Raw genomic sequence first — 501183 nt, 5'->3', positions numbered from 1 at the left:
AAAATTTGTTGAAGAGAACTAAAAACCAATATCAAATACCAAATGATGCTGAAATATTAGAAACATTTCCATTAAGGTAGAAACAAGATAAAGTTACCTACTGTTAATTCCATTATTCAGTACTAGAGATCTGAGACTATGTAATGTAATAAGAAAAATAATAAGAAATTTAGGAATTGGAAAGAAAAACTAACACTGTTCATTTGCAGATGATGCCATTGCTTACAAAGGAATAATATTAAACAGTCATTGTTCATTTACTGCATGCCAAGCACTAAATATGCTTCAAGATCAACATAAAAAATTGATACCTTTTCTACAAACCAACAATAAGCCATTACAAAACATAACAGAAAAGAAGATACTATTCACAGTAGCACCAAAAAACATAACACAGAAGAAATTTAACAAAATAAGTACAAGTTTATTAGGAATAAAATTACAAAATTGTTTTGCTTAAAGAAACACAATCTTAACCAGGGCCCAAGAATCTTATTGTACAAAAAACTATCTTGGAAAATTGAAAATTTGGGGCCACACTTCCCTTTTGTTGAGGAGAACTTGTGTTGAATCATCACTGATAGAGTGTTTTTCAATGAATTCCCAGAAAGCTGTATCTGCACAGGATTTGTTACTGCCCAGAAAGTTTTTGGGATTGGGTTATAAACTGGTACAATACATGCACGTATAATGTATAGATTCATTTTCTTAGTCATTACCTCCCTCCATTTCTTTTCCTTTAATTCCCCTATTTAGGTAGTCTGCTAATTTATGTAAAGACAGTACTGCATTATAGCATGTTCTGGCCTATTTTTCAGTCCCATAAGTCTCTTCTACTCATGAAAATTGTTCTGATACTGAACTTGACTTTCAGAAACATATGAAGAATGAATGTGTGTAGGCCTTCTGACATCCTCTCAGGAGTACATTCCCAGATTCTTCAGTCTGTCCTGATGGATGTATAGATTGTATGGCCACATTTACATTTTCTATACCATTCTGATTATTTTTGTTTTGTTTTGTTTCTGAATGGTCTGTATCATCATCCCCCACTTCCCTGAATTCTGTCCCAGCTACCCTTAAGATATCTGTCAGATGTCAGACTCAATCTTGTCCAGGACTTGAAGTAATGAAAACAAAGCCTTGGGCACCCGGGTGGCTCAGTCTGTTATGTGTCTGTCTTTGGCTCAGGTCATGATCTCAGGCTCCGTGCTCACCAGGGAGTCTGCTTCTCCCTCTCCCTCTCCCTCTGCCTCCCCCCCCCCAACAGATGCTCTCTTTCTTTCTCAAGTAAATAAATGAAATCTTTTTAAAAAATGAGAACAGGGGTGCCTCAGTGGCTCAGTGGTTGAGTGTCTGCCTTTGGCTTGGGTCATGATCCCAGGGTCCTGGGATCAAGTCCCACATTGGGATCCCCACAATGAGCCTGCTTCTTCCTCTGCCTGTGTCTCTGCCTCTCTCTCTGTGCCTCTCATGAACAAATACATAAAATCTTAAAAAAAAAAAAACCTGAGAACAAACCTTAGAGATATATTTGGAGTTTTCCCTCTGCCTGATTGTGGAGGCTAAAGTAATCTGTCTGTACCTTGTCTCTGAATGTCTAGAAGTTGGCATTGAAATATAACCTCCTAATTGCTTTCATTGTGTATGGGTAAAAATCCTATCTAACTTGTCCTCCTCTGTGTCGGGAGCTCAACATTTCACTTTTGCTTGAATCTGTAGTGTTTGACCATCCTCTCAGCATTTGTTCCCTGAGAAAACCAGAGACCAATTCTAATCCTTAGATAGATGACAATATGCAGTTTTAGCTCAGGACACTATAAAAAAATACCACAGATTGAGTGGCTTAAATAATAAATTTATTTTCTCATAGTTCTGGAGCCTAGGAAGTCTGAGATCAGGGTGTCAGCACAGTTGGGTTTTGGTGACACCTCCTCACTTGCAGACAACCACCTTATTATGTACCAGCATGACCATCTCTCTCTCTCTCTCTCTTTTAAAAAGATTTGTTTATTTATTTTAGAGAGAGAGAAAGAAAGTACATGTGCATGCACATGTGGGGGAGGGGCAGAGGGAAAGGGAGAAAGCGTGGGAGAGAATCTCAAGCAGATGCCCCCATTGACCGTGGAGCCCAACTCAGGGCTTAATCCCATAACCTGAGCTGAAATCAAGAGTCAGATGCTTAGCCAACTGAGCCACCCAGGTGCCCCCTTTTCTTCTCTTTTTATGAGGACACTAATCCCATTATGGGGGTCCTAGGACCTCATCTAAATCTAATTATTTCCCAAAGGTCCTACCTCCAAATACTATTGGTTGTGATCCCAATGAACAAATTATTCTTTGCAAAAATGCCTCTAGCTAAAGGTGAATCTAGAGGTTAAAATCCAGTCTGGGTTCTGTTAGTTAAGATCTGTATCCTGATGCAGGGAAGGAAAGGGCCTCCCCGCCCTTTGCCCCCCCCTTTTTTTGTAATTTGCATAAACATACTCTATGGGTTAACAAAAACTTGATTGTCCTGGTATCTTCTTATCAGATTACTCTTGTTTAATTAAGCCAGTGTCCTCTAAATGTTCTTGAGAACACAAAATAAATATTTTCTATTTTCTAAGATTTTCTTTTGTTTTTGGCAGAAAAATTAGTCGTGTGAAATTTTATCCTCTTCTTAGTCATAAGAACATTGCTCTCATCTCTTGCTGTACATTTGTATATAAGTTCCTTGGTGTTGTGTGTATATATATTTTTTTTACTGTTTACTGAGGTGTGGCATAGATCCTTTCTCTCATCTCTGAATGTGGAGGGTGAGGTGATTTGTAGAGAGTTTAGGAAATATCCTGGTATGTTTGAGCTTCTATTTCTGTTCTCAAGGCAGTGAAGAAACTGCTTGAGCAGTTAAGGCTGAGTGTCAGCAAAAGGGTGTGTGTGTGTGTGTGTGTGTGTGTGTGTGTCTTGGGGGTGTGGGGAATATAGTGGAGAAGATTTATAATGACTTTGAGATTCTGAAAGCAAGAGAGTTAGAGAAACTTTTTTTATTCATATTGACAAGATTGCTCAAATATTGTCTTCCAGGGATTAAAGGATTCCTTATCTGTCTCTGCCACCACCTCCTAAATTGGAGCAGCAAGGATGGTTTGACATAGGATCTCATTTTTGTCCTACATTGGATGAGGCTTTCTAGTTAAAGGTGAGAAACTCTAGGGGCTGCCCTAGGAGAGAGGTAGAGTAGCAGGTCTTAGAGCAAAGTCTGTTGGATTATACATGCAAAGCCAGATGGGAAACTAGATATAGAGAGAATAGACCATAAGCAGGTAATCAATTCAGTGCCCTAAGGTATAGAGAATCCATCTACCAGGCTTGGGATTCAAAAAGGAGACTCAGGAAAGATTAAGGACTGGGATATCAATAGAAATGAAAAAATCTTTAAAAATTTTTTTTATTTGGGAGAAAGAGGCGGGGAGAGAGAGAGTGGGGGGGAGGGCAAAGGGAGAGGGAGAGAATCTCAAGCAGACTCTCCACTGAGCATGGAGCCAGATGAATGTTGGGCTTGATCTATTGACCCTGAGATCATGACTGACCTGAGCTGAAATCAAGAGTCAGATGCTTCAATGGACTAGACACCCTGCTGCCCCAATAGAAATGAAATTTAAGGAATCATCACCTGATTAACAGTATTTTCCCTGCCAGTGTGGGAGCCCTCAAGAGAAAACAGAAAACAAATTGGATTGGACATTTAACAGTTGGTTAGGGGTCGGACTCTTGGTTTTGGCTCAGATCATAATCTCAGGTGTGCTGGGATCAAGTCCTGCACTGAGCTCTGTGCTCAGTGTGAAGTCTGCTTGGGATTCTCTCTCTCTCTTCCTGCCTGTTCCACTTGTGCTGTGTGTGTCTCTTTCTCTAAAATAAATTTATAAATCTTTTTAAAAAAGATTATGCTTAAGACCTTATATTTCTATATTGGTCTTTTTCTTTGTAGAAAGTTAAATGTTCTTTCATCTATAGAAAGATAAATAAGAAAGTTTGGAAAAAGTCAATCCAAAAGCTCCTAGGAGGGGTGCCTTGGTGGCTCAGCTAGTTGTGTCTGCCATTCGCTCTGGTTATGATCCCAGGGTCCTGGGATTGAGCCACACACACATCAGGCTCTCTGCTCAGTGGGGAGTCTGCTTCTCCCTCTCCTTTTGACCCTCCCCCTGCTTCTGCTCTGTGTCAAATAAATATATAAAATATTTTTTAAGAAAAGGCTTCTAGGATTCAGAATTCTTGCTGTGTAAGTCTCCCCATAGAATATGACTAAAGACAGTTAATAGCTTTCTTTCTTTTTTTATTAGCCCCAGTGCCACTTCCCCAATATAGCTTACTATCTCTTACCTGGACTACGAAAATAACTTACCTAAAAAGTTTTTTTTAATAATTTCTATTAGTTAATTCTGTTGTTGCCTCAATGGGACTACAATATGTTTGGCAGAAAAATGACAAAAGACAGAGGATTCAAAGTTTCACCAATGCCCAAGTATATAAAGCCATTATCCAAAGGAAGAGACAATCATGATGCTTCCAAGCTTTTGGAGGGACTTCTGTCTGGAAGCATGCTTGTTTATCTTCTGCTTTTTGGAAATATCTCCATATACCCTCATATTCCATCTTTTGGTGATGACCATTGAGTCTGTCAGTTACATCACGTTTTCTTTGTGATAATCATACAATAATACATTCACATGGTAAAAAAAACAACAAAAAACTTCAAACAATACAAGAGAAAAAGTAATTCTTCCATTTATTTAAGCACTTGCTTCCATTCCCCCGAAGCAGCCACAGTAACCACCAGTTTCTTGTGTATCCTTTCAGATATTCAACACATATCTGTTTCTAAGTATCCTGATCTGAGAAAATGGAGTTTGGAGTTAGTATTTTTTTGGGAAGGTGCACAAATGAAGGCACCCAGACACAAAGGGTTGTGTCTGATGGTGTCTCTTGGAATGTGTGGCTTGCACCCATTGGTTATATAATTGTGTATATGATATTGGTTTTTGAGAGTGTCTGACAATTTAGAATATAATATAGGATATAAAATTCCTCTGAAAATTTGAACAGTTTTTACTTTAAGGTAACATTAGCTTATCTTTCCAGAGCTTGCCTTATATAGACAAAGAATTTCTGTTTAAAAGGGAGAACCTTATATAATTCCTTAAGTATTTAACCTGTATTTCTGTTTTTTTTTTTACACGGCATTGAATATATTCCTTATGTGAGGAACATAGATCCCATGAACATTTTTATTGCCACAGCTGCAGGATTCATCTTTTGGCAGGAGAAAATACAGACCAATGAGAAAATTTCAGATTATTTCTAAAATATATTTAAAGTTTTAGTTTAGGCACTTGAATGCGATCTATGTGTAAATGTTTAGATGGTCCTTGAGGTTTATCCTACCTTAATAGTTGTTTCTTGAGTTAGAATTGCAATTTAAACAAGGTTTTGTCACTAGTTGAGCCTATCAGGTACTATATTCAACTATCAGGTAGTATATTCAAATGTTTTTGTAATGTTTTGTCCAATTGGTCCTACTATTGTGGGTGCTTTCATTTAACAGGAAAACAAAAGTTCTGAGGGTGGACCTATGCACCCCCAAGGTGCCTTCTGTGGAATGCCAAGTCCATCTGCCATGCATGAGATAGTATTGAGATAACCAATGTCCTTTTCTCTTCTATGGTGAAAGAATCATAGTTTTATTTGCATAAATCATTACAAGTTCATTAAATCAGATTGGGCAGCTATCTTTTATATGCTAGTAGTGTACAAATCACATCAGTGTCAGCTGTTGGTTTCACAGAGTAGTAGCTTAGGTCATAACCTTTAGCTTAAAAATTTTCTCGTGTGTGAACTTCAAACATAACAAGCTGAGATTCCCTTCAGATGTTGGATCGACTCTAATAACATTAATTTAATTTTTATTTTTGAATGGGATTTCTGAGTTTATTTCAATGACCTGCCAAAATCATAAACAACTTGAAGGCATATTTATTAGTATAGATACTAACTATTAAAACTTTATTAAACATAGACCTTTATAAATTCTAAGTTATGAGCTATCACCAAAAGTACCATATCTTTGGGGAAACATCAGTAGAGTCAGGACATCACATGCTTGGATTTTTTAAAAACTGCTAGTCATGAGATTTACCTTTTTCACAACAGGAAAACGAAGTAGCTGTATTTAGATTTGGACAGCATTTGTCAGTTATGAGGGAAGCAGACAAAAAAAAATTTAAGTAGTAATTTGGCTGGCTAACAAGAGTTGAATATGGTTTAGAGTGAAAAGGCTTCTCCCACAAGAGACCCCTAAGGGGGGAGAGGTTAATCTAGAACATCTGTAGAGGCTTCAATTAAATTAAATGCCTCTGCAACAACATGTAAATAAGGTGGATAATTCTTAGCTATACAGTCCAGGGAAATGCTCGGGTATGTAATGTGCCTATAATGAATTCCTAATTTCTGAAAAAGTTTCCCTAAAGCACAACCACGTTTTTAGGTACAGAGTTTAGCATAGTGAGGAGTGCTTAAATGCTCAGGGGCTATATATTTAAGAATGGTAAATGTCTTGTTGGCACCTGTCTCCCAAGAAAGGGTGTCTGAGTCATTTGTTATAGTTATTATATCATAGTGACTGAGCTAATTAAAATATGGCAAATGTAATGAATTATTTTAACACAATTTCTTTTATATGGTGAAAGAACAAATTTTAGTGTTATCAATGACTGTCTGGGAGACATCAAAGATATGTGAGGTATAAAAGACATCTTGACAGTTTTATTCTTTCCAGTTTGTGGTTTGAATTTGGCAACAAAAAGCTGCATGTAAAAGGGTTGTCAAAGAAATTTTGATTATACTAAGAGGTGTGTGTAGGGCATATATCCCTAAAGACAAGAAATAGTCTTGACTTAAAGCAGGAATTCTCTTGAGTCTTAGATCTTTTGTGGAAACTCAATGAAGTCTCCAGACCTTTTCTAACAAGGATATGTTTAAATGCATACATGAAATGCATGGAATTTCAAAGAAAACCAATTATATTGAACTTTCCTTCTGGAATTTGACAATTGTCTCATGTGTTGTCTTGTGGTATTCTGTGCTTTCCTGAAATAATGGTTCTCATTTCTGATAGCATTCACTTACTTATATAATTATTTAAAAAAATTGTAACATTCTCACAACTAAAAATGCATAAGCACTATTTGCATAATATACAACATGTGTGTCCCTTATGAAATTACATAATATAGACATAATATAAAAGAAGAGTAAAAAAACCCCACGAAAAACAAAAGAAAGAACCTCTGCTATAGGATTTAATTGATAAAAAAGACTTACAAAAGCCACAGATGTTACTTAGTATCGAGCTTTACTAAATAATTTCAAGGATACAGGCAATCTAGAGGTTCAAAAGGAGCAGAGAGATTTGGGGACCCTAAGACTCCCCAACCATGTCTTTCCCTCCTACTCGAAACAGGCACCTCTTCCTCTGAATAGAGGGGGACCCAAAATGAGGTTCTGGGGTTTCTCATGGTTAGTGTTTCAACTTTGAAGCATCTCTATTTTATATATTAGAGAGTTTTATAGTTTATGTGACATTCTCCAGGAAGACAGACATCATAGATCTTAATGCTATTTACTTTGGGCCTTATCAGGACCAGTCTGCTAAGGACAGGTTCTCTTCCTTTTAGCAAATATCATTTATCTATTGACCTGGAGGGCCAGTTGACAGATTAGATTGTATCACCAGCCTTCTTTTATATTTCCCAGGGGTCTCCATTCCCTATCCTCTTCCTGAAGAAAGTGAATGGAATGGAAGGCTGACTAGCTGCTTTAACACCTTCCTCCACTTATTCATAGAAATTCAAAACCTTGTATGACTTATGGCACTGGACAGTCTCTTACCAATAATAAAATTATAATAATATAATAAATAATAAATATAATAAATATAAAATAATAAATATAAAAATAACAACACTTAAAAAAATTACCTCACCTGTCAAATGTGTGTTCACACTTGTCTAGTCTTCCATATTGGCTTCACACTTATTATTTCTAGATAAAAACCATGGTGTTTTAGGGATTAGGGATAGCTTAAGGATCACTCATTTGAACTTCCCATCTTTGCAAAGTAGTATCATTTTATGTCATTTGTCAATAAGCAGTTATAGAGATATCAGGGTCACCATTGTAAAACATATGATCTCACCATTTTGCTGCTGAGCAAGTACTAGCCACAGAGTTGCCCAATAGATTTCAGTAATATCACAGGAACATTTTGACAGAAGGACTACAATCAACTTCAGGTCTACGCCTGATCTTAGCCAAAAAGCCAAGAAGTAATATAACTTCAGGTCTAATAACCATTGTACTTTCAAAGTAGCATGAAACTAAAAGATATTTCAAGCTCTCTCCAACAACTTAATATGTTATAAAATATCTATAATTACTATGTAAGACAACATGACAGGCACTGCAAATCTTATAGTGTTATTGATTGATTGATTCATTTGCCTATGTCCAAAGGTTAAAGATACATTGAGTTTCAGATTTCTTAAAACCCTCAGATTGGAGTAAAGGTATTCAAAGTAAGTAACAGAAATTGTTAGAAACATTAGCTTCCTCAGAGGTGAATTTTTGTTTAAGAGTCATTCAGGTAGGCGATAAAAGCACAGGAAATCAAGGGACAGCCTTTAAAGAAGGCAACAGAGGAGGTTTGGAATTCTCCTCATCTCACATACATGCTGAATGAACAGCTACCTGTGGGGCAATTACCTCAGAGAAATCCAGAAACTAGCAAAGTGATTCCCACACTTCAGGCTAATAAAAAAACACCCACATCAAAACAGGTAGGAAAGACTGAGCCACACTCTCCAGAAAGCCTACCGCTGGCACAGTGCTGTACATTAGGAGGGAAGTCCTAGTTTCTCCCTGAAGAGTAAAGGGTTGGAACCCCACATCTAGCACCCCAACTTTTAAGACTCCCTCAAGCATAGAGGTTGCAAAAAAGATGAATCCAAAGAAAACCACACTGAGACACATTTAAAAAAAAAGATTTTATTTATTCATGAGAGATACAGAAAGAGAGAGATGCAGAGACATAGGCAGAGGGAGAAGCAGGCTCTGTGCAGGGAGCCTGATGCGGGACTAGATCCCAGGACTCTAGGATCATACCCTGGGCAGAAGGCAGGCACCAAACCGCTGAGCCACCCTGGGATCCAACACATTATAATTGTCAAAAACAAAAAATAGAGAGTGTTAGAAATAGTGAGAGGAAAACAACTTGTTACATACAAGGGAATTCTCAAGACTATCAGTAAATTTTTTGGCTGTAACTTTGCAGGCCTTAAAGAAGTGGCATAACATATTCAAAGTGTTAAGAAAAGAAACGAAACTGCCAACCAAAAATACTCTATCTGGCAAAGTTGTCCTTCAAAACTGAAGGAGAAGAAAATAAGTTTCTAGATACACAAAAACTGAAGGAATTCATCACCACTTACCAGCCTCATTAAATGTTAAAGTGAGTTTTCAAGCTGAGATGAAAGGATGCTAATTAGTAACAGGAAAACATTTGAAAGTATAAAACTAGAGGTAAATATATACTTAAATTTAGAGGCAAATATATACTTAAATTTAGAATACTTCAATGTACTCATGGTGGGTAAATGACTTATAACTTTAGAATGAAGGTTAAAACACAAAAGCATTAAAAATAACTATAACTACAATAATCTGTTAATAGATTCACAAGGGAAAAAGATTAAATTGTGACAGTAAAGGCATAAAATGTGGAAGGATATAGACTGTAAAAATGTAGAGCTTTTGTATGTGTTCAAAGTTAAGTAGTTATAAGTTAAAATAGATTATTATAAATATTAGATGTTTTATATAAGCCTTATGGTAACCACAAACCTATAGTACACACACAAAAGATAAAGAGTAAAGAATCCAAACACACCACTCAGAAAATCATCAAATCATAAACGAAGAGAGAAAGAAAGGAACAAAGGAATTATAAAACAGCCAGAAATCCATGAACAAAATGACAATAGGAAGTCTATGTTTATTGGGGTGTCTGGCTGGTTCAGTTGGTAGAGTGTGGGACTCTTGATCTAGGGGTTTGTAAGTTTGAGCCTCAAGTTGGGTATGGAGATTACATAAAAACAAAATCTTTTAAAAAATCTATATTTATCAATAATTACTTTAAATGTAAATGGATTAAATTCTCCAATTCAATGGCTGATGGCTTAGACAAATAAGACACATTTCACCTTTAAGAACACATATAGACTGAAATTGAAAGGATGGAAAAAGATATTCCATGTGAATGGAAACCAAAAGAAAGCGGGGGTTGGTATATTTACATCGGACAAGAGACAAAAGAGGTCATTATATAATGATAAATGAGTCAATTCATCGAGAGGATATAATGTTTGTAAATATTTATTTATTTGCTCACACAACATAGGAGCACCTAAAAACAGAAAGCAAATAAAACAGATCTGAAAGGAGAAATAGTAATATAACAACAGTAGGAGAATTCAGTACCCTACTTTCAACAACGGATAGATCATCCAGACAGCAAATCAATGAAGAAGCATAAGTCTTAAATTACGTGTTAGACCAGGTGGACTTAACAGACTTTTACAGAACATTCCATCCAATAGCAACAGAATACACATTCTTCTTAGGTGCACATGGAACATTCTCCAGGGAGGATTATATATTCAGCCACAAAATAAGTCTCAATAAATTTAAGAAGATTGAAAGCAAATCAAGCATTTTTTCCAAATACAATGGTATGAAACTAGAAATCAATTATAAGGAAAAAAACCTGAAAAATTCATGAGTATGTAGAGATCAAACTACATACTACTGAACAACCAGTGGATCAAAGGATAAATCAATATATTGAGGCAGATGACATGCAAACAGAACACACTAAAATTAGAGCATGTAGCAAAAGCAGTTGTTAAGAGAGAAGTTAATAGCAATAAATGCCTACGTTAAGACAAAAGAAAGATTTCTAATAAACAATGTAGCTTTATACCTCAAGGAATAAAAAAGAACAAACTAAGCCCAAGGAAGTAGAAGGAAGGAAATAGCGAAGACCAGAGTAGAAATAAATGGAATTGAGACAAAAAAAGATAATAGAAAAGTTCAATGAAACTTAGAGCTGTTCTTTTTTGAAAAGATAATCAAAATCAACAAAACTTTAACTAGATTCACTAAATAAACACAATATACATACACATGTGTGTATATATATATAACATCTATCTATATATTTATATATAGCGAGAAATAGGTGAAATAAATAAAATTATAAGTGAAAGTGGAGACATTATATTTTGTGATTAGAGGTATGTTTCATGTGAAAGTAAACGGAACCAAGTTTTCCCATTACAATTATATATAGAAAATCTTAACAACTCTACCAGAATTCAGTAAAGATTCAGGATACAAAATCAATACATGGAAATCACTTGTGTTTTTATATACTAACAGCCATCTATTGGAAGGAGAAATTAAGAAAATAATCCCATTTGCAAAGCATCAAAAAGAATAAAATGCTTAGGAATAAATTTAACCAAAGAGGCAAAAGGTTTATACAATGAAGACATTGATGAAACAAACTGAAGAAGACACATATAAATGGAAAGATATTGTGCTCCTATATTGGAAAATTAATATATCATTAAAATGTCCATACAATGCAAAGTGATCTATAGATTCAATGCAATCCCTATAAAATTCCAAAGGAATTTTTTTCACAGAAATAGCACAAATACTCAAATTTCTATGGCACCACAAAATACTCTGAATAGTCAAAGCAATCTTAAGAAAGAAGAACAAAGCTGGAGGTATGATGCTTCCTGATTTCAAATATATTACAAAACTATGATAATCAAAACAATATGGCAGGCCTTTGGGTGGCTCAGTTGGTTAAGCGTCTGCCTTCCACTGAGGTTGTGATCCCAGAGTCCCAGGATCACGCCCCGCATCTGGCTCCCTGCTCAGCAGGGAGTCTACTTCTCCCTCTCTCTTTGCCCTTCTCCCTGTTCATGCTCTCTCTCACTCTTGTTCACTCTCTCCCTCTCAAATAAATAAAATCTTAAAACAGCAACAACAATATGGCATTGGCATAAAAACAAGCACATTCATCAATGGAACAGAATGGAGAGCCTGGAGATAAACCCACACATATACGGTCAATTAATTTACAACAAAGGAGAATATACAATGGAAGAAAGATAGTCTCTTCAATAAATAGTGTTTGAGAAACTGGATAGTCACATGTAAAAGGATGAAACTAGAGCCCTGTTTTCCACCATATACAAAAATCAACAAAATGGTTTAAATATTTGAAAATAAGACCTGAAACCATAAAATCCTAGGAGAAAACAGGCTGTAAGCTTCTTAACAATGGTCTTTGGATTTGATGCCAAAAGCTAAGGCAACAAAAGCAAAGATAGTGTTACTACATTAAGATAAAAAAAGCTTCTAAACAAAGGAAACCATAAACAAAAGAAAGGAAGGAAAGCTTCTAAATCAAGATTAAAAAGCTTCCAAATAATGAAGGAAACCATAATGAAAAAGAAAATGCAACTTATGGAATGGGAGAAAATATCTAGAAACCATAAATCTGATAAGGGGCTAATATCCAAAATACATAAAGAACTTAGGGGCAGCCCGGGTTTGCTCAGCGGTTTAGCGCCGCCTTCAGCCCAGGACCTGATCCTGGAGACCCAGGATCGAGTCTCATGTCAGGTTCCCTGCATGGAGCCTTCTTCTCCCTCTGCCTGTCTCTCTGCCTTTCTGTGTGTCTCATGAATAAATAAATAAAATCTTAAAAAAAAAAAAAGAACTTAGACAACTCAATAAAAGTTGTTTTGATTAAAAAATGGGCAGAGGAACTGAATAAACATTTTCCCCAAAAAGGTACATGATAAACAAATGCCCAGCAGGTACATGAAAAGGTGCCAAACATCACTAAAACATCACTAATCATCAGGGAAATGCAAATCAACCACAGTGAAGTGTCACCTCACACCTGTTAGAATGGCTATCATTGCAAAGATAAGAGTTAAATGTTGGTGAGAATGTGAAGAAAAGGGAAATCTTGTGCACTATTGGTAAGATGGTAAATTGGTGCAGCCACTATGGGAAACAGTATGGAAATTTTTCAAAAAATTAAGAAGACTACCATAGGATCCAGAAACCCCACTTCTGGGTATATGTCCAATTTAACAAAATAGGATCTCAAACAGATGTCTGTACTCCCAGGTTCATTGCAGCAGTGTTCACAATAGACAAGATTGTGTCTTAAGTACCTGTCAACAGGTAAATGGATATAAAAGATGTATTCATATGTATATAATGAATACTTTTTAGCCATGGAAAAGAAGGAAATCCTACCATTTGTAACAGAGATGGAACTTGAAGGTATTATCCTAAGTGAAGTGAGAAAAAGATACATACTGTATGATAGCACTTATACATGTGATCTAAAAAAAGGTGAAGTCACAGAAACAGAGACTACAATGTTTTTTTCCAGGGCCTGGGGGTTGGAGGAAATGGGGAGAGTTTGGTTAAAGAATACAAACTTCCAGTTATAAGATGAAGACGTTCTGAAGAGCTAATGTTTCACATGGTGATTATAATTAGTAATACTTTAGAATATACTTGAAAGTTGCTAACAGAGTAGATCTTAAATGTTCTTACCACAAAAAAAAAAGAAACTTGTATTATTTGACATGATGGAGGTGCTTGCTAACAATATGGTGGTAATTTTGCAATGTATGTTTACCAAATCAACATGTTGTATACCTTATACAATAATGTATATCAATTATATCTCAGTAAAGATGGGGGGAAGCACAGAAAATATAGCCAGAGACCAAGTATCTGAATTATTACCACTTTAAAAAATATTTTTAGGGACACCTGGGTGGCTTAGTGGTTGGGCGTCTGCCTTCGGCTCAGGCTGGGATCCAGTCCCACATCGGGCTCCCTGCAGGGAGCCTGCTTTTCTCTCTGTGCCTCTGCCTCTCTGTCTGTGTCTCTCATGAATAAATAGATAAAATCCTTAAAAAATTTTTTTAATTTACTAATGTATTACCTTTATATGTACATTTTTGAAACATACTTAAAAACACATAGTTAAATGACAAAACTTCTAACTTTAGCTTTAAAACATACTTGGTTTATTAATATGTAAGATATTGTATATAATCCATTTAACTCATCATCTTAATGAAATTTTAACAGTTCCCTCAATAAACAAATGGATAAAACACATTCATCCTCTTTATATTCATATTTCTTTGTAATGAGTGTATCACTCATTTTAGCTACGTCTTTAACCAAAGCAACTAACTTCTGAATTCTGAGTCACAGCAGAACTAGGAGATAGGTGACTGAGAAGGATCTATCACAGACCAGTGCTTTTGCCCTGGCAGGACTCCAGTGAAAGTTGCTTATGTTCTATCAATACCCTCCGACAACTCTTTTATATTTGTAAAGTTTAAGTGCAAACGTGACCATGTACACTAGTGTGATCTAAAGTTACTTGCATATGTCTTTTAAACTATTAACTAATGTCCATTGTAGAATGTATACAAATAAAAGACGCACATATATAATAAAACTATGTTTGCTTGTTTTTGTATTCTATTTTTTTAATGAATTTAGATCTACCTAATTAGGAATTGTCCACGTAGTCTCAGGTTATTTTAACTCGATGATATTAATTTAACAATAGTCTACATTCCCTGCTAGGGATTTTGGAAATCTTGTTTGAGGTTGATTTAAAGATAAACGTAATCTAATTCTTCAGAGAACAAATATTTAAATTTTTTTCTAGGTAATATGAGCACAGATACTAGGAATGTTTGATTTGTAATAGTATTGTCTGAAGTTAACAAGAGTAAATATTTCAAAAGATAGTTGAACCATAATTTTTATGTTTATAACTTTAAACATTTAATGGAAGTAAAAAATCAGTATAGGAAATCTAGAAAGTTAGAATTAATTAGGCTTTCCATGAGAAAATAATATTATGCTAACATGCTTCACACTATATTAAAATCGAGAACATATTAACTATTTTTAAACCCAAATTATCAAACCCATTAATTTGTTCAAAGATTCACCTTGATAGAAATATAACCTAAACTCATCCTTATATAATTTCCCCTGTATTCATATACCAACTGTTTAAACTTTTTAAGCAACTCCTCCTAATTTTTCTACTCCTCTTCCCACTCTATTTTATTTTTTTTCTCTTTCATTGCATTACAGTATCAGTAAGCCTCTGAAGCTTTTATAAATTGTCAGCACACTTAAAGCTTAATTTGCTTCCTGAAGATTATTGAATGTCTTATTAGCCTTTATAAGTCAACCAGAGTTCTTTAAATTTAATACTTTACAATTACATTTTAAAATTTTCTTGAGAAATAGACAAAAATATGCTTTTGTTTATTTAGACAATATTTCATATTTAGCAGATGAATCTTATAAACCCCTGTGCAAGGAAGGGAACTCTGGAAGAATGTAAAGTTGCTTTTCCTCATATTTTATTATGTGCTTTTTTGGAGAGTACTTTCCAGACATGGTCAACTTAACAGTTCTACTGCAGGATTTTGTAACACCTCACTGTAGTTTACACAAAGCTCTCCCTCACATTTTTACTTGGCTCATTTGTGTATATTTCCATGCGACTTTCTTATTTCTTTTCCAGGAGGAAAAAAAACAAAACAAAATAAAACAAATACCACGCATTTGAATCCACGCACTTTGAATCCTTGAGTTTCCTTAGAATGTCACAATGCCCCAAAGAGGCTGGAGGCAGTCATTCTCATCCCAAAGACATTCAAGCTTATTCACAAAATTGAAATGCACACCAAGCAAAGCTATTTTAGAAGTCCGGCTCTATTTTACAAGGTGTACAAAACCATTTTCAATTTTTCCATGTTTTTTTTTTCCTTTGAAGATAGATCTTTTTGTATTGAATATATCCCTACAGTGTGCCCCAGAATTAGACCTTTATCATCAATTAATCTTGGAAAGGTTCCCAAAAGAGAAAGAGAGATAATGAGAGGGAATCAGTCCAGGTACAGAAAGAGCTGCCATTATAAGCAGAGTATTATGAAAGATTGATTTCCTTGTCTCATCCTTCTGTATCACGCTTCTCTGTATGTTTTATGTTTCTCTTCCACCTTGATCCTGGACTTGGCTGTGTGACCTGTTCCTGTTAGAGATCAGCAAGTACACACACGCAGGGCTTGGCAAGCATCTGTGCAGTGGGTATTACCCTCTCTGAACACTATCACCACCGTGTGAAAAAGTCAGCATGAAACACATGGAGAGAGGCCCCGCTGGCCGAGGCATCTAGTTAACCCAGCTGAGACCCCAGACACGATTGAGAAGTTGTCTTAGACCATCAGCCTGGTTGAGCTCACGGATGATTGCAATTGCGTGAGTGAGCCTTGGTGCGGTTAGCAGAAGAACGTCAACAAACATTTGGAGAAATAACAAATTGTTTTAATCCACTAAGTTTTGTGTGGTTTGTTACACAGTAGTAGATAACTTACATATCTTTTTTCTTTTCTAAAGAAGGAAAAGGGCTTTTCTCTTTCAGTACAAAGACCTACAAAAAACTAACAAAAGAAAATATAGAGCATAAGGATAAACAACATGAAGTTCTGGCAGCAGTTGGAAAAGTCAACAAATCAGGGAGGTAGGATTTGACAGGGACTGGTTTTCAACTCCAAGATTCAGACCAGCCACCCACGTTTGACCATATTACCTCATGATCTAGTAGCAAACAGATATCAGGAGATACTGGAATTTCTGAGACAGACAAGCAAACAATTAAGACGGCAAACCAACAACCAACTTCTTCAGTCTCCTGCCACCTGTGAGACCACCACGAAAATAGCTGCCCCCGCATGATTTTAACAGCAGCTGAGGACAAAAATCAGATGTGGCCAAAACCCAGGATCAGCATGCAGGAGAGGACAAGTTTGGTACCTGAACAATAACACCCACAGAAGTGAGAAAAGGTAAGGCAGGAGGTGGGTGAGGTGTTTTCTTAGGCTGCAGGCTTCTGATAGCTCTGATTCATTTAGTTGCCTTAAAAACAGAGCTGGGGGGAGGTTAAAAAAAAAGCTGAGTTTACTTAGGTAGGAGGGAGATAATCAACCATAGACTGGTTGTTATTGAAAAAAAAAATAAGGTGGAATTTATTCAAACAAGAACCATAGACTAGCAATAGAACAGTAAAACTTCTTTGTTGTCCTTGGATGAGTTGATTGGCTAAAAACTAGCTAAAGAGGAACAACTGGCCCTGCAGCAGGACAGCAAGATTAATATTAGGGAAAGCAAATTCAGTTACTTATGGGTTGTCTGAGAAAACTTATCATTTCAGCTGTGGGGAACATTTGATTGCTGTCTCTGTGTAAAAAGAGGTCAGATCTTTCTTCAGCTTTTCCACTTTGGTTAACCCTCCATTTCTTGCAACATAAATCCTTGGGGGAGGGGAGGGGCAAGACGGCGGAAGAGCAGGGTCCCCAAATCACCTGTCCCCACCAAGTTACCTAGATAACCTTCAAACCATCCTGAAAATCTACGAATTCGGCCTGAGATGTAAAGAGAGACCAGCTGGAACGCTACAGTGAGAAGAGTCCGCGCTTCTATCAAGGTAGGAAGACGGGGAAAAAGAAATAAAGACACAAAAGGCCTCCGAGGGGGAGGGGCCCCGCGAGGAGCCGGGCTGAGGCCGGGGCGAGTGTCCCCAGGACAGGAGAGCCCCGTCCCGGAGGAGCAGGAGCTGCACCAACCTTCCCGGGCGGGCGGAAAGGGGCTCGCAGGGAGTTGGAGCAGGACCCAGGAGGGCGGGGATGCCCTCGGGCTCCCGGGGACACTAACAGACACCTGCGCCCCGGGAGAGTGCGCCGAGCTCCCTAAGGGCTGCAGCGCGCACGGCGGGACCGACCGGAGCAGCTCGGAGGGGCTCGGGCGGCGGCTCCGCGGAGGGGGCTGCGGGGCGGGAGCGCGAATCCACCAGCGCAGGCCCCGGAGCACAGGGCGCCGGGACACAGCCCAGGATCCGGCCTCCCCCGGGACAGGCAGAGGCCGGGAGGGCCCAGGACAGCGAGGACGCTCCTGCCCCGAGCTGAGCAGATCAGCGGCCCCGCCCCGGAGCCTCCAGGCCCTGCGGACGGAGAACCGAGAGACCCGAGCCCCGTAGTTCCTGCGGAGGCTGAATCCAGGCTTCCAGAGTTGCCATAGCAACTGCGGCTGTTCCTCCTGGGGCCCCACGGGGTAAACAACCCCCGCTGAGCCCTGCAGCAGGCAGGGGCAGAGCAGCTCCCCCAAGTGCTAACACCTGAAAATCAGCACAGCAGGCCCCTCCCCCAGAAGACCAGCTGGACGGACCAGTTCCAGGGGAAGTCAAGGGACTTAAAGTCTACAGAAATACTCCCCCGTGTTTTTTTTTTCTTTTTTTCTTTTTTCTTTTCTTTTTGATTTCTGATTGCTTCCCCCACCCCCCTTTTTTTTCACCTTTCTTTCTTTTTCTTTCCCTTTTTCTTCTCTTTTTTCCTTTTTCTTTTCTTTTTCTTTTTTCTTTTTCTCTTTTCTTTCCTTCTCTCTCTTTCTCTCCTTTTCCCAATACAACTTGTTTTTGGCCACTCCGCACTGAGCAAAATGACTAGAAGGAAAACCTCACCTCAAAAGAAAGAATCAGAAACAGCCCTCTCTCCCACAGAGTTACAAAATCTGGATTACACTTCAATGTCAGAAAGCCAATTCAGAAGCACCATTATACAGCTACTGGTGGCTCTAGAAAAAAGCATTAAGGACTCACGAGACTTCCTGACTGCAGAATTTAGATCCAATCAGGCAGAAATTAAAAATCAATTGAATGAGATGCAATCCAAACTAGAAGTCCTAACGACGAGGTTAGTTAACGAGGTGGAAGAACGAGTGAGTGACATAGAAGACAAGTTAATGGCAAAGAGGGAAACTGAGGAAAAAAGAGACAATCAATTAAGGGACCATGAAGACAGATTAAGGGAAATAAATGACAGTCTAAGGAAGAAAAACCTACGTTTAATTGGGGTTCCCGAGGGCGCCGAAAGGGACAGAGGGCCAGAATATGTATTTGAACAAATCCTAGCTGAAAACTTTCCCAATCTGGGAAGGGAAACAGGCATTCAGATCCAGGAAATAGAGAGATCCCCCCCTAAAATCAATAAAAACCGTTCAACACCTCGACATCTAATAGTGAAGCTTGCCAATTCCAAAGATAAAGAGAAGATCCTTAAAGCAGCAAGAGACAAGAAGTCCCTGACTTTCATGGGGAGGAATATTAGGGTAACAGCAGACCTCTCCACAGAGACCTGGCAGGCCAGAAAGGGCTGGCAGGACATATTCAGGGTCCTAAATGAGAAGAACATGCAACCAAGAATACTTTATCCAGCAAGGCTCTCATTCAAAATGGAAGGAGAGATAAAGAGCTTCCAAGATGGGCAGGAACTGAAAGAATATGTGACCTCCAAACCAGCTCTGCAAGAAATTTTAAGGGGGACTCTTAAAACTCCCCTTTAAGAAGAAGTTCAGTGGAACAATCCACAAAAACAAGGACTAAATAGATACCATGATGACACTAAACTCATATCTGTCAATAGTAACTCTGAACGTGAATGGGCTTAATGACCCCATCAAAAGGCGCAGAGTTTCAGACTGGATAAAAAAACAGGACCCATCTATTTGCTGTCTACAAGAGACTCATTTTAGACAGAAGGACACCTACAACCTGAAAATAAAAGGTTGGAGAACCATTTACCATTCAAATGGTGCTCAAAATATACCCTAAAAACTATAGAACACTTCTGAAAGAAATTGAGGAAGACACAAAGAGATGGAAAAATATTCCATGCTCATGGATTGGCAGAATTAATATTGTGAAAATGTCAATGTTACCCAGGGCAATTTACACGTATAATGCAATCCCTCTCAAAATACCATGGACTTTCTTCAGAGACTTAGAACAAATTATTTTAAGATTTGTGTGGAATCAGAAAAGACCCCAAACAGCCAGGGGAATTTTAAAAAAAGAAAACCATATCTGGGGGCATCACAATGCCAGATTTCAGGTTGTACTACAAAGCTGTGTTCATCAAGACAGTGTGGTACTGGCACAAAAACAGACACATAGATCAATGGAACAGAATAGAGAACCCAGAAGTGGACCCTGAACTTTATGGTCAACTAATATACGATAAAGGAGGAAAGACGATCCACTGGAAGAAAGACAGTCTCTTCAATAAATGGTGCTGGGAAAATTGGACATCCACATGCAGAAGAATGAAACTGGACCACTCTCTTGCACCATACACAAAGATAAACTCAAAATGGATGAAAGATCTAAATGTGAGACAAGATTCCATCAAAATCCCAGAGGAGAACTCAGGCAACACCCTTTTTGAACTTGGCCACAGTAACCGGAGAAGGACAAACAGTGTATGTTCTCATTCATTTGGGGAATATGAATAATAGTGAAAGGGAATATAAGGGAAGGGAGAAGAAATGTGTGGGAGATATCAGAAAGGGACACAGAACATAAAGACTTCTAACTCTGGGAAATGAACTAGGGGTGGTAGAGGGGGAGGAGGGCGGGGGGTGGGGGTGAATGGGTGACGGGCACTGAGGGGTACACTTGACGGGATGAGCACTGGGTGTTATTCTGTATGTTGGTAAATTGAACACCAATAAAAATTAATTTATAAAAAAAATCCTTGGGGGAGAACCCTGCAGTGTTCCTGCTGCCCACTGGGTTTATTTCATTTCATTTTCTTTTTTTAAAAAAGATTTTATTTATTTATTCTTGAGGGAGAGGGAGAGAGAGAGAGAGAGAGAGAGAGAGAGGCAGAGACACAGGCAGAGGGAGAAGCAGGCCCCATGCAGGGAGCCCGATGTGGGACTTGATCCCCGGGACTCCAGGATCATGCCCCAGGCCGAAGGCACGTGCTAAACCGCTGAGCCACCCAAGGATCCCCTCATTTCATTTTCATATGAAGACTCTATGTATGTGTTGTAGCTTACGTCACAGTGCATTTTAATGGGTTGCTTGTAATTATAAGGACAAAGATTAGAAATACCATGAACATAAATGTGAGGTGGGTGGGTTCTGAAGTCACACTGACTTGATGTACCATATTCATCTTTATCATCCTGTCCAGTGAGTATCTTTATATAATCAATATATATTCTATGTATGTTTGATAAGTTGTTGATACAGTGAATTTTGGATAAAAGTTTATAGTCCTCAGGAACCCACTTCAGTCCATTCTTCCTCATCAAATACTCTTCCAGTTTATAAAATAATGATTAGAACTAGAGTCCACTTACTATGTTTTAATCACAGAAGTACTTCTGTGCTTCACTTGTGTGGTTTTGAAACGATGGTGGATATCATAGTCATTATACCTGTCACATAAAAATTGCTTTAATGATAACTGCCAACCTCTAATATTATGATGAAGATGATAAATATGGTGTCGTAGTCTTTAAGAATCCTTTAATTTTTTACCATATTTACATCATAGAGATGTTGTGACAATTGAGTTAATAATTGCTATGTGTTAGCTATTATTATATAATTGTAATAAATATTATAAAAGGAAGGTCAAGAGTGTGTACAATAATTTGGCAAGACTACATCAAGTACTGAATCTGAATTATAAGTATACCACTGATAATGGAAGACAGGTAATTCACTATGCCTTGAATAAAAGGGCCAACACTTCTAATGTCTTTTTGGGAAAAACTAATTCAAGAGGATCTAATGGCTAGTCCATTTAAAGGCATGCCTGTGTACCTTGTCATGTTTTAATTCTTATAAGTTTTCCCATCAAATTCTTTTATCAGTCTCACCTGCTTCTTCAATTTTAGACGCTATTGATAAACCTTAAATACATAATGCTCTTCTGATCTCTGTTCTTGTACTTCAAATACCTGCCTAGATATACCATAAGTACCTCAAACAAAACACCTGTAAGTATTAAAGAACCTTCTCCCCTAAGCATGTTTTTCTTTCTATACTCCTATGAATAGTAATATTATCTAGGATGTCACCCAAACCTAGAGACCTTGTCATTTTTGTCAATTCACACTTCTCCCTTGCAGCCTCATGAAACAGTCATTAGGTACTGCTGGTTGTGCTCTCCAGCACATTTCTTCTCCATCCCTATTTCCTTTGTGTTTAGGTCTGTAAACCTCTCTTGCCTGGTGTATGACAATAATCACAAAATTCATGTCTTTTAACGTATTCTTTAAATTTCTTCTAGAGTTACTGCTCTCGAACATAGGTTTAGAAATTCTGCTTCCTTGCTTGAAACATTTCAAGTTTCCTAGTCCCTTATAAGTCAAGTTTAAATGCATTATCTTGGAGCACCTGGTTGGCTCAGTTGGTGGAGCATGTGGCTCTTGATTCCAGGGTTATGGGTTGGAGCCCCACATTGGGGGTAGAGATTATTTAAAAAAAAACTTATTGTGCCCTAAATTCCCTTTTTGTTTGTATCTCAAAGCAAGTTTTCCTTATCTATATTAGCACTTAGTACTCTGCATTATTATATGATTATTTACATATCTATTTTCCATCTAGATATTCATTTCCTTGAAAGCAAGCACTATGATTTATTTAATTTTTTCCTGACAGAGCCTAACAGAGTACCTGGCATTCATAGTTGAAGTTCATGAGCTTTGTGAATAATAATTCTAATAAATTTTCATTGAGCTCTTACTATGTACCAGGCACTTTTCAGAATTTCTTTTACATGTAAGGTATTCTTCACAACAACCCTGCAAAATAGGTACTCTCTCTTTTTTTTTTTTTTTAGATTTTATTTATTCATGAGAGACACACAGAGGCAGAGACACAGGCAGAGGGAGAAGCAGGCTCCTCTCAGGGAGCCCATTGCAGGACTCAATCCCAGGATTCCAGGATCACGCCCTGAGCCTAAGGCAGACGCTTAAGCACTGAGGCACCCAGGCATCCCACAAAATTGGAAAAATTAGTTTTCCAATTTTATAGGTGAAGAACCTGAGATTCAGAGCAATTATATAATATGTCCCTAGCTATATGATTAGTAAGTGTGACAGTACTGGGTTTCAGATCCAGACATTTTGATTTTAGAATCATTTTTCAAAATCATCATACATGTCAAATGAATCAATGAATAAAAGAAAATCAAGAGAAGTGTTTTCCATATATTATCCTAATCCATCTGTTTACATTTTTCTCAGCTTTAAAACATCAACTGATGCTGTCAAGCGGAAAATGCTCTAAGATGAACACACTGCTAGGAAAGACAATTAAAAATATAGCTAATACATATAGTGCTTATTCTATGCCAGACACTAAGATCCAATTCATTTGCCTTACACTTTCTTAATAAAATTCTTTTTCCTGAATTCTTAAGTCAGTTCTTCATTGTATTTATGATCAATTTTTAATCTCTCCTTTGTAATAGACAGCTATAGGAGTAGGCTTATGTATTTTTTTTAACTTTATAGGAGAAAAAATGATCAAGACTTATCTATAAAAGCCAATTATCAACCTAAAAACAGAAAGGGGGATACCTAGGTGGCTCAGTCAGTTGAGCGTCTATTGATTGGGCTTAGGTCGTGATCTCAGGTTTGCTCAGGTTGTGAGATCAAGCCCTGCATTGGGGCTCACTGGGCTCTGTGCTCAGTGAGCAATTTTCTTCTGCTTCTCCCTCTACCTCTTCCCTCTGTTCATGCTGTTTTTCTCATAAATAAGTAAATGAATGAATGAATAAATAAATAAAAAATAAATAAATAAAATATTTAAAAATCAAAAGGCAATTGAGAAGGTAAAAATTTAGCCTGATTGATGAGTCCTTATTTTCAGTAGCATTCAACACTGGAGACCATTCCTTCCTTTTAAATTGATTTTTCCATTGGCTTTGGCATTATTATTCTTTTCTTGTTCTCCATTCTCTCTTGCACTGACATTCTTAAGTTTCCTTTCCTGGTTGGTTTCTCTTTGTTGCTTTTAACTGTTGATGTAATGTACACCACATCTTGGATCATGCTCTTTGGAAATGGGCAATTGAATTCAGACTGTTTCCTGGGGAGCATGCTTTAGGAGATAGACTTCTCAGGAAGAAAGAACAATAGTGTTGGGTGGAAGAAGCTGACTCAATGTGGTGGGAACTGAAGCCTCAGCCAGTCCTACAGAAAGCTCTGGAGCTGGGATGGGCCTTCAGAGTTATCCCAAACTGAGGCAAGAGATTTGAGTGTATATCCCTGCATTAGGCTGTCATTGGATGAGGCAGTTCATCCCGGCTAAGGAAATTTAAAAAGAGTGGCAGCTGAGACCTATCAGGACCTGGTATCCATAACAGTGTGGGAATGGGTGCATGGGCCTTGAAGAGGAAATCGCAGACTCCCCAGTGTCTACCTCAATTACACATCCCAAACCTTTTCCCTTTTATATACCGCCTTGCTTATCTTTCTAAAATGAACATTCGATCATATCTCGAATTTTAATACCACCTTGGCTTGTTATTTATAGAATAAATTTAAAACTTCATCCTAACCCCATGAGACTTCTCTGCCTCCTCTCCCTCATATTTCTCTTCTATGCCATTCTCTTTCATACCATCATGCCTCTCCATAAACTGATCCCTCTACATATAATACCCTGCCTCTTGGATCCCCCTCAAATTATTACTCACCCTTGAGAGGCAGCTCAGATGTCACCTTTGGTGAAATTCCCAAAACTGCTTGTCAAATCAAATATTTTCTCCTGTGTTCTCTTTGTCCAAATCTCTTTTATAACATAAACTCAGTAAAAGGTTAGGGCCCTGTATGGTCCAATCTCTACACAGTTATATAATAGAAATCATCATATACTAATAAAATTATTCAGTAGGAGGAATTGTAGTATTTTACTTTCATCTCTCCAAGAAAACTTTAGATTCACTTTATAATTCGTGGTGATGGTCTGTTTAATCTCTTTTTTTTTCTATTGATATATTGCCTTTCACTCTGAAACTATGTTCAACCCTCTCTCTATCCCACCCTTTTTTTTTTAAAGAAGGTTTTATTTATTTATTCATGAGAGACACAGAGAGAAAGAGAGAAGCAGAGACACAGGCAGAGGGAGAAGCAAGCTCCCTGCAGGGAGCTCGATGTGGGGCTATCCCACCCTTTATTCTTTATTCCTTATTGAGGGGAAAGCCCACAAGTGTAACTCTTGTTCTTCTCATTTTCTCATCTTCTTTCCTCTCTTCTCTACACTAACTTCTTCTCTTCCATCCCATTTCTTTTCCTTCCTCCCTCCCTCTCTCTCTTTCTTTTCCTTTATGGCTTTATTGAGATACAATTCAAGTAGCTTCAAATTCACACTTTTAAAACACACGATGTAATGGTTTTTAGTATATTCACAGAACTGTGTAACGATCACAAATCGTCTAATGTTTGAGCATTTCATCATCCCTCAAAGAAACCCCATACCCATTAGCAGTCACTCCATATTCCCACCTCCTCCCAGGCCCTGGCAAACTTTAATTTCTGTTTCTATAGATTTGCCTAATCTGTTCATTTCATATATTTGGAATAATAGAACATGTGGTCTTTTGTGACTGGCTTCTTTCAGTTAACATCATGTTTTCAAGGTTTATCCGTGTTGTTGCATATATCAGTATGTCATTTCTTTTTATGGTTGAATATTCTAGTATATAGATATGTACCACATTTTATTTATGTACTCATCAGTTGATAGGCATTTAGGTTCTTTCTTTTTGGCTATTAGGACTAATTCTGTTATAAACATCAATGTACAGATTTTTATATAGATATATTTATTAATTTCTCTTGGGGATATACCTAGAACTGGAATTGTGGGGTCATATGGTAACTATGTTTAACAACTGAGGAGTTCTCAAACTGTTTCCCAAAGAAGCTGCATCATATTACATTCCCACCAGCAATATATGAAGGGTTTAATTTCTCTACATTCTTTCCACTCTCCACAAGAGTGTACTGGGGTCCTTTTAATGATTACTATTCTAGGGGATGTGAAATGATATTTCATTGTGGTTTTGATTTGCATTTTCCCGGTGACTAATGATGTCAAGCATCTTTTCATTTGCATATTGATCATTTGTACATGTTCTGGGAGAAATAGCCACTCAGAGCCTTTACCCATTTTAAAATTTGGCCATTTATTTTATTATTGTACTGTAAGAGTTCTGTATATATTATAGGTCCCTCATTAGATACATTATTTGCAAATACTTTCTCCCCTTCGGTGAGTTATTTTTTTCCTCTTTTTTGATGGTGACTTTTGAAGCAAAGAAGTTTTTAATTTTGAAGTCTGATTTATCTGTTTTTCTCTTGTTGCTTGTTTGTTTGTTATCATATCTAAGAAGGCTTTTCCTAACCCAAAATTATAAGTATTTACTCTTGTTTTTCTTCTGTTTTATAGTTTTATGTCTTGCATTTAAGTCTATGATTCAGCATGAGTTACTTTTGTGTATGGTGTGAGATAGGGGTCCAGCTTCATTCTTTTGCATGGATATACATTTGTGAAAGTGTCTCATTTTGTATGACTAATCTAAGGCAAAAATAAGTTCATAAGTTTTTGATATTTGGATTTCCTGGTCTTTGATATTGTTTGAAAGGTCTTGTATTCTAGAGCCAATTGTTTTGTGACTTAATTGAAAATCTTTCACTTTTTGTAAAATATAATTTTCATTTTTAGTCTTTTCCTTAAAAGCTTCCAATCTAACTTCCATGACTGAAATAATAATTCTTTCACTATCTTTTTTTTTTTTTTTTTTTTTTTTGGTGCCGAAACCTGGGATCACTATCTTTCTATGTTAATTTTGTGTTTGCAAAAATCCAATTCAGTTTATCACTGGTTAAAGTTAAAAGCTCAGATCCTTTTATAAGTCATTAAAACAATATTTGTTGGACAGTTGATTTATATCAGATATGGTTTGACTTCATTGATTTTTTTTTCCCCACTGTTGAGAGTGTTACCAGAACCTGGGTTTGCCTTCTGGTTGGTATCAAGTTAAAACACACAACAAAACAAAGAATAGGAAAAGGAAGAGTTTTACTCTTAACACATAAAGGAAAACAGCAGTGAACTTTCCTAAAGCAGTGTCTCCCCAACAACAAAATTAGGGAAGCTTTAACATAAGGATGAATACATATTCATGAAGGGGCTGGACAATGGGGATACAGCAGGGAATTGGGACAAAAGTCATCTGTAGGTGACTAAATCCAGGTCAAAGTCACAGGCCAGTAAGGGTGACCATCATCAATTCTCTGGCTCTAGTTGGTCCAGTATTGAGTGCTTGAGTACTTGAAGGGGTTTAGATCCTGCAAAGATAACACAAGAGTGTATGTCAGGCAAATCTTAACTTTGAATCAGTGCTAGTTTTACAGTGGAGTTTTACCACTAATTTACTGTCTATGATATGATTAGACTATCTCCTGGCCTGATAGTTACTGTTTGTTCTTACATTTTTTTTTTTTGTTCCCTTAACATCATTATCTACTGGGGTCTATTCTGCAGTTTCAACATATCTCAGGAAATTCTGGAAGAAATATGCTTTGGGCAAGTACAGGTCAGGCATAGATCACAAGGTAGCTAGAGGCCTAAAAACACTTTTCTTAAGTCACGAAAGCTATGCTTTGTCTTACAATAACATATTATACAATGTGACAGTTAAAGTGAAGTGTAGAACTACCAAAACAATAGAGATATTTAACAGAAAAATATTTTACACTGTTTAAAGTTTACTATAATACAATATATAACATAAAATTTGCTATTTTAATGATTTTAAGGGTGTAATTAAATGGCATTCATTTCATTTACAATGTTGTACAATCATATCCCTCTCTATATCCAAACTTTTTCTTCACCTAAACAGAAACTCTGTACCTAATAAGCAGTAATTCATCATTCACCACTTGCTTAACCTCTGGCAGCCCTATACTTTCTGTCTCTATGGATTTGCCCTTTTTTGGGTATATTTCATATAGGTGGAATCCTCAAATATTTGTCCTTTCTGCCTGGCTTATTTCACTTAGCATAATGTTTTCAAGGTTCACTCATGTTGTATCAGAACCATTTCTTTAAAAAAAAAAAAAGAACCATTTCTTTTTACAGCTGATTTTTATTCCATTGCATGTATATACCACATTCTGTTTATTCATTTGTTGATACTAAAGGGGTTCAAAATAGACTCCATCCCCACAATGTGCCACTTTGGCATATGGATTAATTTGAGCAGAAGATATTTGAGAACTTGGGGCTCCAAAGAGACTTTTGTCTCTCCTTTAACCACACAAAAGAATCTAAATTGGGGGTCTTTCCCAGTATAAGGGTTATTAACAGAAATTTTATCTGAGTGACCCATCTGTATGGTACAGAAAACATCTAATTACCAAACATCTCTTCTTCTTATCATCCTGTGAAATGTAATCCTGTTCTCTGAAATCCAAGATCCTAACTCCTTTTTCTTTACTGCAGAATGACATATATACCTTATTTTGCCTGGTTTTAGAATTTCCATGTCTGTGTGGAGTCCCCATATGTACTTTTATTAATTTGATTTTCTCCTTTTTATTTGTCTCATGTTGAATTGATTCTTAGTCCAGCCAGAGGGACCTTGAAGGGGACAAGAGTTCTTGCTCCCTGTGAAGAGGGTAAGGCATTCTTGCTCCCCAACAATATCTATTTATTTGTTGATAAAATATTGAAATAAGCACATTCCAAGGACATTTGGGTTGCTCTTACCTTTTAGTTATTGAGAATAATGCTGTAACAAATATTTGCATACAAGTATCTGAGTTCTAGTTTTCAGTCTTCTGTGGTGTATATCTAGGACTGGAAGAGCTGACTATATGGAATGCTTCAGTTTTTAATTTTTAAAAGAAATTTTATATTTAAGTAATCTCTATACCCAATGTGGTGCTTGAATTCACAACCCCAAGATCAAGAGTCACATGCTCTATAGACTGGGCCAGCCAGAAGCCCCTTCACCTTTTAAATTTAAATTCATTAAAATTAAAGTAAATTAAAAATTGTGCTTCTTAGTCACACTAAACACATTTCAAGAACTTAACAGCCACGTATGGCTAGTGACCACCCTGTTATACTGTGCTGTTCTAGATTAGAGCATTACAAACACTCAATAGTTTGGTGACTAACCTCATAATAAATCTACCAGTTGTGCCTCTCTCTTTACTGCCCAAATAAGCTTTGTACTTCCTGCTTTTGTGCTTTTGTTCACCTTTCTTCATGTCTTACTCCTTTTTGCCTGAAATGTCTACCTATTACCTATTTTCCTTTTGGAAATGTTATCCTTTTTTAGGAAATATAATTGCAACCTACATGGATCTCTTCTACTCATAAATTATCAAAACATTTGTTAACTTTTAATTTCTGTGACTGTTACTTTGCATTATAGTTTTTTATATATTTCTTAATTTCTCATCTAGAGTTTAAATTCCTTGGTGGTAAAGTATTAGTCATATAAACAAGAATCACATCAACAAAACAAAGCTGGCCATTTGTTAAATGATTACTGCACTTGAGGCATAGTGTTAATCATTATATGTACTCCATTTAATCCTTACAATAGATTTAGGAAAGGAGGTAATATTACCTGAATTCTAGATCATGGTTTAGGGCTTAGAGGTTACAGAACATGTTCAAGATCATATCTCTAATGAATGGTAGTTAATGATAGCAGGCTGTCTGGGTCCAAGGACTCAGAAAGGGTTCTGCAGGACGCTGCGCGAGAGTCCTTGGCTTTGTGTAGGATAGATATCAAATAAGAGTTGGGTGAGAGTGAAAGCAGAGTTTATTGAAGATACAGAGAGGATGCAGATATAAACAAAATGTCTGGAAGACTCAGAAAGGAAAGAAAAGTGAGCCTTGCTTGGGGTTTGGAGTTTTTATTGAGGATTGTGGTCTGGTATACATGTCTTCTCAGACATCCAGGAACTGGTTAACACAAAGATAAGTATTTAGATATCTTCTATAGGTCTCCATAGGTCACCTATGCTCTGGAGTTAGGGGTCTTGCTGAATCAGTGGTCTGAAAAACATACATGATAATCTCGCTTGGTCACGTCTTCGATGTTATTCTTTTGTACTGGAAGACTCTGAAGAAATAATTCCTTGACCTTTACAAAGAGGACATACTATAAGGCAAGTGTAAGCCTGGGTGTAGGTCCTCACAGCAATAGAGGCAGGAAAAGAGCAAAAAGAAGCAGTCCTTCATAAAGTTCCCCATATTTCCCTGTTTCATCTCCTTGCTATGGGATTTTTGTCTTCCTTATTCTTAAGCACTGTTAAGGTCAAAGGTCTCATCTGTGGCTTCTTTAAGCTGAAAGAAAGGAATGTAGACTTTGCCTCTTGGGAATTATAAAAATCCCCAGGTACCTGATTAAATGAAGGGTTCCTAGTTCTATCTGACTCAGAGGTGTGCATGAGGACCCTTCATAATTTGTTCGACATATTAATGCAGAACATGCAACAACACAATAGCCCTTGCAGCAAAAAGGAAGGCCTAGCATAATTACTATTTTTCCTAGTAAGAAGCATTTTCCACTAAGATCATCCATTTCCACTGATCAGGAAAAATCCAATTATGGATAGGACTAATTTGGGTGTGCATGTCTGCTACAACATTGGATACATTAGCTGAATTATCATATATATATATATATATATACACACACACACACACACACACAACATTCAGCTTTAATAAAGCATGGGTTCTATCTATTCATGATAAAAACTCTCATAAAAGTAGGGATAGATGGAACATACCTCAACATAACAAAGATCATATATGAAAAACCCACAGCTAATATCATCCTCAATGGGCAAAAACTGGTAACTTCCTCAAAAGTCAAGAACAAAGCAGAGATGTTTCCTCTCACCATTACTATTTAACATCATCCTAGAAGTCCTAGCTCCAGCAATCAGAATACAAAAATAAATAAAAGGCATCCAAATCAGCAAGGAAGAAGTCAAAACTTTACCATTTGTAAATGACATGAGACTCTATATAGAAAACCCAAAGATTCCACCGAAAAAATTGCTAGAACTGATACACAAATTCAGTAAAGTCACAGGATAGAAAATCAACATACAGAAGTCTGTTGCATTTCTATACAACAATAATGAAGCAGCAAAAAGAGAAATCAAGGAATCAATCCCATTTACAATTGCACCAAAACCCACAAGATAGGAATAAATCTAACAAAAGAGGTGAAAGATCTGTACTCACAAAACTATGAAACGCTGATGAAAGAAACTGAAGAGGACACAAAGAAATGGAAAAATATTCCATGCTCATGGATTGGAAGAACAATTATTGTTAAAATGTCTATACTGCCCAAAGCAATCTACACATTTAATGCAATCCCTACATATTTAATACAATCTCTGGTACAATACCATCAGCATATTTCACAGAATTAGAACAATCCTAAAATTTGTATGGAACCACAAATGACTCCAAATAGCCAAAGCAAGCTTGAAAAAGAAAAGCAAAGCTGGATGCATCACAATTCTGGACTTCAAGTTATATTACAAAGTTGTAGTGATCAACACAGTATGGTACTGGCACAAAAACAGAAACATAGATCAATGGAATAGAATGGAAAACTCAGAAATAAACCTACAACTATAGGGTCAACTAATCTTTGACAAAGCAGGAAAGAATATCCAATGGAAAAAAAGTCTCTTCAACAGGTGGTGTTGGGAAAACTGGACAGCAACGTGAAAAGAATGAAACTGGACCACTTTCTTAGACCATACATGAAGATAAATTCAAAATGAAATACCTAAATGTGAGCTAGGAAAGCATCAAAATCCTAGAGAACACAGGCAGCAACCTCTTTGACATCAGCTGTTGCATCTTCTTACTAGATACACCTCCTGGGGCAAGAGAAACAATAGCAAAAATAAACCACTGGCTCTTCATCAATATAAAAAGCTTCTGCACAGCAAAGAAAACAATTAACAAAACTAAAAGGCAACCTTTGTAATGGGAGAAGATATTTACAAGTGACATATCTGATAAAGAATTAGTATCCAAGATCCATAAAGAACTTCTCAAACTCCATACCCAAAAAAACAAATAATCCAGTTAAGAAATGGACAGAAGACATAAATAGATATTTTTCCAAAAAAGACACATGAATGGCTAACAGGTGCATGAAAAGATGCTCAATATCACTAATTATCAGGGAAATGCAAATCAAAACCACAATGAGATCCCACCTCATACCAGTCAGAATGGCTAAAATTGACAACACAGGAAACAACAGGTATTGGCGAGGATGCAGAGAAAAGGGAACCCTCTTGCACTGTTCGTGGGAATGCAAATGGGTGCAGCAACTCTGGAGAACAGTATAGAGGCTCCTCAAAAAGTTAAAAATAGAACTGCCTACAATCCAGCAATTGCACTATTACATATTTACCCAAAAGATACAAAAATACTGATTTGAAGCAACACAAGCACCCTTATAATGTTTATATCAGCATTATCAACAATAGCCAGATTATAGAAAGAGCCAAAAAATCCATCACCTGATGATAAAAAAGAGTTGGTATGTGTATACACACACACACACACACGAATATTACTCAGCCACCAAAAAGAATGAAATCTTGCTGTTTGGAAGGATGTGGATAGAGAGTATTACACTAAGCAAAATAAGGAAGTCTGAGAACAAGTACCATATGATTTCAATTATATGTGGAATTTAAGAAATAAAACCGATGAACATGGGGTGGGAGAAGAGGCAAATCGGGAAGCAGACTCGTAATTATACAGAAGAAACTGAGGATTATCAAAGGAGAGGTGGGTGGAGGGATGTATGTAGGTGGTGGGGATTAAGGAGACCACTTGTGACAAGCACTGGGTATTGTAGTGAGTGATGGATCATTAAATTCTATACTTGAAACTAGTATTGTTAACAAATTGGGATTTAAATAAAAATCTGTAAATAAAGGTGTGAAGAACCACATTGGGAGAAAAAAAGGGTGAGTTCTCTGCACTGCAGTTATTATATCCAAGACCGTCCTATTATTGTTATTCAAATAATCATGTGCCCATGGGGTCCTGTTAATATCCCCACAATGTAGCAAGCACAAAGACTGTCTATACATGAGCTATTGTGGTAATTTCTCTGAAGTTTTACCTCAAGTTGTCTAGCTTAGAGAAATAATAAACATTTAAAGACAATAAGAAGTAGAATTTTACATTTGTGAAGTTATGTTATTGAAACATAATTTTTCTCTCAAAAATTGCCCTCTTTTCCAAAGATAGCCAAATCAAGACTAATTTGTTTGTAAAACAAGTTCAGTTTTAACAAATTTGGCCTAATTATTTATATAAGCTCAACAAGAATAGCAATTGACCAAATAAGCTATTTAAAACTTGCTTTGTTGGAACTTTACATAAGGGATCTCTAGATTGAACTTTTGATAGCTTCACAACACCAGAAGCCAAGCCAGGTATTTGCTATCAGATTTGCCTGCAATGTCTCTAGATTTGGGTGAATTCCTCTTCTCGAGGTCCCCAAAATATTCTGAGGTTTCCTGCACCTGCCAGGCAGTGACATTCTTTATTCACCTGGTAAGGCTGCAGGGCGCTCCGTAAGCAAGATATTAGGCCAATATTTCCAAGGAACTCTTTTGGCTTCATAAAGTCAACCTTAACTCCTTAAAGGTGTCTGGTCGTATCTGAGTCTGTGCATGTTTCTTTTAAATATGACATTCCAGCCATATTTAAGATAATTAAAATTAAAATAATATAATTACAGTCATATTTAAATAATTAAGTTTGCCTTGAAAGAAAAAATCCTCACTGAGAGTTTCCAAGATGTCACCCTTGTTCTGGGAACAATCTTAAAAAGGAGCAATTTCTCAAATTGCATGGGACTCAACATCAGGGCCCATATCCCTTTGAAGATTGGTAACTGGACTTTACTCAAATGCCTAAAGCTGCTAGAAATATAGAGTATTTATTAGTATTTATGGATACTTTTTCAAATTGGGTTGAAACATATCCTGCCCCATGGGGGTGTTGTGCTTGGGGGCATCCTTATCTCCCAGGATGAACTGCCTGCCACTTGCCAGCAGTTCTCATGGTTGAGGTACTGTTAAGACTAGGAGGGCTTCTTGGTGGTTTTATCCCTTAGCCAGCTATGTCCCAGAAGCAGCATCTATTGATGTAGAATTAAGAATGGAGGCTTTGGCCAAACATAGCGGCTGCCTTTAATCAAACTCAGCATATGATCACCCTAAATGGTAAGACTACACAAACTTGAAAGGTGGTCCTTCAAAACTGAATGGCCTTTAATATCCTGACTGCAGCCCAAGGAGGGACTTGTGCTCTCATTAAAAAACAGAATGTAAAAAAAAAAAAAAAAAAAAAAAAAAAACAGAAAAAACCCACAAACAAACAAACAAACAAACAAAAAAACCCAGAATGTCACAGGGTGCCTGGCGGGCTCAGTCAGTGGAGCATGCAACTGCTGATCTTAGGGTTGTAAGCACCAGATGTTATTGTAAATGTTTTTCAGGTATGAAATAATTTAATTCTTTCAACAATCTTACGAAGTCGCCGTTGTAATCACCATCATTTAAAGTAGATGATAATGGTACCGGAAAGTGAAGGCTAAATTGAATTAGCCAGTCAGTGGCAGAGCCAGATTTGAACTGAAGTAGTCTGCATCCAGAGCTTGTATTCTTAATGCTCGTATTATTTATAAATTGCACTTAGCAAATATTTGCAGAGTGATTATTATGTGCCAGGCACTCTGTATGCACTCTGTATGCTACGGATTTAAAGATAAATAGAGCAGTCTTTTTAGGAGCTTAGTCTACTAGAAGGAACCAAATGAAAAATCTTGTCATTGGTATGAAAGTTATGAAGCGCAACTACCACCACCACCACCAAACTACGGACAATGAGGACTTGCTATTTCCTAGGTTCTAGTCTAAGTATTTCGTAGGCATTAATTCATTTAGGCTCACAACAACCTTATAAGGTCATTATTCTTATTATTCTCATTTTTCAGATTAGGGAGCTGTGTGGCAGAGATGTCCAAGCTACGAAGTGGGAGAAATGGCCCTGGGGCACAGGTGTTCTGGCTCCAGAGCCCAAGTACCTAAAAGACTATTATCTATGGGTAATGGAATTTCAGTCTTCGTGGAGTGTGAACAGGTCGTATTATACACAGCACACCTAAAAACTGGCTTTAGCCAATTTTAGAAACTTGGAGAAATGGTGTTCATGCTGAAATGAGATTCAAGAGGGTGCAGTTACTAGAATGGTCGGCAGAGGGTGAAGGGAAGCAGCATTTGCAACGCTACATTAACATGAAGTAAACTGTGCAGAATTGATGATCTCTAAAGACCTCTTCCTCTAACACGCTATGATGATGCTCGTCAAAATCTCATTAGTTCAGTGCGATAGTAAAACATAAGCAAAAGCAAATGGAGTTATTCCTTCTCAAATATGTGTAGGAGAGGTGATTTGTATCTGATTTAACACAGTGTTCTTATCAATAGTTATCGAACGCTAAGAACTTCTCTAAAGAAGTACGTACAAGATGGCCCATAGTCTTTTTTTTTTCTTAAATTTGGAATCTCAATTAAATTTTTATTAAGTTTTTATTTTAATTCCAGCATAATTAACATACAGTGTTATATTAGTTTCTGGTACACAACACAGATTCAACACTTCCTTTTTTTTTTTTTTTTTTAGGTTTCCATACAGCACCTGGTGCTCATAACAAGTGGATGGCCCATAGTCTTAAAGAGCTCGAGGTCTAACTGAAGTGGCAGGATAAAGGTAAATTTAAATAGTGGTATAACACAGCATATTAACAAAGCTGGGGCAGCCCGGGTGGCTCAGTGGTTTAGCACCTGCCTTCAGCCCAGGGCGTGATCCTGGAGACCTGGGATCGAGTCCCACATGGGGCTCCCTGCATGGAGCCTGCTTCTCCCCCTGCCTTGTCTGTGCCTCTCTCTCTCTCTGTGTGTCTCTCATGAATAAATACATAAAATGTTTTAAAAAAAAACAAAGCTGTGGAGGAGTTCACAGACAAGGAGAAATGAATGGGGCTGAAATGGAGTGGGACTATTTCATGGGAAGGTAGCCTTGTTCTAGTACTAAAGGCGGGTGAGAAGGGATAGTATGTGTATAGGCAGAAAGAGAAGGGAAAGTTAGCTTTTCTTACAATTAAATTCGATTTCCCAAGCATTGATGAACTGTCCTGAGCGAGCGGGTGCCATCTCAGGCACTGAGGAAAAAATAAAGATGGGTGGTGCAGTTTTTGCCTGAAGGAAGTCACAAGTGCCCTGGAAATCATGATATAAGTCAGCATATGGTAGGCAATTAGCCGGATTCTCTATTGGAGTCCCCAAACACTCACAACAAAATGCTATGTGCCTCTCATTCTAGAGAGAAGTACCAAACTAATCATGTAGAACTTCCTAAGTCCGTGGTCCTAAAGTGGTTGTGCCCACGTTGGCTGTTCACTCATCTCCAACCTACATATGAAGCTGAAGTTGGAGAGAAAGAGATTTCTTTAGAGAGGAGGTGACAGGGTACTGGCATTTCATCACCTCTCTGATGTGGAAGGAGGAGATGTGTTGCTCTATGGTAGTGAGCCCATAACTAGACACAGATGGAAACTTCTAGGTACTGCACACAGCTTGCTCAGGGTCGAGGAGATTGCCCCAGTGTGGGCACAAAGAATTTCAGAGCCTGGGGAATATGGCTCCTTGCCTAGCAGAGTTACAGCCCTCTGTTGCTGTTCTAAGTTAATTCTGAGTATTGACGTAGCTGGTGTGAAAGACCGTTGAGTCCAAATCCTTCTCTGACCTGGAAAATTGGCAGCTGCCAGTTCCCCTGAACTTCACCTGGGCTTCTGCGGAACGTACATGAAACACGAGGAGCTGAATCCACTGACCTCTTCTTATTTTATTTCCACCAATGGCAGTTTATTTGCTGCTTTGGGAACAAATAGAAGTAAAAGCACGTTGTCTAGAGGTCAAGTCATCTTTTCAACTGTCCTTGAACTTGAACCTGACAAATAGCCCAATGATGGTCATTATTATTGTTGTTGTTGTTATAAAAGGCAGACGATGGTAGATGCCCCCTCCTCTCAAGTCAAGGGGAGGCTTTTCTAGGGAGCCATTTGGAAAGCTTTATGCTTGTCCCTCGGGACTCGAAGGTCTTACTAGTGAATATTCTAGAGATGAGATGCTGTGGCTGGAATTACCCTGTCTTGTGGCAAAACACGCAGGTGCTTTGGGACTGGGCTGTACTTCCTCCTGGTAGGATAAAGGTCCATGTTTTTGAGACTTGCTAAGGACCCTGTGGAAGTGATTCTAACCAGGCGTGCTGACCGAGGGACATGGACAGAGGGTAGGCCCCAGAAATCCAGGAGCCAGGCAGAAAAGAGGCAGACCAGGCAACCACAGGATATTCATGAAGGAGCCGCAAAGACGCCTTATAAAGTTCACACCTGTACACGGTCACCTAGAGGTCCCCGGGGGGTGGATGACAACTAAAACTGCTGGAAAAACTGCCGCATTTGCTCAAAACCTACCTCCTGTACCCTGGATATCAGAAACAGTGACTGGCAAATAGGAGAGATGTGATGCGAAAGAGAAAAGAAGTTAATTTTGACCCACTATCCCACGCAGGTTAGGGGATAGAAGGCTTTAAATTTGAATGGGTTGGGTGTCTGAAATTATATTTGATAGTGCTGTTTCTGTGCTAATTTTTTTTAGTTCTTTAATAGTTCTGTATGGTTCTTTGTTTTCTTAGCTTTGCATTTTCCCCCTCTTTCTCTTTAATAGTGCTTTTCATCTCATTTTTTTTTAAAAACTGCTTTTATCTTTTCTTTAACATCCATATCATGAAACCCTTGCAGGATTTTGTGTCTGTGGGAGGAGCTCTGCTAACGTTTACAATGGTTTCTTTATCTGTATTCTCCTTCTTCACATTTATTTTTGCTGATACGTGTTGCAAAGTTGTGCGCTTTTTATCTTTCTTTTTTAATATTGCATATAAGTAACATTATTTATGCCTTCCATTTACTCTGCTTTAGTGTGGGTGAATCCCACTTGCTTTTCTATTGCCTTAAGCTCAGGGAGAAGCAAGAACTCAACTGTGGCTTTATACAGCTTTGGTTGGATGACCTGTGGCTCTGCTTGCCTGGATTTTATTAAATGTGTTGCGCTAAACTCAGTCCATCTGTTGAGGTTTGCCTTCATCACACTAAGAAATATCATTGAGCCTTGGATTATATACTCTAATGATCATAAAGTCCTGCATTCTTTGCTTTCTTTAGAGCAAGTAATATAAACTTTTGTGTACTGGGTTCTCTATTTCAATGTCACCATTTTCCTTTCCACATTCACCTGTTTCTCCCCAACAGCAATTTCTCTTCCTCCCGACCCCAGCTCTTTCCTCCTGGGGAAAAGATAAATAATAAATGGAGAGTTTTGCCCCTATATCAATAGCACGTGTGTAGGTTATTTCCCCCATGCATGCTTCTTCTCCACTTTCTTTTCCTCAGAGACTCTTGTCCTAATTATTCTCTCTTTTTTTCTTCCTTTCTGCTAAATCATTATTTATTGTTGGAGATAATTAACTCTGGATGTTTATGATTGTTCTGCTATCCTGTCCATTTTTCTCACAGCTGGAAGATCCTAAAATAGAAGGTCCCAATAGTTCCCTTTTCTGAGGACACAAAGGTAGCTGGGATGGGACTTTTTTCCCCATGTAGAATTCTTTCTCTTTAAAGAGCTACCCATATCTCACTGAATCTCTCTTTCCCATGTTGTGATACCAGGTTTTTGGAGGATACTTTAGATTTTTCAAGATTGTGTTTGCACATCTTCCCTACATAGTGCTCCTTTGGAGGATAAGAGCCTTGCCATACTGCTGTGAACATCGGTGAATTCTTGGAAGCTCCTGTGTCTTTCCTTGCTTGATAGCCACCAATTTTTTAAGGTCATGACACAAGCTTTCTCCTTGTTTGATTGCTATTGATATGCTTTTGCTACTTTAATTTTTTTCCCCAATTGCTCTTCATATGATTAAGTTACGTGGAAGGGTGATTTTCAGATTTTGTTGAAATCTAATATCTAGACCTTGAACTCTCTTTTTAAAACTTTAAAAATTTTTGGAGTAATATTTGTATCCAACGTGGAGCTTGAACTCATGACCCTGAGATCAAGAGTCACATGCTCCTCCAACTGAACCAGCGAGGAACCCTAAAGCCTTAGCTTTCTTATTCCCATTTATCAGTAGTAGAAATTAAAGGTCATAATGTTTGATTTGCTTGACACAGATTATCAAAGAAAGTGGCAGGGAAGAGTCATGATTTGAATCTAGACCTGTCTTTCATCTTGTAATCAGTATTCTATTCTATAATCAATGGAGACCCATCAGGATTTTTTAAAAGATGACTAATGAAATGAAACATTCATTTTAGGTTTGGGAGCTGGCCTGAGGTCTGAGAGAGATATGAATTTGCAGAGAGGGAACTATGAAAGCAATGAAACAAGTTAGGTTTTATAAAATTAGATGTAAAGTAATGAGGATCTGAGATAAAGAGGAACCTCTTTCATATTTTACGATTTTGAATTTGGTAATCAGGGCCTTTTTCCTCATATGTTTCTAAGGTGCCATTGGTTCATCTATCACATACTTAAATGTGTAAAAATTTTGTGTTAAAATTGGGAAGCTTTGGGTTAGGAAGTTCCCAATCCAAAAGATTAGCTTCTAGATTTGTTTTGTTTGTTTTGTTTTGTTTTGCCATATTCTGTTGTAAAACCTACACCAAACCATTTCAATTTGCTGGGCCTCAGATGCCTTATGTTTAAGCTGAGGAAATTTAGTTAGATGGACTATAAGTTCCCTTCCAGTTCATAGTGAACACTCAGAAGCAGGGGAATTATGTCAGCATCATAAGATATCTCTCCTTTCTGCCCTCTCCCTCCCCCATTTAAATAACCAATTTAGCATTCATCCATGAATGAGAGTACCTCTGTGAGAGTTGTGGGGTCTAGCACCACCATGTACCAAGGTACCCAGGAGGAGTACCTGCGCATCAGGTAATAAGGAGACAGAACTTGGTATGGTCTGTGGAATCAGCAGGACCTTGTGAACTGGTCATAGCCAGTGTGCCCCCCCCCCCACACACACACATGGGGTAGAGGAAAACCAGGAGAATGCTGACTTGGGAGATACCCATGGACAAGAGACACTGATAGAAGTTCAACCTTCCCAAGGAAAGATTCTAACATTCCATTCAAACAAAAAAGAATACATAATTGGATGGATTGGAAGAGGTAAGAAGAACTTTGCCAGTGTCAGTCCTCCCCCAAGGCAGCACAGTATGGGGCTGAACTAGCCAGCAAGGGTGATCTACCCTGTGAGGGGAAAAGGAGAGCAATGAATGTATGTTCAGCTACTTCAGCTGTGCAAGACGCTGCTGGAGAAGCCCATTTCTCTCCTGCAGCACCAGAGTGTTGGGACAGGGCCTCCATGACTGGGGGAGGGAGATCAGGAAAGAGACAGATAAGAGTATCAAGAGGGCATTAAAGGAATGCAGTTTCTGCTGATGGCATTCAGGGCTCCAGCAGGAAGCCTATGCATGAGCCACTGGGAGAACCTTACCTGAGGATACCTCTACTGTCTCACAGGCATCCCCAGTGCCCTGAGTGCTAAACCCATAGCCAGAAACTTGTGCCTCCTCTTGAGTGGAGCATGGGAGCAAATTCCTGTAAACAGAAAATAGTTCCCCTCAGAAAATAATAAGGAAGGTCCATCGGCCAGGGAAAAACCACAAATTTGAGCTATAGCTCCACCTTCTGGAAAACAGAGGTTTCCAGTAGTTAGCCTGGTGTCTTAAGAACCAGGTAAAACATAATCTTAAGAATTATGCCACAACAGGACGCCTGGGTGGCTCAGTGGTTGAGTGTGTCTGCCTTTGGCCCAGAGTGTAATCCTGGAGTCCCCAGATCAGGTCCCACATCGGGCTCCCTGCATGGAGCCTGCTTCTCCTTCTGCCTATGTCTCTGCTCTCTCTCTCTCTCTCTCTCTCTCTCTCTCTCGCTCGTCGTGTCCGTCATGAATAAATAAATAAAATCTTAAAAAAAAAAGAATTATGCCACAAGAGGGAGCAAGAACTGTGGAACAGATGTATCCATACAGGGCTGGAGATATTACCAGATATAAGGTGGACCAACAAAAAAATCTGCCACTAGAAAATAATTGGTAAAGATTTGAAGAGGTGTCTGCTGTTCAAATGCTAAAATAACAACGCAAAAGTCCAAGGAACATGGGGAATCAGGGAAACACATCATCACCAAAAGATAACAATAATCCTACAGTATCTAAATCTAAAGCATGATATGTTTCAATTTAGCTGATAACAAGACTTCAAAATAGCTGTTTTGAGGAAATTCAATGCGATACAAGAAAACACAGAAAGTCAATTCAGTGAAATCAGGAAAATAATTTATGAACAAAATGAGAAATTTAACAGACAAAAATCATACAAAAGAGCCAAACAGAAATTCTGGAACTGAAAAATTCAGTGAATGAATTGAAAAATGCAATGGAAAGCATCTACAGAAGAATAGATGAAACAGATGATAGAAACAGTAATCTATAGGAAAAGAACTTTGAAATAATATAGTCAGAGCAGAACGAAGAGAAAAAAGGAAAAAGAGTGAAGATAGCCTACATGGTCTATTGGACACCTTTAAATGTACATGTAGTAGAATAACAAGAGTTGCAGAAGGGGAAAAGGGGGTAATAGGGCAGAAAGTCTATTTAAAGAAATAATAGCTGAGAATTGTCTAAACCTGGGGAGAAATTTGGACATCTAAGTTCACTGAGCTAATAGATCACTCCATTACCTCTGTGTAAAATGACCTCCAAGATACATTATAGTGAAACTGTCAGAAGTCAAAGACAAAGAGAGAATCTAAAAGCAATAAGAGAAAAGAGATTGTAACCTACCCCCATTAGGGTATCAGTGAATTTCTCAGCAGAAACCCTATAGGACAGGAAAGAGTGGTATGATATGTTCAAAATTTTAAAAGAAAAAGAATTCCAGCCAAGAATACTCTATTTTGCAAAGTTATCCTTCAGATATGAAGGAAAAATAAAAACATCTTCAGGAAAAAAAACAAAAAACAAATAAAACACTGAGAGAGTTCATCACCACTAGATCTGCTTTGTAAGAAATACTGTAAGGAGTTCTTCAAACATAAGTGAAAAGATGCTGATTAGTAACATGAAAACATATAAAAATATACAACACACTGCTAAAAGTAAATATAGTCAGACTTAGAAACTCTAATTCTGTAATATGAGATGTGTTAACCATTTAACTATAGTATAACGGTAAAACAAATGATTATTAAAATAACTATAGCCACTACAACTTAACAAATGCACAATAGAAAAAGAGGTAAATTGTGACATAAAAAACATAACAGAGAGGAGTTACGGGGCTAAGGGGTGGAGCCTTTGTATACAATCAAGGTTAAGTTGCTATTGGCTTAGAATGAACTCTTTTATCTATAAGATGTTTTATGATGTAAGCTTCACGGTAACCACAATGCAAAAACCTATAGAAGATTAACAAAACATAAAGAGAGGGGAGTTTTCCATCACAGAAAATGATCAATTCTCAAAGGTGTGAAGAGAAGAAAGAGAAATAAAATACAAAATAACTAGAAGGCAATTGATAAGATGGTATTAGGAAGTCTTTTATTATTATATTATTAATTATTCGTAATTATTAATTATCAATCACCCATAATAAATAAATAAATGTAGATGGATTGAATTCACCAACCAAAAGGTACAGAGTGGTGGGATAGATAAAAGAATAAAACCAACCGAATACATTGAACAAGAGAGTCACTTCAGATTTGAGGACTTAGGCTCAAAGTGAGGGGTTGGAAACACATATTTCAGGCAAGTGGAAATCAAAATAAAGTGAAAGTAACTATATTTATATCAGATAAAATAGACTTTGGGTCAAAAAGAGTAACGAGAGATAAAGATCATTATATAATGTTAAGGGGTCAATTCATCAAAAAGATACAACAGTGGTAAATATATATAATCTGTCTTCAGAGCACCTGGATATATTAGGTTAATACTAAAAGATCTGAAGGGAGAAATGAACAATACAATAATGAGAAGGGAATTCAGTATCCTACTTTCAGCAATGGATAGATCATCCAGACAGAAAATCAGCAAGGGAACATTGACTTCAACCACTTATTAGACCAAATGAACCTAATAGACATATAGAGAACATTTCATCCAACAGCAGCAGAAACTTGAGTTTTCTTATGTACACAGAGGACATTTGCAGGATAGACCATATGATAGGCCACAAAATAAGTCTTTGCAGATTTAAGAAGATTGAAATCATACCAAGTATCTTTTTTTCAACTACAAACCACAATAAGTATGAAAGTAGAAATCAACAAAGGAGAGTTGGAAAATCTACAAGCATGTAAAAACTAAACAACACACTCCTGAACATCAATGGGTCCAAGAATAAATTAAAAGGGAAATTTTAAAAAACCACAACAACTTGAAACAAATGAAAATGGAAACACAACACACTAAAACCTGACAATGCAAAGTCAGTTCTGGAAGGAAAGTTTGCAGTGATAACTGCATATATTAGCAAAATAGAAAGATTTCCAATAAACAATATAAGTTTCTACCTCAAGGAAGTATAAAAGGAAGAACAAACTAAGCTTAAAGTTAGCAGAAGGAAGAAAATAACAGAGATCAGAGTAGAAGTAAATGAAATAGAGACCAGTAAAATAATAAAAAAGATCAATGAAATTAAAAGTTGTGTTTCAATATATATAATATATATTATAACATATATATTTAATATATATTTTTAAATTTAAACTCAATTTACCAACATATAGTATGACACCGAGCGCTTATCCCATCAAGTGCCCTCCTCAGCGCCCATCACCCAGTTCCCCCATCCCCCCCAACCTCCCCTTCCACAACCCTTTGTTTGTTTCCCAGAGTTAGGAGTCCCTCATGGTTTGTCCCTCTCTAATTTTTCCCACTCAGTTCCCCTCCTTTCCCTTATAATCCCTTTCACTATTTCTTATATTCCCCGTAGGAGCGAAACCATATGATTGTCCTTCTCTGACTGACTTATTTCACTTAGCATTATACCCTCCAGTTACATTCACATCGAAGCAAAATGGTGGATATTTGTCTTTTCTGATGGCTGAGTAATATCCTAGTGTATATATAGACCATATCTTCTTTACCCATTCATCTGTTGAAGGACATCGTGGCTCCTTCCACAGTTTGGCTATTGTGGACATTGCTGCTATGAACATTGGGGTGCAGGTGTCCTGGCGTTTTACTACATCAGTCTTTGGGGTAAATACCCAGTAGTGAAATTGCTGGGTCATAGAGTAGTTCTATTTTTAACTTCTTGAGGAACCTCCACACTACTTTCCAGAGTGGCTGCACCAGTGTGCATTCCCACCAACAGTGCAAGAGGGTTCCCCTTTCTCTACATCCTCTCCAACATCTGTTGTTTCCTGCCTTGTTAATTTTAAAAAGCTGGTTTTCTAAAAAAAGATACATAAAAGGCACCTGGCTGGCTCAGATAGAGCATGCAACTCTTGATGTTGGGGTTGTGAGTTTAAGCCCCATGTTGAGTGTAGAGATAACTTAAAAATAAAATCTTCTAAAAAAGATATATAATATTGATATGTCTTTAGACTAAGAAGACTCAAAATCAAAAATGAAAGAAGAGATATTGTAACTGATACCACAGAACTATATAGCATCATAAGAGACTACTATGAATAATTATATGCCAAATTGGATAACCTAGAAGAAATGGATACATTACTAGAAACATACAATCTACTAAGACTGAATCATGAAGAAATAGAAAATCTGAATAGACAAATAGCAAGAGAGGGGATAGAATCAGTAATCAAAAACCTCCCAATGCAGAAAAGCCCAGGAGTAGAAGGCTTTACTGGTGAATTCTACCAAATATTTAAAGAACTGATGCCAACCTCAAACTCTTCCAAAGATTGAAGAGGAGAAAAACACTCTCAAACTGTTTCTATGAGGCAAGAATTACTGTTGCTACCAAAACCATTTAAAGCTACTGTAAGAAAAGAAAACTAGAGACCAATATCTCTATGAAATTCTCAACAAGATATGATCAAACCAAATTCAACAACATGTTAAAAAGTTCATACACCATGATCAAGTGGGATTTATTCCTGGGATGCAAGGATGGTTCAACATACGCAAGTCAATAAATCTAATACACCATATTAATAGAAGGGAAGATAAAAATAATATATGATCTTCTCAATAGGTGCTGAAAAAGACTGACAAACATACAACATCATTTCATGATAAAAACCCTCAACAAATTTGGTGTAGAAGAAATGTACCTTAACATAATAAATTCCACGTATGACAAACCCATAGTTAACATCATACCCAGCGATAAAAGGCTGCAAGTTTTTTCTTAAGATCAGAAGTAAGACAAGAATGCCTACTCTCACCATTCTTATTTAGCATTCACTTAGGAAAATAGAATGAATAAAGATATTTGGATTATTAATGACTCTTAATTAAAAAGTATTCATTAAATATATTATATACTAATGTCCTTTCTTCTTCATAACTGGACATTCAGAGGCTCCTGGAGCTAATCCCAAAATACCCTATCTTTCAGTACCATTCGTCACTGCTCTAGCCAAGGAGTACTTATCAGTAAATTAGGAGCTATTGTCCCATTATAATGGCTAAGAAAAAAATGTCAACCATCTAGTCAATAGAGAGACAGACATCCACACAAATTACTAAGATATAAGATAAATAAAATAAATATTAATGATAAAGGCACAAACAACATGCTATGTAATGTACAAAAGAAGCAACTGCTTCTTAGCAGATGGATAGATATATTTTCAGAGAAGATGTCCAGATGGCTAACAGGCACATGAAAAAATGTTCAACATCACTCATTAGGGAAATACAAATCAAAACTACAGAGAGATATCACCTCACAGCAGTCAGAATGGCTAAAATTAACAACACAGGAAACAACAGGTGTTGGCAAGGATGCCAAGGATACTGTTGGTGAGAACGCACACTGGTGCAGCCACTCTGGAGAACAGTATGGAGGTTCCTCAAGAAGTTAAAAATAGAGCTCCCCTACAATCCAGCAATTGTGCTATTATGCATTTACCCAAAGGATACAAAAATATAGATTTGAAGGGGCACATGCATCCCAATGTTTAGAGCAGCATTATCAACAATAGCCAAACTATGGAAAGAGCCCAAGTGTCCATCAACTGATGAATGGATAAAGAGGAGATGATATTAATATATACAATAGAATATTCCTCACCCATCAAAAAGAATGAAATCTTGCCATTTGCAATGTTGTGGATAGAACTAGAGGGCATTATGCTAAGTGAAATAAGTCAGTTGGAGAAAGACCAATACCAAATGATTTCACTCATAGGTGGAATTTAGGAAACAAAACAGATAAATGTGTGAGAAGAGAAAAAAAGGAGAGAGGGGGAGGCAAACCATAAGAGACTCTTAAGGATAGGGAACAAACTGAGAGTTGATGAAGGAAGTGGGTAGAGGATGGGCTAAATGAGTGATCGGTATTAAGGGAGACACTTGCTTAGATGAGCCCTGGGTATTATGTGTAAGTGATGAACCATTAAATTCTACTTCTGAAACCAATATTACAGTATATGTTAACTGACTATAATTTAAATACAAGTTTGGAAGGAAAAAACCCAAAAAAAGTCATCTTGTCCTCAAGAATGCTCAAGATTATTTCAATGTTTCCTTAGATATCCCTATCTCCTATTCTCCACAATAGGTATGTCATTTCATTCTATTCTTCTCAGATGTTCTTCCCTATACTTTACTTCCTCAAACTCAGCAGGTGACTTTATCTCCTACTTCAAAGAGAAAGTAGGAGTCATTAGAAACTTTTCCAACTTTCTGCCACCATATCTACAAACTGTATTTATACTCACTGTATCAGTTAGGAAAGTGACTGTATATGTCAGAAAGCACATCAGCAGTTTAAACTATAAGAGTTCATGTTTTCTCACATAAAAAGGTTGGGACCAGAGACTAGAGGGGAATGGTGAAGATTTAGAATAGTAACTGGAAGACTGGGACAGGAGTACTAAAAATAAAAGAAATCAAAGACCCAGCATCATTGGCCATCATAACAGAAGATCAGCAATTGCTACTACTATTTTTTTAATCATGTTAGTTATCCAAAGTCACAAGTCATATCAGTAGACAAGTTATGACTAGAACCCAGATTTCCCAATTCGATGTACTTTTTTTTTTTTAAGTAATGTCTACCTGAGTTCGGGCAAAGGATTGATCTTGATCTTACAACCAAGAGTAGCATACTACTCCAGCCAGGTTCCCAAATCCTAATTTAATGTCCTTTGGTGACCCTGATGACAATAATGTTTTTGACCTAGGAAACCAAAGAAGATTTAATTCTTTGTAAACCATTTGTTCTGTGGTTCCTTACACACTGAATTGGTAACATTCCTTCCTTCCAAGGAGGGATAATCCACCTAGAGAAAAGGGATCTTTGCTTAATTTTGAATCTCAAGGCCAACTTTCTCAAGTTCCTTGTGAAGCAGTTATCTTAAAATCCAGGCCTTTTGAAATATGAAAGAGGCATATGAATTCCAAAAGTGTCCCTTTATAAACCAAGAGGAAAGTTTAGTTATTTGAACATAGAGTGTTACAATAAGCCATTATGGAGAAAAAATGGAGGATACTATCCAAGTATCCAAGTGAAGTCCCATCATATGAAAAATAGAAAGTGCTAGAGAAAGTTAAGGGGTTTGTGTGAGAGGCAAGGGAGCAAGAGATGAGACAGTGTCCCTTACTCACAGTGGATCTCAGGTTGATAATTTTGGGGGACACTGGAGAACATCACTGGTGGAGAAGTTACAAGCCTCTGAGAGAAAGAAGCCCTTTGCCAACATGGGGTAGCCACAGAAGCAAAATTAAAAAAAGCATGCTATGTGATATAGGAAAGATGCTAGGGTTCGAAGCCAATGGCCAAGAATTCTTGAGCTGTATTTGGTGTAAAAAGGTGATTTTATCAAAGTACAGGGACAAGATCTATGGGCAGAAAGAGCTGAGTTGGGGTCATGAGGAGTGACCCATTATAAACTTTCAATTTGGGGGGGGGGTTAGGGATAGTGTGAGTCTCTAAGGAACTTTAGAAGCAAGGTTTCCAGGACTGTGAGGGGGCTAGCAGTTGTTGGGGAAAGGTCACTTATTACCACCTAATAAAACCTGAGTCAGGAGACCCTTCAGATGTATATCGGTGGACCATATGCTTGGGGGATGATTGCCAACACGTATGCCAGGGGGTTTAGAGATAAAGGAAATTTATAAAGGAATTTTTATATGTTAAAGTAGACTTATAGGATCCTGGAGGTCGGGCTAAAGTTGCCTTTTGGGCTTAGCAAAGTATGAACATCGAGGCAACTCAGTCTGTAGAGGAAGGTCACTGTGCCTGTTTCAAGGACTTGTCAATGGGATGTGAGTAGTGAGGAAATTTAATAATCTGTCTTCTTCCTTTGTTTCCCACATCATTATATTAACACAGTACCTGGTTTCTTATGGCCGGTGCATATTGCAGAAAAAGATCTAGAGGTTGCTGAGCAATTCTGAGGAGATATAAAGAGTAATTTAGAAATAGGCATTAACATACTTGCCAGAAAGTCACAGCAGAGGAGCTCTCAGCAGAGGTCTCTGTTCAAAGGAATCACAGTGGTAACTATGAGTAAGCAATAGGCAACTCCAAGTTGAGGTCCAGATGGAGGATATTGCGAAGTCTCAGAACATGAGCAGCATCAGTGAAAATCAATGTAGACGGCCTGGTCTGTAGGAGGAGATGGTTGAGTTTCTTGAGGGCAATCACCATGCATTGCCCATGCCAAGAGATCAGACTCTTGATCTCTTTAGCAGTGGTCAGTGAACATATAATCCAATGCCCAGAGCCCAGGTGAGGCAAGGTGTGCATCAGCCAGACATATGCATGCCTGGAGAGGACAACATGAGACCAGACAACACATGCAGTGTGCTATATTACAATATTATAAACTTCTGTGCCCACATCTCAAAAGGTGAGAATGTTAAGAGAAAGGAGGGGGGGGGACCTTGAAATTTTGAGGGTTAGTTTTCTATAAGGGACTGGATTTATCCTAAATAAACCATTTTTAAAAAAAGATTTTAAGTAATCTCTATATCCAACATGCAGCTTGATGAACTCACAACCCTGAGGTCAAGAGTCACATACTCTACTAACTGAGCCAGCCAGGTGCCCCTAAATAAACTCTTACCTTTAATTGGGAAAGCCTGAGTTTTTCACTTTTTCCCCCATTTTTCAACTTTGTGTTTTGAAAATTTTCAAACGAATAAAAGGGTTGAAAGATTTTTACGATGAATATTTTTGTTCTTTCACCAATATTCATTGATTTTTAACATTTTGTGCTGATTGTCTTATTCAGCTCACTAGCTACTACCTATTTACATATCATCTATTAATCCCCCCCCCCCCACCGCCTGACCATTGAAAGCAAGTTGCAGACATCAGGGCATTCATCTTAATGTTATGTTTAACTTTGTGAAATTGCTGATATTTTGTCATTTTGTATGTTCAACTCAATATTTTAGTATACATCTCCTAGGAATAAGGACATTCTCAACAATAATACCACCAATGCATTTAAGAAAATACTATTAATTCTGTAACATCTAGCATACAGTTCATATTTAACTTTTTCTTGTTTCCAAAATGTCTTTTATAAGTGATTTATCTTCCCTACCCTGGTCCAGGATCCAGCTAAGTTTCATGCATTGCATTTGGTGTTTATACATCTTTAGTGTATAGAACAGTTCTTTATTTTCATGATATTGATTTTAAAAAAAATAAAAGTCCAGCTTCTTATAGAATTGCACATTTTGGATTTATTTGAGTTGCTTCCTCATGATTAGTTTTAGGTTAAATATATTTTTTAAAGTTTATTTATTATCGTTTTTATTAATTTCCCAACATGGGGCTCCAATTCATGACACCAAGATCAAGAGGCACATGCTCTTCTGACTGACCCAGCCAGGCACCCCATAGTTTTATGTTAAATATTTTTGATAAGAAAACTACATAGATGACAATTGCATACTTACTGAGTTTCATTACAAGGCACATGACACATTGTTCAACTATTGGTGATGATAAATTTGATTATTTAGTTGATTAAGGTGGTGGCTACACAAATTTTCCATTATACAGATTAATTTCCCTTTTCAATTAGTAACTAATACATGGAATAATATTTTGAGACCATTTGAATATTGTATTCCCAACAACCAATTATCCAAAGGCTTTAGCATCTATTGATGATCCTTGGCTATTATATTGGACCTTGCCAAATGATGATTTTCTAATTCTATCATTTCTTCTATACTTATTAATTCAATGCTTAAAAAAGGAAATAGCTCAAATTCTCTCTTTTGAATATCACTGTGAATTCATAAATTTTGTTTTATTCAATGTATCGTAACCTATTGCCATCATTATTCTTTTTGAGGTTCACATTTTCATACATTTGATCAGTAGACAACCACTCCCAGTTGTCTCCTTTGTCCTCTTGGTATGGTCTCATTAGTCTTTGAATATTTCCTTGCTTTCTGACATATCAATGTATTCCAGGTTGACCTAGTGCTTTGGGTGCTACAGACCTGGAGTCATTTCTCCAAGGATCATTGTCTTTTTTAGTGGACAATGGTATTTAGAAACCAAGATCTGGATGCCAGTTGTGTTCATTGCTATGGAATGCATTGTTTCTAAGCTTAGATGGGCTCCAGAGCACATCTGAGTCAGTATAAACATGTAACTCCCACCCAACCCCAAAACTATATAATTAATTAATTAGTTAATTAATTAGACTTATTCCAATTACTCTTGTCCCTGCTTAAAATCATCACATACTAACCTTCACCCACATTGCTCTTCTTTAAGTTCCTCTAAAGCAATAGTCTCTGCAGGTGTTTAAAGTTGTCCATTTAAAACTTTCAAACTTTTGTGCATTTGATAATGTACATGTTAATACACTAGTAGACACAATGTGAATAAAACCAAATAAATGTAGTTGGAGTTGTGTGAGCAAAAAAGAAAGTTTTAATTGATGACACACACAGTCACTTTGGAATTTGGAAACCACTGCTCCAATCCTGAATTTTCTAGTGGGGACCTTGGACGTGCTGTTTCCGTAAGAACTTTACAGGTTAATTTGTCTCTCCTATAAAATTGCGAGTACCATGAATGTGTGGACCATTTTGTTTTACTACATTATAACCAATCACCCAGAATAGCAACTAGCACGTAGAATTACTCAACACATATTTGTTGACTAGACTAAACAGAAAAGAGAAAAGGATGGGAAATACAGCTTGGCTTGTTGACAAAAATATCTCAGAAATATTTAATTATTTTTGTATGCCATTTATTTCATGTGTGAATCGCTCACTTATATAAGAGGGAATCGGTTGACTGAATAAAAGAACAAGGTAATAAACAGGAATTACAATGGAAGGAGTTACTGCAGTTTTTGAACATTTTAGGGGTAAACAGATTAATTAGAAGCTAGAAGAGGTCAGACTGAAGATTTTGTCCTTGAGTAGGCCAACTGGAGTATCAAAACTATTTAAGTTGTTTATATATATATATATTCCATGAAATCTTGATGGTTTAGCTGTGTATCATACATATCCAACTATCTCTATGAGATATCGGCTATCCTTCCATCCATGCTCTGCTTTATTTAGGCCAGGTCTGGAGCACTTCCCGCAAAGGAATTTCTAGGTTAATTTGAGCAAAGACCTAGCTTTGGGTTTCTTGGCCCTCCCAAAGGCTTGCTTTTGTTTCTTTTGTTTCTGTGGGATTGAACTATAATAAGCGTACATGTCATTGTGGGCGCAAAAATACTTCCTGTTAACTTCTTTCTGGAGGGGCATGGCTCTAGAGGTTAGTAACTGAATTTAGCAAAATTAAATAAAATTTTCTTCTGCACAAATTGAGCATGATATTTTCGATATCATTGAAATTGCTAGTAGTGATCGTGTCATTCGTAAGGCAGCTGTCTCTACAGGAGAGGTTTGCTCTGAAATTAGTGATGTTAAGGGATCTTTTTGTGCAGGTTTTCCTAAGAAACCTAGAATTTACACTTAAGCCCCCTAAATGATGTCCCTGAATTTCATGTCTCTCTGTGCAATTCAAATATGCATAAGTGAAACTAGGTTTCTTGAGGTCAGGGTTATCAATGGGAGAATTAGAATGAAGAGACAAAGATTCTATAAGCTCTCACTCCAGGGAGAACTCCATTTAAACTCAGGTGAAATTTTATTATATGAATCTATGTCAATCTGGTTACCAGAGATAAAGGAGAGAAATATTGTTTAAGGCTTCGTGCGTGCATCCACAGTGGTATGCAGGAAGGGGTAGGAAGACAGACTCAGTTTCCCTACTTCTTCACATACTGGATTTTGAGTATGTAAGTGCTCAAGATTTTTTTTTAATGCACTTGTTGACTATCCGACTCTCTTCCTATTATCCTCTCTTTTTTCTACCTTTTTTTTTTTTTTTTAGTTTTAGTCACAGAATTGTAGGTTCCTTTAAAACCTCAGCTGAGGTGAATATTATGATTTTTTTTACATGTCAAATCTTAAAATACAAGATGTTTTTTCAAAAGTGGAGTGAATTCAGGTTCTTTTGACATAATTTGGTATTAACATGATTAAAATCATTGGGGCTTTTGTTTTCTCTTTTTATTTCCCCTAAACTACGTAGTTAATTTATAGTTAGGCATTCGATATAAAATATTCCAGCAAAAAACCCCACTCTGAGGGTTATATTTTTCAACCTTTTTACTGAAATTGCAGTAACATATAAATTAATGACAATTATGCTTTGTGTAGTATGAATTCTATTTTCATTTTGGCCTTTAGTATAATATACATGACAAGTTCATTTTCCCTGTTGAGCTCACTTGCTACTTTCACATGAGGAACATGTGTTCCTTTCTTCCATTCCTCTTTAGAGAGTCTTGACGTGGCTAGAATGATCTATGAAGAATGATTATACTACATCTCACTAAAGTTACCATTTTAGCATCATGGCTATTTTTTGAAAGGATTCATTCAGAGCATTTCTCTAAGGGAAATAGAAATTAGGCCAACTTTGTCCTTGTTTTCATCATCATCATCATCATCATCAAATAAAATGTATAAGTTTCTTCGCATCCAGCAGAATCACATGTGACTTAAAAATTATTTTATTTACTGTAGTTATTCTCATTGGTGGCTCCAAGAACAGCCAGCCATTAAGAAACACTGATCTCTGGAAATTTCTCTTTAGAAATCATGATTAATTGGATTAAAAATCGTGATAACCTCTAGTTTTGAGGGCACGTGGATACCATCAGAATCAGAACTATATCCAAGGTTTCAGTTCAAGCCCAGCTTTCTGATGATAAAACTCAATTTATGAGATGTGAAAACAGACATAGAGACACAACCCATAGGCTGGAGTTTTACTGGCAGATGTGTTTTGTTAGGCCTGCAGTGTTTTGCTTTGTTTTATGTGTTAAGCAACATCAACAGAGATATTTTAACTGGAAATATGGATTCTTAACTCCTTTGAAAAATCAAAATCCTTACATCTCTAGGTTTCCATTCCTACGAGGTAACCTGGGGCTGTTGCACAGTCCCTACCTTTCACTCAAGGACAGTATACATATTTATACTGTTTGTGTCATGTATCTTACCTTACTGATCCCTATAGGCATTGTCTTTGCAACTGTTAGTTAACAGTTAAATATATGCAGCATGGGCTAGTCAGAAGACACTTGGCCTGGAAGTTGTGACTCTATAAAGTAATTGGGACTTTAGATGTCCGTGTAAAGTCCATGAGTCTGTTTCCTTACCTGTTCAGTGGGCTGAACAAACCTCTTTTGTGATCTCCTGTGATAATTGTGATCTTCAACTGGGAAAATGCATGTAAAAACACTTTGAAGTGCTACAAGTGTAAAACATAGACATAATTTGTCACTAATAGACATATTGTCAACTAAAATTTTGAGTTCCCGCTGTTGAGAATAGTATTGACACCATGGAAGGAGTACATAGAAAAAAGGAACCTCTTCCTGGTCTGAAGTAGAAGTGTTTTATTTCATAGGCTGGTATCCTGGGAAGAGCCTGGCATTGAGTTAGAAGAGCTGCATAGAAGCCCTGAAAGTTGTATACAGGTCATGAACCTTCATGAATCTCATTTTCTTACCTATAAAACATGGAAGACAGAACTGGACCTCTAAACTCACAAGTATGTGGTCAGAATTAAATGAAATAAAGTATGTAAAAGTAATAAGTTATAAGATATTATTCTAATGTGTTAAAATATGAACACATAAAATGGACTAAGAACATTTACAAGCCTATACAATGCACATCTTAAGAGTTCGAAGAGATGACAAAGCAGGTTTTTTGTTTTGTTTGTTTGTTAGTTTGTTTTTTAAGTAAATTCTATCCCCAGGGTGGGACTCAAACTCATCACCCTTGATATCAACTATGGCATGCTCTACTGACTGACCCAGCCAGGCACCCGGACAGAGCAGTTTTGAATTAAATCAGAGACTGGGCCTGTTTGTTAATTAAAGCAAACTTGCTATTTGTGTTTTGTATCCAATGCGTGCGTTTGTTGTGAGAGGGGTTGGGTATTTCACATGTTCTTTGGATTACTTACTTCAGCATGATATACACGATATTATCAGCATGATACGATATGATATTATCAGCATGATAATACACGATATAAAGTCACATTCAGAAAGAGTAGAAAAAAATGTGTCATGATTTTGCGATACAAAAAAAAAAAATCTCAGGACATCCTTTAGAGCTGGAAGGAATCTTGGAGATGATATTGTACAAACCAGAAGAGGGGATAATAGAGGACTTCTGCAAGTTTTCGGAGCCATGAAGTTCCAGGGCCAGAACTCAAAACTCAAGGGGTTTGGACTCCAGTGTTCTTTCTGCTACAGCACCCTGGTGCTGGGGAAACCTCTGGCTAGTGGTCACTCCATGGAATCACTGGACATTTAGATAACCAGAGTAGGCTGGAAATGTAGGGAGGGAACGGAAAGGAGAAGTGTTAATACCACTGTGCCTTAGTAAGTAGGTTTAAGGGAAAAACTCTTCTGGCTCCTGTAAAGGGAAAAAAGGGAAAACTCGGCTCCTAAGGATTTTGTATTTTCCCTCCACACGGGTCACCCCTCCCGCCCTTCTGTTAAGGGCTGTCACTACCTTTACATTCTCAGCCGCGTCTTCAACTTTGGCCCGCGCGGGAGCCCCGCGGTCAGCACCCCCGGGGAGGACAGCTCCTCCCGGGACCCCGGGGCCGCGAGAGACCCGGGCGCAGCCCCTGGGACGCGCTGGTCCCCAAGGCCGGGAGGCCCAGCCCCCCTGCCCCGCCCGGTCGCCCCAACACCCGAGAGCTGGAACTTTCTATTCCCGCAGCCCCAAGGGCCGTGTCCGGAGTCCCGGTTACAGAGATGCTCAGGGCGCGAGCGCGGGGGTCCAGCCCCCAGGCCCCCTCCGCCCTCCGCGGCTCTGCGTGGGGCCCGCGGCGTCCGCTGGGGTTTGGGGCTTGGAGCCCCGGAGGATGCTTTTGGGGTGCTCGGCGGCTGGGCGGGGTGGGGCGGCGCCGGTGCAGTTTCTCCTGCAGTTGGCGGGAGTTCTGGTCGGCCTGGGGAGGCCCGCGTCTCTTGCAGGCGCCCCCTCCACCTCCCCGCCCCCCCCCCACGTCGCGCCCTGCAGCCCGGGAGGGGGCTCGGAGACCCCGAGGACAGCGGGCTGCAGAACGCGGGCTCCACCGCCCGCAGCCGCCCGGCGTCCCACCTCGCGGCCCCGGAGAGCCCAGGGCTCCCCCCGCCCCCACCCCGCGGGGCCGCGGCTGCTCCGTGACGGCGCCGCCCCTGGTTGGATTGGAGCTGGCGGCTCCGACGGGACCCCGGGGGGGGGCGCAGGGGAGGGGGCGCGGGCAGGGGGGGGTCAGTCTGGGCGGGCGCTCCGGGGCCCCGGCGCGGCCCCCTCCGCAGCCCGAGCGGCGCAGCCGCCTGCACAGTCGCCGCCGCAGCCGCCGCGGCCGCAGCAGCGCCAGCGCGAGGGGCACCCGCGCCCGCACCCGCGCCCGCACCTGCATCCGCACCCGCACCCGCGCCCGCACCCGCACCCGCGCCCGCACCTGCATCCGCACCCGCGCCCGCATCCGCACCCGCACCCGGCCAGCGAGCGCGCAGATGCCGTCACCGCCACAAAGAGCCTGCTGAGCCGGGCGGCCGCCGGAGCACAGCGCGGGGGGCCGGGGAGGGGCGGGGGAAGATGGCCGAGAAGACGGGGCCCCCCGGCCTCAAGGGTGAGTGCCCCCCCCCGCCCCGGGCCGCCGCGCAGGTGCCGCGGGCGACAGCTCGCCTTCCCCGGGGGGCCCCTGGTGACCCGGCGACACCCGGACCGCCGCGCGCAGCTTGGGGAGCTGTTGCGCCTTCCGGTTCCCAGGCTCGGGGCGGCTCGTCCTTTTTGGAAACAGGCCGTGCGTGCGCGTGTGTGCACGTGTGTGTGTGCATGTGTGTGTGCGTGTGCGTGTGCATGTGCGTGTGCATGTGCGTGTGTGTGTGCATGTGCATGTGTGTGCATGTGCGTGTGCGTGTGTGTGCATGTGCGTGTGCATGTGTGTGTGCATGTGTGTGTGCGTGTGCATGTGTGTGTGCATGTGCATGTGCGTGTGCATGCATGTGTGCGGTGCCAGAGTTTCTCCCTCGGTTTCTCCCGCTTCCTCCTCCCAGCACCCCCCCCCGCCCCGCCCCGCCCCTTCATCCCCGGGGTGACAACTTCTGCGTCCACCCTCCCGGCCTCCCCCTGCCCCGGGCCCCCCCACCCCCGCCTCCCAGCACCTGCTCCGGGCCGGGTCCCCGCGCGCCCCTGCGCCCTCGCGCCCCGGGGGGGCCCGGCGCCCTCCTCCCCCGTGGCTCCTTTGGGAGCGCGGGCTCCGAAGTTGGAAAGTTCGGGGGACGAGACGCGCTGGCCGAGAGGGCGAGGACGGCCGCGCGCCGGGCCGCTCCAGGGCCGCCCTGGGGACCCAGGCACCTGCAGCGGGGACCCGGGGGGCGCAGGTGGCCCGCTCCGTCCCGCCGCCGCGCTGGGGCTGGGGGGCCGCGGGGGGCGGGGTCTGCACCGCGGGGGGCCTGGGTCTGCACCGCGGGGGGCGGGGGCGACGCTCAGGGTGGGATTCCGACCGCCCGGCCTCTGGGTCCCGGTCCCGGAGGCGGACGCTTACGGTGCCTCGGGGTTTTGCAAAGCAGGAGCCGCGCCGCGAGCCGGACCCGCTGCGGTCGTGACCCCGACGCCCGGGGGGCGCGAGGGCGAGCTCCCGGCTGCTCCGCCAAGTGCTGCGGCGGGAGCTCAGCGCCGCTCTGGAGGCCGCCGGGGGGGGGCGCGACTTCATCTCGCTGCTTCGCTCGCTTTTTAATTGCCCGGGGACTCAGACCGCTGATTGCATTTGCACCTTGACCCTTAATCTTTAGGAAGATGTTACTACAAAACACCTGGGATTCTGTCTGAAACCGTGATATATGCATGCAAAATTTTAATTATATGTTTAACTTATATATTTAGGTATGTCATAATTATAAATTATTACTATACAATGATACACTAATATATACCATAATAATATACTTCTATATATAATGTGTGTAATGCATTATATATAATACATTATATATAATTGAACTGTAATATATATGTAATACATTATATATATAATTGAACTGTTATATATATATACACATGTATATACATATATAATTTTGTTGCCCTGTATTTTATTTTAGTTCATGTAAAATAGAAAGGACATTTATCTGATTTTTTTGTTCTCCCAATGAATTAGTGTATGTTTGCAGTGGTGGATGACTAAAGAGTAAGAGAATATACTCATCTGCAGTTTCTTTGCCATTTTATCAGATAATTACTCCAAACTCATACTGACAAGGTGCATTAGTTGCACTTTTGTTTAGCTCCCTTTTTATGCAGCCATATGGCCTGATGAGCCAAACAGAAGGATTGGTTTTCAGCACTGCTGATGAGGCTATCCGCTGGCAGGAATATGTTTCATACCCACACCAAACCTTGCAGATTGTAAACGATCCATGAACAGTGGAAAAGATTTTTACGGTTTTACAGTACATGCCAGTTAGAGATGACTTTACCCTTGAAACTGATCTGGGAAGAAACACACACACACACACACACACACACAAATTACAAAGGGGACCAAATTAATGAAAAGTGAGGCAGTTTAAGAGGTTTGATGAAAAAGATACCTCCTCTTTAGTCTCCCCAAGCCTTCCTGAAAAACACCAAGAAATTTTTGTTTTGGATGCCAAGATAGGGTCTGTGCGTATTTCCTTAAATTTAATTTGATAGTGACATAATTGCAGAATAGAGGTTAATAGAGTTTTGTCATTTAAGTGTTAACAGTTCCTCTGGAAGAATTAACAATCAAGCTTTCCTAGGAGGTGTGGTCTCAAGAAATTTCACTGCAGTTTTTAGAAAACAAGATTTTCTTTTGCTACATGTTTTCCTTAAAGGGAAAGTTATGTTATTCAGCTCTTAGTGACTGGTGGGTATTTTTTTCCCTTTCTACTTACGTTAAGTTTCCTTTTTTAAAACCAGTTTATTTAATTCTTGGAAGGAAAAATGCTTGTTTTTCTTTTTTTTAAGCTTGGAGTTTCACTTTAGCAAAGCAGGTTTAGTGGCGATACCTCACCTTATAGATAACAAAAGCAAGCCCAGGAAGTTGTAACCCACTGACCTGCCTCAATTTTTCCTTTTAAGAAAAAACTCTACAAAAGCATCTGACTGCTGCTTGCCTAACTGCTTGCTCTCAGACATCTGCTTTTAAGCTACGACTAGCTAAATGGGGCCTGCCTGGTAGAGAACCAAATTGCTAAATTGCTCCGCTTTTTTTTTTCTTTTGGCAGCCTGCTGGGGTAAACTTTGCAGGATAATAAACCATAGGTATAATAATATTCTGTGCTGTGTTGGTTATCATCTTAGGAGAGCTGCTTTTCTGCTTAGCTACACTGCGTAGAGGAAGAGATCATTTGTTGGAGCGTGTGACAAGCAAGTTGCTCATTGGCTTCTAAAGTCCCAGCAATAGATACTACATACTTGAACAGCTAGAAATTGGCCAAAGGAAAATGTAGTTTCTTAACACTGACAGAATAATAAGATGAGTTGGCAATATTTCTTAAGGAGTGTTGGCATTCATTTGTGACATCTTATCAAAAGGACACCTTTTCAAAAAAGCAAGTGGAAATTTTTGTCAATCCAATATTTATAATGTTTTATTGGAAAAATGCTGTAGTCCATAACCAATAAAAGTCTTATAAACATAAATTAGTTACATTAGTTATAGTGATATTAACCACGACCCCCTTCCAATATTAGTACGAGATTTCTCGATTATTTAAATTTAAAGGTTAAGTTATGCTTGGATTCATCTTCTTGCATTCATTCGGCACATTTTTATTGAGCATTGAATACATACCAATTTCTGTGCAAAACAAGAGAGACACAGTGATGAACATAATACGCAACAAAGAGTGTACATTAGTAGGGGGCCTAGGAGGAGCAGGGAAACAAATATATGAACAGAAACATTTCGCAGTTATAATACCATGAAAAAAATAAGACAAACAAACCAAGGAAAAGAAAAAGAAAGAGAGACAAACCAAGAAACAGACTCTTCACTATAGAGAACAAACTGATGGTTACCAGAGGGGAGGTGGCTGGGGCATGGTGAAATCAGTGACAGGGATTAAAGAAAATAAAATAGGTGAGGTATTAGAAAGTGATTATAGGATTACTTGAGATTGTTGAAAGAGGTGACATTTGAGGTGGGAACCAAAATGAAGACTAATTTGCATGTCAAGAACTAGAACATAGCAATGCAGGTTTTAAGGCAGGAAAATGGTGCAACTTGGCATGTTCAAGCAGGATAGGAAGGCCAGTTTGGCTGGAGTGTAGTGTATGCAGTAGAGACAGGTAGGGAGAGGCCAGATCTTTTTTATTTTAAACAGGAGTATAGATTTTATTTTAGGCACAGTGGGAAGCCAACTGGATGGAGACTCCTTAGATGTTTGGAGTTACATTCTCTCTCTTTTTTTTTAAAGATTTTATTTATTTATTCATGAGAGACACAGAGAGAGGCAGAGACACAGGCAGAGGGAGAAGCAGGCTGCATGTAGGGAGCCCGACATGGGACTCGATCCCGGGTCTCCAGGGTCACGCCCTGGGCTGAAGACGGCGCTAAACCGCTGAGCCACCCAGGCTGCGCTGGAGTTACATTCTCATCCTTGAGGATGGTTTCAGAGAAAACAGCTTTCATATGTTGGGGAGCGAGAATTCCTGTCCCCTCAAAAGTCCTTCTGACAGTACTAACAACTGACATGGGGTGCCTGACTGACACAGTTCATAGAGCATGTGACTCTTGATCTCAAGATTGTGGGTTCAAGCCCCACGTTGGGTGTACACTTTACTTAAAAATAAAATCTTAATTAAAAAAAAAGAAACGGATTGACATGAAGCAGAGTAACAGGAGAAAACCAAATTTAATACATATGGGGACTCCACAAAGATATGGAAATACCAAAGACAGGAAAAATGAGGTGTGTATGTGTATATACATACATACATACATACATACATACATACATACATATATGTCTTTCTGAACTAAGGAGAAGGGGTTAGGGGTCTAGAATTTCAGAGGAAAGAAATGCATTTCACAGGGCAATAAGGAGAGCAGATGTTTGGTAATTACATGTTTGCCAGACCATACAGATGGGTCACTCAGATAAAATTTCTCTCTATTAATAACTATTTTTCTCAGAAGGACCTCCAATTTAGATTCTTCTGTGTGGTTAAGGGAAGGACAGAGTTTCTTTTGAGCCCACAGGGGTTCAAGTGTCTTTAGCTCAAATTAATCCATATACCAAAGTGGCACGTTGTGTGTGTGTGTGTGTGTGTGTGTGTGTTGGGGGGGGGTGTCTGTGCAGAACCCCTACACATACATCAACTCCTTAGGCCAAGTAAAGCAATCCTTGTCTAAAAGGTCTAGTTATATTCAAGTGTCCTCTCCTACTGCTTATCAAAATACCTACAACATTTTGCGCCGGGATGTTGATAGAATTTCTAGAAATTTCTGCTTGAAAAACAATTCTGAAGAGAATGAGTACTAATCCAACAGTGTGGTAAAGATTATTGGGTTAGCTAGCCACCTAGCAGGCCTGTCAAAGAAATTGAGTCTGGAAAAACACATGGTAGTGTTAGGAAGGAGAATTACAAAGAGTCTGGAACATGAGTGTGCGGTAGGCGGAATGTGGAAGGCAGCAGGAGGGACTCCTAGGTAACCGAGAGGAGTCCGTGAAAGAAGAGTGATGGGAAAGGGGGCATAGGAAAGCCTCTGGGACAACATCAGCCAATTCATGGTTTTGCCGAGAGAAGCGGAAGCCTGATGGGAGAGCCTTCCAAAAGAAACACTAACTCAATCACAAAGGCCGTTCGAATCAGGGTACCTTTAGGCTTTTGACTGATCTTTCACTTGTGAAGCATTTATAACAATAAAAGCATACAGGCTTTTAAAAGATCACTTTGATTTTACTTAATCATTATCAGGCTGTTCTTATGGATTACAGACCTCACAGATGAAAGGCGGCGTGAAAGAATCAGTGATAAAAACTGCCATTTGTTGGAGGTAGTTGCTTGACAGCCAGTTAGCAGGGAAAGTACGGTCTTGGGTGTCTGATCCTACTGTGGAGATATTGGCAGGGGGTGGGGTGGGGGAATGAGGTCTTTGGGTGATTTTCTGCTTCCTAAGCATCTGTGACTAGAAAGTGCCATGGTATTTAGGGAAATATAAATAAATAATTATTATTTTAAAGCTCCCCACTGCCTTCTTCCACCTCCAAACTGTCTGCTTCTTTGCCAAGGATTAATAATGAGAATACACTAAGAATTTTGGTAGCGTCAGGGCTTTGTTTAGTCCCCTCCCTCCCTTTTTTTTGTACCCCAAGCCTCTCTTTCGAGGCCAGCAAGGCTGGTAGTGTCTCAGGGATTATGTAACTAAGAATGGATCTGGCCCTTAGTGATACTGTAACACAGTGTGTTTGTGACATCAGCTCTTTTTCAAACTACTGAGAGTCACAGTATGTTAGAGTTAGAAGACATGCTCAGTGTTCACAGAGCTGTTAGAGGAATGATAAAGAGGTGAGTGAAGGGGCCACGAGTCTATGTAAGGAATTTGGTCAAGATTATTATTTGTAAACGGATTTTCTATATGAGTGAATATCCGTATCTTGATTGTATATATGTGTGTGTACATGCATATATGTGTACGTGCATATTACATATTATTATATATACATATATACAAAAATACATACAATCTAAAGTCAACATTTATGCATCTTGTATTTCATCAGGTTTACTCTTTTTTAAAAAGATTTTTCATTTATTTATTTGAGAGAGAAAGAGCATGAGCGAGGGGAGGGACAGAGGGAGCAGCCGAAGCAGACTCCTTGCTGAGTGTGGAGTTGGAGGCCTTGATGCAGGGCTGGATCCCAGGACCCTGAGATCATGCCCTGAGCCGGAAGTCTCTAGATGCTTAACTGACTGAACCCCCTGGGGTGCCCCAAGTTTACTCTCTGTAAGGAGATGTTCTGTGTAAGGGCAGATCTGTATCTATACATCAATCAGTCGATTGATCTATCTATAATAGAGCTCAGTTCCCAATTTAGATTTATTAATTTTTTGGGGGGAGCAGGAGGAACAGCAGGAGAGGGAGGGAGAATCTTAAGCAGGCTCCATGCCCAGCGAGGAGCCCAGTGCCACGGGGCTGGATTCCAGGACCCCAAGGTCACGACCTGAGCGGCCACCAAGGATCAGCCACCCAACCCACTACACCACCCAGGTGTCCCATGACTTAGGTTTGAACAGACTTGGTGTGGCCGCTGTGTTGAGAATATCCTCGAGGTGCAGAGAGGGAAACTGAAAGACCCGTGAGGAGATGTTTGCGGTATTCGAGTTGAGAGGCTGGTGGCATCCCTTAGGGTGGAAGCAGGGAAGGACATGAGCGATGGAAGGATACCAAAGTGTCTCAGAGGTGGAGCTGATAGGGTCTTCTGAACTACCCGGGTGTGGAGGCTGAGAGCGATGGGTGCCACGATGACTGCCCGAGTGACTAAGAGGACGCAGCTGTCATCGAATGGTGTCAGAGGACTATGGATGGGGCCCCTTTAGGTGGGGAGGATCCGGAGTTCACTTTTAGACACATTTGGGTTGGGAACGTTTATTTGCTATGCAAGCTGAGGCAACCAGTCAGAAGTTGGATACATGAGCCTGGGGTCTGGGAGAGTGGATCTGGGGCGCCAGCTGCACGGAGGTGGTATTTAGGGCCACAGATGGGGGACTCACTAGGGAGTGAGTGTGGACTGAGATCTGTGACCCAAGCCCAGGTTTGTTGTGTCATGAAGGCGGAGGGGAGAAGAGGAGGAAACCGGGAAGGGAGCTGGAATGGAGCAGCCAGCAGGGAAGGGGGAAATCAAGAGGGTGGGGGATCCCGGCGCCAAGGAGAAAGAGCAAGAAGGAAGAAGAGTCCTCAGCTGCTGCACCAAATGTTTTCCCCCGGGAAGTAAGAGGAGGGCTTAGAAAGGGCCTCTGCATTTATTCATGCAAAGGTCACTGCAAACCCTGACAAGGCGGTTTCACCATCCTGGCAGCGGCAATGGTCAGAGTGGATGGCAGTGGCCTGCACAGATCGTGATGGCCCGCACTGACGGTGATGGCCCACATAGATGGTGATGGCCTGCACGGACCACAGTGGCCTGCATGGACTGCGATGGCCCACATGGATGGCGATGGCCCACATGGACCGCGGTGGCCTGCATGGACGGCGATGGCCCACATAGATGGTGATGGCCCACATAGGTGGTGATGGCCCACATAGATGGCGATGGCCCACATGGATGGTGATGGCCCACATGGATGGTGATGGCCCACATGGACGGCGATGGCCTGCATGGACTGTGATGGACCACATAGATGGCAATGGCCCACATAGATGGCGATGGCTCACATGGATGGCGATGGCCTGCACAGATGGCGATGGCCCGCACAGATGGCGATGGCCCACACGGATGGCGATGGCCCACATAGATGGCGATGGCCCACATGGATGGCGATGGCCCGCATGGATGGCGATGGCCCACATGGACGGCGATGGCCCACATGGACGGCGATGGCCTGCATGGACTGCGATGGCTCGCATGGACCGTGGTGGCCTGCACAGAACGCAATGGCCTACATGGATGGTGGTGGCCTGCATGGATGTTGATGGCCTGCATGGACCGCGATGGCCCACATGGACTGTGATGGATGGCTTGCATGGACCGCAATGGCCTGCACGGACCACAATTGCCTGCATGTACTGCGGTGGCCCGCATGGACTGCGGTGACCTGCACAGACTGCGGTGGCCTGCATGGACGGCGATGGACGAGGTTAAGAGAGATGGGAGGAGGACTGGAGACAGCTGCCTGAGCTCTGTTGACGGGCGTTGTTGAGAAGGGAACAGAAGAAAGGTGCTGTGGCCCGGAGTGGGAGCAGCAGTGGAAAATCAGACTTTTTCTTTAGATGGGAGAAATAATGTTTCGTTCCTTGCTGTGTGCTACTCTTTGCCTCTGGAGGTGGTCTTTATTCTCGCTTTTGCTATTCTACATTTTGGCTGCTTCTCATGACGGTTCCCTGGGGAGGTAAGGAAGGATTCATGTAGAATGATTTTCTGTCGCGAGAATTGTGCATCTTTTTATCTCTGTTTCTTTAAATACAGTATCTTTAAAAATATGAAATACAGCACTCAAATAGGGGTATAAATGAACCCCTGGGCAAAATATTTATTTATTTTTAAATTATTTTACATATATATATATATGTTTGTTTTTAATATTTTATTTATTTACTCATGAGACACAGAGAGGCAGAGGGAGAAGCAGGCTCCCTGCAGGGAGCCCAATGTGGGACTCGATCCCAAGACCCTGGGATCACGCCCTGAGCCAAAGGCAGGGGCTCAACCCCTGAGCCACTCAAGTGCCCCAAGATTTTACTTATTTGCTTGAGAGAGAAAAAGAGAGAGAGATTGAGCACGAGTACAAGCAGGGGAGGAAGGGAAGAGGGAGGGAGAGTGAGAAACAGATTCCCACTGTACGGGGAGCCCGACTCTGGGCCTGATCCCAGGACCCTGAGATTACTACCCGAGCCAAAGGACCTACACTAAAGGCAGATGCTTAAGCCACTGAGCCACTCAGACGACCCTGGGCAAAATACTGAATAAAATATGCCACGATAGGAGAAAGTTGCTAGGAGGGGGAGGTTTACCAGACATCATGTTTCTGGCTGTAGTAGTCTTTTCTCTCAGTTGGAAAGCTCAAAAGAACTAAAGAAAAATTTAAAAATACTGTAGTTCTTGACCGGAGGCACTTTTTTGGTGTCTGGAGACAATCTTGCAGTGTCAAGACCAGGCTCGTGCCATTGGGATCCAGTCGGTAGGGACCAGGGAGGCTGCTAGACATTCCATAATGCCCAGGACAGTCCCTACAGCAAAGAATGATCTGGTTTGAATTGTCAATAGCGCTGAGGCTGGGAAATTCTGGGCTTGCCCCATCGTTTTTCCATTCTTCCAGAGAGAAGCGAGAAAGCTACTTCTGTAAGAGGAATCCAGAAGAGTTGGCTTTACCTATCCCATTGTTCTGTTTAGATGAAGCACATCTTTTTAACAAATAATTAGGGTTCAAAATAAAAACATTTCTTTTTATGCTTTGCTTTCTCTTCGCCCCCTCCTTCCTCCTTCTGTCTGTTGGTTGCCATTGCGTATTACAGTTTTTAAAAAATATACCTATAGTTTCTCATTAGGGCTCATGATATTGGAGGAACATTAAAGTCACAATAAAAAAAATCCCTAGTTCAACTGAGGAACTACAATTTCATAAATTTGATTCCTGTTCTGCATCTAAATATTTTGTGAAATGATCAAGAACACAATATATTGTTAACCCTGAATCTGTCCTTTATTGTGAAAGGATGAGTAGCCTCCCAGACTACTTTCCTGTGGCTTCTTTTAGCCATTAGGATGTTAGTGGAGAGCTGCACTCTTACTAACCCTATCATGTAAGGAAGACTGTGACCAAAGTCAGGACTGGTCCTAAGTGCTTGAGCAATTTTTCTGCAGGAACAAAATTACTAGAACACTATATGTTAATTATACTGGAATTAAAAAAATAATAAAATAAAAAGAATTTTTAAAATGCCACATTCGGTTGTTGCAAATTTTTTTTTCAAAATCCAGTTTTATAAGAAGCAATTTAAAATTTGTGCATTTTAAGAACTTAAAGGACAGATTTTTGTGTGTGTTTGTGGATGGGGGGTACAATTTGTAGATCATTGGCTTGTGGTTCAGTGTTCAAATCCAGAGACCCCCCCAAAAATAGAAGATTTTGAAATTGATAGTAAAATTTTATTAAAAATTTATTATTACTCCAAGTGTGCCTTATGAAAAACCTAAAAGTCATTTTAAAGTTAGCCTATGATCATGTATATTTTGTAAGTATTAGTTAAAAACATATAAAAAGTGGGCAGCCCTGATGGCCCAGCGGTTTGGCGCCTCCTTCAGCCCAGGGTATCATCCTGGAGACCTGGGATCGAGTCCCAAGTCTGGCTCCTTGCATGGAGCCTGCTTCTCCCTCTGCCTGTGTCTCTGCCTCTCTCTCTCTCTCTCTCTCTGTGTCTGTCATGAATAAATAAATAAAATCTTAAAAATATATATATATACATATATAAAGTCATAAAATTGAAAAATACTATAAAAGGTACTTAATGGACATTCATACTTCACAAGTTCAAGTATTAACCATATTTTTCAGTTTGCCTTAAACTCTTTTTTTTCTTCTTATTCACTGTTCTCAGCCTCTTATTCACAATTCTTTTGTTTGGCTGCACAAGAATGTCATCACATTCTTTTCCCATGGCAATGACATTGATTCTGCTGATTTAACACCTTTGCTATAGTGCAAGAAGGACCATTATGTTGTTAAAAAAAAAAAAAAGCTTTGGTCATAAATAAACATGTCCAGAGGTATCTTAGCTGTATGGGGGTAGGATAGATGTGAAGTTACAAAGAATAGCATTGGAATCTCTCTCTTCCCTCATTCTTCTTAAACCACTAAGAAAGTCTTATATGGGAATATATACTTCATAAACCTTTATGAAAACTCTGCATCGAGTAAGTATCACACTTCCCACACATAAATTTTTAATTAGTAATCTATAGAAACAACTACAAGGACAAAAGAAGGACATATGCCTCACATGCCACATTCTAAGATCAAGACTCCTTATGTTTTAGCCTCTGTACATTTTCACTGCCTGATTCTGAATTAATGTCCTAGATATGATGAAGAGTAAGCAAATTAATAGATCGTGCACAAGTTTATATGGGTCAAGAGAGGCATGTAAACCATTTAACCTACTTGGGAAACAAGCCATTTTCAAGTTTTTGGCAGCATTGAGGGGTAGGGAATCATATAAATTAGAAACAACTTACTAAAGCAAGTCTTTGAGGATGTCTAATGAGCATTTTTTAAAAGCAAATTGCTTATATTAAAGGGGTTGAAATATCTTTTGAGTATTTAGAATTTTTGTGAGTCTAGACTTCCTTTCTTTAGTTGGCCTATTTAATGGGGTTTTATGCTGCATCCTATATTTCTGAAAAGTGGGGTTTTTTTTAAATAGATCAAGGCAGAAAAAACTTGAGAATTGCCATTAGTAGACCAGCTGTTCAATAATCAAGTGGCTGGGGAAGGGAAGGGAAGGTTAGATTGTGTTCTTGAGTGACTTTATGGGAGGGCTCTTTATGAAGGATTTCCTGAATAAACATGCAGTCTTTTGATTCCTTTAGATATGCTAAAACTTTTTCTTGGAATCAGCCAGAGCCTGAAATAGCTCTTTACCCAGCTTGTGCTATTTTGGCCTCCATAGAAGTGCTTTTGCTGATTTGTGCTTTAGCTGCCATAACACTGACTGATACTGAGATACTTGACATCATATTAAGCTCGCAGATGTTATTTCTTGTGCTGATCACTATTTCACAAAGTATCTGGGTTATGAGTACCTGATGGTGAAGTTTCTCAGAAATGCCCCTTAGCTAACAATGGATGAAGTGAGTCATAGGACTCATGGTGTCTCCCACCATGGGTGGGCAGCTGGGAAGCTCAGAACTGAGTCTGAGATTTGGCTCAAGATTTATACATCATGCGCTTGTGGATTTATTTCGTTTCTCATGGTCTCTCTTTATATACCTTGTTTTGTTGAATGGTGTGTATTCCTAGAAACTATTTTAAATCTTCTTTGAAACAAGATGAATTATAAATAAATTAATATTGGCTGAGACTAAACCCATAGAGGTTAAATAACCTACTCAGTTACAAACTAGTAATTTGCAGAGCGTGCATTTAAACCTAGATGTAGCCCCTAACAATTTTATACATTCAGTAGAACAATGAAAAAATTTTGGGAAACAAACTATCCTACAGTCCTAACCTCAACAATTTTTTTTTCATGTAGTCTTTGTTCATAAATAGTTCTCCATAGATGTGATTTTATTTTATGGTGTCTTTATCCACCTGGTTTCACAAGTTGAGAATCTGAAGTTTTCCCTGATTCTTTTCCCATACTTCTGCTCAGCCCTGATCCAGTCAGTCATTACTATTGATCCTTAGTGTCTACTTTTCTCTAATTCAGAGATATAATTGAGCACTTATCATTTCTAGTATGGATTGAACCACCTATACACGAATGGGTCTTCTTGCATTAGGGCTTATATTACCTCCAATTAATTTTTTCGTACTGTCACAAACATGATGCTCCTCCAAGGCAAATCTGATCACATCCCTAAAATCCCATAGTGGCTCTCCATTACCAACCCAGTATAAAAATCAAAATTCCATAACAAGGCATACAAAGCTCTCTAGGATCTGACCCATGGTGACCTTTTCTGCTTCATCTCCCACCACTTCCCACATCTACCCTAAGTTTAATGATCCTACCATTCTAACACTGGGGACCACCCATATTCTTTTATGCTTCTCTGTCTTTGTGTGATACTGGATGTTTCAGTAACACTGAGACATTCCTTTTTACCTTTCAAGGCTCAACGCAAATGTCACTACTTTCTCTGAAACTTTCCCCATCTTCCCCTCTGGCCCTCCCACCCTGCCCCTACCCTACTAACAGGCACAGTTAAGCACTTCCTCTTTGGGGGCTCTCCTGGACTTAGTGCACATGCTTCTATTAGTGCTCCTAGATGGTTTAAAATGTTGAGTCCATCTCCTTTCTCAGTGCCCCTGTGGGTCTTCAGTTTTCTGCCCTGAAGCAAAAGGAACCAAAACTCTGACAAAATCAGGCAGCAGCTTGACATCCTGGGTCAAAACAACACTGTAGCTGACCCCTGCCTCCCGTTGTTCTGGTGATACTATCAGGCAGTTTCAGGCCGGACTGTCTGTGCTCGGTGCCTGAGAGAACAGCACCCTATTCCCAAGACAGTTGTCTAGAAACTTTCTGCTCTTCCCTGGGCTGCTTTCAGTCTTGTATCTTGACTTCGTTTTCTTGGATCAAACCTGACTTTGTGTAGGTTGTTGCGTGCCTGGATTTAGACCTGCATTTTATTGGATTGCAGCAAAGGACTGCTGCACTGCCTGGGATTTGCTGAGTGCCTATTTACTACCTACTTCTCTAGGTCCCTCCAAAGATACCCAGTACCAGGCTGTGTGCTCCTTGAGGGTTCTGATTGTGTGATATTTATCTTATAATCCGAAATGTCTGGTATATCTCTGGGCATGTCACAGATAACTTATCATTGAATAAGTCAAACACACATGTATCTCTATATATTTTTATATATTCTTCATAATTTTAACAATTTAATGATAATCAATTGCATTCTTTTCACATAGCTAACACAGTTAGCTGAATTTTCCAGGTTTTCTCTGCAAATACAATGGTTTCATAAACATTTGGCCCTGTGTGTGTTATGTGTGTATGTGTTTACTGTGTTGAATTATCTCTTCAGGTTAAAGAGACCCACTAGCCTCTGAGTCTAAAAGTTAAGTGTGGCCCATTAAAGGAAAGTGAATTTGTTATCAATGTATCTAGGGAATTATATGGGATTGGATAGTAGAAAATCTGATGTTAGCTCCAAATTGTAACAATATTATCTTGTAATAATGTTATAAATTATCAGAAAGTTAGCTAGAAAGTTATCCCAGGGTCTGATATGTAATAATAGCTTGAGTTCTAAGAAAAAGGATATAGAAGAAAATGATACTAAATCATGTTCCTTTAGCTAGAACTCCTGAGGTTTATATATTCATTTTTCTTTTTGTACTATTCTTCCTTTATTGATAGTACTTTTTCACATGAACATGAAATTAAACTGTAAACATCTTAGAGACTTTTAAATCTTTATCTTGGTGCCTAAAACTTAGTAAGTGTCCAATAATAATTAGTTGAATGAATATATGAGTGAATTTTAGGATATAGGTTGTTTTTTTTTTTTTTTTTTTTTTTGCAATGAATGGACTAGAGTACTCCTGCCACTAAACTGAGATCCATAGATAGAGCTCAGAGCAGGTGTTCCTTCTTCCCATAATAGGAAGAGTTCCCCAGACCATGTGTGAAAAATCCGTAATGTGAATCTATTTCTGGATAATCAGGAGATATTACTGTTTTTATTTCTTTAAGACTTCAAATTGGGAACTGTTCAACTCATCAGAAGATGTTTATTGTAGGAAAACTTGGTTTCATGATCTACAGGGAATAAATAACTTCTGGGTTAGGGCCTTTGAGATCTACAGGGAATAAATAACTTCTGGATCAGGCCCTTCAGTCACACTGAAGTCTTGTATGTGTAGACAGGAAAAATATAAGTCTGATTTAAAAATATAGACAATGGGATGAGGGTGGTGAGCAAGGCATGAAAGGCTGCCCTTAGGCAGTGTCTTTTCCAGAGAATTTATCATTGTCACCTAGAGATACTCTTTAGTTAGTTTCTAATAAATGACTTTTCCACATTTGGAATCTTTAAATCTCATTACTCTAGTATTATTTCTGAAATACCTGGAGAGATATTTTCTCTCCCTACGCCCCGCCCTTTCATCTTCCCTCCCTTCCTTCCTTTGATATAATTATTTTCTTATTTTGGGTTAGTCTTGGTTAACAAAAAGTAATTTACTGAAAATGGTTTCATTAAAAACTGCAGTTATGTAATAGCAACTATGATTTTAAGGATTATCAAATTAATTTATGTATTTGTGTTTAACCTTATATGTTTCACCAAAATCTGGAACTAAATATTGTATCTTGAAAAACTAAATTGATATGCAGGTTGTTATTATTTAACATTGTGATTTTAATCTTCCTTTTTTATTAAAATGATTTAAAAGAAAAAGGTACCATATTCGCAGCCTACCTCTGTTGAATTAATAGCGTTCTTCCAAGGTATAAAACCTTTATAATTGTACTCATTAGTCCTCAGGAGGGAGAGAAGGTTTGTAGATGTTATTATTTTTCCCATTTCTAAAGATGAGAAAGGACCTTTACCGAATAATATTTGTTGCTTACTATCCATTTACGTATCACTTGGTGATTTCATTATAATTTTGAATGTCAGTTTATATTTAACATGTGGACATTTTTTAAAAAGGTTGACCTACAAATGGAATATTATTAATACTGAGATTCAGCTTTCCTAACTTTTAGTCTTATTCTTTTTCTTCTCTGTAGGTAGTCAGATATTATGATACACGATGAGGAAAATTCTATCTTTTAACTTTTCTTTTCACTTAAAGACACTAATGGCATTTGGATCTGACTTAGAGACTCTTGTGCTATATTTAAACATGGTCTTTTTTTTCCCTTTTAGAATTTCATTCTTCATTTCAATTTTTCAAAAGCTGATGTATTTCCATTTGTGATGTCAGTTTTTCTTACCGTCTTTATTATTGATTGTGACATTCATGTGACTGGGGTTCAGAACATTTTAAAAATAACGTACCTGGAAATAGTCATCAACGTTAAAGTCTAACGTTTTAGGAGAGTTGTCAACCAATTTCTGATAAGCAAGCTCTGATATGTAGTTAGAAGTCCGTAGAAATAAAACCCTAGGGTGTGTTAAAAACGGAAGATTTTACAAATGGGTTAGCTTAACCTCTTTTTGAATAAGTAAACTTAGGCTCAGAGAGGTTAGAATTGCTTTTCCTAGTTACATAGCCAGAACTTGGGCAAGTCTAGATTAAAATTCAGATCTTTTAGTTCAATATGGCTTTCACCACATGCTCTGGAATTGGCTCTATTGTCAATAGATGACAGGGCAGATAGAGCAACAGGTCTTTCATTTATAGCCTAGAATTAGAGTGGGGTGTGTGTGTGTGTGTGTGTGTGTGTGTGTGTGGTGTGTACAAGAAAGTAGGAGAAAGGTGCTTTAACTCTACTCACTCATGCCTTAAGGCTTCCCATACCTCGGGCTTTCATGTGTCACAGCATTTATCAAACCATTTTAATTGTAGATATGCTTCTTTGCTACTAACCTATAAATGTCACGACTGGTTTACAAGTGTATCTTTGGTGACTATGAGCAAAGTGCCTTAGACTTAGTGCTTCACAATGATTTGTTGAGGAAATAAATTTGTTGAGGAAATAAATGAACGCATTTTTTTTAAATAAGAAAGACATGGGGGTAGACAAAGGGATTCAATATCTTATTGTAGAAAGAACAATCCCACATCTCAATTCAGTTTCCTGTTATGCCTGGCCACATGTTCCCAAAATGATTTTTTTAAAATATTTATTTATTTATTTGAGAAGGAGATAGAGCAAGTGTGGGGGATCCCAAGCAGACTCCCCGCTGAACTTAGAGCCTGATGGGGGGGGTGAGTTTGATCCCACAACCTTGAACTGAAACCAGGAGTTGGACATTCAACCAACTGTGTCACCCAGGTGCCCCTCGAAATAATTTTTCTTAATATTTTTAAACAACATTTTTCAGAGCCTACCTGCTTTTTTTCTTTCTGGACTTTGGGGTCAGACAGATACATGTTCAAATTCCAGCAACAGGATTTTGAGCAAGTTACTTAACCTTGTTGAACTTCGCTTTCCTTATATGAAAAATGGAGACAATAATACCTACGTCACAGGACTATTGGGAGGATTAAAGAACGTAACAAATGGCGAAGCACACAGCCTCATGTTGTGTGTAATAGGTAGTCAGTAGATGCTCATTTCAGTCCCCTTTTAACTTTTCTTCACTCTTGCTTTCTCTCTGCTGCTTCCCTCCCCTTCCTTCTTTCTTTTTTCCCTTCCTTCCTCCCTCCCTCCTCCTCTCTCTCTCACTCTCTCTCTTTCCTTCCTTCTTTTCTCCCTGCCTTTCCCTACTTCCCTTTTTCTGGAAATGGGACAACTACAGAAAATTAGAATCATGGTCAAAGCTAGCTTTTTCTTAGAGCAAAAGTGCTGTACCCAGCTTGCTTCCATGTCAGCCCCTTTTTCATTCTCCCCTTTCTCTGCCCTATTGTACCCTCATCTATGTCTACATTCAGTTTCCCACCCTGGCTTGTCTGAAATCCAGTTACGCTGCCATATGCCTGATGGTCAACATGTATTCTGTAGCAAGGTAGCAAAAAAGGGAAGGGAGCGAGAACAGGAAAACCTGGGAGTGCCTGAGGCAGTGAAAACGCCCAGAGGTTGTGCTAATTGCAGGTAGTTGTTCCAGGAGCAGAGTCCCTGGAATGACATTCAGCTCTCTTTTAAAAAGGAAAAGGGGAAGGTCACAGCTGTTTGTTTTTCTTGCTCTTGACTGGTAAGGATGCTCTTTCATTGTCTTTCAGCCAGGCTACCTTGCAAAATGTGTCTAACCAGCATTTGAATTAATATTTAAAACAAGCCTAGCCTGAAAAGAAGAGCTGAGCCCCATCACTGAATGCAGAAAAAAAATCATAAAAATAAGTTAATGATCAAAACACCATGTGAAGGAAAGGGCCTCTTGACACAGGCGACCTCTCCTCAGGACAGAAAGTGAGCTAACAGTGGTGGAGCAACTACTGATGAGGTTCCGGTTAGATGGCAGATCAGCTGGTCCAGAGTGAAGAAGGATGTTTTCAAGAGTGTTTGGCTCAGAGGGAGACTATTTTATCTCTAACCTACCACTAACTTTATGACTTTGAGCCTTACAAAATCTATTGGTAAAACAAACTATTATATGCTTGCAAATTGTTGCTATTGATATTATTTGGTTTGAGGATGAACTTTAGTTGAGGAGGGTGGTAGGAGAGTTGACTTCCTTGGAGAACCTCTGCTCTCATGAAAGAGGTATGACAGGGAGATGAGATGACTGTCTATAGAACTCTAGACTTTCCTGTGGAATTACCATGAAACTACAATAAAAAAATCATAAAATTGGGGTTCCCGAGTGACTCAGTCAGTTAAGCATTTGCCTTCAGCTCAGGTCAGGATCCCGGGGTCCTGAGATTGAGCCCAGCATTGGGCTCCCTACTCAGTGGGGAATCTTTCTCTCCATCTGCCTCTGCCTCTCCCCCAGCTCATGCTCTCTTGCTCTCTCTCTTTCAAATAAATAAAATCTAAAAAAAACCCACAAAAATCAGTCTATTCCAAATTGAGTTTCCATTTATTCGTTAAGCATTTTATTGAATGTCTGCAGGCACCGTGCTGGGCTCTGAGGGTACATAGATATAAGTGTGACCTGATCTCTACCTTCAAGGATCTTGCTTTCTCCTAAAGGGAAAAAGTAATGCTTTGCCAGTTCATTTCCAGACAAAGCTAAGTGCGATGACACTTGGCCAGTTGATACAAATTGCAATGGGACTGCAAAGATATGACCTTCCCCGTTCACCCTAGGGAGTCAGTTGAGGCTTCACTGAGAAGAGTGTCATCATATAAGACTATATTTCAAATTATCAAAGAAAATTAACCTTATTGATGTCTAGACTACAACATTTTGACACTTTTTTCCTGTCTATGGTTTTTACTTCATATGTACATAATTTTTGGATGTGATTAATGTTTCTCTAATACGGTGTTTTGCAAAGTGTCATTACTTGGAACAGCAGCATCAGCAGCATCTGGGAACTAGCTAGAAATGCAAATTCTTGAGCCCCGTATCAAACCTACTGAATTGGAAACTCAGGGGAGAAGGACCAGCAATCTGTTCTTACAAGCTCCCTGATTTGCCACTAGAATCATGTCGAAGTTTGAGAACCACTGCTTTAATAATTCACTGATTGTGTCTTATATATAATATTGTTTTATAAATATACCTAAAATAACGTTTTTTAAAAGCAGGATATAATCGATATACGTATGTGAATTAAGCATGTGCTCAGTATCTTGGACATCATCTCATTTAATCCTCACAATAGCTCTGAGAAGGAACTCAGTGGCTCTCACTTTTGGGTTGGCTTCCAAGTACCCATGAGGCATACCAGTACTATTTGTCTAGACCTTGCCTCGACCTACTGAGTCAGAGACTATAGAGTTTCTTATTTGTACTGTGATTGAGAATCACTGAAGTAGTTATTCTTATTTGCATATTTTACGTACATGAAAATTGATGTTTGGAATCGATATACAGTTTGACCAGGGTTCTGACATAGGATGAAGCCGAATAAGTATTGCATTATTTGCTTAGCAAATACTTACTGATGTTGGACGATTGCTGAGACTGTCTGACTTGCTCCTAATCATTAAATTCTTCTTATGTGATCTACCAGAAAAAAAAAATTTTTTTTTGTAAAGAGAGAGAAAGCTAATATTTGCAAAGTGATTTACAGTTCCATGACAAAGCATCCCAATGTTGTTATCATTGCTGTGTTACAAATTGGAAACCAAGGCTGAGTGAGATTAAGTGATTTGCCTAAAATTATACAGCCAGTAAGAGTATGCACCAAGAGTATGAATCCAGATTTTCTAACTCTGGATTTCAGCTTTCTCCCACTTCTACTTAATTGCATTTTTATGTATGAAATTAGAATAAGGAAGCTAGTTACATGACATGTACAGGATTTTTTTTACCTTCCTGATCATTAAATTTTCTTAGAAATTGTAAGCAAGGGACGCTTGGGTGGCTCAGCGGGGGAGTGTCTGCCTTCAGCACAGGATGTGATCCTGGAGTCCTGGGATCCAGTCCCACATTGAGCTCCCACAGGGAGCCTGCTTCTCCCTCTGCCTGTGTCTCTGCCTCTCTCTGTGTCTCATGAATAAATAAATAAAATCTTTTTTTTAAAAAAAGAAGGAATCGTAAGCAAAATAAAACTAACATAGTATCTATAGTTAGATTTTATTTTCCCAAATCTTAAAGAAAACATTTGCAAATTATCCATCTTCCGAATATGGGGACTCTAGCTTCCTTAATTTGCTAATAGATATACAGATAGTGTCCTAATTCATTGCTAATGCAGAGTACATTTATCAATTTTACTATGATACAGATTTTCTATTCTAGTTGATATGGTACCTGGACTAGTTTGCTAGTGTAGCAACTGAAGCAGATGGGTTTATTTACACCAGGAAGGATGCAGTTAGGATAGTATGCTGCTCTTTCTATCAACTCTTTAATTACCTTTGCCTTATGCCCTTTCCACCTGGGCTGAATCACAAAAACAGTTCAATAAAAGGACAGTTTCTAAAGGAAGGGAGCCATTTAGACTGAGGGCCTTCACCCCTCTTATTTTGGGTTTCTCCCTTCCAGGTAGTTGGGTGGCAATTCAGAAAGACAAAGTCTCATTATAAGAGCTTTATTCAAAAATCACTTTACATCTGTAACAACATAAGGAATGGGAGATGTTCTGTTGTTTGAAAATTTGAGAACTCAAAGCTTAAGACACTTTGTGACAGTTACCTCCATACTTCAAAAAAGAGGTGCTAGACACAGCCCTGCAGCAATTACTGAAAGTTGGTCAGATCACCAATCCTGTCAACTTCTTCTGGTCTATTTAGAAGAAAGATTCATTTGATCCTTTGAAGGGAATTCACAGGAATTAATAGGAATTGCAAGCAATGTAGCATTTCTTTTCTTCTTTTATAAGGAGGGAAGGGAGGTGCTTCCCTCATGCCCAAGTCAAGTGTTGGGGAGCCCAAGAGTACTACCTAGAAAAGTTAGGATTATCCATGAAATGGTGGGTGGATTGGCATCTCAGGCCCTGGCCAGACATTTGCAAAATGGCAGAGACTAGTGGACTTTTCTCATGCCTCTACCTTAGCAGAGCGTGAGCATTTCCTTGGAAGAATCTGACAGGTGGCCCCCGTAATTGGGAGCAAAGTGTGATCATAACAGGTCTCTGCTTCTCTGGGGAAGACTAAAGATAGGAAACTAAGTGGAGCTGCCCTTGACTCCTGCTAAGGGCCAGGAGGAAGGGGTCAGCAGTTCCTCAAACTGCACTAATATTGTAATTCCTATGAACCAAGCGAACCCCCATCTAAGAGGGCTGCTTACTGCGGCAAAGCTGAGAGGGGCTGCATACAACGGTTCAGTTGAAGAGTTCACCATTGCAGGTAACCACGTTACCTCGTTGAGGGCCTCCCAAACTCCACAGAGGTGTCTTGTGAGATCCAATATTTGGGAGATAGTCATGCAGAGTCCATCTGATAGTCAAATGAGAGTTGTAAAGAAGACTTGTTTTTGATCCTTGTATCTCCCAGGATCCAGAAATGAATGGGGCAAAGATGGGGGTGGAGTGAGGAAGGAAGAGAGGAGAATGAAACAGAACAGAGCCTCCTCCTTATCTTCCTTTTGCTCTTTCCACACACGGGAGTCATTTCCTGGTTGGCGGGAAGAGAGAAGCTCCAGATCTTCTATGAGATTAATGCTTTGATTTAGACAAGACTGAACTTTTAAAAAATACCTGATAGTGAAACTGTTAGGAGAAGAGATCTGAAAGAGGTGCTGTCAAGAGTAGCATATGGATGAAGTGATGAGATAAAAATGATACCTTCAAACTTCAAAAATCTATGCCTTTTTGGAGTATGTGTATGTGTATGTGTGTGACTTTTTAATGGGTTATGGCCAAGAATAATTTGTCAGCTCCAAATATGCTTTTGTATAGAAGTGGAGGTCAAATATTGTTTTTGGAATACTGTCTACCTTTCCTGTATAATCACATCCCATGTACCTCATTTTTATGAGTTATTGTAGGAGAGTTTTCATTATAATTCTGAAATTACATTCTCCATTGCTGACAATGCAGCTTTTTAAATTGCTGATCCTAATAGTGGTATTAACTAGTTGGCATTTTTATTATTTTATGCCAGTGGACCAAAATGACTCAAGCCTTTTGAATATAGTTCAGTTCATTTAGCTAGCTCCATCATTTCTTTAAAGCCGAGATATACCATGGAACAATTTAAACAGATGGACCTCATGACCAATTTTTAGACAATGAGCTTTGATTTTTGAAAAACTTAACCATATATTGTAATATAAAATGCTAGGCTCCCCTCTGATTTCTGTTTTAAGCCTCGGTTTTAAGCTAATGGTGTCTTTGGGTAATGAGAGAATTAAATCATTGGAGTCATTATATGTTGAATGTGCCTGTTTTTATCAGCCTTCAGGGTCTGGCCCGTCTGAGTTTTAAACGGGCAAAATTGAATAATACCATTTGTTTTTAAAACTTTCATTGCCTTGGGTTATTTCTAACTTTTTGATATGTACTTATAGCTAGGCATCATGGGTAGTAGGTATCTGAGAAAAACATTTTTCTCCCCATAGGCACTAATCCTATCTTTTAGGTTTTGATTTAAAAAAATTATTCTCTGAAATTTCTAAGTTACTGATCCTTAAGCATTATTCTCTCTAGATCTACGAATCCTTAAGGTGTCATGGTCCTTTCTGCTTATAAGCCTGGTTATCCAGTGCTTAGCCTGTTTCTTCTCCATGATCAGAGGATTATAGACTAGATAGTTGAGACAACATAAGAAAACACAAATACTTGCATCTGACTCTCAAATTGCAAGTTTCAGAGCTAGTCATGTGAAGAGCTCACCATCTCTGTTTTACAGGGTGGCAATTTATTATTCAGGATGTTGCAAATTTTGCTTCTTATTGCCTAGACTCATAAATCCTACTACTGTCCACAAATGTTTTTTAAGGCTTAACTTCAGATTTTGCCATTTTATGTTTTGCTTCTTTTTATAAGAGTAGTATATCTGGGACTTAGATTTGCATCTCTTGACCCTAAAATATGATCTTTTTACTCTATGCTGTAAGTAGTTGGGTTTTGTTGCTGTTTTGTTTTGGGATGTACCTGAATCAGACTCTCTGATTTTAAGGTTTTATCAATAGGTGCTCATGCAATGTGAGTACGATCATAGAGACTTGCTCACCAGATTGTTTTCAATTTTCAAACAGTTAAAAATAAACATGCAAAATGCAATACTCATTCTTTTCAAGTTGAAATATTAATACACAAAGGCTTGACTTGAGATTTTAAAAGCTGGCCTTTTGTGTTATCTTCCTGAATTCCTTTTTTTTTTTCCTTCCGTTTGGCAGATTGAGATAGGCTGACTACTTTTTTAGTGTAGATAATTAAATTTTGGCCTCTCAAAATTTTCTTTTTGTTAAAGCAAAGTCTAGAGACATTTTAAATTTGTTCTTTTATATATTTGTTCTGGCTTCTCCAAACCCTATCTATTGAGAAAACTATTTTCATCTACTGTCATTTCAAAAACGTTCCAAGGTCTTAACCCACTATATATGACTCTTGACAAGAGGTTTAATTAGTAGGAAAGTCATTTCTTAAATTCATTGGGTCCATGAAAAAAATGGCACCCATTTAGAATTCATGATGAAGAGGAATGTATTAGTGTAGGGAAGGGAGTGAAAGGGATCTTTATAAAATATTTTGCTTGGGGCATAGAATTTATTCTTAGTCTCAAGCTTCTGACTTAAATTTATGTATTTTGGCCAAATCCAGCTGATTTGTCAAGACATTTCCCTCCTTTCTGAATTACCTTCAGTAGTTTTCCAAGTGTTACACTTTCCTGATTACAACCAACTCTTTCCTGGTAAATTAATGGTCATAATTCAGAGTCCATTTAATTTACTGACTGAAATCCCTACCTTCAGAATTTAAACTGTGGATTTTAATTCTTTGGTTTATAATGTGCAATGAAAGCCCAAAGATCCCAGTTTTTAATCAAGAATTCTGTTATTGATTAGAATATATATGATAATATGTACCATTTTCGCTCACATGGTGGATTTTGTATGTTAATGTTTTTATATTTAAATGTCAAAATTGGGCAACAGATTTTTTTTTGAAACTTAAAGTACTGTGTAGAAATGTAGATGGTACAATAAACCTATATTATTGATTAGGTAGGGGAATGAGGCATTTGATACATAAAATTTGGATTAATTAAAGATTATTACATATATTGTAAGTCAGGGGTTTTCTGTTTTCTTTGTTTTCCTTCTTTCTCTGTCTTTCTTCCTTTCTTTCTTTACTTCTTTATTTGTGAGTAGGCTCCATGCTCACATGGAGCTTGAACTGATGACCCTGAGATCAAAAGTCACATGCTCTACCAATGGAGCCAGCTAGGCACTTATATATCCCATAAATTAATAACTGATTTGGCAAAAATTGTATTACAATAAAATGCCTATACCACCAAAGTTATGCAAAACAATCAAGGCTTTCTGACAGTCAGAATAAATACTATGAACATGGAATTTGAAAAGAAGCGAAGAGAATCATAGAGGAAGATAATGGTAGGCTAGATTGCTTTCTTTGCTCTTTCTGTAATTTATTTCAAAGCTTGTATAAAATTATTTTAACTAATTGCTGAACTCATTTAGCTCATAACCTTTAAGAAATCATAGAAAATGAACAGAGAAATATATACAAATTGTGTCTCACTAGGAATTTTTGTAATTCTCTTTACTTGAAATATACTTAGGGAAAATGTATTTAGAGACTTCTAGTTTAGAGAGCATAAAATATGTATTTAATGGCTATTAAAACATAGTTTTTAACTGATCATCCTTGTAGGGAATCTCTTTGGACTTTTATGATCACAAGTTTTTAATGTTAGATTAATTGCATATTGAAGACCAAAAAAAAGTACAAAACATTAAGGAACAATAAATTGCTTTGAAGCTAAAATAATCTATGAACCAAGTATATACTGAGGAGACTTAAAAAACTAGAAGTCATTACATAAATGAATACACTGGGTAAACAATAGCTAATACTTATTATATAGTTAGTATGTGTCAGATACACTTTAAAATGTTTTGTATTTATTAACTTATTAAATTCCATTATTTAATAAATATTTATTGTGAATTGTCTCTGCAATGGGTATTAGTTTAGGCCCTGGGGGATATATACTGGATAATAAACAGAAAAAAACCCCTCTGTTCTCTGGGAATTTATACAGCAGTGGGAGAAGACACATAATAATTAAAATTAATAAGTAAAACAGTGTGTATTTTATGGTGATAAGTTTTGTGGTTAAAAAAAAAGAGGAATAAAGGAAGAAAAAGTGTGTAAGTGAATGTGGGAGTTCTTTGATTTTAAAAATGTCAGTCAGGGAAGCCGTCATTAAGACCATGGTATTTGAGTGAAGACCTGAAATAGGTGCTAAAGACATCTGGATAGCTGGAAGAAGAAAGGCCAAGAAAGAAGGACAAGTGGAAAGGCCCGAAAGTGGGAGTAGTTTTGCATATTCATTCCAGGTATATCAGAGAAGCCCATGTAGCAGCAACAGAGCAAGTGAGGAGGAGACTAATAGGAGATGAAGTTAAGGAGAAATGAGGGACCTGATCTTGTAGACTTGGGCTTTTATCATATTTTATTCTTAATATTTATTAATTTTAGAGAAGGGGGAGGGGCAGAGGAAGAGGAGAGAGAAACTTACTCAGACTCTGTGCTGAGCATGGAGCTCTATCCCAGGACCCTGAGATCAGGACTTGAGCCGAAACCAAGAGTCTGATGCCCAACCGGCTACACCACTGAGGTGCCCTGACTTCGGCTTTTATTTTGGGGGATGTATGAAGCAGCAGTGAAGTGACGCAACCTGACTTACATTCTAACAAGATTCCTCTAATTGCTGTGCTGAGAATAGACTGTGGGGAGCAGAAATTGGAAGAGGAAGACAATTAGGAAGCTGTTGGAGTAGTCTAAGCAGAGACGGCGGTTGCTGGAACCGAGTTCTGTAGTGGTGGAATGTTGTGAGAAGTGACTGGAGTCTGGATGTGTTTGGAAGTTAGAGCCCATAGGATGTGGTGTCTCAGAGGAAAAGAAGAATCAATTATGACTCAAGGCTTTCGCCCTAAACAGTGGAAAAAAGAAACTTATGGTGGAGATGCGAAGACAATGGAAAGAGCAGGGTTGGATGGGGAAGATCAAGAATTCATGCTGGACATACTGGGTTTGAGATGCCTTTTAGATATCCGAGTAGAGATGAATCCTCACTGCTACAATCTATGAGGTCATTAGTATCAGTCTAGAAAGGTTAACTTCTTTTTATTCCCTCAGGAAGTAACAGGGGTAGAATTCAAACCCAGGCAGTCTGACACCACAGCTCTTGATTTTAAACACTGAGTTGTTTACACTAAGGAATCTAGAAATGAGTATCAGTGAGGTTGAGTTATATAAAATCATAACAGGGCAAAATTGGATCCATGAGCTAAGGACATGAGATCCAGGGCATCTGGCCGAATGGATGGCTCTTTTTAAAGGACCATTTATAAAAACTTAGGTGGTTTGCTCTAAGTCTGTGTCTGGGCCTCTGTCTATGTCTATTTCCATCTCTCTTCACCTTCATCCTGGAGAGCTAGTTCTCTGTTTAGCTGTAGTGGGAAAGAGATTTCCATACTACCTAACTCTAGATAACTGTAGCAACAGTTCCTATTTTGATCACTATTTCTGGTACTGTGTGCATCATCCCTCTTAATCTTAAGCTTTCCAGTATTTTAGCTTCAGAAGACCTCCCAGGGTTCCTGACTACTTCTTGAATGTGGGTTTACCCAACATTCTGATTTCCCCATAACGAATGGTATTGTCCAAGGCTAGTAGATCCTTAGGTTTCCATTTGGCCTGATGTGCTCATCATTGTTCAAATTACTCCATGGCAGCTGTTCAGGTATCCTTTGGTCAGTTAATCTCTCTGTAGAAGCTCAGCCCAGATAACTTGTGTTGCATTGTGCTGCATATAATTCAACATAACAAATTATTACAGTTTTAGTATATACTCTCTGTATTAAGTAGGATAGCATTAATGTGGACTCTACTCCATATAATCTGCATAAAAATTGTGGAGTTGAAAAATTTTAGTTTTTAAAGAATTACTTATGATCTAGACTGAGTTTCCTACTAGCTCATGGGAAATGTTTTATATTTTGGCCTGATATCCCTGGAAATATGTATTTGTAAATGAATGGCTGACATGCCATTAACTATTCAGCAATATATTCACCAAATCAATACCAATGTAGTGCACAGTCAATAATATGAATCATTTGTCACTTGGCAGTTGGTCCCATCAGAATAAGTACAATATTATACAAAACTAAGGTTTTTCTTTCCCACATTGTGTATGTATTACTGCATGATTAAACCAAAGCATTAAAGTCTGAGCTCATTATATTTCATACCTACAAATAAAGATACACGTGGCTGGAAGCACTTAGTGAAACGATGTAATTTACTGAAGGAGTTTAATCTTATGCTGTTGGACACCTGGGGGGCTCAACGGTTGAGCGTCTGTCTTTGGCTCAGGTCATGATCCTGGGGTCCTGGGATCAAGTCCCACATTGGGCTCCCTGCATGGGGTCTGCTTCTCCCTCTGCCTGTGTCTCTGCCTCTCTCTCTCTCAATCTGTGTCTCTCATGAGTAAATAAATAAAATCTTTCTAAAAAATCTTATGCTGTTATTGAAGCAATAGATAGCTTGGAGTTAAGCTTCATTAATTATTAAAAATGTGTTAGGTGAAGAAATTTAGTTTTAGGAAAAGAATATGATTTTTGGATTTTCTACTTGTATAAGCTTTTTTTTTTATTTTAAGATTTTACTTATTTGTTCATGAGACACACACAGAGAGAGGCAGAGACACAGGCAGATGGAGAAGCAGGCTCCCTGCAAGGAGTCTGATATGGGACTCGAACACAAGACCACAGGATCTCGCCCTGAGCCAAAGGCAGATGCTCAACTGCTGAGCCCCCCAGGTGCCCCTAGTAAGCTTTAATAAGCATTTTAATGTGTCTCAGATTTTCTCTAGAAACTGAGAGCAATAGCGTCTTTCTTCCCTGGACTACACTTTTCAGAGTCCCCTTCCCTAAGACTTCCCTCATTCTTCATTGTCCTTGTGCATTACCCCAGAGGCATGCGTAGTGCTGCATTTTGTTTTTGATTACTGTTCTCAGGCATGGTGCATATAAATATTCATAAAAGCGTAATCCGTCTTCCTCCTTCTGTATTTTTTTTTTTGAAAAAGTTTTATTTATTTTAGGGAGAGTGGAGAGAGGCAGAGGGAGAGAGAAATTCAAGCAGACTCTGCACTGAGCATGGAGTGGATGTGGGGCTGGATCTCATGACCCTTAGATCACCACCTGAACCGAAACCAAGAGTCTGATGCTTAACTGACTGTGCCAACCAGGCGCCCCTCCTTCTGTATCTTTTATTGTTTAAATACTTTGCTTGTATTGCTTAGATTCCCACAATAGGCTTAATGCTTCTGCTATAGACTGGGTTTGGGAGAGGACATAGCCGCATCTAGGAGAGTTGTGTTTTTTAAGGTAGAAACAGCATTGGGCTGATTTTGAAGGGTGCAGGTGTCGGATTATGGGGTGTTTGTAGGAGTGAGGGGCTCCAGTAGACACGGGTCACTGAAGATTACTTATTCCATAGTTTTCCGTAAGAGCCAGGTCTGTTTCTGCGCTTATGTTATTAAGCAGTTTGCTTTATCAGCACTGCTGGGTTATAGTTCAGCATCAGGAATATTTATTATTTTCAACATTTCACTAAGATTTGTCTGTTTATTTGTTATTTAAAACTGCACAAATTTCAGGTTGTATAGAAGAAGAAGAGTTCTCAAGCTTAGTGACACATAATAACTTGCTGTAGGATAGTCTTGCTTAAGTCAGGTACGCCAAAGCCCAGTGGCGATGTTTAGATCACTTACTAAACAATATCAACGTGTATTTTCTGTTCAGGCTTCCTTGAAATTTGCTGCCATGCAGTCCACCTGGAACAAATTTTGAAAATGCAACTCAGAAAATGAGTGAAGACTGATTTCTTGTTAGGATAAGCCACAGGGAAAACTTGCCCTTGTCTTGTAGTTCCGCAGTTCACTCCTAGGTGCAGTTCAGGGTGCTGGTCCTGATGGATTCCGCTTTCTTGGCTTGTTACCTTTGTCCAAATGCTGCCTCCTGAAGCTTATTTAGCTGAGACTGAAATGAGTTGTGAGTTTTGCTGACTTTGTCTAGATTTGCCATGTTTGCTGCTGGTTGGGGTGCACCACTGCATGCGGTGCATAATTATCTTTACCATAAATCTTGGACCCAGGTAGAGGAAGCAAGTGCTCTATTTGAACCTTAGTATGATGAAAACATAGATGGACATTTTTCTCAAACCAGCAAATATTCTCATAGGAAGCAGCAGGAAAAAAGTTTCCTGTCGCTTCCTGCAAAACAGACTTAGAGTTAATTCCTTTTTTCAGCCCTATGTTTCATTTTCAATTTCTGAGTCTCGGTCCTGAGATTGGGATTCCATAAAGTGGGTTGAGCCTTCCTCCCCACTTCTCCTGAGCTTCCACCTTTCTCACTGTGCATTCTGGGTTGTGTTTCTTTCTCAGTCACTAGCCTTCCATCTGCTTTCTGTCTTCCAAGAATCTGTTGAAAATTCATGCCCACTCAGGGCTCCCTCCCTATTCTTTTTGTTATTGTGTGTAGTAGATGCTGTTGGTGCCTATATCCTTGCTTTACTTCTAATTTCCCAGCACCTATACCATTTTTCAACTGTCAACCAGTTCAAGTCTTGGGGCTCTGTCTGGCTGTAGGAGTTTGCTCAACCCACTTATGGGTGGAGGAGCCAGAGTGTGTTTTCTCCTACCTGCCCCGAACTGATGTGTAACAAGAATTGATGAGTAAATACCACAGCAACCTCACCCTACTGTTGGGATAACTCTTAGGTGCATATTCTATACCCGCTCCAGAGGAGCCTAGCAGGATTGAGACACCGGTTCTAATACCTTGTTTGATAATGAAAACTTTGTTGGCTCTTCTCTATTCCATGATTCCCTTTTCCTCTCCCTGAATTTCCTGGGATTACCTGTCGCATAAATTCTTGTATTCAAATCCTTATCCAGAGGAATCCAGTTGGAGAGATACTATAGGTTAGTTTTTTAAATGATTATTATAATTTTAATGAGGTCTCAGAACAGATAGCTTTGAGTTCTTAGTTTATCATATTGAATCTGAATCCAATTAGCTAATATTATATTGAACATTTGCTATGGATCAGACATTATTCATGGAGAGTAAAATAATAAGCTAGACATGAATTCTACCTACAGGGAGCTTGTGTTCTACTGAGTAGATAATCCATAGAAGATGTTTCAAGTGTTTTTAAGAAGGTTCAGATGTACATATCATGGGGTTTAGCAGGCATAAGAAGTAATTTGTGGATGTGTGATCAGAGATGACTTTAGGGGATGTGATATTTGAATTCATAAAGAGGAAATTGATTTGAAAACAGAATGATGGGGGGCCACCTGGCTGGCTCAGTTGATAGAGCAGGTGACTCTTGATCTCAGGGTCATGAGTTGGAGCCCCATGTTTGAAGGGAGAGATTTTACTTAAAAAAAAAGAAAAGAAAAGAAAGAGAATGATGGGGCTGGGCATTCCTAGCAGAGAAATCAGAATGAACACAAATCCTCTTCAAGATGTGTGTGAAGAGAAATGGTTGACTCAAGAGAAATCTTTTATCTCTGAGAAGAGGACACAATCATGTTAAAATGAACATGAGGGTATCTAAACACACACATAATATGTGTATGTATACATATACACAATTAATTAAAATTGTAGGGAGATGTTCATATGCATATTGGAGATTGGTTGGTGATAAATGATTTAAGAGTTTGGATTTGATGTAGGAAACAAATGGGAGCCATCAGATTTGTCTGTGAAGGGAAATCAAAGACATCTTTTAAGGGAAAGTGTTGTGGTACAGCATATTTTATTTTTGTGAGGAATAGATTGAAGGGAGGTAAGAAAGAGGCCATTGCAGGTGGGTGCTGATTTTTCAGTCTGCACCATTACGGGGGACTGGAAGACTAGGAACTGAGGGCTAATTTGAGAAATATGGAGCAGAAAGCTTAATTGCCACAGGGAGAAAAAGAGAAGTACGGAGAATGGGAAAGCAAGGAAAAGGTCCAACGAAGAGGACAAGCTTTTAGGAATCAAAGTGGTAAGGATAGTAGAGGGAGCAAAAGAGAGAAAGGCCTGTACCTGGACAGTTAGATTGTGGAAGGTGAGCTGGATAGCTGATTGGTAGGAACTCTTTCTGCTTCACCTCCTGTTTATCCTGTCTCTATTTCTAACCATTTATAACCTCCAGAAGAGTTGGTAAGGAATTGTAACAAGAGAAGGTTAAGCTTTGAGTTTATTTTGATTTTTTGGGGGGGTCCTCTAAAGGGGTTTCAATGAGAACAATTTTTATTTTTTTATTTTTTAAATTTATTTTTATTTTTATTTTTTTCAGGGCTAGTTGATTCGGCAGGTGAGTCGTTACACACTCCTTAGCGGATTCCGACTTCCAAGGCCACCGTCCTGCTGAGAACAATTTTTAAAGAGAGAAAGGAATATATTCTTCCCTGATAATAAAATCTTGAGCTTGAGTGAAAGACTCTTAGAGCCTTCAAATTGAACATTAGAGTTTCTGTTTAAACTTATTTACTGCCGTTGTCACAACAGTTTTGCTGATTTCCTTGTGAAGCCATCCTGTATAAAGAAAATACACAAAACAGAATCTACTGCTTTTCCACAATGTCAGTTTCTTAGGCATCAATCCATAAATTAGTGTTATTAGTGGGGAAGGACACCCTCTGTCTAGCTACATGTATTTAATTATATGCTGAAGAGATATGCTCATTATTGCAGCTATAGGGTAGCTCTAGCTACACATTAATAAGTTATGAGCTACTATTTCAGAGAAATTGCTTCACCAATAATAAGTAGCCTGTATTCCATTTTTCTTCTCCCTTGAATATCTGTATGGAATAAAATTAATTCAGAAAACAATCTCAGAGAAGTGGGAAAGCTTAAATCATCCCCAAACCGGCTTTTGCTTCTCTTCCCCAACCTTATTAAGCTGCATTTGGAATTATTCTAGCCTATTAGTTGCTCTTTCAGATCCTGAACCGTGAGCATCTGTTTTAGTTCACATTCCCCTTCAAGGTTACCTCCCATTACTGTCTCCTTTAGCAACTGGTAGAAGTGTTATCACATTTGTCAAGTTTTCTTTTTTACCTATCAGTAATTTACTCTGAGATTCTTTTCCTTTCTTCTTACATCCCACAACATGGAAGCAGACTACCCAATAGGAATTTTGCTCTTTTCTTAGGATTTTGGAATGAGCAGTTCCTCAAAAGCCCCTGGGTACTCTAAGAACACCTGTCTTTCCATTTCATCTATTTTTCTTAAAAGGATTTTTATTCCTTTATTTATTTTAGATGGAGAGAGAGTGAGTAAGCAGGGGAAGAGCAGAGGAGAAGGAGTAGAAGGGGAGGGAGAGGGACAAGCGGACTCCTCACTTAGTGCAGAGCCCCTAGTAGGGGTCCATTCAGTGACTCTGAGATCCTGAGCAGAAATCAGGAGTCTGATGCTCAAGTGACTGAGCCATGCAGGTGCCCCTGATTTCACCTATTATTTTAACAAATATATAATTGCTAATAATCTACTCTAATAGAATATTAGCTGCTTAGTTTACTGTTAGATGTTTCTGCTTAACAGATTATGAGAAACACTCTTCTTTTTTATTTTTTTAAAGTAAGCTGTTAAGCACAACATGAGACTTGAATTCACAACCCTACGATTAAGAGTCTCATGCTATGAAAAAGGCTCTACTGTTAAGGCAGGAAGTACATCTTCTGGGAAACTTCTAATGTTGTCATATACATGGTGTAGAGCTGTGCTTAAGAAGGTAGCATCCTTTCTGTTCCACGTTTAGCTTTGGGAGAAAGTACAACATCCTGAAGGAATCAGAGATACCTGAATACTTGCAGACTTTGTGCAACTCTGCCTGAAATTACCCACTTCCAAGATCATATAATCATTAGGCTAAGGAACCTGGAAGAGACCATGTAGGTTTGAGTTCCCGCCTTTGCTTCCACTCAACATTCCACCCAGTACTTGGCCAGTGAAAATAGGAGGTAGAGACAGAACGACATAACATGGTAGTTAAAAGTGTGGGTTCTGGCGTCAGACAATGATATCTAGATCCTCCACTTACAATTATATGATTTTGCAAAGGTTAATCAACCTCTTTTGTCTTTAATCCCCTCAGTAATAAACTAGGGATATTAATAATACCGACACTACAGAATTGTTGAGATTAAATGAGGAACATATAATATCTTAAACCTTAAATAAATGTTAGCTGTTATTTGTTACTTTCAGAACGTATAAGGGCCATTTCTTTGAGTTTGTGCTAAAATCTTTTATTACTCTTATTAAAGAAATGCATTGTCAGTTCAGCTTTTTGCAGGAAACCTTTTATGCTGTGTTCTGCATTGTATCAAACTAACAACATAATTTACACATGACTCACATGTATATATATTTTTGAGTCATTTTAAAAAATCTAGCTATGTTTTCACAAAAGTTTTAATAGAAAGGTTGTTAGAGATGATAAAATATTTACCTTCTAGCAGCATTATTTATTTTCATGCTGCTATTAGGGCTTTGCGCCAGTGCTGTTTTGTATAACTGCTTAATATTACAATGAGAAAAGCTGCTTTAACTATACCTGGCATTGACCTTTTTTTCATAGACTTAGCCTCAGACCTTTGGAAAATAAAGACACTTTTATTATTATATGATTTTATCAAATGATTTCCGAACCTCATAGAACTTTAGTTGTTACAAGTAGACTTGAGGTGACTATCACATGTATTTTTTACCTTAATATAACTAGTATTGGAATAACTCCTGCCCTTTTAATTTGTATGAGTTGGTGTTCTAATCATCAGGCACTGATGATCTCAATCATCAATAAAAGTGATCTCGATCACTTTTTAAAAAATTTTTTGAAAATTTTATTTTTTTATTCATGAGAAACACACAGAGAGAAGCAGAAACATAGGCAGAGAGAGAAGTAGGCTCCATGCATGGAGCCCGATGTGGGACTCAATCCGGTTCCTGGGACTCCAGGATCACACCCTGGGCCAACCGCTAAGCCACCCAGGCGTCCCTGAGTCTCAATCACTTTTGATGATGAAACAGTCCACACAGGCCCAAACACTGATTTCAAAAGTGCCTCATTATTGCAGTGATGTTCTTGGATCATTGTCATGAACAGACAGCCTGAAGTGGAATGCATGCTATTTAAAGATAGCAATGTTTTTCTTTTCTTTTCTTTTCTTCTTTTCTTTTTCTTTTCTTTTCTTTTCTTTTCTTTTCTTTTCTTTTCTTTTCTTTTCTTTTCTTTCTTTTCTTTTCTTTTTTTTCTTTTCTTTTCTTTTCCTTTCTTTCTTTTCTTTCTTTTTTTACATTTGAATAATGCATCAGTGTGAAAAATAGCACCTTCAATATTAAGTTTTGGAAGAAAAACTAAATTGCACAAAATTTCAAAGGTTCATGTCTCAACTGCTACTTTACTGCTTATAAAGCTCTATCCATATCAAGTAAGGAAAGCATCTCATAGTTATTTAGTAGCTTTCCAGTGCCAAGCACTGTGGATAAATTGTATTATTTAATTCTCATAATAGCTCCTTAGGGGCAGGTTACCCTCATTTTGTGGAGGAGGAAACTGAGTCAAGGAGGTAAAATGATTTGCAAAAGTAGTAAATGCAAAGCTAGGACTTGAACCTGGATCTGACTCCTTTCCACTCTACTGCCTTGAGTGAAGGAGAAAGAAATGCGTGTAGTAAAAATGCAAATGGCTTTGACCATCTGGAAGGGTCATCCTGCCAAGTTCTAATATGAAAAGTGCTGGACCTTGTTACAGCAAACATTAACATAAAATTGCGCCCATTTAAAGAACGATCCCATTCTTATGAAACACTCTGATATAAATTTTAGTTCTGAGTTTTGTTCCCATACATGAAGGTACAGCATTGGCTGTAATTATTGCTGTTGTAACTTTGTACATTAATGGCAATTTTGTAAGACTAGGTGATTTTTCCAATTTAGTATGAGCTTGATTGTTCTCTCTAGACTTCCCTTAATCTCCTGCTGAGATCTTGTTAAACGTTTTGAGGATGAACTAATCAGTGTTTTGCATCCTTTCAATAATGTGAATGCTTGTTTTTTTGGCATAATTTAATGTGAGACTATTCAGATGGAAATGGATGGAAAGCCGTGCTCACCAGTTATGATCTGGGAAAATGGGCTGGTGTAGTGATGCTGATGGGTAGGTGACCTCATTAAGATTTAACCTAGAGTAGAGATTTCAGATAAATGTTTGGGGTGGGCAGGATTTGTAAGTAATTTCTAATATTTATTCTCTCATTCTCAAAATTAATGGCTCCAGGTCAATTGTAGATACAGAAATTCCTGTGGAATTATTATGAGAAGAAGGTGAGGATTCACAAAATCCTCAGAGCCAAACTGATAAGCTTCTGATAGTGCTTATTGATGCTTGAAAATCAAATTTGCTCTTCCCCCACCCTAGCGGATCACTTCAGCGTACAATTAGAATGCCTAATTTGAAACTAATTCTCTCCCGAGGAGAAACAGCTCTAATTTTCCTATAGAGGCCCATCAGTACTTTGGGTTTAGGGCTAGTAGATCACAGTACTTTCCATGTTGCTCCTGGATCGAGACCGTCGATTGGCATATTACAATTGGTAACAAAGAGCTACCATGTATTTCGATAGTATTCTGATGTATGAGATGAAAATATGTTTTGGTATCTTTGATGGCAAGAATCTTTTAATATAACTTTATACCACTAAATATGTAGAGACAGGAGTATTAACTAGTCTCTTTTTTTCTATATACTGTAGGGTACAGATTTTAAATTTGAGCAGTACAATTCAGATTTTTGCCTTATGTTCTCTATTATTAATCTAAGTATTTTCCTTTTTTCAATTTAAATTTTTTAAAATGTAATTTGCCAACATATAGGATAACCCCCACTGCTCATCCCATCAAGTGCCCTCCTTAGTGCCCGTCACCTATTATCCTATCCCCACCCTCCTCTTCTGCAACCCTTTGTTTCCCAGAGTTAGAAGTCTCTCATGGTTTGTCTTCCTCTCTAATCTTTCCCCACTCAGTTTCCTCCCTTTCTTTATAGTCTCTTTCACTTGAATATTTTCCAATCAAACCTTTCAAAGAAAATTCTTATGATTTGGTTTGAAACTGAGTTGGAAATCATAAGCTGTTTGTATAATTTTCAGACACTGGTGTGAAAACTGAAATAGATGCCTTGATAAATAATATAATAATGGAAGAGTTATGTTATTTCAGTTATTATATATTGTAGGATTATGGCTCAGACATATGAAACCAAGACCATGACTCTGGCTTGTCTTGTAGGGGAGACTTTAAAATTTCTTCAGACCCATATATACAACCATGCTCTAAATTTTTTTTTAAAGATTTTATTCATTTATTCATGAGACACAGAGAGAGAGAGAGGCAGAGAGAGAAGCAGGTTCCATGCAGAGAGCCTGATGTGGGACTCGATCCCAGGTCTCCAGGATCAGGCCCTGGACTGAAAGTGGTGCTAAACCACTGAGCCACCCAGGCTGCCCTAAATTATCTTATATATATAAGATACTGTTATCCTCTAAATTAAACATATACACATAATTTATCTTACAGCATTTGTTGTTCTTTTTTTTTTTAATTTTATTTATTTATTCATGAGAGACCCTGGGACCCTGGAATCAAACCCTGAGCCAAAGGTAGATCTCAACCACTGAGCCACCCAGGAGTCCCTGTTCAATTATTCTTAACTAATTCCTTTGGCTATCATTTAAAATATTATATAAACATATTTTTTTCTAAATAGTATTAAAGATAGTATCTTCACTGTAATGACTTTGAACATTTCATTCAAGATTTTGGAGTTTAGACTGTATAGAATAGATGAAATACTTCTTTTATAGAATGGATAAGGACCTTTCATGTTCAGGTGTGCCACATTTACTCGTTTAAAAAATACTCATCTGCACTTATCAGCATCACATACTTTTTCTTCATTGTTAATGAGTTGGTAAGGCAGCTGGTCCTATATTGTTAACCTCAGCAAGGGCTTAACCTAGTTTTACATCTCCAACAATCTTATCCCTGAGATTTTACTATGAAACTTTATTTACATCCAAAATCTTTTTACTTTCCTACCAAAATATTCTTTTATTTGCATGCTTTTATAAAATGTACTTTTTTAAAATTTATTTTTATTTTTTAAAATATTTTATTTATTGAGAGAGAGAGAGTACATGAGTTGGGGGAGGAACAGAGGGAGATGGAGAGAGAGAATCTCAGGCAGACTCCATGCTGAGTGCAGAGCCCTACCTGCGGCCTGATTCTCACAACCCTGAGATCATGACCTGAGATGAAGTCAAGAGTCAGATGCTTAACTGACTGAGCCAGGTGCCCCTTAATCATTCTTATATATAACTATACTGTGCCAAAATAACTACCCTATCTTAATGATATTAAGATACATGTAATTTATATTTTAAATTCCATGGAATCCAATTATTATCTATCAAAGAAAAAAAATAACAAATAGAAGTTTCAATAGTTGAAAGGAATCCAAACTAAATAATCTCAAAACAGAAAAAAATCATAAAATGTTAGATACAAGTATATTTGGAAAAACTTCATGGTGTTTAACTGAACTATTTCTTGAGTTGTTTCACATTAAAGACTACTTTGATGTCATGATAGCTAGAACGAAGTATAGGGGCAAAAAACAGACAACTAAGTAAAGTGATTGAGAAAGATAGTGTGGGGGAAGGATACAGATCCTGAGGTGGCAAAAGGTAGAGATTAAGGGAAACTTTCATAAAGATTAGAAGGACAAAAATGACAATATTAACGATTACTTTAAATATCTGTTTTATAAAAATAATTTAAAAAACAAAATTATGCAAAAAATTGTGATATAATTTTTGGATTTATTTTTATGTATTTATTTATTTTTAAAGATTTTATTTATTTATCCATGAGAGACACAGAGAGAGAGAGAGACAGAGAGAGAGGCAGAGACATAGGCAGAGACACAGGCAGAGGGAGAAACAGGCTCCACACAGGGAGCCCAACATGGGAGTCAATCCCGGGTCTCCAGGATCAGGCCCTGGGCCGAAGCTGGCGCTAAACTGCTGAGCCACCTGTCCTGCCCTTTGGATTTATTTTTATGTTTAAGAACCAAAAACATTTTCTGTAGGGGGATAATAAGGAGAGTGGGGCAAAGGAGAAACAAAATATGAATAATAAAAATGGGAAATATTAGACTCTAAAGTAAGTACTACAAGGCTGATATTAATCAACATTTTCTTTAAAGATTCTAAGGTTGTATTTGTTGTCATGAAAAATATTACATTAATGTGGTTACTTCTTGTTAAGAAGTAACCTGTATCTGCAAATAAAATTTTCTTGTTTCCCTTATTTCAGTGAGAATCAGATTATAGCCATCACTTCATGGTAAATTACAACAATAATAAGCAATAAATTTAAGATAACCATAGTATGACCATTATCACGTAAATGATAATCTCATTTTTGTTCACTGTGTTTAAAATGCCAAATCTTATTCTGCACACAGTAGAGAAGAGGTCCTCAGGAAACTGGACAGATTTTGTGATATAAAGTAGTTAAAATTTGAAAGCATTTGATTTTCTGTTTTTAATTTTATTCAGCCAAGGATCATAGGACTCTTTCAGTGCTTTGCTTTCTAAGTGATAAATTATTTAAATATTTACTAATCACCTACAATATTGGAATATTGAACTCTAAGGTATGGGATGTTAAAGATGCTGAAGATATGGTAATGAAAAATACCAAAGTCACTGTTCTTATACTATTTATAAATTTTCCTGGGAGAAGAAAGGCAATAAAATAAAATGACAAATGTGTAAAGTATGCCAATCTTCATTAAATACTATCGAGAAAAAATTAGGCAGGGTAAGAGTGATTTTTTTTTTTTTGGTTAAGAGTGATTTGAATAAATTACTCTAGCATAGCTTCGTCGTAATAAAATATTTCTATTTTTGCCTTTTCTATTGTCAAGAAATTTACTAATAATAAACTCTAATAGTATACTGTGAGACTCCATGTCTAATTACACATAATTGATTTCTTCACTTTTTCACATGTTACAAAGAATGGATTATGATTCTAGGAAATTTGCATCATGCAGAGAAGAGATTTCAGATAAAAGTGATCCATGAAAATATAGACTGACATCTTTTGCTTGCTGCCAAAAGCCACAACCAAATAGCTAGCAGAGTGTTGAATTAGCCTATGGACAGATGTACAGGAGTCTTGAAATAGTTTTAATCAGAGGTGATTTTTAACCCTATTAGAATTTTTTTTCATTAGGTGTAGCTAAATAGATTGAATACATTACTAATTATCAATCTGGTTTAGGTTTTGGTCACTGAAAATATACTACAATGTAGGTAGGAGTGGCATTGTTGGGTCATAGGCTAACTCTATATTTGCCTGTTTTGAGGGCTTTCATAATGTTTTCCAAAATGGCTGCACCATTTTACAATCTTTAAATGTGGGGCTTGAACTCATGATCCTGAGATCAAGAGTTGCATGCTCCACAGACTGAGCCAGCCAGGCACTGCCCCCCCCTTTACATTCTTATCAGCGATGTATATAGATTCCAATTTCTCTATATCCCTACTAGCTCTTGTTACTGTCTTTTTTATTAGAGCCACCCAAGATGTGAAGTGGTATCTTACTGTGTTTGTGGTTTACATTTCCCTAACAACTAATGATGTTGAACATCTTTTCATGTGCTCATTGGCCATATGTATATCTTCCTCTGATAAATTTCTATCTACTCAAGTATTTGTCCATTTTTTAATTGGCTGTCTTTTTGTTGTAGAGTTGTAAACTTCTTTATATATTCTGGATACAAATCTTTTATCAGATGTATAATTCGCAAATTACATGATTTCATGTAATAGACATTTGAATGTGTAGTCGATAAGCACTTACTTTATGCTAGGCCCTAGGCAAAGTGCTAAGCATGGGTGAATCCAGGAAATGTTGACTCCCGTTCTGTGGGTCATCTTTTAACTTTCTTTTTTCTAAACTGAAGTATAGTTGACCTACAATGTCTTTTCACCTTCTTGATTGTGTCATTTGTAGCACAAAAAAATGAGATTTAGTTGAAGGGCACCTGGATGGCTCAGTTGGTTAAGTAATGACTATTTTTTATTTTTTTAATTTTTTTTTTTAAGTAATGACTCTTGATTTCGGTTTAGGTCATGATCTCAGGGTCGTGAGATAAAGCCCTGCATTGGACTCCTTGCTAGGTGTGGAGTCTGCTTGCAATTCTCTTTCTGTCTCTCCATCTGCCCCTCCCTCTCTAAAAAAAAAAAAAGAATTTAGATGAAATCCAATTTATCCAGTTTTTCTTTCTTCTTTCTTTCTTTCTTCTTCTCTTCCTTCTTCTTTCTTTCTTTCTTTCTTTCTTTCTTCTTCTCTCTTCTCTCTCTCTCTCTCTCTCTCTTTTTGCTTGTGCTTTTGATTTCATGTAATAAACATTTGAATGTGTAGTCGATAAGCACTTACTTTATGCTAGGCCCTATGCAAAGTGCTAAACGTGGGTGAATCCAGGAATTGTTGACTTCTCTGAAGTTACATCATAAATCAGCATGGATATTTCATTATATTTCAGAGGATGTTTTGTGATAAGGAGCTAAATGTTTATGAACGTACTGTGATTTGAAGTGGACTGACCAAGCCACTCAGTAGAAGTATGGATGGGAGTGTAATGAGGTGGTATTTTTAAGAGTACTAAGATGATTCCCTTCCCTGTAAGATTGTGGAGTGAGGTCTGGCACTGGCCCTGGATGCGGCGTGAAATCATTTATGTGTCATGTACCTCATCTAAATTATTCATTTAATTTTCTTCAGGTCCCATGATCAGCTTCTTGAATTCCTCACTCTGTAGAATGTCTCCTCTACCATTTCCCTGCTGTTTCAGGAAATTGATTCTTCTACAAGAATTGTTTCCTGTGGAGCTTCCCGGAGTGGGGGCTGCTCTTTCTCTCATGCTCCAAGCATCATAGATCCTAGAAATCTCCTTTGAGTTGCATGCTATCTGGAAATCACTCCCTGTCTCTTCTGTTTAGTATAATTTGCTCACATATTGGTTATTCTCTGATGCTTGCCAAAGCTTTAGCATTTCGCTTACAGCTTTCCCTTCAAACTTGAGACTTACCATTATTCTGGTAGGTGTCTTCATCTGTATATTGACCACTCATTTCTTCTTTGTAACATCTAGTCAATTCCTACTGTTCATTAGATCAGATTCATACTCCTCCAGATGATACTCAGTGCTCCTCACTTAACTGTCCAACAGTATCGTATTCCAGCTTGTGCTTTGTTTGGTTTATGTGGTTCCTAGCATTTAGATGGTTCTCCCCCTTTCTGATTCATATTTTGTCCATCGTTTAAAAAACCTATTCCAGTTATGTTTTATTTTCCTTGACTGCTCATCACTCTTTCTTAATACTCTTGTTTGAGCCCAAAAGTTAATACTTATTAGGGGCTATTTATTTATTCTAGTTTCTAATTCCCTATACAGTTCAATTTAGCACTTTAAAAATAATACAGTCTTACTTCCCCATGGTGTTGTGTTTGTAAGACTTCTTTTGAGCAGATAGCTGGCTTCTTGTGAACAATCAGTGTCTGCACATCTCTCCTGCGGTAGGTACTGTTGCCTGAACTGGCAGACGGTCAGTAAGCACTTAATGTTTATACGCTGACTCCCCGATCCCTTTGGGAATCTTGAATCTCTCTTAGTGAGATTATGAGTTTTATTTATTAATCACAATTATGATAAATAATAATATAATAATAAGAACAAGAAGGGGAAAGAGGAGGAGGAAAAGAGGCTGGAGGAAGATGAGGTGGTTGAAGGGAAGTGGAGAAGGAGAATCTATTTTATTTTTTGATTTTTTTAGGGGAAAAATGTGTGACTGAGATCAGTCTGCACTATCCTTCCATTTGAATGAATTTGATTCCACGTGAATATTTGTTTCTCACATCAGTGTTGGTTTTACGATAGTCACGCAATATTGAGGTCTCAAGACCAACATCAACATATCACAAAATTGTTGATCGTATTAGAACAAAATTCTATACAGCTTGGGTACTATAATTCTATGTGAAAGTTTGGAGATTTTTTGAATGCAATCTTTGTTTTTCTTTCTTTTTAGAAAGTGGCTGACCAACAGTATTAGGGCAGCATTTCTTTATGAGTGTTTACTTGAGTGGAATGGCAAATCAACAACATGTAACTGCCATGCTCATAGATCAGAAAGGGCAGTAGACTGTGCCTGTTCTGAATACCTGCTTCTATTGGTTTTAGTACAATGTCATGTTTGTGCCAGTTTCTCGGCAGCAGTCTGAAATCTCCAACAGAAAATAAATGACATGTCTCCATAACCAACACACTTGGTCTTTGGCAAAGTAATTTGAAAATTTGTGGTACATTTTATCAAGTGCTAGAAGTTTTAGATAGCACGTTTTTGAGACCTCTCAGGTGTAAACTTGATGGTGCTCTTATTACTCGAGGTTCTTGCTCAACTATCTTTCTGTTGTTACTTCTAAAGAAATACCGAAAATGAAAAATGTGAAGCCAACAGTTATCAGAATTAGAAGTACTTTTGCTGTATCCATTGCATACCATAGCATATATTGAACTGTCATTGTTAGACTGTGTGTGTATTTTTTTTTTGAGGGCAGGGACTATGCTTTATTTTATTTCTGAACCTAGCACAATGCATGGCTCATAGTAAGTGCTTAGTAATAGATATTTGCTGATTTATCCATATGTTTTTGGAATGAGCTAATATATAACGTATACGCTTTAATAATTTAGACTGAAAAAGTGAATTCTTGGTGTTTGGCTCACTGACCAGATATTATATATTATAGATTCATCAAAAGCAACATTCACTCATATTTTATATGTTAAAAAATGCTTTTCATGTCTACTGAATTCTTGAGCAAATGGGTGACATCTATTCCAATTGAACAGAACACTGGGTACACACAGTGTACACAATGAATGTGTCCAAGCCTGATATCATAGCTAGAAATGAATAGAGTGTTGCTTGGATTTCAGCCATTGTGGAAACATGACTCCTAAACCTTCTAAACTTTCTAAACATGAACCATATTCTTTCCCTTTCCTTATTAAAATTCATTTTCTTAGATATGATAGTCTGCTTATCTTGCCTCTTCACAACCAGATTGCACTTGTAGAACTTTCACACTTGTAAAAATTACCCAGACAGATCATCAGAAAACTCTCTAGGTATGAAATGTTCAGGAACTGGTACTGTGTCACAGGGCAACCCAAGAGGCAAAGGTATTGGATAGAAAATGTGTGAAGTTAAGCTATAGATCACCATTTCCTCCCAATCCCTTTGGTCATGTTCACTCTTTCCCTTTTCTTCTGCTTTTTCCTTAATAGTGCTTGCTCTCCCCAAAGACAAGAAACTAGCCTGGCACTTAACAAATACCTCTGTGTTCCTGTAGCACTCAAACTGTATCAAGTCCATGTTTCTCAGGATTGAATTTCTTCCCCTTGCTTGGCATATTAAGATCTCTTTTGGAAGAATTTATGGAAAACTTTATTTATATAGCATCATGGTTAATAGCTCAGGTTTGGGAAATAAATCTAGATCAAATCCTGCCTCCACTTGTTAGTAATTGTGGCAGAAATTACTGGTTCGCTCCTCTGACCTCTGTCTACAATTCTCTTCTGCTTAGCCACCTTCCAGTTAGGGGTGGCCCTGTGACATAGTTCTGGCCAATTGTATATAAGCACAAGCTTGCTGGTGGGGCCACTGGGAAAGCAAGGAGACTGAGCTAGTATTACTCTTTCTCCATTATTCCTGCCTGGAATCCTGTGATGCCTGAAGGTGCCGCAGCTACTATGTAATTAGGAGGCAATTAGTATGGCATGCATGCAGGAGCAGAACGAGAACCTTCTTGTCTTTGGGCACATTACTTAGCAGCAAAAACAAACCTGCATTGCCTACCTACAGCCCTCTTGGTTTTTTCGTTTGTTTGCTTGTTTTTAAATATTTTATTTATTTATTCCTGAGAGACACAGAGAGAGGCAGAGACACAGGCCTGCAGGGAGCCGGATGTGGGACTCGATCCCAGGACCCCGAGGTCAACCACTGAGCCCCCCCCAGGTACCTATGTTTGTTTGTTCGTATGTTTTTAGCAACAGCAGCAACCATCTCTAAGCCATTGACAGTTTTTCTGCTACTCACAGTTGAACCCATTTCTAATTCTGTGTCTTCAGTTTCCTCATTTATGACTTGGGGATATTAATACAATCTACTTCATGGGATTGATGTGAAGATGAAGTGAGAGACATAACAAAGTGCCTGGCTCAGAGTAAATACTCCATAAGTATTAGCCAATATCACTATTCCAACTTGAATATATTTTTTCATTATATTTAGTGTTAGAAATTTATGCTGCGAATACAGAGCATATGCTGCTCCGTGTAGCTACAACATTTTATCTATCTCCTCTCCCAAGATTGCTTTCAGTATTTTTATCATAGTTTTGTTGAGATATAATTGACAATAGTAAACTGTGCATATATGAAGTAGTCAGTTGGATAAGTTTAGACACATGTATTGCCTATAAAACCAATATGAGTAGAATAGGCTAGAGCATGATTCATTCTGCCTGGAAGGAGAGGGGTCCGAAAAGGTTTCAGACCTTCTCTACCATTAAGATAATGAACATATGCCATGACTTCTTCATTTTCCTTGCTAATCTCTCCATTCCATCACTTCCCATCCCCCTCTCCCTAAGACCACCCCTCATCTGCATCCTGTCACTAGAGACTAGTTTTCATTTTCCAGAGTTTTATATGAATGGAATTATGCATATGTCATCTTTATTTGAGGGAAATGGGTCTGGCTTCTTTTCATTCAACATACTTATTTTGAAATTCATCCATGTCCTTACATGTTCAACAGTTTTTTAAAGAAAATTGTTGAATAGTATTCCATTGTGTGGATACCCAAACATCGTTTCCCACCTGTGGAATACTAAAACATTTTAGTATTTTTTAACAATTTTGATATGTTAAGTCTCTTTCTCCCAGTATTGTGTTCATAACTCTCATGGAACATATCTCAGAGTATATTAAACTAAATTGTCCATGTATCCTCCACTAGACTTCTGCTTTCCCTTCAGGATTGGGGAACTGTGTCTTATCCTTGCTCTTCCAGCCTCTTGTCTAGTGGTGTAGCTGCAGATTGGTACTGCATATAAACAGCCCTCTTGGGTGAAGCCCACACTTTTTCTTTCTCCTGTACTATCTCCATTATCACCATGTATTGCTTTGTTCAAGTCGGAAACTTGAGAGATGTTTATTTACTATTTTAAAAAAATCTACTTTAAGTATAATTTATATACAACAAAACTCATACATTCTAAGTATACAGATCGATGGCTTTGAAAAATGCACAGACCTATCTAACCACCAAACCGATATAGAACATTTCATCGCCTCAAAAATTTACTTTTGTACCTTTGTATAAGCCTGACTCGAGCTGTCAGTTTCTTGCACTAACTCTTTGTCCCAGGCGACCACTGATCTGATATCTATCAATATGAAATATTTTGGTCTGATTTAAACTTTCATAGAATTTAAATTATTCAGTATGTAATCTTTTGGTTCATTTCTTTTATCCTTTATCCAGCATAGTGTTTGTGAGGTTCACCCATATTGCATTGACTTTTCCTTTTAACTGGGGATGTTTAGTCCATTTACACTTATTATAATTATTGAAATATTTGGGTTCAAATATACTATATTGCTATTTTTTTCATTCTGTTTCTTCTGTGTTTTCTCCTTTTCTTGACTTCTTCTGGAGTAATTGAATATTTTTTGTGTTCCATTTTATTTCCTCTATTGGCTTCTTAGCTGTACATCATTATTATTATTGTTGTTGTTATTATTATTTACTATTAGAGGGGAAAGGGGCCGAGGGAGACAGAGAATCTTAAGCAGACTCCATGCCCAGTGCAGAGTCTGATGCAGGACTCAATTTCATGACCTGAGCTGAAATCAAGAGTTGGACACTTTAACTGACTGAACCACCCAGGCACCCTTAACATTATTTTTTAAATGCTTGTTTTAGGGCTTATAGTATGTATCCTTAACATTGCATAGTCTATCTAAAGTCAATATTCTACCTTCTTATATTTCCTACTTATTTCTCATACGTCCCACTTCTCATTTCACAAATATAAAATGTTAGTTATTATTATTCCATTTATGCCCTCTCCCAAATTCACTGTTTAATTTAAAAACCACTCAAATGACTGTCCTTTTTTTTTCTGTTACAAAACTGTAATTCTGATACTTTTAACATGGCTTATCAAATCCATTATGTTTTGGGCCTTGTCCATATGTCTAACCACTTTTACTGCCACTTTACCTCCAGGAATACTGATTTTTTTTCTTACGATTCTTCAAATACATCTTGCTGTTTCAAACTTCTGTGTCTTATATATATATTGTTCCTTCTGTTTGAAATACCTATCCCCTTTTGCCATTTGAAGAATTTTTCTGAGGAAACGTATGTCTGTGAAACTTTTCCTGGCCTCTCTCTTTCCAGGCAAAATTAACCATTCTCTGCTCTGCGTCTGTGCCTTGAATATACCTGTTGAGATGCTCCTTGTGCACCACTTCAAATTATCTTGGCCTTTTTATTCCAGCCCCTGACTGCAGTGACAATTTCTGTGAAGATGCTGTCCATCTTCAGGCAGGTATAGTCCAACAGTGCCCTGCCTCAGGCCTGTGCAGTTTGACCTGTCACTGTTTTCCCCTCCCCTGGCATCCCTATGGATTCTTCACTTAATGGTGAAGTAGCATGAGACACCTCCGAGATTTTGCTCAGTAGTCATGCATGCAACCCAGGAGTGATGGTGAGTTAATGCCCTAGGGGAACACCCTTGACCAGTGAAGAGCAGAGTAATGTGTATAAATGCTTTCTGTTTTTTCTCCCCCTGGGAGGTTATCAGGTGTTCTACAAGACTGAGTATCCAGCCATCTGTATGAGTCGCTAGTCAACTCAATAATGAATCTTTTTTGACTCTCCTTCCTTCTCTGGTTTGTTCCCTCTTTCCTAACTCATATTCCCTGAATCGCACTCCTTTCACTTAGGCTCTGTATTCTGGGGAACCCAGGCTGAGAAAATACAATTATTACTTGTAGAACTCCGTATTGTATTTATTTAAATGTCTGTCCCTTCCACTAATCAGTGACTAATTTTAAAAATCTCAAAACAGTAATATCTTATACCAATCCCCAAAACATAGAACTGGTAAAAGGAGAGCAATTCTGATTGAAATTAGAGGGGATCCCTGGGTGGCTAAGTGGTTTGGCGCCTACCTTCAGCCCAGGGCCTGATCCTGGAGACCTGGGATCAAGTCCCACATCGGGCTCCCTGCATGGAGCCTGCTTCTCCCTCTGTCTCTGTCTCTGTCTCTGTCTCTGTCTCTGTCTCTGTCTCTCTCTCTCTCTCTGTGTGTGTGTGTGTCTCATGAATAAATAAATAAAATCTTTAAAAAAAAGAAAATAGAATGGAACAGCTCTGGAAAATAAAAAAAATGTACTAATTACACTGTGAACTTCATGAGTTAGAAAATATGTCTTATTAATCTTTGACTCCGAAGAATCTGGTATAGTGGCTGGTCCCCAGCAAGTAGTCAATAATATTTGTTAAACTGAACCAAGTTGAACTAAGGAGAACTGAAGCCTGGAAAATATAATTTTATTTAGGCTACATTGATTATGGATAAAAGAAAAAATAAAACAGAAATATAGTTCTAATACTTTTTCTGGAAATGTGAGGTTTATTAGAAAAGACAATAAAACTTCTTCTGCAAGTGTATTTTCTCATTCATGACTTGGTTTGCTAATTTTCAAACTATTGTTCTGTTTTTCTTTTGTTTGTTTCATTTTGCTATATACCAGCAGTAATAGATTTAAATTAAGTTTTAAAAAATCCTATATATTCTTTAAATTATTTATTATCAAAGATGAAAGGGATGGGAAAATTATTTACAATTACTTCACAGTCACAAATATGGAGTAGGTGAGAAAGAGAGCTGAAGATAATTTCTAGAAAGTAAATATGCCACTATAAAATAAAAGAGTTGGAAGCTCCTCTTACATTTTGTTATTATAATCAATACCGAATGGTGTCTTCATTTCTTTAAAGTGACAGAAACTCTAGAGGAGTAGCTATTATGAGCAAGGTTTTTTGAGTATCCCAAGACGGAGAAAAAACCCAAATGAAAAAAGCTAGCCAGGAAATGTATGCATTTAAAAAAGTATATTTTTAGAGCATACTTCTGTATGTATTTTGTATGAAGTATTTTGTTTATTGGCTGATCCATCTAGCCACTCACTCGCTTGCTCACCCATCATAATGGTGTTGAGGTTGGCACATAGAAAGCTTACGTGAGAGTTTGTTCTTTACCATCAGTCAATGGATTATTTGTCAACAGTTTTTCTTTAAACAAGAACTTTAAACTTTTATGGATAACTAGTGACTGATTTCCATCTTCTTTATTGTAAAAAATGGACTTATTTATCAGATTTCTGAACAAAATATAGTCTTAACATCCGTCCTTCCAATCATCGACATAAATGTCGGTAACACCTACTTTATGCTAAGTGCTGAGGATTCAGTTGTGAATGTAGTGTATGAATATTAGGCATGGAAGGGACAGTAAAGAGACATTATAGGAGGCATGCTTACTGAATAATGAGACACAGTCATGTATATAGGCTAAGTGACTTGCCCAAGATAACAGAGCTTGTGAGTAAAGTATTCCTCAGAAAATATAAGATTATTTTCAGATACTGCTTTTTATTGGCATTAAACCTCCAAGCATTGTTGAGTGATAAACTCTGAAGACAGCCAGTTGCAAAAGTAGTTACAGAAATGAGAAAACACTAAAAAAGGAAACTAGAAGGGAGGAAATTTAGGAATAGATTGGGATGAAATGGGAGAAAAATATTTGGCTTCATTTCAGTTCATCCGGAAATTTTTCAAACTTGGCACCCCCCTTCCCCCCTGCTGGATTGCATATGGTTTGGATATAAAACATATATGTGGTATATTGCATATAAAAATGTAAACATAAGCTAATGTTTATTGAGAGCCCAACATGTGCCAGGCAGTTTTATGTATATTAAGTCACTTAATATTTACCAGCACTTGGTGAAATACTGTATTCTTAAAGTCCAGATGTCTATTTCAGCCTGGTGTTTCAGGGGCTCTCATTGCCCAGAGTGTGACACGCAGCCTTCAGGTTCAGAAAGCGGATTATTATGTGGTCACCCAGAGGTTAATAGGCCCAGGCAAATTGATTCCTTCTAGCTAAACTTACAAGAGTCTGATTATAAACCAGAACCTCAATCTACAAGTCTCTATGAAGAAATTAACTGCCAAGTCGTCTAGGATATTCATGTCAGTTTGTCAGCACATTTTATTCCCTGTGGGAGAGGAACCTTGGAAAAGAAAATTAAGGACAGGAAGATGCCAAGGAAGTATAAAATTAGAAGAAAATGAGTTGGCTGCTTTTAATAAGGAAATTGTTGTGCCATTATTTGATCCCTATGTGCCTTCTACACGATAGGAATGTACTTGTCTGGCTAAGGGAACTGCATGTGATTTTTTTCACTCAGCCAGGTCCCTCTCTCAATATTTCTCTGATAATGGCCAGTGGTAGATTCAGTGGCAGCACGGCAGAGAGATGGGGAGAGTCTCAGGCTGTTCAAAACCGGGGAGGGCCTAACTTCTGCAGGTGCCGCAGGAGAACAGAGAGGCACTATATGCAGTAAGTAAGCAGGACAAAAATTATAACCAGGAAAGTATTTCTTTTTTTAATGCAAAAATTCAGGTTTTATTTTTACTTATTCTTACATAGGTGGGAGCTGATTATCAGGAACTTACAGGCAAACAATCACTTTTCTACCTCTTAGCTGAACAAAAATACACACAATGTGGCATTATCAGTAGGCAAGACTTGCTTTCAGGAAAGTATTTCTAACAGCGATTGAAGATTTATTATGTGTTAGAAATTGTACTAAGAACTATGTATCAATTACCTAATTTAATTCTCAGAACAACCATCTGAGGTAAATACCGTTAATATTTCTGTTCTATAGGATCTTTATGGACCTCTCTGAAGTCGTGAAAAGTTATAATACTATAGTAGAAGGTAAAGATTTCTTAACATAGGGTAGTCCAGACAGGGCTGAGGGCCTCTCAAGGTTAACAGGTTCAAAGTTGAGTTCTTCATTTTTTCTTAAAACACACTTACCCTTTAGGTCTGAAGCTTGTGAGTACTTCTAGTACTTCTACTCTCTCCCTTCTTTCCAACTTCCCTGCCTCCCTCTCCCCCCCTGGGTCCTGACATCAGCAAATCTTGTAAATTTTATTTCCAAATTATGCAGTGGATCTTTCCCCTTTACACCCTCTCTACTGTCACTGCTCTAGTGCAGCTATGGGAACCACTGGTCTACTTTCTGTTTCTATGAATTTGCCTAGTCTAGACATTGCATATAAATGGAATTGTACATTTGTGACCTCCTGTGTCTGGCTCCTTTCACTTGGCATAACGTTTTCAAGGTTCATCCATGATGTAACATGGTTTTGGTGCTTCATTTCTTTTATGGCTGAATAATATTCCCTTGTATGGATATATCATATATTGTATATTCATTCATCTGTTGATGGACATTTGGGTTGTTTCCACTTTCGACTATTATGAAAAATGGTGCTATGAATGTTTTTGTTTTGTTCGATGCTTTTGTTAGAAATCCTGTGTTCAACTTGCCAGGGTAATCTTTTAAAAATGAAAATCATGTGGTTTCCCTACTTAAAAGCCTTCAATAGCTTCTCATTACAATTATAATCTAAATTCCTTTCCATGGCTCACAAGGGTTTGCATGACCTGCCTCTCTTTTCTCATGTAAGCATTTTCTCCCTTCCCTCAATATATTCCATCCAGCTCCATTGGTTTCCACTGGTTCCTCCAAGTCCCTAAGCTTTTTAGGGTATTCATACTTGCTATATTTTGGCTTGAAATGCTCTTTCCAGTGCTTTTCATGGCTAGTTCTTTTCATCCTTCAAATCTCCATTCTCTATGTTAATTTTTCAGAGATGCTTTCCCTCGCTAAACTCTGTTATTTCCTATTTCTTTCCTAATACTTTTCAGACCTCGTAATTACATGGTTGTTTCTTTGTGAACCCACTTACTGTTTGTTGCCCTTGGAGGAATATGATTCCTTAAACTCAGGATTTAAAGCATACCCTTTTTATTTGTCACTACCATCTGCACATGTGCTTAGCAAAATATTTGACATAAAAGAGGTGCTTACTTCATGTTTGTTGAATAAAGGAGAAAGATTATGGGTGCTGGAGGTGTGATGGAGTAAATCAACATGTAGTGGCAGAGCTATACTAACAAGAAAGAAGAGCAAGATGGTGGAAGATTTTTCAGTTATACTGAAATTTGAAGATCTGAGACGAGGTATGGATAACAGATAGGGAAGGACAAGTTTCGGTTCAAGATAGGGAAAGGTCAAAGAGTCAAGAGCAGAACCTCTGAATATGAGCATTTTAATTTGATGTCAGTTCTAGAGAGGCTGACTATATTTCCTTATAGTTCACCTGTCTAAAATCAGGATTGCTTCTAGAAAGCAGGCTGGGACTTGGATTATAGCCATTGCTTGTGGGAGAGGAAGGATGCAAAAGATGGGGAATTTGGTAGGGCCTGACAAACTCAAAATTGTGTTATAGAAACACAATTGAACTTTTAATTATTTGGTTAATAGTAATAGTTAATAATAAACATATTGTAAAAGATTATTAAATTTGAGACAGGTAGCATCCTAAGCATTTTTTTTCCACTGAGGTTATTGAATCAATCCATTTTCTGAGGATTACATTTTGATTCTTGTCTGAATACAAAATTGAACTTGTACAATAGAAGGTTACTGGTCCTTAAATTACAGGATTGGGCTAAATCTTCCTTATTCTCCACCATGTGATGAATGAAACGTGATAAAAATGAGAAATAATTTTGACAAACCAGAGATATATTAATGGGATTCTTGGATAGGAGTTAGACATTTTCCAGGACTAATTAGATAGCACTGTCTGTCACAGGGCAGAGCTAGTCTTGGATTATAATTAGAAGTTTGAAGCAAGACTTAGAAATTTCAAACAAAGTTTTATGAAGTAGGAAAAGGGTTAAATTGAGCAATATGAAATGAAATGTCAGTTCTGGGCTTCTTAACAGCTACCCTTGAAAATGCAAAATTTAAAAAAAAGTGATAACATTTAAAAAGTAGATTTAAAAATAACTTGAAAAGTCTTGAATTTGAACATTCTTGCAGGAATAAAAATACAAATCACGGAGAACTTTAAGAGAAAGGAATGATTATATCAACTAATAGAGGTAGAAGGAATAATGGAATAGAAAAAAGTCACTATTTTGGAATTATATATATCTATATATCTATATATCCATATCTATCTATATCTATATCTATCTATATCTAATACCTCTATAAAGATTACTTATTAATTGCAAAGTGAGAAATGGTAGTTTATAGAGGAGAAACCTGACTGGCACCACCCTATTGGGTCATCAAAGTTAATATCACCAGTGATAGAAAAACTGAGTTTTGATTCCTGATGTGATGCTGAGAAAGTCAAAACATGGATTATGTAGTATTCTTGCCCAAAATGCATACCCCACATCTTATCATGCAGAAACATTAGACAGGCCCAAAAGGACATTCTTCAAAATAACTACTTTGGCACTTCTGGAAAATTTCAATGTCATGGAAAAAAAAGTGTGAAGAATTGTTCCAGATAAAGGGGACTAACAAGACATGCCCACACCTGTCATGTGTGATCTTGGATCTGGATGAGAGAAAAACTCTGTAAATGACATTATTGAGGCAATTGGAGAAAACTGACTGTATTATTAGATAAAAATGGTATATAGATCTCAGCACAAAAAATTTTGATAATTATACTGTAGCATAATGGAAGATGTTAATAGTAGCAGAAGCTGGGTGAAGAGTGTAAAGGAACTTTCTGTACTATTTTTGCACCTTTTCTATAAAATTATTTCAAAATAAAGAGTTAAGAGTCATACATAGAAAAAAGACTGACAGGCAACATGACAAAATTTTAGTAGTGATTTCTAGTAAAATTAGCTTTTCCCTTTCTTTAAAAAATGCGGGGTGTTTTTTTGGTAATAAATTTCCACAATGGGTTGTATGTTGTATGATCTTTAAAAATACATAGCCTAGAATTGGGGAAACAAAGAACTAAACTCAAAAGAAAAATCAACCAATTTGTTGATCAGTGTGGCAGCTAAACATGAAAACATAAATGGGAGTTTTGAAAAAAAGGGTGCATAAAAGTAGAAGGCAGGATAGAGAAATCAACTGGTTAGGGATGAATCTTATAGGTGGACGAGAAGTGTGAGAGTAGGTAATAAAAATAAGGACTGAGATTTAGGAGGCTGTGGCAGTGAGAATTTTATTTCGGTAGTAAAGAGGAGAATGCAGTTTCCTTCAAAAGGGAGTAGTAGATCCCTGCAGTCTTTTATGTGTTAGAGAGAATCAGGCTAATTCTCCAGGTTTTGGGGAGAATGTAAATCATGGTTGTGAGACTATTCCCAAAATGTTGCTTTTTAATAAAAAATGTTTTAGATAACCATCTTCATACTTGTTTTTATTATAGACTCCTTAAGCAACTCAACTTTGCAGTGTTTCAGGCCTCCTCCTGAAGAGACAGCCCATTAATGAGTGACAAAGGTAATCACCTTCTCCAGTCACGTCCCTCTTCATCTGGACTTTTGTGTAAGATATTATTTATTCAATATTAAGTAGGGACAATAGAAAAAATGAATATACACTCTGGTGTCTTTAGGAGCTGTGCTTGAAAAACAGCAGCATGTGAGACATTAGAGTTCTCAGTCTTTTCCCATCTCATGACCTCTGAGATGCCCGAAATTCTCTTTTCTGTGCCTGGGACCTCCCCGTAGCAGTGAATCTGGAGGAGGTGTGCTGTGCAGGGGCCTTGTGGTGTGTAAAAGCACATGCCCGTGCATACTCAAGTCACTTCTGAAACTGCTCCCTTTTTCCTGTGTCGTTCCCTCTACCTTAAGAGTCATTGCTAGAACCTGAATCTTTAACATTTATTTTAGCGGACTATTATTTTCAGTTCCCTTTTTCATATTGGGACATAGCCAGAGCTTGCTCCTTAGAGAAGCAACACACCGTCACTTGTTCATTGGAGAGGGACCATGAAGCTCCCCTTCAGATTTTAACCCCAATTCCTACTATTTCTATCCCCATTAATTAGATTTTTAGCCCCTGGTAGGCATAGCCCAGGTCTCATCCATCTTTCACCTTCTTCAGGCCTAGCCTTTTACTTCCAAGAAGGTAGTTACTTAGTAAATGTTTATTGAAAATGAATACTGTTTTCCTTAAGGGCAAATTTTATTCCTTCATGAAGGAAAATCTATTCCTAGCTATGAAAAAAAAGCAAAATGTAGCATGAGTACAAATTAAAATGGAAGACCTAGAATGTGTAGCTTAAAGCTAAGCAGCCTCTTTGATCTTTGGTTGTGTATTTTGAGAAGACTTAAAGGGTTATTAAAAATGAGATCTAAAGATCTAACAAGCTGTTTAAAAAGGGCCTGAGAATGTGTCAAAATCTACATGGGTTCCTGAAGGCTGTAAATGCGTTGTCGGGTGTGGCTGGCCCTGCTCCCATGAACGTGCTGCCAGGGATTGTGCATTCAGATTCTCCTCTGGGGGTGGGGATTACAGTTGTGCCTCAAGTAGGAAACCTGGGTTATAGCCAACCTCCAGGACATTTTCTTTTATGCGAATACACATGTGTTACTAACATATCTGGGCAGGTGACTTTAGTCTTTTAGGCCTATTTGCTCATCTGTAAAAGGAATAACAGTAATTACCTTGGTCTGTGAGATTAAATTGGCACAGGGCCTGAGAAGTAGCATATATATACTGAAGAAATGGTGGTTTTTGTGATTGTTCACAAATTGTAATTCAGAAGTGTTACAAAGGGTTGAGTGTGATTCTATTTGAAACAGAATCACTAGGGCTGTAATACTTCACCTACATTGTAGTTTAGGCTGGTTTATTGTAAGCCAAGGGCAAATGATTGCTACCATGACTAACAATGATTTAAGGGAAAATAATTTCTCAAAGTATATGATTAGCATGCTCTGGACTTTTGGAGCTATGAAGCACTCTTGCCTTGGGTGTTACCTCACCCTATTCCATGTTGCTCATTTAACATTTATCTCTTTTCTCTGAATATTGGCTACCGATAATCTGGAAAGACATCACAGATTCCACCATCAAAAGGAAGCTATTTTGTTCACCGTAACACCTACTTTTTGTCAACTCCCACTAATCGATGCTTCCGTTGGCCTCCATTTGATGTCGAGTAGTCTATAGGCCTTAGACTGTGAATTAGTAAGTGACTTTCTGTATAGCATTCATAAGTCACATCCCTTGGGCTTGAGTCATTACTCAACTCACTCTGTAAGGGCATTTTTATTTTTTAATTCCATCTTTGTGAAGGTTTTAACATGTAATAAATGAAAAAAACTATGATGATTAGAAATCTGTAACAAAAGTCATAGGAAGTAGCACAGATACTGGCACAAACTTGTGCCTTCAGAGGACAACACTTGTCAGAGTAGAGCGGAGAAGCTGCAGCATCACCAATACCACCACCATGAGTACAAAATATTCAGTAAACAAAATTACCTGTGAAGCTGTGCTGGATGTCAGAATAAGAGAAACACATCGAGAACAGTGACCAAGAATTGCTTATATAGGATTGATAAATGGACAGAGTGAAAACATTAAACAAACATCTCTATATGGGCACTGTTTTCATGATATACAAGTCAGGTGCAAATGAATTTTTGACATGTCAAATAGGCTAATTAGGTGACTGAAGTCAAGCTTAGAGATAAAATGTAAGACTTATGTGTTTGTCAGATTAATGTATATCAGTAACAATGTGACTTTGTCAGGGGGTAGGGTGTTTCAAGTTTGGTGGCCACCAGGGCAGGCTATCAGGACAGAGGCATGGAGAGGGATGGCTGTTATTCTTTGGAGTAGGCTCTTCAAGGAGCACCCGGACTCTAGGTAAGCCTGGTGCTAGTACCTGGTGCTAATGCCTCGTGCTACATTTCCAGAAGGTGCCATTGGCGCCTGAGATGGGGGGAGGGGACCTGGAGGGGGACACCAATATTTTTGTGCATGTAGCTCTAGGCAGTGCTGACTTCAGGGACAACGAAGAGAAATACTGATACCAGAGATAACCAAAAGGCCAATTACCAAAAATTGCCTCAGAGAGGAATAATACATTTCATCTGATGTGAAACTGATGTGAGTTTTATGTTTTCAAGTGCACAGGTTAGCCACAAAGCCAGCAAATGTTTAAATCGGATTTGCAAACTGACAGTTTACTCAGACATTCTACTTTAGCTTAAATGGGAGTGCCTCAATTCACTCCTTACTCAATTCTGCAATTGAAAGGAAGCCTTTATAGTGGGTCTTAAAGCACACTGAGGAACTGAGGATTTATTTGTATTAACATCTTAATTTTGGCTAAATGCCGATAAATGCTATGCCTTATAGTCACTATTCTGTTAAAATTTTCCTTAATGAAAATGTTTTATCATAAAATTTAAGAATTATATCATAACTCATATTTCCAGAAGCCAAGATGCTATTTCTGCATTTATCTCTGCATCAATAAATGTATCTATCTAGATCTACATCTACATACATCTATATCCATATCTGTATCTATCTATTGTCCAATGGTTGCACTCTCAAACATATCTACAGAAAATAGAAATGGACATGTTTAGATAGCGTTGATAATATTAAATCAGATAAAAATTAAGCACACACATACTTAAGGAAAAAAAGACTGCAATGAGTGAAGGCAAAGGCAATAACACTTTTTCTTCCACCCTAAGGCAAACATAGTTGATCAAGACCCATCTGTTCATTCTTAGATTTTTCTATTCTCCTTCTGTGGCTGACCTCACTTTTATAGCACATATAACAACACTGACATATTACAGAGTTTAGCCCCTGTGCAAAGATGACTCACAAATTTGTAAAGTCGGCATAGTTTTGCATAGTCAATGACTTCTTTCTTTGTTCCCACTGCATATATACATTGGCTGTCATCTCTCTGTATTATAATTTTTTGTTTACTCCTCTGTCTCTCTCATGAAACAAAATTCCCAAAAGAAGGGAATTATTCCTTTTTAAACTTAAAAAAAAAAGTGTTAAAAAATGTTACACACAACATGGGGCTCAAATTCATGACCCCAAGATCGAGGGTCACATGCTCTACCATACAAGCCAGGCTGGCACCCCAGGAAATTATTGTTTGGATCCATAGTGGCTAGCATAGTGTCTGGCTTCTAGAAAGGACCCAGAATGAATAAAAGATTGAATAAAATTTTCATAGTCTGTGAATAAGAAACATACAACAATTCTTTGTATTCATCATTCTCACCTCTAAATTGATTCTGAAATAGTTAATCCTTTTCTTCCTTCCTCACCTCGTCTTCCTGATGATAGAATTTCTATTTTAGTTTTATGCCCACATGGCCACCTCCTGTTGAAAACTAGTAGGCACGACTCAGTTTCATGATGGACAGATGGACAAGCCTGCTGTTGCCTTTGGCCATGCTACTGTTACTGCTTATTCTCTGAGATCTGTCAAACATGCCTTTCTTTTCCTCTTTTTTTAAAAATTTTTTTATTTAAAAATTTTTTTTGGACTATACATATTTGTTCTTAACACTGCCTTGCTATATTTGTAATATTAGAGGACCACAGGCAGGCTCTGGAAGACAGATTGGCAGAAATATTTTGAGGGGTACATGGTAATCTAATGCAAAAGAAAAGGACTCCATGGAAAAGAGGCCATAAAATATTGCTATAATTCAGCTGAATAGGGGTAGATCTTCCCTCTTTCTCTTTTAACATAGTGGGATCGATTGGAAGAAAAATAAAATTGCAATATATTGCTGGAAAAAGAGAGCCAGGTTATGCTACCAATTTGAATTGTTCAGCTAGAGGACTGCAGAGTTATTTGTTGGAATTTTACATGTAATTATATATATGAGTAGTAGTTGCTTCAAATCAGTTATGTAAACTATAATTCATAGACTTAACATTCACGTGTTACCTTTTTATTTTCTAAAATTTTTAAAAAGATATTTATTTATTAGAGAGAGAGAGTGCACAAGCAGGGGGAGGGGCCAGAGGGAGAGGGAGACGGAGAGACTCTCAAGCAGACTCCTCACTGAGTGCAGAGCCTGATGCGGGGCATAATCCCATCACCCTGAGATCATGACCTGAGCTGAAATCAGGAGTCAGACACTTAACTGACTGAGCCACCCAGGTGCCTGTCCTCTCTTGTTACTTAAATTTTTAAACCATACATAGCATTCAATAGCACTTTAATGTGGATATTTTCCTAATTAGAAAAAAGAAGTGAGGGAAGGAAATTATTTACTTAGTTTCTCTCACCGGTCAGGCATTTTTATGCTTCTTCCAGTATTTTTCATGTAATCTTCAGAACTAAGCTGTAAGACACATTTTATTATGATTATTTTATAAAAAAGAAAACAAGGGCTCAATGATAGTAGTTTGCTCATGGTCACACAGAGCTAGGAATGACAAAACTAATTCCAAGCAAGTGTTTCCAACTCAAATTTATTCTCTGCTTACTGTGTTGGATTAGCCAGCATATGCTAAGTTTTCAAGGAATTTGGGTGTTAATTATGTAAATAGCAGTGTTTTAAAGGATTTTCCATAATGTGAATGATGCCTTAGAAACTAATTTCTTCTAAGTTAGGTAGGGTACTTGTCCCCTTTTGTAAATGAGTATGTGGGTTGATTGAAAAAAATGATTCAATAATGTGCTGCGGGGGAAGTGATTTCTGAATTTTTGGAATTTCTAAGCCAGAAAGCAGAGTGCTCCAGTATTTCACAAACATGCCTCTGGAACCACTGTTCTACTTTCCAGAAGCCTCAATTTGTCTTGACTGTCCTCTTTGCTTTTAAGATCCATGCCTGGGCAAGCATGATGTCTTCTGACCAGAGCTCTTGGTTTCATTCTTGTTTTGACCAAATTCGTGGACCACCAGTGATCTCAGTTGACAGTGGGGTTTGAGGTGAAAATCCCTCCAGCTTTCCCAGGCACTCTTAGCAACCATCAGTTTGTAGGTAGATTTCTCTGAGGCCTATTGGGATGGTTCCTGTGTATATCTAGACTCTAGGAGAACCCTTGAACTGACTGCCCTTTTTCAGGGAGCAGGGGCAGTGCAGACTTCGAACTTCCTCTGTGTGTTTCAGCATTCACTCCTCCTCCCGTGTGGTGGCAGGGTCCACGCTGAAGAGAAGAGAATCTAGATATTTGTTCCTTTCCGCATCCTACCCCCAAATATGAGTCGGACTCACTTTCTCAGTGTGGAAGGATAGAGTAAGGGACCAACTGCTGGTACCTTCCCACTAAGTAACACAGTTGCTAAAATGGATTAACTGTGAAGTAACAGAACTGCCAGTTGTCATCCTGGTTTCCTCTGGTAAAGCAGACAGTGCCAGAGGCAATTTCTAACTGTGTTAGATGATGATTTCTCCCCCAAAAAGCAGCTTCAGTTATACTATACCTAAAAATGAGGGTTAATCAAGACAGAGTTATCAGTTGGCGAGGCAAAATTTGACAAGTCAGTTTCATTCCAAGTGAGTTGCAAAGGTGATTGCAATATTTGGAAACTGTGCGTTAGGGAGAGGATCTGGAAAATTATAATTGTCAAATGTGAGCATAATTTCTGTGATGAGGAAATAGTCATTATTTATATTAAAATAGATGTTTATTTCTCTCCATTATCTCTTTTTTTCATACTCTTTCAAATATGTTTTTCTTGTAATTTAAATTTGGTGATTAAACTGCATTTATAATAATGCATTGCCATTAATGAGAGAAATGTCACCTTTATAAAGATGATTCAGTAGTGTAAGTTATTTTGGGACCGGATTTGAGCCCAGTTCCCATTAATGAAAACCATTCCCCTTTTTTTTCCTAGGAGAGTAGAATTAAAATAATCTGTTTTGTCTATTTCCAGTCACGACACACTCTAGGCTTAGGTAAATAAACACACTTGAGAAATAACAGACTAACCAACTCTATCACTTGACTCAAAACTGTCATTTTTCATTTCAACGTTATATTCATGAGCATTAATATGAAAGCTCTATGTCAAAGGTTTGCTTTCCGTGTTTTGAGTGCTTTAGAATGGAAATTTAAATGCTGAGTTTCAGAAATGTTGAGGAGGGGCAGTGGGGAGAATCCAGGAGAGGTGTCAAGAGGCTGGTTTTGGCCTTGGTCGGCTACCATGTATGTGCCTGGACAAGTCACTTTAAATTTCTTAGCATGTTTTCTTTGCTTTTAGAAGTGAGATGGTTAGACTAAGTTAGGCTGGAAATGGGTGTTCTCCTATCAGCTAGGTCTGATCAATTGATAATGGCTGCCTAAAGGGCCACATTGGGGATGATGGAGGGCCTCTTCCAGACCTAGCTGACAGGAGGATGAGGGGGCAAGAAAGCCACTAATTTGCATCCCCTAAACTCAACACCTTTTTGGGACATCATCTGCTTCAGTTTTGACTTTCATGATCTATTCTTAATTTTTCACTTCAAGAAAATGGTCTCTCCATATCTGAAAATATTTTGAAAATTTGAGATCAAGGAGATACAGTCTTTGAGATCATCTAGTCAAAATGAGGCAGATGTATTTAAAGGTACTTTGTAAACCACAGAGCAATGTTTTTGTTATTTGAGGACTACATGGCTAATTAATGGTAGGTTTTCCCATGATTCCTTGGAGGACTCCTTCCTCTCTAATTTGTCATGAATGCTTATTGCATGACAGATGCAGCCTCTTTCAGTAACTTTAAATTTTAGGAAAGTTACTGATTCCATTGATAATTAATTCAGTTAAATTGTAGAGTATAGACAGTAACACTGTGGACATTCAGAGAGTTAGTCAGCAGAGCTGTTGGGGAATATTAAAGAAGTAGAACTTGAGCCAGGACCTAAAATGGGCAGAAATTAAGTAAAAGGGCCTTGTAGGGCATGGGACAGAATTTGAAGAAAGCATGTAATAAGACATAAGCACAATCTGGAAATGTAAACAAGAAGTACAAGCTATTGGGTTTCAATAAGAAAAAAATTTGGATTGCTATAATATTAATATTGATAATAGTTAACACTTATCACTCCTTTATCCCACCAAAGGAGTACTTCCAATGTGCCAGACCCCATACTAGATCCTGGGGTTACAGCTCTGAGCAAAATGGACCCCAAATCCTTGGTTTTGTAGAACTTACATCCTTGTGGGAGAAGATAGATAATAAACAAAGCAATAAGTGAAATATGTTATATGTTAGAGAGTAATGATTGCAAAGGAGAAAAGTAAACCAGGGGTGGGGAAAAGGAAATGGCAGGGGTGGGTTGCAATTTTGAGCAGTGGCTGTGAAGTCCTCACCCAAGAGTAATGATTGATAAATGACCTGAACTACATCTCAGGCATCCTGCTAAGTGAGTTCCATACACGAAATCACTTTCATAGCAACTCTGAGAGCATACGTACTATTATTATCCTCATTTTATAGATGAGAACCTGAAACACAGACAGCCAAAACAATTCCTGAAGGGTGCACAGAAATTAAGTGAAAGAGCTGGGATTCGAATCTGGGAAGAGTCATACTGTTAGTCTGTAAGACTGAATAACAAAAGTCTTTGACAAGGCTGTTCAAGGTCCAAGAATGATACCATTTTAGAGCTGGAGGGAAATTTACTGATTGTCTAATCTGCTGGTTTTCAAAGTGGATCAGAATCACCTGGAAAGCTGGTTAAAACCCCAGTTTCTGGGGCACCTGGGTGGCTCCGTTGCTTAGGAGACTGACTCTTGGTTTCAGCTCAGGTCATGATCTCATGGGTCGTGAGATCGAGCTCTGCCTTGGGCTCTTCTTAAAGATCCTCTCCCTCTCCCCTTCCCCCTACTCACTGTGTCTCTCTCTGAAAATAAATAAAGAAATATGTTACACACACACACCAGGTTTTTTTTTTTTACCTTGTCCTTAGAGTTTCTGACTCAGTAGGTCTGGGATGAGAACAGAGAAGTCTCATTCTAACAAGTTTCCAAGTGATGCTGCTGGCTGGGCAGCGCTTCGGGAATCATTTAGTCCAGTTGTTTTCAAACTTGGCTGCACCTATTCTAAGGGGAGCATTTTAAGAACAACCCATTCCCTATGAAAAGTGGTACTGACAGCCTGTATTTCATCGGTCTGGGCTGAGACTCTGTAATAGGATGATGGTTGTGACTGCAGTGTACATGGGGGATTAAATACCACTGGTCTGGTTTAACCCTCATCTTACAGATGAGGAAACTGAGGTCTCAAGAAAGTAATGACTCCCTTCTTGTTTTGGCTCCTAGCATTCTGCACATGGTTTCTTACCTACTAGACACTCAACTGTATAAAGTCAGGGGCTGTGTATCTATTTACCACACAGTAAAGGTTCAATAAATACCTATTTTTTAAGAAGATTTTATTTATTTGAGAGAGAGAGGGAAGAGAGAGAACACACATGAGAGAGGGGGCAGGGGCAGAGCGAGAGGGAGATGCAGACTCCCTGCTCAGCAGGACCTCAGGGCCATGACCTGACCTGAAGGCAGACACCTACCTGATTGAGCCACCCAGGCACCCCAGATGTTTACTGCTGAGTCTCTAACGTTAAAGGGAATGGGAACCACTAAAAGTCTTTGATAGCAAAGTGATATATATTGAAAGTAATATTTTATTTCTTTCTTATTAAGATTTTAGTTTTTCCAGATTTATTTATATCGAGAGGAAGAGAGAGAGAGAGAGAGAGAGCACATGCAAATGGGTGAGTGGGGGGAGGGGCTGAGGGCAAGGGAGAGAGAGGATCTTGACAGACTCCTCGCTGAGTGTCTGGCCCTGAGTGGGGCTTGATCTCACAATCCATGGGATCATGTCCTGAGCTGAATTCACAAATGGGATTAAGTGTTCCATGGATGCTTAACCAACTGAGCACCCAGGTGCCCCATTAGGACTTTATTTTTAAATGATGTCTGCACCCAATGTGGGGCTCAGTCTTGCTGCCCAGAGATCAACAGTCCCCTGCTCCACTGACTGAGCCAGCCAGGCACCCTGAAAGTAATATTTCAGGAGAATTTATTAAAAGGAAAGATAAGATTAAGAGATTGGCGACGTGATGATCTTCCCACTGCAGTGGTTCTGTAGAGCTACTCAACGTGTGAGAGAGACCAGCAGCATTAGGGTCACCTGAGCCCTTATCAGACTCTCCAGTCCCACCTCAAACCTACTGAGTCAGAATCTACATCTTTACAAGATCCCCAGTGAGCTGCACATCTGATTTTAAGAAGCACTGCTCTGGGACTTCCTATGACCAATGCCTGGACTTATGGGGTAGCCCTAGTCGGTCAAGAAAAAAACAGCAAATATGAATGGTTGGTCAGGCCAGCCTTTCCTTACGCCTATTCCTTGAGATACTGGTTCTCTGGAATCTTAACGAGTATTCAATGGTCAAAAAGATTTAGCAAATACCAGGTTAAACAAAGCTAAAATGTTTCTTTATGGCTAGGGACTTCTTTTATCTTTTACTCCGCTAATGCACTTTCTGAGTCTCCAAGAGAAAACTGTGTTATGTAGCTGCTTCTACACTTATTGATCATGGGAGCCAGTTTGGGAGAGCGTCTTTCCATGTTACTATTTTGTGCAGCACATCTTGGTAAAGTTGTCATATGCCCTTTGTGATATTTTGGGGTCTCAGACGTAAGATATTCTAGCCCTTGGGTAGGAAACTATCTTCCATTTCCTGAATTTAATATTTGTTACTTACCCGTTCAAATGCCCAGCCTTTCTATAACTGGCCCAGGTGTGTGCTTTCACTTATGACTCACTTTCATTGGCTAAAGCCTATTTGTTGAACACCAATAAAAAATAAATTTATAAAAAAAATAAATGAATTAAAAAAAATAAAGCCTATTTGGACAGAGTCATAGGATAGATTTGTGGGTTATGTCCGTGCTGATCTGGGGAATATTTTGAGTTAGTCACTGGTTCCAGTGTCTGACGGAACTGAGGAGACAGTGGAAAATGTTGGGTTCACTGGTGAGATACTAAGTTTAGTTTGTGGTGGGAGTGAAGTCAGGGGGTAGGACTGTGAGTGATCACTGGGTGAACAAAGAAGATAGAAAGAAAGTTGATTGAAAATTGTAAGCAACAACATGTCAGCAAATTTATAGTCAGAAATAAAAAGAAGCAGATGAACAGATATATTTGAGAACTAAGGTTTTTTTTTTAGATTTAGGACAGTCCAAAATTGGTTTTTCACAGTTTATTTTCATTGATGCCTTTTTTGAAAATTTATGACCCATTTTAACACTGACATGTTGATTATCCCACACTCTTTAACTCAAAAGGCATTTGATTTTAAATCACACTCACCAATAAAGTACCTATATTTTGGATAGTGCTTTTTTTTTTTTTACTTTTATGTGTCCTCGACATGAAGTTATTAGTTTCTTCCTTCCTTTCCCTTCCTTCCTTCCTTCCTTCCTTCCTTCCTTCCTTCCTTCCTTCCTTCCTTCCTTCCTTCCTTCCTTCCTTCCTCAAGGTTTTATTTATTAATTCATGAGAGACACAGAGAGAGAGGCAGAGACATAGGCAGAGGGAGAAGCAGACTTCCTGCAGGGAGCCCAATGCGGGACTTGATCCAAGGACCCGGGGGTCACAACCAGAGTCAAAGGCAGATGCTTAACCACTGAGCCACACAGGTATCTATCTATCTACCTTCCTTCCTTCCTTCCTTCCTTCCTTCCTTCCTTCCTTCCTTCCTCAATTTTTTAAAATTTCTTTCTCATATATAGCAGTATACTCTCTGCTCCTCATGGTAAGAGGAATGAAAATACTTTCTCAACAATATCCTTACTGTGGGCAGTAGCAACATCACTTATACCTTTTTTTCTTTTCTGTTAATAAACACATGGAAAGTATTTTTGATTTGGATTTGTCCTTTCAAATGCTCAAAAGCTTTACTTTTTATTCCCTTTTCCTGATATTAGAAATATTATTTCTTGCAAAATCAAGGAAGTACTGTTATTTCTACTTATGGCATCAGTATACTTTTTCTTAGGAATTTTTTTCTTAAAAATTTGATATTACTTTAATAAGTAAATTTGGATATATAACCTTTTTCTTGTTGTTTTTTAGAGAGGGACAGGGGCAGTGGGAGAAGGAGAAAGAATCTTAAGCAGACTCCACGCTGGGCATGGAGATGACACATGGCTCCATTACAACCCTGAGATCATGACCTGAGTTGAAATCAAGAGTGGGTTGCTTGACTGACTGAGCCACCCAGGTGCCTGTGGATATGTAAACATTTTAAATCTGATTCAGCTGGGTTTCTTCTTATTGTATCCTTCATTGACAGAGTTTCCTGCACTTTCAGGAGAAATTTTAAAGAGAAAGGAAGAAAATTTTTAAAAAATGAAGCAGAGTATAGTGAACTAAGTAGTCTTTGATTTCAGAAACTTCTAGAGGATTTTAATGTATTTTCTTTTTTAAAATGTATTTTCAATCCACTTTTCTCCGTGTCTAAAATCTATAGTTCACAGAACATTATGACTAGAATGGTGCTTCATAAGCTACTAAGTCATCCCTAAGAAATTCAGTTCTTATTTTACTAGATTTACTAAGGCAGAAAAGTAGACGGAGGTATTACATGATGGCAATGTTTGGAAGGAGATGCTTGATCTTTTCTACTGGAAGGCTAACAATGGTGGGAGATGCCATTTACTATGGAATTATGTCTCTTCAGTGGAGTGGAACAAGGGATATTGAGTGAGTACTTCTGAACAGGTGGAAAGGGATATGTGAGTGTCATGAGAATACAAGCTGCTGACTTTTGGACACCATGGGTAGCTTGTACCAACTATAACCCCTTATGGTTGGCAGGAAAGAGATGATGAGGCAGCAGTTGTCCCACATCCCAAAGGTAACTTCCTAATGATCCTTATTTCATATATACACTAAGGGTTGCCAGTACTTACTCTAGAATGATTTTCAACAAGCATTGGAAATAGGGGGTCAAATTAAGCCTTTGGTTACTAGGAAACCCCATCACTACATATTTGTATTAACAGCTATCCAATAAAATATTTATCAAATATCATTAGGGGTCATGTTCTGTGCTAAGTGCTAGAATGCCAGGGTAAGAAAAACATAAATGGTACCATTGCCATCTCATTGGTTGCTGACTAGTGTGTGATGCAGACAAGTAAACAAGATGATATAACACAGTAATAACACCCTGACAGGAGAAATACAGGGAACCATGGCAGTAGACAGAAGGGGGTACTTAGCTTTTAGTTAAGGAGCCAGAGAGGCAGAGGCATCTACATGAAGGATGAACAGGCATTGGATGGACCAAAATGAGTTGGGCAAAAAGGAGCATTCTAGGCAAGAAGAAAAAGCATATACAGAAGCTCAGAGAAAGATCATTTTGTCTGGAGCATATGAATCTTGAGAAGAAGGAGAAATGGTAGAAATGAATTTAGAAAAGTAAACAGAGTCCTGACATATAGGGTTTTATACACATTTGGGCTTTATGCTAGATAGGACAGAGAGCCACTGGAAGGTTTTCCAATAGAGAAATGACTTGATAAGCATTTTAAGACAATGATTCTGGTGGCATTCTAGAGAACAGGCCAGAGGGAGAGAATACTGGGAAGAATGAGACAAAAGGGGAGATTTGCAGAAGTTTAGATATGGAAAGATGGTAGCTTTTATTTCCCAAATGATGGCCTTCTTTTTTTATTTTTTTATGGCATTCTTAAAAGTGTTTTTGTATCTGGCACACTAGACATTAAAGTTATTTATTCTTACTTTTATAAGATTAAAATGTTTGTTATTTTTAACTTTGTAGTCCCCACTTTATAATAAGAAACCATTCTTATTTCCTCTTTCTGGTATCTTTGTTAATTATTATGTCTGTTCCTTCCTGAATATTCTCCTGTAAATGTCTTTTCTGCTCTTGACATGTATTCTCCATTTTTTTGTTCTGTCTGTCTGTCTTTACGGTTCTTTTTCAAACTTGAGTACAGAATTAATGATGAGAGAGAAGTAATTATGATTCTAGTGAATAGATTTCAATTGCCATAACTAGGGATGGCCTGAAATTTCTTGAAAAGGACAAGAAGAGGAAAATTCAGTGGTTTTCAGCACTGGAAAGAAAGAATATAGTTTAAAAACAATGTTCTTGGAGGGGAGGAGGCTTGCTTTACAGCAATCAATATAGTAGAATTAGAAAAGACCAACATAGATCAACCCCAAAGTGCAAAAAGTAATTAAGGGCACAAAAAGCACATAATAAATGTCAAGTACAAAACAGAAGCTGAGAAATTACAGAGTGAAGTTCAGAGTTTAAAAATGACAGAAAGACCAAAGGTGGCAAATAATAAAAACATTTCATATAAGACTAACTAAAAGTGCTACAATATTACAGCAATATTATATAGGACACAAAAGGTCAGGGAACAGCCTAGAAAGGTGTCTAATGGATAGCAAGGCTGATTCATTGACTGAGAGGGTCTTGTAGACATTGATTTAAAAAGGTAAAATTAAACGAGTTCTTTGTCTCAGAGGTCTCAAAAAGCTCAGTCTTGCTAAACAGAGAAATCAATTTAAAATGAAAAAAAGTAAAATTGTTCTTTGGAAGTGTTACCAACCAATAGGTGGCAAAGAAATTGAGAATTTTGAATCTCATATAGGACCAGATATGATTTCTTTTAGGATTAGTGATGTCCAAGGCCTTTAGAAATCTTTTTTTAAAAAAGTATGTCGCTTTTGTGTATCTTGTTCCCAAGTCACCCAGCATAGGCCATTCTTATTTTTTTTATTTTTAAAACTTTAAAAAGATTTTATTTATTTGAGAGAAAGAGTAAGAGAGAGAGAGAGAGAGAGAGAGAGAGCATGAACTAGGGGAGAGGGAGAAGCAGACTCCCTGCTGAGTAGGGAGCCTGCTGTGGGGCTTGATCCCAGGACCGGGGGATCACAACCCAAGCGGAAGACAGATGCCCCCAGTGCAGGCCATTTTTAATGCTTCCTTGGCTTTCTATGTGTCTGAGTATGACACATCTGTCCCTTACCAGGTGAAACAAAAGAAAACATCAAGAGGATGTACAGAAATCCTAGCAAAAGAACTTCTAACCTATTAACCTTTTTGGGGGGCGGTGGCGGGGGAAGGGAGAATGTGCTCATTGTCATGTGAGTTAGAGTTGGTGGAATGGGAATTGCTCACTCTGGAAATCCTTTGTCTTAATCCCTTTGTGTTTTTATAACAAAAATATCATAGACTTGGCTTAAACAACAAAATTTATTTCTCACAGCTTTGGAGGCTAGAAAGTTCAAGATTAGCCAGAAGCCTATTTCTTGGCTTCTACGAGAAGTTTTGTAGACAGCTGCCTTATAGTTTGTGTGTGCGTGTGTGTGTGTGTGTGTGTGTGTGTGAGTGTGAGTGAGAGAGAGAGAGAGAGAGAGAGAGAAGAGAGAGAGAGAGAGAGAGAGGGGGCAGGCAGACAGGCAGGCCGACAAACAGATAGGCACACTGACTAATCCCATCCTGAGGGCTCCACTCCCAGGACCTAATTACCTCTCACAGGCTTCATCTCCAAATACCATCATTTTGGGGATTAGGGTTTCAACATATGGATTTGGAGAGAACACAAACATTCATTGCATAGCATTCTCAGGGAAAGAAATTTTCCAGAGAGAGAGGGCGATTATTCTTTTTTAATTGTACCGTTAAAGGCAAGGAATGGATGAGCCTGATTGATTTATGCTCTGTTCTCGTCCTGCTTGTTGAAGTAAGGACCACAAAAGATGGAGTAAGTTCCTAGAGTAAGTAGAGAAGGTGGTAGCACCTGAGGGTGAACAGCAACTGAAATAACTCGCAGAAAGTGAGGGAACCAAGGGAAGTGGAACATGAAGAGCTGGTCTGAAGCAATGCAGAGGATTCTGAACCCTCAGGAGACGGTTGTTGGGTTCTCCGATTCCGTGTAACTATTATGTGTCTGGTCTTGGAAAGACAGTGGTCAACTCTGGGATTACTAATTATGTTACATTAAGTGTAAATTATGTGACTTCAAGTGTAACTTTTAAATTTTTCCTTAATTTCATATTTAAACATTTCCCCAAATATCCAGAAAGGTTGGAAGAATAACACAATATGAACACTTGTATACTGATTACCTTGATTCAACAATTGTTCATATTTTGCCATATTTGCTTTATATAACTATTTGTAAGTATGTATATTTTTTTCTGAATGCCTTGAAAATAAGCTACAGACATTGTGATATTCACCATAGATGTTTTATATAACCACGATATTATCAACATACTTATGAGAATTAAATATCTAATGATTATATTGAAAATAACCAAGTTAATTTCAAATTTTTCCAATTTTCCACAAATGATTTTTTTTTGGATAATATTCCATTGTCTATATATATGATATCTTATTTAAAAAATATTTTATTGGAGTTCAATTTGCCAACATATAGCATAACACCCAGTGCTCATCCTGCCAAGTGCCCCCTTCAGTGCCCATCACCCAGTCATCCCAGCCCCCCTGCCCACCTCCCCTTCCACTACCCCTTGTTCATCTCCCAGAGTTAGGTGTCTCTCATGTTCCACAAATGATTTTTAAACCTCTTTTTTAAAAGCGAGAATTCAAATAATGTTCAGAGATTGTGTCTGACTTCTATGTCTCTCTAGTGTCTTTTAATCCGGAAGTCTCTATTTCTTTCCCTATAAATTTTACTTTCTTAAGACATGATAGTTGTCTTTTGAGTTCCTACATTCTGCATTTATCCGGTGTTGTGTTCCTAGTTCTTACAGTATCTGGATTTCCTGCAGAATAAAAGTAGATCTAATAGCTTGATTGGATTCAAGCTAAACATGTTTTGGCAGGAATATTATGCAGATGATGTCCTTATTTCATATTATGTTACCACAAAAGGTATGTAATGCTAGAGTTTGCACTAACCTTATGTGAAGTTTGATAATTTGGTTAATATGATAATCACCAGATCTCTTCATTGTGAAAGGCATACTTTGTTCTCTTTACAATTCGCAAATACTCTGTGGAATAATACCCTGAAACTTGGTGAATAACCAACAATCTTTCATCTAAAGATTTTATTTTATTTATTTTTTTAAAATATGGAATGCTTCACAGATTTGCGTGCCATCCTTATGCAGAGGCCATGCTAATCTTCTCTGTCATGTTCCGATTTTAGTATATGTGCTCCCGAAGTGAGCACTCACCTAAAGATTTTAGCGTCCAACTATGCTCCTTGCCTGAAACCATTATATCATTAGGAATTGCAAAAGTTGTGATTTTCTAATTTATATATAATTTCCTCCATATTTATTAGCTGCCATTCTTTTTGAAGAATAGCTTTCCCTCATCAACTGGTACTTAATTATATTTCTTTCTAAAGAGGCAAAACACCGTCATAATTCTAAAAATGATTATAGCAATTTTGAATATAGAGAAAAAAACAAACCCAGCTGTAATCTCAACAGCTAGTAAACTAGTGTCAACAATTTGGTATGTGTCTTCCCATTCTTCTCTCAAAGCCTACAGGTATATATATTACAAAATTTGATACAGAAGTTTTATATCCAGCCTTTTATAGTTAGTATTATATCATTATCAATTTACTATGTTGTTAAATATTCTTTCAAGTATTTTTGCTGGCTGTCTGCCATTTCATAATTAGCATGTGGCATACTCTATTCTGGGGGACCATATATCCTGGTTTGTCTGCAGCAATTCTTATTTATGACTGTTGTCTTTGCAAAATTATTAAAGCATTCCCTTTTACTCCCAGAGTCATCTCGATTTGGAAGACAAATCATATAGTCACCCTATCACCACTGTACCTACAATTGACCATTTGCTGTTTTTAATTTTCTAATCTACTTACTCTTGCGTAAATCTCTGGGTGCATTTCTTATTATTTCATGAGGATACATTTCTAAAAGTGAAGTGACTGGATCAAAGTGTATGAGTATTTTTTAAGGTTCTGTCTAAATATTGCCTTGTTTGTATTTCTGTTAAATAGTGTACTATTCAACTGGACTCAACAAATTTATCTGCTTTACCTTCCCTCTGTGAAGGGTTTATCAGCATTGGCAGTATTAACATTTTAGCCCAGTAAGATCTTTTTGTAGAGGGCTGTTTGTGCATGGTAGTAGCACCTTTGGCCTTTGCCCACTACCTGTCAATAGCGACCCCATCCCAGTTGTGACAATCAACAAAATCTCTAGATCTTGCCAGATGTCCCCTGGGAGGCGAAATAGCTCTCAGTTGAGAATCACTGGCTTAGATATAATAAATGGACAGAGTAGTAACAGCAACAGTCTCCCTTTAATAGCTTATTTGTCTTGAGCCTTGAGGTTTTTTTTTTTTAATAAAGAATTGCTTATTTAGTTCCCTGGGAATAGTAAATGGTAAAAGTTTCTTTTAGTTACCAAGAAACTTTTTTTTTTTTCATTTACAAGAAACTTTTTTACATGACCCCAAACTGTTGAATAGGAATTTGAACCTCGGTCTGTCCGTCTTCAGTTTTATCCATGTGTCCTGCAGCCTCATGTAAGTTCATGCCTTCATGGCCACTATCACGAGACAGGCAAACAATGGGAAAAGAAGTATTTTCTCTCTGGTGAGCTTTTGGGAATCCTTTAGATCTGTCTGATTTTTACCAAGGTATTTCTCGTTTATTTTTGCCATCTGCAAATGGGATTGGCTGTGTGAAATCAACATTTAGAAACATGTGGTTTAGATCCTGGCGCCCAGTGGGCGCCCAACATGTACTTCCATTGGGTTGTCATAACCATCTGCTAATGGGTCTGGGCAGGGCTGAGAAGACGATCACATGAAGGGGGCTGATTACTTTCCCTCTTTCTACTTTCAAGATCTGCTCTTTCTTGCTTTCCCTCAGTGTTGATGACTTGCCCGTTGAAGTTTGGAGTCAAACAGACTCCAGGGCATTGACACGAGTGAAGGAGACACAATTTAAGTCCCCGAAAATGATGTTGATCCTTCTTTTTTTATCTTCTGTTTCAAAAAAGCTGTCGGTTCAGAATAAGGAAAGAAAGCCATGTTCAAGCTCTGGAAATAGAACACTGCATCTCTGGCTTACTTTCAGCTTGTTTGGGGACAGGTCCTAACCCGTGAGCACAGGAATAGTGAGTTAGGAGAGGATGGACTGGGGAGTGTCATCCATACATAACTTGCCAGAGCCAGTCCACCACTACCGCCAGTGAAGTCTGGGTGATGATGGGATGGATGGTCCAAGGACTCTGGCAGACTGCTCTCTTAACACAGGAGAAGGAGGGGTGGCTGGAGTTGAGCAGCTCAACTCAACTTAGAACCTTAACTGTGATAATTTCGGGAAGCTTGGCTGAACTAAAACTAGTGTTATTTAGGTTTCTCTTATTCTAAATGGTGGACGTTGCTGACTGTGGAGGTCCTTGAAAGGAAAAGCAGAGAGACAAGACGACAGTCACTTCTCCCCTAGTAGATGGTAGACCAGGAAAGAAAAAAAAGAGACTCGGTGTGAAATACAGGGAGTTCTCGTCTATTTTTAACCTATTCTTAGCTTCAAAACATGAGACTTTATGCTTTATAGTAGTCTATGGTTTTTAACACATTTCCACAAATATTAGCTCTTTGACCATTGTAACGTGGCCTCAGGAGGCAAGTCGGGCTGACATCCACATTTCAGAAACATAAAGAAGTTGTGATTTTCCTCAGTTTTACAGAATTAGAAGTGACAGGGGATCCTTGATGCCTACATCAGTGAGGTCTGTATTCCACCTTCAATGCTTATATAGCTTCAGAGCTTACACCATTTCTCTGCCCTTAGACTTTAGTTTTGTTTTGCTGGCTTTTTAAAACTAGTTCATTTGTGAATATTTTTTTAAAAGAATGATTGCGTAGTTGCCTTCCCCCAACATCAGTGCGACATTTCAGAGCGTGCCTACCATGTTGTCTGAAATTCGGGTGCTACCCCTACTCTCTGTTTGTGTTATCCTCCTTTGTGTCCTTGTGTAAGGCTTGAGCAGAGTTTATTGCTGTACATGTATCATATTTTGAATTTATGATGGCTTTTCTCTTAATGGTTTGGATATTATTGTGTTTCAGCCTCTGTGACCCGATGTCAGGACAATGCAGCTTGGGGATATATTGCTGAGTTGTAACTTATAAACCTTTGGCCCTTCTCTCTGACAGATAAACTTAACATATAACAGCATTGTCTTAAATAGCACAGAGTTAGGATTTCTTTTTTCAGTAAATGATGGATATTTGAAAAATAGCAGCGTATGCTTAAAATAGTGCATGAGCTGTCTCTCTCTCTCCCCCTTCCCCCCCTTTTAGATTGGTCATGATGTATAAAAGCATAATACAAAATGGGAAATGATCCCTTTTAATTATCATGATGCTCTTTTTAAAAAAATAATTATATTTTGTTTAGTGGAAATAAAATAATAACATGAAGCATTTATGTCTTAGTTACCTTAAAAAAAATCTTAACTCCAGTATAGTTAACATACAGTGTTATATTGTGTTCAGTTGTATGAGATAGTGATTCAACAATTCTATTCATTACTTAGTGTTTATTGTGATAAGTGTGCTTTTAATCCCCTTCACCTATTTCACCCACCCTCTCCACCCACCTTCCCTCTGGTAATCATCAGTTTGTTCTCTATAGTTAAGAGTCAGTTTTTTGGTTTGTCTCTTTCCTTTTCTTTGTTTTGTTTCTTAAATTCCACATATGAATGTAATCATATGGTATTTATCTTTCTATGCGGACTTATTTCACTTAACATTATACTCTCTAAATCCATCAATATTGTTACAAATGGCAAGATTTCATTCTTTTTTATGGCTGAGTAATATTTCATTTCATACACACACACACACTGTATCATCCTTATCCATTCATCTATCTATGGGTGCTCAGGCTGCTTCCATAATTTGGCTATTGGAAATAATGCTGTGTAAACATAAGGAGGTGCACATATCTTTTCAGATCATGGTGCTATTTTAACTTTTATCTCTTAACTATTTTATTTTATGTCTTTCAAACCCAAATTACCTTCTGTCCTAAATAGTCTTCAATTTCAGCCAGTTGAAATTTCCAGTGTTTTATTTCTCTCTCCCTTTTTCTCATTTCCTTTTTCGTTCATCCCCTATCCATCCATCCATCCATCTATCCATCCATCCATCCATCGGTCTGTCCATCCATTCATCCATCTGTCCATCCATTCATCTCTTAGTAGAGGAAGCCCATGGTTAGCATGCATAGGAACCAAAGCAGCACAATTTCAGAATTTAAAAAGTTGAAAAGTATACTTAAATTAAGTGAGTTTAAGTGAATTTAAAATTTATCTGCTCACTCCTATTTTGAAAGTGTTTCATCATAACAATGTTACTATCCCTTAAGTGTCATCATATAACCAAGCACTCATAATTTATGGAGTTAATGTGGCATCAAAAACTAAGAAGTGTTTGCTTAAGAGGTTGAAATTTGAAGTCAAAATTAGAGTATAGAATTTAAAGAATTGAAATTTATAGATTTTAAGTGTATAGAATTTAAAGTTGAAATTTAGACCGTAAATAAAAATGGCTTTTAGGGATCCCTGGGTGGCGCAGCGGTTTGGCGCCTGCCTTTGGCCCAGGGCGCAATCCTGGAGACCCGGGATCGAGTCCCACGTCGGGCTCCCGGTGCATGGAGCCTGCTTCTCCCTCTGCCTGTGTCTCTGCCTCTCTCTCTCTGTGTGTGTGACTATCATAAATAAATTAAAAAAAAAACATTAAAAAAATGGCTTTTAGTGTCCATCCTGGTATGTTGCAGTAATTGATCTTTGTGATTTCAGTAGCTGGGCCATTTCAATGTCTCCTCTCACCTCCCTCCATTCCCAACCCGCCGCCCCCCACCGACTCCCCACAGGATGGAGCCAGTCCTGCTAGCATCATGCATCATGACTGCCCAATCTTTGGCATTTTCATCAATTGCCTCAAGGTTACCTCACACTCCAGTGTCTGAAGGAAATTGACATGTGGCCAGGGAGTTTCAGCAGTTCAAAGAAATGTCTTACTTCCTAAGAGAAAACTCTACCTAATAATTTCCATCTTACAAAAGGCACTATGATGAATTTAGGTAACTTGGAGCTAAGTGATTGGAGAGTTATTACATAGTAAGAGCATATCATTTTTAGGAGATGAGAGTCAGAGTCATGTAAACTAAAGGAAGTAAGAAAAAAAAGTACTTCAGTATCCACGTTTGTGCAATATTGCATATTTTCCAATATAAAATAGATTTTCTTATGTTTTGTTATGGGAAAATTTGAGTGTATACTGGAAAAGAGGGTACAAATAGTAATGTAGTAAATTTAGAAGGATTTCTACCTAATTTATGAGCTAAGAAACATATCTTATTCTCACACTTTGTTCTAAAGTTGTCTCTATTGTCTTTTGTTGAAATATAATGAGAAAAGAAAAAAGAAAATTTAAGGATATATCAGAGCTAAAACCTCAAGGCCTGTTTGTGGGTTCAAATTCAAAAAACCCTTCTAATGAAATAATCTTTACTAATATTTAAAATCTGTAAATATCTTACTTTCATTTTATATAATTCTATTTAAAGTACACAGCTCAATGGTTTTAGCTTATTTAATGAATTGTGTAACCATCACTATAATCTAATCTTAAAATATTTTCATCTCACCGGTAAGAAATCTCTTTAGCATTCACTTCCTGTCCACCAGCCCTACACAACCACTAATCTGTCTTTTTTATTGATTTGTCTATTCTGGACATCTTACATAAATAGAATCATACGATATGTGCTTTTGGGAGATTGACTTCTTTTACCAATAACCTCTTATGGTTATGGAAGATAATTGTTTTATAACTTTTTAACATGATTTTTTAAAGAAAAAAAAATATTTCTATCAAATAACTCCTAAGAAAACAACTTTAATCATTTTTGTCTGTTTCTTTCCAGTCTTTTTCTGTTTGTTTTTTGTTATTTTATTCCTTAATTGGTTTAGGAAACATTTATTGAGTACTTAATATGGATCAATCACAGCGCTGGGTGCTGGACATATTGAGGTATACAAGACAAGCAGCTTAAGGATTGTTGATAGAATAGGTAATAATAGGGGTACCTGGGTGGCTCAGTCGGGTAAGCATCAGACTCTTGGTTTCAGCTCAGGTCATGATTTCAGGGTGTTGGGATCAAGCCCTGGGTCGGGCTTTGCAATCAGTGTGGTGTCTGCTTGAGATTCTCTTACTCTCCCTCTGCCCCTTCTCCCACTCTCTTTCTCTCTCTCTCAAATAAATAAATCTTAAAAACAAAAGAATAGGTAATAATAACCATTGCACTGAGTGCTACAAATAAGTATAAACTGCTATACTGTACAATGTGGACCTAATTGAGTTTTTCTAAAGAAATTATTTCATATATGCCTATATATATGTATTTTAAATAATTGGGATCATATGATATATAAAGTTTAGTATATTTTTTCTTAAAACTATATTATGAATATTTTCCCATTTCTTTAAATATTCTTTGAGAATGCTATCTTTTAAAAGATTTATTTATTTATTTTGGGAGGGTGTGGCAAAGGGAGAGGGAGAGAGAGAATCCCAAGCAGGCTCTTCAATAAGCACAGATCCCATCCACCCCACCCTCAGCACAGGGCTCAATCTCATGACTTGAGCCAAAATCAAGAGCCTGGTGCTTAACCAACTGAGCCACCTAGGCACCCCATAGAATGCTATTTTTAATGACTCCATACTTTTCTGCTGGATGTATATACCAAATTTATTAGAAACTAGAACATTTCCTAGAATTTAGACTGCTGACAAGTGGCATTCATCCTGAGATTTGTAATTACAAAAAGCTCACATGAGAAAGCATATGAATTTATAACCAAGAACTACTAATTATTTTCTTTTAAGTATGTCTGCCCTGTACCTTTTGCCTCAAAATGTCTCTAGAATCAGGACTTAGGATTTATGACTCCTGGAGATAAAAAGGTAGTTATAGCACTCCTTGCTTTAATAACTTTGCTGTCACTGCTTTTATAGTATTTGGGAGAACTCAGAGAATTAAAATAGGATGGCAAAATGACTGCTAAGCTCTCACAGCCCCTCTGGACTCCAAATTGAGAGGTCTTCCTAGATTTAGTGTAGCTATTTGGCTTGATTGTGGGGAATATAGGGGCAGGAACAGATATTGCTGAAAATAAACTTTTTAAAGAGATTGTGACTCCACAATTGTTGACATTTGGAAAGTATTTTATTTGATATTTATTTATGGATTTACTTGCTTTTTTTTTTCTTTTCCAATTTTTGGTTCTCCTTGTTTTAGTGTATTTCTGTGTGCTCCCACCTTGTTTTGTATGACATGCCTTCTATTTATCTGAGATCATTTCTTTTGTGTGCATGTCAGACCTATTGTCAGATGCTTTACCGGGGTAAAAGTCACTGAAACATAAATCTTGTTTTTTGCTCTCTTGCTTTTCTCCTTTTCTTTGTGTGTTGTCATTTCTTCCCCACTTTTGTATTTCTTCTTTTGTTTTCTTGAGCTGCTTGCACCACCTCCACTCCTCCTTGACTTTCTTGGGTCATAAGGTCTCTTTTACACTTAGTGGTACAGCTGTTGCTTTTCATTCTGCTATATGCTTTGGTATTCTATGCTGCCTCTCTCTCTCTCTTTCTCTCTCCCTCTTTCTTTCTCAGAGTATTTAATATGTGTTTCACCTTGGCTCTGCTCATTTGTGCTTCTTAATTGCTGCAGTAGCTTCTCACATATCCTATGGAGTCTCTGGGAAAGCAAAGGGGAAGAAAAGATGTACTCGCTAATGGAACAGCAGATACAAATGCAGATTCATTTAGGAAATGGACTAACTGAAGACAAAAATTTCCCTAATATGTTTCTCCTATTAGGAAGTTCCCTGGTTGGGACTATGTCACACTAAAAAGCTTTTGCACAGTGAAGGAAACCATCAACAAAACAAAAGGACAACCTACGGAATGGGAGGAGATATTTGCAAATGATAAATCTAGTATGTGGTCAAAATCCCAAATATATAAAGAACTCAAAGAACCCATTGCAAAACAACAACAACAACAACAACAACAACAACAACAACAAAAACAACCTACAAACGATCAAATTAAAAGATGAGCAGAAGACCTGAATAGACATTTTTATTTTTTCAGAGAAGACATACAGATGGCCAGCAGGGACATGAAAAGGTGCTCAACATTACTAACCATCAGGAAAATGCAACTCAAAATCACAATGAGGGGGATTCCTGGGTGTCTCAGTGGTTTGGTGCCTGCCTTGGGCCCAGGGCATGATCCTGAAGTCCCAGGATCGAGTCCCACATCAGGCTCCCTACATGGAGCCTGCTTCTCCCTCTGCCTGTGTCTCTGCCTCTCTCTCTCTCTCTCTCTCTCTCTCTCTCTCTGTCTCTCAGGAATAAGTAAATAAAATCTTAAAAAGAAACCCACAATGCAATAGCATCTCATGCCTATCTGATGGCTGTTATATAAAAACACAAGAAATAACAAGTATTGGTGAGGATGTGGAGAATAGGGAACCCTGTATAGTATTGGTGGGAATGAAAATTGGTAAAGCCACTATGGAAAATAATATGGAATTCCCCCCCAAGTTAGAAGCAGAACTATCAAATGACCCAGCAATTCCACTTCTATGTAATTAGCCAAAGAAGAAAGAAGCACTAATTTGAAAAGGCATATGCATCTTATATTCATTTCAGCATTATTTACAGTAGCCAAGATGGAAACAACCTAGGTGTCCATCGATAGATAAATGGATTATGTATATGTGTGTGTATACACAATGGAATATTACTGTACATATATATATACAATAAAATATTATTCAGCCATAAAAAGAATGAAATCTTGCCATGTGCAACAACATAGGTACACCTAGGGGGTACTGTGCTAAGTGAAATAAGTCCCCTAGAGAAAGACATATACTGTATAATTTCATTTACAGTGGAATCTAAAAAACATAATAAGTGAACAAACAAAAAAGAGACTTAAAGATACAGAGAACAAAACTAATGGTTGCTAGAGGGTAGGGATTGGATGAAATAGGTGAAGGAGATTAAGAAGTACAGTTGTCCAGTTATAAAATAACTAAGTCACAGGAATGTAATGCACAGCATGGAGAATATTGTTTACAACTTTGCACAGTGACAGACAATAACTAAACCTACGGTAGTGACCATTTCATAATGTATTTAAATATTGAATCACTATGTTGTACACTCAAAAATAATACAGTGTTGTATGTTCTTCTTTTTTAAAATTTAAAATTTTATTTTAAATTCCAGTATAGTTAACGTATAGTGTTGTTAGTCTGTGACATAGTGTTATATTAGTTTGTATATTAATTATTATTTAATAAAAAATGTTCACTGGCTGAGTCCCAGAGATTCTTCATCGTCTTCAAAGAAGATCTCTAAAAATAGACTGGTTCTTCAAATATGATTGTTCGTGGAGCCACATCTGATTCTTCCATGAACAGAACTGACTATTTTAGAGACTCGTAATGGGAGAGATGTTCTAAGAAGCAACTTCTTAGAACTACTTTGAAACAGGTTTTAAAAATCTGAAAAAAAATCAGTTTCACACACATGATATGCTTTAATACTCCATGAGACAAAAGGTTATTCAAGAAGTCTTACCCTAGCTTGCAAGAAGAAGGGTCAAAGATTCAATCTGACAAAACTTATTGTGTGGTTACTAGGAGCCATATCCTGTGCTGGATGCTGCAAACTTATAGGTAAGTAGGCATACATAGTACCTGCCCTGGTCACAGTCTTACAGAGAGCTCACGTTCATCTATCAGTTCATTCATGTATTTATGCCACATCAATGAACAGTCTTAGACTTTGATTTAACTAGTTCACAGCCTAACTGTTGCTTACTGTCCACAGAAACTCATACTTTAGATAAGCAACTCACATTTTACATATGAAGAGAATAGCATGAAAAATCATTGTATAGCATGCTATGTAATATTTAATATTGATACAAAATCTCAGGTTTTGGATTGATAGAAAAATTTTGAAATAATCAAGAGCTTTGCATAGTGACCCTACTGTAAGATTGGACTGGATAATTTCTTTTTAAAAATTTTTTTAATTCATTAATTTTTTAAGGACTGGATAATTTCTTTTTTTTAAAATTTTTTTAAAAAATTTATTTATTTATGATAGTCACACACAGAGAGAGAGAGAGAGAGAGAGGCAGAGACACAGGCAGAGGGAGAAGCAGGCTCCATGCACCGGGAGCCTGACGTGGGACTCGATCCCGGGTCTCCAGGATCGCGCCCTGGGCCAAAGGCAGGCGCCAAACCGCTGCGCCACCCAGGGATCCCCAGGACTGGATAATTTCTAAGGCCCCTGTCAGTTATTAAAAAACATGTTTTCTGATTTTACTCATGTCTGTTTTATAATAAATTGCTCTCCATCTGTAAGAATCATATACCTGAAAGACCTTTGCATAACTCAGACAAGATAAAATAGTTTCTGTATCCAAACATCACATTTTCTTTTTAGTTTTAATGGGTGCCCCCAAGTAGTATTGGACGTAGGGTCTGGGTTTGTCCTTATAAATCAGTATACTTCTCTGGCATTGAATAATTATGTCAAAATAATTCACCTTCATTCATAATTGGATATTTAAATAAAAAGTCTGTCATTACATTTGCAGAGTCTGAAACAAACTGCTTGGTTGGTGCAATCAGTATGTAGTTTTTCTGACAATGTGTGTTTGAAAATACTAATTACCTAATTAAGTACTAAAAAATAATCCAGTTCCAAATTTTTGTTGGTAAAGGAGAAAGATTAAAACAATTATCTCAGGTTAGAGGGGAAGAAGTCCAAATAGCAAAGAAGCTCACTTGTTCGGTGTCTACTTCTCATTTTTCACTTGGACACTATGTCAGCATTTCCTTTAGCACGCGTAGAGTATCTGATCCTTCACAGGACAGCTGCATTGACTCACTTGGAAATGTAACACATTTTTATAGTTGTTGTCACCCTCAGGATCTTGGTGTGACAGAAAAATGTTGGCTGAAAAACTAGTGTAGAAGAATGTGGATTAACTTGGAAGGGCTCAGAGGTTTGACTCAAAGTATAGAGCTATTATCAAGTTTTAGCTAGTGATACTGAGTTCTAGTAAATGTAACAGAAGAGACTGTAAACAAGGACTAAGCAGGTTAAAGAGATTTCTTTTTAAAGATTTTTTTAATTTATTCATGAGAGAGAGAGAGAGAGAGAGAGAGAGAGAGAGAGAGAGAGAGAGGCAGAGACACAGGCAGAGGGAGAAGCAGGCTCCATGCAGGGAGCCCGACATGGGACTCGATCCCAGGCCTCCAGGATCATGCCCTGGGCTTAAGGCTGTGCTAAACCACTGAGCCACCTGGGCTGCCTGAGACTTTTTTTCATATTAATAGTGGCAAGGTGTAATTTGAATGGAAAATGATAGCTTAGTGGTCCTTTACATATTATTGATTTAAAAATTAGGGTAAGATTCAATATACTCATCATGCAGTAAAGAGAAGAAGCAATAAGAAAAGTTTAATTTCCCTTTTGTATGTTGGGTTGGAACTCCTCCTGCACTTACAGTTATGTACTGATCAGTATTGTTGAATGGCATTATTTTTCAAGAGGTTGGTTGGCAATCCCTAGGAATTTAGCTGGCATTGTTTTAGACATATGCAAGAAGACATATATTTTCGTTTGTATAAGCCCATTTAAGGTAAGCTTTAAATTTACTAATAGCACTCTCTTATATTTCTTCTATAAACTCAGCATGTTTTATTTTTAAGCTTTTATGTTATAAAGTGGTTTATGTCATCCATTATCTAGTAAAAATGGATAAAGTTATGGACAAAGATGCACTTTACAGCATCCTTAGATTATGAGTTCTATGGATAATTATCTAGCAATAGTCTGAATCTGAGAAGTAAAATTATTGCATTTTGATATAGACAGTTCCTCCATTTTTAAATTTTTAAATTTTTTATTAATTTATGTGTGTGTGAGAGAGAGAGAGAATGAGTCGGGGGGAGGGTCAGAGGGAGAGGGAAAAGTAGACTCCCTGCTGAGCAGAGAGCTTGACGTGAGGGTTGATGTGGGGCTCAGTCCTAGGACCCCAGGATCGTGACCTGAGCAGAAGGCAGATGCTTAACCGACTGAGCCACCCAGGCATCCTAACATGATTCCTCCATTAAAGTCATATATACTGGCAAGCACATTTGTGAAATGTGTTATCCTAGTTCATCTAATTTAAGCTCTAAGATGATATTTTTGCATCAAAATTACAAATGATGGCCTCCTACACAAATCACTATAGAACTTCTTCCTTCTGTTTAATGTTATTTGTGTGGTTCAGATCCAAGTACCCCCCTTCAATAGCACTGGACTTGGAATCAGAAGATCTAGATTCCAGTTCTGGCTTCACTGATGACTAACTGTGTGACATGGAGTAAATCCTTTTCCCTTCGGCTCAAGGTTCTCAGAAATGAACCTAACAGTATTATCCTACCTACTTGATAAAGTTGATATGAGGATCAAATAGAATTAAGTAAGAGAGTGGACAAAAGAGCTCTTAATACTGTAATCACTCCAAGTAAATCAATAAGAAAAATAAGGTTGGCAGATTTACTAAAAACTTTTTAATAGAAATTTTTTTTTATTTTTTAATAACACGAAGTGAAAATTTTCTGACATAACATATAAGGGAAGCATAAATATGGAATATGATCCTGTGGAGTGCATTTTCTCCCCCACTCCTCTTCGCCTAATTAACTTCATTGAGATTTTCTCAGAAGACTCTTACCCAACTGCTTTATCCTTCACTCATACCCCATTACAATGGATAATTATGCACTATCCCCATTAGACAACCCAGTGCTCACTAGATGACTTCTACAAAGGATATAACATCTATTGTAATGTCTACTTCTGTGCATATTTGATTTCTAGATCATAAGCTTCACAAGGGTATGACTTTGTTCTGCTCACATACCTGAATGCCAGCATATGGCACCAAATCGTCATTGCATGATTGTTGGATAAAAGTTTCAGCCGCTTGTATGTTTATCTAAATCAATTTAGGTCACTAACCAAAAGTTGGGTTCATAATTGCTTAAAAAGTCAATGTACTTGTATTAATTATGCTTGCTTTAAACCCAGATGCAGATTGCCATCTTTGAGGTTCTACATTCAAAGTAAATGCAATTCTTTTAATGTCATATGAAAAGGTTTTCTGGTTTTAGTACTATTTATTGAACTTCAGTCATCTTAGATGTTGAAATCTTCTGGCTGTAAATAAATTTTGAGTTAATTTTTCATTATTCATATATAAAATAATTCCTTTAAGTAGGATTACATTTTCAGAGAGAAATCCGTATGATAAGGTTTTTATTTTTTACTTGAGCTGTGCTTATTTACATGAGCACACTTTCAGATTTATTGAGGCCAAGCCATAGCACATCAACAAGACTGCTCCGTGGACTTAGCACTGGACCCAGAGGCTTGTGAGTTCCTGTCACAGCTCTGCACATAACTTCTCCGTGGCCTTGTGCCAGTCAGGAAACACTTCTGGACTTTAATGTCCCAGTCATGTAATTGGGATTATAATATGTGTCTCTTCTCTGCCTCACTTGAGTGGTGAGAGGATGAATGAATAGACCGGCTTGACCCTACCGGTGAGAAGGAAGTAAATCACTTGCTTTTTATGGGGTTCATTAACTCTTTGAAGCTAGTAGCTATTTAGTGCTTGGAAAAGATAATTTACTAAATGACCCCAAGTTAGCCTCAGAGATGTAATGCACTTCTCCAAAGTGAGAAATTGTTCAATTCCTGCTGGCAGGAGCAGGCATTCAACCTTGTATATCATTCTACAGGACTGGATTTCATAAATGTGCATATTAGTCACATCACTTTTTTAATACCTGATAAAAATAACGTTGGTGAGATTGTACTGAGAATATATTAAAGTGGATTTTATAGGTAGGTAACATTTGTTCAAATGAGAAATACTCTGCTATACTTGATATTTATGTCATTTTGTATTTCTAATTACTTTCTTGGGGAAAAAAATGTCCAAGGAAGTTCTAAGAAACATATTTCCTTTCATCATAGGCAGTGTTTGTTCAGTCACCACCCCCTACACATAACATCTTTATTTTTTAAATTAAAAAGTATTTTTTAAATTAACTGATGTGACTACCTTGTAAAGGTCTATAAAACATGTTTTATGTTATGGAAGAAGTCCCAATACTTGAAAAGTTTGGAAAGTACTGTCCAGTAACAAGTCTGACTATTTAGAATGCAAGTCTGGCTACATTTAGCATTCCTGTCCCTAACTGTAACAGAAAGCATTTTGGATTTATCCCAATGTTTTTACCACTTTTGCTTCATTAACTAATTTTCTGATCTTTGTTGATCAAAATTGGGTTCAGAGAGCAGGTATCATTATTTTTCCTTTTAACTCCTCAAACAAGTATAGTTATCAAGACATATCAAGAATTTATCAGATGCACTGATTTTAGTGAATAGACTTTTTTGAGATGCATAGCTCTTTGAAGCCTTCCATAATTACTATATCTTGAGATGGTTTATGTGAGTGTGTTTGACACAATGTCTAGTAGCAACATGGTAGATGTTCACAAATCTGTTTTCATTCCCTTTTTGCCTTTAAAACATCTGTATCAGAAGTGTGACATGCACATCCTCCAAATGGTCAAATGGCCTGTGGTTTGAGCCCTGAGTAGTCACCGGTCTTTCTTCTTTAATCCTCTTACAAGTTTTCTACTCATAGCACTGCTTTTTCTCCAGTGCAGATTTCTTTTCACTTAAAATATGTATTGTCATCTCTGAAACCCAGCTGCAAGTTATCCTATCAAGTTTGGGAAATACATTATTTGCTTTGTCTTGAACACCTTTGCTCTTTCTGTTCTTCGAGCCTCTTTATTAATACTTTAATAAGCTTTCCATAACCCTCTGGTTTGATTTAGATGTCCCTCATCAATTATGTAATAAAAACTCCTATGTATCTCTGGTGGTATTTATAATATTATAATTGTTTGCTCCCTAACATGTTTCATCCACTAGATTGTAGATCTCAGCCACTGAGGTTCTCAAGCACTGTATTTCATACCTGTAACCCAGTGCTTAGTACGTGACCAGCATTGAATAAATATTTACTGATTCCATAAGTAAAGTTGCATTTATTTCCTTGTGTTAGTATCTTAAATTTATTACCCATTGTGCTTTGGAGTATAGACATCTCAGATCATAACTTTTATTCCTGCCTCTCCTTTATAAATGGATTTCTTATGTAAATTATTGAGTATTTCCTCCATTGCGAGTCTTCTTCCAATATCATTCATGTCCTCCAAAGTTACTATTCTATTTTCGTAGTTTTAACTGAGCAATTTTACCTCACCACTTTCATTTCCCACTTAAAGCCTTGGTCAAAGCTGTAAATTTCTGGGCAAACATATTGATTCTTAAATCACCACCAACATCAAGAAATATGCATTTTGCCCCCTTAGAGTCCCTCCCATGGTCCCTCCTAATCACTACCATTTCCCCTAAAGGTAACTATTATTTTAACTTATAATACTAGTTATTACTTGTCTATTTTTATAGCCTAAGATTAAAATGATAAAAATGAGAATTACCATTTTGTAGAATAAGATAAGCCTTGGGGGAAATGGAGATTTTGTATATTAATTTACCTTAAAAGAACTTTATTACACACATACACACACATATATGGAGTCACTTTGTCAGCTCAGGATCATAAAAATGTTCACTATGGCCCTGTTGGCTCATGGAAGTATTAAAAATGAATCATTGGGAAAATAAGAAATGAAAAGGGTTAGAACAAAAATTCCCCCCCTCAGTGTATAGGGAAAAAATCTGTAACAGTCTGGAAACAAAATTTAGGATTAAAAAAAAAACCTTCTCTTTTTAAAGCATTGTACATTCTCTCAGATTTCGCATCTCTAGCCTACTGATGTGGACACGTTAGAGACCTTTTCCAGTCCCTTACTTTGGGACTCAGAGTACTGCATGAGCATGGCCCATGGTGGATTAGACTTACTAGACATTATTACAGGAGTAGTTCTATGGATGTTTATGTAGACACAGTGTCTCTTTCATGCAACCAAATATGACAGGCCAATAACTCTGTCAGTGTGTGAGAATTTGTTATTGCAAATGGACAATTTGAACAGAACATGTATTATTTCAGAGGTTTATAAGGTCAATTTATTTTTGGCAGAGTATGTGATTCAGATACTGAGATTTTGAATCCATAAATACAAATTATTAATATGTATTAACAGTACTAAGGAGAGGAATTAATTGACATTACTTAAGAGGAGATGCTGAGAACGGGTCGAGATAATGTAAAACTACTCAGGAATGCTGATATGTTTTAATAACTATTCCTGTGGCTGTGAGTGTCACTTTGTTTTTTATTTTTAGATATATAGATTTATTGAAGTATATTTGACTCACAATATCCCATTAGTTTCATGTGTACATCATAGTGATTCAATATTTTTATATATTATGAAATGATCCCCATGATAAATTTTGCTTTTCATAATATCCTTTAGTCCATTCATGTTCTCAAAAATGACAAGATTTAATTCCTTTTTATGGCTTCATTATCCATTCAACTATCGATGGATACTTAGGCTACTTCCATATCTTATTTACTGTAAATAAGCTGCAACGAGCGTAGGGGTGCATATATCTCTTTGGGTTGGCGTTTTCATTTTCTTTGCATAAACACTTGGAAGTAGAATTGCTGAGTCATATGATAGCTCCATTTCTAATTTTTTTGAGGAAACTTCAGACTGTTTTCCATAGTGGCTATACCAATTTACATTCCTAGTTTCATACTGCTGTGGTCAGAAAAAAAAATGCATGTGATAGATTTCAATCTTCATTGAATTTATTGAGGCTTGTTTTGTGGTCTAAAATGTGATCTATCTTGGAGAATGTTCTATGTACAGTTGAAAAGAATATGTATCCTGTAGTTTTTGGATGAAATGATTAGTATCTATTCTATCTGGTCTAATGTATTGTTTAAAGCCAATGTTTCCTTATTAATTTAATGTTTGGGTGATCTATCCATTGATGCAAATGGGGTATTAAAGTCTCCTATGACTGTATTACTGTCAATTTCTCCTTTTATGTCTGTTAATGTTTGTTATATACACACATACTTCCATGTTGAGTCCATAAATATTTAGAATGTTATATCTTTTTTTTTTTTTGGATTGACCCCTTTATCCTCATGCAGTGTCCTTCTTTGTCTTTTGTTACTGGCTATGTTTTAAAGTTTGCTTTGATATAATTATTGTTACATCAGGTTTCTTCATTTTCTTTTTGTTTCCATTTTTATGGAATATCTTTTTCTGTCTTTACTTTCGGTCTCTGTATGTTTTTAGATATGAACTGTGCCTATTATAGGAAGCATATAACGGTCCTTATTTTTTCAATCTATTAGAGCATTTAGTCCATTTACAGTTAGAGTAATTATTGATAGGTATGTTCTTATTGCCATTTTGTTCATTCATTTCTGACTGTTTCATAGTTCTCTTCCTTTTTTCTTCTTTTGGTTTCTTCCATGTGGTTTGATGGTTTTCTTTAGTGTTGTATTTGGGTTCCTTTCTTTTTATCTTTTGTGTATCTATTCTAAGTTTTTGGTTTGTGGTTACTATTAGGCTCATATATATTGACATATATATACATATATATATAATCAGTCTCTTTTAAGCTGATAATTGGCTAAGTTTAAGTGCATTCTAAAAGCAATATATTTTTTACCACTCCCCATCCATGTTTTATGTTTCCGAGGTCTTATTTTTTTTTATAAATTTTTATTTATTTATGATAGTCACAGAGAGAGAGAGACAGAGGCAGAGACATAGGCAGAGGGAGAAGCAGGCTCCATGCACCGGGAGCCCGACGTGGGATTCGATCCCGGGTCTCCAGGATCGCGCCCTGGGCCAAAGGCAGGCTCCAAATCGCTGCGCCACCCAGATATCCCCCGAGGTCTTATTTTTCATCTTTTTCTGTGTGCATCCTTTATTACAGTTAATTTTACTATTTTTGTCTTTTATATTGGCTTTTTAAGTGGCTGATTTACTGCCTTTACTATATACATCTGCTTTTACCAATGAGATTTTTTCTTTCATGTACTTTTCCTATTTTTAGTTACGACTTTTTTTTTTTTCAATTTAAAAGAGACCCTTCGGGATCCCTGGGTGGCGCAGCGGTTTGGCGCCTGCCTTTGGCCCAGGGCGCGATCCTGGAGACCCGGGATCGAATCCCACATCAGGCTCCCGATGCATGGAGCCTGCTTCTCCCTCTGCCTGTGTCTTTGCCTCTTTCTCTCTGTGACTATCATAAATAAATAAATAAAAATTAAAAAAAAAGAAATTTTAAAAAAAATAAAAATAAAAGAGACCCTTCAACGTTTATTTTCTTAAAAGATTTATTTATTTTAGAGAGAGAAAGAGAGAAAGAGAGAGAGAGGGAATGTGTGTGTGAGCAGAGGAGTGGGCAGAAGGAAAGGGAGAGAAAGAATCCTCAAGCAGACTCCCCACTATGTGTGGAGCCTAATGCAGGGCTTCCTCCCAGGACGCTGAGATCATGACTTGAGCTGAAATCAAGTTGACTGCTTACCTGACTGAGCCACCCAGTCACCCCTGGCCCTTTAGCATTTCTTATAAGGCCAGTTTAGTGGTGATGAACTTTAGTTTTAGCTTGTCCTGGTTTTTCCCTTTTAGCACTTTAAATATGTCTTGCCATTTTCTTCAGGCTTGCAGAGTTTCTGCTGAAAAATTATCTGATAGCCTTATGGGGTTTCTTTTATATATGACTATTTTTCCTCTTCCTTTAAGATTTTCTCTTTAACTCTTGCCATTTAATTTATAATATATCTTTGAGTGGCTCTCTTTGAATTTAGCTTGTTTAAGATTCTCTGTGCTTCCTGGACCTGGATGTCTGTCCCCTTCCCCAGGTTAGGAAGTGTTTCAGTCATTATTTCTGCAAGTAAGTTTTCTGCCCATTTCTCTCCTCTGTTTTTGGGACCTCTATAAGGCAATATCAGTATGTTTATGTTGCCCCAGAGGTTCCTTAAACTATTCTTATTTTTAAAAACTATTTTTTTCTTTTTTTGCTGTTTTATTTGGATAATTTCCACTGTTTTGTCTTCCAGTTATTTGGATAATTTCCACTGTTTTGTATTCCAGATCACTGATCCATTTTTTTTGTATCATTTAATCTGCTGTTGATTCTTTGTAGTGTATCTTTCAGCTTGATTACTGTATTCTGTAGCTCTGTGGCTTCTCTTTGCTTATTATATTTTCTGTATCTTTCTTGAAGTTCTCACTGTGTTTCTTTATTCTTCTTCCAAGTTTAGTGAACATCTTTATTATCACTATTTTGAACTATTTATCAGTTAAACTACTTACCTCTGATTCATTAGAGTTTTTTTTTTTGGAGTTTTATCATATTCTTTCATTTGGGGCATATTCTTCTGTTTCCTCATTTTGTTTAAGTTTAGGTATATGAATAGTTAGAACAGCTATACCTTCCAGTCTTGAAGAAGTAGCTTTTTGTAGGAATATGCCCAATGTAGATTGCGTGTACCTGGTGGCCTTGGCTGGCCAGCTGGAAATGAGCATGGGGTGGGGGGTCCTGGGGTGTTCCTTGCTGGGGCTGCGCTGGTGGGACAGGTAAAGATAGAGCATAGAGAAAGTTCCAGCAGTTCCCCCACCATTTGGCAGACTCCAAGGTGATTAAATGAATTTCTTTCACTTAGAGTTTAGTTGCCCTTTAAACTGCTGTTTCATTTGTTGTTGTTGTTTTTGTGTTGCTGTGCCCCAGGGCAGGCAAGTCTGTGTGCAGGTCCCTCAGTAATATCCCTCCCTACTTCAGGTAGTTACATCAGGAGTGAGGTTCCCATCATTACCATATCTCTGTTCCTGCTCCCTTCTCTGTGGGGTCCCTGTATCCTTTGTTGTGCAGGACTTGTTCAGTAAAACTTCAGTTCTTCTGGAAGAAGTGCACATTGTAGGTGAAGATTTGCTGTGTCCATGGGAGGTGATGAGTTCAGGGTCTTCCTATGGCACCATCTTGGACCACCTCTTGTGAGTGTCACTTTGAATAAAACATAGAGTCATTGATACCTTTTGTTCAAGTAACACTTCTAACTTTAATCTCATTTAATTCTCAGAATAACCCTGAGAGATAGGCAAGAAGATTATGGGCCAAATAAGGAAACTAGGGCCAGGAGATGTTGAATGGATCAAGGATGAACACAGCAAGTTGCTGGCCAAGTGAAGACTAAAGCTCTCCTCTGAGCTTATAGTGCCAGGCTTGTTCTATCATTGTACTTGGATTTGTTAAAAAAAAATGCTAAAGCCCAATTTGAGCCACTTCTAAAGAATAATAATTCTTTGCATGTCAGTTTACAGGCCAAAAAAAAATTTCCATTTTAGAAGGTATGGGTCTTGAATTTTATCCTTATCATCTTTAAGCATGAATATTAATTGAGGGTGCACAGTGTGGTTGGCATTGTAATTGACTAATTTCATGTGAATTCAGACTTCCCATGAGGCAATGATAAAATAAAATACTGCTGGCTAAAAACATGCTGTCAGATATATAGGCAAAAAATATTTTTCTGTTCTTTGATCAGTGCTGCTCAGGATTATTGAACTAAATTTTTGCCTCCCTCTGCAGGCAAGCAAGACATAGTAGGCACAGGGATGCCACTTAATTAAAAGAAACTCTGTACTCTGAGGAGCTCCATGGGTGTGTTTGTACATGTACGTGTGTATGTGTGTGCATGTGTACTGTGGAATTTGGCCATTAATTTGGTGCATAAAATTGCTGCTTGTCCTCCATTGCTTCTGTTAATAAAAACTATTTTTGGCACTTAACTGAGTACCATAGATTGATTTTTACACTTGCTTTTATGACTTGAATCTATCTTATGCATTGTTTCATCACAAAGACCTTTAGTAATTTTACTCATCTTGTATCTGAATGATCACCTCTGTATGTGTGTCTTGGTGTTGTTATATTCATTTTTAGCACATGTGTGCCTAGAGAGAAAGCATGGTTTTAAAAAGAACAACAGAAGTTAATTATTTTGCTATATAATGCTGTTTTATTAGGCCTTTGGCTTTGGCATTATTCATTGACATCTGTCATTTCCCTATGCCTGAAGCTTTTAATTCAGATAAGAATTCATTAGAGAAGCACAACTATTCATTCAAAAAGAATACTTTGTGTAAGAACCTGGAGTATAAACTATTTCATCTGTCTTTCAGAACGCCTTGGCAGCTTACTGATGACTAACAAAACTGCTATAATCTCTCCTTGGCTCATGAAATTCATGACTGAAAGGTTTTACTTCTCCCAGGTATTATTTGATCATGTTTCTTTCATTATAATGAGAAAATGGCTGGGAAAGTTCTTTGGACTTTATAGAATGCTTCATGAATGTTAGAGTATTGTTATAAGTTATGCCTATCAGAACGCTCATCCTAATAATGCTAGATTAACTTGAAAAAGGAGGAAGAGCTGATATCTTTAGTTTTGTCCTGGTTAGGGGAATGTGGTAACAAAAATCTAAGCTTGCAAAGAAATATCTGATTTATTATATATTTTGTTACTGCTTTTCAGGCTTTCAGTGCTTGACAACAGAGAATGCAACTGAGGAGGGTCAGAGAAATCAAGAGATAAGAGGGAAATAATTTCCCGAGAGACTTTCACTGAGATGTGATAGAAAGGCTGGCTCTTTGTCCTGCTTTCACCCTATTATTCTGCACTTGTATTGTGTTTTTCTAATGTCCACTGGAGTCAGTGATTGGAAATTTTTACTCAACTAAATTAAACATACCAATACAAACTACTAATTTTCTAAGGTTCACTTGATACCTGAACTTAGTATAGGATGAAGAAAGAGAATAATTGGGCACTTTCCTCAATGCCTAACTATGTCCTAAGCATGTTGGCTATGTTATAATATTGTCGAAACAACTCTAAAGTTGCTTCTGTTAATAAAAACTATTTTTGGCACTTCAAGGGGGGGTTCTCTCCTTTTATATATGTGAACAGGAAGGCTCCAAGATGATAAATATATTTATTTATTTATTTATCTATTTATTTAATGCTCTACAACTAGTAAATGGTGGTGCTGGCACTCAAGACTATTTTCAGAACCCCTTAACCATGCTTTTAACCTTGTACTAAGCATACTGACTTTGAAATTAAATGCATATTGATTTGATGTTTTCAAGATTCTTTCACCAAGGTAATTTTCTCTGACTTTACCAATAACTGTGTTGATGGGCAGAAATGATTTGGTTCATTTTTACAAGTGAATTTCAGATTGTTCTACCAGTTAAGGTATCTGTTGTAGCAAGTCTTAAAGTGTGCTATGGTTCTAATAGATAGAAGTTTATTTTTCTTTTATATAAAATTTTAAAAAGCCATACTTATAATTAGCAGAGTTGGCTTTTTTCCAAGCAGTGACTCAAGCACTTAGGTGACTTCCGTTTGGTGGAGCCTCCATTTTAAAAATTTGGTTTCCCATATTTGCTGATAGAAAGGATGTAAAGAGAGAAATAGTGATGACAAAAATCAACTCTGTTCCAGTTGTGGTGAGAGCTAGCCACATGACCCCATTTAATTACAAGGGGGACTGGAAAGTGTAATCTCTGGCTGGGAAGAGCTATAGGGTCAGTGGGCACATGGTCTATCTTGCAGGTTTTTGTAGGCAAAACCAAATATTTTGCTACTTTATACCATGGACCTCCGTCTTTCCAGCCTCTTATTAGTGACATTAATTCCTTATTATCCACTGCTTGGCCACAAAGCCAGTGGCATACATTTTAGGTTTTTCTTATGACAATACCCTATTTGAACTTATTTTCTGTATTGATTACAACAGACTAATTTCTGTACCAAATAAACCTTAGAATTGTCATGTTTTTTTTTAAAAAGATTTTATTTATCTATTTATTTGAGACAGGGAGAGAGAGGGTAAGAGTAGAGGCAGGGGCAGAGGGAAAAGGAGAAGCAGACTCCCTACTAAGCAGGGAGCCTGACCTAGGGCCTGATCCCAGGACCCTGGGATCATTACCTGAGCTGAAGGCAGACACTTAACTGTCTGAACCACCCAGGTGCCCCAGAATCATCATGGTTTAACACAGTAGAAGTTTATTTCTTGCTCACATAATAGCAGTGTGGGTCTACGATGGTATATTTTTGTGTCGGTGTGGGGAAATCAGGGTTAGGGGGACTGTGCTCTAAGTCGTTTGAGCATTTTGGCATTCGTTGGTTTTCCAATGAATTTTACAGATGGCTTCCAAGATCACTTAGGCATTGACAATGAGATAGGGGATGGGAGGGTTTTGTGGGAGGGGCTAGTAGGGGAGCCTATCACTTTTGCTCACATTGTATTAGACAGAACCAAGTCACATGGTCACATCTAACTACCAAGGAGGTTGGAAAGTGTAGTATAGCTGTGTGCTCAAGAAGAAGGTTGCAATGGTTTGGTGAATAGCTATTGTCTTCCATGGTGGATTAATAATTGTCAAGCATATTTACATTAGGTAAATCTATACCTTTGAAAAAGGACTGAGTACACATGAACTAAAGAAGTATTGAAAAATATTCCCATAATCATATAAGGAGAAAGAGATAGAATAGCAAAAAGCTACCTACTTATAGCTGAAATCTCTCGTGTCTTGATTAAGATGTATTGACGAATATGCAAAATACTAGGCAGTGTGTGATTATATTTGCTGATAGTAAAAACTTGACTAACAAAGTATTGCATATAATTTGTCATTTGAGAGAGGAAGTATATTTGCAGAACTATAAATGAGTTCTCTCATCTTGAAATTAATCCATATGTGTAACTAGCTCAAATTCATTTCATAGAAAATTTACATGCCTACTGATTTAAAGAATATGATTTTAATAATAGTAGGTATTTTCTACCACTGACCATGTCTGACTTTAATCCTTTTGCATGGGAAAACAGACTCATTTTATATCTCTTACTGTGTTATTAAAACAGAAAAATATTTTTAAGACAAAAGTCAAAATAATTGTGCAGCATGCAAATGTTAGCATCAAACTTGAAAACTGTTATTTTTAAGGATAACAGAGACTCAAGACAGTAGAATGAGCGCTATATTTTCCTATGCATATCTTAAAAATGTAGTATGAGGTTCAAACTTATAAATAGGAAATCATAATTAAGTTGACTGAAATAACATAACATTTTAGTAGTATGGTGCTATTTCAGTAGTTTTATTATGGGCGTTTACTGCTGGCTCCATATATATATATATGACTAGATGTATGGAAAAGAGAAAGCTGACATTGATCATGTGCAGCGTAGTGTTCTATTACATGTGATCTCTTGAGAACCATGGGCTAGAAACTAGGTTTTAAGAAACATTTGCTGAGGGATGCCTGGGTGGCTCAGTGGTTGAGCATCTGCCTTCAGCTCAGGTCATGATCCCAGGGTCCTGGGATCGAGTTCTGCACTGGGCTCTCTGCAGGGAGCCTGCTTCTCCCTCTGCCTGTGTCTCTGCCTCTCTCTCTCTGTATCTCATGAGTAAATAACTAAAATCTTTAAAAAAAAAAAAGAGAAACATCTGTTCAATAAATGGTATGTTTTCAGGTTATTCAGTATGACATATTGTCAGAAATAAGAAGTCTTAATTTATACATAATCATGATTTTTTTCTTTCTTTTTTTTAGATTTATTTATTTATTTGAGAGAGAGAGAGAGAGGGAGGGAGAGAGAGAGATCATGCATGTGTGAGTTGAGGCAGCTGCAGAGGGAGAGAATCTTCAAGCAGATTCCCTGCTGAATGCAGAGCCCAATGCTTGATCTCACGACCCTGAGATCACGACCTGAGCTGAAACCACGAGTCAGACACCCAACCAACTGAGCCAGCCAGGCACCCCTAGTTTTTCATTTTTTAAACATATAACATAAGTTACTTTTTTGTGAGTCATTAATAATTTAGTAACACTCAAAAATAAATATCTATGGTTATCATTATTTCTTGTGAACCACACATTTCCTCTGAGTTTACTTTTCTCCCAGATACAGTATATCCTCAAGCAGTTATTTTATTGATGAATGGTTTGCTTTATATTCTATTAATCATTATATATCTGAAAATGTCAGTATTTTATCTTTATTTATACATATATTCCCCCAGGACTTTGAAGATGCTGTTATATTGTTTTTTGGTCTTTCTTGTGACCAATGATTCTGTTATAGATCTAGTCTCCTCTTGTGGTTAATATGTATTTTTTTCTCTGATAATTTTCCTCTTTGTTATTGATTTATCATTTATTCATACAGTTATATCATTTGTTGCATAATGTATTTTGAATCTGTATTGTTAAGTGCATATATGTTGATAGTGCATATGTACTAACTGGTATATAAATATACCTTTATCCTCTTTGATAGCTGGCCATCCAGGGTCAATTATGAGGGAAAAACTGTCAGACATAGTCAAAGGCCTGAAATTCTCATGGCAGTTTCTATGTATCATTGTTATTTCAGTTTTGAAAATCAGAAATCTAACACTAAATAGCGTAAACAAAAAGCAATTTATTAGCTCAAGTGATTGCGAAGGGTAAGGATGAAGCTGGATATGTATGAAATCAGGAACCTAAATGCTTCTGTAATAATTCTTCCATTTCTCTGCATTTGGTATTTATTTTCTTCTACTGTAGACAGATCCCTTCATATGATAGAGTCATGCTCTTTGGCACCTCAGGGCTTATATACGAAGGGCTTTGCAATCATTTGACAAAGGGTGCTACTTTGTGGGATCCATGTAGAGAAGCCCTTGAGAAGATTCTGATCCTCCCAACCTTGGACATTTGCCCATCCCTTGTCTACTGTGCCCAAGAGGATGTGTAGCCTGGTGGACCCAGTCCATTCAATAGGCTGACACTGTGGTCAGGCAGGGTGGAGGGGGTTTTTGTTACTAAATGAAGGGGGGAGAGGTGCTGAGAAGATAAACACAATAGTTACTACATCTGTTTTTCTACTTTTCCATATTAGGAACATGACCCATTCTTAATTTTAATACTATTCTATCAATATATCTCCATTGTTGCCTTTATGACTAAGCTTTCCTTTGTCTTAACTACATATATTTAATTACTTCTTTATTTGTCTTCTTAGCATGCTGTGTTTCCTTTATGGAATTTATCACTTTGCCTAAGAGTTTTATCTGTGTACGTCTCCCTTATTAGACTGTAATATCTTTTTTGGTAAGAATTTGTTTCCTTTCCATTTTTGCAATCTTCATTTATTCATTCATTCAAATAATATTTATGAGGTGCCTCCTTTGTGCCAGATACTATGAGAGCCACTGGGCAAATAGTGGACACTCAATAAATACCTTTTTGAATAAAGCTTTCTGTACAGTCTGAAAAAAATGTTTGTTATGGTACTATGGTTTTGACAGGCTAGATGCTTTCATTTCATTTTCCTGTTGTTGTAATTTAAAAGCACAAAGTCTAGAGAATGACCTTTGAAATGTTACACATGATGTGCATTTCAAGGGAAAAAATTTGGCTTGGCACACCGACCTCCTCACTGTGTTTTAAGATCTAATACTTCAGGGATGAGGCAAAAGAGCAAAGAAGGCTAAAAATCTCCTCCATGGAGAGTTGAACCACAGGCCTGATACATCCTCGTTTTCATTAAAATAGGGAACATACTCATAGTTGCAGTCAGCTACAGGCTATTTGAAGATACTTTTTAATACTATAAAGTCACTAAAACAAATTCCAGTGCTTCTCCGGGTAGCAATAATAAAGGGTAGAATAAAAAAATGGAAGAAATGAAAACCCCATATTCTAATCTTCTGACCACGCTTGTCATAATCATAAAAAACATATTAGAGCTGTTTCTCTTTCTAAGACAAAATCACTTTTCTTCAGAAATAAGCAACTAGGGATGCCTGAAGTGGCTCAGTTAGGTTGAGCTGGTTTGGCTCAGGTCATGATCTTGAGGTGGTAGGATCGAGCCCTGAGTCAGGCTCCACACTCAGCATGGAGTCTACTAGTCCCTCTCCCTCTGCTCCTCTCCTGGCTCACACTCTTTCTACCAAATAAACAAATAAATAAATAAATACTTTAAAAAAGGAGAAATAAACAACCATTATTTCCATTTTCCTGACCAAAAACCTAATTAACACCGTGTGTGTAAGCGTGTGTGCATGTATACCTAGGTGTATGCACATGCATATGAATTAGTTAAGCTCTGTGGCACCCCAAATTCGAGAGATTTTTCTAAGAACAACTGTGTGTTATTTTTATCTTTTAATGGGGGTGGAATAAAGCACCATAAAGCCAAGAAGTGCCTTAAAAAGTTGAAAATATACTCATTCATCCAGTTTTATCCCATAGAGGTATTTTTTCTCACTTTTCTTTTAACTTATGCATCTTGATTCTTAAATCTTTATGGCTCCTCTGCTTTCATGTATCAAATTCATACTCATCCTTCAACTGCAAGTAACAGGAAATCCCTAACTCACATGGATTAATAAGAAAATGTACAATGGGAACTAATATTTTCAGGGTTGGTTAACTCAAATCTTATTGACAGCATTGGGAAGCTAGTTTTTTTGCCATTTTAAAAGTCTAGGGTAATGTATTTTGTGGTTGCAAGAGGGCACCATCACCAGTCACAATGTCCTACTGAAAAAGATACATCTTTTCCCATGTGTCTGTTTTTCAGAGTGGGGAAATCTTCCCTAGAAGCCCTAGCTGACCTCCTCTCACAGCGCATTTTTCAGGATTGGGCCACATGCCCTAACTAAACATGCCCACATCCCTAGAAAAGGGAATGGGATTAATATAATCGCCTTGCATTAACAGAATTCACTTCTGAGGAATGAGAGGGAAAGGGGGGTACTGGACAAAATCAGGGCTCTCCAGCGGGAAAAAAAGGAGACTTGTATACCAGGCAGGTGACCTTTGGTATTGGCTAAGCTCACCTAGAACATGGCTCTCCTGACCACTTAAGGTAAAATTAATCTTTCTTTTCTGTGCTCCCCGTGCAGGATTGAATGAACATTCTGTTTGTTATTTGCACTTAAAAGAAATTACTATTAACATTTCATTTGAGGTTTACTCATAATATCATACCCCATGTATATCCCATGCTGCCTTTGTTTGACAAAATGAGGGGTCCATCCATCTCTCCAAAATAGATGCCAGCAGTTAAAACAATTGCACTATGATTCCTTGTAGATACATTCCTATGTCAGTAACAAAACTTTCTTCGTTGCTTTTGAAAATATACCTCTAAAATCTCCATATTAGATACTGTTCTGACCTCTCTGACCTCCGCCTTCTGCCTGTTGTGAACACGTACGGGAATCGTGGCGCGGACATGGTTGGGGGTGTTGAAAGGTAGAAAACAATGGAATCTGAGAGGCAGAAAAGTTGGTGTCCATCCAGTGGGGACATGTAGCTTACTTTTGGGAGAGAACAAAACTCTAACATTATTTTAAAGCTTCTCTTACAAGTTGTTTTCTCTTTGATGAGTAACAGTGGCAAAATCAAATGGATGAGGACAGTTAATAAAGCAGGAGTTGAGTAAATAGTCTCAATCATCACTGTTCAGGTGGTGGCCTGCAATGTAACAAGGAATAGTTTGGAGAAAAATGTTCTTTTCATAAATGGCAAATATTCCTGTTATAGAGAGACCAGTCCTATTAACTTAAAAAAAATGCCTTTATCCCAATGTGTTTTAAATGGAAAGCCCAGGAAAAAGAAGCTGTGGGTAAGTAGGTGATACGTACAAGAACTCATGTAATTCACAAAGATACCTCAAATGCCTTCGTGAAGGACATAAAATGAACAAACACATTAATATCAGTGTTTAAATGTAACATTCTGTTTACTAAAATCAGTAATGACCATAAATGATGATGATTCTTCATATTCTAAGATATCCAGTGCATTAGTCATTCCTCCTTTGGCTGAAATACAGAAAGTCAGAGCGATATAGGTTTATATAGTGATTTATAAAAATAGATTAAGATAGATAAATATTAAATGGAGGTATTGTTGCCTCACTGTTTATTTTTTGTGATGTTTTATTAAACTTCTTTATCGTTCTTTTGTTTTTTTTTAATATTTTACAATTTAATGTTTTCATGTGGAGTTGAGGTTCTAATGGGTGTGAATTTTAGCATCCTTATTAGAAGTCATATACCCTAAGGGGGATTCAGCATGTAGTAATTTATGTGGCATCTTGTTCTTTCCTTAATTTTTCATATGGGTTAGCGCAAAATGAAACTGAGTAAAGAATTAATATTCTTTATTTAGTAGTTATGAATAATTTGTTTTTCTTATTAAAAGTGAGTAAAGGTGCTGTCCAAAATGTTGGTGACTTAAGTTATTGGTTCTTAAATAACCTTTCTTAAATATGAAAATCTATTTATTTTATGTCAGCTTCTTTGACAAATTGTTTTGTTATCCTTTGTTTCCTTGACTTGCCAGGGTAGGCCATTCATTCATTCAGTCCATCACAAAAGGCAATGTGACCCAGACTCTACTGACACAAATAGAACACTCAGTCTGACGCTTCTACTTGCCTCTCTCATGCTGCTTCGGATTTTTCAAGGGCTTAAGCTTGAAGAAGCCCTGAATAAAAACAAGCAAACGACCTAGCTATAGACCTTGTATCCTATAGCCATGGTCATTCGCTGTGCACCAGTGATGATAGGGCAATCTGGGAGCTGGCAGGATGTTGCTGTTTTCCATCCAATTGTTTTGGTTGTCAACACACTTTAGTCAGTGAGGCAAGAGTTATGGAGCAGAAATTTGGAGAATCTCTATTTTTAGTTCACTAAAGCTCTCTGACCCTTCTCTTCCTTAAACACGTGAATTTTTATTGTTTGTTGCATCTACTCTCTAAATTCACAGACCAAATTCTTGGGCTTATTTTCACTAATGAAGGCTCCTTTCATTCTGGATTGGAGAATAGCTATCATAGCTTTAAAATTGGTCTCAGCTACCATTGACATTCGATTTAATTATACACATTTTTTTTTACAAGTTGTATATATGTCATCAGAGCGTTTCACCATAGAACATATAAATTAGTCCTATAATTGCAGGGAAATGTCACATGCATCTCATTATCACATGACAGGATTTGTCTCACAGAAATAAGTAATTTCATCCTAAGAAAAGGATAAAGTTCAAGTATTTCTGGGTACTGCCAACACCTGAATGCATAATTGAATAAGAATGAATCTGGAGGATTAAGTATGAGAGATGAGAATGATTTTTTAAAAAAATCCAGATTATTTGAACAGTCCTTTCCAAATCCAGATAGAAACTGCTCCATACTTTGTTACTTTTATTTAGACTTGGCCAAAAATCAATGGAGTGTCTTCCCCAAGGACCTCGTAGACATGATCACAGTCCAGTGAGATCTGAATCAATTCTGCAGGTAGCTTATGTGGATGATTTCTTGAGGTTCTGGGTAATTTACTAGGTCTACGACATCCTTTCCTATTAAGATGTGTGATTCACACTTTTCTTCTTTTCAGATTCCTTTAAGGTGCCCAACTTTATTTTGCTTCATGCCCACTGCAGATGCATAGTCCTCTGCCCAGAGTTCTTTCCTTTGACTGATTTGTATGGTTTTTAATTTTCAGGCTTCAAGTTGCAGCCAAGTATCATCACTTCTGAAGGCCATTTTTTAATTGTTTCATCAAAGTCCCTTTTTCTGTTTTTCATTCTCATTATACTTACCTCTTCCTTCGTTTTACTTGGCACAGTTTATGTGGATTTATTTTATCTCTGTCTTTCCTCTGTTCTGATCTCTCAGGTACTGTAGACTCCAAAGGGACAGACACACATAGTAGATGTTTAATAAATACTTGATGACTGAATGAATGATATTGGTATCAGGGCTGGAACAGAACCCTAGATCTCTAGAATTCTACTTGTTGTACTTTAGCCGTGGAGCACTTTTACCACAAAATATATTGAATTTGTTCATCTTTTCTCCATTAATGAAATACGTCTCCAAATGGCCTAAATTCAAACATCTCATTTCCGTGTTATATTTGGGAAGCATAAAATACACAAGTAATTAACGATTCCTTCTGTATATTATTGATGGGTAATACAACATCAAAAATAGTAAGATGCTAAACAAAAAATGACAGTTTCTTTTGACAGCTGAAAAGCTCCTGCTTTTCAAAAAGCCTGATTGACTTTGAGGTCAAAAGCTACTTTCTTCAAAGATAAATCATTTATTTGTGTTCTTTTTCCTCTAAATTTTGTCAAATAAATAGGAAAAGCATAAAAATAGGCTTTATTTCAATGGAATTCAGCCTCATTAAGCTGTGTTTATTTTCATAAAAAAAAAACCCAAGCTGATTATTCAAGATCATACCTTATGCATACTCACACATGCTCACAGACAGGTACAAACGCAGAAGCTCATCCTGCATTTTTTCCAAGCACAAATTATCCTGAACTTGCTTGATTGACCTAAGTGTGAAAAATTTTCTTGTCTGTATCAGGGACAGATATGTCAAATTTTCTTCAGATTTTCTTAGTAGTTAGTTACTTCATTTGCCATCTGAAGTAGAGCATCCTAAAGTCTGTTTTGTGTAGGAAATAGCATATTTGAAAATGTACCAGCGACTTATTTTACTTTTTTAAAAGATTATTTATTTATTTATTTATTTATTTATTTATTTATTTATTTATTTATTTTAGAGAGAGAGTTTGGATATGAGCAGGGGAGGAGCTGAGGGAGAGGAACAAGCAAACTTCTGGCCAAGCACTGAGCCCCATGTGGGGTTGATCCCAAGACCCTGAGATCACAACCTGAGCTGAAATCAAGAGCGGGATGCTTAGCCAACTGAGCCACCCAGGTGCCCCTAAAAATGTACCAGCATTTTCATATTACTATGTTATTACTAGATAGAGCATTTTATATAAGTTTAGAATTTGAAGCCTCCCTAGGAAAAAAAAAAAAGAAGCCTCCCTAGAGATAATCTGGTCCAATACCCTCATTTATTATTTATTATCTTCATAGCAAAAAAAAAAACTTGTATTTATATAATGCTTTTTCAAAATGTATTTGAAATAAAAAACTTGTGCATAAGAGTCTTTAAATAAAGAGTATTCTAAAATTTTCTTTCCTCTTTAAAGAGAGAGGGAATTTAATCCCCTGAACATTTTAGCAACTTCTGATTCCAAGATCTTACTTATGTCTGCATTTGGATGTTTCCTATCATATTTTCTAAACTGTAGCAGGGGAATATCTGTTTCATCTTTTTTCAATTCATGAGGTCTTTTGGAAAAAAAAATCCCATATGCTAGTAGGTAATTTGTGAGTTTGGGGAACAAGAGGTCTTCTTTTGAGGTGAAGGATGTTGGTAATAATAATAGTAGCAGTAGTTATAAAGGACAAATTGATATTGGGATCAAAGCTTGCTAACTTTTTAATCACATTTAAGGACTCTCTTCACCTCGCAATTTCATACTAAGTAATCTCCCTCTGAGACAGGACACTGCTCTTTGTCTCAGGCATTGCGGCCAGTGCAGTTTTCCCTCTGTCTTGGGGTGCCAAGCCATTCATCTCATCTCTCCTTTTACTCTTTTCTAAATATTTACATTAGAAGCTTTCCTAATTTATTATTATGCCCAGCAAATACTAAACACTCAGTAAATATTAGTTGAATGTGAATGAAAATGTGGTTGATTATATTTTCCCCATAAATGTTGTTTGTTCGATTTTCAAGTTTATCTAGCTGGTCAACTTAACACATTTATGTGACTTTGTATTATTTTGTAACATACAATTTATTCTATCAATGAATTTTTTTAGTGTGTCAGATGTCCCTGAAAATCTGATGAAGTAACAGAGGAAGAAAAGTAAATAGATCTGAAGGGGAGTTTCATATAAATGAAACTTTACTCTTCAAAATGAAAGGTTTTATGGTTCTTAAAGGCTGGGCCCACGCCATAAGTTTATTTTATGATTTTCCATTTCTGTACACTATTCAAGTTAAAGAGAAGATTGCTATTAATGTTTTGGAGTTCTAAAAAAAAGGAATTGTATTAGATGTAAATTCTCGATATTTTAGGACCAAGAGGAATTTAAGAAATAATCCAATCTAGTCTTTTCATTTTTCAGACAAGGAAATGGAAACATGAGAGATTGTTACCATTAGCGTAGTGTATGTGTATAGGGCCTGGTAATAATAACCAACACGTATTCAACACTTAGGCTACTGAGTATGATTCTAAATGTTTTCATGTATTGCCTTGTTAATCCTGATGACTCCCTTTTGAGGTATGTTTTGTTTGTATCCTCATTTTGTTAATGAGAAAAAGAAGCCCTGGCAGGTTAAATGAGCTCCTCAGCCTCACGCGGGTAGTGAGTGGTAAAGCTGGGATTTGGATCCATGTATTTAACCTCTCTGAGCCTCACTGTTAATGCATCTGCTATATTGCCTCTCTGATTAGAGCTGGTATGTTCTGAGCCCTGATTCCTAAGCCTCTAATTTAAGTTTCCCCTTTCTCTGAAAAGTTTAGAGATGGCTGAGTGTCCTTAGTGAGGAAGAGATATTAGAGCAACAGTGGAAGTAGTGGGGGACGGTGATGAAAGGAAGCTGGTGAAATGAGAATAGAATACCAGAGATCTCTTAGGGGGAAGAATGGTGGTGTGGAATTCTGGATGGACAAGTAATCATAAAATATTATTGGAAGAAAACAGATCTTTCTGAATAGGCAGTGAAATGATATTTGTTCAGAGGAATTTGAACTGATTTCTTTGCTGTTGGAGGGGTGGTCCTTCCCGAGAGGAGTAGCAAAGCTTATCCATGGGAATCTCTATCAAATATCTTCCTCATTGTGCCTTTCTCTCTCCTGAAATAAATTTGCTATTGTGATTGTTATTTGTCTTTTGAAAGGAGCCCTCAAGTGATACTGGAAGGACACCTAGACAGAGGACATAAAGGCCACTCTTTTCATTTGGCTTCTTGCTGAGGTGTGAATATTTAAGAGATGAGGCGTAAAATCATCACTGTTGATGTTATTTTGCCTTATGAGGGGTTCTTTCAGAAATGACACAGAGGGCAAGTAGGAAAGGACAAAGAACTTAGATTCCTCATTTAGTTTTCTGCTGCTGAGTGAATAAACCAGGGGGTGGGGCACAGCATTTTTCTTTAATGACATTTGTTATTTCATGCAGGCAATTGAATTGCTGGAGATCTCTTACTAGAGGTCTTAGTAGGACCATCTTAGTAGAGTAGCACTAGGGAAGAATTTAGAATTATTTGAAAATTCCAGTTACTAAGGGGTGCCTTATAAACCAAATTATATGAAATACTTATGTTGTTTAACATAAGCTTAGTACAAGGCAGAAGTTTCTGGATTTTTTTTTTTTAAAGAAACACAGTAAGGGATCCCTGGGTGGCTCAGCAGTTGAGCATCTGCCTTTGGCCCAGGGCGTGATCCTGGAGTCCCAGGATCGAGTCCCACCTCGGGTTCCCTGTGAGGAGCCTGCTTCTGCCTCTGCCTGTGTCTCTGCCTCTCTCTCTGTGTCTCATAAATAAATAAATAAATAAAATCTCTTTATTTTTTTAAAGAAACACAATAAGATCATGATGATATGTATTTAAGTGAGAAATTCAGGGTATAATATTCTATTGATTGTGGTTCTCTCTTGTATTGCCATTTGGAAAATGTGCTTCAGCCACATAATCCTAAACCCCAGAAAGCCAACAAAATTAATTAACTTGGCCTACCAATTGGCAATAACAAAACAAAACATTGTAGTCAAAAGTTACACATAAGTGTCTTACTATCAAGGTTAGTCAGAGGCCTATATCTTAATTTTTATGGATGACAATAACTCCAGCTTGCTGATTATCAGTCCAGGAAATATTAAAATCAGAGGGGAATGTTAGTATTAAGGTGTCTATTTGAAAGGATTAGTATTATAAGATTGAAATAATGTTCTCTAATAGGTGACTGTAAATATATACAAAGAGAATTATCCTGGGGCATGTTTAATTTAGCCTTATTATCTAATATTAAATGACAATTTAATAATAAAAAACCAAATGAATCTAGTAGGTCTAGACTGAACAAATTTACTATAGGAAATGAATGCCTTGGAAACGATAGGTGCAGAATGTATGATAAGGAAATAAAAATATCCATATTGTTAGAGGCCTTTGCCTTTCTCTTATCAGATTGTTGCCATTTTTCTCCTCCCGGATCCTAGAATAAAATCTATTGACTGAACTGATTTAATGAAGGAGTGTTAAATATTCAACAAGGCAGCAAAACTGCTCACATTTTTCTTAGCATATTGTTTTGAAGAAACAAAATAAGTCTAAAGAAAAGACCGAAAGTCTGAGATATAGGCGTAAAATAAGGTCATGTTTTACTAACTAAATTACTTGGCCTCTCTGATTTTCTATGACACAGCCACACTGCAGAGTCATAGAGCTTGTGCTTAGAAGACTGGTTATGTTACCTCATACTAAATATTCCACTGACAGCTGGTTTGGACATATTGCCATTGGAAAAAGGCTAATGGGGCTACTACAAAGAAAAAAAAGATCACCTTATTAAAAAAGGAAGGAAATTTACAAAATTGTCGGGAACATGTGAGAAAAAAATAAGACTAAGACCAAGAGAAGAGGCTTGGAAAATAAGTTGTTGATGATGTGTTAGAATCAGAGAAGCTGAATATCATCATCTGCAAAATTGTCGTCTCTTGAAAGTCAACGTAGAGATGTTCACAAACCAAGGAAGAGAGATTAATGAAACATGGATGTGCAGATGGATTTTGATTGAGGCGTACAGGTTAGTGTTGTTAGCAAAGAACAGCACAGAAACACGTCTCTATCCCCAATAAACAAACCAACGAGACTCCATTCTCCCGTCTACCTTACCAGAAACCATCTGGCATAGTTAGTTTAAACCCATGCCATCAATTTAGGAATTTTGTGGGAACCAGCGAGCGAAGTTGAATTATATCATCCTCAGACATCATCTTCTCTTTTTGGAAAACTACCAATACATTTTCATTTTACAAGCTGTTTGTTTTAACTCTTAACCAGCGTTAATTTTAACAGCTTTATGCCATTCTTGGCTCTCTGAATGTCGCAGAAGTTTTTGAAGGATTATGCTAAGCCCTGCTTGCTTTGGAACTTCGGTGCAGGCCCTGGAGATGTTGGGAAATGCTCATGAGTAATTTTTACGCAGAAAAAGGACACCCCGCTGAATGCTAGACTGTAATTCAATTGGGAAGTTCTGATGGCATTCTAGAACTGGAAAGTACAGTTTGAAGTCTTTATGAATAATACCACATTGCTGACATTGAATTACAGCTAGTATTTTTTACTCGAGGACTAGGAATACTAGGAACATAAAACAATTTTATAGCCATTTACCTTTGAGGTTGAGGGAGATGACAATTCATCACACCGGAGGTCTTTAGTGCATGCCACAAAGAAAGATTGTAATATGTGTAGGATTGAAGGCTTGCCACTTGTTAATCTATAAGGAGAAGGATTATAATACAGAGGACACTGTGGTCTGTGAAGCATTATAGGGTATGCGATACGAGGACAGGATTGCAATGCTTTTGAGGACACCCAGGTTGCCAGGGACATGAATCCTAGTCCTCATTCATATCACATTTATACTTTAATCAGAAAAACTCTATGGAGAGCAACCTTTCAGTGAGGGAATATTATCTAAACAGAACACAGTCATTTCAGCTGTTAGATGAAAAACTTATATTTTAAGAGCCTAGAAAGAAGTGAATTGAATGTTATCGTAAGATAACACATGGTCCTGAGGCACCCAAGGGTGCTGATATCTCACATCCCAGTGCAAGCTCAAAAACCCTTACCCTGCCTGATAATTTGTCAAAGTTATTTTAATGTGAGCCGTAACCAATTATTTATGTAAAAATATACTGCCAAGATGATAGTTTGAAAAAAGAGATGAGAGTCAGAGAGCAAGAACATGAAAATGTATTTTTTTCAGCCTTGTTGAGATTAATGAACCCTCAAAAATGTTATTAACTTTGCAGAATGAGTACCAAGTCTAAACAGCTCTGCGTTTGAAAATGTCTTGGCTTTCTTCTCGGAAGAATGAATTAAGTTGATACTCATGACTGAGCCAGAAATGTACTATAGGCAGGTGCTCAGCACATTTTCTTCTGCATGGCTCACCCTAAAGACTCACCTTAATTTTGCCACAAAGCCTTTTTTAATCTAGTTTTGCTCTTTGGTCTTGTTTTGAGAGCTCTATTCCCAGTGGCATGGGAGTAGAAAGAACAAATGCCCAGTGAGGCTCATGATTCAGTTCCCTTTGGCATCTTGTTGGGTTTCACTATTTTTTAAACAAGGGGATATGTGCTCTGCCTATGTCCTGGATAGTGAGAGACTTTCTAGAACATGGTGTCTAATCTTTCCCAAACTGCTTCGTGGGGATGTGAGGAATCTGAGAGGACCTTCCAGGACGTGCCACAAAACAGAATGAGGGCTGGAAAATGAGAATGATTAGGAGGTGACATTACAAGTACAGAACAGAGGGGGGAAAAAGCCTTCATGGTTCCTTCATTATGGTTCTTAAGACTGTGCAGAAATTTTAGACAGAGGCTGTTAAGTAGCTTTTTCGGGATCTTCCCTGAGAATAGAATAAGAATAAAAGACCTTAAGTAATGACTCTAAGGGTTTAAAGACTGAGCTAAGAAAAAGCTGCCTTTCCAAGATAGTCAGCAGAAGAAAATTAATAAGAAATAGAGGGTAGTGGGATGCCAGAGAGAGAGGAGACATCTTGAACAAATTAGAAAAGCAAAATAAAAAAAATGATATCTGAAAAAGAGGCATTAGCTGTGTCTGTATCCTCTCAAGAGGATGATTGCTTGATTGAGGGATTGTGTTCTCTGGGCCGTCACCGGGAGACAAAGGATTCAGTCATGTAGAGGCAGTGATTCTGAAAGCTACCTATGCCAGTCCTCCCTCCCTGTCTTTTGTCCTTGTTCTGATGTATTTTAATGTGTGTGTGGGGGGGGTAGGGTGGGTGGGAGGGGGTAGGGGTCCTGCATGTATTAGGTCGAGGGAGGGAGGGACTTGAAACAACTTTCCCTTGTGGAAAGGAAGCCTCAAATAGAACGACAGTCCCTGTCTCAGAAAAGTTTCCATCCTGGGGGATCCCCTTTTAAGGCAGAGATTCAAGCAATGATGAGGAAGGTGCCTTTAGACTTGCCCTGCAATGAAATGTTACAAGCCATTAATTTTATGAAATACCAAAGAAACCACACAAGGCCATTAAAAAAAGGGGGGGGGGAGTGGAATAGATCTTAGAGGAATGAGTGAGAAAATACCAACTTTCCAAGTTCAGTGAATGAATTTGACTGCATTTTCTCTATTTTTTTTTTCCCTTTCTCTGTTGCGGTTGAAACTATGGTGCTTCATTGGTTTCTGCCTTTTCTCCTGAAACTCTTGTAAAATGCTTTAGTTGTAGGGTTTTCAAGGAATTTAGGGAACTAGAAACCCCAAAAAGGGAGGAGGTCAAAGCATAAGCAGCCACTCAAAAGCCTTTAGGAGCTCTCCACTGTTCTGAAGCTTAAGTTCATGCTCTGCGGTTAAACAAGGGGCCACAGGCTTACACCTCTTACCTCATTCTCTAGTTTTATTTCTCTACCTGTGCACCCCCCCTCCCCATACTTTTGCCAGTGTTTTGACATGCCATGCATCTCCCACCCCTGGCCTTGGGACATCCTGTTTCCTCTTCTTTGAACTCCTTCTGATGAAGTTTTGGAATATAGGTGAGGTTTGGTGGGGTGAGGTCTGGAGCTGATGACCAAGAAAGAATTCTTGAGACATCTTTGGTGCAAACTGGTGGTTTTATTAAAGCACAGAGACAGGACCCGTGGCAGGAAGAGCTGCTGCCTCGGGCCTGTGACGGGTGGCTGATTATACTTGGGAGTTGGGAGGGGTTCGAGGATAGCGTACTATCTAAGGATTTTTGGAAGCAATGTTACCAGGACCAGGAGGGGGCTAGCTGTTGTTGGGAAGAGGTCATTTATTAGCGTCTAATAAAACCTGAGTCAGGAAACCCTTCAGATGTATATTGGTGGGCCGTGTGCTTGGGGGATGATTGTCAACATGTATCTTGGGGGGGTTTAGAGATCAAGGAAATGTCTAAAGGAATTTTTATATTCAAGTAGACTTACAGGATCCTGGGGGTTGGGCTAAGATTGCCTTCTGCCCTTAGCAAAGTATTAACCTCGAGGCAGTTGAGGCCATAGAGGGAGGTCACTCTGCCTGTTTCAAGGACTTATCCATGTGCTGTCCCGGGCTTGTGCTTTATCCTCAGCTAGTCCTCTGTTCCCCCATCACTTCCACTAGGCTAACACCTACCCGTTGTATAAGTTTAGCTTAGGCTTCACTTTTTTCAGGAAGCTGAACCCTAGTCTAAGAGTCTACCAGCTAGACCCAAAGTCTAACAGCTTTGTTAGAAACCCAAACTTCAGGGTATTGCTCAGTAGCTATAGCAGTTGTATAACCCAAAAACCACAAATACACCTGTCTTCTCAAGTTATGTCTCCTTGGATGGGCTCACCACACTTTCCATATTTTGCCAGTCATTACACTGTGATAATTTAGATGCCTACTTATTTCACCGTGATTGTTCTCACTAGACTATAAATTCTACTGTTATGTTCCAGAAGAGTTCTTATAACTAGCTTTTGTGGAAGGATTGTTTCAATCCTTAGGCTTAATTTTTTTGAAGCGCATCACTAGATTTATTTATTTATTTTAATTGAAAATATGGCTCTAAAATAAATAACCAGTAAGTGTTCTGAATTCACATTAATCTTTTGCTCTTATAAAATAATAGATTAAAGAAGTTAGAGAAAGCATGTTTCTTTTTTTAACATTAAAAATTATTTTTATTGAAGTTCGATTTGCCAACATATGTGTAACACCCAGTGCTTATCCCATGAAGTGCCCTCCTCAGTGCCCAGTTACCCCATCACCCCCACCTGCCTCCCCTTCCACTATCCTTTGTTTGTATCCCAGGGTTAGGAGTGTCTCATGCTTTGTCACCCTCTCTAATTTTTCCCACTCGTTTCCCCACCTTTCCCTTAAAATCTCTTTGCTTAGGCTTAATTTTAGTTGTGGGAGGAGGTAAGGAACATTTCTAAGGGGATACAACTATACATTCATTGTTTTCTCCAAGTGCCCATCCTATCTTTGAGTTTTTTTTTTTCTTTTAATGGAGGTTGTAAAGTATAAGCCTGGGGTTTAAAAGAAATGGAGGTTTTAATTTCACTTTGGACCTCATTCAGGAGTTTGTTGTGGTTTTTAAGTCCTTCTTGTCTTGAGGATTGATCTGAAAGCTTGTTTTTTATCAAAAGCTTTTTATCTTTCCAGGGTCATTCCTTGGTTGCTCTTGCAAAAACACCTAAACTGTGGGAAAACTTTTAGTGTGATTAAGTGAAGTGGTGATGATAAGTACTTGCTTCTAAAGAAAGTTTTTGGTGCTTAGGAAATATGCAGGTCATCCTTGAAGGTCTCCTCCCTTTGAACTGCAGTTTTTCATTGTGAGAGGCAAGATACGTTGACTATTTTTCATTTGTCTCATACCAGAGCATCTTAATCCAGTGACACCATATTTTCATTCTATTATACTCCATAACATTTGCTAATGTTTTTTCACTAAGTTGAACACATATTGGTTTCAGAATGATATGCCAAAGGGAAAAAGGGAAAAAAAAATTATGCTTTCAGCTAAGGATGGTAGTAAAATCTACTCCTGCATTACATAATTTTATTATCTTAAATGGTAGGCACATAGTGTTAAAAAACAATGCTTATTATGTCCAGTTTATCTTACACAAGTATTTTCAACATTCTCTCAGCAATCACTCACTCTCCCATTTGCACTATCCAAGACAATAGCTCCCAGCCACATGTAGCTACTGAGCACCTGAAATGTGGCTAATCTGAATTGAGATGAGTTATGAATGTTAAACACAAGCTAGACTTCAAAAACTTAGTAAAAATATATTTAAAATATTTCATGAATAATTTTTATGTTGATTATAAGTTGAAATTGACAATATTTTGGATATATCGGGCTTAATAAAAGATACTATTAAAATTAATTTCATTTGTTTCTTCTTACTTTTTAAATGCAGTCATAGAAAACTTAAAATGACACACATGGCTTACATATATGCCTTGAATTATATTTCTATATAGCCAGCACCGACAGTGCTGGTTTAGCCAGTATCTAAATAATGAGGACTTTTGTTTTTCTTTTGCTAGAAAAGGAGATATTTAGTCACTCTAGCAATTAAAACTTGGTAACTAGTTGACTTGTATGAATGGGATCCTCCAAAGGCAATTAAGCATCCCTAAGGTCTTGGGATAAACAACTCATAATATTATTAATAATAAACTACTAATATGATTTACCTCTTTAGGTTTTTTGAAGATTCAATAAGATAATATGTGGAATGTGGTGACCTAAATAATACTGTCTTATGGAGAGAAGGGTGCAGGTGAAAACTATGAGAAAATAATGTTAAAATTTATTTTCAAACATGATATATAGTAGTAATGTGCTCTGTTATCTGTGGATTCAATGAATGTATCAGAGAATAGACTTCTTTCAGTTTATGTGAAGACTTGTCATGCCAGGAGCATGGGTATGTAGCTATATAATCTGCGTAACCATCTTTCTAAATGGTGTGTGGCATTTTATCGATATATTAGCCCTTATGTAATGATTCTCTTATTCTTGGGCACTGCCTTGCTTTAGGTCTGCCCCCCCATTATTAATGTTGTGGTGATAAATATCTGTAAAACTCTTTCAGAGTTTCAAATATTTTGGGTAATTTCCCAAGGGTATCCAACTGATTTTGAAGTAGACGATGAGTTATGTAGGGATGGAAAAACCATTCAAATTCTTGGCTAAAACTGAACAAATCATTCAACTAGGAGGTAGTTGGATATAAGCTGTTTCTCATCTGTCTTGCATTTCGAGGGTAGAAAACATAAATGAGGCAAAGGTTTACTAAATGTTCACTTGAGGTTGTTCCTATTGTGAGAATGTTGGCAATAAAATAGTAATAAAACCAACAGATTTTTGGATATTTCAATTTCAATACCTAGATCTTGTTAGAACTGAAGTCTTGAATGTAGAGTCTTAGCCCCATTGAATATTTGTATCTAAAGCAGTGCATAGGCCTCTGAGAGTGCCCTGCAGCTATATAAAGGCTCATATAATTGACCAACATTGCATATGAATTAGCTAAATTTGCACATTGCGTTTGAGAGTAGACCATTATGTGTGTGTTAGACCTTTCAGTTCCATAAAAAAAAAAAAAGTCTAGGAAGAAAGGTTTCATTTTGCCTGTGACTGTATGTTTGTAAAAGTTTTATTTTCAGAGCAGATGTTTAAAGCCCCAAAAGCTGCGTTTATGTTTTGTGAATATATTTATTGTCTTAATCACACAGAGCTTCTGTTACTGTGTGACTTCATCAGGTTAGAAATTGCAACGCATTCCAAATAAAGTTGGGCGGAAATAGGAAGGCAACGCAAATTAAGGCAGAGCACTTTAATAATGATCTCTTTTAAAATACAGCTTCTCATTAGCATAATGTTACAAACCCTGTTTGTAGCCAGAGTTCCAGAGTTCAAGAGCAAGTGTTGAGAGCTGCCGCAGTAGTGCTCATTCATATGGAGAGAACAGTGCAGAGAATGTATATTCAGTGAGGCTGATTTGTGTAGTTTATGTTCTATGCATATAGAGCTGTTAATTTTAATATAGTTGCCCTTATTCTCAAGAACACCTGCTACCGGAATAATACAGTCATAAAATCAACTCTCCCAAGAATTATTTCCTATTTACATTCCTTGGTTTTAAGAGCAATGCTTGAGCATTGGTTCTGTGTAGGAATGTTTTTTAGGTTTCAATTACTATGATATCGGTTGAACATTTAAAAGAATCTAGGCACCTTGCAGACCATGATTGTTGCCTCTGCATTGTACATCATGAATTCTAATGATGGTGTGCTGGTAATCTGACATTGCAGGTATGAAAGGAAAGGTATTCTGTTTAAAATCGAAGCATTTGGGCTTGGATGCCGGCTACATTGGGCAAATCAAGTAACTTCGGAAAGCAACTGAATTTCCTTGGTGGAAATTGAGCGCAGAGTGGATGGTTCTGATAGTTTTTTGGATCTTGGTCTGCATAATTTTGTTCATCTTTCCCAATCCTTGGGTCAAATAAAATGAAACTTTTGTTTAAGTGACACTCCCAGGACACTGTTCTTTGCCAATATGTATGTCAATCTGAATATCTGTCATTCTCCGAGCTCATCCATTCCCCTTGCTTCAGTTATTCTGATGGCATCTAATTCTCTTTTACTTGGTTTTCTTTATTTTATTTTTATTTTTATTTTTTTACTTGGTTTTCTTTCCTGAACACTATACCTATATTATTTTCAACTGCAAATTTCTACTCGGAAATTACATAGCTATCTTCAAACTCTTTTGTTCAATACTAAACTTGTCACTTCCACCAATCTCTTGCTTGCTTTTCTCATTAATTTCACATATACTTATGGACTGCACACTTTACAAAGGTGTTGGGCTAGGCACTGGAAAAAGGAATGATAAACAACACAGTTCCTTAATTAAGATCATGTGCTAATATAAATAAATATAATTTAAACAAATAATTTCAACACATTATAGGTAGGTTTTCCCTTAATTTTTGGAAAACTAGATACTATCCTTGATTCTCTTCCCCTATTTTTAACATTCCCAATAAATAAATTTCTTATTTTTGCCTTCCTGTCTCTCAAGTATATTTCCATCTCTTTATCCATCTGTAATATAACTACCTTAGTTTAGGCCTTCAGCATCTCTTTACTGTCTTATTGCAATAGCCTTCTAATTGTCCTCCAGACCTCTAGATCTATCTCCTTCAAATACATTATTTATACTATTATCAGAGTGTATTGTTTTTTTCCAGATAAAAACTCTTCAGTAGTTCTGCATCACTTAAAGTTCTTAAGGGACATTAGTTCCAGAGGGACATTAGTTCCTTTTCCTTTTATTTCTGTCCCATGACCAAACATTCATTTTATGCTTTGTATCCCAGAAATACTGAACTACTTACGTTTGATTGATATCCTACAAAATGTGCCATATTTCACCTCCAAACCTGCACTTTGCTTTTCTTCTGCTGGTAATATTTTTTCTTACTCCTGTGGCACCATGTTTTGGTTATCTCTTTTTTTGTTTTTTTGGTTTTTTTTGAGATTTATTTATTTATTTATTTATTTATTTATTTGAGAAAGGAGAGAGAGAGGACACGAGAACACAAGCAGGAGAGGGAGGGAGGGAGAGAGAATCTCAAGCAGACTCCATGCTATGCATGGAGCCCCATGTGGGGATCAATCTCACCATTCTGAGATCATGACCTGAGCTGGAACCAAGAGTTGCACACTTAACTGACTGCACTTCCCAGGCATCACTAATTCTTAATTCCTTAACATGAATCTTTTTAAAACCCTTCAAAAAGGTAAGATAAGTTCCTTTCTCTGTGGTTTCACCTATTACATAATGGAGAAATTCTCAACATTATGTGCTGGGATACATTCCCGGATTATAAGCTTATTGATAACAGAGACTGTGTCTTAGTCATTGTATTCTCAGTGCCTGGTACATGGTAGGTGCCCAATAAGTGCTGAACTGAATCAAAGGATGGGGCTGTAGCCCCTGCCTTTCTACCACTTGATTTCCTTCCATTTTTCCCCTACTCTGTAGTCCCATCTCACTGAACTTAGAGTTCTTTGGAAATGTCATGGACTAGCTTCTTGCCTATTTACAGGAATGATACTGTTCTGCTGCCTGTAATAACTTTCTTCCTGCTTCTCTGTGCAGTTTGTTGCTATTTATTCCTTAAGTCTGACCACTTGACTTAGGTATCTTCTCCTCTAGGAAGCCCATGCTTCTTCCCTAGCATTCCCATTTTATGACAGATTAGAAGTCTGCTTTTGTGTTCTTAAAGCGTTTTTTGCTATCACAGCACTGTTTGTCTTAATTGTCCTTTTGGTTACTTATCTTTCTCCCTCGCTAGACTAGGATCTCTGTGTCTGTCACCATGTCTACCGTGTAGTACGCACTTAATAAAGCTTCCTTAAAAAAAAACCAAACAGGAGCATTTTTCTTTCTTATATTAAAAGGAGAAGAAAGAATGAGGTGCCTGACTGGCTCTGTCAGTTCAATGTCCCACTTTTGATTTCCGCTCAGGTCATGATCTCAGGGTTGTGAGGTAGAGTCCCACATCGGGCTCCACACCAGGTGGAGCCTGCTTAAGATTCTCTTTCTACTTCTTCTATCCCTTGTTCCTCCTAGCCCCCTTACCTCTCTTAAAAAAAAAAAAGGAGAAGAAAGAATTAATGTTTCGAGAACCTAGTATGTGCCTGCACCATGCCAGATACTCATCTATATAGTTTTTGGAGAAGAGCAATTAGAAGCAAGAGGCTTGGTAAACAAAGCATTTGCAATTCCAAAATCTTCAATCTGTGCTTACTCATAGGCTCAGGAATCTACATTGTTTCCTCACAAGTGTTATAAAAGTCTGTGGACCTATTGGGAAAGTCCACAGATAGTTTATTTTCTAATATTCTCTGCTTTATTGGTGGAAATCTTATTTAAATAGATTATAAGATGCTTCTTAAACTGGGGCAAGCATTCTCTTGGGGGTATGAAGCCACAGAATAAATAGACACATCTTCCCAGCATGTTAACATTTACTCACAGCTACAGATACTTCTAGTTAAAGAGGGTGACCTAAAGCCATTTAATTGATACTTTCTTCCCTGAAACTCATAAAAACAAAACAAACAAAAACTACACCCTCCCCACCAAATCTCCCAAGAATATAAATCAGAGAAGAAAACTGTCTTTAAAGAATTGTGAAGAATTATCAGCCAAATATAGTGAAATTTGGATCAAATATGAGAGACTCCTGAGAGCCAAAGTAAACCTTCTCAGACCTTGAGTGAAATAGATTCTGGAAACATAAACATCAGAGACCAGAAGGCCTATTCAGTGATCTTTTGACTAACATGAATCGACATAGGGCAGGGGAGGGCTATAGAAATGAGGAAATGAGGAATGTTCCTGTGGAGTCCAAGTTCCGTGCCCAGGCTCAGTTCCTGTTGCACTCCTAGTACTCCCCAGGAGCGGTGGAGAAAGGAAAGCCGTATAGACTAGTTCTCCTGGTTCCCTGCCACCTAGATTCTTAGGTGAGGAAGATTGTGAAAGGCAAGGTTGGGTAAAGGAATGAAAGGGGAAGCTAATATTATCAGAAGCCCTAATTTAAGGTCTTTCTCTGTAAGCCAGACCAGCCTTGTGAATGTCTGAGCCCAGGGAAGAGAATACAAGAGACACGGAAAAACAGCATTGAAAGCAGATTTCCGTAGCTCAGATACTCACAAAAATAAATGCATAATTACAAACAGTGACAAAATTACAGAGTGCTATGACAGTGTGTAATAAGGGATCAGCATCATCTGTGACTGTGGGAAGCTTTCCCTGAGAAAGCAGTTTGGCTTGAGTGCTGATATATGAGTCAGGGAGGCAAATGGAGGGAAACATTCTTGTCAGAGGGACCAGAAGTTCAAAATCTTTGTGACAGGTGAGAGCATTCTGTGGGTGAGAGACGGAGGAGGCATAAATGTGCCTGGAGTATAGAGAAAGGGAGCAACATGGAGAGAGGAGGAGAATAATGAGAGGTGAGACCAGAGGAGTAGAGGGTAAAATATTTAGGACTTTAGTGTTCCCATTAGCGAATCCTAAGAGCGATGAGAAGCAATTGAAAGATTTTAATCAGAGTTATGACATGACTATTTTTGCATTTTTTTTCTTTTTTTAAATTTTTATTTATTTATGACAGTCACAGAGGAGAGTGAGAGAGGCAGAGACACAGGCAGAGGGAGAAGCAGGCTCCATGCACCGGGAGCCCGACGTGGGATTCGATCCCGGGTCTCCAGGATCGCGCCCCAGGCCAAAGACAGGCGCCAAACCGCTGCGCCACCCAGGGATCCCTATTTTTGCATTTTTAAAATGACTGCAGCAAAACAGCTGATTTGGGAGCAAAGGATAGTGCAAATGTGAGAACCCAGTTAGGAGGTTGTTATAATAAAACAGGTCAGATGTGATGATACTTCGGACAAAGTCTGTGACAGCGAAGATGGCGTTAAATGGGCAAGTGGGAGTTTTTGTGAAATATATAGGAGGTCCACACACCTAACTTGGTGGTGAATTGGATTTGGGGACATGTATAGCAGAAACCACGAGTTGTCCCCAGTATTTATTTTTCTTTCCACCTCCCCCACCTTGACTTTGAACCATATTCATGACCACCTAGCTAGATCTGCATTGGTCAAGCTCTGTTTGAGTTAAATGTGATTATAGACTAAATTTGGGCCAACATCCAGGTCCTTCCCTAGAATTCAAGGCTGCTTGCCCTGGACTTGAACATGGATGTGATACTGATGATCCAATATCCATCTCTGCAAACTTAAACATCAACTTAAGGGCGGGCAGAAGATAGAAAAAACAGGTTCTTCGGTGACCTTATGGAACAGAGTCTCCTACCTGACTCAGTTATATTCATTTAGCATTTTTATGCACGATGGAGATCATTTCCTTTCTTGGTTGAGTCATTGTATTTTCGGATTGTTTTGTTTCAGCAACTTAGCCTAATTATTCCAGGTGGTGGGAGAGGACTGAACTAGATGAATGGAAATGTCATTCACTGAGATGAGAAGTATTCATTATCCCTTTCAGCTTTGAGTCATTTACATTTTTGATTAAATACTATTTTGTGTCTTAATTTGAGTAATTGATAAAAAATACTTCGAAACTACATTCCTCTTCCTGGGTTGTCACAGATTCATTCTTTTTGTACCGTTAAGCTTTGCCAATTATAATTTTATCTAATTGTGCTATCACCCAGCTCTATTCCTCAAACTATTCAAGGATGATGTAAAGCAAAACTGACTTAAGGAACCCGAGATATATTTATTTTGATATACTTGAACTGGCTTATCAATCCAGTTAAACAAACAACAAAGGCAGACAAGGCAAGAAGATTTCCAATAAAGAGGAGGAAAGAGAAAATGAAGTAAGCCTAGCTTGACTTTACTTTTTAGTTTACCTCTGGAAATCTGGAAATCACCACCTTCATTTTTCTTTTTTTTTAATTTAAATTCAATTAGCCAACATATAGTACATCATTAGTTTCAGATGTAGTGTCAGTTATTCATCAGTTGCATATAACACCCACTGATCAATCAGAGAAAGGCAGTTATATGGTTTCCCTCATATGTGGAATATAAGAAATAGCAAAGAGGATCACAGTGGAAGGGTGGGAAAAAGGAATGGGAAGAAATCAGAAAGGAAGATAAACCATGTTTCCTCTTAACTATAGGAAACAAATGGAGGGTTTATGGAGGGTGGGGGGATGGGGTAACTGGGTGATGTGATGACCACCTTCATTTTTAAGAAAGGTTTATAGGCTCTGTACTTAATAGTCAATTTAATAATTTTGTTTGGGATATAAAGCACATAATCCATCTTCTTTCCTTTTGAAAGTCAGGACAGACACCCATATACAGATTTTCAGCATGTCTTGTTTTCTATGGTGCTTTAGAGATTACTAAAAAACATTTCTACCAAAACACTTCCTGTATCATTTATCCTGAAACAATTATAACATTATCAAAGTATCAATGGTATTCAAATCACTGTATTGTATACCTGAAAGTAATATAATATTGCATGTGGTTACCCTTAGATAAAATACTTACATAAAAAAAAGTATTAGGTTGTGATGCCTGGGTGGCTCAGTGGTTGACCTTCTGCCTTTGGCTCAGGACCTGATTCTGGGATCCAGGATCGAGTCCCACATCAGGCTTCCTGTATGGAGCCTGCTTCTCCCTCTGCCTGTACCTCTGCCTCTCTCTGTATGTCTCTCATGGATAAATAAATAAAATATTTTAAAAAAAAGTATTAGGAAATAAAACAAATGGTTTATCATTATGCAAATTATCCCTACCCTACAAAATCTATATTAAATTCACTTGGAATTTTATGAAATTTTCCTCCAGGTTCAAAGAGAAATCAATGAAAGATTTCAATAATTCCCATAATAGTCTTGATAAAAAGAATATTTTATAGCTCCTGTTTCAGCAATTCTAGTTATCCATAGAGAACTTATCCATAGAGAATTCATTGGAAATACCTTATGAGAGCTATTTATATTTAACAGAATTATTAAGTAACAGGCCTATATATTAATTGGAGACCAAATAAGGAATCTGCTTTGAACTTTCTAATGTCCAAAACAGGGTGCCTGTCATACGACTATGCTTTCTAATGGAAGTGGAAGTTCATTATCAAATTAGGAGATACTATAATTTATTTGGAATGATGCTGATGCTAATTGCATCTAAGTAGGCTTTCTGTAGGCACTTCCAAATCTTTCAGAGTCGTTTTAAATATTGGGAAGTTAATATAAGACATGATCATTCTTCTTGGAGGTGAGCTTACTTTAGAGTGTGCAGTGATACATAAATCCGTAAACCTGATGCAAATAAAATTATTTAAAAGATAGATTTGCCAATTAGAAAGAGGCAGTTCAGTTGTGACTTCCAGAGTTATCTGAAATGGGCTCAAACTCCTTCAACCAACAACTATTTTTTGCCAGTCGCTATCCATAGTTCACAGTGGTGAACAGGACAAAGTCTCTGCCTTCATAGAATTTTCCTCCTACTGGGGAGGTACACAAAAAGTGTATAAAACAGAATGCTATCGGGACACCTGGGTGACTCGAGTGCTTGAGAATCTGTCTTTGGCTCAGGGGTCCTGGAATCGAGTCCCGTATCAGGCTCCCCATGGGGAGCCTGCTTCTCCCTCTGCCTGTGTCTCTCCCTCTCTCTGTGTCCCTCATGGATGAATAAAATCTTTAAACAAATAAACAAACAAACAAACAGGATACCATATGTGGAGTCAAAAAACATAAAGCAGAATAAAGAGATGAAGAGGACTCTTTTGGATAAAAATATCAGCTTTAATAGGTAATACTTCACTGAAAATCTAATGAAAAGAGTGAATAACCTTGCTAGGGCACCACTAGAAACCAGTGCAAAGACCCTGAAATACAGATGAGCCCGACACCTGCTAGAAACCCTGAAAATGCTGACATGGCTGAAGCAGAATAAGTGAAGTGGGGGAGGTAGGGAGAATGTGATTTAAAACCTAGCTGGAGGATCCCTGGGTGGCGCAGCGGTTTGGCGCCTGCCTTTGGCCCAGGGCACGATCCTGGAGACCCGGGATCGAATCCCACGTCGGGCTCCCGGTGCATGGAGCCTGCTTCTCCCTCTGCCTGTGTCTCTGCCTCTCTCTCTCTCTCTCTGTGACTATCATAAATAAATAAAAGTTAAAAAAAATTTAAAAAAAAAAAAATAAAAAAAATAAAACCTAGCTGGAACCAGATCATCTAGGGCCAAACAGGCCAGAGGGAGGACTCTGGGTTTTATACTAGTGCAATAGAAAGCATGGAAAGGTCGGAGCATGATAGTCTGTGATCTGATATATGTTTATAAAAGATCACTGTGGCCGCATGTGGAGAATGGATTGGGGATGGGAGCAGAGCCAGGATGGAGGCAGGGAAGCTAGGACAGTGATAGAGAAAAGATATAATGGTGTCTTAGAGAGAGTGGTGGGGTGGTGAGGATTAGATTTGGGGTATATTTGGAAGGCAAAGCTCATATAAGTTGTTGATGGATTGGATGTGAAGTATGAGATAAAGGAAAAAAAAACTGGGTTTCTGCTCTGGGCAACTGGAGGAATGGTGGTTCTTCTACTGAACTGTAGAAGACTGGGCAGAGAGAAGAATGGGCAGAACAATTTTAAAAATTAGTTTTGGATATGTTAAATGAGATGCCTTTTTGACAGCCAAGTGTAGACACCACACGGACAGCTGGATATACAAGTCTGGCACCCCCGACAGATGTAGAAGCCGCAGACACCAATTTGTGAGTCTTCAGCAGGTGGACGGCATTAAAGCCATGGGACTCGATGGGTTCACATAAGAACATGACAGAACATATCTGAGGACTGAGCTCAGGCGTTCCAATGTTCAGAGATCAGGAGAAGGAGAGAAATCCAGCAAAGGAGAATTGATCAAGAGTGGTCGGTGAGGAGGGTGGGCGGGGGGGGGGGTGGGAGGTGTTAAAAGAATATGTACCAAGGAGGATGTCTCGTTACATTTTCTCATTCAAATGGCTCCTCTACCCTCAAAGGTAATCATTCCCTGCCTTCTCCTGTCTCCTCAAATCTCCAGTATTCCCTCCTTCACCTACAGTGAATGACCCTTCTTCACATTTCACAGAGAAAATAGAGCTACTTGGAGGAGAATGTCGTGATCTCCTCATCAGCAAATCCATTTAGCTGTATCTACTCTGCCTTCCCATCCATTAAAACAAGGGAACCTTCTCTGCCCCAGAGTAAGATGGACCCCTCCACTTAAGCACTCGCATTTCCTCTTTCCTAACCCTTAGGACTTCCTTCTTGTGATTATCTTCTCTCCTTGCATCATCAATCATTCCTCTGTTACTTGTCTCATCCCTATTAGCATAAAAGCAGGCTGCGTTATCTCCCATATTTAAAAAGAAACAAATAAATAAATGAATAAAAGCAAAATAATAGGTTCCTTTCTTACTCCCCTGTCCTCTTCCACCTTTAGCCCTACTTTTCTCTCATCTTTGTGGTTAAGATGTCTACAAATGCTATTTCTATGTTCTTACCTCCTATTCTCTTTCTCTTAAAAATGTTTTTATATTGCAATATTTGATATATATAAACAATAAGTTTTAACCTATATATAAGATATGAAGCATCACCTGCACCCCGATGTTTCTAGCAGCCATGTCCACAATAGCCAAACTGTGGAAGGAGCCTTGGTGTCCATCGAAAGATGAATGGATAAAGAAGATGTGGGTTATGTATACAATGGAATATTCCTCAGCCATTAAAAATGACAAATAACCACCATTTGCTTCGGCGTGGATGGAACTGGAGGGTATTATGCCGAGTGAAATAAGTCAATCGGAGAAGGCCAAACATTATATGGTCTCATTCATTTGGGGTATATAAAAAATAGTGAAAGGGAATAGAAGGGAAGGGAGAAGAAATGGGTAGGAAATATCAGAAAGGGAGAGAGAACATGAAGACTCCTAACTCTGGGAAATGAACTAGGGGTGGTGGAAGGGGAGGAGGGTGGGGGGTGGGGGTGACTGGGTGACAGGCACTGAGGTGGGCACTTGACGGCCTGAGCACTGGGTGTTATTCTATATGTTGGCAAATTGAACACCAATAAAAAATAAATTTATTATTAAAAAAAAGATATGAAGCATCATAAAGAACACCCAGGTAACTAGCATCCAATTTAAGAACTAAAATGATTAATATTGTTGCATCTACAAATTTGCATCTTCTCTATTTTGCCCCTTTCCTCCTCCTCAGGGTAACCTCCATCCTGTAGTTTGGTTTTTAATTTGTGTCTCCATTTTTCCATTTTATCTCATGTATAAATGACCATATACACACACGCACATATATTTATATAAATACACATATATATTTTGTTTTGCTTATGTTTGAGCTTTATAAGCTTTATATAAGGTTATATATATAAATATATATGCTTATTTTTGAGCGTTATGAAAATGGTACAAACTGCATGGAATCCAATGCATTCTGCTTTTTTCATTGTATGGTTATATTTCTAAGATTCATCCAGGTATCACTGTCTATTCCTTTTTACTAATGTATATTATTCCATTGTGTGTCTATTTCAACAGTGTATTTATCAATTTCCCTGTTGATGTATATTTGGGTTGTTTCCAGTTCTTTTGCAAATATTTTACAAATAGTGCTGCTGTGAATATATTGTACATATCTCCCAGCAAACTAATGGAAGAGTTTCTCTAGGCTAGGATTTATAAACCCAGGCATAGAATTGCCAGCTTATAGATGAAGGGAAACTTTACTTTTATTTGATAATAACAAATTACTTTTCAAGATAGTTGTATAAATTTACCTTCTTGCACCAGAACAGATGAAAATTTCTACCATTCTACATTGTCAAGTATCTTATTTTTTGCCAGTGTTAATTGGTATCTCATTGAGGTCTAAATTTGCATTTTCCTGATTATTGAGATTGATCAACTTTTTATGTGTGCATTAGCAAATTTATATTCCTCTTTGAGGGGAGAATGCTTGTTTATGTGTTAATTTTTTTTTATTTGAGATAGTCAACACACAGTGTTACATTAGTTTCAGGTGTATAACAGTGATTTGACATCTCTATACATTGTTATGTCTAAGAAATTCTTTTCTGTCCAAATGCACAAAACATGCTTTTGTCTTGCCTTCTAGAGTTTTAAGATTTTGTCCTTTACATTTGAGTTTTAATTGATCTATAATTGATATTAATGTATGGTGGAGATTATTTTTCTTCCAAATGAATAACTGTCTCAGTATTATTTGTTAAAAAGCTTTCCTTCTTCCAATGTTCTGTATAACTAACTCCTTTTTTTTAAAGATTTATGTCTTTATTAGAGAGAGAGAGAGAGACAGAGACAGAGAGAAAGCGAATGAATGCCAGGGGAATAGGCAGAGGGAAAGGGAGAGAGAGAGAATCTCAAGCAGACTCCCCACTCAGTGTGGAGCTTGATGCAGGGCTCAATCTCATGACCCTGAGATCATAAACTGAGCTGAGATCAAGAGTTGGACTCTTAATTGACTGAGCCACCCAGGCGTCCCTGACTAACTCTTTAATATTAGAATTTCATGTATGAATCAGTCTGTTTGGGGAGATTCTATTCTATCAGTCAATTTATCTATCTGTTTGCAATAGCAAACATATTCTTTAAAAAAATTTTTTCATGTTAGAGATTTTATTTATTTGAGAGAGAGAGAGCATGAGTCAAGGGGGACGGGCACAGGGAGAGGGATAGACACACTCCCCACTGAGCAGGGAGCCCAATGCAGAGCTCAATCCCAGGACCTTGGGATCATGACGTGAGCCCAAGGCAGCTGCTGAACCAGCTGAACACACTTAACTTCTATAGCATTATAATGTCTTGATATATGACAGTGCAAATTTCCACTTATTCTTTCTCAGGTATGTAAGATATTTTTGGGCTTCATGTTCTTTCACATAAATTTTAGAATCCTTCCAAAGTCTTGTTGAAATTCTTACTGAAATTGTATTGGATTTATTGATAATTTTTTTGTATTTATTGATAAAATTTTATGACATTTGCCATCTTTATGATATTGAGTCTCTTTACCTATGAACATTATATGTTTTTATTAGGGCTTCTCGATGTCTTATCATTGCTTATATAAATCTTATCTTTTTAAAGTAACATTTTCTAACTGTGGCTTGTGTGTAGAAATGCAGTTGATATTTATGGAATAATCAGAGGTTCAGTTACTATGCTAAACTCTCTTATTGATTGTAATCACTTATCTATAGATTCTTTCTGTTTTCTAAACAATTTTATTATCTGCAGATACATAATTTTGTTTTCTCTTTTCCAATAATCATAACCTTTATTTCCTTTTTGTATTTGCTCTGCTAGTTAGAATGTCAGTTAACTGTTCAATATGAGTAATGATAATGGATATAATTTTCTCTATTTAAAGGGAATGCTTCTAAGGTTTTATTATTAAGAGTGAGTTTGCTGTAGATTTTTTAGTAAATAGCTATTATTGAATTAATAAAATTGACTTTTAATCCTTGTTTGTTAAAATCTTTAAAAATTATGAATGCATGTTTATTTTGTTCTTTTTACAGAATCTATTCAGATGATCATATGATTTTCTTCTTTAATGCTATTGTAGAAACAGCATTTATAAATTTTTCTATTTTTTTAATTTCTATTTTATTTTTCTCTACAAAGAAGTAGAGAATGAGAGCATGAGCAGCGTAGAGGCAGAGAGAGAGATGCAGACTCCATGGTTAGTAGGGAGCCTGATGTGAGGCTTGATCTCAGGATTCTGGGATCATGACCTGAGCCAAAGGCAGATGCTTAACCAACTAAGCCACTCAGGTGCCCCTAAATTTTTCTATTTTTAAACCATTCTTTTATTCCTGGTCACAGTCTTTTTTCTGTATTTCTAGATTTATTTTGTAAATATTTAATTTGAAATTTTTGTATCTATGTGTATGATAGAGAAAGAATAAAGTTTTCCTTTTATAAATTGACCTTGTTTGCCTTTGGAATCCAGATTATACTAGGTGATGCTAGGTCATACATGGAGGTTGGGGAGTATTTCCTCATATCTTGCTGTTTGGAAACTTTTGGATATTGAATGTGTTCCTAAAAATTTTGGTAGATCTTTTTTTTTTAAATTTTTTTAATTTATTTATGACAGTCACAGAGAGAGAGAGAGGCAGAGACACAGGCAGAGGGAGAAGCAGGCTCCATGCACCGGGCACCTGATGTGGGATTCGATCCCGGGTCTCCAGGATCGCGCCCTGGGCCAAAGACCGGCGCTAAACCACTGCGCCACCCAGGGTTCCCTTTTTTTTTTTTAAATTTTTTTTATTTATTTAAAATTTTGGTAGATCTTTCCTGTAAAATAATGTGAGCCTTGGGGCACCTGGGTGGCTCACTTGGTTAAGCAGAAGACTCTTGGTTTCAGCTCAGGTCATGATCTCAGGGCTGTGAGATGGCGCTCCTGGTCGGGCTCTGTGCTCAGTGGAGTCTGCTTGATTCTGTCCCTCTGCCTCTCCTCCTCCCTGCCCCATTCATGCTCTCTCTTTCAAATAAACAAAATCTTAAAAAAAATAATAATGTGAGTCTTTTTAAAGATAGAGAACTTTGACTAATCATTTAAATGCTTTAAAATTAATCCGCAGCTTCCTGTTCAATCACTTTGGGTGAGTTACAGGTTTCTTAGAATTTACATATTTTGTATAGGTTTTCAATTATTGTCATAAACTTGTTCATAGTATTTTATTATCTTTTAAACCTCCTATATATGCAATTATATGTTCCTTTCAAACTGAATATTATTTATTTGTGTTTCCTTTTTCTTTATCATATCAACTAGAGTTCTCTTAAATGCTTTAGTATTTTCAGAGGCAGGTTTTTTTTTCCTGTTTATTCAAAATTTTATCTTTATTTACTCTCTTTTATTTTCTTAGAGTTTATTCTGTTGTTTTCGGATTTTTTCAGTTGGAGGCTTTTCCCATTAATATTTAGCCTTTCTTCTTTTTCTAATTTAAGCAGTTGAGGCTACAGATTTAGGTTAAACCATAGGAAATTGTTAATGTTGGACTGCTATTGATTTACAGACCATGGCAAACTATGTCTTTCCATCAAAATATTGTTTTCATAGTGCCCACAAATTTTAATATGCAACATTTTATTAATCAGAGCCAAGTTTTAAAGTTTTCTATTATGATTTCTTTTTTGATCCATGAGTTATTTAAAATGTGTGGGATTATACATGTCTGCTTTAAATATCCAAACTTATATAGAGATTAAAGCTCTCTTTTTCTGTTACGTAATGCTAACTTCTGAGTTGCATTATGTAAAGAGAATGTGAACTGTATTAAAGAAAATATTTACTCAAAACTTATTAAAGACAGAAAGGAAGACTTTATTCAACAGGGGAACAAACTGCAATGGGCTTTTGAAATAAGGGAGAGAGAGTGGACTCAACCCTGAATACAGGGACAAGTGGAGATTTATAGCCAGGGAGCAGGACAGGGATCAGTGGATGTATTCCTAAGAAGTAAGGAGGATCCTGGAAGGCAGGCTAAGGTGATCAGATATGAGGTCTGGGGATTCTTGCTAACTTGACCCAGTAGCATTCTTGCTAGAACTAGATGCTAAAAGTGGGCCAAGGGCAGAGCCCAAGGTTGGGGACTGTTGGAGAAGAGGGCTCAGAGGAGAGCTTGGTCAAAGAGGGGGTCTTTGTTAGGGAGATGAGTCCAATCTCTCTTCCCTACTGCACAACTCCACTGCAGTAGCCTTGGATAAAATCTTTCTTAGCCTCTTTGACAATTGCTGTCACTCTTTTCTTTAGTCATTGTATGATCAATTTGTTAAATTTGTAGAAACTTACGCTATGACCTTATAAGTGATTATGTTTTGAAAATGTTTCATTGGAGAATGTTTTGTAATGATTAAAAACAAACACTAGAGTGGGATTACACAGGATCAGATCTCAGCTTTCCATTTATAGACCTACCTCATGTCGTTTTATGAAGATTAAATGAATTAGTTAATATCTGTCAAGTACCTATAATAATCCTTGGCATACAATAATCACTCGGTAAAGAAATTAGCTGGATTGTGATGATGATTGCAAAAAGAATACATATATAGGTTATATTGTGTTTTTTGTGTGCTTGACCACGCAATAATTGAAGCACATTGAAATCTTCTAATATATATTATCTAATTATATATGTATCTTATAATATATGTAACTAAGTATCTAACCTAATTTTCTTTTGGGTGATATTAAGATTCCAAATTTTCAATCTTTCTATGTCCTTAAGTGTTAGGTATGTCTCTTATAAACAGTGTCATTGTGTAATGGATAATTTAAAAAAATCCAGTCAACACTCTAACTGGCAAATTTAGTTCAATTACATTTATCATGATTAATTATATATTTGGACTTGTTCTTTCCTTCTTTGTGCTGTTTATTTGTTCCTTTCTCCTTCACCTTTTTTGTCTTGCCTTTTACTTTGGTGTGTGGCTAAACTTTTAAATTAATTGGCCTGTTTTCCCTGTGTACTTCAGTGGTTTTCACGTAAGGGTGATAAAGCACACTCCTTGGAAGTATTTGGAAATATATGGAGGTGCTTTGTTGTTGTTATTGTTGTTGTCACAGTGACTGGACTGGGTGCTTCTGGTATTGGAAAGCAGAGTTTGAGGGTGCTGAATATCTTGCAATGGGCAGGATAGTTCTGCACAGCGACCAATTGTCCTGTACAAAATACCATTTGCACTCTCTTTGAGAAAACTTGCTATACTGGTTTGAAACTTAAAACCTATTTCTGTCTTCTACTTACCCTTGATATAACTACAGATACTTAATCTAAAATAATTTAAGATCTTAATTCCCTCTTCAACAATTCAAGGCTCCTACAACATTTGTACTCTAGTTAACCTTCTTATGTCATATATGCTATTGTCCAGAATTTTAGCTTTGCCATTTTAAGTTTTGAGCCCTAGAAATTATGTTTTATTATCATTATCATTATTTTATATTGATGATGTTTGTTGATAGTAAAATTTCCCAGTATCACTGCCTACTGTTCCTTCTTCTTCTTCTTCTTCTTTTTTTTTTCCTACTGTTCCTTCTTAAATCTCAGAGTTTTCTTCAGGGATTATTTCCTTGTTTCCCGAAATTCCTTTAATCAAGGACTATTGCTAGTAAACTCAGTTGCCATGTATCTGAAAATGTCCTTTTTTGGTCCTGTTTGTTTACTGCTGACTCCCAAATGTATGTCTCCAGTCCAAACCTTACAAATGAATTCCATACTCCTGTATCCTCTGACATCTCCATGTGAGTAATACACATTTCAAACTTAACATGTTCCAAACTGAGCTCCTGGTCTTCCGTCCAAGCCTGCTCTGTTCACAGTTTTCCTCTTTAGAGTAAATGTCGACTGCATCCTTCCTGTTGTCCATCTGCAACTCCTCTAGATTATAAACCACTTCAAAACCACAACAAATCTTTTTGACACTTCTTCAGATCTGACCTTTTTTTTTTGTTGTTGTTGTTGTTTTGTTTTTTTTTAGATCTGACCGCTTTTCACCATTTGCATTGCTACTGCTATTGTACATGGCACTGCACTCTTTCCTTTTGGTTATTGCAATAGTTTCCCAGCTGGTTTTTCCTGATTTTCCCCTTGCCTTCCTATAATCTATTTTTACTGAAGCCATCCTTCCAAAATTTAAATCAGAGCATGAGACGGCTCTGTTCAAACTCTAAGAGCTTTCCATTTCACGTGGAGTAAAATTTCAAATCCTAACAGTTATCTGGAAGGTTCCATGTGATATCCTTCCTCTAGCTCTGCTATCTCTCCAACCTTGTTTCCTATCATTCTCGCTCACTTCCACTGCTGTAGCAGCATTGATATTCTTGCTGTTCCCTATACAGGCCTTTCAACTTGCTGTCTCTCCCTTTAATGCTTTTCTTCATAGCCGTCCACTTAGCTTCCACCACTCTCATGTCCTCAGATCTTTATCTAAGTATCACTTTTTCAGTGATACCTTCCCAGACCACCATATTAAAAATTATAAACTCTCCCTTCCCTTGGTACTACCATCCTCTTTTCTGCTTTACTTTTCTCCATATCATCTGACATATTTAATTAAATTATTATCTGTCCCCACTACTACAATGTAAATTCCATGAAGGCAGTGATTTTGTCTGTTCCTGAGAGAATAGCTGCTCAATAAATAGAAATGAATGAATAGATGGATAATCTATGTTGAATGTTTTTTTCAGTGCTCTTTTGAATATGTTTTCTTTCCTCTCTTCTTGGCTTCTACTTTTCTGTTAAGAAGCTTGCTGTCAAGTTTTAGGTAGCATCTGTGTTTTTTCTGACTGGCCTTATTTTCACTTCTTCAGTTTTCACTACAGTGTAGTTTGGAATGGATGTGTTACACTTGCCCTGTGTGGTAGACATCATGCCTCCTGTACCTGTGGGTTGGCGTCTTTTGTCAAATTTGAAATATTCTATGTCATTACTTCTTCCAGTGTTGCCTTTCTTCCATTCTCTCATTCTTTCCTTCTGGACTTTGAATAGAGGATTGTTTGATCTTTGCATTCTATCATTTCTCTTAAAAATCTTTAATGTTATACATCTTACCTTTTCTGTGCTGCATTCTAGATCATCTACTCATGTCTGTCTTCTAGTTACTGGCCCTCTCTTCAGCTTTGTTAAAATGTTGCTTTCCCATCCATTTGAGTTTTTAATGTTGACAATAGTGGTTTTAATTTCCAAAAGTTTTATTAATTATTTTATCAATCTACTTGGTCCTTTTTATTAGCTCTTACTGTATGCTTATTTTATGGTTTCATCTATTGTGTCTTTTTTTTTTCACATACAATTTTCCCTCCTGTGTTTTTAACTATTAATTTCAGTATCTGAAATCTTTGAAGAGTCTAAAAGTATTGTTTATTGTTTTGGTTGGTTCTTGCTCATGTGTTTGGTGATTTTTAAATTTAATCTTATTTGATTGTAAGCTCATATTTGTTAGATCTTAATTTGTGAGAGTATGGTAGGCCTAAACTGGGATGCTTTTCTTCAGAAAAGATTGATATTTGCTTCTACTCAGAGCCCAGGGTACTCTCAACCTGGGATCACTTTAGTCCCTTTGAGGCATTTGGATGATATAAGGGTCTGAAGCTAGGGTGCCATGTCTTGCAGCTGACCCATAGCTTAGTCTTAGTTAGTAATGATGGTATCTGCATTTGTTTGCACTTGACTTATCCCATTTCCTCTTCTTATTTGCTATTGCATGATGCTGTCTACTTAGGTTTCAGCTCTGTGTTTTTGTTTTAATTTTCAGTCATGGTGGTAAAGATGCTTGGATATTTTTCTTAGTTCCTGCAAACCCAGCAGTTCTTAAAAACAGTATGTATTATTCATGATTTACTTGGTTTGTAGCAAAATGACTTTTATAAAATCTGGTTTACCATTCTGTGGAAGCCATCATTGTGTCTTGAAGCCACTCCAATCAAGCATTCTTTCCCATCATTTCAGGAAAACCAAACTCATTAAGATTATCACTGAGCTCCAGATTTCTGAATCCAGTGATCAGTTCTCATTTCTCTCCATCTCTTAGTAGCACTTGAATGACAACTTTAACATCCCTTAATATAACCTGTTGAATAGCTGGGATTTGAATTGCTTGATTTCCTGAGATGCATCTTCTGTATTAAAGCAATTAAAAAGATAGATAAGTGAATCTTCAGTCCCCCCTCTGGAGGCTAATCCTACTCAGGATCACTGTGGTACACAGTTCAGTAATTCAAAGGAACAAATATAGTGCTAACAATAAATTAAAAGAAACATGCATTAAAGCACCTGGGTGGCACATTCAGTTAAGCATTGGACTCCTCGTTCAGGTTCAGGTTGTGATCTCAGGGTCATGAGATAGAGCCCCTGAAAGGGCTCAATGCTCAATGTGGAGTCTGCTTGGGATACTCTCTCCTTCTCCTCTGCCCCTCCCCTGCACATGCCCACTCACGTACCTCCTCTCAAATAAATAAATCTTACAAAAAAGAAATGTGCATTAATAAAAAGCCACTACACTCATACACAATTTATCTTTCCTATTAGCTAAGACAATATGTTACCAAGAAAGGTGGTATTCTTTTGATAGTCTCCCCTCAGAAGTAGAGGAGAGTGTCCTGCTCTTGATTTCAGTGTAGGTCATGATCTCAGGGGCCAAATGAATGAGCCCTACATTGGGCTCCACACTCAGCGGGGAGTCTGTTTCAAGGATTCCCTTCCCCTGCCCCTCCCCTTACTCATTCTCATGCTCTGTTTCTCTAAAATAAGTAAATAAATCTAAAGAAAGAAAATAGATATCCCAAGCAATAGATATAGGTAATAAAGACTGGATTCTAGGAGTAAGTAGAGAGTATATAGTGCGTGTGGCTGGAGTGGCAAGTAAATAGGAGACATATGGTAGGAGGTCAGATAAAGCAGTAGATTTAGAGCAGGCTACAGAAGGCTCTGAGTGTCATGCTGACGTTTTGTTTTCTCTGTAGCAAGAGTCATTGAAGATTTGGGAACAGGAATTCACAGGATCAAATTTGTGTTTTAGATTAGGGAGATAATTGTTGGCAGTGAGAGTTCAGGCCCACAGATATCTATTGAGTGCTTGTGCTGGGAAATATAAAGGTGACAGACGTTCCTACTCTCAGAGAACTTACTCTATTGCTATGAAAAAAAAATGAGTTGGAGAAGGATGAGACTGGTGGCAGAGAGATCACTTAATAGGCTTCTGTAATGGTCTAGTTGAAAGATTATAAAAATTTGAAGTGGGACAGTTGCAAGGGGAATGGGAAGTTTAGAGCAGAATCAAGAGACATTTCAGAGACAGCATCAATAGGACTTGAAGCTGAGTGAAATTGCAGGTAAGGGAGATGGCAGCCTCAAAAAAAAAAAAAAAAGAAAAAGAAAAAAGAAAACCACTAAGTTTCCACCACCAGGAGGATGGTGCTTCTATTCATTAAGATGGGAACACAGAAGAAAAGCGGGCTTAAGAATAGGAGGGAGGGCAGATTGGGTTCTGTTTTGGATCTATCAAGTTTGAGGTGCCAACATGACACCTGTGAAGAGAGGTACAAAAGGAATTTGGAAAAGCAAGACTCAGAGGTAGAAGAAAAATAAAAACCAGGATTTTAAGTCTGAAAGATACTGACAGAGAAGATAGTTGAAACTGGGTCAGTGGTTGAGAAATCCTGTTGGAGGAGCATAGAGTAAGCAGAGGGAAGGGTTAGAAATATGGGTCACCAATGAGTTTGGGAGGATTGGTGATGTAAGTATGAGAAATCTTACGATATTGCAAGGAAACTTGAGAAAGGAAATATTAATAATAGAGGTTGGTTAGCAATGTAAGTAGAGGTCAAGTAGAATGAAGGGCAAGGAGAGCTTGTGGATTTTTTAAATTAGAAAATTATCGGCTACCTCTGGAGACTGGTTTTAGTAGAGGAGTGGGCTCAGTAGTTTCATTAGATCGCAGTGGAATGAGGAATAAATGTGAGATGAAGCCATAGGGAAATAGATTTCTTTTCACTCATTTAATCCATAAATATTTATTGAGCATTTTGCTGCTCATTTGTGAAGTGAGGGTAAGGGGAGGGAGATGGGTTAGTCATTTAAAGGGAAAATCAGGGTCAAAGAAGATTATTTTTTGATGGGAAAGTCTCTAGCAGAGGGAAAGGAGGCAGTGCAGAGGGAGAGATGGAGGCTAAAAGATGAAGAAGAAATAATAGAGCCAGGATGCTAACAGGTGGGAGGGAGGAGTTCCTACGCATAGACATTTACTGTGGGCTTGGGAATGTTCAAGTGGGTGGAAAAAAGGGTGAGACAGTCAGAGCTCTCAGTTGTAATCCACACTAACAATTGATTTCTTTGCCACATGTTATCGTTTGTGCTAATGTTTGCAAAATGGCATGATAATAGTATTTTTCTTTGGGCTGGATCTTCACTTTTATCAGGTGAACAGCTCTTTGAACACCATTTGAAATATTATTGGGGACACAGTGTTGTTAGGACTCCACCTCGTCATTTAAGACAATATTACAAGATGGAGCTGGGTATAATTTCCAGTAGTGCAGCCACACAGAAACAGTGTCTTCCAAGCAGTAATTTGCTGCTATGTAGATAATAATGGCCAGTTTCTGGAAATAACTCCCTTTGGACTCAACCGGTGGTCATGTGAAATAATAGCAGTGTCAGCGTCTGAATGTGTGATGATATACATAATATTTAAATATTTTTGAGAGCTTAAGGAACTATGTTTTTGTTCATAAACACAGGAGAGTATTTGGAAGCGTATAATAGTCTTAGAGAGGAGGAGCCTAAGCAAAGAGAGCTTTTCTTTGTTTACATTTTGAGGCAGGGTGACTATTTCTCCCTGTGTGAGCTGCAGAAAGTGTCTGCAGGGGATTAGCGGAGACAGTCTCATTGTGGGAGAAAAGAAGCTGGGTTGTTGCAAAAAAGCTTCTCACTTCAATTCACTTTGCATCAAACCTGCTTTTGCTGCTAAGGTATTGTTTAATAAAGAAGCACCTTAGGAAGGTTCACCAAGCAGCATGGGAAATGGATTCAGAGAGTGTAGAGCAACTGAAGAGCCATCAGAATCGACAAGAAAACTTAGCCTTGGTTTAATGCATCATAAAAACTGTTCACTTAAATGAATGGGGAAGGGTTAGAGGGAATTTTACTTTCATTATTGACAAGAACTGGCTTGACATTCGCATATCCTAAGTGGCAACCGTCTACACGTGGGCAAGAATAAAGTGAAGGCTGAGATGCTTTAAAAATTCTACATTTTGAAATAATTCCTCCCCCCAAAAGGAAGGAAATTTAAAACAGGCATTTCTTTTTGAGTATTAGAAAATAAACAAGCTATACTTTTGACCATTTACTTGAACTATGTTTTCACCTAAAGGACTGATATGTTCCTCCCTTCCCTTCAGATGGCTGTTTTTATTGTTTAGTTTTTCCTACATCATCAAAAGTCTTCTATATTTCTCATTGGGCATTAATTAATAATGCTTTACCTGCAACACAAAGAGTTACTAACGTGATAAAAAGACAATGAGTGTACTTCAGCTCTCCAATAAAAACAAAAATCCACTCTTCCTCTTCCCCACTGGACTATTAAAATGCTAAAAAATCCACAGTCTTTCTGCAAAGAAGGTCACGTTAAGGATCTATTAAATAAATATGTTAATTAAACCTTGACATTCTGAAACAGTTCTGAAAAGTTCTAATTAATTTTTAAACAATATTGAAATAATGACTTGTTCCCTCACATCCTTTAAAAACATTGTAACCCAATCAATTTCACACAAAGTACACCACCATAGGCTGCTGATTTTCTAATGGTTAGAAACACGTTTTTTTTTTTTTTTTTTTTTTTTGGTTTGGGTAGTAATCATGGTAGCTTGAAGGGGGAAAAAAACACAGAGCACCATTGAGGTTTTATAGAAGTGACTAGAATTTTTAATGGCTTCATTGGCTTTCTAGTCATTTGCTTTGTTTCTTCCCTGATTGGAACTAATTTATTCAACTGCAATATTTTTTATGTGAGCCAGTATTTAGCTAAGGTAGTTGGGTCTACTCTTTTCACTGGATTTTCCTATCCAGTGAAATAGGTTTGGATTTTTTCCCTATGGAATTATCCAGCTATGCCCTAATTCTTCTATTATCTAAATATCTAAATATCTATGCCATCCTACTATGACTTGACTTCATAGTATAGATGAACCACTTTGTAATCACTGGTAAGAATTCATCTAATTTTTGTTATTGTTGCTGCTACTACAGCTGGCATGAGTTCAGGGTGTTTGAATGGAATTCCGTGCTTGGACAGGAGTTACAAGAGAAGTGGTGGGGAATAGGAGAGAGGAGCTGAATCCGGCAGGGGCCTAGAGGCCTGAACTCAGGACCAATGATCTTTTCTAAAATGTGTAGCTGCTCTTGGGACAGCTTGCATCATCCGCAGCAGAGTTTTTCACCACCTGTTTGAGATTTCCTAATGTTCTGGTTAAAAAAAAAGGCAGATTCAAGGGCTCCGTTTCAACCTATTGAATCAGATTCTCTGGGGATGGTGTCTGCAAATTTGCATTTTTGATAGGATTCAGGATTTCGTACTTTAAAGTCTGAGAACTTGACCTTAAAATTTAAGTTTCTTGGCACACACAACAAAGACAGTGCTGTCTATCATCTCTCACCGTTTCCAGAAAATAAGAGTTATCAATAGGGAAATGCATGCATTTCTCTTCACATCATACAATTTAGGATCCTCTTTGTATAAGACTTTGCCGAGAATTGCTCACTTGACAATTCTTACAGATCCCTTTATGTCTGAGAGTTCCACAAAACAGTAGGTTCCCTGAAGGCCATGACCTTGTCTATTTCCACAGTTGTATCCTTAGTGCCTAGCGCAGTACCAGCATGTATAGTAGGTACTCAATAAGTACTTAGAATGCATCGGTGCTTGGATACCATATCCCCCCTTGCCCAAGAAAGATGTGATCATCTTCTTCCCTATATTTTCTTTTGGACATAGTTTTAACATGAAACTAGTTTGTGACAATTAGGATCTAGGTCTACTGACCCTGGAGTTTCTTTGGTTTATTAGAAAATATTCCTCCAATGAGAATCACTCCCTAACAACAATGTAGGATATTCTATTAGAAATTTTGAAATATTAGAAATGGTTACTGCTGAAATTGACAGTGAGTTCAACCGTCCTCTAACCCCTAGCTTCGCTATCAGAATCTCTAAGGATGTGGCCCAGTCATGCATCTCTTTAAAGGCCACAGAGAGAAGTCTGTCGTTCAACCAGAGTTAAACTCTGCTTATATTACATGCAAAATAATGTCTTTAGTGAACACCTCTTACGTATTCCATAAAGTATTTGGTATTGTGAGAAGAAAGGAAAACTGAGTCTTAATCACTGACACTAACTAGCTTTGTTCCTGAGGTCAATTACTTATTGCTCTGGACCTTAGTTCTGTTATCTTTAAACCAAGGTGTTGGGTAGATAAGAAAGCCAAGGAAGGGTAGAATTGCACAGGTGGTATACGTAGCGTGTGGCAGCTGTCATTTATTTTTTCCTAAATAAATATATCATTATAAATCAGTTCTTGCACTGGGGATGCCTGTCAGGTTTAGTTTATTATGCTAAATAGTACCCTCTTGGATAAACTAATTTAGCTTCCAAAGTCACATGGACTAACAACTTCTGCAATGAGAGTATCTGATCGAATCACATTTTACATTCTTAAAGCTTAATTTAGGTAAACAAACATTTCCTGAGTTCCAACTGGTATATCATGCACTGGGCTGAATTCTGAGATAGAGATTAATATGATATAGTGACTGTCCTTGAGTTGCTAACAAGGATAATGTGTAAATAGGGACGGCATAAACAGGGTGATTGCCCATAAGAGAAAACTGATGACTTTTAATTTTCTTGCTCTCACCTGAGGTCTTCTGGGATTTTCCTCCAGCTGTAGCCAAATATTATAATCCGGGGCTAAGATTCTGAAGGATAGAGATTGCACAGGTCAGCTTGTTTGTTTGCTTGTTTATTTTATTTATTTATTATTTATTTATTTATTTATTTTTAAGGAAGATTAGACATTGAGAAAGTGGCTTTGATGGGAAGTGAGTTTTAGAATGAAAAAAGAAAAGACATGGAAAACTGCATTTCACTGCAACTTGCAGTTGGAAATCTTAGAGATGTAGGTACTAGGACATCTGAAAGGATGTGTGGGATACAAGTAGTTTACTAACTATGCATTGACATGGTTCATGCAGAGAGGAAAAGAATCCAGGGTTTCTAACTCATTGGAAACCTCGTAAGGTACTCCTCTGCATTGGGTCCAGCTTAAGTCCAATCTTCATTTTTCAGAGAAGAGTATGAAGTTAACAGGATGGAAAATCTAAAAATCTATCAGCTGCTTAGGTGAGTAACTAATATGTACCTTGGCATTACAACAGAACCATAAAAAGCACAGAGACTTGTTCTCCTTGACTTGGAAAATCTATGACCAATTTTCATGCACTTTTAGAGATGGCGCAGTCAGTACTTGTGGGGTGCTCTGGCAAAAAGACCCCATTATATTTGAAAATGAGATGATGAACATAATGATAGGAGCTGGTATTTATTGCATGCTTGCTGTATGCCAGGCACAGGGCTAAGGGCTTGGCATTTATTGTCTCATTTAACCCTAACAGTAACTGCAATTATCATTTTACAGAGAAGAAACCTAACACACAAAGATATTGGGTAAAATTGCCTAGATTCTAGTAGCTGATAAGTGGTGGATCTAGTGATGAAGCACATAAGTGAGTTAGGACCTTCCAGGTGGTACGTAAAAGAAATCAACCTAAGCCTGCCGATACTAAAGGAAGGATCCAGGGATTTCTGATGTAACCCATTGAGAGGAATGGGCCTCAAGGTCAGGAAGGGATTTACTCTTCACCTCTCACATCCTCATTTCTTTTCCCTCCTATATGTCTGCTTTGTTGCCTCTTTCTCTTCAACCATCTTGGCCCCTTGCCTTAGAAGTGGCAAAGTAACAGCAGGATATATTGGTTAAAGTCTTGATGTGGGGAGTCAGACGTGAACTTTGCAGTAACTTACCAAGTGGCCTTAAGTAGGTCACTGAGGCTGTACTTACAGTAGTCCTTGTAGTTGGCTGGGTCTGTCTTAATATAAAGGGAGCATGGATCTCAGATAATTATTTCCATAATTAAATAGTTTCCATTCTTTTCTCTCATATACATAATTCTTTTCTGAATTACATATCAGAAAGACCTCCCAAGTTTATCTCCAAAAGAACTCTTATGCTGCCCTGGTTCTTCCTGGAAATGGATTGGATAAACACTTTCACTTGAGTGTGTAAAGATTTGGTGGTTTATGCATTTCTTACCCGAGGGTTTATGCTTATTTTAAGGGACAGCTTGAGAGTGAGTCCCAAAATATCTTCAGGATGAAATTTCAGGCCCCAAAGAAAAGGCTGAGACAAGGCAGATATTTGGGGACATCATCGAGTTAGCATCCCTAGCTGGTTTTATCCCACTCAAGGTGTATTCCTAAGGATATGTATTCCTAAGGATATCACTCATTGGAAGAGAGAATATTTAATTGAAATATCCAGATAATTGCCTTTCTTTCTGCATTAATTGGGGGAGTCAAGGTTATGCTATATAATAAACACACCCCAAAAGTCCAGTGTCTTGAAACAACAAAAGCTTATCCTGTGCTCATGTAACATATCCATCTCAGGGCAACAGGGTGGCTGTGCTCATTCTAATTACTCCAGTTCCCTAGTCTCCACCATATCATACATGCCTAGTTGCCCTGCCAGAGGGAAAAAAGCACTCTGGACAATCTCATGCTGCCATTTAAATACTCTAATTTATTCTAATTGTTCATTGGCCAGAGATAGAAACATGGCTCCAGCCAAGCATCGGGAGGTAGGGAATGCCATGTGCTAAGGAAAGAGAATATTACTGGCGAATAGGTGTCATGCATTCTAATAGTTTGCCTGTAGAAGCACAATCAGAATATAATAAAACATACATTTCAGTGATGTTTGCAGGTGTTCTTTTAGTCATTTTGTGAGCATCCTATCTCATTTAATCCTCACAACAACCCTTCTTTTAAAGAAGAGAAAGCTGAAGCATAAGAGATTTAATAGTAATTTGTCCAAGATCCCACTGCAGCCTGGGATTTGACTCCAGGCAAGAGATTTCATGCTCTTAACCACAAAGCCATGTCCTATATCTGGATTATTCATAAATTATATGGTTCCCCTGAGACATGATTAATTAATGGCACATTTGTTGGGGGAAATTCTGAGTTTATAGGCATATCAGGGGTGTAAAATCTAACTATCGCCAGTATTTTGTAAGTCTACAAGAATAGAAGTGGACCAATCCTGAGAGCTTTTATTATAGGAGGCATTTTGCTATTCTGGTATACTTTGAAATCTCAATGCATGAGTGGTATCCTGATGGCAAGTTCTAATTTAGACTGATCTGTTTAAGAGAAATAAATGACAGGTTATTTATAGAGATGAACATGCAATCTGACTTTAAAACATGTTTGCCTAAAAATTAATGTAGATAGCATGTAGGGATGTTAACTTTTAGTGATGAGAAATAATGAGGATGCAAATGTAGCTGAGAGAATCTGGCTGCGTAGAAGGTCCCCCAGCAACTTGGCAAGCCTGGTGCATCAGTCAAGGGCAAGGGGTTGACAAGCAGCAGGACTTGACCCTGGTTGACTTAAACGGGAAATAGATTTACTGAAAGGAATCTGTGTAGCTGACGGAGCTGCTGGGAATGCTGGAGAACCAACCCCAGAAAAGAGACAGAATGAAGTGAAGCTGGGCTCCCAGAAACACAGCCAGCATCATGAGCACCAGTCCTCTGAGGGCATGAGCACTGGATGCTGCAGCTTGTCTTGTTGGCAGAGATGGCATGGCTACACCTGGAAACCATGCATTGCTGCTGCCATCAGCACCACCAGGATGGATCCCATCCCTCACCCCCACCCCCCGCCCGCTGTTCTGTGCCATCAGCCCCACAATCATAGTCCCCAGTGGCTTTAACTGTTTGGCCAGGCCTACGTCAGGTGCCAGACTCCAGCTGCTAGAGAGACTGGGAGAGTGAGTCTCCTTTCCAGTTTTATAGTGGGCAGTAAACTCTTCCTCATATGTGGGGAATTCTTCAAATAAATCTGTGCTGAGAGTTCAGGTGCTGGGTAGCTGGTAAGAAAAAAAATAACAATTGTTCATTATCACTGGTTGGATCTGACTTTCTGCAATATTATTTTATATGATTAGTCAGGAAAACGTATCCTTGTTCTCTATCTATTTTGTTATTTTCGTTCATACAGACTTGCCTCCCAAAGACTTTTAATTTGTTCATTTATTTATGTAGTTAAAAATATTTATCAATCTCCTACAACATGTGAAGTTTTATTCTAGGTGCCGAGAGAATTACAAAAACAAAAACAAAAAAGACATAGACCCTGTCCCTTCATTGCTCGGATTGAGTCAGGAAGGGGTGAGGAGGTGGTATGTCAATTCAAAGGCTGGAGAGACAGCTCATAGAAACAAACAAGGAAAGGCTTTGAGGAATAAGGGCATCTGAACTGGAAGGTCCACAAAGAGAAAGGAAAGGGCAGACGTTTCACATGGGGGAAAGATGAGAAAAGAGATAGTGTGGTTGTCTTAAGGGAATAAGTTGTTTGATGACCAAAGAGATAAAGCCAGAAAGATAAATCAGGCCTAGATTATGGACATGTTTGAGTTATTCCCTGGGGAGCTTGAGTTTTTGTTCACAGGTACTAGCGAACTGTTATGTTTTTTTTTTTTAGATTATATTTATTTATTCATGAGAGACACAGAGAGAGAGAGAGAGGTAGAGACACAGGCAGAGGGAGAAGCAGGCTCCCTCCGGGGAGCCCAATGTAGACTCAATCCCAGGACCCCAGGGTCACGCCCTGAGCCAAAGGCAGATGCTCAACCACTGAGCCACCCAGGTGTCCCACTATTATGGGTTTTTGAGCACAGTGGGTGACAGAAATCTGACTGTGATTTACAAAAATCAATCTTGCCATAGTATATAGACTGGGTAGACAGAAAAAGAAACCAGAGGCAGAAAAATTATTTAAGAAATCATATAATCCAGGACAAAGAAATTAAGGCCCCAAAAGAAGTTGGTAGATTTGAAGAAAGAGAAGGGACTATATGTGAGAAATAATTCATATATTGTAGGTAAGACAGGGATTGTTTTTGGTATGTGGTCACCATAATGAGAAAGGGGTTCCTAAGAAGGACCAACCATTGCCAGTCCGAGAGAGAGAGAGAGAGAGAGAGAGAGAGAGAGAGAGAAATTGAGAGGTTGGTAAACTAGACCAGCCCTTTCCTCAACCCCACATTTTTGGGCCTTGCTTATCCCAGCCTGGCTCTTCTAAAACTAACCTTTTTCATTAGCTCTTCTGAAGTAAGATTGGGATTTTTTTTTTTTTAATGAACTAAAAAGTAACCAATGCCACCATTTTTGACCGCCTATTATATTCCAAGCATTTTTCATGCCTCATTTCCAGTCTTCACCTCAACCTTGCCAGGCAAGCGTTGGATCCTTTTCAGTATGAAGAAATTGGGGATTAGAGAAGTAATGGGCAGAACCAGCACTCAAACTCATCTTTTCAGCAGTAGACTCTGTTTCTTTCTGCTCCTTCTCCTGCCTTCCAGTGAACTTTAACACAATGACAAAAAGTAAGTAAAAGTTAAATAAATATATGAGAGAAAAAAATTTAAGAAAAAAAGAAAGCAAAATAACCAATCTGCACATAGGTGACATTTGGAGCCAGATTTTTCCATCCTAAATTATCAAGTTTAGCTTGACTGCTAAAGCTTATCATGAAGAACCCACCTAGTTCCTGTCTTCCTCGGGGTAGCCCTGTTTCGAGCATCCGAATCTCACAATCCTTTATTGTTGATCCTCGTGCATTCCTTCTTTCTGTGGAGGTGTACTCAGGAGGAAGTTAAATGTCTTGACATCCCTGGCTAGTAAAACCCATCGGATCTCTCAGGCACCTACCTTTCTTGAGCAGAGTCAAGGGCCATTTCTTAGAGGCCAATAAAATGAAATAGAGGTGAAAGCGTGCAGAAACTTACCCGAAACGCAACATTGAAGGAAGGGCTGGCTGGTTCTGAGAGTGCTGGCAACAAGATCTGTCGTGGGGTAGCCTTGTCCTGGTATTTTCTATCCAAAGTACTGCTAATGTTCTGCAGTGTTGGTAGGACCATGAGGTCCAAGGCCAACAAGGGCCAAGAGCATGGCATGTTCAAACAATTCAGAATATAGAGCTGTTGTCATTGGTGGAATCCATGCAGGGCTGCTACTACCTGTGGTCTTCACTCTCCAGGAGGAAGATGAGGACAAACTTTGGAGATCTAAAACAAATTTCTTGGGGCACCCAGGTGGCTCAGCAGTTGAGCATCTGCCTTAGGCCCAGGTCGTGTTCCAGGGTCTTGGGATCTAGTCTGGCACCAGGCTCCCTGCATGGACCCTGCTCCTCCCTCTGCCTGTGTCTCTGCTTCTCTCTCTCTCTCTCTCTCATGAATAAATAAATAAAATCTTAAAAAAAAACAAACAAACAACAAGTTTCTTAATCAAGTTGGCCTGTCTCTGTGACAGCCCCTGGGGTCCTGAGAAGATAATCATCTGTGCAGCCTGTGTCTTTTCCACTAGGCCTCTGCCCCTTGATGGCTGACAGCGTTCCTTCAAAACGTAATGCTTCTGCAAGTTTACGGATTCCAGATCTCTACAGCTTTATCGACCATCTGCCACCCTCACGCAATTAGTTTTGCCCTTTCTCTCTGATTGACAAAGTTCTTTACTATCCACAAGTCTTTTATTATTCAATCAATCAACCACCAAATGCCTAATGACGCCTGGAACCTGTGCCCAGTGTCCTGTGGGCACCCACAGGGAGACGCTTGCCCAGGGTGGGCTGCACTTGTGCAACGCTTTGCCTCCTCTTGGCTCTCACCTTCCACGTGGAGAATACACTTGGTTAGTTTACAATCCTGTTCCAATTTTTGGACAAGTTGTGTTGAAAGCGCTACAAGATAATAAAGATAAAAGTTTTAACAGCCTAGAAAGGAAGCTGAGAGGGACATAAACGAAGTCAGTGGAACACAATACTATTGTTTTTAATGCTTCCTACCATGAAATGGTTCCTATCATCCTAGAAATGTATTTACCATTTCTTTTGTTGCTTATACTTTTTAAATGAATCGCATATAAATGTTTTTGTTATCTGCTGAGTTGAGGCTATGACCGGCTTGCTAAATTCTTCATTTTGCATCTTCTTTATAGGAAAAGAACTATATTGAGATACCGTAACTTCAAATCACTTTCCCTTGCAATTGATGTAGAGAATGTACTATTTGAAATGTTTTATTTCAAACAAAAAGCGATTTTCTTGACATCTTAATATTTCATCTTTTATCTTCTTAGATGTTCAAACCGAAAGCAAACCTCACAAAATCAGAACCTTTTTTTTCCTACTGACTTATTACTTTCACTATTGATAAAACTCAACTCTTGTTATTACTAGGGGCTTTGCTATTAAAAAAATATGATAATGAGGATGCCTGGGTGGCTCAGTTGGTGTAGTGTCAGGCCCTTGATTTCATCTCCAGTCATGATCTCAGGGTTGTGGGATCGAGCCCTGTGTGGGGCTCCATGCTGAGCATAGCGTGGAGCCTGCTTAAGATTCTCTCTCTCCCTCTCCCTCTTCCCCCCCACCTAGAGTGTGCATGCTCTCTCTCTCTCAAACAACAAAGAAGCATGATAATGTATCAGATATTTGAAACTACCTTAAGGAAAACCTTCATAAACACTGAGGGGGGCGTCTTTGTTAATCTATTAATGTAGAAGTATGAACTGAGAGTTGTATGTAGTCAGTATTATATAATAGCCTTTAGAAATAAAGCATAGCAGACAGCAAAATAAATTATCCAGAACCTTTAAGCGATGAGACCTTTAAAAAAAAAATCTGTATTCTGGGAAGTGGTCCTACATATTTGGAATGCCTGATTATTTCCAGAAGTGGAAAGAAAGTGACACACAGCAAAGCCAGGTTCGAATTCTCCAGAGACATATGGGCTTCCAGCAAAGCAACACCTTTTCTAACCGCTGGATGGTGTCTTTGCGGCTTAGACCCTGAGCAACAAACCATAGGAAACTAATGGTGTTTTAAATGGAAAACAGCAGTTCATTAGGATTGGTTAATAGGTTCTTGGCAAAATGTCAACTTGCTGGGTATGCAAGTGTATCCGTGCGTGCTCAGCTGGGCCCGTCCCAAGCTTTCTAATGGTGTCACTCAGTACTATAAATTTACTTTGACGGCTAGTAAACAGATGAGTCTGTCTTGGGAGCAGGGAGTATGGAGCCAGTCGCAATTTCCTAAAGGTGGCAGGACAAATAGAGCCAGACACATATTAACACAGCAAACATGGAACTGCTATGCTTCTTCTTCCTTTAATTGAATGTGAGTAACACAGCAAAGTATGATGCAAAGACTTTAGCTCTTAAAATTCCTAACTCACAGGCTCGAATTAGGAATTTAAGCTCAGAAGAAAATTATTAAAAGTACACATTTTAAAGGAAACCACCAAGGGTCAAGCAATCATTCAAAGATATTAGCCTCCTTGCTCTTACTAAGCAGATTGCTAAGCATGGTTTTATGGTGTGTGTATGTGAAATTGCTACGTGCAGGAGAAATGGCTATCGGTGTTCATCCCATAGAGAGTACTGTAGCTTTCTGCTCTCCTTCAGACGGCCGGTATAGTCCAGCCCACCCCAGAGAAGGTTTTTTTTTCCAATCCTTACAAAGGATGCATTTGAGAATCAGGTTTTAGTGTTGATGAATGGAAATAGCTTGAGCTTTGAGAACTATTGGAGGAGAGAAAACACAAGGAAGGTTTTACTTTTTTGTTGTTGTTTTTTTAATTAGCACATAAAGGCAGCAGGAAGGGAAGAGGGCCGGTTTCTGTGTAGTCTGGGTCTAGAGTAGAAAGCAGCTCTGTGGTAGAGAGAGCACTAGACCTAGAGTCCAAATGTAGGTCCAGGTTTCAGTTTGGCCATTTAATCATCTTGCTTCATGGAGAGATTCACATAGCCCTTGCCAGCAAATGGAACAAATAAGGCCTCTCTCAGGTTCAAGGCATCCTACAACTGCCACGGATATTCTAATGGCATCTTCACATATAAAACTTGTTCTATGTTTGAAATTTCTATTCCCAGCTTTACTAGTTCTGTTAGTGACACTGACATTTCTCCCAGCCAAAGCATCTCTAATCACCAGTGTTGTGTGTAGTATCAGTTGGGCGTACTGATTATTTGCCTAAACTATAGTTTATTTTCTAAGTTTTTATCGTTACAAATATTTTGAGGTGAAGCAAAGCTAGTTTGTCATAAGACAGCTATTTTCCATTTGTCTTTGGCACAGTAGTCACTAAAGGCCTGCTGAGTGCCAGTCAGTGCTGTGCACTCTGGGCAGCTGGAAAAGGACAAGAGTAAGACTCTCTCCTGGCCCTCCATGAGCTGGCACCTTGGTGTGGGGTTCAGCTGTGTCCCTAGCTAACCCTGATACACGAGGCATAGCTCTTGGGAGAGCTGTTGGGTTCCTCTAACTTGGAAGCTTGGCTCCTAGCAGTATTTACTCCCAAAAGGGCACTTACTTTTCCACACATGCTGTCCAAATTTTACATCCCATCACTCTGTTATTCCTCTCTCTCTGTCTCTCTCTCTATCACACACACACACACACACACACACACACACACACACACCCCTCTTTCACCAAATATTTCTTGAGTTTAATAATATTACTGAATAGTACTGAAGAGTAGGAGTCCCCATAGTCTCCCACGTTGTAAGATCACATCTTTCTCCTCTAATCCCTCTCCTGTCACAGAGAGCAGCTCCCTGATAGTCCTTGATCTATGGCCCACAACTCAAAGGGCTCAACAGAATACTTTTCCTCGATGAGATAGCAGTGTTCTTCTAAAAGGGGTTTCTGGCAAATAAAATTTTCATAAAAAAATTTCTGGCAAATGGAATTTCTTATCCCACAAGATTCAGACCACTTGACATGGTGATATTCTTGATAGTTTTCCTACAAATTTTAGGCATGTCTGCCTTTTCAAACTCTGATCTCTTGTGAAGTCCCTGAACTCTGGGTAGGTTTCCTTCTTTGTGCTGCGGCCTGGCCATGCTTCCAGGTAATAATCTAGGGCAACCAGAAGGTCACCTGGCTTGTTTCCCTTCTTTCAGAGATCATAGGCTCATGCTCTGGAAACTATTGTTTTATTTTTTTATCTTTCTGTTGTTCTAGTTATTTATGATGGGAAGGCAGTATCCATAGCATGCAATCCTTCAAAATTGGAAGCAAAGTACCCCCTGCTTCATTTTTAATCAATTCATAAGTTTTAAAAAAAAATTTCAAAATATGAATCTCCTGGACAAATTTATTGCATTTAGGATAAAATCCTGAATCCTTTCCCTGGCTTAGAGGCCCTGTGTAATCTGGATCCTTCTCTACTACACTTTCCTCCACTCAAACCCTCCAGTGATACTAGTTAAATCTGTTTTTTTTTTTTTTTTTTTTTTTTTTTTTTTTTTTTACTAGTTAAATCTTTTTATTCCTCCGGTCTACCGTGCATGCTGTTGCCTCTGCCTGGCATGATTCCTTCAATCATTTCTTGGGTACCTTTCAGTCATCTTTTATTCATAGGCTTCAAAGTCACTTATTCAGAATGATTCTTTCCCTGATCCTTCATCAGCCATGTGTGCAAAAAAAAAATTAGGATTCCTTGTTAAATTGTGTCATAGCACCCTGATGTTTTCCTCCATAGCACTGAACATAATTTGTAGTTATATTTTTATTTGTGTGCTTATATTTAATTGCCATCTGCCTGATGTACTGTAAGCTCCAAGAGGACAAGGTCTGTGGCTATTTTGTATGTCCTTGTATTTTAGGGTCTGGCACATAGTAGACACTCAACAAGTAGTTGTGGATGGATGGTTGTGCAAGCTGAGTGATGGTGAGTTCTACACTTTGAGGGGCATGGGATAAGGAATAGGTATCATTGTTAGGAACACATTCAATTCTAAGAAGGTACCCTAATACCACAGCTCCTCTACCTTACTGTATTTTTAGTGCTATAAGAAGATGGGTATGAGGAGTAAAAGCAAAGGGAAATGCCCCCGTGTGGATTTCTTTTTTTGGGGTGGCTGCTTTTTGTTCTTATGACTGTTAGTTGCAATAACCTTGTGGTTTTAAAAGTATAGATTTTGTTCTCTGGGGTTTTTTCGTTTTGTTTTTGGCATGGGGCAACAGGGTATTCTCATAATCAACCTGCCTGCCACCTTGTTAGTGGGAAAGGGATTCCTAAAAAATGTACCACTGGACTTGGGTCACATTAACCCAGAGATCTAGCTAGAGTGAAATTTGTAATTTGTGGGTAGCACATTTTATTGAGGGTCACAATAGCCAGAAACTGTCCCAGATACCCATGTTCAACATGGTAAACGTTTAAATAGGGAGAAAGGGAGTCATAGGACCTGAAAATTTTATAGTCCAGTTGATCAATAAATATCAATTAAGCACCTCATATTCCCAGGTACTAGTGATTCCATGGTGATCTAGATAGACATTAAAGAGATATGTAAGATTTCAGATAATAGAAAAATTGATGTCAAATTTTATAAATATCATAATAGTCTAAGCGCACACATTTATATTTCTTACAACAAGGATATCAACAAAAGCTGCCTTGTGGGGCATCTGGGTAGCTCAGTTGGTTAAGTGGCTGCCTTTGGCTCAGGTCATGATCCCAAGGTCCTAGAATCGAGCCCTGCATCGGGCTGGGCTCCCTGCTCAGCAGGGAGTCTGGTTCCCCCTCTCCCCTCTCTCCCTCTGCCCCTGCCTCATGCTTTCTCTCTCTCTCAAAGAAATAAATAAAAAGAAAAAAAAAGCTGCCTTATGCTGGATCTGTGGTCTGCTCAAGACTGATGGATGTGCATAGTAACTTTTTTTTAAAGATTTTATTTATTTATTCATGAGACACACACACACACACACAGAGAGAGAGAGAGAGAGAGAGAGAGAGAGAGAGGCAGAGACACAGGTAGAGGGAGAAGCAGGCTCCATGAAGGGAGCCAGACATGGGACTCAATCCCGGGACTCCAGGATCAGGCCCTGGACCAAAGGCAGGCGCTAAACCGCTGAGCCACCCGGGCTGCCCAGTAACTTGTAAGAGAGAGAGGAAGACCGAATAACAGATTCTAAAGTATATATATATTCATGGATATGACAATTATTGGAATTGTTAATATGTATGTTGATACCAGAGGAGAAATTTTGGAAAAATCCTTCCTTCTTATGGCTTGCCTGCTGGAGACCTTTATTATGCTGATAGGAATAGATTCCACTCTGATTGCCAACTTTGATTTAGTGGAGTGTAACTGTGGAGGAGGATTCTGAGGCATGTCTAGGCCTAAGGTATAGAGCACTGGGATTGGAATATTTGAAACGGGCCCAGGGTGTAGTTATGGAAGCAGTTGTTTTACAAACGGATTCTCCTTATTCTATGAGGTAATAGAACTCTTCCCTCCCACTAATTGAAATTGATTCTTTTATTTATTCATTCAGAATTTGCTGACTATTAGATGTGCCTGGCACTGTGCTATGCATGGGAGACAAAGATAAAAGGACATAATCTTTGCACTTAAAGAACTTACCGTTAAGTAAAATAAAACTGCAATGTGATTGCATAAAAAATGGCATGTCTCTATGTTTGAATAGTATTGTGAAATACTACATTTTCTATTTTTTCCCCCGCATCAAGTCCTAGTGAATAAAATCTGCTCAATTTGATGAAATACTGCAGGTAGGCTGAAACTGTCATTCTGAACTCATTTAGAGATCAAGATGAAAAATCTTGCAAAATTCACAAATCATAGTGAATTGTCATCCAACAGAGACTATCTTCATCTAAGGATATGGGCTACACTGAACTAACAATTGTATTTCGGCACACATTCTAAACCCCATGGCAGCAACAACAATAAAATATAGCATTGTGGTGTGAACAGCTGTTTAGAATAAAGATGGAAAAATATTCCCCCCAAAATCCCATTAAGAGCGTATCTGTGCCTATATAGTGATCTCTGTGTTTCTTTATCATTTTCCTCCTTCCTCCTCCCTCCCTCTCCCCACACTGACCATACCAGAATTTTCCTGTTTCTCATTGAGGATCGTGGTTCTGTTCCCTCTGTGTGTGGTGATTGGATTCTGTTATGGGTCAATGGCTGTCAAAGAAAGAATTCCTCACATTCTCTTTTTGTGACTGTTTCATCTTTTCCTATATTCAGTACATCACATCCTTGGTAGCTCATGCTTATTTAGCTTGTGCTCTTTTTCTTCTCTGTCCACTATCTGGACTGAAGTATGGTTCTTTTTACTTCTGACCTTCACAAGGGGAAACATCATTGGATATTCTCCAAAGCTAGAGAAGTCTATGTGAAGTGATCTTTAGACAAACCTTCAGATGTCTCTTGAAGGTTGGGGGAATCAACTAGTATTTTGGTACCAGACAAATTTGCCTAACTTCCTTCTTGGGATAAACTTAACTCTGACTGCCTCATTGCTCTTGAGAACCCTCCTTCCTCTTGGAAGATGCTTAAGGTAATGGAATGGAATGAGTTGGTTTGTTGAGTGCCATTTCTTTATCTAATCAGCTTTCTAGTCTTAGGGACCTAGGTACAATTCTGGCATTGACTCTGCTGGCATTCACGAGTTACACCATTATGCCAGTGGTCCAATTTGAATCCCCAAAGTTGCTAACTTCCAGATTCTATTTTTTAAAAAGATTTTATTTATTTATTTGACAGAGAATGAGAGAGAGAGAGACAGAGAGGAGAGAGAGAGCGCCCAAGCAGGGGGTGTGGCAGGGAGGGACAGAAGCAGGCTCCCCTCTGAGCAGGGAGCCCAATGTGGGGCTTGATTCCAGGTCCCCAGGATCATGACTTGAGCTGAATGCAGACTCTTAACCGGCTAAGCCACCCAGGCACCCAGGAGTCTAACTTCCCCATATCTTATGATGGTGAGCCCCTTATATATTGTCACTGCCTCAAGTGGATATAGTAAAATTCCCTCCTCACTGGAGCATAAAGTATTCAAAGGCAGAGGCAGGGTCTTGCTATTTCTTTGTGGCCCTAATGCTACACTGTTAGCACAGAGCAGGCTCAAGAAATTTTGGTTGAATGATAAAAACAATACAAAATTATTTTATTTTAAAATAGTACCTGATTATCGCTCCATTTCTACAACCTCCATCTCTGAAAACACAGGGCAAAAATTTTTAAAAATCAGTGATAGGAATTTTCCACAAACTTGAAATTTTTAAGCTTGTGTTTCTTTTTTAAGATTTTTTTATTTATTTATTTATTTATTTATGAGAGAGAGAGAGAGAGAGAGAGAGAGAGAGAGAGAGAGAGAAGAAAGAGCAAGCAGGGGAAGGGCAGAGGGAGAGGAGAGAGGGAGCCCCAAGCAGACTCTGCCCTGACCATGGAGCCTGATGCAGGGGCTCAATTCTATGACCTGAGATCATGGCCTGAGTAGAAATCAAGAGTCAAATACTTAATCGACTGAGTCACCCAGGCACATCCCAAGTTTGTGTTTCTATATGCAGCTGTTAGGGTCTGCCTTCTACTGAAATTTTGACTTTCCTTTTCCCACCTGCCCCACCACCGTGACATATTACAGAGGCTGATATGCAAAGAGATGGCACCTTTCCTCATTCAAAGGGTAGTGTTAATCTGGACAAAGGAGATGAATCCTGGAGGCATGAGTATATTTAGGATGACATTGCTTGAGATGATACCATATGGATATTCTTTATTCAATGAACTATTGGTCATTTTTGGGCACAGAGGGATTGGCTTTTTAAAAAAAAATCACAAATGAGGGATCCCTGGGTGGCGCAGCGGTTTGCGCCTGCCTTTGGCCCAGGGCACGATCCTGGAGACCCGGGATCGAATCCCACGTCGGGCTCCCGGTGCATGGAGCCTGCTTCTCCCTCTGCCTATGTCTCTGCCTCTCTCTCTCTCTCTCTCTGTGACTATCATAAATAAATAGATGAATAAATAAATAAATAATAAATAAATAAATAAATAATAAGTATTTAAAAAATCACAAATGAAAAGAGGCAAACGTATATGTTGGGAAATGTGACACGGCTTACAAATAGGTATAGCAGGTGTTGCGTGATGAATTCGGAAATGGCACAAGTATTGTCAAGCCTATTCTTTGCTTCCTTTTGTCTGCCATACATCACTTGGATGCCACAACTTCTGCAAGAACTTTGTGCTTTAAGTTTTTTTTCTTTGGGTCTTTTAAAATGCAGTTAACCCAAATATGGATAAATCATTCAGTTTTATTCTAAAATATGTAGCATATTGCACTAATTTCAACTACAGCATTCAAGACATTTGTTGAGAGAATTTAAAAGTAGGACAGATTATATCTGAATATCTGGAACAAGCATGAGTTAATTGAGAAGATTGAAAGGGAGGAACAGGTGAAAAGAAGTGAGTTCACGAGTCCTGGAAAATATATGTATGCACGCGGAGGAGGATGTCCATCTAGTGGCAAAGGCTCCTAGACAATCAAGTGAAACAGCCTTGCCTTGTCTGGGTCGTGACTCTTAAGAGTGTTGAGAGACTCCTGCCCTACATAAATGTCAACGATCATCAGCTGGAAGGGATATCACTGGGTATCAGGTTATTTCACAAAATATCAATGATTTAGAAAATAACTTCTTCTTTATTAATCACAGCTTACCACCTATTTTATTTCCACGTGCCAGCGTCTTTTGGAGCTCCCATTTCTATAAGGAACGGTATTGACATTGGCCGACTGTTCTGTGACAGACACTGTGGTCAGTGTTTCAGTATCATGGCGTTTATTTCTCACAACAGCTCCGTGATGGCACTCTGGCCCATTTTACAGAGGAGGGGACAGACACAGCAAACTTTTCGCCATCCATAGAGGGACTGGGGGGCAGTGCTGGGCCAGGTCCCTCTGACCGCACTGTAGCCAAGCAGAAAGCAGAACTTGATCTCATCTGTCTGAAATCTATTTTTCTCAGGCTGTGAGTTTTCAATCCTTCTACATTCCATAAAAACATAGACCATTTCTAATTACTAAAAATGTTCAACTTCCTCTTCCCTGTAATCTTTTGTTGCTTTTGATTTCATAGGCCTTGGTCATCTTTACCCCCCAGCCTGTACCTCTTCAGGGCTACCTGTCTTGTCAAGGCTGCCCCTGTCAGGGGCACCTGGGGACCCCCCAGGCCTGCACTGTCGTCAGCACCATCATCTTCTGTCTCTTTGGGTGAAGTGCTGGACCACATTTTTTGGCCTTTCTCTCTTGACTTGCCCTGGGCCTTTCCTAACGTCACTACCATTTTCTTTAAATTGTGGCTACTAGAACTGCAAAAAAGGTTGCTCATGAAGAGGATACTGATTTTTATTTTATTTTCAGGACTTGAGCATGATACCCAGAATATTGTTAACCTTTTTAGACCCAACTGCAGTTCTTTTGAAGAACATAAAGGGTTACAGGTGATATGCAGCAGCCTCAGGTCCATCTCAGACGTCAGGTGCTTGAGCATTATTTCTACAAGGGCACCTTAGTGGGACACAATCTGGGCCTTTTAATTGACAATCAGTGTATCCATTTGCCTCCCTTCCTGCTTCTCTAGCCCCACCTCACATCACTCAGCCTCTCACCCAGTGTCTTCCACCCATGCTGGCTTTGTTTCTGTTCCTCATAGTAGGAGGCCCTTCCTATCATAGAGTCTTTGCCTATCCTGTGTCCCTTGCCAAGGCTTCCAACCATCATGCCAACTGTTACTCATCCTTTACATTTTTGTTTTATTGTCTTCTTACATTGTACTTCTCCTTCATAGGACCTATCATATCACATTTGCAAGTAAATAATTATTGGTGCGCTTAAAGTCTCTTATCCTGACACATTGCAAACAACTCCATGAGGGCAGGGATTCCTTTGGTCATTATGGAGTCTCAGTGCCTAGCATAGTATTTGGTGGCCAGTAAAAGGTCAATAAATCCTTGCTAAATCAATGACTAGATTAAGGAAGTGAGAAAATAAGGATCCTATGGACATAGTTGTGCCTACACCCTGGTTCCAGTTCTCCCCTTCACAAGACTGGCTATAAGAGCCTTTTTCTCAGATGATACAGGCTTAGTCCCACATCTCTCTTGGGCTTGCAGACTGCCAGGTCTCTGAAGCAGGGATTAGTGAAACCAGGACAAAGTGAGAAATCTTGTCAGCTATAGTGGCTGACTCTAGAGGTCTAGCCACCTGGTTCCTTGCAGTATACTGAGTCTGACAAGTTCAGGTGCGGTTTGGATAGGCAACAGCTCCAGAGGTTGGCAGGCGAGACACAACAGTGGAGGTTCCAGGCACCAGAAGGTGTTGGGAATTCAGATGAATGGCAGCATTGTGACTGAGCATTTTTTATATTCAGACCTATCTAAGCCAAAGAGTTGGAGTACTGAGAACAGGATCTGGTCTTTGGGGCTGATAGGAGTAAGGCAGGACCTCAGGGCCTAAGCCCACCAGGTGAGCTCAGGAAAAGAAATACAGCCTTGGGTTAAGAATCTAAGGCAGGGGATCCCTGGGTGGCGCAGCGGTTTAGCGCCTGCCTTTGGCCCAGGGCGCGATCCTGGAGACCCGGGATCGAATCCCACGTCGGGCTCCCGGTGCATGGAGCCTGCTTCTCCCTCTGCCTGTGTCTCTGCCTCTCTCTCTCTCTCTCTGTGTGTGACTATCATAAATAAATAAAAATTAAAAAATATATAAAAAAAAAAAAAAAAAAAAAAAAAAAAAAAAAAAAAAGAATCTAAGGCAGAAGCCCAGGTTTTCCCATAGATGGCCCCACACAATTATGAGCACAGGGAGCTAGCAGAAATGCTAAGGCTGCATGAGCGCTGGTACTCATTCCTACCACCTGAAACCCAAGTAGCCAAGCAGAAAGCAGAACTTGATCTCATCTGTCTGAAATGTATTTTTTTCAGACTGTGAGTTTTCAGACCTTTTACATTTCATAAAAACATATGCCATTTCAAAAATGGTATATGAATGTTCAACTTCTTCTTCCCTCTAACCTTCTGTTGCTTTTGATCTCATAGACCTCAGTCATCTTTACTCCCCAGCCTGCAAAGAGTAGATAGAGGTTAAGGTCATACTGAAAAATGTCAGCCTTTAGGTTTCCTGAATATCTACTGATGTGTATTTTGGATATTAAAAACTCGGCTCTATGGGAGGGACCATGTGCTTCCATTTTTAATACCCAATTCTTTTTAAAATTAAAATATTTTTATTATTATTGAAGCAGCTTTATGCACATTGTAGAAAGTGAGAATATATATCAAAATAAAATTTAAATAAAGTACCACAGATACAATCACAACCTTTCTCATATTTCCTTCCAAATCTGTAATAATATATTTTATAAGAATGAGATTTTGCTTTATGTGCTATTTGCTACCTGCCTTCTTTTGGCAAACAATTTCCACTTTTCCAATTCAGCAAATTGGAAAATAAAAACAAATATTAGATAAAAGTTAATTTTATCTAATATTCATTCTATATTCAGATTTCTCCAGTTGTGCCCCATAAATATCTTTATAGCATTTTGTCCAAAACAGGATCTAATCCAGGGCTGAACCTTGTATCTGGTGGTTATGTCCCTCAAGTCTTTAAGCTTCTAATTAGTAAGATCCCTTTGTCTCCTACCCCTGACATGTCTTGCTAGTTCTGTAGAATATCTCACTTTCTGGATTTGTTTGGTTCCTTCCCAGAGGTATCATTTATGTTGTTTCTTTAATACCTGTATTTCCTATAAAGTATAGGTTACATTTTAAATCTAAATGATTGGTGGATTTCCTGTTCAACATTTTTGAACCAGAATGCATTCTAGGTATGCTGTTTGATCTCCATTGCATCACATCAGAAGAAATATAATATCTGGTTAACTCACTGTTCCTGACGCTGAGCTTGAATGCAGAATTAGGGTTCTGGTTTTATTATTTATTTATTTTATTGATTTATTTATTGTTTATTTATTTTGTTTGTTTGTTTGTTTGTTTGACAGAGTGCAAATGGCGGGAGGGGCAGGAGAGGGAGAGAAAGAATCCCCAGCAAAATCCACCCTGAGCACGGAGCCCAGCTCAGGGCTCTCCCACTACCTGAGATCATGACCTGAGCCAAAATCAAGAGATGGACACTTAACCAACTGAGCCATCCAGGTGCCCCTGGTTCTTTTTAATGATTCCAGACCAACACAGTAAGAACATTACTCTCTCCGATTCCCAACCTGGCTCCACTCATTGCTACTCCCTCCTCCGTCCCTATCTCCAGCCAATCTTCATTCCCTTAAGGATCTTTCAAACAAGAAGGACAAAAGAGGGAATAAAGATGGTAAAAGGCACAGCAATCAGATTGGGAAGTGTAGTACAATAGTTCCCTCTCCAGGTACACACTGATGCTATAGCACTAGACATAAGTAGGCAGCATGCATATCCAGGAGCTCATTTCACCTGAGATTCCAGTCTTCCTAGCTATTACCAGGGTCAAAATAATTTGGCTTTTGTGTTTGTGTACACCACAAGGCAGTCTGCATGAGATATGTTCTCACAGCTTTGTCACAGCTTTTGAAAAAGACATAAGGCTACACAGAAAGCTGGCTCAACTATCTTATGAATTGATCACAGGGAGAGAGAGAGGAGAGAGAGAGAGAGAGGAACAGAGAACTTTGATTTTTTTACTCACTGTGAAAACTCTAGGAAGAAGGAGTCAAAATTATATTGTATGATATTCAGTCTGGGCAATGGGAGGGCAGCACCTAGGTCCTGCTTTGTTTGCTTTGTTGCTGTTTTTTAAACAATAAGACTGTGCAATCTTAGTATTTTCAACACTCTGAGTTTCCATATTCTTTTTTAATTTTTCTTAAAGATTTTATTTATTTATTCAGGAAAGACACACAGAGAGAGGCAGAGACATAGGCAGAGGGAGAAGCAGGCTTCCTGCGGGGAGCCCGATGTGAGACTCAATCCCAGGACCCCGGGGTCATGAGCAGAACCAAAGGCAGATACTGAACCACTGAGCCACCCAGATGCCCCTGAGTTTCCATATTCCTTATCTGTAAAATAAGGGCATAATTATAGTGTATAGTTGCTGATGATTTAGCTGGTCCAACTGATCTTGTATTATTCTGTGTGGTAAAGTCCAAGGACTAGAATTTTTATGTCAGAGACAGATGGGTATAGAGCTTCAGAATCACCAATCCCTACAAATAAAGATTCGTTTGCCCTTTGTGTTTTTTCCTAGAAGAAACACCAGACACTTACTTAGATGATGAGACCTATGGTAAGTCATTGTCTGAGGGTTAAGTGATAAGTTAGTCTAAGAATTCTTCATGGCATTCTGTCAATTAAGATATACGTGATTCTTTCAAAATCTAGGAACACCTAAATATTTGGTTGATGAAGACCAATTGCTGATGACTTTTTGGTGCTTCATTCAAGTGGCTGATTTCTTCCTCCTGAAGGGATTTCTTCTCTTTACAGTTGTAAAAAAAAAAATCCTTCAGGAAGAATATCATATAGCTGCTGATGCTTCATTAACCCAGGTCACTCCATACATCTTGCTTTCTTCCCATCCTTGAATCTCAGCTTATGACCTTGACACATGTGTCTTATTTAAGTCTCTCTTTCTAATAAAGATCTCTGCTGTCAGGCTTCTAGGCTGTTTCATGACACTGCATGTTGCCCAGACCTCTTTTTTGTGACACCTGGCTCACTCCTCAGCTAGCCCCTTGTAGCTGAGGCTTGCTACTCACAGTAGGGTCTGTGGACCAACAATAGGGTCTATGGACCAACAGTAGGGTGTATCACCTGGGAGCTCTTTATTATTTTTTAATTATTTTTAAAGATTTTAGTTATTTATTCACGAGACACACAGAGAGAGGCAGAGACACAGGCAGAGGGTGGTAGCAGGCTCCCTGCAGGTAGCCTGATGCGGGATTCCATCCCAGGATCCCAGGATCACGACTAGAGCCAAAGGCAGATGCTCAACCACTGAGCTACCCACGTGCCCCTGGGTTTCCATATTCCTTATCTGTAAAATGGGAATAATTATAGTGTATAGTTGCTGAGGATTTAACTGTCTGTAGAGCACTTATATTACAGTGAGTAGCCAGTTCCCTTCTCCCTTATCTGTTGGGGCTGAGATTACTGATCCGCTTCCTGCTCTACCCAGCATTGATTCCAACAGACCTGAGCCTACAGATGGAGTTCATTAGTACATGTAACTGGAGGAATTGTGAAGATGAGAGTAGGAGCTTGAAGCAGAGGCTAATCACTGTTACCATATAAGCTAGCATTGGATTGAAACAGCGTACTCTTGGGCCTTTTACAAAGACCTTTGTGACATGATTTTTAAAATGTGATTATAAACCTCAAATTTTGTTGTTTTTAAAATTATATTTGGTGTATGAAAGGCAAGTCTAGTTACTTAGGGCCCAGGAACAGGAATGAAACATTAATATTGGATTTTGACATTTTATTCTCTCTCAAGTACACCTTGAACATAAATGCTTTTACATCTAGTAAAACCAGTGAGAGATGGCCATTCTTACCATATTTTGGAGCCTTTATTTGGCTTTTCAAATGTTAACTCTGAAACCTCCATGCCCCTGAGGAAAAATACTAGGAAATGAGATAATGCTTATCATTCTAATGAATGCGGTCCAGAATTACTATTTTAAAGGGGGATATAGTGGAGGATGAAGGGAGTGTCCTAAAAGCTTTATGAATAATCGTTGTTTTCGTGATACATTTGCTAGTACTAGGGGCTGGACCTTATGCTGGTTATGAATGGACATGGGAGCTGCATAAACCTAAGTTTGCATTTCAGATCCCCTACTCAGTATACTAGCAGGGCGGTGGCTCTAAGCAAAGATTAGAGCCTGTTTCACATTGCTTCTGGGAACCTCAGCATTTCATTTTTAGAGGAGAATTGATGATCATGACTACAGCAAGGGATGTCATGAATATTAAAAGAAACAATGTAAACGAAGCATGGCACCTAGTGCATAGTAAGTATTCAAACACTGGTTTGCTATTTTAATTATCATTATCTCTCCCAAGTGAACACAGTTTACAAATGCTCACTTTCCCTAGAGTGTTCATCCCAACTCTGACTCTCAATGACTTACTATTGTTAGACTGATGAGAAGCATCAATGCTTAGACCAAGTGTAATTTCTGCCCGTTGGTTCTATAGTGGGATTCTTTTTTAATGGCTTGACAAGCCTGATAAAGGACCAGAGAATGGAGTGTTCATATTACTGTTTTTGTTTCACGTATGTATGGGGTTATTTGAGGAATAAAACCTTAGTGTGCTATCATTGTTCATGATGGAACTGGCCACATCCACCTCCCCCCACAAAAACAAATCATCAGTTGTATCTTCCAAATTGAGTAGGCCACGTTAATAGTTCTTATATGCAAGCTACTCTTAAAGCAACGGTCACATGTAATGTGGTTCCAGTGTGGCTGCAGATTCCAGGTTATATCTTTTTTTCTCTAGTCCGATTGGCTAGTCTGCGTGTAATTGGAAGTGTGTAATGCATGTTAAGTTTTTCATGATTTAATGCATCTTCAGGTCTAAGGAGAAACATAAAGTGAAAGTAAACAAAGTGCCTTATTTCTTGGTACTGAATTTTCTGAGACTATGTGTATCACCTTGTATAGGGCATGGATGAAAATGGAAGCGTTAACAGCTTTGCTCCTCAACCCCCAAACCACCTACCTTCAGTACCTTTGTGCAACTTTTTTTTTTTATTTCCTAAGATGAAATGCTCATGATTAGTGACTTTGTGTAATAAGTATCTGGTCAGCTGGTCTGACTGATCTTATATTATTCTGTGTGGTAAAGTCCAAGAACTAGAATTTTTATGTCAGAGACAGATGGGTATAGAGCTTCAGAATCACCAATCCCTACAAATAAAGATTTGTTTGCCCTTTGTGTTTTTTCCTAGAAGAAACACCAGACACTTACTTAGATGATGAGACCTACGGTAAGTCATTGTCTGAGGGTTAAGTGATAAGTTAGTCTAAGAATTCTTCATGGCATTCTGTCAATTAAGATATACGTGATTCTTTCAAAATCTAGGAACACCTAAATATTTGGTTGATGAAGACCAATTGCTGATGAGTTTTTGGTGCTTCATTCAAGTGGCTGATTTCTTCCTCCTGGAGGGATTTCTTCTCTTTACAGTTGTAAAAAAAATCCTTCAGGAAGAACATCATATAGCTGCTGATGCTTCATTAACCCAGGTCACTCCAAACATCTTGCTTTCTTCCCATCCTTGAATCTCAGCTTATGACCTTGACACATGTGTCTTATTTAGGTCTCTCTTTCTAATAAAGATCTCTGCTGTCAGGCTTCTAGGCTGTTTCATGACACTGTATCTTACCCAGACCTCTTTTTTGTGACACCTGGCTCACTCCTCAGCTAGCCCATTGTAGCTGAGGCTTGCTACTCACAGTAGGGTCTGTGGACCAACAATAGGGTCTATGGACCAACAGTAGGGTGTATCACCTGGGAGATCTTTATTATTTTATTATTTTTTTATTTTTTAAAGATTTTAGTTATTTATTCACGAGACACACAGAGAGAGGCAGAGACACAGGCAGAGGGAGAAGCAGGCTCCCCGAAGGCAGCCTGAGTCAGGACTCCATCCCAGGACCTTGATACCTTGCCCTGAGCAGAAGGTAGATGCTCAACTGCGGAGCCACCCAGGGGTCCAGCACTCCTGAATCAGAATCTGCATTTTCAGATGATCCTCAAGTAATTCATGTGTAAATGAAAGTTTAAGCAGCGCTGGATCCAGGAGTTGTTCTTTCTTTCCATGGTCTCATTGCCTCTGAGATTTACAAATAAGGATTTTTCTGTTATGATTTCCAAAATTACTTGGATCCTAAATCCTCAACTGAAAGGGTTCTCGCCTAAGCACTTTCCTATCTCTGTTCTCAAAGCCTCTCTGTTGACACTTGTTAGGTTTCATTGTAGGTATCCTAAGGTTTGCTGACACGTATCATAGCATTTTATAGTCTTCAAAGGATTTTATTTTATCACTTATGATCCTGTAAGGTGGAATGGTAGGTAACGTAATCATTTGTAGAAGCTAGTTCGGTTTGTGATTTTTCTAACCTTAGGGGTGAAAAATTGTATCAGCAGATTTTCGTCCCCCTATTTTGGAAAAAAATAGAAGCCAAGTCTTTCAGGCTATCAGACATCTGTTAGTGAGTTATTCTAACTCAAAAATGTCTCATAATTCAAAGTGATCTTTTACTGTTCAATATGATCAGCTCAGGTATATTTTCATTCATAACCCTTGTCTTAATGAAGATAAAGCAGTTAGGACTTTAATAAAATCATCATCTTTCTGACAAGACTTTTGAGATAAATGAGCCAATGAAGAATACGCATTCCACTTCTGATGTAATAGACTGAGAGATTGACCAAGAGCATTGCTTCTGCTGGGATGAGTAGGAGTTTTCAGAGAAAGGGAAAAACTGCAATGTAGACTATCGCCTTGAGTCCCTTTGCAATTTCCATTCTCCCGGGGAGGATATATGTATATAGGGAAACTCACTGCTGAACCATGGCCCAGGAGGAACTGTTGGTTTTGCATCCCCTGAAAGTGCAGCCATATTAGAGGAAACACCTCCAGACGTGAGTGTCACACCCAGGAGGTGAAGGTGAATGGGTGAGTAACCATGACAGGTGAATTTGGTGCCATTTTTGTCTTTCCTCTTTGACCCATTCACTTAACATTCACACTTCTTTTGAAGAATTTCATGTTCAAAAAAGCTTTACTGTGTTTAAAAATGAAGGGGAGCTTGGGAGAATTGGAGTCCTGTTGAGGTTAGCCCACAGAAAATATTCTTCAGCTGTCTGCTATTCCAAAGAAGCTGAGACCTAGGGAAGCTGGTGACTTGTCCCACATGCTTCACCTCCTCTGCTATTACAAGGAAAGGGAACCATGTCCTCTCTGGGGTTAGTAGCGCCTCAAGGACCTTGTTAGGAAATTGTCCCCTCTCTCTCCTGCCCCATTCCTACTGACATCTAAACATGCCTAAATACCAGCCCCAAGAAAAAACTGGTAAAACCTCCATTGACCCTCCAATCATCTCCCACCTACCGCTCTATTTCTTTGCTTTTTCTTGTAGAAACTCCTCACTAGAGTTGTCTTTGGGCACTGACTCCACTTTCTTCCCTCCTATCCTCTCCTTATCCCACGTCAATTGGAATTGTATCTGTACTACTTCTGGGAAACACCTTTTTATCCACACTTGTGAGAGCATCTGTCTTGCTCCTTCAATGGAGAATTATTCTCTTTCTCACCTCATTCTCCTTCAGCACATGTAGCCCTGGTCTTTTTTTGCAATATTTTCTTCTGCTTCCATGATACCACATTCTTCTGGTTTTCCTCCTTTCTCTCTGATGTCTCCCCTTCCACTACCCAAGCTCTAACATTTAGAGTCTGAATATTGGAGAACCCCCAGGGTGCATTTTCTCTTTTTGTATTCTTCTAGAAGATTTCATCTCGTTCTGTAGTTTTAAAGACCATAAACATGCTGCTTATTCCTAAGTTTATATAGTTGGCTCTGATTGCTCTATCTAGCTCTATTCAGCTTCACATCCCACCACATCCACTATCTACCTATCTTCCCATCCCTAGTCCCCTGGTCTTATTGTATCCACTGCATCACTTCATTCAAACAACTGTCCTTTATCATTTAGATACTTACAATAAGCCTCCCCACTTGTTTTTATGCTTTAGCTATTGCTCTCAACACAGATATGCTTTCTTTAACCTAAGTCCATTCTCCAGAGAAGGATGTTTATAATTATACTTTTTAAAAAACATTTTATTTATTTATTTGTGTGTGTGAGAGAGAGAGGAGAGAGAGAGAGAGAGAGAGAGAGAGAGAGAGAGAGAGAGAACACAAACAGGACAGAGGGGGAGGGAGAATCAGACTTCTCACTGAGCAGGGAGCCTGACTTGGGGCTGAATCCCAGGACCCCAGGACACTGACCCAAACCAAAGGCAGATGCTTAACTGACTGAGCCATCCAGGTTCTCAAAATCAAATAGGGAGCTGAGTAAATAACCAACTGCTTTCTAAATGTTTGAAGCACAAATACTAATGAGTTAACATTACTTTTATCTTCTAATCTCACTTTATTTAATGTACCATTTTAGTCAGTTTTAGAATTCTTAGTATATAAATGTAGGAATCATAAGAGTAAATATTATATTAGCCCAGTTAATGATGTACTATTTTGGTTATTGGCTATTTTTGACTCTTTTATAACTTTGCTTTTTTGACCCCTGTAATTTGCTTCTGACATTTTGACAATTTAAACCTGAGGATATTTTGACTGTTTCTGTATACCAACATTTAAATCAGATTTGTATCAACATAAAGGGGTCAGTAAACTATTCTTTTACTTGGTGGGAGAGAGAAAATTCTATTAGTTAGTTTGATTCCTTAATTTTTTGTAAAATTAAACTATTTTTAACTATTAAACTATTTATTAACTATTTTATTTAACTATTAAACTATTAACTTAAACTATTTATGGTTTTATCCTTTTTTATTCTAAGCTTATTTTATCCTTTTTTATTCTAAGCTTATTTTAATTAGACTACCGTATTTTCTATGTCAATTTTAACATAAAGATTTGATTCATTGATTATGTTTTATCTATGTCAAGGTTCATCAACTTCTTTAAGTGTTTTTGTAGTCCCAATTCAGTTTTCCACATCAAATTTTATAAGGCGATATGATTCTTCTATCCATTTTTGATCAATAAATTTTTACCATAAGTTTTAGATGGTGCCAATTTTATTTTTTGTTAGTTATTTCTCTAAAAGTTTAATTTCTTCTAAGGCCAATTTTTGCAGTTTTTATTGTTAATAACGTGATTCTTCAGCCTATTTCTTATTAAAAAAGATAAATGGTTCACTATACATATCCTTAGCACTGTTAGTTTTGTTTTGTCATTATAATTTCTACTTAATCTAATTTTACTTGGGTCAGATTGTATTATGTGTTAAGTGTCCTCAGAGTCAAAATGCCAGGATTAAAATATTCTGTTAAAATCTTGATTGGAAAAAAAACTCTTAATTGGGGCAGCCCGGGTGGCTCCGTGGTTTAGTGCAGCCTTCAGTCCAGGGCCTAATCCGGGAGACCTGAGATTGAGTCCCATGTCGGGCTCCCTGCATGGAGCCTACTTTTCCCTTTGCTTGTGTCTTTGTCTCTCTCTCTGTGTCTCTCACGAATAAATGAATAAAATCTTAAAAAAAATAAAAAAAAAATCTTCATTGCTCCTTATTTTTTCTCCTAGTCAGAATGTGACTGTTAGCTAGAGCGGTAACATTTGAAATTTCTGCTAAAACAGGTTTGACTCCAAATAGAAATTTCAGAGAGCCTAGAGGGGTCCTGAGGGGAGCAAATGTAAATGTAAGGAAAAGGACACATTTCTTTTTTTAGGCAAAACATGTAATATAAAGTTGACTTCTGATTTCCTAAGGAAGAGCTCTTTCCTTACCTTGGAGCTTTTATTTCCCCTGACAATCCAAGCTGGCTTTCTCTTTCTGAATAGTGTTGGCTGCCTCTTGGCATCAGGTATTGCGATCTACTATCCCATATCTGGGTGAACAAGAACCTTAAGAAGAAGGAATATCTTAATATATATGGTCTCCTTATACTGTTAATAGGACACCTTTCATTTTAGTTTTTGATAGTTTACTTTAAGTAGCTGTAATGTGTATATCTCTCATTAATAATTCTTGAAATGGCTTAGAATTTGCCTGTCTACTCTTTAAAATTATTTAAAAAACAGATAAAGTTGGGGTACAGCATAGGGGAAAGTTAATATGGCAGAGAAATGGGGGATCCTGGGCTTTCCTCATTCTTCAAATACAACTGTACTGAGGCCAGATCACTTGGAACACTCAGGAAATCAATCTGAGTATTGGAAGAAGGATTTCCATAGTTTGAGGGAGAGAGGATGACAGGAATGAGGTGCCCAGAAATGAATTTGGGGGAAAGAAAAACTACCAAGGCTTCATGCCACAGAGGGGAGGGAGCCCTTTCTGCAGGGAGGGAAGAGGGGGAGAAAGAGGATTTGAGAGACTACGGTGTTAGGTTCACACAAGAAAACCTCTCCATAACACAGACTGATGAACCAGGGGATCTGAGAGTCACAGGTTTTATTCAATCAGTGTGTGGAGCTCAAACTCTGAGATTTTGGAAATATGTGACTTCCAGTGGAGCGGAGCTGTAGCTCCTGCTCCTGGGGAGAAGGAAGCTGTCTGTCGGAGAGATCAAAAAGAAGTGTTATCGATCTTCTCTGTCTCACTGGGAGAGAATGTTCCCTATTGCCTTTTCAAAGACAAAAGACCCTGTAGGCACCAAATAATGGCCTTTCATGGGCAGGGGACAGAGGTGCCCCCACACAAGGTGCATAACTTGGTTGCTGCTTTTCCTGATGCTACAACCTACGTTCTGCGCACTGTGCAGATTGGACTGTTTTTCTGAGACAAAGGACACTAGACACCGCAGGTGGGGAGGCTCTTCTCCAGAAGAAGGAGTGGATCCACCTGGTTACCCAGTCCTTTAATATTTGGAGGCTTTTTTTTAAGATTTTATTTATTCATGAGAGACAAGAGAGAGAGGCAGAGACATAGGCAGAGGGAGAAGCAGGTTCCATGCAGGGAGCCTGATGCAGGACTCCATCCCAGGACCCCAGGATCATGACCTGAGCTCAACCAGTGAACCACCTAGGCATCCCAAGATTTGGAGTTTTGAATCCCAGCAGCACCAAAGATAAAATGCAAGAGAGCTGTGGTGCTGGGAATGCTGATAGTCCTAGCTTTTCCGTGAGCCTCCTGAACAGTGGGGGATGTGAGATCCTTGTCCAGGGCCAAGAAACAGGTGGCTCCATCTTCCCCTCACCACCAACATAGTAGGACTTCAGAGAACAACACAGTGGCCTCCAGTGGAAGTGGGAACTGTTCACACCACACCTTGCCCCCCCTGTGCCTGGGAAGTGCATACTTACAGGGGCAGGACTGATTCTGAGTCAGCACAGCAGGCCTCTCCCCCAGAAGGCCGGAATACGCGCCAAGTCTACTGATAATATAGTGCTTCAAAGTGTGACTTGCAATTTGGGTAGAAATGAGACAAGACTGTTTTTTCTTCTTCTTTTTCCTTTGGAATCAGGCTTATAGTTTTTTATTTGTTAGCTTGTTTTTTCATCTCTTTCTCTCTCTCTTTCTCTTTTTTTTGGGGGGATCAGGTTTCTTTTTTTCTTTTGTTTTCTTTTTTCCCTTTTTCTTTGGAATCAGGCTTACAGATTTTTGATTGTAGGTTTTAATATTTTTGTTCCTCTTCCTTTCTCTCTCTCTCTCTCTCTCTGGACCAGGCTTTCTTCTTCTTCTTTTCTATTTTCCCCCACAGCTTATTTCAACAAATAAATCAATGTACACCTAGTTAAAGGTCCAGACACTTCGTACTGCAAACAAGGAGGAACGCTGCAGAGGACTGACCAGTGGGAAAGAGCCAAAGTGCAACAGCAGAGTGCACACAGCACACACTAGAAACACTTCCTAAAGACCCTGGACAGTGTATGACCTCTTTTTAATATACCATCACTCTCCAGTTCAGGAAACATAATAAGCTTCCATAACACACAAAAGGCAAAACTTAGCCAAAATGACAAGATGGAGGAACTCTTCCCAAAAGAAAGTTCAAGGAGAAACAGATATAAGCAATATTATATGAACAAGAATTTAGAACAGTCACAAGATGACTAGCTGGGCTTGAATAAAGCATAGAAGTTGGGGCACATGGGTGGCCTAGTCGGTTGAACATGTAATTCTTAGTTTTGGCTCAGGTCATGATTTCATGGATCTTGGGATTGGGCTCTGCATCAGTCTCTGTACTCAGAGGAGGTCTGCTTGAGATTCTCTCTGCTCCCCCCCACCGACCACACTCTCTCTCAAATAAATAAATCGTTAAAAAAAGAGAAAAACATAGAGGAAACCAGAGACTCTTGTTTCAGAGATAAAGGACTTAACAACTAGTCAGCCTGATTAAAAAAAATGCTATAACTGAGATGCAAAACCAACTGGATATAATCACAATGAGGATTGAAGAAGCAGAGGAGAAGTTAAGTGATATAGAAGATAAAATTATGGAAAAAATGAAGCTGAAAAGAAGAGAGAAAGAAAACTATTAGATCATGAAGGTAGACTTAGGGAACTCAGTGAACTCATAAAGCAAAACGACATCCATATCATAAGAGTCCCAGAAGAGGAAGAGGAGGAAAAGGGAGCAGAAGGTTTATTTGAATAAATTATAGCTGAGAACATCCCTAATCTGGGAAAGGAAACAGGCATTTAAGTCCTAGAGGCATAAAGAACTCCTCTCAAAATCAACAAAAACAAGTCATGACATATTATAGTTAAATATATCTTGCAAAATACAAAGATAAAGAATTCTGAAAGCAGCTAGGGACAAAAGGTACTTAACCAACAAGGGTAAATACATACGGTTAGCAACAGACCAATACACAGAGACCTAGAAGGCCAGAAAGGAGTGGAAGGGAATATTCAACATGCTAATTGGGAAAAATATGCAGCCAAGAATATTTCATCCAGCAAGGCTGTCATTCAGAATAGGAGGAGAGATAAAAAATTTCACGACAAGCAAAAACTAAAGGAGTTCATGAACACTAAACCAGCTCTGCAAGAAATATTAAACAGGGCCCCTTGAGCAGAAAGAGAGACCAAAAAGCAACAAAGACTAGAAAGGAACAGAGACAGTCTATAGGAACAGTGACTTTACAGGTAATACAATGGCACTAAATTCATATCTTTCAATAATTACTCTGAATGTAAATGAACTATATGCTCCAATCAAAAGACACAGGGTATCAGAATGGATAAAAAAAATATCCATCAATATGTCGCTTACAAGAGACTCATTTTAGACCCAAAGATACCTAGGTTGAAAGTGACGGGGTGGGAAACAATTTATCATGCCAATGGACATCAAAAGAAAGCTGGAGTAGTCATACTTATATCAGACAGACTAGATTTTAAACCAAAGACTGTAATAAGAGATGAAGAAGGGCACTATATCATAATAAAGGAGTCTATTCAACAAGAAGATCTAACAATTGTAAATATTTATGCCCCTAACTTGGGAACAGCTAAATATATAAATCAATTAACAAAATTAAAAATAATAATACAATAATATTAGGGAACTTTAACACCCCACTTACATCAATGGACAGGTCATCTAAGTAGATCAACAAGGAAACAAGGATTTTGAATAGCACACTGGACCATATGGACTTCACAGATATATTCAGAGCATTTCATTCTAAAGCAGCAGAATAAAAACATTCTTTTCAAGTGAACATGGAACATTCTCCAGAATGCATCACATATTGGGTCACAAATTAGACCTCAACAGGTACAAAATGACTGAGATCATACCCTGTGTATTTTCAGACCACAACACTATGAAACTTGAAGTCAACCACATGAAAAAGTCGGAAGAACCACAAATACATGGAGGTTAAAGAACATCCTACTAAAGAATGAATGTGCTAACCAGGATATTAAAGAAGAAATAAAAAGATACATGAAAATGAAAACACAACAGTCCAAAAGCTTTGGGATGCAGCAAAGGTGGTCCCAAGAAGGAAATATATAGAAATACAGGCCTTTCTCAAGAAGCAAGAAAAAATTTAAATACACAACCTAACGTTACACCTAAGGGAGCTGGAAAAAGAACATCAAATAAAGTCTAAATCCAGTAGAAGAATGGAAGTAATAAGGATTAGAGCAAAAAATGTTATAGAAATTAAAATAAAACAATAGAATGGATCAACAAACCTAAGAGCTGGATCTTCAAAAGAATTAACAAAATTGATAAACCTCTAGCCAGATTTATCAAAAAGAAAACAGAAAGGACTCAAATAAATAAAATCATAAATGAAAGAGGAGAGATCACAACCAACGCAGCAGAAATACAATTATAAGAGAATATTATGAGCAATTATATACTAACAAACTAGGCAATCTGGAAGAAATGGATAAATTCCTAGAAACATATCAACTACCAAAACTGAAGCAGGAAGAAACAGAAAATCTAAATGGATCCATAACCAGCAAAGAAAATAAATCTATAATTAAAAATCTCCCAACAAACAAGAGTCCAGGGCCAAATGGCTTCTCAGGGGAAGTCTATCAGACATTTGAAGAAGAGTTAAAACCTATTCTTCTCAAACTCTTCTAAAAAAATAGAAATGGAAGGAAAACTTCCTAACTGATTCTAAAAGTCCAGCATTACCTTGATTCCAAAACCATATTGTTAAAAATTCTATATTACCCAAAGCATTGCCCTGATTCCAAAACTAGACAAAGACTGCAGTATAAAGGAGAATTATAGACCAATATCCCTGATGAACATGGATGCAAAAACTCTCAACAAGATACTAGCAAGTTGAATCCAACAGGACATTAAAATAATTATTCACCATGACCAAGTAGGATTTGTTCTTGGGCTGCAAGCGTGGTTCAATATTCTCAAATCAATTGGCATGACATGCCACATTAATAAAAGAAAGGATAAGAACCACATGATCCTCTCAATAAATGCAGAAAACGCACTTGACAAAATACAGCATCCTTTCTTGATAAAAACCCTCAAAATAATAGGGATAGGAGGAACACGCCTGAATATCATAAAGGTCATATATGGAAGACCCACAGGTAATATCATTCTCAATGGGGAAACACTGAGAATGTTCCCCCTAAAATCAGGAAGGAGACAGGGATGTCCACTCTTACCAGTGTTGTTGAAAATAGCAGAAGTCCTAACCTCAGCAATCAGACAACAAAAATAAATAAAAGGTATCCAGATTAGCAAGGAAGAAGACAAATTTTCACTCTTTGCAAATGACATGATTCACTATGTAAAAAGACCAAAGACTCCACTAAAAAGTTGCTAGAACACCAATAATGAAGCAGCAGAAAGAGAAATCAAGGAATCAGTCTCATTTACAGTTGCACCAAAAACCGTAAGATAACTAGGAATAAACCTAACCAATAAAATACAAGATGTGTACTCTGAAAACTACAAAACATTTATGAAAGAAATTGAAGAAGACACAAAGAAGTTGAAAAACATTCCATGCTCATGGATTGGAAGAACAATTATTGTTAGATTGTCCATACTACTCAAAGCAATCCACACATTTAATGCAGTCCCTATCAAAATGATACCAGCATTTTCCACAGAGCTAGAGCAAGCGATTCTAAAAATTGTATGAAACCAGAGAAGACCCCAAATAGACAAAGCAATCTTGAAAAAGAAAAGCAAAACTGGGGGCATCACAATGCTTGACTTCAAGCTATATTACAAAGCTGTGATCATCAAGACAGTATGGTCCTGGCCCAAAAACAGACACAAAGATCAATGGAACAGAGTGGAGAACCCAGAAATGGAACCACAACTCTATGGTCAACTAATTTTCCACAAAGCAGGAAAGAATATCCACTGGGAAAAGGACAGTCTCTTTAACATATGGTGTTGGGAAAATTGGACAGTCAGGTGCAGAAGAATGAAAGTGGACCAGTTTCTTACAGCATACACAAAAATCAAAATGGATGAATGACCTAAATGTGACATAGGAATTCATCAAAATCCTAGAGGAGAACACAGGCAGCAACCTCTTTGACCTCGGCCACAGGAACGTCTTACTAGACATGTCTCCGGAGGAAGGGGATACAAAAGCAAAAATGAACTACTGGGACTTCATCAAAATAAAAACTTCTTTTCAGTGAAGGAAACAATCAACAAAACTAAATGGCAGCCTAGAGAATGGGAGAAGATATTTGCAAATGATGTTTCAGATAAAGGGCTAGTGTCTCAAATATGTAAGGAACTTGTCAAACTCAACACCCCAAAAATAAAAAAAATCCAGTTAGAAAATGGGCAGAAGGCATGAACAGACATTTCTCCAATGAAGACATACAAGTGGCTAACAGACACATGAAAAAAATGCTCCACATCACTCCTCATCAGGGAAATACAAATCAAAACCGCAGTGAGATACCACCTCACACCTGTCAGAATGGCTAAAATTAACAAATAGGGAAACAGATGTGGAGAAAGCGGAACCCTCTTACACTGTTGGTGGGAATGCAGACTGGTGCAGCCACTGTGGAGAACAGTATGGAGGTTCCTCAGAACATTAAAAATAGAGCTACCCTATGATTCAGTAATTGTACTACTAGGTAATACAATTTATCCAAAGAATGCAAAAAAGTGATTCCAAGAGACACCTGCACCCCAATGTTTATAGCAGCGCTGTCCACAAAAGCCAAAACATGGAAAGAACCCAAATGTCCATCAACTGGTGAATGAATAAAGATGATGTGGTATCTATCTATCTATCTATCTATCTATCTATCTATCTATCTATCTATATATATATTAGACACACACACAATGAACTATTAGCCATCAAAAAGAATGAAATCTTGCCATTTACAACAATGTGGTTGGAACTAGAGGATATTATGTTAAGTGAAATAAGTCAGAAAAAGATAAATACTATATGATTTCACTCATATGTGGAGTTTAAGTAGCAAAACAGATGAACACAGAGGAAGGGAAGGAAAAATAAGATAAATGCATAGAGGGAGGCAAACCATAAGAGACTCTTAAATATAGGTAACAAAGTGAGGGTTGCTGGAGAGGAGGCTGGTGAGGGAATGGGGTAACTGGGTGACACGCATTAAGGAGGACACTGGATGTAATGAGCACTGGGTGTTATACGCAACTGATGAATCACTAAATTCTACCTTGAAACTAATACTACGTTATATGTGAACTAACTTGAATTTAAATGAATTTTTAAAAAGATTTTATTTATTCACGAGAGACACACAGAGAGAGGCAGAGACATAGGCAGAGGGAGAAGCAGGCTCCCTGCAGGAAGTCTGATGCAGGCCTGGATCCCAGGACCCCGGGATCATGCCCTGAGGCAAAGGCAGACAGATGCTCAACCACTGAGCCACTAAGGTGTCCCTAAATAAAATCTTGAAAGAAAATAAAAACAGATAAAGTTGGGTATTCTGGACTGGAATTCATTTTACTTCCCAAATGTATTTTATTTTTGAATTTTCTTGAGAATCAGGAAGATTGCTATGCACTGTAAAATCTATCTGGTCTTTGAGTGTGGTGATGTGACAACAACCATGATAAAATCGTTGTGCATAGAACACTATTTTTTGGATGCTGTTCTAAATTGTTTATGCTGATTTACTCAGTCTACCCAAGGATTCTTTGAAGCTGGGTCTATATTTCCATTTTGTAGATGAGGAAACAAAGCATAGAAAGGTTGTCACTTGTGTAAACAAGTACAATAAATAAATATCTGACAAGCTGCATAAAGTTTTCTACTTTTCAAAAGACTTATTCCTGATTAAAAGAACCTGTCATTTCCCATTTACATATCCTTGCTGCCCCTAGATAGAGCATGAAGTTTAAAGTATTTGATAAAACTGGGTTCAGCTCCTCCACTTGTTTGGTGACAAACAAGTGCAACAGGGAAACAGAAGCGATTTCCCCCATATCAGACTGAGAGCACAGCCCCAAACCACCTACTCACTCCTCTTGCCTAACATGCTTCTTAGGTTAATTGTTCCCTCTAGCACGTGCATGGTATTTCATATACCCAACAAAAATGATCATAATAGTGGACATATTATTAATGTCCCCAAGTGAGGACAGACTACATTCAGATGCGATTTGTTAAATTCTTAGTTTCCTGTTACTTAAACAGAGAAATTACACGTTCCCTCCCATTCCTACTTTCTGTGTCTCTGAAAGCACTGATCCCTCTCACTGGCCTACCTCATTCCTGCCGTGATCCTATATCAAAGCTTTTGGGTACTATTCAGCTCCCTGTTTGATCTCTGCAGGAAACCAAGGTACACCTCTGAATTTCCCTTGAATGGTTTTTTTTTTAAGATTTATTTATTTATTTGAGAGAGAGAGAGAGAGAGAGAGAGAGAGAGAGACTAGGGGGAAGGGCTGAGGGAGAGACACTTTCTAGCAGACTCCCTGCTGATTGCAGAGTGGACTCCGGGCTTGATTCAGGGACCCATGAGATGATGACCTGAGACAAACCAAGAGTTGGCAGCCAAGTAGACTGAACCACCTAGGCCCCCCTCCCTTGAATGTTTAAATACAACCTGTATATAATCTCTAATCTACTAAAGTTGCTCAGGTTTCCACTCCAGGAATTTTATTACTTCTATCCCCTTTTCACAGCCTATGAAACCTACACTGAAGTGTCCGGGTTCTCTACTCTCTACACTTTGGAACAGAACAGTTTGGGTAGGCTGTATCCTGAACTCTCTATCTCTTGATCTTTGACAGTCATAGACATTTTTTTTAAATAAGCATTTACGCAGGACTTAACATATACCAATTGTTTTAGAGCCTGAAGGAATTTGAGGATCGTCTCTAATCCCTTGTTTCAAGTTTAGGAGGTTGAGCCTTAGAAGAATTAAAGACCTTGCCCCAGGTCACTGAGATTGTTAGTGCTGGGCCAGGATTTGGCTTCGATCTTAGAACCTGGGCTTTTTTTGTGTTTATACTTTTGATTTGTGGTTTTAGGTTATACCTGGACTTGCATAATATTCTTACCTTCCCCTAAATCTTAAAAATGTTAACAAATATCTCCTTGCTTTTGTAAGCAGGTAACAAGGATGTCTCATTATGCAAAAGGGGTCCAGATGCCTACCTTACGTTTCTAATCAGAGATTCATAATACATGTTTGCATATTACAAGAGTTCCCATCCATTTATTTCTCTCTATTTACAGCTATATATTTATCACAGCTCAATGTGCTTTTATGGACTAGGTTGGGAACAGAACACCTTAGTACAAGGGCAAGAGGTCAGAAATACTTATTCCACATAAATTGCATGGAAGAGGTCAACTTCAGGAATCTATAAACACAAACCCTTGGCCATCTTTGCAAAGGGAAACAATGCTTGGGAACATTCTGATCAATATCCTTCCTGAATCAGTTCCACAAGTTGGAGAGATGAAAGGAATTATAAAATAGTGGAATTGTTTTAAGTAAAAGAAATTCTAATAAACAAATCATCAAAGTGATATTCTTCTTTTTAAAATAGTTATTTCAGATGTGGATAGGTATAGGTAGTGTTATAATCTATGAATGCGAAGAAAGAACTAAAGGAAAGCCTGTAATGTGAATTTTATTCACATTCTGTGAAGAATATCAAGTTCTTTGCCAGGTTACCAGGTCTGGCTTATAAAGCCAAATATAATTTTTCTACTCATTGAAGAAAGGTCTTCATCAAGCCAGGACAGGACACCCTTAATGGAAAAGAGTTAAGCTACTCAGTTTCACTTTTAAACATAGATGGTTTCATCCTTTCTGATGCTGAGTAATATTCCATTGCATATGTATACACCACATCTTCCTTATCCATCCATCTGTCGAAGGATGGATACCCACCGTGTGCTTTGACGTGGTTGGAACTGGAGGGTATAATGCTGAATGAAGTAAGTCAATTGGAGAAGGACAATCATCATATGATTTCACTCATATGTAGATTATAAAAAACAGTGAAAGGGACTGTAAGGGAAAGGAGGGGAACTGAATGGGAAAAATTAGAGAGGGAGACAAACCATGAGAGACTCCTAACTCTGGGAAACAAAGGGTAGTAGAAGGGGAGGTGGGTGGGGGGATGGGGTAACTGGGTGATGGGCACTGAGGAGGGCACTTGATGAGATGAGCACTGGGTGTTAAACTATATGTTAGCAAATTGAATTTAAATACAAATTTTTTTAAATTTTTATTTAATTATGATAGTCACACAGAGAGAGAGATAGAGGCAGAGACACAGGCAGAAGGAGAAGCAGGCTCCATGCACCAGGAGCCCAACATGGGACTCGATCCCAGGTCTCCAGGATCGCAGCCTGGGCCAAAGGCAGGCGCTAAACCGCTGCGCCACCCAGGGATCCCCTAAATACAAAATTTAAAAAATGAATTATATTACATATATATTTCAATTATATCTCAATAAAATGGGGCTAAAAAAGAAAAAGATAAACATAGATGGTTTTTTAGCAGCGCAGAGCCTCCTGAGAAAACTAAATTGTTTACATGAGAGAGTATATTTAAGGTCTGGGACTATAAACTGAAGGCCAAGCAACAGGAAAACTTTAACCAGATACCTGGTATTTGGTTAATCTGGTTCACTTTTTTTTTCCACTCTTCCACTGAAGTTTTATTTTTCCTTTCTTTATAAACTTAGCTAACTTCTTCAGTTATAGAACAAGAAAGCTATTTGCTTTTTTTGTATTGATGAAACAACAGGATGGCATTTAATTGGAAATGTGAAAAAAAGAATGAATAAATTTTGATTTTTAAGTAGTAATTTGTATGCTGAAATTATTATTACAAAATTAAAAGTCAATCTCTCTTTGGAGACTGATTTAAATTGTCTTAAAAAATGGAAATAATAATATATCCTCAAAATAGAAAGTTCTATCATGGCAGATTCCGTGAATCACTGTTATCATCTCAGTTTTAATCATTGCATTGAAAAGAACAAGTAATTATCTTCTTCTATCTCAGGAATTCCTAAAAGTTTTAATCATAGTTAAAACCAAAAATACAAAAAGTAACATTATTTAAAAGTATTTCTGATACTTATGGTACTTAACAGGTTATTTGTTTTATACCAAAGTATGTAAGGGAAGGGAAGTAGGGAAGGATTAATTACTTTTGCTTTCTTTGGATGTCTTCCATAAAAGAATAAGAAAGATGTGTGCCTTCAAGGAAAATTTCCATTGGACTGTGTTTTGGTATTGTTGACAAATCTTAATGTTCATTTAACTGGTTAGTACACTTAATGTTCCATACAGAAACTTCCGTGTCCTGGAATAGATTGTTGGCAGAGCGTGGAAACAATAAACGTACAGAACATTCTCTCGGTTGCATATGCCTCAGGGAGCAGAATTCATTTTGACCATAATAGGCATTTTTTTGGGAACACATTTTCAGGACATTAATACTTGATTTTGAGCATTTGTTCTGAATTTTGGGGTACGTTATCTATAGGTACCATGTAAAAGAAAGGGGGAGAGCCAAAGTTGATTTTATTGTTAAATCAAGGCACCCACTTAAAGCACATTTTACAAACACATCTTCCATAAAACCCTGATTTGTCCCACCTACGTCAGAACCCATTGGGATCCACAGAGCAAATAATTACTCAAGTCAGTGATTGTGACAGGGAACTTGTCCTGACCGGTCAGCTGGTTTTGTTAAATGTGATACTTAGCAGGGGACTTTTTGTTTCTCTCGATTGGTTACTCAGTCAAGTAATTCTGGTAAGGCAAAATTTCTTGATAATACTGATATTTTATTCTAATACTTGGCTTAGTAATGTGTTGAAACCAGCATGGATAAATATTGACAAAAAATCATTATTTTTTAAACTTTTATAAACGTAGCTAAATGCACTTTTGCAAAAATACAAACTGAGGTATTCCTTAAGCAAACATGATGTAAAAATGTAATGCAAAAAGTTGGCTTTTTCATATATTGAACATATTAAGCTGAGCCTAAAATACATAAAGGATAGCATTAGCACAATTGCTCACAATAATTTAAATGTTCCATACATGGCACACATGCCAATCAAGCTTCTGCAGTTCATAACATTCCCCCTGTGCTTCCCACATTCACTGCATCTTGATTTTATATCGTTTCAAGCATTTTTTCCTAAGTATGTGTTGAAGAAACTTGACTGCTCAAACATGTCTGTTTTCTCTTCTATTTTTATATATTTACTAAATACTTAAACTATGACTCAGTTTTTATTATGAAGTAGAGTAAATTATAGAGTAAAAAGCTTTCCCGTGAAAAAGTGTAGACTTTTTTTTATAATGACAGTCAAGAAGTACAGGACTGGAAAGAGATTAGTGCAAAAACCATGTTAAATTTTAAAGGCAAGTTATTGTCCAAAATTTCCCAAGTTCAGAACAGGTTTTCTGGAAGCAACGTGTGACATATTACTTATTGAATCTTCCGTGTTGGTTTTTCTACTGAGGTTTGAGAACAAGGTTAAATTCAAATTAGTAAGGAAGGTGAAACTAGTTGATTTGAACTCGTCTTGAACTTACGCTAGTCATGTCCATATTTACCCATTTTCCTCTTGTGTGAGTGTCTATTTCCTGACACACTGAATTCCCCCAACCAGACTTTCCTTTCTTCACCAACTGGGCCCAGTCTCTCACTCATCTTTCAAACTTGGACTCATATGGCACCTCCTCACTTTAAAGTCTTCCTGATTGCCTCGGCTAAATGTGAACTGTCCTTCCGTCTCATTTCCAGAGGCATTTGCTATCCTCCTCTTCCGAAGGCCCGTCCGTCCTGTGCTACAGTGTGTGTGCGTGCGTGTGCATTCCCATTTCTACCCTGCAATTCTCTTCCTGAGGGGACTTGTTTCCGACTCATCTTTGTGTCCCTGGTCGTGCTTCACCGTGTAAGTGCTCAGGAAAATAAAATCGATTTGATTTGATGCTCAGAGAAAACTGTTCAGAGGTTGAAATCAACTGAAAGGGGGACTTTTTGGTCAAGACATGTTTGTATTTTGAGGTCTTTCAGTCTGTGAATAGTGTCACAGGTTGCCTGAGCCTCTTAGTTTATGAGCTCTTGGAGATGGGACATGTGAAGAAAGCACGTTTAGTCATTGTGGAGGCTGGAAAAGCGAACAAAGGAAGATATAAAGGTGATCCTTTTCCTTTCTCTAAAATTTTCACTAGTAAGATAAAAGAAGAGGAGTGGATGGCATGGGTGTGGGGATTAAAACTGAGCTGGCTTCTTAGGAGAATAGTGAGGGAGGAGAAGGGAACATTTTTATTGAGAACCTGTGATGGGTCAAACATTTTACATACGTTATTTATTGTAAAACAGTAATAATGATAATCCCACTTTCTCACATTCATGGAAATATCATACTTTTTAATAAATGATCTCACATCATGATCTCATTTGGTTTTCCCATCTGTGACATAATTAACATATGGGTTATATCCTTCTTTTAACAGCAATTAAAACATTAAAAGGCAAAATGATTTGTTGAAGGTCCCATATATAGAGTCAAAGGCACAGGACTCAAATATAAACTTTCTATTATTTGTTTACTTTCTTTCCACTACGTCTTTATGACCCAACAATGCAGTTTTATAATTATTTTTATAGCTGTGTTTTTAATCTGTTAAGAGCTTTTTATTTCTTCATTGCATCAACACTGGTTATATTTTGGTTTGTCTTTTTCCTTTTTTAAAATTTAAATCCAACAGGCTAACATATAGTATAACACCCAGGGCTCATCTCATCAAGTGTCCTCCTCAGTGCCCATCACCCAGTTACCCTAACCCCCTCCCCACCTCCCCTTCTACTACCCTTTGTTTCCCAGAGTTAGGAGTCTCTCATGGTTTGTCTTCCTCTCTAATTTTTCCCACTCAGTTTCCCTCCTTTCCCATAGAATCCCTTTCACTATTTCTTATATTCCATATATGAGTAAAACCATATGATGTTTGCCCTTCTCTGATTGACACTCAGCATAATACCCTCCAGTTCCATCCACATCGAAGCAAATGGTGGGTATTTGTCGTTTCTAATGGCTGAGGAATATTCCATTGTATACATAGACCATAGCTTCTCTATGGACACCGAGGCTCCTTCCACAGTTTGGCTATTGTGGACATTGCTGCTATAAACATCAGGGTGCAGGTGCCCCTTTGGTCCATTACATTTGTATCTTTGGGGTAAATACCTAGTCATGCAATTGCTGGGTCATAGGGTAGCTCTATTTTTAACTTCTTTTTTTAATTAATTAATTTATTTATGAGAGAGAGAGAGAGAGAGAGAGAGAGAGAGAGGCAGAGACACAGGCAGAGGGAGAAACAGGCTCCACACTGGGAGCCCGACGTGGGACTCGATCCCTGGACTCCAGGATCGCGCCCTGGGCCAAAGGCAGGCACCAAATCGCTGAGCCACCCAGGGATCCCCTATTTTTAACTTCTTGAGGAACCTGCACACTGTTCTCCAGAGTGGCTGTACCAGTTCACATTCCCACCAACAGTGCAAGAGGGTTCCCCTTTCTCCACATCCTCTCCAGCATTTGTTGTTTCCTATCTTGTTAATTTTAGGCACTCTCACTGGTGTGAGGTGGGATCTCATTGCGTTTTGATTTGTATTTCCTTGATGGCAAGTGATGCGGAGCATTTTCTCATGTGCTTGTTGGCCATGTCTATGTCTTCTTTGGAGAAATGTCTGTTCATGTCTCCTGCCTATTTCATGACTGTATTATTTGTTTCTTGGGTGTTGAGTTTGATAAGTTCTTTATAGATCTTGGAAACTAGCCCTTTACCTGATAGGTCATTTGCAAATGTCTTCTCCCATTCTGTAGGTTGCCTTTTCATTTTGTCGACTGTTTCCTTTGCTGTGAAGAAATTTTTATCCTGATGAAGTCCCAATGGTTCATTTTTGCTTTTGTTTCCCTTGCCTTCGTAGACATATCTTGCAAGAAGTTGCTGCGGCCAAGTTCTAAAAGGGTGTTACCTGTGTTCTCCTCTAGGATCTCGATGGAATCTTGTCTCACATTTAGATCTTTCATCCATTTTGAGTTTATCTTTGTGTCTGGTGTAAGGGAATGGTCTAGTTTCATTCTTCTGCATGTGGCTATCCATTTATTGAAGAGACTGTCCTTTTTCCAGTGGATAGTCTTTCCTGTTTTGTCAAATATTAGTTGACTTTGGAGTTGAGGGTCCACTTCTGGATTCTCTATTCTGTTCCATGGATCTATGTGTCTGTTTTTGTGCCAGGACCACACTTTCTTGATGATCACAGCTTTGTAGTACAACCTGAAATCCAGCATTGTGATGTCCCCAGCTCTGGTTTTCTTTTCTTTTTTTAAGATTTATTTATTTATTTATTTATTTATTTATTTATTTATTTATTTATTTATTTATGTGTGTGTGAGGGAGAGAGAGAGAGAGAGAGAGAGAGAGAGAGAGAGAGAGAGAGACAGGGAGAGACACAGACAGAGGGAGAAGCAGGCTCCATGCAGGGAGCCTGATGTGGGACTTGATCCCAGGACTCCAGGATCACGCCCTGGGCTGAAGGCAGGCTCTAAACTGCTGAGTTACCCAGGCATCCCTGGTTTTCTTTATCAATATTCCCCTGGCTATTTGGGGTCTTTTCTGATTCCACACAAATCTTAAGATTATTTGTTCCAACTCTGTGAAGAAAACCCATGGTATTTTGATAGGGATTGCACTGAATGTGTAAATTCCCCTGTGTAGCATTTACATTTTCACAATGTTAATTCTTCCAATCCATGAGCATGGAATATTTTTCCATCTCTATGTGTCTTCCTCAATTTCTTTCAGAAGTGTTCGTAGTTTTTAGGGTATAGATCCTTACCTCTTTGGTTAGGTTTATTCCTAGGTATCTGTGGTTTTGGGTGCAATTGTAAATGGGATTGACTCCTTAATTTCTCTTTCTTCATTCTCAATGTTACTGTACAGAAATGCCACTGATTTCTGGGCATTGATTTTGTATCCTGCTATACTGCTGCATTGTTGTATGAGTTCTAGCTATCTTGGGGTGGAGACTTTTGGACACTCTATGTACAGTATCATATCCTCTGTGAAGAGGGAGAGTTTGACATCTTCTTTGACAATTTGAATTCATTTTAGTTTTTTGTTGTTGTTGCCTGATTGCTGAGGCTGGGACTTCTAGTACTATGTTGAATAGCAGTGGTGAGAGTGGACATCCCTGTTGAGTTTCTGATCACAGGGAAAAGGCTTCCAGTTTTTCCCCATTGAGAATGATACTTGCTGTGGGCTTTTCATAGATGGCTTTTATGATATTGAGGATTGTTCCCTCTATCCCTACACTTTGAAGAGTTTTAATCGGGAATGGATGCTGTATTTTGTGAAATGCTTTTCTCTGCATCTACTGAGAGGATCATATCATTTTTGTCTTTTCTCTTGTTGATATGATCTATCACGTTGTTTGTTGTATGAATGTTGAATCACCCTTGCATCCTGGGGATAAATCCTACTTGGTCATGGTGAATAATCCTCTTAATGTACTGTTGGATCCTATTGGCTAGTATCTTGGTGAGAATGTTTGCATCTGTGTTCATCAAGGATATTGGTCTGTAATTCTTTTTGGTGGGGTCTTTGTCTGGTTTTGGGATCAAGGTGATGCTGGCCTCAGAGAATGAGTTTGGACGTATTCCCTTCATTTCTATTCTTTGAAACAGCTTCAGTAGAATAGGTATTGTTTCTTCTTTAAACGTTTGGTAGAATTCTCCTGGGAAGCCATCTGGCCCTGGACTTTTGTGTCTTGGGAGGTTTTTGATGACTGCTTCCATTTCCTCCCTGGTTATTGGCCTGTTCAGGTTTTCCATTTCTTTCTGTTCCAGTTTTGGTAATTTGTAGGTTTCCAGAAATGCATCCATTTCTTCCATATTGCCTAATTTGCTGGCATATGGTTGCTCATAATACGTTTTAAAAATTATTTCCTTGGTATTGGTTGTGATCTCTCCTCTTTTGTTTGTGACTTTATTAATTTGAGTCTTTTCTATTTTCTTTTTAATACTAGGGGTTTATCTATCTTATTTTTTCAAAGAGCCAGCTCCTGGGTTCATTGATCTGTTCTGTAGTTCTTCTGGTCTCTATTTCATATACTTCTGCTCTAATCTTTATTATCTCCCTTCTTCTTGGTTTAGGCTTTATTTGCTATTCTTTCTCCAGTTCCTTTAGGTGCAAGGTTAGCTTGTGTATTTGAGTTTTTTCCAATTTTTGAGGGAGGCTTGTATTGAGATGTACTTCCCTCTCAGGACCACTTTTGTTGTGTCCCAAAGATTTTGAACAGTTGTATTTTCATTTTCTTTAGTTTCTGTGAATCTTTTTAATTCTCTAATTTCGTGGCTGAACCATTCATCTTTTAGTAATGCTCTTTAGCCTCCAAGCATTTGAGTTCCTTCCAAATTTTCTCTTGTGATTGAGTTCAAATTTCAAAGCATTGTAATCCAGAAGTATGCAGGGGACAATCCCAATCCCTATATTTTGGTATCAGTTGAGACCTGATTTGTGACACAGTATGTGGTTTATTTTGGAGAAAGTTCCACATGTACTTGAGAAGAATGTATATGCCATTGCATTACAATGGAACATTCTACATGTATCTGTGAAGTCCATCTGGCCCGGTATGTCATTCAAGGACATTGTTTCTTTGTTGAACTTTTGCTTAGATGATCTGTCCCTTGTGGAGAGTGGGTTGTTGAGGTCTCCTACTATTAATGTGTTATTATCTATGTGTTGCTTTACTTTGGTTATTAATTGGTTGATATAACTGGCTGCTCCCACATTAGGGGCATAAATATTCATAATTGTTAGAGCTTCTTGTTGGATAGACCCTTTAAGTATGATATAATGTCCCTCTTCATCTCTTACTACAGTCTTTGGTTTAAAATATAATTTATCTGATATGAGGATTGCTACCCCTGCTTTCTTTTGAGGACCATTTGCATGGTAAATTGTTCTCCAACTCCTCGTTTTCTTTATTGTTTTAAAAAAGATTTTATTTATTTATTCATGAGAGACACAGAAATAGAGGCAGAGACACAGGCAGAGGAAGAAGCAGGCTCCATGCAGGGAGCCTGATGCAGGACTTGATTCCAGGACCCCAGGATCATGCCCTGAGCCAAAGGCAGACACTTAACTTCTGAGCCACCCAGGTGTCCCAACATCCCCTCATTTTCAGTCTGACTGTGTCTTTAGATTTCAAATGAGTCTTTTGTAGGTAGCATATGGACAAGTCTTGCTTTTTTATGCAATCTGATTCCTTATGTCTCTTGACTAGAGCATTTAGTCCATTTATGTTCAGAGTAACTATTGAGAGATATAAATGTAGTGCCATGGTATTACTTGTATAGTCCCTGTGTCTGCAGATTGCCTCTCTTTCTTTGGGTTCCCACTTTACTTACAGGATCTCCCTTAATATTTCTTGTAGGGGTGGCTTGGTGGTCACATATTCTTTCAGTTTCTGTCATGGAAGCTCTTTAGCTCTCTTTCCATTCTGAATGACAGCCTTGCTGGATAAAGTATTCTTGGCTGCATGTTTTTCTCATTTAGTTCCCTATATATGTCATCCAAGCCCTTTCTGGCCTGCCAGGTCTCTGTGGAGAGAAGTCTGCTGTTAGTCTGATATTTCTCCCTCTGTATGTTAGGAATCTCTTGAGCTGCTTTCAGGAATTTCTCCTCTATCTCTGAAATTTGCAAGCTTCACTATTATATGTCAGGGTATTGATCTACTTTTATTGATTTTGGGAGGGGTCCTCTCTACCTCTGGGATCTGAATGTCTGTTTCCCAGATTAGGGAAGTTCTCAGCTATGATTTGTTCAAATATACTTTATGGTCTTCTCTCTCTCTCTACTTCTCTGGAATCCCAATAACATGAATATTATTCCTTTTCTTGCTATCATTTATTTCCTGAAGCCTTTCCTCATGGGTTCTTAATTGTTTTTCTCTTTTTTCCTCAGCTTCCTCCTTTTCCATCAACTTTTCTTCCATGTCACTCACTCTTCCACCTCATAACCCTAGCAGTTAGAGCACCCAGTTTAGACTGCATCTCAGCTAAAGTATTTTTAATTTTGGCCTGATTAGATCTCAATTCTGTAGTAAGAGAACCTCTAGAGTCCTTTATGGTTTCTTCCAGAGCCACTAGTAATTTTATAGTTGTACTTCTGAATTGTATCTCTGACATGCTACTTAAATCCATATCAAGTAGGTCTGTGGCAGAGAGTATTCCTTCTGGTTCCTTCTTTTGTGGTAAATTCTTCCTTCTAGTCATTCTGTCCAGTGCAGAATGGCTATATGAGTGAGCAGAGTCAAAAATATTTGCCACGACACAAGCAAAATACCGCCTAGACAATTCTGAAGAAGTCAGAAACCAGAAAACAGAAGAAAAAGAAAAACAGAACAAAAATAAAACAAAGGACCATGAAAGTAAAACACAAATTTTAAAAAATAGTAAGAATTAAAAAAAAAAAAAGGTGGGGAAGAATTGGTGGTGGACAGAGAATATAGTCTCCCTGAGGACCTATAGGTGATCCTCTTGTTTCTGGGTTTATTTTGTTCTGTATTTTAGAAGATGCTAAATTCCAAATTTATATAACTAGCAAAATTTATATAGAGTCCTAACGTCTACCACAAAAACAGAAACAAGATACAAGAGGGAGGCGGATTGGGAAGGAAGAGAGAATATAGTCTCATAGAATGAACCAACACCATGTTCCGCTTGGTTCTGGATGTATTTCGGTCTGTGTTTTCAAAGGTACTAACTTGCACCATTATAAAGCAAAACAACACAGAAAAACAAGAAACAAAAAACAAAAACCCATAACTCAAATATCTACCAAAATTAAATTGAACACATTTAAAGAAATCCAAAAATGAAGAATGTATCTAAGACATGTAATTGTAGAAATATGAAAGGCAAAAAGGGAAAAGCTTAAAAATGAATGGTTGAGGGATCCCTGGGTGGCGCAGCGGTTTGGCGCCTGCCTTTGGCCCAGGGCGCGATCCTGGAGACCCGGGATCGAATCCCACATCGGGCTCCCGGTGCATGGAGCCTGCTTCTCCCTCTGCCTATGTCTCTGCCTCTGTCTCTCTCTCTCTCTGTGACTATCATAAATAAATAAAAATTAAAAAAAATGAATGGTTGATAAAATATTGTAGTTAAGGCAGGAAAAGAGAAAAAATATTTTTAACCTTAAAGATTAACAAGTTGTAAGGAAAAAACTTCAAGTTCTATATACTAATTTCTCTCAGGTCTGGAGCTTTTCAGTGCTGCTCTGTCAGTAAACTTGCTCTTTCCTTGTTCTTCTAGCAGGTTCTTCTCGGAGAGGGGCCTGCTCCCCTGATTCTCAGGTATGTGCCTGAGGGAGATGCCCTGCCCCCGCCAGGTGGCCTGGCTCAGTGTGAGCTGTTTATTCTGTGAGGTCTTTGTTCCCCAGAGGCCCTGCCTCTCCCAGGTGAAAGGTAAAAAGAGAAAAATATAAATGGCAGTGGTCAGATCTCCAGCCCTGGACCCAAGCGCTCCCAGCACCCAGTGAACCGCAGTCTCCCAGTGCACACTGGCCTGGATGCTCCTGGGGGCAGATATAGGGGCCCTGATCTGCACAAATTGAAGGGTGCCCAGCGGCAGGAGAGTTTTCACTGTCCTGTGCCTTTCCCTGTTCCATTGTTCCTGTGGGAATGGAGGATAGCTGGCCTTTTCCACTTCAACGACCTTGGATAGAGGGCCCTGGGCCACTGGACCTGCTCTCCTGGGATCCGCCTCTCCTGAAGGGAAGGGAACAGAGGACAGCCCTCCCCCATCCATTGCTGGGCTGTAGGGTAAAGAGAGCTCAGGTGCCAGCCTGTACACCTGGCTGGCTTCTCCCAGATGCCCTGGGAGGGTTGCGGCAGTCCAGTCCTTTACCACCATCCAACCCCGGTTTGTGGTGAGCTTTCTCCAGGGGGTCCCTATTCTTGTTGTGTCTCTGGGAATATGGAGACTTCATTGCCCCTCCTGTGATTCTATCCTCTTTCCCCACTGAGCCCTTTTCAGTCAGGGAAGACTCTTTGAGATGCAGATTTCTAAAGTTCCCGATTGTCCTCTCTGCCAGTTTCCTGCCCCACCTTTCCAGGGCTCCTCTCCACCCCCCTCCACCTTCCTACCTTGTCAGAAGCAATCACTTTCTCTCTGTAGCATTGCAGCTGTTCTCTCTTTAGGTCTCAGATTGGATTCATAGGTGTTCAGGATGTTTTGAAAGTGATCTAGGTATGTTTGGCAGACCAGATGAATTGAGGACCCCCTACTCTTCCACCATCTTGCCTCTTCTGGTTATGTTTTGTTGTGAAACTTTCATGAATTAGAATGTGCATGGGAAATTTTTGCTTACTAAACAGAGAATACCATAGTTTAAAAGTTTTGACTGTAACTAAATAAGTAAGCATATCTTACTAAGAGTGGGGGGAAAATAAACATTAAGAAATAGATACAAATTTTAGAGGTAATGGAGAAATGTTTCTCCATCTTTTCCTGATTCTAATCTTGGCCTAAGTGGAAGACAATAGTGTACTCTCTTTGGATTGGTATCATCTTGGCACAGAAAATATGCCCAGAGCTGCTCTTTACTTGAGAGCATAGGGCTACCTAACAGGTCTGTGTCAAAAACAAATGCCTCAGGAATTCTGGAGAGTTCCTGCAAGAATGAGAAGACCTAGGAAGTTTTAGTTAAGAACTCAAGTGTTGGTTGGATCACTTGATTGGTTGGATCCATGGTTTGGAGTATTTGATTTTTAAACTCATCCAGCTACCTTAATTCAGGTATCTGACCAGTTCTGAAGCCTTGAGAATGATTGGGATTGGGATATAACCTGAGTTATCCTTCGCCTACAGTGCCCACTTGTACATGACTATATGGAGTGTCCTGTAAAGCTGCTCTAAAGGATGCCATCTTGGTCCTTTGAGAACTTTTTCTTAGGGCACCGAGATCAACAGGGGAATCTATGGCTGTAGAAAAAGAGAACAACAGTGATTCTACAGGTAGAATCAATGTTTTTTTTTTTTTTTAAGAGGTAGAAACTGCTGTAAAATCCCTCTAAACTATTTTACTCATTAAAAAAAAAATAGTAGTGAGAGGGAAGGTAACATGTTAGTCCGTAGGCCTTTGGGGTAAATAAAATGTGAAAGAAGAATCACCCTTAGAAAAATGTTGAGAATCTTACCCCAGTTTATTTCTTTGAGAACCTAAGGCTGTGGAGCCACCAATTCTTGGCCACCTTAGCAGTAGGGAACCACCTATTGGAGAAACATCATGGAAATAACTTGAAAAGTGCTCCTGCCTTGCAACTTCATCTTCATGATCTGTCTCCAGGGAGCAAGTTGGAAATCTGTAGAGCTGTCAGGCTTTTAAGATGTGAAGGTGCTGCACTTCTTAAGTCAATGTTTGGTGCGTTCTGGCCAATACTTACATGCACAACATTATGAAAAGTCCAACAGGCGTCAGCCATGTTGGAGAGTAAATATAAAGTAACAGCACAAATAAGTTTAAAAGAGACCCTCCGTGTTATGTTCCTAATAAATATTGACTAAGCAGCTGCTATGAACCAGAACTGCTGCTCTGGGCGGTGGAGCACACAGTAGGAAACAGAACAGAGCCCCTGTCCTCTTAGAACTTCTATTCTAGTGGAGAAAACATATGATAAATAAATAACTGCATTGATGACTAAGAGATAGTCAAAATGTCATGTATTTTGAGTCAGAAAAGTGACTTGCTAAGGTGACACAGGCTTTTGCAGCTATAATTAAAAAGATAGAGAGCTGGTTTCTTAGTCTTTTCACAAAACGGACTCTTTGAAACTCTGAACTTGAACAGCCTGAATCCCTAAAGTTACATGAATATCCTTTGTGGGAGTCATTGTTTGGAAAAAGGAGGATTTTATTTTCTTCCATGTTCACATGCATGTGTGTGTTTCTGTGCATGTCTGGGAAAGAGAGAGAGAAAGCTTACTTACAGGTGTATGAATCACACAAACATGATGAGAAGGGGAAAAACAAAACAAAACAAAAAACAAAAACAAAATCACCCCACATGCCATTTGTGTATAACCAAAAGTAACCAACACTAAATTATATTATTTAGGAAGGCATAGAGATAAACTACAATAAAAATAGGGAAGCGATTATCACAAAACTCAGGGCAGTGGTTACCTCTAGCAGGGAGGGAACTGCTTAGTCTTCTGTTGTGATTGTGCCATAATTTATTTATATTCTCTACTTTTAATGTCCACTGAGTTGTTTCGAATTTTTGGCTATTACAAACAATGCTGCCATGAACATTATTGTGTCTGTATCTTCATACACATATGTGGGAGTTCGAGATAAAATTTAGGACTGAAGTTGCCCCGTCGTAGGGTCAGATCATGCCAGACTTTTCCAAAGCAGTTCTCCGGATTTCATTTTCATGGGCAGCGTATGAGTTCCCACTATTCCACATCTTTGTCGACCCATCTAACTTTCCCCTTTTTTGCAAGTGTTCCGAGGGCATATAGTTAATTTCTTTGTATGGTTTGCATTTACATCTGCCTAATTATTAATGATATTGAATGTTACTTTTATTATTTATTCACCATTTAGATTTCCTCCTCTAAGGTTCCCACCTAAGTCTTTTGCTCCCCCCCCCTTTTTGTGCCACCAATCTTTGTCTTTTTGATCTGTAGTTCTTTATATAGCCTCGGTATTAATAATTAAGTGTTATTGTGTTACTACTGCCCTCTATGGATGCCATGTCCCTCTATTGAATCTTTTGATGAAAAGAATTTCTTATTTTTGTTGTAGCTAAATTTATAACTTATTTCCTTTATGACTAGTACTTTTTGTACTATTGCTTAATAAATCCTCTCTCTGAGGTCATAAAGTCTTTATAATTTTACCCTTCACTTCATGTCTTTCTATCTAGAATTGATTTTTGTATCTGACGTGAGTAGGGCTCCAAGTTTATTATTATTTTTCTTGATAGATATCCACTGTCTTATCACCATTTATTGAGGAGAATGTACATTTACTGATTTTTTATGCTTTATAATAGTGACAAATACTGAGAAAGTATGTTAAATTTCCTACTGTGATTGCAGATTTGTCTATTTCTTCCTGCAATTCTATATATTTACATTTTAATTTTTGTTAAGTGCATGTATTTAAAATTATTGTATCTTCTTTGTTAATTGGACTTTATCATAATGAAGTGATTTCTGTTTTCAGAGATTACCTATAATTCTATCCTTTTCATTAAAGATTTACACAGCATATATTTTTTCATCCATTTGCTTTAACCTTTTACTATCTTTTATTGGGAGATGTACATACAGCATATAGTTCGATATTGTGATTTTTCTTCCAGTATGACAGTTTTTATCTTTCACAAGCACACTTGGTCCTTTGTATTTAATGTAGTCATCATTATACCTGAGTTTATATGTGTCTTAGTTCGCCATAACAAAATGTCATAGACTGGGTGGCTTAAACAGCAGATATTTATTTCTTGTAATTCTGGAGGCTGGGAAGTCCAAGATCAAGGTACCAGTTAATTTTGTTCCTGGTAAGAACTCTCTTTCTGGCTTGAAGATAGCTGTCTTCTCACTGGGTCCTCATATGGCAGAGAGAGCTAGTTCTGGACTTTCTTCCTCTTCTTGGAAGTACACTCATCCCACTCTTAGGAACTCATCTAAGCCTAATTACCTCCCAAAGACCCTATCTCCAAGTACCACCATATTGGGGGTTAGGACTCTCAACATATGAATTCTGGGAGGACACAAACATTTGCTTCCTAACAAAATACAGCACATTATATTGTGCTTTCTCATTCCTCTAACTGTTCTGTGTTTATTTTTTTCTCTTTTTTATTTTATTTTCCATTGGCTAATTTTTCTTATTCTGTTTTCCTTCCTCCACTATTTTCAAAGTAATACATGCTGGTTCTACCCTTTTAAAAACCATAGCATGCATACTTATTCAAGTTTAAAATTTATTAATATTTTACCCTTTTCTATGGATTATATTATATTATTGCCATAATTTTCTCTTATTTAACCCCACAAGACTTTATTATTGTTGTTTTATATAGCCAGTGATCATTCCTTTCCTCTCCCACCCTGCCATAGTTCTTCATTCTTCCTTTCTTCTTTCATCAAAGACCTTCCATCTGGGTAACTTTTCCTTCTTTCAGAAATATATACTTAAAGGGTGCCTGGTTGGCTCAGTTGCTTGAACATCCCACTCGGTTTTGGCTCAGGTTATGATCTCAGGGGTTGTGGGATGGAGCCCCAAGTCAGGCTCCACACGCAGTGGGAAGTCTGGTTGAAAATTCTCTCCCTTTTCCCCTACCCGCACTTGCACATGCTTGCACTCTCTCTTTCTAAAATAAATAATTTTTTAAAAAAGAAATATATACTTTATGTTAGTGAGATTACTACCTGCCTTTGGCCCAGGGCGTGATCCTGGAGACCTAGGATCGAATCCCACGTCTGGCTCCCGGTGCATGGAGCCAGCTTCTCCCTCTGCCTATGTCTCTGCCTCTCTCCCTCTCTCTCTCTCTGTGACTATCATAAATAAATAAAAATTAAAAAAAATAAAAAAAATTAAAAAAGAAAGTTTATTTCACTCTTTTTTCTTGAATAAATTATCATTAGGTAAATATTCTGTGTTGGTGGTTATTTTCTTTCATTGCCTCCCTCCATCATGTTTATTCTCTCTTTCTGGAAATCTGATTTAACATATATTAAAAGTTTTCACCCTATGCTCATTTTACAAACTAGTCTTTTATATTTTCCATTAGTTTCTCTCTGCTACATTCTGAATAATTCATTTTGACTTGCCTTTTTGTTTACCAGTTGCCTCTTCAGCTGTGTCTAATCTGATATCAAACTTATCCACGGAGTTTTACATTTTATTTATTGTGCTTTTTTACTTCCAGTTTCGATTTTCTTCATTTTCTTCATACAATCTGCTAGGTAGTTAAAAAAAAAAAACTAGTTCTTTACATTTATTTTCAAGTTTGTCTTTTATTTCTGGAAAAAAAAAACCCAGTAAGCATAGTTGTTTTATAATTCGGCATGAATCATATAAATATCTGAAGACTTTATGCGTCTATTTCTGTTGTCTGTGTATATCTAGTTCTTTCGTGGTATCTTGTTTATTTAATTTGTTATTTTTTGTTGTTTGCTGCATATTTTCTTTGGAAAATTATTTGTGAGAACTCTTAGAATAAGATACATTCCAACAGAGTCTGTTGTTTGTCAGATGCCCATGAATACCTAGATACTGAACCCACTTGAGATTACTTCACATACACTGTAAATTCAAATGAAGGTGTTTTCCCCATCTTTTTGCTCAGTGTCAAGGTGATTTTATTAAGGGTGAGGTGGGTTTCATTCTGATGGTGTATCCCTTTGGAATTCCAACTTAATGGAGTGATATTTTCCTATTTTACTCCTTATCCTGAGCAGCCTCTGGTTTGCGTCTTCTGTTCTCCTTGATCCTTGAATTTGCGAAGTTGATAAATATCTTTGAGGTTCTTAGAGTAGCTTTAGTAGTGTCTCTCTCTGGATTCCCACTTTCACTTAGATTTTGGCCTGATATTTCTTCACTGCTTTATCAGCTTTCCAGATTCTTTAAGCTTTATATCTAGAACTTGTATTTGTTTTTATGGAGATGGAAAGAGTTGAATCTCTCATACTTTTGGAATTAGAGCTAACTAGAAATTTTTACTTATAGATTTTTCTTCACAGTTTTGTATTACTACCATCATGGCAGATTATGAGGCAAACCCTTCTCTTTAGTGCTAGATTTCTCTTCCTTAGTCTTTCACACCCACCTCCAAGTCTATATAGAATGTAGAACAAGTAAGACCAAAGTTTTCTTTTGACAATGAACTCACAATATGTTCAGCCTCTTTGTGGAAAATCCTTTTGTGAGGAAAAAATATTCATGAGCATTTCTGCCTCACAGATGCTCCATAGAATTTACAAATATAAAATCCGGGCTATTTTATCTTTGACTTGATCCAAAGAGACAGGACTATAGGAGGAAGTGAGATAAGTCCCCAGCCCTCCATTCCAAGTGATTATTTTGTTCTGAAACACTCCCCCACTCCCTCCATCCCAGCCCTGAGAAAGAAGAATTTTAAGTGCCCTCTCTCTCTTTCTCTCTCTCTTTCCCTCCCTCCCTCCCTCCTCTCTGAATACATGTAACAGTTAGGTGCGTCATACCGTAAGTTGTGTGTAATTCCTGTTGTCTGCACTTTCCCCATTTGTCATTCTAAGTGACTAGCTTGACCCATTGCTGAAAGATCATAGTTTATCATATTTTTTCCTCAACTATTCTGTAGGTAGAGGCATTCATCTAACACGAATTCTCGTAGTGTATTCCACTTGTAGTTTTTATTTGTTGGATCATAATGTCTTGTGGGTAGAAAATGTATACTAAATCATATTTTCTTCCCTGCATTCAGGCCCAGGAATAGGGATGTTTTTCCAGTGATTATTATCTTCCATCTTCTTGATTTGTGGCAAAAGTCAGAGTTGATGCACAGTTTAATTTTATTCTCATCAATAACCTGTGAACAATATGAAGATGTAGGAGAGATGTTATCACTAGCTACTGCTTTATGCATTTGTGATAAATCGACAAGTTCTTGCTATTTTTCTTAGTAGTGTTTATTCCTAAGCTCAACAGAAAGTCTTTCACTCAACTATAACTTTAAAAAATTTTCTCCTTCTCTACAAAAGTTTATTTTTGTATCTGTATAATGATGAAAACTCTCATTTCTCCCAAACTTTATTCATTTACTGCCTGAATTTTGCAGATGGAAAGACAAGATGAAGTCACTTATTTTTATATTCAGGGCAAGTAAATATACTCTTCATTTCCTATCTCTGATTATGAAGTTGTTATATTTTTTAGGAGGTAAGGGAATAGGGTCTTGTGTGATAATGAAATGCATAACCTATGATACTGGAAGAAAATAAGGAATTGCTCCAGTGCAATTAGAGTATGTCATTGCTCTTTTTTTTTTTGAGTGCCTCATGTTGGGCAATGAATATGAATACAGCTAGAAAGAAATATTAGAAACCCCAAGCTGATAAACTTCAAACTCAATTCATGTTCTTGTTTGCTTCCAGACTCTCTTTTTAAATCAATATTGATTCAGAATTTTATTTATTCTGAGAAGATATGTGATTATCCAATAATTCATGGCTGTTCTATAGCACAAATTCACTGCTTTGTCACAGTAGTCAAGAAAAATCATTTTTTCAGAAGTGCATTTCCAATGCCCCCCAAACGTGCATCTTTCAGCACTGCCTATAAAATCAGTCTATGAAGAAGCAGCCTGAGTGCTTTATGAATGTTTTCTTTTGCCTGTTTAGTGGAAGTGGAGGTTGTTTCTTTTCGGCATTACTTCTAGATTGACGTTTTAACTGAATGTTAATGACTTGTGTTCATATAGGGTGAATTATTTCAAATGATGATGTAAACTATTTAGAAACCAACCCTGTGATTAGAAAACCCTTTCTTAAAGCAGGAGATTTGGCATTCTTGATGAAGCATGGAATGATTTATCAATCTATACGTTTAGGAAGCTACTCAGACTGAGAGAAAAACAACCATTGTAAGGTGATGGTACCACAGTATTGTTTGGCTTGAATCAGTGCTGAAGGAGCCTCATTTGCATTTCCATTAATCTTGCCATGTCCAGTGTGGGGTCATGTTTCTGCCCTAGATGAATTTCTGGAATGCACATCATTTTCTGCTTGAGGCATTGCCATCACTAGGTGATGAAGCATGACACCCTGCCCTTTCCTTCACCCCCATCAAATGTATTCCTCTGTAATGCTTTTGGAATTACCTCATCCTCTCTCACTGCTGCAGCCTCAGTCAAGCAGCTACCATCTGAACTCTGAAATATGACAACAATCTTCTTCTTGGTCCCTCTGCCTTAACTTTCCTATTTCTTCTGCATCATACAGATACACAAACACATGCCAATTGTATTACTTTCTCAGAAGACTTGAGGGGCTTTGTAAATCCTACTCCAACTTCATATGATGTATGTCATTCTTCTAACTGCTCTCATGTCTCCTCCAGGAATAGCTCTTTGCTGTAGCTGAGCATGTGCTTTTTCCAGCTTTCCCATATGAAACATTCTTCCCTTTAAGCATTCTCATAATTCCTCTCCTTCAAAAAGTTATTCTATAAATGTCATATCCAGCTTAATCATGGAAACCTTTCTAGAACTATTCATGTCACTTATAGTCAGTGAGGTAATTCAACTTAAGTTGTGTTGCACTACACTGATCTACTTTGTTTATGAGAGTGATTACATATATTTTACTGCTTCCAGTGGTCACCCCAAAGGCAGAAATTGTTTCTTCCTTTTGTTACTTAAAATTTGTTTTGCTACTATTATTTTATAGATGACAAAAATGAAACTGCACAGAGAAAAACAGTAATTCTCCCAAGATCATGCACTTTGTAGATGGCAGAAATGACATTTGATACCAAGAATTTTATTGCCCAATTTTTATTCACCAGTATGGGATACTGTCTCCATTACTTCCTTTGTTAACTCCTATTGGTCTTGACATTACAAATTGGATGCTGAGTTAACAGAGAGAGTAATTTTTCACATCAATGCAATTTTAGGAGTCTATTAACTTGTCTTTAATCCAGGTTGAAATCTATCCACAATGACTAGCTGGTAATTGTTAAGATTGATCTCCTATTTGTATTTTCATAACCTAAATTAAAGATATAAGAATTCAAAATTACACTGACATTTAATAAAAGTTTACTCCAGAAATATTTATTATCTATTATTTATGCATATATGGGACACCAAAGTAGATAACAGCAAGAGAACAATAACCAGGATCTGGTATCTGCCCTAAAGGAGCTATTAATCCAGTAGGAGAAACAGTCATGTATATTAGTTCCTCTTGCTGCTTTAATGATTACCGCAAATGTAATTGTTTATAATCATACAGATTTGTTATCTTACAGTTTTGGAGATCAAAAGTCCAAAATAGGTCTCAATGGGCTAAAGTGAAAGGATAGGCCCAGCTGCATTTCTTTCAAGAGGCTCTAAGGAAGAATCCATTTTCTTACTTTCTCTAGCTTCTAGGGGCTGCCACGTTCCCTGGCTCATGACTCCCTTCTCTCTTCAAAGCCAGCAATGGTCAGTTGAGTTTTTCTCCTATCACATCACTCTGACCTTGTTTCCATAGTCACATCTCCTTCTTTGACATTTCTGTCTCCTTCTTCCCCATGTATGGACTGTTGTAATTATATTCGGTTTACCCAGATAATACAGGAAAATTTCCCCATCTCATAATCATCCAAAGTCCCTTTTGCTATGTAAAGTAAAATATTCACAAATTTGGGGGATTAGGATGTAGGCATCTGTCTACTACAGCACATGCCTTGAGGCATAGTGTACCAAGTGCAACAATGCAAATAATACAAGTATGTACATCTCACAGATGAGTGGAATTAACTACTTTGGGATGGAATTATATGAAAGTTCTCAGCATTGGTCTCTAGTCCCATCTGTACCCACTGGCACAGTAGCCAGTAAGATGTTTTGGTCCTTGTCCTTCTCCTAGAGGATGAATGGGGGAATTTGTAAGAACTGTAAGATTTCTTTAGCCTTGTCAACAGAACAAAGAAGGGAGAGGCATATTGTTAAAAGGGGCCTATGCAAAACACCTGATGTAGGCTGGAATCATAGCAGTACCAAATTGCTAGAAGATCAAGTTTGAAGTAAGGGATGGTAGGAAATGAGGCCGGTGAGAGGCCATGTGTGCTGGGCTGAGAGGTAGGAATATCTCCCTGTAAAAAATGGCAAAGAACACTTCCATCTCCTCTGTTGAGATTGGAGGAAAGGGACTCCTATCCCTGGATGAAGTGGCAGGCCCTCATTTGTAGACAGAGTCATAAACATGTTCGTAAAAAATCAAATGTAAAACAAGTGTTTGATTATTCACAATTTTCCACTAGCTGTTGAATATTAAGGCAAGATTTAATTTTGTACTACACCATTTTCCCTTGCTTTTTGGAGAGCTATCTGACTTGGTCACTAAATTCTACTTTGCCACTCCTTAGAGTTCCCTTTTGGTTTTCTAAACCACATTACATTCTCTGGAGAATATATCTGAAAGAATAAACTTAAAGCTCTCAGATTTTTGGGTTTTGTAACTGCTCAGTGATAGTTTTATTGTCATTTTTCTTTGATAAACAGATAGCTTTTAAAGAAAAGAGTCTAAGCATGCCTGGCTGCTCTATCTTACCATTTGTGTCCAACAGAGTCATGTGAAATCCACACTCAGGAGCTGAATTAATTACCTGGACTATTTTCCTTAATCCTCATGAATGATTTGTAGTAAGATAAATTGCATTGTGTAAGTACAATACAAACTGTTAACTATAATAACAAGTGTGTAACTTCTATAATGAATTTCTTTTTGTGATTCTGTTGTCATAATAATTTTGGTGATCGGAGAATCACATGAACTTAAGAAGCTCTTAAAATGATTGCCTAATTATAAGTATTTTTTTTCTGGAAGTTAGAAATATGAATTATATTCAACTAGCTAAGCCATATGATGGCTCAGTGTTGTGGCTCTTTTCACTTAGCTGGCCTTTCAGTCTATTTATTCCAGAGATGCAATTAGAGCACATGAGGGCCTCTGAAAAAGCGAGGGCCTGTATTGATTCCAGAAAATAAAAAATTTGCATGACAATACAAATTCTGGCAGCACGTGGGGTAGGCTGAAGTCATCACTTTCCAGATGTCATTACTATATGGAATCAGCTAAATCTTATCGTTTGACTGTGGCGTAAGTATATTTTCAACTGAAATATAAGGCGGCCAGGATTTACAATCAGAAAGTGTCAGCTTTTCAGACAGATTTGACAATAGCATTTCATTTACACTGTGATCTACTTTTTCTCTTTGTAAGGTACAAATCACACCAAAATTGGAAGCCAGTCTGGATACTTTTTTTTTTTTAAGTAATCTCTTTACCCAATGTGGGGCTCAAACTCACACCCCTGAGACTGAGTCACATGGGTCTCCCGACTGAGCCAGCCAGGCGCCCCTCCAACCTAGATTCTTTTAAAGCAGTTCTGCCTATTTCTAATGTAAAAAGTGAATAATTACAAGATCAGTGTAAGTTGCTAATCCCTTTTCACCTGCTTCCTCTCCCCACTTATCTATGGCATTTCTTTGATATCATCAAAGAGGAACTTCTTGCCAAATGGCTCAACATAGGCTTTGGGGTCAGACCATGTGCCTTCCAATCCCACTTCCAACTCTTGTTAGCTGAGGGGCAAATTAGCCATCCTGTGTACCTCAACTTCCTCATTTGTAAAACGGAATGATAATAATGACACACCTCACAGAATTATGGGGCATCCAATAACATAATAAATATACTGGGGGTATTGCATTGCACAGTGCACAGGAGTACAAGTCACATTGTGTTCTCTGTGACATTGTGCAAAATGGCAGATTTGTGTGCAAAGTTCTTACAGTGGTCCCAGGTACAAATAAGCATTCACTTAGTAATCATTTTTCTGTGGAATTTGTAATCTTCCCTCTTTCTTGGATTCTTTGGCTTTCTTGAATGCCACTTTCTTGAATGTCACTTTTATGTTTTCCTTCCTGTGACTGTTTATTTTCACTTTTTACTCTTAATTATGAGGAGGTCAGTTCCCAGGTGGGCTAAGTCAGAGAAGCAGTCAGGAAAAGAGAATTTGACAGTGTCAGAGAACTCAACACTTAAGTATATATGGACTGTCTCAAACAGGAAATGTCTTACACGCTCCCCCTTGGAGTATAAACCAATGTTGGCAATGTTGGGTACGGCCAGCAGGATCTGTTCTGCCCCAATAGGACTAGACAGTGTGGGTCCCAGGTGGGGCACATTCTTAGCCTTCCCGTGCCTTGTTTTTTTAAATACATAAAGTGAATCTAACAATGGTTTCCAATCTACCTATTTAATAAAGCTATTGTATCAAAGTAAGCAAAACAATGCAAATGAAGTTCCTGTTACAGCACTTAGCATTTAATGCTAAAAACAGGTTTAATACTGTTGTTCTTGTTGCTATAATAATATTGTAACCAACAGACCCTGAAGTTTTTCTTTATGGAATTCATCACTTATCATGATATAAACTTCGTGACTTCCACATATGTATCTCAAGACTTGACTCAAGATTCCAGTTTCTTAACTCTGAATGAATGCTGGACTTACAATCAGATGTCACTTCAAAATCAATCTCATGCTCTTTTTCTTATAATAACTTTACAATTTCTTCCACCTACTAATGTTCCCAAAGTGTTTCAATCTTTCCTAAAGCCTAGGCCAAAGACTAAAAGTGATTGAGAATGACAGTTCTAGGTCTGTAGTCGCTTGACTTGAAGCCATCTTGACTTCTCTCTTTTATACCCCGAGTCATTCATCAAGTTCTATTTTTTTTTCATATACTTACACTGACTAATAGTGAACATTCATTGGGGAGCGTACGAAGTGCCAGACATGGTTCTGAGCACTTTTACAGGTGTTAATTAATTGAATCCTCATTACAGCTTTAAGGCATAGGTAGTGTTATCTCCATTTACAAATATGGAAACCAAGACTCAAGAGGCGACACGACCTGTCTAGGGTCATTCTGCTAGTAAGTCACAGACGGCATGCAATCTGACTCCAGAGCCATTGCTCTTAACCTCTCTGCCACATGACTCTCTATGATGAATCTTGAATCTCTCCTTCCATCACTTCCACCACCACTTGGACAGTGGCTCACGTTACTTCACCTCTATTATTGCAGTAGACTCCTAAGTTGATCTCCTTGACTTTGCATTTTGCCATTCAACTTGTAACTGCTGCAGACTGCCCTTCCTTAAGCACTGCTTTTGCCGGGTCATTTTTTTTTTGTAGTTGTTCAAAATCCTTCTATGGTTCCCTGTGGCCTAGGATATATTAAATAACTTCCATCTCATTTTTTCAGGCTTTCTGAAGTCTGATCCTATTGTATCCTTTCAGCTTTATTGTCCCCTCCTCCTATCCTGTTATCCTGTCAGGCTGATTTTTTTTACTATCTCTACAGCCATGCTAACCATCTCTACCTCTGTGACTTCATTCATTGCTACAAGTCTAAACTTCACCTATTTATCCCAAAATGTTGTGCTTTAGGAGTCCTTCCTTACTAATCTCTACTGACCATGACATTTCCTTCCCTGGAACTCTTATAACACTTTCTTTGTATCCTTTTATGATATCATGTTCTGCTTTGTTCTGTAGTAATTTTTGTACTTTTCTTATTTTTATCCCTACTCATCAGTTCATTAGCTTTTTGAAGACAGAGACCGTTTCAGTAAATCTTTTATCCCCTGCAGTGCCTCTTTCAATGCAGAACACATAACAGGTGATCAATAAATAGCAACTGAATTTAACAGAATTCCAGTTTCATCCACCCAAAATATTTCTCTTCCTTTTTGTTTTATTCTAATCTTTAGCAAGAGTCTTACTTCTTGAATATGACCCTCTTGACTGTTCTAGTCCTTGATGAAACCATGAAACCTACTTTCTCAGAACTCTTGTAACACTTAAGGCAGATACCACACAATTTGGTTCTTTATTAATTGTTTCATATGGCATTTTCAGTGTTCATATGCTACAATGCAGGGCCTGGTATTCTCAAGAAATATTTGTTGAATGAATCAATATGTTGATCTTGTTCCACCAATTGTAACGTCTCCAATAGGACAATGCCTTATATATCTTCTGTGCCCTTGGAGTCCTTGGCTTATAATAGGTGCTTTACTAATATTCACTCATTGGCTCTTAGATTTTTGTTCCATGTGCGTCCTTACCTTCCTGTTTTGTCCTCAGCCTGTGATTACAGCGAAGAGGCCTCTGAGTCCTCAGAACTCACGTTTCCATTTACAGGCAGAGTCATATGAGGTTTTTTGGGCAGTCCCTTTTGAAATGCTCTCTTTAATTTCAGGACTAGGCCTTCTCACAAGGACAAATCCCTAGAGGAAGAGGTGTGAGTGCTTAGGTTAGGGGAGAAGCATTGGGGGTTTGGGATTGCAAAATACAGATCACTGACCAGATATTATTTTTCAGAAATTGGTTCTGAGTCTGCTTACATAGTACATGTCACAGGAAAAGGCTCTTCTGTGTGTACCTTGTCCTGTTTAAAAATGGGGGGAATACATCACAACCATGATGCAATAATGAATGACTAGGGCATCTCTCCAGATGGTATGAAGCCTGCCAATAGGATCTGAAAAAAATAATCTTTCTATAATATAATAATGACTTCTATATGCCATATAGCCAACATGTCAGAGACCAATTAATATTTCGACTTCTTGAAGGAAAGCCTAATCTACTGAGAGAAAGGGGAGAACCAGATAAGCAGGCATCTCTGTTGTACTGTGCACCTCACGAGCACTCAGCAATACTTGGTGATAGCAGATGGTAAAACGGCTTTGCAGACCAGAAGGATTCCAAGTTTTGCTACCCTGGGTGCAATCTATAATGTTGCCACACAGAACAGTGGGAGATATGTGTATAGTATGCATAGAATATGGTCCTTAACTCTTCCCAGTCTTGCTACTTACTGGAGAGAGGGAAGAGGATTGGCAGATGTAATCAAGGCATAACTGTGTTTCCCTGGACCAAAGAATGAATTCAACACTGCCCTGGGCAGTAGCCAAGATGTAGATTTTTCTTTATTAGTACTCTAGATGTGTTTATTTGCCATTTCATTGGCATATATGCTTAAAAAGTTCTTTCTTTTATATGCAGGTTATCCAAATACATATGATCCGAATTTCAAGGGGCCTGTTGCCAAAAGGTAAGCAATTATTTTCTTGGAAATATATTTTTTTAACACGCACAAAAAGTTTACTTTTGTTATCATTTTCTGGTCAATGGAGAATCATATCTGATGAAGGGGAAATGACTTATTTTTAGCCTAAATGTCACCTTATTGATATACAGAAAATACAGAAAATAAATTTTTCCACAAGTCATGAATATCATCTATTCAGCAAATACGCTGCCTTAAATGATGAGACTGAAGAGTTTGTATTTCTTAAAACGAGAAGCCTAAAAATGCTTTACAAGGTTTAACCACTTTAGAGAAGCAAATACATTTGAGTAGTTGTTTTATGCACCTGTTTGTTCTGTGATTCTCCACTGCAAATGCAGAGTTGCTATGCCAACTTCTTCCATAGCAGGTATTTGTGCTGCTCGGCTTCCAAAAGCAGAGAGCTTTCTTAGAGACAACTATTCACCATTGCATCATGTAAGCTTTTGGATAGTTTGGACTACTCTAGAGAAATATGTACTTGTCTCAACGGGTGCTTCTCTCTCAAAGCTGTATGGCATTTAAAAGCTACCCAATAATTCATAGGCCTCTTTTATTATTACTTTTACCCTCTATTCCCAGGCTTCCTGCTAACCAGAAAGGGGTTTGCAGGGTAGAACGGGTAAAAATGAGGAGAAAATTATGCTGTTGGTAGCTGGGTTTTGCTTAGCTTTGACTTCGATTTCTGACACTTGTATGTCATAGTAAACTCCTAGGTGAAATAATGATCAGCATGCTTGTTTGCACTTGCAACCATCAGCATCTATGTTAGCATTTACTGTTATGTGCCTATAATACCCCGGCTTTTAACAAATGTGCATTCAGTTTATCCCAATTCTATAAAAAAAATGGGGTTACTTATTCAAAGGTGTACCAATGCCTTTTTTAGAGTAAGTCTGAAATCTCTCATCCTTTCCATGGTAACACCATGAATACATTGCATGGTCCAGTATATAAACAGCCCCATTCAGGATGTAGGTTATTTTTACTGTACTCGCATTGATTTTACAATAACTAACATGTGAAAATTGAATCTAGCTTATTGGCCTCAAGGGACCTTTAGATATAATCCAGATTCAACAATAGTAGTAGTAGTCATAGTGATAGTAGTAATAGTAAGAATACAAATATAATGTGCTGCCACATTTGGACGGACAAAATAGAGATGAAAGGTGTGCCTTTTCTAGCCACAGAGAAGAAAGCAGAGTCATGCCTGGCTAGCTTTAGGTGTGAGGAAGGAGTTGAGTCTTCAGCTTAATGATGGAACCAGGTAGTCCAGGTAAAGTCTAAGCAACTGTGATCATCACTCTGAGGAAAGTAAGTTAGTTTTACTGAGGACTGTTTGTGATGTCCTGCAGACCACAGAAGCCTTCAGAGGGAAATGGTCAGTATGTGGCATACCTCCCCCATCTTCAATCCAAGAACAGGGGAAAGTACTATAGAACCGTGGGTGTTGAACCACAGGAAGACACGGTTGGCCCATTTATAACTTTTCTATAATTTCCTTTCTGGGAAAGTAGACTGCTTATTTTTTAATTCTTTTTAATTCAAATTCAATTACTTAACATAGAATGTATTTTTGGTTTTAGAGGTAGAGGTCAGTGATTCTTCAGTCTTATGTACCACCCAGTTCTCATGACATCACGTGTCCTCCTTAATGTCCATCACCCAGTTACCTCATCCCTCCACCCCCTGCCCCTCCAGCGACACTCTGTTTCCTATAATTAAGAGTCTCTTATGGTTTGTCTTCCTTTATGATTTCTTCTTGTTTTATTTTTCCTCTATTCCTTTATGATCCTCTGTGCTGTTTCTTAAATTCCACATATGAGTGAGAGCATATGATAAACTGTCTTTCTCTGACTTATTTTACTTAGCATAATACCTGGTAGTTCCATCCATGTTGTTGCAAATGGTAAGATATGATTTTCTGATGGCTGAGTAGTATTCCATTGTATGTATCTACTGTAAGAGCTCAGATGTCCATCGACAGATGAATGAATAAAGAAGATGTGGTATATAATTGGAATGTTTAATGAACAAATGAGAAACCCCAAATTCTTCACATTACCTCTAGCTGCAGGGCTGCCTTTAATAACACCTTTGCTTACAGTATCACTTCCCTTCTGAAAGATTCAAAGTATTATCAGATATTCAGGCCAACTTCTCCAGCATTCTCTGCTTGTCAGTGGACCATGTTCTGTACACTCCTCTCAGTTCACAGGATATCATTTGTACATAGTGATCACCCAACTGTAGTTATTTCTAGGAGAGGTAAAGGAATGATGGTAGTGCTGTAGAAGATTTTAGCTCAGTTTCTCATTTGTTCCTGTCTACTAAGAGTTGGGCCTGTGGGAACCAATGCCCCATAATACTGACACCCCCCCTCCCCAAAAGGATGATTGATAGTTTAAAGTGTTTTCCCAGTCCCTTTTGAAAAGTAGTTATCCAATGCTCTGGCTTTGTCCCATATATTCAACAGATTCTTTTAAGTTTTTTTTTTTAAACATTGGATTGAGATTGTGAGCTTGGTAAAAATGAAATGGCAGTGAAAATGAATGTAAATGGAAAACAAAGAAATAAGTCTCTTTCATAAGATGCTACATGAGAAATTCCTATTGTAATTTAGAACCAAGGAAAATTTTCATTTAATGGAGAATTTAGTATACTTTCTTCTTTTAGATAAGGAGAACTGTGTAATCCACTATATTTCTCCTTTCATGCTGAATCGTAGAAAGCCCACTGATAAATTTAATTTCAATGCCAGCAACTACATTAGCCTTCGAGTCAAGAATTTCTTTTCAGGAGTTTGAATTTCTATTTCTATTTTAATAACTATTGCACCCAGGTGTTTTAAGTCATTTCATTTACGATTTTTTTTTCTGGAAAGAGGCAGCATATAGATAGATAGGTAAATAGAAATAAAAGGCCTACATGTTCCATAATTGCCTTTTTCCCTTTATACACAAAATAGATGAAGGACATATGACTCATATAATCACATTGGTAGGTTTCACAATGCTGAAAATAACTGTTATTATAAAGCAAGGAAAATCTGTCTGAAATGTAATAAGATGCATTTATTTCTACCTGAAGCATTGGGCAGAGGTGGCAAATTCACTATCATGAAAGGGGTTCAAGAGGAGAAAGAAGCAAGCATTCATTAGGAATGTGGAAGAGGGGATCCATTTACACAAAGGAGCTGAATTAAATGACCTCCAAATCCTTTCCAACCTTGAAATTTCAAGACTTTTTGCTTCAGTTCTTAATGCCAAAGCACTGAGGGAAGAGTCCAGCTTCTGGCCTAAGTGATACACATAGAAAGCATTGTACTGATGCCTTCTTGTGAGTTCTAGAGCCATTATCAAGTAGACGTCTCAAGTTATTGTGAGAATACAATGCTGTCTTCTAAAGTTATAAAGTTCTCATATTGGCTACGTATTGAAATAATTGGTGTGCTTTTTTGTTATACCGATTATGACATCACTTATTTTTATTTCCTTCCATTTTCTTTCACATTTGGAGACTATTTAAAAGTGTCCAAAGGGAGTGCTATGGATATAGGCTTCTGGTTTCAAACTATTTTACAAGTCCAAATGACTTATAAAATAAGTCACATAATGACTTATAGGACTTCCTCTCTTCCCTCACATTCTCTCGAGTAGAGATATATTCTCTAGTACTCTCCTCACACTGATTTTGAGGTTACCAATGATTTCCATCTTTCCAAGTGCAATGGGTGGTGTCTTTTGTTTTAACCTGGCAGCAACATTTGACATTTAGAAACGCTCTTTTCTCTTGAATTCCTTGACCTCATACTCACTTGAAGTTTCTTTTATATCATTGGCCTCTATTTTTCAGTTTCCTCAATCTTTACTTGATCTCCCAATGTTGGAATGCTACAGAACTTGGTCCTTGGCCCTCTATTCTTCTTTTTCTCTAGTCTATATTTAGACTAGATCAATAATTTAAATATTATCTGTACGTCAATGACTCCCAAGCTTGTATTGCTACCAATGACCCTTCCATTGACCTCCATGTTTCTGGATTGAGCTTCCTACTTGACATGTCTCTTGGATTCTCAATACTTATTTACACTTAATGTGGCCCAACTGAATTCTTGATTTCTACTCCCACCCCAAAGTTCTAAAACATACCCTTCAGTCTCCTCCATCTCAGAAAATGACACCAATGTCCATCAGGTTACAGATCCTTGGTTTCTTATTTTTTTCTTATCTCCCACATTCACTCCATTAGGAAGTCCTACTGGCTTTAGCTCCACAATATATCTCCAAGACAAATGCATCTCCACCTTTCTGCTACCACTTTCTTCCAAGGCTCTATACATCCCGCCTATACTTTTGTGCTGGACCCTAGAATGATCTTTTTCTTTCACTCCTGCTTTTCTTAAATCTATGATTCACACAAAACCTTGAGTGAACTTTCAAATCATAGATGAAATTATGCAGCTCTTTTACTTATGTGTTTTCAATAGCTTCCCATAGTACTTTAATTAAAATTCAAACTTACAGGGCCTTAGGTGAGTGCCCTTTGTATAATACACTGACCTTATCTCCTACCACTCTTTCTCTCTTTATCTTCCTGTTGTAGCTATGCTTGCTTTCTTCCCAATTTTTGAACATTCTAAACATGTGTCTGTATTGGAGACTTTGTGTTTGTTTTTCTCCCAGACTTTTGCATGGCTGGCTCCCTCTAGTCATCCTGCTCCTAACTACCATTGTCCAAGAGGCCTTAATGACAACCCAGTCCCTGACTCAATTTTTTAGTAGTTAAAAAAAAAAAAAGTTTAAAAACTTTTTATTTAAATTCCAGTTAACATAGTCACTCTCTGCCACATCATTTGATTGTATTTACTTTATAATATTTTTATCACTACTGAAAAACTGCTTTAGTCATTTCTTTGCTTACATAATTAATGTCCTGTCTAGAGTATTAGGTCAATGAAAATCAAGAACATTGTCTCTTTTGTTCATTGTTCTATCCCCTGGGCTTAGAAAGTCCCTGACACATATGTATTTGTTGGATGACTAAATGAACTATCATCCTAGCTTCAAAACTGTAGATGTGCTGGAAATAAGCACATGTGTTATCAGCTAGTTGGAATGAAGGCAGGGTATCATTTGGAAGACTATTTCAGTAATCCAGCTGAGAAATGATTACAACTTGGACTAAGGCAGTGGCCCTGGAGGAAAAGAAGTTTAAGAGGTAATGAGAAAGCAAAACCTTTAAGGCTTTTGGACTTATTGTATGTTGGGGGTAGAAAAGAGAATCTAGCATGACTGTGCCTAATAACCAGGTGGAATGTGGTTATGATCACCAAAGTAGGAAACACATGAGGAGAAGCAGGATGGTTATGAAGGGCAGAGAAAATCATGACTTCCTTCATCATCCCTAGAGTAAACTGCAGGTGCTTTCTTTGGTGCTTAGAGTACTCTTTATGCTTATAATAGCATATTGTAATTAGTTATTTGCTTGGCTAGCTCTTCAGTTAAACCATGAGTTCTGCTAAGTAGAACTGCACATAATTGTCCTGTGAGTAACAGTTTTGATCATGTGACTCCCCCTACTCAAATTTCACCAGTGAGTCCACTGCTAAACATCAACTTCCATGCCTTAATATTATATTCAGTTACCTACACAAATGTCTTAATATATCTGCCTAAACTATTCATCTATCCCCCCCTGTCTGTCTCTGGGGTTTCTAAACCCTTAAATGAACTTTCTATTGAACCAAACCAGTCCTGTATACTTCTGTGGGGTCTGAAAATGTATTATGTCAGTGTCCTAGAATTACAACAACTCCGGGATGATGACTGGCAATAACAAGCTCACAAGAGACTGATGTATAAAACCAGAATACCAACGCAGTAATTTACATTAAGAAATTTAATTGCTGAGCAAACCTGGTGTTCATGTTGGCCTGACCAGCACATTGCTCCCTTTAGGCAAACTACATGAGAAACCTAATTATTAAAAGGTTGCTTGATGATCGTATAGTTTGAACAAGGGAATTGCATGAGTAGAATGCCTAATGGCATCAGGTGCTGGCTGCCTATGGTGTCTATCAATGGAGGCGGATCCTCACATCTGTTTGATTTGGTGCCCTAATCTGGAGAGTGTTTGGAAGGGAAGGGCTGTTTGATGATTATTTGCAATTCTCTTTATATATGTTAATAAATTCAATAAGTTTAAAATCAGCCTTGCTGGACTGGGAGGTTTACAGTATCACTGAAGTGACTACGTACAACTCTGCTTTAATTTTGTGTTGATTTTATAGTTTAACTTTCAGAAAGAAGTATTATTTTCTATTTTCTCAAGTTTTGGGGAAATACCTTACTGTCACTTAAAGTGGCAGTCTTCCTTGCTTAACGGCCCTGCTCAGAACCTACCTCCTCTGATCCTAGTATCAGAGTGCCTTCCCTCCGCTGAAATCCCAGAGCTTTTGCTGTGAATGATGTTCGGTACATTCTGCTTGTGATTGCATTTAACTTTTGTGCTCATGTATTGTTTTGTCATCTGGCCTGTAAATCTCTTGGAGGACAGACATCCGCATTCAGTATATATGTGAGTAATTAATGACGAAGGCTGGCTTTTATCCCCTCTCAATATACCACTAGCTGGAGCATCTACTCCTTGGGATGGTAATTTGTTTGTAAAGAATAGGGTTATATCTTTCATGGCTGTACTTATAAATGTTAAGATTCTTTTAATCTGCAACTTTCAGGTGAACTTTTCTATTAAAAATAAATAAATAGGGCAGCCTGGGTAGCTCAGTGGTTTAGCGCCACCTTCAGCCCTGGGTGTGATCCTGGAGTCCCAGGATCAAGTCCCACATTGGGCTCCCTGCATGGAGCCTGCTTCTCCCTCTGCCTGTGTCTCTGCCTCTCTCTGTGTCTCTCATGAATAAATAAATAAATAATCTTTAAAAAAATAAATAAACAAATTCCATCTCCATGTCCTGAGATGATAATATGTGACCTTTATCATAGGGTACCAATTGTAGCAATTTGGACTTTATTTTTTCACACTTGGATCATAGGTCAAGCAAATGGTCATAACATTTTAATGGCTTTGCTCTAGCATAAAATGAATGAGGTAAACAGAATAAACTGAACTTTTTACTCTGTGACCTATAAATCTTTGATCTGCCTTGAGGTAGCATACTTGGATCTGCACTGCATATAGTGTCATGCCCTCTATGGACACTTCATAAAGACTAATTGAATTGAAAATTGGTCTGAGGTGTATTACATAAGCCCTAGTGATGCAAATAGCTTAGAGAACTCTGATACTATTTTCCTATTAGCTGAGAGTTGCTTTTAGGAATATGAACTCTCATATTACACCGATGTCATCTGACAATGGTATAGAATTTGGGTAGCTTTCAGCAACAGCTTTATTTTTTTTTTAATTTTATTTTTATTTTATGATAGTCGAGAGAGAGAGAGAGAGAGAGAGAGAGAGAGAGAGAGAGAGAGAGGCAGAGACACAGGCAGAGTGAGAAGCAGGCTCCATGCACCGGGAGCCCGATATGGGATTCGATCCCGGGTCTCCAGGATCGCGCCCTGGGCCAAAGGCAGTTGCCAAACTGCTGCACCACCCAGGGATCCCTCAGCAACAGCTTTAAATATGACTTTAAAGTCCTAGAGTTCAAACCTATAAGTAAAGCTTTACCTTGTACATAGTGACTGTTTGACTCAAATATAAGGCAAAATTATTCAGCCTCTTGTGAAGTTCACCCTTGTGTTTATCCATAGGTTCTGTGTCACTCTGCTTCCTCCCCAGCCTTTTTTTTCCCTTTATTCCTTGAACAAATATTTATAATACACATCTGACTCTATGATAAGAATTATGCTAGTTGGTGATAATACAAAGATAGGATGTCCTTGTCTTCAAGGAATTAAATAATAGAAGTACAGACAACTGAAAAGACTTTATGGTTCCATATAGGAAGTACAAGCTGTGGAAGAGAACAAAGGACTTAAATGTGGATGTCTTACGTGTGTGCTATTCCAAAGATTAATATTCATTTGTTTTCATTCAACAAATATTTATTGGTCATCTATTATTTGCCGAATATTCTCTAGACATTTAAGATAGAGTTATGAGCAAGATAGACAAGGTTCCTGTTTTTTGGAAGAGGGAAGAGTCAGGGCAGACAACATCTGAGAAGTGAACATGATAGTTTCACAAAGTGAAAACTAGGAGGAAGAAAAAAAACCAGGATGTGATAATGCCTAGCTGAGGATGGGGGTGGGCTCTAATTCAGACTTTGTGGCCACAGTAGACCTTTTTATAGAGCTGACAATTGAAATGAGACTTGAATGGTAAGGAGGAACTAACCATGCAAAGATTGAGGGCATAGCGCTTCAGATAGAGCTATAGCAAAACAAAGTCTCTAAGGCAGGAACAAGCTTAGTATGTTCAAAGAGCAGAATGAAGACTGGAGTGAGTGAAGTATGATGAAAGGGGGAGTGGTGAGGGGAGTGGTCTGGTAGGTGATTCCTACAAGCACATTATAGCTTGTGTGCATAAATGTGATGGAAAGCCTTTGGAGGGTTTTAGGAGAATGAGTTAATCTAATACATGTTCTTAAAACTAATTTTTACTGCTGTGTGGAGAATGGCTTTTAAGAGTTCAAAAGCAGTCTAAAGGAGATCAATAGGAAGCTTTTGTAGTCCTCTAAGTGGAGGAGTCAGTAACTTGGACTAGGGTGGTCGTAGTGGAGATGCATAGATGTGAATAGATTCAATATATTTTTTTGGTAGTAGAAATGACAGCACCTATTGATGTGAGAGAGGAGAGAAAGGAAGGAGTCAAGGATAACTGCTAGATTTGTAACTTGAACAATAGGGTGGATGAGATCCTCTATGTGAAGAATGGAAATATTAGGGGAGGAGCAAGTTTCCTGTCTTAGGGCTTCTATTTTGGCTGTGTTAAGTTTGAGTTGCAGAATAATAGATATTCTTGTGATGATGCTATATATATAAGTCTGGAGCTCAGTGAGGAATAAGGTGAGGGCTGGATAATGAGAAGTGAGAGGTCATTGGCATAGAGATAATATTTAAAGCCACATGTTCAGGATGAGTCCACTTAGGAGGGTGAAGAAGAGGCCTAAGGACAAACTCTGGACTTGACCACATTTGAGTCAAGCAGAGGTGGAGGAGCCAGCAGAGGAGACAGAAAAAGTACCTAGTGTGTTAACAGAAAAGCAAGGGGAATGCAACATTTAGAAGCTAAAAGTAGTGTTAAAGAAGAGATGAATGGTTGGATGGATGTGACTAACTATGTTGATTGTTTTGGAAGGTCAGGCAAGATAAAAACTAAGAAGTAATCATTGACTTTAGCAACATGAAAGTCATTAGTGACCTTATCTCTTCCATCGTAAGTGCCCAGTGATGAAGTGGGCACTTAAATCTGACTGGCGAGAGTTAATTAGAGAATATCAGATGAAAACCTGGAGGTAGCTATTAGAGACAACTCTTTCAATAAGTTTTATTGGAGGATGAGGGGAATCTGGGGTCAAAGTAGAGTTTTCTCGAGATAAACGATACTAGAACTAATGTGTGGTGCTGGAGATGATCCAGGACACTGAGGATACAAGAGAAAGGGGAAATTATAGAAATAAAGTCGTGAAGATAGAATCAGAACATAATCGGAGAGTGGCCTTTGGTAGGAAGAGAAATTTCTTGCTTTTAATTTCTCAATGAATTATGAGATAAGGTCATTAGACAAGGATGGGCTGATGGTGGTGGTAGAGATGGTAGCAGGCCCATGTGTATGAGGATTGAGAGGAGAATGTATGAAGTGATCATTTTGGAAAGTGAAGAGGTGAGTATGATATATTATTAATCCAGAATACCTATATTTTGCAGTTCCCATATAGAGTTTATTATTCTAGTCTTACAAAGATTTAAGGGAACCCCAAATTTGGTCACTGTTTTAATGGAGCATATTGGTCTTTAGACATATACTAGATGTCTAAATTATGTGAACAAGAAGATCCTTGGGGCACCGAGGAGCTCAGTTGGTTAAGCGTCCAACTCTTGGTTTTCAGTTCAGGTCATGATTTCAGGGTTATAAGATTGAGGCTCACATCGGGCTCCATGCTCAGTGTGGAGTCTGCTTGAGATTCCACCCTCTCCCGCAGCCCCTCCCCCCCACACACACTATCTCTCTCTCTCAAATAAATAAATTAAATCTTAAAAAAAAAAAAACAACTCTGAAGATCCTGAGGTAGATGGAATTGGATGGCGGTATCTTGGGGCACTTCACATATTAGGAAGGTCTTGAATAATATTTTGGACAAAGCATCATGCTGTCAAAGGAGGCTTCTTTTATGTGATGTCTTAAAGATAGGATAAGCATGTTCTATACCAGGCAGGTGTGCTCAGCTAGGGTGGAAAGCAGGGGCTATATATCACACATAGCTGAAAAATAGAGAGGACTGGGCTATGAAATATTGGAGATGAAATATTGGCAGCATTTTTAAATTTTAGTGATAATGGGGAAGGAAAAAAGAAGAGGTTTAGGTAGATTCCAGTTCATTCATTAGTTTTTTCTTTCATTCATAGCTCTTCTGTGATATGCACGGTGGATATATAGAAAGGACATAGACTATGCTCTCAATAAACTTTAAACTACTAACTTTAATATAAAACAACTACTGACTTGATATACAAATTTACAGTCATAATTCAGGGGGATAGAGTAAAATAAGTGAAATGAAGAATTATTCCTAATTGGAAGGATGGAGAAATGTTTTTTGAAGGTGTCATTTGAATTGGACCTTGGGAGAGGAGAATGAAGAACAGAATCAGATGCATGGAGGCCTGTATTGCAGATTGGGTTCTCCAGAAGCAGATGATGAGCTGGAGTTTGTGGTGCAAGCTCTTTATTAGGGATCAACACCAGGGAAAAGAAAGGGAAGGAGGCAGGATTGCACAGAGGGAGATGTCACACTGCTACCACAAAGCCTCAGCGCACCCAGCAGGGAGCTCTGGAGTGAGTACTGTCTCTCCCAGGAGTCTCAAGTAACTCTGAAATGGCCACGTCTTTATGAGCCCACTTGGCTCAGTCCCTGGCTTTTCAGCTGTCCTGGGAGGGCATGACCTGGTGTGGAGTGGCAGAGGCAGACGATGAAGGTCCTGGCACATAGAGGCTGTTTATGACCACACTTGCCCCAACCAGGCAGTAAGTCCTTCTTAAAGGGAACCCGAGTAGAGCATCTCCAGGGGGACCATAGTGTGTAAGTGCATGGTGTGTTCCATGGCGTTCCAGAGGGCCTGGAACAGAGACTAGAGCAAAACACAACCTGGGAATGAAACTGATCGGGTTGTTTGGGATTCTGGAGAAATTTAAAAGGCATGATGAGGATTTATGAGCCTTCTTCCTTTGGGGCTTTGTTAAGGGAGCTGTGTAGGACTGTATGATCATGTAATGCTGTGCTTTCAGGAGACAATCCCAAGTAGTGAGGAGTAGAAGGAAGAGTTGCCATAGAACACAGCTGCCTAATGAATCTGTGTGTGTGTGTGGCGGGTGTGTGGGGGTGAGGGGGGTGGATAGACTACATACTATGCCCATTTTCATTTGGTCTCTTTTTCTTGGAAAATAGCATCCTTGATGTTTCCTTCACCACAGACTCTTCACCTTTACTATGACGACAACTAAAATGTTTCTAATAGACCCATAGCTTGTTTTTTTTTTTTTTTTTGTGAAGCTAATGCTTGCTTTCATTACTATTCATCGTGTGGTAATATGGCAGATTACCATATACCTGTGTCAGAAGAGTTTATTACCACATACTCTTCAAGCATTGTTGTATTCAGGCTGTTTCTCAACTGAATGAATTTGTTTTTCATTTGCTCTCAACCATTATAATGCTTTAAGTCTAATTGCTTTTGGTGGGACACTGGGGAAAGAAAGTATTTTTCTGTTTAAAAATTGGAAGTACTTTGTGTCTATTTGGAGCAGGAGACCAGTGAGTGGGTACAGTTGGGAAGCCGGTAGGGGTGAAGCCAACAGGCAGTTCCCCAGGCTGGACTTGGGCTCAGGCATGTGACCCTCACTCTGTGACTGGACTGGATAATGTGAAATGAAGCCTCTGGAGGCAATCCTAGTAACAGTATCTCATTATGGAATTTCTAAGTCATTCAGACACCAGCAGTGTGGAGCCAGCTTACTGAGTCTTAATAAAAACACAGAAAACCAGGAGTAGAAAGAGTATATCGAGGCAGAAAGGCAAGGCCTAGTAGAATTTCCTCCACTCACAAGCATGCGGCCTTGATTACTTTTCTTAATGTAATGACTATGCAAGTGTTTGACATGAAGGTTATTTTCCAGTTATATCTGTGAGGAAAAGTCAGTGAAGAAGTATATCAAATTTAATCTAGTGTTGGTATTTAATTTAAATATTTTGCAAATTGTACATTTTTTAGATGATTATTTTGCTTGTTTGGTTAAATAAGGAATTATTATATAAACAGTGTATGCAAATGTCAGTTAAGCAGTACTCAAAATGCCTTTCTATTCTGGTAATGAAACCATCACTCAGGCATGACCCTTCACTTGATATGAACTTGTCCAAATCCTATATATAGCCTCTCAGAGAAAAAAAAAAACAACAGCTTTTTATTACTAACTTTATAAACTCAAATGGACATAGTGATAACAAACCTCACAGCTGTATATTTTACAAGTCAAGACATGATAAAATTAGACTGAAACTTCCCAACACATGTCATATTGTCGTCTTGATTTAAGTTACTTATGGAAAATTTATCCAAGATGTCATTGTGTTTCATGATTTACAGGTATAGATATCACTTTATGTGCGCTAGACTTTTGAATTCAGATCATTATGTGTTTATTTCAAGCTGGAAGTCTCCTATTTATCTGGTAAAATGTCTTCAAGAATTAATTCCTTCACATTGGTAAAATTGTAGCTCTGTAAATTATTATTTATCTTATGTTTTTTGGTAATTTGCTACCTGTTCTTCATAGGATGCTTTCTGTCTCACATGTTAAAAAAAAAAAGAAGCTTAATGCTGAAAATCAAAAGTATTATTTCCTCAAAATTTAAAGTAAAAAAAAAAGTTCACACTAGAGTTGATGGTCTCCATGTATCTTGTTTGTTTTTGTTTTGTTTTTGAGATTCTATTTATTTGGGAGGGAGAGAGAGTGAGTGAGAGAGAGAAGAGCACAAGCCAAAGGGAGAGGGAGAGAGAGACTGAGCAGGGAGCCTGACCTGAGGCTTGATCTCAGGACCCTGGGATCATGATCTGAGCTGAATGCAGATGCTTAACCAACTGAGCCACTCCTGTGCCTTATTCTTAATATTTGCTTCCTAAAAATGTTCCATTGTAATGTGCATTTACATTTTGTAGGTTCCCTTTGTCTCCTGCGATAAGTATAGAAGAAGTGTGGAAGGTGCTGTTAGTTTACATTTGTGCATTTTATATCAAACCTGTTTTTTTTTTCAGATTTAGGAAACCAAGTTACAACCACATAAGCCACTTTCTCCATGATTTAATTTTATTTTGTTCAATAAAAGAGGGAATGAAACTCCATCTCTTCCTCTCTGGAAGAGGTTTAATTTCCTATACCACTGCCATCACCTTCCTCCCTAAAACTCTGGCTTTGGTATTTGTACATAATATTTGTGCTGAATTTTAAGTTCATTTAATATTCTTGGCTCCCTAAACTATGTTGTTGTAGTTTTGGTGTGCTGCTTATTGACTCTGTGATCTATTTTGGATTAGTAGACTGTGTCTACTTCCCTAACCTGACGTGCCATCTGTATCATTTACAATTCCACAGGGGGATTTAAAATTAACACACATAAACCTTAGAGAGTTGTTAAGTGTTAAAGCATGATGGTGATTGTAAGGACAATAGAATTTCCAGTTATAGATGAAAGAGCTCAGTTCAGTGATAAAGATCAGATTTAATGTACAAGAGAGCTTTTGAACTGAGCCTGGAAAGATGGGTAGGATGAGTGTGTTGCAAAAAAAAGGATGAAGTTTCCCAAGTTAAAAAAAATCTGTAAAGGCAAAAAAATCTTCATTCAGCTTGCGGAATACTATCCTGAACATAGGGCTTCATCTCTAGTAGATATCTCCAAGTTCAATTTGTATTAGGAACTCAGCCCAGCTTTTGAAATTTATCTGACTTGTACCCTCTTTGAACTGGCTGAGTTTTTTCATTGGATCGGTTGTATTGACTGATTGTCTCGATATTGAGTAGATACAGTTTCAGCATCCTTAATGAGGTGCATGATATTCTCTCCTAATATCTCTAACTTTTGTTGCCTGAGGATACTTAAATGTGAGGAGCCCTTTGGCTACAAGCTTATGGTGTGAGAGTTCAGTTTTAATTCCCTTAAAAATCAGAAGTTGGTATGACCCATGCTGAATTGTTTTACACCCCCGACCCCCGGGGAATAAACAGTGAAATAAGAATATGTTATTTACTAGTTGGAACAGCCATAGAACGTGTCTTGTTATAAGGAATTTATTCATTTATTTAAGTAGATAATTCATGTGGATAAATGTTTCCAACAGGACAGAGAAGGCCTAGAGTCTAGCACCTCAGAATCCTGCCTCAGAGACAACAAATACTATCAATGATTTGTGTAGCCTTTCAAATAAGCGTGTACATTAAAAATATATGTATTTGTATGCATATACCTATGTACATATATATCTTGATTATCCCTTTCTTTATATAAAAAATAATAGCATGCCATAATAACTTTCTATACTGTTTTTTCCTCCCTCTACTGTCTTTAACCCAACACTACATCTGGGGAATCAATTCATCAGTACAGGCAGAGAGGTTATAGGAGTTTGAAGAGAGGTTTTGAAGAAAATGTATTTGATTCTTAAAATTTTATTATATTATCCATACAATTGGAAGAAATAATGTCCTCAAAGCTCTTCTTTGTCTTCTACTCACATATAAAGGTCAAATCCACATGTTTCTTGTCTCTTAGCCCTAGTTACTCCCTGGAAGAATCAATTGCTCTTTTATCTGTGTTCTCTAAATCCTCTCTATACATTATACATACTATATTTATGACCCTGACCATATTGAGGGTTTTTTGTTTGCTTTTTTATCTGTTTTTTTTTTATCCATGAATAGATTGTGAGGTCCTTGAAGCTTTTCTTTTCTCTCTGGATCCTTATTCCCCAGCAGAGTGTGGTACATAATAGGTGCTCAATACATATTTGCCTGATTTTTTTTTTAATGGGAAGTCCTTAACTTTCACTGTTCATAGATTCCATATTTTTATTTCCTTGTTTTTATCCTTTGGTATTTGATTTGAAATACTTATTTCCAATAATAACTACTTTTTTGTTTGTTTGTTTGCCATGGAGCAGGAGAAGAATTATGAGTGAAAAATGAAGTCACCTGCAAATATTTATACAATGCTTCTTTTATAAACTTTTATGAGAAAAATGGATGATCCTCCCCATTTTGCATTACAAATTGCTGAGGAAAAGCTGATGTGGCCAAAATAAATATACAACCTGCAGCCTGGAGTAATTACCCATAGATGTGTTTGCATATATCCAGTTCTTGAACCTACTCTGTGATGTATGCACACATTTGTGTAATGCTCACAAAGACTCTTCATGTCATTACTTTGAAAATCTTTATGTTTGGCTTAGTCAAGCAAAAACTGCTTTAGTAGTATCTTAGATTTTGTTGCTATGCTATAAGACAGCAGAACTGTATTTTCATTCCTATAGCACTGTGCTCCATTCATTTATATCATCCTCCTTTGCCTGCAATATTTAATAGGACTTTTGGTGTAAATGCAAATAGTTGAAAGAATTATTTTGTATTGGTTCATATTATGGAGCTTATGGGTCTGCTCTAACTGTCCTTACTCAGAGAATGAGCATTTTTCTTCACATTGCTCTGAAGATCATTTAAGACTCATCTTTAAACTGCCTCATTATGTCTTTCAGAAATACGGTTCTCATATAACAACTAATCAGGAAATTCAAAGTATTTGAAGTATGTTAAGAAAAACAGATGTTTTCTATTTAAAGTACTGCAGATGACTGTTGTTTCTTTTTCTAGTCAAAAGACGTTCGTATTCACTAAATAAATGTATTGTCTTTAAGTGTGCATCCTTCTGTGTCACAGTGGTGAGAGGTCTTCACTGCTAGAGTTACAAATGAAACTGTTCTGCTAATGTTCTGCTTAACTATTCATTTTGCACAGTAGGGAAGCTTGGGTTAGGAAAACATCAGTAAATTTCATTCTTCTTAGCCTGACATGAAAAATAGACAATGCTAATGGCAGTTGTTGGCTGGTTGATTTGAAATTTGAAATACTAGCATACTGAATGATTCAATAGCCTTTTCATTTTTTTCTCCAAATAAACATAGTTGGTTTTTAAAAAATATTTTATTTATTTACTTATTTGCCGGGTGAGTGTGAGAGTTAGGGGGAGCAGCAGAGAGAAAGGGAGAGAGGGAATCCCAAGAAGGCTCCCTGCTGAGATTGGAGCCAGGCCCTGGCCGCAGAGGGGCTCAATCTCATGAGCCTGAGATCATGACCTGAGCTGCAATCAAGAGTCAGACACTTAACCGATGGAGCCACCCAGGTGCCCCTAAACTTACCTGATTTTGTGAAAAGACTAAATCTTCCAGATAAACATAGATGTTAATATGTTAAGCAGGAAGGTGAGAGCAGAAAGAATTAGCCAAACAAATTTAATTACCCATTGAACTCACTTATAGATTTAAAAGATACAGTATCAATTTTCTGTTATTGAAACAGAACCATTATTACCCATTTGAGAGTTTATTTGGTTCAGCATTCTGTTTTGGGGTCGGAAAAAAAACCTGGAGAAATGGAAAGGCTTAATCAATATTACCTGATGACTTTATGGCAAAGGTGGGGTTTGATTCCAGGTCTCCAGATTATGCGTCTAGAGTTCTTTCCTCTGTATTTCTCTGAAATCATTTTTTAGTAAATCTGTCACTTTTCATTTCATGGCAGCCTTTTTTTTTTGTTTTTCTTTTTTGGTGAGTGGAAAAGCAAATTGAGAGTGAGAGGAAAACTGTATCTATGCAAAGGATGGAGGAAGAAGAAAGAATTTGAACTGGGTGGCAGAGGGAAGGAGCTTTTGGAGAACAAAAATGCCCATTGGGGCAGAGTTTCATGTTTCTGGCATCTGGCATATGAGTGTGTCCTCCTGTCTGCCCCACCACGATCTCTTCAGCAAACGTCTATTCCTCAACTCCACTGGAGAGTTGGACCCATTTTGATGGACGTGATTAAAATGCTGAGGAAACCTTCTGAGTGGGTGGGGCCAAGAGCCTACCTAGCCTGTCACTTGAAGGACTGCCATGCATATTTATTTGTGAGATTATTTGACTCAATCTCTTTTCTAAAAATATGAGCACTACAAGTGTGAGCTATGGGCTTGCCAGTTCACCTTTGTATCTTCAGTACCAAGTACATTGCCTGCCATACAGCACATGCAGAATAAATTTGTTGGAATCTGTCAAAACTCAAATATAAGGTAGTTCCTTCTTCACATTGGGTATGTATCAGACACTTGACCCCCAGGACAGTTTAACCTCAGGACAACTCTACAAGGTTTTTTTTTTTTTTTTTTTTTTTTTTTTTTTTTTTTTAATTTCTAACTGCCATTTACAGACTAGGAGCTGGGACTCGGGGAGATCAAGTCACTAACCAATGGTATGCAACTTGTTAGTGGCAAAGCTGATATATCAAAAAAGTGGTAGGGCTATCTGGCATCAAAAGTCTAGCTTTCATCCTCCTCCTCTAAATAGCCTTGGTCTTCAAAATCTCACAGACAGGGCCCTGAAAAAAACAAAATTGACGGATCAAGACTTCACCAGGAGTTAAAAGAAACTATCGTTCTTCAAAGAAACCATGAAGAAGGCTGCAACTCAACCTATCAGACTGTACTGCTCAGTAAGGAGAATTTTTTTCTGCAACAGCTGCAGTTTACATCAGAGGGTACTTATGGCCACAACATATTATGCTTCATTGAAGCAATTAATCAGACTAAGAAGATAGTTCTAAATCCAGATTTTCCTCAGAAATACCCTAAATTTCTAATTTTTCCTGGTTGCTAAATACTTCTGGAGTCCTAAGAATATCTCCTAATTACTGAGTGATTTCTTAATTACTTTATTTAGAAGAATTAAGTAATATTTGGGAAAGACACAGAGTAACAGAGAGCTACTTTGGGATAGCTACAGAGATCACCTGACAAAATGAGATTTTTAAAGAGAGAGTGGACAAGTAATTTAGATTTATTACTTCTGGCCGTAAGAAATATTGGATGTTATTGTAAAAGCACGCTATTAAAGATCAATTTTTAAAGCAGTACAGTATGTAGTTATATTGTTGTGACCACAAATGGGAAATTTGAAATTAAATTTCCTGTGGATGCATCACCAATAGATTAAAAAACTTTGTATCTCAGACATCTTAGAGGTGAAGGTGATATGTGGTCTGGACAAGTAGACTGTATGGGTAAGAAGTCCAGTGATGACAAAGACATGGATGTTAAAGATGAATCAAATAATTTTTTGGTGAAGGTTAAAAGAAAAACTCACTATTACCCAAGTTTAATATATCATTTATATTTATTTAACGTGTGATTTTACATATGCCTGTGTAAATAAACTTTTAAACCAAATATGTAAGTGGATCTTTATTTTATCTACTTCATTGTGTTTTGATTGATCCCTCCCCCTCCCTGTGTTTGTTATTTATTTATTTTTTAAGATTTTGATTTATTTATGAGAGAAAGAACAAGGGATAGAGAGAGACAGACAGAGAGAGAGCTGGAGGGAGGAGCAGAGAGAGAGGGAGAAGCAGGCTCCCCACTGAGCAGGGAGCCCAATGCGCAGGGCTCTGCTCTTAGGACCCTGAGATCATGACCTCAGATACCAAGAGTCCGATGCTTAACTGACTGAGCCACCCAGGTGGCCCCGCTGCCCCAGTTTTTAATCTTCTCACTGGGAAGATAGGAACTCGTCATACATTTGGGGCTGTAGTATCACTTATATAGGATGGTTTCTCTCTGGCTTTTTCCCCTCAAACCATCTAATTATCAAATTAGTACTTGTGGAGAGATAGGATTTGTTAGTTCTTAAGATGATGGAATGGAAAAAGTAAACTTAGTGAGAATGGAGCATGTGTTCACTGGGGACAAAATACCAATGAACAAAGGCAAGTGACCTTTATTAAAATTGAGATATATGTAATTATATATAGATAGAAATTTCTGAGAAATAAAAGCTTTTCTGATATTATAAAGAGATAAACATCATATTATAATACAATACTAAATTCCAATTTGTATTTCCTCCTCTACATTTATGGTAAAACAACTCATATTTCATTGCTTTTTGCCTTATGGTAGTAATACAACAATGACAAGCAGACTCACTTAGAATCCCAGCCTGATTTTCTGAAACAAGGTCATGTATCACTAGCTTATTTGTGCTGCCCCAACCTTTTACCAGAAGGCTCTTAAGGGATTTGTGAATTAAATCTCTGAGTGCATTTGAAAAAGCTTGCTTGGTAATTGGACAGAAAGAGAACCTTAAGAACAAGGTCACCTAACCAAAACCATTATTTAGGTCACATGCGTATCTCTCTAATATTAAACAGTGAGGAAGACACACATATAATTAAATGATCTGTACTACTTAATGAATATCTATTTGTCATTCAAAATATTGCTCCCATTAGGGAAAGGTGGCAACTATTAATATTCAGCCCTTAGGCTATTACTTAAAGATGAATTTATATCCTTAGGCATATAGAATGGATTTAACCTCCTTCGACTTACGAGAAAAGCTATGTACATTTTTGTGGCTTTTTCTTGGGCTATGTTAAGTCTCTTAGAGCACAAAAGGTTGGTATTTCCTTCCATACAAATTAATGTCATGTTGTATTCAGTCTCTAAAGACTTCTCACATAATTTTGATATTTGCTACAGGGCAGACGAGTTATAAGATCATGCTTTTAAAATATCTTTTATATATGGGTTTTGTGTGAAGAATTCCCTTGTCTTTTATTGTTCAGTTTTCTTTCTTTGAATTCCTTTGATTGCTCTTAGGGTTTCTTTCTTCTCCTGGTCAGATATAGCTTGATAGCATTCTCTATTATTGTTTTCAAAGATCTATTTCTTTTTGAAGCTGCCGGTAGGTAACTTTTACTAAATTTAAGTATAAGCTTTTATGTAAACCCTATCCCACTTGAGACTTATAAGCCATACTTTCCTGACTTTCCGGCATATCTGAATTACAAATAATTATCTTTCGTTTTCTGTTTATAAGTAATTATCTTTTCTTTATGCTAAAAGGATCTAAAAATCTTTGAAAAGGACCAGAATAAAAATAAGGCAGAGGAGGAGATTTGGAAAGTGAAGGATAATAGGTTTTCCAACTCAGGTGCAAAAGCCAAGCATTTAACCAACTTACTAGGACAATGAAATGAGAGAACTTCATGGTGTATTCTGAATTTAAGTCATTTATTTCATCATTTGTTTCCTTTATTGAAATCTATCTTCTTTCCTTCTCTAAGATGTATTAGTAGATTGCGTATTCTACTTTCGAAGCCTTCTGCTGAGCTTCTCATGATATGTAATCATTTTACATTCTATTCCCAATGGTCCACGCGAATGTAAGAAAACTATAGGACATGCATGACCTGAGACAGTCCAAACCGAACCCATTACTAGAGTTGAATAGACGCAACTTTGTCTCTCCTTGCAGAAGGATGATAGCAGGGAGACAGGAATACGCTGGTACGCTTACCTCTTTGGGAGGTCTATAGAATAAAAATCTGGAGAATAAAGGGTAGAATTTGAGTCTTGGACCTAAGATCCTTTTCCTTTACTGCTTTTAGTAGAATGGTTAATTACTTAAATAAATCAATAATAAAAAATAAAGATTTTTTCATCTTGTGGTATTACTTCTGAGAAAGAGGTAGATTGAGAGGTATTACTGACGCCCACCCTGTGTGAAAACCAAACTAAAAACGCTTTGTAACAGATTTCAAAAAAATCTAGGAGCCAGTGATTATGTTTATAATTTTTCTATCATCTAACTTGATATGGCATATAGGACGAATGCTATTTCTTGTCTGCTGCTCATATATTTGGAGAGGATGTATTTGCTTGGGGTTTCAGGGTGGAGAGGGGAAAAAAAAGATGCTATTTCTCTTTTATACAAATATTAATGTATCCCAAAGCACACAGAAGTCTCTACAGAATCGTATGGAGCTAAATAGAAATCAACATAATGCACTGTTTACCAGCCTAGCATCTAAATGTCAGCTTGGCTAGAATTTTGTGGGAACTTCTTATTTGATAGTCTCGATGTGCTTTTGTTAACTAAGCACACATCTCCAAAGATTTGTAGATCCAGAAAGGCCTTGAAAATATGGAATAGGGAGATGTGTGTTGGATGTGAGATTTGGACTGGATATTTGGAATGAAGAATGCTAGATTAACTTTGCATACTGGCTCTGAAGAATAGGAAGCAGGCTTTGCCCTTCACTTTTTTTCTGGTGCTCACCTTTCCATATAAGACAGCTGCCAAGAATAACGAGATGATGTAACAGGGGAGCCACAAAGACCGGTGCTGGCCAAAAGCTCTGGACTAAAAATGAAGCTTAGAGTAGAATATTAAAGAAGCAGCCAAGGATGATGCTTCTGCATCGAAAGCCAGAAGACAACATGGATTAACCTGGCACTGGTATCTGGCATTCTTTAGTCTCTTCCAGGGTTTTATGTGTCCTAAGATTCAAGGACATGAAGCCTCAAGTCAGTATATGAAACCCATATGTAACATGTCATAAAACTCCACTTTATATAACTTTGTTATCTGTGTTTTGGGTTCAAACAGACCAGATCATTTGATTAAAATTAAATATACACTCAAAAAGTCAACTGTGGGACGCCTAGGTGGCTCAGCAGGTTGAGCATCTGCCTTCGGCTCAAGGAGTGATCCTGGAGACCCTGGATCGAGTCCCACATCAGACTCCCTGCATGGAGCCTGCTTCTCCCTCTGCCTGTGTCTCTGCCTCTCACTCCATGTCTTTCATGAATAAATAAAGAAAATCTTAAAAAAAACTTTTAAAAAAACAAAACAAAAAGTCAACTGCTTAAACATGGCTTTTACTTTTGGCCTCTGTGGCAAATTTAAATGATCTCCTTCAGCTCTATTTTTATAAAGAGGTTTTAATGTCTCAAAAACCAGATGGCATACCCAATCTGGAATAGGTTTCACCCTGACACCACTCTACGGGAGATGCTCCTTGATGTTATGGACTGAATGCTTATGCCTCCCCCCCCCTCCCTGATATATATGTTGAAGCCCTATTCCCCTGGTGCTATGTGTAGGTAGAGACTTTGGAGGTAATTAGGTTCAGAGGAGGTTGGGAGAGTGGGGTCCTCAAGATGGAATTAGTGCCCTTATGGCAAGAGATGAGAAAGCCAGCTCTGTCTCTCTATCTCTGTCTCTGTCTCTGTCTCCCTCTCTGTCTGCTCCATATGGGGATATGAGAATACAGCAAGTTAGTGAGTCATCTGTAAGTCAGAAGAGAGTTCTCACCAGAACCTGGCCATACTGGCTTTGTGAACCCAGACTTCCCAACCCCCAGAACTGTGAGAAATAAATGTCCATTACTTAAGCCACCCCATCTGTCGTATTTTGTTATAGCAGCCTGAGCTGACCAAGATGCACACTGCCTACTAGGATAGTGCTTTTATTTTATTTTGACTATCAGTTCTTTTTTACTGAATACAATATATGTAAACACTTTTAGAGTAAGTACTCAACTAGGACAGTGTTTTAAAATGATGTATGCATCCCCTTGGGTTAGGAATCTATCCTTAGTTGTATGTGAAAGGAATTTTATGATTACCGCAGAGACATTAATTGAGAATATGTATCTGAACCCAACTAAGGAATTTGCTTTGTATAATTTTTCATCAAGTCTTATCAATGTCAGCAACAGGCTATACATAGGCATCAGAACACTCTGATTCTGATATTAATTCTCAATTCCGTTTCATTAATACGTGGGAAAACTGGCAGGGGGAACTGTCTCCATCCTAGTCCCAGTTAAGTCCCTTCCTTAGTCTTACCTCTGCTGTGGTGTTGGCCTTTCCTGGGTCTTGCACTGATCTGCTTTTGTCCTATACACCTGCCTATCCCTAGATCAGTCCAGGCTCAGTAGCTACCTTCTTGTGGTTGGAGATGAAAAATTGGAGCATTCATAGGGTTTCAGTCTAAAATCATACTTTTTGAGTATAGAATATGCTATGGTCTGAGAAGACCTCATCTTGGAGTCATATGTGCAGTCCAGTCTTTAAAGTTATAGATTTCACTTTTGCTATTTCTGTTGCACTTGGGATTTTCTTAATCACCAATTCCACAGATTTGTAAAATGCTGAAGGTGTACCTGCTTTCCATATAAATAGGCTCTGCAAAAATGTCTGCTATAAAATGCCTCCTGTATATTTTGCAATGCTTGTGAATGTCCTCCATGCATTTTCAGGGAGAGCTTTCATTGATCTCCATAGCTTTTGGTGAATAGAGAACAATTTTTGTTTGAATGTTACCAGAAACAGTCTTAGGACTGCTTAGGAATTGTATTCACGTTTTATAGCTGCTGCCTATGTCTGCTTGCTGCCTCCTGGAGTTTTGCTGGTTGAACCTTGTATGTCTGCTCTCCTGTGGGTTACATACATACAACAGGGCTCATTGTGACCATGTGGTCTGGTTTTGTGTCATCATTTCTTTCACAGTGACATTAAATCCATCTGGCGAGAACAAATACATTGTTCAAGAGGAAGCAAAAAGGGGGAGATGTGATATAAAAAGAGGGAAGAGTGTTTATAATATATTAAATCACCATCTCTCCTCTCATTTTTAACCAAAAAAAATTACCAGGTTTTTTTGTATAACAACGTCACTAATTCAGTCATTCATTCAACAAATATTTATTGACTCCTAATTTAAAAATTGTCTGGAAGTAATGATATAGATATAATTAAGTCCCAGTTTCTATCCTTAAGTTTCCCATATTCTAGTGGCAGAGACTAGTATGTACAGATAATTAAAACACAGTGCTGTGGCAGAGGTATGACAAAGTGGTAAGGAGCACAGAGGAGGAGTCTGCTCTTTAACCTAGTGTAGCCAATAATTGCTTCCCAGAGGAGGTGACTTTTGAGATGGATCTCGATGTTTTGACAGGTAAAGGTGAAAGGGCATTGAAGGCAGAGAAGAAAACATTATTAGTTGTGTCATATGAAATTACCATTTTTAAGGTCAAAACCAGTTAAATAGCAGCAATTTCATATGGTTCAACCAAATACAAAGCCACTAAGAATTGAGAGAGCATAGGTTATTTGCGAGAGTGGATAGAAGATAGAAAGTAATTTTGAGCAGCTTAGTCAGGGACAGACTAAGAAGTTTATATTTTATTTTGTAAGCAGTTGAGAATCTTAAAAGGCTTTGACCAATGGATTTATATGTCAGGTTCTGCACTTTATGAAGTGTATATGATGGGTCAGAGAGAGCAAGATGCTATTTGGAGGCTGTAGTAGGAGTCTTGATAGGAGATAAGGAGGCCCCAACCTAGCCAGTGGCAATGAGATTGGAGAAAAGGAAGCAGAACATTGTAGGATGGAGAGTCAGTAGGGTCTGTCAGTCAACGAGGTGTAGAGAACGAGGGAGGAGTCAAGAATGGCATGATTTGGGGGTGAAGTGAAAAAGTGGGTGATAGAAATACACAAAAGTAAGAAAATGTTTGGACCTCTAAGAGCAACAGATAATGACTTCAATTTTGGACATTTCAATTTAAAAATAAGAGGCTGGAATTCAGGAGGAAGGTTAAGGTCGTTCATGGCTGAAGCTTTGGAAACCACATAGACAGAGACGAGATCGCCTTAGATTAGCAGACAGTGTTGGAAGAGGAGGTGGATCAGAAGAAAATCCTGAGATCGTGCCAACATTAAGATGCAGGCAGAGAAAGAGCAGGCCACGAAGACTGAGAAGGAGCACAGCAGGTGAGAGAGGTGTGCACGTGAGAGAGTTCTTCTGGAAGACCAGGGAAGGGGATTTCGAGGATGGAGTAGTTAATAATTGTGGTTTCCTGGGAAATTCGTGTTTGGCATTATGCTGAAAGTAATCACATATTGTGATCTTCTGTCTAGTAAAGTGAGGCACCCCCCTCCATGTGCTTTTCTAAACCCACATTCATGAGCACACACTCCTAGCTCATCTTTTTCTATCGGGACTTCTACACACTTTACAGATACTGCATAATTCACCTTCTACCCCTCCACTCTGTATTGTTGATAGAAATAATAACTTGAGGGGCACCTGGGTGGCTCAGTCGGTTAAGCATCTGCCTTCATCTCATTTCGTGATTCCAGGGTCCCAGGATCGAGCCCCACATTGGGCTCCCTGCTCAGGGGGGTGTCTCCTTCCTCTTTGCCGCCCTCCCCACCTCATGCTCTCTCTCTCTCTCTCTCTCCCTCTCAAATAAATAAATAAAATCTTAAAAAAGAAATAACTTGGTACTCAAAGCTAAAGCAAAGGGGTGCTTATAGACTCACCACGTGTTAACATTAGATAGAGCACAAATTCCCAAACTGTGATCCTCAAGGCAGTCTTTACCTCAAGGAGAAAGCCCAGATTGAGGAGAGATGTATTTTGAGTATCTTCCCTTCAGCAAGTGAGGCCAAGAAGAATGATAAAAAGCTGCCATTTCGCTACTTAAAAGCAAGACTTTATTCTTCTGGGATAGCTCATGGCGAACATAAACTCAGGTGAAACAATCCTATTAATTTGTCTAAATTCAAGATCAAATTTGGATGGATTCAAATTCTGAAATGCTGCTAGTGAGCTCGACAGAAGTGGTCCTCAGGAGTCGGGCATGGTTCAGTTATCTGCCGGTTCCACAAGAAGAGAGTTCTAGGAGTCCCAGTTACATTTCCAAATACTTGCATTCATTTAAGGAAAACCCCAGTCCTTTTCGTACCCAGTAGATTTCATTTTGGCCTTCTTGAGTCTGTAGCCTGTATCTCGGCTGTGCTTACTGCTGAAACTGCAACCCCAAAGGCAATTAAAATCTAAAGACAGGCTGATCCTCCACCCACTTAGGCACATTTAACCAGTAACTCAAAGGTGACGTAAGGGTGAAAGTCTACAAATATTCCAGCTCTTAATAATAAACTGCCACTGAATGCACGCAGTCTTTACATCAAAGTATGAAAGAAGACGCTGGCATGTTTCCTGTCACCCAGAAATGGTTAATGACCCATCGGGGACCGGGCTGCACAGACAAGAAGTTTAGGTAGATTCTCTAAGCAAATTAATGGGAAAGACAGAGAGAAACGTAGGCCCGTTGATTGGCCTTTTGGTAGTTGACACATGACAGTTGTATCAGAAAGGAATTAGTTATCTGTGTTGTAAGAAGACTGAACGCAAAGAACAAATGTCCTTGAACTTTGCTCTAGTGTGCAACCTTTATGATTGGATTGTTAGATTTATTTAAACTATAAAGTAAAAGTAGAGAAATTAAATTTCAGGTAATTTAATAACCATTATCCACTTCATTATTTTCTTGTACACACCTATAAAGTATTACTCTCGTAATTGGATGTGCGGACCTGCTTTTCAATTTTCTCCAAACCCAAACAGATTTCAGTAAGGTTCCTTATGACCTCTCTACCTGTTTTTTTCTTATGCCATATTGGTCTTTTCTCTGCACTTTTCTTGATCTTGTTCCTCTGATTTCTTCTCTTTAGCTTTTTCCTTCTCAATTCTTATGATTTACCTCAATTCTTCTGATTTTCATCAGGAGCCCTCCTTTTGTCTCTTTGTTTTTCTTCTTTAAATCTGTTTTCAGCTTATTTCTCTCTTGGTTTTGTCTTCCCTTCACATGTCACTTTTCTTTCTCCCTTCCTGTCCTTTACGCTGTCTCTGCCCACTTATATACCGTTGACAAGAGCTAGAAACAACACAATTCAATAACTTGTCACATGTATTGTTAGTAAGGGACAGTCTACATCCAGGAGCGTTCAGGGCCAGCTGTCTTTTGATGTGGCCCTCGGGGATTCAAACCAACAAAAGAGCAACCCTTCATGTCCATTACAGAAAAGACAGATGTCAGCTAACCACATTCACAGCAGAAAACTGAAAAATAAGATCTTTGATCTCCAAAAGCTCAGATAAAATATATTTTTATCAAGTTGATATAATAAAAAAAGTGGAACAGAATGCTTTGAAGACTGTAGGAGAGATAAATATAAGATGGTACTGAAAGACATGTGAGCTTCCCTTCCTCCCTCTGTGTTCAAAACCATTAGGGAGAAATCCATTCACATCCATTCCAGTCCATGAGGCATCTTTGTGGAGTCGTAAACTGTCCCCATGCTGTGGCATTTATCTCCACAATATTCTAGTGACCTAGGAGAACAGACGTGCATAGGAGGCTGGTGATGCCTCAAGGCAGAACTGGCCCTGGTCTCATGCGCTTCTATCTTGCTGCCTTCTAGGTCAGCCCTCATTTCCCGGATTCTCCTCCTTCTGCACTTACCCCTTCAACACAATTCATTCTCCACCCTGGTGCCAAATAAATCTAACTAAAATACTGCTTTTGATATACATTACTCTTCTATTCAAGAACTTCCAGTACATAATGAGCTGAAATTGTAGTCGGGAGTTACCTAATTTGTAAAATGGTGTGTTAGAACAGCTCTCATATCGGCATGATAGAGTTGTGGTAATGATCCTAAAGAAATAATACATATCAAAGTGAGCTTTGAACTGGGAAGCCCTATAATGTATAAAATATTGTAACTGGATTCCCCTGATAGACAAGTCCAAACACAGTCATGCCATTGAACCAACCTCCTTGTGTATGGCCATCTGCCTTTCTCCTCTATGTTGTGTTTACACTGACCACATGTCAGCTCCCAGGAAAACCCTGGTCTCACCGATTCTCTGGATCTTTTGGATTTGTTGTTTCCTCTGCCTGAAACACAACCCCCACCACCTCTTTATTTCACTCCCCTCCCCCTGCAGCTTTATGGAGATGTAATTGACGTATAACATTGCATAAAGTTAGGATGTGCAATGTATTCTTTTGCTACACATGTATTGCAAGCTGATTACCACTGTAGTGTTAGCTGACACCTCCATCCCATCATGTAATTACCATTTTTTTTTGTGATGAGAACATTTAAGACTAGTTTCCTAGCTACTTGGAAGTATATAATATAATATTGTTGACTATGATCACTACACTCTGCATTCATCTTCTAACTGCAGTTTTGTACTCTTTGACCAACACCTCCCATTTCCCCCACCATTCTACTTGGTTTCCACAAGTTCAGCTTTTTCATATTTCATATGTAAGTGATGTCATTTGCTATTTGTCTTTCTCTGACTTATGGCACTTAGCATAATGCCTTCAAGTTTCATGTATGATGTTGCAAATGGCAGGATTTTCTTCTTTCTGGTGGTTGAAGAATGTTCCATTGATGTTTGTATGTATGTGATATGTGTATCTCTCACATCTTTATCCATTCATCTGTCAATGGCCCCTTAGGTTGTTTCCATATCTTGCCTATTGTGAATAATGCTGCAGTGAACGTGGGAGTACAGATATCTCTTCAAGATCCTGTTTCATTTCCTTTGGATATATACCCAGAAGTGAGATTGTGATCAGGTGGTAGTTCTGTTTTTCAAATTTTTTTTGAGGAATCGCTATACTGCTTTCCACTGCAACTGTACCAATTTGCATTCCCACCAAAATTACACAAAGATTCCCCTTTCTAAAGATGTATTTATTTATTTGAGAGACAGAGAGAGAGAGAGAGAGCGAGCATCCATGAGTAGGGGGAGGGGCAGAGAAAGAGGGAGAGAATCCCAAGCAGATACCTTGCTGAGTGCGAGCCTGATGTGGGGCTCGATGTCACAACCCTGAGATCATGACCTGAGCTGAAACCAAGAGTCAGACACTCAAGTGACTGAGCCACCCAGGCACCCCAAGGATTCCCTTTTCTACACATCGTTGCCAATATTTATACTTTGTCTCTTGATGGTAGCCATTCTAACAGTTGTGAAATGACGCCTCATTGAGGCTTTGATGCATTTCCTGATTATCTGTGATGTTGAGTGCCTCTCCGTGTTGGCCATCTGTATCTCTTCTTTGGAAAAATGTCTACTTAGATCCTCTGCTCATTTTTAAATTGAATTGTTTATTGCTATTGAGTTGTGTTGAGATTTTTATAAATTTTTAGTATTAACCCTGTGTAAGATATGTGATTTGTAAATGTTTTTCACCCATTCCGTAAATTGGCGTTTCACTTTTTTTTTGTGGTTTCTATTGCTGTGCAGCAGATTTTTAGTTTGATGTAGTTACACTTATTTATTTTTGCCTTTGTTGTTTATACTCTTGGTGTCATGAATATATATAAAAAAACATTGCTAAGACCAGTGCAAGGAACTTTTCCTTTATGTTTTCTTCTAAGAGTTCTACAGTTTCAGTTCTTACATTTAAGTCTTTAGTCCATTTGAGTTGAGTAATCAATTATGTGAGTGGTACAAAATAGGGGTCCAATTTCATTTTTCTGTATGTGACACCCAGTTTTTTAAACACCATTTCTTAAAGAGACTATCCTTTCTGCACTGAGTAGTCTTTGCTCCTCTGTCAAATATTAGTTGACCACATATGTAGGGGATTATTTCTGGGCTCTCAGTTCCGTTCCTCTGATCTATGAGGCTGTTTTCATGTCAATACCATATTGTTTTGATCACTATAGCTTTGTAATGTGGTTTGAAATGAGGAAGTGTAATGCTTCCAGATTTGTTCTTTTTTCTCAAGACTGCTTTGGCTTTTTGAAGTCTTTTATGGCTCCACATGAATTTTCATCACAACAAAATGGTGCTCACTTCCTCTTAATTTTTTTTATTTTTTTAAATTTAAATTCAATTTGCCAATATATGGTATTACACTCAGTGCTTCTCCTATCAAGTGCCCTTCTTAGTACCCATCACCCAGTTATCACCTTTTCTTTAGAGATCCCTTTCCCATGCATCCTATCCTATTATTCTCTTCCACAGTATCATATTTGTTTTTTCCTAGTACTTACCATGCAATCGATCATCATTTTATCTGTTGATCTTTACTTATGTATTGCCTACTTCCCACACTAAATTGTGGGCTTCATGAGAGTAGATATTTTGTCTATCTAGTTCACTTTTGTATTTACAGAATGTACCATATAGTACCTGGCACAGAATAGGTACGAAATGCATATGCATATACACATCTCACCATAGTAGCAAATAATAGACACTTAACAAATAGCCACTGAAAAACTTGCTTAGGTTTTTGTAAAACCCTAAGGAGGACGGACTTATATTTAGGGAAGCCTTGGGAAATAAGGGTCCTCCATGAACTTACATCTCAGAATGCCAGGAAAGAGGATAGTAATAGGAACGAAGACTCATTATATATGAATCATTGTAGTGCTTTGTTATAAGAAAACTGGGAACATTCTTGAACAAAATTACCTATAAGATCGCCTAATGAATCCCAGACTTACTATTAAGATGCTACTCTGAATATCTTATGTTGAAATAAAAGAGACTTACTGGTATAGTAGATGATACATTTTATGTCCAATGATTAATAAAAGTTGTATATTAACTAAAGGAAGATTTATATTTTAATTTTCAGCTTAGAACAATTGCATTTGTATATATTTACTATGACTGGATTTAAATTTCAAACCCCATTTCATTGAAATGAATGTCAAGAATTATTTAATTAATTGAATATGAAATATAAAATTATTCAGAAATAAGATCTAGCAACTTGCTATTATGCTGTTAATAATATCAGCTCTAGAATATACTTCGCTATGAAATTAATCTTGGCTTGACTTAAATTCTGTGAGAATATACAATATCCACTTTTCCTTTGTTAATCTTATACAATATGTTTAATATTTAATAATACTTATAGAGAGAAACACATCCTTTGGCCTAATACATTTGAGTTGACTACAAATTATTATAATGGGAAAATATTATTATTTTTTATGGTTGTTTAAATAAATATCACTAGTAGCTGCAGTATATTCTGTAATTTGTCCCCCTGAACATCTATTCCAAATCATCTTCTCTCTTGCCTCCTCTATTACAGAAGCTAAAAAGCTAAATAATCAATTTTCCCTACCACCTTCCAGGCAGAGATGGCCATGAGACATGGTTGTGGTCAAGAAGCCAAAGGGAAATCAGGAAGTATCTTCAATTCTACGTAAAAAGACAAAGTTTTATTGAATAGATTGAGGCATCTTGAGTGCAGCAGTCAACTTGTGACATGAGGTCCAGCATGAAGCTGAATGTCTACAAGCTAAGGATGATGGGGGTGGAAAGATGAAATGAGCCAGGTCCCTAATGGCATCAATGAGTGACACATGATACCAGCTCAGGATTGCCAACTACAGGATTTCTTATTATAATAAGAAATAGAGAATGGGACCCTAAGGGAAAGGATAGAAGCTGAGTGGGGAAAAATTAGAGAGGAAGACAAACCATGAGTGACTCCTAATTCTGGGAAACAAACAAAGGGTTACAGAAGAGTTGGGGGGAAAGGAGTAACTGGGTAATGCGCATTAAGGAGGACACATGATGAGATGAGCAAAAGAAAAATAAATTCCTTAGAATTAAGCCATTGTTTCTAGTACACATTTCCTAGCATTTGCAACTGAACACATTCTTAACTGGTACACTTAGGTTCAAATTTAAACCGGATTACACAGAGACTATTTAATGACTTCAAGTCAGTAAACATTTAGAAAATATTTAGTTTTATCTTAAACATCCTAAAAACATTTAATTCCTGTTTCAAATGAATAACTATGACCCTATTCTTACTAGTAATGCTTTGTTATAGTATATAGAACTTGTAGAATGAAATGTATTTGCAGATATTTACAGAAAAGAATAATCAATTTATACACCACTTCAGGCTCTAGACAAATGGCTGAGTTTCCCATTTTTCTGAACAATTTGAGAACAGAGGGACAGCACTTTTACACATTTTTGAAAATGCTTGCAATGTATTAATGTCTAATGTTCAGCTAACTATTTGATTCATTCATTCAATAGACATGTGCTGAATGCCTTTGCATCTATTCTATGGCTGCTCATGAAAACTCTCTATTCCTTATTATAGCATCTCAAAAATCTGTTAATTTTTTTCCTAAAAATTTCATAGTCCCCATTCCCAGACACCTCCCATTTCAGTCAAGATTTACCAACAACATGCTGTTATAATGTCCAATATTACTCAAGGCAAATTTATCATATTACATGTATTGTTTTCTTCTGAAAACTGAAATAATTGCCAAAACAAGCAAAAAAATGTTATGATGGAGAAACCTTGTTTTCTACATGGATGATTTAAATTCAAATTCAATCTCTCAATCAAGAAGAATGAGTAGATCTATAATCCCAATAAATGATTTTAGTAGTTGGGGTATATTCCTAGTGACTTTATAGCCATGTAGTTTGTAGTTTAATTTCTATTAAATTAAGTTTATTTCTCTTCCCCTTCCCCCATTCATTCAATGGTTCATAGTTGACAGTATTTCTCAGGTTATTCCTATTCTAAGATAATACCAAATATATACTGAAATAACTTTGTTTTAAAATTTAATTATTTTTGATTAGGTAATATTTGTGTTTGATATACACTTTAAAAGTTACAAAAGGACACATGTGCAAAGTAGATCTCCATTATTTCTTCCCAAACACATTGTTTGGGGCAACTTGAGGCAACTACGATTCCCAGTTCCTTCTGTAGTCTTACCTAAAATTATTTTAAATTTACTCCTTTATCTAATGGACACTCAAACAATTATAAGTGTAAAAATGTTTTACAACTGAGGTGATTGCATGGTTAAATTAATTTCCAGACTAAATTTTTGTTACATGTTCCAAAAGCACTGGGATAGGATAGGACACTCTGCTAAAGGTTTGTGTGGAGGTAATAAACATTCTAAGCAGAGGCAAAGTTCGAAGATCACCACTGAATAAATATTATCTTAAGATAATTAACACAAGCATTTTTATTATTCAGCTTTGCTAAATATACATAGAGGAAATGACAAAAGATAGACATAACATCAAATCATAAGGACTTGATTAATGGAAGTTTAAAGGCCAGCTCTTTTCATTTTATGCCTTGGTTCAAACAAGAACTCAGAGTCTGTATCTTAGAAAGCTCATGAGATTAATGTTCACCGGTTGATGAAGCTGTGATTTGTAAGATGTTTTAATGAGGCATTTATGGATGCATATTTTCAATTCCATTCCCACTTATGAATGTTTGAGCATCAAGAAAGATTAATTAGAAAACAATCTCTCATCCCCTCGTACACTTTTAGTAGCAATTTTTGTTTAAAGACTACACAAAGGTGTGTGTTTTGAATTTTAATTAATAATGATCAAGAAAAAAGGTGAAAGCTGAAGATCAATTTTTAAAAATATTTTGAGGGGGTCAGAAAACAATTAGTACAATGAGATAAGTCAACAATCTATTTGTAATTGTCAAATGTAGTCTATGTGTCTCTATTACAAATGAAATTTGTGTCCATTGTGGAAGTTTTGAAAAAAACAGATAAAGCAAAAGAGGAAAAACAGAATCACATAAAACTATAACACCCGGAGATAATGACCATTAGCTTTTTTTTTTTTTTGGTATATTCTTTTGTTTAGCATTTACATACATTTTATAATACTGTGACCTTACTAAGATGTTGATAATCTAGTTTTTACTAAATATATTATGAATATGTTTTCATACAGTTATTATTCTAAAAATTATTTCTATCTTTTCTTTATTACAAAGAGTGCAGTATTTTACATCTTTACAGATAAACTCTTGCTTCTTCTATACATGTTTCTGTGGTATAAATTACTAGAAAAGAAATTACTAGCTCAAAGGGCATATAATTTTCTAAGGCTCCCATCATCAGTAAGCAATGATTTTATTATTAAAAGTTTTGGTTTCTGATGGTAATCTTCTCTATTTCATGTACATGCCTTTGGTTACTAAAAGTTATTTATCATATAATTATTAGAAGGCATGAAATTTAAAAAAACTTTTTAATAGCTGATTTCAGTAGCCATCCCAGGCATGAAAATTTTCAGACGTTCATGGTTTCAGCAAATATTTTGAGCACCTACTCTCTATTTCTATGTAGAAGGAACCCTAACCTATTGCAAGAAGATTAAAGAGCAGCCTAAACTGATATGGATTCCCTCTAAAATTAGTTGATAACTTTGGATTAATGTTCCAAGGCTGTTTGTTCTCAGCTGATCCCCTAGCACTTCTTCTACGTAGTACCTTTTACCCATAATGTCACACGTAATATGGGCAATAACCATGATATGGGTCTCTTTTTACTAGCAATTTATTGAGTAGTTTCTACCTATTGACAGACTTTTTAATATTATGCAAGTTTTGCAAACATGATGAATAACATAGTAAGACCAATTATGCCTGAACTTGCCCCATTTTAAACAAAAGAGACATTTATATAGGCATCACTAAACCTCTCTATATAAAAAAATGAGGTTTTATTTCCCCCTTTACAAGTAGAAAATATAAACTACAGCCAGTTAAAGCTACTCTCTCAAGACAGTGGAAACCCAAATGCAAATAGGATAGAAGAAAAGATTAACCGTAAAGAATAAGATCCAAATATCCAAATGTCATTTTATAAAATCTAATAAATTTGAAAGACATTAACAACATCATCATATAATTTCTTAGGATATCAAGTTATTGGTATATTTTATTTTTCAGCAAGTCTAACATGTGCTAAAAATAGGGGCACCTGGGTGGCTCAGTGGTTGAGTGTTTGCCTTTGGCTCAGGTCATGATCCTGGGGTCCTGGGATTGAGTCCTGCATTGGGCTCCACGTGGGGAACCTGCTTGTCTCTCTGTTTCTCTCTCTGTGTGTCTCTCATGAATAAATAAATAAAATATTTTTTAATGTGCTAAAAATAATAATCTCACAAAATTAACACTCTTTAATGGTTGGATGATGAATTCTACTTTAAAGTGGATGTTAACTTCAAGTCATCCTTAAATTTTTTTTGAGATTCGAAAAACTTGCATTAAAATGGAACACCTGAAAAAACAAGTTCATGTCATTAAAAACTTATCTGTAGCTTCCTGTTAAGTTTCTGATCCCAGAATAGTGGAATTCTTCAAGATACTCTTTTAACCTCTTGTTATCCTTATATAAATGGTAAGCATAACTTATTTCTGAAATCTCAACTTTCGCACACATAACACAGACAATAGAGAATATTGAGACAAGGTGTCTGGGAGGGAGAAGAGAAACTGGGGGCAAGCAGAAAGGATATAATTAATCCCCTCAAACACAAGCTCACAGGGAATGTGTCTCTCACAAAATTACCAAATTCTCCACTAATTGTCAAGAGTAGAGGAATAAAGGTAAAATATATTTAACTTAGATAAAACTTTACCCTGAAATAGCCCAAATTTTGAGTTTACTGACTTGTTGGCATCAGTTCAGATGGTCTGTCCAATTTAAGCCATACTCTGTATGTTGCCAAGTGTATCTCAGTGAAGCTCGGAGGGTGCCCCCCCCAAGTGCATTGTCCTGCAATAAAGCCTCTGGGAAATGAAAGTCATTCTGTTTCCCGGAATAGACTTCTGCAGTAAGAATCTGAGTGGTAACAGATGACTTTAATGCATCGTGCAGGTGCCAGCAGAACCACAGAGGAGCAATGCTTCTAAACTATGGGCTATGAATGCAGCCATGCTGTAGATAGATGTATCTAGGTGACACCAAGAACCTAAGAATGGGAGGTGATCATGCAGCTAGATTTACAGGCAGTGGACAGTCCCTAAACTGACTCATTAAACACAAATGGATGATCTGTCAGAGAATAATGACTTTTAGGACTTTCATTCTCGCTCTAATGCTTGATATTAATGACCTTTCAGAATGGTTGATATCACTGGAATTTCATCTGCTACAAAGAAAGAAAACCAGTAGATGAATCAGTGTCTGAATGAAGGAACAAAATTCTCTCTGAAAGGGAAGCAGAATGACAGTTGTTGGACGATAAGGATGAGTGTGGAACTGAAATATGCATTTCACAAACAAAACTCTCTTATTACTTCCTAATTTAATCACATGGATTATATGGAGGAGGAGAGGAGAGGGAAAGAGAAAGGGAGAGAGAGAGAGAGAGAGATTGATTTATTTTACTGGAGACAGTATGTCCAGTTGATAAACTTAAGCTTGGCCAAAAAATTAAATCCCTAGACACATATTCACTATATAGGTCTCCTCCTCCCACAAAACCCTGAAGTTTGAACCACAGCACTTTTTATTCCATGAGAGCCTGCTTATGTTACTTTAGCCTGTCAGCAGTAAAAGAGATATGTCTTACTGATCATTCATGGGCTTGTCTGTCTGTAGTGTGAAAAGCTCTGTACCAAATGCTGCCATAGAGGACTTCACGGTCTAGGTCAAAGTTTCTATAAAAGTCCAGGTAGTAAATATTTTAGGTTTTACAGGCCAGATGGTTTCTACTGCAGCCTCTCCATTCAGCCACTGCAGCACAAAAGTAGCCTTAGATTATATGTGTAGGTATAGATGTATCTTTATCTATATATAAAAATGAGTATGGCTATTTTCTAAAAATCTTTATTTATGGAAACTGATATTTGAATTTTGTGTAATTTGTATGACACAAAATATTATTTTTTTTGTTTTTTTTAACCATTCAAAATATAAAGACTATTCTTAATTCACAAGTTATATAAAACAGGCAGTAGGCTAGATTTGACTTAGTCTAACTCCCTGTTCTAGGTTATAATAAATGGAAAGTACGTTGCCTTGACAATATACAAACAAAACTCTACAAAGGTTAAAGAGATCTATTCCAGTTGAAAATTTCATGAAAGATATTTGAACTGATTTGAAGGGTGGGATTTTAATTTAAAAAAAGTTTACATTTAGGGGCACCTAGGTAGCTTAGTTGGTTAAGCATCTGACTCTTGATTTCAGCTCAGGTCGTGACCTCAGGGACATGATATTGAGCCCCACATGGGATTCTGTGCTAGGCATGGAGCCTGCTAAAAATTCTCTCTCCCTCTCCTTCTACCTCCACCCCTGCTCATGTGTGCTCTCTCTTTCTCTCTCTGTCTCAAAACAAAAAAAAATTACATTTAATTATTTTTTATATTTATGTTCACTTATGTAATACCCATATTCAGCTTATTCATAGCACAATTTTTAATTCAAATAACATATATCACTGAACAAGTAAATTCCTGTATATTGTAGCCTAGCAATGCTTATCATGTTTTCCATGCTATACTTTTTATGATAAGAATACTTAACCTGAAATCAACCCCCTTAACAAATTTTTATGTGCTCAGTACAGTATTGTTTAATATAGGCCCAATGTTGTACCACAGAACTCTATAACTTACTCATCTTGTGTAATTGAAATTTATACCTATTAAATAGCAGGTCCCCATTTGCCTCTCCCTCTAGCCCCTGGTAATCATAATTCTACTTACGGTTTCTATGAGTTTGGCTACTTTAGATATCTCATATAAGTGGAATCATGCAATACTTGTCCTTTTGTGATTAGCTTATTTCACTTAGCACAATGTCTTCCAAGTTCATCCACATTCATTCAAAAGAATTGAAATCAGGATCACAAATAGGTATCTGCACTCTCATGTTCATTGCAGTATTATCCACAATAGCTAATATGTATAAACATTAAAAATGTGGTATATACCTACAATGGAGTATTATGCAGCCCTAAAAAGGAAGATAATGCTATCATACGAAGAATGGGATTTCATAGTTGGGTTGGAGATCCACACAGTAAGAAATGGAAAACTTGGACAGACCTATAACTAGCAAAGAAGTTGAATCAAAAATCTCCCAACAAAAAAGAGTCCAGGGCCAGATGGCTTCCCAGGGGAAGTCTCCGAGACATTTAAAGAAAGGTTAATACTTATTCTTCTGAAACTCTTCCAAAAAAAAGAAATGGAAGGAAAACTTCCAAACTCATTCTATGAGGCCAGCATACTTTGATCCCCAAACACCAGGCAAAGATTCCATTAAAAGAGAGAACTAGGGGCCAATATCCCTGATGAACATGGATACAAAACTCTCAACAAAATACTAGCAAATGGAATCCAACAGTATATTAAAAGAATCATCACCACAATCAAGTGGGATTTATTCCTGGGCTGCAAGGTGGTTCAATATTTACAAATCAGCCAACATGATACACCACCTTAATAAAAGAAGGGATAAGAACTATATGATTTTTTTTTCAATAGATGCAGGAAAAGCATTTGACAAAGTACAACATCCACTCTTGATAAAACCCCTGAGCAAAGTAGGGATAAAGGGAATGTACCTCAACATTATAAAGGCCATATAAAAAAAACCCACAGCTAATATCATCCTCACAGGAAAAACTGAGAACATTTTCCCTAAGGTCAAGAACAAGACAAGATGTCCACTCTCACCACTCTAAATAACATTGTCTTGCAAGTCCTAGCCTCAGCATTCAGACAACAAAAAGAAATAAAAGGCATCCAAATCAGCAAGGAAGAAGTCATACTTTCACTATTTACAAATGACAGGAAACTCTATGTAGAAAACCCAAAAGACTCCACCAAAAAATTGCTAGAACTGATAACACAAATTTATTTTTTTATTATTTTTTTAAATAAATTAATTTTTATTGGTGTTCAATTTACCAACATACAGAATAACACCCAGTGCTCATCCCGTCAAGTGTACCCCTCAGTGCCCGTCACCCATTCACCCCCACCCCCCGCCCTCCTCCCCCTCCACCACCCCTAGTTCATTTCCCAGAGTTAGAAGTCTTTATGTTCTGTCTCCCTTTCTGATATTTCTCACACATTTCTTCTCCCTTCCCTTATATTCCCTTTCACTATTATTCATATTCCCCAAATGAATGAGAACATACACTGTCCTTCTCCGGTTACTGTGGCCAAGTTCAAAAAGGGTGTTGCCTGAGTTCTCCTCTGGGATTTTGATGGAATCTTGTCTCACATTTAGATCTTTCATCTATTTTGAGTTTATCTTTGTGTATGGTGCAAGAGAGTGGTCCAGTTTCATTCTTCTGCATGTGGATGTCCAATTTTCCCAGCACCATTTATTGAAGAGACTGTCTTTCTTCCAGTGGATCGTCTTTCCTCTTTTATCGTATATTAGTTGACCATAAAGTTCAGGGTCCACTTCTGGGTTCTCTGTTCTGTTCCATTGATCTATATGTCTGTTTTTGTGCCAGTACCACACTGTCTTGATGAACACAGCTTTGTAGTACAACCTGAAATCTGGCATTGTGATGCCCCCAGATATGGTTTTCTTTTTTAAAATTCCCCTGGCTGTTTGGGGTCTTTTCTGATTCCACACAAATCTTAAAATAATTTGTTCTAAGTCTCTGAAGAAAGTCCATGGTATTTTGATAGGGATTGCATTATACATGTAAATTGCCCTGGGTAACACTGACATTTTCACAATATTAATTCTGCCAATCCATGAGCATGGAATATTTTTCCATCTCTTTGTGTTGATAACACAAATTTAATAAAGTTTCAGGATACAAAATCAACATACAGAAGTCTTGCATTTCTATACAACAATAATGAAGCAGCAGAAAGAGAAATCAAGGAATTGATCCCACTTATAATTGCACTAAAAACCATAAGATACTTAGGGATAAACCCAACCAAAGAGGTAGAAGATCTGTACTCTACAAAGTATAAAACACTGATGAAAAATATTAAAGATGAGACAAAGAAATGGAAAACCATTCCATGTTCATGGATTGGAAGAACAAATATTGTTAGATTGTCTATACTACCTAAAGACATCTACACATTTAATGCAATCCCTAGCAAAATACCACCAGTGTTTTTCGCAGAACCTATAACAAATAATCCTAAAATTTGTGTGAAACCAGAAAAGACCCTGAATAGCCAGAGCAATCTTGAAAAAGAAAAGCAAAACTGGAGGCATCAGGATTCTGGACTTCAAGCTGTATTACAAAGCTATGATCATCAAGACAGTGTGGTCCTGGCACAGAAACAGACACATAGATCAATGGAATAGAATGGAAAACCGAGAAATGGACCCACAGCTATGTGGTCAACTAATTTTTGACAAAGCAGGAAAGAACATCCAATGAAAGAAAGAAAAAAAAAAGTCTCTTCAACAAATGGTGTTGGGAAAACTGGACAGCCGCATGCAGAAGAATGAACCTGGACCAGTTTCTTATACCAGACACAACAATAAATTCAAAATCATGAAAGACCTAAATGAGAGACAAGAAACTATCAAAATCCTAGAGGAGAACACAGGCAGCAACCTCTTTGACATCGGCCATAGCAACTTCTTACTAGACATGTCTCTTGAGGCAAGAGAAACAAAAGCAAAAATGAATATTGGAACTTCATCAAGCTAAAAAGCTTTTGTACAGTGAAGGAAACAATCAACAAAACAAAAAGGCAGCCTACAGAATGGGTTAGTTATTTGCAAATGACATATCTGGTAAAACGGTTAGTACACAAAACCAATAAAGAACTTATAAAACTCAACACCCAAAACCCAAATAATCCTGTTAAAAATGAGTAAGAAGACATGAATCAATATTCTTTTTTTTTCCCCAAAGGAGACCTACAGATGGCCAACAGACATAAGAACAGATGCTCAGTATCACTCATCATCAGGGAAATACAAATCAAAACTACAGGGAGATATCACCCCACGCCAGTCAGAATGGCTAAAATTGACAACGCAGGAAACAGGTGTTGGCGAGGATGCAGAGAAAGAGGAACCCTCTTGCACTGTTGGTGGGATGCACACTGGTGCAACCACTCTGGAGAACAGTATGGAGGTTCCTCAAATAATTAGAAAAAGAAGTACTCTGTTTCCTGGCAATTGCACTACTAGGTATTTTACCCAAGGATGCAAAAATACTGATTTGAAGGAATACATGCACCCTGATGTTATAGCAGCATTATGAACAGTAACCAAATTATGGGAAGAGCCCAAATGCCCTTTGACTGATGAATCGATAAAGAAGAGGTGGTAGATAGATAGTTAGATAGATAATTACTCAGCCATTAAAAAAAGACCAAGAGTCCCACCCTTAATCCATTGTGCCACTTAGGCACCCTGCCCCCTGTTTTTAAGAGGAAATTTCTAAAATAACAAAGAGGGGTCCAGGTAAAATAGGCAACGGGAGCTGGATCCCTGGTTGCAGGGCTGCTAAGTTGCTGTGGGGGCGCAGTGGTCCCTGTCGGTGGCCACCAAGAGGAGGAGGGCTCAGCTCACGGGCGGAAGGCTCTCACCTACTTCTAGCGCTCCTTGGTGTGAGGTGAGCATGCTGAACCTCTTCCTGAGGTTGCACCACGGAGAGCAGGAGAGACCCAGGTCCCTCCCCCATCTCCACATCAGGGCCAGGCCCTTTCCCTGGGGAGAAACTCTCACATGAATCCACTTCCGACTGGCTGTGAGGATGAATAAAGAGAATCTGGCCCACTCCCCAGTGAGGACCACCGCTCTGGTTTGGACCATGACTCTGCCCTCAGACCGGAAAAGTATGTAGGACCTTATGCTCACCTCCCTTATGTGTATCAAGTGGTGACCAGTACAGCGATTGTCCATCCCTTTGCTTAGACGGGAGAAGGCTTAAATAAATTACTTAGATTGGTCCATGAGAACAATAGCAACAACAACAACAACAACAAAACAAAAGGAGCTCAAATCACTCCAGGAACAAATTTCAAAATAGGAATGTTTTATCTAGAAAAACCTCAGGACCCCTGGGTGGCTCAGCAGTTGAGCATCTGCCTTCGGCCCAGGGCATGACCCCGGGGCTTGGGATCGAGTCCCGCGTCGGGCTCCCTGCCTGGAGTCTGCGTCTCCTCCTTCTGCCTATGTCTCTGTATCTCTCTCTGTGGGTCTCTCATGAACAAATAAAATTTAAAAGAAAAAAACCTCTCATGCTTTTTGAGATTCTTGAACATTCCATTCATCATTTGCAGTTTGTGCAACCTTCTTTTGTGTTTAAATAATAGAAAATTAACTGGTCTGGCCAGGGGGTGTGGTCTACTATTTCTCGAAAGCAGCGTACCAGAAAAGCAAAGCAGACTTGAATACATTATGGTCCTCCCTTGTCCCAGAATAAATAACCCCCAAACAGCTCAATGTGTGAATTATTGAGAAATGCTATCCCACTGTGGGGAGAGACTGCTGGGGGGATGGTTGTGTGGGCCTGGAGTAGTCCCTGGTGCTGCAGCCTGTCCTTGGCGCACACGCGCGCACACACACACACACACACACACACACACACACACAAAAGAAACCATGGTGTAAAACCCCATATGGAACCAAGGCCCAGCTGAAGCCTATTCATCAGTGCCGGTAGCTGAGGACTGTGGGTTTTAGTTTAAAAAAAATTTCCTTTTGGACTCTACTGCTTTCCTTGTGCCTTGTCCTTTGAGATTGGTACGTTTCTTTGAATCATTGTTCTAGTATACGTTTCCGGCTCCCTGGGCTTGCTACATAACGTTATAAATGTCTAAAATTATGATGCTATATAACATGAGGTGATTATCAACAGGAATTCTGGTGTATATTGCATATGATGTAAATATATTGAGGTGATTATCAACAGGAATTCTGGTGTATATTGCATATGATGTAAATATATTGAGGTGATTATCAACAGGAATTCTGGTGTATATTGCATATGATGTAAATATATTGAGGTGATTATCAACAGGAATTCTGGTGTATATTGCATATGATGTAAATATATTGGTATAGTACAGACGTATGATTACAGGATGCTGGCCAATCTGGCAGGTGCTTCTGGTCACACCCGATCTCTTCTTGGCGGTTCTGATTAAACACAAGGGCTTTAACAACTTCAGGATTTCTAATTAAGGCACACCAGTGTTCTAGTTTTCTCTCCTTTAGTTCCTTACCTCCAGGCATTTCGTATTAGATTTCACCCTATTTGACTACTGCTCTCAATTTAACAACTGCTCTGGTAGGATGAGGACCTGCCGAGTAGGGTGTGTTAGAATGCGTGTGAACCAGATACTCTCCTCACCTCCAAGCAGGTTTTTGCTCCTCTGTGATTGTCAGCCAAAGAAAAGAAAACTAGAGCACTTGTTTCCTTCGCTTCTTCTTATTGTTCTCATAAGTCTTAAATCCAAATGAAATTTAAAATTCCTGGGGTTGAAATTGGATTTAAGTAAATGATAGTTTACGGATTGAACATGGTTAACTGTCTCTAGGGAAGCCTCATGTCCTATTGTGCGGAACAGTAATAGGGATGCGTGTGAAATTTTTTAGATAGGGCTAGTGTGAGGCTTTACTGAAAATTGAAACAATATTAGAACAACTGCTAAATGAAAGAGTTAGGAATTAGAGACCTAGATATTTGGTGTACTTTACCCCCTCTCTCCCTCACTTTCATGGATCTTAAGTAAGTCGACTCACCTTTACTGCCCCTAAAAACCTATTCTTAAGAAACTCACAGGGTACGTGAAAGCAGTAAAAGCATAGCTGGGCTTTACCAACATAAGCTATTACAGTGTCTGTTAGCGAGCAATTATTATTCATTATTATTCCTACTGCCATCACAAAAAAGAGTCTATGACTTCAATCAACCAGCCTGTGCTAAAACACGAGAGCCTATATCTGTATGCCCTCAAGAGCAAAGAAGATTTTGCTATGAAAATTCTCACGTGCAACTTTTAATCCTCTCCAAAAGTTTGATCTTTTTCTCTTTAGTAATAAATTTTTCCTTAAGTTTCAAATAGAGAATGGTGGTATTGTTTCTTACTTTAAGATACAGTTTTGGCCATCCAGACCACGTACAAGCTGGACAAGGTATAATATTAGGCCCAGGCGATACTTCAGGTGAATGCCTTGAGTGTACTTGCTGGATCTTAGCTTGAGTTGTGATCCTTAGCAAATTATTGAGCCTCTGATAAGTCAGTTTTTCTCCAAACTTAGTTTGGCAATAACTAGTTTATAGAATGGCTGGTATGTTACAGTTTTGAGCCATTTCATTTTTTAATGCATTATGTATATATATTACTGTGAGTATAGTTGCAAGTCAACTCCACATAGAAAGCTTATGTAGTCAGTCCTTTACTTAATAAATAGTTCCCCCCTCCTTTTTGTAGAGGAGAGAGGTGGGAAGGTGCAGAGGAAGAGGGGGAGAGAGAGAATATTAGCAGGCTCACACCCAGCCTGGGCTCGATCTCACGATCCTGAGATCATGAGCTGAGCTGAAACCAAGAGTCAGATGCTTAACCGACTGAGCTACCCAGGTGCCCCAATAAACAGCACCCTTTAAATGTGTGTGTAGAAAGATAATGGAGGGAAGGAGAAATGGAAAATGACTTTTTTTTTACTATATCATACATTGAGGAAGCACAATGAGGAAAATCATAAAACTAAAAAACTTAAATTACAATTTCAAATAAAAAAATATTTGCTTGATGTTACTGGACACCAGTCTCTAAAAAAAATCATACGCATAAAGAACCAAGAGAGAATAAATACTAAGAATTCTGAGGGAGTCATGGCACTATGACCATTCTAATGCTACCAAAGTCTTTGATTACAGAAATACATCTGATACACCTTTCAGATTTATTGGATATAAAATGGCATATCACTATGATTTTCTCCCCTTTCTTCTATTTGTTCACTAGGTAAGATGTCATTTTGGATCCCTTTTAATTCTGTGTTCCTTTTTGTCTTTAGGAGTTGTACAGATGTTCTGTGCTGCATCATCTTCATACTGTTCATCATTGCCTACATCCTTTTAGGACTTGTGGGTGAGTAAATACAGGTATAGAAGAGATTTAAAATTTGCTAATGGGATAACTAAGTCAATGTCAGATTTTTAACATTAACCATTTTCTTCCCAAAGCCTTGTTATGGATTATTGTCTTTTCTGTTGGGGATGTGCCCCTCCAGTACTCATTGGGTAGCAGACTCAAAGAATAATAAACACAAAGTAGTTTATTCAAAGGCAAGTCCAAATTACTTAAGTATGTATGATTGTAAAGAAGAAAAAAACTTATGATTTTTAAAAATCATTTTTACTTGTGAACTTCTATTAAGCAGCTAATTTTGTTCATGTACTATTTACTAGTATGCACTAGGGCCTAGATTAGTTAATACATAAACTTTTCTTTTTATAAACACATTAAAAAGTTGGAACAATTATTAAGAATTTTACCACATAGTTCATTGACATTTAAGAAGTCTTACTGTCTTTGCCTATCAGGAAGAGATATTCTGTTATTTACTTTTAGGTTAAAGATTTTTCAATGAAGTTGGAAATGAAGAGGAAATATATAGAAATTACCTACATTTTAAAAAAACCTACCAAAGGATAGTAAATATTTTCTATAAAATGGTCTCACAATTGCATGTGAATATATCTCTTTTCCCCTCTGAGACTGAAGTCCTGTCCCTTAGATGCTGACTTAGGAAACTTTGATATATTATTATTAGAGCAGGGCCAAGAAAACTTCAATAATTCTAGTACCAATAATGAATGGGCTAGAGTTAGTGTGGACAGAAAACATAAGCAGAAAGAAGGCTGTGACTACCTGGGAACTGTGGAAAATGCTCTTCCATGTTCTTCAGTTTTATCTCCCAATAACAGAAATAGTTTGAGAAGAGCAATTGAAAGTAATTTCCAAAAGATCATCTCAGGAATACCATGCAGTAACTATACAGAATTGGAGAACTCAAAAAAAAGTAAGACAGGAAGAAAAGTAGGGAGAGAAGAATAAAGGAGAATAAACCACAAACTAAATAATGAACTCTAAATAATGAATAATAGAACTAAATAATAATAGAACTAAATAATGTTCTCTGAGATCTCCAGAAGGTTCCTTTGCTATTTCTTCAAAGCATTTAAACTTCTAAACATGAAGGCAGATGTAGCACAATACACAGCCTATAAATTGAAAATTATAATAACAAATTTTCTTATGCAACTAAAAGAATTTTAGTTTAAATTTGGGACACTTCTTTCTTGTCTCTAATTTTTTTTTGATTGATTTTAGTTTTTGTCAGGGAACTGAAACTTTTTTTAAGGGAGATGTGTGGGATTTCTTTTTAAGATTATATTTATTTGACAGAGGGAGAGCACAAGTAGTCAGAGTGGCAGGCAGAGGGGGAGGGAGACGCAGACTCCCTGTTGAGTGGAGAGACTGATGTGAGGCCCAATATGGTCCTGAGATCAGGACCAGAGTCAAGGCAGGTGCTTAACTGACTGAGCCACCCAGGTGCCCCCTTTCCTATGTTAATAACTTATTGTAAATTTATTTAAAGGTTTTATTTATTCATGAGAGAGAGAGAGAGAGAGAGAGGCAGAGACCCAGGCAGAGGGAGAAGCAGGCTCCATGCAGGGAGCCCAATGTGGGACTCGATCCTGGGTCTCCAGGATCACACCCCAGGCCAAAGGCAGGCACTAAACCACTGAGCCACCCAGGGATTCCCTATACATTTTTTTTATGAATGTTGAAACAACATGAAAGCTGAAAATTTATTTCACTATGTAGATAAGTTCACAACAATGAACAGGTAAGAGAAGACTTGGAGTCAAGTCGATGTAGGGTTTCCTTGTATTATTTGTTTGACTTGGGCTCATTTCTTAACCTCTATTTTCTTATCTGCGAAGTAGGGAAACACCACCTACTTTGCAGGGCTGCTGTGAGGAGTGAATGAAATGATATCCAGGGACGCTGATAATGGTACATAATACTTCTGGGCAGCATTTCATTTGCTATCATCACTGTGTAATGTAGTTCTGAATTTTAATAAATTGCCTTTACATGTAATTTGCTATATTGTTTCTATGGCAACCCATCATTTCGGTTATTAAAGTCTGAATGCACTCAGGAACTTCATAAGGATGTCATACGGTGCCTGGAATCTTTTTGTCAGGAGATCTCATGGCATAACAAATATGAGATCTCCATTTCTCAGAGTCAGTGTGTCGTTATCCACAGAGAAACGTGTTCTGTCCTTGTCTAGAGCTGGGAAAGCCACTGTCACTCTCTCTCCTATTGACACGGTAGAGAAAAGGGATGAGAGTGCACCCCATCATTTCCGCCCCCCCCCCCCGGAGCAAGATAAGAACTTGGCCTCTTCAAGATCTCCAGATTCGGTTTATAAATATCTTAATTCACATAATTGGAAGATAAATGTTCCTCATGAAACTGAGGAAAATGTCTCAATGAAAAACTGTTCAATATTGGATTTAGTGATTCTTCCAAATTAATCCTGATATCACTGATTAAAATGCACAACTCACAAAACTTACTAAAATATATATATATATTTAGTATATAAATGTACATATATACACACTTCCCTCATTCCTGAACTACGAATAACCGAACTAGTCTAAGATAAACTTAACTCTTCAGTTATATGGCCTAGGTTGGATTAAAAGAAAATGAAGGAAAATGATTAGCAGGGGTTACCAGGAGTGTGAACACTTTTTTTTTTGACATGAGAAAATAAATACTCTCACCTGATTGATGAAAGATGACGCTAACTCAGTTTCACTGATGTGTTGTGAGTAGTGTGAAAGTCAATAAAAGGAAAGCTTGTTTAAAGTGGAGTCGGGAAGCCAGCAGAGGAGCTCTCCCGTCTGCCACTCCCCATTGATGGTAAATCCAACAGGAGGAGAGGTACCCCCAAGTCACTACTCCTTCATTTATTGAAAAAGATACGTGTTTTTATTTTATTGTCAAATTTTCATTCCAGTATAGTTAGCATGCGGCGTTATAGGAGTTTCAGATGCACAATATAGGGATTCAACAAGGTCAGTACCACTTGAGCTGCTACTTTAGGAGCCCGAGGGAGGAAGGAAAGTTCTCTCCCCCAGCAACAGCCCAGCCAATGAGAGGCGCTCATAACTCAGCCAAGGAGAAACCGCTGTACTTCAAATTCCAGGGGAATCCAATGGACTTTTTTGTTTATAGTAGCCCTCCCAGCTTCCTTTTTCGCTCTATAAAGGTGTGTTCATCGCCTTTGCTCAGCTCTGCTGTAGTTTGCTCCGTTGTTCCCAGGTAAGCCCCGTTTTTGCTGGTAAGACAACTGATGGTTGTATTTTTAAGGTTCATAGGAGTTTGACATCTTTTGCCATTTTGTGAGATCAGGACCTTCTAAGGTGTGTCTTTTGTCCATTTCTTTTCATAAAACGTTTTACCATGAAAGAGCCATGTTTCTCAAAAATTCTACTGAGGAAGAAAAAAAAAAAACAACAACCCTGTTCTTTGCCCTTTATGTGGAATATGGCCAGCTAGGGTAACACTTGGATGCAACAAAGGGACTTGACATTTGGCTAATGAAAAGCAGAACCTCTGTTCAAGTGAGTAAAGTGGAGTCTGGGTAGAAGGTAATCACATCTCCTTGAAAGATCAAACTAATGTTTATGATAATAGCTCTCTTCTGTCCCACTTCACTGACGGTTGCTATCCAATTATTGTACTAACTAGAAAAATGAATAGGAATATTTATTATGCAAATTGTCCTTTGTTATCCTTGTGCAATAATACCATTTTAATACTTAATAGATTTTTATTTCCTCTTTTTAAAAGAATTTTAATTCCAGTAATGGTTAATATACAGTGTTAGGAGTTTCAGGTATACGTTAGAGTGATTCAACAGTTCTATACATTACCCAGTGCTCGTGTTTTGTTTTGTTTTTTTTTTTAAGATTTGACCTATTCATGAGAGCTAACGAGAGAGGCAGAGACACAAGCAGAGGGAGAAGCAGGCTCCCTGTAGGGAGCCCGATGTGAGACTTGATCCCTAGACCCAAGATCCTACCCTGAACTGAAGGCAGATGCCCAACCACTGAGCCACCCAGGGGTCCCAAGTGTACTCCTCTTAATCTGCTTCACCTATTTCATCCATCCCCTCACTGTTCTCTCCTCTAGTAATCCTTTTTTCTCAACAGTTAAGAGTCTGTCTTTCTGGTTTTCCTCTTCATTTTTTCCTGTTTGTTTCTTAAATTCCACAGATAAGTGAAATCATATGGCATTTGCCTTATTTTTTCCTTTTCAAGTATATTTCCAGTTAAGTATTTACGTATGAAGCACTTAGGGTCCAAAGTTTGGTTTGGGTTTTACTTTTCAGTCTTAGAAAAAATTATCCCTAGTAGTTGAGGTGATAGGACATTAAAATGAAAAGTAAAATAATGTAAATCAAGAACTCTCACAGTGCTAGGAGGGACCCAGACCATGTGAAGAAGCCATATGTAGGGGTCCTAATCATCAATCTCAGCTGAATTCCCAGCAATCAATGGTGTTTACTGTTCACTCTGTAGGGTTTCAGGTGATTGGAGTCCCTGTCAACATGTGACTGTATGGGCCCCAGCTGAGCCTTTCCCAAAATTTCTGACTGCCAAAATCATGAGCAAAATAAAATGATTGTATCAAGCCAGTGGGTTTGGAGGTATAAAAATAAGCAGAACAAAATTTTGTACCTGGAAGTGGGATGTTGCTTCACAAAACCTGAAACAGCGGAATTTTTAAACCAGGGCATGTTCAGAAGCATGATGGATTTTGAGGAAACTGTCAGGGTTTGAAGGAGAGTGAGAAAAATGCAATTAGAAACAGGAAAGAAGGGCACCTTGCTACATAGTGGTGACAGTTTGGCAATGCTGCTGCAGACAGTAATGTGGGAAGTAGGAGATCTACCTCACGAATTCGGGGATCTAGCTGAAGATCACGCTTAGGAGTGGAACCAAGCCTGAAGAGCCCCATTCACACCTGGCCCTGACTCAGGTGATGAGATCCAGACTTGGAACCTGAGCCTGATGCTTTAATTGGATGAGACTTCCGGGGATCGTGGGAGAGTATAAACATATTTGATTGCAGTGGGAATGTAAAAAATGTGTGGCCGGAGGCTGGACTAAGGTAGTTTTAACACATGGCCGGGACTTTGCCCTTCTTTCTGCTGAGAGGTATGGGTCTGTGTCTCTTCCCCTTGAATCTGATGAAGCTTGGGATTCCTTCTCCAATTCCTCCAAGCCAAATAAGACCAGTTAAGGGCCTTGATGTGCAAATGATTTATAGATCAGTTGCAAAGGACTCAAGGAAGGGCATCATGAATCCAACGGCACTTCTCAGTAGACTTTGGAAGTACCAAGTACAGAAAGAAGACTGCATAATTCAATCATAAATCCTTCATACAATGAGGTAGAGAATAAAGAAAATAGCTTAATTAATAACCAAATGTGGTCAAACTTGACCTCATCATTTCTGGTATAAAGTATGTGGGGTAATACGGTCACATGGATGCTTTTGCACTCATTGCTTCAGGAAATCCAGCCTATCCTCCTCTTGCCTGACTTGAACTGCCCCCAACTGCCAAGAAGGGTGAAGTCTCACTTCTAGTGTCGAGGTGGAAAGTGAGACCCTGTAGTCTACTGGAGATCTAACATTTCAGTTGGTGCCATTTGGTGTCCTTTCTTAGTCAAGTGTTCATCAGGATTCTTCTACTCCTGTAGTCGCTTCCTACAATATGATCCAAATATATAGCTTTTGAGTCTTTATGCGGTGCTCAGCCATTTCTCCCCAAAGCACTGCTAGGGTCTGAATGAATGCAGCCCCTACTCTTAGACTGTGGCATTAAGCCTAGGGACCAGCTCAGGCTCTACCCTCATGGCAAGTTCCTTTTGGGGTATTTGTATTCCTCTTGGCCTTCAGACCTAGTTCAGGTCAATCCTACCTATCCTAAATTGAAATCTCATAAAAGTTTGAGTACTCGTCCGTTTCTCATGAAGAAGATTGGTCTTCCCTATCCCAAGGAATTCGCAAAAAGGAGAAACCATGTTTTTATAACTGAGAGGTCACTCAAGTGAACTTCTGAAAGACCAAGATAATCCCAAGGTGACTTTGATTTTGTCTATATACAGAAATAGTGAACAGTTTGCCCTACTAATAAATATAATTTAAAAAAATAAGTTATGCCTCACCAGGCATCCTATTCTAGTTTGTGATCTTGGGGGTATGATCCTAATGTTTATGGTAAGGGGAAACTGGTAATGGACACCAGCTCTGACAGGACATCCCAGTATAATGTTAGTCTTCTTTGAAACTAAAATGTGCTTTCCTATCAGATCACAGCTTAGAAATGTTGTTTTGGCAAAGAAAAACTATTTCTAAAGTAAGAAATTTAAAGAACTCTAATTCTTTATTTTTAAAATTGTTCTAGTAAGCTTTTTCGTTTTTAAAAGAGTTTTTCTTTCTAAAATTTTAATTCCAGTATAGCTAACATACAGTGTTATGTTAGTTTCAAAAGTCCAATGTAGTGATTCTACAATTCTGTGCATGACTCAGGGCTCATTATAAGAGTACCCTTAATCCACTTCATTTATTTCACCCATTCCCCCCCCCACCTTCCCTCTGGTAACCATGAGTTTGTTCTTTATAGTTAAGTCTATTTCTTGGGTAGTCTGGTTTTGTTGTTGTTTTCTTTTTCTTAAATTCCACATGTGATGGAAATCAGAAAGCAAAAATAATTTTATTGCTCCAAACACTGGTTTTCTAGGAGACAGCTGATATGTCAAGGTGCAGAGAACCTTGGAGGAAGGGAGTGGTTGAGGCAGGGAATGTCTGGGGGCGAGAAGGCTGCTAGGAAGGTGGTGAGTGGTCTTAGCCCCGCAGGGTCGGGAGCAGAGGGAGTCTGAATTTGTCTTTCTCGGACTTCACTTAGCAATCTATTTTTTACGCTCATGATGTTTCAAATGGCAGCATCTCATCCTTATGGCTGAGTAACATTCCATTTTGTGGTTTTTTTTTTTTTGTGTGTGTGTGTGTGTGTATGTGTGTGTCACTTTATCCATTCATTCATTGACAATTGGGCTGCTTTCATAATGTGGTGATTGGAAATGATCCTGCAGTAAACTTAGGGGAGCATATGTCTTTCCAAGCTAATGTTTTCATATTCTTTGGATAAATACCCAGTAGTGGAATTACTGGATCATATGGTAGTTCTATTTTTAAGTTTTTTGTGGAACCTCCGTACTGTCTTCCTCAGTGACTGCAGCTGTTTGCATTCCCATGAGCAGTGCATGAGCATTCCTATCTCTCCACATCCTGCCCAAGAAACTTGTTTCTTGTATTTTTGATTTTAGCCATTCTGACAAGTGTGAAGTGATACCTTATTGTGGTTTTGATTTGAATTTTTACTGATGATTAGCAATGTTCAGTGTCCTTTCATGTGTCTGGTGGCCATCTGTAGGTCGTCTTTGGCAAAAAGTCTGTTCCTCTCTTCTGCCCAATTTTTAATTGGATTATTTGTTTTGAGGTGTGTGAGTTCTTTATATATTTTGGTGACTAACCCATCATTGGATATGTCATTTGCAAATATCTTCTTCCATTCAGTAGGAATGAAAGGTTGCTTTTTAGTTTTGTTATTGGCCCCTTTGCTATGTAGAAGCTTTTTATTTTGGTATAGTCCTAATAGTTTATTTGTGCTTTTATTTCCCTCATGAGACCTATCTAGGAAAATGTTGCTATGGCCAATGTCAAAGAAAGTAATGTTTGTGCTGTCTTCTAGGATTTTTACAGTTTCAGATTTCATATTTAAGTCCTTAATCCATTTTATTTTTGTGTATGGTGTAAGAAAGTGATTCAGTTTCTTTTTTTTCCCTTTTCTTTTTTTTTTTTTTTTTTTTGCATATGGCTGACCAGTCTTCCCAAGCTATTTGTTGAAGAGATTCTTTTCCCATTGCATATTCTTGCCTCCTTTGTCAAAGATTTGACTATATGATCATGGGTTTATTTCTGGGTGCTCTATTCTGTTTCATTGATCTATGATTTATTTTCATGCTAGTCTCACGCTGTTTTGATGCTACAACTTTGTAGTATATCTTGAAATTTGGGATTGTGAAACCTCCATCTTTGTTCTTTTTCAAGATTGCTTTGGGTATTAGGGGTCTTTTGTATTCCATAAAAATTTTAGAATTGTTTGTTCCAGTTCTGTAAAAACTGCTGTTGGTAGTTTTATAGGGATTGCATTAAATCTGCAATTGTTTAGGGTAGTAAAGACATTTTAACAATCTGTTGTTCCAATCCATGAGCATGAAATATCTTTCTGTTGGTTTTTACTGTCATCAAGGTCTTTCCTCAGTATTTTATAGTTTTCAAAGTACAGGTCTTACACCTGCTTGGCTAAGCTTATTCCTAGGCATTTTATTATTGTTGGTGCAATTGTAAATGGGATTGTTTTCTTAATTTCTTTTAACTTCATTATTTGTGTATAGAAATACAATGAATTTTTGTATATGGATTTTGTAACCTGTGACCTTACTGAATTCATTAATCAGTTCTAGAGTTTTACTTCTTCCTTATCATTTTGGATGGCTTTTCTTCTTTGTCTGATTTCTGGACTTCTAGTACTCTGTTGAATAAAAATGGTTGGTGGATACCCTTGTCTTGTTCCTGATCTTAGGGGAAAAGCTCTGTTTTTCAGCATTGAGTATGATGTTAGCTGTGGGCTTTTCAGTTATGGCCTTTATTGTGTTGAGGTATGCTCCCTCCAAACCTACTTCTTCGAAGGTTTTTACATAAATGGGTGTTATATATATCACATGCTTTTTCTGCATCTATTGAAATGATGGTTTTCATATGGTTTTTATCTTTTCTTGATGTGATGTGTGTATCCTATTGACTGATCTGCAAATAATGAACTACACTGTTTCCCGGGAACAAATCCTCTTTGGTCATGGTGAATGATTTTTTTTAATGTATCGCTGGATTTGGTTTACTAATGTTTTGTTGAGGATTTTGCATCTATGTTCCTCAGACTAGCTGGTAGTTCTCTTTGTAGTATCTTTATCTGGTTTTGTATCAGGGTAAATCTGGTCTCATAGAATGAATTTGGAAGCTTTCTTTCCTCTTCTGTTTTTTGGAATAGTTTGAGAAGATTAAGTATTGCCTCCTCTTTAGCTGTTTGGTAGAATTCACCCATGAAGACATCTGGTCTAGGACCTTTGTTTATTAGGAGTTTTTTGATTACTGATTTGACTTCATTGCTGGTAATCAGTCTATTCAGATTTTCTATTTCTTCCTCATTCAGCTTTAGAGGTTTTATGTTTCTAGGAATTTATTCATGTCTTCTAGGTTGTCCAATTTGTATATATTTTTTCATAATATTTTCTTATAATCCTTTGTGTTTCTATGGTATTGGTCATTTCTCTTCTGATTATGTTTAAGCCCTCTGTCTTTCTCTCCCTCCCTCCCTCTCTTTGGGTGAGTCTGGGTAAAGGTTTATCCATTTTGTTGATCTTTTCAAAGAACCAGTTCCTGGTGTCACTGATCTATTTTTTTAGTTTATATTTTGTTTATTTCTTATGTAATCTTGATTGTTTCCTTCTGGTTTTGGGCTTTTTCTTTTTCTAGCTTTATTTGTTTGTTTATTTGAGGTCCAGAGAGAGAGAGAGGCAGAGACATAAGTAGAGGGAGACTGATAGACTTCCAGGGTTCCCCTAATGTATAATTCTTTTCTTTTTTCCTCTTGCAACCTTTGAGATTCCTTATCACTTTTTTTTTGCCATTTTAATTATGTGTCCTGGTGTGGACCTCCTTGGGTTGATTTTTGTTGAGACTTCTCTGTGCCTCTTGGATCTGGTTTCTGCTTCCTTCCCCAGTTTTGGGAAGTTTTCACCTATTACCTCAAAATTTCTGCCCCCTTTTCTCTCCTCTTTCTGGGATCCATATAATGTGAATCTTATTATGCTTAATGGTGTCAGAGGTTCCCTAGTCTATTTTCTTTTTTTTTTTTTCTCTTCTGTTCAGATTGCTTTCCATTACTCTGTCCTCCAGGTCACTGATCCATTTCTCTGTTTTCTCTAGTCTACTATTTATTCTATCTGGTGTATTTTTAATTTTGGCTATTTCTTCATCTCTGATTCTTTGTTTTCTGTCTCTATGTTGGTCTCACGGAGGTCCTCCACTCTTAAGTCCACTGAGTATTTTTGTGACCCTTATTTTAAATTCTTTATCAGACATATAGACTGATTATCTCCTTACATTTAGCTCTCTGGTTGTGATTTTGTCCTGTTGTTTTGTTTGGGACAGATTCTACTCCTCATTTTATGTAACTCTGTGTCTCTTTCTATGTATTAGAAAGTCAGCTATGTTTCATGCTCTTGAAAGCCATGGGCTTTTGAAGAAGAGGTTCTGTAGTGCCTTGCAGTGTGATGTTCCCTGTTCATCAGAACCTGGTGCTTCAGGGTTGTCTCCTATGTGTGTTGCATACACTCTTCTATTGTAGCTGAGCTGCATTTGCCTTTATGTGACTTGTCTGCAGTGTCTCTTTGTTGTGAGCAGCATTTAGTACCTGTGTGGTTAATAGGCCATTCTGGGATCACCTTGTGCCTGAGTTGAGTCAGACCAGCTGTTTGCCAGAGCTAAGGTGGCACCCAGCTTCAGTGTGCTTTCCTTGTGTTGTCCTCTGAGCAGTTTTTATTGGTGGGTAGGGCTGCAGTCAGATCAGATGTCTGCCCCAGCACCTTACTGGGGTTCCAGTCAGTCTGGTGCATGTGGTTATCTTTCCCTCTTCCTGGGTTAGGAGTCACTTCGGAGTTGTACTGGTCCCTGTTAGGACTGTGCCAGGCTTGTGGACTGCCTTGGGTGTTCTCCGGCCAAGGGTATGTTGGAAAGCACTGATGCATGGGGGAATGTGTGGGCAGTGCGTGTGGTGGCAGTAGTGTCCTCACTGGTCCACTTCAGAGTGCACCGGCAGCTGCCTGGGAGAATTTCTGCTGAGGCTGATAGGGATGAAGGGGGCAGGTCTACAGAAGCCCACGGGGAGCACGCACACCGTATCAAGCTAGGTGGAAAGTGTTCAGGTTGCACTGGTTCCTGTAGGTGTCTGCGTATTTAGGTAGGAAATGGCACCTGCCAGCTCTTTCACTCTCGAAGTCTCTCAAGGATACCTGCCCACAGGGTCTGAGAGTAGCAAATACATGTCCACCCCCTAGATCCCAGGCATTTTTTTTTTAAAAGTGCTGCTTCTAGGGGCACCTGGCTCTGGCTCAGTTGGTAGAGCATGCGACTCTTGATACCTGGGTTTTTCAAATCCCATGTTGGGTGTAAACATTACCTAAAAATTCAAAAAAACTGCTACTATGTTGTCTCAGTGGGGCTGTTCTTTGCGCTATCTCTTTAAGGGTGGGGACTCTGTGTTTTGTGGCCCTCCAGCTCTCCTAGAGCCAAGCTGCTGATTTTAAAGTTCCAGATGTTAAGCCCCATGTTTATTAGAACTTCCAAAGTTAGTCCCCTTTGGTTTTCAAAGCCAAATATTATCGGTATCTGTATTCCGGGAGCCTGGTGTGCAAGGTTCTGTTTCTTTCCCTTCCCTGTGGCATCCTTCTCTCCCATGGACAGTCCTGTGGGTCTTTTAGCTCCTGACTGCATTTCCACCCTCCCTATGCTCTGGAGGGGGGCTTTTCTCTATATGTATAGCTATAGAGAGCTATGGAGTCTATTCTTCCAATCTTTGGGTTGTTTTCTGGGTGTTTACACTGATGTGGATATTATCTAGTAATATCCATGGAACAAGGCGAGCTTAGGGTCCTCCCCATTCTTTTCCCCAGAATCAAGTAAGCTTTTATTAATGAAAAACTTATTATATTTATAATTAACCAAAACCAGTATTAAATGTCACTTTTTCATTCCTTACAAATATAGAAGCATTTATAAATTAGATACCTACACTTCCTCTTGTTTTAGAAGTCTTCATTTTAAGAAAGATAGCCCTTAGTTTTAACTGTTGCTTGAGCAGATATTTTTAGTGTTGAGTGAGATTTTTTTTTCTGTTTGTTATATCTTGCTGATTGCATGTATTCCAGATCTTTTTACGTAGAATATTGTTAGCATGAGAGAGACTGATTTGTACTCAAGGACATGACCCTAAGCTCGCCATTGGGTAGAAGAGGCCACCTGTCAAATGATAAACAACATTTTTCTCATCCGGGCAGCTGGATGTGGGGCTGCTTCCAAAAATGTTTCTACAGCAGAAATGTCATCAACACAGATTTTCAAATTCGGTATCATGTGTCCTATTATCTGCTTCATTGCATTTGTAAATTGCTTGTGTTAAAAAGCCATAAGCACAATTTGGCAGGCCTGTTTCCCACATATTAAAACAGTTAAAATGTACCTTTAAGGGATACAAAATAATGATTTGAAAGCCAACATTCCCAACTAGCAAGTGTTTAGGGAATGCCTTAGCTACCCCAAACAGATTTGCAGTTAATTTTTAAGTGTCAGTGCAAGCAGTTGGTCTAATCACATTTTCTCCTTGACAGAGGGCTTTTTAATGGCTGCAACTTCTGACTCAACCCTAGAGCACAACAGGAACATGCTTTGCAAATGTTGAAAATGCGAGATAATACTAGATAATAATGCTTGCTCCTGGTACTTCAGTAATCTACATTTCCTTGATAGGAGCGAAAGGATAATTTGCCCGAACAAAGTGTTTTTTTTTTTTTTTTACCCATCTCTTACCAGTCTTTGCTTATCTGCTATGAATGACCCAAATAGGAGTGTTTTACAAATAACTTTTCTTTCTCTTACACACACACACACACACACACACACACACACACACACACACACACGAATATACCAGCTTTGCTTAAAGTGGTCTTTTAAAGTTCTTTCCAAAACAGAAAATTAAGGGGAATAGATAATTGGTCTAGATTTGTGTCGATGTCATTTAGTTTTATTCACCAATGCAACCTAGACACTTTAATTCTAGAGGCTATGCTCTTAAGCACCATACTACACTGACTCTATTTAATGAAGAAGATAAATTACGTCACTTTTCCAGAATGATGAGAGCCCTTCCTTCATATAAAGTAAGGGGATGCCAATTATGGAACTACAATTAAGCAAGGAAACACCAAGATGAGTAACACCGAATATGTGGTGACCTTGAGTTTTTCTAGGAAAATTTGAAGAGGAAGAGAACAGAGCCTCTGTTGTGGATTGTATGCTGGCACTGACAACCGTGTTATGCTAAAACCATCTCTCTGTAGTTCGTTATAGAGAATAAGAATCTGTCTCTCTGCATCTGGAACCATGAGTCAGCCTGTGTATGCACCACACTGCTTTCCTTTTCCCTCCCAGAACCCATCATGTCCCACCCCTCACGAGGCCTTTGTCCATGTGTCCATTTGATGGAAACCTCATTGTCTTGTCCCTCCATTCATTTTTTTTTTTCCTTAGGTCTCAGCTCCTGCATTACCTCTTCACAGACCTCCTCCCTGGCCTCTCTCATTTGGTCATTGACGTCTGTGAATCCCTCTCTGTACCATTTTTACCCCTTTTGCAATGCTTATCAGAATTGAAATTTCATGTTTGTTTGTGCAATTTATTCATCAAGATATCTCCCCCCCCCCTGCCATAGACTCTAGGCTCTGGAAGAACAAGGGCCCTTATCTACCTGGGGTCTAGCATAGTGCTGACACATAGTAGGCATTCAAAAAATATTTATAGAATGAATGAAGAAAAGAATGTACAAATTTCTGTCCTCATTTCCAACTACTTCTTTTACCTTAAAAAAAATCCATTTTCCAATATGAATAAAAACCTTAAACAGGTTATGAATAGTGATAGACCAACATTGTCTAGAATAACTAGAAAAAGTAAAGGAAGCAACACGGAGTCAGTCTTGCTCATAAAGAAAACAACAAAGATGTGAAAAGGTTATTTTCTTGGATATTTGGTGGTTTTTCCATTTTCTTTCAATTCTTTGTCTATTTTTTTGACAAATCTTTCTTAAAAGTATGCATTTTTCCTCTTTTACTTCCTACCCCCACTCCTCCCATTTCAGACTCTGAAATTCAGATTGTATGTCTTTCTGCTCTTTTGCTGCCCTGTGTGGCAGTAAATTCTGACAAGAGGATCTGAAATCTTATGCCTCTGGTTATTCTGTTTACTTTTTTGTTTTTAATGAAATCTTTTTTTATATATAAATTAATTTTTATTGGTGTTCAATTTACCAACATACAGAATAACACCCAGTGCTCATCCCGTCAGGTGTCCCCCTCCGTGCCCATCACCCATTCACCCCCACCCGAAATCTTAAATGTCTTGTTGAAGAGACATTTGGATAGGCTGGTCACTTGTTAAGAATACAGGCTGGGTATTTTTCTTTCTCTCCTCTGGGTTCCTTCTCTACTTGCTCTTCACTCTGTCCCCTAAGAAACTAGCCTATAACCTTATAGGGATTACATCAACAGGCTCTTCCAGTATGGCTTGGCCAGTGGGAGGTATCAATGATAGATGGGGAGGTGGGAGAGTGAGTTTGCAAAATATTCTTCTGGCTCTCTTGCTGCGTCCCCTCAGGTTAGCTATACCACTCTCTCTAAGGCTTCAAGGCTTATCAGTTAGCTTTTTCCATTTGGCTTCTCTTTCTGGATTTGGGTAAACTCTCCCCCCTTTGCCACTTTAGTCAATGGAGGTGAAAACAGCTCCCAATTGTTGCCAGCCTCTGGGTTCTGCATCAGCTCTTGTTTACCATAACCCTACCTATACTTTTATAAATATTTCCTGAACTCCCTACAGTTTTTGTGTGGGTATAACATGTATTTCCTGCTAGAATCTTGCTGTATTCTAAAAAAAAATAAAATAACAACCCAACCTTGAAAGGTATTACTTCCTAAGTAGTGCTTTAAATGGATCTTCTGTAGGGTATTCCACTATTCCATAAGGCTGGCTGATTCAGAGTTGGGTTATCCATTGCTGGCAAATTTGTCACATAAGTATTACTAGGAGCCAAGCCAACCTTTGTGAATAAAACTCCATGTTATCAAAATCCCCACCTAACCTTCATCCCTGTGGTCATGATTACTTTTTCACAAAATCATTTGAGTGCTTTAACATTTAATCATCGAGAGATACCTCTGCAAAAGGGTCTTTACTAAGTAACCATATGAAACATCAATATCTTCATAGTCCGGGTCCATTTGGAGTTCAGTCTTTCTAATTGTTTCTCAAACTTACTTGCCACTGATTGTCTGTTTATCTTTTTTGTTTTTATTTTCAAGTTCATGATAACATGGCCAAATTGTTGGCTTCTGTTTATGAATAAATGATTCAGGTCATCTCTTCTTCCAGTCAAAGTAGATAATCAGGAGTATTTCCCCTGACCAGTGCCAACAGATTCTGTTTAGCCGTCTATAAATCTAGTTTAATCTTTTTCTTTCCCAGTCAACCATCATAAGGCCCCTTTCGTGAGCCATAGGTACATGTTAAGACAGTACCTCAGGAGTCAACAGACTATTATTGTAAGCCATCTTTTTATGTAACTTTCTTGTACCTTCATGACCTTCTCAAGCACTGTATGAATAGATCACTTCTACTCAATAATGGAGTGCTGCTGGGCTTGATGAATCCGATAACATTTAGTTTATGATGGGCTTCTTATATCATTGAGTAATCATTCAGGGTCTGGGAGCAACTTCTCAAAAGAATAATTATTTGCTTGAAACCACACGAGTTTTCTCCAAAACCCTAGGGATCACCAGCTGTGATTCTCTAAAAAGGATTTTCCATAGATCCTATACAGCATCCTGTTCTGAAAGATACTTTTTGCACCATTGAGGACATTATGCCATATAGACCTACTGGTAAATCTACTTATACACTAGCCTGGATTACCTTGAAAAGCATTTTATTTCTCTGAGCTCAAATCTGGCAGGCAATTCGAGTTGTGCCTCATTCTTAACAGAGAATGCAAGTTGCAGCAACTTGTCTTTCACTTTGGAGGAGATCTCTCTACTGGATTCCTCAGGTCTGTATTAGAAGACTCTTGCATTTTCCTGAGATTTATCTCCCATCCATTAGCATACATAAGTCTTTCGAAGGCATCAAGATTACATGCTTTCCAATATTCTCCAGATTTTATCTTCAGGATGCCATCAATATAAGGAATTTGTGTGGTATCCTGTGGAGTAAGGATATTGTCAAAACCCTGCAGACTAAATTGTGGCAAAGAGCTAGGAAGTCATATGACCTTGAAGGAAGCTGGTGAGGATGCAGTACTATCTCTGTCAGATGAAAGCAGATGCCCTTGGTGTTTTCTACTTATTGGGAAAGGGGGAAAACTTTTGTTAGATCAACTGCTGTATCCAAGGTGGCAGAGGCCACTTTTGTTCTGGTAGAGAAACTACAACTTGAAGATCAGATAAAATTAAGGTCATGACTTGGTTAAGCTAAAGATAATTCATTATCATTCTTCAGAAGCCATCGTGTCTTTGCACTGGGCAATTAGGATAAAATATAGTTTCCTTAGGGAGAATGTATTAGTTGTGAAATATTATGCTAAATATGAATATGTTCATCTCTATATCCTCAGACTCTTTATGTGCCTACCACAAGTAAGGCCCAATGAATGAATGACTAAATGGATAGAATGATAATTGACAATTGGTTAGGCTCTAGTGAATGTCTAAATCAAGTTGAGGACTCCATGTATTAAATCTTACAGTGAAGAAACAAAAATTACTAAAATCCTAGCAATTATAGCTGTGAGTTAAAAAGAATAACAAGTATAAAAAAGGATTTAGTTATTAATATTTAGATTAAAGAAGAGAAAGATGATTTAACTGAATCCTTCAAGTGTATAAAATATTTTTTAAAGCTGTATATAGTAATTAGTTCTTTATTGCTACACAGCAAATTACTCCAAAAATTGACAACATAAGGCAACAAATGTTTTTTTTTTTTTTTTTTTTATTTCACAGTTTCTGTGGTTAAGAGTTGGGAACAGCTCAGCCAGGTGGCTCTGGGTCTTGAGTTCATGACTTCATGAGGTTGCAGTCAAGATTTAAGCCAAAGCCATGGTCAGCTGAAGGCTTGATTGTGGAGGAGCCACCTTCAAGATGGCTCACTTACACGAACGTTGGCAAGAAGCATCAGTTCTCACCAACTGCTGACAGTTATGTGGGGTTTTCTATAGGACTTTGAGTATCTCCAGCCCTAGAGCAAGTGATCGAAAGGAGAGCAAAGAAGAAGCTATAATGCCCTTTATGACCTACTTTTGGAAGTCACCCAAATGTAATTTGCCACATTCTATTCCTTAGAAGCAAGTCATTAAGTCTAGTCCATACTGAAGGGATGGGGAATTATGCATCACCTCTAGAAGGTACATATAATTTATGAACATATTTGAAAGTCACCATGGATGGTAACTAGCTGAATAAAAGTAAATGGCATTAAATTATAAGGAAGAATTCCATAATAGTATACCCACTGCCTCTGTCCCTGCCATGAAATCTGGAAGCAAAAAAGATAATCTGGGATATGTATATGTGCATATGTAAGTACATGTACATATATGTGTGTGTATTTTGTATGTATGGGGTTTTCTTGAGATTTTTAAGAGTGTGAGTGAACATATAAATCAGTGGTTCTCAATTGAAGCATTACCACTGCCTAGGGAGTCTTTCAAAAAAAATTGAGTTGACTTTTTGGTTGTCCTAGTGTTTCAGGGGGAGTACTACTGGCATTTAGTGGATGGGAGCCAGGAAAGATAGATGTTTGCAATATCTGGGACAGTTCTGTACAACTAAGACTTGTCTCACTTCCTGCTTGACTTTTCCATGTCCCACTCCTGTAGATGACAACTCATTTTTAAGTATTTGAATCTAGAAAGTCTGTTTTAAAATGACAAATGTTATTTTTGCATGGTTTCAATGAATAACAAGGAAATTTGAAGAAAGAGTGTACTTTTTTGTTAGTATTCACTAAAATTTGTTTAAGAAAATCATATCATTGACAACACACTTGTACTACTTTTCCTATATAATACACTTACATCTTCTTGCAGTTATAGCTGTTACGTTCAGTGATTCTTTCCATAGGTGCATACATACACCTGACTTAATTTATGGTCTTTCTGGTTTAGTCACTTGTATTTGCATATTGATATGCATTTAATTATAAACTATTTCTCTTATTCATATTACATGAGGACATATTGATATTTTAAAAGAAATTATGTACATGGGTAAGTTATGTTGTCTGTATTCAAGATTATAAAAGGAGTATGGCAAAATATTTATTATAAAATGAATGTAGGGCAGCCCCAGTGGCCCAGCAGTTTCGCACCGCCTTCGGCCCAGGGTGTGATCCTGGAGACCAAGATCGAGTCCCACGTCTGGCTCCCAGCATGGAGCCTGCTTCTCCCTCTGCCTGTGTCTCTGCCTCTCTCATTCTCGGTGTCTCTCATGAATGAATAAATAAAATCTTTAAAAAAAATAATGTATTAGGTATGATGAGGTTAGAGAAGGACTGACCTACAGATCTGAAGTTATGCCCCCAGAGGGGGAGAGGGAGAGGGAGAAAGGAATCTTGAACAGGCTCCCCGCCAAGACAGACCCTGATGCGGAGCTCAATCTCATGACCCCAAGATCACGAGCTGAACTGAAATAAAGAGTTGGACATAAGTGAATGAGCCATCCAGGTGCCCCCAACAAATCTATGAGGTTTATGGCACTATTAATCACCTTATATGACAAGTGTCAGACATTTGTGGGGCAATATTCTAGAGCAGATCTATCCAGGAACAACAAAATGTGAGTCACATGTCATGTCAAATTTTCCAGTAGCCATAGTTAAGAGAATAAAAAGAGACAAGTAAAATTAATTTTAATAATATATTTTATTTAACTATAGCTATATCAAGTATGATCAATATAAAAATTATTGAAATTTTTACATCTTTTTTTTCCTGCATACTGTCTTTAAAATCTGGTGTATATTTTGCACTTATAACCTGTCTCAGTTCAGGTAAGCCACATTAAAGTGCTTGGTGGACACAAATGGCTAATGGCCACCATAATGGACAGTACATTCCTGGAAGTGCCATGAATAGAGAAATTCTGAGAAAAGGAGTAAAATGTGATTAGTCCCTTGACTTATTAACAGATAAAATGCTGTTGCTGCACATCTCCCTCCTCTTTTTTTTTTTTCTTTCCTGTCACATTCCTCCAGTGGAGGTGTGGCAAGATAGGGACTTGATGGAGAAGGTAAAGAAAACGAGATACCCTTGACTGAGGTGGTTTGGTTGAACTGGCCCTCGCAGCTATCAGCTCCAAGATCTGGTGTTCTCGCTCAAGCACAGGCGATCTGCAACACAACTGCCAGAGTCTGCTGAGAGAGGTGTAGCAGCCACTTTGTAATCCCAGCCACCTGCCGCAATTCAAAACTACAGAACCAAGGAAGAGCATTCTTCCCTTGACAATTAAATCTGACTCTTTCTCCTTTGTCCCCAGGCACCAGATCCCTTCCAACCAGATACTTGCCCTCTCCTGCCAAGTACAAAATTTTTTGTTTCAAATGACAAAGGCATCAAAATTACCTGTGTCCTCTCCTTTTCCTACCATATGTGTCCAACATACTGCTGATCCTCATGTAGCCAATATCCATGATGTTTCCCACTGTTAACAAGCTCATTCCTCATGTATCCTCTAGCAGGCAGCATTACAGCTTTTTAGCCCAGTGGTTAAAGCTTGAGCTTTACACACAGCAACATGCCAAAGTTCAAGCCCTGTTTATGCCACTGAGGAACTGTGATTTTGAGAAGTAAATAAAACTCTGAGGGGCACTTAGATGGCTCAGCAGGTTAAGCATCTGATTTTTTTTTTAAGATTTTATTTGAGAGAGAGTGCTTGGAAAAAAAAGCATGAACGGGGGTGGGGAGGAGAGGGAGAAGCAGGCTCCCCTGGGATCATGACCTGAACAGAAGGCAGACACTTAACCAACTGAGCCAACCGGGTGCCCCAGCGTCTGACTTGTGATTTTTGGCTCAAGTCACATGTAACCAAGCCTCAGTCCTAGGATTGTCTCTCTCCCTTTCCCTCTGTCCCTCCCCCCATCTCTTGACTGGAGCTCAGGCTGTTGTTTTTTTTTTTTTTTTAATCTATAAAATTTGGGTGAAAATAATATCTACCTCATAGGATGATTGTGAGACTCCAATGAGACAATGGATGTAATACATCTAGCAAAGAACTTGACACATTGTGAGTAATTAACACACTGAAGCTCTTATTATTGCACCATTTCTGAAATCTAGAATTTCTACCCTGCTCTTAGCCACCTGGTCCAAGTCCTAGTCATTTTTCAGTCTTTGTCAGGTCTCACCTTTTATCTATGGCTTCTGTAAATTTTAAAGATTTTTTTTTTAATTATTTGAGAGTGACCGAGCGAACAAGGGGAGGAGCAGAGGGAAGGAGAACCTCAAGCAGACTCCTCATTGAGCATGGACCCTGACTCAAGCCTCAATCTCAGCACCCTGAGATCACGACCTGAGCTGAAATCCAGAGTTGGTGGCTTAGCCAACTGAGCCAGCCAGGCACCTGCTTCTGCAAATTTTGTTGTCTCCTTTTCACATAGTTGAGAAGTCTACCAGTATACTGGTATTGACTTCTAGTACAGGACACATAGTGGCTGTTTAGTAGATTCTTTGGTTAATTGATTGATGAAAAAGGGAGAGAAAAACTACAGCAGATTCTGCTAATGTCCCGATCCATGTCCCCTCAGTCCTGAGTTTGCTTACAGTTATGGCGCACTGTTCCTCTGTGCCCACCAGCAAGCCTGTTCTGTGTGATTCCCTCAGAAGGTCCCCAGCAGGATGGGGTCATCCCTGCCCCCAACAGTATCTCATTTGTTAATATGTCTTTTGTTGGCCTTGCTTCCTTCCCTGTTTCACTCCCACTTAAGCTTCCTAGAATTGTCTCCTAAAGTAACCTACCCATAGCAAAGTCCTCGTCTCAGGGTTTGGTGTTGGGCAAACCTAAATAAGATGGGATCTAACATTACCAAGTCCATATCGCATGCTAAGCACCATGTTAGGCATTCTACTTTATTACCTTCTTTCATATTCTCAACATTCATGTGGGGTTTGGTGGTATCATACCCATTTTGTAGTAACAAATTAGAAAGCCAGGGCACCCGGGTGTCTCAGTGATTGAGCGTCTGCCTTTGGCTCAGGGCGTGACCCCGGGGTCCTGAGATCGAGTCTTGCATCAGGCTCCCCACAGAGACCCTGCTTCTCCCTCTGCCTGTGTCTCTGCCTCTCTCTCTCTGTGTCTCATGAATAAATAAAAATTTGAAAAAATAGCCCAAACTGAAACAATTAACGTACTCAGGATCATAAATATATTAAGTGGCCAACCTAGCAATCTAAATGCTTCCTCAGACGCCATTTCCAAATTAATATTTGTATGGAAAGGGAATAAACTATTTCAGGGTAAAGTTAAAAGAACACTATTTCAGAAAACAGGTGAAATTGGACCTTTTAGTTTTAGCAAAAATGTGACTAGAAAAAGATATAAATATAAAGCAGAATATAATAAAACGGTATCCAGAGACATTGTCCACTGACTGCTTAGCTGACATTTAAATGCTTTCTTTATAGTCTACTTTCTTTATTCTGGGAAATAAAGACAAGAAGATAAGGCAGCAGAGGACTGCCTGAATGAGTCAGATTTTATAAGACTGTATTAGAAGATGAAACCTATTTGGCCTCTATGACATTGAAGAAAGAATGAGACAAAGGAGACTTTTCTGGGCACTTAGATACTAAAAGGAAAGGCTTGGATGGCTGAGAAAAATTATTGAGAAAAATTTCTATTCCATATTAAAATTCTTATTCAGAATTGATTTTTTTTTATCTTCCCGAGTCACACAGGCCATGTACATAAGGGTGATTGAATTATTACACGAACTGTCAAATCCAATAAATGTGGGTAAGGAGATAGCTGGGAAAATGTTAAAGGAAGCAAAGGACAAAGAGCTATGTTTTCCATATGCAGAGACAGCGTTATTAGATGACCAATGCATTTTCTAGATTTTTTTTTTTTTAGGAGCTATACTGATCAAACTGAAAAAAAATAGAAACATTCAGTTAGAATTAGAGGGTGGTATTTAGCTAATGCATGTTCTTTTCTGTCATTCTGTATTTTACCTGTCAGTCAATTTTATGATTCTTGGAAAATAAAGGTGATGAGTTTGTACGAGGTAGAGCCCAGCATCTTCCAAGAAAACAGAATCAAGTCTTCAGTTTTTGCGAAGTTTGAGAACACTTGATACTTACACTAAGCTTTGAGGCTATCACCCAAAATATACAGCAAATCTTTATTATCTATTGCCCCAAAAGTTGCTAACGTTTGCCTTTTATGCTGTCACATGAAGTCCTAAGGACCTAGTCAATGTGACCAGGGTATTACAGTTTCATTCGGTTGAATTTGTAAATGGTTTTCACTTACATATAACCCAAAGGATTGCATCATAATATTTACTGTAAATTTATTAGCTCTGCTATGAAGTCATTTAGTGTTAAGCCCTAGAAAAAAAGTGACTTCTAGCCAACCAAGCATTTGTAGTGTGCCCTCTAATTCACATTCTAATAAATGTCATTTTCTAAGTGCATTACCTCAGGTTTTGGCTACAACCCAGATGAGTCCTGAGAGATTAAGAGAAATGTGTTTTCTGACTGATTCATCCATATTTTATTTTACTTTTCATTAAGAAATTACTCTTTGAAGAAAATCAATAATCTCCTGTGACTGAGGGGAGAGGTTAGCGGGTTGCAGTGGTGCATTCTAATTTCTCAAATCAGACTGCTGTTAGTCAGCTGTTGCTGATAGAGTTTTTGTCCTTTCTTGTTCCTGTAGCCTGGATACATGGAGACCCCAGGAGAGTGGCCTATCCTACAGACAGCAAGGGCCACTTCTGTGGCCAGAAGGGCACCCCCAATGAGTGAGTATGGCTGCCTTTCCTTTGTCTGGTTTTACTGTTAAGCTGGAACCTAGAAACTGTAACTGAACCAGCGTGATCTAGCTCCTTGGTGAGTCACAGGTAGAAACTACACCAGGTGAGTTGTCACACAAAGGAAACTTCATTTGCACCAAATAAGTGGATCACAGGAAATAGCTTCTAAAGTTGTGACTCCCTGAGCAAAGCTGAATGGGTTCCTATTTTTTAAGGTTAGGATGAATTTTTAGATAGAGAAGCCTTGTCGTGACATGCAGAGGTTGGTATAAGGTCACACATGCACCTTAAGGAAACATGAGTCGTATGTTATGTAAATGAGGCTTGTGCCCCATCATGGGCCGAGATTGAAGTAGTATAATGAGGTAAAGATGATGAGGTTGGTCACTCCAGAGATCACTCTGTGGTCCATGTGCAGAAGTGGGTCAGAGGTTTAGTTCAAACTCGGTTTGGGTGGTCTGGGCCACCATCGCTCTTCCTCAGGCAGTCATCACTGCTTGAGGGGTAGTTCCAGTCTCCATCATGGGATGTTATGTCCATAAGGTCCTTTGCCTGAGTTAAGGGATAAGCTGGGAAGAAGAGCTTAAGGAATATGTGGGGCAGATGTTGGTGGGTACAAGCAGGTGAGCCATAATGGCGAGGCTTAGGGTCTAGCTGGTGACAAAATCATTTTTATGTTAATTGTACTAGACTTCCTAAGAAGATTGAAATTCAGAAAGGAGGTTTACCCTGCCCTTTCTCCTAGAGACAGTTCATAGGGAATTGGGAGATTTCATACTATATGACTTAGGACAAGTTGTCATTGTTATGCAGCATTTTATTAGAATGCATGAAGACTCTGCTTAATAAAAGTATAATCATAATGGATGAGTTGGACGAGTGCTTTTTATCAGAAGTCCTATTTTAAAATGCTGTATGAAATGGCTTTTGGAAGGCTGAGCTCTGAGAAGCCAAACACTGCAGTTAGAATCGTTTTTGCCATGGTGCCTACTGACAAATCACTTCACTTTTGAAAGTGTGTGCCACCCAGAAAGTCCTCGGTCAGTGGTAAGCTTTTCAAACCTACTTGGCTGCTGTAGACAAGGACTCTGACTAGCTGGAACAAACAAGGGAGGATGTTCTATCAAATTCCCTTCTGATATCAATCATAACAAAAGTTTCCAATCTCTGAAGGCAAGTTTTCTATTTCTTTACCTTAAAAAAACAAAAGCATGAATTTTATATTTTTAGAAAATTTCCTCTCCTTTGTCACTGGTCCGTTTCTTGCCATACGTGGTTTTTTACTGGGTTTTTACTAGATCTCCTGATTCTTCATAACTAATTCAGTTTCTATAAAAGCTGGTATTGAATGGTTAAAAGACAAAATGGCAGCCCTTACTACCACCAAAAACAACAAAAAAATAAGGCTCAGAACATTTTCTGTGTGTATGTGGGTGTGTTTGTGCAAACATTTGTTGTGTTCAGAATGCTGCACACCCATAACTTTGAGCTGCTTATTCCAAGAGATACAAATGAAAAAAAGAGATTCAGGAAAGGTTAATAAAATTCATGGAGTAGAATTACTACAGATGATCAAGAGAAACTAGAACTTTGGGCAGTAGGGTGTGTGAGGATCAAATCCTTAAATAGATTGAGTTTATGACAGACAAGTAACTCCTACAACAAAAGGTCCTTGTTGTCTATTAGAGACTGGACTAAATCCTCATCTAGAGTGGTAATTCTTGTTTTAAGCTCAGAAAAATCCTAGACATTGCCCACAAAACTTTTATACTACGAAGGACAAAGAAAGCACCAGGTGGTGTAAAAAGGAAAATCATACAAATGTCTAAATCTCTAGTTCTTAAAATAGTCTATTTTTAAAAGGGCCTCTGTAACAATAAGTTTTCTAGACCTAAGCCAATGACCTACTTATTTCCAACAAAAATGGGATACTACAAATTTCAGTAAAGATCATTCAAAGACAATCACAGTGTAACCAGAAAATATGTTCATAAGCATATTATTTATAATAAGTATATCAAACTATATAAATACCCAATATGTGGATGATAGTAAATATGATATCTCCAATGTAATGGAGCCATTAAAAATTATGTTGATATTTTCAAGAGGTGATTCTGTTGATTTTTTTTTTTTTTCCTTTCTACTTTCTGGATTTTGTGTCATGATTATAATTGCTTTCCTACTCTTGAAAATAACATTCACCTGTATTTCTCTAATATTTTTATGGTTCTCTTTTTTATATTTAAATTTCTAATCTACTTGGAATTCCTTCTTTGAATATGGACTGAAGTAGGAATCAAACTTTTTTTCTTTTTTGTTTTTAAAGATGTTATTTATTCATGAGAGACACAGAGAAGGCAGACACATAGGCAGAGGGAGAAGCAGGCTCCCCACAAGAAGCCCACGAGATGTGGGACTTGATTCTAGGACCCCGGGATCACACCCTGAGCCGAAGGCAGATGCTCAACCGCTGACCCACCCAGGTGTCTCTCAAACTTTTTTTTCCACCTGCAGATGCAATTACCTCAGCATAGTTGGTTGAATAATATGCTCTTTTCCCCACTGATTTCTGGTACCATAATCATCATGTGACAATTACATAATATATAATTTATATTTTAAACTTTTCACTTGTTTTAGTTCTTATAATGTATAGTAATTTAAAAATTTAACAAGGAAGTTTAAATGATGGCTAGAGTTGTTAATAGTAAATGAAAAGATCTACGAAAATATCAGATTTCAGTCACTTAAACAGTGTGGAACTATCATAGAAATAGGCAGAAAGAAGTAAATACAATGATAAATATAAATTTGGAATGTGATAAAGATGAGATTTTGCATCAATGGCAAAAAGGTAAATTATTAAGTGGTACTGAATTAACTGAAATGCTATTCATGAATATAAAATAAAATTAGGGCAGCCCGGGTGGCTCAGCGATTTAGTGCCACCTTCAGCCCAGGGCTTGATCCTGGAGATCCGGGATCGAGTCCCACATCGAGCTCCCTGCATGGAGCCTGCTTCTCCCTCTGTCTCTGCCTGCCCCTCCCTCTCTCTCTCTCTCTCTCTCTCTCTCTCTCTCGTGAATAAATAAGTAAAATCTTAAAAAAATAAAATTAGGTATTTATCTCCTACCTTATACCAAAATGAATACTGAAACATTGAAGATTTTGTATATAAAATATATAAGAAATCAACAGAAAAAAATGTAGTTATATTTATAGAATTATGGGGTAAAGTGGTCTTTATTTGAAAATACGTTGCTACTATATTACCACTTAACTCACTGTATACAGAGTTAAAAGTAGCAATCCAGAAAAAAATATTTTTAATGTTTATATCCGACAATGGGTCGATAGCTTTATTATATGAACTGCTGTTAAAAACATTCAAAGAGGAAAAGAATAATTCAATAACAAAGTTGGCAAAAGTCACAAACAGAAAATACCAATGGCCATAATACAAGACACTGTTCATAGTTAAAGAAATGCAAATTAATACTTTTTTTTTTTTTTTTTTTTTTTTTTTGCTTAGGTCGTCAAAAACCTTAAAGTTTTACAGTGTTGATCAGAGTGGCGGCGGGGGGGGGGAGCGGGCAAAGCATATCATTTTCTACTGTGGTAGTGAAATATTTACCAAAACTGTGGCGTTTACATGTGGTGTCTCTCCTGATTGGATGGAGGCCCCCAAATGTGGGGCGACTATCTGGTGGAAGCCAGGGGTGCTGGTGATGGCAAGAACTCACCAGAGGCAGAATAATGGAGCTAGAAGTTTATTGAATACACCACAAGGGAGCTGCAGGCCAGACCTAGAGGAGAGGCCACCTGCCAGGAGGTAGTAGGTGGGGACTGGTCCTTATGGGGGCAGGTGAGGGGAGGTGTGACGGTGTGGAATTTCCCCTGCTTTGGTAACTGTGGCCGGTTGTTAAGTAGCCCATTAGAGGGCCTATGGATCTTTTGAGGCGGGTCCCCCAATGGGCCTGTCTGTATTTAGCCAGGGGTTGGAGTCCCTTTGGGCCCCTCTCTCTGCTTGACCAAGTTTCCATTGCTCAAGCCTATTGTCTAAAAGGAGCTTCTGCGAAATAGTCACCAAATTTGCATATTCCTTGTAATTCAGCAGTTTTCCTCCTAGAAACTTCTGTAGTGGAAATTTGAATAAAATTTCCTAATGTTGTATTGCTGTGGGTGCTATGAAATAGTAGTACTAAAAGGGAAACAGCCTAAATGGCTATAAATCGAGACGAATTAAATTACAGTACCGTCCTATGACAAAATGTTGTAGGTTTACCAGACTTAAAAATCTTGAACGTTAACTGGTAAAAAATATCATTAAATTAACACACACACACACACACACACTTCTGTTGTAAAATGAAATGCATCTATGTCAGGATGTGTAAATTAATTTAGGCCCCCGAACAGTATAGTCCAGAAAACAGTTGTTGCCGTGTAATAGATACTTGTACTTGTTGGCATCATGATGGACTTACAGCAACCCTTAGATTCTCAATTCTCAAAGATCTTCCATGTAACTAAAATGTTCCACGCTTACAGATGGTGGGATAATATTTGGAATGTAGAGTTTGGCCATTTTTGTGGTTTGTTTATATCCATGCTTAGCCAAAAGGATGCTAGGAGAAGCATGGGGTGCGGGGTGCGGTGGGGGGGGTGTCTCTAAGGAAACAAAGGTAAACGGAGTGCTCTGTCATCAACTTTCTCTGCCTATTGAGTTTCAGGAAAGTTGTTATTCCTGATGCTGGAGTACGGTCCTGTTCTTTGGGGTTTCCACTCAATTGATTTTGATGCCACCTTCTGGCTACTACTAAAAAGTTCAGCTCATAGAGGTGCTTGAACAGAGATGCAGCGCAGTTACCAAATTAGATAAAATACCCCTCCCCTGGTGTGACATTCAGTTTCAAAAACAGGGATGATTAAGAGGACAAGACCCTTCCATTTAAGTTTTGCATCAATTTGGCATCTAAGTCGAGCAAGAAAACTCCCCTTTACCGAAGAACCTCTCCTGACGTGGCAAGGAGGTCTCACAAATTTGAACATGCTACAAACCCAGATGTACTCCCTGACTTAACTCTTATTTATTTTTATTTTTAAAAGGATTTATTTATTTATTTATTTATTTATTTATTTATTTATTTATGCATGCATGCAAGACCCACAGGGAGAAGCAGGCTCCCTGCGGGGAGCCCCATAGGGGACTGGATCACACACCCTGAGCTGAAGGCAGATGCTCAACCACTGAGCCCACCCAGGCGTCCCTTGATTTAACTTTTAAAACATGCATCAGTATAACATGCGTGTGAAAGCAAGCCAGACGTTAATGAAGAGCTTATAAGGGCAATAAAAGCAGTGGCCTCCTGTCCCAGGGCTCCCAGGACTCCTGTCCTAGGATAGGCACCCCCTCTTCTCTCTGGCCCTACTAGTAAGTTCGGGTGCTAGAACAGAGTGCCATAGGCCGGGCGGCTTGGAAATGACAGATACTCCTTTCTTACTGTTCTGGGGACTGAAGTCAACCATCAGGGGCCCAGTGTGCTCGGGCTCCTGGGGGGGGGGGCTGTTCCCCCGTGTGCAGACCTTCAGACAGAGCAAGGGGATAGAGAGCTCTCTGGGGTCTCTAATGAGAGCATGTTCACTAGGGCTCCACTCTCATGACCCAATCACCTCCCAAAAGTCCCACCTCCCTCCCACCTCACATTGCAGGTTAGGATTTCAACGTAAGAATTCGCGGATAGACCCAGACATCCAGCCCGTAACACTGGTCTTCGTTCTTCTGGTGGTTTGGCTCTTGTTGTTTTTGTATGACTTTATTTTTTTTTTTTTTGTATGACTTTAATAGGATTATTCTCTTGTGCTTTGTTAATGTTAGGAATATCCACTGGGGGAAAAAAATAAGTATCCACTGACAGCCTCCTATGAAAAATAGAGATTTAATTCATTTATATTATCTCTTTCCCTGATCCCTAACTCCTCTCTGTTTATAGTCAGGTTATTACCTTTAGATTTTCATATGGTTACTTCTGTGACTTTAAATAGTAAACTAAGCCCTCTGTTTCCTGTTCCATCAACTTTTGTCAGTGTTTTGACTCCTTTTTGTATAAAAGGAGGATATTATTCCATTGCCCTTCTCTCCCTCTTTCTTTTCATTTCCCCTTCCCCTTTCTATATTTATGCTTTACATAGTCAAATAGGTCATGGAGTTCAGTTCTGCAACTTGAACCTTTCACGATCTACTGGTAGGTTGATTCTAGAAGTTGGAAACAAAAGACTTTGACTTTATAACTCTCTAAATTCGGTACTGGGCCGTTCCATTTTCATGTCTACTCGGTCACTAATATCAAAGTCAAATCGTATGTTTTATTGGCAGCTTAGTATCTTCCACATTTCAGTTTGCTTTAACATAGAGCGTTAACATTCTTTATAATATTAGCCAACAAGTTTTTTCTTTAAAAAAAATTTTTTTTGACCCATGGTTGACTTCTAATGTTACCTTACATGTAATGTAACACGTAATTATATATAATGTCGACTTATAATGTTTCAGGTGTGCAACATAGGGGTTCGACAACTGTATACATTTGGATATGCTCACCATGTTAAGGGTAGTTACCAGCGGTCATCTCAGAAAGTGACAATATTATTGGCTGTATTCCCCATGCTGTGCTTCTCCTGTGACCTATTTATTTTATAATTGGAAGCCTGTACCTCTTAACCCCCATCCACCTATTTTGCCTATCTCCTTTCCCCTGCCCCTTTAGCAACCGCCAGTTTGAGTCCGTTTCTCTGTTCATTCGTTCACGTTTTGTGGCATAGATACAGAGTGGAATATTAGCCATAAAAAAAGAATGAAATATTGCCATTTGCAACAACACAGATGGACCTAGAAGGTATTACGCTAATTTTTTTGTGACTAGCCATTATCAGGACCACAAGGTTGTCTATGCAATCGCTCCGTTTTTCAGAGGCCCCTTTTACTCTGAAGACAACCTGCAGACCTTCTGTCTTTTTTGTTTCACTTAGGACCTGGTAAATTTTAGGCCTACCGCATAACTAATTTTGGGACTTGTCTACCACATTAGATTAGATCCTGGTTCTAGAGTTGCCAGATTTAGCGAGCGAAAACACAGAACACCCACTTAAATTTTAATTTCAGATAAACAACAGACACTTTTTATCGTATGTGTGTCCCATGTACTGTCTCCTATTCGCCAATTTATTGTCCTTGCTGACACGCCCTTGTTCTGTTGGAGAACACGCTCGATGATGTTCCTAAGAAAGGGAAGCACGGAAATATATTTGCTGAGTCCCTAGAAATATTTTTCCTTTCTCTCTTGGTAGTTGATTGAGGGTCTACTGATGGATTTATTCCTTGAAAGACAATTTTTGTCAGAAATGTGAAGACTTTGTTTCAAGGTTTTTTGCATCCAGTGTGTCTAAATGCCAGTCTGATTCACATATCATGTGGTGACTTTTTTTCTCTTGGAAAAGGCCTTTAAAGTAATTTCTTTAGTGTTTTGAAATCTCACAATGTGACATAGGTCTTTTTCTCTTCTTAAATTTTGTTCAGTCCTGAGTCCTTTAACTGTGACAGACTAGGATTCTCATTAGCCATGGAAAATTTTCTTCAGTTATTTCTTTGCTGTTTTCATCCTTCCCAATTTATTGGTTGTCTCTTTGGAACTCTGACTACATCTTGGACCTTTCGGATTCATCTTTCTTTTGTTTCACCATTTTATTTAAATTCCAGTTGGCTAACATACAATGTAATGCTTAAGGTGTAGAGTTTAGTGATTTATCACTTCCAACAATACCCAGTGCTCCTCATCACCAGTGCCCTCCTCAATGCACATAGCTGTGGGTCCATTTCTCGGTTCTCCATTCTGTTCCGTTGATCTATGTTTCTGTTTCTGTGCCAGGACCACATTGTCTTGATGATCATAGCTTTGTGATACAGCTTGAAGTCCAGAATCCTGATGCCTCCAGTTTTGCTTTTCTTTTTCAAGATTGCTCTGGCTATTCAGGGTCTTTTCTGGTTTCACACAAATTTTAGGATTATTTGTTATAGGTTCTTCGAAAAACACTGGTGGTATTTTGCTAGGGATTGCATTAAATGTGTAGATGTCTTTAGGTAGTATAGACAATCTAACAATATTTGTTCTTCCAATCCATGAGCATGGGATGGTTTTCCATTTCTTTGTCTCATCTGTAATATCTTTCATCAGTGTTTTATACTTTGGTTGGGTTTATCCCTAAGTATCTTATGGTTTTTAGTGCAATTATAAGTGGGATCAATTCCTTGATTTCTCTGTTTCATTACTGTATAGAAATGCAACACATTTATGCATGTTAAAATTTTGTATCCTGAAACTTTACTGAATCCATGTATAGGTTCTTTGTTTTTTTTTTTTTAATTTTTATTTATTTATGATAGTCACAGAGAGGGAGAGAGGCAGAGAGACATAGGCAGAGGGAGAAGCCGGCTCCATGCACCGGGAGCCCGACGTGGGATTCGATCCCGGGTCTCCAGGATCACGCCCTGGGCCAAAGGCAGGCGCCAAACCGCTGCGCCACCCAGGGATCCCAGGTTCTTTGTTTTTAAAAAAAAATAATTTATTTATTCATGACAGAGGCAGACACCTAGGCAGAGGGAGAAGCAGTCTCCCAGACTCGATCCCAAGACCCCAGGATCACGACCTGAGCCAAGGGCAGACACTCAACCACTGTCCCTCATGTATCAGTTCTAGCAATTTTTTCATGGAGCTGTTTTGGGTTTTCTACATAGTTTCCTGTAATCTGTAAATAGTGAAAGTATGACTTCTTCCATGCTGATTTGGATACCTTTTATTTACTTTTGCTGTCTGCTTGCTGAGGCTAGGACTTGCAGGACAATGTTATTTAACAGTGGTGAGAGTGGAAATCTTGTCTTGTTCCTGACTAGAGAGGAAAAGCTCTGTTTTTTTTTCCCCATTGAGGATGACATTAGCTATGGGTCTTTCATGTATGGCCTTTAATGTTGAGGTATAATCCTCCTATCCCTACTCTTTTGAGGGTTTTTATCAATAGAGTGATATATTTTCAAATGCTTTCTCTCTATTCTATTGAGAGGATCATATGGTTTTTATCCTTTCTTTCATAGGTGTGATATAATCATTTTGTATTTTTAAATATTAAGCCACCCTTGCAACTCAGGAATAAATCCCACTTGATTGTGGTGAATGATTCTTCTAATGTGCTATTGGATTCAATTTGTTAGTATTTTGTTGAAGATTTCTGCATCTATATTCATCAGGCCTTTTAGCCTGCAGTTTTCTTTTTTAGTGGATTCTTTGGTTTTGGAATCAAGATAATACTGGCCTCATAGAATGAGTTTTGAAGTTGTCCCCCAAAAAATATAGACATGGAAGGAAAACTTGAGAAGAATAGATATTAACTCTTCTTTAAATGTTTCATAGAATTCCCCCTGGGAACCATCTGACCTTTAGGCTTCTGTTTGTTGAAAGATTTTTGTCTTTAATATCTTATTTATTTATCTAGACAGCGTAAGCAGGGGGAGGGGCAGAGGAAAAAAGAGAGAATCCCAGGCAGACTCCAGCTTCAGCGTGGAGTGCCATGCAGGGCTCAATCCCATGACCTTGAGATCATGACCTGAGCAGAAATCAAGAGTCAGACGCTTAACTGACTGAGCCACTCAGGTGCCCCTCTTGGGAGACTTTGATTGCTGATTCACTATCTTTACTGGTTATGGGTCTGTTGAAGTTTTCGATTTCTCCCTGTTTCAGTTTTGGGAGTTTATAGGTTTCTAAGAATTATTCTATTTCTTTGAGATGTGTCTTTCTTGATGAGTCTGGCTAAAGTTTTTCAATTTTGTTAATCTTTTCAGAGAACCAGCTCCTGCTTTCACTGATCTGTTCCATTGTTTTCTCTTTCTTCCTGTTTCATTTATTTCTGCTTTGATCTTTATTATTTCCTTCCTTCTACTGGTTTTGGGTGTGATTTGTTTTCTAGCTCCTTTATATGTAAGGCTGGGTTGCTTATTTGAGATTTTTTTCTTGCTTTTTGAGGTAGGCCTCTATGCCTATAAATTTCTAAAAGAACAGCTTTTGCTGCATCCTCCAAATTTTGGACCATTGTATTTCTATCTTCTTTTGTCTCCACATATTATTTGATTTCCTCTTTGATTTCTTGGTTGGCTCATTCATTGTTTATAGCATGCTATTTATTCTCTATAAATCTTTTCAGATTTTTTCTTGTGATTGATTTCTAGTGTCATAGAGTTTTGATCAGAAAAGATGCATAGCATGACTTCTATCTTTTTTAATTTGTTGAGACCTATTTTGAGGCCTAATATGTGAGGATGTTCCATGCACACTTGAAAAGAATGTGTAGCCTGCTGTTTTTCAGTGGAATGTTCTGATATATCTTTTAGATCCATCTGGTCTAATTGTTATTCAAAGTCACTGTTTCCTTGCTGATTTTCTGTTTGGATGATTTGTCCATTGATGTAAGTGGGGTGTTAAAATCCCCTTCCATTATTTCTCTACTGGCCATTTCCTTAATGTTTACTGCTTTATGTATTTGGATGCTCCTGTGTTGGATGCATATATATTTATAATTGTTATATCTTCTTGTTGAATTGTTCCCTTTATTATTACTAACTTTCTTTATTTCTTTTTACAGTCTTGTTAGAAAGTCTAATTTGTCTGATATAAATATTGGCACCCTTGCTTTTTTTTTCACTTCCATTTGCCTGATAACTGGTTTTATATCCTTCACTTTCAATCTATATCGTCTTTAGGTCTGAAATGAGTCTCTTATTGGCAGCATGTAGATGGGTCTTGTTTTTTTATTCATTCTGACATACTTTGACTTAGAGTTTTTAGTTCACTTACATTCATAGTAATTATTGACAGGTATATACTTATTGCCATTATCCTATTAGGGTTTTTGTAGTTCTGTTCCTTTCTTATCTTGCTCTCTTTTCTCCAGTTTGATAGCTTTCTTTAGGTGATATGCTTGGATTCCTTTCTCATTTTTTGCATGACTGCTACTAGTTTTTGATTTTCTGGTTATCATTAGATTTGTAGATAACCTATCCATATAACAGTCTATGCTAAATTGATGGTCACAAAAGTTTGAACCCATTCTTTCCTCCTCTCCTCCCCACATTTTAGATATGATGTGATTTTCTATATCCTTTCATGAATCCCTTGACTGACTTTTACAAATATACTTAATATTATTGCTTTTGATCTTCCTACTTTTCTTAATCTTGCGTGTGGCCTTTCCTTTCCACTCAAAGAGGCCCCTTTAACATTTCTTGTAGGGCTCATTTAGTAGTCATGAATTCCTTTGACTTTTGTTTGTCTAGAAAATTCTTTATCTCCTATTCTGAATGATAGCCTTGCTAAATAGAATATTCTTGGTTACAGGTTTTTTTCTTTCAGTACTTTGAATATATCATGGAACTCTCTTCAGGCCAGCAAAATTTCTGCTGAGAAATCAGCTGATGGCCTTATGTGATTTCCCTGATATGCAACTGCTTTTTTTTTCTCTTGCTGCTCTTAAAAATTCTCTTTAGCCCCCCTCTGCCCCCCCTTTTTTTTTAGCCATTTTAATTACTATGTGTCCTGGTATGGACCTTCCTGGGTTGATTTTGTTGGGGCTTGTCTGTGCTTCTGGGATTTGGATTTCTGTTTCCTACCCCAGATTTGGGAAGTTTTCACCTACTATTTCTTCAAATTTTCTAGCCCTTTTCTCTCTCTTCACTTTCTAGGATCTGTATAATGTGAATATTAGTACCCTTGATGGTGTCACTGAGATCCCTAAGTCTATTTTCATTTTGTATTATTTTTTTCTCTCTCTTGTTCAGGTTGATTGTTTTCCATTAGTCTGTGCTCTAGATCATTAATCTTTTCTCTTCTTCCTCTATTCTACAATTTATTTCATTTAGTGTATTTTTAATTTTAGTTATTGTTACTTTATCTCTGATTATCTTTTATGTTTTTTGTCTCTTTGTTGTGGTCTCACTGAGGTCCTCTACCCTTTTCTCAAGTCTGAGTATTTTATGACCATTACTTTAAATTCTCTAACGGGTATGTATATATTACTTTATTACATTTAGCTCTCTTGCTGTGATTTTGTCCTGTTTTTTTTTTTTTTTTTTAGTTGGAACAAATTCCTCTGTCTCCTTATTTTGTGTAGCTCTGTTATTATGTTTGGAAAGTCCACTATGTCTCCTGCTCTTGAAAGCAATGGCCTTATGAAGGAGAGGTCCTGTAGTGCCCTACACTGCAATGTCCCCTGTTCACCAGAATCTGGTGCTTTAGGAATGTCTCTTATATATGTCGTGTGTGCCCTGCTGTTGTGGCTGAGCTGTTTTTACCTTTATTCCAGTCCTCTGCAATGGTTCTTTCCTTCTTGTGGGCAGGATTTATTCTGTCCTGCACTTGAGTTGAGTCCTATCAGATGTTTGCTGGAGATGCAGTAGCGCTGAACTTCAGGGTTCTTTCTCTCTGTTGTCCCTTGAGAAGCTTTCATTGGTGGGGAGGGCCTGTTGTTAGACCAGATGTCTGCCCCCAACCCACCAAATTCAATGTGAGCCAAATTCAATCTGGTGTGTATGGTTCTCAGTCCCTTTCTGTTGGGTAGGAGTGACTTTGGAGTTGTTCTGGCCTCTCTCAGGTTTTCTTGCACCCTGCCAGGCTTGTAGTAGCACTTTGGATGGTCTCTCCAAGGTTGTATTGAGGGAGCAGGTCCACAGGAGAACACGGGGGTGAGGTGCACAGTGTCAGGAAGCTTTGATCAAGTCTGCTTGGGAGTAAACCTAGAGTGGAAGCTTGACTGTGCAAAGGCATGTCTGCTGGAGAATGAGGGGGCAGGGTACAGTGTTGGCAAGTGAGATACCAAATGTTGGCACCGTGCTGGCTCCCCCAAGTGTCCCTCTGTCTAAGTTTGGGGGTGGGGTGGGGCAGAGAAGGGAAATGACACCTATAAGCTCTTTTGTTCTTGGAGAAATCCCCCCAAAATCTCTGCCCCTCCAGCCTTTGTTCCAAGTTTAATAAGCAAATCTCCATCCTGTATTCCCCAGATATTTCAAACTGTTGCTTCTATGCTGTATCTTAGTGGGGCTGTTTGTTGTGCTTTTTAAGGGTGGGGACTCTTTCCTTCTGCCCTCCAGGCTTTCCCAGCTTTTCCAGGGTCCAGCCTGCTGACCTTTAAAGTACCTTTAAAGTTCCAGGTACTAAGCCCCAATGCCTGTAAAAAGTCACAAAGTTCAGCTCCTTTGGTTTTCAAAGCCAAATGTTTTGGAGATTCATCTTCCCCATGCCTGGGCTGCCTGGTGTGAGGATGTTTCTTTTCCATCTCTGCACTTGCATTGTCCCTCCTGGGGAGAGTCCTATGGGTCTGTTTAACTCCTGTCTTGTCTCTGCCCTTCCTAACCTCTTCAAGTTAGCCTCTTCTCTATGTTTAGCTGTGGAGAATTTGTTCTGATAGTCTTCGGTCATTTTACACTGATATGGGTGTTACCTAGTTGTATCTGTGGATGGGGTAAGCTTAGGGTCTTTATACTCTTCCATCTTCCTCATATTTTTGATCTTTAAAAGTTCTCTTACCCTCTATTTCTTTGTTATTATATACTGCTCTTATTTTATGGATAGTCTGCTTGAGTTACTTTGAAAATACTGGATTTAAAAGTCCATCCTATGCCCTAAATTATTTGATTTCATTCAGCGTCAGTTTTTGTTTACTTTAGTCTTTCTCTTTCATATGCTGATTCCTCCTTACATTCCTGATTCTACTTGATTGCCCATTATTATTAAAGAACTAAGTCACTTCTGTGAATTTGTCCCAAAGCTATGTTAGTAGTTCTGTTTTTCTGTGAGACCTCTTCCCTGTATAGGGTGATAAGGCCATGTTCACTGTCAGATTTCAATACAGCATGAACTGATGGGAAACTGGCTGTCAGGTCTGGGCTTTCAAAGTGACAGGCTTGTAGGCTGGGGCACCAAATTCTGTAAAAGCCTTTGCTAACCCCAGAAGGCTCATTCCACAAAGGAGGCCTCAGGTTTTGCATGTTTTTCCTGGATGCTGGAATTCCAAGTGTAGGGGTATGGGAGAAAAGAGAGGTGCTGGTTTGTACTGTAGTTCTGTATATAAATCTTCAATTAATCTTGTTTTCAGCCACATTTTTCACTTTCAAAACTGAATCCAGCATCTCATGATTTCTAACAGGCAAGTTGTATCGCACTCTTTCCATACTCCTTTGTGGTGCATTCATCACTCAGCATACTCTCATATGCTTTCCATCTTCCAGAAATTGCTGAACTCTCATTCAGTTGTGAACAGATCTTGTCTTTCCCCACCCTCAGCTGGTTTACTTTTTGTACTTCCATTCTTTTATTTCCATGAGTTTCAGGAAAGAGGAGAGAAAGGCTTAAGTGCATGGTACAGCATTTTGAACTACTAGTTTGCAACTGATTTTACTTTGTTGTTTCTTGATGGAAATACAGTGTAAATTAAATAGTTACTCCTTCAGTCATTCCCATGGAATTGCTCAGTTGCAACCATCACCACCTACTCTGTACCTGAGGAATCTGAGGTTCACTGAAGTTTTATTTTTGTTTTTTAAGATTATTAGAGAAAGCGAATGAGTGTGAGTAGGGGGGAAGGTTGGAGGGAGAGCAAAGGCCAACACAGGGCTCCATCCACAGACCCTGAGATCATGACCTCATGATCATGACTGACCTGAGCCAAAATCAAGCATCAGATGCTTAACCGACTGAGCCACCCAGGTGCCCCATGAGGTTCACTGAAGTTTAAGGATATCAAACAGACTGTGATTGAATGACTATGGCTTTGTACTGGAAAGCTAAGTTGGATTCTAAGATTAAACAACAACAACTTATTCTGGAATTATTCTCATTCATTCTGCAACATTTGATAAATATCTAGAAAGGGCCAAGTACTAGGTTGTGTTGGCAAAGTAGGGATATTAAAGTGAATAAGGTATGAGCCTTACCCTTGACAATAGCATAATTTGGTGAATAACTTCAGTTTATGTAGCATTTTGCAGTTTCTAAATCAGTTTTACCTATGAGGGACTCTTGACACCTAGAGATTTACCATTCAGTTTTAAATAATCCCAAGGAACTCCAGTGATCCATGACATGCAATAATTTATTCATTTGCATGGGTACAAATTCAAATCACATGTACCAGAATACTGCGTAGATGATAAGGCTGTTTGGTGTGAAAGAGTGAATCTGGCTCGTACGGAATCATTATTTTTCAATGGCAACACAGTCGTCTTTGTGGATGTGAAATTCTTTAGCCAATCTGCTGTTGATGGACAATTTCATTATTTCAGTTTTTTTTTTACTATTACAAAAAGGAGCTGTGAATGTTAGGCAGCTTAAAGGGGAGTTGGGGACTATACTGTAGCTGTCTAGGGAAAATGAAGGCAATTTTTAAAGGTCATCATATTAAAAGTATACAGGGTCTGAAATGATATGGAATATTTCCACAGTCACTAAAGATTACTTTATGTTGTTTTCTTAACAGGAACAAGACCATTCTGTTTTACTTTAACTTACTCAGCTGTACCAGTCCCTCTGTGGTGGTAAACCTACAGTGCCCTACCACACAGGTAAGGCAAAAAAAAAATGCCTTGCAATTTTGAACATTTTTGGATAAAAGAATTCAATTCCATTTGAATTCTGTGTATGCATAGTTAACATGGGCTAATGGAAGGTGGGAAGACACAAGCATGAGCTCCTATTTGTTTAGATACAATCAAATTATATCAAAATGAAGCAGGATTAATCATTGTAGTATCACTAAAGAACCTTGGCGATTTGGTCAAACAACCTATTTTTATAAAATAAACTGCAGGTCTGAGAAGTGATATTTTTCTCAAGATCAGTATTAGGAAGAGTAAAGCTAGCTATTATAATAAACTTGAGTTTTTCAGTGACTTAACATAATAGTTTATTCCTGGCCATATAACAGTATCAGGCTGGTGTTTATGGTCAGTGGGCAACTCTTCTCTAGGCTCCTTTCATCTGGCAGCTCTGCCTCCATCCTTCTCATCATCTGCATCCACCTGTCAGGGAAATAGAAGATGAATAAAGCGTCTCTGCTCTTAAAAGCCTTGGATTAAAAATGTTCACACATCACACTTCTACTCATACAATTATTTTTATGTGTTCACACGAGATGTAAGAAGGAAGGATGAAAGCAATGTACTTGTGGGATGAGGCATAGACTTCAATGGGCAATTAGTTAGGTCTTCCCTAGTCTATCCCTCTGTCCTCCAGAATCCCCTTCTTCTTCCCAAGGGAGACAGCCCAGCATTCCATGTAGTACTATCTTTAACCCAAAGTCCAAGGATTTATGGGTGATACATCCTCTGTCAGATCTTCCCATTGAAAACGCAATGAGGGCCAAGGCTAGGACTATTAGGATACAAACTCCAATTCAGAAAGGAGTGATAAATGCACAGTGGTCTCTGGTGCATGGAAACAGTTTTATTAGACCTGGATTGTTATTCCCCATTTCACCCTATGGTCCTTTACTCAACCACCCGGGAGGATATTTCCTCTCTGCTGGCCTCAGACCACATCATTGCTGAGCACTGGAGACATAAGCTCTTTTGATGGCAACAGAGCTTTGAAGCTCCCTTGCTATTGTGCAAATTTAGCACCTCAAAGACTGTTTTAGCAGTCAAAGGCCTTTTCAGGTTAGCTCATGAATTCTGCGCAGCACAACTACCCCCAAAATGTAGTAGGCTTCTAACTTCTATTTCCTTTTTGTTCCGTGTGCCAGTAAACCACACCCAAGATCTTCCCTGATCTAGTTGGTAATTCTGCTTTCTTCCTCTCTTCCTCATCTCTCTCTCATAGACTTTTGATATTTCCTGCTGAGACTGAAGCCAACCTCAGACCCTGGCATCTTCGTTCTGTGACTACCTCTACCACAAGACTTTGTTTTCTACCACAGCCACCCCCTCCCAAGATCAAATTCTTGACCTTGTCAGTACTAGTAATTACCACCCTTCGTAAATCTGTTTCAAACATCCCAGTGTCTGACCACTGCAATGCCTCTAACATTCCAACTCCAATCATTGTACCTCATTGGCACCTACAAACCCTTAATGCTAACCATCCCCCCACCCCCACCCCCGCAGTGTCCCTCAGTTCCTTCATGTTTTCATTTCCCTCTGTGTCTGACTTAGATTTCATGGTCCTTCTTAAAATCCACTCCCTTATATAAACTCAATTTCTTTGTCCCCTCCCACGTAGTTGTTGTTCCCTGGCAAAACCTCATCCCTAGCTAAGTGCAGCTCTCTGCCTATTCCACGCCTGGACTCAGGCAGCCATGAGTTGTAGGAGAAAATATATAGAACAGTCCTTTCAATTCAGAGCGACTAACCTCGTGGGCCCTTAGTGCTGTCCCACAACCATGCTACAGACTCTTTGTTCACTAGCTTAGCCTTCTAGTAAACAATTTCATATATTTTCCCCTTACCTTAAACTTCCCAATCTTCTTGTCAGTCTCTGACTTTGCTTCCTATTTTACTGAGAAAGTGTAAGCGTTCAAAGACAAATTTTGAAAGATCCTACAGTGACCTCCTCTTGCCTACCTGTTGTCATTTATGTTCATGTATTTGTTCAACCTTTCCTTGTTATACTGTGGTTGAACTGCCCTTGCTCCTCAGGTCATCCTATTTTTTTTTTTTTGTAGTTAACTTTTTTTTAAAGATTTTATTTATTCATGAGAGAGATAGAAAGAGGCAGAGACATAGGCAGAGGGAGAAGCAGACTCCCTGTGGGAAACCTGATGCAGGACTCCATCCTAGGACCCTGGGATCACATCCTGAGCCGAAGGCAGACGTTCAGCCACTGAGCCACCCAGGTGCCCCGTCTATCTATTTGTGCATTATCGCTCTCACACACACTCAAGCACATCATTCCGGAAATTTTTTTCTTATTACCATTTTTATTTCACTAGTAAATCATCCCCATCAATATACAAACATGCTGTTATTTCTTCTATCTCAAAAAAATTCTCTCCTTGACCCCACAACCCTTCCCACCCACACACAACCTCCAGGTACTGCTCCATATCTCTGTACCTCTGTTTCGCAAAAGTCCTCAAACAAATAGTCTATGTTCAGTGTGTCTAAATCCTCTCTTCTCATTCAGGCTTTGACTCCTACTCCAATTGCCCCCAAATGATACCATCGACCTCCATATTATTAAACCAGTGGCCAATTCTCATTCCACATTTATATGATCTAACAACATTGTTTATTCAAGCCTCCTCCTCAAAACACTTTCTTGATGTGGCTTCCATGGCACAACATTCTTCTAGGTTTCCTCCCAAATCTCTTGCTACTCCTTGTTAGTCTCCTTTGCTGATTTTTCTTCATCTTTCCAACATCTTGTAAATGTTGGAATTCCCTCCCATCACCAAGCTTAGTCCTTTTCAAAATCTACGTTTACTCTCTTGGTAATCTCGCCTAGTCTTATGGTTTCATCATCTACATGCTTCCCTCCCTAATTTATATCTCCAGATAAGTCTACTCCCTAAACCCCTGATCTTTATATCCAACTTCTATGCCTCCACATGGATATTTAGTTGATATCTCAAATGTAACATGTCCAAAACTCAATTCCTAATGTCTGACTTCTTCCTTAATATTATTCTCCAATCCCATCGGTCTTCCCTCTTTTGGTTAAGGCCAGCTCCAAATATCAATGAATCATCCTTGGTTCCTTTTTTTTTTTTTTTTTTTGGTACTCCTGTATGAACTGCCAGCTAATTCCTCTGGTCTCCATTCAAAATATACCTGGACCAAACTACTTTTCACCATCTCTTCCTTTTTTTAAAGAATCATCGTCTTTTTTTCTAGATCAATTCAGTGACCTCCTGACTGGTCTCTCTGACTCTATCCTTGCCCTGCTTTCTACTCCTTTCAGTCTCTTTTCTACCCAACAGCCAGTGTGATCCTATTAAATATGTCACATTTATGTCTCTCCTTTGTTCAGCCCATGCCCCCATAGGTTCCCAAGTTACTGAGATTAAAAGCAAAGTCTTAACAATGTCCTAACTGGATCTTTCACTGTCCAACTCTCTGACTACATATGCTGCTACTCTCTCTCTGCTCACTGTACCCAGGTTATATTACCCATCTATTTGTGAAGGATCCAGGAATGCTCCTGTCTCAGAGCCTTAGATGGTGTTCTCCCTGCCTACAGTACTCTTTCTCCAAGTCACTGTGGCTTGATCACTAGTCTTCACATCTTTCCTCAAAGGTTGCCTTTTTAGGGAGGCCTTCCTTGACCACCCATTTAAAATTGGAATCCCACTCAGCAGCCTTTTATTCTCTAACCTCCTTTCTAGCCTTATTTTTCCCCATAGCATTTATGACCATCTCGTAACAAATAGTTTTGTTGTTATCCATCTCTCCCCTGCTAGAAGGCAAACAGTTTAAGGGGAAGGGTTTTATCTGTTTTATTGTGTTTCCAGTACCTAGAACAGGCTCAGAGTAGGTGATCACTAAGTATTTGTTGAAAGAATAAGTGAATGAGTAAATTAATATCTTCCTACACCCAGTCTTGGAAGTTTTCCACTATACAAATCCATCATTCTCCTGATGAAACAAAAATATCCTTGTACATTATGCTTTTTTACCCACATACATGTTATTTACAGTTATGTTAAACACACCATAAATTATTTACTAGGTCATGGTTTTTTTTCATAATAAATGTAGTATTGTAACCTATAGTATAACTTTCCTACTCCCCAAATTCTGACTTGTATTAGATCATTAAACCTATATGAATTGAAGATATAAAAATAATGATGAATTACATTTAAAGCATTTTGTGGTTACACAAAAAATCAGGATTGAGTCAGAATATATTTTAGCTGCCAGTAATGGAGACTTGCTTTTAGTCTGCCAGACATTAGTGTATCTACTGATTCAAGCCATATTTTTATGCATTGTGGTGGTTTTTTTGGTTTGTTTTGTTAACTGCCAGCATGGTCCAGACATGTGTCACAAGCATTTAAAGGACAGACTGTGATCAATTAGGATACCCTACCTCAATGTGACCTTCATTTTTGTCCAATTATATGTTGATTGCTACTAATCAGCACTGTATTTAAAATGAACAAATTGGTCTGATAGAGGGAGAGAGTAAAAAGCAGTTGCTATATTGTTTTTTAACAGCTCATTTGTGTCTGGAAGGAAATTTGATGTGCTTCTCTTTAACAAACCACTTTTTGCTATTTTAATTACTTTCTTGTATATATTGTTACTGTCAGTTAAGGCCTAAAGCATTAGCACTTTCAGTATTCATTTTATAAATCCATGTAAATGTACTCAATAGGGGAACTAGTGAGGTTACCTTTCAAAGTCCTATAATTGTCAAAGTCTAAATGTAAAATATCTCCCAGTGTTAAAGGTTTATTCAGCTTAGCTCCAGAGTGAAATTTTGACATTTGTGTTAATGATAACCTTGGCCTTCTTTCAAAAAATGCGCATGTTGGAGGCTTTCAGTGTCTCTAAACAGTTCTTCAGCTTTAATAAAAAGATACCTATGAAACCTCAATATTTCCTCTAGAGGGGTGTGTGTGTGTGTGTGTGTGTGTGTGCGTGCGCGCGCGCATGCATGCATGCCTATGTACATATGAGAAACTAACAGAAAATGCATATGGAGGCGTGGATGTGGAGACAATTTGTTTGCCTTGTCAGAACTTCTAAAAGAAATTAGACTGCTGCTGTCACCTCCAATCTCAGTTAATATCATCTTACAGTATCCAGTTAGTCATCCACCTGCTACCTTAGCTGTGGGGTCAACACCAAATATTTTTGTGTACAGTAGAAACATGACCCAAAGGATGGGAAAGAGATCAGCTCAGCAGCAGTGTCTTACCTAGCTGTCAATGGATTGAACTAGAATCTGGCCAGTGAGAAGTTACCAAAGAACAGCAGGGAGATGGAGGAAGTCTGAGATGCAGTCTTTCATAAGGAGTAACTGAAGGTGGAGGAGAGAATGTGTCAGGACTGCAACTATCATGGCTTAATAGGATCTTTGTTTTTGTTTTTTAATTATAAACAAATCAAGTGCATCTTCTCAGATTCAGCTTTCTCTCTGTGGAGTTCCTAATTGGGTTTCAGTCACTCCACAGTGGCTCTGTGGACTACTAGCACAGTGTTCTAGTTTGGCATTAATAGGCTCTCTAAGTTCATTAACGTAAAATAATTGCATTGGTGACCTCTCTGTCCACATTTGACTGGTGTTAGTAAAAGACTATAATAATGATTGAGTGCCACAAATAGTCCTAATTTTGTTCGTTTCTTATTGTAATACACCCCCAATTATATTTTGACAATTGTCGAAAATTCACTGGCACTGATAGTTATTAGTGACATAAGTTATCAATATTCGGAGCATTTCACCATTTAATTCATATGTAGGAAAGGAGGCAAGATTTTAACCCTGAAAATGTATAAACTATACAAGCAAGATTAATCTTGCACTATACCCTTATCTACTAACTCAGAAACTAATAAGGAAATATTTTATTAAAAGTCCATCGCTGTTTTGTGGTAGTGGTCGCATGAATCTACACATGATAAAAATGCAGAGAACTGTATGCATGTGCATGCACACAAATGAGTGCATGTAAAACTGATGAAATCTAAATAAGGTTAGTGGATGGTGGCAACATCAATTTTTTGGTTGTGATATTGTTCTGTAATTGTGCAAGTTATTACCATTGGATAAAATTGGGCAGAATGAATTATTTCTCATAGCTGCAAGTAGATCTACAGTTATCTCAAAACCAGAAGTTAAGAACAAGTCTGCTACAATATCTTATTGTCTTAACCAAATCATGATCAAAGACAAGGAGTTGACAAGGATTGATAACTAGTACATAAAAGATTATTTTTTCTTTTGAAGGTTTTATTTATTTAGTAATGAGAGACACAGAGAGAGCCAGAGACACAGGCAGAGGGAGAAGCAGGCTCCCTGCAGGGAGCCCGATGTGGGACCTGATCCCAGGACCCTGGGACCAAACCCAAACCAAAGGCAGATGCTCAACCACTGAGCCACTCAGATGTTTATTTTTTACATAAATTAGAAAATTGATGTAAGTTTCTTAGATGGAAAATGGTGCTTTGCTCTTTATAGTGGTTGCATAACCTAGAAATCTAATTTTACGTCCTTGGTTTGTTCAACTTAATTGAATCCCCACCACTGTGTTCCTTTTCTTTACAGATCTGCGTCTCCAAGTGCCCAGAAAAATTTTTAACCTACATGGAAATAGAATTTGCACACAAAACAAGCCAAAATCATTGGACATACTACAGCCAGTTCTGCAAGACCCCTTTTGGAAAGCCTGCAAAGGTATGTGTGTTTAAGCTTAAAACTAAAGAATTTAACTTTTGTTTCGATTTCAAGTGTAACATGAGCATTTGTAATGGACAGGCTTCTAAATCATCCAGGAGATGATTATTATTCCATTAAAACACAAATGCACACGTACATACTAACATATATGCGCCATTTATAGCATATCATTGTGTAGACTTCGGGTGTTATGCAAGACTCTTATGTCTGGTAAGTTAGCTTTAACTCGTCCCTGAAACCAACAAATTCTCTATGTGGATGGATTTTTTTGCCATCAAGATCTAGGAGCTAATGTCATTTCATTTTATTAATGTCACCATTTCATTACTGTAATGATGAAGATCCATGGCTACTTGTTAACAAGTAGAATTTTACTTCCAAACCCAACTTGATAATTATTCATTAAAAAAAAAAATCCTCAAACCCTATCTAGGTTTGAGACTTATTAAGGAATTCTAAAGCTCCATTGCATTAAATGGTAATAATGGCTTCTAACTTAAAGAAGATACTCTTTTTCCAGAAAAAAAAGTTTGAAGAATTAGAGACTCAGAATATGATTAAGTCATAGATATTCACATCCAAAGGTGTGTTGTGGCTTCAGTGGGTCTGGTTTTATTATAGTTGATTTGATTGAATTACAATTAGGACATTTAAGAGCATTTGTCAAATAAGCATGTGTATGTGATATTAAAATCACTCTTATTAGAGTAATATGAAATAATGAGATAATAATGGAGTTAAATTTTTAAGGGACACAATTTTTATACTGAGAGTAAACGTTGTCATTGTGTAGTCTTTTAAATGTTATACTCTTCATTTTAGGCTCTTGCACAACTTTTACTGGATGATGATTGTCCAACAGCGATTTTTCCAAGCAAACCATGTAAGTGGTTATTACTTATCTTAGAATATGTAATTATAAGAAGTTATTTAATTCAGTCCCCTTATTTCACTATTGACAAATACTGAAGCCTAGAATAGTGTGACTGGCCCAATGTCCCAGAGTTAATTAAGAAGAAGCCAAAGCTAAAGCTCAGCTCCAGCCAGAGATATTTCCACTGGAGCTCTGTTAGTTTTGGGGTTTTGCTCCATCAACATACACAGAAAAGATCAAAATCTGATTTTAAGGCTGCCTGGGTGACTCAGTAGTTGAGCATCTGCTTTCTGCTCAGGGAGTGATACCTGTCTCGGGATCAAATCCTGCATCAGGTTCCCTGTGAGGAGCCTGCTTCTTCCTCTGCCTGTGTCTCTGCCTCTCTGTGTGTCTCATGAATAAATAAATAAATAAATAAAATATTTAAAAATAAAAATAAATTTAAAAAGGATTTTTAAAGCCCAAATAGATTATCTAGTGCTCTATGAGCACATGTAAACACACACAGACATAATCTTATAATCTTGCACACTCACCCCTGAACTGAGTCAAAGAGTTTGTTCAGAAGCTGCTTGGGGAGTGAAGTGAGACATAGACTTGTCCTAGAATTTGAAATTTGAAATATTTATGTGTCTCCTAAATGAATCAGTATTTTATATTTTTAAGATTTATAAATTTTAAAGTTTATATGAACTTTGTCTAACTTTTTAAAAAAGAAAATTTCCATTCTTACGAATTTTCCACTTGTGCAAATTTTCCATTTGTACCACCACCAAATACAACATCTTATGCGCCCCTATCACTTTTCTTTGGGTCATTGAGGACCCTGAGTAAAGATGTAGGTCTTGTAAGCAACTATGATTTGCTGGGAAGCCCTGGGCAACAAGGGTCAGTAGTCAAGAAGCAATGTTACAAAATGATAGAAATTAATCTTTAATCACTGAAGGTATAATAGGTGGAAGAGTATAAGACATTCCTGCCCTTACAAGTACAGTTTGGTTAAATTACACAATATAAAATGTACACTGGAGATACAAGACTGAATAAGGCATTGTCCCTCACAGACATTGAGGTAAACATCACGGTCAATTTGTGTTCATTCCCCCAATAGGTGATTGAGTATACTACTTAACGGAATAGTATGCAGCTAATAAAATTCACTTATTCAGGAGTTTATGAAAGGAAAAATAAGCAACATTAAAAGAAACAAGGGAAAACTGTGCATTTATTTTATGGTTATGAGTCTCAAAAAACTTCTTTTAGAAGAAAGACTAGGGATCCCTGGGTGGCGCAGCGGTTTGGCGCCTGCCTTTGGCCCAGGGCGCGATCCTGGAGACCCGGGATCGAATCCCACGTCGGGCTCCCGGTGCATGGAGCCTGCTTCTCCCTCTGCCTGTGTCTCTGCCTCTCTCTCTCTCTGTGACTATCATAAATAAATTAAAAAAAAAATTAAAAAAAAAAAAAGAAGAAAGACTAGAAGAGAATTGATCCAAAATGCTAATAGAGTTCATTGTAGATGGTAGAACTATGTATTATTTCGTATCTTCCTTCTTATTTTCTCTACTTTCCAAATATATAATGAGCATATTTAGCAATTGAAACTAACTGATTGGATGGAATTGCCCATTACAAGGTCCCTGGAGGACTCTGTAGGCGGAAACAGTCCTATTTAAGGAGTGGCAAGGGGCAGGAATGCACAGAAAAGCTGAAGGGGAGGGCAGGAATCTGGGCATGTAAGCCAAAGGAAGGGAGTTTCAAAAGGCAGGGGTTGACTAACATGTCAAAGACTCAGAATGGTTAACGCAACAGCAAATATTTACTGAGTTCTACTACGCACCAAGCCCTGTTCTAGGAAATGGGTTCAAGCAGGATGACGACTGAAAGAACTTTGGAGGTTTTGGCCATTTGGAAATCATTGGGATCACTGGGAGGACAAATTTTTTGGAGTGGTGGGGGCAGAATGTGATTGGATTGAGAGGGAATAGAAGCAGCTGGTAGAGACGACTATGTCGAATTTGCCAGGAAAGAACCAGAGAAAGATGAGGAAGCTACTGAAGGAATCAGCCATATATTTTAAGTGCTACAGAAGATGGAGGTAGATAGACTAGAGGTCATTTTAAGCCCGAAAAGTCAGGAAAGGCTTAGTAAAGATGTATTCCTTCTTTCCCTATATCAACTGCTTTAATATTTTTAGGTTCAAACTCTTCAAAACCCCATGCAAATCTGTTAAAAAAAATATAAAAATGATCCACTTCTGATTTCTGGTCTCTCTTCATTTAAAATTGGGGCTTTAAAATACTTTAAGTAATACAGATTTGTAAAGAGGGAAGGATTCTATGTAATCAAAATAAGTGCGTAGAAGATTGAACAGGTGAGGTAACTCTACAGAGAAATGCTAGTCTGCAAGGTTCTGGGCCATTTTGATAGCCTTAGAATTTCTATTTCTAGCCCCTCCAAAAAAACCATGTAAATGAGAAAGCTGGATGGGAGGCAAATTACTAAGACTTCACAAATAAAAATTCAGTTGTCTTAGTAGCCTGAAGTCTGAGCTAGTTCTTCTTTCTCAAGGAATTATTCACTAATCTTCAGTTTTCAATGTTTAACTCGAGGAGTATCTAAGATATAGATTTTTAATAAGAAAAAGTAAACTTGGGGTACCTGGGAGGCTCAGTGGGATCCAGCCTCACATCCGGTTCCCTGCTCAGTGGGGAGCCTGTTTCTCCCTATCCCTTTGTCCCTCCCCACTGCTCCTATGCTCTCTCTCCTCCCTCCCTCCCTCCCTCTCTCTCCTCCCTCCCTCCCTCCCTCCCTCCCTCTCTCTCCTCCCTCCCTCCCTCCCTCTCTCTCCTCCCTCCCTCCCTCTCCTCCCTCCCTCCCTCCCTCCCTCTCCTCCCCCTCTCCTCCCCCTCTCTCTCTCCTCCCCCCTCTCTCTCTCTCCTCCCCCCTCTCTCTCCTCCCCCCTCTCTCTCTCTCCTCCCCCCCTCTCTCTCCTCCCCCCTCTCTCTCTCCTCCCCCCCTCTCTCTCTCCTCCCCCCTCTCTCTCCTCCCCCCTCTCTCTCCTCCCCCTCTCTCTCCTCCCCCTCTCTCTCCTCCCTCCCTCCCTCCCTCCCTCCCTCTCTCTCCTCCCTCCCTCCCTCCCTCCTCCTCTCCTCCCTCCCTCCCTCTCCTCCCTCCCTCCCTCTCCTCCCTCCCTCCCTCTCCTCCCTCCCTCTCTCTCCTCCCTCCCTCTCTCTCCTCCCTCCCTCTCTCTCTCCTCCCTCCCTCTCTCTCCTCCCTCCCTCTCTCTCCTCCCTCCCTCTCTCTCCTCCCTCCTCTCTCTCCTCCCTCTCTCTCTCTCTCCCCTCCCTCTCTCTCTCCCCTCCCTCTCTCTCTCTTCCCTCTCTCTCCTCCCTCTCTCTCTCTGCTCCCCCTCTCTCTCCTCCCCCTCTCCTCCCCCTCTCTCTCTCTCCTCCCTCTCTCTCTCTCTCCTCCCTCTCTCTCTCTCTCCTCCCTCTCTCTCTCTCTCCTCCCTCTCTCTCTCTCTCCTCCCCCCTCTCTCTTCCTCTCTCTCTCTCTTCCCTCTCTCTCTCTCTTCCCTCTCTCTCTCTTCCCTCTCTCTCTCCTCCCTCTCTCTCTCCTCCCTCTCTCTCTCTCCTCCCTCTCTCTCTCTCCTCCCCCCTCTCTCTCTCCTCCCCTCTCTCTCCCTCAAATAAATCTTTAAAAAAGAAAAAAAGTAAGCTCAGTCATACATGCAAAAATAGCCTTTTTATTAAAATGTTTTTACCATGTGAGACATGTTCTCAGTATTCCTCTTTTAAGACCTGTGCTGCGCATCTTACTTATGGGCCACTTGTTGAGTAACCATGTGTAAATAATCAAGTTTGGAGTATAGTTTCAGATTATGATCATATTTGCTTCCTACATCTGTCTTAGGACCATCAGAATACCTTCTGACCATCAAGTAATGGGCGATTATCTGTGTTGAGCAATATGTTTAAACATTGTCTAACAAGAATTTGGTTATAAATAACAGAGAGCTTAAGAAAGGGAGACCATCCCATAGGAAGAAATAGGAAAAAAATGATTACTGTGATTTTATTTGTTTACAGTTCTCCAGAGATGTTTCCCTGACTTTGCTACTAACAATGGCACATTGACAGTAGGAAATAAGACAACATTTGAAGATGGAAGTGGAAGAACAAGAAATGCTATAGAACTCAGGACAGCTGCCAAGTATGTTTGTTTACATTTTTATTTTGAGTTTGTAGGCGTCCTGTTATTATACACAAGGCTAAAGCTGCCATTAGGTTAAGGGTTATAGGGAAAGAATTATGTAGAATTATGAAATACACATGTCACTGGGGATTGGAGAGCTTGGTGTGTATTCATTAAGAAAAGCAAGTAAAGGAGAAATCAAAGTGAATAAGAAAGTGCAATGATGTTTTCTAAAATGGTTATTAAATCTTTCATTATCAACCGGTATAGAAATGAGAGGTCAGTAAGCATATCGAAAGACCTTAATTTACTTGTTGAATGAACGCAATAAAAGAAAAGCTTTTTGAATCACTATTCAAAAAAATTACTAAAATAATAAAACTGCTAAATGTAAAGAGAGGAGAGCCTTGGGAAAGGAGGAACAACCATCGTAATACTGTTTCGGGACCGTATCAATGTCTGTGTACTTACTACAAGGAAGTTAATTTACTGTTCCCCTTGGTGTACACATCATGATGTTTCAGGTTATTAGGAAATATAATTAATTCCCTGGATGCATACACTTAACGTGGGTGCACAAACAAACACGATATCCTTGTATAGCTCAGTTGTTGAATTAAAGGTGAAACATAAAGATATTCTAAAAATATATCTCTCTTCCTTGAAAGAGTTCCGCAGTCCAAAATACTACAGGCCCGGAATATTCAAATGTAATAGCACCATGGGTGGATTTCACAAATATAAAACTAGGTGAAAAAAAATAACAATAATAGTACAAGTCCATTGACAGAAAAGGCCAAAAACAAGCACAACTAAATTATCCTGCGATGCATATGTAAGGAGTAAAACTGGAAAAGAAAACTAGAAAATTATTATCACAAAAGTCAGGATTGTGGTTACCTTGGGGGAAGAGAGGAGGAACTGTAACTGGGGAACATAGGACAAGGGACAACAAGTTTGTTGCTACATAGTGCATTCACTTTGATAATTCATCAAACGGGACGCTAATGATTCGTGCACCCCTCTGTATGTATCCCACGATGCCTTCCTGCTACACGGCGGTCAGAGGATTAAAAAAGGGAATTAAGAATGATGTTCATTCTTGACTCCAGGGATTTTGTAAGCTAAAAACTGATCTTATTTGAATTCATTTCCTACAGTGAGGTTTCCGCAGTATTGAGGACATGTCCCATACGTTGAAAAGGGATCTGTTCACCATTCTTGAAAGCCACGTTCTCTGTGTGTGTAGCTATAGCCACCTTTGTAGTCTATCAAAGTGACCTCTCCATATGGCGGCTGGGGGAAGAGTGCCTCTTGATAAATGGTTCCTGAAAGTAGGTTGTGAACGGCAGCTTGCAAAGCCCCTTTTATCATAACGAGAGCATTTCTGTTTAGTGGTAGTCAAAATAATTGATTTTTTTTTCCTTTGAATTCAGTCGTGTCAATAAAATCCTTGATGCAAGGGCAGTTGGAATGAAAATATTTGAAGATTATGCAACAACTTGGTATTGGATTCTCATGTAAGTGCAAACATTGGTGTTTCTTCTCCAGCCCCATTTAACCCTTGTGGAATGCTTTCTTCAAATTCCCTATTTGTATTTGTGAATAAAAGTTCCTGCCATTTTCTTTTTCAGATAGGATGAAGATGGGGCAAAGATATTTGGAAATAAATCCAGTGTTACAAAAGTCATAATGTAAATTTGAACTTTATTCATTAAATTCCCAGTAAAAGTACTTATATAAATACACTTCGAGTCATGCGGGGACAACATCTATAGTACGTTTGCTTCTTATTATGTTACAGTGGTTGTAGTCTTATTTCTCTGGGTCTGTTTTCTCATTTGTCCTTCCCTCAACCTCCAAGGGATCACTCTTACTTTTTAACACCTTCTTTCCACATAATGTTTGCTGTTATCAAAGGTCACCGTAGTTATGAAGAGTTGGAAAAAATATATGAAGGGAGGAGGAGATTTAAATTTTTTAGATACAGAATTTGCATTCCTGAAAGGTAAGGGGAAAATGCAGCGACTTTGCTGGAGCAGGTACATGTGTTTGATATATTTAAGGCGATTGCTACTATCTGGCTCTTATATCCCCTTCTTATGCCTTAAAAGCATCCATGGTTCCCTAGTGATCAGAGAGCAAAGTGAAAACTTCTTCAGATAGTTACAAGGCCCTTTACAACCCGGTCCAACTAGTTTCCCAGATTCATCTCCATCCATATTATTTGATTAACCCTACATTCTAAACACATCAAATAGCATACCCATCCCTGGTCTGTCAAACCCCTATGTTTTGCACATGCTCTTCTCTTTCCTAGCATGCCTTTCCTATGTCCTGGGCAACTCCGTCTCATTTAAAATCAGCTTTCGGAGTGCCTGGGGGGCTCAGTCAGTTAAGCATCTGCCTTCAGCTCAGGTCATGATCCTGGGAGTCCTGAGATAGAGCCCCACTTCTCCCTTTCCCTCTGCTCCTCAACTCTGCCCCTGCCCCTACTCGTGCCCTCTCTCTTAAATAAATAAAATCTTAAATTACACAAAAGCTGATTTTTTTTATGAAGTCTTTATTGACTTCTCCAGATATAATTGCTTTTCTCTCTGTGTTCCTCCTACACACACACACACCCCTACACACACATATGTACTTATCATTTATATAGCACCTAGAATTTTGTATTTTATTTACCTGGTTCTTTACCGTGGTAACTACGTCTAACTCCTCTCTATTTTTGTAACTTCCAGTGTGGTCCTTGGAACATAGAAGATGCATAGAAAATGTGGATTCAGGAACAGTTATAAAACCACTAGGGGAACAAGATAGATACATGTAACTATGTGGTACTTAATAAGCTCAAAATTGTATATGAAAATTCCAGTGACTAGTTTTTGAGCTGTAGAACTAGATAGGTTTTTTTTTTGAGATTTTATTCATTTCGATGCCTTGTCTTAAACACAATAATTATTTTCAGTGTGCATCAGTATTTCAGGATATCTCTCCATAGCAGAGAGTGTAGTCTATACTTGACAGTAGTTATACTGGTTCCCCTACTGTCGGACTCATAATCATTAGATAATTTCCACATTTCTTCTTTATTTTGTCCTTTTATTTTATTTTTTAAAAGATTTACTTATTTATTTATGATAGAGACACAGAGAGGCAGAGACACAGGTAGAGGGAGAAGCAGGCTCCATGCAGGGAGCCCGACACAGGACTTGATCCTGGGTCTCCAGGATCAGGCCCTGGACTGAAGACAGCACTAAATCGCTGAGCCACCCAGGCTGCCCTATTTTGTCCTTTTAAACTATTATCTAAAAAACTATGCATTAATAGATCTTCCTGTTGACCTCACTCCCAACACACACTGAAACCCTCTCTACCCCAGCACTGCTCACACCACTAGAGCATAAACACTCCCTTTATTTTCAACTCTTCTGCTCTCCATTTATCTCATAAATATAAAGCCAAAGACTAATATGCCCTGACTTAGTTTATTTAGATTTTTATACAAGAATTAAAACACAGAATAAACAGCTTTATTTATTTTCTCCCCCGCCCCCCCCCCGACCTTTTTTTGAATATTCTTCTTGGACCATGCCACAGAATAATCCTTCAACCATATTGAATACTTAAGCATTAAAATATCTGTGATTTTAATAGGGAATGGTTTCCGGAGTTGAGAGCATAGGCTCTGCAAGAATGTGACCCAAGAAGTTACTCTCATACAATGCTGTCATCTATCTAGTGACAGTAATTATTAAGACTTTTTAAAATATATAATACTTGGAAACAACACGCTCAATAAATGTTGCAGTCTATGTTTCTAAGTTTGGAAACTTACAAAGAGCACTGGAGGTATCCGTTCTTAACGGAAGGATCATCCAAATTTCTAATCTTAAGGAGTTCTGTTTAATGAAATTACCTAGTGGAATCCAATATGGATTTAACTTAGATATATTAGTATCTCAGTCAAACTCCAGGAAAACATTAAGACAAAAAAATAGTCACACTGCTGATTGCTTGATAAAGTCCTATGGCCCAGGAGATACAGAAGCTGTATCATGGCTCTCTATAATTAGCAGCCCCCAGATTACTGGGGACCTTAAATAGATGTCTGGTGATGTCAGACATCACAAATTATTAAAGATAATTGGACCATAATAATGACTACAAAATCATGGACTCAGGAACTGTGTGGGGCAATTATTTTTCTTTTCTGCCCTAAGACTTCTTTACTTCTAGATAGTTGTTGTAAAAAGTTTCCTTCTCTTGGTATCATGGATATGTTTTATAATTTATCACTTAGTGTGAGACATGTGAAGGGGGAAAAAATATATATGTGGCATGGGAACTGTGGCAGATAGGCCAAAACTGTAGGTTGGAGGAATTGTGTTTTTCCTTGAACAGTGGTTGCTGCCGGACTTCAATTTACCCAGGTACACAAATATTGACTCAGGTTTGAAGTTCCTGATGATCCTGCTTTTTCATGTGAAAGTCTTAATAGGAACAATTATTTGTGCTTTTTAATATTATAAGTGTTTCTATAGCCAGATAAAAATAGTCTGAGAAATATTTTGGATAGAAAATGTTGCCTTGCTTTTAACTTTGTTATGTTTAACACACTTGACCCCTGTGTGTGTTGTATGCTTTTTCCTCTAGTGGCCTGACTATCGCCATGCTTCTTAGTTGTATGTTTGTGATACTCCTGAGGTTCATAGCTGGAATCCTCTTCTGGGTCTTCATGGTGGGTGTGATTGGAATTATAGGTTATGGTAGGTATCACCCCTCTTAAAAATCACTAAATATCAAATTAGTCCTTTTCTTTTCAGTTGGCATTTTTAATAACCAGAAAGCACTTAACTTGCAGTGAATTTATTTTTTTAATAAATTAATTTTTATTGGTGTCCAATTTACCAACATACAGAATAACACCCAGTGCTCATCCCGTCAAGTGTCCCCCTCAGTGCCCATCACCCATTCACCACCCCCCCTTGCCCTCCTCCCCCTCCACCACCCCTAGTTCATTTCCCAGAGTTAGAAGTCTTTATGTTCTGTGTCCCTTTCTGATATTTCCCACACATTTCTTCTCCCTTCCCTTATATTCCCTTTCACTATTATTCATATTCCCCAAATGAATGAGAACATACACTGTTTGTCCTTCTCCAATTGACTTATTTCACTCAGCATAATACCCTCCAGTTCCATCCACGTCAAAGCAAATGGTGGGTATTTGTCGTTTCTAATGGCTGAGGAATATTCCATTGTATACATAGACCACATCTTCTTTATCCATTCATCTTTCGATGGACACCGAGGCTCCTTCCACAGTTTGGCTATTGTGGACATTGCTGCTAGAAACATCGGGGTGCAGGTGTCCCGGCGTTTCATTGCATCTGAATCTTTGGGGTAAATCCCCAACAGTGCAATTGCTGGGTCGTAGGGCAGGTGTATTTTTAACTCTTTGAGGAACCTCCACACAGTTTTCCAGAGTGGCTGCACCAGTTCACATTCCCACCAACAGTGCAGGAGGGTTCCCTTTTCTCTGCATCCTCTCCAACATTTGTGGTTTCCTGCCTTGTTAATTTTCCCCATTCTCACTGGTGTGAGGTGGACCCTGAACTTTATGGTCAACTAATATTCGATAAAGGAGGAAAGACTATCCACTGGAAGAAAGACAGTCTCTTCAATAAATGGTGCTGTGAAAATTGGACATCCACATGCAGAAGAATGAAACTAGACCACTCTCTTGCACCATACACAAAGATAAACTCAAAATGGATGAAAGATCTAAATGTGAGACAAGATTCCATCAAAATCCCAGAGGAGAACACAGGCAACACCCTTTTTGAACTTGGCCACAGTAACTTCTTGCAAGATACATCCACGAAAGCAAAAGAAACAAAAGCAAAAATGAACTATTGGGACTTCATCAAGATAAGAAGCTTTTGCACAGCAAAGGATACAGTCAACAAAACTAAAAGACAACCTACAGAATGGGAGAAGATATTTGCAAATAACATATCAGATAAAGGGCTAGTTTCCAAAATCTATAAAGAACTTATTAAACTCAACACCAAAGAAACAAACAATCCAATCATGAAATGGGCAAAAGACATGAAGAGAAATCTCACAGAGGAAGACATAGACATGGCCAACATGCACATGAGAAAATGCTCTGCATCACTTGCCATCAGGGAAATGCAGTGAATTTAAATTATTTACTTCCCAACCCCAAAATATTGAGAAATATTATTTAATTTTACATATATTATTTCTATAACTTTTATCTTCATCTTGAAATAGATGCTATCAAAATGCTCTACTCTTGTTCCTTACTGACCTTTGGTCCCATGCCTTATCGTCATTAAAAAGGAAGTAAAAAAACCTAAAACAGCACCTTTTAGGTTAATGAAAAACATTTCAGAAAACTTATTTTATTCCTTTAACTTTTCTGTCTGTATAATTACAGAAGTGTGATCTATTTTTCTTTCAATTTAGTAATTTTAATCCAGGTACTGTCACACAATTCTAGTAATTGGCCGGTGCTCCATAATGAGGCATCACCCTCTAGAGGCAAGTATTCTGAACTACAACCTTTGGATGGAGAGCTCCTTTCTATCAAGGTTGACATTCTAACCAGTAGCTCAGTCCCCTCAAAAGCAGTACAGGTGCAGTGTGAACACCAAAGAAGGAGCTAAAGTTTCCCCCCAGGAAGAGTATAGCATTTATGGCAGCTCCCGTCATAGTTCTAATAGGCATAAAGGCCAATAGATGAATTTTTGAGAGGTTTCTATTCCAGAATAAATCCTCCTACAATACCATTTGGATTGAAAATCGTTTCATGGTTGCCAAGACACCAAGAACAGCAATTTCCTATTTTTGCCACTCAAGGAAGAGTTTTACACATATCAATATAAGAATACGGTTGAATTCCCCAGGTTCTGTAGTTAGACTGAATTCTAATCCCAGCTCCATCACATATAACTGAGGAACTTTAGAAACGCTTCCTAATGATTATAAGACCCAGTTTCCTTATCTGTAACATCAGCACAGTCGTGGTATATATTTCTATCTCACAAGATTGTGAGGATTAACTGAGATAATGAATATAAAGCTCTTATATCTGAAAATATCTGAAAAACAGTAAACACTCAACATGTGTTGGTTTATTGTTACTGTCCTCCCTGTTATCCTCAATAGGTTTCTAGACAGTTTCCTATCTCTTCAGGGTTTCCTTATCTGCCGCTTCTGTGCAACTGCATGTGAAAAGGTGGGTCAGTCTGGTGGAGGAGCATAAGAACCACTAGCCCTTAATCAAAGACTCCTAAGAAAGCTTTTTGTTTAAAAGTCTTTTGTGTATGTTTCTGCTTGGAGCCCAAAATAAACTCTGCCCTTTACCACTATAGAGCCTGGGCATGTGATTCAGTCACTCTTTTATTGTCATCAAGAAGGGAAAGACAGTAAAGTCTGGTATTGATTTCATTGACTTAAGAAGAAAAAAAAATCTGAGATTGGCTATAGTGCAAAGTTGACAGTGGCAAGAGGGAGAAAGATCACCGGCATATCGCAAGTACAGGTGAAACAACAAATTTCAGCTCCCTGTTGACTCCCTAGGTAGTACTAGCTCAGCAATTAATGGTGTGGCAAGTCAGCTTGAAGCCTTTCATTGGGTGGGGAAATGTCCAGCTAGATTGAGAAGTATAATACTGTATAACTGACCTCTGCTACTATCTTGGACAACCGATTTTCTCCATATCATGGGAAACCAACCATTTCCTACTAACAGCAGTCTATTTACTAGGGCAAGCAGCCTACTGAGCAGAGAAAAAGCCAGGCTGTTTGTGGGCAAGTGCCCTTGAACATCAGTGGAACAATTCGTATCGACCAGAACAAGTTAAGATTTATACAGGAGAGGCCACAGAACAGTGGGGTTACGGACATGGATGTGGAGATTGAAAAGGCACAGTCCCAGATTCATTGCATATTAACTGTGTGATCCTTTGCAGGTATACAGTCTCTCTAATTAGTAGTTTCTTCAACTATACAATAGGATTCTGTGAATAAATTTTTAAATAATGTAAATAAAGTCCTTAGAAAGCTGCTTACTATGTAATAATTGTTCAGTAAACAGTCGTGGTTGTAGTTGTTACACAGGAATAGATGCTGAATTTTCTCAAATGCTTTTCCTACATCTATGGAGATTATCATATGTTTTTTAATCATGTTGAGATTATCATATGACTTTTATCTTTCATTAATGTGCATCACATCTACTGATTTGTGAATCCTGAGCCATCCTTGCATCCCTGGAATAAATCCCACTTGATCATGGTATATGATATTTTTAATGTACTGTTGAATTCAGTTTGCTAATATTTTGAGGATTTGCACATCTATGTTCACCAGGGGTACTGGCCTGTAGTTCCGTTTTCTTGTGGTGTCCTTGTCTGATTTTGGTATCAGGGTAATGCTGACCTTGTAGAATGGGTTTGGCAATGTTTCCTCCACTTCTTTTTTGGAAGAGCTTGAGAAAGGATGGTATTAATTCTTTGAATTTTGGTAGAATTCACCAGTGAAGTTATCTGGTCCTGGCCTTTTGTTTGTTGGGAGGTTTTTGATTACTGATTCAATCTTCTTACTAGTAATTGGCCTGTTTAGATATCCTATTTTATCATGATTCAGTCTTGGTAAGTTATATGTTTCTAGGAATTTATCCATTTCTTCTAAGCAGTTAAATTTGTTGGCACATAATTGTTCATAGTATAGTTGACCCTTGAACACCATGGGTTTGACCTGCATATATCCACTTATATGCTGTTTTTGGATAAATACAGTTCTATAAATGAATTTTCTTTTCCTTATGATTTTCTTAATATTTTCTGTAGCTTACTTTATTAAAAGGATATATAATAAATATACTAAATATCAAGTGTTAATATTAAGTGTTAATTGACGGCTTATGGTATCAGTAAGGCTTCTGGTCAGCAGTCAGATATTAGTAGTTAAGTTTTTAAGGAGTCAAAATTTATATATGGGGTTTTGCACTGGGGGTAGGTATTCCTAAACCCCCTGTTGTTTAAGGATCAACTGTAGTCTCTTATGATTGTTTGTGTTTCTGTAGTATCAGTTGTAAACTCTCCTCTTTCATTACTGATTTTGAGTTTTCTCTTTCTTGGTGAGTTTAGCTAAACACTTATCCATTTTGGTTATCTTTTAAAAGAACCAGCTGTTAGTCTCATTGATCTTCTATATTGTCTTTTTTAGTCTCTCAGTTATTTCTACTCTAATCTTTATTTCCCTCCTTCTGACTTTGGGCTTCATTTGTGCTTTTTCTAGTTCCATGAGATATAAAGTTAGGTTATTTATTTGAGACTTTTCTTATTTCTTGAGGTAGCCTGTGTCCTTATGAATTTCCCTCTTGAAATGCTTTTACTGTATCCTGCAATGGTATATTTCCATTTTCATATGTCTCAAGGCATTTAATTTCCTTTTGATTTCTTCCTTGATCTATTGGTTGTTCAGTAGCATGTTTAATCTCCACATATTTGTGAATTTTCCAGTTTTTCTGATGTAATTAATTTCTAATTTATACCATTGTGGTCAAAGAAGATACTTAAAATGATTTCAGTCCTCCTAAATTTATTAAGACTTATTTTGTGGCTTAACATAGTATCTATCCTTGATAATGTTCCATGTGCACCTGAGAAGAATGTGTATTCTGCTGTTTTAAGATGGAATGTTCTATATAGATAGATAGATCTGTTAAGTCCACCTGGTCTAATGTGTTAAGGCTGATGTTTCCTTACTGATTTTCTGTCTGGCCAGTCTATTCATTTATAATCCCATTTACAATTGCATCAGAAGAATAAAATATAACTAGGAATAAATTTAAACAAGGGGTAAAAGACCTATGTATTGAAATCTGTAAGACCTTGATAAAAGAGGTTGGAGAAGACACAAATAAATGAAAAGATATTCTATGCTCATGGATTGGGAGAATAAATATTGTTAAGATCTGCATACTTGCCAACGTGATCTACAGATCCAGTGAAATCCCTATCAGAATTCCAATTGCCCTTTTAAAAGAAGTAAAACATATAATCCTAAATTTTGTATGGAACCACAAAAAACCCACAAAACCAAAAAGCCAAAGCAACCTTGAGAAAGGAGAACAAAACTGGGAGGTATCATATACCCTAATTTCAAACTATATTACAAAGCTATAGTGATTAAAACAGTATGATATTGTCACAAAAATAATAGAACAGAGAGCCCCCAAATAAAACTACTCATATAGGTTCAATTAATTTATCACAAAGGAGCCAAGATATACAATGGGAAAGAACAGTCTCCTATAAATCGTGTTGGGAAAACTGGACAGCCACATGCAAAAGAATGAAACTGGACCACTATCTTAACAGCCTACACAAAAATTAACTCAATATTGATTAAAAACTTGAATATAAGACCTGAAACCATAAAACTTCTAGAAGAAAATGTAGGCAGCAAGCTCGTTTATCAGGTCTTAGCAATGATTTTTTTAATATGATCTAAAATCACAAGCAATAAAAAGCAAAAATAAATAGAACTATGTAATCTACAAAGCTTCTGAGCAGCAAAGAAATCCCTCAAAAAAAAGGAACATATTGGATGGAAGAAAATATTCACAAACCAGATGTCTGATAAGGAGCTAATATAAGGAACTCACACAACTCAGTAGCAAAAAAAAAAAAAATCAAACCCAATTTGTAAATAGGCAGAAAATCTGAATAGACATTTTCTCAAAGAAGACTGGATGGTCAACAGTTACATGAAAGGTACTCAACATCACTAATCATCAGGGAAATGCAAATCCCAAACCATAATAGGATAGCATCTCATACCTGTTGTTAGAATGCCTGTTATCAAAAAGACAAGAAATCGGTGTTAGCAAGGATGTAGAGAAAAATGAACCCTTGTGCACATTTGGTAGGAATGTAAATTCGTTCAGTCATCATGGAAAATAGTATGGAGGTTCCTCAAAAAAATTAGAACTACCATGTGATTCAAAAAGTCCACTTTTGGGTATTTACCTGGAAAAAAAAATGAAAAAGCTAATTCAAAAAATATGCACCATGTTCATTGCAACATTATTTACAATAGCCAAGATATGGAAACAACTATCTAATGGATGAATGGATAAAGAAAGTGATAAAAATGGATTAAAAAGAATGAAATCTTGCCATTTGTGACAACATGGATGAATCTAGAGAAATAGTATGTTAAATGAAGTAAGACAATGAAAAATACCATATGATGTTACTTATACATAGAATCTAAAAAACAGGCACAGAAACAAACTCCTAGAGAACAAATTTGTGGTTTCCAGAGGGGTGGGGAAGATGGATGAAATAGGTTAAAGACATTAAGAGGTACAAACTTCTAGTTATAAAATATACTCATGGGGATGCAAAGTACAGCATAGAAAATATAGTCAATAATAGTGTAATAACTTTATACAATGACAGTTGGTAACTATACTTTCCCTAAAAAGTGTTTTATAATGTATAGAATTGTCACATTGCTGTTACACCAATCTTATATTGTATGCCAACTGTATTTCAATTAAAAATTTAAATTATAAAATTAAAAACTAAGCTCATAGATACAGAGAACAGATGAGCAGTTGCCAGAGATGGGAGGTAGTGGGGGGAGATGTTGAAAGAAACTGGTGAGGGGGTATAAATTTATTTAAAGTAATTAACCAAAAGAAAGCTGCAGTTGCTATATTAGACAAAAGGCTTTTTGAAATAAAATTCATTATTAGAGTTAGAAGGGATTTAATTTTCTTAAAAGGTATACCAATTTTAAATATACAGGCTTCTAATAAATATATGCATCTAATAAAATATATTCAAAATTCATAGAACTATAAGGATAAATTATTTAAAAACTTGTACAAGCTATGAATCTCAAAGATTTCAATAAATTTTTCTGTTAAAATAAGATAATGATAAGCAAAAAATTCAGAATAATTGTTCTTTGGTGGAGATTGGCAGATGATATGATGAAGATCTCAGGTAAAAGAAAAAATTATTTTGCTTAATTAGAGCAAAATTAAGATCACAAAGTCTTAAACTAGGTAATGATAGGTTTCATTTGACTATATACTTTAAAACCTACACCTGAAAAAAACCTACGTCTGTTACTACAGAACTACATATAATTCTGTATGTATTAAATATTCCAAAGCATTTTTATTTTACTTTTTTTTAAGATTTATTTATTTTAGAGAGTGTGAGTAGGGGGAGGGGAGAGGGGGAGAGAGAATCCTCAAGCAAACTCCCAGCTGAGCACAGAGCCCAATACAGAGCTTGATCCAATGGCCTGAGATTGACGGAGCCAAAATCAAGAGTTGGCCATTTAACTGACTGAGCCACCCAGGTGCCACCAAAAGCATTTTTAAAAATACATTGGGAAAATAGGACCTGAAAGATACTTGTCTTATATCTCTTTAAGAAATGTCCCTTCTAGTCTAGTCTTGCCTTTCTCCACATACCTCACCCCCTTCCTTATCTTTATCTAGGAAAAAAAAAGTATTAGTTTATAATTGGGGTTTAAAAAAGCAGTTTTTCTCATTATTACTAAAACATTTCCAATGGATCTAAACCAGACTCATTGGTCCTAAAAATAAACTCCCTAATTCTACTTTTCTTTTTACTCCCACTTTATCTAGATCATCTAAAGATTCATTGTGCAGTTTGTGGGGTGCCTGGGTGACTCAGTTAAGCATCTGACTCTTGATTTTGGCTCAGGTCATGATCTTGGGGTCATAAGATTGAGCCCCACATCAGCCTCTCATTCAGCAGGGAGTCTGGGATTCTCTCCCTCTCTCTCTGTCCCTCTCTCCCTACTCATATTCTCTCTCTCTTTCAAATAAGTAAATCTTTAAAAAAAAATTCATTTTACAGCCTGAAATGCAGTGTCTCAGGGAAATCTAGCCAGTCCATATTTACTTTGCCTGGATACAATCTTTGATAAGAATATGCATTAGGTAATTCCATCAAGATCTACTTCACCAAAAACATTTTTTAATTTTATTTTTTAATCTACGATAGTCAGAGAGGGAGAGAGAGAGAGAGCGAGAGAGAGAGAGAGAGAGGCAGAGACACAGGCAGAGGGAGAAGCAGGCTCCATGCACCGGGAGCCCAACGTGGGATTCGATCCCGGGTCTCCAGGGTCGTGCCCCGGGCCAAAGGCAGGCGCCAAACCGCTGCGCCACCCAGGGATCCCTGTGTATTTTTTTTTTTATCCAAAAACATTTTTTAATTCAAAAGTATTTTTTCAACTTAAATTTTTAAAAATCTGCTTTTTAAATTGTGTATTTATGTGCTTCAAATTTCAAAAGGTATAAAGTTTATACAGTGAAATTTCCTACTTATTCTTGGTCAGTAAGTTTCCTTCCCTGGAAGTAAAAAACAAACAAAAACAAAAACAAAAAAAAAAGTTTCTTTGTATCCTTCCAGGGACACTATGTAAGTACAAGAAAATATATAGGGAGGTGATTCATATGTGAATTATAGCACACTTTTTATGTCACTTTTATCTTTTTTCACTTAACGAAATAGCTCAGTGATCACTGAATATCAGTATACTTTCTCTTTTTGTGAAAAGCTAGTATTCTATTATACAAATATACCATAATTTATTTAGTCAGTCCCTCTTGGGCATTGAAATTATTTCTAGTCAAAAGGATATAAAATGCTTACTATGTAAATATGAATCTTGCCTTTGTAGAAATGACCATGCTGTTCAGTTTCACATAGATGTGTTTAAGTGTATATAGCTTGTATTTCAGGAAATGGCATTTTATATTAGTCTGTTTTTCTTTCCTTTTCAAGGAATATGGCACTGTTACCAAGAATACAACAATCTTCAGGGACGGCCAAATTCTCACTTATCTGTGTATGACCTCGGGATTCAGACTGATATAAGCATGTACTTCCAACTGAAACAAACATGGCTCGCATTTAGTGAGTGGATTTTAAAAGCTGGTTTACTTAAAGTAGTAATAATGAAAGAAAATCTTTGTCTAAAGAAAATCTTGGGTTAGTGTAACCTGTTCAATAGACCCATTATTAATGTCACTAAAGTAAATGTGTCTATAATCTTAATAGCTTCAGTAAATGGAAAGGTCATTGAGGGGAATTTATGATGTAATCTAACAAAATATTACTTTGCGATGATGTCATATTACTTGTCTTCTACTTAAAATGGTTTGGATGTGGATGGTTATAGCCATTACCTTGATATCCAAGAAAGGTGTTTTAAAAGGAAAAAAAAATGCTTAATTTTTCAAACTTGTTTTAAAAACAGAAAAAGGATAACCAATTTTTTCATAACAAGACTTTTAAACTATTACAGGAATTAGAATAATAAGTAACAAAATAAATTTATGTTTTTGAAGTGTTCAGATTATTGAATTAAGGGTGATATTAGCAAAATTTTTAAAGCAAGATGATTTCAGAGATAGCTTTAATTTTATATTCTTAAATGGTTTTATCATAATCTTACCATTTTGTGTTCTTTAATCAAGATTTTAAAATAATCTCTAATTACATGTTGCTTTAAAAAAAACTTCTTCATATTGAGAGCCAAGCAAGACACATTTCAAGGAGGCCTGGTAAGAAGTCCAGAGATAGCCTCAGAGGTGAGCAATATCTTGGTGGGCACATCATGGGGCCCGGTATGAGTCCCATCTCCATAAATGTAAAAACTCAGTTTTGCCACTTTACCCAGAAGTCCTCAGGCTTTCAAGGACAGGCTCATGTCCTATCACAAGTGTGCCGTTTTAGTTGTTTATACTACTAGGATGCAGTATACTTCTTGACCAGAATGAGACCTAGGCCATCTACTACACTGCTTTCCTGGAAGCAAGGCATGTGGGGGAAAAATGAATAATGAGAAGCCGTTTTAGCAAAAGGTTTTGGATAATCTTGAGATTTTTTTTTTCTAAAAGGTCTTGTAAGCTCCATGACCTAAACTTGCACAGAACATGCACCCCCCACCAGGGTCCTTTTGTCCACCACATTTGATTTTTCTCTTTTCCTCAGGCCTTGCTGAATCAAAATGTCACATTCATGTTCTTTGGCTTCCCACATCCAGCTTGCATGCAGATTAGTTCCCTTCCTATAACTTTTTTTTTCAAATACGTTGCAGAAGGATTATTTCATTCATATCCTTCTTTTTAACTATATAAAAATAAGGCATCTTGGAATTTGTATCCTTATCATTTTTCCTGAATTTGAGTGATTCCATCCATACCTTCTCAGGAATCTACTTGCAATTATCTATCATGTATAAAGATGATGAATCTCATCCATTATATATTGAAATCTCTAGTTTTATTCTCAGGTGAATCTTATAGTGACAGGTTCTATGGTCATTCTACTGCTGTCTCTTAAGGGCCTTCAACACAAAAATCATTGACATGATTGATCAAAATCTGCCACTGGATAAGTTAAGGGATGTCCTTTGAGGAAAATATAGAATTCACTTTTATTTTCAAGTCTAGCAATGCCAATGTTTCCTCAACTGTGCCCCCACTTTCACAATCCATTTATCAGACATTAATTGATTACTTGCTCTGTGTTTGGACACAATTCTAGGTATCAGAAGGGCATAATGTGAAATTATACTCATTGATGAAAACACTTAAAATAAGTAGAGTTCTACATACAAAAATTATCGTTTCTATGAGTCTCGGGTTGTGTTAGGAGATGGTTCTAATCTTATTTCTGCTATTAGTTACTCTAGGCTCCTCCTCTGAAAAGTTAGTTATACCAACTTCTCTACAGGGTCTCAAAAAATAGATTTCCATTGTTTGCTTTTATTCAGATACAAGAAAGGCACATAAACTCAAAAGACAATAAAATTTCTCTAATCATCTTGGATATGTAATTTTGTAAAGGTCTACGTTTCATATGCAACGTTGTTTATGAATGCAATTTCAGAATGTAAAGTGATTCTTGGCATATCTCGTATTCTTAGGTTTGTCCAAAAATGATGATTTTAGCTCATCATGGCTATCCTCCATAACTTTGGAGTCATTTTATTGTTTTAAGAGAATCAAATATGCATGACAACATAAATACAGGATTTAACTAAAAGAAGACATAGTGGCAAGATGATACATTACTAAGATCCTCTCCCATCTCTGCGTTAACTGATTTCTGCTCGGAGATGTTAACTGATGTGTGCTGAGTGCCCTGTCACTTGAAGTGCTCGGGCATGAGCAGGATAACTGTCTAGCAAGTATGTAATAGAGCAGATTCTTTCAGAGGTGGGAATTTAAATTTCCATTTAGTTTCTTCTATAATTTCAGGTTCTGTTATTAGCAGTGCTATATTTCCTTAATTTCAGCATGCATTACTTTTCACTTTTTAACATAGCTGAAATCAGGATGAAAAGACATTTAATGAAGGATTTTATTTTTCCTGAAAAGTTATTGCTAAATTAAAAGTGTGTCTTAGAGTTGAAAATATAGTAAGTGGGACCATCTGGCTTAAAGTAGAGAGAAACTAATTGAAGGTAGCCAAAAAGAAATGAAAATCGGAACAAGCTGGAGCAAGGCACTGGTACTTATTGTAAGGATATAACAGTGTCTCACCAAACTAAAAAAAAAAAAAAGGGGAGGGGGCAGGAAAGCAGCTGGACTTTCCAGGGTACTTGGATCCAGGAAAATACAGAAAGCCAAAAGAACTCAAGATTGCCTCTCCGCTCTGTTTCTTAAATACACAGATGTTTTATTCTGTCTTTGCAAATTCACTTATCTCACGAAAAGGTGGTTTCGACACAGTTCATGAAGTTTGTAGAGCTTGAAGTTCAAGAGGTTCATAACCTTCAATTCAAAACTGAAGTAGATTCCCTTAGTTCTAATTCTGAGACCAGGGTTGGGTTTACAGCCTGATTCCATCAAGGGTGGCCGTGATGGGTAGAGTCACAGGGTAAAAGTGTGGCCATCAAGAGCCTGCCCCGTCAGTCAGCAAGGCCAGTTACGGAAGCGGCATTGTGTACAGTGACAGCTCAAGGAGTTTCTTCTGTAATAATTCTCTTACTCAATGAAGTGAAAGTGAAAACACCTAAAATAGAGCTGCCTGCAGCCGTCCGTCCTTCTCTCATGTGTACGAATGTTGTGACATGTTTCAATAGGTGAAATGAAGCCTGACCAACTGAGTTGCTCAAACTGTAGCTAAATGTTTTAATCGAGATTTCTTAGCCTTTCTTGGAGGGTTTGAGAATGAATTTCTAAGATTGGCACTTTTGGAGAGGTTGCACTGCCCAAATTGTGGAGTGTCAGAATTGGCAGAAATAACCATGAGACTCAGCCCTCAACTTTTGCAGAGAAAGATTGTGTTTTGGGGTTGATTTGTATATCACACACTAATTCTTTTTTTCCTGTTTAAAGTGATAATACTCTGCATTCTTGAAGTGTTTATCATCCTCATGCTGATCTTCCTCAGGGAACGAATCCGCATCTCCATTACCCTGCTGAAGGAAGGGAGCAAGTAAGGCCCTGATGGAGAAACTCACATAATGTACATCAGTCACTGCCTATTGTGTACATGTCCAGAGACTTCCCCTTTAAGACTTGTTAGAGAAATCTGCTTTCCATTCAAGAAGACTGAAGTTCAGACTTTGCCACTTATTAGAAAGGTCATGCTGACAAATCCTTCAGTGCTCCCAAACCTCAATTATCATAGGATGAAATAAGGCTCAAACCTGTGTAGTCCGTGTATTAGCACTTTTTTTAAACACCAAATGTATGTCAGAATAACATGTGAAAGTAAGTGATAAAGTGCTACATAAAAGTACCTTGTATTATATATTGTATTATTCCCATACTGAATCCTACAATATTGATGGTTGAGATCATTTGCAAAACTTCAAATCCTCATAATTCTATAAAGTCCATTAGAGTGACAAAATTTGCTAGTAGAATAATTGATTCTAGGAGCACCAGACTATAGCTCTTAATTCAGAACACGTTATATCTGGAGCCATTTTTGTTTAAAAAATGCTATAAAATAAACACTAAAACTCATGCTAGGAGGTAATGACACCTCCTAGTTTCTAAACTATTCCAAAAGGTCACTTGAGGATAATACTTTAAGCTTTTGAATAATGGATGGAAGAAATATGAAAAGAACTATAAGCCAACAGACCATGCATTCTATTTAGAATGATTAAAAACTAAGTTCTTAATGATCAAAGACCACATTATTTTAAGTAGTCTGTAAGGATTATTCTAACAAAATTGTCTTCCATAATAATAATAGTGCCACTTGAATAATCCAATGGTTTAAATAGTTAGCAAGCCGTGTGTTAAACTCTCTCTCGCCTTCCTGTAACTGCAGCCCTATCATTAGCCACTGGAAACTACTGATTTGCTGGGGTTTTTTCTTAACTAATATGATGTTGTGCAATTCACTGTAACTTGCCCCACTGTTACACCTCTGCGTGTGTGTGCGCGCACGCGTGTGCAAAGGGCCAATACAACTGTGACAGGTTGATCATTTTTTTCAAGGGCAACTAAGAGCTGGAATTAATTGGTATGAGAAATAAGCTTTAGACTGACTTCATTCTAAGAATGGTGGTAATTACCATTGGCTCTTTTTTGCTGATCATTCTAGCATATTCTTAAAGAATTTTAAATTTTTAAATTGGCTATTAAATTTTACTTGTGGTGTTTTTAGTAAATTAGAGGCCTTCTTTTAATGTTTATATTTGATTCCCGTCAGAAGTTCCCCCAAAGTTCCTCCCAAGTTTCTGTATGGTTTTTTCCTGAAAATAACACAAGTAAAATTTAAAAGCCAATTTAAAAATTTATTTCTAGTTTAACAGATAAAGATTTAATTAAGAAGTTATATCTCTGAATCATTTTGAATTTCAAATATTTGCTTTATTTCAGAGCCATTGGATACATCCCTACTACATTAATTTATCCAATTTTAACTTTCACTTTCATCTCCATCTGTATTGCCTACTGGGCAGTGATAGCAATGTATCCTTTGGTAATTGACATCTTTAAACCTCGGGTTCATACTACTATTCAAGAACCAGGAGTTTGTGTCTAGAGCTTCCCATCCTGAGAAGACTAGGAACATCCTTAAGGTTTTTTATTTTTTGGGTTTCTTTTTGCTGAGCTCTAAAAAAAGTTCGTCTACTGATTGAACTCCCCCCCCCTCCCCCAGATAGGCCATGTGGTAGATTTTGTTTTATTTTGTCTTCACATATGGTAATTCTTCTTGGCAATAACCTAAGAAAATTCCTTTGTATTTTATTGTGAAGGGGCCACTCAGTGCAGCTGACTCATGTTGTGTTATTCCAGGTCTGAAAAAAAATGTATAAATTATTAAAAGGCTAGAGGTTTTTTGAAGTTATCTCTCCGTGGACTTTTGAGTTATTTGCATTATTTTTTTTTTGTCTGTCTACTTTCAATATACCAGCAAATAGTTTATCCTTAATAGGTTACCCCAGTTACTTGGCTACGTCAGGGGTACCTATATACAAAGTCATAGCCCCAGAAGGGAAATGCAAACATGAAAATACAACCTGTAACCCAGAGGTAAGTCAAAGACTCTCTCTCTCTCTCTTACTTACTTCAATACAGAACTCTACTACATTTCACCTAGCAGTTGTAAAAATCATTTTGAAATGGAGACATTAATGGGGATCACTGTTGAGAAGGGAAGGGCGGGTCCGGTGTTAGCAGTAGAGCACTGAAAATGGTGGGCAGAATGAAGAGAAAGCACGGTTTCCTGAGTTCATCTGTTCCTGTCACATGCCCAAGAAGCAGGGGTGGTCAACAACAACACTAGTAAATGTGAAATTTTAGTGGGTGCAGAGTGGTGAACATATGATGGAAAATGAAATACTTTCTAGAGCTCATTAAGGAATGATATAAAGTGGTGGGATAGAAGAATAGGAGTAACAGGGACGCCTGGGTGGCTCAGTTGGTTAAGTGGCTAACTCTTGATTTCAGCTGAGGCCCTGATCCCTAGGGTCCTGGGATCAAGCCCTGAGTTGGGCTCTCTGCTCTGTGGGGAGTCTGCTTCCCTCTCCCTCTGCCCTTCCCCTTAAATGCACTCGTGCTCTCTCATACTTGCTCTCTTATGCATGCTCTCTCTCTCTCTCAAATAAATAAAATCCTAAAAAAAAAAAAACCTATATATTAAAAAAAAAATAGGACTAACAGCAGAAGCTAATGGGAGAAAAGGAGGACATGCAATTGTGGCTACACAAGGAGAGAAGTCAGGGAAGGTGTTATCTTGGAATGGCATTTCATATTAACTCTATTGTCTTTTTTTTTTTTCCTGAGTACAGATTTTTAATACAACTGAAATTGCCAAAGCTTGCCCTGAGGCTCAGTGTAACTTTGCTTTCTATGGTGGAAAGAGCCTGTACCATCAGTATGTCCCTACTTTCCAGATGTTCAATCTATTTGTCTTTTTCTGGCTTATAAACTTTGTCATTGCACTGGGTCAGTGTGCCCTTGCTGGTGCCTTTGCTTCTTATTACTGGGCCTTCAGAAAACCCGATGACATCCCACCATATCCACTTTTTACTGCATTTGGACGAGCCATACGGTAAGTTCCACGTTGAATCGTACCTCCATCTACCCAGTTAGGTTTAGTGTGCTTATGATTCGATCGTATGCCTTTATAAGTCACGTGGCGAAGTTACAAATGAGGTCAAAGGTATGATTTAAGATTCATGGATGTCCATTGGCTCAGTCTGCTTTTAGAGCCACAGCTTTTACAATCCCTACCCGGGCCAATATCCTTCTAAAAGCCTTCTCTTACTGAAGAGAAGTAGTAGAGGAGGGCACCACAATAAAAATTAAGAATTAACGTGGCTCTGTCTCTCTCTTGCTTGGCTCAAACGTTGTATTTTATGATGAAAGGCTATTGGTATCATTTTTGTAGATGAAGGGCAAAAGAGATGTGAATCATTTAAAATCCTCTATGAGGATCTTTATCAACCTGAATAAGAAAGCATAAGAAATTCTTTCCTGTCTTTCTGGAGACCCTTTTTACCTATTAAAATTGTAGCATCCTTTTCGTTATAGTAAAGATCTTTTAACTTTGATTCTCATTTTATCTTTGCCCAGATATCACACAGGGTCCCTCGCATTTGGATCTTTACTTCTTGCATTAATTCAAATGTTTAAAATAGTCCTAGAGTACTTGGACCGCCGTCTTAAAGGTAAGACTCCAGAATTCATCTCTTCTCAGGCTTCCTGACTTCTGTGAAGAGCATGGGTGGGGCAGGGAGTTGAGGGAAACATGACGAGTGCAAGCTGGACTAGGGTAACAAGGATGGAAGTGGCTGGATTTAGGGATATGTTTGGAAAGAGAAGCCAACAGGACTTGCTGTGAGAGATGAGATACGGGGCAGGAGAGGGGTGGAGGGGAAGAGGAGCAGTGGTGTGAAGGAAAGAGAGAGAAAGTGTATGGTGCCGTTTACTAAAATGTAGAAACTAGAAGAAGAAAATTTCAAAGAAGAGATGAAAAACCGTTTCTGGCGTGTTAATATTGAGGAGCGTGGTGGAGACGTCAGGCAGTTTCAAGTCTGGAGCTCAGGATGAGTCAGGCTTAAAATATAGATGTGGGTGTCATCAGCATAAATTTTTACACATAACATGTATAGTTTACAAGCTCTACTTTGTACTTTATTTTGTTCATTATCTCACATGTTTTTTCCCCTCCCCCCTTTCCTCCCCCCTTCCCTTCCTTCCACGAGAGTGCTTAAGTTCTCTACAAGCAAGTTTAAATTCTACAGCATAGTAGTATCAACTATATTCACTACGTTATACATTGGATCCAAAGGCGTTATTCATCTTATAACTTAAAATTTACACTTTTTTTTTTACCAGGCTTTCCCTATTTCCCCCACCCCCCAGCCTGTAGTGACCACCACTCTGCTCTCTATTCAATATTTTTTAAAGATTCTACATAGGAGGATCATATCATCTTTATTTGCCTTTCTCTGTTTGGCTTATTTCTCTTAGCATCATACCCTTCAAGTTCATCTGTGTTGCAAAAGCAGGGTTTCCTTCTTTTTAAAAGCTGAATAATGTTCCATTGTGTATCGGTACCGCATTTTCTTTATCCATTGATCCACTTGAATGCATGTTGTTTTCATACTTTTGATATTATAAATGATGCTGCAGTGAACACAGGAGTACAGATATGTCTTTGAGATAGTAATTTCATTTTCTTTGCATTTTCTTTGGATATAAACACAGAAGTGGAATTGCTGAATCAAATGGCGGTTCTATTTTTAATTTTTTGAGGAACTTCCATACTGTTTTCCACAGTGGATGCACCAGTGTGCATCCCACCAATGGTATACAAGAGTTCCCTTTTCTCCACATCTTCACCTCCACATCCTTATCTTTTGTCTCCTCTACCTCATTGTGGTTTTGATTTGCATTTCTCTGATAAGTAGTAATGTCAAGTGCCATTTGCTGTACTTATGGGCCATCTGTATATCTTTTTTGGAAAAAAAAAAAAAGGTCTGCAGGTCCTTTGCCTATTTTTAAAATTGGGTTATTAGTGTTTTTTGCTATTGAGTTCTAGGAGTTCCTTATATATTTTTGGATATTCACTCATTATCACATATACGGTTTGCAAATATTTTCTCCCATCCCATGGGTCACCTTTTCATTTTGTTGATGGTTTTCTTTGCTGTGCAGAAGCTTTTTAGTTTGATGCAGTCTCACTTGTTTATTTTTCTTTCATTGCCCTTGCTTTTGGCATCAAATCCAAACAATCATTGCCAAGACCAATGCCAAAGAGCTTACCCCCATGTTTTCTTCTAGAGTTTTATGGTTTCAGGTCTCCATTCAAATCTTAATCCATTTTGAGTTGTTTTGTGTGATGTAAGATAGGGATCCAATTTTATTCTTTTGCATGTGGACATTGTTTTCTCAGAATCATTGAGTTGAAGAAACCTTAATCGATTATATATTCCTGACTCCTATTTTGAAAATTAATTGACCATATATACATGGGTGTATTATTGGCTTCTTGATTCTGTTCCATTTATCTGTGTCTATTTCTTTACCAATGCTATCATATTTTGATTACTGTTGCCTTATAATATAGTTTGAAATCAGGAAATGTAATACGTTCAGCTTTGTTCTTCTTTCACAATTACTTTGGCTATTCAGAGTCTTTTGTGGTTCCAAACAAATTTAAGACTACTTTTTCTATTTCTGTGAAAAATGCCATTGGAATTTTGATAGGAATTGCACTGATTTTGCAGATGCTTTGGGTATTATGGACATTTAACAACATTAATTTTTCCAATGCATGATCATAGAGTATTTTTCTTTTATTTGTCTTCAATTTATTTAATCAATAGCTCACAATTTTCAATGCACAAGTAGTTCTCCACCTTAGTTAATTTTGTTTCTAGGTATTTTCTTTTTTTGATGCAGTTGTAAATGGGGTTGTCTTCCCTTTTGTTTTAAGATTGATTTGATTGATTGATTGATTGATTAATGAGAGACAGAGAAAGTGGCAGAGACACAGGCAGAGGGAGAAGCAGGCTCCATGCAGGGAGCCTGATGCGGGACTTGATCCTGGGTCTCCAGGATCAGGCCCTGGACCAAAGGCATCACTAAACTGCTAAGCCACCCAGGCTTCCCTGGGGTTGTCTTCTTAACTTCTGTTTTCAATAGTCAGTTGTTACTATATAGAAATGCAACTGAGTTTGGATATTGATTTTGTTTCCTGCAACTTCACTAAAGTCATTTATTGGTTCTAATAGAGTTTTTTTGTTTTGTTTTGTTTTGTTTTGTTTTTTTTTTGGTGGACTGTAGGGCTTTCTATAAATAATATCACGTGATCTGCAAAGACAATTTTACTTTTTCTTTTCCAGTTTTAAATCTTTTATTTTTCTTGCCCAATTGTTATGACTAGGACTTCTAGTACTATGTTGAATAAAAATGGCAAGAGTGGACATCATTGGCTTGTTTCTGATTTTAGAGGAAAGCTTTCAGCTTTTTATCATTGAGTATGTTAGCCAGGGTCTTTCCATATATGGCTTTTCTTATGTTGAGGCCTTCTATAACCAATTTATTGAGGTTTTTTTTTTATATATATAATGAAAGGAGGCTGGGTTTTATCAAGTGAATTTTCTTCATCTACCAGGATGATCATGATTTTTATCCTTCATTTTGTTAATGTGGTGCATCATATGTATTGATTTGCATATATTGAGCCATCCTTGCATCTCTTGGATAAATCCACTTGATCTTGGTATATAATCATTTTAGTGTACTGCTGAATTCAGTTTGCTGATATTTTGTTGAGGATTTTACATTTATGTTCATTAGGGATATTGGCCTATAATTTTCTCTTTGTGTAGTGTCCTTGTCTTTGGTTATCAGGGTGATGTTGGCCTTGTAAAATGAATTTGAAAATGTTTCTCCTCTTCTGTTTTTGGAAGAGTTTGAGAAGGACTGATATTAATTCTTTAAATGTTTGGTAGAATTTACCAGTAAAGCCATCTGGCTATGGCCTTTTGTTTGTTAAGAAGTTTTTTTATTGATTCAAAATCCTTACTAGTAATTAATCTTTATGGATTTTCTATTTCATCATAATTCAGTCTTGGTAGGTTGTGTATCTATAGTAATTTATCCATTTCTTCCAGGTTATCTGATTTGTGTACAATTGTTCATAGTAGTCTCTTATGATCCTTTGTACTTCTGTGGTATTGATTGTAATGTCTCCTCTTTCATTTCTGTATTTGTTCCTTAGTCTAGCTAAGATTTGTCAATTTTGTTTTTTCAAAAAACCAACTGTTATTTCCACTGATCTTTCCTATGGTCTTCTTAATCTCTATGTCATCCATTTCCACTCTGATATTTGCCATTTCTTTCCTTATACTAATTTTGTGCTTTGTCTGTTCTTCTTTTTCTACTTCCTTAAGGTGTAAAGTTAAATTGAGATTTTTTCTTTTTTTAAGATTTTATTTATTTATTCATGAGAGACACAGAGGCAGAGACACAGGCAGAGGGAGAGGCAGGCTCCATGCAAGGAGCCTGATGTGGGACTCGATCCTGGGTCTCCAGGATCATGCCCTGGACTGAAGGTGGGGCTAAACTGCTGAGCCACCGGGGCTGCCCTCTTTTGTTTTTCTTAATGTAGGTGTTCATTGCTATGAAATTCCTTCTTAGATCTACTTTGCTGCATTTCATATGTTGACATGTTGTGTTTCCAGTTTTGTCTCAAGATACTCTTTGATTTCCTTTTTGATTTCCTCTCTAGCTCACTGGTTGTCCAATAGCATGTTGTTTGATCTCCACACACTGGTGAATTTTCCACTTTTCTTCTTGTAATTGACTTCTAGTTTCATAGCGTTGTGGTTGGAAAAGATGCTTGATATGATTTCAGTCTTCTTACTTTTATTAAGACCTATTTTGTGATCTAGCATATGATCTATCCGAGACAGTGTTCCATAATATGACACTTTAGAAGAATGTGTATTTCTTCTATGTTTGGATGGACTGCATTGTAAATGTCCAATCTGTTAGATCAATGTATAGTTTAAGTCCAATACTTACTTTTTGATCTTCTATCTGGATGATCTATTGTTGAAAGTGGGGTATTTAAGTCCTCTACTATTGTTATGTACTTCTCCTTTCACATCTGTTTATATTTTCTTTATATATTTAGGTATTCCAATGTTGGGTACATAAATATTTACACTTTTTATATTCCTTTGATGAATAGATCCCTTTATCATTGTATAATGACCTTCATGTTATAGTTTTTGACTTAGTCTATCTTGTCTGATATAACTATTCCCACTTTTTTTTGGTTTTCATTTTCATGAAAAATCTTTTTCCAATCCTTCACTTTCATTCTATATGTGTTTTTAAAAGGTGAAGTGAGACTCTTGTAGATAGCTTATAGTTGAGGTTTTTTTTTAAAGTCACTCAGCCACTCTGTCTTTTGGTTGGAGAATTTAGTTCATTTACATTATCAATATAGAGTTAGTTTGCCATTTTGCTCATTGTTTCCTGGCTGTTTTATATCTTACATAAAATATGTTATAGTTTTATCAGTTTATTTCAAGCTCATAATTTAATTTCAAATGTGTACAAAAGCTCTACATTTTTACACTTTCCCCACATTCATGTTAACAATGTTTTTGATGAAACAATTCACACCTTTTTATATTTTGTATCTATTAACAAATTATTGTAGTTATTTTTATTTTTTTCTGGAAAGTCAATTTTAGAGATAAATTGCAACACTATAAATGAATACAAGTGTAGCAGTTGACAGTCACTGCTTTAAGCACTTTACATTCTGTTTTTCATTTAAAACTCATGAGAGTCTTTGAGGGTAAGTATTATTATTTTATAATAATAGAGGAATTGAGGTTTGGAAATGCTTTTGTCAGGTCATGATAAAGTGGTGACTCAGAATAAACCAGAGTTCTTACTGCTGTGTGCTTTTGCCTTTCTGAAAAATGGACAGAAAATGAGTTGATTATATTCCATTTTCTTTCTTCCTCTAGCTCCTCTCACTTTTTTTAAATAAGTTTTTTTGTTTTGTGATACTTTTAGATATACAAAAGAGTTGCAAAGATAGAGAGTTCCTTTGCTCTCTTCTGTTTCCCTTAAATTAATATCTCATGAAACCATGGTATTTGTGTCAAAACCAAGAAATTAATATTGTGACATTATTAATTAAACTACCAACCTTAAGTGGAGTTCACAACTTTTTCTACTAATATCCATTTTCTCTTCCATGACCCAACATAGAGTTCCACACTGCACTTTGCTCTGACTTCCCCATGCTCTGATCCTTTTTTTAAATTGAAGTTCGATTTTATAGTTACCTTTAATATGTTATATTTTCATCTTTATACTAGAGTTGTGATTTACCTGCCACCATTATTCCAAATTTAACTATATATTTACTTTTTTACTAGTGAAATTCATACTTTCACATATTTTCATGTTACTAATTAGCACCCTTCTGTTTCAGCTTTAGAAGCTCCCTTTAACATTTCTTGTAAGGCTGATCTAGTGATGATGAACTCTTTTACCTTTTGTCTGGAAAACTTTATCCCTCAATTCTAAAGACAATTTTGCCACATAGTTACTTGCTTGGCAATTTTTTTCTTTCATCACTTTGAATATGTCATTATACTCTATTCTGGCCTACACATTTCTGCAGAAAAGTCACTTTTCTGTGACTTTTTTTTTTACCCTGAAAAAGGTAAAAAGCCACTCTTCTGCCTTTAACTGCCTTTAGGCTTTTGAAAATTTAATTGTATGTGTTTCAGTATGAATTCTTTAGACTTTCTGGATCTAAATGTGTCTGTTTTTCCAGATTAGGGAGGTTTTCAGCCATTATTTCTTCAATTAAACTTCCCCTTTCTCTCTCTCTTCTCCTGGGACCTCCATTTTTCTCTGCTTGATGGTGTTCAATAAATCCATCGCTCTTTCAATTCTTTTTCCTTTTTACTTCTCTAATTGGATGAATTCTACTGCCCTATCTTTGAGTTTGTTGATCCTTTCTTCTGCTTGATCCTTTCCTTTGCTTGATTAAAACCCTCTATTGTACTTTTTAAGTCTGTTGTTCTATTCTTTGGTTCTACAAGTTCTGTTTAATGTTTTCTTATTTTCTGTCCCTTTGTCAAAATTCTCACTTTGTTCATGCATTACTTCTGTGACCTTGCTGAGCATCTTTATAGCCATTATTTCAAACTCCATCAGGTAGACCACTTACTTCTGAAACATCAGTTTCTGGAGATTTACTTTGGTTTTTGTTTGAAACATATTCCCCTCTTCATTTTTTTCTTGACTGCATGGTGGATTCCTTGCATTAGGTAAAATAGTTGCTTCTCCTAGTCTTGACAGACTGGTCTCACGTAGGAGATGAATTTCATCAATTAGCCCAGCTCAAGCTTTAGGGCTCTCAAGCATTTGTAATTGTCCTAGCCACCACAGTTATTCTTAATGATCCCCAATAGTTGAGTATGTGCCAAGACCTCTCAGTGTTCCAAAGGGAAGGATCACAGTCAGAACCTGTACGCAAGATGATTAGAAACCAGACACTTAGACAGCAGCTGGGAAAGTGTTTAGTTAAGCCTTTTTTACAGAGAAACTGGAAAATGGATATTTGCCTATTCCTTCATCACTAAGCCAGGGTATATAGCCATGCTGGGATTGGAGGAGGGTGCTCCTACACCACTTAAAAACTGAGTTGTTTGTTTTAGCCCTGTGGGACTTTTTAGTGCAACCTTCATTTACCATCAGAGCCAGGGAAGGTGTGGACCATCCCTTAGGCAGTAGCTGCAAAAGCTAGGGCAGTGGGCATGTGTAAAATCTCCTTCCAAAGAGGAATTAGTGCTCTTATTTTAAAACTGGAGTGAGCTAGAGGGAGAAAGTAGTAGAAGTGCCCACTAGCTTCCCTGGACAACTCTATGAAGGACTGCAGCTAGCACCTAGACGTGCGCAAATGAAAAGCCAGACGCTCAGGCAGTGGGTTGTAAAGCATTTAGTCTGCCCCCTTCCAGGAAAAGACTGGAAGATGGACATCTTTTTTCATGCTTCCTCTGTCTTGCTAATCCCTGAGGAGGACAGCCACAGTGAGTGCTGGCATGTAAAGAACTAGCTTCTTTGTTTTCTATACTACTGTGAGACTTGTGGTTATAAACTCCATTGGAAGTCAGAGCTAAGAGTTTTGGGGGCTTGTCGCTTAGGTGGGAACCTTAAAAGTTGGAATCCTATAGGTACTATCCAAACCCTTTACTCCTCAGGAAGAGGCTGAGAGTTGGGGTTATCTTTCTTATAGCATGGTTCTGTGCCATACTATACTTACAGCTCGTTTGTCTTGGCCTTTCCTATCCATTTCACTGTGGCTATTTTCTCAGTTGCCTGATGTAGTAGGAGTCATTCAGCTAGTTTCTGGTTTCTTTTCTCAGAGGAAATTGTTCAATGTGTAGCTGTACTTTAGGTGCATCTGTGGAAGATGGGAAGTTCAGGGGCCTCCTATGTCACCATCTTGGTCCTTTCTACAAAGGATTGCCATATATGTTGCTCCAAAGAAGATACACAAATGGTGAATAAGCACATGGAAAGATGCTCAGTATTATTCATTAAGGAACTGCCAATCAAAATTGTAGTAATGGTACCACTTCATGTCCATTAGAATGGCTTCTATTTTTAAAAAAAGAAAAAAAAAACAAGTATACATAGGATGAGGATAAATTGAGAACCTTTGTGTATTGCTGGTGGCAATGTAGAATGCTATTACCATTGTGGAGAAGATTATGGTGCTTCTTCAAAAAGTCAAAAACAGGATTGCCATATGATCCAGCAATTTCACTTCTATAGATACATACTCAAAAGTATTGAATACAGGGACTCAAACAGATACTTGCAAAAAAGTATTCATACTGGCGTTATTCACAGTAGCCAAAAGGTAGAAACAACCCAAATTTCCATGAGCAGATAAAAGAATAAACAAAATATGCATATATATATACATACAATGGAATGTTGTTCAGCTCTAAAAAGGAATGAAATGATGAACCTTGAAAACTTTGTTAAGTGAAATAAGCAAGACAGGATAAATATTGCATCATTCCACTTATATGAGGTATTCAGAAGATGGAATTCATACAAAGTACAATAGAGGTTACCAGGAGCTAGGAAAAGGGGAGAATGAGGAGTTATTGTTTAATAGGCACAGAGTTTCTATTGGAGATGATGAAAAGTTCTAGAAATGGATAGTGATAATGGTTGGATAAGATTAGGAATGCACTTAATGAGTTGCACAGTATTGTACACAATTGAATTGTACACTTGAAATGGTTAAAATCATAAGTTTTACATATACATTTGACCAAATTTTTTTAAAAACCTTACAAAATTTTTGATTCATAATCAAAATTAAAATTAATTTTTAATTAAATCATTAATAGATTTGACTATTTCATTTTCATAGACGCCCAGAACAACATATCTAAATTTCTACAATGCTGCCTGAAATGCTGTTTCTGGTGTTTGGAAAATGTGATAAAGTATTTTAACAGAAATGCCTATGTTATGGTAAGTAGATTATTTTTTATTTACTAAATTTCTTCTTTGCAAACCCAAACCCCATGTGTACATTTCCATCTCTAATACTTTTTACATCGTGCAGTTGAATTTATCATCATGTCGATATTAGGATTTGTGAATCCAATGCATGATTCAGGGCTATGCTTTCCTAGTTGAGATAATAATCTTAACTGTATTTCATTATTACTGTTAATATCTTTTTAAGGAGGGAGGTATTATTTACCTTAGAAATTTTTAAATGTGCTGGACTGAAGAGATTTTGTGTGGCTTTGGCATAGTTTAGTGGGAGAAGAGCTTAGTCTATATTTCACTCTGAGAAAAAAAAATCTTCCTAATTTTGGGATTTACATATTTTTAGAGAATGTGTGGGCATCAACAAGACCTAACTGAATGTTTTACTTATTTCCTAAAGGGAATGTGGAGATTTTTTTATAAATTTATTTTTTATTGCTGTTCAATTTGCCAACATATAGAATAACACCCAGTGCTCATCCCATCAAGTACCCCTGCTCAGTGCCCATCACCCAGTCACCCCCACCCACCTCCCCTTCCACCCCCCCCCCAATTCGTTTCCCAGAGTTAGGAGCCTCTCATGTTCTGTCTCCCTTTCTGGTATTTCCCACTCATTTTTTTTCTCCTTTCCCCTTTATTCCCTTTCACTATTATTTATATTCCCCAAATGAATGAGACTATATAATGTTTGTCCTTCTCCGATTGACTTATTTCACTCAGCATAATACCCTCCAGTTCCATCCATGTCGAAGCAAATGGTGGGTGTTTGTCGTTTCTAATGGCTGAGGAATATTCCAGTGTATACATAGACCACAGCTTCTCTATCCATCATCTGTCGATGGACACTGAGGCTCCTTCCACAGTTGGGCTACTGTGGATGTTGCTGCTATAAACATCGGGGTGCAGGTGTCCCGGCGTTTCATTGCATCTGAATCTTTGGGGTAAATCCCTAACAGTGCAATTGCTGGGTCGTAGGGCAGGTCTATTTTTAATTCTTTGAGGAACCTCCACACAGTTTTCCAGAGTGGCTGCACCAGTTCACATTCCCACCAACAGTGTAAGAGGGTTCCCTTTTCTCCGCATCCTCTCCAACATTTGTGGTTTCCTGCCTTGTTAATTTTCCCCATTCTCACTGGTGTGAGGTGGGATCTCATTGTGGTTTGGATTTGTATTTCCCTGATGGCAAGTGATGCGGAGCATGTTCTCATGTGCATGTTGGCCATGTCTGTGTCTTCCTCTGTGAGATTTTTCTTCATGTCTTTTGCCCCTTTCATGATTGGATTGTTTGTTTCTTTGCTGTTGAGTTTAATAAGTTCTTTATAGATCTTGGATACTAGCCCTTTATCTGATAGGTCATTTGCAAATATCTTCTCCCATTCTGTAGGTTGCCTTTTAGTTTGTTGACTGTTTCTTTTGCTGTGCAGAAGCTTTTTATCTTGTGTAAATCCCAATAATTCATTTTTTCTTTTGTTTGCCTTGCCTTCATAGATGTATCTTGCAAGAAGTTGCTATGGCCAAGTTCAAAAAAGGTGTTGCCTGCGTTCTCTAGGATTTTGATGGATTCTTGTCTCACATTTAGATCTTTCATCCATTTTGAGTTTGTGTCTGGTGTAGGGAACGGTCTAGTTTCATTCTTCTGCATGTGGCTGTCCAATTTTCCCAGCACATTTATTGAAGAGATTGTCCTTTTTCCAATAGATGGTCTTTCCTGCTTAGTCAAATATTAGTTGACCATAGAGTTGAGGGTCCATTTCTGGGTTCTCTATTCTGTTCCATTGATCTGTGTGTCTGTTTTTATGCCAGGACCACACTGTCTTGATGACCACAGCTTTGTAGTATAACCTGAAATCTGGCATTGTGATGCCCCCGGCTCTGATTTTCTTTTTTAATATTCCCCTGGCTATGCAGGGTCTTTTCTGATTCCACACAAATCTTAAGATGATTTGTTCCAACTCTGTGAAGAAAGTCCATGATATTTTGATAGGGATTGCATTAAATGTGTAAATTGCCCTGGGTAGCATAGACCTTTTCACAATATTAATTCTTCCAATCCCTGAGCATGGAATATTTTTCCATCTCATGTGTCTTCCTCAGTTTCTTTCAGAAGTGTTCTGTAGTTTTTAGAGTATAGATCCTTTACCTCTTTGGTTAGGTTTATTCCTAGGTATCTTATGCTTTTGGGTACAATTGTAAATGGGATTGACTCCTTAATTTCTCTTTCTTCAGTCTCATTGTTCGTGTATAGAAATGCCACTGATTTCTGGGCATTGACTTTTGTATCCTGCCACACTGCCAAATTGCTGTATGAGTTCTAGCTATCTTGGGGTAGAGTCTTTTGGGTTTTTTATGTACAGTATCATGTCATCTGTGAAGAGGAAGAGTTTGACTACTTCTTTGCCAATTTGAATGCCTTTTATTTCTTTTTGTTGTCTGATTGCTGAGGCTAGGACTTCCAGTACTATGTTGAATAGCAGTTGTGAGGGTGGACATCCCTGTCATGTTCCTGATCTCAGGGGAAAGGCTACCAGTGTTTCCCCCATTGAGAATGATATTTGCGGTGGGCTTTTCGTAGATGGCTTTTAAGATGCTGAGGAACGTTCCCTCCATGACCAAGTGGGATTTATTCCTGGGATGCAAGGCTGGTTCAACATCCATAAAGCAATCAATGTGATTGCTTGATCATATCAACAAGAGAAAAAACAAGAACCATATTATCCTCTCAATAGATGTAGAGAAAGCATTTGACAAAATACAGCATCCATTCCTGATCAAAACTCTTCAGAGTGTAGGGATAGAGGGAACATTCCTGAAAATAACTTTTAATGTGAATGCTGCAACATATAAACCATTCACAACAAACCCTAGCCAAAACACTTCAAAGACAGAAGCCATATCCTGAGATTTAAGAAGATCTACCTCTGAATTCCCATGGAGTTTACAGGCATATGGCATCTGAGGCACACCTTATTGTCAACACCCCTGACAGCTATGCAGAATTGACGTTACACAGTTCCCAAGTCTCCCACATACCCAAATGTTGGAAAGAGGAATGAAAGTAGTTGGGTGATAAGAGAATTAATTCATGTTCCTGTCGTTGAATTGTCTGTTGGCCTTGTTAGAGTCTGTTACTGACTCCAGAATAATATTTTTTTTCCACAGATTGCAATATATGGCAAAAACTTCTGCAGGTCAGCAAGAGATGCTTTCAATCTGCTGATGAGAAATATTTTAAAGTAAGTATTCAGATTGAATTTGCAAAAAAAAAAAACAATTTGGTGAACCTTGAGCATCACATATTTCACATGTTACTTAAACTGATAGTGGTCTTATTAGACATGAATATTACCTTTCAATTTGATTTAAACCTTTTATCTCATACTGTTTCTTTTTGTATCTTAGAATCTTGCTTCCATGATCCATCTACATCTTCACACTCTGGCATTTTATTGATTTTCATTACCTCTTCTCAAAAAATTCTCTATACAAACATCATGTTGCCGACCATTTCCCCCACCCCAAATTGACAGAGTCTGAGTGAGCAAAACCAGAGAAGAAATGTAACATTCTCAAAATTCAGGGGTGTCTTAGGCTTTATATAGACTGACATAACCAATAGTGCCTGATAGCCCCACAAAGCCATCTTCTGTTTATTTCATCAAAAATAAATCACAACTTTATTTCTGAGGTCTACCTTCATTTCTTGCATTTAACAAAGGTGAAATAAAATTTCCAGTTAAGACATATCAAAATAAGCCCGTGAATTATTTACTTTCATAAATTTAAAGTGACAAATACCATCTAAACACAGCATTAAACTTTCTTTTTTCTGACTCTTAGAGTTGCAGTTATGGATAAAGTTACAGACTTTGTACTAATCCTGGGAAAAATTCTAGTTGCTGGATGTATAGGTAAGTAATAATAATAAGCATAATAAGTTTGGAAGGTACTTTGAAAAACTTTTTTGCTACAAAAAAAACCCCAATATTCCTTTGCAAATACATAATATACATGTTCTACCTTCTAATGTAGGCATGCTGGCCTTCTTACTCTTCACACAAAGACTGCCAACGATTATAGAAGGACCAACATCTTTAAATTACTACTGGGTACCATTGCTGGTAAGAGTTGGTGTCTTAGCTCGGGCTTCTATATCAAAAATATCTTAGATTGGGTGGCTTAAACAAGAATTTATTCCTCACAGTTCTGAAGGCTGAGAAGTCCAAGATCAAGGTGCCCACAGATTCAGTTCCTGGTGAGAGCTCTCTTCCTGGTTTGCAAAGGGACACCTCCTCTCGCTGTATCCTAATATGGTAGAGAGAGATATCACCTCTCCTGTCTCCTCTTATAAGGGCACTAATCCCACTCATGAGGACTCCACCCCCATGTCCTAATTACCTCCCCCAAACCTCACTTCCAGATATCATCATTTTGGGGGTTAGGATTCAACATAAGCATTTTGAGAGGACACAATTCATTCATGGCAACTGGGTAATATTGACTGATTTATCAGACATGGCAAGGTAAAAGAAATAAGAAAAATAATAGCTAATGTTATTGGTCCTACTTTGTGCTGAGCTTTATTCTGCTTTAGGTTGGATTCTTTGGAAACAACCTCTGAGACCAAGGATTGCATGTGGAAGGTTTATTAGGAAGTGCTCTCCTGAGATACCCTTGTTACAAGGAAGTGAGGAGGGCAGGCATGGGCAAAGGGGAAAGCTGCAGTTAGAGGGGAGGCCTCAGACCTATTCACAGGAAGTTCTAAAAGAAGAATTAGGCCTCTGTATACTGCATCAGGCAGCTATTGGCCAGGGGTTGCCCCCTGGATGGGGGGGTGTAGGCTTGGGAAGGCAGTTCCCTGCAACGAGGGTAATTCCTAGTGAGGGAAGCCTCTTGGTCATCAGTGGCCTACATTCCCAACAACTGGGGGACAGATGTAGCAGCTGGAGAGGAGCTGGGAGGAGCCCTGCAGTACCTATAGCAGTTAATTCACTCACTCATTCCGTGTGTCATAAATACTATTATTCACATTCTCCCCTCACCTACCAATAATTTTTTTTTTATAGGAGGTGAGAGGCACTGTGAGGTTTAGTGAGTGCCTGACATGGGATTCAAACCTAGGCAGTGTGTGCTCTTAACTCTCGGGCTTTACTGCCTCGGTTGTACAGGATTCTAAATCTGGAATATACTTGGTAGGCATAATAGAATACACTTAAATCCCAGTACAAAATGCCCAAAAGTGTTATCACTGGATTTTTTTGGTCTCTGTATTAAATCTTTTCTGACATAGGGTACTTTAAAGTTTCTCGTCATGACTTTCATTTAAAGCTGCATTTTTGTTCTTCTGGACAAGCAAGTGACATCTTCATTTTCTTTACTCATTTACAGACAGTCATTATTGGATCTTACCTAGTTGCACATGGGTTCTTCAGCGTCTATGCAATGTGTATTGATACAATTTTCATCTGCTTCTGTAAGTTTTCAGTATATGTGTTTTCCCCCTTTGGAGAGTAACGGAAAGATAAGAAGGTTAAGACTCATGTCCTTAGCTGGCTTGTGGATTTGCTGCGGCCTGGCTGCAACTACCAAATGGTGTTTATTTGGAAAGAGACATTGCTTAGTAGATGCTCTTTAAACCTTCACAGCTGTGAGAGAATGCAGTTTGCAAAGTACAGGAGAGCCGGCTCCTGAAATGAACCTTAGGCTCCATGGCATGGTGTTAGCATCAAACTATTTTTTTTAATTTCTTAGTATTTTCATATTTATAAAAATAAAGCACAACAGAATCCAATCATTAACAGAATTGAGGAAAAATTAGGCTTTGAGACCAGACTTCAGGAACTCTTTAAGGAGAGCCTTTATAGATCCTGATAAAGCCAAGCTGGAAATGGTTTCAGAGACACATATGACCAATTCACACTAGATTCATCGAGGAGAATGTCTATTAAACAGCCCCATCAATTCTGATCCTAATAGTTAAAATACTTCTTAAGAGCTTCCATCACTGCCTTATGTGCTGTGCCTCTGTGTGGCAGAGCACATAATGTATAGGTATAACTCATAATGTATAGGTTTTCTATTAGTATCTACCCTTAAAAGCCTTGGAGAACCTGGTGCCCTAGGATCTTGATCTGGCCCTTGCCTTCAGCCAAGAGAAAGTGGGCTCAGCGGATAAAAGAACAAATTGTTAGTCCTACAGCAATACTCTCTAAAAGATTATTTTTCTGGACATTGCTCTTAAGAGAAGCAAACGTTCTGTGACAGGGCATTACTGAGTGATCCACTTGTGTAAAATTAACAACAGTTTGTTTTTTTGGCATAACTCACAGCACCAGCTTCACACTGAGGGCAAGAGAGAGGAGAGGATAATGTAGGGAGACATAGTCAAGGAAAACATCCTAGAAAATGATTAGGCTTTTTTTTTTTAACGTTTAAAAATTATTTTCAATAACTGGACAAAGAACTTTGCATACTAGTTAGCTCTTTCTCTGGCTATAAATGGAACCCAACTGTTGAGTCATCCTCGAGTGCCACTGTCGGTGGTTTAGTAGGAGAAGCCATCTACAAAATGCCACATGAATAAGCTTCAGCTCAGGTTTGAGATGGAAGAAGAAGCACAGATGTAGAGTAGTGCCTGAGACAGAGGTCTCAGATTTTCAAAGATCTCTTTTTTTCATCTAATCATAGCAATAGTGGGAGACCCCTCTGGGGTTTTCCGGTTTTATAACTGACAGTGTTACTCAAGATTTATCTCAGAAATGCAGAGAAGCTACTAGCTTTGGTCTTTGGAAGCTTTGGAAAAATCGTGTGGATTTTAAATTTGAGCAGTAAGAAACGTTTTCTACTCTTATATATTAATAATTGCCAACTTCTTGAAGACCAGATGTAATTTCAGCTTTATTCAATACATTGTGTGAATATGAACAGTTTTCTTCTGGAGACTCTTGTCTTCGAAAATAAAGAACAAGGGAAACCAAATTCTATTTCCCCTCCCTCCCCAACTTTTGGGCAGGGAACAAACTTTTGGGCAGCATCTTACTTTGGAAAACATTATTCTTAAGTGGTGCTGGAAGCCAAATTCTGATTGTGTGGGGACCCCGTGTGTGTGCATGTGTGTATTATATTTTACACCTATTATGTTGGCTGCCAGACAACTGGTGTTTTTAAAAATACAAATCATTTGCAAACACTGCCTTTATAGAAATGTGGCATCTTTTTAATTCTACAAGGCAGTGAGAATTCTGGTACCAGTATGAGGGGGGAAAAAAAAAGTAGTGTCATAGATGATTATTAATGTGATCCATACCTGCTTCCTCAATAATGCCTCAAGGGTAATAACAATATAGATATATTATATATAATATAGAAATATTATTAAGGAAGAAAGAACAAAAGTGTTCAGTGTCTGTCATATTCCCACCTTAGCTTTTCATTTTATCTGTGAGGAAGCTCACCGTGAGGTCTAACATAAAAATTAAAGTCAATAATCCAAACATTCCCACTCCCGTAAAAGGATTAAAAATAATTTAGATTTATCCTAGAAATCTATGATTATCCTATATGGTTTTGTATATGTCTTTTCCTTTGTCATAATAAAGGCTGTGAATAACAAAAATACTACTGATAACATAGAATTAAATTATACTTGTATACTTATTGATATTATTTGCTGCAAACTGTATCCTTAGGAAATTTAATTCCATGCCAACTTCTTTTTGCTTCTCAGCATCCTTCTGGTGCTTTCCCTGAATCACCCAATAGGTGTGTGCTCAGGGAACACCCCACCATTTTATTATTAGCCGAGGCAAAGCAGGAAGGTAAATTCAGGATTACATGACATCAGGAAACACTTCCACTAGTTTTCTAGTGCAATCGGAGGATGCCTTTAAGACAGGATGCCTTATAGTTAAGTAGGAAAAGAACCACACTAGGTGTTGAAAGGCTGGGTCCTCACCTCCTTCTGATCACCCTAGAGCATTTGACTTCTGGAGAATCATTTCACATACCTGGGTCTCCGTTTCTTCATCTGTAATGTTAAGGGTGTGAACTACCGTTAAAAGTGACTTTAAACCCTGAAATTCAATTATTGTTCTCCATTTATCACTGACTTTTTATTGGGCTTCATCTGCGAGGATGTGGCATTTTACCTTCCTGAAATGAACAGTCACAGATTTAGAGATAATACTTTTGAATTGGCATGTAAGATCTTAATGACCTTTAAACTATCAAAATAAACCCCTTTGGGCATTGGTGGGATTTAGGAACTTTCAGTGCTTCCTGGCAGAGGGCAAAGTTTCTTACTTTGTCCAGCATCAGCAACTTAACGTTAATAATTTGTCTTATCTTTGACTTTCTAACACTGATTTCTCTGATTTTTTCCGTTTGACTCTCCAATTTATAAAAATACACTTAATTCTGCTGCTGCTTGCTGCTTTTGCTGCTGCATACCCAGGTGAAGATATGGAAAGAAATGATGGATCCACAGGAAAACCGTACTTCATAGCCCCAACCCTGCATGGAACTCTGAAAAAGATGCAACTAGTTCCCCAGAAGCAGAAAGAGTAGAAAAGCGCCAATGACATTCATTTTTAAATAGAAGTTTTGTAAACTTGAAAATGATGCTTCTGAGTAATGTGCAATTTCTGTGCTTCATTCCTAAAAAGCCAGAACCTGGTACCAACTAAGGTGACAGGCATTGGATGATAGTAGCCTCTGTGAACTCATACTTTATAGTCTCCCAGCTGAAAAGCAAGGTGTAAATGTCACACATATTTTTAAAGCCTGTGGCCAAAAGTGTTTTAAATAAAACTTTTATAACTCGGTGTGCTGTTTCCCATTGCAGCACTTTGATAGCCTTTCTTTTTATAAACGTGTATTTGTAAAGGATATTCAGGCAATTTTTGAAAGCACTATAAATGTACAATTAGCCATAAAAAAAAAAGATTGATGCAGTTAACCAGCATATGGTGCTAAATTTGTAAATATGGTGCTCTGGTTATGCAGCTGCTCAAGCTAGTGGACAGCTTTCTCAACTGTGATTAAACTTGTATTAATGTTTCCCTAGGAGCTATATTTCAGTACATGATTCAAGGCCATAACAAACAGAGATGTTAATGTCATACGAGTTCCACAGAGAACATTGCTAGATAAAAATTACTGTGGAAACTTATAACCTAACCCACTTTGTTTCAGTGAAATTATATTCATAGTAAAGTTGAATCTGAGTTAGACGCATCATTGCCAACAATATGAATCTCTAGCCACCGTGAAAATATTCTGAACGAAACTGAAATGTCTGCCTAACTCCTGCCTGTCGTCTCTAACCCAAATGGAAACAAATTCCTATTTTCCTATTCCCACCTTACAGAAAATTGGAGTGGATTTGTTTTAGAAGGGTGATTATATCCTTTAATCTAGAAAAGCAGGTATGTTCATAAAGAGATTGTTTGGCTTCAGTCTAGAAAAGGTTGTGTTTTAGCTCAGTTGTGTGGAAGGAGAAAAGATGAGTAAGACATTCAGAGTTTACCCAGAAGAAATACACTACTGACACTCCATAGGTACCTTGTGTGGTACCTTTATTAGGGGTGTACTGTGGGTTAGGAAGTCTTTCCCTTGAGAGTGTAGCAGGAAAGTTATTTTTATATGGCATCCCTGCTGGCCAGAGCAACAGGCTGGTTTCTGGCAGTCATGCCTTAGTCTTTTGCATGGTGGAGCAAAGCATGAGTCAGACATTCAAGTACTTTGCCTGTCCATCCCGTGTGCACATATGGATGATTTGGCTAACAGTGTAAAAGTTCCCCCAAAAGGGACACTGAATCAAGCAGTATCCTTTGGGCATTTACACTAAGCTTGTGTATAAGGATTATTATGTATCGACCCAAAGGCGTTGTTGATCTAAGATTGTGACCTAAATATGCTCCATATATTTAAGAAGAGAGTTAGAAATGTATCATTGTGTCACAAATTAATATAAAAACAAACTTATTTAATGATCTTAAGTGTGGGAACCTAGATTTAGATAGCGTCTATGATATTCTAGCAAGAAAACAATAAGGAAGATTTTCAAAACAGCGGGCTTTATGATGGCCACCATCTTGTTCTTGGCTTATTTTCTTGAGATTGTCATGGTCAAAAGGGTCACTTGGTTTCACACTGTGCCAAATGGCCTCCTTCACTCTCATGCTCCTTGAAGTATAATTCAGAGAAGATAATCTTTCTTTCTGGATAGTTACTATTCAACAATACAGAGGTGACAACCAAGACCTAGTAGTTACTTTTTCTTTTTCTTTCTTTTTCTTTTCTTTCTTTCTTTCGAGCGTAGAAGTTTATGTGTGTATGTGTGAGAGGCAGGGAAAGAGGGAAAGGGCGGTGCGGGGGGAGGAGGGAGAGATAATTTTAGGTTCCATGCCCAGTGTGGAGCCTGATGCAGAGCTCGAACCTCCCTACCCTGAGACCATGACCTGCACCAAAATCAAGAGTGGGAGGCTTAACCGTCTGAGCCACCCAGGCACCCTTGTAACCTCTCAAGTATTAAAAAATAATAGGGAATACGTCCCCTTCAGGAGTAGTTGAATTATGATACATAATAATGAAACAAAACAATTCTAATTTTTTGTATCAGAATCACTCTGAGAACTTCTTATAAATATAGACACCTGTGTCCCTTCCCTAATGTTTGGGTGTGGGGCAGCTTGTGAATTATTATATGTATCAGAATCAGAACTAGGGAACTTTATAACAGTTGGAAAGTTGCTTGAATAAAATACAAGTCAACATGCAAGAAAGTGGCTGCCCATATTCTCCTTATATTCTTGGCTGTTTCAGCAGTTAGAAAATTAAGACAAAGATTAACTTAGAGACTTCTAATATTCATAACTTCTTCTGTCTTTTAGATTCTTAGGCCAGATGAGGCCCATATATTAAGTGTCTAACATTATGTCTGGTGATTAAACTAAAAATTGCACTGGAGTAAAAGTGTTCACTGAACTTTATGGAGGCACTTTCAATAGCTGGCTATATTTTAAGGATATAATCTATGGGTACAAAATCAGGAAAAGAAATGCTATTTGGTTCAATATTTTTAAATAACTTCTTTACTACTTAAAGGAAGAGTCTCTAAGTATAGAAGTTTTAATTATATTATGGACTTATTTCTAGTCAGAAAAAGTATTTCCCACTAGTTCTTTGTGTAGAAGAGAGTAAAAATAAGCTTTTTTTTTTTTTTGAGAAAATAGAAGCCATGATCTTACAAAGCAATTAACGTAATAATTGCAAAACCTTTTTTAAAACTTGCACTTTAAGGACTTGAAATATACTAAAATTCTACAAATCTTTTTAAAACTGCTACCTAGATTGTTGATGGTAAAACAAGCAATTTTGAACAAATATAATAAATTAGAAAGCAAATTGAATGCATACTACCTTTCAGGAAATTGAAGGTAAATTTGGAAATTCCAGATGAATCTTTTTTTTTTATTAAGTGTGCTATTCCAAAAGGAGGTAAAAGTTATTTGCTCAGTTATGCATCTGAGAAGCATGTACTAACATAATAACAAGGGCTGCTTGTTTTCTGATAGGTATGTTTACGATAATGATGCCAAACTATGCTATTTAGAGAAAAAGAAAAAAAAAATGTTTTGAACTGCTGTGAAGCAAGTGTGCAGCAGATGGCGTCGTTGCTTCTCTTTCAGTTTTGCTTTGATATTTACTCTGTGCCATTCTTCCTCCTAGTGGAAGATCTGGAAAGAAACGATGGTTCTACGGAAAGGCCCTATTACATGAGCCAGTCTCTGCTGAAGATTCTGAAGGAGCCAACTATGCGAACGAAGAAGCAGTAAGAAGTGCAAACTGGGGTCCTCCTGATGGTGCGTTACCTCATCTTCATCTGTGTCTGCACAACGCCTGGTTCATAAGTGCTTTGTGTTCGGAACACTGTCTTCACCTTGTTGGCTTTTATTTGCATGTTTAATACCAAAGCTTATACTGTAACACGTGAAGCCATCGGAAGTCGCAAGGGAGTTGTTAATAACATGGTACATTTTTATACTAAGGTCTTCTGTTGTGCGATTCTGTCCTAAATAGAGTGGCTTGGATGTTCTGAGAACACTAGTGAATATATTCATAGTCTTTTAAATATTAGATGGGAAAAGATGAAATGTTGAAATCAATAGCTCCTAATCTATTTTTTAAATTACAGCTAAAAGACTTCTGCAGGGAAAATTGGTCCACAAAAAAAAAAAAAAAAAGACAGTTTTAGTTTCCCCCACTCCTGTTGGACAGTAAATTGGTAAAAGGACTGCCTGCTCCAGACTTTGCTCTCTTTAAGTATAGAATGTTTCCTATTAAACAAATTGCCAATCATCCAGCCTTTACTACTTCGTCCTCTCTGACAAAGTGCCTTACTGGCTGTTTAATATTACCCAGCTTTTGTGGGCAAGTTTACAAACATTGTTTAAAAAAAAAAAAAAAACAAAACTGCAATGTTTAGTGATTGAAACAAGTCGTCTTGCATTTGTTTTCCTCTTAGCTCACTGGTTGGAAACCACTTGTCATTTCAGTATGTTTGATATCCTCACTATATAAAGTATGTTTTGCAGCATAAACAATTTCCCTTGCGCCTAGTGGACATTCATGAATGTGTACTACACGCAAGAAAAAAAAAGTGAAAGGATGCTTGTTAGTTTTTGTTTTTTTTACTAAAAGTGAGTTTAAAAATCTAATCTTTTCTATAGTAGATCTTTGAAAATAGGTATAAGACTACATTTCTCAGTGTTTTACACAGTTTGGAAAGGGACACTTTGAGAAATTACAAAGGGAAACTTTACCCCTGGAAAGGGTGCTCCTAGGTGTCATGTACTGAATCGCTAAATGATTGTTTATTATCATCAAGACGTGTTCTATGTATGTTATTTCATTTTCTAACTTTTGATATGAAATAATCAGCTTATTTATAATGTTGACTTTTGTTGTGCTAATATAAACAGGAACATAATTTCTAATTCAATTTTAAGTAATTTTACTAGTACTACTAACTTTAAAGAAAATGAATTCAGTTTGTTACTCAGTATTAAAGTATTCACCCCAAGGGAATGTCAGTCAGATATGATAATTTGTGAAAGCTTTGAGAATCAACAGTAAGTTACTATTAGCTTATCTATGATCACATTTGTTTAAATGTGACTTTAGAGATTCTTTTATGCCAAAAACAAACTCACATGAGCACATGACAGTCTGAGCTCTATAATCAGTGTGCTTCTGCTGTGCAGAAATATTAGGAACATATTGTCTAACTATCTTTGATAACTAAAATGTTTACTATTTAATGAAATTTGTTGTTACTCATCATTTTAAATCTGTTTTTTTCTTCTAATAAAGATTTAGATTAAAAAAAACTGTCTTTTTATTTCTTCATCCTAGGAAAGGGGAAAAGCTTTAGTTTTTAAAACCTACCATATGGTAACAGAATCTTTATCAACTAAGGTTCTTTTCAATATATCTAGATTTATTTTTTAAAAATTTTCCGTTTTTCTTTACCTGTTCATTGTCAAATAGCTGAAACTGATGATTTATATAAAGTGTATAAATCAAAACTTAGTGGATAAGAGATGGATTTTTTTTAAAACCTGAACAGTGGCCTAAGTTAGTTTTTAATTTGTCAAAGTTTTTCTCAGCCCATCATTTGGTTTTGCCAACATCATAAGAAGCAAATCTCACTATTTTAAAGGCAGGGATGAATGTAGAGAATCTAAAACATGTGAACACTAACAATAGTTTTCCAAGGCAAGATTAAGTGTACCTATCACTGGTTTACCTTAAGCTAAAAGTTTTCTTACATCCAGCTCTCCATTAACAAATGTGTAAGAATCTATTTTTTAATTGAATTGTGCTAAATCTTTAATTTTTCTTTAAAATTCAATGGGTTTCATTAAAATTCTTGCAGTTTGCAGTGTTTTTAAAATGTTCCAAATCTAATGAGATGTAATAAAATAGATTTTTATATTTAAAAAATATAGTTTGCTTTCTAGAAGAAATCTAAATTCTGCTTTAGATCTTAGCTCTTAGATGATAAAACACTAATCATATTTCTAAAGTGTTTGAGGTTGGACTGTAATTAAATTTTTCTTTGTTGCCTATTAAGTTTAAACAGTTTCTGAATTCATATACTCAAATCATACTGTTAAAGGTTCTGGTGTATCACCAGGCATAATGCAGTTATTATTTAAACTAATATTGGAAAACAAGCCCTCTGCAGTAATTCCGTATTTTTCTTTTACTATACAGCTTAACAGCACTCATTCCAATATGCTCTTTCACTTTTACAAGTGGTGCCTCAGGAAATTGCTCTTAAACTCTAACCAGGCACAATAATTATCTCCAGTATTATCTGGTTCTGGACTGGGGAGCATGCTTTATAAATCAGTCTTTGTTGGCATAAGATGGGACAAAATTGAACTAAAATTATTATTGCAGGCCATGGTATATGAAATGGTGTCTTGACATTTTTTCCAGTTTCTTGCAAATATTATCCTTAAATGTTTGCAAATGTTTGTTTTTAAAATATAGCTGTATGATTGTAAGAAGAGAATTCAATAAATCATAGATGAAAAGAAATAGCTTACTGATACAGCAAGAATAATTTACTTTTCCAAAGTAACTTTCCATATATCATGTTTTTTTCTACTAGAACATGGATATTGAAGACTTCTCTCAGGATCTGAGTTACTGCTGGCCCTTAGTGAGTCAATCATCACCCAGAAAACAAAACAAATGTGATTGATTCATTCATGAAAATTGAGTACCACATTATACAAGGCTTGGACCCTCTTAAATTTATCAGGTCAAATTAACTAGCTTCTCTACAACTTTCCAGATTCTTAGGATAAAAGGTAGCTAAACAGCACAGAATCTGGCAATATCTTCTCTAATGTTTTCTGTGCTGGGAAGAATGGGGACTGTTACATGACACATTTCAAAGCAATTCAAGAGTTCTAGGGAAGATGACAGAGTAGGAGGATCCTATACTCACCTCCTCCAAGGGATACAACCTAATAACAGCTACGTCAGTATAAATAATCCAGAAAAGAACCCAAAGTCTGGCATAACAAGACTGTCCACAACTAAATATAGAGAAAAGGCCACATCGAAGAGGGTAGGAAGGGTAGAGATGCTGTTGGGACCTAAATAGACCCACAAAACTATCTGCAGTGGGAGGAGTGCCCTGTGTGTGGAGGGGGAGAGGAGTGACCTTCACAGCAGACACACCAGGCATGGGCAACCTGCACAAGGAAGAGGAATCCCTACAACATTTGGCTTTGAAAACCAGATGGGCAGATTTTGTGAATTCTAACAGTCAGTGGAGCTTAAAACCTGAAACTAAAAAATCAGCAGGCTCACCTCTTAGAGAGCTGGGCTAGCAATAGGAATCTGAGTCCCTACCTTTAAAGAGACAGTGAACAAATAGTCCCACAGGAATACACCACAGATGCTGTAGTTTGAAAAATACCTGGGGGTGGAAGGCACCTGGGTGGCTCAATCGGTTAAGCATCTGCCTTCAGCTCAGGTCATGATCTCAGGTTCCTGGGATCAAGTCCAGCATCCAGCTCCCTGCTCAGAGGGGAGCCTGCTTCTCTCTCTGCCTCAGCCTGCTGTTCCCTCTGCATGTGCATGTTCTCTCACTGTCAAATAAAATCTTTCTTTAAAAAAAGTGCCTAGGGTATATGGGAGAGAGATTTGTTTACTAATCTCAGAGCATGCGCTGGATGGGGCAGGGATCTTTGAGAGATTTCAGGAACAAAATTGCTGGAGGGTGCCATTTCCCTTCCCTGTCTCCCAGTCTAGTTACACAGACACCTTCAGGACTAAGCACAGTGTCAACACTCTCTACCCAGCTTGGTAACAGTGTACACCACAACAGCGCACTTCTGCAGATTCACCCCTTCCAACTCAGCAGTTTGGCCTGGCCACTGTAATTCCCCTCCCATAGCAAACTTATGACACAACATCCAAACGCTGCCCACAACGGGGAAAGGAAGCTGCTGTAAGCAACTAAAGGCAAATGTAGCTCAGCCATAACAGTAGGATATATACAACACATGAGACACTTCCGAAGCACCAAGTTCTGGGGAATGGGCAACACTGCACTGCAGGTCACTACTTTCAAGAGCAGGAGACATACTTGACTTTCCTAATGTGAAAAAAAAAACAGCTAAACAAAATGAGGAGACAAAAGAATATGTCTCAAATAAAAGAACAGGACAAAGTTATGGCAAGAGATCTAAACAAAATGGAGGTAAGTAATATGACTGCTAGATAATTTAAAGTAATGGTCGTAAAGATACTTTCTGGACTTGAGTGCAGGACACCTAAGTGAGACCCTTAACAAAGAGAAAACTTAAAAATGAATGAATGAGATGAAGACTCAATAACTGAAATTAACAATATAATAAATGGAATATGTAGTAGAATAAAGTGGAAGAATGGATCAGTGACCTAGAGGACTAAGTAATGGAATGCAATGAAGCTGAAAAAGAGAAAAAATAACAATAGAAAATGAAAATAGACTTAGGGACCTCAGAGACACTATCAGGTCTAAAAACATTCATATTATACAAATCCCAAAATGAGAAAAAGACAAGGGGGAAGAAAATGTATTTCAAGAAAAAAACAGCTGAAATCCTCCCTTTTCTGGTGAAGAAAACAGAAACCAGATCCAAAAGGCACAGAGAGCACCCAACAAAATCAACCCAAGGAGATCCGCACCAACACACAGTAATTAAAATGGCAAAAAGTTGTGAAAAAAGAATCTTAAAAGCAGTAAGAGAAAATAGTTATATACAAGGGAAACCTCATAAAGCAATCAGCTGATCTTTCAGCAGAAACTGCAGACATAAGAGAGAGCCATGATATATTCAAAGTGCTGAAAGGGAAGAATCTGTAGCCAAGAATACTCTATGCAACGAGGCTCTCATTCAGGATAGGAGAGAGAAAGAGTTTCCCAGACAAACATAATTAAAAGAATTCATGACCACTAAATAAACCCTATAAGAAATGTTAAGGGATTCTACAAGTGGAAAACAAAAGCCAGAAGTAAAAGTACGAAAAATATGAAGCACAAAAGCAAAAAAAAAAAAAGTATATTAAAAATCAGTCAAGAGAAACACAAAAGAATGTAAAATATAATACCAAATACCTGAACCCTGGAGGAGAGAAGAGAAAAAAAATGAGTTCAAAATTAAATGACCATCAGCTTACTATAGACTGTCATATACAGAAGTTGTTATACATTAAATTAATGATAACAAATTAAAAATAGTAATAGATATGCAAAAAGTAAACAGTAAGGAATTCAAGTATTTTGCTAAAGTATTTGCTCCCAACTAATCATGGGAGAAGACAGCAAGAGAAGAAAGAAACAGAGAGGAACTACCAAACAACCATAAAACAAGTAACAAAAAGACAATAAATACACACATATCAATAATTACTGTGAATGTAAATGGACTAAATAATCCAATCAAAAGATGTAGGGTGACAGAATGGGTAAAAAAGCTAAATCCTTTTGTATGCTGTCTACAAGAGACTCATTTCAGACCAAAAGACACTTGTAGATTGAAAGTGAAGGAATGGAGAAATATTTATCCTAAAAATGGAAGTGAAGAGAAAGCTGGGTTACCAATACTTATATTGGACAAAATAGACTTTAAGACAAAGATGGTAACAAGGAACAAAGAAGTACACTACATAATCATAAAGGATACAATCCAACAAGAAGATATAACAATTATAAACTTTTATGCACCCAACATGGGAACACCCAAATACCTAAAGCAGCTTATAACAAACATAAATTGGGATCCCTGGATGGCTCAGTGGTTTAGTGCCTGCCTTCGGCCCAGGGCATGGTCCTGGGGTCCCTGAATTGAGTCCCACATCGGGCTCTCTGCATGGGGCCTGCTTCTCCCTCTGCCTGTGTCTCTGCCTCTCTTGCGCGCACGCTCTCTCTCTCTCTGTCTCTCATGAATAAACAAATCTTTTAAAAAAACCATAAATGAAGTAAGTGATAGTAAGACAGTAATATGAAGAAGGGACTTTAGCACCCCATTTACATCAATCGATAGATCATCCAAACAAAATCAACAAGGAAACTGTAGCTTTGAGTGACACATTGGACCAGATGGACCTAACAGATATATTCAGAACACTGTATCCTAAAACAGTAGAATGCCCATTCTTCTCAAGTGCATGAGGAATACTCTCCAAAGAGATCACATGTTAGGCCACAAAGCAAGTCTCAACAAATTAAAAAAGATAAAAGTCATACCATGCATCTCTTAAATTCAATTAGACAATATATAGTAAGTACATCATTAGTTTCAGATGTAGTTTTCAATAATTCATCAGTTGTGTATAATACCAAGCGCTCATCACATCACCCAGTTACCCCATCCCCCAAATAAACTTTCCTTCAGCAACACTTAGTTTCCCAGAGTTAAGAGTCTCTCATGGTTTGTCTTCCTCTCTGATTTTTCCTCATTCAGTTCCCCCTCCTTCTCTTATGGGCCCTTGCTCTATTTCTCATATTCCACATATGACTGAAACCATATGGTAATTGTCTTTCTCCAACTGACTTATTTTCACTTAGCATAATACCCTCCAGTTCCATCCACACTGATGCAAATGATAAGTATTCAACCCTTCTGATAGCTGAGTAATATCCTGTTGTGTGTGTATATACACACATCTTTTGTATCTATCTGCCAAAGCACATCTCAGCTCCTTCCACAGCTTGGGTATTGTGGACATTGCTCCTATGAACATTGGGGTGCAGGTGCCCTTTTGTGTCACTACATCTGTATCTTTGGGGTAAATGCCTACTAATGCAAATTCTGGGTACCATGCATCTTTTCTGACCACAATACTATGAAACTAGAAATCAACCACAAGAAAAAAACCTAGGAAGCACACAAATACAGGGAGATTAAATAACATGCTATTAAACAATGAATGGGTCAACCAAAAAATCAAAGAGGAAATAAAAAAATATATGGAGACAAGTGGAAATGAAGATACAACAGACCTGGGGCACCTGGGTGTCTTGATCAGTTGTGTACAATGCTTGGTTTCTGCTCAGATCCTGATTTCATAGGTCGTGAGATCAAGCCCTGCATCAGGCTTGTGCTTAGCAGGAGTCTGCTTCGATATTCTCTGCCTCTGCCCCTCATATTCATCCCACTCCTGTTCTCCTTCTTTCTCTCAAATAAATAATAAAATCGTTAAAAAGAAAACACAACAGTCCCAAATGTTTGGGATGCAGCAAGGGCCATTCTAAGAAGGAAGTTTATAGCATTACAGATCTACTTCAAAAAGCAAGAAAAATCCCAAATAAATAACCTAATCTTACACATAGAGGAATTATAAAAAGAAGAACAAAGTCCAAAACCAGTAGAAGGAAGAGAAAAATAAAAATGGAAGCTGAAGCAAACAAAAGAGAAACTAAAAAACAAGGTGCCTGGGTGACTCAGTTGGTTGACATCTGCCCTCGGCTCAGGTCATGATCCCAGGGTCCTGGAATTGAGCCTCACATCAAGCTCCCTTCTCCACAGGGAGCTGGCTCAGTCCCTCTCCTTCTCCCCCAACTCATGCTGTCTCTCACTCTCTCTAATATAAATAACATTTTTAAAAAACTAAAAAACAAAACAAAACAAAAAACCAATAAAATAGGCCAATGAATCGAGGAGCTGCTTCTTTGAAAAGATCGACAAAATCAGTAAGGTTTTAGCCAGTCTATTAAAAAAAAAAAAAGAGGACTCAAATAAATAAAATCATAATTGAAAGGAGAGAAATAACAACTGATACCACAGAAGTAAAAAGAGATTGTAAGATAGTATTATGAAAACATATATGCCAACAAATTGGTAACCTAGAAGAAATGGATCAAGTCCTAGAAATACATAAACTCCCAAAACTGAATCAGGTATAAACAAAGTGTGAACAAATCAATTACCAACAATGAAATTACATCAGTAATTACAAAACTACCAGCAAATAGAAGTCCAGAACCAGAAAGCTTCACAGGTGAATTCTATAAAACATATAAGGAAGAGTTAATACCTATTCTTTACAAACTATTCCAAAAAAATAGAAGAAGTCTTTCATTCTAAATCCAAGATTACCCTGATACCAAAATCAGATGAAGACACTACAAAAAGAGAGAAATACAAGTCAATATCTCTGATGAACATAGATATTAGCAAACTGAATCCAACTATATATTAAAACAATCATCCACCATGACCAAGTGGGATTTATAGATGCAATGATGATTCAATATTGACAAGCCAATGTGATACATCATAAAAATAAAAGGACAAAAACCATATAATCATTTCAATAGTGCAGAAAAGGCACTTGACAAAGTACAAAATCTATTCATGATAAAAAAAAAACTCAAGAAGTGGGATTGGAGTAAATACATCTTAACATAATAAAGGCCATATATGAAAAACCCATAGTTAACATCCTACTCAATGTTGAAAAAGCGAGAGTATTTCCCCTAAGGTCAAGAACAAGACATAGATGTCTACTCTCACCACTATTATTTAACATAGTATTGAAAGTCCTATCCACAACAACCAGATAATAAGAAGAAATAAAAGACATCCAAACTGGTAAGAGGTAAAACTCACACTATTTGCATACAACACGATAGTATGTACAGAAAGCCCTAAAAACTCCACCCCAAAACTCTAGAATTGATAAATGAATTCAGCAAGGTTTCAGGATAAAAAAACAAGGCAAAGATACCTGTGGTATTTTTATATACTAATAATGAAACAACAGAAAGAGAAATTAAGAAAGCAATCCCATTTCCAATTGCACCAATAATGATAAAATACCTAGGGATAAACTCAGCCAAGGAGGTGAAAGACCTGTACTCTGAAAACTTTAAAGCAATGATTAAAGATATTGAAGAAGAAACAAACAAGTAAAAAGATGTTACATGTTCATCGATTAGAAGAACAAATGTTAAAATGTCCATACTAGTACTGAAAGCAACCTACAGATTTAATGCAATCTCTGTCAAAATACCAACATTTTTCACAGAAGTAGAACAAACAATGATAAAACATGTGTGGAACCACAAAAGACTCCAAATAGCCAAAGCAATCTTGAAAAAGAAAAACAAAGCTGGAAGCATCACAATTCCAGAATTCAAGATATACTACAAAGCTATAGTAATCAAAACAGTATGCTACTGGTATAAAAATAGACCCACAGATCAATGGAATAGAATAAAAAGCCCAGAAATAAACCCACAATTATATAGTCAATGAATATTTGAGAAAAATAATATTCAATGGGAAAAAGTCTCTTCAACAAATGGTATTGGGAAACCTGGACAGCTGCATGCAGAAGAATGAATCTGGACCACTGGCTTACACCATCCACAAAATATACTAAAAATGGATTAAAGATTAAATGTAGACCTAAAACCATTAAAATGCTAGAAGAGAGCATAGGCTGTAATATCTCTAACATTGGCCATGGCAACATTTTTCTAGACACGTCTCCTGAGGCAAGGGAAACAAAAGCAGAAATAAACTATTGGGACGTCAAGATAAAAAGTTTCTGCACAGCAAAGGAAACAATCAACAAAACTAAGACAACCTTCTGAATGGGAGAAGATATTTGCAAATGATATATCCAATGGTGGGTTAGTATCCAAAATATATAAAGAACTTACACAACTCAAAACAAATGATCCAATTTGAAAATAGAAAGAGGATATGAACAGGCATTTCTCTAAAGAAAACTTACAGAGGGCCTACAGATACATGAAAAGATGCTCAACACCCTCATCATCAGGAAAATGCAAATCAAAACCACAATGAGATGCCCTCAGGTGTGAGAATGGCTTAAATCAAAAATTCAAGAAACAAGTATTGATGAGGATGTGGAGAAATAGGAACCATCATGCACTGTTGGTGGGAAAGCAAACTGGTACAGCCACTGTGGAAAACAGTATGGAGGTTCCTCAAAAACTTTTTAAAGTAGAATTACCATGTGACCCAGTAATTCCACTATTAGGTGTTTATCCAAAGAATATAAAAAAACACTAATTTGAAAAGATATATGCATCCCTATTTTTGTTGCAGCATTATTTACAATAGCCAAATTATGGAAGCAGCCCAAGTGTCAATCAATAGAATGAATGGATAAAGAAGTGGGATAAATATATATATATATTTCATTTAGCAGTATACTCCCTACATCCATCATACCATTGCAAATGGCAAGACTTAGTTCGTTTTATGGCATAGTAATATTCTACACACAATATACTGCTAAGTGAAATAAGTCAGAGAAAGACAAATACTATATGCTTTCACTCATATGTGAAATTTAAGGGGAAAAAAAAGCAACAGAAAAAGAGACAAACCAAAAATCAGGCTCTAAACAATAAAAAACTAATGATTACCAGAGAGGACGTAGGTGGGGGGCTGGATGAAATAGGTAAAGAGGATTAAGAGTCCACTCATCCTGTTGAGCACTGAGTCATGTATAGAGTTGTTGAATCACTACACTGTATACCTGAAACTATTATCACACTGTATGTTAACTATACATAATTAAAAATTTTGTTAAAACAATCAATTCAATTTTACTATTTGAAGTTACTTTTTTAAAAAAATGCCTTATTTCTTTTTTTCCACTCCTTTATATCAACTATATGATTTGGAGTAATTTAAGCAAGTGGAGAAAACAATCTTGAGAATGAAGTAAAATGCCCTTCGATTGAAGGCTTGCAAATATGGGCATGTTAATATTCTGGCCCTGTGCCATTAAAAAGCAGTTGTTTTGGGGTGCCTGGGTGGTTCAGTCAGTTAAGGATCTGCATTTGGCTCAGGTCTTGATCCCGGGGTCCTGGGACCGAGCCCCATGTCAGGTTCCCTGCTTACTAGGGAGTCTGATTCTCCCCCTCCCTCTCTCCCTCCCTGCTGCTTGTGCTCACTCTAGCTCTCTCTCTCTCTCTCTCTCTCTCTCTCTAATATCATCTTTTAAAAAGTAAAATAAAATAAAATAAAATAAAATAAAATAAAATAAAAATAAAAAGCACTGTTTTAAAAGGGTCAGGAGAAGCTTACCAAGAGAAGATGATCCATTTTGCATGTAAATTCAAGGGAGCCCAGACTTGATTTATTGTAAGATTAACCTTGAAACCTCTATATTTTTCCACCCAGATGAATGTGTGCTTCTGCAGTAGTGTAGTGTACAGAGAAGAAAATGAAGGCAAGATGTTGGGAAAAACATTGGTATCCAAGGAGAGAACAGAAAAAAGCTAAGGATAAATTTTAAAAGTCTCTAATAGGATCCAAGAAGGCAACATTACAGAAAGTGGGGTGCCTCCTGAATGTGATTCATAAATCTGTTGAAAAAGAAACTCAATAACAAATTAGAAACCAATAATAAAACACTTTCCATCTACTTATAAACAACACTGAAGCATTGTAATAAAGCCGATGACATAGATGTAGTTAGCCCAAGCAGACAAAGAAAAAAGAAGGATGTCCCAACATGATTTATGGTTAAGGGATTAGAAAACATCTGCCTCTTTTTCTCAGTGCTCCCGTATGTTAGCCAAAGTTTTGCTGTTATGATAAGCTGGTGTATTTTCCTCTTCACTCTAACTCACTCTCTCTCATTTCCCCTTGCCTATAAGATATAAGGTCTTTGAAAAGAAATGGGCTTGGGAGAGGAAAAAGAAGAATAACAGTGAAGACTTCCACTAAACGCCTGGGTTGTGCTATAAAGTATCAGGTTCATGGGATGAGTTCTGAGCACCAGGGCACTGGGAATGGCAAATGACAGAGACCAGGAGTAGAGCACAGTGGTTATTAAGATGACCTTTAGAACCAGGTATCGGACAAGCTTTGATTCCAAGTTACCCGCGCATGACCACGGACAGGTCTTTAACTGTTCAGAAGCTTCCTTAGCATCATGAGGCATCATGTGCCTCGTGCCTGTGACGGAGAGGGCCTGGTACACAGAATCACTCTGCCTAGTGATGTTTTCTTGATAGAGGACTGTCCACGCCCTTGGTGATTTGACTTTCCCACTCCCCCCCCCCACCCCGACATCCAGCAGGCAGCCTACTTGGGCCTCTCTGAGAAGCTCGTGAAGGGCATCATAGCAGTAGGGGTCTCTTCCCATCACCAACCCCACAGCCAGGCCAGAGTAAATGTCCTTAGTACATGGGTGGTTCTCGATCCTTCTCTGGAGCTTCATTCCAAATCCCACATGAGATGTCCTTAACAAAGTTTGAATTCTTGGCTACTAATGACAGCCTCTTTTGGAGTAGCCAAGGGAAATTTCACTGAGATTTCAGCTCTTCTGACTCATACTTCCTCACTATCACCTTCCTCTTTTATTCCAAATTCCAGCATTAAGCCAGGTTTTTGAAGTTGGCAAATTGGATGGCATTTCTACAGTCTCTTAACCTTTATTTGTTCTCTAGCTAATGCTGAAAACCGAATAATATTTCAGTTTAATGTTGCACAACTGAACATTGTAGCCTTCAAAATTGGGGCCATGGATCTGCACTTTATATGTTTGCGTGGTGGCTTTTCTCCATGACGCTGCTCCTTGAGTATCGGTAGATCTGTGAAGAAGCAAAAAGCCCTCAATAAACTGCAAATTTTAGGCCTTTCTTGGGCACTGTTTCAGGTTTCTGTGAGGGCTCCTGTTCTCCTGAGGTAGAACAATATGGCCCCCAAATCTTAAATAAAATCAGCTGAAAAGAAACCATGCTTAAAAGCAAGCACTCCTTTTCTTTTGGCAGGCCCTAATTAGATTTTGGTGGCAAATAAAATAAAAAATAAAATAAAATAAATAAAATAAAATAAAGAAAAGAAAAAAAGAGCTAGAAATCATCTCATTCCATGTCATTTAAATAATTACAATTATTTACACTCACCATGTAAACTGACGAATAGGCAAATCATTTTGCCATCTATAACATGGAACCTTAAATACCAGGATGTTTTGGGGACATAACATCAAGAGAAATCAAACTACTAAAAGATTTTGGAAATTAGACTTTTTTATGTGGTTTGCTAAAGTATCAGGGTATTTTTGGACTGCTGATTTAGCATTTATATGATAGAAAGAGGTAGAGGATATCTGTGCACAAAATATTTCCTAGCTCATTTAAAAAGTGCATGTTAAGGGAAAAAAATTATGCTACAAGACATACCAAATGTTAAGAATGTTCCTACAGTTTCCTAATTTATAATTCTAAAATTAAATTATTTCTTGAATTTTTAAATTTGACTTTTTTTTTTTTTGAAAACAAAGTTGTTTTATTTTTGCTGCTATTTGGAACTTGTTTCCAAAATAATTTTGGTTCGCTCCTGACACCATCTGTTGTCTTTGTTGTTGTTTTGCTTGTGTTTGTCTTGGGCATATGAACTAATCCTGAGCTGGTTTTATCGAGTGTGGGCCGTTATGAAATAGTCACTCTCAGATGGTACTTAATGGAACTTAAAAGCCGAAAATAAACCACAAATAGGAAGGCCCCTTGATGGGCCTTGATTGCCTGAGAGCACTATGCCTGCACGTGTGCAAGATGTGCAAGTGTGCTTCGGGAGGGTGCTAGGGCATGTGTGCCTGGCATACAGCAGAGCATATGAGTACATCTCACCTCTCAGAGAGAGATACTGAAACAATCTAAAAAGCTTAGCCAGATACCAAAATCAGCTTAAGATTAAGACCAGAAATAAGAGCTGATCTAAAATGTTTCCTATTATGTTCTGTTATGTATCCCCAAACCACTGAAAACCCTCATTAGGTCTATAACCTGGTGATTTTGGAGGGAAGAACAGTACTGACACATTCTTCAAAGGGAAGATTCACAACTACGGCAGCGCCAGCTATTTGGCTGTCATTTGTTCTCCAGCCAGCTTTTAGCTGAATTCACATTAAAGTGTGCCATGTGTATTTCATTCAAGCTCCAGAGAATTGGAATTCCTGCCAGTACCACCCAGTAAGCCCCCGAAGAGGCAGCTGCTTGATCCAGGATGTGCTTACATCCGTGCAGAACTGCTCCAAGAATTTTTCCCACCTGGCACTGACCGCTCGGATATCAAGCACCCACGAGGTGTCCCAGTCCTGGAAGACCCGGAGTCCCGGCAGTGGTGCTCACAGGACCCAGAGGCAAATGGCCTAGGAACAGATCCCGCTACGAGACCTTTTGTCACACTTGAAAAAAAATTCAACTTGATAGTCAACAAACTCTTTCTGGACGGGAGTAATGCAGAAGACTTGACAGTATTTTAGGTTGTCCCTGCCTGGGCTCTCCCTAGAGCAGTCATTGCAAGCACTGATTTACAGATTAGAAGCTCAGTGAGGACACAGACTGCATCTGTCTTGTTCTCTCTCCTGGTCCTGTCATTGCAGCTGCTCACTAAATGCTTCTTTAATAAGTGAATGAGGTAGGAGAAGACTTCTTGGAGAAGGTAGGACTCGTCTGTGAAAGGATATTGAGGGTAGGTATAAGATACTGAAGAAAGATGTTACAGGTAAAAAGAAAACGGGAATTCCAAAAGGAAGGCAAAGAGAGGGAAATGAATTCCACGTTTTGAACACTGGGTTGAGCCCTGGTGGGGCAGGTGTGGCAGACAATGTTGACGAACGACTCCAGGGGCTTGAAGGGCAGCATACCGAGTACGCGAGGCAAGGGAACCACGGAAGCTCCGGGAATAGATACCATCTCAGAGAGTGGATGAGAGCCAGGAGGCATGAGGGTTGGGGAAGCCTCTTGGCACGAAGTCCACAAACACTGAGCAATGACATTCAGTGACCAGGAAAGAGAGAGAGAGAGAGAAACCCAAAAGGTGGAATAAGGATATCCTTATCATGCAAGGATAACAACTGTTTCTTTTTTCTCCCTCTCGTGTCACCCACTGCCAGGGCCCCTTGTTGTTAGCCACCAGGTAAAGTCTTCCCTTGGGAAGGGGCTTGAGGACACGGGGCAACATCCGCACACTTGCTCTTAGACAAGTTACTTTCCCTCTCTGAAACTCGGATTTCTCAGTAGAGTTGGAAGGACACCTAACTTTTGGAATTGGGATTGAAATGTTAGAATTAAATGTGATAAGTCATCTAAGGCACCAACACACAGTACCTGACACATTACAGAGGAGATAGATGGTAGGTGGGTAGGTAGGTAGGTATAGATACAGGCATAGGCACAGATATAAAAGAGATATAGACACAAATATCATTTTTCTTAGTCTCAGAAGACTTAAGTGTAAAGCCTTACTTGGCCACGAAGCTACTGTGCGATCATGCACCTCAGTTTCCTCACTGAGGAAACTGCGAGGGAAGAGGATGGTTTATCTCTATGGTACTTTCAAGCTCTAAAATTCTCTGATTCTCAGGATATAAGGAGGATTGGTTGGGGATTACATATTTAAGATTTTTAACAATCTGATTTCTCAGGAGAGGCAGAAGTTCCAAAATAACTAGTCTCCACTTAGCCTCATCAATAAGCTTTAAGAACAGCATGCATTCATTTGGGGAATATAAGAATTAGTGAAAGGGAATAAAGGGTAAGGAGAGAAAATGAGTGAAAATATGAGTGAGGGTGACAAAACATGAGAGACCCCTAACTCCGGGAAACGAACAAGGGGTAGTGGACAGGGAGGTGGGTGGGGGGTGGGGGCGACTGGGTGACAGGCACTGAGGGGAGCACTTGGCGGGATGAGCACTGGGTGTTATGCTATATGTTGGCAAATTGAACTCCAATAAAAAAAAAATTTAAAAAAAAGAACAGCATGACAATACTTTCTGATCTTCCTCACATAGGTCATGCATGTGTCCATGAGATTAACTCTTTCTTAGGAGAGTGACCCATGAGTGAACAGAAGGGCTTAAGTCCGTGAGAAACTCCCTGCCTTCCCTTGAGACGGTAAAGATAAGTGTGTCGGGCTCAGACAGAGACGCTAAATCGAATGATGAAAGCACAGGTGGCGGCTATCAGTGCTGGAGAGGAGGCCATCAAAGCAGAGATGACATTACACTGAAAGCACATTTCTACAAATCCTCATGGATTTGTTAGTTCAGTAAGTATGGACTATGTCCAGAGTCGCAGGTTTTCAGAATGTGACAATTATGTCATGAAGCAGACTGACTGTTCCCCCCGCCCAGGACCCTGCCTCAGACAAGGGCCTAAGCAACTGCCTGGCGCCTACAGTCGCTCCCACCAGATCCCACGACTTGCACGGTGCTGGCCTTATTCCTCGGTCCTGCCCAGAGACAGCACTCGGAGATGCAGAATAAATGAATAAGAGGCGGGAGGTCATGTCCCAAAAGTCCTAGTCACCCTCAGTAATGGCCAACGGCGCGATGCAGTATGAAGCTGTCTAAGCCTTTTGAAAATTTGGTTCATATTTTCAGCCTGTACGAGTGTAGATAATTAGTGACAGAGCGCTTCCATTCGTTTGTTTTAAACAGTCCTTTCCTGTTTTGAAGCGTCTCCTCAAGAAGCCCTGGGTCTGATGGGAGAGGCGCAGCAGATGCCTAAATAGAAATTATAGAGAAGAAAAAAAAAAGGAATTACAGAGAAGAATGTGAATCATCATAAAGAAAGTAAGCAAAGCACCATGAATATTTAAAGGAGGGGATGACGTTCAAGGAAACAAATGTTTTTTTTTTTTTTTTTGGACCGAGTGGTATTTGTGTCAAGATTTTGAGTAACAGAAATAAAAGAAGGAGGATGACATTTTAAGGCGATCATTAAGCCTGAGCAAGGCATGAGGGCAGAAAGTGAAAAACACATCCTGAAAGCACCCCGCCAGCCTTCATGTAGGCTACTTAGACAAATTAGGTTAAACGCAGGCTGGGGATTGTAGGAGTTAAGGCAACAGCACAGGTTGAGGTTTTGTTGTGAAGAGATTTTATTTACTATTCAATTACGTAAGCCATAATATGTTAGCAGGAAGAACAGTATCAAAGTTTAAGAATGCTAACCTGAAAATTGGATTAAAAAAGAAAACATCTGGATTCTAGGGCTCTCACCAGAAGACTAAGTGCATTGCTGCCCAGAGCGTGGTAGGTAACCAGCAGCTTTGGCACCACCTGGAGCTTGTTAGAAATGTGGAAACTGGTCGTCCCGGACCTACAGCATCAGAATCTGTATTTGAACAGGATCCCCCAGTGATCGGCATGCTCATTAAAATCTAAGAAGCACTGGTCAAAAGGAGGGCTGAGGAGAGCCTGAGCACAAGCAGCTGCTCAAAAATGGCAGAGGAGACGGAGAAGAGATGTGGAGAGGCAACACAGGGCATCTAGGGCATCTGAAGCTTTGCCCTGGGCCCAGGAGAATGGTGGGGTCATTCTCAGGAATCTCAGGAAGGAAAGGACGTAGAGCTCATGGGACGAAGGGAAATCTTGCCTTCACTTATACAGGTGGAGGACTCTGCAGGGAGTAGCTAGGTATAGATGACCACAAGGTAGTTGGAGAAGCACACTAGATGGCAAAGTCCCTTCACAGCAAATAAAAAAATGTAAAAAACAAAAAATCACCTGAAATGTTGGAATCGAATAAGAAAGTGTCAGAACTCAAAGGAAACACCTGGGTTATCTAGTCCAACTCTCTCTTGCAATGGAAGGAATTGTAGGGGGACGCCCGGGTGGCTCAGCGGTTGAACGCCTGCCTTTGGCCCAGGGCGTGATCCTAGAGACCAGGGATCGAGTCCCGCATCAGGCTCCATGCATGGGCCTGCTTCTCTCTCTGCCTCTCTTTCTGTGTGTGTGTGTCTGTGTCTCTCCTGAAGAAATAAAATCTTATTTAAAAAAAAAAAAAAAAAAAAAGAAGGAATTGTAGGCCCAGGAACGGGACATGATTTTGACAAGTGACTCAGAAAAACACCTCAGCCAGATACTGGTCACTTGACTGCCAACCCAGGGCTTATTCCACTTCTAAAGATGGGAACTAGGAATCCGGAAACTGGCTTCAAGGCTAGAAATCCTGAAAGAATTAGTGGTCATTCCTGAGAATGGGAGAGAATTAGTGGAAGTCTTAGCAAATGCCTCAGCAATAAAACTTCAGGAATTTTGTAAACCAGCCACTTTGTACAGTTCACAGACCTTGATCAGGTTTTAGGGTTATTTCAGAACATACTTAGTAGAGGCATACCAAGACCAGCTCTAATTTGGAAAGTTTATTTTATGATAATCATGCTAACTAGCATTTATACAGCACTTGCTGTATACCTGGGACCGTTCTAGGAGCCATACGGGCATATAAATAAACTCAATACAACAACTACATGAAATAGGCACTGACATTGTCTCCCATTTTATAGATAGAGAATTTGAGGCACAAACACATTAAATAACCTGTCCTGGTCACACAACCAGTGGGTGGTGCAGCTAGGATTCAAGCATGCCACAGCTTAGGCCGTGATCATATGCTTTTCCTCTTTTCCATGTGAAACTGTAAAACTTTCGGCAAGCATCAGTTCTAACCCCATAGACCGTTGAGCCAACAGAAGTGTTTGGCTTGGGGTCACGCATTAGCCTATATCCTCTTTGGTTAATCCCTCTGCAGTGCTGATCTAACGCTGGCTTCTATCCAGTGATGTTAATCCACTTCCATATCCTTTTTAACGCCTTTCAGTCCCATTATCTTTAGGTCATTTCTGGTGATGTGTTTCAGTAACAAGAGACAAGAAAAGACACTACTACAGTTTCCCAAGGACAACGCCTTCTTAATGGGGTTTTCCCCTCTTCAGCTTTGGAGTGGAGAGATCTGTCCAGTGGAGTTGAGTTTCCTTAGATGGAGATCAGGGGCGCTGGCTGTGGCTGGCTCTCCCTTTCGATCCCGAGGAAGTTTCTTCCAGCGTGCCACCTGCGCCTCCTTTGCAGCATTGTTTGGTAACTGTGCTCCGACTGTGTTTGCCTTGGAAGATGCTGGCACGGCTTCCCTGAAATAAATCCTCCCAGCTGGAGAGAGAGCCTGGGCTAAGGGCGGGGTGCAGAAGCAGAGCCTGTCTTATGGGGACCTTCATTAATGGCCTTGTGGGTTGCCTTGATTTTCCACACGTCTGACCAAGTCAATTTCCTGTCTTGGATCTCTCTCCTTCTTGTCAAATCCCAAGTTTTCTGCTCTTCATTCTTGGCCTGGCCGTGTGGGTGATTGATTTTAATTATTCTGCTTGAAATGTACCAAGTGTTTGCCTTCTGGAAAAGAGTCCGGAGCAGTGTCAGGAGAAGGACCCGAAGTTTCGTTTTCTCCAAATTTTAAAACAAAGTGTTATTTTATTCCCTTTCTTCTTATCGTTTTTTTTTTTCTTTTCAAAAATTAAAAAAAAAAATAAATTTGTATACAATAAAGTTGGCCTTTTAAATTTATGATTCTGTGGATTCGAACAAATGTAGATAGTCATGTAACCACCAGCATAATCAATTCTTTTTTTTCTCCAACTCTTAGAACAAAATATTAAACAAACATGCTAATACTCCATAACATAATAAAACTATTATTAGCACAAGCTTTGGTGGCTTTTCTTTCCCTAGAGATTGTTATTCAAGACAGTTAAGCATTGCAATGTTTTGTTTCTCTTTAAGAGGAACTTCTAGTTCCTGAACATGCAGATATGAATGAACAAGATTAACACTTTCATGGCCGAACATGATTGATTCTCTCATATGTACCTTTAAATTTCTTGGACTAACTAGTATGAATGGTGTTTGGATTATTTGTTTTAAAGATTTGTTTTTTTTGTTTAACAAAACAAAGATTTTGTTTAATAACAAATCTTTGTTTAATAAACAAAGATTATTTGTTTTAAAGAATCTTGATTTTATTACTTTGAGCAGTTACTTATTTAGGGCAAGACAGATAAATCTTATCTAGCTGAGCTATGATGTTTACATCTCATAATGTAAAAAACGACGTTGCAAAAACAAGATAAGAGACACAAATGTAGTCAAGCTTGACTCTCACTTCGGATCACAATTTCCAGATTTGGGGAAAAGTAATCATCACATGAGAATGTGGCTAAGGGGAACAATCTGTTTTTAGCTTTGTATTTGAAGCCAACAAATATAGGGGAAAAAGAATTTGATTAATGGAGAATAATCTGTATAATTCTGAATGACAAAACAAAAGCTCAGAAAGTCAACTTTACTAGCCTTAACTTTTAAATTCTTGAGAAAAAATGTTTTTTTCCTTAGATTTTCTTTATTGAAGAGTCTTTGCATACTCCATCCATTTCTCTTTCGCACCTCTCACTCTTCAAGACCCAGGTGACAGAAATATTTCTCTGTAAAGCATTTCTGATTCTTCAGGGTGGAATTAGCCATTCTCTCAGCTGTGTTCAGCTTAAACATCTCCTAGAGATAACCCTCATGTGTGTCAAGCCTCTTTTATAAAGTTTATTTTCTTCCTTGCCTGTGAACTCCGTGACTAAGGGCCATGACTACTATCCATCCTTGTTTTGATAGAGTCCTAGCAAAGAACCCACTTGTTAGTGAATAAAAATGAATGAATTAATATCATTGAGGAATTGACTAAATGGTCAATATTCATATTCATTCAAATTATTGTTAGTTAGGGACAGCAAGATGTTGGGAATACAATGATGAACAGAAAATTGTCTTGGTCTTTGGCCTTGTGGACCTTACAATCTGATGAGGGAGAAGAACAAATAATATCATCAAATTAGAGAGAGTGGGGCAGCCCGGATGGCTCAGTGGTCTAGTGCTGCCTCCAGCCCAGGGCCTGATCCTGGGGACCCGGGATTGAGTCCCACATCGGGCTCCCTGCATGGAGCCTGCTTCTCCCTCTGCCGTGTCTTTGCCTCTCTCTCTCTGTGTCTCTCATGAATAAATAAATAAAATCTTAAAAAAAAAATTAGAGAGGGTGTTTTTATATGACCCTCTTAGTCTGCTACTAAGGAACTCTGTCCTTAAATGTTAATAGAGCTTTCTCTTCTCAGGATAGAGTTCTAAAAAAAAATGATGTTATGAGGCCTAGATAAAAACTATAAAATCTATAAATTTTAAAATACAATGATATCACAAATTTTAGATAAGTTATCAAAATCAAGCAAGGAAATATCTATTGAATGTCTTCTCTATTAGGCACACTGGCCCAGTTAACTAAGTGAGGAATGCAGGAAAAAGAGGTACTCTATGGAGAGAGGAAAATGAATTTGATTCTAGATTTTTAAAAAATTAACTATAATTTATTAGGGAAAAAGAGGAGTGGGAAGGTCCAAATGGCATTTAGTTTTCTATTTTAATTTATACTTTGAGTTCTTGCAGGAGAATTCTGAGATACCTCTTGACATTATCCACAATGCACACAGTTGAAGGGACTGCCCAAATAGAGTTAGGAATCCCTGTTGCAGATATACTCAGAGGAAATTATACCTTATTATTCAAGGTTTTAAAGAAATTTCATCTTAAGAATGTATCATATAGAAATGATCTCAGTGGGCAGCCCGGGTGGCTCAGCAGTTTAGTGCTGCCTTCAGCCCAGAGCGTGATCCTGGAGACCTGGGATCGAGTCCCATGTCAGGCTCCCTGCATGAAGCCTGCTTCTCCCTCTGCCTGTGTCTCTGCCTGTGTGTGTGTGTGTGTGTGTGTGTGTGTGTGTCTCATGAATAAATAAATAAATCTTTAAAAGAAGAAAAAGAAATGATCTCAGCATTGATGTTGTCAGCATCAGTGGATAAATGAGGGCCTTCAAACAGGCCATTCGGTGGAGAAAGTAGGCCATTCAGGGAGCGTGGGAGTTAGTAAAGTAGGTAGGAGGAGAAAACAAAAAAAAAAAAAAAAAAACAAGATTTAACCACCAGAGAGCCTTTGCTTTGTATTTTTGTTATGTACTGGAATTTGGCACTAAATTAAACTTATGCAAGTGCAATTGAAAAAATAAAACTACCTCAACCTAATACCATTTACTATACACATTCTGGTAAAACCTGAAAATCCCTGGAAGATTTAGATACGACAGGCTTAATGTTGAAAACTTACCTTTGAGACCCAATCCACACATTACATTTTACCCACAGCTGCATGTGCTGCATGTAGTGACACCAATAGAATGGGATGCTAATGCCTTTCTCTTCATAAGGTTTGAGTTATATTTATAATGATATTTTTATAAACTAATGCTTGTCTGATCTAGTAACTTGCATTCAAGTCAGCCAAATGCTGATGGCAAACTCTCCTTTTAGAAAATGGTTTTATGAAATACAAGAAAGCAAGGGGAAAGAAAGCATCCTTTCTGTTTACTCACTGGTGTTTTGTTTTTCTCTATCCCAAGAAAGAGGCAGCCTGCTTATGTTTTGATAATGCCATTTACCTGTCAGATGGTGCAGGCGAGGGGCAGCTATTTACCATAAAGACATCTGGGGAAATGACAATGGTACTGTGTATAATGGCAGATGCTATGTGATACCATTTCTAGGGAGTAGTCCTTACTGAAGTGTAGTAGGAGGGTTTTCTAAAGGACAGACCAAGATATCAGGAATATATGTTCTGATGCCAAAGTCAATGAAAATAAGTAGTGAGGAACATAAAAGTCCTCTCTAAAGGATGGAGGAAAGGTTCAGAAGATGGGCTAAAAGCAGGCGATGCCCACAAAGTCTGTTGGGAGGGGGCCTGGTAAAATTATCTGAAAGTGGAAAAGCTGTGGCCACAGTCACTGGTGCTACATTGTAGCAGATGTTTTCATAATAGAGGTTAGGGAACTGAGTTTGATGATGGAGGGAAGAGAAAGCAAAGCTCAGAAGTCTTTACATGATTGAAACCAGGGTATTTTACCTGGGTTGAACTTCCATTGAAGAACATTAAGAATTCTCCTCACAGTCACCAAAGAAGAATCAAGCTTCCACATATGCAGTACTGGACCCAGGCCTGGGCTCCACTTGGATGACAGGCAAGACAAATGGCAGCAGTTCCAGAAAAGGGAGCCCCAGGAAAAGAGAACTATGAAGCTTCCATGAGAAATGGAACAGGGAGATAAGGGGTTGAGGAGAAGCAGGACAAGCTTCCATCAAATGTTTTAAGAGCTGTCATATACTGTCTTGGTCTGTGAGTTCCGGGAAGCTAGGCTAGAAGCCACAAAGAAGTCACAAAGTGTATAATTCATCAGAACATAAGTTAAGCCAGTATGTTAGATAAGCAAAGTGTGGAGGTATAAGCACAAATGAAAGTTGACTTTCACCTCATATTATCTCTTAAAATCTTCTCTTTGACAGTAGCCACTCCCTACCCTGGATGAAAACTTGAGCAATCCAATGACTTTTCTGTCTCTTTTTAGGTAAATGGAAGTTCCATAGGTACTTAAAGAAAAAAAAAACATAGCCTCAAATCAGTAATTAGAAATGATGGGGTCCAGGTAAGATGATGGAGTAGGAGGACCCTAAGCTCACCTTGTCCCATGTATACAACTAGATAGCACCCACATCAGTATAAATAATCCAGAAAACTACCTAAAGTTTGGCAGAACAGACTCTCCACAGATAAACATAGAGAAGAGGCCACATCAAAATGGATAGGAAGGACAGAGATTGGTGTTCTGAGCTAAGCGGACCCATGGGACTGTCCACAGGAAAGAGGGATGCTGAGGGCATGGAATTGTGGAAAGAAGAAGACTGACACCAGGGTACCCACTCAAGAAAGACAAATGCCCATAACATTTGGCTTTGAAAACCAGAGAGGCCAACTTTCATGAGTTTCTACAATCAGTGGGGCTGATTAAAAATTAGTAGGCTCATGGGAGGGTCAGGAGGGTGAAAGGAAACAAAGAGCTCACTCTTAAAGAGATAGTACAACAAACAGTCTTATGGAGATACAGCATAGAAGAAGTAGTTTGAAAAACACCTGAAATATATGGAAGGGAGCTTTGTTTACTAATCTCAGAGCCTGTGCTGGAGGGGCAGGATCTTTGGGGACTTCTCCAGAAACAAAGGAGTTGATGGGCACCATTTCCCTCCCCTGCCCCCTAGCATAAACATACAGACACCTGTGTGGCACGAACACTTACTACCTAACTTGCTAATAGTGCACCATGCCCTTGCATTCTCCTGCAGACAAGCTCCCTTCAGCCAGGCCTCAGCTCCAGGCCCCCTCCCACAGCAGATCTGTGCAAACTGCTAACACCTTGTATGCATCCTGTCCCTGTACACTTCTTCAGACCCACCACCTCCAAGCAGGCCTACCTTGTCCTGACAGCTTCAGGGGCCCCCAGCTACTAAGGACTTTGCAAGCAATATGCTTGATAGAGAATTTAAAACAATAGTCATAAAGATAGTCACTGGACTTGAGAAAGAGTTGGAAGACCCCAATAAGACCTTTAACAAAAAGATTTAAAAAAACAATTAGAGATTGAAAAGAACCAATCAGAGATGAAGAACTCAATAACTGAAATTAAAAATATAATAGATGGATTAAATAGTAAATTCGTGGAGCAGAGGAATGAATCAGTGATCTAGAGGATAGAGTAATGGAAAGCAATCAAGCTGAACAGGAGAGAGGAAAAAAATAATAAATGAAAATAAGCTTAGGGACCTCAGTGACACTATCAAGCATAATAACATTTGTACCATAGGGATCCCAGGAGGAAAATAGAGAAAAAAGAGCAGAAAATTTGAGGAAATAATAGCTGAAAACTTCCCAAAATTGGCGAGGGAAAGAGAAACCCAGATCTAGAAAGCACAGAGAACCCCCCAATAAAATCAACCCAAGGAAGTCTATACCAATACACATGGTAATTAAAGTGATAAAAAATAGTGATAAAGAAGGAATTTTAAAGGTTGCAAGAGAAAAGAAGACAGTTATAGACAAGGGGAACCCCAGAAGACTATCAGCTGATTTTTCAGCAAAAGCTTTGCAGGCTAGAAGGGTGTACCATGATATATTCAAAGGGCTGAAAGAAAGAAAAAAAAACAAACCCTGCAATCAAGAATACGCTATGCAGCAAGGGTATTACTCAGAACAAATGAGAGAGAAAGAGAATCCCAGACAAAGTTTAACAAATTCATGATCACTAAATACAAGAAATGTCAAATGGGACTCCTTGAGTGGAAAGGAAAGACCATAAGGAGGAGTAAGAAAATTAGGAAGCATAAAAGCAGTAAAATTAGGTATATTTATAAAAATCAGTCAAGGGACTCACAAAACGAAAGTATGTCAAGTATGACACTATATACCTAAAACGTGGGGGGAGGGGAACAGGGGAGAAATATGAAGAATGAATTCAAATTTAAATGACCACCAACTTAGTATAAACTTCTATGCATATAAGATATTATGTACAAACCTAATGGTAACCAGAACTCAAAATCCAGTAATAGATATGCAAAAAATAAAGAGAAAAGAATCCAAGTATATCACTAAAGAAAGCTAGCAAGCCATTAAAGAAGAGAGCAAGAAGAGAAAGGAACAGAGAAGAACCACAAAAACAATCATAGAACGGGTAACAAAATGGCAACATACTTATCAATAATTATGCTGAATATAAATGGACTAAGAACTCCAATCAAAAGACATAGTGTAATGGAAAGGAAATAAAGTAAGACACATCTATACTCTACCTATAAAAGACTGGTTTCAGACCTAAAAACATATGCAGATGGAAAGGGAAGGAATGGAAAAGCAGTTATCTTGCAAATGGAAGTGAAGAGAAAGCTAGGGTAGCAATACTTTATCAGAAAAAATAAACTTTCTAACAAAGACTGTAACAAAGATAAAGAACCACACTATATAATCATAAAGGGAACAATTAAACAAGAAGATATAACAATTGTAAATATTTATGTACCCAACATAGGAGCACCCAAATATGTAAAACAGCTAATAACAAACACAAAGTAGGTGCAGCCCGGGTGGCTCAGCAGTTTAGTGCTGCCTTCAGCCCAGGGCCTGATCCTGCAGACCCGGGATTGAGTCCCACATCAGGCTCCCTGCATGGAGCCTGCTTCTCCCTCTGCCTCTCTCTCTCTCTCTCTCTCTCTCTCTCATAAATAAATAAATAAAATGTTTTTTAAAAAACCAAACACAAAGTATGTAATTGATAGTAATACAATAGTAGTAGGGGACTTTAACACCCCACTTACATCAATAGATAGATAATCCAAACAGAAAATCAACACGGAAACAGTGGCTTTGAGTGACACAACAGACCAGATGGATCTAACATATTCAGAACACTGCATCCTAAAGCGCATAATACACATTCTTCTCAAGTGCATGTGGAACATTCTCCAGAAGAGATCACATATTAGGCCACAAAACAAGTCTCAACAAATTCAAAATGATAGAAGGGATGCTATCCATCTTTTCTGACTACAATACATGAAACTAGAAATCAACCACAAGAAAATATATGAAAGGAACATAAACACAAGAAAGTTAAATAAAATGCTACTAAATAATGAATGGATCAACCAAATAATAAAAGAAGAAATAAAAAAATATATATGGAGACAGGGCAGCTCAGCAGTTTAGTGATGCCTTCCGCCCAGGGCATGATCCTGGAGACCTGGGATCGAGTCCCAGGTCAGGCTCCCTGCATGGAGCCTGCTTCTCCCTCTGTCTGTGTCTCTGCCTCTCTCTTTCTTTCTCTCTCTGTGTCTCTCATGAATAAATAAATAAAAATCTTTTAAAAATAAATAAAAGTTTAGAGGGAATACACCTCAACATAATAAAGGCCATATATGAAAAACCCACAGCTAACATCATACTCAGTTTTGAAAAACAGAGCTTTTCCCCAAAAGTCAGGAAAAAGACAAAGTTGTCCACTCTCACAACTTTTATTCAACATTGTACTGGAAATCTTAGCCAAAGTAGACAATAGAAAGAAATAAAAAGCATCCAAATTGGTAAGGAAAAGTCACTATTTGCAGATGACATGAAACTATACATAGAAAACCCTAAAAACTCCACCAGAAAACTATTAGAACTGATACTAAATTTGCAGAATACAAAAATCAATATACAGGAATCCATTGCATTTATATATACTAATAATTAAGTAGCAGGAAGAGAAATTAAGAAAACAATCCCATTTGCAATTGCACCAAAAAAAAAAAAAAAAGTACCGAGGGACAAACTTAACCAAGGAGGTGAGAGACCTGTACTATAAATACTATAAAACACTGATGAAAGAAGTTGAAAATGACACAAACAAGTGGAAAGATCTTCCATGCTTATGGATTGGAACAACAAATACTGTCAAAATGCCCATATGGCCCAAAGCAACCTATAGATTTAATACAATCCCTATCAAAAGTACCAACAGCATTTTTCACAGAACTAGAATATTTCTAAAATTTGCATGGAACCACAAAAGACAAAGCAATCTTCAAAAAGGAGAACAAAACTGGAAGAATCACAATCCCAGATTTCAAGATATACTACAAAGTGGTAGTAACCAAAACAGCATGGTGGTGCCACAAAATAGACCCACAGATCAATAAAATAGAATAGTGTGCCCGGAGGGACACCTGGGTGGCTCGGTGGTTGAGTGACTGCTTTTGGCTTGGGTTGTGATCGTGGAGACCCAGGATCGAGTCCCATGTCGGGCTCCCTGCATGGAGCCTGCTTCTCCCTCTGCCTGTGTCTCTGCCTCTCTGCATCTCTCATGAATAGATAAATAAAATCTTAAAAAAAGATAATATCATTCCCAGAAATAAACCCACGATTACATGGTCCATTAATCTTCAACAAAGAGGCAAAAATATGCAATGGGCAGAAGTTTCTTCAACAAATGGTGTTGGGAAAACTGGACAGCTACACGCAAAAGAATGAAACTGGACCACTGGCTTACATCATATATAAAATAAGCTCAAAATGGTTAAGTTCCTAAAGGTGACACCTGAAACCATAAAAATCCTAGATGAGAGCACAGGCAGTAATATCTTTAACACTGGCCATGGCAACATTTTTCTAGACGTGTCTTCAAAAGCAAGGAAAACAAGAGCAAAAATAATCTATTGGGCCTACATCAAAACAAAAAGCTTTTGCACAGTAAAGGAAACAACCAACAAAATTAAAAAACAAACCTACTGTATGAGAAAAGATATTTCCAAACGACACGTCTGATGAAGGATTAGTCTCCAAAATATGTAAAGAACTTATGCAACTCATTACCAATAAAAAAAAATAGTCCAGATAAAAAATGGGCTGAATCCATGAATAGACATTTTTCCAAAGAGGACGTTCAATGGCTAACAAACACATGAAAAGAGCCTCAACGTCACTGATCATCAGGGAGTTACAAATCAAAACCACAATGAGGTATCACCTCTCAGCTGTCAGAAGAGCTAAAATTGAAAACACAAGAAACATGTGTTGTCAAGGATGTGGAAAAACAGGAACCCTTGTGTACTATTGGTGGGAGTGCAAACTGCTGTAGCCACCGTGGAAAACAGTATGGAGGTTCCTCAAAAAATTAAAAAGAGAATTATCATAGTACCCCGTAATTCCAGTACTGGGTATTTACCCAGCGACTATAAAAACACTGATTTGAAAAGCTATATGCACCCCTATGTTTACTGCAGCATTACCTACAGTTGTCAAGATACAGAAACAGCCTAAGTCCATCAACGCATGAACGAATAAAGAAGTAGTGGTGTGTGTGTGTTATACACATATCATTACACACACACGCGCGCACACACACACTAGAATATTACTCAGCCATAAAAAAAAAACCAAAATCTTGCCATTTGCAACAACATGGATAGATGGCAACAACAGATGTCTGCTCCGTGAAATATGTCCATCAGAGAAAGACAAATACCATATGATTTCATTCATATGCAGAATTTAAGAAACAAAACGAAGGAGAAAAGAGACCAAAAAAACCAGACTAAGTATAGAGAACACACTGCTGGTTACCAGAGAGGAGGTGGGGGGGGGAGGGTGTGAGATAAGTGAAGGGAATTAAGAGCACGCTGGGTCTGAGGAGCACTGAGTAATGTGTAGAACCATTGAGCCGCCATATTGTCCGCCTGAAACGTATATAACACTGCATGTTTATTATATTAAAATTAAAACGATGAAAATAAAACAGAAGAGCTAAGTTCTGTTAACAACAACCACAACAAAATGACTGGGATGCTGAAGTGAGTGGCCCTTCTCTGGTCCCTGCCTCTTGCTGTTTGTCCTCCCTCGGCCTGCTCACTGTGCTTTCTGACCCTTCCATTCCAGGTAGAAGCAAAGGAAGGAAGGAGAGATGAAGGGGGCAAGAGAGGCCGATACCTCTGCTACGTGGCCTCATGTCTGCAGTGCCCGTAACCTGGGTGCATCCAATCTAGTCTGACAGTTGCTCGTCTGCCCTCTGCCCTTATAACAATCTTCCTTCAGCTTCCCTTCTGCTGAGGTTGTAGTGCCCTTTGGGTGGCCATTAAACAAAGCCCCCACCGAGGCTTGTTTTATACACAAACAGTGTGCAGGCTCTTCCCAATGCACCAGCATTTCTCCTCTGTTCCAGCCGGTCAGGCCTTTCTCTCTTCCTCCTCCCTTGGTCCCTGCTCCTGTCAGGTGGAAGAGGTAAGTGGACCTTGAACGGAGATGATGGTCAAGAGGAGACTCTCTAAATTTTCTCCCACAAGATCCTTTCCAATTTCTAAGAATTTAACTCTTTTACACCCTGAATGTTACACACAAGCCCTCCAGCACCTTCTCTGCCTTCACACCCAAGAGAGGACTTTTTCAGGTAGGTAGTACACTGTTGTGATGAGTTGAGGGCTAGAGTCAGTTGGTACTTCCCAAACTTTATTTTGGCCTTGTTTTGTAATTTTAGGGCTGTGCTTCAGGGGCTATAGGTGAAGAAAAGAGGAATGTCTCAAATGCTGCTCTGGCATCAACGGGACCATCTCCACTATTAAATTTCTGATATATTGAGGTTTTATGTAAGATTTCATTGGAAAAGGGTTATGCTGCCAAATAAAAGGTGGCTTACCCACTGAAAACATCTTGACTGGTGACTCATTCATTCATTTGCCTACTCTAAGGAAGATAGTGGTCTAGACAAGTTTACTGTGATCCTAAGCTAGCACAGCTAATCAGCTGTTCTCAATTCTAATTATGATGAAAAAGAGCTCTTTTTAGGTAGGCCATTTACTCGCTGGGGGAACTTGGGTGAGTTACTGGAATTCTGTGAATCTCAACCTTCTCATCTGTTACATACCTACTGGGTAGTATGTTTTGAATCCTGTATGTTGAACGCCTAACATGATGTCATAATCATTGTTGGCACTCAGGAAATCACAGCCATATGGCCTTTCAGAGCTGCCTAGGAAGTCAATGAGCAATGTTCCCAGAAATCATCCTTTACCATGTTGTCAGTTTGAAGGACTTTGCCCTAATGATACCTGTGCCAAGGGGACACCAGGTCCTCTCAAACCATTTCCTTATCCTATTCCCTAAATGAGAGATTAACACTTCTCAGAGAGTTTCTTTGGAGACCTGTCATGGGTACAGGCACCAAGAGCCCATCTGGACAGCTCTTCCTAAACAGAAACCGGAGTAAACCTCATTACTTGTAGCCCAGAAATGTCCTACCCTACTTGAATGCAGGCCAGTTCCAAGGCATTGGAAGAAACCCTTTATGGTGATAAAAGCATTAACAACTGTTACGGATTCCACCTGGAAATTGCCGTCACCTCAAGTCTGCTCATTGCCAACATCTCTTAGTGCACCCAAAGAGTAATTCCCAATATTATAATTTCCAGATGAAGAATGGATCCTGTGATGGTTAATTTTACATGTCAACCTGGCTAAAGGTTCTAGTGGCCAGTGTTTAGCTTAGATGTTGCTGTGAAATTATTTTTGCATGTGGGAAATATTTAATCGGGAGACCTTGAATAAACGAGGATGGGCCCCGTCCAATCATTTGAAAAGCTTTAAGAGCAAAAACTGAAGTTTCTTGGAGAGGAAGAAATTTGGTTTCAAGACCTCAACATAGAAATCCTGGCCTGAGTTTCCAGCCTGCCTGACCCACCCTGCAGATTTCAGACTCAAAGACTACAACATCATCTCTTACTTTCATTTCCAGCCTTCCGGCCTCCTGTACACATTTCAGACTTGTCTGCCCCAACCATCACATGTGCCAATTCCTTAAAATAAAGTTCTCTTTCTGTACCTTATGTATCTGACTGGCCTTTCCTCTGGAGGACCCTGACTGACAGCCCATCCTGTGCTTCTTGCAGTACCTAGCACAGTGCTGAACTGACTTTTCTTGGGAGAAGTTCACTATTCCTTGAACATGAACTCTAACATAAGTGGCCATAAGTCTATAATCTATCTGGAAAAGTGCTGCTCTGGGGTTGACTCTGCCCTGCCACTCACTACCTGGATCAGACTCACCTTTATGCTCAACTCCGCACCGTTTTGGCAACTCAGCCACACACAGCCTAGGCCATTCCCTAATGTGATCTCTGCCCACATTAAGCCCTTTATAGCAAAAGTCACAATGACCCAAGCACCAAGGCCCAACTGAAATGACTCATGGAGACTCTGTCTCCCCAGGGAGGTTGCCAAGAGGGAACAGGTTACACAAACTGCAAGTGCAGGAAAATTACATCACCTGAGATAGATATTGATTAAAAAGACTGGAGACAGGAAGGAGCAAACAGAGAACTGTTGCTTTCCCCCTCCAAGATGTGTTGTTCTGAGATACAACGGCTCCACGTGGATGTTTAGACTCCTTAGAAAAGCCCATGTGACCCAGCAGACAGCTATAGAAAAGCTCACGGTAAAGCACCACTTGGAATTTGCTATCCCTTCTTCTGCCTCACTTTTCCTTTTCCTTCATTGGCGATCCTCTGGAATTGCACACGCATCCCCCAAACCAAAGTGTTGGCATATAAGTTTTGTCTAATTTTTGTTTTCAAAAGATCTGGGATAAGACACTAGCCATATGACCTTAGCAAATCATTTGACCAATCTAAGCTCCAATTTCCTCATCTTTAACAGGCAGCCCTAAGAGTATTTTCTTTGTAGGGATGTTTTGAGGACTGGATGGGATAATGCACAGCTCTTGGGGATGTTTTAATGAATGGCAACTATAGCTGTTGCTACTCCCTGCAGAAAGTGCATGGGGCAGCCCCACATAGAGCAGGGGCTAAAGCTTTCCAAGGCTGCCAGGGACCGAATGGCTCAATCTGTGTAATTCTGGGGCCAAGCCTGTTGCTTTGGTGCACATAAACCACGTGTTGTAATATCAGCAGAGCAGATGCCTGTTCCCTAAGGGCAGCTAGCCCCCAAGTGAGAGAGGAATGAGGGGCATTCCCCGCATTCCTCCTAACCTCACTCATCTAGTATCTCTGTCTCAGAAGGGAGGTGTAAAGGGTGTAAAGGGTAGGTCAATCAGCCAACAGCATTTAGAGAAACACTTGATCATGTCCTACCTTGAATAAAAAGTTGTTGGGGGTGGGACTGAGGGGATTTTTCTAGAGGAAATATTATCGGGAAGTAGGAAACGGGATGGATTTTGAGGCTGGAGTTTAGGGCTAGAATCCAGAATTAGAGGAAGGAGTTGGTCCAGGCTCTAAGCCTTGCAGATCTTGGGGAAAATGGCTACAGAATGTGTGTGTGTGTGTGTATAAAATAGAGAAGCTACAGAATCAAGCATATAAAATGACTGAGAACTGGGGGGGCAGGGGTAGGGAGATTCTATAAGTGAGTGTACCCAGGGTGGGGGATCAGAAGAGAGGCATCCTTTTCTCTGTACCTGGAGAACACCCAGCTACACCAGGGACAGAACAGCCCTGCTGTCCTTGCCCTTCTTCAGTGGACAGGGGTTTTACCAGGCTCCAGGATTGCCACGCTGGTGGGTGAGGGTTCATGACCAAATCACTAGACTACCAATGTTTCAGTGATATGACATGAAGAATCAGGGTCTTCACCAGAACAAAAAGTGTTCTCTCTTCAGGACTGTAGTAATACACAGACCTTCTTAGAAAGAGGAACTATAGTTGGGAGTCTAGAAGCTACTACAATAGGAAGGAAGAAAGACACACTTGATGATATTAGAAGGAGGTCTTAGGGTTATTTCGTGAGACTATTTGAAAGATCAGGTCCTTTTAATTCCCTGAGTTGGTAACTTAGGATGGTTTCTTGTTTACATCTTAGGTTTTTGGAGACAGGATAGCATAAGGATTAAGAATATATATTCTGGGGGCACCTGGGTGGCTCAGTTCGTTAAGCAATCAACTTCTGGTTTTGGCTCAGGTCATGATCTCAGGGTTGTGAGATCAAGCCACATGTTGGGCTTCTTGTTGGGCACGGAACGGGGCCTGCTTAAGATTCTCTCTCCCTCTGCCCCTCCCCACCAACTCACATTCATGCACTCACTCTCTCTCCAAAAAAAAAAGGAAAAAAAAAAAAGTATTCATTCAGGAGTTAAACTGCCTGAATTTAAATCCTGGCTCAACTGTGGAAGGAGCCTCGGTGTCCATCGAAAGATGAATGGATAAAGAAGATGTGGTTTATGTATACAATGGAATATTCCTCAGCCATTAGAAACGACAAATACCCACCATTTGCTTCAGCGTGAATGGAACTGGAGGGTATTATGCTGAGTGAAGTAAGTCAATCGGTGAAGGACAAACATTATATGGTCTCATTCATTTGGGGAATATGAATAATAGTGAAAGGGAATAGAGGGGAAGGGAGAAGAAATGGGTGGGAAGTATCAGAGAGGGAGACAGAGCATGGAAGACTCCTAACTCTGGGAAACGAACTAGGGGTGGTGGAAGGGGAGGAGGGCAGGGGATGGGGGTGACTGGGTGGCGGGCACTGGGGTGGCACTTGATGGGATGAGCACTGGGTGTTATTCTGTATGTTTGCAAATTGAACAGCGATAAAAAAAAAAAAGAAGTTGAGAGCTTCAAAAAAATAAAATAAAATAAAATAAATCCTGGCTCTGCCAGTTACAAACTTTGTGACCTTTGCTTCGGTCTCCTCAAATGTGAAATAGGGATCTTCATAACTAACTCATGGGATATAGGAGTGATAAAAAAAAGTTAACACATGCAAGCATTTGGCACAGTGCCTGGCACATAATAAATGTTCACTAAATGTCAGGTAGTAATATGGTCTTGTGTTTTTTTTTTTTCCTAGAGATTTTCCTTTCCCTCGTGGAAATGGAGGCTCCCAAAAGCTTCCCAGAGTAGGCTTAACATGCTCACAACCAACTCTTAATGATGAAGCCTTTCTTCAAAAGAAAGAGATGAGCTGAAGAATCAGAGTGACCAAATTCAGAATTTGACATTAGGGTTTCTGGCTAAGTTATTTTAAGGTACACAAGCAGGTAATGTTGTGAAGATGTGGGAGCAGCTCAGTGATCCCACAGAGGCGCCACTGGCAAACAAATCATTTAGCAGAGCCCAGGGTGTTCCTTGGAGATTCAGGCAGGGGGCCTGAACTGGATTATTTTTGTTTCCATTTCCAGAGAAGCTGGAAGGGAGGGGCACTTGGATTCAGAGAGTAAAATGGGGGTATTGGATGAGATGATCTCTAAAGACTGTTCCAGCATTCTGCAAGGCACTGAGTCTCTGAGCATGACTAAAAGAAAGGGGATTAAAAAATATTCAAGGCAGGAGAATTCAGGCAGATGCTCAGGAAAATATGTCCCAACCAAATTCCTGCTGAGCCTCGGAATACCCTGGTAAGGGAAATGATGTGAGTCTCATACCCAGAATTATGGAAAATCAAATGAAGCACAAAAGGTTGGGGGAAAGTCGTACATTGGCAGAGAGGTAGGCCTATTTCCAGCCAGTCTCATTTCACCATGGCTAGAAGTTAAGTTTTGTCAAAGAAAGCTTTAAAAGGATTTGGATGGACAAGTTCAACAGTGGCTACATACAAATTATCTCTATTCTCTTTAAAAATCTCCTGCTTAAGCAATGGTTATCAGACTCAGACTTACAAGGGTAAAATAATTTGCAAATTATATTCAAGTGTGACTGTCTGAAGATCTCAGGACTAATGTAATGGTCCCACATGTCTCTAAGAAGCAGTCCAAATAGTTGTGATATGCAGTATAGTTTGTGTGCTATACGGCCATGAAATTAGACTGTAAAACCCCATTTGATGGATAAGGATATTAAAATGGAATTAAAGTATTGTTGCACGAGAGGAATTTTTGTGCTTCAAGAGATGAAAGATGAGGGAAGCTTTGGCAAGTCCAGGGATGAGACAAGCAGCTGCTGTACAAATCTCTATGCTATTATTTTACCAGAGCATCCCTGAAGTTTCCAGTCTATGCTCTCTTGACCTACTCAATCACCAATCATTCTGCCAAGATGTTGACTCCGCATTCAGCGTAGGAGCTGCAGCCACTCTATTCAGTTGCTCAGCAAAGCTTCAGACTCACCATGCTCCTTCTCTCTCAGCCATTCAGTCCCTAATATGGCCTTTGTCACCCTGCTTACCATTCTTTCTCTGGAGGAAAGAAGAAGGGAAGGGAAGAGAAATATTATACGACATCAACTGAAACCTGAGATGAGACAGCAGTCTTCCCCTAGTGCTATCTTAGGGCTCACTCCAAGTTTCACCGTCTTAAAAGCATAGCATAGTTGTAGAAAGCAAAGCAAACCATTAATGTTATGATTCCAGCTTGGGCAAGCTTTTCTTGAGACCCTGAGGACACGCCTGTTAACGCTGATTCCCTTTATCTCCAGCTGTCAGCCTCTTTGGGAAAGGGATTCTCACATGAGAATGAGCTCCAGCAACACCAAGCATATTGGGACCTTACCATCTTTGGAAGAAGTGGCTATATTCATGCTCATCGGGTACAGAAAATGTGCCAAAAAAAAAAATGGCCCCATTTCTTGGTCACTCAGTGACTCAGATTTCCTACCTGAAAATTAGGAAACTAGTCTCAAGCCAGTGTCTCTGTGACTAGCCAAGATGTCTGAATGTTTGAAAATATGTGGATGTGGGGTACCAAGTGCACTCATCCAGAGGACTGACTCGCATTTTGGCAACCGTGTAATGCCAAATAGCATCTCGGTCAAAGATTTCGTGGAATTAAAAAAAAAAAATCAGCAAAAGGGATATTTGTCATAAACAAAATAATACTCATGTTTGTTATAATTTTCTGAACCCCCAGAGTTGATTTAGCTGTGAGTGTGTGTCTTGTTTGGTTTGTTCTCAGGCCACCTGTCTCATTTTTCTCGATCTTGATTGTGACATACACAGGGCTACACTGAACCTCAGCCGTATCATCTGCAAAGTGGGAATGAGAATAAGTTATTTTGTGACATTGTTGGGACAGAAGGTACTTTAAGCTCCCAGTTTACAGCAGACTCAGGGTAAGTAAATAGCAGATTAATAGGGGCCAACGGTGTGAATGAGCACCTGCCCAGGGCCGAGTCATTCATTAAGAAACTGCTGTTTAAATTCTCTCCAACTGCCTCAGGGTTTCTCAAAAGTGTCATCTTTGACCGTTTGCTGCAGGATCCCTCAGGGTGCTTGTAAAACACAAGAGATTTCTGAGTCCCATCCTAGAGATGGTAATTCAGGATCTGTGGGTATCACCATTTCTAACATCCTCTCCATCTCCAGATGACACTTGAGTACCTTAAAATTTGAGGACTACTGAATTAGAGCCCTAGCTAAAACATATTACCCTTTATAGTCATTGGTTTGTAAAGACACAGATAGGTCATATGTTTCAGTGATTTAAAAGCGCTGAGTCCTGAGGTTCACAGGTCCTCTGAAAGATTAGATAATATGGTCAATTTGGGGAAGTTTAAAAAGTCAGTCAGGGTTGTTTGTAGGAAAGCTGTCTTTTTATTTTTCCTTGATTTGCTGGCCAACTGAGTAATTCTGTGCTATTATTTAGGCCCAGTGGACAGCACTTACCCAATTCCCTGGGCTATTAAACACAATTTTATATTATTTTCTCATTTAGCTTAATAAAACTCCAACTGCTATAGAAGACACTTGGTCTCAAATCCACTTACTCTTAGACTCAACAATCCAAAAGAAACCCTTGACCCAGGAGCACTGAAGTCTTGAATTTATAGCTCAACAGAGAAAATTATTCAGCAAGCAGGAGACATTGGGCTAGGGTGGACACAAGCTGGCACAAAAGTAAGAGTCTGAATGGCAAAGGCTGGCCACGCCTTTGGCAATGGAGAAGTGTGGCCCTAGGGTGTCTGCTGAAAAAAGCAAAAATGAAGTTGGCAGAGGCATCAGATTACCAGGGTTCATGTAGCAGCAGTGAAACTAAGGAAGCACCGTAAAGCCTGAAATATGAGCCAATTTCACTGGCAAAGACTGGGAGCTCCCTCTCGGCATTAGTGAAGCCTATGTTGAATGGGACCCAGAGCTGGAGAGCGATATGGAGAACCTGGAGAGGAGCCATGAAAGGCAATCAAGATCAATCAGGCTTCAGGAGACTACATTCTTGGAGGGATTGGCTTCCTTTAGACCAGGCAGTGAGTTGTGGGCTGGGAGGGTGGCGGCACAGAGGAGATTAACAGTGCATTTAGATGGGTAACTGATAGTTAAGAGTGTAAATGTTTCTACTAACAACATCAAAAGCAGCAGCTTGGGCTGAACTTCAGCAGAAATTGGGCTTGAAATTGAAGACCTGGTTGTGAGGGAGAGGGTTATCCTATTTTTCGGGATTTAGGGAAAACTCTAGTGCTGCTTTCCTGCTTCAGAGCACCCTCTCCCCCTCTGCCTCACCTCCCTCACCTCTCCAGGAGCCATCAGTTCCTGATTTATTTTTTTTTGAATTTTACTTAAATTCAATGAATTAACATATAGTATATTATTAGTTTCAGAGATAGAGGTCAGTGACTCATCAGTTACATGACACCCAGTGCTCATTACATCACATGCCCCCCTCCCCTTAATGTCTGTCACCTAGTCACCCCATCCCTGATTTAGAGCTGACAGTATGCCAGATCCTGGGCTAACGCTTTATCTGTCCTTTCTCGTTGATTTAATCGCCACAGCAGCCCTGCCACGTCGGTAGTGGCACACTCATTTGTGGAAAACAGGCTCCAGGAGCACAAGCAACTTTTCCAGTGTCACAGAGTCAAAAAGTAGCAGACCTGATAGGCGTTCTTCTAAATGTCGAAGCACTGTTTTATCCCATTTGTCTGAAGCCCAGAAGGCCAGTGTGGCTGGAAGCAAGAGAGCAAGGGAGTGAGTAGGTGGGGACCAGGGAAAAAGACAAGGTCAAAAAGAAATGGGCTGGAACTGGGGGCAGCCACCTGGTGATGAGTGCCTTTCAAGGCCATGGAGGATGTTGGATTTTCTTCTGAATAGGAAGGGAAGCCACTGGAGAATTTTAAGCAGAAAAGTATTAACCTAGGTTTTAAATGGATCTGTGTGAATGTATTTGAAGGGAGAAGAGGTGGAAACCAGGAAAATAATTATATAGCTATTTTAATAGCCCTGATGAGGGACGGTGGCTTGCACTGTTAGTGGTACAGATGTAAGGCAGTAGGTACATTCCAGAAACATTTCAAGGGTGAAACAAACAGCATGTGATGAATTGGCAAATAACATGCCCAGAGTCACATAGGTAATAAGGTTGGACTAGGCTGGGGTCAGAACAAGGCTCCATCTGGAACCAAACCCTAGGATCTGTCCCCTGACTGCAGTGAGCCATGGTCACAGGTTGCTGAGAAAGGGATTTCCCAAACCTGAAGCCAAAATATAAAAAGTTGTCAGTGTGTAACACTTATGGCTGAGGTGCTGGTGTTTGTGCATATGCACGTGTGTATATCCCGTACGTCCCTGGCTCTTCTCTCCTCATAGCAAAAAACAAACTAAAAATGAAAAAGGAGAGTTGACAGCAGGATAAAAACAATAACCAACCAGACATATCAGCCTACTCTGAAGATTAATGGAGGTCAGGGGCGCCTGGTGGGCTCAGTCAGTTAAGCATCTGCCTTCAGCTCAGGTCTTGATCCGGGGGTCCTAGGATGGGGATCTGGCCCCGCATCAGGCATCAGGCTTCTTGCTGAGCAGGGAATCTGCTTCTCCCTCGGCCCCTCACCCTGCTCATGCTCTCTTTCTCAAATAAATAAATAAAATCTCAATAAGTAAGTAAGTAGACGGGAATTAAAAATTTGGAAAAAACAAAACAAAACAAAAAACAGAAGAAGATTAATGGAGGTCAGCTACAGCCTAGAAGAGCTATCAGGGTTGTTGTGAAAGGTAAATTTTATGTTTTAAGCCGTATTAGGTAGGGTAGGGGAGGAGCCACTCAACAAATGAAAAGACTCCGTGGCCACATTTACACAGCAAAAGCCAAGTGGAAGATTGAGCAATTACCTAGTAACTGCAGGCTGGGGAGTCAGCCAATTTGGGTAACTCAGATAAAAACATGTGCTTTGGCTGCTTCCCTTGCCTGAATTACTCGATAATGGCCCAACTGTCTGTTTTGCTTAGCTGAAGAGTACAAGAAACAGGTCCATCCGAGTTGGAGACCTTCCATGGGCCTTGGAGCAGCCCAGGCTGAGGAGTCGGCAGGGGAAAGGCTGCCCCCAGGAGCCTGCCTTCAGGCTGGCAGGAGGTAGTCAACCCTGGTAAAGCTTGCTCTGTCAGGGTCCTCTGCTCCGTTCTAGAGACTCTATGATGCACAATCCTTATTCTGAGGATTCTCAAAGTCTCTAGTCTTGAGACAAACTTAAGATAATTATTTTTTAAAAAATGTGTGAAATATAGAGGTATCCTTTGAAGAAATGATGGGAACAAAAGCAGCAACTGACCCACACTGGGATGGGGTAGGACGTGGGGAGCAGCCAGGGGAGGCTTCCTGGAGGAGACGATGCCTGAGGTGGGTCCCAGAAGATGAGTAGTTATTAGCCAGGAAAAGAGAGGAGGGAAAAGGAGAGTGAAAGGTAGTGTGAAGGCTGGTGGCATTTTTCCCTGCTAGTGGTGAAAGTTAGACTACCAAAGAATAATTAATAAAGAATATTCAGGCTTTAGTATGCCCCTGACATCTTACTAAGCATTCTCTAGACATGATATTATTGCATCTTCACAATAACCAGTTGGAAATGGGGCAGCTGTTATTCTGTTTTATGAAAAAAACAAGGCACAGTTCAGTAATTTGCCTACAATCACACCAGTGGGAAGTGGCAAAACCAGGACTCCAGACTGTACGACTTCAGAGTCTTTTCAGTTTTGATTTTGTCTGTAATGTGACTTTTGTCGACCTTGGTACCACCATGCAGTTTCCATGCCTGTCGCTGACAGATCAGAATAAGTGCACACTTCACAGAAGCCAGGAATCTGCTCTTAGAGTAGAACTAGAGCAGCTGAATGCTCCTGCCCCCGAGGCTGCTCACCATGACCTCGACTCTGCCCTCTTTTGTCCTTGGCACCTCGTTCCCAGCCCTATGGGAGCCCGGTGTGCTCCTCAGAATCCATGAATTCCCTGCAGACTCTGGCTGCCTTCATCTAGTTCCACTACGGTCTTCCTCCTTCCATCCTAACAGCAGTGCAAGCCTGCCAGAGGGTGGGATTCATGTCTTTGTTAGAATTTTCTTGATCCCTCTCCCACCTTCCATGACTGACGGCCTGCAAGTGCCAGGCTCTGCTGAGGGGCCTGTGAAACTAGCTTTGCCCACCGAGACTCTTAAGACATGTTTTTACAGTTGCCCTAAAGCGCACCAGTCCATGTTCTTAAAGACAAATGAACTAGGAGAATTGCACATGGTCTCGCTTAGAGGAGTTTCAACCAGAGATGAAATTTTGTGGTTCATAACCATACTGGCAAAGTAGCAGACTCGTTCCAGTGCATCTGAAAGAAATGAGCTAATAACAAGTAGTGGTTCTCCAGAGACTTCACCCTGGTTCCGGGAAGTAAATATTTTGAAATTGAATTTGTAACAATAGTTTCCATTTTCAAATATAGCATCATAACTCCTTTGGGTTTCTATATATATATATATATATTTTTTTTTTTTTTTTGCAAACATTCAAATTACCTCTGGGAGCTAAATTGTGTAGGGGTTTTCGACCCCCAAATTACACAAAGTGACACTTCTACTAGTCTGAGATACTCTTTAAGATCAAGGAGTGAGTTTATGTGGAAAGCGAATCGATGTTTTCCATTTGTGCTGAGGTTGGGATAAGAGAAGAATGTCATATGAGAACATGGAACTCATTACCAGCATAGATACTCCACCTCTGACTTTATTTAAAGAAATGGATAGAGCACTGTCCTCCTGGGGTTGCACGGGGTAGGGCAGTGCTTGCCAGATTTCTGGTGCTCCAGCAGCCCAGCCTGGCCTTGCCTGATCTCCCGCCGCTAGCCCCACCCTCCTAAATTAATAGATCATGTTTTTACTATGTGTTTCTCATTCATCATCTCACTTTGGCCTCATAAAAATCTTCCTTCTACTGTTGAGGAAACTGGCTGCCAGTGAGGTCAGTGGATACTTTTTATTCAGTTTACTGGTGTCAGAGAAGGTGCTAAAACCCAGGTGTCCCAATCTCATACTTGGTGGCATATAAATATACAAAATGCCACAGGTATAGAAAATACATTTGCTGAAAGAAGGGAAGGCTATTTTGAGAATTTAAGAAGAGCACTTTTGGAATTTGAAGTTTTCTTAGGATGTACAAGTGTATTATTCTGATTATTATCCTTTCAACCTCATTCAATTGAGTATTTATCTACTGTTTACCATATTACACTGTGGAATGCAATGGAAAGCGAGTCCCTCGCAGTGCTCACTATCCTTTTTTTTTTTTTAGATTTATTTATTTATTCATGAGAGAGAGAGAGAGAGAGAAAGAGAGAGAGAGGCAGAAACACAGGCAGAGGGAGAAGCAGGCTCCCCACCGGGAGCCTGATGCAGACTCGATCCCAGGACCCTGGGATCACGACCTGAGCACTCAACCACTGAGCCACCCAGGCGCCTTTTATTTCTTAACATCCTTTTCTCTTGCTGTATTATCCACCCCCCCGCCCCCCCCACACACACGGCCCACCCCTAACCTCTGGTCTCAGCCCCCACCAGCTATAGATTCTAGATAGATCCTTGGTAAGTATTGTAAATGTTGACACAATTTAGAAAAAGAGAAGAGCATTTCCTGCAGGGGGCTTCACATCCTCTGGGCCTATGGAAATTTATCTTAAAATGGTACTTAATATACAGAAGAATATGATATCTGGTGTCACTGAGCTGCTAGATTCAAATCCTGACCTTGTTATTTCCTACCGAGATACTAGACATATTACTTTTTAATTTCCACATTTGTAAAATAAAGCTGATAACAGGACCTGTTTTGTGAGGTGGCTATGACTATTTAACAAAATACATCTAAGGCACTTAGGGCATACTAAGAAGTGCTCGTGATGTTAGATTATGTTCATTTTAATGAACAATTAGGAACAATCCACACATCTAATAAACTGTTTTATCCTAGCAATGTAGTGCTTTATATCAAGTAAAATGATGCTGTAGGTAAATATTTGGCTTAGAAAGATAATTATTATATTAAAAGGAAGAAGGCTATAAAATACTATTTACTATGTGATTGAATCCAAGTAGAGATTTATTACACATTATCTAATGTACTCAAACCTGTTTTGAATTCAAGTGCATTTGTGTCTCTAATAATTTAGTTGTATTTCACAAGGGCAAAAATCAAACCGTGCTAATTTCAGTTCCTTTACCTTGTGAGGTGAGGGTCAATAAGAATTTTTCCTGGGCTAACGTACTTTTGGTAGTGTTTTGCGATCCAAATGACTTCTAATAATAAAATAGAAGGATTTCTTTTACTAACAGGTAAAGTTCTCCACGCCATAACAAAGTCCCAAGATACTATCTAGTGTCATAATGCTACTAGAGTAATTAATTATATACATAATTTACCAGGTCAAGAAATACTACAGCTATCAATGTTTAAGTTCCCGTAACAATTTTTAAGGGCATGAACTATGGCTCTAATAAGGTTTATTATGGGATACTCATAACAGATATAATTTATCATGATGTGGGATTTTTAAGAATGACATTTGCATTATATAAAAAGTAAATTGCTAAATATTAATGCTACCACCTTGTCCAACTAACAAGAATCACTTAGGGATACTGCTTTCGTGCAACTTCAGTTTCAGTGTTTGAATTGGTGATTCAGTTGATTTACAAAGCAAAAAATTATCCTTACTCTCTCACAGATGATGACTCTCTGAATTCCTGAGAGATAACCACTTGTTGTTACCCAGGTCTTTGCTGATCCAATGATGAAAAAAATATCTTCCTCCAGTCCTCACAAAAGCTGTTTGATCACCCCCAATTTCAAGCAAATAAATACCATGCCGACACGCATACTCTATTACTAATATGGAAATACTTCAATTCTTTGCTAATGTTATAAAATTAGGACCTCTGACTTCCACCCACAGAAATGAAAACATGGGCATATGGTTGTATCAGAAGGAATTTTTTTAGTACTTTCCTATCTATCTCATTTCATTACTAATATTAACGACTTTATATGCAGGATGTATAAATCTCATTCATTTTATCAGCTTTGAAACTCTCCATTGGGGAAGTTTTACTTCAACTTTGGGCATTTCCTGAACTAAAAAGCATAGTGATGTGGTTTGTAAAATCTCTGAACAGTTAGAGGGTGGTGAGCACAGGAAAATGACAAGAGCGAGGAGAAATAACACTCACAATCAAGCACCTCCCAAGCTAAATGATGCCAATTATATCCAGCTGGGGACCGCTATAAGCTGCTAAGAGCACAGAGCTTGGCTACACTACAAGCGCTTTCCTGACATCTGGTAGAGGTAAAGCTGACCTCACCACTTCGTGCCTGGGACAGGTAGACAAAAACCCAAGGAGATTAGCATCAATCTCACAAGATCAGATAGACTGACTATTGGCTATGTCCTTTGTTTCTGCACCCCCCCCCAAAAAAAAAAAACTAACCAGAGTAGCAGGTTTAAAAAAAAAAACAAAAGCTTTTTCCCCTTTTTTCTCCCATAGTAAAACTTAGGGTTATTGCCTCTGGTTTGAGGCAGATAGTGAGTTGCTTACACCCACGTGATTGCTTTCTGGTTGCATTTATGATTACTAGAATAGAATTACAAATACTCCACTATTACTTCCAGTCCTCAGCCAGATGTGAATCTGCTAAGTTAAACAAAGACTTAAGATTCTTAAGACTGTTTTTCCGCATTACCTTTCTCCCCCCCTTTACTGGTATATTAAAAACAAAGAGTGAGTACTGATTAAGTTCTTTAAATCCAAAAATTAGTGAGGGTGGCACCACTTACTTTTGTAATTCCAAGACAAGCGTCCACTGCTACATAGGATAAAGTCCTGGGGTTTAGATTTCAGCTCTCAGAATCACAATCCCTAAAGAGTGTTCACTAGGAAGAAAAAGTAAAAAGTCTGCTCTAGAAACATTGCTCATAAACTCCAAATACTTTTAGTTCTCCTTTTTCACCCCGGAAGAATTATATTCTCATGGCCCATATCTTATTCCTGACTTGGGATACCCAAAAAGGTCGTTTTGAAAAGCACTCTGCCTTTTCTTTCACATTAATTTTGTTAGCTAGTTTAAAAGGGATAATTTACCAAATTAGATGTTTTCACGTGTTCTTTTGAGGAAGTGTAATCATCTACAAATAAGTTTCCTATTAAAATGTACTCAAACACAGCTCAAAATGACTTTCTAAAATTAAGAGTTGTTATATTTGAGACTAACATCGACTTAATACTGAAAACACACACACAAAAAGGACAAAATGGTTGAAACTTTCACAAGAATGGAAAATGTTTAATAAACTTAGAGTGGGGCTTATTAAACTATAGTGTTATTTACAGCCATAATTCATCAACCACAAACACAATAATGTGTTTGCATGGCATGCTACAACAGAAGCTTTATTCAATTCATTCAGAAAACATTGGCAAAATAAATTTCAGTTGCAAATTCACAGATACAGGCTTCAAAGTATAAAGTTGTATATAACAAAAAATACAGGTAATATTTAGAACAATAACTTACAGATACAAACTAATGATAAACTACAATTTCACAAAGGATTGTAAACATTTTGCACACTTGTCAGTCCTTTCTTTTAGGCAAAGTGCTCTTTTGATGACAAATAAATTAACAGATACACACTAGAGTGAACTATTTCCAGACAATACAAAAAAAAAGTTTTGATTTGTTTTCTTCTTGTAAACATAAATTTTACAAAAAAATGAATAATCAATAAAAGTGTCTTGCAGGCCAACTATAGATACATACCTGGGCAGCAAAGTGATGTTGAAAATGCTTTGAGTGTTAAATAAAAAATTAACATTAATATCTTTTCAATGGTATTTTATACATAAGTGACAAGATTATATCCTTAATCATTTCTATCCCTGAAAAAAGGAATTAGGTATGACTTATTGGCAGTTGTGTCATTGAATGGGGTAACAAGGGCTGGAGTCCAAGAGTTGTTGGTGAATGAGCTATAAAATAGAAAGAAATTTGTGGATCAGTTTTGTAGCGAGGAATAAAACTGATTTAAAAACAAACAAAAACAATCCAAGACAATGCATTTTCAATACTCATTATAGCTGAGGGCACCAAGCTATACTCATTCCACTAACCTCAGCAGAAGCATTAACTTATTCAGCATAGTGAGTACAGTACTAAATGAGAATCCAGCAATATTTTACCCCCAAAACCTTTTTTGGGGGCCACAAGCTTTTGACACTGTAATGTCCTCCATCCATACCCCATTCACTGCACTCTACCCTGCAGCTAGAAAACACAAAAGCTTTGTCTCCAGAAATGCTGCTAGTTTCCACATAAAGGTGTCTATAGGATGACCCCACCACCAAATTCTCATTTATGAATGCTTAACTGCCTCTTTCCTAAACATACATCAAAGCACACTTGACCTAGGCAACACTATAGTCATTCATGTGAACACACACAAATCTAATGCTAATAAAATAGCAACAATGGTACAGGCTCTGATTTTTTATTTAACCAAAACTTAAAAACGAAGTTTCCACTCTCAGCAAGGTCTATGATGCTTCAAATCAAACCTCTCACTGACAGCAACTAGGAAAGCTGGCCAAAATTTTTTAAAAAATCTGTTGGAAGGCATCTAAAAATACCAAGATAATGAGAACTTGCAAAGCAAGTCCCAGAAGAGAAGGAAAATAAAATGAGGCTACTTCCCACCCCCTACTCCCCAAATTTAGTGACAATTTTCAAAGAAAAGGAATGTCTGAGAGGTTGAGAATAGTGGACTTTCAGGAGTTAGAATCTGGCTGAGAGATGCGGAACAAACATGAAAGATCAGGGACCACTGAAGAGAAGCTCTGGTTTAAAACAACAGAAACAAAACACAACAAAATGCAGGCCCTGTCTGGGATCCCACAAGGCTAAATCCACGTAGTGACCCAGAAATGTATCAGGCTTCATGAGGACTGATCCTGATTGGATTAAGTTGATCTTACCCTATTCTAACATCCTGCCAGAGACAAAACCAAATCCTCTCTGGTAGAGACCATCCAGAGCCTCAAATTATTTCTAGTTTTTCATACCCAACATCTGAAGTGCAATAAAAAAAATAAAAAGACAAATAAGAAGAGACGATTTGACTAAAAACAAAGAGATCCAGATGCTGTAGTTATTAGACATAAACTTTAGTATAACTACTATAATAATTTTATTGAGGAATAAAGTGGTAGAAATAGAAGATTTAGCATAGAAATGGAAACTATATTAAAGAATGAAATGGAATTCTAAAACTGAAGATACAACAACTAAATTAACAACTCAGTGGGTAAGTTTTATGCCATATTAGATAAGGACTTAGTGACCTGGAGATAGGTCCGAAGAAAATACCTAGACTAAAAGCATGGAAGGTCAAACCTGGAAAATATGGATTTTTTTCATAAGGGGCAGAAACAACATTTGAAGAGACAAAAACTGAGACTTTTCCATAATTAAATACATCAAACTACATACTCAAGAAGCATATCATTAAAATAAAATTGAAAAACAAACACAGATAAAAGCTGGGATAAAATGACTAAAATGACATTTACTTTCAAAAGAGCAAGAATAAGACCAAAAGCTGATTTCAACAATAGGTAGCATCAGATTAACTATCCATATTCTAAACAATGGAAATAATGGAAGCCAGAAGCCAATGTTATCTTACCTTCAAAGTCCTGGGGGGTTGGGGGGAAGCTCCCAACCTAAATTTCCACATACACAGGAAATACCACTAACAAATGCATCAAAACAAATACTTATGAATGAACATTAGATGTGCAAGATTACTGAACCAAAAACTCTAGAATATAAAAAAGTACTTAAAGATGGTCTGAATAAATAAAGTTCATAGGATGGAAGGTGATACTAAGATGGCAATTTCTTACAAAGTGATCTAATAGACTGTATCAATTTCTATTTTTTTGGTAGAAATTGACAAGCTGGTAAAATTTATGGAAATGCAAGGGTCAAGAACAGGCAATGCAAACAACACAAAGTAAGAAGACTTTTTTCTACTGGATATCAAGAATTGTAGGACTTGCATAATTAAAACAATTAGCAAGATGAAAAGAAATAGTCTAATAGAATACACAGAAATTGACACCTACATTATATGAACGAACAGTTGATTTATGAGAAATGTGGCAGCCGGGAAATTGGTATTTTTATCAATATAACAATAGAACTTTGCTTCCTATCTCATAGCGCATACAAAATTCAATTCCAGACAGACTATAAATCTTAATGTCAAAGGTAAGATAAGTTTCTAGAAGGTAGCCTAAGAGGAATATGTTCACTATGTGAAGAGAAACAAATTCTTGAATAGGTCACAAAGAAAGCACTGCCCATGAAGGAAAAAAAAAAAAAACCTGATGAAATGAACTATATTAAGATAAGGAACTTGTATTCAACAAAACATACCCTTAAGAGAGTAGAAGGCGGCAAGTCACTGAATAGGAGGAGATATTCACCAAAAAAAAAAAAAAAAAAAGAAAGAAAGAAAGAAAGAAAGAAAGAAAGAAAGAAAGAAAGAAAGAAAAGAAAAAGGAAAAAAAAAAGATATATAAATGCCTGGTGAAAACATGCTCAATCTCTTCAGTCATGAGAGAAAAGCAAATTAAAATAATGAGCACTATCCAGCCATCAAATTAGTTAAAATTAAGAAGTCACACCATACCAAGTGTTGGCAAGAGTGTGGAGCACCTTGAACTCTCACATAATGCTGGTCCAAGTGTAAACTGGTTCAACCACTAGGAGAAACTGGGAGAATCAGCTGAAGTTGGGTGTATGTGTAGCCCATGACCCTACGTTCCACTCCCAGGTACATACCAAACAGAGGTGTGAATTAATGTACACCAAAAAGTATGTACAATCAAGTCCATAGCAGCATATTCATAGAAGTCTAAACATGCTCAAACACAAATGTTTATCAACCATAAAATGGTTAAATTGTGGTATATTCCCACAGTGGAATTCTATATAACAATAAAGCAAATCACTGATTGTTGCAACAATACAAGTGAATCTCACAAACAATGTAGTTGAAAGAAGTGAGATACACAATACATTCCATATGGTTCAGTTTATGTAAAGCTCAAAAATGGGCAAAACTACAACAGGATTTTAGAAATCAAGGCAATGTTACTCTGGAGGAAGAGGATACTGATTGGAAGGGGACATAAGAGAGGTTTCTGGGGTGTTAATTATTATGTTCTACTATTTCCTCTGGTCAGTATTTACATGCATAGGCTCACTTTAGTAATTCATCAAGCTGGATACTTGTTATGTGTGCACTTTCCCATATGTACGTTTTGCTTTAACAAAACAATGTCTTCACTAACTCCCACCTAAACTCTTGAGTGTGCCATTTGCAACGACGTGGATGGAACTAGAGGATGTTATGCTGAGAGAAGTCAATCAGAGAAAGACAATTATATGATTTCACTCATGTGGAATTTAAGAAACAAAACAGAGGATCATAGGGAAAGGGAGGGAAAAATAAAATAAGGTGCAACAAGAGAGAGAGAGACAAACTGTAAGAGACTCCTAAGTATAGGAAACCAACTGAGGGTTGCTGGAGGGGTGGTGGGCAGGGGGGAAAGGCTAATGGGTGACGGGCATTAAGGAGGGCACATGATGTGATGAGCACCAGGTGTTATATGCAACTGATGAATCACTGACCTCTACCTTTGAAACTAATAATATACTGTACTCTAATTGATTTAAATTAAAAAATAAATAAAACTCGGAGTGTAAATACTTTGATCATAGGAAAATAAATTACTTAAATATCAAACAAACAAAAAGGTCCCCCCCCCCAGGTAAAAAAAATCAAGTGCTAAAAGTCATCAATATTTGTATTTTAGCTGTGAAGTGTTAAACGTGTCCCTTAAGATGTAGCCACAGAAATAAGGACATTTGCACATTTCTGCTCCCTATTGCACACCCCCCACCCTAATATTTTTCAGCTATGACTGAGGTAATAATTTCAAAATATGAATCCTACCAGTCAGCTAGCATTAGCAGTTATCAGTTATTGTACTTGGAAAACAGCTGCTAAAGGTCGGGATACCTACCATCCATGTAACTATGCAGCGCAGTTAGCATCGTCCCGTCTTGGGGCACGTAGGCAGAATAAGCCATTTCTTCTAGCATGGGTGGAGACAGCCTGGAGGGTGGGACTGCTGTGACTGGGGCAGAAGAGGAGTGATTAGGACTGACGTGCTTCTTATGGCGTGCTCTACAATTCTGAAACCACACCTGAGGAAGGAGAGAAGCAATGTAGTCAGTCACATGTCAGCTTCTGCATACATGATCTCCTCGGTCTAAAAAGAAAGGAGTCCTCAATTTCTCTACTGTGTAAGCACAGGATAAATCTAAGTAAGCTTTTTAAGCAGCTCTGTAGACAGAAGAGAAACATTTGCACAAATATCAATGCTCATTTTCTTTGCTCAAATAGTAGCTATCACGTGGTTTACTTAAAAGCCAATTCCATTCTACATCAGCATCCTCCAAAACAAAAAGGGAGGGAAGCAGCTCAAGAATTCCAGAAAAGTTTCTTTGGCTTTAACTACTGGCATTTGGGACAAAAAGAAATCTAGAAATAAAGCCCTTTAAATCAGAACTTAACAACAACAACAACCACAAAAAACCCAACTAAATGTATTCTTAGACACCTGCTGGACTGATTTCAAATCCTTTTCCAAATGACTAAAATCCCTACTGAGAACTTAAAGCTTTCTACAAACCTCTTGATCCAGTTATTCCAATCACATCTTAACCCGCTGAGTTCAATTTCTCTTAGTGAATACATAGACTAGGTTCCCTAAGAAGTATGTTAAGGTCAGGCTTATAATAAGAAAAAATGAGTAATGCTTAAGCAGAATAAAATACAAACAAATCCACCGGTGAAACAGTTCACAAAATGTAAAGAGCTAATCATCCTCTTGTCTACTCTATCACAGAAATAAAGGAAGCAAACTCAAGGCAAACAGAGTTTTGAGCCAGGTCAGGGTGAGTGAAGCTAGGTGGCCCAGAATGCTCCCAGTAATGAATCTGCCTGTGTTTTAACTCCCTGTCATTAGATAAAAGTTGACTACAGAGTATTACTCTTGTTAAAATATTAAAATAACACAGCACGGGGATCCTGGGTGGCTCAGCGGTTTAGCCCCTGCCTTTGGCCCAGGGTGAGATCCTGGAGACCCGGGATCGAGTCCCACGTTGGGCTCCTGGCATGGAGCCTGCTTCTCCCTCTGCCTGTGTCTCTGCCTATCATAAATAAATAAATAAATCTAAAAATAAATAAATAAATAACATAGCACCTATTCGTTATCACTCCATGCAAGTCTGTCATGAAGAGAAAGAGAGTGGAGGAATAAAAAGCTTTAAGGAAATTATAATAGAGCATTTCAGTGTCAGGGAAGAAGGCCGGGGAGAGATCAGGGGCATAAGTCTCTGTCCAGGGCCGGCAGGTAGTTATTTGATGGCACAAGGGAATCAGGGCTGAATAATATAGAAGAGAAGGAATCTGCAAAAAGTTTTACACGGGAAACCTGACCTGATTTCAAAGCTACATCCTGCTCTTTGGGACTCAAAAATAGAGAGCTGGCAATGTATAAGCTCTAGGAGTTAAAACTAAAGTAAGAAAAATGGATTATGTAATGGAGTATGCAGCCCCGAACAGGTGGCTGAAAGGTAGCACCCAAGGGATGTTTCGGAAACAAGACGAAGGCATATATTAAGGAAAAAGAGTGGGGAGTCTTCTCCCCCATTTCTGGAGTATTTGACTCTCAGGTACTTACACAGGGACCAAACCCAAAGTCTCCAGTCATAGTTCTCTTCGAGGCTCCTTCATAGGTGTCACTACTGTCCCCCACCCAGGCAAGAAGATGGGACTCCTATGTTCTCCAACTTGGAAAAGAGAACTACTGCCACCAGCCTTTTCCCCAACAGTCCCCAGAAGACCTGCACCCTGGCGGGCTACCTAAACCTGATGGACATATGGCACTATGGTTCCCAGAGTTTCTTTGGATGGAATCTATTCAGTTGTTTAAAAAGAAGTCCAGACTTTCCAGCAGAAACACTACCTTAATGCTGACTCAAATAGCTCCTTGGAAAGATCATCAACGGGTAATCAGGCAGAGAGGTTTGTAAACACAAAATGTCATGTAACTTGCACAGAAAAAAATAGAGTTGACAATTCCAGACATCAGAGAATAACTTCTTGCAGGAGGGCTACCCAGCTCTAGAATTTAAACACAAATCCTTTTGATGCTACTCACTGACTTAAAATTCTTTCTCTTTTGCAAATCTCCAAGAAGAGTTAAAACTTCCTTTGAACAACATACTTTATAATTTTTTGAGTTCTAAATTGTAAACTGTATAAAAAGAGCAGGCTAGGTAGACATTCTGCAAAAGAGAAGACTAATCCATAATCCATAAGATACATTCTTGAGAAAGCCCGAAGAGTCAAATGTCAGAATTTTTTGTATGAAAAAGATGGAATTGGGCAGCCCTGGTGGCTCAGTGGTTTAGCGCCACCTTTAGCCCAGGGCATGATCCTGGAGACCCGGGATCCAGTCCCATATCGGGCTCCCTGCGTGGAGCCTGCTTCTCCCTCTGCCTGTGTCTCTGTCTCTCTCTCTCTCTGGGTCTCTCATGAATAAACAAATAAAATCTTTAAAATATATAAATAAATAAGTATATAAAAAAAGAAAAAGACGGAATTTTAAATTATCGGGAAAGCATGGCATAATACTGATTTAGAGAAACCTGGCTAATCATTTGCAAGGAAAAGAAATGGTAAGATCCCTACACCTCATTAGTAATCAAACTTCAATTCCAGACAAATTAAAGATTAGGTGTAAATAACTGGAACCAAAAACATTTAAGGAAGACAACAGTCAATATTGATAAACTCTCTAAGTGGAGAAGCATAGAAAGGCCCAATGTTATAAGAAAAAAAAATATTGAGAGATTTGAACACATAAAAATGTAAAAGTTTTGGGATGCCTGGGTGGATCAGTTGGTTAAGTGTCTGACTCTTGGTTTTGGCTCAGGTCATGATCTCGAGGTCCTGAGACTGACCCCCAGGTGGAGTCCTGTGCTTGGGGAGAAGTCTGCTTGAGACCCTTTCCCCTCGCCCTCTCCTCTGCTCCTCCTCCCATTCGTGCTCACCCTCTTTCTAAAATAAAGTCAGGCATCTCAGGTGGCTCAGTGGTTTAGCGCTGCCTTCAGACCAGGGCGTGATCCTGGAGTCCTGGGATCAAGTCCCACGTCAGGGTCCCTACATGGAGCCTGCTTCTCCCTCTGCCTGTGTCTGCCCCCACCCCACCCCCGTCTCTCATCAATAAATAAATAAAATTTAAAAAAATTAAAAATAAATAATAAAATCTTAGAAAAATAAAATTAAATACAGTCTTTAAAAAGATATATGTACTTCATATATATGTATAAAAGTTCTATGTGAAGAAAATAAATAAACTGATGAACTATGGAAGTTTGACATGATAAATAGAATAAAAGTCAGTAAGATGGAAAGAAAAGGGATCATCATCCGATAGGAAAGTGGACTAAAAACATATTTCTAAAATTACAAAATAAGCAAACATGTTAAAGTTCATTGATAAGGAAAGAAATATGAAATAAAAACAATGTGATTTTTCTACCAAAATTGGAAAGAATGTAAAAGAATAACTGCATTCAGGATTTGCATGGTTGGTGAAAGGAAACTTTCATCTATAGCTCCTGGCAGAATAAACTGGTATGAACTTTCTGGAAGGTGACTTTTGTACTATCAGTTAATCAGTCATGAAAGGCCCTAAACATGTTTTTTCTTTCGACTCAACATCGATTCTAGAAATTTCTCCTTGGAAACTAAGGAAAAAATGAGCAAGGTGTATATATATATTTATTTATACATTTATTTATTACAGCACTTTTATGATAATGAAAAGACGGAAATAAAGTAAATAAATTGTGCCATGCTTAAGATGTACAGCAATAAAAATGACATAAATCTTAATATGGACACATACTCCTAGGACACTGACTGGAAGAAGTAGCAATGTTTTATTCTGTTTCTGTAAAATACACAACTCATAATTCACCTATTAGAAAGGGCATGTGAATGGTGATTGTATCTGGATGCAGCGTTAAAAGTAAAATCATCCACCTTTTTTTGTGATTTCCATACTATGATGATCTGGTCTGTTACTAATTTCTCACTAAGCTGACTTTAGCTAGTAAAGGTGAGAGTGTCTGTGTGTCAGACCATTATTTCTACCTAATCTTTGGGTAACAGAGTTTGCACATCAGAATCAAGGCCTAGTAATTAAAACGTTTTCATTTTTCTAAGTGTGCTTAATGCTAGGAAGTGACTGGACAAAGAGGTTATGATTTTACTGAGATCACAGAAATCGATTCTTCAAAAATACCATAAAGGAGTTATATGCATATATACAAATAGTATGTATATTTACATTCTGGTACCCCTTCCTTTGCTACTTTATCAAAAATATTTAAATTCAATTCTCACATATTAAAAACCACCATCCAACAATATATTCTCCAAGGTCTAGTACTTGGAATCAAGATAATACTGGTGACCTAAACACTTGGAGATTTCATGACATTGTTGGGGGTTCTTACTTCTTCAAATAGTAAGAAGAGCTTTCAGAAAACACTTCAGTTCCCCTTGCTTCCAACTTCAAAATAATCTAAGACATAATAGTCATGAATTGGCTTAGTTAGAGTAGTCCTAGTCATTGAACAGACAGGCTCCTAAGATGGAACCCTCAGCCCATGGAGTCTGTTACTACCTCGACAAAGGAAGCTCCATTTCCAGGTACAGGAAATTCACTACCTCCAATGGCAGCCCTTATCATCTTTAAAGACTTTCATGCTAAGAAAGTTCTTCATCATGAGTGAAATCTGCCTCTTCTTTCATTCCTTTGTGAAGACCTGATCCTGCTATCTGCAAGACAGCCTTCCACCTATATTTAAAGATACTTACACTGTTTATACCATCCCTTCCCTTACTATCTCATCTCCAGACAAATATTCCTATTGCCATTAATATTAGCACATAATTTATCTAATAACTAATTTCTACTTCTTTCATGACCTTATTAGCCTGTCTCTAAGGGAAACAGTCTGTTCAGATTGGTTTCTTGCTAAGACTCCTTTTTAAAATTTGGCACACAGAGGGATCCCTGGGTGGCTCAGTGGTTTAGCGCCTGCCTTCAGACCATGGCGTGATCCTGGAGTCCTGGGATCGAGTCCCACATCGAGCTCCCTGCATGGAGCCTGCCTCTCCCTCCGCCTGTGTCTCTGCCTCTCTCTCTCTCTCTCTCTCTCTCATGAATAAATAAATAAAATTTTTTAAAAAAATTTGGCACGTGGAAATAAACATAATACCCTGGACATTTGAAAAGCACTGAGGTCATATGATGCACCTCCTTCAGAGAGCCTCATTATACTTACAGTCAGCCAAGTCTACTGGGAATGTAAGTGTTTAAAGAAGCTGCAATAGCATCAGGTCTTTCCCAACAGCTTCTCTGCATAGATGACTTGTTAACTATGAGATCCCTCAGGCTTAATAAGAATAAATTGAACAATGAGCACCTATTTATCAGCCACCCAATTTTTAGGAAATAAAACATATGTACTACATTGGATTTTCTCTCTCCCCTCCCCAAACTAAATTTCATCTTGCTGGTTATGGTTACTGACATGAATTCCTTAAATTTTTTCGAACCTTGACTGTTATTTAAAATTATTTTCCACTTCCCTGATTTCTCTGTAAGATCTTGACACAGTCACTCACCTCCACCTTGAACACATTAGTTTGGTTTCCATGATGCTTTTCTATCAAACTCATTCCTTCATCCTGGCTGTTACTATATCCCATTCTAATAGCACCTCTTGCTCTCCTCTCTCCCTAAAGTCTATTCCTTTTTTACTTCTATGATCTCATTCTAAAGGATCTTATCCAATTTCATAGCATTGGATATGTTTGAGTCTTGTTCATCTTTTAAAGATACCTGTTTATATAACCAACTGCCACCATCACTGCATGACTGGCAGAGCTAAAAGGAAATTCATTTCCTTCCCAGTTACCAAATCATCTTTCTTTTGACTCTCATATTCCTGTCACTAGCACTATTCCCATGGATACTCTGACTTCAAATTTAAGAATCATCCTTCACTTGTCTCTTTCCCCATTACAGTGTCCAGGTCCCTTTCGTGTCTCTTGCCACCAGCATGCAAGCAATAAAACGTTTCTCAATGAATTCTAGGTTACTATCTCACTTAAGTCTCTTTTCAAAAAAAAAAAAAAAAAAAAACCACTACTTTGCTGGGCATCTCAACTAATATGTGTATCTCTAATCTAGACTTTCTAATCCTAATTCTTCCCATGTACTGCCACCAGCTACTATGGCTGTCTCCTGCTCAGGACAGAACTCTACCAAGTTTAGCTCTAAAAATTTTATCTCTCACAATTTTCAAATACAAAACTAAAATTTCAATGAATTTGCTCTAATTTATCCTTCCCTAGCTTTGTTCACACCACTTCCTCTACTTGGAACTTTAACAAAGGCCATCTGCTCCCACACACACACACTTCTCACTCGCATATACAATCACAGAAAAGTGGGAAAAAATTACTAGCTTCAGTATCAGCTCTAGCTTGGAACCACAGTTGTCTTTTTTAGCTTGAGGGTCTTAGGGTTGCTGTGAGCACCAAATGAAGTAACTTGTAAACAACGTCATTTAACAATTGGTAGCCCAGCCCAAGCAGACTAATTATCAGATAAAAAAAAAAAAAAAAGTTGATGTAGAGTATGAAGAGACCTAAAATGGAAAGCTAATGATTTGACATTTCTTCTCACACACAGACACACACAACACACATTCATAAAGACCTGGAACAGAACCTCTGGGATCTCTTGATTAACCTTTAAAATAATCACCTGTATCACACGTCTGCTCAAGCCTGTCCTTTCTGCCAGTTTCTGGAGGGTCTGTGCATCTGGGTTGTTGTCCTGAGCAAACTGTGCTTGCATAACCTGTTTAAAAAGAAATAATGATAGTAAACAGCTAGATTTAAGAAGCTCAATCTTTTGCATTTTGATGACTAGAGCGAGAAGGCATGCACAAGAAAATAAGACGTTTGTATTTTACTACTTGAAAATCAATATGGGGGAATAGATATAAATGACAAGAAAGCATATGTTAGAAATTTACATATTGATACATTAAGATCTTTTAAAAAATAATCCATTTCAACATAAAACTTGGTTTTTCTCAGCTATGCTGTTAAAAATGAGCTCACCTTTGCTCTTCCATTCTTCTACACACAAATGAAATGAATAAATGGTAGAAGTCTATTGGCTATTCTTTTCATTTTGCTAAAAATTTCTTACATTATATAACTTTTAAAAATACAAAAATCCTATCAAACATATCTTCAGCCTCTCCTGAGCTCAATGGGCCCATACTACAATTTTCACCAATCAGCAAATAGTATATACTGCAAAAGTTGGATTCCATTTAATTCTAATAACTCCAATATTAATTGTTTTGAGCACTTGATCTATGCAAAACAGTATCAGGGATCTTAAAAAAAAAAAAGATCATTTCACCGAGTAAGAATTTTCTGGGATTTAAATATCTGCATATTGAAAAAGCTCCCAGGTGTTTGATATGAACCTTTGGGTTAGAAAATGTGCTAAGTGCCATGAGACAGTGATTTGTGAAAAAACTGTCCTTGGTCTCAACTGTTTGAGACAATGATATGCACATGCCGATAACTACCAACACTACGAGGTAAAGGGGAAAGCATGGAGCAGGAGGGAGTACCGGAGTAAAGCATAAGCCAAGGGCTTTGGACTCCTTTGAAGAGGAATTCATGGGAATCAAGAGGGATATTTGAATTTTACTATTTAAAAGTCAATCAGATTTTGGGGAGGGAAATAGTATAAAATATAAAGAAAGTATTATAAAAGATGGGAGAAGGGTGACTGTCATCCAACATGACTGTACATGTCTGTGGGTGTGGGATGGGGGTAACCAACCTACCTAAAGACCTTATGCCACCCCTGGCCTCAACACCATTTCCCGTGGGCAAAATTAATTACATTCTCCACTATGCTCCTTCTATAATACAGTCCTTCAGCCACTACATCCATCACATGGCAGCAAAGGGATTCATTATTGAGTCTCGCTCTCCAAAGCTGAAAGTAAGCATCTTGAGGGCCAAGGGAGTGCCTTATTCTTTATATCCCCAGGAGCTATACCCTTTCCCATCACATAGTAGGTTCTTAAGGGTTTGTAATAGAATGAACCCTGACAAAGTGAGGAAAATCTGAAGATTGTGGGGAGAAAGAGACTAATATTATTCCAGGAAACCTTAGGAGGTTTACAAATTGTGTAATTCTTTCAGTTAAGTTCTCTCTGGTTCGTGACTTCTAGAATAAGTTATTCCTGGCTTCATGTCCAACCATATCTGTTCACACATTCACTGAAGACAGCACACGTATTTTTACTTTAAAAAATGGGCAGAATTGGCCTAAAAGTTTATAATTTCACTCAGTCCACCTCATTCTTCTCTTACTCCAAATGTGTTACTTCAGTATCATCATGTACAAATAGTTGTGTTCATATGTAGTGGAGCACGTAACATCCCAAAGAGAAAAAAGAATGAGCAAATTGTCTTTGCTTTTTTTAATTTTTCAAGAACAAAAGTTAACCAGATATTTAAGTATTTGCTTATTAGGCCATTATTGATAACTAATAAAAAAAAAACAGCATGCTTTCCACAAATGCATTTCAAATTCACAAGTTTAATAATGGAACCGAGTTACATTTAATAAGGCAATTTCTCATCAGGGAATAAAGCAAAACTCAAATGAACACTGATGGTTTAGAATCGGTGTAGCCTAAAGGGAAAGTAAGACATGCTCATCAATGTTTAATCTCACACACAAAAAGCCCCTTTTAATTTCTACTTAATTTCATTGTCCTCCAGTCCCTAATGATGTTGTAACCCACCCCACTTCTTTTCTGTGCTCTTTTTAACATGGCCAAGGAGTGAGTCTTTGTAGACACTCATCATTTTAAGGCCAGGAAATCCCAGAAATGAGAGGTGTCTGTATAGTAGCAGCTGACCAAGTCAATCTGAGAGTAGATTAAATTAGGTGCTAACCTTGGCATGTTTAATATTAATAATCATTGAGCAAGAGTTTCTAACTACAATGAGCAAACCACAGTATTGGCAGGAACTTCTTAAATATCATTTCTACAAATGGGGCAATATTTGAAATACTCTTGCCAACACAAAATGTTATTCTCTTTTGTGAGCCTTAAATTATTTTTTCTTCCTGTAAATTTCTAAATAATTTTGGGAAATGATCTCGGTTATTCTTCCCATGTTAACTCTCCTCTGTCCAAAGCAGTAACTTCGTGAATAGTCTTGACTTCTTGATCACCTATAATATTTTATCATTTTGCTGAATTGAAGCAATACTTGAATATATTCAGTTTTCTGAAAGGACATTTGACAATGAAGGTACACTGCCTGATTTATTAGAGGTTCCAGCAAAATATAATGATTTGAGTTCTTAAAAAATTTACAGCTATGTCTTTCCAGATTCCTGAGGTATAAAGAAACACTTAAGGACAAAGATTGTAAGCTCAATAGTTTCAGCCATTACGGGCATAAGAAAGATACTAATAAATATTGAAAAAGTGATTATATGTATTGAAAGCATATCACTTGTTTTCATTTTTTTCTACTTTCATTTTTTAAAACCTATTATTCCAATATACAGCTTTTAAAACTTACAATTCAGATCACATTTTCATATAATAATGCATATGATGATGAGAATAGCTTATGCATGTTCGCAATCTAAAACTATAAAGCTATCTACAAGATTTGGAATCTCACTCTTGTTTTAGCTGCTGCTGCCATAAAGTGGAGCTTTTATTCCACTCATGGAATGGTGGCCAAGCAAAATGAAAAACAAAAACAAAAACAAAAAACAGAGGACTGGGGAAGTTTCCAAATCTCTTCTCTGCCATTCCCTTGATAGTCTGCCTTGAGGGGAGTTCCTGCACCTCTTGGATGAGGCTACCTACATCAAGGAATTACTGTTAGGAATTAAAGGAGAGAATGTAGATAAATGCCTAGCATAGGACTTGACACAAAAACCTTCACAAATATTATTCCCTCTTTATTTATTTAATTAGTACCTGTAAGTATTTTCCTATATGAAAATGTGTATCTAAAGTTGTTTCAAATTTTTGCTATTATAATTGAAATAATTTTAATTTCACATAAACTTTTACAGTCAGCCTTATAATCATTAAAATTATAGCCAGCCCTTCATGGAAAACAACATATTTATGTTAGAAATTCTATTTTAACTCAGACAGCTTTTAGCTGCTGCATATTTTGCTGCCAGGTCTCCCACATGTACTCATATCTCCTAATTTAGGGCTTTGTATGATCTAAGTTCCCTTGAAATACTGGCATCACATCAAGATGTTTTTTTCTTCATCATTCCTCAAATTAAAAGTCTCTCTTGAAACTCTTTTACTGTATTCATCTTAAACACTGGCAAGTCTTAGAATACGGTATGTGATTTTTCAGAATATTACTTTTACCCATTCATTAATGTCGTATAAGTGTCCTTTAAAGTTTGAGCTAAGATAGATCCTATGTATAAAGCACCCAGTAGTACATGGTAGGCGCTCAATAAATGTTACTTTACCTTAACATAAAACAAATACATCATCCACATTAATCTTTTAGAAAACGTGATTTCTTTATCTGAAAAAATGCCAGAAAGAATCATCATATGTGTAGACTTAAAGATAAAGCAAGGAGTAATTATTATTTTCTTGACAACTGACATGAATTGAACTTATAACAATTATATTTAGGGCAACTAAACTGAAAATAATCCCTCCTTTTTCAGGAGACATAATCAACCTTTAGCATCAAACTATAGAATCAACCTTTTTAAAAACAAGAAAAGGTTTACTGGATTGAGGAGTCAATAACTAGATTCCTGTTGTTTATGGTAAGACATATTCAATTCTTCTCTATTTGTAAAATTGTACAAACTTAGCCATTGTAATTTGTTCAAAAGGTGAACCCATTAGTGTCCCCTAGGCCCACATACTGTATGTCTCTTTCTGTTAATAGTCTTAAAATATTTTGTCTTCTATCACTATTATATGTAGTAACGCAAATAAATTCCTGGGTCAAACTGATTTTATCAGGAAGTCAGGACAGATCAATATTTTGTTTGCATTTTGATGTTAATACCAATAAAACCCAGGGAAATAAAGCTTGAATGATTAGTTCATGCCAGATCACGACTCTGGAAATACTAACAAATATTTTAGGGTTATAAGTATGTTTTCATACAGTCACCAAGTTAATATTCATTACAAGCACTGGCTAACCATTTTGAAAACATGGAAATGTTTTTAGATAGCATGGGGGTATTTTGGGTGTTTTGGGGAGGAAGTGGTGGGGGGGATTGGGTTTTTGTTTATGTTTTTTGCTTGTTTTGGTCAGGAGGGACCTCAAAAATCATAAATTCATTGTCATGTCTACCTGGAGCTGATCTGCTGTAAAGCTGGTCCGAGCTCTTTTTGCTGGTTTTGGATGATTAACATCTTGCTCTGTGAGGAGGGCACCTTCAACACTAATCCCATTACCTGCATTTAAAAAACAACAGCATACATGATGGTAACTCAGATGGGTCCACTGATCATGCAATAATGTTTCCTGCATCTCTTGGCTTGGTGTGAAATTGTAGATTGCCCAAATCTGTAAGTTTAAAACACACTAGAAATAGTCTGTGGAAACAATATTCCACTTACAGGCTTGTATATTTACTCAAAAGAGTAAAAAGTTAGAAGAGCACACATCTAAGGTTCATCCTTAGGAGGCCAATACAGGAAAACAACTGGTTACAAAAAGCAAAACAGAGCCCTAAATTGAAGGCTGCTGAGAATATGGTACAAGGCTAATACACATGCCATGGCTTTCCCTGCAAATAAACACATGGAGATCATCACTAACAGTAGAATGCTAAATGAGTTTTACCACAATTACACTGCACAAAATAATGCATTAAAATGACCTTAGGAAAAATCATTTTTATTCCCTGTATTCACTGTCCCAAAAGACTCCAAAGTATTTTAAGTATATATTTACCATTTTCCACTTCTCTTTTTAAATTATCCAGCATACAGTCATAATGCACTCTGCAGAGGACTTTCTCTTCCACCAAAGCAAACTCCTCTCCCGTGGAAAGCTGCCTTTTGCAAGAAAAGCAGGCAAAGCACGCCAAGTGATAGACATTCCCCTTGGCCCTGCGGACCCAGTCAGTAGAATGGATGTGCCTCCCACAACGAGAGCAGCGAGTTCCATACCTTCTACATAAATAGAAGAGCAGGAGGTGAAGATTTTAATGTGTGGTGAGATATTCAACAGCCTGAGCAAATTAATACATCATGTTACTCTTTGGATTAACCTAAGTATTTAAAACTTTTGAAAATGAAACAGGAATCAGTTATTTTCCTCAAAGTCAATATCAAGACTTGAAATGAGGCCATAGTTCAAACCTGTTTATAAAACAAAAACTCCTCTGTCACTTTAAAGGCAGACTGGATTTTTTTTCTTTCAAAATAAATGCAATAGGAGTTTCAATGTCCCTTTTGTACCAAATATCAGAACGTTTATAAATTACCTAAAGATTCAAGATACAAACACACATATACTCCAGATTGAAACCTAAAAGGGCAGAAGCATACCAGTGAAGATATAATGACTTCTTAAAAACCAAACTGAGATCAATAAAAAATGTTTTAAATATCATTTAAGTTAAAATATTTAAACACTAAAAATTGATATTTTCAAAGGATGGGTAGAACAGAAACTGTTCACCCTGAGAGTAAGGAATGAAAACTTAGATTTGTTTCCACTGGTGAATAAGCTACTGCACTGCTAGCCACAGGACGTGGGAAAATATTATCTAAAGCTTTCAGAGAACTATTTGGACATAAAATGCAGGTTAACTGTAACAAAATGCCCCATGTAAATATTTCTTTCTTCTCCTGGTCTGAGTAATTGGACATTCTTTGCTATGTCTCCTATCATAATCAGTCATGGCCTTGCATATCCTACATCAAACTATTGATGTGTCTATTTCTACTCATTAGTATATCTTTAGAGGTATTACCAGGTTTTTTTTTTTTTTTTGAAGTTAACCTGAATAACTGAAACTTAAAATTAAATTTTGGAATTTAATATGAAGCATAAAAAGAAATCCTGAGGAATTAGACTTTCAATAACTCGCTGAAACTAAACCTTTCAAAAAGCTTTAAATTATCATTAAAAAATTAAGATTTGCATATCTTAAGTCAAAGAGGAGGCAAACTGCTATGATTCTTGAGGAAACAGAGAGTAAGCCTGATGAGAAATATAGGTGTTTGGTAATTATAAAATTCTGTCACTTTATAAAATAAAGGATCCTGGGTTTTATGAAGTGCTTTTAATTAGCAATTTTATTCAAATCAATCACTAAACTCTTTGAAACCAGTTTTTGAAACTGAGTGTAAACAACATAATTAGTATTACAAACTTCATTATATAGTATTAATTTCCCAATTTCATGATGAACATTTTTCTTCATTTGGAAATGCAAATAAAAATATGATAATTTTAAAAAGTCATGCTTAGGGCTAATTTCAATTTCTAGGCAGCTATCTATTAAGGATTGAATTATACCCTAGAAAAAACTATGCATTTAAACAATTTACAAAGAGATCATGGAGAAAATGTTACATTTAATATCTTAGGCAAATACAATCTCACAAAGCAAAGATCAAAGAACACACAAAAAGAAACAGGATTTTTAGGTAGAATAATCCGACTCGGTATATTTCTGATATTGAAATGGTCAGTTCCTTTAAGTTATATGGTTTAACTCAGACTCCAAACTGCTGACATTTTGTAGGTATAATTAGGGATCGTTCTACAGTAAACTGGTAAACACTTAGCAAAACCTTGATTCCCCCCCCCATAATTATTTCATCTTAGCATCCCCTGCAAATAACGGACTTTGTCAGAATAGGTCATCTTATGTTTTATACTTTACCTATGCTCAGCAAGAACTTTCTCTGTTTTTAATAGCCACCACTCTCATTCCCAAAGAGGAAATAATTATTTTAAATTAGCTTTTGTATTTTTAACTCCTAAAACACATAAACACGCTTATTTTGTTTTAATAGAAGTTATACCTCAAAAATGTGAAGCATTCTCAGTTTTAAATCCATTACATAAGAAAAACTGGGTTTCAATATGTAAAGCAGGACGAGAAAGCTTGTTTACAAAATTCTCTTTGCGTAACATCTTGGAGTTTCTACGAAAAAAGTTTCCACAGTGTACCTGAAATAATCAAGTTTGCAGAAAATGTCTTTGTCTTTAATATAACAGCTGGTATGCCTTCCTAAGGAGGTCCTGCAGACACTGCAGGAGAGACACCGAACATGCCAGCACAGGTCATTCACCTGTAAAGGAAAAAGGGGCAGGATAAGAAACTATTTTAATATCACACTAACAGAGGATCGTTCACTGGTTTTGTGCATTAAGCAATTTTAAAACCTGGCTCCTTAATATTTTAGCATATGCTCTGAATGTTTCTATCTAAAAGCTGTCATTTACACAAATGTGTGTCTTGATATATTCTCTTTCAGACCCCAACCAGAAAAGCACAATAGCATATTTTACACTGTGTGTTAAATTGTTTATTCCTTTGAAGAATTCAGGGTCTGTACTTTTCTCTTTCTGAAATCGAACTTGTATGGACACGGAAAATTTTGCTCACTTTAAAGTCCTACATGCAGGCTTGTTGTACTTTTTTTCTTTCACCAAATTCTTTCCACCATGAAAACTGGTAGCTAAAGAAGTCAAACCACACACTTTCTCAATCTACTTTTTGGCCAAACAATCATAAATGGTGCACTAGTTAAAATGAGAGAGAGAGAAAGTGAAAAAGAAGCCTTGTAAGATTCTGATCCTTTTAAAGAAGTCTGGCAATCCGTTTCCCTTACCAAATAGAAATTAAAAATAGATGTAAATCTTGATATGACAGAGACTTTCTGACATTAAATAATGGAATCAAAGAGTACGTTATTGGAAACCTAACTAATGATTTGGCTACTGGAGAAAAAATTAATCTGATTAAAAGTGGTTCTAAAAAAGGCACCCAAGTATTGTTTGCCATTTACACTCCAAGCACTAAGCCATAAAATCGTGTCTAATAAATCACATCACTTTATATTTTCTAAATAGGCATATGAAATATTGTCAATTCAGGGAACAAATCATAATAACCCTCACCTTAAACTGTTGCCAGAATTCTAGAAGCACCACGATTTCAGCCTTCAAGAATGAAGATGTATACTGGGTTGAACTTGCCTTTAATACAGGCTCCCAGCGTTTGCTCTTGTTAAATAGACACAGGAATTGAGTTTATGTTTAACCAATTAAGCATGATTTCATTTCATGTAAAAGAACAGCAATGATGCAAAAACACCCGTTACATCCTACAAATGGATCTAATGTCTAAAGTAGTAATTACGAAATTGTGAAAAGGGGAAATTGTGAAATAGTCTTTATTATGAAACAGTGTAGCAAAAGCCCTATCTGTCCAAAGATTCTATCAGATTAGCACGACTGTTCAAAATCTTCTTTTTCCCCCAAAATGTTTTGTGTGTGTGAGATACAAAATATAAAAGGTATTTCGAAGCTGAAGGAAAAAGTTTTACTTGCTTCTAATTGTAGTTATGGCCTCTTTCCAAAGAAAGCATTAATGAGAGTATCATTTTGATGAAATTTTAAAAATTTTAAGTTTTGGGCTTGGACTGCATGCTTGCTACATAAGAAAACTTGGAAGAAGGAAAGAAACAAATGGAGGAAATCGGGCTAAAAAAATATTAACAATGTTTAATACTATCCTAGAAACAAATACGTATTTTCTATTTTTTCCTAAAATGGGAATATTAAAGTTGAAAAATACAGGCTTCCTTTAGTATTCCAATGCTTAGGAACTTCTACGTTTTGATCTTATCCAGGCTCTTTTTCCCCACCCCTCTCTCCAAACAAGTGCAGATTCAGACTTCAGGGCAGAGCCAGGGCCACCCTCCAACTCTCTAAAGCCAAATCTAACGCCTGGTTTGCCACCTTTCCTTCAAGTTTACTTAAAAAAGAAAAAAAATGCTCCTCACCTTCCATGTCTTTTTCAGGGAGGAAAACAAGTTAGACAAAATTCTAGAGAATACAGACCTTCACTGATAGCTGCTATTTATCCAATCTGTATATGTATATAGGACCAAGCCAGAAAAACCATCCAAACGACAGGGCACTGAAATATTAGATGAAGCAAAAGACACTTCTAATTCCTCTCCTACTTTTTGTTTTAGCTCCATTTCAACTTGCTTCAGGAGATGATGTTTTTCTATATCAAATAGTTTCTGTGTTAAACAGTTGTACCCTCAAATACTCTATTAGGTCTACCGATTATTTTTCACCAGGCACTCAGATTGAATTTAAACTTCTTTTAGAATAAGTATTCAAAAAAATAATAATAACCTCAGAGTTTTTAAACAATCATATAATGTCAAACTTTAGTTGGAGCTAAACACTAATATGTACATAAAAAGACAGAATAAGGCTTTACATAGAAGATTTCACTAGGAGGACTACAGTCCTACAACAAAAAGCTTTATATAAGTTATTTAGATAACTTAAGTATCTAAGCACATCTAATGCACAAATATATTTTTAACATATAAAGTGAACACTAATTCAGAGGTGTGTTAAGAGTCACTACATAATACTCTTTTTTTCTAAATCCTCTCTGGTATGAAGTGTTAAAGCCTTTATAGATCCATTCAGTAACGTTCTTAGAAACTATGTTAATTATCGAGAGGGCTCCTTGAAATAATAAACTAGTTTTGATCCAAAAAATGATTCGGAGATATCCAAAAAGGCTCAGGTCTAGAAACAGTGAAAAGGGATACCTCAAGAATTCAGATTTAAAGAGAAAGCCGTGTCAATTTGCCGGCTTTAAGACTTGGTCACCAATTAAAATTAATTTACTTTTCAGTTTTCCACCAAAACTTCTTTTGGTGCTTTATCTGGGTTGTACGTATACGGTGTTATTCCCACTTTACAGATTAAACAGCTTTATACACTGAGGTAGAAATTTCAAGAAGCCCAACAACTTGCGTTTTGAATGCATACTCTCCATAAACATTCCTTTTTGGAAAAAAGGGGATGGGGGAGTGATTGGTGAGGAAGGAACAGAAAGTAAACTGGTTTGCTACTAATTCAGTGTAGGAGAGATCATTATTTTAAATAGTGGTTTTAAAGAGTTGCTGGGGTTGAAAACCCATGGTATTAGGATTAAGACACATGGGACCATGACCCTGCACTCAATGACGCGGTTAACTAGTCTGCCAAAATTTCCCCTCCAAAATTCCTGCACAATATTTTGAGAGAAGTGAAACAAATTAAGATGGTCAGTTCCCAAACTATCACTTGAAGCACTTCATCCCAGGCATCCGTCTATCTTTTTGCTTCTCTTCCTACCTGCCTTCCTCCCCCCCCCCTTTTTTTATTTTTATGTTTTATTTTTTTGGTCTAACTTTACAAATCTAGCGATTTCCATTTCTTTCACAAGCACGGGAGGGAACATTAAAAAAAAAAAAAGCCCTGGGTGGCCTGTAAATATTAATAAGAGGAAGGAGGCACTAAGAAGGTTTTTTTTTTAATGTAAGGGCTCCTACAAACTTTTACTTTGAAAAACCCTTACTAAAGTGTTACTAAACATAAAACTATGTAAAAATTCTGTCCAGAAAAGACCCCTTGGGGCACTTCACAGCGGTCCTTACCAAAGGGGACACTGCAAAAGGGGCATCTGCCAACGTTTACCCACTAGGGGCTCTCGGAAGCAGGCAGGTGTAGGGGTCCAGCGGGGGCTGCAGGGACCACAACCAGGCTCGGGAAAACCCATCAGGCAAGACCCCGTTTCCAAGGGAGTCCGAGGATTAAGCGGGTTTGGCTCCTCCGCGAGCTGCGGCCGCTGCAGTACAAGCCACCCGGGGCCAGCGCCCCAGGCCACACGGGGGGAGAGTCCACGGCCCCCCCTTCCTCCTGCAGGACCCGCCTGCGGCGACCCCCGGGAAGGCGGGAGGGGAGAGGCTCCCCTAGTGCGGCCCCCAGCGCGCGCCCTCGCCGGCCCCGCGGCTCCCCTACCTTGAGAAGGTACTTGTCCACGATCTCCCGGCCGCAGCTGTTGCACACACACTTGCCTGGGGGGCACACGGAGCCCGAGGCCATGGACCGGGGCGAGGACGACGGGGACAGCGGCGCCGAGGACGAGCACGAGTCCTCGTCCCCCGCTCCCTCGGGGCTCACCTGCGGGAAGCCGGGGGCGCGGTTGCAGGCGGCTCCCCCCATCCGCCCGGGCTCCCGCACCCCTCCCGCACCCCTTCCCTCCTCCTCTCCCCCCGCCCCAGGCCGCTCTCACTTTGTCCCCTGATGCCAGGCTCCCGCACCCCTTCCTGCACCCCTTCCCCGCTTCCCCCCCCCCCCGCCCGCTCTCACCGTGTCCCCTGCGGCTGGGCTCCCGCACCCCTTCCTGCACCCCTTCCCCCCTTCCCCCCCACCCCCGCCCGCTCTCACCGTGTCCCCTGCGGCTGGGCTCCTGCACCCTTCCCGCACCGCTTCCCCCTTCCCCGGGACACTCTCACCGTCTCCCCTGGGGCTGTGCTCCCGCACCCCTTCCTGCGCCCCTTCCCTCCTCCCCCCGCCCCAGGCCGCTCTCACAGTCTGTCTCCCCTGCTGCCGGGCTCCTGAACCCCTTCCGCACCCCTTCCCGCACCCTTCCCCCTCCCCCCGCCCCTCTCACCGTCTCCCCCGCGGCGGGGCAGCCGGCCCTCGGCCCTCCACCCCCCGCACCCCGGGTCCCGGGCCGCTCCTCCCCACTCACCAGTCCCTCTTCCCCGGCGCCTTTCCGCGTCCTCCCGGCCGCCAGGGCTGCGATCCGCGCGCACTCCTCCGACATGGGCCCCCGGCGCTGCGGGCGCGAGCAGGGGGGGGCGCGGGGAGCCGCGGTCAGAGCCCGCCCGCGCAGCCCCGCGCAGCCCCGCCGCGCCGCGCCTGATGAAGGCGCCGAGGGCTCGGGGCCGGGCGCCGCGGGCAGGGGTGCGGAGCGCAGGCCCGCAGCTCAGCGCCGCCGCGGGGGCTCAGCCGCGCCGGGCGGCCCCCCGCGCCCCCGCCCGCGCCCCCGCCCCCCCCGCCCGCCGCCACGAGTCGGCCACCAGCATCCCCGGCACAAAGCGCTCGCCCGCTAGACGTCAATCACGGCGGAGCGGGGACCGCGGGGCTACAGGGGCGCGGGGGGCGGGGGCGGGGGGGCGAGAAGAAAAGAGGTCGGAGGAGGGGGTGGGGGGAGAAACTTGATTTCTTTAATAACGTCAATTAAAAGAGCAAGACACACATATATTTTTAAAAGGGAGCTCTTTTGAATTGGATAGCCCGAAAGGTGAAGAGGTTTAATAGGATACTTGAAAGCTAATTACAGCGGGATTTGAGAAGCCTGGTGTTTGTTCCGATGACAATTTGAATGAAAATGCTTCAGATTAAACCGAGCCAGCGGCTCTTTCGTAAACTTAGGGCAATTAGAGCCGCGAGTGATTTACACTCGTTCCTTTAAGGTGTAAATTGCCACTTACTGCTCAGTAAGTCAACATTCGAGCTGCTAAAGGATTATTTTTAACCGGCGCGCAAAAAAAAAAAAAAAAAAAAAAGAAAAAAAAAGGCAAAAAAGCGGGACGAATAATGGAAAATATCCAGCTGAATTTAATTTGTGCCATTAGAACTCCCCCAACCCCCGGTCAAAATGTTTTAAAGCAACAGCGCGCATTACTCAAGGGTTTCCAAGCCTTCGCTGGAGTTTTGTTCTTAAATGAAAACGCAGCCGCCGCTGGGGCTTTCTCTGCCGAGGGGTACGGGCGCCCGGGTTGGCGCGGGGCGGAGGGGCGCGGGAGCGGGGGGCACGGGGGGCGCGCACCTGCGCCCGCGCCTCCCGCGACCCCGGCCCAGCCCGGTGCGAGACCCCCGCGCGCTCCCCGGGCCGGAGCGTGCGCCGCCGCCCCGGGCCGCCTCCGCGGTGGCACCGACAGGTCCTCCCCGCGGCGCCCGAGCGCAGCCGGGTCAGCGCGCCCGCCCCGGGCCCTCGGAGGCCTTTCCAACCCCGCGGGAGGGTCCCCGACGCGTCCCGCCCCGGGCAGCGCCGAGCGCGGCTGCGCTTTCCCGGCTACTCCACGCGAGGCGGGACTCGCGCGCCCCTGCTATGCTTTTTTTTTTTTTTTTTTTGCTTTTATGCTTTTATTGCTTTTTTTTTGGTATTTGAGAGGAAATGCCCCTCCTGGCCCCCCCCCACACCCCCACCCCGGGGTTCCCCCGAGGCCTGGATGCGCGCCCTGCCTCGGGTCCCACCCTGACACCCACCACCCATCCCCACCACCCACCCACGCACCCCGCCCCGACTCGCCCCGACCACCACGGCAGAGAGAACAAAAGCACGACTCACATGGACCCGAGAACTCGCCTTAGGCTCGAGGCTTCGTCTCCCAAATTACAGTCTCCATGCCTCAGGTTAAGTGAGCTTGTGGGGAGGGGAGGCAATGATTACCGACTAACGCTACGACGTAATCGATAAATAATTTTTTTTTTTTGGCCAAGTCTGAAGAGGAGGCCGCTACAGGTAATTTCTGAACCTCGTAAGGAGCCCGCACAGCTCGCGTCTCCAGGAAACTGCCTGCCCCGCAGCGGGTGCGGCCCGGCGTCGGCGCGCTCACCTTCTCGGGGGGCGCCGCCAGCTCCGGCACGTCCTTGCCTTCTAGGGTGCACGCAAACATCTGATCGCTCTTCCAATACATGGCACTGCTGGGGCTGCTTGTCACATCCCAGCTCCGCAGGGTCAGCGGCCGTCCGAGCCTGCCGGGGGGGCCCCCCCTCCCACCCCGCCCCGCCCCAGGGCACCGCGGACAGGAGCAAGGCCGCGGGCTGAGTCCCCGTCCAAACAGGCCGCTGTGCCCGTGTCCGGTCCGGCGCACTGTTCTCTAGATTCTCATCCCAACTTCACTGAGGTCTGTCCCTCTAGGAAAAGGAAAAAAAAAAAAAAAAAGTTTTGTTTTGCAGAGGGTGGAACCTTACATAAAGGGAGGGAAGGGGGTGTGCGCGCGTGTGTGTGTGCGCGCAGGGGGAGTCTTCTGGAGCAATAGCCTCACCTCCTCGAGGAAAACCCGCCTTCTGTACATGTTAAGATCTTTATCAGATCAAGCCAACTTACTCCAGATTTAGTATTAGAGAGAGAGAGAGGAAAAAAAAAAAAACACTGGGAATGGCCTGTTAACTTTTGACTTTAAAAAAAAAATGAAACAGCTCTGCTCTCTCTGCATTTGCCGTGGCTTTTTAATTCTCGCTCCCCAACCAAAACCTAAACAAAGATTCATGTTACATCTCTTTCTGCAGCAGGCAGAAGGGGAAGCGGAGGTCTGAGTGACTTAAACTTTTTAGTCATTCTTCTGAATCGTGCAGCTCTCCTGTCTAGCCGAGGAACCCCACCGCTCGCTGGCAGCCCCGGGGCTGACTGATCTAGCGGTTCCTGCTCCCTTGGCGAAAAGTTTTCTCATTAAGATAAAGAAGGAACATCTGAGCGGCACAAAAAAAGCTTATGATTTGCGACTAGATTTGAAATCAAGGCTGCGAGAAAAAGACAAAAGTATGTTTGCTAAGAGTATGGCTCTTTCATCTCCTCCTAGACAACATTTAAGCCCTAGAAGAGGGGCCAGCGCCTGCCTCAACTGTTGGCTGCGGGTTTGTGGAGGGAGGAGGTGTTCTCAGGGTACCGTAATTTTGATTAGGGTTGGAGGATGTTTGCTTGAATATCAGCTTCTTTATGCTGCGAACTTTACTTCGTTCTCTAGTGTGTAAAGGGGAATTCAGTGAGAGACTGTTTAACAATGTTTTATTTCCAACCTTCCTTTTCTTTTTTTCTTTTAAGAAACCAAGCAAAACCTAAGAATACCTGGGAGTTTCTGTTTCCTAAGGCCTTTAGTAAAATCATGTGATGTTGCTTCACTCAGACTGACATGTGTATCTACATACCTACCTATATATGACCTTCTATATCCTTATCTCCTTGCCTGATTTGTCTAGAAGAGTAAGATAGGAGGGCTCCGGCCCGACAGGTCTACAGCAGGCGGGAGGAGGGCCAGTGGGCTGGGTAGACAGCCCTTCCCCTAAGGAAGTGAGCCTGTATTACAGCCTGGGGCCGAGCAACGCCTGCAAATTTAGTTTTCCCTCAAGGACATTTTCTCCCATAAACACGAGGTTCCCTAGAGCATTTTCCTATTGCCATTGTTTCCTTTTCGCGCAGCTGCGCACACCGTTAATATTAGCCATCCCCCTTCCGGTCCTTTCTGGGAGATCTCGCTTAAATTTAAGAAGTGGGGGGTCGAGGACTTTGGGGTCTGTGTCCTCCTACAGAACTGAAGGCTTGAGGCGGACCTCCTTCTCCTCGAAAAGCTAACCTGTGCGTGGAGAACAGAAAGTCTTGTGTTTTGCATCAAGTGCAAAAATTAGCATGGGGTGGGGGGGAGTGGGGTGGGGTAGGACGGGGTGGGGGGGGAGATTCACATAATGCGTTTTCCATGAAACACCTCGGTCTCGAGATGGCTCTTCCGCGCGTCGGAACTTTGGCTCTATCCGGGTGATCGGAGCGCGCAGGATGGAAAGTGGAATTCAAAATAAAGATCCAGCTCAGAGATTTAGTTACGGTTTCTACTCGTTAGGGTCTGCGGAGTGGACCTGGGGTCCTGCTTGGCTAAGCGTCCGGGAGAATTAATGGCGCGGGTGGTTTGGAGCTGCCGAGGGCGCCGGGGCGGCTTGGGGGAGGCCGGGGGGTGGGGGGCGCGGTCTGTCCACCCGCCCTCGTCCTCCTCAGTCGGCTCCGCTCGCAGTCAGGTTCCCCAAATACTCCTCTTGGTCTGGGAGCCCCCAGCTCTGCAGCGGCGGAGGAAAGGAGCCGCTTTTAGAGGCTTCTGGGGATGGGGAAGGAGAATGGCCATCAGCCCCAGGAGGACCCCAAAGACTGGTCTGGCCTTGGCTTTGGGGCCCCGCCTTGGGGCCGCGGCCCTTCCCCGCGGCGGGATTGTGCGCGCACAGCCTCGCTCGGGAGGCCTCCCGGCGGTGAGTGTTCCCGCGTCCCAGGCCCGCCGAGCCCCGGCCGCGGGGGTGGCGGAGGGGGGAGGCGCGGGCGCGCGGCCCGGGGGGCTGGGCCCAGGGACCTCCTGCCCCTGGGTCGGGGGTGGACACCCGGGAGAGCTGCTCCCGACCGCGGCCCGGCTCCTACCACGCTCCTCCTCCGCTAGGGCGAAGGGAGAGTGAGCTCGCTGCTCCGCAGAGGGCGGCTCTTGGGCTAAAAATCGGGGCCTTTCCGTCTCGGGAATAAGGGGTTTTAGCCTAAGCTCCGATGGAAACCAATTTTTAGTCGGAGGAGGATGTACCAAAAAAAAAAAAAAAAAAAACCATCTTGGGGTTGTTTGTGCAGGTGGGCGAGGGCTCACCCGGCTGGGTCGGTTCCTACCCACCAACTGGACAGTTCCAGGTGGCCGGATCTCCCTGAAGGACAACCAGGGACCGCAGGGCCGCCCGGGGGGATAACCAGCCCGCCCCGGACTACAGGGGCGCACAGGCGAGGCCCGGGGAAGAAACCCAGCGACACTCGGGAGGGCGCCGCGGCGGGTTGGGAGGCGCTGGGTGTGTCTCCCTGAAGCCGGAGCGGGTCGGGGAAGGAAGGGGTCCGGGCCGTGATTGAGGTCCGGGGGTGCAGAGCCCGCACCCCAGCCCGCCCTGACCCCCCACGGTTCCCACTCCCCGCGAGGAGCTGCCTAATTGGGCAGCGGAGCAGCTGCGAAATTTGTAGTCGCCTAATAAGCCTTCCACCTCGGTAATTCTTATCAAAAGACATAAAACTGATATTTTCACACTCGGCTTCCTCCACAGGAGCCGTTTATAAACACCCTTCATCAGTAGGATGAAATTAAGCCTGCATTGACGAAGGTCCCTGGAACTCGATATTTAAAAGCAATAGATCCGAATTAGCAAATCGCGCCTGTTAAGTAGGGCAAGTTCCCCCCCCCCCGGCCCCCCAACTTGACTGTCGAACCCTTCGCCTCCGAGCGCCTCGCGGGGAGTAGCCGGAGCCTGGATGGAGTCTGCGCGGGGCCCCAGCAGCTCCGGAGCCTCGCCGCGCCCCCACCCCCCCGGCCTTCGCGGACGCGCTCCGGGCGGACCCGCGGGGACAGCTGCGGCCTGGGCGCCAGTGCGGGACCCCCAGGCCACCGGCTCAGGGCGCAGCGGGCGGTCGGGGTGCGGCTCCGCTCCCCGGGCCCGCGACCCTCGCAGGCGGCCTCCCCGGGGCCCCCGCGCGCGGCCGGAGGGCGAGGCAGGGGAGGCCTCCGCGCCGGGTGGATGGATGGACGGATGGACGGACGGATGGGTGTGGGTGGGGAGGGGGCGCAGCGTGGGGCGGGTTCTTGGGGCGGCCTCCTCACCCAGGAAGGCGCAAACTGGGCCCAGAGCGCCCTGAAGCCGCGAAGGTCACACTCGGCCCCGGGCGACGAGCGGCTCCTTTGACTTTTGCCCACCCCGTCGAACCATCCTGAACCATCCCGAATGCTCATCTGGGAAGAGCCCGCAGGGGATCGCGTCCCCCTCGGGCCGCGCAGCGCAGGACGCGCTCACCTTGGGACTTACCGGTCCCAGGCTCCTGCGCAGCGAGGCGGAGGGAGGGGCGTGCTTGCTCCCGCCGGCGGAGGCGCCCAGAGGTGGCAGCCGACTGGGGCCCCCCCCGGTCTCTCCTCCCCGAGCCCCCCGGGCGCGCGCGACGGCGGGGAGCGCACTGGAGCGCGGGCACCGCCGGGACTGAGCCCCCCGCCCCGCGTGGGCAGCGCCGGCTGCGGTGTCCTGTGGGTCTCGGGACCCCAGCCCCGCAGAGCACGCTCTGCGCCCGCGGGGGGGTGGGTTCGGGGGCGCTCGTCCCCCCTCCCCGCCCCGGCACCGGGGCAGCCCGCCCGGTCCTCTGCGCAGGAGGGCGCAGAAGCGCGCCTCGCAGACAGGACGGCTGCGCGCGGGGCCAGACTCGGGGGGCCCCCCCGGAGCCCGCAGGCCGTCCTGCACAGTCTGCTGACCCCCGGCGACGCTTCCGAGCCCTCTCTCTGCGCCCCAAGCACCCCTGTGGTTTAGAGCTGCTAATTTTACGTGCATTTTATCGTTTGGAGTTAAGCATCGCTGCAGGATCGGGAGAAACCGGATTCTAACCTTCTCCAGACCTCTGCCCACATAATTCTGGAAAAGCCAAACTAGGAGGTGGTGGTGGTGTGTGTGGGGGGGGTTAAGACGATGCAAAACCCAGCCGCGCCCCAGCCCCCACCTCCCCCCGCCCCGCGCTTTCCTACACAGCCCTGGACTCCAGCCGGAGCTGCAGTGGAGCTCGCTCGTCTGGAAGGGCCGGAAAGCCTCGCCCCGCACGCTTCCCCTCCTCCACCCTCCTCTTCCCCAGGGGTCCCCGAGAGGCGCACTAAAACCCCACCAGGAGGAAAAAAAAAAAAAAAAGCCAAAGTGGATGTGAGCGTAAAAACGTGGGCCCCTGAGAGTGTGTCGGGCTAGCGAGGGGTGGGGGTGTCGGGGAGCTGGGGAGTCCCCGGGTCGCAGGCTTCTAGACGGTTTTGATAAGGGCACATGCAGCTCCGCTTAGAGCCGGGGTGAGCGCGCCCCTGGCCTGGCCGACCCGGGTCGTCCCAGCAACGCGGCCACGTCCCGTCGCTGCTTTCGGCTGCATCCTGTAAAATGATGCTTAAAAGAAAGAAAAAAAAAAGTATGCGGAATAATCTTGAAATATATATATATTTTAAAAAGTTAAATTACTTTTCACGTGGATTTCTGTTTCAGGACATCGATGCTTGTAACTCCGGCCGTGTTTCCCTCCTTTCCTCCCTCTCCCTCCCTCCCTGCTTGCCTGGCTGCCGGGCTGCCTGCGTGGGACCTCAAGGTTCAGGAAGCCAGGCAACGTGCTAGTAGAGCACGAGGTTTGAGATTAGTCAAACCTGAAATGGGTTTCAGGGCGGTGTAACAACCTAACACCTCAGTTTTCTCATCTAGAAAATGAAGAGAGCAGCGCTGATGGTGTGGAGATGCGTCCACCGATGCGCAGGAGATTCCCGGTCTCAGCGCTCCTCCTGCGTCCTTTGCTGCGCCAAGACAAGTCTAGGTGCAGAGGCGTCACCAAGGCCTCGTTTCCCCGGTGCAGGGGATAGGCCAACGCTCCTCCTCCGCTCCAACCCGGCTTCCAGCTGGCCATTTCTGGAAGTTCAACAAATCCGGGTCTCGGATGCCAGACAAGCCTCCCAGAGCTGCAGAGACTCCGGAGAAAGTGCTCGCAGCTGGGCGCCCCTCCACCGTGGCAGTTTGTCCCCAGGAGGCACAATGAAACGCTTTTCCTCCTCTTTTGTCACTTGTTTATTTGGGGGTTAACCTGACACATTTACACGCCTGGCACCCTGACTCCTGTCGGTTTGTGCAAACTTCTGAATATTGTAAAAGTGGCAGTAATCATAGGTGTTGCTTATTACCTGTCAAATGCCCCACTGGTGCTAAGGTGTAAAGCCCTATTTCAGTAACTTGCCTGAGGGCATTTTACCCAGGTGCGTTGGATCCAAACCCAGAGGCCAGACTCCAGGCCACCTTTTAACCATTCCCCGGTGTGGCCCTCTTTGCGGGGAGTTCAAAACAGACACCTTCAATTAATGGATTCATTTACCCAACCCAGGATGGTTCTTTTTTTTAAATTTTTTTTATTTTATTTATTTTTTGATAGTCACAGAGAGAGAGAGAGAGGCAGAGACACAGGCAGAGGGAGAAGCAGGCTCCATGCACCGGGAGCCCGACGTGGGATTCAATCCCGGGTCTCCAGGATCGCGCCCTGGGCCAAAGGCAGGCGCCAAACCGCTGTGCCACCCAGGGATCCCCAGGATGGTTCTTTACGGAGCCCAGTTGACCCCCGGTTGCTGCTCCGGCACAGGTGGTGCAGCTACCGGCCTCTTGCCAGCACCCGCTTCTAGCAGAGCTTCAGGCTTTCCCCAGGTGGAAGGCATCTGGTGTCCCGCGGGAAAGAGCGCCCCCTTCCCACCCTCCACTCTCGCTGTACCCAGATTTAATAGCGCAGAAGGATTTGGAGCATCACACCGGTTACAAAGGGGGAAAGGGAGCAAACTGAGCCTTTAATTGGGCGGTAAAATCTCTTTCTTCTTGCAAATTACAGAATCTGATGACTAATCATCAGCGAGTGGATCAAAGCCTGGACAGAACACGTGAACACCTCTCGTCTCCTGCGTTGCAAATGTCCACACTGTCTTCTGGAACTTTTCCTTTGGCTTCGACCAAAGTTCGGGTCATTGCACGGAGCTTGGCAGCGGCGATGGTGCTGGGCTCTGGCTGTGCGCAGGTCATCTCGCCGCACCTTCCCTCGCCACTGCAGAGAAGCCTTCCGGAATAGTTTTCCTGGACACAGATGAGTGAATACAATTGACCCCATCAGATCTTCCTGCAGGCTGGAGCGCCCCGGGGGCAGGCACCTCGTGCTGCTCCGGGTCCTGGAACCTAGTCAGTGCCTGGCCCCTGGCAATAAAGGATGGCTTTTTGAATGACAGAGAGTGTGTGCTGCTGGCAGGTACAGAGGGCTTCAGCCTTTCTGTGTATTCTGGGTTTTAGCCTGCTGTGACCTCTTCACGTTGGCACTGTCTTGTCCAGAACTCAAATACTTTAGTTCCTTAGCAGAATGAGGCAAGGAAGGGCATGAAAATTCTGACAATTTAAGGGAATTTCTGGGCTTCACTTTAAGGGTGAAGGACTTGCAACAGCCACTGGATCTTCTGGCACAATGGTTCATGTTGACCCTTTTGAGGGTCCTTCGACCTTGATGTTTGCAATTAAGTTGGAAACCTTCTCTGGGTACCTAAGAGTCCATCCAGGTCTGAACCTCAGTTATAGAGGAGGAGGCTATTGGGATTCAGAGTAGGACTGTGTTGGACTTCAGAAGTCTCCATGACACCACGGCTCTTGTCAGTTTGTGCAAACTTCTGAATATTGTGAAAATGGCCTGGTAAGCTTCCATGGCCCCATGCTGATTGCACACATGGAAATGCTGTGTGTGTTGGCCAGACATAAGTCAGTGTAAGTTTGGGCTTGCCCCGGAACAAGAAGGGGGTCTGGGTGGACAGTCAGGATGGAAGCTGAGGTCATGCAGAGCCAGTTACTAGTGCTCTCAGACTTCTCTGGCCTGGAAAGCAGATGCACACCTGTTTTCAGTCTGCAACAAGGCAGAAGAACATGGAGGGGACGCATGGGCTGTAGATGGAGTCTTAAACAGGACTACTCTGGCCTCTGTGCTAGGTCATCCTGGGTGCCTGGGTGCCTTGGCCTACTTTCTCCCTAGACCCAGCCTCTTTGCGCAGGAACAGGACCTGAGCAGGAACAGTAGCCCCGGGCCTCAGAGACCAGCCAGGAGTCCTGGCAAAGGGCTAGAAGAGGTCTCTAGACCTGGGATGGTTGCACCAGGATTCTTGGCTTTGAATTTACCCTGACTCTAAGGAAGGACATGCTAGGGCTTTATCTTGTAGACTTGAGTCTCCTGCCAGACACACCAAGATGGTTTGCAAACTAAGTCACAGCTGCTACAGGCATACCAGTATGCCAAAAGTCATTTTAAAAGAGTGTAATCCCAGCAATTTCCTTTGAGTAGCCACTTCTTCCCCTGGATGGGCTCAGAGGGTTATTTTAAAAAAGGGGTTCCCTCATGTTGCACCATCTTTCCAGAATAATGCCTTGACCTGTCTCCATGCTTTATAGTTGGCCTCTCTTATTGGGGTTCAAAGTCACTGACCAGAAACAATGGGCAGCAATTGCTTCTCCTCCTCCCGCTTTCAGAATACTTCTGCTTTGCCTCAATAATTAATTTTAGGGATATTGTGGGGAAAACATCCAGTATTCAAATCTATCCACATCAGCCCAGGCCAATGTGTCTTTTAAAGGTCAGGCTGGGGGTGGGGGTAGGGGAAGCAGTAAATGAAGTCATAGTATCTGATTATGTACAGTGTCCCCCATCACAGCTGAGAACTCTTTTTCCCTAGAAAGAATTTGAAGTTTTAGAGATGAGTACTTAGTTACCCTTTTTAAATAGTACTATTTATCGTTTCACATGGCCCAGATTTCACACATGTTGTAACCTGTATGCCTCACAGTTATCTATGAGGCATGTACTCCTATGCCCAATTCACAGATGGGGAACCCCACGCTGGGGCAGGCAAATTAGAGACCCGGTAGGAAGGCAAACCTATTCCAAGGCCTTAACCATTGTGTTTTACACAGAGGCTGTTGCGTGAGCCTCGGTGGGGCTGAAAGTGACGTACCCACCCCTGGCTGATGGGATGCTGGGCTCGTGGGGTCTCCCCGCAGCGCCCCGGGCCTGCAGCTCCCTGCAGAGGGGAAGGGGGACACGGCCTGGAGCCCCTGACCTCTGCTGCCCTCGGGGAGCCCCTGGCCTCTGCTGCCTGGGGGAGCCCCTGGCCTCTGCTGCTCCGGGGGGAGCCCCTGGCCTCTCTGCTGCCTGGGGGAGCCCCTGCCCGCGGGGACGCTGCCGGAGGGGGGGTTGCTGGGGGCAGCTCGCGTGCCGGGAAAGCACTTTCTCACCGCGCGGCTCCTAAATATTGTTGCATTTCCTTGGTAACCCCCAGCCCGGCGCGGAGGCCCTGCCCCGCCCTCCCGCCCGCCGCGGCCTCCGCGCTCGCCGAGGGTCAGCCCCGGGTCCCGCGCCCCGCAATCCGCGAGGCCCCAAAGCGCAGGGGGAGGCCGGCGGCGGGGCCGCCCCGCTGCCCCCCCAGGCCCGCCCCTCCCCGCGGGCGACCCCAGGGCGCGGGGTGCAGACGCGCACCGTCGGCCTCCCGGCTGGGCTCCGCTCCCAGAGGATGGTAAGGCTCCCCCGACGGTCAGGCCTGCGGGAGGCCCGAGGCCCCGGCCCTTGTCCCCCTCAGCCGCCCCGGGCAGGGTAGGTAGGCACTCGCCCAGGGCTCCAAGCCCCAGTGTGCACCCCGTACCCCACGGAGAGCCCCGAGCTGGAAAGGCGGCGCCAAACACCCCAGGCAGCAGCCAAGGAGAGCGGGGGCGAGGCCTGGCGGGGCCCTGAGGACGTGCGTCCGGGCCGCAGGGCCAGGTGGGCAGGCGTAGGGCTCCGCCGAGGGGATGGGGATGGGGTTGGGGGTGGGGATGGGGATGGAGATGGGGATGCGGATGGAGCGGGGGCGGGGGCCGGGCCCAGACCAGCCGGGAGCCCAGGTGGCCGGACAGCCCAAGCCCAGGAGAGCGGGGCGCCGGGGCCCTAGGGCCTTAGGTCCGGCCTGAGCACCCTGAGCACCGGGCAGGACTCGACCTGGGCCTCACAGGCCCCGGGGGGATGCCAGTCTCTTCCGCTGGGCTTTAGTTCCTGTGCCAGGGCTAGAGCTTGGCCCTTAGTTCTTTCAGTACTGTTGAGTCGTGGTGAATGCCTTTAACTGACCAGACACTTGTATACACTCTTCCAATAGGAGTGTGTGTGTGTGTGTGTGTGTGTGTGTGTGTGTGTGTGTGTGAGAAACACAGAGGGGATTGAGTGAGATTTTTCTGGACTGACGAGAAGATTTTCAGTTTCAAATGATGGCTAGGAGCCCACAGATGTGCTAAATTTCTCTTATTTTCTTTTAATACAATTAGTTTTTTTTAAAAATGTGTCTAACAAAATTATATTCTTAATTTCGGCCACCCTGACAGAGGTAAAACATCAATGCCTAAGAGGAAGCCAAAGTGAGAAATATGTGTGTGCCAACCTTGGTGTGGAAAAATATCAGTAGCATTTCTTATTTGACAAGGAAATGCATTGGTTCGTTGTGTTTCTTTTTCTTTTCTTTCTTTTTTTCCCCCCTCTCAGTTGGCAAGGGCATCGTTTTTAATATATATCCATGTTTATTGTTTCTGTTTGGTACTTTGGTCATTTGCGGCACATCTGTTTCTGATATTGTTCCTGTGTTAAGCACACACTATTGTGTTAGCAGGGTTTTACACCATCTGTTTGAGAAAATTCTTGCCAGTGCTATTTGATGCCCAGTTGAACTTTAGCCAAACTTCTTCATTTTATAATGTTCTCTCAGTCCTGAGCATATATAATACACTTTAATGAAATTATGCTTTTATACTTGCTGACAGACATCAGAAACACATTTGTGCAGGTCAACAGCAGTTTAGCTAAACGTTGGATAGGAAGAACAATATTAAAATAGTAAAGATGTTAAAAATAAAAATATTTGGAGACAAAACTATTAAATTAAAGTCAAATAATCACCCAAATAAACGAGTGCTACGCACACACACACACACACACACACACACACACACAAATTTGGACAAAGTGGCTATTGAGAGTTAATGTATAGTCCTGACAATTTATGTATTTCTGAAATATATATGTATATATATTCCCTTATATAAATTAAATTTAGGACTTTGTATTCTTGATGTTATTCCCAAGGGTGTAAACTGGTTTCAATAATAAAGTAGACCACCATTGCACTGTGACTGTATCAAGTATATATTAAGTGTAACACATAAAGATAAGCCTAACTAAAGTATTTTTTTTCTTTTTATCCTGTGACCACTCATAAAAGTTTTACACTGTATTATCAAAAACTAACAGGTGACGTTACCCACTTCTGAACTCTTTAAAAGTAGAGCTATTTGTGACAATTCAAAAAATACTCAAGTATCTATATTTGGTGACTAAGCATATATAGCTGATGATGGCATAACTAGGAGACTGGAATTGACTTGAAAAAGTGTATCCTGGCTGTATGTTTTGAAAATCTTTATAAAATGTAATACTTCTGTTGATACGTTACCTATTTGTTTGCACCCAATGTGTGTATCTAGGTGTAAAGCCTTAAAAATAATCTCTGATGGTACTTTAGTTATAAGCCCAGAAATATATACCTTGACATAATAAACTTCTGACATTCATTCTGGGAAATCAGTATTCTCCAACTGACAAAGAAGTTTCCTTTGACTGAAATCTGCCCAAAATAGATTGTCACATTCTTTTAGTTGTTACCTGGACAGACTACTTTTATTGTAGATGCTGTGATTAAAGGTATGCCCATTAGATAACTGCTTAGAGGTACACAGTGTCCTTCTAGTTGTTTCTTTAGGAAAACAAATCTTTGTTTTGGTGTATTTCATTTGTATATAGAATATATCTGTGGTGATCTAGGTAATTGGCATTATTTATGTAAGACTGTTGGAATTCAGTACTTTATTACTATGAGATAAATCTGTGGAAAAGGGAACCAGTGTCATAACATTTCTGCCTACATACACCTGAAGAAAGTTATTTATAAAGATCTCTATTATCCTTAAATTATTAAGTCAGATGTACTGAAATGTAATCTATAAATTTTATTTTTAGTAACTAACGTTACAAAAAAAGTAAACCTTATGAATCTTCACATGCCTGGTTCCAATTAATCTGCTTAGACTATTTAATGGATAAAATAACAGACTTGATTTAGTCATTCTGGAGTTTTGTACCACCGATTTTCTGCGTGCTTCTTTAAGGTCTGATGCCTTTTCTTACACATATTTGGTTCATAGTTATATAAAACCTGGGATTCGAAGAAAAATTAAGTGTATTTTCTTGAATATTTTTTGTAGTTACATACATCAGTATAAAAGGGAGATGATCTCCAAATGAATGTCAGTAGTTATTAAAACAACACTATACACATCTTTGTGAGTTCAACTTTTTGAACATCTACAATGTACCAGTACTGGAGATATAAAGAATAAGACATGGGTGGTCCTTGCTCTCAGAAAATTTCCAATTCATTAAGGAGACTGATAAATACAACTGGCTCATCCCTGCAATTCTATAATAATCTCTATCTACTCCTTGGGCTCTGAATTGGAAAAGTATCAGATGATCTCATCACAATACTTTATATATGTTTTATAATTTTTAAACGCTTCCATTTATGTGGAACAAAATGAACACAAGTGAAGTGTCTCCAGAAGGCTCTATGGCTTCTGAGATAACTTACATTGTCTGTACTTTTTCAGGTGTAGGAAGGGGACAGTATTTATTTCCTGTTCCTGAAACATCTGCTTAATTATTTTGAGTCTTATAGTTATTTCTTAGGTCTGTTGTAGAATCTGCTGAAAGAATAGTGGTGGGGCACTATATTGAGCTAGGAAAATCTTTTAATTTGTTTAGTTCTAAAATCTAAACTGGTTCTTTTTCTCTTACCACTTCACTCTCTCCTATAAAATAATTTTGTATTTTTATCACTGTAAACTTTTATAGGTGATTGGGAAAACGGAGGAGGATTCTCCAAAGACTATCATTTAAGTCAATTTGCTACTTTTTCCAACATATATTTGCTAGCTTTGAGAATTAATTCTCTTAAAACTACAAGACTGGGTTTATTTTTCCACATAAACTGGGGATTGACTGTTTAGCAGGCTTTTAAAAAAGGATTTGTTATAAAAAGGTTCGGTGGGAATTCAGAGTAAAAAGATGGGGATTTAAAGTTTCTTTACACTTACAAGAATTAAAGCCAGGTTAAATTTAATTACTCTCTAATACTTTTAGAGATTAATTTTTAGAGTACAGTTTGAGAGTATAATTTTCTTCTTTTATATACATGATGAACAATATCAGGAGAGAAAGGAGCAATCATTTGATTGAATTAATTGAATGCCGTTTACCCTTGAGGAGACATTGTATTTTAATTGTCTTCTGTTTAATCATGGTTTTTGGAGTAAGTCTGTATTATGCTTTCCTTTTGGAGGATATTGCATCTCATTTTGCTTCACCATAATCACAGATCTGTTTATGTGATCAGTTGATTCCTACTGGGTATTGTCACACAATTCATTTCTGATTCTCACCATTTTCCTCAACTCCTTGCTTCCACTTCAGCTGAAGTGAAAGCTCTTGCAGTTGTAGTCTGTTGACCTCTAGTTCACTTGTAGCCCCTTTGATTTTTAGCTGTGTGATGACCTTGGGCAAATTACTTAACTTTCTAAGCCCCCGTTTCTCCAGTTTTTTGGGGGGATGGGGTGCAGGGAATAGGGTCATCAGTAACATCATTGAAAATCCTTTTAGTTTTCAATGGTAAGTCACTGTTCACAGATTTTCAAGAGCTTTTCTCAGGATGGCTTTGAGATCTTAGTTATGACTGTCCTCCAGGGGGAAATTTTTCTTGAGGCTATACCTCTGTTTAAGAATACTATCATATCATAGTTTATTTACTGAATCTAAGCTGAGCCTAAACTCTAATCTCTAACCAGCAGCATTTCCTTCTCCAAAACTAGGCAGACTTAAGAAAAGTTAGCTGACTTCAGCCAAGAGTATGAAATCCAGGTCTAACAAAATGAAATATTCCCAAACAGGCTTCATTCTTCCACTGGTCCTCTCTCAATCTTTTTTTTTTAAGACTTTATTTATTCATGAGAGACAGAGAGAGAGAGAGAGAGAGGCAGAGACACAGGCAGAGGGAGAAGCAGGCTTCATGCAGGGAGCCTGACATGTGACTTGATTCTGGGACTCCAGGATCACGCTCTGGGCCAAAGGCAGATGCTCAACCACTGAGCCACCCAGGTGTCCCATCTCTCTCAATCTTTAAATCCTTCCTTAGATGCTGCTTTCTCCTTGAGCATTTCCATCCAAACTCAAGGTGATTTTTCTTTGAGCAACCATTTTCATCAAGTTGGGCAGTTGCTTGGTGGTTTAATTAGGGTCCACTACAGGCACAGCTGAGTGTGATTCTGCTAATGCTGTAGCTCTGGCATCTTATTTCTGGTGATTCAGCCTCAGAGTTTGGTATAAATAAGCCCTGCTAATGACACCAATGATGCAACGCTAAAAATTGGTAACACGGTCTGATAGGTCATTTGTTAATAAGCTCAACATATATTTCTTTGTGTCCTTTATTTCAAGAAGACTTCTCACCCATCATGAATATGACATGCATCTTTTGTTCGTTTTCTGGTAGTGATAATGAATTTGGCCATCCTCTCTTCAGGCCCCCTTACTGGATATGTAGGGTGTTGGACTATAGTCAAAGATGAAGAAACTGGAGGGGGAAGTAGAACACTGTAGGCTTGGTCTGGAGCATGATGCTATTTTACTTTCTAAAAATATACATTTAAAAAAAAAGTTTTACAGTATAGTTCCTGACATTAATTATGGTGGCAAAAACGTTGGCATGACTAATGGTTTTTTTCTTTAAGGTGGCCGACATCTTGGTATTACTTGGGTAAAACGAGTCTCATCATCCTGGGAATGGGATTTGCAACCCATTTCACAACTGCAGGAGATTACTTCCATTCTCCTCAAGGTATAGGTGATTTCCATATTAAGTAGTTCTTTATAGGTATTTTTCAACTCATACAGAATTGTGTATTACTTGATCTCAGTAACTACTCAATATCATTGCCAAAATATTTCCAGGTTGAGAGATAAACACTGCAATTGCCTTACCAACACCGGTTCCTTACAGCATGTGTAGTAGCCATGTGATTTGGTTAGGATTGATCCTAACCTTAGTCCACAAGTGCCAAACTAAGAGAGGTAAACCAGTCCTCACTGTGATTGATTCAGGGATGGTTATAGGAACTTAAGTTTTCCAAAAAAAAGAGGGAATATTTTGCTCATTGCTATATACCCAGTATCAAGAACAGTCCCAGACATACAGTAGGTGATCAATAAATATTTGTTGAAAGAGTGAATGAAACAAGATTATCTGATCAAAGTGATCCTTGGGAATTTTGTGTGATCCTGAGAATTTTGGAGTGTCCCTGTTTTCTGTAGGTATAAACAAGGAAGCATGTAGCAAATGTATTAATTTTTTGAACATGAAGAAAATGCCTAAGGATGAAACTGACACAGGGAGGAGAGATGGGGCAAAATTCAGAAAATGAGTGAGAAACAGACCCTCTGTGTTAATCTATACTCTACATCACTCCCATGGTTTATCTTGAGTTACATATTTTTGGTTCAACCAAGAGCATCCAAAATGGTATATTGAGAATGGTTCAAGGTATATATAGCAAAGAACAGTTACAGTCTTTAGCTCTTTTCCTATACATACTGATTCTTGAGGCTAAGAATTTAAAGACTCAAATACAAAACTATCACATGACGATCTTTGACTGAATTAGAGTTTTTGGTAAAAATTTCAAGACATGAAATCTAAACAATTTTCATGTTGTGGTTGAGCTAGAGCTCTTTTAACAAATCAACACATAGTTTTAAAAACATAATTCAGTTTTTCTACATCCAGGAGCTTAGCGAGTATTAGGTAATAATACACAGAAAACTGGATATGTTAATTTTAGGTAAATTTTGGTTATGTGGCTTTTTCCTTCCCTAAATTTGGTATAAGATCATGTGTACTCAGAACACAGTGGTATACATAGTGCTAAATAAAACATTTGAAATAGCTTTAATCTAGCAACAATATTGAATATAATTTCCTTTATTGATCAGAAATAAGGCATGCATCTTATCTACCTATTACCAAAATTTGGTAATGATTTGAAATTAACTAGAAGCTATGTCTATAGTTTTCATTCTTTTTTTTAATCTTTTTTTTTAATTTTTATTTATTTATGATAGTCACAGAGAGAGAGAGAGAGAGAGAGAGAGAGAGAGAGAGGCAGAGACACAGGCAGAGGGAGAAGCAGGCTCCATGCACCGGGAGCCCGACGTGGGATTTGATCCTGGGTCTCCAGGATCGCGCCCTGGGCCAAAGGCAGGCGCTAAACCGCTGCGCCACCCAGGGATCCCATATAGTTTTCATTCTATATGACAGAATGTTAATAAAGACTCAGAGGGACGCCGGGGTGGCTCAGTGGTTGAGCGTCTCCCTTCGGCCCAGGGCGTGATCCTAGAGTCCCCGAGGTGGAGTCCCGCATCAGGCTCCCTGCATGGAGCCTGCTTCTCCCTCTGCCTGTGTCTCTGCCTCTCTCTGTGTGTGTCTCTCATGAATAAATAAATAAAACCTTAAAAAAAAAAACACCTCAGGATTTACATTTTGAAAGTTGCACTCAAGCATGAAAACATAAGTGAGAAAGATAATGGAGACTTAAACTAGCCATACCTTCGATTACCTTCCAAGATCTGATCCCACATTCTGATTTAAATACCTGATCTTTGTGCTTGGCCAGCACTTTGTCCATTCCTCCATCTGCTACCCAGGTGTCCAGGAAGGCTTATCTGAGTCCCTCACTACTTTGAGGGCAGTGACCATGTCTTATGAAACTTGAGATTCCTAGTGTTTCAAATAGTGGCTGTACTGTGAACAAATGGATGGATCATTGAATTAATGAAGGGTTATTCTTTTTGATGGGATCTCAGTACAAATAACTTCAATGACCAGGTAGTAACATGAATGTGGGAAGGGACATAATAAAATACAATAGGGAATGGTAGGCCTGGGACATACCTTACTTATGCAAATTTGAATTCATTTTGGTTTTAAAAGCTGAGTGGAAAAATTCGAGAGGGAGACAAACCATAAGAGACTCCTACCTCTGGGAAAGAAACAAAGGCTTGCAGAAGGGGAGGTGGGTGGGATGCCTAGGGGCTCAGTGGTTAAGCATCTGCCTTTGGCTCAGGGCATGGAGTGGGATTGAGTCCCAAATCAGGCTCCCTGCATGGAGCCTGCTTCTCCCTCTGCCTGTGTCTCTGCCTCTGTGTGTGTGTGTGTTTCTCATGAATAAATAATTAAAAATCTTTACCAAAAAAAAAAAAAAAAAAAGGAGGGAGGTGGGTGGGGAGATGGGGTGACGGGCACTGAGGAGGGCACTTGATGGGATGAGCACTGGGTGTTATACTATATGTTGGTAAATTGAATTTAAATTAAAAAATAAATTAAAAACAGAAAAAAAATTACTAAACATAAAAAAAAAAACCCCTGAGTGTCAGGATACTTATGAAAATTGCTAGTTTGGGATACCGCATTAAGTCTTCCTTTAAAAAAAATCTAAACTTGGAGTTAAAAGACTCAGCTCTGCTACTTACTAGCCTTGTGACCTTTCTATGCCTGTTCTTTATTTGGAAAATGAAGATAATAGTAACTTCTTTGACTAACTTAAAGGGTCATCCTGATGATCAAATGAGATAATGTATCAGATTTCTAAAAAAATGTATAGCAATAAACAATTCTTAGGTAACCATATGAATTTCTAGAAGCATAAATTATGGAGGACATTCTGAGTGCAAACAAACAAAAAGAGCAGTGATAAGGGTTCATTTGCACTTAAGGAATATAACAAAGAAGTCTGGTAGTGTTTTCTATTGTAATTCATAATCTAAATTTAATTGACTTGATTGTGGTATTTAGTGTGCAACCTAGGGATTTGGAACTGCTTGGGACTTTCTAAAGAATTTATAAGGTGAAAAAAAAAAGAATTTATAAGATGAGGTCCAAAAAGACTTCTATTTAGAGAAAACTCATTGGAAGGTCCTGGTGGGATAGCAAATGGATTCAGACACTGCTTGAATTAGATTACTACATTTCCCCTCCCCAAATCTGTGCTGATGGTTGGTCTTCCCTCACAGCCAGGCTCTTAGGAAGGTAAAGCCTAAAACACGTCTATGGGGAAGGAAAAAGCTATGGCACTAAGTTTCTTCCTCCCCCAAAGGGGAGAACAGATAGATAGAATTTGTTTCTTGTTTTGTATTTAAAGATTTTATTTATTTGGCAGAGAGAGAGAGAGAGAGAGAGTGAGTACAGGCAGGATGAGCTGCAAGCAGAGAGAGAGAGGGAGAAGCAGGGTGTCTGGTACAGGACTAGATCCCAGGACCCTGGGATCATGACCTGAGCTGAAGGCAGGTGCTTACCTGTCTGAGCCACCCCAGGCACCCCTAGAACTTATTTTGAAAAACATAGAGTATAGATAACCCAAGTGGGGATCCCTGGGTGGCGCAGTGGTTTGGCGCCTGCCTTTGGCCCAGGGCGCGATCCTGGAGACCTGGGATCGAATCCCACGTCGGGCTCCCGGTGCATGGAGCCTGCTTCTCCCTCTGCCTGTGTCTCTGCCCCCCCCCCCCTCTGTGTGTGTGTGTGACTATCATAAATAAAAAAAAAAATAGATAACCCAAGTGATGAGCAAGAGCAGCAGTAGACCTTGTCTTCTGGCAGCAAGAGAATGGAGAAAATGGCCTGCAGGTATTTTATCAAAATATTTACTGAGTACCTGCTGTGTGCCAAGCACTGTGGCAGACACTGTGGACACACTGATGAATAGTAGGAGGGACATAGTCCTTCCTGATCCCTTGATGCTTACAGTCAGGTTGCTGATGAAGACATTAAACAATTTACAAATAATTTTTCCCATACCTGGAAATAGATAACACCAAAATATTTATGAACCTGTTTTCTAATGTAGAGTAATACAGTCTTTCCAATCTTTTGTCTCCAAACGAATTTTGTTACATCCTTCGAAATAAATTTTATTTTATTTTTATTTTTTTAATAATAAATTTATTTTTTATTGGTGTTCAATTTGCCTCAAAATGAATTTTTTTTTCAAAATGAATTTTAAAGTACTTCTTTGTTTTTCTTCTTCAAGGTCGCTACTAAGTCTGAGTGTTTAAGGATTTAAAATTTAATTCAACCCTGGAAGTAGACATAGTCAAATTCTCCAATATCTCAAAGTAAATAAAGCAAATAATTAAAAAGCAAAAGAATAAAGAACAAAGCCAAGTTTTTTTTTAACTTAAAAAAAACAAAACAAAACAAAACCAGGACAGTTTAAGTATAAACACTCTCGCAAGCTTTTTAGTTTAAATCTTAGTGGATTTTTTAAAGGTAAAAAGTCCATTAAGTCATATTTCTTGTTAATCATTTCTTATTCTTCTTTATATCATTTGTAGTAGGTATTCAATAAATATTTATTGCATAAATGAATAAATTCATGGTCAGAGCCTGAAGGATGTGGAAATACAGTGGGAAAGAAATGCAATTTTTACTTCCCTCCTACAGGCCATGACTCTTATGGAACTAATGAGTGTAGTTTAAAAAACAAACAGCAATATCAAAACCTCATAGTCTACAGGGCAGGAAGAATTCAAAAAAAAAAAAAATACAACCAAAAAAACCTCAAAGGCAAATAAACACTATTGAGAAGTTGCTGGCTTGAGAGTCAGTTGTAAATCTCAGAATGCTTCATCTTAAGTATTTGCTACTTATCTCACTTTCAGCACAAACATGCTATTTATGAAGTTGTTTTGCAAAGAAGTTTTCCACATCTCTCAATTATTTCTGGCTACTAGCTCATCTAGTAGTTTAGATGAGAGAACAATAAATAGTTCAACTGGCTTGTTTATCATGATGCATCTGAAGCTTCTATTTTTTAGGAAAGTACTTTCTAAAGTACTTTCATCCAGTCAGCAATTTCATCATTTTTTACTTTACAAAATACTTTTAAGCTGTTGGGTATGCAACTCAGTCATTAATTCAATGTCTGATAAAGAATGTAGACTTTCTTTTTTGCTAGACTGTAAACTGTCTCTGAAATGCTTTTTGAGAGTTTGCTTTGGGGTATCGCCTCTTCTCTGTTGAGTTACTGTTCACTTTTTTGCTTACATTTTTCCAGATTGTGGATTTACATGGGGCAAATATTCCTCATTGGTTACTTTCTCCTAGTTTTTAAGAAATAAAAGATGTGTTAAAATAAATGTGATGTGCTCATAAATTTTGGTGTTATAAAGAGAAAAGGCATGGGCTTTTGTGTTTTAAAGTAAAGCATAGTAGTCTCTTATTTTTGTGAATGTGTCTTTTTTTTTGTGAATGTGTCTTAACATGTACATCTGCCCTAAATAAAATCAAAAGGAAATTAAAAACTCCACTTGAGTGCTTTTGAAAATGATGAAATCCAGGGGGTAGATATATTTTATTGATATTTGCCAGCCAAAAATTTAGAATGAGTTATGTTTCAACTCTGATGGTTGAAGCCTTCTTTTTTTTTTAAGATTTTATTTATTTATTCATGAGACACAGAGAGAGAGAGAGAGAGAGAGAGAGAGAGAGAGAGAGAGGCAGAGACACAGGCAGAGGGAGAAGCAGGCTCCATGCAGGGAGCCTGACCTGGGACTTGATCCCAGGTCTCCAGGATCACACCCTGGGCTGAAGGCTGCACTAAACCACTGAGCCACCAGGGCTGCCCTGGCTGAAGCTTTCTAACAATTTTATGTGCCATTCATTTAGATCTTTCTCACTATTTTAATTGTGGGGGAGATGTATTTAAAAACTTTACAACAAATGTCTCTATCTTAAGGTGTTTGCCTTTTTTTGGCTTGAACTCTGGTTTTGAAAAATCTTTAATAGTGAGGTTAAGTGGAAAAGTCTGTAGTTCTCTAGCATGAAGGCTGAGTTCTAGAGCACACAGTTAAGTTAGAGGACTTTCCTGGTCCTATATGGCACTTTCCCCCCAACTTCAGGTTCTTTTTTGCTACTTGCTCATCTAAGGGTTACCAATTGACAACCTTTTCATCTCTGATAGTTAGTGGTCTTGGTGGCAATAGGTAATCGACTAAAGGCCTATGTATTAGTAATTAGTAATAGACACTTTCCAGAATATGGTGGTTTTAAAGTAAGCTGTTAATGTATAGTACATGCAATTTTAAACATGTTAACTAAAAAAAAAAAAAAATGTTAACTTGCTGATATTTTTAGGTTAGGGCTCTAGTATCCTTTCATTTTTCTTCCTTGTAAATCTTTAAGTGTAAAAACATGCTTCATTACAAATCTAGCATTTTATAAGTAAATATTATTTCTGATGCATTTAAAATGTTCACAAGAACTTAGTTTATATCTTTTGTGTTCAATAAAAACATAATGAGTGAAGTGCCATTATATATCTTTTAGCCAATGATACTGTTAGATCTACCTAGGATATTATAGTTTAATCAACATTTTGTCTTTAGAAAGGATTTCTAGGTGTCTGGGGGAGAGGTGAAATTAAAAAAAAAACCCACTTAATACTCAAGTATAACTTATTTTGGCTGCCCTGCTATTGTATCTGTTGGTAAATGTGGCTGGGTTTTTTTTTTTTTTATGTTTTATTTTGAAGAGAACACTAAGCCCAAAGTTTCAGCAAAATTTAAATTTCAAATAAAGCATCTCTAATTTTAGAGCTTTTTTTTTCTTTTTCTCTTCACCTTGGAAAACAAGAAAATGTTTAAAATAATACTATTCAGAAAACAAATTATCAAAGAGAAATGCCAAGTAGAGATTTATGAATGACTAAAATGATAGCCAGAATAACCAAAATTTTATTTAAATTATCCAAATAAAGAGTTGATACTCTATTTGGAAAACGTTTCGAAACAGCCACATTGTAGAAAATGTATTATAGTATTTTAAGAAGATTGGTTAGTAATATCTTGAATGTATTATCTATGAATGTATAAAATAATCAGAATTACAGTGTAAATAAGGTCGATTTTAATAGACACTTTGTCCTAAGTATATTCTTATTCTTTATTTTTGATAAAGAATTTGGCAAGTGAGCCTTAATCAAGTCTCAGTATTGAAATAGCCATGGGCTTCAGTATTTTTTGTTGTTTTCCTAATATCTTTATTCTCTGTTAAACTGTTATTATAGTGAAGGGAAATACAATATTAAGGCCTCGAGGATTAATTTATTACTTAGCTAGCAAAGTAAAATATTTTCTGGAAAAAGTGATATTAAAATATTTAATATCACCATTTAAAAATAGTCATATTTTCTTTGAATATTTTGTGTAGACTATTGAAGACATTACTAAAATGAAATTGAAAAAAAAAAGAAAAAGAAATAAAGACCTTGTGGAAATCGTTACAGTTTATTTCCCTCCTGATAAGAAACATATTAAACAGTTAAGGAACTGATGCTCTTAAATTTAAACTTTTCTTAAGTAATAATAAAAATTACATTATTACTTTATATTTAAAAAACTACTAGAATTGCAGTTTCATTCTTCATAATCAATATACTTAAATAATTATAATTAAGTTGTATAAAATTATATAATATTTAATGTAGGTGGAATTATAAAGATAGTTAACATTTATAATCTTTTGTTAATTATATTCATATCTGGCTAATAGAATAATATAATGCATATTCATTAATGAAGATTATAGCTCATTATCAACATCTGGGCTTTAAAATTTTGAGTCACAATTTAGGCATTACTTTTACATGAATTCCTCTGTGTGACCACAAATAAGAAATGAATCTGCTCCAAAATGTTCAAAGCCAGTGTCAAAGGAAAAAACACAAACCCCAAAACTTTGACAAAGGCATTTTGAAATAATTGATGTGTTCAATCAAACTACAAAGACACTGCAATGAAGAGCCTAGGTTATTTTGTTTTCTTTTGCATTTCATAAGGTATGCCAGCAGTAGATATATTTTTACATTTTATAATTTGAAATAATGAGTTATGTTTAGACAAAGTATCAGTGTATTCAGAGTTGGAAACTAGTTTTTATTTTCTTAGCTGCATTCCATCTGTTTTGTCCAAGGCATGGCTCCAGCAGTTTCATGATATCCAAATCATTAGACACAAAGCTCTTGTATGTATGTGAATCAGGGTAGATTTGTCTTATGTTTGACTTACTTTGGAGGAAAGAACAGCAGTGATCGTGAAGTACTTAGATAATTCAAATATGCTTGAAGAGGAAGCCATACATGGATCCCTAGTTATAGTAATTGTTTAAAAAAAGTATAATTTTGAGCCAGATTGTCATTTGTGAACTATTTGATTTGATTAATTATAACAGTAGATATGATGACATGATGGCTTCATTTTTAGGACTACTAACATTTTCTCCCCTAATACATATAAACATGTAGTGGTGTACTAAGTCTCTGAAGAGGGGACCCCTGGGTGGCTCAGCGGTTTAGTGCCTTCCGTTGGCCCAGGGTATGACCCCGGGGTCCTGGGATCAAGTCCCACGTCGGGCTCCCTGCATGGAGTCTGATTCTCCCTCTGCCTGTCTCTGCCTATCTGTGTCTCTCATGAATAGATAGATTAAAAAAAAAAATCTCTGAAGAGATTTTCAGATAGATATAAACATGCAGTGCTGTACTAAGAAAACTTTGTTTTGTTTTGTTTTCATGAAGGTAAATCAGAAAAAATGTTTTGGGCTTAATTAAAAATCATTATTATTTTTCTAACTACAAATATTACACTCATTGTAAAATTAAAATATTAAACATACAAATAAAAAAAACCCCACACAGTATCTCACATGCAGACTGGGTTGCATTTTAAATGATTAAAGATGGTTTGTTTCCTTTGTTGTATCCTATGGGAAAAGTATAGATTCTTAAAATGCATATTGTTGATTTCGTTGGCAATGAGAAAAATGGCTGTGCTTTCAGTCAACAAAATGTTAATATATAAGCATATTTGTAAAGAAAAAACATGGAAGTTATCCGATCTTTTGTGAAGAAATTAGACCCATATCTTGAAATTAGATTACATGTGTGGTAACCTTTTACCATTCCCCTTCCTCCAACTTATTACTGATAGAGAATATCTGAATTAGCTTTAATTTTCATCATATATATTTTTTTCCGCCAGGAAAAGGATGTAAATCAATTTGGAATTGCTTTATTTCTGAATATTATCTGGATTATCTTGGGAAGGTTTTGCCTAACGTGTTCTAATATGTATGCTTGGTTAAACTTATTCTTTGTCCAACTTAGTTCCTAATAACATGAAATAAGTGTATTTTACTTACAAAATGAATGATTCACACTCCTTTCTCAAGTAGATTTTAAAATATAAGTTTTTACTCAAAATTTGCTTATACCCACCCGAAGCCTCAAAATAAGCATGAATAATAATGTAATTTGATTAGCTCTCTAGAATTTACAAAATAATTTTCAAAATGTATAATATAATTAAGTAAAAGTATTCAAAAAGATTTTGTGAAGCTAGAAAAAGAATCTGTTACTTGAGAACTTTGTTGAATCATGATAAATGCCTATATTGACCTAATATCTATGGTTTTGATTAAAATAACTTTCTTTGTAATGTTGAGTAAATTAAATAGTATTTTTGTGAAATTTATTTACTACTATTAATGTTATGAAAGGAAGAGTTTTGCCAAAGTTGTTTAGGTTTTTCTCACTTAAAAAATCATTATATGAAAATTGTTTTCTTATTTTACTCTTCCATAATTAAGGATGCTGTGGAGGACCTGAAGTTGATGCTATATGTACATTGCTTCTTGCCTTATGAAAATACTTTTATGCTCCTTCCTAGCTTCTCCTACAGACCTCAATGCCAAGAACCACAAATTGCTAATTAAATAGGTCATTTTATATCAAAAGGCCAATTATGAAGCACCTAGAATTTTTCAATTAAAAGAATATAATCTCTGGGTTCTCTTATAAACCAGAAAGTGTTAACTTCTTTTTTTTTTCCCCTATTGTGGATTTTTATTTCTTTCCCCTCAGAAATTGGTTTTATTTGATGTACACAAGTCTAAAGTTTCTCAAATTAAAAAAAAAAAAAAAAGAGCGGGTAAAGGAATACCTGTAAAAGAAATCTCTGTATGGGTATTCAGATTTGGTAGTAGCTCTGTACACTCACAGACTTTCCTATGTGGAAAAACAAACATGTAAATTATCATTATTTTATAGTCATCCCTGGTCTTTAAAGTGACAAAAGATAGGTAGTTCACTTGACCTACTTTCAGAAAAGCCTTATTAATTTAAATACTGCTAATTTATAGTTGATAATCATGTAAATGGAAGTTAGCCTTTCTTAAGAGAGAATACTCATGAATAATTTGCACAATATTATTTTAGTAATATTTAAAATATTCCAGGGAATTTTTAGATACTATTTATATATAAGCTATGAGACGTTAAATAAAATTTGTCTTGTAGATTATTTCAACAATAAATTTTGTAGCAGGGTGAAATAAATTTTGAATAAATGTGACAAAGAATTGATGACTTTGTCCTATAAAGAGCTCCTACAACTCAGTAAGATAAATATGAAATCTCCTAAATAAATGGACAAAAAACATGACTGCTTTAGGGGAATTACAAATGGTTAAGACACATGAAAAGATTTTTCAACCACAATTTTTCAACTTCTGAAAAAATACAAATAATAGAGTAATGAGATTATTCATTACTCAGATTAGTAAACTGTAAAATATACTAATCCAGGTGAGGGTGAGGGTCGTCTATACTCTTGTTGGGAGTAAAAACTGGTTCGGTTTTTAACAATATGTAGCAAAAATGCTTTATAAAATGTTTATAAGGCAGCATTTCTTTTTAAATAATCTATACAAGGAAATAATGAAAAATTTTCATTAAGGTTTATACTCAAAGGTGTTTGGCACGACCTTTTTTATGACAAAGAAAAATTGTAAATAGCCTACATTCTCAGGGACGTGATTAGGTAAATCATGCTTCACTCAAATGATGGCGCATAATGCAATCATTAATAATAATATAAATGATCTTAATGCCATATGAAAATACTTCTGATATATTAGATGAGAAGAACTGAATACGAAAGCATATATACAAAATAACTTTAAATATGTTAAAATGAGAGAAAAAAGACTGGAAGGAAATTTGACAGAATGTGGTTGAACTAGGTGAAAAGTTATGGCTATTTTTTTCCCCTTCTGCTCTTTTATTTACTACTATGGACCAAAGAGCATTATCTTATTTTTAAATTAGGGAGGAAGGAGGTTAAAAAAAAAATGTCTGTGCCCTTTGCCTCAGCTGTCTGTCTAGAAATATATCCTGAGGAAATAATCCTAAAGGAGTGCAACATTTTTTGTTGTTTTTAAGAACATGCTATTTGGAGCAAGCAAGATATTCAAAATAGGTGAATCATTAAGATGTAGTAGATTTCTAGAATAGACTACCATTATTAAAGTTATTTTTTCTGAAGAGATTTTCAAATGAGAAAATTTTGTGATATAATTAAGTTTAAAAATGTCGTATATAACGCATGATCTAACCATATGCAAAATAACTTATGGAGAGAAAATAACAGTAGAACAAAATGTGTCAAATGTTGGTGATTTTTACTTTCTTCTTCAAATGCTTTTCGAAATGTATCCCCAATTACTTTTACCATCAGGAAAACAGGAATTTTTAAAGAGCAAGTTTTTAAAAGATTTCTCCTGGGTAAAATTTGTTGACCTTAAAGTAATTACTTAATAACATATATTACTTTATAGCCTAAGAAATAAAAAAAAAAGTAGTAACCTAAAAAATAATAACAGCTTTGAAGTTTACAGTCAGACTTTTACCAGCGGTTATAACTGTTCTTTTAACCTGAATTAGAGAGGTTAAGCATGTAATTTCATTAGTGACTAATAACTGATGGTCTGTTAGAATGTTGATACCTGGGTCACTCTGTTCTAAAACATACTCAATGAAGAGCGCAAAACCAAATCAAAAAGGCTAGCGAGCAAGTGTGCCTGACAGTGTGGTTTCATGCTTCTCACTACCTCACAGTTCCAGAGTATCATGGATAACTTTTAAAAATAGTTGTGACTATCAGATATATCTGAGTCTTACTGTGCAGAAAAGTGCTGTCTCCTGGGAAAAGGTGCAGAGGTGGCTCTTTCCCTGTCCTAGGATAACACATGGATGGTACCTACTGCAGTGTCAAACTGAGTGAGAAGGATTGTACACCAAAGCCTGTTTCCAAACAATGAAGGATAATGTGGGGCCCACCCTGGGGAACAGTTAGGAAGATAGACCCCCCCCCCCCCCGACTAGCTACCGTAGGTTGTAGCTAGCTACAGAGTCTGAAAAATGTAAATGTTCTTAACAAAAAATAGTTATTTCCACCCATATAACCAGTCAGGGATGACTGGCAAGATCAACATTTCTTTCTCTCTTTTAAAATATTTTATTTATTTATTTGACAGAGAGAGAGAACAAGCAGGAAGAGCCGCAGGCAGAGGGAGAAGCAGGCTTCCTGCTTGGCAGAAAGCTCCATCCCAGGGCCCTGGGATCCTGACCTGAGCCAAAGGCCGAGGCTTAACTGACTGAGCCACCCAGGCGCCCCGAGATCAACCTATCATAGTCCATTCACACTCTTATAACTATAGAATCACTACAGGTATTTTCTTGGAATGTCAAGAATATTCCATCAATACACACATGCATTTCGACATACATCAGCGATCATAATAAAGAGCTAAAACACTTTTTCTTTGAAAATGGTGACTTAAAAGGGAAATGTGGATGAAAGGAGAATATAAAATGACTTAGAACGTAAGATCTTTGTCTTCTTTTAAAAATCAATTTCAAATAAAAGTATGCAGTACCATAAGACATTTACTCACATAAGACATCTTAATTTGAAAATACTAGAATTAAATACTCCTACTTATTTCTTTAGTCACTCTGTTTATAGATTTATACATGTTTACTATAAACATGTGTTCATATTAAATATATATTAACATAAAATAAGTTCAATCACCAGTCATATCTTCCTGTTTCATCTCAGAAACACATAGTTAAGATTTAAATTACTCACTTTACCAAAATCAACTTCATTTCTTTTAAAAGTGATAACAGTCTTAGAAAGGGCACATGGTTTCTGATTGTGGGGAACCAGAGATTTAAGAGTTCATAAATATCTAATGGGGGAGCTTGTAAAAGGTAAAAGACATATTTGTTGTTACATATCGCAATGATTTTTTTTCCCTCAAATTTAATTCCATTTTCTTTCTGTCTACACAAAAGCCCGGGTCAATTAAAAAAAAAAAAAATCTCATCCACGACTCTTTTCTGCTTCCCCACAATCCTCCAAAAGCAAAAAACAAAAAAAACCCAATTTTGTTCATATGATATTTCCCTTGAGGTCTTAATCGGTTTAGTCTGTAGGATTTCCTTTTTGGGTGACATTATCAGAAGAAATTACCCTGTACCATTACCTATGGTCAATGAGGTTTGACAGGCTTTCCTTCTCTCTCATCTGCATCTGAGTGGAGGTTGCAGGCAATTCCCTGAGACAGGAAGGTGTCGTCTAGCGTGACCCTTTGAAGTTTCTCCTACTTCCATCTTCAGCTCACTGAAATTTCATTTTGGAGGGTCATCAACCTTAAACACTCAGAGCCTGTGGACAATGCTGCTTTAGTTATTATAACCATTTCCCCTATACTGGAGGAAAAGTCAGGCTGGCCTGTGAAATTTGCCTGGAATTCATTCGGTGTCAGCCTTGGGTGGCCCTTACCCAGGCAATGGCTTCAGGCCACGGAAGAGGACAGGGAGAAGCTAGGAAGAGAGCTTTGCAAATTGGGAAGGTCCAAGGGAGTTTATCTCAGTCACGCAATAGTAATTTTTTGTTTTGTTTTTCTGAGGAACAGAGCATTCATTGCAAATTTGCAGTTTAAAACTGGTAATAATCAATAATGACAGAAAAGAAGGGTGCTTAGCCAGTTTCTTAACTAACTTAAAAGGCGTGCATTGTTTTGGTTTTATTCTTTTTACATTGCCCCCATAAAGCAATATAGTTAAAGTCCCCTGATATTAGTACATCGGGCAAAGTTTCAAAACAAATTGTCACTTTAGGAAAAATGCTCATCCCCCATAAAGTACCCCCACTCCTTCCAATGGATACAGTAGATCGTGGATAAGGGGTTGATATTTAGAGAAATATCTTAAGAATAATCTTTGAATATATCTAAGAAACATCTTAAGAATAATCTTTGCCTTATTTGTTGTGAGTACAACATTAAAGAAATGATGACCTTAACAAACCCAGAAACTCCTTTAGACTTTCACCTAGAAAAAAATGACAACTTTCAAGAGTTAGTCTCACCACCACACTATTTTTTGAGAGGGGTGGGGGAGCTGGGAGTAGAGTTGGAGTGGCGTTGTAATTCTAGATTTTTTCTTTTACTGATAATAGGATAAACTTCAGTGTCTCACTTTACATGCCCATTTTGTGGCTTTAATATCAGTAACTCCCCTGCATTTGTTTCTCTGGCTGTAGGAAAAAGGTCTCTTCACTTTAAATTCACATCCGCTTTATCTGAGTTATAGTTGGAAGTGGAAATATGGAAGTGGTCAGTTTGCAGAAGTCTTTTATAAGTAGGGCTTTACACTTCTTCTGCCAAGACCTTAATTCCAATGCGGAAACTTTCTAATAAGTTAGCCAACATGGTGGGAACAGGGGCTTTAGAAAGCCCCAAGAAATGCACTTATATTTTTCAGATAGTGCTCTAGGTCTCTTAAGATCACATAACTGATTTCAGTCCCAAGATTTAGGAGGAGGGTATTTTGGATTGACTCCTATCAAAAGGGAGTGAAAATGGAAGAGAGGGTGTAGCATAAATACTGTAAGGCCAGAGAGGACAGTGCAAGTAATAATACTCCTTACCATACAAAGTATTGCATAGTTTATTTACCTTTTTAAAAGATTTTATTTCTTTATTCATGAGAGACACAGAGAGAGAGGCAGAGACACAGGCAGAGGGAGAAGCAGGCTCCCTGCAGGGTGCCCGATGTGGGACCCAATCCCAGGACTCCAGGATCACGCTGTGGGCTGAAGGCAGGTGCCAAACCGCTGAGCCACCCAGGGATCCCCCTATTGCATAGTTTAAAACAGCATTTTGGCTATCTATCATCTCGCTTCAATTTTGATCCTAAAAATAATCCTTCTTAAATAGGCTATCATAAGTAGCCATTACCAAATTTCCATTTTCCAGGATATAGAAGCTGAGGCCCCTGCTTAATAACATTCTTAAATGTGCATAATTAATAAAAGGCAAAGAATTAGAACCTAGGCCTTCTGATTGCAGGATCTTGCCAGTAGACCAAAATTTGATTAGGATACCTCAGTACCTCAATGAAAAGGGAATTATAGAGAAATCTGGTTTCTTGAGATTTGCCAAAGGTTAAGCCTGTTGTAAGCATCATTAGGCCTGAGAATAAATCTGTGAGGCACAAGGCAAATATGCATTGTTCTAAATACCCACAAATTGATTTATAACTTCTTTTTTACATTCTTTTACAAAGTATTTTAGATGTTCAGTTTTGATAGATCTTGCCTTTTTACTTGTATACATGACCGTCAATATGTTTTAAACATTCTCCCCAAATTATACCATGTAAATTTAGGAGGTGGTTTCCAGCTATTTTTCAGAACAAGTTTTGTGGCACGTGGGATAAAGTAAGATTTTTAAGTCTAAAATTTATGGTTCGAGATGGAGAAAGGTAGATTCTTAAGATTTCTAAGAAGTGAAACATTATATATGTTATAAATATCCAGAAGTTACTTTGTGATTCAAATGGGGAGGTTTTATTGTGGATTCAGTTATAGACTAAATTTTCTATTTTAGTTTATTCTTAATTCATGACATCCTAGAAAAATTATCCTTAAATACTCATCCATAAACCTAATAATAAAGTCTTAAAAAGTAAAACTTTAAAAAGTAATATCATGAAAAAACAGATTAAAAATAAAAATCATATACCAATGCTGCATTATCACAAATATTTAAAATGTATACATGTAATGTATATAGTCAAACATTTTAATGGTCAGACTGTGTGGTTTTTTTATTTTTAAGAAGTTATTTTCTACTGTTGCAGTAAAAAATTATCATGCATAATTTTTTACAGTAATTTTTTTAAAACAAAAACAAACTACTTAGAAAAATATTAAAAGTAAGAATTTGTCATGATATAATTTATTTAGTGACTTTCTAGTCATCATTACAATTTTTCTTGGTCTGTTATAACTTATCTTCTATATTATGATTTTGAAAATTAATGGGACTCTTCATTAGAGCTTTACTATCTAGCAGAACTAGAGAATTAAAAAAAAATTGGATCTCACTGTGATTCTGAATCATCCAGTAATTTTATTGGGCCTCAAAGTGTTCTGAGCCTGGAGGAAACACTCTATGTAAAACTTGCAGATTCATCTGGTAGTGATTTGTCATTTACCATGTTTTGGGCTTATAGCCAGGTCAGCTGTTGCCAAGAGAAGGCAGGCAGGGGAATAAAATTATTATCAAGGAAAGACTTGGAAATATACTGAATGAAGCAAGCTGAGACAAACTCAAACAAAATCTAGGATGTAATGAACTCCCAGAAATAACTTAAAGGGGGCTACAAAAAGAAGAGGACTCAATCCCTCTAGGCTAGTTTTTTTTTTTTCCCCTCTGCCTGCCCTTGACATATCAAGTACTAGTCTTTAAATTTATTTTATTAATTGGACAACTAGGAATAGATTTCCTCTAACATTTTGGTCAAATCAATTCTATGACCTGGAAATTTGCTCTTGAATCGACTCTTTCACCACTTTTTTAGTAGTTAAAGGTAATTTCTAGCAAATTTATCTCTTGAACTCACTATTCTTCAGATTCAGTCAATAAAATATGTAAATCTATAATGTAAAGAAGTTTAAGAATTTAAATCTACTAAGAAAATATGGACTAAGAATTTCAAGTGGACTTGAGGGACAAATAAATGTATTTAGGAGTCCTATAGCTTTCGTAAAAGAGATTCTGAATAGAAAGAAAGATAACATATAGATAAATTTCAACAATAAGCAACTCAAAAATATTTGTAGCAGGCTTGAAATTAAGGTTCAAAAACCTTTAGACTTGAAAAAGCTCCCCAAGCCTCATTAGTTCTTTTGGCATTTCTAAATTAATCATAATAATCATTAATATTTGTGGGATACTCTAAGTTGATACTATTTATTAAAAAGCTGAAGATAGAATTTATGCATTCAGTCAAAAATTTCAGTTGATACCTTTTGTCTTACGGGAATAGTTGTAAAACAAACTATATTGACGATGGTCAAGAAATAGCAGATACAAGATACTTAGCTGACTTGTTTATTTCAGTCTATCTGAAATGTAGAGAACTTCTCAGGATGATGAAGACAATTTACATATGCCCGAGAAACCAATAGAATAATTTAGAATGTCAGGTTGATTTATATGTCTAAAATAGTAGTTTGTATCAAATAGGCTGCTTTTTGAGTGACTTGTTTATTTAAATTAAGAAGGTATTATATAGCATAAGTGGGAAGAGCCCTGATTAAGCTGGAATCCAAGCTGTACCACAAACAACCTGGATGACTTTGAGCAAGTCATTTAAACAGTTTCCTTCATGTAAAGGGGACAAGGGTTATAGTAATATCTTCCTCATAGAATTCATAAATATGTAGTTACAGTGCCTAGACTGATAAATGATACATGCAGAAGTTCCATAAATGGCGGCCACTGTTATATTTCTATATTGTTATATTTCTAATGATTATTCTAAGCTTTTAAATTCATAACATTGCATAATTTTTAAAAAAAGTATAAGCTTTATTTCTTTATCTTTACTTTTTTTTTTTTTTTTTTTGAGAGGGAGAGAGAGATTGGATGGCATGGGGAGGGGCAGAGGAAAAGGGGAGAGAGAGAGAATAGAATCCCAAGCAAGCTCCATGCCCAGCACAGGGCCTGATGAGGGGCTTGATTTCACAATCCTGAGATTGTGACCTGAGCCAAAGTTGAGTCAGAGACTTAACTGACTAAGCCACACAGGCACCTCTTTATGCTTCATTCTCTCTCTTTTTTTGTTTTGTTTTTGTTTTTATTGTAGTTCAATTTGCCAACATATAGTATAACACCCAGTGCTCATCCCATCAAGTGTCCTCCTCAGTGTCCATCACCCAGTTACCCCAACCCCCCACCGACCTCCCCTTCTGCAACCCTTTGTTCATTTCCCAGAGTTAGGGTCTCTCATGGTTTGTCCCTCTCTATTTTTTTCCCCTTCATTCTGATGTGAAATTCTTCTGTGATTTTTTCTTGACCATATCTTGACTTTAGTTATTTTGAGCTAAGGCGGGACATGATTTGGGGCAAATGAAGAGACTTGAAGCTGAAAGTTGGTGTGCTTAAGTTTATCAGGCTGGTATTCTGGGCCATTATTCTATTGAAGCCAAATCTATAGCTCAGGATTGCTGAAGAAGAAAGGGCAGCTCAAGAATCCCTCTGCTCAGGGACACCTGGGTGGCTCAGTCAGTTAAGCATCTGCCTAAGGCTCAGGTCATGATCCTGGGGTCCTGGGATCCACCTGTGCATTGGGCTTCCCACTAAGTGGGGAGCCTGCTTCTCCCTCTCCGTCAACCCCCACTTGTTCTCGCTCTCACTCCCTCTTAAACACACACACACACACACACACGCGCGCGCGCACACACACACACACACACACACACAAAAGGAATCCCTCTGCTGTTCCAAGAGTTGGTACCATTATTACAGCCACCACAACCTATGGGGCCAGCATACTTTTTGTTGCAAAGGCCATCTGTCATAAGTCCATTACTCCTATTATTTAAGAAAGATAAGTTGGAAATTTTGATTGTTACATTTATTATTTTTCAATCAACAGAATGCTTTGTAAAGTAATTAAGTGACAATCTTTTAAGACTCATCAGATTTCTCTGATTATTGTTTTTTTAATGTTAATTTAAGCAAGAATTTGCCTTTTATTGCTTTGTATTCCCCATGGTGACTAAGCTAGGGTCTTGAATGTATAAGTTTTACCATAAAAGTTAATTGATTTAAAAATCTCTGTTTACCCTGAAGACTTTACCTTTTAATGAGAGCATTTTTTTCTTTGAGAATTATAACAATATGGATTACTCCAAAGGTTTCCTACCTTTGTTGTGTTTGTACCCATCCATAAATATTGCAGGCAAAAAAACAAAACAAAACAAAACAAAAAAACTTATAGAATGAATACTAATGGAGTTGAAGGTGCCACTAGAAATTCCTAAAGTAGGCATACACATTTTAAACATGAAATTGGTGTAAGGACACAAATTAAATATGTCATATCAAACCAGTATGCAAAAACCCAAAGTCTTTATCAACCAAAGGAACTCTATTCCCAGGTGAGGCAGTGGAGATCAGAGTCTTATTTCCCCTAAAAGCCAGGTTCAGTAGTTACCCTCTTCCAAGATGTTAGCTTTATGGAAACTAAATTTTAAAAACTATTGTTTTATTGAAATAATATGTATTTTTATTTTAGAATACTTGGAAAATAAAAATGCTATATGTGGTAATTTGTTACAGAATGGATCCTAGTGAACCACACTTACATGAGTTCAAGTCCTGTGTGGTCCTCTCTCACATTGAATCTGGGCTGGCCTTCTGATTTGTTGGTCTAGTAGAATGTGGTGAAAAGTGGGCATGTGCAAGTTCTGGGTTTAGGTCCTAGGAAACCTTGCAACATTTTCTTGCTGCCCTGAGACACCATATAAAGAAGCCTGAATTAGTTTATTTGAGGATGAGAGGTCTTATGGAAAGAGAGGTCCTATTGCAGAAAGATAAGAGAGATTCAGTGAGACCCTGCCCTTCCAGCCATATTAACCTAGGACCTTGACATGTGGATAAAACCATCTTGGATCTTTCAGCTCCTGTCAAACTGCAAGGTGACTGCAGGTGCATGAGTGAGCCCAGTTAATACCACATGGAACAGATATCAACTGTCTAATGGACCCAGTCCATATTGCAGAATTGTTAGCAAATAAATGGCTGTTTTAAGTCCTGAATTGGGGGATAGTTTGTTGTGCAGCAATAATTAACTGTTATATATAAGAAAAGTATGTGTACTCCTGCCACTTTGCATAAGCAAACATTTTAGAGTAATTCATAGTGTGTAGTGTTTGTAATTTGCTTTTTTTTTCATTTAACATTGAATTATGAATTATTTCCTTATGCAATTAATCTTTAGAATATTTGGATTTTATAAGAACTCAAAGATAACAAAAATAAAACTTAAAAAAGCACTACAAGATAGACTTTAAAAAGTGATGTTCCTCTGTATCAATGTGGGCACAAATATATGTGGGATATGGACTATACTGTATTTTAACTATCTATTGCCATGAAATGAATTACCCCAAAACTCAGTGGCTTAAAATAAAAATAAACATTTATTATCCTCATGATTTCTCCCAGACAAGAATTCAAGAGCAGCTTAGTTTGGTGGTTCTGGCTTGGGCTCTGATGAGGTTGTAGTCAGGATGTCTGAAGCTTTTACTAGGGCATATTCACTTCCCAGGTGACTTACTCAAAAAAGGGTGACAAGTTAGTCCTAGTTATTGGTGGGAGGCCTCAGTTCCTCCCCTCCTGTCCTTTTTACAAGGCTGGTCAACTGTTCTCAGGGCATGATGACTGGCTTTCCCCACAACTAGTGAGCCAAAACCTAATGTGGAAGCTGTAATGCCTTTTATGACCTCACATCAGAAGTTACGTACTATTACTTCTTCAATTTCATATTAGTCACCCAGATCAACTCTAGTTAGTGATATAAATCACCTTTGCTGAAATTCTAATAGAATAATAGAAATGGTCATAAGAAATATGTTGACAATAATTGAATCTGACAGATATTGAACCGAAACTGCTATAGAATGAAAA

The 501183-nt window shown here is 38.5% G+C and overlaps 2 protein-coding genes and 1 non-coding gene across 7 annotated transcripts; 1 reads left to right on the top strand and 2 right to left on the bottom strand.

Annotated features, from left to right (window-relative positions):
• Positions 1–16852: 16852 nt before the first annotated feature.
• On the top strand, positions 16853–396295 carry SLC44A5 (solute carrier family 44 member 5). 5 transcript variants are annotated; one of them, XM_055339206.1, is made up of 24 exons: positions 16853–17090; positions 35879–35965; positions 110724–110797; positions 257174–257222; positions 302200–302273; positions 325169–325253; positions 340839–340923; positions 347573–347701; positions 348527–348587; positions 352667–352790; positions 354209–354292; positions 357429–357541; positions 366650–366781; positions 370216–370315; positions 371719–371811; positions 372288–372375; positions 373134–373396; positions 373921–374015; positions 382790–382893; positions 386077–386150; positions 386755–386825; positions 386947–387035; positions 388303–388387; positions 394645–396295. In XM_055339206.1, the coding sequence occupies exons 3-24, from the start codon at positions 110785–110787 to the stop codon at positions 394749–394751; spliced, it is 2118 nt and encodes a 705-aa protein (XP_055195181.1). In that variant the 5' UTR covers positions 16853–17090; positions 35879–35965; positions 110724–110784; the 3' UTR covers positions 394752–396295. The 5 variants fall into 5 exon arrangements, with proteins under 5 accessions (XP_055195181.1, XP_055195182.1, XP_055195183.1 ...); XM_055339207.1 differs by lacking the exon at positions 16853–17090 and adding an exon at positions 17166–17728; XM_055339204.1 differs by lacking the exons at positions 16853–17090; positions 35879–35965; positions 110724–110797 and adding an exon at positions 103778–103869.
• LOC129520394 (U6 spliceosomal RNA) lies at positions 127393–127499 on the bottom strand. The gene has a single exon (XR_008666608.1). It is a non-coding gene; the product is annotated as a U6 spliceosomal RNA (small nuclear RNA).
• Positions 396296–440204: 43909 nt separating the features above from the next.
• LHX8 (LIM homeobox 8) lies at positions 440205–465428 on the bottom strand. Its single transcript, XM_055340905.1, has 10 exons — positions 465403–465428; positions 465135–465209; positions 463530–463616; positions 462794–462955; positions 458921–459042; positions 456686–456906; positions 456080–456183; positions 451422–451517; positions 444525–444708; positions 440205–440402 (listed from the first exon to the last, which is right to left on the bottom strand). Exons 3-10 carry the CDS (start codon positions 463602–463604, stop codon positions 440326–440328), a joined length of 1041 nt encoding a protein of 346 aa, XP_055196880.1. The 5' UTR covers positions 463605–463616; positions 465135–465209; positions 465403–465428; the 3' UTR covers positions 440205–440325.
• Positions 465429–501183: the final 35755 nt, after the last annotated feature.

This window comes from Nyctereutes procyonoides, unplaced genomic scaffold (assembly GCF_905146905.1).
Source record: "Nyctereutes procyonoides isolate TBG_1078 unplaced genomic scaffold, NYPRO_anot_genome, whole genome shotgun sequence".
NCBI lineage: Eukaryota > Metazoa > Chordata > Mammalia > Carnivora > Canidae > Nyctereutes > Nyctereutes procyonoides.
The sequence above is the reverse complement of the archived record's forward strand: the minus strand, read 5'-3'. Positions and strand labels throughout refer to the sequence as shown.

Bases quoted from the DNA above. Each gene is read 5' to 3' on its own strand.
- SLC44A5 (XM_055339204.1), top strand. The intron at 352,791-354,208 runs GTATGTTTGTTT...CTTTGAATTCAG, and splicing joins GAACTCAGGACAGCTGCCAA to TCGTGTCAATAAAATCCTTG. The intron at 371,812-372,287 runs GTATCCTTTGGT...AGGTTACCCCAG, and splicing joins TACTGGGCAGTGATAGCAAT to TTACTTGGCTACGTCAGGGG.
- LHX8 (XM_055340905.1), bottom strand. From the start codon at position 463,604: ATGTCGGAGGAGTGCGCGCGGATCGCAGCCCTGGCGGCCGGGAGGACG. The intron at 459,043-462,793 runs GTAGGGGAGCCG...TTTCCTTTACAG, and splicing joins TGGACAAGTACCTTCTCAAG to GTGAATGACCTGTGCTGGCA. The intron at 451,518-456,079 runs GTAGACATGACA...CTTTTTAAACAG, and splicing joins TTACAGCAGATCAGCTCCAG to GTTATGCAAGCACAGTTTGC.